The 562,041-nt window shown below is 50.4% G+C and overlaps 15 protein-coding genes and 1 long non-coding RNA gene across 38 annotated transcripts in view; 12 read left to right on the forward strand and 4 right to left on the reverse strand.

Annotated features, from left to right (window-relative positions):
- IQCH (IQ motif containing H) overlaps window positions 1–25,214 on the forward strand; it is a 48,199-nt gene extending 22,985 nt beyond the window's left edge. For 5 of the 6 annotated variants that reach the window (XM_050309517.1, XM_050309519.1, XM_050309518.1 and 2 more), the window contains 8 exons: window positions 95–286; window positions 10,537–10,657; window positions 11,641–11,927; window positions 17,380–17,547; window positions 20,248–20,373; window positions 21,119–21,180; window positions 22,928–23,036; window positions 24,262–25,214. In XM_050309517.1, coding sequence (XP_050165474.1) covers window positions 95–286; window positions 10,537–10,657; window positions 11,641–11,927; window positions 17,380–17,547; window positions 20,248–20,373; window positions 21,119–21,180; window positions 22,928–23,036; window positions 24,262–24,363 — 1,167 coding nt within the window. In that variant the 3' untranslated portion in view covers window positions 24,364–25,214. Of the gene's footprint in view, window positions 1–94; window positions 287–10,536; window positions 10,658–11,640; window positions 11,928–17,379; window positions 17,548–20,247; window positions 20,374–21,118; window positions 21,181–22,927; window positions 23,373–24,261 lie in introns of all 6 variants that reach the window. The other variant, XR_007628143.1, reaches the window with a different exon arrangement.
- Window positions 25,215–27,529: 2,315 nt separating this feature from the next.
- On the forward strand, window positions 27,530–30,211 carry CUNH15orf61 (chromosome unknown C15orf61 homolog). Its single transcript, XM_050309568.1, has 2 exons — window positions 27,530–27,875; window positions 29,530–30,211. The coding sequence occupies exons 1-2, from the start codon at window positions 27,545–27,547 to the stop codon at window positions 29,655–29,657; spliced, it is 459 nt and encodes a 152-aa protein (XP_050165525.1). The 5' UTR covers window positions 27,530–27,544; the 3' UTR covers window positions 29,658–30,211.
- A 7,317-nt stretch (window positions 30,212–37,528) lies between these two features.
- MAP2K5 (mitogen-activated protein kinase kinase 5) lies at window positions 37,529–292,957 on the forward strand. Of its 3 annotated transcripts, XR_007628145.1 has the most exons (23): window positions 37,529–37,738; window positions 43,321–43,369; window positions 46,725–46,792; window positions 51,129–51,198; window positions 55,151–55,191; window positions 56,260–56,321; window positions 58,720–58,768; window positions 63,603–63,667; window positions 77,163–77,202; window positions 80,343–80,411; window positions 80,512–80,593; window positions 84,132–84,193; window positions 89,958–90,006; window positions 96,923–96,996; window positions 97,924–97,974; window positions 101,530–101,601; window positions 112,522–112,551; window positions 125,182–125,208; window positions 125,520–125,552; window positions 137,251–137,312; window positions 139,734–139,779; window positions 157,619–158,659; window positions 292,857–292,957. XR_007628145.1 is itself a non-coding variant. In XM_050309546.1 (22 exons), the coding sequence occupies exons 1-22, from the start codon at window positions 37,604–37,606 to the stop codon at window positions 157,721–157,723; spliced, it is 1,341 nt and encodes a 446-aa protein (XP_050165503.1). In that variant the 5' UTR covers window positions 37,529–37,603; the 3' UTR covers window positions 157,724–159,363. The 3 variants fall into 3 exon arrangements, 2 of the variants coding, with proteins under 2 accessions (XP_050165503.1, XP_050165505.1); XM_050309546.1 differs by lacking the exon at window positions 292,857–292,957 and having other exon boundaries at window positions 157,619–159,363; XM_050309548.1 differs by lacking the exons at window positions 37,529–37,738; window positions 292,857–292,957 and having other exon boundaries at window positions 43,352–43,369; window positions 46,725–46,796; window positions 157,619–159,362.
- Window positions 164,757–170,375, forward strand: SKOR1 (SKI family transcriptional corepressor 1). Its single transcript, XM_050309526.1, has 9 exons — window positions 164,757–165,069; window positions 165,843–167,836; window positions 167,913–168,009; window positions 168,400–168,507; window positions 168,621–168,692; window positions 168,925–168,999; window positions 169,088–169,162; window positions 169,633–169,698; window positions 169,780–170,375. Exons 2-9 carry the CDS (start codon window positions 165,860–165,862, stop codon window positions 169,875–169,877), a joined length of 2,568 nt encoding a protein of 855 aa, XP_050165483.1. The 5' UTR covers window positions 164,757–165,069; window positions 165,843–165,859; the 3' UTR covers window positions 169,878–170,375.
- PIAS1 (protein inhibitor of activated STAT 1) lies at window positions 189,513–245,494 on the forward strand. 2 transcript variants are annotated; one of them, XM_050309535.1, is made up of 14 exons: window positions 189,513–189,551; window positions 212,033–212,477; window positions 225,156–225,240; window positions 225,863–225,910; window positions 226,862–226,952; window positions 227,458–227,592; window positions 230,344–230,449; window positions 231,876–231,949; window positions 235,931–236,091; window positions 237,779–237,909; window positions 238,191–238,368; window positions 239,386–239,528; window positions 239,733–239,770; window positions 241,164–245,494. In XM_050309535.1, the coding sequence occupies exons 1-14, from the start codon at window positions 189,528–189,530 to the stop codon at window positions 241,458–241,460; spliced, it is 1,956 nt and encodes a 651-aa protein (XP_050165492.1). In that variant the 5' UTR covers window positions 189,513–189,527; the 3' UTR covers window positions 241,461–245,494. The 2 variants fall into 2 exon arrangements, with proteins under 2 accessions (XP_050165492.1, XP_050165493.1); XM_050309536.1 differs by having other exon boundaries at window positions 241,364–245,494.
- Window positions 247,523–251,034, reverse strand: CALML4 (calmodulin like 4). Its single transcript, XM_050309567.1, has 5 exons — window positions 250,862–251,034; window positions 250,717–250,747; window positions 249,332–249,472; window positions 248,495–248,683; window positions 247,523–247,817 (listed from the first exon to the last, which is right to left on the reverse strand). The coding sequence occupies exons 1-5, from the start codon at window positions 250,862–250,864 to the stop codon at window positions 247,720–247,722; spliced, it is 462 nt and encodes a 153-aa protein (XP_050165524.1). The 5' UTR covers window positions 250,865–251,034; the 3' UTR covers window positions 247,523–247,719.
- On the reverse strand, window positions 252,261–258,296 carry CLN6 (CLN6 transmembrane ER protein). The gene is made up of 7 exons (XM_050309561.1): window positions 258,141–258,296; window positions 257,015–257,129; window positions 256,223–256,321; window positions 254,197–254,385; window positions 253,992–254,047; window positions 253,043–253,165; window positions 252,261–252,651 (listed from the first exon to the last, which is right to left on the reverse strand). Exons 1-7 carry the CDS (start codon window positions 258,221–258,223, stop codon window positions 252,363–252,365), a joined length of 954 nt encoding a protein of 317 aa, XP_050165518.1. The 5' UTR covers window positions 258,224–258,296; the 3' UTR covers window positions 252,261–252,362.
- On the forward strand, window positions 261,558–268,578 carry FEM1B (fem-1 homolog B). The gene is made up of 2 exons (XM_050309541.1): window positions 261,558–261,822; window positions 265,508–268,578. The coding sequence occupies exons 1-2, from the start codon at window positions 261,575–261,577 to the stop codon at window positions 267,141–267,143; spliced, it is 1,884 nt and encodes a 627-aa protein (XP_050165498.1). The 5' UTR covers window positions 261,558–261,574; the 3' UTR covers window positions 267,144–268,578.
- On the reverse strand, window positions 276,592–339,700 carry ITGA11 (integrin subunit alpha 11). 11 transcript variants are annotated; one of them, XM_050309506.1, is made up of 35 exons: window positions 339,602–339,700; window positions 337,792–339,071; window positions 334,688–337,109; window positions 330,685–330,820; window positions 325,465–325,592; window positions 323,615–323,769; window positions 314,091–314,202; window positions 303,435–303,544; window positions 300,894–300,985; window positions 299,519–299,633; window positions 297,911–298,038; window positions 297,174–297,322; window positions 296,256–296,400; window positions 295,391–295,556; window positions 294,449–294,519; window positions 293,845–293,989; window positions 292,280–292,428; window positions 291,944–292,084; window positions 290,935–291,138; window positions 290,180–290,310; window positions 289,419–289,585; window positions 287,361–287,503; window positions 286,448–286,558; window positions 286,179–286,264; window positions 284,968–285,175; window positions 283,170–283,268; window positions 281,796–281,872; window positions 280,955–281,044; window positions 279,715–279,805; window positions 279,501–279,614; window positions 278,989–279,075; window positions 278,678–278,788; window positions 278,193–278,288; window positions 277,802–277,915; window positions 276,592–277,534 (listed from the first exon to the last, which is right to left on the reverse strand). In XM_050309506.1, exons 6-35 carry the CDS (start codon window positions 323,748–323,750, stop codon window positions 277,463–277,465), a joined length of 3,660 nt encoding a protein of 1,219 aa, XP_050165463.1. In that variant the 5' UTR covers window positions 323,751–323,769; window positions 325,465–325,592; window positions 330,685–330,820; window positions 334,688–337,109; window positions 337,792–339,071; window positions 339,602–339,700; the 3' UTR covers window positions 276,592–277,462. The 11 variants fall into 11 exon arrangements, 10 of the variants coding, with proteins under 10 accessions (XP_050165463.1, XP_050165468.1, XP_050165466.1 ...); XM_050309511.1 differs by lacking the exon at window positions 339,602–339,700 and having other exon boundaries at window positions 337,792–338,239; window positions 338,910–339,435; XM_050309509.1 differs by lacking the exon at window positions 339,602–339,700 and having other exon boundaries at window positions 337,792–338,819; window positions 338,910–339,435.
- Window positions 339,701–339,875: 175 nt separating this feature from the next.
- CORO2B (coronin 2B) lies at window positions 339,876–375,941 on the forward strand. Its single transcript, XM_050309543.1, is given in 13 exon segments — window positions 339,876–340,103; window positions 358,511–358,711; window positions 368,676–368,792; window positions 370,698–370,725; window positions 370,728–370,846; window positions 371,019–371,183; window positions 371,755–371,871; window positions 371,962–372,066; window positions 372,329–372,425; window positions 372,944–373,056; window positions 373,599–373,689; window positions 373,802–373,941; window positions 374,646–375,941. Coding segments are annotated over 13 exon segments (1,440 nt in total). The 5' UTR covers window positions 339,876–340,088; the 3' UTR covers window positions 374,778–375,941.
- Window positions 375,942–378,921: 2,980 nt separating this feature from the next.
- Window positions 378,922–396,266, reverse strand: ANP32A (acidic nuclear phosphoprotein 32 family member A). 2 transcript variants are annotated; one of them, XM_050309563.1, is made up of 8 exons: window positions 396,083–396,266; window positions 385,038–385,187; window positions 384,803–384,925; window positions 383,451–383,649; window positions 383,143–383,229; window positions 381,576–381,673; window positions 380,589–380,649; window positions 378,922–380,436 (listed from the first exon to the last, which is right to left on the reverse strand). In XM_050309563.1, exons 1-8 carry the CDS (start codon window positions 396,134–396,136, stop codon window positions 380,375–380,377), a joined length of 834 nt encoding a protein of 277 aa, XP_050165520.1. In that variant the 5' UTR covers window positions 396,137–396,266; the 3' UTR covers window positions 378,922–380,374. The 2 variants fall into 2 exon arrangements, with proteins under 2 accessions (XP_050165520.1, XP_050165519.1); XM_050309562.1 differs by having other exon boundaries at window positions 383,143–383,241; window positions 396,083–396,251.
- Window positions 396,267–396,456: 190 nt separating this feature from the next.
- Window positions 396,457–398,554, forward strand: LOC126636860 (uncharacterized). 3 transcript variants are annotated; one of them, XR_007628146.1, is made up of 4 exons: window positions 396,457–396,619; window positions 397,408–397,545; window positions 397,746–397,867; window positions 398,143–398,554. It is a non-coding gene; the product is annotated as an uncharacterized LOC126636860 (long non-coding RNA). The 3 variants fall into 3 exon arrangements; XR_007628148.1 differs by having other exon boundaries at window positions 397,751–397,867; XR_007628147.1 differs by lacking the exon at window positions 396,457–396,619 and adding an exon at window positions 396,929–396,946.
- Window positions 398,555–413,246: 14,692 nt separating this feature from the next.
- Window positions 413,247–421,251, forward strand: NOX5 (NADPH oxidase 5). The gene is made up of 16 exons (XM_050309750.1): window positions 413,247–413,366; window positions 413,783–413,933; window positions 414,399–414,609; window positions 415,129–415,360; window positions 415,827–415,980; window positions 416,690–416,865; window positions 417,424–417,606; window positions 418,074–418,206; window positions 418,411–418,535; window positions 418,792–418,890; window positions 419,260–419,304; window positions 419,424–419,548; window positions 419,994–420,078; window positions 420,205–420,304; window positions 420,400–420,566; window positions 421,120–421,251. The coding sequence occupies exons 1-16, from the start codon at window positions 413,247–413,249 to the stop codon at window positions 421,249–421,251; spliced, it is 2,238 nt and encodes a 745-aa protein (XP_050165707.1).
- A 1,108-nt stretch (window positions 421,252–422,359) lies between these two features.
- GLCE (glucuronic acid epimerase) lies at window positions 422,360–447,498 on the forward strand. Of its 2 annotated transcripts, XM_050309538.1 has the most exons (5): window positions 422,360–422,392; window positions 430,468–430,569; window positions 439,309–439,847; window positions 442,886–443,128; window positions 445,823–447,498. In XM_050309538.1, exons 3-5 carry the CDS (start codon window positions 439,322–439,324, stop codon window positions 446,845–446,847), a joined length of 1,794 nt encoding a protein of 597 aa, XP_050165495.1. In that variant the 5' UTR covers window positions 422,360–422,392; window positions 430,468–430,569; window positions 439,309–439,321; the 3' UTR covers window positions 446,848–447,498. The 2 variants fall into 2 exon arrangements, with proteins under 2 accessions (XP_050165495.1, XP_050165494.1); XM_050309537.1 differs by lacking the exons at window positions 422,360–422,392; window positions 430,468–430,569 and adding an exon at window positions 438,878–439,073 and having other exon boundaries at window positions 439,196–439,847.
- A 6,125-nt stretch (window positions 447,499–453,623) lies between these two features.
- Window positions 453,624–461,384, forward strand: PAQR5 (progestin and adipoQ receptor family member 5). Its single transcript, XM_050309559.1, is given in 10 exon segments — window positions 453,624–453,673; window positions 455,556–455,608; window positions 455,968–456,170; window positions 456,351–456,478; window positions 456,636–456,835; window positions 457,092–457,218; window positions 459,342–459,438; window positions 459,968–460,109; window positions 461,029–461,151; window positions 461,154–461,384. Coding segments are annotated over 8 exon segments (972 nt in total). The 5' UTR covers window positions 453,624–453,673; window positions 455,556–455,608; window positions 455,968–456,119; the 3' UTR covers window positions 461,258–461,384.
- Window positions 461,385–463,184: 1,800 nt separating this feature from the next.
- On the forward strand, window positions 463,185–479,779 carry KIF23 (kinesin family member 23). The gene is made up of 24 exons (XM_050309751.1): window positions 463,185–463,272; window positions 463,986–464,169; window positions 464,281–464,398; window positions 464,500–464,628; window positions 465,318–465,423; window positions 465,855–465,991; window positions 466,677–466,786; window positions 467,324–467,494; window positions 468,395–468,436; window positions 468,859–468,971; window positions 469,397–469,518; window positions 470,051–470,153; window positions 470,480–470,559; window positions 470,649–470,768; window positions 471,255–471,414; window positions 472,294–472,461; window positions 472,682–472,839; window positions 473,095–473,268; window positions 474,069–474,245; window positions 476,564–476,794; window positions 477,098–477,180; window positions 477,458–477,539; window positions 477,822–477,892; window positions 479,738–479,779. Exons 1-24 carry the CDS (start codon window positions 463,185–463,187, stop codon window positions 479,760–479,762), a joined length of 2,952 nt encoding a protein of 983 aa, XP_050165708.1. The 3' UTR covers window positions 479,763–479,779.
- Window positions 479,780–562,041: the final 82,262 nt, after the last annotated feature.

The raw sequence follows: 562,041 nt of genomic DNA on the forward strand, positions 1-562,041 counted from the left end.
CAACTGCAAAATCAACTTTTGAGTCCGGATCTTTGAGAAGTGGGAGCCTGAGGGAGGATTTGATGTTGCCACTTGTGCTGTTGTTGCTCCCCAGGTGATTGGTGCCCTCAGCCGGCTCGTGGTGGACAACGTGGAGGTGCAGCGCTGGGTGCTGAAGATGAATGATGAATGTGGAGGAAATGGCACTGCCTACTGTGATGTGATTTCCCACTTGGAATGCTCCCACTGGCTCCAGAAGGAATGGCAGAGCCACGGCCCTGAGAGGTGGAGTAAGAGCCAGGCACGTGTAAGTAAAGGAGCATCTCTGTCGTTGTGTCAATGGCCCACTGAGGTTCCTCCTCACTTCAATCTCTTCTCTGGGCCTTCATTTTGAGGTAAATGTTGGTTGTTACAATCCAGACTGGCTTGTACAAAGCAATAGGTAACACTTAAATATTCCAAAATATAAATGAACGACAGGCACCCAACTGTGGGACACCTGGTGTGTCAGAACTCTTCATTCCTGGGCAAAAATGTGCACATTGTACACAGTTTTTATCCCAAGTGAGGACACAGACATGAAAACTGTAGATTTATAACCTCAGTCCTACAAACATATCTCTAGCAAATGCTATCAAAAGACAAGATGATGCACTAGGATAGTTTACCATCCATTTTCATCAGAGAAACATAGAAAGTTGGAATTATGCCTCTCTGGTAACTTTTAAAGCTGTCAGTAACTTTCAGCAGTGTGAGACAGAACCCTTGAGGTCTGGAGAGATCATTAAACTCCTGCAAGTTTTGTGGGTGGTTAGGTAAGGGGAGAGATCTGTAAATATTTAACTGAGGGAAACATTACAGCATGAACTCAGGCACTTGTGGATTCCTCAGAATCCACAGGACTGAGAGGCTGGAAGATGATACATTTCAACCTCAGAAAAATCCATATGAAACCAGCCTTCATTAGTTCTGGCATTCAGAGAACTATTTGTAGCTTAAATATTCATTGGTATTTAAATGTGTTAATTTCAATAAGCATTTGATATTTCTGTATATCTTGCCAAATTCATTCCTAATGTAATGGTTTTAAAGCCAGAAGGAATGTATCCAGAAAAATTGTTTAATTTACATAAACTACTCATTATAGCTCTTCTGATTTTTTTAATTCAATCAAAACTGTTTTGAAATTTGGGGTTGATTGAATTATATTGTGCATTAAAATTTCAAATTGTGCTGATTACAGTTCTGCTGCGTTTGACAACTACAAAGTAATTCCACATTATAAAACAGAGTTTATGACAGAAAGCTGAAGGGCTAATTCCTCTGATCTGCTGAAGATCCCTCACTCCCTGCAAGTCAGGCAGGGTAAAGCAGAGCCCTGGAGAGCCATCCCAGTGGGAGCATTGCCTGGGATAGAAAGCTCGTGGTGTATCCAGGTCCTGCTGGATAGGACAGAAGAGAGGACTCACCAGGTCTAGTTCTCTGCTGGTGTAAATTCCCAATGTAAGTGCCATTCCCTGTGTTGGTATTCCTGCTGCTCTGCCTTTTTAAGTCTTTTCTGGCTGAGTGACTCTGCAGAAAGGACTCAGTGATCCCAACCTGTCTTTGGTTTCCTTTATACTTCAGTCTCCTTAAGCTTTGATGCAACCAGGAATCAACCCATTAATCAACCCCTTAAACATAAACCCACATTGGAAGATGGGAATTATATATGGAATAATACATTTCATCTCCTGGAGCCAACAGGAAAGCTTCCAGAAATCCAACCCAGTATCAGAGTGGACTTGGGCAAAGTCTTTCCCAGAGAAGCTGTGGCTGCCCCAGCCCTGGAAGTGTCCAGGGCCAGGCTGGATGAACTGGGAGCAACCTGTGCCAGTGGAAGGTGTTCCTGCCCAGGCAGGGGGTGGGATGAGATGAGCTTTAAGGTCCAACCCAACCCATTCCATGATTCTCTGACTCTAAAGTGCTGCTATTTTGAGCATCTTGAGTGTGTGTGTTCCCATTTTTCTGCCTCCCTGGTTTACCCTCTTCTGTAGCTCAGGAGACCTTTGTGCCAGAACGAATTGCATCTCCCCCAGAGCCTCACCACTGAGAGCAGAGGATTAAAATCCTCCTTTGTTAAGGAACACCACAGTAATGATACACATCTCAACATCAAAGCAGCACTTTGTGAGCACAGGAATGCTTTAATGTCCTGTTGCAGTGGGGAGACCTGTTCCTTTTGATAATGAAGACGTGGTGTCGGCTGCCACACACAGAATGTGCGCTGGCAGGTTATTAAAAAATTCAGCTTCTTGATGAAAGACTGTCCTGCAGGCAAGGAGTACAGTGAAAAGCCTCTCCATTCTGGGAGAATTATTAGAAATGAGAATATGACTGTGAGCACTAAATTATGTTAATACTTACAAATGGCGTCATTTGCATAGCAGTTTCAGACACGATACCCAGATTTTCCTCAGTGGCATGTAGCAGGCAACAGATTAAAAATAATGGACTCTGTGAGTTTGAACTGTGCAAAAATCTATTCCAGCTGAAAATGAAGCTGATTTTAGATTCCTCATTTCAAATAGAACATTGGGCAAAGCCAAGTGCAGGGGCAGGATTATGGATGGATTTCACCTTGTTAACTTAATGCAGCCTCTGAGTTATCTGAACAATTAATTTGCAACTGCATAAAGGGTTGAATTCATAAACTACATGAATGTCTCTGCAAGTCCATCAGCTTACTGTGCACTGCTCCAGTCTGTCAGCACATTAAAAAATGCATCCTGAGGCCCAGAATCCAAGGATATTCGGTATCCAGGGAACTGCTGCCTCCACCAGAGCACGTTTGGCAATTGTGAGGTTGGTTGTGGAGATTTTTTCCAGTGTGGAAAAGAATATCAGGATCTGGCCCTGAGTTCTGTACAAAGAGATCAGTAGGTACTGAGGCTCCTGAGGAGTTTAGTTGTATCCTGTCCTGTGAATGAAAATAGTGAGGAGCAAATCAATTCATTTTTTTACATAAGCACATAAAGTGTTCTTTTGCCATCCTAGAATGATTTTCCAACCTCTCTTCTGTACCAGCTCAAGCTTCACTTAGGCCATGTGTAGCAGCAAAGGTGGTTTTGCTCCTGTAAGAGTAAGTGAATAATATTTTTGGAATATCTAGACAAAGCCATCCATGGGAATTATTAATATCTGCTATTCCAGAGGGTGTAAGGAGCTGGGCATTTTGCTCTTGGTGAGAGTCAGCACTTCAGTTTTGGGGAAATCTCACCTAAACTTGTATGGGCCCTTGGTGGGAGATTATAGAGTCGTGGGAAATGATGAATTGTTGTTGCTGACAGTCTCTGGCTTACAGGGATTCTGAGCTGCCAGTTGTTGAGGCTGGGGGAGTATCTGAGGATTGGATAGGATTGCTCTGGTTTTGGGCTTTCTGGTTATTCTGGATGTTGGGACTCAAACTGTCTCCTCAGACTCCCAGATTCCTGTTCCCTAGTGAGGAATGATTACAGGAAAGACAAGATCACTTCCCTGTTAATGTTGCCTTTTTTCTTCTTTTAAAAATTCCCCTTTTTCATCAAATAATACAGGACTGTGCAGCATTCCATCCTCTTGTATAAATATAGAACTCTAAATAGTAAATCCTTGGATAAATCACTACTGGAATTAATCTTAGAGTTATCTTCTATTACACTGTGACTTCATTAACCACCAGGACCAGCAACGTGATGTGAGTTTATCTGCAGCGAGTCTAAAGATAACAAAGATCATGCTGGAGACAAAAAATACAAAGATTAAGAAGAGCTGAAAATCCAAGACACAGAAAAGCAAGCAACAAATACTCTCTCAATAAGCCATTATAATTGGCCATAGCTCCACAACCCCTTCAAAACTCTGCATTAAGTGTCTGTTATAGAAATAAAAAAGTGATTTAATGTCCTTGGGCAGCCCCTGTTAGAAATGTGAGTGTTTGAATCTCACTCCTCCACTTGAGCCACAGGATTTTGCCTCTGTTTCTTCTTCTTATAAGTTGGTTAATTTACTAAAATGAAGAAATCAAAATCTTTCAAAAATGCAGAAACTCCAACTTTTAGTCTGAGCAAATACTTGGATGCTGTTTGCAGGATTTTGCATTGATTTTTATTGGAAAACAGTAATGCAAAATGCTGAATGTCCCTTTAAAGAAAACATTTTTGCTCAGCTCTTAAAAGTCCCCTAAGAAATAACAGAGAAACTTCAGAATTACTTGGAAACCAGGAATAGTGGGGAGCAGATGATTTCCTGACTGAATGAATTCCATGCATCCAAGAAACCTGAAGCTTCCATCCCACATCCCGTTCCTTTACTGAGTTAAGGAATTCTGAGTGTTTGTTTGCCAGCAGGTGATTCTCAAATCTCTGACGTAAAACAGGTGAGAGGAATAGATAAAATCAGGTGATTCTCAGATCTCTGAGGTAAAATTGGTGATTAAAATAAATGCAATCAGGTGATTAAAATAAATAGAATCAGGTGATTCTCAAATCTGAAATAAAATAGGTGATTGGAATAGAGAGGATCAGGTGATTCTCAAATGTCTGAGGTAAAACTGGGGATTAGAATACATAGAATCAGGTGACTCTCAAATCTCTGAGGTAAAATTGGTGATTGGAATAGAGAGAATCAGGTGATTCTCAAATCTTTGAGGAAAGATGGGTGAGTGGAATAAATAAAATCGGGTGATTATCAAATCTCTGAGATAAAATTGGTGATTAAAATAAACAGAATCAGGTGAATTCTCAAATGTCTGAGGTAAGATAGGTGAGTGGAATTGATAAAATCAGGTGATTCTCAAATGTCTGAGGTAAGATAGGTGAGTGGAATTGATAAAATCAGGTGATTTTCAAATGTTTGAGGTAAAATTGGTGATTGGAATAGAGAGAATCAGGTGAATCTCAAATCTTTGAGGAAAGATAGGTGAATGGAATAGACAAAATCAGGTGATTCTCCAATCTCTGAGGTAGGATAGGTGAGTGGAATCGATAAAATCAGGTGATTCTCAAATGTCTGAGGTAGGATAGGTGAGTGGAATCGATAAAATCGGGTGAATCTCCAATCTCTGAGGTAGGATAGGTGAGTGGAATCGATCAAATCGGGTGAATCTCCAATCTCTGAGGTAGGATAGGTGAGTGGAATCGATCAAACTCAGGCGATTCTCAAACCTGAGGTTCAAGCGAGCCCCGATCGCGCTCCCGACCCGCACCCCTGGGCTCTGCAGCAGTTGGGCTGTGTCCTATTGATTTAATCTGCTCCTAATCAGTACATAAAGCTATGGGCCTGCAGTGTTAATTTTTCATATGCTTACAAAGTACCCTTTGATTTTCTGTCACGCGTTAATTACCGCGTTTTGCCATTAAATAGGAAGCTTTGTGTAAACTAATTACTAGGTAATCATTGTGTACCGCCAGCGTGCTGCTCGTACCTTTTATTTTATCCTAAAAACACACACATCTCGCAGTCTGGAACCACTATACCTTCCAGCCATTAGCTCTCACTAATTCATAGCATTATTGTGGGAAGATTGTAGGAGTTGTAATTGTTGTGGTATCAGTGCTGTTAATTACCGGAGTAAACAGTTGAAATGGTGCCAAGGTCTATTGTACAAGGCAGAGGAAAGGAGGTTTAAATGTTACTTCCACCATCTGGGGACTGGAGGAGAGGCAAATGCTGGAAAACAGCAGTGAGGCAATATCAGAACTCCAGCTCCGGGGTTTGAGGCCATATGGATCCGGAATATTTGGAATCAATTGAATTTAAGTGCCAGTTTGCAGCAATAACAGCGTGGAAGGAGAGGAGAAAGCAAGAGCACTAAAGAAATCTGAAATGTGCTAATGTTGTCGCAGCCAATAAAGTGCCTGCTTGGATTATTTTAAAAATGTTTGTTTTGCTGAAATCCAAAAAAGTAACACATAGGCAACTCTGGGAATAAAAGGAGTGGAAGTGTGTGTTGTTTGTGGAACACAAAGCAGGTTTTTGTCTGACAGTTCCTGTGGCATTACAGCGATCGCCGTTGAATCCCGGGGAAGTGGCTGTGGGGTCTCTGTGCGATGCTTTTCTTCTTTCTGAAATCACATTTTTGGAGTTCACTGGAATCCTTTCTGTAGAAATACAAGCCTTAGAAAGGGGGGCAAGTCACAAAAGGGCACTGCATTTATGGAGGTTAAAACTAAATTAGTTGGGAAAACAATATTAATCTGAGGGCACCAGAGTTGTTTGAGCGTTTGCAGAGATCTCATTAAAATACAGAGAAGATGCCTTCAAATATTACCTTTTTTTTTTTGTGTGTGAGGGTTAACTTCATAATGTCCTGAACTTACAAATGCTGCATTTGAAATAATAACTGTATGATTGTTGTTTTTAAAGAGAGATTTTTGAAGATCGTGATAATTGTTTCCCTTGCTCTGAAGGGAGATGTGGGGAACCTCGAAAATGCAGAAGCTGCACCTCATCCAAGGCACGTTTTTATGCATAAACCAGCAATGCAAGTGGATATTTCGGATCAAAATAGCAAACTAATTATTAAGCTTATACTAATTTCAAATCGATACGCTGCACATAAAATGCAGAGTTATTTGAGAATTCTCAGGCCTTTCAGGATCCTTTTTGTAGCTGATTTTTGGCAGCACGGGCTGCGGTGATTTGATCTTTGATTTCCCTGCCTATATTGTTTCCCAAGCTGAGCGGGGATCTGGGAGCATATTGTGCTGCCTGTTTAGGAGCGTTCCGAGGAAATGGGAAGGATCTCTCGTCCTAAACCATCCTGGTTTATTTATTTTTTATTGGTCTGTTAGCAGATGTTGGAGTAGTTCAGGGCACAATGCAAACATGTGCTTTTTCAATGGATGGTAAATGGGAAAGTGCACAATGAAAGGAGCGATGGGGAGGGGGTTTGGACCAGGGCAGGGGGGTGGGAGGGAGGCTTTGTGGGGTGTTTTGTGTGCGTGTGTGTGGCTGGGGCTGAATTTAGAATTAAAAGAAGCGCTTGATCTTTACATATTGAAATCCTCGGCGTGCGGAGCGACAGCCGAGAAAGCCGCGGCCCCATGTGGCGTGGAAAAAAGGAACAGCAGTTTGAGTGCTGCCAAGTTGAAAGGGAAAGGAGCTCCTTGTTGGGGTGGTCACGGGAAGAGGCCGCTCTGTGCTGCTGGTTTGAAGCGTGGCAGATGTGCCCGAGCCCCACAAAAAACCCCCGGAGCCGGAGCGAGCCCAGGCCCAGCTCGGAGCAGGCGCTCCCAGATCATCCCCGTGAGTTGGGAGCGCTCCTTCCACCCTTCCCTTAGTGGTGGGGTGGCAGCCCCGTGTGCCAGGCAGCTGAAACGGCCCATTAGCTATCAGGGAAAATCGTCTTTGCTCCTTTCGGCAGATGGAGCAAATATTTTACCGAGCAATTTTCCATAGGAAAAGCGTTTGTGCGGCTCGGGAGCGACGGCTCTGTTCTCCTCGCTCTCGATGCTCCCTCTCCCGGCTCGTGCGAGGCAAAATTGGCACTTCTTAATTTTGAAATTTGCAGTTAACAACGAGGTGCCCGGGCTTTAAATCAGGTGGCAAACTTTAAGCAGATAGAGGCTTGTTCAGCGCAGCGCTTCCAAAACCATTTCCGTGTTTAAAAACTTCTCGAATTGTCCTGTAAATTGGCCAGCGTGTACCTCTCTGAATTAGGGGAAAACCATCAAATCGGTTTAATTTGCAAAATAGGAAATCATGGCAGTTATTTGGGCAGTCAGAAGCAGCTGCTGGGCTCTCCCCCATTTGCTGGTGTCACTGAGGATGTCAGAATGAGCTGGGCTGGACCCATTCCCACCGAGGCAGCTGGAATAAGTTATCCCAGCTCCACTGCTCGCAGCAGAAAGGCTTTACTTGTAAATGGTAGGAATTGTCATCGTGCCATCCAAGTGGCATAAATTGCCATGGCTTCATTGACTTCAGCAGAGATGTGGCAGTTTGTATCACTCAGGGTCTCTGCTGGTTTCATTCCTCTCTGGCCCACTCAGCTTTACTTATTTGGAGTTACTTTCTTCACTCTATTTGCTTGCAAGGTCTAAATAACTTGCTTTCAATCTGATTTTTAGCTAAAAAGCCCTGGGTCTCTGTCATGCTTTCTCCTGCTCTGCAGCCTCTTTCTTTCCCCAGGTCTTTTTTCCTATTTCTCAGTGTATTTCTCCTTCCTATTTATTTACTTCTTTTCTCTTCTCAACAGGCTTTTCTTTGCTGCCTGATCTGTCTCCAGCAGTTTTCCTACCAGTGCCTTCAACATCTGCCACATTTGATCCTAATTTTTTGTTGCAACTGCCGTTCTGAGAAAGCCTCTTGAAATTCAGCTTGCAGAAGGGTGAGGAATTATTTTATATTTAGAGGGGAAAAGGTGTATTTTTGGTTTCCTCTTCCGTGCTTGTTCATTGTTGTAAAAAGGTGCAAAACCAATCTGGATAATTTGAAGATTTTTACAAGACAGAAACAGTATTTGGGTTGCTGCTTTTTTACTGGTGCTAAGAAACATCAGCTGAAAGATTTGAACAAATGCTCCCAGTTTCTGTTGGGTCTGGGATCCTGGATTGTTTTGAGCCACGCCAAGAGCTAAAACATTGGTGAGCTCTGCTGGAGATACCTCCAATTGACATGGAATTACCAGCCAAGCACTGCTCCTTTTAAAAGATTTGACTTCACAAGTGATTGTTGGATCCAGGCTTGAATTTGCCTACTAAAACTCCCTATAATCAGGATTTTTTAGCCTTTTTAGAGCTGACAGTTGCAAAAAAACCTCCAACTAGAATTGCAGGTGCTGATCCTTAAAGAGCAGCTCTCTGATTATCCAGGCACTGCTTGTCCAAGGCACTGTCACGTTGGGCTGGAGCTCCCAGGGAGGTTTTTCAGATTTGCTTCCACCTCCATTTGTGATCCTCTAAAATAACTCTGACAGGAGCTACAGCTCAGAATGGTTGCAAAGGAAAGTTGTCCCACTTCACCTGCTCTTGGTTCAGTGTTATTTACACAGGCTTGGTCACAGCATTGGTTTTTGCCATGAGGTTGTGCTGCTTGTTGTGTTGATTTACTGACTAAACCCATTTTTAACCTTTTTTCCTGAGATGTTTGAAGTCAACAACACTTTTTTCTCCTTGTTATATGAGAGGAGCCCACATAGCCCAGACCAGCATTGTTTTCTAAGGCTTTTAAATATTTTTAAGGCATTTTTTTCTCAATTCCATGCGAGGTAAGGACAGGAATTGTCCCCCATTTGTGACTGGACAGGCAGAAAATCCCTTTCCTGGAGTCTCCTGCAGGCTGCAGTCAGGAACAAGGGGTATCCAGGTCTCCTGTACACAGAGTTGATCCCCAATTGCCCAGTTGCCCTGGGAGATTGTGGCTGCCCCATCCCTGGAAGGGTTCAAGGTTGGATGAACTTGGAGCAACCTGGGCTAGTGGAAGGTGTCCCTGCCCATGGCAGGGGGTGAACAGGATGAGCTTTGAGGTCCTTCCAACCCAAACCATCCTGTGATTCTAATCTCACTGGTCCATCCTCCTCATTCTGCCAGATAACTCCCAGTAAGCTGAGTCTGATTTTGTATTTTTGGACACATCACCCCATGACAAAGCCCCTCTCTTCAAACTCGCTGCTCTGCAAAAAGAGCTTTAATGTTTTATTTCCTATTCTTAGCTGGCAGCCAGAAGGTTTTATCCCCTTTCCTCCAGAGCTCCAGATAAAATGGCTGTGGCTCTGCCAGGATCAGAGGAGGGCTGGTCATCTGCTGGAGCACGGGGTGCTGAGGAGAGAGGGTGCCCAACAGAAGCCAAGAGCCCCAGGGGGAGCAGGAGGAGGCTCATGAAGCAGCAGGAAAAGGAGCCTGAAGCAGTGGAGTCAAGGTCCTTGCACTTTATATGCTTTGTGTACTCTGGGATGTTGGGAACAGTAAAAGCAACGTTGCTTTCTGTGTTTAATGGGGTTGGTTTGTGTGTGTGTGTGTGAATAAAGAATTTAAACCCAGGGAAAAAGCTGGTTTAGTTATGGAATGACTCATCAAGTTCTGCCAAGGACAGAGGCACATTTACACTTGGGAATTCGGTGCAGACATTTTACAGAGTGGAGAAGGATATTTATTAAACTAAAGAGTGTTTGGGTTGATCTCAGAGCTTAAGCACAGAACTAGTGCAGCTATTGCTGGCACATGTGACTATTCCAATGTGCTGCCTCAAAATACAGGCAATTCAGAAATTATTGACTGCTGCTATTGATCCCAGGCAGTTACCAAGTCCTTGGCATTTTCACTTGCCAGATCCAATTATTGATATAAATTATAATGCAGGAGCTGCTGTACTGATGGAGGGGGGATTGCCTCTCAGAGAAGGCCACTTTGCAGCAGGAAGGAAGAGGAGTGAGCAGAAAAATTAAAAAAGGCTTCCTGACTGTGGGTAAACAGTAACCACATTTTTTTTTTTTTTTTTTTTTAAAGCCTGTTGGAGGCCTGGTTTTTAATCACCCCACAAGCAGTTTTCATTTCTGTAGTAAAATTGCTTGTGGTTCTATTTAATTTGTTTCTGCAGGAGCTGGCTTTGGTGAGGATCTCCCAGGAGCTGCCGGGCCTTTTAGCACAGCACGTACAGCCAGTCAATGAGAAACGATTCCCTACATGGGAAAAATTCCTCCAAACATTCCTCACTCAAGGTAAATAAGACTGCAAAGTCGCTGGGAAGTGTTATAAGGAGTAATTATACCATATTGGATGCCATATTCTTGTTAATCTCAGGCCCATTTAAATATTTATCTCCTTTTATTTCTCCATTAGGCTTCAAATGTTCATTTACCAATGAATTATAGGCCACTGTTCTATCATTCATATGTCCTAGCCAAGCTTTGAACTTCTGTTAGTCCTGGATTACCTTTCTCACATGATGCTGAATCCATAAGCACCAATTCCTTAATCCTGGGGCTCTCTACTAAAGGCTGGTTGGCAATTCCAGCACAAAGAGAATATTTCATCTATAAATTTCACACAGTTCTTTATCTGTGGAAGAGACAAGAACGAGTCAAAGCTCTGAAAGTGTTTTCAGTTAACACATCTAGTACCAGTTTTATTCCACAGTAGTTCATCCTAACTGAATGAACTGTGGCATCATGTGCAATAAAAAGGGAAATCCAGAATGCCAAGCAGTTTTCTTTGTGACTTTCCTATGGAAAAACCATGCTGGAAGTTGTCATCTGCACACCAAATTCCTCATGGGGATGAGTAATACAGGGCAGACTCTTACCTAAGACCATCCTGTGGATGGAGTTCTCCAAGATGAGTTCACAGCAGGAGACACCAAGAGCCCAACATTGTATTTTCCAGCTGTTCTGGGCCTGGTGTTTAGCTGGGTTCACTCACACTGCCCCAGACCATGTTTCTCCAGTCAGATGTGGGATATGTGCAGTTGGGAAGTGGAACTGGAAAGCCACTGGTTGAACTCCACGGTGCAGTGGTAGATGAGGTGTCTCCTTTCTCCCGCAGGGGATCCACTGGAGCTCTGCTGCTCCCATCCCATTCCTTTCCTTGCTGTATCCCCCTGCAGTGCCTGAGCTCAGGAGGAGCTGGTGCTTCCCTCTGTGCACTCGGAGTTGTGGATTTGCTCCCAGGCTGAAGAGCTGATCCGTGGATCTGTTCCCCCCAGGTGGAGTGATCGAAGCCTTCCCGCTCTCCGGCACTGTCACCAACCTGACGGTGGATCTGCTGATCGAGCCGACAGGGGACATCAGCATCGTGTCCTCTGGGGACCAGCTCCACGCCGAGGGGCCCTTCAGATCCTCTGGGACCACCATCCCGCAGCGCTCCGTGGATCCAGCGCTTCTCAACTCGCTCTGCTGGAAAATTGGGGCCGCCTGCAGGTCCAAAGGGCTGCTTGGCTACCTCTCCGTTGACTTTGTGGCTTTCACCCATCCCCAGACGATGGAGCAGCAGGTGAGTTACTCCACACTGTTCCCTGAGATCATGGAATGTCAGTTTTCCTGTGGAATTCCAACCAGGAGAAAGCTCTGCCCTTTGGAACAAACTGTGTTTCCAAGCTGTGGGGAGTTTGGATGGGAGCGAGCACGTGGGTGTTGTAACAGCAAGGTAACATTTGGGCCTGATGCATTTCCTTTTTCACTCCTCTGATGCTTTTCTTCTACAATCTGCAGTGAGGACCCTCAGTGTTTTGACTGTAAAAGGGAACATCCCTGTATTTAAAGGCTGGGGGGGAAATAGGTGGGTTTTGAGGAGATGGGGTGGCTGTTTGTCCCACCTGTGTGGGGTGAGAACAGGCTCTGAGCACAGGGGTTGTGTTTAAACCCAAGGAGTTACATGTGGTACCTGCTGGCTAAAGCAGTGCTGTGACAATTATAGTCCAGTTTAAGCTCAGAGAAAGCTTAAAATCAGGTTTTTGTAACTGATACCACTGTAGGGTGACTGTGGTGAACCAGAGGATGGAATGATTGTAGAATCTTGGAATGGTTCGGGTTGGAAGGGACCTTTAAGCTCATTTCATTCCACCCCGCTGCCGTGGTGGAACCTTCCACTATCCCAGGTTGCTCCAAGTTCATCCAACCTGGCCTTGGCCACTTCCAGGGCTGGGGCAGCCACAGCTTCTCTGTGCCAGTGCCTCACCACCCTTAGAGTGGTTTGTTGGCTCTGGAATCCAGATCCCAGTTAGATTTGACTCCCAGGATGTGTTTACACAGACATTGTACTGCAGATAAGCCCTATTGGACAACTTCCATGGAAAGTTGCTTTAGAAGGATCAAGGGATGACTTCCCTCACCCACAGAAGTCCATGGAGTTGTGCTAATTGTTTCCCTCCAGCCAGGAGTTCACTGAAACCCAGGAATGCTTCCTAGATTATTCAAGTTATGACATGTCCTGGCATGAACAAGGACATCTTAGATCAGTCAGTGTTTCTTGTGGCCTCTCAGGATTCCTCTCTGCTCTGTCTTGGTTTTCTTCCCTTGGTTCCAGTTGATTCTACCTTACTGTCTCCTATGTTTGTCAGCATGTACCACAACTTTAGCATTATTTAAGCCCAGGTTTTTAAATTTAACTAGATGTAGAGGCAATTAATGAGGCCATCTGTCTTGTGAGAGGGAGATCACACAAAGGATTGTGTTCCTGAAAGCACTATTTTTTTGGCAAACAAGAAATCCTATTAAACTCTCAGAACATTTGCTCACTAATTTCACAAGTGCCCACTTTAATGCAGTAGCTGGAAGGCTCAGATGCATTTCCTGGAAGTACAAGATACTTAGGAATTCTTTCAGAGTGTATTTTATGGAAAATATCGACCTTTGGAGCAGTGGGAGCAAAGGGACTCCATGGGGGATAAGGGACAGTGTGTGTTGTCAGACACAGCTCAATGGGAAGGCAGAGCCTTGGCTGCCATGAGCACCCCAGCAGGATCCAAGGGGCAGAGAAATGCTCTGGAGACTCCACACAATTCCCTGTTTGCCTCAGGAATCCATTCCTCTCTCAGTTAAAAGCATCTGTGCCTTGTTCCCGAGGGAAGGGAGATGGAGACACGCTGTTTTCGAGGGGAAGAAGTGGAGGAGAAGAATTAGGTGCATAATTTGGACTGAATCACTTCTGATTCTCACTCTCTTTTCCCAAATTGATCGTTCAGAGCAAGGCCTTGACCCCTCAGGGTGAAATCCTGCCCAGTGTTGAGTGTCTGCTGCTCAGCCCCCACCTTGTCAAGGAGCCCGTTGGATTGAGTGGGACTGATTGAATGCGTGACCTTCCTCACATCCACAGCTCTGTGGGCACGTAATTTGGAGAAGCAGGGTCCTGAGCCAGCTTTTCCATGGATCTGATGGCTTTTACACAGCCCCAGCCCTTGGCAGGAGCAGTGAGAGAAGGGTGGATGAACAGCTGAGGGTGGAGACGTTCACTCCGTGCCTGAAGGGCTCTCCAGACAGTGGAGCGTTTTTGAGGTGTTATTTTCAAACAAGAGCCACAGGGTTTTCATTAACCATCTCCCAATCTTATATTGAGCAGGATAGAGGAGTTGTAGAGCCCTGGAAGTGAAGTTTTTGGGCAGCACCAGCCCATCCCAGCAGCTGCCACGAGATGGCAGCCGGACAAGGCCCTCCCTGCCAGCGCTGCTGGAATCATCCCTTCTCCTGCAGCTGTTCCAGGCAGGACAGCAGCTCTCTCCTCAGCACCCAGCCTGCATTCACATCTTTCCAACTGACACTTTTACAGGATCACCCCCCCACTTCTTTAAGAGCAGCACGTGGGCTCTTTGCAATAACCCAAACATCAGTACCAGGCACAGAGAAAAAACTGTTAAACTGGGGGAAGGAAAGCTGTAATTTAGGAACTCCCTAAGAATTTATGTTTCCTTCCCTCCTCCAGTTTAGGTGTTAAAGCTGAAGCATTTTCAGGGAAGCTGTAAGGAATTGCAGTGCAGTTGTGGCTGTGTTCACTGGAGATGCTTTGCCGTGAGGTGCAGGCTCTGAGCTGTGCTCTCTGAGGAGCCTCCTTTGGAACAGGAGCACTTCCAGCCTTCACGGTAATTCCTTGGACAAACAGCCAGCAACTCTTGCAGGGTGTATTTCTAACTGATTTTTTTTCCAGTGGAGGCATTCTGGGATGTCCAAACCTGTGCTTTGCTTAGCTTGGCCTAAAACCACTCTTAAGTCAATCGAAAATCTTAACTTACTGACTCTGCCTTTGACCTTTGATTTGTGGTTTGATAACCAAATGTCAGTTCTAGATTTCTCAAGTGAGCTCTGTTCCAGCTGAATTTCTGAACAGAATTGTCCTGAAAATCCCCAAATTTCAGGTGAAAGCTCCTTGTGTTGTGCTCATTTTCCATGCAGTCCTCTCAGGATGTGACTGACAATCATAAATACCTGTGTGCCCTTATTGTATGTCCTCAGAAAATGAGGATGGACTCAATAATCTCTTTGTTAATCTGTAGGATTGTATCATTCTTTACTTAAACTTGACCTTTGCCCAGGCCTTCCTCCAACAGCTCCTTATTTACTGGAGGAGCTGATAATTCAGCTGGTTATCAACTGCCTGACCCTCTCAGGCACTGCTTTATGCACTGTGGAAATATATTCATGACACAGATTAAAAACCCAGCCACAAAACAACCAGAGCTCAGCCTTTTCAAGGCCTTCCAGGAGCTCTGGACACCCATTTTTATCAGTCCAGAGGAAAACCTGTTGCAATCCAATAGATGTTAACAGAAAGCTACACATGAAAGGACAGCTCAGGCCTGGCCCAACTTCCAGCCTTGCTCAGAACTACCAAAAACGTTGTTATTGCCTGATGGTTGTGATTAAACAGAGAGCATTTGTGGCTTCAGGAACTGCAGTGAGACTGGGAAATGGTTCCATGAAAGAATTCAGGCAGCTAGTTACCAATTAGCTCTCATTTGAGCTAAGAAAACGGGGGAAATTATCCCTAAAAATAAAGGCAGTCCCCTTGCCCAGCCCAGCCCCGTGTATTTCCCTTGCCTGGAGCAGCACAAAGGGGATTTAAAGGGTTTTCATGGCAAAAGGGAATCCCCTGCTAGGATAAAGCTGGAATCTTGTGCCATCTGATCCTTCTTCCTTTCTCCCCACCTCAGGGATGTTCTGGGACACATCCAGGGCAGGAAGGGCCATGGCCACAATGTCGTGTTCTCTGACGATCCTGAGCCAGGAAAACAATCCTTGGGGGTGATCCCAGCTGGCACAGGGAAGGGACCATTTGGCTGCTTTTTAAGTTGCAACAGGGGTGGTTTGTCCCCAGGCTCAGGCCTGGGATGGAAGGAGTGGACAGGTGGCTTCCAGCCATGTTTGCCTTCCTCCTGCTCTCCTTCCATTAAACACGCAGGATATCTGGTGATTCGTGCAGGATGGGACCGCAAATGGAGCTCAGGAGGTGTTTAGAGCTCTCCTTTAAGAGTAACAACAACAGGGGAAGGGCTGCAAACCTTCCTTCATCCACCCTGGAGACCCAAGCCCTGAATTTCACAGCCAACAGCATAAGGGTGGTTGGTCTGAAATGATGAAGCCAGAGTATTGGCCCACCTTGAGCCCAGCTTGTCTCCTGCACCTCTGCTTGGGCATCAACAAATCCTCCAAGGTGTGAGTTTTGAGGTCAGGTGTAAGGTCAGGGTCTGGATTAGGAACACCCAGCTCCCTTTGAGCCCAACAGTCCTCAGATATCCGAGATTTCCACGAGTGCCTGGTGCCCTCATGCAGCTCTGCCACCTCCTTCTGGGGGCCAAGTTTCACCTGAGAATCTAAAACCCAGCTCAAACAAGATCAAAGACACACATCACAGACTTGTTGCTAATATTTATAATAATATTTATCAAAATTAACCTGTCACTCCTATAATATGAGTAGTTGGTAACTGTGATTTGACTCGTTGAGAAGGTTGGCACATACTGGAAAAGCACAAATTGAAGGGAAAGTTCCTTCCTATCTTGCAGAAGTGATGATAAACAGTAAATTACTGAAGAAAATTAAACTTTATAATTGGGGAACATTCCCTATTACTAAGCAGAGGCAGCCATTACCATCCTATTTGCATCTGGTAGCGTTGCAGCAGGAAATATTTAAGTTGACAAATAGGATATTTAATACAGCAACAGATCCTTGGCAGTTGGATATTAACAACTGTTACTGGGGTGATTTATTCCCCATTATCCAAAGGGCATTACCATGTGCATATGATTCCCAAATTAACTCCGGTTCTCCAAGAGGCCTTGGCTGCCTGACCCCTTAATATCCTTCTAATGATGCCATTTACCATTCAAGGGCTTAGTCAACTTGTTCACTGGGGGATTTGTTTGAAGGGGTGCTCTGGAGGGCAGCTCTGGGGGTGTGGGAACATTTCTCACCGGCACAGGAGACACAAGGATTTAATTTTTTTTTTTAAGTGGGAAAAACTCACAGGGAAAACCAAGCTCAGGTTATTGGGGCAGAGGAATCTGTGGTGCCTCCTTCTGCTTCCCTCAGCCTTCTAAATCCTGCCTGAAAAATTATTTCTGGAGTTACAGAAGAGCGCTGATTGTTCCCATTGGGAAGGGGTTTGTAGAATCCTGAAATCCTGGAATGGTTTGGGTGGGAAAGGACCTTAAAGCTCATCCCATTCCACTCCCTGCCACGGGCAGAGACACCTTCCAGTATCCCAGATTGCTCCAACCTGGCCTTGGACACTTCCAGGGATCCAGGGGCAGCCCCAGTTTCTCTGGGCAAGCTGTGCCAGGGCCTGCCCACCCTCCCAGCCAGGAATCCCTTCCCAACACCTTCATCACTCCCAGCGCTGCAGCAGGAGGGCAGAAGCAGGAACACCAAGAAAGGCAGAGATGTTCCCCCACAATTGCTGAGTTTTACCCTCCTCTGGAATTCACTCCAATGCACCTCTTTGTTTGGATCAGGTGTGGGCAACAGACCTCGACCTGTGCTACAGTGACCAGCTGGCCCTGACCCAGCTCGTGCTGTTCCTGACAGATGGAAACCTGGATTGTGGCTCCAGCCCCCTGGAAGCACCTCCTGGGTCCCAGGCAGTGAAGAGCCAGCGGATTCAGCGTGAGGGGACAAAACCTGTAAGCAGTGAGATGTTCACAAATCAAATTATTCATGGAAACTACCACTAAGTAACAATCTCTCCTAGATCGCTGTTCTAGAGGAGCTGAATTTGCTCCTCTTGGGTTTTCCAAGGTTAATAAATTAATGGGGTAACATCCCAGTAGAAATGAAAGTTTCTGGGTTTCAGGGTCCCCCTGTTATTCACCCCTGGCACTCAGGAACATTGATTCGTGGTGGTAACTCGCTTTTAAATATTTCAAGTAGCTTTCAAGTTGTAAAAAAAAGTGGTAATTTATATGTTGCAAAGGAAAAGGGTGGAGGTGAAGCACTGCCCTGAGTGGAGGGATAACTTCAAAGCAGTCTAGAAGAAGTCTGAGCAGTGATTTGGGATGGGCAGTTGGAGCACTGAAGTTTTGTACTTGCCTGCACAAACCTGAGGGTGGAACAATCCCATCCTGGAGTGTTCCAGGCCAGGCTGGACGGGGCTTGGAGCAACCTGGATGAGTGGGAGGTGTCCCTGCCCAGGCCAGGGGGTGGGATGGGATGAGCTTTAAGGTCCCTTCCAACCCAAACCATTCCAGGATCCTCCAAAAAGGGAAGGGAGGTGTTTTCTGAGGTCAGAGCAAACCAAACCCGTGTCCCTGTGCACTCCCCAGAGGCACAAAGAGCTGCTGTTTGCCCTGTTCTGACAGGACATTCACAGCTCCCTCCTCCTCATTCCTGGAGGAGGAATAGAGCACCATCCCAAAAATGTCATGGAGCTGTAATTTAGAGGTTAATGAGCTCCTGATCTATTGTTCTCGTCAAGCAACCACTTTGAGTTGGAGAGAAGTAAATTAGATATGATTAGTCCCAGTAGTCCAAGTTTTAGAAATGAAAAGTAATCAAGTAGCAACTTTTTTTAATTAAATTCCATCAGAATTAACATAAATTGTCGTTATATCCTTTATTTTTTTCTTCTTTCTGTGTTTCTGAGATTTTTATCTCCTTAAGAGTTAACTACAAGCCTGCAGTCTCCCAGGAAAACAGGAAAAGAAACAAACCAAGAGACAAATGTTTTTACAGCACATGATCTGTAATGAATGATTAAGTAAAACACTTTGTGTAAAATTATGATGTTAATAATGATTCTGTCCCTTTTAATTTATTAGATATTCTCCATGCTGGTAGGGTTGATTTTGATAAAATGGAGCAGCCCCTGAGTTTGTGTGAGGGTTTTATTTTTAGAACTCCTTCTTTGAAAGAACAAATTTCCTCGATACTGCTGCTCCTGTAATTATGTACAAAACCAATCACTCATTATAGTTAGGATACATTATCTTCTAGACAGATGAGGCTAAATAAGCAACACATTAATAATTCATCCTGCAGTTCATTATGCATGTGTATGCATGCTTTGTAGCTGAAATAAGCACCTCATCAACCTGATGCCAACCCTTAAACAATAGTTCTGTGTTATTGCAGCCACATTCGAGTTTACGCTTGTTAAACTGCTACTTGGATTATTTTATCAAGCATTCATTTATTTGTGGTCCCCCACTGCAGAGAACAGATTTTGGAAGCTCCTTTTTTAAGTTAATGACTTGAGCAATGGGTGTTATTAATTCTCAGAATATTATAAACATGATTAATTTTCAGGCAGAGATGTATTAGATCAGGATTTCAGCTATGTCAACTTAAATGAGTCAGTGTCAAAACAAATATCAGTGGAGAGAAAATGCTGTAAATTACTGATTCAGCACGGAGTGTCCCTGCTCTGAGGGAACAGTCCAGCAGGAAAGCCCTGGGTGAGGAGAGCAGCTCTGCTCAGTGCTTGTGACGTTGCTCAGAGCTGCTGACAGCAACAGCTCCCTGGCCTGAGCACTCTGAAGGGTTTGAACTTGATGCAGCTCTGCCTTTATCCAAGGGGGAATGGCTTCCCACTGCCAGAGGGCAGGGAGAGATGGGACATTGGGAAGGAATTCCTGGCTGGGAGGGTGGGCAGGCCCTGGCACAGGTTGGGCAGAGAAGCTGTGGCTGCCCCTGATCCCTGGGAGTGTCCAAGGCCAGGCTGGACAGGTTTGGAGCACCCTGTGCTGGTGGAAGGTGTCCCTGCCCATGGCAGGGGGTGGCACTGGATTAGCTTTAAGGTCCCTTCAGCACAACCCAGTGTCATTCTGTGATCTCACAGGCTCAGTGACCACTGAAGCTGTGAGAATATCAAAATGTGGTTCACAAGGAGCAATTCTGTAGATCTGATCTGGAATGCAAGGTTTGAGGGATTTACAGGGATTCCAATTTGCTGTATGAAACTGTCTGTGTTCAGTAGACACTGTGATCAGCAGGAATTCCTCCACACTAACATGAGTTCACTGGTAAAGACCCATTTATAGAACCAGAGAATCATGGAACAGTCTGGGTCGGAAGGGACCTTAAAGCTCATCCCATTCCACCCCTGCCATGGGCAGGGACACCTCCCAAGGAACACCTTGGAGCCCAGGTTGCTCCAAGCCCCATCCAACCTGGCCTTGGACACTTCCAGGGATGCAGGGGCAACCTGTGCCAGAGCCTGCCCACCCTCCCAGGGAAGGATTCCTTCCCAATATCCCATCTGAACCTTTCCTCTTGCACCTTGAGGCCATTCCCCCTCATCCTCCCACTCGGTGCCCCTTGTGCCCAGGTAGCTGTTGGTCTGTATGAAGTGACTGGAAATGAGGAACTCTGTGCTTTGTCTGCAGCCTGCCCTGGGCAGCCCCCGCTGTGCAGTGGCCAGCACTCAGCTCAGGCACTCCAACCTGGCAGGGACCTCCTACAGCCTCCTCCTGCAGAGCTGCAAAGCTCGTGGCGTTGGATTTGACCTCCAGGTAGGAACGGGGAAGAACGAGGAAATGGGATATTTGCTCTGCAGAACTGCTCTAGGAAATTCTCACGGGGTACAACCACTCAGAGCCACGGAAATCACAGCGTGGTTAAGGTTGGAAATGAACTTTAGGGGCACCAAGTCCGACCATCAACCCAACACCACCATGTTCAGCACTAATCATGTCCTCATGTGCCACCTCCACAGGATTTTAACACTTCCAGGGTTGGTGACTCCGTCACTTCCCACTGGGCAGGCTGTTCCAGTTCTTCACAACCCTTTCCGTGAAGAATTCTTTCCTGATTATCAGATCTGAATCTGAGATCTGACATCTTCCATGCTGCCACTGTCAGGCTCAGGATGACCCAGAGCTGAGGGTTAATCAGAGTTTGTGTCCCAGGGATATCTGAGGTGAAGGACAGGCTTTAAGAACAAGAAAATAAACACATTTTCTCTGTCCTTAAACTGGTGTGTAAGGCTCGTAGGGCTTAACCTGCCTGTTGAGATAAAAATAAGGGGATAATTTAAAAGATACTTTTGACTGCCTTTAGTGCTTAGGAATAAAAGTACTTGCTGTTGAATAGACTCTGCTGTATTTATTGTATAAATTAGAGCAATAATCCCTTCCACACAATTCCAAACTAACCCTTCTCAGCTTAGTATATACCTAATGCCCCTGTGTAACACATTTATTACAATTACCACTATTTTAGGAATAAATAAAGCAGCTTTTTTTTTTTATTTAACAGGAGAAACAGGGGACAGTTTTTCTCCTGTATGAAGACCAGAAGCGCCACAGACTGGGAATGATGTGAGTAAGGACTGTCCCTTCCCCAGGGTGACAAACAGCTGGATGGGAAGGGAAGGAACAACCTCAACACCCTTGGTTTGGGGTCACCAAGTGTCACCTCCTGCTCTGAGAGGTGTAGGATTGGCCTTTGGGGGAGTTTGAGTTCCATGAGGCAAAGAGGGTGAAGTTTGGGGCCTTTCTGTGTTGATTTCCTCAAGGGCTGAGTGGCACTCAGGGAAGTTCGGAGTTCTTTAGACACGTGGATCTCTCCCAAGAGGTCTAAGAAAGTATGATCTGTAAAATTCTGCTATGCACTGACTGCAAACCCCTCCTCAGAGGGAATTCCTGCCAAAATTGGGCTGTTTGAGTGTTTGAAGGGTGTTTGAGTGAGTGAGGGGCTGAAGGGTCCTGCTCTCAGCCTGCTTTGTATTCCTCTGATGCTGGAGCTGCTCCATTAATGACCTGGAGAACAAAACAGCTTCCTCGAGTGCTGGATGTGCCTGCAAGGGTTGTGGAGGGCAGGAACAGAATTCCAAATGATCTCAACAAATTGAAGGAACAACATGTGGGACACAGAATTAGATTTGGTCAGAAGCAGGTGCAAGAAATTGCATTTAGAGAGGAAGAATGAATGTGAGGAACAAGGAGGTTTTCAGGATCTGAGAGTCAAACTGCCTGCAGGCCACAGAGCCAGGATCCTATGGAAAAAGGTAAACTGTATATCCTGGGAGATGCCAGACGTTATCCTTCCCTTCTGCTGAGAGGCAGGCAGGGAAAATGTTGAGAGTTCCAGAGAGTGTGACTGATAAGGAAAGGCTGAAGGAGGAGGAAGAGGCAGAAGTGGGATCTGCCAGCGATCTCCAAGCCTCTGCAGGAAGGAAAAATGTGGTTTCCACATCTAAGTGTTCCATGGAACCCTCCCAACAGCTGCTGCTGCTGGAAGGTGAACTCCTTCCTTCCTTCCCAGATCCCAGCTATGGAGCCTCTTCCCTCCTGTCCTGGTACTGTCACAGCTCTCCAGGAGCTCATTCAGCTCAGTAACTCAGCAGAAAAGCTCTTTTCTTGGGCCTCTTGCATCACCAGCTTGAGTTGGCAGTTATTAATGCATTCCCAGAATACTCACAAGTGTCTTTGCCCTACATCCTGAGCCCAAATTTGTCTGATTTTCAGTGCAATGTCATGGTCTTAATTTGGAAGTATTTTCAGGAATTCAAGTTAGAGTTTTATAAAACTCTTAATACCTGACACATCTCTGAGAATGCTCCATTTTCTTACAGCAGAGATCTGTTGTCACTTCCAGTGAATGAGGTGCTTTAATTCCCCAGTGTAATTCCCTGTTCCATAAGGTCTGTGTGTGCCACTGGGGAACCCTCAAAACCTGCAGCAATCTAAGAAATGCTGACACTGCTGACATTTCCCTTTCACCAATTCTAGGCTGGAGCAACAGTTCTTCTTAACTATTGTGGGTGTTTAAGATGTTTTGCTCTCTCAGTCCTAACTCAACAGCAGCCTTTTATTTGGAGAAGCTGAAACCTCTCTACCCACTTCTGCTAAGTTGATTAATAAAAATTATTTATGACACAAATCCTTCCTGTCGACAAGTTAAAATGGAGCCTCATCTTTCATATCTCCCTGAAGATTGCCACCTTGTGAGATTGAAAATCCTCATTAAATTCCAGCACCAGGCAGGCACAAATGAGAGGGCGATTGTTTTTAAGCATGTGAAGGGAATCATTGGGAAACTCATTTGTTTGGATATCATTAACAGAACAATCGGAGAGGATCTCCAGGGGGTCCTCCTGACCTTTGCTCGCAATCTCTTCATCATCCATCAAGAAATATCAGCACCTAATATGCAAGGCGAGACCAATTTTAAGGTGAGGTGTTAATTAACTAACGATCCCGGGTAATTTCTGTACAGGGCCTGCAAATACCTCATGCTGGATCATAAACAAGTGCTAAAGCATTCCCTTTTCATCGTCGGTGCCGGGTGTTTTACAGTGTCTGGGTCACTGCAGGCAGCCTCCCACTGAACCTGTTAGTTAAATTTAAGTTTGAAACTTTTGCTTTGAAAAGAGACAAACTCCAGCAGGAAACTATTTGTAATCTAATGCTCCCCAGCGTCCTTTGGAAGAGCAAAGGAGCTGTTGGCACTGCCTCACACGGTTCTGTCACAATTGCCTGCCCGATTTTCAAGGGACACCACCATCAAGGTAAGAATCTGAAATTAGAAACAAACTTCCCAGTTGATAACAGCTCCTGGGATTATTAACACTGATTTCTTTTCAGCAGCAGCCACCACGCACTCAACCCATCAGTTCCCATCCCGCGGTTTCCCAAGTGGATTGCGTTCCCGGTTTTCTCTGCTCTTTGTGCCGCAGGGCGGAGGGGGAAGGAGGACAAAGCCCAGGGGCTGCTCCCCTGGTGTGCCCCTGTCCCCCAGAGCAGCCAGGGAAGCACTGATGAATCCAGCCCCGTGCCCTGAACAGCGCTGCTCACAATGCAGCTGCTCCATCCCGAGCTCCCCACGGGCACTGCCCCTGCTGAGCTGATCCCCTCTCACTCCACAGAACGTGTCAGATCCTGTGTGGGAGCGTTCTGGGAAAGGTTGAGGGGAGAGGGGTTAGAGATTTGTATCTTCAATCACATAATAATAATTTACATCAGTCTTCCCGCTCTGACTAGACTTTCCTCTGACAAGCAGAGTGTGAAATGACAGATTTTTAGGGAAGACATAATTATATTTCACAACGTTACAGAATAAACAACAGCAAAAAAAATCCCTTTTTTCCATGTGAGAGTATGAAAAGAAGCCACCGAAGAAAAATATAAAAGGGAACTTTTCTGCATTGTGAGCTAACATATGTGAAATAAAACACCTGTTAGTTAATTAGAAGCACAATTTGTATTTTTATTTACCTGAGCTTTGTACATATTTACTAATAATTCCCCCAACTGTCCCCAAAGTAACAGTAAATTTAATTGGTGCATCCTGTCCTGTGTAAGTCTCTTTACCTGTTCCAGGCAGGCACTGCCAGCTGGGGCTGCTGGATTTCATTATAATGCCCATTAAATAACTTGTATTCCTTGAATCTCTTGCAGATGGCAATTCAAGATATTGAAGCAATTTTAGGAGTTACAGCAGAAAACAAACTGAAATTGGAAGAAGAGCAACCTTGGGAAGCAGATGCTCTGAAAGAATAGTTAACAGAAAATGTTTTAAGTGCCTGATTCCTTATGCCTCTGGAAGTGCTTCCTCATCTGTAAGAACAGGTTTGGGTTTTTCTTCCTGTGTTGTTGTGTGAAGCAACATTAACTGAGAGAGAACATCTCCATCATTTCTGGCTGTGGTGTTTGGAATGTCCCTTCTTTCCCCAAAAAAAGCCCTGTTGAAGAGCAGGGGGTCATCCTGATGCTCCTCGTGTTGCTGTTGCTGAAGTTCAGTTGTGCTGCTGTTTCCATTATCTACACATTTTTGCAGCAGTTGTTTTATGTTCATTTTCAAATTTTCAAAAACAACAGTAATAGCACTAATTCATCGATAAATCCTGCGAGGACCATTATAATTCCACTTGCACTGTGGTTCCCAGGCTTCCATGACTTCTGCAGGTCTCTCCATCAGACAGATTTTGTTATTTCAGATATTTTTTGTTGCAGTTGCTGTGCACTGTATTAAGGCCAACAGTTACATTTCTAAAATTATCATCAGTATCCCAAGAGAGATCACATTCTGAATTTTCTTATAGAATCTTCTTTTATTATAGCATCTTCTCTGTGGGATGGAGACTATTATCCCAAGCATGGCAAGTGTCTTTGGGATGACTTCCCAAAAACCTCATGGAACACCAGTTTTAAGACAAACACTGACTGGGACCAAGATCAGTGCCCAGTTTTTCCAGTGCTGACTCTTTGATCCCTGAACATCCCACATTATCTTTTGTGTAGCCTTTCTCTCTTCCACTTTGGTCACAGAATTAATTAATTGCAGATGAGAACATTTGCATAAATGCTCATCCCTGCTTCAAATAAAAATCCAAGAGAGTGTTTTTGTTTAATTCTCGGGTTTATTCCTTTTTAATTCATAATCTCAGTCTAGTCTTGGATGTGGATATAGCAGAGCCCACACAGATTTTTCGGAGGTGGAACTGAGCTGGACTCTGAAGGGTTAAGGAAAACCAAGCCTTGATCCAAGCCAGAACAACATAAGGTCTGAGAGGCTCATTAGTTCACTGGCACTTAATAGACTGCAGTGTCCTGGGAGGAAATGAAACCTGCACTTCCTTCTGGCTTTGTTCTGTCCTGACAAAAGAAAACTGTACCTGTTTTTGCAGGAAACAAGTGACCTGAAAGTTCCCGTGGTGAGAGAGATTTCTCAGCACGTGCAAAGTGTGAAATGTATTTGGAGGGGGGGAAAAAAAAAGTTCTTAATTACTATTAACACTTCTGAGCCTTGAGCTGAGGGAAGGATTGAAACTGCTTGACAGTCTCTCACATTCCACTCCCATGCTGTTGGTGCCAAAAATTTAGGGGTTTTAGGAATACAGCAGATAGAAAATGGAATTAAAATCTTTAAAAAAAAAAAAAGGTGATGTCCACAGCTGGAAATGAAGGTGTTCAGCTGACAGCACTTGGTGGATTTTGTGTTGGCAAGAATTGATGTGCTGTGTGTAAAGAGGTTGTTCTTCTGGGAGAGCATCACCTGGAGTTGATGACACTGGAAACTGGGGCTCCTGTTTTAGGTAGTTGGGTTTAAAGCCCTGGATAAAAGATAAAAAAACTGAGACATTCAGCCACGTTTCTACATTTAGAGCGACAACTCTTGAGCACAGAGCAAAAATGCAGTCCTTCAGCACATCCACCCCATTGAAACTCAGGAGAATTTCCCACCTTCCATCCAGGTTAAGGTAACAAATCCCTGGATTTTTAAGAGCAGCCTGGTCCTCAGCATTTCACAGTGATCAGTGAACATCAGCTGAAGTAACATCAGATTAACAGTGGGATGCTGTAGATCTGTGTCTGGATCCTCTGTGTGTCATTGGAGACTGCAAATTTTGTTACAGCACTAAAGATTTAGGCACTGCAATCAGTGACAGCCTTAATTAATGTAATTTAATATATTGTGGCCATGAAATAACTCTTAAGCTGCAACACCTCAGTTCAGCTGTATGGCACACAGTGCCACACTCCAGCTTTTCTAAGCTCACTGTTGCCACTAACAGATAAATATATATAAATAAAGATATTAAAGCTAACTATATGCTCCATTAATTATAGGAAGGTGAACTGGAGTCAAGTTTGTTGCTGGCAATGATGAATAATTACTGGTTCTCCACACATGTAGTACATTAGAGTAAATAAACGGGGCACGTTGTTGGGCAGTAATTGATTAATTAGCAAGTTCATACCAGATAGCTCAGTGGTTTAAGATTGCTGAGTTTGAGATATTGCTTGCAATTATTGAAAGGAAAAACCTGTTTCCATTTCTCAGTTTTCTACCTTTTTTTTTTTTTTGCTTAAATACAATGTTTAATGGTTCAAAACCTTGGCTTTTATTTAGAAAAATGGAATATGGGAATATTTCTCTTTGAGGTGTCTGACACTTGGAACACTTTTTAGGGTGGTATCGTTACAGAGAGTGATTTTAAAATATTTCTCTTTGAAGGGCCCTGACACTTGAAAGAAGGATTTTTTTTTTTTTAGGGTTGTATGACTGTTAATTTTCACTACATAAAATCAACAGAGCTGAATACACTTTCTCCTGAGCGCAGGTGAATCTGGTCCATGCTGCAGGTGCAACACAGAGGTGGTTCTGGCAGCACATCAGTGTCACCAAAACCCCTTCAAAAATGTGGGTGCCCTTTTTTTTTTTTTTGTGATGTTCTCACTGGTTCCTCGGTCCGGGGGGGGCTCAGGGTGACCCTCGCCCGTCTGCTGGGGCAGCGTGTCCGTCACAGAACCAGGGAATCACCGAGGATGGAAAAGCCCTCCCAGCCCATGGATCCCACCTTGTCCCCAGCCCAGAGCACTGAGTGCCATGGCCAGGCCTTCCCTGGACACCTCCAGGGCTGGGCACTCCAAACCTCCCTGGGCAGCCCCTGCCAAGGCCTGACCACCCTTTCCATGAGAAATTCCTGCTGATGTCCAACCTGCCCCTCCCCTGGCCCAGTTTGAGGCCGTTCCCTCTCCTCTTGTCCCTGTTCCCTGGGAGCAGAGCCCGACCCCCTGGATCCCCGCTCCTGTCAGGGACTGCAGAGCCAGAAGGTCCCCCCGAGCCTCCTTTTCCCCGTGCTGAGCTCCCTGAGGCTCTCTCGGTGTCTCCGGGGCCGGGCCGTGCCCTCCCCCGGCGCAGGCGCGGCCGTGCGGGCGGCTCCGCGGGCCCCGCGGGATGCGGGCGGTGCGGAGGCTCCACGAGGCGGCCGTGGCGCTGCTGCTGTGGCGGGGCCCGGGCCCGGCCCGGCCCGCGGCCTCGGAGGTGCTGAGCCAGCACCTGCGGCAGCGCCGCCTGCCCCACTGGACCTCCTTCTGCGTCAAGTACAGCGCGGTGCGCAACGACCAGTTCGGGCTCTCGCACTTCAACTGGCCCGTGGACGGCGCCAATTACCTGGTGCTGCGCACCGGCTGCTTCCCCTTCATCAAGTACCACTGCTCGCGGGCCGCGCCGCAGGACCTGGCGCTGCAGAACGCCTTCTTCACCGCGCTCAAGGTGCTCAACGCCGGTGAGTGCGGCCCGGCCGGGCCCGCGGGGAGGGCAGGGCAGGATCGGGCACGGCCTGAGGGGGAAAGGCGCCCGCGGGGGGGCCGGGACGGCGGCGCTGAGCGGGGAGCTCCGGCCCTTCTCCCTCTCCTCCTTGTCCCCGTCACCTTGTCTCCCTCTTCATTTCTCTCCCCTTGTCCCCCTCTCTTTGCTCTTCTCCCCTGCATTCCATTCTGCAGTCCTCTCCTTGTCCCTTGCTCCCTCTGTCCTTCCCTCCCTTCTCCTTGTCTCTTATTCCTCTCTCCTTGTCCCCTTTCCCTTGTCCCCTTCTCCATGTCCCTTTCCCCCTCTTTCCCCGTCCCCCCTTTGTCCCCCTGCCTGTGCCGGAGGGGCTCCGGGAGTTCAGAGGGACCCCCGGGCGGAGGCCGAGCTGGAAATCGGTCCTGGGGGAGCTGTGACCGAGGTTCGTGTTTCTCTGGCCATTTGTGACAGCGACAAATCCAACGCGACAGCGCTTGGGGTTTAAACGGCTCTCACCTTTAGGAGGGAGCGTTTTCCAGCTGAGAGTCTGGTGCTGGGGGTGAAGGTCTGTCCTCTGAGCGAATGTATCCGCTGAAGCCAAACTCTGGGTCTGGGCTAGTCTGTGCTGCTGGAATATAAATCCTTACAATAAAAATGCTCCATCAGCGCCTCATCGTTAATATAAAAATAGCTATAAATGAGTTTTGAAACACGTTCATTCCAAACTTTGGCTGTGGATGCAATGTTTGTAAATGCTGGCAGTGACAGTGGCGTAACACTTCGTAACTTTGTTGTTTTCGTATTTAATATTTAAAATTTAAATATTTCATATTTAGTTTTTAAAAATCTCCTTCATAAGTCAGCAGTGACTTTTTTCCAAAACATGTCTGCTAGTCTTAATTTCCTGATCTTTCCAAACTGAGCTAGTAAGAAAATACAATCATAGAAAGTGATTTTGTAAATAACAAATTTAAATTTGGGGTTTTTCCTCCTCCATCCAGTCAGACATTTTATCTTTCTCACAGCTCCCTGCATGTAGATTTAAATTATGGCAAAACATGATTAAAAAGTCACCTCATCTCCCTCACAGTCTTGCTTAGGCATTTGGATAAGTTGAAGCACAGTAAATTTGGTGTTTCTGAACCTTCCTGAACTCAGGGCCTAAACCCATCTCCATTTTTCCCTCTGTAATAAATAAAATATTGTCTGTAAGAGATGGGTAACTTGGCAGTGCTAAAAAATGTGTCACTTTTTGTGTATAAACCTTTCTGCCCATTGCAGTTCTCTTGGGGTTGTGTCTGATTTTCCCAAGAGCATGTGTATGTACATATATATATATATAATTGGTAGAAATCAGGCTGTATGCATGACCATGTTTCACTTTTTTCATATCATTATCCTCCCATTTTGTTTTTCTAATAATTCCTGTGTATTCCTGCTTTTCTTTAGCTGTTTCCTGACTCCTGTGTGCTCAATACACAGCAAGGGTGTTTTTTTTAAGAGCTGCATTTGAGTAAAGGCAGAATTATAAAGCAGCTTTTCCAGGGCTGCTTTCCCTCCCGTTTCATTTCGGAGTCATCATTTACTATTAATCTGCAGTTTAATTTTCCCTGCCTTGCTCTCTTTGTGTGTAACATGTTTTTGTTTTTCCTCAGGCATCCCAACTTTACTGTATGGAATTGGCTCCTGGTTCTTTGCCAGTGTCACAGAGACTGTTCAAACGAGTCATGGCCCAGTTACTGTTTATTTCCTAAATAAAGAGGATGAAGGAGCCATGTACTGAACTCAGGCCTTCAAGTCCCTGTTGTTTGGTGATTTCTGCTGCAAATATTTGCTCCCTTTGCCTAAAAAGAACCGAAGGAAACTGTTATTTTCTTACAGTGCATCCTCATATTTAATGTGCTGGTTCAAGAAGCTTCCTGGACTTTTTGGTCATGAGGGATTTATTTCTGCAGAGGTCAGTAAAGTTGCAAAGGTAGAAGCTTTGGGAGAAGAATTAATATTTCTGAGGGTATTTATGGCAGTCACTGACTGGTACTCCTGGACAAAGCTGTGATAATTTAAAGATCGTTTAGCAGATTAGAGAACTGAACTGTAGCCTGTGAACATGAACACACTGACATTTTCAGAATGTCTCTGAAAAGATGAAGCTGCTCAGGTTTACACTCTGACAGGATGTTTTGTTGTCATAGTTGCAACTGTCTCTGAATGAATTTGTGGCACTGACTTTACAGTCACCTGGAAGAGCCTTTGGGGAAAAAAATACCATCCTGAAAATTTAAAAATGGCTGTATCACATTTCTTTAAATGATATTTCAATAAAGCATCTAAAATACATTTGATGTTTGTATCTTTTGCAATTCTTAAACTCTAGGTGTGTTATTATTCTTAATTTTAGTTGCTATTTATAGGTAAGTCACAAAACCTAAGTGATCTAGAAGATTCAGTCCTCTGGGCTAATTTACAAATTACTGATATTTTTAATTAGTACTCTCATTTTTTTGATGCAAATAACTGATTTCTCCAGTTGTAACAGCAAAACTTGCAGGCACATGTAATGACAGAATGACTTCAACTCAATTGGAAACCCGGGCAGAGCAGCAGCTTTTGGGGAGCTATTTGGATAGTGGAAATGTGGAATTATTGGGCATTGATTTCAAACAACAGAAAGACCTGGACAGGATCTGTTCCTGGTGCTTGGTTTTAGTGCCAGCAAACAATGCTGTTGGTTCCAAATCCCACAGCTGGTGACGTAAGTTGGTCGTTCCAGTTTTCAGAGGGAGGAAAATAAATGTAAAATTGGAGGGTGCTGGTTTTGGGGGGTAATCTCTGCTCCTCAGTAGATTATTATCAAGCTTTGACTACAATATCATTTCATTTAAATGCTTTTTTCCTGAATTCCATGGAAGAGTTTCCCACTTAACGAAGCAACACGTGAGCAACGCTGAACCCTCGAATCAGGGAGGTGCTTGCACTGTGTAATTTTGGAGGATGTTCTGGACACAAGGTAACTGTGTCTCCAAGATGAAGAGATGGGATTACCAGAACCCTCATTAATAGTAGAAGATGCTGTTAGCATCTTCCCAGAGCTGCTCTTGCCTGTGAAAGAACTGCAGCTCATAAGTTTAAAGTCAAATACTGCTCATTCATTGCCACGCAGCTCGTCGATACCTGGCTGTAAAGGTTTGGGCTCCACACAGGGTTGATAAAATGGTTTTTAATTACCAGCCCATAAATACAGCTCTTCATGGGAGAGCTGGTGCTGCTCTCACTGCAGCTCGTTTGATTTCTGATAATGGGCACTGCTGACTTTGCTTACCTGGTTTTCAATAACTGCAGGCAACGCCTCCTTGTCCATACAGTGATGGGCCAGGCTCCTTGGAGAACATCTCTGACAAACTACCCTATTGATCCCTGCAATTCTGTGCTGCTCACAGCATTAAATGGGGCCCTGATTTCTTGTTCAATGATCTCACTGTGTAACAATTAAGCAAATGTAATATTTTCTTGTATTACATGGAAATCAATAGACCTCTTGCTCTTACGGAGCTGATCGTGCTAAAGGATGAACTGGAAGATGTCTGAGGGCAGAGTGCAAATATAATATCATTTATTCCTTTCATCGAGGCTTGTGGGGGAGCTCTTCCAGGATTTCAGAGGGAAAATAGGCTCTTTATAAGGGATAATGCTCAAGTTATAATGATTTTCAAGTATGAATATAAACCTGCTTGCTTTTCTTTAAAGGTAAAACACTTCACCTGACTTTCACTCTCTTTTTGCTCTCAGTACAATGCTGCAATGGTTTATCACTTACATGTTTTATATCACTTAGGTTTTGGCTTGAATGCAGGATGGAAATACTGGGGGCCAAGAGGATTCACAGCACCTTGTCCCAGAACTTTCTGGTGGGAATAAATGATCCACAAATGACCCTTCTGCCTTGACAGATTTGCTCTTCCATTTGAAGCAAAGCCCAGTTCGTCTTGCAAGCCTTAATTGTCTCTGCTGTATTCAAGAGTGATGTTTAAATGAGGGAGAGCTGATGTTAAAAAGGCAGAGAGCTTTGTTTCACCTCCCTTAACTACTCCAGAGAGATGAAACCTCAGCCTAAGCCCGGAGGATCAGGTGGCTCCTCCTTGTAGCATCTCTTTAAACAATTCATGACTGTTGGGGGCATCTTAACCTGAAGGAGCTCTTGGTGTTCCACCTCACCCGGGGTCAGGGGGCTCAGGTATCCCAGTTAAACTGTGCTACTGTAAATTAATGGAAAATGTAACTGCTCTGCTGAAAGATCAATGTCCAATAAAGGCTGCACAATCAAATCTTGTTGTGATGATTGAGGCCTTTAATTGCCTCTCCCAGATAAGGTGGTAATCAGCACGGGTGGAGCTGATCTGTGCTCCCGGTTCAATGACATGCTAATGAGAGCAGCCCGGGCAGGAGCTTTAACTACTTCCACTTATTAAATCTTGTGTTTGCTGTGAGAAATGACTTGAGCCCCACGATCGATAAAGCCCAGGTCTTAATTACTATATTTCACTTTTATACCTGTTTTGTATGTTTGACAGATGTTTCTCCACAGACTCTGCAGCTCTAATGAGAGTTTTACCCCAAGAAATGCCCTTTTCTGCTGGTGTCTCCTCCACGTGGTGCTAACACAGAGGTGGGTTTGGTTGTTTGAAAGAAGTTTTGTGACTAGGAATGCAAACGTGGGCCAGGCAGCTGAAGTATTTTGGGATATGACATCACTCCTTGTATCACTGGTTGATGTAATTCTTGCTAAACCTCCAGGTGGACATGAAGTTCTTACCTTTTCTTTCCCACTGTAAATTATTATTGGATTTAGATACTGGCCAGGATTGATATTCCCAAGTGTTTCTGATGAGTACTCTCCTATTATCTCAAAAACCATTTCTCCACTCTTCAGGGACACCTGGAGCCACCTGACCTTGCACTGACTTCAGTAGAAGTTGGATCTGTCCTCAGCTTACCTTTTGTATTGACCTAAATCTCTTTGCAAAGCAGAATTAAAGCTCTCCCTGATGTACATTATTATTGAATAAAATTCAGCTATTTCTTAATAGCTGGATGCCCTCAGGCCTCTGCTTTAAAGCAACTTGGCCTGAAACAAAGGAGAATTTGCTTCATATATTATTTACTTTGGCCATTTAATTTAAATTGCCTTTTGCTGTAGCTCCTTACTCATGTTCACTGCAGAGAGGTAAGTTAATAAATCTGAGACTTGTCTTGATTTCTTTCCCTGGCTCTGGAAACAGATGTCATGTTCCACTTCCTGGGCTGTGTTTTTCAGTTTAAATACACCTAAGGAAAAGTGGCAACTCCAGCATTGCATCGAGGGGATGGAGAATAAAACCTGTCACTGATATAACCCTAATTTGTTTAAAAGATTTATTTCTAGAAAAGAATAAGATGTTGTTTTTGTATTTCAGTCTTTTTAACAGCAAAATACACCCGACTTAGAGTGATTTCAAAAGCAATTGCATCACTTTAGGCACAGTTTATGAGCCCTGCTCTAGTTCATTAGAAAACCAAGGTATGACTTTCAGTGATGTTAATAATCCTAATAGAATTAACACCATAAAACATGATTAAAAACCAAAAAGTTTGATCAAGGAAACTTTCAAGCTTAAAAGGCAGATTTCAAACTTTACCAGCTGATTTTTTTTGAGCAGGATTACGAAGCCAGCCCTGGTTTTACTCTTCCAAGAGGAAATGCCATTAGATCTGATTGTAACGTGCCTGGTGATTCATGGGCCTGCTCGTCCACGTGCTTTGTGAGAGATGAATTATTTAGTAAGAAAAATCACAATAATTTTGTTGTTACTCAAGAATTTATAGGTTGACAGGAAAACAATTATGCAGCCCCTGCAGCTGGTGGGGGACAGAACATCATTAACCACACACAGCCACCTTGGCTCAGTCCAGCTGCTGGAGTTCCATGTGCTGTAATCTGCTTTATTTCAGTGTATCTTCATCCTTTAAAGCAAGAACTAAACATTGACTAATTCAGCCTAAATCAAGTTTACCTTTTTTGGGGGGTTTTTTTCCACTCCAAAAGGAGTTTACTGCGAGGAAGAGCCTTAAAGATCTATTTGAGGCCTGATCCTGCTCCCTGTGAATTGAAAACAAGATCAATTATTATTTCCTGATGTTTGGTTCACAAACACTCCCTTGCCTCTTATTCCAGAGGAACTGCAGAGTGTCTGCAAGGGCTGGTGGGGAGGCAATTTTGGGCAAGTTTTAATGCCAGTTTTAAGGAGTCTTTAATCCATCCATGTATTGATTCAGCTGGAGCACTTGGTGATTCTTTCTAGGAGCTGCCTCTGAGGGAAGGATGTGTTTAGAAAGCCTGGACACTGCTGACCTACTTTTTTCAGGAGCCTGAGGGAGTTCAGTTTGCTGCATTCAGGAGATGTTGGAAGACGTGGGAAGGGGAAAAAAAAAAGGTGGATTTCACCATGATCCATTATTTTATAAACAAGCATTATCTTTTTTAAAATATAGGAAATCGTGGGCTCCTAAAACAACAATCAGGTGCTGTTTTTTCTAGGGAATGAAGAGCTTGGCCTTTGTTATTTTTAATTCCTATCCAGAAGCTGGCACAGGGTGAAGCAGAGAATGATAAACTGAATTCAGTGAACCAAGGACTGGCATATCGATCCTGATTCCTGGAGCCTGTTTTGTGCACTGGATCAAATTCCATGTAAGTGGTACTGGGATACAGCATTCCCAAACATTTCAATAATTAAATGTTGGACGGTGTGACATAGTAAATAGATGTTATTCCTGTGGCAAATTCCAGCAGTGGTGAGGTTAAATTCCCACAGGTGCTGAGCAGGAGCTGTGATGAACATGTTGGATTTTCTGAGTCCATCTTCAGTGTCCTCCCTGTGCCCCCTGCCCTTTTATCCAGGGATCCGAGCCCAGGGCTGGAGGAATTTCGGGTCCTAATTTTGGCTGTGCCCTGTAAATCCTGACAGGGCACTTTCCACCTCTACCAGCCTGATCCACCCCCGAGACTGAGCTCCCACCTCCCTCCAGTAACAGCAAGGAAAACCCAGATCCAGATCCTGGAATATTCAGGAATTCTCCCAGGGGAATTGCTCCTTCCCTCTTCCTTCTGCTGCAGTTCTGGTGGAGGGACTCACAACTCCATTATGTGCTCTCTGTGGCAAAGATAGAAAATGACTCATGTTGGGCACCTTTGCAGTGGGAATTAAACAAGTAATAACTTCTTGCCATACTTTTCTGAGGGCCTTGCAAATTATCCTGCTATCCCCAGCGCTCCTGCGAGATTCCAACCTAATGATTCTCCTGCCCTTCTGCATCAGCTTTTTGCTTTTCCCTGGTAATAAATATTTATTTTCTTGCCTTGGCCACCTCCAGCTCCCCCCTGTCCTGTCCACAGTGCTGGGAAGCAGCAGAGAGCAGCAGCAGACTGCGAGTGGCGCGTCTGGCACCGCTGGACAACATTTCCCCACACAAAAATAAAATCAGAATTTATCCCAGTCCCGGCCTTCACCGTCCTCCTGTAATTAAAGAGCTGATATATTGTTCCTTTGCAGGTTTTGAATGCCCTGGCATTGTGGATACACACTGGAGGCCTAATTATAAATAGGAAATCTATGGGTGTTTCTTGCTGACAGAGTGTCAGCTGGATTTAGTGGGGAAAATCAGCTTAATTATCTTTTAATGTGGGTTTCTAGGAGCCTTCAACCTCCTGTGCCGGAAACTTTTTAAGGGGAGATTCTTGGGGCAGTCAAATACAGGACTTGGAGGATATTTTATGATACATATTTAAAAAAATCATAGATTGTGTTCTTGCAACGCAGATTTTCCCCCCGATGTCGAGGACAAAAATATAAAATTAGATTTTTGGTGACATTCTGTTCTCACAGCAGGAATTCTGCAGGATGATAAAATAAATATCAACTCTTTGTTTCCAATGGTGCCTTTAGAATGAAAATTTCTGATTAAACATAGGTTTTAAAGAAGTCTGGCAAAACCAAAGCTGTGTCAAAAAAACACATGATGGGCTTTAGTTCTTAAGATATAAAACCCCTTCAAGTTTGATTACACAAATCAGAATGGGGGATTAAGGTTATGATTAGCCCTGGAAAATCTACATAATATTTATGCAAATTTGGCAAATTGAGTTGGTTTTCCCCATAGCCTTGTAAATGAAAAAGACATTTTAGAAAAATTGCGAGTCTATAGAAATTCTCTCATTTTGTGTCCTATTCTTTAAAATTTAATCGAAAATGAGTCTGATTGAAATGAACCTGAGTGGAAGGTACACAGGGACTGCAGGTAAAAGGTTCATTTGAACAGAAAGACGGCTGTGTGGGCAGCACCAGTCCCTTAGATACTTAGGAGTTGGGGCTCTATTAATTTTTAGTGTAGGAACTAAATTATAAAGTTATTGAACAGAGAGAGAATTTATCTCTGTTAATGGCCATTGAAAGATCCTTTTTTTTTTTCCTAAAGCTCAAACAAAGTAGAATTCGAATGAGAGGAAGCTTGAAGATGTTTCAAGAATTAAATCAAATATACCTCCCACTCCCCCCCCCCCAAATTGATAATATAACTCAAATAGTCCAGTTTGTCGTAGATGATAATGCGAGAGAGAGTGATAAAATGCGCAGATCAATAGCCCACAATTGAGATTAATGCTGTGCTGTTAATAAAAAGAAGTGGATAGTTCGGAGCTGTGCGGAGGGGAGAGCGTTCCCTGTCACTGGTGTCAGGTGCAAAGCTTGTTCTAAAAGCTGAATAAAGCGTGTCACGGCTCGGGGTTGAGGCGGGGAGGCTGCGGAGCTGTCACAAGATGTTCTTTGCTGCTGTGGGGTGTGAGGGTTCGACAGGGATTCATCTCATCACAAAGATGGGTTGTGTTTTGGACTGGGCCCGTTTCCCCAGCAGCGCTGACAGATGGAAGAGTTGTATCTGGGTATCGGCGAAGGAGGGACTGGGCTGAGAGTTCTGTGATTTGGGAACAGTGATGTTGGTAAAACTTGAACTCCTAACACTGATGTGGGGCTGTGAGGGAACGCAGGGCAGCCCATTCCCCGTCACTCTCCCCGTTTGCTCTGCAGGGACATCGAGGCACAGACGGACACACCGGGCCCCTCACAGAGCCCCGGGATCACCGAGGCTGGGGGAGACTAAAAACCCGGTCCCACCATCACCACCCTGTCCCCTGAGCCACCCCCCTCAGCCACGTCCCCAGGGAACCCTCGGGAACACTTCCCTGGGTGATTTATTCCAGCCCAAACTCGCGCTTGAGGTCCGATGTGTCCGTGTGGGACGGAACAAGCCGGGCAGAGGCCCCAGGGGCTCTCGGGGAGCAGACCCCAACTCCTCGCCGGGGACTCCGCGCTGCTTTGACCGCAATCCCAGCCCGCTTTGTTCTGCCGCCTCAACTGGGCTTTTTTTCCCCGCTCAAACACCAGGAATAACGGGGGTGGAATTACCCCCTGAGCGCTCCCGCTGCCCGGGGCGGTTTCCCGACCTGGCGCCGCCTCCTCGCCGAACATGGCGCCGCCTCCCCTTCCTCCTCCTCCTCCCCTTCCTCCTCCTCCTCCTCCCCCTCCGCACATCCATCCCCTGCTGCCGTTTTGGTTCCGGGGCAGCGGCTCCTTCCTGCGGGCTGGCGGCGCTGGGCCGCGGTGCCCCGGGCGGCCGCAGCATGTGAGCGCCGGGGCGGGGATGCTCTGGCTGCTCTGCGGCCCCTCCCGCGCCATGGACGCCCAGGCGCTCGTCATCCGCATCAAGATCCCCGACGGGGCCGCCGTGGACTGGACCGTGCACTCCGCGCCTCAGCTGCTCTTCAGGGACGTGCTGGTGAGTCCCGGAGCCCCCCCCGCGCTGCCCCGGGGGTGGCGGAGTGGGGGCACAGCGGTGGCCTTGTGGTGTCTGCGCCGGCGGGTTCTGAGGGCAGGGAGGGTGGCTGTGGTGGAAGGGGCAGAAAGCACCGCGTGGAATCCCCTCCCGTGCCCCCGCGGGTCTCGGCAGCCCAGCTCGGCGCCGTGGAACGGTTCGGGTTGGAAGGCTCCTCTGGAGGTCCGACCCGGTGCCCTGGGCAGGGGTGCAGCATCAGGGCATCCCCGCTGGCTGCGGGGGCAAGGCCGGGATTTAGGGCTGTGCTTTGGGAAGGAGCGTTCCCGGCTCGGGCTCGGTGAACCGGCTGGGGCTCCGCCTGCTCCCGGTGCTGCTGCCATCGCCGGGCTGGGGGTGGTTGTGTCTCTGCCCTCAGCCCCTGCCTTGTTTTCCCTCCATCTGCACACCAAGTGCTCAAGGACCCTCTCTTTCCTCAGAGATGGGAGTGGGTGTTTATCCCGTTCTTCAGTGCATCCTTAGCCCAAAGAAATGTCCAGTCCTTGTGTGCAGGGATGCCCTCACATTCCCTCCACAACACGTCCTTGCTGGAGACTCCATGTGCTCCTGTTTCCCTAAAAACAATCCCCCCCTGATCACATGCACGTTTAATTTCTTCTTATTATTATTAATATTGGAGAGAGATTCTGCAGATCTCTGATTTCAAAGTGTTGTATTTTATTGAGAAGACACGTGGCAATTCAGGGCTTGATTTGCTGCAAACCATTTGATGCTGGGCCCGTAGGAGGTTGCACAGGTAACTGGAGCAGGTGGCAAATGTTCCTGGTTTCATTATTCCTAACATTTAGCATTATCCAGGACTTTCTGTGGATGGAGGCGCAGCAGCAGAACTTTTGAGAGATCAGGGAGGGTTTTGAGAGAGGCAGTTTCCCCTTGGTGGTTGCTGTGAGTTTCCTTTGGTTGCACAACAAACCTGGGATGACCCACTCTGCCCTTCAAACAAAGTGGTGCAAACCTGAGTCGGGTTTAATCCACGCTCTGCTTCGTGTTTTCCATTTTTTCCCCCAAATAAAGTGAGATAATCATTGACTGGACCATCCTTTGGCATTCTAGAATTATTGGAACTTTAGGCTTGATTGTATTACTTAAAAATAAGTAGAGAAATTGAGGTCAGTGGAACCTGACAGGACCAAACCCTGCTGATTTTCTTAAAACTCAGTTTCTGTCATTTCACTCGTGTTCAGCAACCATGGAATTGTAGAATGGCTTGGGTTGGAAGGGATCTTGAAGTGCATCTTGTTCCATCCCCCTGCCATGGACAGGGACACCTTCCACCAGCCCAGGTAGCTCCAACCTGGCCTCCTTGGACACTTGCAGGGATGGGGCAGCCACAGCTTCTGTGGGATGCCTATCCCAGTGCTGGGCATCAGGTCAGATTCCTGTTGGTGTTGATAATTTTTAGTTCTCCCCTGTTGGCCTGTGGAGACCTCGAGGGTGTTGGTGGCAGCTGGAAGTGACTGGGAGTGTTGGGTTGCCTGTGGTGAGTCTGGAGGTGATGACATTGCTCACCATCAGTGGGAATCTGGGCTGTGGGGACGAGGGGTGCTGTGACAGTGGGGTTGGACTTGATGATCTCGGAGGTCTCTTCCAACCCGGTTAATTCTATGATTCTATGACAGTGTTCAGCTGTGCAGCACCACCAGGCAATAATTGTCATGTCAAAACCCCTCCCCTGTGGGCTGTGAAGCCTTCAGACCAGAAGGGAGAAGTTTAATAAGGTCTGAACTGTCTCAAGGCCCTCCTCTGTCTGATGGTGTTTCAGGAGGTGCCACCACAATATTAATTTGCCTGGTAACTCCAGGAATTAAACAAAATAGGGCTCCATACATTGAAGAGTGGTAGATCCATCACCACCTGTGGCTGGGGAGGAGGCTGGAGTGTGGTGGGGAGGGCAGGAGTGGGGCTGACCTGGCCCCCTGGTGTCCTGATTGCCCTCAGCTGGCAGGCTCTGCAGAGGGTTTGTGTGTGAGCAACAATTAAAGAGCAGGTGGAGAATTCAGGTGTTCCCTACTGATGGAAATTGAGTGGTGATAACCCGGTCAGAGCCTTGAATTGCCCACATGTCCCTAAACTGAGGGTGCAGGAGTCACAGACACCCCCTTTCCCTCAGCTCCTGCTGTTTGGGGCACAGTCCAGTTCTGGATAATCCCTGTGGGGCTGTGCAGGGCACGGCAGGATCCATCCCATTCCTTGGCCTGTGCTTTGAGGCTACTGATGGGAATATTGGCTTGCCTTCAGCTGCAGAACCAGGTCCCAAAAACACCCCAGCCCTCTGCACTGGAGGGGCCTGGGGCTGGGGGAGCCTTGGATGAGCTGTGTGGTGAGGCTGCTCTTCTGTCTGAGGTAGGTCCCATGGGCTGCTGTGTGTTAAGAAAACCCCTTAAAATTGTCTTGGGAGAACAGCAGGGTTTGATTTTATATTTCCAAGGTGATTTTTGTTAATTTAGCACCCTACAAATGCAGGTGGCCTTCTGAATACAGATGAGTGCAGCCTTGCAGCATTTCAGGCTGGTGTGCAGGAATCTTTCCATCTTCCTTTTTCCACGGAAGAAGCTGTGTAGAGTCACCAAATATCCTGTCCATCCCCAAATATCCCGTCCATAGCCATGGAATAACCAGCTGGAGCCAGGAGCCTGATGTTCAGAGCAGTGCCTGGCACACTTCTTAATTTTCAGCTGCTCCAGTTCTGCCTTTTTGGAGGAGTTTTTGCTGCTCCTGAGCTGTGCAGCAGGGATTCAATCCTGTGATCCCTGGAAGCAGCACCCTGTGCTCTAAATCAGGCACTTTCCTGATTACTTTCCTAAAGTGGGTGCTCAGAGCTGTCCCCCATAATGCCACTTTAAATACCTTCCCTGGATATCTTGCAGACCTGTAAGTTCCCAGTAAATAGATTTATTTTTAAGGCACCACTAAATGAATTACAATAAGCTCATTTTTTTGCCGGGTGGGGCTGTCTGCACTCGTTTGTCCTGTCGCTGGGGTACTTAAGCAGCTCGGTGTTAATTCAGGAGAACTCTGTGTCATACTGAAAGGAAACAAGCTTGGAGTGAAACGTGAGGGCTGTGCTTTCAATATTTCCATTTGGGCAGAGCTTTCCCACTTGGTGCTTCCCAGAGAGCAGATCTGATGGAATTCCCACTGCAGCTGCCCTCGCCTGATTTGGTTCCTCCCCATTGTCAGAGGCTTTTCAGTCCCGTGGGCCAAAATAGGAGCGATCGTGGTTGTAAATTGGGGTGTTTTATTGTTCCTGATCTCTGTTGTGATAGTAGAAAATCCCCCTGCACGTGTAATCCATTGAAATTTGGAGTAATCCTTTAAGCTTGGGTCACCCAGAGGTCTGGGGGGAATGTTTGAGCATGGAAATCTCCTGGAGCTGCTGCAAACACTTTGGTTAAGGCACAATAATGGGGGGATTTCCCTCCCTCCCCTTCCCTGCAAGGCTGCTTTTCTCAGATACCTTGATTTAATGGAATTATTGGAAGCTGAGCAAAGTTGGTTTTGTTTTTGTTTTTGTTTTTGTGGCTGTTGGGAGGGTTTTCTTGTCAGCTGTTTATTTAGTGTAAGAGTTACGGTGGATGATTCACTTACTTGTTAATTATTCATATTAAAGAAGTCTCAACACAGAGAAAAAGTTATTTTAGATGGGAGAGGAAGAGGTCTAAGAATTTTTTACCCCTGTTTCAGTGCCATCACAGCTTTGGGAGTGTTGTTTTCAGACTTTTGGGGCCATCAGAAGTGTCTCTGTCTCAGGGCTGTGCTTACACGCCCATTAAACAGAGTTTTTAAACACCCCAGAACAATTTTTAAATCCTTTTCATGGAAGCATCTGTGTGCCCACATAAGAGTATTTTACAAGTGGCTTAAATCTAAACACAATTAAAGTGTTTTTTCCTGAGGAATTTTTGATGGTTAACTGAATGGGTTTAGGAATAATTAGTTAGTACAGCCTTCTGTTTAGGCAAGACTTTAATTTGTTATTGGGAATAGTGGTTGGCTTTTCACAGAGGACTGACAGACCCTGTGGAAGTATTAAATGGACAAATTTTGTCAGCCTGGCAATGTTTGGGTTTTTTTTTTCCCTCTTTTGCCTCCACAAATTTCCAATTCCATAATTAGGCAAGGTCTACTGCACATCTTTTATCTACAATTAATAGTTTAAATGGCACGTATTGACTTATTTGAGGGTCTGAAACCAAAAGACCACACGAGAAAGTTTTGAGAATTATTATTATTATTATTATTTCCTTTATTCAGCTCTGTGGAAATCTTCAAGCTGCCACTGCTGCTTTCTCCTTTTATTAATTGTGTCTGTTTGATACGGCCCAGAATGTTGAATTTCGTGTTTTTAGATGAAGAAATGGGGACAGCAGAAAGGACAGGGCAGCCATCCCGGGGCTCAGGGGGGTCCAGCACCCCAAGATGCTCCCAGGGAACCTGCTGCAATAAATCTGCTGTTCATTCATTTCTAATCAGCCACTGGCAGTGCAGGGATTGTCTGACATGAGCAATCAGCAGCGGGGAGGGGGGAAAAAACTACGCTGTGAATTTGTGCCGTGCCCTGACGTGACTTACGAGCTTCCCAGGGCTGGCAGCGGCTGCTCCTCGCTGGCTGGGACTGCCTGCTCTGGGAAAAGGCTAAAAAATGGCAAAATCAGCACAAAATCCCTGCTTTGGCTCAGAGCTGTGGAACCTGGGAAGGGCTGGGTGTGTCCGTGAGGAATTGTCGTGCCGTGATGCTCAGGCTTTCACCTCTTTGGGGTCTTGTAACCTTCACCTCTTTGGGGTCTTGTAACCTTCACCTCTTTGGGGTCTTGTAACCTTCACCTCTTTGGGGTCTTTTAACCTGATTTTCTCCCAGGATTTTAACCTGATTCCTCCCCCCCAGCATTTTAATCCATCTGTGGACTTTAGGAGAAGTTTAAATCCCAGTTAAGACTGACAAGGGCTCCAAACTTTGTACCTGGCGTGGAGCTGGCAGGATGTGCAGATGCAGCAGCCGTTGGGTCCCTCCACATTCCTGGGGGGAAAGCAGGAAGAATTCCTTCAGTCTCCCAGCTCCTGTTGTAATTCCTGAGGGAACTGAACCCTGAGCTGCAGGCAGCAGCTTTGGGTCAGGTTGTCTTGTGCTGGACCAGGTTGTTGGGAGCAGGGGAGGAGGAATCAGGATATAAAGAGGCTTTTTAAAGCAAAAAGCCCTTGATAAACCCCTTTTTATGCCTGACATCGATGAGTTAGACGTACATTTTTTGTAACCTGTGGGTGAAATCGATTCTTTGAACTGCCAGCCCAGGCACCACTGGGTTGTTCACAGTTCTGGGGGAGTTACCTGGGAGGAAAAGAGTTCTCCTCGAGGGGAATTGGAGAGTGACTGCTACAGATTTGTGTTGTACACTAAAAGTTCCCAATTCTGGGGCGGTGCTGAGTAGGTTTGACCTCTCCTTCCTGCAGCTGGGGGGGTGATGAGGATGATTTACTCAAAACCAGGCTTTTCCCATTTGATCCGTGACCGGTTCTTCTTCCCGTTTCAGGATGTCATCGGTCAAGTTCTGCCAGATGCAACCACCACAGCCTTTGAGTGTGAGTATGACCTGGAGAAACCACCTGCTCTGTCCCACTGCAGGGCTGCCAGGCTGTAAATAAAGGATTTGTTCCGTGGTACAGTTAAATATTTATGCCTTTCTGCGAGTTTCATAACGGCGCAAAGCCAGGCAATATTTTATTATTTAATCACCCCTCCAGTGAGCAGATTGCCACAAAGTAGCTTTAATTACCAGCCTGACCTTCCCGTGCTCTGACTCCTCGGTGCAATTCTATTGCTCAAATTAAATGAAAAGTATAAACTACCTGTAGGTCTGAGCTGAACGTTTTAATCCTCTCAGTGAGGGTGTCGGTGCAGGTTCAGCCTCCTGTCTGTTCTTTGAGCCCTGTTTATTCTTATTTTCTGAGGGATTCCCAGGGGGGATTGTCCTGTCTGGAGAGAAGGAAGCTGCAAAGGGGAGTCAAAACTCTGTGTCTCAAGATACTGAGCTGGGCTTTTCTTCCAAGTGGAGAAGACTCCTGTTATTCCTTTTTAATTTTTATTGTATTTTTTTCCTGTAATAGAGATGAAATGGAGGGGATTTCAGGAGCTGGAGGGGATTAAAGTGTTCTGTGAGTGAGGTGGTGATGCTGAGGCTGACAGAGCAGGTACAACACTGGGCCTTGCATTTTTATTAGCATTTCTTCTCTTTTTAGAGCTTTATGGACAATTCTGTCCAGAAATAATCAGAGGGAATATTGTTCTATGGTCCTTCAAGTACTGTTTATCTTGCTTTTCATATCAGTGTGTTTTCCCCTCCTGAAACACCAGAAAACTAAGACTGGAGATAAGTTTTGTTCCTATCCCCACGACATTTCTCCTGCTCTGCTTTTCAACACAAGACTTCCTGCAGAGACCTGAGCAAAACCAGGCTCCAGACCTTGCCACTTCTGTTCATTTTTATTCGCTAATTTTTTTTCCGCATCACCCATCAGCTGTGGTTGAACTTCACGCCCCAGCAGCGGTCTCTGCACTCGGGGCAGTAGCCCATATTAATGGCACCACGTGTGGAACTTCCCTGGAAATACTGATTTCCTCGTGCCTCCCAACAGCTGCTTCTGTGCTTTCCCTTCATGTCTCTAGTCTGTCATTTACATCTGCACAGAGCCATTTCCCCTGCCATTTAACTGGCATCTAAAATATGTTATGGATATTGATGCCTGATTTTGGTGGGTTTTTTGTATTGTTTTGTTTTTTCTGGGGACTTTTTCCATCTCCAGTGCCTGGATTTTACCAGCTTAAGCTTCCTTCTCAGCTGCTTCAGCTGGGGATAATTCCCCTCCAGCACAGGCTTCCCTGCTCTCTGTTTGGTGGTTGTTCTCCCAGTGTCCCACCTGGGGCTGCTTCTCCTGAGGGGCCTGGCTGGGATTTCACCCCCCAATCCCACGTCCCTCCCAACACGTGGCCTGTTCTGATCCCTCCCTCCAGACCCTGCCATTCCGTGGGTTTGTGACGCGCTGCAGATTTGGGGAAGATTGCTTGATGATGTTTCTTTGCCATCTGCTGCGCTGTCAGATGTCTTGGGAGGGTTCCTGCCTCCATTTGAAGTGGCATTAACAAAACCCAGCCAGGACTGAGGATTCTTTTTTTTTAATTTTTGGAGGGGTTCTACTTTTGCTTCCCTGATGTGCTGGAAGATCCAGGGGCCTGGAAACCTTCCTGAGCCCAGGGAGTGTTTGGGCTGTGCCCACTTTGATGCCATGGTGGGGTGGCAGAGCAGCTCTGCACAGGGACAGCAGGGATTTCCTGCTGCTTTTGCTCTTTGATTATTTTCATAGTCAGCTTTTTTAGTGCCAGTTAGCATTTTATATCTTTCCATCCATCTATTTCTCCTCTTTGTACAACCATCAGGAATTTTGCAGCTCTGAGAACACTGGAGTTAATTTCCCCATCATAATGTGGGGTTTTTCTCAGCATTTTGCCGGAGTTTCCCCCTTTTCTTTTCTTTTTTTTCTTTTTGCTGGTCCCAGCTCAGCCTGTTCCCTCCCACTAAGCCTTTTATCCATATATCCCCCCCTCTCTGTCCTAAATTTCCCCTCTCTCTGCTCTCCCTCTGGTCCTTGCTGTCGGTGTGGGGTGTTTGTTGTGTTCCCTATTCCAGCAGCTGCTTTTCCAGCCCTTCCCACTCTGTTACCCTCTGGGATTTGGGTTGGGGCCAGGTAGCAGTTTGGCAGCTCCTCCTCCTTTCTGCCCCAGATGTTTCCAGGCAGGGAATATTTCATTTTCAACTCCCTGACTCTTCCTGATCTTTCCATCATTCATGGAATTCCATCATCATCATCTGCTCCCCCTGGTGAGGAGTTTTGAACAGCCTGGCAGTGCACCAGTTAAATTTCCATGAGAAAAGGGCTCTGCTAGGACACATCTCTGCTCTCCAGTTCCTTTCCCAGCTTCCACACTTCCAGCATCTCTTCCACTATGTTTTTGGGGTGCAGTTCTGAGGGTTTTATGCTTTACTCTTTTTCATGGAAGCCTCAGAATTTCCCTGCGAGGTTCTCAGAGGCAGAATGGACAAACTCCTTCTCTCCCCCAGTTGTGATGTGTTGGCTCTGATCTCTTCCCTGATCCTTGTGCATAACTGGGAGCAGGAGGGAATTTCCATCCACAATGGCAATTTTTATGCTCATGTAACACATATTAATAATGATGGATGGGGCAGAGGTGTGGGGGGAACCTCCTGCAGGGGACTTCAGGTGGGGTTGGCAGTGAGACCAGGAGGCTTTAGTGGGAGGAAAGCAATTCTATTTTTAATTTTCTTTTAGTTTCTGGGAATTCATAGGATCTTGGAGTGGTTTGGGTTGGAAGGGACTCTGAAGATTGTCTCGTTCCACCCCTGCCATGGGCAGGGACACCTTCCACCAGCCCAGGTTGCCCCAAGCTGGCTTTGGCCACTTCCAGGGCTCCAGGGGCAGCCACAATTTTTCTGGGCAACCTACAGTGACAATGAATTCCAGTGGAACTGCCCAAACTCACTTTACTTACCTTAAACACACTCCAGCTTCACCCTTCTGTTTGCTGTGTCGAAGGAACCCCTGGCTGGGTGTCGGTGAGGGCTCAGAGCAGGTGGAAGGTGCTCACCATCTGGGTAGGTTCTGGCACTAAAAGAACTGTTCACCCCGAGGTAACGAGCACTGTGCTTGAAGCAGACTTTTAGTTTTTGTTAATTGATGTTTGGAGTCATTATAGGTTGCTGTTTCGGTACCACGTCACTCCTGCAGTCTGCTTTGACATTGCTCGTTTTTATTTGCTTCTGAAAGTCCAGATAGAAACCTTAAATATTAACAATAATTAAATTAAAAATACTAAGAATATCCTCCTTGCCTTGTTGATGTGTGTGATGCATTTCCCTGGCAGATGAAGATGAGGATGGGGATCGGATCACTGTCAGAAGCGATGAGGAGATGAAGGCCATGCTGTCCTATGTAGGTACAGTATAAAAAACGCTGATTTTTCCCCATGTTTATCACTTTTTTCGGTGTATTTTTCCTTGTATCAGCATTAACAGAGGCTGCAGTTTGCACTGGACAATATCCCTGCATTAAGTCCAGAGTTTAATATTCCTGGATTAAATGTAGGTGTTTAAAAAAACTGTATCACATGAGATACATGGACATGCTTGACTTTAAAAAAAAAAAAAGAGACACTTGTACACTTACTGATCATATCATAAACATTAAGAATAATGCATCTTAATGACTTTTGCATTAGGTATAGTGCAGGCTAAATGGACTATCAATTTCTTGTATTTTTTATGCAGTACTTAAAGTAACGGCTCATTAAAAATGAACCCCTGGGCTCTAAAAATTTTTCAAAATCTACTTTCATCTGGAGACTGTTTCACCCCTCCTAACAGAGGAGTTTCATTGTAGCTGCAGGCTCAATATTCATGGAGGATTTAAAGCTGTATTTTCTGGTTTTTTAATAGGAGAGATGTGTGTCTGTGTGTGCCTTTATATAGGTGGGGGTGTGCAAAATCTGCCTGGCTACCTATAAATAAATATCAAATCTGTCTGCAGGAATAGTGTGCAGTTACTTATGGAAACTAAACAATTCGAGAGTAGCTTCAGTGTGTCTTTCATGCTGCAGATTTAAGTGGAAAAATGTGATTTAACTCCTTTTTTTGCTCAAATGAAATGGATAAGCGAGAAGGTGACCAATGGTGTTTTCTCCCTGGGCCAGGTGGGCTACCAGGGATTTGTAAATGTTGTTTAACTTGGAGCCTGTCAGCACCAAGCCGTGTTTGGTACCACCCATAGGTGGTTTTGGGGGGACTTCATGGAATCCTGGAATGGTTTGGGTTGGAGGGATCTTAAAGACCATCCTGTACCATGGGCAGGGACACCTTCCACTAGTCCAGGTTGCTCCAACCTGGCCTTGGACACTTCCAGGGATGCAGGGGCAGCCACAGCTTCTCTGGGCAACCTGTGCCAGGGCCTGCCCACCCTCCCAGCCAGGAATTCCTTCCCAATATCCCATCTGTCCCTGCCCTCTGGCAGTGGGAAGCCATTCCCTGTGTCCTGTCCCTCCATCCCTTGTCCCCAGTCCCTCTCCAGCTCTCCTGGAGCCCCTTTAGGCCCTGCAAGGGGCTCTCAGGTCTCCCTGGAGCCTTCCCTTCTCCAGGTGACCCCCCCCAGCTCTCCCAGCCTGGCTCCAGAGCAGGGGGATCCAGCCCTGGGAGCAGCTCCGGGGCCTCCTCTGGATCAGCTCCACATCCTCCTGCTTTTGGATCCCAGAGCTGGACACAGCAGATCACTGGTGATGCTTCCCCCCTAGAATTCCTTATATTTCTCTATTTCCCTTCTAAAATCTCAGCCATTCTTGCTGTAAAAGTGGCAAACTTGACTTTTCCTGGCACGGTCTGCAGATTAATCACGCCTTGCTAAGGTCATGTTTTTGCTATGCTTCCAAGCTCACTGTTAAAGTTTCAGTACATTAGAGTTATGATTGCTCAACTCTCTGCTTCCCCTTCAGAATTATGGGATGGCTGTAAATGGCTTCTTTCTGCTTCAGCAGCTTTTTCTCCTCTGAAAATGTTTCCCTTCAGTTTTAAACTGGTTCTTTTACTGGAGGGTTGCATCGAGGGTTTAGGTTCCTCACTTCCTGTGGGCTTCATTTGGGGATGTGTTCACAAGAAAACAAATGTTCTTAGCCTAGAAAATGAATTAACCTTGGAGAATATAGTGGGGAAGGAAAACACTCATTTTTGAGTGTTTTGAGCCCTTCAAGGAATATTTGGAGGATTGGACAGCTGGGAATATTTCTGTGTATTTTAACAGGGTGCATTTTGATGTTCTCCAAAATGGAGGTGTTTTCCTTCAGTTTAAGAACAAAAAACCAATTCCCTGAGCTCAGAGATCTCTTCCATGCCACTCTGACCAGGGAGATCTTTGGAATCCCACGAGTTCTTTGGAATCCCATGGTGGATGAGAACCATGCCCAGCCTCCCCTCCTCAGGTCCTTTGCTTTCCTAACTTGGCAGGCAGTTATTTCAGGCAGTTCTGGGGTTATTTTTGAGTGAGCACAAATGCTTTGGAGTAGGCAAATAGTGGGGGGGGAGGGGGGAATTAAAATGATTTCTGCCTTGTGCCTTGCAGTTAATTAAAGACAGGGCTGGAGCAGCAGTGGGGTTGCACTGGCCTCTTGTCTTGTAGCACTATAAAAAGGCAGTAATTTTTTTGACAGCCACTGATTGGAAAGTTGCTTGCAGCTTTCTCAAAGCAAGGGGTACATGCTCTGGATCAATAACTGGCAAATTTCCCATTAAAAAGAATACCTGAACAATGTTCCAAATAGCCACTGGCATCTTAATTTTCCATGGAAACCTCAAATGCTCGTGTGTGGAGGACAAGTCATTTTCAGACAATTTTTCCAGACTACTTGTTAACAGTTATTGCTGTCCCAAAAGGTTGACAGCTTACATGATTGATATTTCATTTACTTGTCATCACTGGTGAGTAATGGAGAGGGCCAGGGGTTTTCTCTCTCTCTGCCCCTCTATTTTTTTTTTTTGTTTGATAGGAAACAGTCTCATGTCTGTTTATTTTAGTTTATTATTCCAGAGAGTATGTCATATATGTTTGTGCTTCAGGTCACAGAATGCCACTCGTGAATGGTCATTAAAAGGTTTGTTTTTATTAAGCAGTTTTGGAGCAGGAGGTTCTTTCCCAGCTCCATAACTTTGAGGTGCTGGGACCACATTTTTCTGAAGGGACAGGAGGACATGGGGGAGCATTTGACATGTTGTTCATGGCCCTCCTAATGAAAAATAAGTTCCTGGGGTCGTTGTGACCCCTGGGGAAGCTCTTGATCGTTTCACAAGGGGGGGGAATTCTTAAACTTTTGTCTCTTTGAAGTTGCACCAGCAAAAATTCGTGTTTTAAGGGAAACCATCAGTGTGAGGGGAATATCTGTGTTTGATTCCACGGAGACTTGGGGCTTTTTTTTCCCTTGTTGACACCCATCCTTGCCAGTTTGAATTGTATCACACAGGGCTGGCAACAGTGACGTGCTGAATTCTTAGACCACACTGGGCTGGTGAGAATGAGGATGAAAGCCAGAGGAGCCACAGGGATTTCTGCCATGGAGAGCTGGCCCACAGCCAGCAGGTTCCCTTCAGAGGTGTTCAGGGATTGCAAAAGAAACCTTCTTTGTGATGTGCTTTCAGCATTTAAGACGGTGCTGACGGGAGTTGTGCAGGTTGGAGATGGGAAATTCCCAAGCCGGGTCTGTCTCCTGCCCTGGGACTGTCTGTTTGTGGGGTTAAATGGCCTGGCTGGTGAGTTCACCCCATCCTCAGCAGTGAGGGACAATTAAAAGAGGCTGAGGAGGATTTCAGTTTGCTTAATCCAAAGGTTTATTTCTTCACTTAGAGCCACTCCTCACCCTCGGGCTCCCTGTCCCACATTACTTCTTTCGTGTCTTCGTGGAATCCTGGGGTGGTTTGGATTGGGAGGGGCCTTAAAGACCATCCAGTTCCACCCCTGCCATGGGCAGGGACACCTTCCACTAGCACAGGTTGCTCCAACCTGGCCTTGGACACTTCCAGGGATCCAGGGGCAGCCACAGCTTCTCTGGGCAACCTGTGCCAGGGCCTGCCCACCCTCCCAGCCAGGAATTTCTTCCAATCTCCCATCTAACCCTGCCCTCTGGCAGTGGGAAGCCATTCCCTGTGTCCTGTCCCTCCATGCCTTGTCCCCAGTCCCTCTCCAGCTCTCCTGGAGCCCCTTTAGGCCCTGCAAGGGGCTCTCAGGTCTCCCTGGATCCTTCTCTTCTCCAGGTGAACAATCCCAGAGCAGAGGGGCTCTTGGATCATCTCAGTGGCCCAAGTGTCTTCTTGGGTTTTGACGTTCTCAGATCCTTTTCCATCCCTTTTCGCCCATTCTGAGCCTTTCTGTGTCACTGAACATTCCCCCACAGGTCACTTCCAGGATTCCCAGGGGTCGGGATGTCTGCAGGGGTTTTCTGTCCCCTCTGTGCATTAAATCTGTCCCTTGAGGGTTCACCCGTGGATCTCTGCCTGTGTGGGATGTGACCCCAGCTGCCCTGAGGGGGCAAATTCTTGGACAGTTTCCATACCCCTTGGTTAAGTTCCTCTGTCCCACTTACTGTGGAACACCACAGATGGTGAGAAACCATCTCAGGGCTGATTTGCACCGCGGCAATTAAAAAATAAATAAAAATACATTGAACGAAACAATCCAGAAGTGCTTTTACTGCTCATACATTACTGAGTCATCTCTTTCTTTAATCTCTTTGCAGTATTACTCCACTGTAATGGAGCAGCAAGTAAATGGACAGTTGATAGAGCCCCTCCAGATCTATCCACGAGGTAATGCTGAACAAATTCTAATCAACAACGATGATAACTGCTGATGAACCAGTTCACTGGTACGGTTTTTTTGGGGAGGTTTAAATGCACACAACGTGATGTTTACCTCTTAATTTGGATAGGAGAATTCATTGTTGTGGGGAGTGGAGAGAAAACTGCATTTATTGCATATAAAATAGCTGATTTCCCGGAGTAAATTAGACTAACGAGATTCAGTTTGCACAGTACAGATTTAAGTACATTTAAAGAACTCATTGGTGAGGGTTCTGCGTGTATTCAAAGCAGATGAATAACTGAAGTTCGGGATGCTTATGTAAATTGGGCTTTTTTTTTTTTTTTTTTAAGATGTTTTAATGTCATTAATCAGCCTGACAGACTTGGGGGATGTCACTGTCACCGCTCATTTGGAAAGTGGGAACGTGTCTGTCACAGGAGCTCCATCCACCACACGTTTTATCTGAGATCTGGGCGTTCAGCAGCAATATCAAAATGTTCACCAGTGCTTTAATAGTTCTCCTGAACAGGGCAAGATGTAATCAATTCTGTGGACTGAGGCAATTAAAAAAATAGGTCATCTACAACCTGCACACAAATCCGTAGGCAGCTCGTTAGGTTTTTTGGGAATGAACTGAAATAATGGTTTAAAAAAAAAAAAGCCCAGTGCATTACATAATCCCACTGATTCATTCAGATCTCAGTAGCCAGGCTTGGAATCTCTGCCTCTTTTTTAATTGACGGAACTTGAGATGGTTTTAAATTCTCCAAGTAAATCTCCCAGCAATAAATTAATTGAAATAATTAAAAATTAAACTCACTTAACTGGTATTATACAAATAATCATACTATGAGGCTCCCAATTAAACATTCTAGACTTCCATTACTTACAACTCTCTGAAGTTTGAATTGGGCAATTAAACCAACAGGCTCCTCAAACACGTGCTAATCAGGTCTCCAAAGGAGGCTGGGTTTCCTGGTAGTTCAGTGTGATCCCGTGGAAAAGAGATGGGAATTCCAGGGGAATAGAGGATTATGGGTTTATGGCTCAGGAGCTGATTTTGAGGGGCCTCCCAGATGTTTGAGCTGCAGGACTGCAGAGCCAGCAGCACTGAGATGTGTCCTCCTGAGAGCAGTGGGAGAGGGAAGTGATCTCCTGCCTCTTCCCAGGCTGAGATTCTGGAATCCTGGAATGGTTTGGGGTTGAAGGAGCCTTAAGGACCATCCTGTCCCACCCCCTGGTGCTCCAAGCCCCATCCAACCTGGCCTTGGACACTTCCAGGGATCCAGGAGCAGCCACAGCTTCTCTGCCCAACCTGTGCCAGGGCCTGCCCACCCTCCCAGCCAGGAATTCCTTCCCAATCTCCCATCTCTCCCTGCCCTCTGGCAGTGGGAAGCCATTCCCTGTGTCCTGTCCCTCCATGCCTTGTCCCCAGTCCCTCTCCAGCTCTCCTGGAGCCCCTTTAGGCCCTGCAAGGGGCTCTCAGCTCTCCCTGGAGCCTTCTCTTGTAGCTTGGAAAAGCTGATGTAGTGGATGATCCTTGGAGGTTGGGAATGCTTGTTGGAAATAGGAGGCAGTTACATCTATTTCCTTTTTAATCAAACAGCTGAAGGGAGTTGTGGCAGGGGGTGCTGGCACAGCTTGGAGTTTAAAGGGATGTTTTGTGATACCAAATCAGGTTAAACTTGCTCGATTCTCCTTTTGGGTCATTCCTGAAGAACCAGCTGAGTAGATTCTTATTCCTACTGCTGTCTCCTTCCTCTGCCTGCTTTGCCTCCAGGGATAATCCTCTTTGGTTGCTCAGATTCAGAATTCACCCCGTGCTGCTCTGGGTGTGATCCCCCCACATTCCCTCCCCATTTTCACCATGGGCTCAGCTCCCTGAGTATTTCCCTGTTTCCACTTTAAATTGCTTCAGAGCTGAGTTCCACCTTTCCAAATCACCTCCTTAAAACATCTCTCCTTTCTAGGTTAGGGCTTTAAAGCCCAGACCTCCTCCCAGTTCTGCTGCTGCTCTGAAATATTGAACAAAATGTGCTTTCCTGCCTTTTTTTTTCTTTTCCCCCCTGTCTTCTTGTCCTGCCTCTCTAATGAACATCCCAAATTTTGTTGGCACAAGCACTTTCCTTCCCTGCCCTTTTGGCCGTGTCTCTCCACGTTCAGCACTTTAAAGCCCCGTCAGGAACGTGCAGCTTTTCTACCTGTGATTTAAAGTTCTCCCTTCTAAGAGCTTTCTTTGCAAGTCCTTTGACTCCTTTTCCCTTTCTGCCCCTCTTCCTTCTGAGGAAGCCTCAGGCAGCTCCCAAAAACTCTTTATCTTCCCTAAAAATCCTGCCAGGAGTAAATGTCCACGTGCCATCCTGGGTTACCTGGGCTGTGCTTTATTCATTTCGTAATTTAAAGGTCTTCAAGGGGAAAAATTGCTATTTTGTCTATTATTTAATAAGTACCTTGTGGCTGTTTAGGTAACAAGAGCCAGAATTCTTTTTTTATATTGAAAATAAACCTCTGTTTGTGATATACATTAACAAGAGTATATGTGTGTACATACACATCTATCTATCTTTATCTATTTATATCTATCTTTATCTATTTATATCTATATCTGTTTATATCTGTCTATACCTATTTATATCTGTCTATATATCTATTTATATCTATATTTATATCTATATCTGTCTGTATTCATATCTCCATATATGTCTCTCTATATCTCTCTCTCTTTATCTATATTTTTATCTATATTTTTATCTATAAATATCTATATTTATAGATATATCTCCTCTATCTGTGTTTTTATATATATATATATATATCCCATTTGTGGAATACAAGCTGAATATCCCATTCAAAAAAAAATAAATATATATATTTATGTAATAAAAATAGTATTCTTTTAACACCACGTCCAAAATGTCAAATTTAATCTATTGGAAAAATAGAACGTGCCTATGTATATTTATAATTTGGGGTTTTCTGATTGTTGGTGTGGGTTTTTTTTAATGCCCAGAGTATCATAATATTTGCCCCTCTTTAAGATGCACGTGGTAATTTCTTCTGTCATTGAAAGGCACATGGCCTGGCCCTAAGTGATGTGTTTAATAACTATCATCTGTGTCCTTCTGCCTAATAAATAGTTCTGCTTCCTGCTGTCAAAGAGGGGAGTGAGAGGCACGTGCAGCAGAGAGAGAGAGAGAGAAAAATCAAATTCCTGCCTCCTCACACCATCAATCAGCAGTGACAGCCCCTTTAACACCCCATTTGGAGGGCAGGCAGCTCTCAGATGGGAACTGGCTGGAACTGGGAGCCTTTGTGGACACAAACCCGGCCCAGAGTGGAGAGCAGGGAGAGGTTGTGGTGCAGAGAGCTGAGGAGGATCCTTCCTGCCCCGTCCTGGCCGAGCTGGGGGCATTTCCCAGGCGGTGTTTGCTGCTTTGAGGCTTCTCTGCCATCGCCCCTGACACGTTTATACCACGTTTGAGGCAAAGTGCAGCTGACAACGTGACTGATTCCTGACGTGTGGCAGCTGATTCCTCTAAAACACGGCTTGCAAATATTGCTGTTCAATGCCAGGCAAAAAAAAAAAACCAAAACAAAACCCCCCAGCGTGTGAAAATACAGTGACACAAGATTTTAATTTGAATTACAAAAAGATTCTCATCAGTTTAAGCCACTAGTTCTCTCCTTTTTTTTTTTTTTTTTTTAAGATGTGTTTTAAGCAGAAATTAGAATTTCTATTACATGGTGTCAGAAAAGCTCTTAGCATTTATAAATGCTCACTCCTGCAAGTTAAAAAATCCTGGTTGGTAATTCCCACTCTGGGTCTTGCGAGGCACTTTTCAATCATTTCTCTCTGCTAATTTTGGTGTCACCCTCATTTCTTTTGAAAAGATTCATTTTGAGCAAATTTGTAAATGGCCCTGATGTGTTCTACAATTGAGTCAATTACTGTTTCAGCCTGCAAACCTCCTGGGAAACGGAACATACATGGCCTGAAGGTACGAATTTCAATAATTGTTTCAGCAAACTTAGATGGATTTGTAATGCTGTGTTCCACTTATTGAAATGTCAAATAAAACTGCACTTTCTTGAGCTCTGACAAGCAGATTTTTTTATTATTGTTATTATTTTTTAATTTTTTTTTTTTTGGTGAGGGTGGGAGAAGGATTTATCTGCTGAGCGTTGTGCTATCTGTATATATCTATATTACAGAGAGATACATATTTTTTTAATTAAAATGGAGCTGCCTTTCTTTTAGTTTTTAATCTCTGTGAATCAGGTTCCTAAATTTCAATTGTCAGTTTATCAACTAATGCTATTTGTGTATATATATATACATATATCTGTATATACACTATATATATATTATATATGCATATATATAGTTTTATTAGAATGGAACTGCCTTTCTTTTTGTTTTTAACCTCTATTAATCAGGTTCCTAAATTTCATTAGTCACTTTATGAACCAATGCTATCACTGTGTGTATGTGTATATATGTGTATGTGTGCATATACACTATATATAAATATAGTTTTATTAAAATAGGACCGCCTTTCTTTTTGTTTTTCACCTCTGTTCATCAGGTTCCTTAATTTTAATAGTCACTTTATCAACTCATACCTGCCACTACATCAAAGCTTTAACCCCCCCTCATATTCATTTGATTTCAGTCATTTAAAAACCCCCCCCACGTTCATTTGATTTTTTGAGTGGGGAAGGCACCGCAACGAAATTATTTGAGGGTTTGGATTCCTCCAGCTCTGCTTCTTGCTTGTGTCACCATGGGTAGGAGGCTCCAAGTGCACGAAATGACTGCTTAGTTTTTAAACTGAGCACAAAAGATGGATTTCTCACCTCTCTCCCGCGCTGTTGAAGGTGGGAAGGTTTTGCAGCCCAGGAGTTGTGGAGCCTGCTAACCTACATACAGACCCCAACCATCGGCGTGCCTGGCAACAGCTAATTAACCTTCCTAGTGAAATGAGAAATTCGTGGCAAATTACAGGTTAATTAGAATAGTGTCCTCTGAACGCAGTGACTGATAAGGATCCTTTCCCTGCCTGCAGGTAAATACTCGAGCAGGGGCTGCCAACAACAGCGGCTCCGCCGATTCCCTCCCCAGCAATAGGTAAGAGCCAGCTCCTGCTTTGTGTCCCTGCTTTTACTGCACCAGAATGGACCCTGCTGGGTGGTTGTTGCCAGCAGTGGCACTGTTGGTGGATAAGTTTTTGCACCGGTGCTGAGGTGGGGAAGGTGAACTGCCTGCGTTCGTGCCTGCGGTGGCTCCACAAGAATTGCCTTCTGAAAAAAAAACCAAGCATTTTCTGGCTGTTTCAGGTGGTTCTGTCCTTATAAAACCTTGAGATACTGTTTGGGGTTAAATAATTATTATTAATAATTAGTTCATCTAATGGCAGGGTTTGTACGTTTATGTCTTCGTTGCTTGATCTCGTTCCAGGATCCTTTGCTTTTAAAATACCCTGTTCTTAGCTTTGCAATAATAAATAACCCAAATAATAAACCTCCCTGGGTTTATTTACAGCTTAGGTGCCCTATTTCATACAGTTTCAGCAAAGTTTTGAAGTCCATCTCCCTTATTTTTCTTTTTACATCCCAGTCTTAATTTGAAAACCCATGTTAAGGTCTTAAAATGCAAGAGAACTTGTTCTCTTTTTTTTCCCTAGAGATTTGACTTTTAAATGCTGGAGCATAAACTCCCTTTTATTACACCAAGTCATTCTTCTCAATACTAATGTTAAAAGGAACAAACAAAAACTTGTGTGTTCTTGAAAAAAGCAATAAGGAAAGCCTGGCTCCGTGTTCTCGATACCAGAGCATATTTGAACCGTGGGAATAGAGACCTCTGGAGGCCCCTTTCAACCTAAATTATTCTATTATTCTAATAAGCATGTAATATTGCATTTATCTGTGCATCAGCATCTGCTGCCTTGGCTCTCTGAGAGCATTTTGTAAAATCAAAGGAGATTAATTGCCAGAGGTAGATGAACATCACCAAAGACACAGTCGGGCTGCATTTGATGGGTGAATTTTGGGTGTGTGTTCTGTGAACACCCCAGCGTGGTGGGGCAATCCCAAAATCGCTCTTCTCCCTGTGGGAATGATGGGATGTGGGTGCCCACTGATGTGGGTTCCACTCCCCTCCAGCAGCAGGGAGCTCTGCCCCGCTGGCAACCCCACCCCAGCACCCCAAAAACCCGTTGGGTGCTCCATTTTAGTGGCTTTGCTAATTGGGGAGCTAAAAAAAGCCAGCCCGGTGTGCCCCCTCCCCTGGGGAAGGGTTTGCTCCCTGTTTTAGTGGATAATCCAACCCCAAACTCCCTAAAGGAGCTCAACCCGAATGGCTTTGACCCGCTCTGAACTAAATAAAGCTGTTTTCTGTGCTGGGGCTTTCAGCACTGCCTCCACTTTGAGCTCCTTCTTCAAGTGCAGTGAAAAGGAAGCTTCTGGAAGCTTCTTGTCACCTTATTTGGTGGTTAATTGCCATTCCTTTTCCCAGCCCTTCGGCACTCTCCGAGTTTTGTTTTTGAAGTAATTGAAAGTCTCTCTTTGTTTCATGTTCACAAATTGTTAGTCATGAAAGATGACAAGATCAACTTATGTTTCCTTGGAAAACTTAATTTTTCTTTAAAGTAGTCGTGGGAACAAGAGGCCTATTAAAGAACAAAGCCACCAAATATGAAATCTGTGTTTTCACTGTTCCTGTTAATAATGATCTGTGATCAAGACACGTGCACAGGCCTTTCAAGAATATATTATTTTGTACTTTCTTTTTTTTTTTTTTTTTTAAACTTCAGTAATAAGAGCAGAATGTCCCTTTGAGATGAAGTTTGGTTTTTGCAGACATTTTGCTGCCCAGGCAGTTTGTTGTGTTGAAGGGACAAGGAACAGAGTTTGTCAGGAGAGGAGGTGAAAAGCAGCCTTTGGTGAGTGGGTGGAAGGAGTTTGAAGCCACTGATGGTTTATCCTACAGAACTCCCCAAGCTGAGAGTTGTGGCTTGTTAAAGTTCTCCTAGCAGAGAAGACTGAGTTGTTTTGTGTAAGATCATTGACGTGGGAGTGGATTCTTCCTGAAAAAGCACAGGGAGTGCAGCAGGTTGTCCTGGAATGGAGAGCTGGGCTCATCTCAGGGGTTTAGACCCATCCCTGAGGTGCCTAAATCAGGAATTTTGCTGTCCTGCTCACCGTGCTCTGGTCTGCAGTCAGCTGAGGCGAGTGGGGCAAAGCCTTCTGCTGCAGGAATTGTTGAGGAATAAGCCCTTAAGGAGCTGTAAACCAAGATATGGCACCTGAAAACTGGATGGGAGCCTTGTTCTTCTGTTGTTTTCTGAACCACCTGATATGCCAGAGTGTCTTCCTTTCATTTTACTGATGAACAATGGGCTGTGTCTCAGAGGCTGGTACAGTCAGGTTGTCTGAACCAGCCAGTTTGTGAAGGTGAAAATCTTGGTCTGATGGAGTGAAACAACCCAGCCATTAAAAACAATCGCCTCTCCTTTTTATTTCAGCTTGAAAAAGTCTTCTGCAGAGCTGAAGAAAATACTTGCCAATGGCCAGGTAGGTGCTTTGGATGGAGCCTTTGCTGCCTGGATCTGCAGTGATTGGCACAGCACAAACAGGGGCAGAGATGTTTGCTGCTCATTTAGCTGTGGTGGGTTCTTTTAACACGGGGCTGGAGGCACCATGAAATCCTCCATCGTATGAATGAGTTGTGTGGCCCGATTTACTTTGATTGGCAGAGCAATTTGCTGCCCATTTCTCAAAATGTGCTAATCAGATTTAGCTGCAAATGGATGGGGGCCCCTCACACGTGTTGTGCTTCCACCACCGTTCCAGGGGAGGAAGTTAATCAGTTTTGAATAACTGAGTCAGCTGCTCACTTAGAACGACCTTCCTGCTTTCTAGGGCAGAAGACACCTGAATATTTAACAGGGTTTTACAGGGAACTGCTCTGGGATCACTTCAGAATCATGGAATGGTTTTGGTTGGAAGGGACCTTAAAGCTCATCCAGTGCCACCCCCTGCCATGGGCAGGGACACCTCCCACTGTCCCAGGTTGCTCCAAGCGCCGTCCAACCTGGCCTTGGACACTTCCAGAGATCCAGGGGCATCCACAGCTTCTCTGCCCAACCTGTGCCAGGGCCTGCCCACCCTTCCAGCCAGGAATTCCTTCCCAATATCCCATCTAACCTTGCCCTCCTTCAGCTTTAGGCTGCTCTGCCACTTTATGTGATGTTCAGTTAATGGATGAACTTGCTTTTAAAGGTCTTCTCCAACCTAAACTATTCTGATGGTTCTATGTTGTAACTTCTTTATAAAAAGCAAAAAAACCCAACCAGTAAACCCAGAAAACCCCCCAAAAGCTGTAGACAACTGTCTTGTTCCTTTCCCTTCCTGCTCCAGGCATTCAGCTCCCGGCCCTCCAAAGTGAAAGGTTTGATGTAACAACCGATGGACGAGTGGACGATCAGCACAATTATTTTGCACTTGTTTTGGGCAGGCTTGTAATGACACTAAACATACCCTGTTAAATTAAACCACCCTCAGAGAAGCCCAGATCCTTCAGCAGCAGCATAAATATGTTTGAATGTTTGTCACAGAGAGCCCTTTGCAGCCTCGGAGGCCGGTGCCTGTCGTGGGCTCAGACTTGCCTATTAGGCTCTATTGACTGAGACATCTGTGTCACTGCAAATAAAAGACTCTTATTGATTTTCTTAACTGCTGTTCACTTCCCCTCCATGTTTCCAAGGCTGAAATCTTAATTATCTCAGATGCCTATTCAGTGCCTTCACACAGTGACCTCTCCGAGCCTCATTGGCATTTCAGCAATCGAGGAGTTGTCGTTGAGCGTGGCAGGAAGGGAAGGGCTGAGCTTGGCGTGTCCTTCGGCCTCACCTGGAGCACTGAGGGGGGAAACAGATGAAGGACCCCCTCAAAAACAGGATTTGGACACCCCAGTGCCACTGAATCCCGGGAGTGCAGCTTGGAGGTGTGGTTTTGAGCTTGCCAGCATCCCTTTCTGTCCGGGTTTTCAGTCTGATGTTCCCTCACGTTCAGGTTTAGTTTGGTGTTCACGCATTCCCACCAGGTGGATTTGCTCGTCTTTCAAAATTGAGAGCCAAACAATGACCTGAAATTCTGGCAGCGCTCACTCATTTTTTTTCCCAAGGTGGAATTGTTGAATGTGAGTGAAAGCCTCCTTCTTGTGAAGGGCTGAATTTGGGCACTTTACGTGTTCAGAACAATAAAAACGAGTGGTTTGTGTGCCCTGCAGTGGATTTGCAGATTTCTCCCCTGTGGTTTGGAATTTTAGAAGGGTATAAAGGAACCAGACTTCTTGTTATGATTTTAAAAATTTTATTTAAACCCATTAAAAAAGAAATAAAATAATTAAGTTTTAATACTACTTTTTATTCGCCCTGGTAGGAGTAAATCTGCTTTCTCTTGAGAGCAAATGATTTTGGTTGTGTTCTGCAAAATTTGGTCCCAGACCCATGGCTGGAGCTGGGTTTCCAGTAGTAACTTTTAAGTTTTCCTCCTTTTGGGGGATTAAGTCACACTTATCATTACTTAAATATGGCCTGGCTTATTAGTTTTGATTATTTTTTGGCAGTTTCTGCTTTCAGGCATCCCTAATGATATTCCTCTAGTAGTTTCCATTTAGGTTTAATAAGGAATTCATATTAATCATTAAAAGAAGGGGACATGATTCTTCAAGATAATCAAATATTGACAGGTTAGAAATAGCTTTCTGCCTGGGTTCATTGATATAGGTGATGTGATATAAATATTTATTTCTTTTCTGTCACTCAGAGTAAATGCCACCAATTGATTCAGCATTGATATAGTGTCAACAGTTCATAAGAAACATTTGACTGGCTCGTGTTTTCCGATTAGTCTCCGCTCTATAAAGTGGGATTTACTAAATCTCCTCAATTGTCTGCTCATGGAGTGTGACTGCTTGCTGAATCCATGATTGCTTCCATTTGGGAAGCAAAGGTGCGGCCCCAGCACTGTGGCAGCCCCTCCAGATCAAATAAGGATTAATTGGGCATTTTGCTTTTAATGATTTACAGGAGGCAGGCGCTGATTTCTGCCCAGCCCGGCAGGTCCAAGCCTGGGATGTTTTGTTTGCTGCTCCATAATTGAAGCTTTGCTTTTGCACCAATTCCCTTCATCTCAGCAGCCAATCCAAGTTGGGTTTGCAGCTTTTAATATTCCAGTCCTTCCTGGGGAGCTCACTGTTATTATGTTGGTGTTTTATGGTGGGGAATCCGGTTTTCCCAGGTAAAATAAATAAATCAGCCCGTGGTTTTTTGGCATCTTTACTGGAGCCAGTAAATCCCACCTTGCCTGTCCGTCGGGTGCCGACAGACGTTCCCTCCACCCCAGTATTCCTGGTTTTCCCTGGGTTCTGGTTGCTCTTTGTGCTGGGTTATCACCAGGCTCAATCCTCAGGGGATGGAGCTGCTCCCATCCCCATCTTTTAGGGAATGACGAGGTGAAAATGCTCCCTTTTCCCAGGGGGCAAAAAGCGGGAGAGAAGAGGCAACGCCTCGTCTCCAATTCAGCTCAATTTGTTGTTCATAATTCGTGTAACCACCAAAAACTCTTCTTTTTCACCCCCAAGAAGGGAAGATATGAGTTTCCTCGTGGCTTTGTGGGTTCATTGGGTTTCTCTTCAGAGTTATCTTGAGGAGAACATTTCTGGGGATGCAGGAGAAACGTTGGCTGTTGCCTCCGAGACCGGAGAACTCCAGTCTTGCAGCTTGGAAGAGCAGATCTCCTTAAATTAACTGTGATTTAAAGAGTCTGCAGCCTGAAAGAAATTATTTCCAGTGCAAGGGATCCACTGGAGTTTCTTCACGTGTTTTAAATCCCACCCATGAGTGGTTGTTCCCCGTGAGGTGTCTCTTCCCCCTCTTTATTTGCATTTTCTGGTGGATGCAAAAAGCAGGAGAGCTTTTGGTGATGAGGTAAATGTTGGTTTTCATCATAAACCTTGATATTTGAGTGGGCCATTTCATCCCCTCTTGGATACCTGGCCAAGGTTTGACTACAAATAGGTAAGAAAAGAGAGGCAGCTTCTACTTTGAGGTATTTTGAGTTTTTTCAGGACTCAGGTTTTACCATCACTGGAAGAAATGTGCAGTATTTCCTGTGAGAAACCATGGTTTTTGTTCAGGCAGTGAAAGAAAAGGACACAAATTTTGGATCAATCACTTCTGTTCTTAAAGCTTATTTTAAATGAATCAAATGTTCCATTTTCTGCTTTTAAGACATGCTGAGTATTGACTCTTCAGGACATTTCACCTGGTTGTCATCACTTGTGTTCACACACAAGAATGACAGTCTTTAAGCAGCCAGGCCAACTCCTGTCAAATATTCAACTTGGTGTCCCATAAATTGCAAATTTAAAAGACCTTTTAAAAGTTGGGTTCGTCCAAACATTTACTACTTAAAATTATCAGGCAATGAGGGAGTCCTTTTGGAATAGAAAATGCTTTTAATCCAGAAGTTATTCTGATTAGAAGGTTTATTTTAAAGTACAGACATGCATTGCAAGAATGTCTTTGAGTGAGTTTTTTAAACAGGTGCAAAATCAGTAGAACTGAAGTTGTGCAGGGGAAGGCTGAGCTGTAGTTTTACATTTGAATTGATCCTTCAGTACAATAAATTTTTATAAAAGCATTGCCAGAAAGGTCCCAAATTCCAGATTTGCAATTTCCAGTGTTTGTATCAGGCTCCTGCTTGGATTTCTGAGGATCTCATTGTGTCTGGACAGTTGTCCCAGTGAACAGAAAGGTTGAGACAAATAATTAGTTGTGTATTTCAAGGAAAAATATTTTTATTGCACTTCATGACTTGGTTTTTTTTTTTCCCAAAGATGTCTTTTAGTTAAAAGGGGTGTAAATGGTGCTCTGTGAAACAACCTGCTGGCAGAACTGTCACTCCATGAGCATCCCTGATGCTGATTCCAGAATAAATCATAAACTTTTGCAGCCACCCTTAAGCTGACAGTTTTCTGTTGGGTTGTTTCCATTCACCTCCAACTTTGGCTTTGCTTATGTGCTGTTCTGGAGACCCTTTTCCTATCAGTAGCTGTGACCTGACCCTCTTGAGCTATATTATATCATTCCATTTTGACACCTTTTATCAAACTTTAATGAAATGACCCAGGCAAACAAATTGTCATTAAACTTTCCATCACTTTGTCCCTTGGTATCGTCCTTTATAAATTGGACAGCAAATGTTGTATTGATCTTCTCGTTCTTGCAGCTGAACTTGAAATGACCCAGACTGCTTGTTGTTTATGGCCTAGAGTTGCTTTTCCTTGACATTTCCATCCACAGCATGACATCTCTTTTGTTTTTCTTTCTTTCTTGTGGAGATGAATGAACAAGACATACGGTATCGAGACATCCTCGGTCATGGCAATGGAGGCACAGTCTACAAGTGAGTGGGGATTTCACTTCAAATCTTTTTTAAAAAATGGGGATTTAACAGCTCTTTTTATTTCCAACCCTTGGTGTTCGTGTCGAGGTGCAGGTGGGCTGTTGCTCCTCTGCAGGCAAGGTGGTAAAATAAGTCCTTAACCTGAACTTTGAAATTATTCTCTGATATATTTACAAATCGTCTGCTCCTGGGTGCTGGGAGGGCTGGGGGCATTTTGATTGTCTTTTTAATACTTAGCTTTGAATCCCCTCTGGGTGAGGAGTTAATGGTTCCCAAGTGGAACTTGGAATGTCCCGAAATCCAGGATTTCCAGTGCCATTGTTCCTGCTGGCTCACCATGCCCTCACTGGGAATGACACCGGTGGGATGGGGTGACACCAGAATTCCTCACCCCCCTGCTGTTCTGGCAGTGACTTTCCCTCCCTCCTGAGCAGCTTCACACCCAGGCTGATGGATGGATTAAATGATAAACTCCCCCAAATTTTGGTAGTGGAGCTTTAATACCCTGCAGCCAGTATTAATTTGAATATTGTAAAGATTATAATAACACAGATAGAGTTTTCTCGACAGGAAAGTCTTTTCTCATGCATAGTGCAAAGTTTAAACTACATAATGTAATATCTGGTACTTAATAGTCTGCAGTGGTGTATGAAAAATATTCCACTGGGAATTAAGAAATCCATACTTTATAAGAAAGCCCTGAGGGAGTAATAAAGGTTTCCTCCAGAGAGCTATTTACCATATACAGTAACCCAGCATCCCATTAGGGTTTTGTTTATACCTTAGACATTTTAACTTTGAGATTAACATTTTTTTTTCCCCTAAAATGTTTTAAAAGTTATGGTGCATTTAGTTTAGTTTCTAATTGGCTGCCAACGTTGCAGAAGGTTTAATGGAAATGGACTTCCAAAAGCTTAAAGGAGCGAATCCAGCCTTGGAATGGACTCTGAAAATCAGATGAGAATTGTGGGTGGAATGTGGTTCAGAAATCTTATAGAGAGTTGTGTTGGAGAAAGATATTCCTAGACCAAGAAACTTGAGGAATTGGTATTATTTTCTTACTTTTTATAATAGATATGAGAGAGAATGTTGGGCTCTCTGCTCCAGGGAATTGTTTGTATGTGTGAGTGTTTTACACATAGTCATGGAATTCTGGAATGGTTTGGGGTTGGAAAGGGCCTTAAAGCTCATCCCATCCCACCCCCTGCCACGGCAGGGACACCTTCCATTATCCCAGGCTACTCCAATCCCTGTCCAGCCTGGCCTTGGACACTCCCAGGGATCCAGGGGCAGCCACAGCTTCTCCGGGCACCCTGTGCCAGGGCCTGCCCACCCTCCCATCCAGGAATTTCTTCCCAATGTCCCATCTATCCCTGCCCTCTGGCAGTGGGAAGCCATTCCCTGTGTCCTGTCCCTCCATGCCTTGTCCCCCATCCCTCTCCAGCTCTCCTGGAGCCCCTTTAGGCCCTGGAAGGGGCTCTCAGGTGTCCCTGGATCCTTCCCTTCTCCAGGTGAGCATTCCCAGCTCTCCCAGAGCCGAGGGGCTCCAGCCCTGGGGCAGAACTTCCCACCTTGGAGCAATCCCCCCTTCCTGAGGGGGAGATCATCTCCACCAGCGCAAGCCAAGAAGGACTTGCCAAGTGGAATACTTACAGGTAGCTGCATTGCACTGGTCATACATAGCAGCCCACATACATTTTATTCCAGTAAATCAATGAACATTTGTCAGGTGAAATTAATTGCAGAGGTTTGGCCGTTTCCCCCTCGTGCTGGTGGAGAGGAGAGCCCGTGCGGGTTATTGATCTGCAGCTGAAGAACGAGCCTGTCCGCACCCTCCCCTCTCTGCTCCCTTTCCTTCCCAGCTCTTTATCCTAACTCAGATCCATTATGGCAATGATATATTCCCAGCATCCAGCAAACAAGGCAGCAAAAATCCTCAGCCTCCCTCGGCCGTGTGAATTAACCACTATTGGAAGAGTTTATGGAGATGGAATTATTGATCACTTTTCATCCCGCCCCTGGCTCCGGGGACGGGAAGGTGGCTTCGTTCTCCTCGCCAGACGTTATGTTTAGTTAGGAAATGGATTTCATTTCTTTGGGTTCTTTACAGCTTTATTGCTGGGAGAAGAGGTATCTTAGCTTTATTTTTATGACAGTATAATTATACTTTAGAAATACACTTGATTACTGCGTGTAGCAAAATTGTTCCAGTATATTGGCTCGGCCAATATTGCTATACAAACAACTTTTCAGTCAATTGAGTCTGGTAAAAAAATCAATACTTTATAGCAATATTTCTAGGGAGAACTTGCTGAATCTAAATGTTTTTTTTTTTTTCTTCCTGTTCTAAAAAGAAGGGATTTTATAGTTGTTTGACGTCCTTATTTTGCCCCCTACCTTTTGCTGTGCTGTTTTCTTAATTAAGGAACGATAAAAATTCTGAAGTTAGATATGGCAAAACCAGTTAATTAGCCTTGCTTTTTGATTGGTTGCATATTCCAAAATGTGGGGAAAATATATAAAACAACCCCAAACTGTGTGTTAATGCACAATCAGAAAGCAGGAATTCTTCCCCTGGTGCTCAGTGGGCAACGTGTGCCCTGTCTTGGGTGAAGCTTGTCAAGAAAAGGGTGAGAGCTGCTCTTTGCCAGTTGTTGTAGGTAGTTTGTGTCATTAACTGTGATTTCCACTGTTTGTGTGGTATTTAAGTGCAATTCTATGAATTTTTTGCACTCAAATGGCAGCTGTTTTGTAGGAGCTGATGGGGTGGGGAATGCACAGCTCGAGCTGCTCCACAGCAGAAGAAAACATCTGTATGGCAGGACATCTATTGGATTGGCTTAAATTGCTTTTTTGGGAGAAATCATTCACTGGGCAGTCCAAAAGACACGTGAAGGATGTGCTTTGTGCTGCATCTTTGAGCTCCATCCCTGGCTGCAGAGCTCTCAGGGGCTGCTGGGAGGAGATCTGTCCTCATGCCTTCAGTGAGGAAAGGTTCATGCTTTGGTTTGCAGTGTGATGCACACCCTGCCAGCCAGGCTCAGGAGTAGCTACTTTAAATTATTTAGACCTAAAACCCTTAGTTGTGTATACTTTGAACTTAAATATTACGAAGTGTAGAGGTATTGATCTCTGGCAAATTATTTCTCTGTCAGATCTCTCTCACGTGGTATATCAAAACACTGTTTCCTTCCTTTAAAAAGGAATATTTGTCTCTTATTTCATGTTTTTTAGTTCTTGCTTTGCAGTTGTAGCTCAGGAGAAGTGGGATGTTCCAGCAGCTCTGTTTAATCCCTACTGTGTGCCTGGGGTTTATTTTAAATGGGAGCTGTGGATGGTTTGGAGCTCTTTGGGTTCTGTTGGAGGAGCCTCCAGCAGCAGGAGAACATAACAGTCTGTACACAGAAATAAACATAAAGGCCCAATGATGCCCTAATTAATTTGTGAGTTGCCAGGATCTTCTGGGAGAGAGGGAAGAAAAAGGGGGAATGGCTTCCCATCTTCCAAAATGCAGTTTAAGCAGAAGGCTTCACTTTGAGTTGAGTAATTGGGAGGGAAGTGGCTGTTGATGATGTACCACCCTAAGAACGGGGAGAAATGTGGAAAACTCAATTTGCTGGAGCAATTGACTGGAGCAATTGTGCAGTTTGGGTGAGTCGTGTGCTCCAGCAGCTGCCTGCTCCTTCATTCCCTATCCCAGGCCACCTTGGGGTGCCCCATTAGCACATGGGATGTTGCTGTGCCTGGCACAGGCTGCACTCTGTGCCTTGGGAGAGGGGATCGTGGGTGCTCTGAGGTGGGCAGGGACGGGCACTGTCAGATCTGGAGCCGGGAAGTGGAGCAGGAGGTTTGTGTGTGTTTGGCAGGAAGGGGGGTGGAAGGGATGGAGCTCCCTGATGGGATAGCTGCAGGTTGTTGTTGCCTTGAGGAGCTTTGACTCGGCAAGGGTTGCTCCTGCTGGTTTATCCCATGGATTCCAGTGCAGGACAGTGGTGCTGTGAAAGGGAGATTGTTTTTAAGAGCAGTGACTGTAATGCACCTCTGATGTTGTGGGAGGCCAATCTGAATCTTAGTGCAGCTGTTCCTCTCCTCTGCTCTTTCCTTTCTGGTTTTCCATATGGATATCACAGGATCCTGGAATGCTTTGGGTTGGAAGGGACCTTAAAAACCATCCAGTTCACCCCCTCTCACGGGCAGGGACACCTCCCACCAGCCCAGGTTGTTCCAACCTGGCCTTGGACACTTCCAGGGATCCAGGGGCAGCCACAGCTTCTCTGCCCAACCTGTGCCAGGGCCTGCCCACCCTCCCAGCCAGGAATTCCTTCCCAATCTCCCATCTCTCCCTGCCCTCTGGCAGTGGGAAGCCATTCCCTGTGTGCTGTCCCTCCATGCCTTGTCCCCAGTCCCTTTCCTGGAGCCCCTTTAGGCCCTGCAAGGGGCTCTCAGGTGTCCCTGAGCCTTCTCCAAAACATGTGGAACACAAGGTCAATCATTTGCCCCGTTTAAATGCTTGGATTCCCAGATTATTTCGGCCCCTTGGCAGGGTAGGTTGGTGTGACCCCTGCACATGGCCCAGGGTAAATAACTGCAGGCGGGGAGACCCCAGAGCAGTGACAGGAGCAGGGGCAGAGCCCATCCCTGCAGGTTCCCAGGCCTGACCCACGTGGCTTCACCAGTGGGTGATTTCCAGGGGAGGTTTTCCCTGGAACAACCTCTTACCCACAGTGCTTGTCCCAGCCTGGTGCTGGACCCAGAAGGAAGGGAGCAGAGGCAGGTGCAGTGTTTGGTTGGCATTAAAAACACACCTTCAGCCTTTGGAAGTCTGAGAATTGCACCTCCCTGAATCCTCGTGCTGCAGTGGTGGAGGCATTTCCCTTTGTTTCCTTTCCCAGCCTGCATCCATTTGCTGTTTCCCTTGCTCTGTTTTATTTTTAGTCACACTAAAAAGCACTGGAACAGTAATAACTGATTAAGTTAGAAATCCCCCACCGAGTTTCACCTCTTCCCACTGTGGTTTAAACAAGACTGACCAGTGGCTGCTGGTCACTTGTTCCCTTTGACCCCAACCATTGCTCTCCTGCCTCATAAAATCTGTTATGCACAAAAGTGCATAAAATGAAGATAAAGTACCTCCTTCAAGTCTGACAAAACCCATTCCTCTGCAGAATGGGAGCTGCAGTGAAAGTAAATAAATGAATGGACAGCAATCACAGCCTAGTTGATGAAACTGTTCAATTAAAGCACAGGCATTTACATGGTGTAATTTCCCTAAATTGCCAATGAGCCCCTTTAGACACAACCAGTGTTCAAATTGATTTCAGCATTGATTTTGGCTGAAGCTGATAAATTTCTGCTTGTTAGTTAAAGTAATTTTGCAGAAGACTTTGTAGTGTGGTATTGAAGTGTTCATTTAGCTGATGGTTAAAAGAGGAGTTATTTACAGAGGGTTCTACTGTTGGGCTGAGATGGGACAATTCCCCGGTCATCTTTTTACTTTTAATTTTTAAGCTTCAGTATCCAATCAATACGTTATTGAAACTGATTAAAATGTATCCAGCCAGCTGCCTGTGGCTGTTTAATTAGAAACTGGATGATTCTTAAATTAAACTTGGTTGGGTTGGGTTGTGCTGTGTGCCCATAGATTGGAAGATTAAGCAAACAGCAACCCTGGAAATGGGAGTTTGTTCCCAGTGAGGGGCTGGGGGTGAGCTTAGAACTGTGGAATTGTTCAGGTTGGAAAAGATCTTTAAGACTGAAGGATCAGACAGTAGTTTGGGTTGGAAGGGACCTTGAAGCTCATCTCATTCCATGGGGAGGGACACCTTCCACTGTCCCAGGCTGCTCCAAGCCCCATCCAACCTGGCCTTGGACACTTCCAGGGATCCAGGGGCAGCCACAGCTTCTCTGCCCAACCTGTGCCAGGGCCTGCCCACCCTCCCAGCCAGGAATTCCTTCCCAATCTCCCATCTCTCCCTCCCCTCTGGCAGTGGGAAGCCATTCCCTGTGTTCTGTCCTTCCATGCCTTGTCCCCAGTCCCTCTCCAGCTCTCCTGGAGCCCCTTTAGGCCCTGGAAGGGGCTCTCAGGTGTCCCCAAAGCTTTCTGCAGGCTGAACAACCCCTCATGTTGGCATCTAAATTGCTGTCACCAAGGAGTGTGATGAACTTCTTGGCTCACTCTCCTGCTTCTGCCAAATTTCCTCCTGGAGCTGGGATGGATTTACTCCGGATCTGCTGTGGTGGGGAACCCCTGGCTGTGTCAGGGAGCTCGTGGCTACTCTGCTGTCCTTTGTCCTTGCAGCCAGTTTGAAGCAGCTGAAATCTGAGTGGTCCCCTGGTACAGCCTGTCCTGGTATTGCTGGCACCACCTCGAGCAGTCAGGGCTGAGCTCTCACCTTTATTCTGCCTGTGCAGGTCCCCTTAAGGAACAGGGAATGAATTGCAGTGGGATGAGTACAAGGAGAAAGGCTTGTAATCCAGGTTTCAAAGGTTAACCCTGAGTGCTTGGCTGCAGGAGGGAAGGAGGACTCATTTAAGTGGGAACAGATGGAAATAGTAGCAGGTTAGAGCATAAAGAGGTGAGGGATCATTGCTGTGCTCGGGCTTGGGTTGGAGCTCATTCCCGGAGCTGGGGTAAGTGAGAGGTTGCTGCTCAACATTCTCCTCCTGCAGCCTCCAGTGCCAGTTTTACTCTTTCTAAAAAGTTTAAAATTTAGACACAAGTATTTGCTGGTTGTTTTCTACTTCAGCACCAAATCATTTTGCAGTCAGTACTCAAGCATCTGCCCTGGGGTTTCAGATGGAGGGGAGGTTGGCGTAGATTGTGCTTTGAACCGGCACAGCCCCCATAAAAGCTCCTTTTTACAACTGCTGTGCACTCTGGATTTCCTGGTTTAACAGCCAGAGAGTCAGGCTAATGTGTTTGCTATTGCAGGAGGCAGCAACTGGCAAAGTGGTGATTTCCTAGGAACAATCTGAATCCGTGTCTTTCGATGGCCACGGGAGGACACGGCACTGCTGTCGTTAGAGCCTGACCGGGAGCACGGAGAACGTGGCAATGGCGGGGAAAAAAGAGGGGGAAAAGGGAAAAATGGGCCAGTAAAGCAAACGTGGGGGTGATTTGCTGTGTGTGGGTTGCAGCTGGTGGCTGGCACGCCCTGCTGCAGGGGGAGCACTGGGGGTTGTGTTGCTCCTGCAGGACACTGACACAGCGTTTTGCTCTCAGTTATTTCTCCCAGGGCAGGAAAGTGGCCAGTTTGCCTCAGTGTGTGCCCTCACGTCTGAAGGTGCTGCTTTGCTGCAAGCACAGCTCTCTCTGTTCACTTCTGAGCTCAGATGAGGAGTTTAAAACTTCTCTTTTTCTGTAAGGAAATGCTGTGCCTGGTTCCCAAATATCTGTGTGTGCTGTTGGTGCTGAGTGGAGGGGGATGTCTGGAGGTTTTGCAGTTACTCAGTGCAGTTCTGTGAGCAGATGATGCAAACATGGGCAGAGGGGATGGTCTCTGCCATCCTTTTGGAGTGGAATGGTGTCCTGCTGTCCTTACCAAACGTGTGCAGTGAGGGCACACCGACATGTGGAGCAGAAGGAAACGTGGCAGAGAAAGGAGCCAAAATATTCACCTGTGTTTTTACTTTGTGGCCTGAGTTTGCCACCTTGGGAGGTTCAGCTGGACATGAGGAGAGGAAGATGCTGCTGGAACAGGGCATGGGAGAGGCAGGGAATGTCCATCCTGGGGCTGTCAGCAAAGAGCTGGACAAAGCCGTGGCTGAGCTCATCCCCTGTTCAGGAGGGAGGGTGGATTAAGTCATGAGAAACCATAATTTCATCTGCTAAAGCAACACCAAGAGCTTCTGTGAGCCAGTAGAGCTACAGCAGCTCTGGGTTTGTGGCATTCACAGAATGCTGGAATGGTTTGTGTGGGAAGGGAACTTAAAGTCCATCGTGCTCCATGGGCAGGGACACCTTCCACTATCCCAGGTTGCTCCAAGCCCCATCCAGCCTGGCCTTGGACACTCCCAGGGATCCAGGGGCAGCCACAGCTTCTCTGCCCAACCTGTACCAGGGCCTGCCCACCCTCCCAGCCAGGAATTCCTTCCCAATCTCCCATCTCTCCCTGCCCTCTGGCAGTGGGAAGCCATTCCCTGTGTCCTGTCCCTCCATCCCCTTTTCCAAAATCCCTGCTGACATCAGCCATGAGTTTCCCTGGGCTGGAGGGGGATGTTTCATCCCTGCAGCCTCAGTGCTGTCAGTCCATCATTTTGTCACATTTGCTGAGGTTGGTCATATTTCTGGGAAGGGAAGGGACTGACTCATTGGCACAGCACACAGGTCATGGCTTTCCCTTGAATCGTTTAGTCTTGCCAAGGAATATCTTATTGATTAGAAATTGTTTCCATGGCTGTTGGGGAGGGGGGGAATAGAGGGATATATCCTGGTGGCTGGAGTGAGCAGATGGGGAGCAGGATCCTGCTCCAGCCTCCTCCAGTGCTTTTTCTGCATCAGCATGAGGGAATAATTGTAAGGAATTTTGGTTTCTAGGTAGGGAATACATTTATTTTGAGTTTTAATGGAATAGTAAACTCGGTTTGTAGTAAAAAGTTATTGTGTATGGTGGGAAAAGCTGGGGGGTCTTTGCATGCTCTGTGCTTGTGGTGTGACCATTGTGAAGTCACTCAAATGTGGGCAAATGCTCTGCAGCTAAAAATTAGGGAACAAATAGAAAATTGCTGTTTCTCTTGGGTGTCTGTGTGTTGAACCTGAAGTCAGTTCTTTGCTTGCCCTGCAAGGAATGATCCCACAATCACAGCATCCTGGGCTTTCTTTAGGTAAAATTCCTCCCAGGGAGGATATAGAATTGTTGAGAGAGGGAGAAATTTGTTGATTGCCATCTGAGCTGTTGATGAACAATCTTGTGTGTGTTCTCTCTGGTCGGGTTTGTTTTCCTTCTGAGCTGAGTGAGAAGAAACTCCTCATATGCAGTGTATGAAGATTTTAGCATTAAATATCAGGATGGTTGAGGTTTGAGCCATCTGGCATTTCCTCCTTCTTGCTTTTCTTTACCTCAGGAAGAAAACAAAGTGCATTTCAGTTCCCTTTTTCTCCCCTCTCTTTTTTAAACCTGAATCCAGCTACTTCTGATGCTTTCAGTTCTTAATTTGCTTTCCTGTGGAAACACATCTTGTGTGGGGTGAGGGGGGAGATGCTGAGGAGTTGACAGTTCCCCCAAAGCCCTATTCTAGTTTTCCCTGCTATTGATTTTGATTTTCTGGGACACGAGGGATGCTCATTCCATACTCTGTGGTCCATCACGAGTTTCTCTGGCTTAGCTGGAGGGCTTTGTTCAGTCAGTGCTTGCTCACACACCCTATTTCTTATTTATTCCCCAAAATAACCCAGTTTTTGGCCACAGCACCTACCTGAGGGACTCTCTGCACTCCCAGAGGGGGGAAGACAAAGTTGTGCTGAAGGATTTGGCTCCTGAGTGTCCCTTCAGGGCTCGGAATGTCTGGGGAGAGGGTTGATAGCAAGGTTAATAAAATCTCTGACACAGCCGTGCCAGTCCTGCTTGGAAGCTGCTCGTTGGATGTGGGGGCTGGGAATAATCAGCTCCAGTGGGAATGGGGAGGAAGGGGTTTCCATTTCTGCTCCCCAGTGGGAATGTTTGAGCCTGGGCTGTCCCCACACATCGTGTGACAGCGCTGGGACAAGCCCTGTGTGTGCACAGGGACAACTTACCCCAGGGAAGCTTCCCAGGCCAGCTTGGACTCAACTTCTCCCAATTTTTTTCCTCCTCTTTTCCACTCTTTTTTTTTTGAAACTCATGCACTGTTTTCTACCCCACTGCCTCTGTTGGTGGAATATTTTTGTTTTCCTGAGGAGGTCTGAAAGTTGCTGCTTTCTTTCCTCCATCCTCCCTGAAAATATCTTCTTTCTTTTATGAGACCTGTAAAAACTTTGTTAGGGGAGTTACCAGTCTGAGTTATTGAAAACTTGGTTTTAATTCAACAGCAGCTCCTGTTCACTTTGTAGCTGTCATTGCTGATCAGTTAAAGATACATATTTATATCTATATCTCTGTTTTTATATAGAGATTTTATCTGTAACTTTTTGCAGATGCCCTTTTTGCAGTCAGACTTTGGGGAATTTGAAAAGAATTCATTGTCTTTTAAGACTGGGATCCCAAAAGGTATCCCTGAACTTTGCCCCTTTTTTTTAATGGCTTTAGTCATTATCCTCAGCCTCAACAATGCTCTGCCTACAACAGCTAAGAACTGCCTCTTTTTAAATAAAATAAATTTTTTTAAAATAGTTCAGTGCAGAATATTGGAGTTACAGTTTCTTCACATGCAGAAATTGGGCACCAACTGAATTTCCTGTTGCTGTTGTGTTAATTTTCCTACTATTTTAGTAAATACTATGTCATTATCTTAAAATGTATATTTAAATTATTTTTATTATGGGAGGAAGTTGTTGTGGTGATTATTAATCTCATAAAGTGTCTATAAATTTGCATTTAAACTAATAAAACATCAAATTTGTGGTAGGTACAATCCCCCCACTAACCTGAGTGGGATTGGGATCGGGCTCTGCATAAGAATATATTCCTTTATTTGTAGCAATGTTTGGAGCTTGCCATCCGTGGTGTTTGTAAAATTCCTGCAAAACTGAAGTAGCTTTTCTCTATTTTTAATATTTGGCGCTGGCATCAAGTATTCAAAATTGCTTTTTAATCCTCTGGTTGCAGAATTTGGCTCTCTCTGAGGTGTCTCCGATTTCCCCTTAACAACAGATGATTTACAGCCACCTATTCTCAGTCACCTCTTACAGCTTTTTACTGGAACATGTGAGATTTTTAAGCAAACCGAAACCAAACCCCACCAAACAAAGAGCAGGAGAAGGGATTTGTTTCCTCAGAGCTGGTTTGTCGAGGGATTAAATTTTGCCAACCCCGAAACGATGTTTTCCTTGAATATTTCTCATTTCCAGGCATTTCATTTCTGCTCTTTATGTTTGTTTTTGAGCAGCTCTGCAGCGATTTAGCAACTGTTTTCCCTCCTCTTTAACATCCACTTCACTGAAACTCATCCCCAGCAAGAGTTGTTGCTGTTGCAGCTGTTTTTTTTAGGCATTTTCCTGCCTGTCCTGGAAGATTTTTAAATGTGTTCACTGGAATTTTCCAAGTTGCTGAGGAACCTTTAGAATTTTGCTCCTTTTCTTCCTGTTATTCCACAGTGATGAATTTGTTCGCTTGCTTTTGGAGGTGGCACCGAAATCTGGGAGAGTTGATCCTTGAGATGAGACTTTTAGGATGTGGATATTGGTTTAATCTCCTCACAGACATCCATAAATTTCCTCAGGGGTGTGGGATGCACCAAAATCGTGGGTTTCTCCCTGCTGTGCACGTTATTCCATGGGATATTTTTTTAGTGCGTCCTTCAAAAGCTTCATAAAAGGTACAGAATCTTCAGGCCCTTCTTGCTGCTGACTGGAACCAAAACGATCAACCCCAACTTCCAGTTCTACTTAATATCCAACAAAACCCCCTTTTCCCTCCCCACTCAGTGGGACAGGTAATTACTGTAGCAACTACAGCCTCGTTTGAAGGGTTGGCTGTTAATTAAAACACTGCAGAGGTGTAGGGTTGTCTTTTGGTGTAACCAAAGCTCCCGTTCCAGCTTCATTAATCACTCTGCAGTTCTTGTGCTGGGGAAGGGCAGGACAGTGGAGATGCCCGGAGTAAACAAATTCCCGGCCCCATGGCCTTTCCGAGCCATCCGCGGGCCTGGTGTCCCTTTTGTGATCCAATTCCCAGCCGTAATTAAATGTTAAATTGGTGCTGTCAGTGCTCTGTAAACCAACCCAGGTATCTGCCCTCTGCTGGAAACTCAACCCAAACCTCCACGGATGAATTGGCGTGCATCATAATTAAATCATCGAGTCTCCCCTTTTCATTCTCCTGGAAACGGGAGATGCCTCCCATGGAAAAAGGCTCAGCTTTCCTGGCAGCCTCATTAAGTTGCCCAACTGGCCCGTGTGGGCCCTGCTCAGCCAGCAGATGTTGGGCATCTCCTCTCAACCTGTTCCTGCTCCTCTGTTTTGCCTCTCCTGATTCGTCCCTACTTGCAGCGAGTTCATGGATTCATGGATTATTCATCCGCCTCCTGCTCTGCCAGAGCTCCCACGGATGATCCTCCTTCCCGTGCTGATATTAAATCACACTGATTTTATTTATTTATTTATTTATGTATTAAACTCCTGTTTGTTCCTAAAAGCTGATGCCACGTAAATGCTCTTTCCAGGAGTTATTAAATTAAGGGGAAGTTTTGAGAAACTTCCGAGCTATTAACGGGAATTATAGGAGCGCTCGGGGTTATAAATAAGATTAAACAACAACTTCCCCCTGTCTGGGTGTGATTTTTGCATGAAAAAACCCGACCATTAAAGCTTTTCTTCTTCAGTAATAATTGCTAGAGGTATGGAGTGGTGAAATATTGCAATTCTTTAAAGTTAGTGCCACATGTATGACATCGTGGAGTGTGGTGCCATAAATCAGTATGAGACAGTAAAACTAGTGAAGAGGAAAACCTTTAATGGTTTTGTTTTTATGCAAAATTACATTGGATTTTGAATAGGGTTTGTTGTTTTTTTTTTTCACCTGCTTTTATTTTCTTACTTGTTCATGGGTAGGAGTAGGCAGGGCATTGTTAAATAGCCAACTGTAAATGTTTGTCCACAAGAAATTAGGACAAACTGCTGTTGAAATACTCTGGAAAATTATTTTGGGGTCCCTGTGAACATTAACAATAATTCTTTCTAACTTTGTGTGGCAACACTGATCTTAAATAGCAACACAGGAATTTATTTTTGCTGATTATTCTCTGGGGGTATTTATCTGATGATAAAGAATTGGTCATAACCTCTTTTAATTCCCTTGAGTGTTTATATTCAAGTGTCTCACTGTCTGCCCACTGAAAACACCCACAGGACTGGCAGATTTGGGAGATAAACCTTATTTTCCGTGGAAATTCTGAATAATGGTTATTTCCTAATTGATTTCATTGAAAGAAAATGGGCAAGGGGATAAATTCCAGGTTGCACTCCAAGATTTAAGGTTGGGCTTGATGATCTTGGAGGTCTTTTCCAACCTGAATGATCCTGAGATTCTGTGAAATTCCCATTTAAAGTCTGATATTCTTGTGTATCAAAATCTTCAATGTGTTTATTTTATGTCAAACATGCAGATGCAAACCCTGATAAATATTTAATTGTAAAAATACATCCTTTTAATCACTTGTTTTCCCCACTTTTCCATGAGAAATGCTGCATAAAATCAGCTTCCCATAAAACATCTGAGCTCCAGGTCGTGTTTCTGTGAAATCAGATGCACAAATGTATAGAGGGAGTTGTATGTGATCTAAAATGATTTCATTGTCTTGAATTTTTATTTTATTTATTGAGTTATTTAAAATTAATTTCATGTTTTTTCCCCTCACACAGGGCATACCATGTCCGCAGTGGAAAAATACTGGCAGTAAAGGTAAGAAATTCCAGCAATTTTCTTTTCTGTCCAGTCTTTCCTGACCTTCCTTCTGATGGTGGGATCTCAGTTTGGTTAATTGTATTAAAATCCACATTGTTTATGCAGGAAAACCTCCATTTTAGTCGTTCCAAATGAGCACAGATGCCCAAAATCCAGGTTTTTTTCCTGCAGGGAAAAGCTCTTCCTGGGTCTGGGCTTGTGTGGGGAAGCTGCTTTTCCCTGGTCCCTTCTCCAGTGCTTCCTCAAATGAGTTTTCCAGGCCTGGGGATGCCCTGGGAAGCTGCCTGGAGAGGAGGTGGAGCAGCAGGAAATCCAGGGAATTCCCCCAGGCAGGAAGGGCAGCGAGTTCAACCTTTGCAAGGTTAATTGAAATCACCTCCCCGTGGCAAAAACAAACCACCTTTTTTCAGCAGTTTCACCTCCTTTTTCCCTTCGAGTCCATGGGTTTGGGTATTCCTGGTGGATAATGAGCATCCTGGAGATTTGGGAAACGGGGTTTTCTTGTAGGTTCTGCTCCTGCTGGGCCTGTCACTGTCAATTATGTTTTATTTGGTGTGATTTCTGAGAGGTATTAAATCTATACATGGGTTATAAATATATATAGTTTCAATATATACAATATATATGTTATAAATATAATATAAATAATATATCATATAACATATATATGTGTTATAAATATATATAGTTAATAAAATAAGCTCATGAGCTGGAGAGAAACCTGCTCTGATGGTGATTGTGTCAAGTTGCTATTGAAAAAATTACCCAAATACTTTATATATAGAGAGAGATTTATTTGTATATTATATATATATTTATATATTACATATAACTGTATATTATATGTGTTTTATATAATTTACATTATATATAGTTTATAATATATTATACATTATATATATTATATATATAATTATAATTGTATATAATTTGATAAAGTAATTCCTTAAATTACTTCTATCTTGGCTTAACCAGCAGTAAAAGAGGATGATAATTCCAACTGCTTGGAATGATCATCACATGGATCCAGTGTTTTGACAGAGGATTCCCAGGATAGGAGCACCACTGGGTGGGTCTGTGAAAGCAGAATTCTGCACTGTTGGGACTTTTTTTAAAATGATAATAGAAGGGGTTGATAGGAGAGGATAACATTCCAAGAACCTGTTGATTGAAATGCTTTCAGCAGGTGGATGATCTCACAAATCCATCAGACAGGAAAACAAACAAACAGAACACACAACACCTCTGTTGTGGACCAAACTAAGTATTTTGTGTGGAGGATTTAATGGCTTTTCCAAAGGTAACTTTCTCCCAATTGAAGGGTAAAATCCAGGTGAAGAGCATTTTTGCTTCCCCTGCTCCGAACCCGGCATTTCAATGGACCATTTGATTAATCATTTGTGCACTGCCTGTGACACTCCCGAATTTCCTCGCAGTTGTACGTACTGTAAAAGACAATTATGTCACCACAGATTAAAGAAGGGAATTAAAGCAGAATAGCAGCTTAATTTGACCTGTGATTTGGCTCTGGTTCCCTTCAGTGCAGCGTGTGCCACTCCAGCAAATAGCTGAAGTCATCCATGACAGCTTGTGATGAATTGCTGTATTTATACTGTATATTTTAATAGCCTCACACTAATTTAAATTGAGCACGGAGTAAATTATAATTCAGTCACTTGACTGCTTGTATTTAACTTGACAACTCATCCTTATTTGTCCTGGAGGTGTAGTGGGGAGCAGAGGCAATGTGCTCAGGTGCTCCTCGGGAAGATTAACCCTTTGCTCTGGGAAGGGGGAGTTCACCTGCAGTCTGAGCGAGCAAAGGGAGCTCAAAATGGGGACATTTGGGCAAAAACTTGATGGGGAAGAGGGAGCTTGATGAGGAACATCATGGATTCCACAAGATCCACGATGTTCCTCCAGCCTTGACATCAGCCACACGTGTTCAGGTGGAAGAAAACACTTCTGTACAGCACAGAGTGAGACTCTGATCTCTCCTAATTTATTTTGGGGTGACACATCCTTGCCATTCCTCTGGATGTGCATTGCCTGTGGTGTTCTGACCCACCTGGAAGTTGGGAAGCTCTTTTTTTCCAGGTTATCCTCACTATTAGAATGTAATTAGAATTAAAGCAGATCAGCCCAGGACCTTTCCTCGGGCCAGGGCCTGGCTGATGGGGTGTCAAGGATGGATTTGGTGCTGATCATGCCAACCAGTCCTTGCTGGGGTCAGGGAGGCCTTTTACCATGGACAACTCAGAGAAATGTCTCACTGGGAGTAGAATTTAGTGAGATAAAACTTGAATTCTATGCTATTGACAAGGGGAAATTCTGGTGATATTCAATGAACAGAACTAATGGCATCCCAGCCAAATATTTTCAAGTTTTTTCCACACTGGAAAAAAAAAGAAAAAAAGGTAAGTGAATATTGTTGGCAAATGATTATTGATCTGGACAAGTGTGTTAAAGGTTTCTTGGCAGCCCTGTATTACACTTACAATTTACTTTAGTGGCAGCTTTTATAAATAAGCCCAAAGCAAACTCTGCATAGAAGCAGGTTATTGGTTTTTCTTGCAGACAGATTTCGGTGCTGCAAAACGTGTTTGGAAATGGGCTCCCAGAGTTCTGGGCTGTCAGCAGAATATTCAGCCTGGGATATCTGCTCTGCTAATTCTGCAGATTGACTGAATTCTGCTTCCCTTCAGCTTAAAATATGAAACTGGGAAACACTGTGGGGGTGGAGCCTGGGCCTGGTTTAAGGCGTTGGGAGTCCAGTTTGGTTTGTGAAGTTGTGCTCAATAATTGAGTGTGCAAGGATCATGGCAGTGAATTGTTTGTTAAATTGGACTTTCAGTGCCTTTTTAAGAGGATCTGTCCTGAAAATCCTGAGAATTTACAACTCCAGGCAGCTCAGCCCACTTGGGCTCCAATGCTTGGTGTTTTAGCCCAGGATTATCAGCCCATCCTTTCATTTCCTTCCTTTGCTCGTTGCTCATTAAAATCTTCTCTCCCCTGTTCCTCTCTTTCCTTTTCTCACATCAGGAGAATTAATGTGTGGATCTTCAGTTGCTTGTTTTGAATCCTCCTTGTACTTTTTGTGGCAACTCTGATCATATCTCTGTGTTCTCGTGTTTTAGGTCATCCCCTTAGATATAACACTGGAACTCCAGAAGCAGATCATGTCAGAGTTAGAAATTCTTTATAAGGTATATATACAAGTTTTTTATAATTTTCATCACTCCTTCTTTCGTTTTCTTGCAGCAAATTTTCAAACAGAACTTCTCTCTTTTTTCTTTCTTTTCCCAGTGTGACTCATCGTATATCATAGGATTTTATGGTGCTTTTTTTGTAGAAAACAGGATTTCATTGTGTACAGAGTTCATGGATGGTGAGTTGTGTATTTAGTTTGCTTTTGATTGCTAAGAATTTAAATGGGAAAATTATATGAAGACGTGCTTTTGTAGAATGGAGTGGTAGGACTGGAAAATGGGAAGTGTTAATAACTTTGCAGGGAGTTAAAAAACCAGGACAGGGGATTGGGATTGTGCTGAATTCTCCACGAAATGCTGCATTTTCCCCGTGTGTAACTTGCTTTTATTGAAAATGTAAATAGAAGAGAAATAAATGCTGCCTTAATTTGTGGGTTGATATTGGAGCCTTCCTTCCAATCTGTCCTCGCTGGCAAAACAGCTGTTCCTCACTCCCAGTGTTTTGATAGCCAAAACAGATTTTCTTTTAAAGAAATCTATTAACCCAATGTCCTGTGTGTTTGCAGTGGAAATAGTCTCTTAATTGCGAGCCAAGGAGTTATTTTCCAGCACAGCTGTTTGCCAGCTCTGTGCTGACTTTCTTTTTGAGTCTCCTCCCGTTCCTCCCCACGTGAACCCTCGGACCGAGAGCGACCCCGTCCCCCCAGCCCGACCTCACTGTTGGTGCAGAGCTGTGGCAGCTCTTGGCTTGGGAACCTTGGGAATTCTTGGAGAAAAGGCAGGGAAAACCCACAGAGAACAGCAATCCATAATCCTTGCTGGTCTGAATGAGTGAGTTCTGAGAGCATCTCGTGGCAGATGCTGTCCCTGCGTGTCTCGTGCTCGAGAAGCCTCTTCACAGCTTCCAGCTCTTCCCATCACCAGCAACGGGCTGTTCCTCTCTCCAGGATTTTCTTAGGAGCCAGCATTTTATGCCCCACCCAGGTTTTTCACCAAGGTTCACTTAAGCTGGGAATAAAGGGGGGAGAGATCTCACCCATCATTTCCTGCCACAGAGCCTTCCCTCCCCGGGAAAAATTCCCCAAGCCAAACGTGTGCCATCAAACGGCACTGAGCAGCTTCTTTCTTTTCTGGATAAAGCCCTTTAGGGTTTTATGGTGCATTTTGTTCCCTCCCTGTTCAAATGGACTGTTGTTACTGTTATTTCTCCCTTTTTACACTCCCTGCCTCCAGCCCAGTGGTTGCTGCACCCTGTTTCCAAGCAGGATGAGAATCTCTCAGATTTTTTTGTCTTTGAAAACAGTGTTTTAGTCCAAAATCAAAGCCCCCAAGTCAAATTCTTTGCTGTTCTGCTGCTGGGTGACTGTTTGCCCTTTCTCTGCTCTCCCCTGCAGTTCCACTCAGACTTACAAGCCTGTGTAAAGCTGTAGTTACACACAGTGAGGAACCATCTGCTCGTGCCAAAACGAGCATCTGCCTGGAGTTCGTCCTTTCTCTCCCTTCACAGAATATTCTGAGCTGGAAGGGACCCACAAGGATCCTCTAATTCAGATATATATTGAAATGTTATGGACAGAAGTGCTTGCAGGTCTGAATTCTTGCTTGAAAATATATTTCAGCTTTTAGGGTCTGCATCCCTCAGGATGGTGCATCAGTTCCTTGGAATTCTCCTGGACATGACCTGCTCTGCCTCATGTTGTGCTCTCCCTCTGGCAGAAAGTCCCAGCAATCAGTTAAAGGAAGAACAAAATGCAAATAAATGGACCTTGCCTTTTCATTTCCCCTCATCCTCAGCCCTTTAATTTCCATGCAAAGGATGCAGGTAAAGAGAAGGAAAAAAAGTGCTCTCTCATCCTGCAGATGAGCAGCTTTAACCTTGTCAAATTTTTAGCCCTTTTGTCTGTCCTAGGCCAGTTAATATTTTTTGAAGCCACATCCTATGACCCTGGGCCACATCACAGGCATTTCCTTTATGGATGACCTGGGTACAGGTGGATCTGAGTCCTTTTGGGGAGGCACACGTGGCTAAAGGACCGTTTTGGTGCTTCCCTGGCACCTCCAAGCAGGAAAAAGCCGAGGAGCTCCAGGTCTTGGAGCTATCAAAGCACTGAGGATGAAGTGACCTGGATCACCCTCCCACCAACTGGTTTTAAAGAGCAGCAGAGAAGTGAAATGAGGCCTTTTAGTCTTTGCCCTTTTATATTTGTGATAAAGTTGACGCTCTAAATAGAGCTGGTGAAATGCCCTCTTGCCTTTTATTTATGTTGTTGCCTCTTTTCCTTGGGAGTGCTGAACACCTGCTAAATTCCCCAGGAAAACAGCTTATCAGGCTGTCCCTGCATCTCTGGCATCATTGGATTTGGAAAAGTTGTCCCCTGCAGGATTCTTTCTCCATGGAAGGATGGCAGATTTCCCCCTTGGTTTGTTATAAAACAGCTTTTATTAATTTTTCCAGCAGCACCACCTTTAGTGCCAGGTCTGAGAGCCAGGCTGAGCAGCTTGGGGGGTTAAAACAGGACTTTTTTGGGGGGTGCAAAATCTAAGGATGGGGTGTCAGGGTGAAAAGGAACCAGCAGCCTTGTGTTTTGCTCTTATTTCCCTTCAAGAGCACTCGGATTTCCTTTTTAAACTGGGATTTGTTATAATCCACGGGCAATACAAGCTGGAAAGTTAAATTTAGGGAATGAATGGTGGTTTGGATGACCTGGAATCAGAGCAGCATTAGTGAAGACAAACAAACAGACTATTTCTGACAGTACAGGTGAGGAGGAGGAAAACCACCCACCACCACCACCAACCCCAGGTATTAGAATGACAATTATACCATAATTCTGATTTATTCCATAATTGAGGCTGAAGACTGGAATAAGGACCTTGTGACTTCTTTGAATTGCAGCATTTTGGGACAAACAGGGTTTATTTTTGAAAACTGAATCAAGTATTTTTTTTTCCATTCTACTTGGAGATGTTTAATTCTCAATTTTCAGTTTACTTTCTTGCCCAAGAGTTTGTGTTTTACCCCAGGGACAGGGTAAAAGAGAAGGGAGAAAATGCTTCCCAATCCCTTGGGAATGTCTGTAGGGCTGTTAAGTTAAAGGGAATGGGGCTTCTTGATGTCTCCATGAATGTGTGATGCTGGAAGGACAAGTTATCCCAGATACCGGATTGTGTCCCATACTGGAATTTACTGGAGTTTGACCTGCTTGCCTTGAAGGTTCTTTCATTTTCAGACATCAACCAGAAACCCTCCCTGGTTTGATACCTGGAGAAAGCAGCTTGAATTATGTATATAATGATCATATTGGGTATCCTGGAATGTTAGCACCGGGTTCTGGGAACACAAGGATTGGGACACTCTGGAATTTGAAGTCGACTGTTGCTTTTTGGGATGATTTGGTTATTCCCAAGGAGTTTCTCCCAGCCTGGTGGTTTTGGAGTTCTCCAGTTTGGATGTTCTGACCTGTGATGGGAGCTTTCCTGATCTTTTTTAACTTGTGTTTGGAGCATTAAAGGGGGGAAAAGAGCCCCGAGAGCCGTTTCATGTGTTTATTCAGAATTTGGGGGATTTTTTTAAGGTCACTTATTTCTGACACAGTTATTGTTCTATCACTGACGGTGTTTTTATTAATAACCAAGGCCTAGAAAACCCTTAGGGCTTCAAATCTAGGGCAGTGTTTCGTTTTGCATTACCTGAGCACGTGTTGTTTGTCCCTGCAGGGGGTTCTTTGGATGTTTATAGAAAAATTCCAGAGCACGTCCTGGGAAGGATAGCAGTGGCTGTAAGTACTTGGAGTTCTTTTTTATCTCTCAGTTTTGGGTTGTGCATTTACCTCACCCTTGATTTGAGTGCTCACATGAGCCCTTGGGGCACTGAGGTCTCTCCAGAATCCGTGTCCTTCTGTGAAAGGGAAGGTCCTTCCTCTCTCCTGTGCTCAGGGACTTTGGGATTAAGGAAAACTTCCTTTGAATGACTGTGATGGTCATTCACCCACCACAATGACCAACACAAGGCTTGCTGGAGGGTCATGAGATAATTGGAGGGATGGAGCAGTTCTCCTGGGAGGAAAGGCTGGGAGAGCTGGGAATGCTCACCTGGAGAAGAGAAGGATCCAGGGAGACCTGAGAGCCCCTTGCAGGGCCTAAAGGGGCTCCAGGAGAGCTGGAGAGGGACTGGGGACAAGGGATGGAGGGACAGGACACAGGGAATGGCTTCCCACTGCCAGAGGGCAGGGAGAGATGGGAGATTGGGAAGGAATTCCTGGCTGGGAGGGTGGGGAGGGGCTGGGATGGAATTCCCAGAGAAGGTGAGGCTGCCTCTGGATCCCTGGGAGTGTCCAAGGCCAGGTTGGATGGGGCTTGGAGCAGCCTGGGCTGGTGGAAGGTGTCCCTGCCCGTGGCAGGGGATGGGATGAGATGGGCTTTAAATTCCCTTCCCACACAAACCATTCCAGGATTCCATGATATGATTCTATATAAAAGAATGTGATCAACTGTAGTGGGATGAAAAGCTGAATTTCCTGGAAATCTGTGGTGACATTTCTTCCCATCAACCCTCACCGGATGGAGCAGGGTCACATAAAGAGGACAGTCCTCTTAATCACCTTAATTTCCCTTTTAAGCCCTTCTGTTCTTTAGGGTGCCTTTCAGGTGGATCCAGGAGCCCTGCTGGGGATCCCTTGTCTGCTGAGGGGTCATTTCCATTCTAACTGTCCTCAGTCTCTACAAAGTGACTCAGTTTTCCTTCCCAGGCTGAAGAATCAAGTTGGTTCCTGTTACCAAAATGCAAGGGCAGGACGTGTTTTCTGTGTTCTCCTGTGCCAAATGAGGAGGGTGAGGTTTTTATTTGGCCCAAGCCAGGCCTGGGGACAGGCTGTTCTCTCACCTCTTCATCTTCTGGATGAAGAGCTAATAGGAGTCATTTTAGGGCAGATGAGCAGGGAGATGGTTTGGGATCCAGGAAGAATTCCCAGTCCCCAATATCTGCTCAGTTTGGCCTCGAGGTGTTGATCCTTAAAGCACCTGGTTAGCCCATCCCTGTGGCTCAGCAGCTAAAAATTCACCAGCCATGACTGAAAACTCAAATTACAGAACAACAACAACAACAAAATTAAAAAAAATTCATCATTTTGCAGAGCTGAGCACAGGGTGAATGACCAATGTCTCAGTGGATCTCACAGGGGAGAGAGAGACTGCTAAACAATTGCTAAATATAAGGAATACTTTGATAACTTAAGCAGTTTAAAGCATAACAAAGTTATTCTATCATGTGCCATTTAATTAAGTGCTGGGTTTTCACATTCATTATACATCAACCTGACAATTTAAATCCTTTAATCCAACACAGGCAGCTATTTAGTCTCTGTTCATTGTAATTCACAGCTCTCCTTTCCTCTTAATTTGTGTGGCCTGCCCAGGGTGATGAACACCCTCCTCTGATGCTGGTTCCTCTCAGTAGCTTCAAATCTGCTCATTATATACCTGGCAGTTTCTCCTGGAATTTGAATGCTTTTCACCTCCAGTTCAGAGGGAAAACGTTTCATCTCTCCTTCCCCACGAGGGAGAAGCTGCTCACGGTGTCCTCATGTCCCTGGTGCCAAGGAATATGTGTCATCTGAAAGTTTAATAATACTGGGATGGGCCTTCAAGCATTCCTCCAGCTGCTTATTCCCTAGTTTCCTTCTCTCACCTGGTGTTGTGTGTTTAACACATCCACCCCAACTCACCTTATCATTTCCTTGCTTTCTGTTTTTGTCTCCCCATCCTTGGCATTCCACAGGTGTTCTCTTCCAATTTTTTACCCTTCTCCATAACGGTGCAGCTTCAGCCCCATCTTTAATGTCTCCCTCTCTGTGTTTTTGTTGCTCACCTGCAGGGTGACCTCGTTAGCAGGGTGGTAGTTAGTGAGCCTGGCTCCCTGACACGGGCACTGAGCTGAGCTTTAACTCGGGCTGGTTGTTTGATTTGTTGGTTTTCCCATGCAGGGGGGTCAGGGAAGGGGGGAACAAAGGAGCAGGTGCTTCAGAGGAGGAACTCACCCCTTCCTCCTGCTCCCCAGAACAGAAGGCGTGTGCTGAGGCCGAACCAGCCCTGGCAGCTCCTCTGCTCCGGTGCTGGATTCTCCTCAGCTGGCACGGGGGAATTGTTGGAAGGAGGCAGCCAAAGCCTTTGTTTTTGCCAGGATCTCTCCGTGGCTCCTTTAAACCTTCCCAGACCTGCCTGTTGGTACCTGATGTTTCAGCAGAGCCCATTTTTTTGGGGGGTTGGGGCACTTTTTTGCCAAGTCCTGCACACAGACACCGTAATCCCCCCCTGAACAGCTTGGGAAGATTAGCCAGAGCCTGGAGGATTTCTGCTCACTGCTGAGGATGGGGGTGTCAAACAAAAGCTGGATGGATTTTTGTGGACAAAACCTGGAGCTTCCAGAGTGTCTCTTTCTTTTCCAGTGCGTGTTTTCTCTTGCACCATGGACAGAGTGGTTTGTCTTTTATCCTCCCGAGGCACGTACAGTGCATTAATCTACTGAAGCTGCTTGATAACACGTGTGACCTGCACATCTGCTAATTGGGAAACCCTCCTGTTATGTTTGTAGGAGGTTTTAAGTGAAACCATTTCCAGAGGGATGTGATGCAGGCCCATGTTGATGTTTAGCAGCACCCCCCGAGCTCCTCTCGCTCCCACCTGAGGGTTGCAGTGGTTGGGTGATCTCTGGAGCCAGGCTGGGAGAGCTGGGAGGTTCACCTGGAGAAGAGAAGGCTCCAGGGAGACCTGATTGTCCCTTGCAGGGCCTAAAGGGGCTCCAGGAGAGCTGGAGAGGGACTGGGGACAAGGGATGGAGGGACAGGACACAGGGAATGGCTTCCACTGCCAGAGGGCAGGGAGAGATGGGAGATTGGGATGGAGATCATCCAGTTCCAAACCACCTCCCGTGGGCAGGGACACCTCCCACTAGCACAGGTTGCTCCAGCCTGGCCTTGGACACTCCCAGGGATCCAGGGGCAGCCACAGCTTCTCTGGGCAACCTGTGCCAGGGCCTGCCCACCCTCACAGCCAGCAATTCCTTGCCAATCTCCCATCTCTCCCTGCCCTCTGGCACTGGGAAACCATTCCCTGTGTCCTGTCACTCCAGGCCCTTGGAAATTGTCTCTCTCCATCTTTCCTGAATGCCCCTTCAGGTCCTGGAAGGCCACCCTTAGGTCACCCTGAAGCTTCTCCTGGCTGACCATTCCCAACTCCCCCAGCCTTTCCTTTGGGAGAGCTGGAGGGATCTCTGCCTTCATCATAACATTCCTCCTGGGTTTTTTTGTGCCTGTGAGAAGGGGAAATCTCTCTTCCTCCTCGTGTTCTCGATTTGTGTGAAGGCCTGGTGTGTTTTCTGAGGGCAAACGTGCCTTGGGAAGCCCAGAGTGGTGTGGTGGTGGCTCCAAAAATCCCTTCTCCCTTCGCTTGCCACTTCACACATTTATTTTCCCCTCCATTTGTGAGGCAGTGACATTGTGCTCTGTATTTTGAGTGCTAATGTTGATTGAAGTTCTCCCTGAAAGGATGTGCACTTGAACTGTCAGGAGAGTGAGTGATTGACAGCAGGTGGAAGTACTTTTTGTGTCAAGGCTTTGTCAAGTCATTGTTGTAAAACCTGCTTTACTGAATACCAATAATTCCTGCCAGAGCTTCCATCAAAAGATTCTCTCTCCCAGCACCATTTTAGAATAATATTTAATACTTGAGAGCCCTTCCCTAATAGGCAGATGTAAGGGAAGTGAATAACTGTGTGGTACACGAGGTGAGTCCATTTGGGGGGCTCCTGGGAGTATATTTACAGCCCAGGATAAAGGGAAAAACTCCTTTTATTCCTTTATACTCTGATGCTGAGAGAGTCTGAAGGGAGAGTTTGTTTAATACCAGGTCTTACCCAGCACATGTTCCATAAGAAAGATATTTAATAACTCACAGCTGTTGATTTTTTCTTTTTTTTTCCTATGATTTCTTGCTTTGAAATAAATAATTTTCTAATGGTTTTAAAGCTTTTCAATAGTCTCAATAAATTTATAGTAATCAAAGAACTTAATATTCTGAAAATCACCTTGGCCATTGGAGGAAGGCTAAAATGTTTCATCTCCTTGATTTATTTTTGCATCAATATTTTTAAATTATTATTATTTATATTATTATTAATAATAATATTGTCAAAATGCTGCGTGAATGGAATTCCCATGTTTTGCTTGTCACAGAGTCATGGAATCAGAGAATCATTAAGGTTGGAAAAGACATTTAAGACCAAGTCCAACCCTTTTGAAAGGCTTGAGGTGAACGTGGTCACACCTGTGGCCAGGAGATGGTTGGCTTTGGCTGAGTTTAACTGAGGAATTGCCACCTGGAGCAAATTTATTTGGGATCCACCATCGTGATTTGCTTTACAAAAGAGATTCTGATCCCACTGATGTCATTTTTAATTACAGAATGAATTTTAAGAGAGTTTCTAATCCAATAGGAAGGGAGGAAATTACTCTGCTCTCTGCTTTCACTCTCTATCATATTTTTAGCACTTCTGTAACACAAATAACTTCATTTTGGCCTGCTCAGCCAGTGAAAAGGATGGAATTGTTTTGACTGCAAAACTCAGACAAATTTACCAGTGTCAGAAATGGTTTAATTGTTCTGGGGGTGCACGAGGAGGGTCCCAGGGAAGTGAATTAAATGTCACCTCAGAGATGGAAAGGGGATAAAATAGATTTTCTCGCTGAGAAGGCAGGGCTGGGTTGGGGGAAGGAGAGCAGGGGCAGGAATGTTTGTTGAACATTGCACTGGAACAAACCCAGGTTATTCAGTTTGGTTTTCGCAGTTTTGGTGGTGGAAGGAGGAAATTCTGGAATAGCAGGGCGAGGTCTGCCCCAGTTCTTCTCTTTTAGGGCTCCCAGTTGTATTTTTTGGGGGTGATGGGAGAGAATGAGGTTTGTGTTTGGTTCCAAGATGAGTAATGTGAAGAATGAGAGAATTTATACAGTTCAGGGAGAAATATCCTGGCATTTACATCAAGTAATTAAAAGCATGGAGAGGGAAGGAAAAGGTGCAAGATGCACCCAATGGAAGGAAAAGAAGAGAGGATGAAATGCAAAAGAGAATTGGAGATTTTATTGTTCCCTGGGATTTAATTTCACTGAGTTGCTTCCATTGCAGGAAAACCAATCATTACACCCTTTTTGTCTTTCCTGACTTTGAACACCCCAGCAAAGACACAGGAACTCAAAATACACGGAATTGCCTGAAGGGATTCAGTAGAAACTCAACTGGCTTCAACTTACAGACCCTGGGAAGAAGAATTGGTGTGTTCTGGAAGAACCTAGGGCAGGTTTTTAGCAGGTTTTTAGATTCACCTGCTCCTGGAATGCTTTGCCAGGGATGTGTGTTTGGTGTCCCCTTTTCCTGGTGCTGGCTCTGTTCTTCATTAGAGGTTGGGTCTCTCCTTACATGAGATGTGCAGTTTTTCTCACCAGGAATCTCTTAATACCTGATGGTTTGTTGGTTTTTTTTCTCTTTTAATTTCAGGTTGTGAAAGGCCTGACCTATTTATGGAGTCTAAAGATTCTGCACAGGGGTGAGTAACAGATGTTTGCTGGTTTTCAATGAAAAATTGTATTCTGATACTACTGTATAAAGTATAATACATATGCAAGATACCTTTTACAAATATATAAAAATATATAGAAAATTTAATGTAGAATAATATTCTTATAGTATTCATTTTAATAACATCTTCTACAAAGACACTTGACCATATTAACATCTGGTTTGTGATGCAGAATGAATTTTAATCATTAACCTCACACATTCCCTGGTAAAATATTTTTACTGCTCTTTATTGCCCTCCCTCCTCCCCTACAAAGGAAAAGACTGAAGAGAGAAATGAATTTATTTATGGAGATTTAGAGGCTTAGGGTTACAAACAGTTCCCCAGTGGAAAAATCAGGTGTTTGACTAGTATTGAAAATAGAAGATAGATTTTTTTTAATGTACTTCAGGAATCTCATGTGACTGCCACAAGATCTCTAAAATTCTGACCCCCCCTGTCCCTCAGAATGGTCATCAAGAGTTAAAGGAACTTTAATCCTGCTTGGACATAAACCATTTTGGGGTTTTGGTGTTTGTTCTACTTCCTGAAGTTAATTTGTTTTGGTTTGGTTTGGTTTTTTAAACTTCTCTTTTATTTTTTTGCTTTTTAATCTCGTTACATTTTGTTAAAATGGTAAATTCACTCACATGTACTAAAACTTGCAAAATCAGGGTCAGTTCTGGAAAGAGTCTTTAAAGAACAAAGGAGCCACTTCCCCCTGCACCACCCCCCAAAAAAAAATAGAAGAAGGAGAAACTCATTACATTTATAATGTTTCTGAAGTGTCTGAAGGGAACTGCTCTGGTTGCTAATGTTGTACCAATCCTGTTTAATTTACCCCATCTGCTCACCCAGCCCGGGTGCTCAGGCAGGGGGTGCAGAACTCGGGATTGAGGGAGAAGTGGGAGGGGAGGCAGGGAGGGAATGGGAAATTCCAGACCAGGTAGGTGAGACCGGCCCTGCTGGGCTTTGGGAGGGGCTGAGGAGCTGATGGGCTGGGTCAGGTGTCCTGCTGTGAGCAGTGGAATGGTTTGGGTTGGAAGGGACCTTAAAGCTCATCCCATCCCACCCCTGCTGTGGGCAGGGACACCTTCCACTAGCACAGCTTGCTCCAACCTGGCCTTGGACACTCCCAGGGATCCAGGGGCAGCCACAGCTGCTCTGGGCAACCTCTGCCCACCCTCCCAGGGTCAGGACCTGGCTGCAGTTCCTCCTTTCCCCTTCCCAGGGGATTGCTCTGAATTTGGGAGTGCAGCCTGTCCTGGGTGGGAGAAGGAGGGCTGTGGTCACAGAGTGAGTAGGGATCAGCTAAGGACCTGGCTTTTGTAAAGCTGTGAATCATTTATGTTGGAAAAGGCACTGGACATCGAGTCCAACCATTCCCCAGCACGGCCAAGGCCACCACTGACCCATGTCCCCAAGTGCCACATGCACAGGGCTTTTAAATCCCTCAGGAATGGTGACTCCACCACCTCCATGGGCAGCCTGTTCCAAGGCTGGACAGTGCTTTTCCACAAGAATTTTTTCCTAATATCCAACCTGAGCCTCCCCTGGCACAATTTAAGGCCATTCCCTGTCCCCCTTTTGTCCCCCAGATCAGGGGGTTGCTGGTGGACCTGCCCCTGGGTTGTCACTTGGTTAAAAGAACAGAAATAACCCAGAGTTCACAACCAGACACAGGTTACCAAGGAGGCTTCATTTCTGTGAGGGTTGAAACAATCCCCCTACTACCCTGAACGTTGCCAGATGCAGAGATTGATCAGCTCCATCCCCTCTCAGTGAGAGGAGGAACAATCTGCTGCTGGAGCTGCCACAGCAATTCCAGAATAAATAGGAGACAAAAGGTACCAGGAACATCCATGGCTGGGGCTGGCTCTGAGTTAGGCTACACAGTTATTGCCACACTTTTAACACCCAAAAAGAATGAAGATGTGGAATTTTTCTCTTTAATCTTCCTGCCCACCTTCTGATTGTGATTTGGAGAGGACGTCGTGGAGCATAAATATTATAACTGTAGCATTTCCCTGTCGTGCTGCTGTGAAACTGGAACCTGGCTCTGATTTTTGCTTTGCCAGTAGAACAGACTCTCCCCTCCTGCCTGGGTTTCCTTGCCTTGATTGAGGAGCAGCTCTGGGGCTTTGATGGATTGTGTTTGCCCCTTGCTCTGGTCTGAAGCAAAGCACAGAAACTGTTTTTTTCCTCACACTTCAGATTTTTCTGGCCTTGCCCTGTTGCTGCATTGAGCAAGGTGAGGACGGCACTGAGGGGATAGTGAGCATTCCAGGTTCAGCATTCCCCCAAGGATTGCTTCCCAGTGTTATTTACCCATTCCCAGGATACAGAAAGGGGGTGAGTGCTTAAAGATGAGGGCAGGGAGATGCAGTGCAGGGAAGGGGTTTATTTCTCCAGATGATTTCCTTCGGCTGCCTCCTGGTTTTAATGCTCAGGGGTAAAGGAGGAGATGCTGAACTCTGAATTTTTTGGTTTCCCAGGTAGAGCAGAGCAGGACATGGATGCAGGATCCCAAATTTCCACGGTGGTTTTTAAGGCAGGGCTGAAGCAAAGCTGAGCGAGGCAGCTCCGGGACTGGAGGGGGGGGATTAAAGCAAAGCAAACAAACAATGAGCAAGTCTTTTATTGCAGATCAGACATTGCAGCAAATATTACAGCTTCACTTCAAAACAAACCTCGCAACTAATGAGGTGATAGCCGTGCATATTAATAAACACAACTGCAGTCATAGCCATCACACCCACATCAAACATAAACATGAGATTAACACCTCCACCACTTCTTTGGAAGATGTGAGAATGTCCCAATGATAAGTGTGCTCTTTTCCCCAGAGGATGAGAAGTAGAAATGGAAGGGTAATGAGAAATTAACTTAGATTTAAAACAGAATTAGCAATTAAACAAGTCTAATCATGTACAAAGTCAAAGTTTGTATAAAGACAAACCAAAATCTGTTAAGTTCAAGAATAAGTATAGACCGTGTGCATTTTATCTGCTGTGTTTTCCTCTGTTCACACCTTCTTATTGAAGGAAAGGTATGAAATAAATGTTACCCACTTGTGTTTAATTGTACTGATCTGGATTTGTGTGCGTGGCTGTTTGGGCACTGGGGGTGTGTGTATATATATATTTATATATAAATATATATATTTTTATATATTGCATGGTTGGAGCACCTTGGCTTCTGGTTAGATTTTATAATAGGGTAGGACTAGGTTTTAAATTTGTGCTAATTTTGGAACTGTTTAGTGGTCTGTAATCTGTGAGGTGGGTTGAGCAGGGCTGAGGGTCTGGAGATCTCCTGGACTGTCGGTTGGTTTGTGGCAAAAGGGAGGTTTGTGCATCACTCTTTTTATCCCAGGATGTTAAAAAAAACCCAGGATCTGCCAATCCTCTTTGTCCTGGCATAATCTGCTGGAGCTGGGGGGTACTGGGTGGACAGGGGTGTTCTCATCTTCTCCCCAGTAGCTGCTCTTTGCTGAGGATTTCACCAGGAATGTCCAGAGCACCATATTTGAGTCTCCTTCTCCCCTTTGTTTTTTTTACCTCTGTGAGAAATAATCAGCATTAGGGCCACATTTAATGAGGCACAGCCCCAAATCCAGGGGTGTGTATATGAAATTATGAACCTGCTCTAGTGGAAGGTGTCCCTGCCCAGGGCAGTGGGGGAACAAAATGAGCTTTAAGATCCCTTCCAACCCAAACCATTCCAGGATTCTGCTATTCTATGCAAATATTTATGCCTGTATGTACAGCTAAACACATGCATGGCCACTCATGGACCACTTAAGGCTTATTTAAAAAAAAATAATCCTGGCCTCTGCAGAACCGTGCTGATGTCTTCCTTGAACTTGGCATGTTGAGGTTTTCTATTTTTAAAAGACAGGAAAAGTCAAGAGACAGCTTTTAAACAATCTCAGGGTTGTTTGTTGGTTGTTTTGTTTTTCTCCCCACACAATCATGTGTCTGTTTGCTTTTCAACAACACAAATGAGTGAAATGTTTGGTGTTGAAAAAGCTGAACCTCTGACAGTTCTGTTTACTGGTAAGTAAGAGCTTGGAGGTCCCTTTTATTTGCAGAGAGGTGAAACTACTTAGGCAGCTCCATCAGGAGGAGAACTTGTTCATCCTCTATAATGATGCTTCATAGAAATCATTTGTATTAAGCAAGCCCTGGTAATGGGAGCATAATGACCCCTTTTGGCTCTTGTTTAAATTCTTTCACTTCCAAACACTAATATTAATCACAAGCAGATGGTGCAGAACATTATTTATGCACATTTGTTTCCCAAACCCCAAAAATATTTAACCCATTAACTGAAGTGGTTTATGAAACCAAAGGCTAATTTGCTGATTAGGTGATTTTTTTTTTTTCTCCTCACTTTCAACATGAGATATTTTGTCACTTCCTTTTCTTTTTTTGAGGAAACCATGGGGATTCATAGCAAATATTTGGTTAAATTTAATTTCTGCTGGCAGGACAGGTTGGGTTTGCTCTCACAGAGCTCATTTGGCTGTTTTGCTCTGTGTGATCCCTGGACTCTGGAGTCTTCCCATCCTTTAAGAGGCCAACTGCTCATCTTTTTTTTTGTTTTGTTTTGTTTTCTTCTAGGATTTTCTTTTCTTTTGAGCTTTGTTTGTGAAAAGGATTTCAGGATCAAGCAAAGCTTAATGAGTGACAGGTGTTTATTCAGTTGTATCAGCTTCCTGCCACATCCCTGCAGGAGCAGGGAAGGGAGATGGGGTCTTCAGATGCCCTGAGGTGGGAGCTGGGCAGGCCTGGGGGCACAGGGGACAGATGTGCCCTGGTGGTTTCCTCTGCTGGGTCGTGTCAGGAGGACAGGGATTTATGGGCTGGACTTGGAGAACTTTGAATTGCAGAATCCCAGACTGGTTTGGGTTGGAAGAGACCTGGAAGTTCATCCCATCCCACCCCCTACCACGGGCAGGGACACCTTCCACTGTCCCAGGCTGCTCCAACCTGGCCTTGGACACTCCCAGGGATCCAGGGGCAGCCACAGCTTCTCTGGGCAACCTGTGCCAGGGCCTGCCCACCCTCCCAGCCAGCAATTCCTTCCCAATCTCCCATCTCTCCCTGCCCTCTGGCAGTGGGAAGCCATTCCCTGTGTCCTCTCACTGCAGGCTCTTGTCCAATCGGTTATTAATTATTTTTGTTACAATTTTTGTTGCAATTAGTGTTTACACTGTGCTATAACCCCACTGTTCCCAGTGCCTGTGCTGTGAACAGCTGGATGTGGGGGAGCAGTGTCGGGGTGTCTGTGGGTGCAGCAGCCCCTGCCGCTCCGTTCCTTCCCACTCCACACGGTCCCTGGGCCGAGGTGGCTCCACTGGCTCCATATTTTTAGAAAGGAGGTTAAACAGGATTACTGTGCACCTTGATGTTCTGCTCAGCATTCAGGGGAGAGCTGCTGATTGTACTCGGCACGTCTGCTTGGATTTAGCAAAGTCACTCAGCACCAGAGGGGGTAAAACTCCATCAGAAATGCAGCACATGGATGGAATTCCTAAAGCTGGAGATGGGGATGAGTGAACTGAGGGTTTGGATGTTGTCACATGATGGAGATGCTCCTGACTGATTTTTTTTTTTAGGGAGAAATTAGAGCATGTACCCCCTCACTTAGAATGTACAGATCTACTTAAGGTATATAAGGTACTTTTTAAAAGTGGATTTTTAGCTCAAATATAAGAAAGCTTTTAATCAGCTCCTTAATTGAGGTTATACATTTCTGCATTACAGAGACAAATTAAACAGGCTACTGTGCTACCAGAAAACAGCTGCTAAACCAAAGCAAACTTAATGATAAACAAAATTAGGTGCTTTTCTAGTTGGGTTTCATCCATCTGCACCCAACGAGTGCTCACTTTTAAAGAAGGCACAAGTACAAGCTATTGCTTTTAATCCATTTTGACAGAAGAAAGCAGTGATTAGGCAAAGCCACTGTGCTCTAATCTTCCCAAGTTTAAGCCAGGCCATAACATGCACATTCTGCTTCCCAACTGGCATCCCAGGAACAGGAAAGATGCTCAATGTTGATTTTACAGTTGGAAGCAGAAATGGAGCAACTTCTTTTGGCATCAGAGGGGCTCAGCATTAAGATCTTTGCACTGCCAGTCTGGTTTTATGATGCACATTGATGGTTTGTCTGCTGCAACAGGGTTAGTTCATCATTTGAAGGCTTTGCTGGCAGTTTACCCCTGAAAAAACTCTGAAACCCCGAGATTGGAGCCTTTTTGTGCCATAAAAGCCCCAGAGGTGGAAGCCAGTGTGCACAGGGCAGAGGTGTGGGATCAATCCCTGTCTAAATGTTATCCCTGTGGAATTCCATCTTCTTTTTCCAGGCTGATTTTCCAGCTGGTCAGAATCCCTGTGAATTTTAGGTGCTGCCCTTCAATGCTCTTGTCACCTCTTCCCCCTTGGTGCCACCTGCAGATTTAATAACAGTGATGCATAATGTCATCTGTGTCACACCATGTGATATCATCTATGTAGAGATGATGTATAATTTATATATTTCTAGAGATGATGTATAATATATATCTTTATATATATATAAATCCATATAAAATGTCATCTGTGCTGCCGACTTAGGAACCAAGGGTTTGAAATTTGCACTTGAAATACCCATTTGTAATATTTCCTGTTAAAAATCTGCCATGCCAATCTTCCTGATGCTCTCCTGTGTATTTGGGGCTGTCCTGTGCAGGGTCAGGATGGCAGCTGGATTTCAGTGATCCTTGTGGGGTCCCTTCAGAGCGAGGAGATGCAGTTCTGGGATGTATTTTAGGCTGTAACATTCTGTGATGGTTTGATATGATATGTTTATTATGTAGGATCATGGAGATAATGCAGTTTTGTCCCCCCCCCCCCAGATGTGAAGCCCTCCAATATGCTGGTGAACACCCGGGGCCAGGTGAAGCTCTGTGACTTCGGGGTCAGCACTCAGGTAATTCCCCCTTTGGATCTGTCCCCGCTGCCTTTGCAGTCTCCAAATCACCTGGCTCAGACAGGCAGCCCCCACGAGCTCCTCTCTGCTGGGACAGCCCTATTCAGCTGGAATCTCTGGGCGACTTTTGCTTCATCTGAATATGATTGTTCATTGTTTAATGACAGTAAAAACTGCTGATATTGTAATTACTACTTACGAATAGCAAACTTCATTGATATGCAGCTTTGATCTGAAAGCTTTTTGGCCAGACAAAAGGGAGGGCAGAGCGAGGGCCGTGTCTGGGGAGCCCAACTGGCCCACAATAAAAATTAATATTGGGCCTAACAATGGTGGTGGGCTTTTACAATGTGCAGCACAAATTTTAATTAATTTCCATTTTGGGCCTCCCTGGAGAACTTCTCTGCTAGTGACCCATGAGCTTGCTGGGATGTTGATTTGAATTTCAGCACCTTTCCTCTCAGCCAAACACAGGGACCAAAGAGAAGGTCAGCCTTGTATTATGGGTTGTCAGGGGCTGTTGTCCCTCCAGCGTATTTAGTGCTGGTTGCATTCAAGTGATGAATTGTGGCTTTATTCACATCTTGAGCCAGCTGACTGAAAAATGAGTGTGCTCAATCCTACTTCAAATTGACTTTTTATATCAGACTAGTTTGGGGTACTAAAGCCATAAGCATCCTGTTTAACAGAATTGTTTAAGGTTATCTGCCATAAACTGTAATGCAGTGCTTGTTTAAATTGGAATCCTCATTCCCAACCAAGGCGAGATTTAATCATTTTTAATGCCTTGGCAGATAAATTTGTTCCCTTTTACATAATTTTTCGTTGATTTATAGGAATGATGATTGTAGGTTAAATGAGGAATAATTGCCCATTTTATTTCCACATTATCTTTATATTGTTCTAACAGCCTGTTTTGTCTGATAGCTGGTGAATTCTATAGCCAAGACGTATGTTGGAACAAATGCTTACATGGCGGTAAGTGGATTTCTGCAGGAATAACATTTAAAGGGAAGGGTTTGCTCTCTGTGTAACACAGGATATATTCCCAATCAATCCCCCAAATCCATCTCTCCCCGTCCCAGTGTCCTCATTTTGGGTGACAGCTCCATCCTTTGCCCAGTAGGGAAGAGAAATATTGGGAGAAGGGTTTCTTTTTTGTGTGTTTTTAGCTGATTTAACTGCCTTGGAACAACTGGGAACAAAGGGAAGAGCCAGTTGGATGATCAGAAAACAGCTTTCCACTCGTAGCTCGTGGCTCTTTGCACATCCACAAGCTATCCACGTTTTGGGAATGCTGCTCCCAGCCTGGAGTTCAGCCAAGCATTTGAACCTGTGCAGAGGTTTTGGGTACCTGAACACCCTGTGGTGGGAGATGGAGGGAGGTTTCCCATGGGAATGTGAAGCTGAAATCATTAGGATTAATAATATCAGGGCATTAAATTGCGTGTTGTGGAGTGTTCAGATCACAGGAGTGAGTCATCGGTGTTTTCACTTCTTATTGTAAATTTTGGTCACAGTTTTTGTGAACAGGAGGCCAATTCTGCTTTATTTCTGTACATTAAAGCAGAAATTCCCAGCATTTTCAGATCACAGGAGGACATGGCTGAAGATACATCATTTGGGGGAAGGCAGAGGGTGAAAGATCTGGTTTTAAACTTGCCAGCTGGCCTGAGGTTCTCCTGTCAGGGAGATTAACACAGGGACAAGGACCAGGGTGAAAGGAAACCACACCAACTGGTGTGGATTTGATTAATTTTAATTCCCCATCTAAGATGTGAAAACGTCACTGCTTCAGTTTAAAGCACTCTGTTAACCTGTCTTATTTTTTAGCCGTTGAAATTCCTTGAGCAAACCGCTAATGCCATAATATTAACGATGGAAAAAAAAATAAAAATCAGTGTTCTGCTTGTTCAAAAAAAAAAAAAATTACAAACGGTACAAAGTGGTCGGTGCTTGTGTTTTTTCAAACCTCAGAAAAGAGGAGAGAGAAATCCGTGACCTTTAATCGCTTGCAGGTATTTTTTTCTGACTTTCTTGTAAGAAGAAAGCGGCACCAGGTGCCCATTTATTTGCTAAGTGCTTTTCTACTCAAGGTATACTCATTATGTGGCTTCTGAAACGCTCATGTCACCATCCTAGAAAGACTTGGGCTGTCCTGTGTCATCAGAAAAACGGGTTAAGAAAGAAAAGGCATAAAAAAGAACCAGAACGTAAAGATTCAGACAAAGAAACAGCTTCAAATTAATCAACTTTTCCAACTCAGCTGTTACTTTAGGCTGGTCTTAAGCAGGTCTGAGAATTAAATTGTATTATGCTTTTAGTGTACAAACCAAGATTACAGTTCTCTTTCCCAGGTGTACATTAAATAAATTGCTTTTTTTTGCCTTCTTTGCTTATGGATGAATGGGATGCCTTCAGCTGTTAATTGTAAGGGAGAAGTTAAGGCTAAAATGTGTTTGATCTGATCTGCTGGGGTTTGGCTTCCTGATTGAGTCGTTTGGTGTCATCAAATTTATAGTCAGGTGGTCCAAAACTGATGGAGGTCCTCAGCTTTGGTTCACCTACTTGGCAGACTGTCAGTGAATTTGTTAAAAAAGGTGAGGTTTGGTTTGAAATAACCAGGCAAAAAAAAAAGGAAAAAAAAGGTTCTTGATTGAGAAATTAAAATTTCCCACCAAAATACAATTTCTGTGAAATCATTTTGTCACTGCTTTGTCTAGAAAAAAAAGCTTGGATGAAAAAAATAACCAGTTTTTAAGAGAAAATCCTTCGGGCTGTGTATTCATAGGACCATTCCCTGGGTCACACCCTTTGCTTTATGCATGTTATCCCTATTTTCCTCTTCTTTTCCATACTCTTTGTTTAAATGTGCCACTGATTTGCTTGCCCTTTTCATCTGGGAATCCATCATTCCTCCAGAGAAGTTGCTGTTTAAACTCGAGCTGTTACAAAGGAATTATAAACTGTTTAATATTGCCCAGTGTGGATTTTAAATCTGATTTGGTGGCTCAGGAAAGGTCTAAAAAAAATTGAGTGGGTGGCCCAGCTTAGTCCATACCAAAAGCAGATATATCTGTCTCTGGACATTTTTTTGGCTACAAAACTGTATCTTTATGAGGATATTTAGTACAAAATGATGCTTAAAAATCTAATTCCTATGATGCCCATTTTAAACCTTTCCGAGCTATGTTGACCTGGGCTAATTTTGCTTAAAAACTTTAAAAAAATAAGATTTTTTTTGTCACTTATAAGTGAGATTTGGACAAAGGGATGTTGTTGCAGTGGAATGCTGGGGTGTTTTTTGGGTTTAGCAGCTGGGGGAGGGTTTTCCTTACGGGTGGTTTTTACTTAACATTCAACGCCGCGATAAAAGCTCCTGACCTGGGATTAGCAGCTCTGAGTCAACATCCCCAAACACATTGGACTGGCACTAATTTGGGAGTTTGTTTTGCTAAAAAAAGCTCTCTGGATTATTAAAGGCTAAAAATACAGGCAGTGCTTTGTAGGTGGCTGGGTTAGGCAGGTGCATTAACAGCACAGTGGGGAGAGGAGTCTCGGGGAGCCTTTTATTGTCACATTTCATGCTGTACTTGACCTTGGAAATGCTGAAATTGTAGCTCTCAAGTCAAAACCAGCAGTTATATTTTACAGCCTTCTATTTCATGAGGCATTAAACCTGCTGTTAATAGTTTGGAGCGAGGTCTTTGGTGTTTTGTTTTGTGGTTTTTTTTTCCTGCAGGTCAAAACCAAAATTAAGAAGTGTCTAAAATAGCACTGCCCACGTGTGACTTGGGTGGTTCTTTGGGCTTCAAAAGCTTGGCTTCTGAAACCAAGGGGTTTCAAAAGTAGTTGTTCCCCAACCCCTTGGCTCCACATGAGGAGGGTTTCCCTTGCTGTGGTGCCTGGGCTTTGGGATGGATGGACAAACCGTGGGATTCTCTCAACTTCACCTTGCATTCCTTGGCTTTTTTCCGTGGATGAAAAGGTCCAAACACAAATGCCAAGGCTGACCTGGCAAGGTGCAGAGCAGTGGATGGACACAGGTTTTCCTGAGGAGTGGGTTTGCTCTCTGGGAGGTTTGCTGGGGGAGGTTTTTGGTGACTTCTTGGTAGTTTTTGGTGCTACAGCTGAACCCTCCGACTTTCACAGGAGGGGCAGCTCCAACCTCTGCTCTGTGTGAGCAGGGACAGCCCCCAGGGAATGGCTGGAGCTGTGCCAGGGCAGGCTCAGGTGGGATCTCAGGACAAGGTTCTTCCCCCAGAGGGTGGTTGGCACTGGACAGGCTCCCCAGGGCAGTGGGCACAGCCCCCAGAGCCCAAGGAGTGTTTGGACAACGCTCTGAGGGACAAGGTTGGGGTGTCCTCTTGGACTCTGTGATCCTTGTGAGTCCCTTCCAACTCAGGATATTCCACGACTCTGTGATTTTTTTTTTTTTATTTCCAATGGATTTGCTTGCCCTGGACTGGATTTTGTGCAACATTCTCTTTGTTTGCAAGGCTCAAGAAGGGCTTTCCTTCCATCTCTTTGCAGCCCGAGCGGATTTCAGGGGAGCAGTACGGAATTCACTCGGATGTTTGGAGCCTGGGGATTTCCTTCATGGAGGTATGACAGTGTCTCATTGCCACATGCATGTCTTGAGAATCACATTAACACTGAAATATTTTAATGGAACCTTTGCCTGTACTTTGTATATTTATGTGCTCTTAACCCTCGCTGAATTTGGGCTGTATTTAGAATGGATTTGTTCTTTTGAGCTCTTAAACCCTCCACTAAAACTCCCAAATAAAGAGCAGGAAGTAGGGCCTGATGCAGAGATGCCTCTGCATCCTCTCAGCACCTCAGGGACTGGAAATGGTGCTATTTCTGTGCTGCATCTTCACAGGCCAGGCCAGAGTGGGTGATTATTCGGGTTAAAGCAGCGTTTTGCAGATTGGAATTCGGAGCTGGTTAATGGCCTTGCAAAATCTTGGCAGAAATATTTGCAGGAGGGTTTGAGCCTCTACCCTGTGTGATTAAATAAAGTGTTTGGATTTAAGTGTCCACAAGGGCTTTTAGAAAGATTTCTCACAAGCAGAGCTTCCAGCTGGAGAAAAAAAAATCTATGAAAATGAAGCCGTTCGAAGGGAATGTGGCTGTAAATTGTGCTGTTTGAGGGGGGTTGGAAAGAGACGATATTTAAAGGTGCCTCCCAATCCAAACCAGTCTGGGATTCTCAGTGCAGCCATCCACACTTGGTGCAGGTTTGGGCAGAGCAAGGTCGGTTTTGATTCAGGAAAAAGGTGGGTTTTTTTCAGCTTGAGGTGTTTTAAAACGTAAATTTTTGTATAAACAGATTATTGTTTGTAGGAAGGATAATGCAGAGGGTGTAACTTGAGGAGAAAGACCTGTGCTGTGATCAGTAAAATGAGATCTGGTGTAAACTGGACTGGGAGAAGGGACTGGTGGCTCTGGTCTGGTGGTGACAGGAGGTCACGTAGCCCCTCTGTTCTGCCTTTGAGTGGCCACAAACCAGCTGGAACCCCCTGGAGCCTCGAGCAGCAAGCCCTCAGAAGAGTTCTGCAGCTCAAGGACAGTCCCATGAGGGAAATTCCCCCTGCTTGAAGCACTTGTTTCATCCTTTAAGGACATTCCTTCAAACCATGGATGACTTGCACCATTTTTCTTGCCCAGCCTGACAGAGGCATTTATGATTAACCAGCAAATGTGAGTGCCCTTCCCTTCTCTTCTGGAATAATGTAATATAATTGTCATTAAGGTAAAGCTGAGTATACCTTTGGGTGAAGTGCAATTGATTTTTTTTTTTAGCAGGAGATGAGGTAGAAGTTAAATAAGCTTAAGATTTCGCCTTTTGTAGCCCCAAAAATTAACTATTGTTACGTTTTCCAGCAGTAAATTCCTTGCCAAACCCCTTTTAACCAAAATGAAGGTGGTTAATGCTGAATCATTGCATTCAGGTGTTGTAAATCTTTCCCAGGCTCTGACTGGAGCCAACTCTAGCAATGACACACTTTAACTTGTCACAGGGGAGACAGGTCTCTTCATTTGTTTTACTGCAAATTTTCCTGGTTTGTGATGCTGGAGAGCCCTCACTCATGGTTTTGGGAGAGAGGCAGAGCGCAGGCACACACTCTGTAAATTAATTTAGCCAAAAAAGGGCTAAAATTGTTTTACATGGAGGTCTAAAAGTGTCTGACATGAACAACTAATTGTGGTGTTCTTCCTCATTTGTGGGGATATAAATATAGGACTTTTCTGTGTGAGCATTTCCTAGTTCCTTTGCTGAATAAAAGAAGTATTTTGATGTGCAGCAGCAATTCAGTGATCCACCAGGTGGACCAAGTCATCTGGAGTTCAGTTCAGGGTTATTTGTAGATAACCTGGCTGGGGATTAATTCCATTCATGGGATGAATTTTGCCAACGTCAGGAAAATCCCATTGCATTTGCATTTCCTCTCCTGTTTTACACCTTCTCAACTGTATTTCTCCCTGACTTTCCATAAATGTCTTCTGGATCAGATGTCCAGAAAGCAATTTGGGCCTGTTAATTGGTGTGTCATCTGCTCCTCCGAGCCCTCTCCCGGCACGGCCGCTGCTGTCTGGAAGTGCTTTGAGTGATGTGTTAAATGATGAAAGCAAGGACAGAGGCTCAGAAAAAACGTCTTCACAAAGGTGAAGAAGGTGCTCAGAGAGCCACACAAGGTCACTGTCATTAAAGTGACACTGTATTGACACGGGGATTGGGAGTGGGGACACCCGGGCTGGGGCTGATGGAGCTGTTAGAAAGGGAAGCCGCTGTTTGCTGGAGGATTTCAAATCATCTCCACTCAGGAGGGTGATACTCAACCCTGCAACTCGGTGTTAGCACAGTGGGAGCATGGGAATTCAAAAGGAATGGCTGGTGGGATCAAGTCAGCACAAATGACTCGTGCTGGAGTATGAGAATACGAAATCAGCAGTAAATCTTCTCATTTTCTTTAAGATTCTTCTGAGCCTTTGAAGCACCTCGAGTTTCTTGGCTGCAAAGCTTTGGGTAATGGGAAGTGCAGCTGTTGTTGTGAAGGTTAAGGAAACTGCCCCCAAAAAACTTGTTAGGAGAGTGTGGAAAGTATTAAATGTGAGTCCTGCCTGAGCTTTGGGAGATGGGGAACAGTCACATTCCCCTTGAAGTAAGAAGTGTCTGAGGGTGCCCAGTCTTCCCTTTATAAATAAAAAAGTAAAAAATTAAACTAAAATAGAAGAAGAAATGCTACCAGCTTTATTATTATTATATATCATATATATCATATATATGATGTGATAATACGTGTAATATTATTATTATCTCCATTATCACTGCTTCCTTTCTTTGAGTGTGCATTTCTTCCCTCAGGATTTTTCTGGAAGTGCATGAAACTCAACACAGGCTCTGTAAAGCTGTTTGGAAGTGTTTCCTCACAAATAGTTGGTGTGTTTCCATGAGGTTCTTCGATGTTTTTATTTAAGTGCTCTCGGCTTGACAAAGCAAGTTCAATTTAAACCAATGCCACTGCTGTCACTACACTGAACACTGTGTCAGCATTTTCATTTATAAAAGCTGTTTTTCAAGGGTTTATAACTCAGTCATAAAGCACAGCCAGGCTGCCTGGGCTGAGGCTGAGTGTGTGTGTGTGGCCACAGCCCATTCCCTCTCTCCAAGAGCCGTGTCCTGCACAGGAGGATAAATTAAATTGCCCAATATTTCTTGTTCCTCTCCACTCTGACTCTGCTCCTGCCTTGCGTGGCTGCTCTCCACAAGTGGACTTTAAAACATCCAGGGCAGGGTAAAATACACCTGGGTGGGGTTAATACCAGTATCAAGGTTGGACTGGGCTGGTGGGAGGTGTCCCTGCCCGTGGCAGGGGTGGGATGGGATGAGCTTTAAGGTCCCTCCCAACCCACTCTGGGATTCTTTGCCAGGGCTCATTTTATGCACAGGCAGAATTGATTTTATATTGAAATGCAGAAAGTGAGAGCACTTTGCTTATGCCCCAAAACTAAGTGAGTTTTGGCAGGAGAATATGGAGCTCACCTGCTTGGCTGATGATGCCTTTTTTACTCCTCCTTTTTGTGTCACATCCTGGGCTCTGCTTCCCACTCTCCTCTGCTGGGAAAAACAGCTGCTTCCTTGTGTTTCAGCCTCCTTGGAAAGTTAAATTTTCTTGCAGAGGTTCTCTCTGTTCCCTCCTTCAGGGACAAGGAGTTTGGGCATCAGTTTTAACATCAGTTCAATATTAGTTCTTAATACTCCCAAATTAAGTCTTTGGTTACCAGGGCTCTTGTTAACTGGATGTTTGCAAGAGCTTTCAAGGGTTGTTAGAAACATTTTAAGCAGTCATAGGGCAGATTTTCAGCATTCCCACACACAGGAACACCGGGATTTATCCAACAGACAGGCCTTACATCATTATTTCAGGCACGCACGTCTTCTGAGGGTGGTTAACCCTCACTGCTCCCACTGGCAGTGTTGTGGAGCCTCAGACTCTTCATCCCACTTGGGTTGGGAGCACAGAGGGGGCTGGAGAATCACAGAATGACAGAATGTGCCGAGCTGGAAGGGACCCACAAGGATCATCGAGCCCAACAAAGGCAAGGAGGAGCAAGATGTTTGAAGAGGGTGCTCCAGGAGAAGAAGCTCTGCTTGAAGATGGTTCTCTAAAAGCACTTCAACCTTTAAGATGTTTTAAGTGCATAAAACTGGTGTCAAGACTCATGTACCAGCTGATCAAGGAGGGGAGGCTTCAGATCTGTTTCTAAGGAGTCTAAAATACGTGATCAATCAGGTATCGTCGGCTTTGAGGGGATAATGGTTCAAGGTCAAGATTGTGAGCTGATCTGAGGGAGGTTCTGCAGAGCACAGTTTGTCTTCTGCAGGATTTCACTCACCTGTGGGTGTTGTGGTTGGTCTTTCCTCGTTTTACCCCCTTCCCTAAAGAACAGGTGGAGTTGTTGCCTGGGGACAGGGTGTGGTGCTGGAACCGGCTGTGTTGTGTTAATGGTTGGACTTGATGCTCTTGGAGGTCCTTTCCAGCATAAGGAATTCTGGGATAGGGGGTGCAGGGGAGAATCTGAAACCCAAAGCTCGGTGCCTTTCGTGTGCTGGGCCTAAGCTGCTTTGTTTTGCTGGTTTAAGCTGGAGAAACTGGGCAAGGCCTTGCCAAGGGGGAGCTGCTGGTGCTGGAAGAGCCGGTGGGAACAGCTCATGGCAGAAGGCCCTTTTTGTGTTTGGTTTCCTGAAGTTTGGCTGAGAGCAGAGTCGTGCCTCGAGCTGCCTCGGACTGTGGATCATCACACAGGTGGGACTGCAAATACTGGGCATGTTTCCTTTAGGATTAAGAAAAGCAAGGATATAAAAAGCTCTTTTTTTGTTTGTTTGTGGGGTTTTTTGCAGTGAGCCTCACCTTGTTGCTGTCAGGCGTTGAGGACCGTAGTGGTGTGATGTTTGTGACTTGGTGGCTTCTTGGGTGCTTTGCTCAGCCCTGGGACGTGCAGGATCTGCTCAACAGCTGAAATCCGTATCGAGGAATATTTCCGTAGTTTCAGCCGTTCTGTGCAGAATGAGGCACCTCAGAAACTCATTCTTAGCAGAAAGCTGGCCTATATTTTTATTATTTCGGCCTATATTTTTCTCTTTCCCCCTCCCCCTTGAGCTGTTTGGGGTGGTTTGTCCAAGCAGTGCCCGTTGGCTCTGGTTCCTCCTCTCCACCTCCAGCCAGCAGCGGGATGAGGAGAACGATGTCCAGCCACCCCACCAACGTGGAATGAGGAGCGAAGGGCCCAGTGCCTGAGGGTTGGGTCATGAATTAATAATTGCTGTGTGGTGGGGAAGTTGCCTGGCAGAGCGCTATCAATCACCCAGTGACCAGAACTCGCAGTAATTAGTGTATTTTATGGGCCTTTGCTTCAGTGACTCGGAAGCACATATGCTCCACTCCCAGCTAAACTTAGCCACAGTAATATTCCAGGATGATTTATCCGCTTGCTGCTCTGGGATGTAACCCTATATTAGGTGAAGCCCGTGAACTAAGCTGCAATAAAGTGGAAGTTTAGGTACAGTTTGTGTGGGTTGAGACCTCCATGGATCATGTTGCCCAGCAATTGCTCTTCGGCCGCTGCGGGCGGGCAGATAAATAATCCAGTTCTGTGCCTGGGCAGATGAAGGGACAGCTGAGGGATAACATCAGCTGTGGGGGGTTTGGAACAGGTATTATGGGTAGGATTGTAGGGTTGTGTAATTGTCTAATCGATGGCACAGTACATTACATAGATAATATTTATATATTTGTATTTATGTGAGGGTGGAAAGGCCCTGGCACAGGTTGCCCAGAGAAGCTGTGGCTGTCCCTGGATCCCTGGAAGTGTCCAAGGCCAGGTTGGGTGAGCCTGGAGCAACTTGGAATAGTGGGAGGTGTCCCTGCCCATGGCAGGATGGATTAGAAGACCTTTAAAAGGCCCCTTCCAACCCAAACCGTTCCAGGATTCTGGGATTGTGTGTAATGCAGATTATTGTTCCCTATTCTTACACTGTGTAATACAGCTGTTTCTACTTTTAAAAAGTCAAAAATTTAGGAAGTTGCCAGTCAAATCCACCTTCTCCCATCATTTAAGTGCCTTGCAGTGGCAGGTGGACCCTCGTGCCAGCAGAGATGGAGAGCAGCTAAAGTTAAGCTGCATTTCCACCAGCACAACCAAATTTCCTGTTTTTTTTTTTCCCTTGAAATACTGAATTTAAAATCCAGCAAACAAACAAGCGGGGAGCCTCTCCTCTCAAACAAGTGATCAAATCAACCTTTATGGCCCATTTGTGGAAATTTTGCACCTGACAATCTCCCAGCTGGCCCTCAAAAGCCCACGTGCCACCTTTGTCCCTCTGGAAAAGGCTCTGCTATTCTCAGCCTCACCTTTGAAGCTGCAGCAGTAAAAGCCTGCTAATATTGAGGATTTGTGGCCAGGCAGAAGTGTGCAATTTAATCATGATTGTCTGCAGCCTTTAGTTTGCAGTGCATTTGCTATAGCTCATATTTAAAAGAAGGCAAAGTGAAACTAATTATCTTTAATTAAGGCGAATTAGGCTTTGATTTTTAATATATTTTTTGCAGAGAGAGAGAAAAAAGAGAGAGAGAGATCTCCAACTCATCTGCTCCAGCCAAGGAATGTCCCAAAGGTTATTAGGGCATATTTCTGGTGGGCCTGGTGGTGTCAGTAATAACCTTCCTCCTCGTGGTCCTCGCCACCACCAGCAAATGTCACTTCATCAGTCTCCCTTTCCCGGCTCCTGCCCCTCCGCAGGGGTCGCAGATTCCACAAGTTATCAGCTAATGGCCTTATACATTAAAAATTGAAGCTTTCCCCACTCCCAGGCCTTGCAAGGCTTTGTTCTTAAGCCCCAGACACTTCGGAGTGCAGCTGCAAACTATAGGCAGAAGATTAAATTAATTTGTAACTCTTTTTTTTTTTTTTTTTTTTCCTCTCTCCTTTTTTTTCCTGGCCTGCATTACTAAATCCTGCACATTTAATTGAAACCCTACTTCAAGATGCTTTGTGTTCCTGCTCCTCTTTGTTGGCAGTTTAACCTCAGAAGCACTTTAAACGCTGGTAAATTGCTGTTATATCCTTTTGGATTCCTTTTTTTTTTTCCCCCTTTATTTTTTTTTTTTTTTTTTTTAAACTCTGCAATAAGAGGACAGGGAAATTGATATTAGAAGGGAAGAAAAATCTTCCCGTAGTTTTTTGAGGTATTTAATAATTTATTAAGGTCCATACCCTGCAGAGTTTCAGGTGATTTTGAGCCCATCTATCGAGGAATGTATAAATTGATGCCTTGGAATGGAATTTCACCGAGGGAATTTTATGTTATCCAGTAGTTAAGTCTGATTTTTAAAGTTTCCCGTGTCTGGATGTTCCGAAGTGGCGGCTGCTTTTCCATAAAACGGGGGTTTAACTGCAGTGCACAATCTAAATGCAAAATCCTTGGATGGAAATTTAATTGTGGAAAATGTGCACGAGGTAATTAAGAACAAATTTTAGAACATTCCAGCCTATAAAGCCCCTCCTTCAGCTCCATCACTTGGCGATATGGGAAGTGCTTATTTTCAATTTGCAGTTATGCTGAGAAACATGGAATGTGTCTAAATTAAGAATAAAAGCATCCCGTGCTTTCCAGTGGAACTGTAAATTAAAAAACAACTTGCACAACATCCACAATCATCTAAGTGGGAAACTTTATTGCCTGAGCATCCTAAAAATGTGTTTTGCACTTCCTTCCCTCAGACACTTTGCAAACAGGGTACAGAGCGAGCTGTTGGAATTTTATTCACAATGTACAGCAGGCAAGGAGGATCTCTGTATTTCCCCTTTCCAGTTCCAGAATGGGAAATTGCAGTATTTCAACAAGTCATTTTAATTTTGTGATCGCTTTTCTGCACATTAAATGTGCCTGAGAACAGGTTTCAGTTGTTTTCCAGCCCTGCTTGTGGGAGCTCATTGCAGAGGCTTTATGGTTCTTTTTGCTTTCCTCCTTTTCTTATGTGGGATAAACACATCATCATTTGGGATTTTGATTTTTTTTTTTTTTTAAATTTTAACTGATGTCAAAATTTGATAGTTTGACATAAATCAGCATCCAAGCACGCTGTTATTTCATAATCTGGGGTTATTTCTCAGTTTGTCAAGTGCTGGGTTAAAATGTGATGATCCATCCATCCACCCTCTGTCCAAGTCTGGGGGAGGCTCCTTCTCACTGAGCACCTGCAGTGGTTTCGAGTGCTCTCATTTTAAGAGCTACTTTTGTGTTTAAGAAAGGAATTCCTTTAAAAACACACACACAGAGCCCCAAAAACCCCTCCATGTAGCTGCTCCCAAGTGAAATGGGGTGGGAAGGGGTTATTGTGGAATGTTTCTTGCAGATTAATCTGATTCTCATTCCTATCTCCACACCATCCTGCCCTTGCAATTCCCTGGGCCTTTGGGAAACGATGGTTTTTACTGTTCTTGTGTAGTGGGAATGAAACCACAGCATCATTTGGGTTGGGAAAGACCTCCAAGATCACCAAATCCAACCGTTTGGGAGGAATCCCTAGGGAAGTGGGAACCAGCTCCTTGAAGTTCAACCATTCCCTCATCTCCAGAGCGCCATAAAACGCTGATCAGTTCCCAAACCCAACTGGTGTGAGTGGAAATATTATATTTTTGTGATGATACCTTAAAAAAACCAGCAAGTCCTGGAGTTTCATCACGTGAACGCAGAGCAGAGAAGTTTTGGGCAGTGTGTTAGTTTGGAAGTTTATGTTTTTTTCTTTCCTACACTGGGCTTGTGCCTCCTGTGTTTGTATGACTTGCTTGGACACGTGACAGAGTTTGTAAATCCCTTTAGTGAAGCTCTAATCTGTTTGTTTTGGGGGATTTTTTTTTCTTTCCTTCAACTATGACACTGTTTATAAATCTAAGTCTACGTACAGAGGTCACTGGTTGGCTGAACTTAAACCATTTTCCTTAGTAAATTTAATTAAGAAAATACAGTGCAACTCATAAGCAAATGAGTTTTTTCCTAGTTTTAAAGCAAACCACCCTCTCGAGTGCTGATTGCCTCGCTCGACCCCTGGTGATACAGAAACAGGCAAAATTAAAAAGGACATTAAAGCTTCATTAAATCTGAAACACATTTAGTACAGTGACATATCTGCAGGCTATTTCGGGGAAGATTACAGACTCTTTGCTAAGTTTCTTAATTTATAATACCTTGACAATCTTGCAGGGAGGAAACAAGTCTGGGGAGACGAATCGAGGGATGGTTCAGGGGATGCAGAACTGGCTCCTCAGTCCAGGAGCAGCTTCACAGAGAAAACTGTTCCCTTTAAACAACCCCAAAAAAAACTTGTTGCTGGTGCATTTTGGATCCTTCCAAGCTCATTTATCCTCCCTGTACTTACATCTGGCAGGAAACTCCTCTCTCCCCAGTTATTCTGCTGCCTTTGGAGCCCCTGCCCCAAAGGTGTGGTGTGGTCAGGGAGAGGGATCATGGGTGGGAATGGGAATGCTGAGTCTGGAGTCACCTTGGAGGGTTTTTTCTGCTTTACTGACATTTTCAGAATGATGCTCTGTGCATACAACCATCATCATCTTCTTCTTTTGCAGTAGGATAACTCTTACATTCCCTTACTGTTCTTGAGCCAGGAGTTCTTGGATAACTCAGGGCTTACTCTACTTCTGTTCATGGAAAAATGCTGGGCATTTATAGTTTTATTTCTAGGCATTCATAATTTTATTTCTAGGCATTTATAGTTTTATTTCTAGACATTTATAATTTTATTTCTAGGCATTTATAGGTCATTGCAGCAGCAGGGCTTTTTAGGACCTCAGGCAGCTGCTTGGAACATAAGGATGGTCCTCCCAAAAGAAGAGAAGATGATAAAGGGCATGTTTTAGTAACTCCTGGTTTATAAGACTGAGTGTAACAGAGAATTTAGGGTCTCTGCTTAACTCTTAGCAGCATTTTTCAGAGCCTGCCATGAGGGTGACCCGAGTGACTTTTCTGAGATGAGGATGATCATGGAATTCCAGGATGGTTTGGGTTGGAAGGTTCAAGATCATCTTGTTCTGCCTGTGGGCAGGGACACCTTCCACTATCCCAGGTTGCTCCAAGCCCTGTCCAACCTGGCCTTGGACACTTCCAGGGATCCAGGGGCAGCCACAGCTTCTCTGGGCAGCCTGTGCCAAGATCTCACCATCCTCAGCCAACAATTCCTTCCCAATATCCCATCTATCCCTGCCCTCTGGCAGTGGGAAGCCAAAATAGTAGCCAAAATAACTTAAACTACTTCCATTTTGCTGAAATTGTTTCCAGGGTTCGGATATCTGGTGGGAGAACCTGTCTAGTACAAAGAATTTCTCTTGGAGAAATTTTTATGAGCTGTAGGATGTTGTTTACACAATCTAAACAAGAATATTGGGTTTGGGACTACTCTGGAAGGCATTCATTGACTTACTCAACAGCAGGGGCAAGAAATGCCGTTGGTACCATGGGCAGTCAGAAGGAGACGTGGAGGAGAGACGAGGTGTCTGTTTGTGGGTGCCGTGGTCTCCCTGCAGATCCCACCCTGGGTCTGACACCAACAGGCACACAAAGCTGAGCTCTGTAACCCAGATTTTACCCTGAGCCAGTTAAGGAAGGCCTCTGGAGTTGGTGCTGCTCCACAATCCCTGCTCTCTGCAGATGATTATCAGCAAAGGGCAGTGGTGTTGAGAGGCTGAACTGGTTTCATTTCCAGTGCTGGGGAACTTGGGCATCAAACAGAGTCTGCCAAAAGGGTTTGGGAAGCTCAGAAACCCTGGGTGGAGCCAGGGGTGAACGATCCATTCTAAATACAGCTCTTTGTGTGCTGGCACAATCCCTTCCACTGCCATTTCCCAATTTACACAATGGGAAGAGTTGAGTACTTTTCTCTCTGTAAGGAAATGTGCCCTCCATGCAAATCTCTATAACTAGACAAATATTATTTCCTTTCCCAGCTTGCTCTTGGGAGGTTTCCATATCCTCAGGTAAGATTGTTCATTACTGCTGTTTGCCACTGTGACATTCATTCCTATGTATGAAGGTGCAGAGAGCAATTGTGAACATTTGAGCCACATACAAATAAATCTGTCCTGTTAAATTGAAAAGTGGGATCTGGAAGGAGTCATTTAGAAGTCTCTATTGATTCTTTTTTTTTTTTTTTTTCCTTTTCAAACTCGACGTTTTCTTTCCCTGGAGACAGTGAAAATTATGATGATGTTAATGATGGTTTTGGTGTGGGATTAAAAAATAATCCTGTGTATGCAACAGCACCTTTATTTAAGCAGAAAGGTGGATCTGCTCCTCTTTATTATAACTTAATTTTTAATTCCAATTTTGAGTGATGGCACAATGTTCTAAAATCTCCTCAAAAATGTACTGTGAATGGGACACTTAAGGGAGCTCTGGATTTTCCCATTTAAGAGGACTTAAAATTAGTATTTTATTTAGATACTGGCATTTTTCTGACTCTCCACCTGAAGTTGGTGGTTAAACTCTTTCCATCTCCAGTGGCAAAGGTTGGGCTGATGCTGAGCCCCGAACCACCATGGAATATTTTACTCTGTCTGCTTGAAAAACCGTGAAACTCTGAACAAAACAACCACTCCAGAACTGGGTCTGATGATTACTTTAAATTCTTGAGATGGATGTTAGAATTCACAGTAACAAACTGCTCGGCAGTTCCTCAAATTATTCTTTCCTGGGAGAGAGGGAGGGAGGGGGAAAAAGTGAAGCATCCAGGGACTAAAATGAATTATTTGGATGTGGGTTTGATGTTTTCATATGTTTTATGGAGACTGTTTTCTGCATCTTGGTCTGTACAGATCCCAGTGCCTGGAGGCAATGTCTGATTTAAAGGTGGTGTTGGTCTGTGCTCTTTAAGCATCTATTAACTTGCTATTATTATGCAAATAACTGTTGTAATACACATACTAATTTATGCATGGTTAGATTATGCAGATGCCTCACAAACATGGTTATTGAATAATAGGCTGGGACTCATTCTCTCTCCCATTTTTATAAGCTGTTTTAAGCCAATTCTCCTGACGCTTTTTTTTTTTTAGGGGCTTGGGAAGGTTTAGCGTGTGTGGAAACACTCTTGGTTTTTCGCCTCCTCATCTCCTCTGGAAAATGTTTTGCTGCCACGATTAATAGAGCATCCTTTGCATATTTTATCTCTGGTTTAAACCTACCTTTTGAAGGGAGGGTTGAAAGGGAAGCTCTTGTGTTGCAAAGTCCTCCCTGCGTTGGGGAACTCACCGAGGGGCTCGACGTCCGTGTGCTTTATGACCTTAAAATCAAAAAAGTGATGTGGGGGATAATTTCAGATCACCCTGTGGAAGTGGCAGAGCAGGGGGAGGGAAGCTGGAGCCTGGATATTCCATCCGATTTGGGCAAAAATTCCTCCCTGAACTGGGAGCAAACCATGATTGCAAGTTTAAGATGCTTTTTTTTGCTGTTCTAATTAAAAAACGGAGCGGGTTTGTAAAAGAATATTTGGCAAGTCAGTAGCCCATGAAATTGTGTATATTTTTTTAATGTAAAACAGTTGAGGAGGTGAAACTTGAAAATGTGGCTATTAAGCTTTTCGAGCAACTGCTTTTCAGGGGGATTTTTATGGGAAGAATATGAATTTTAGGCATGTGCTTACTAAGGTGGACACGAGAACCCTTAGAAACCTTCTCTGACTAGGGGGGTAAATAACTGGGGTTTTTTAATGTCCAAATATGCATTTATTCCCCCAATAAAGGCCTGATTCTGCAGTCACTTCATAATTCCCCCTCACTTCAGTGGGCTCATTCAAGGAATGAGGTTAATCAGGGACTGAGGTTGATCATATGTGCAGTTCCAGATTTATCCCTAAACGAGTTGGAAGTTGCTCCCCTCTGTAAATGGGGAGTGTGGCCACGTGCAGAGAACACCTGAAATTTCCTGCAGCTGCAAAAAAATATGTTTGGGGGTTTTTTTTGTGGTTTTTTTTTTCCTTTATTCTCAGTTTTTAAGACACAGACAAATGATGTGTGTAAATTCAGTTTAAATGAATAAGATTTATAGGGGGAAGGAATTGTTGCAGTGTGGAAATTCAGGATCTTGCAAAGGCTAAAGGGGGATTGGTTTATTTTCTGGCCTTCAGTAGGATATTTTAATGGTAGAAGTAAAATATTTTAATGGTAGAACTTCCCACTTCTCATTTTCCACGTCTTTTATGAGTGTTTGCCTTACGAGTGTTTATTTTGCTGACGCTTATTCACCACACGTTCATTTAATCTCCACAATTAAGTTTATTTTGAAAGCATTTAAGGGTGCAAACAACTATTCCTGTCAGAAAAGTTGCTTATGGGTGTGTTTAGAGTTAATATCTAATTATTAACTCTAATTATAATTTTTTTAGTCTCAATATACAGAATATAACCCCCATAATCAGTGTTTGAGTGTGATGTGAGCAAGGAGATAACAAACAGTGATGATCAGAACAGACTTTTCCACCCTAAAAACTTTGCACAGGAAACTTTAATCCTTAAAATATAGCAAATATCTAATTTTTATGTGGGTTTCATTGTTCTGTTGGTGGTTTTCCTGGCATGGCCATGATGTAAAGCTCCCTTTTGGAAGTGTTTTCTGCTCATAGGATTTTCTGTAGGTACAAACTTCAGTGTTTAAGGGCATAATTCACCCCTTGATTTATTTGACTAACTATTAAAAGTAATGGGAATGGTGCCTGTGCTCACCCCCACACACAAATACTCTTGAATAAAGTTATTTTTGATATAAACATTTAAAAAAAAGAAAGGAAACCCCAGTTGCTGGTCCATAGTCCATCCAGCTTTTTGGGGATCCACAGAAGGCACGTAGGGAAACTAAGTTTGAATTTCTTTTAAAAGTTCAACCTTAATTTATGTGATTTTGATTTTACACCAAGAACTGAAAATTAAAGAAAAAAAAATACACCAAAAGGTGTCACATCATATATTTAATTAAATTTGAGGTTGGAACCCCAAAGATCTGAACAGTCCTGTAGCTTCCAATTCCATGGCTTGGATAAAAGCAGGATGGGGACAATGACTTGGTTAATGATAGTGCAGTTTAGGAGGGAGGAAAAGCATTGCCCACTAAATATTCTCGGCTTGTTGTCCAACTTCATACAGAGCAGGATGTTAAAAGGAGCCACATCCATTAGGGAAATATTCCAGAGGAACAGGCAGGATTTAATCAGCTGGAGGGTCACACCACTGTACTTAAGAGACTTTTGCATTTGGAGAAATGCAATTCCAGGCTTGGCTCCATAAATGGGATAAAAATGACCTGGAGTTGTTTGTTGTTGTTGGGTTTTGTGTTGTTTTTTTTTTTTTAAAGAAATAGCACCAAAATATAAATCTGTTCCCCATTCCACCCTCTCTCATCCCACTGCTCCCCTTCCCATCCCATTCCACCCTCTCCCATCCCACTGCTCCCCTTTCCCATTGTGCTGCTCCACTTTCCCAGCCCACTTCTCCCATTCCCATCCCAGTGCTCCCCCTTTCCTATCCCACTGCTCTCTTTCCCACCGCTTCCCTTTTCCCTCTGCTCCCCTTTTCCCACTGCTCCCCTTTCCCATTCCACCCCTTCCCATCCCTCTGCTCGCTCTTTTCCCATCTCTCTGCTGCCCTTTTCCATCCCACTGCTCCCCCTTCCCATTCCACTGCTCCCCCTTCCCATCCCACTGCTCCCTGCTTTCATCCCCCTTTCCCATCCCACTGCATCCCTTTCCCTCTGCTCCCCTTTTCCAATCCCTCTGCTCCCCTTTTCCCATCCCTCTGCTCCCCTCTTTTCCAATCCCTCTGCTCCCCTTTTCCCATCCCTCTGCTCCCCTTTTCCCATCCCTCTGCTCCCCTTTTCCCATCCCTCTGCTCCCCTTTTCCTGTCCCTCTGCTCCCCTCTCCACCCGCTCCCCATCCCACATCTCCCCCCCAAATCTGAGCAAACACTGCCCCTGGTATTGTAAAGCTTTGAATGTTTTCACACCCCATTAATTTATTACTTCTCTTTCCTCATCTTTAAATTTTTTTCTCCCTCTTTTTTTTTTTCTTCCTTTTCCCGTATCCCTTTTTTTTTTGCTGTTTTTTTGTGGGTTTTTTTTTTTTGTTAAATTCCGACTCCCCGCTGCTACAGCGATTTTCATCTTGTTGTTAATTTTCCCTGCTCCATATGGAGCTCCAGACATTTCACCTGGAGGCTGTACTAGATTTTGCTGTAGCGATCGCACTTCCGGAGGCCAAAACTGTCATTTAAGGATCCCGGTGCATCTGTCTCCGCCAGGCTTTTCCTTTGCTTTTTTTTTTTTATTATTTTTTTTTTCCCTGGCATCGGGAGAGTGTGAATAACAAATTGGATGCACCTGAGATTCGGATGATTAGTGTGTTTTCCGAAGCCTGGGCGACTTGTAAGCAGATCGCTGTAGGGATGGGGAGGGCTAAAGAGCCACCCCGGGTGAATCCCCGCTCGCACCTCCCATCCCGGAGCGTCCCGGCAGCCGGAACGCCGAGAGAGCCACCGAATATTTCATCCTGCCTTGTCATTGATTAGAAAAAGAGCCTTTAATTTCATTTCACCCCATGTTGTGATTAATTTGCATTCTTTGTCAGAAGTTAATGGAGTTTTTTATGGTTCGCTCTGAAATCCTTGAAGACATCGGAGTTGATCTGATGTTTATACAACCGCCAGCGGAATTTCTGCCTGTGATTGATGGGGAGCTTGATGTTATTCCAAACGGCTTTTTAAGCTGTTTTTAAGAATTATTTGAATAAAATGCAAGCAAGATATTGTTATAACGAGCAAGATTATCTGTTAAAAATCTGTTTCAAATAAAGAACATGATAAGTGGCGAGGGGGCGGGGAGGAAAGAAAAAGAGATCAGAAAGACAGGAGAAATGATGGGCACGGGGGATGATGTTTGTTAAAATACGTTGGCCAGGGATTCAAAAGAAGTTATTTCAAAATACCACAGACCTCCGTTTAAGGGCCTTTTTTTAATAGGCAGAGTTTATTTTTACAGCAGGAGAAATAATGGGAATAAATCAGGGAAGAATTTACTTAGAGTTGGATTTTCCTTTGGATTTTTTTTTTTTTTACTCTGAGCTTTTTCCCCTTCCTTTTCCCAGCACTGGAACTGAGAGAGACAAATCCTGGTAGTTCCACAATATGATGGCATATCACTCGAGGAAGAGGGATCCTTAAATCCCACTGCAAAGGAAACAGGAGTGGCTGGCAGGGAATTTTTACAGCCCAGGAAAGCGGGCGCTGTGGATTTGCCGCTGCTTTTGCTTCCTAAGAAAATAAAACAGGGCAGGGAAAAAAAAAAAAATCCACAGTGTGTGTGAGAGAGAGAGAGAGAGAAAGGCTTTTTGCTCCTCCTGGCAGGGAAAGGTTTGGGCTTTTCCCACATCCCAGCGTTTCAAAAGCAGCGGAGAGACAATGCCGAATATTCCGGGTGTGCTGGGCCGGATCCTCAGCTGGAGCAAATCCTTCCCGTGGCTCCAGCCAGGACACAGCCCCTTTTTCCAGCAGGAAAACACCTTGACTTTTTTATTTTTTTATTATTATTATTATTATTATTTATTTCTGCTCCCAAAGCTGAGGGGTTTTTTTTTTGCAAGGTTTTCTTTTCCTCCTTCCATCAGCAGATGGTGATTTCTGCACGTAGCATTTAATTGGAGGTCCGAGGGCTCCTGTGCCGGAGCTTCCCTGGAAAAACATTCATTTTCCTTTGCTGCATCTTTGCTAAATAATTGCCTTGCCTCTAAATGAAGTTGCTGCTTTCTGATCCCTGTATTAACACGGTGTGAGGTTCTTTTTGTTCTCTGTAATCCATACTATTGACCACGTTTGGCCTGGTTGCATTTCAATGGAAGCAGCTTGTCAAGGCAAAAAATGTTTACTTTAAGTTGGGATGTAAAAGAACCATTTTTTACTGCTGTGGGTTTTTGGTTTTTTTCGGTTTTTTGTTTTTTCCAATTGACAGAAACATCCTTTAAGCATTCATTTATTTTAGGGGGATAAATTGAGGCTGGGTTGCAGCATTTTTCCCAGGCAGAAAGAAATGTTTTGTCTTCCAGATCTGTCATTACATCGAACCATTTAAAAGACATTAAACACTGTTCAAATGCTAATGCCAAAATAGTGAATTAAATTGTTGTATAATATCCTAAATATGATAGATCTGTGCAAGTCTTCTTGCTTTTATAGTATATTCCAGAAACCACTGACGATATTTGAAGCCAGCTGCTGTTATTTGAAACGTTTCCTAATTTCTTAACATAAGTTTTATATGAATCATTCCTGATAATATACTTCAGATACATTTTCCTTTATTATATTATTATTTTTTTTCTCCTTAGAATTAAGGTTGAACTTAAAACTTGATTAGAAACTTGCTGTAAAATTTGAATTCAGTTTTGGTTTTTCCAGAGGTGTTTTCATGTTTGAAAACTGGAGAGATTTTAGGAAAGTTAAAAAAAAAAAACCAAACCTGTTTGGAATCTGAAGCGTAAAGGGAAATTTTTTATTTATTTACTTTATTCTTCCTGTCTGATTTTTTTTTTAATGTAAAATTGATGTTTGAATAATGTGGTCAAGTGTGGAAATGTAGGTAACTGGTAAACCCTGATTTTAGACTATGTTTTAATATGATCTGTGTGTGTTTTAAGAGTGGATTGTCAGCTTGGAATCCTGAAAGACTGACGTGTTTGGTTTTTTTTTTTCTCTCTAATTCTAAGGATTCCCTCCCAACCCAAACCATTCTGGACTTCTTTGAAATACTGACATTTCTTCAGTGATATTTTTACAAATATTTAAGGATTTTCTGTGTGAGTTGGTGCTTCTGTGGAATGGGAGGTGTTCCTGGAGTGCTTGGAGGGAACCATCTCTCCCAGTTTTGGTTCCTGCAGTGGATGTCGATGAATGGGAACTGAAACCTGGGAGAAGAGCTCTCAGTGAGTGGATGGGTTTGTGTGGCTGGTGAACCATCAGCAAATATTGGGTTTACTGAAGGTTTATCATCATCCTGGAATGGTTTGGGTTGGAAGGGACCTTGAAAACGATCTTGTTCCACCCCTGCCATGGGCAGGGACACCTCCCACTGTCCCAGGTTGCTCCAGCCTGGCCTTGGACACTTGCAGGGATGGGGCAGCCACAGGAACAGGCTGTCTTGGCTGGGATGAGGAGCAGATGTGGTTCCTCCCGAGTCCCCCAGGAGCTGGAGGTGACCAGACAAGGCTGCAGCAGCTCTGTGCTCCATCTGCCTGTTCCTGCCCACGGGGGCAGCTGTGGGAGTCACAAGTGACTGGTGCTGAGGAGCAGCAGCGCCTGCTCCTGGGGGTCTCTGGGGTTGGGGGCACTGCTGGAGGTGGGCACAGCAGTGCCAGTGTCTGCTCTGCCTGCAGGGACTGCTGGTTCCCTCTGCCAGGGGCTCAGGGTTGTGTTCAGCAGGACTTGTAGGAGCACACGTGGCCACCTCTTCTTCTGCAGGGTGGGGTTTACTCAGAATGCTGAGGAGCCTTAAAGCCTGGAGTAAGAGGGAATGATTTTGAGGTCCAAGTCCCCTCCAAAGCACCCAATCTTCTGCCAGGGCTGTGAAACCTTGGCTTTAATTCATGAGAGATCATAATGTGAGCTGCTGTGGGCAGTGCAGGGACAGGAGGGGGTGGTCACTGCACAGTGTGGTGCCTCAGCCCACTCAGCACCTCGGTTTGCTTGGAAAACTCCACTCACGTGCCCAAATTGTTACTGCTTTGGGTTATTTCCTTCCAGCTGTCCCTGGGATTGTCTCATCTGCAGCGACCACCGTTGATTTTGCAGCTCCTCCCGAGGAAGCTCAGGGTTTTTCCAGGTGGATAGGGAAGTGTCAGACTTCAGCAATCGACATTTTACCTGTTTCTTTGCGAGCCAGAAGGGACCTGCAGGGCTGTGTGGAGGAGGAGGGACAATCCTGATGGATATTCATCTGCTGCTCTTCAACCCTCCTGGTATTAGGTGTTTCCTTAGATGATTTATTCCTCTGCTGGATTATTGGAAAGGTTTTCCTTGCTGCAGGGAATAGTGGTAGTTGTGTGTGGAAAGAAGATGGAGAAGAGATGCAGGGTTGCTGGTTATGCTTTTGTCTTTGGTCTGAAGATCCTGGTTCTTTTGGGCTCTCAGGATTTCTGGCTGTTGTGGTTTTATTTTGATCTTCCCCAGCTGTCCCACAGCTCCCTGGGGATGCCCAGGCTGAGGCACAGAGGGGAAGGATAACCTTGTGTGATTCAAGCCTGTTCCTCCTCCCTGGACGTCCCACTGTGGTGTTTGTCCTTTTGGTTTTTGGGGATTTGGATTCACTGATCCTTGTGGGACCTCAGGAGATTGTATGATTGAATCCCTGCCGAGTTGGGATCAGTTTTCCAGGTTCTCCTGGTGTTCCTCTCCATTATCGTGGTTGGCATTTTGTTAAACTCAATAAACAAGGGTGACATGAAGCAAGAGCTGGTTAAAACTAAACCCCATCCCTTTATTTGGTTTCTGGTTGACCACCCTTTGTTCTGCTTATTCCTTTTTTGTGATGCCTGGGACGAGGTCTAGGCCCGTGGGTCAGTGGGGGACTGGTTGGACTCGGTGATCTTAGAGATCTTTTCCAACCTGAATGATTCTCTGATTCCAAGATCTTTAACAGCAGTTTGCTAAATTTACTGGTTTTCCAAAGACTTGCTTGTCCCACCTTCCTGCTGACAGAGGAATGTGTTGTCAGGAGCATCCTGGAGCTGCTCCAGGGTAGTAGTTGTTGTTGGTCGTAGTCATTGTTGGTAGTACTTATTGTTGGTCCTACTTATTGTTACCTCAATCCTTCCAACAGTGGGGAGTTTTTCATCCCCACTTTGCTGAATTGTGTTTCTAAACTCTGGTAAAGAGATTTCTCTGGCAAGTGGCTGCAGTTCAATGGTGGATGAAATAATCTCTTTATATAAATTTGTTTGCAGACCTCGGGGAAAACCAAAATAATATAATTGTAAGAATATATTTAATATTAAGGTCGTTGTGAATTGTCTATTTTTTTTTATTATTGTTTTGAAATAATTTTCATTCTTTGTGTGTGTGTGTTTCGTGGCACTGGTTGAAGTTTGCCACGTGCAAAATCCATGGATTGGGATGGGGAGGGTGTTGTTTGGAATGTCAGGAGTAGATTAGGGGGGTCAGCCTCACTGGTTTGGTGCTTTGGCTTCTTGCAGAAGTAGAACCAATTGCAATCTTGCAAGAATTTGTAAAATATATCTGAAAATCGTGTTTTAATTCCAAAGGAAGAGTCAAACCCATGGTGGTGGAGACCACATGGAAATCAGCACATTTACATGTTCCTCTTCCTTTTATATCAGGGCAGAGACAAAGCATTTGTCAGGAGGAGACAGTGGTTGTGGTTTCTGCTCTTCCTTAAAACTACACCCTCGTTTGTACAGATTAAAAATAAGTCCTATCTACTTTTAAAATCCACAGTTTCCTGGAGTAGGAAAAGGAATGTGAAGCCTCCCTTAAAAACCATAACTGTATGATTTGTTGGTATATGGATTTTTCTATTAAGAAAGAAATACCAGGAGCTTGAAAAGCAGTATATATGTAAAGAGAAAATTTGTTAACTGATATGGGAAGATCTAACCCTGGGTCACCTGCAAATCTCTCAAACAAGAGCTCCAGGGCAAGTCCTAATTCCAGAGAGTAAAAGGGAAAATTAAAGCTGTAGCTGGTGACTCCTCCCAGTTACCCGGGGTGGATTCATTTGAGTTTCTGTGATTGTGCCGGTGAATGGGATGGGAAGGGGATGGTAGAGAGGTCTCCTCAGCCACTTCCCGGCCAGAGGATCTCCATGGAGACAGAAACACAACCTGATGGGCTGTCAGAAGTTGCTTTTCATAACCAGAGGCGTTCATTAAATGGGAGATGAAGCAGGAGACAAACTTGGGCATTTTGAACCAAGCTTGGCAAAAATGCCTTTTGGAGGGTGTGCTTTGTGGAGTGGTTTATCCAGGTACCACTGACACTCCACGGGCTGAGAAACAGGCTGGGAATGGGACGGATTTATTGACCTTTGGGGCTTATTGGCTTTGGGGCTGCGGCCGCTGCGCTTGGATCCCTCAAGATGAACTTCTCATCTCCCAGCAGCACCTGCAAACCCAACAGCTGGGGAAGGAGAGAAAGGAGAAAACAGGTTATGATGAGTACTTTTAGACCAGTTTTTAATGTTCAATAAAACTGGGCTGCCTCCCTTTCTCCTGAACTGTGGGCAAAAAGGAGAGGCGCCGACTGTAAAGTTGTCGGCGGCCGGGTTTGGTTTATGGTTTCCGAAGCTGCCCGATAATGGGAGCTCGGAAAAAGGTAAACAACAGAGTTTTAACAGTGAAAAATATGCCTAATATAAACACAGCAAAGTTCATCGCTGCTCCCCAACTTGAAAAATACGGCTGGAAGGTCGCATTTGCTCGTGGAGTTGAGGGAGGAGCAGAGCGTGGCCTCACAAGCAATATATCTGAGGCAGGGGAAAGAGGTAATACGTCTAAGTGGGGAGTCTCGGTGGCATTGCAGAGAGGAGAGCTCAGGAGCTTTATTTAATTGAGAAAATGAATCAATTACAATGATGTTGCATCATCAAATGCAAGGGAAATAGCAGATATGTCGTTACATCGGGTAACAGTGTTAAAAAGTAATTGAGTGTCTTAAGCATTTTGAATCAATTCCAGGTACTGGCACAGCCACCTTAATGCAAAATTTATGAAGATGATCTCCAAATAATCTGTGGCTCTCAGAACTGGTGTAATAAAGGCTGGGGAGGGGGTGGTGTGAGCAGGGACACGGCTGGGCCCGGCTCCGGCCGAGGGTTCCCGTGTCACAAATCCACCACTTGCATTGGTGCTGCTCTGTCTTCCACGAGGAGCACTGAGTGCTTTTATTAGAAATGATATTTTAAATCTTGCTCTGAAATTGGATGTAATCATACCCGTGTTGGGGCCACTCTGGGTGACCCCACCTCTATTCCTTTTTGTGACAAGACCTATTTTTCCTGTAAGGAAATGTGAGTGATGCTCTGTTTGGATAAAAATCTCAGTCGCCTCTTCGTGTGCATTAGTGTAAAGAAGCTCCAAATCATCCCTGTTGAATAAGCTGAGTCTATTTTGTCATTTAACATCTGGAAGGCAAGGAGGAAAAAAAGGCTTTTTATAGCCACGAAATATTTTGCTTATTAGCAATAATGTAAAGCAGCAAATTTGTTCTGTTGAGTCGTGATAGATAGAGATTAACCATTAAAAAATATAACAAGCTGCTTTTGTGGAGGTATTATTTTATTTTCTTCCTTGGAAAAAATAGAATTATCCTCAGAAACTTTGTGTGCTGCTGATACACTAAGAAAAGATTCCATGAGCTTAACACCAGCTCTTTTCTTGGTGCTGGTTTTCCCCCTCTGTGTTGGATTTTGCTGCTCAGGTGTTGCTGGAGGATCCTGGGTGCTGGGGGAGAGCACTTCCAAACTGGTGGCAGCTCAACAGCATCCCTCATCCTGGCACTGGCCAGTGGGAATGAGAGATGGAAGTGGGGTTGGAAAGGAAGCGGGGTTGGAAAACAACATTTTCACCCAGGACCGAGTTCTGTTTGCGTTGGGTTGGCAGCAACTTTGTGTCTGGTGAGGAAAAAGAGGTGATTAATTATCCACCCCCGTCAGGAATGGTGTGCACAGAGAAACTCTGGGAAGAGCAGCGTCCCGAAATCCAGGCGGACGTTCCTGCTCTGGGCTTTGTGTTCCGTTCTTTGGGCTGGGATTGTGCCTTTGTTTGGGTTTGGGCTCAGGAGGAGCTCTGCCAGAGTGGGTCAGGGCACTCTGTGGCTCTGTGGAATCAGTAGAAGGGTCTGGTGTTACAGTCAATGAATTTCACAACAAAATGGATGAATTAATAAATTCAGAAGGGCTCAGAGACGGCCAAGAAAAGTCTTCCCCCTTTGCTGTTTAAAACAATACAAAGTTCCTCAAACTTCCTCGTGATGTTCTGCTTGGAACTGAAGGAAAACTGGGTTGGAACAGATCAGAAACTTGGGGAAAAGCGGAGTATTAAAGGCTTTCCTGAGCAGCAGTAGATACTTCAACCACATAATTAAAGTTTTCTTCACAAAAAAGGGATTGTGAGCAGAGCCTGGCAGTAATCCAAAATTCTAATTTCTGACTATGATTTAATTTCAATTTTAAATAAATCGGTTTTTAATTTAAAAAGAGTGAGCTTCATAACATTAGCAATGATTGCAACATTAAGCCCAGTGTTCACAATCTAGCAATATAAAACATTATTTATATCTGAATCGTAAACAGCCTTTTGAAATGGATTATGGTTTTTCTTCCTATTCTAATACAACCTGGAGGGTACTAAAAAGTGTTGTGTGAAATTAACATTCTGCTGACTTTCGCCTATAAATGAGAAGCGAGCTATTAACATTTGTGTATTTTCATTATGTAAATTGTGTTAACACATGCCCACAAATTGCCACCAGCGATGCAATAATTTTCTCTCAGTGATCATAATGTGTCCAAGTGAGTCATTTTGATTATGACATGCTAATTACATATTGTCTTTTTTCAGATTCAGAAAAACCAGGGATCTTTAATGGTAAGCTTTATGAGTTCAGAAAAAAATTCACTTTTCTTTTTCCTGATGGCTGCTTCCTCTGCATGCTTGAATGCCTTGTTTTAAACTTAGCAAATTGCATTTTGAGGAAAATGCAAACCTTTAACTGCCTGTATTAGATTAGGTACCATTAGAAATAATAGAACATCCTGAGCATCAATGTTTTTATAAGAGTTTGCTGCCGTTGATTAATCTTGCTATATTTTATTGCATTAATGATTTTTTCTTTCCACTCCACTGTAAAGATATTGCATATAGGCTAATACTTTTCCCCTCTCTCCTTGCCATTGCAGCCTCTCCAGTTATTGCAGTGCATTGTTGATGAGGTGAGTCGTCGTCTTATGTGCTTTCACTCCTAAAGTCATTCCTAATGGACTGGAAAGCTTATATTTTGTTTCCTAATGAAGCACAATGCCCGACATCCTCCGAGCACGAGTTGCCTTGTGCTGCTTGGAGCTCTCAAACATGCACTGGCCTTGTCCCACTTTGTGCTGGTTTTCTGCTCTGAATGTTGAGCTTTTTCACAGACTGGGGTCTCTCCCAGACCAGGCCTTGGAGCTGTTGAGGTCCTTCAGCCTCAGCTTTGGTGTGTGAGTTGTTCCTCAGCTTCGCCAGTGAGTTGGAACAGAGACATTCAGGTCTTTAACAGGGGTGATTTAAGGCAAAAAAAAGGGGTTTTTAACAAGGAGAGAAAAGTGATGTGTAAGCAGGAGAGTGTCACCTAATCCTTTTTGTTCAGTCAGGAGGGCAGAATGTGTCATCCAGCTACTTCCACCCTGTCCCACATGTTTGTTGAGCTTCATGTGAGCCAAGTGCTCAGTCTTGGTTGTGTCTCCATCTCCTTGTCTGAGCTGCTCACCTGCAGTGAGTCCTTTTATTAGAGAATGACTTCGGGGCTCAGCTAAACTTCTTCTTTCCAAAACTGACGTTTGGGCTTTGAGTGATGCACTCAAATTCAAATGAACAAGTATCCTTTGTGTCAAGGAAAGTTCTCCCAGCTCCTTGCCCTGGCTCTTTATGGTGTTCTGGTTCTTTGGGTGCTTTTGAGGCAATTCTGGTTCTTCAATCTTTTCCATCCGTTGTTATTCCTGTTACACACACCTTTGAGGTGTGGAAATGCCCCAGCAAAGGGCCTTCTCCATCCTCAGGAAGGTCAGGTAAAGATGCTGATATTTTACCTGTGTTTTCCTGCTTTTCAGTGGGTACTTGTGCCTCAATCTGAGCTGTTCTAAATCACAGCCCTGAAGAGCTCATATTATGGTAGATTGCAGTTGGACTTGATGATCTTCGGGGTCTTTTCCAACCTAAGGGACCTTCTGGCAGCTTTCACATCTTGTCCTCAGGATTAGAGTTGCTCCAGTCTTCTCAGAAAAACATTAACTAAGGAACTTTGTGCAGCCTTTAAACATCCGAGTGCCGAGTTAACTTCAGCATTAGCATTTGGAGATGTATTTTAGTTTATTTTGTGTTCCCCAGCTCACCACAGAACCATCCGTCTCCTGAGCTGGTGGTTCAGGATGTGCTCTGTGTGTGTGGGCACATTAAGGCTCCAGGTGACAGAGCACAGCTCAGCTGAGAGTTCTTTAAGTGCCACTGGCTTTGTTTTGAACACACTCGGTGTCGAAATGCAACTCGCCCTCCATACCATTTAGATCCCGGGGGAAGAGCAGAATGGATGGGCTCTGTGGTGTGGTTTGCTCTGTGTGTATTGTTAGGAGGTCATTTAATAAGATCTATAATGTTTAGGTGGTGGCTGCCACACCTGGAAGTGCAAATTCTTGGCCTGCCGGTGTCACGGAGCACGTTTTGTATTAAGGGCTTTTCTGAGCCAGCTCGGGGGTAGTGCTGACTTTAACAGCTCTTCCTGCCTTGTGTACACAGACTTTAAAGCCAAATGTGTTTAACTTGTGACTATTCTGGGTTTTTGTCCTTCTGTAAGAAGGGGACTGGCAGGAGGACCTGCTTATGGGGCTAAAACTCTTCTACACGAGGACCTGCTGAGGGGGGAAGTCTCTGTGCTCTTGATACTGCTGAGCTCTTGTTGCCACCAGGGGTGTTAAGGATTAGAAATGCTCAGTGTTGTAAGACTGATTATTTTGGGTCAAATATTGCCCTTGGCTCTGAGGAGGTCCTAAAACTCACAGGAGGAGCAGGGCCCCTCTCCTGCTTCGCTCCAGGAAGCCCCAGACGCTGGTGCAGAATTCCCCACCTGCCCTGGTGATGATCAGAGCAGCAGGGGATGATCTGTAGGTGGCCTTTTCCAAACAGATGGGGCACAGCAGTGCTGCCATCGTGGCAGGGCTCGTGGGTGAGCCCCAGTGTCACGGGATAAGGGAGGAGCAGATCTGCCAGGGTGGATCAAGCTGCCTCAAGAACCTCCAGTCTCCGTGTGGCTTCGTGCCACGGTGGTGATTTGGAGGAATTGTTGCAAAGTTGAAAACTGGGTGGGTTTTTTTTCAAGTCCTTTAACATTTATTTTGTTTGTTTGTGGTATATATTAGTAGTTCTCCTGTGAGGGAGAATGATTTGAATTTTTGGCTCCTAAAGTGATGAACCAGCTCTGTGGAAGAGAGCATTTCTTGAACTTGGGTCTTACCCCAGTCCTTCCCCCTGGACCCAGCTAAAAACTCCAGAGCCTGACACAGGAGGACCTAGAAATGGTTTAAAATGATGAACTGGGTGAGCTTTAAGGTCCCTTCCGACCCAAACCATCCTGGATTCTGTGATTTGTCAATGACTGAACTAGTTAAGAGGTTGTTTCTCTATTCCTTACGGGTCTTTGACTTGTAAGATGGCACAATATGCAATGAAAACTGTCTGTGGGAGTTTTTAGATGTTCTGCATAGTGAGATTTTTGGAGCTGGTTTGAAACTCTCAGTGAAATACAGGAGACACGGCGGGTCACTTTGGCAGCTTAAAAAAAAGTCTGTTTGTCCATTTTCTAGGACCCAGATTTACTTCCAGAAATTCTGCAGGACAAATAGGTGATTTGAGGAGCAGGAGAATTGAACAAAAAAACCCTCAGGCACAGGGGTTCTTCTCAAATCACAGCAAACCGTGCCTGATGTTTGGTGGTGTTAAATGGTGTTATCGGGCTGTTAATGACATCGGTTCTGGGATTATTTTTTAATGGCAGAATTAGTGTTGGAGCTTTGTGTGAATAGGGAACACGCCTGCCAGAACCTTTATTTTTTAACATGTGGTGACTTATAGTGAGATCTGATCCAGCTACAAATAAGACACGCTCATTTAAGCAAGTCCTAATTGGAGCAGCATCTCCCACCATGACAAGATTCCCGCTCCTGGTCCAAAGATGAGGATACACTCGTCGGTAATGGAGTTCATCCTGCCACAGCCAGCAATAAAGGCAGGCTGCTGTTATTTGGGAGCTGAGAGCCATTTAATATTCCAGCACTCAGCTGAGTTTGCCTCCAACTCCAGGAAATGCTGCCTGGGAAGCGCTGAGCAGCGCAGATGATTCCCGTTGGGAAGGACGCGCGTCGCTTGCCGCGCGTGCAGCCTTTCCAGAACGCTCCTACGTGGAGGAGATTGGAGTCAGGCTGGAAGCAGGAGCTGCTGCCTGGCTTGGGAGATGTCCTAGATGTTGTCCTGTGTGTCATGGTCATGCAGCCAGAGAATTTGCCATGAAGCAGGATTGTGCTTCCCAAGCACGAGGGGCAGTTTCGGGAAATGGTGAAAAGTTTTTGTCTCGGAATCTGTTCCAGATGATCGTTTGGAAATACAAAGCACAGAGTCCCAGGAGCAGCTGAGGGAGCTGGGGGGGGCTCAGCCTGGAGAAAAGGAGGCTCAGGGGGGACCTTCTGGCTCTGCAATCCCTGACAGGAGGGGGGAGCCGGGGAGGGTTGGGCTCTGCTCCCAGGGAACAGGGACAGGAGGAGAGGGAACGGCCTCCAGCTGTGCCAGGAGAGGCTCAGGTTGGACATTAGGAGGAATTTTTTCCCAGGAAAGGTAATTAGACATTGGAAGGGGCTGCCAGGGCAGGGGGGAGTCCCCACCCCTGAAGGTGTTCAAAAACCTGTGGATGGGCACTTGGGAACAAGGTTAGGTGGTGAGTTGGCAGCTGGAGTTGCTGATCTTAAAGGTCTTTGTCATTCATTTTGGTTTCAGAGCTACCATGGTTTGTCTCACTGCAGAGGTGATTTCGTTGTTGCTTTTGGTTTGTTTGCTTTTAATTGTACTGAATTAAGGGAAAAAAGAACTTGATTTTTGTCTGTCAGTTTTAGTTATTGGAGTGTTTGGACAGTGTTCTCAGGGGCAGGGTGGGATTGTTGGGGTGTCCTGTGCAGGGCCAGGAGTGGGACTCTGATCCTGATGGGTCCCTTCCAACTCAGGATGTTCCATGATTCCATGATTGAATTATTCCAATTGCATTAGGAGCTCGGGGAGGAAAGACTTCCAAGAGCAAATCCCTTTTCTTGCAAATAGGAGGCAGCATTGCAAAACCTGCCTGTTCTAACAAGTCAGGCAGAAATTGAGAAGAAAAATTAATTAGTTGTCCTCACAAATCCTTACCCTGATAGCTTCATGAGTAAGTAGAGAGAAGCTTTCCATGAGTTTCTTGAGCATTTCTGTTAAGTGCCCCCACAGAGATACTCGGTCTCACAAGACTGCAGTTTAATCTAGCTCAAGGACTTTCCAAACTCCACAAATCAAAGACCTCTTTTTTTTTTTTCTTTTTGTCTCTTTTTAAGTCCTTACTCTAGAAACGTTCAGCAGCTTCAGTTAAGGCTGGTGGGGTGTTAAGGGTGAGCTGTGAAGCATTTCAGTGGCAATATATTTTCCAGTTTTCCTCTGGAAAGAATTAACTTGATACATGTATTTTGTAGAGTTGTTTCTGTTGGGTTTTTTTTACATGGTTAAATATATCCCTCCATTTATTGCTATGGCACAGCCTTAAAAATTCACAGGATGTTCAGCTTGATCAAATAACACGATGAGTGTTTCCTCTGGAGTCCTGAATTCCTTAACCTTCTGCATCAGTGCTACATTTTGCTCTTGCTATAAATGAAGTAAAAAACTCCAAAGGCTCAGAACGAAGCAAGATGTGATTTTTTTTTTTTTTTGCTTTAGGAATTTTGAAGGTGCTGATTTAAATGTTGATTTAAGCCTGAAAATTTGTGGAGTTTGGAAGATTTCCATAGGATATACACACATATCTCTGTGTGTGTGTGTGTGTGTGTGTTCCAAATCCATCATAATTTGTCCTGTGTAAGTTGGTTTAGGGTATAGTTTTATGGAGACAGAAACTGTGACCTTACTAGTGTATGAGATTCAGGGACTTATATAGGAACAAGGTAAAACCACAGGTAGGAATTGCTGAATAATTACCTTTAGACCAACCTGAGCAAGAACCTTCCCAAGAGGGCAAGCTCATTTAATGGTTCCTAAAACTCAATCTTGTGGATGTCAATGGTCATGCTTGATTATTTGCAGCGGTGTTTTATGAAAAAGCAATAAAAATGCATCGGGAGGGTAGAGAGGAAGGAAGGGAACAACAAATGGCTTCGGTTTTTGCCGGGGTCCCCTCGGTGTGCGCAGGTAGAGGCCGCGTTTCACGCTGCGGTGCCTCGGCTGCTTGAGATGTGTTTGAGATGTGTGTCTACCCAAACACTGCCGTGCTCTGCTGCCTTATGATCGACCAGAGACCGGCAAGGGGAGGCAGAAATTCCTGCGTTTGTTTTAGAGAAAAAGCAATTACAGTTCCAGTTAAAGGATTAACCTGTTTTCCCAGCTTATTGCCGGGCCCTTCGGAGAGCCCCAGCAGCAGGCGAGGGGGAGAAAATGCCTCGTCCTGCACCCTGGATTGCTCCTGATCTTAATTACACTCCTCCACTTCTTCCCTCCCCTCTTCTGGCCTCTCAAAAATAGCCCCCAGTAGCAAAATCTGCAGGAGTAACAACCAAACAGCCCCAAGAACCCCCTGGCTTGTTTAACCGGGAGTGTCCGCTCCGCGCGTGTTCCCAACCAGCGGAGGTCGCTGATATTTCCAGGAACTTTGGGAGCTGAGAGAATTGCTGGTCCTCACGTGATTTGGGGTGTTAAAGGTAGGCTGAGTGTTTTGGTGGATAAAACGCTGGCCTTTCGACCTTGGTTCCCATCCAGCTGGAGATCTGGAAATAAATGAGTGTTGCTGCTGCCGCTCGGATCCCGGCGGACAAAACTTCACACCAAAATGCCCCCTCGTATCATTTGTCACGTTTGGCACCTGCTACTAAGAAAAGAGCAAGAAGTGACCTGGTGCTGAGGTGTAATCATCCCTCACCTTCCTGCTGGGGGTGGGAGCAGGACGGGGACAGACCCAGAAAGGCTTTCAAGTCAGGGCCCTCTGAGCCACCTCCAGCCAGCGCCGGCTTCTGCCAACTTGTTATTTGTTGGAAATCACCTGCCATTAGCTTTGTGCAAAGGCTTTGAAGTAGATTGGCTGGAAAGTCAGAAATGGATTTTTTTGTTGTTGTTTTTTATATATATATATTCTAGGAATGCTGTGGAAGAAAGTTGTTCTTAGTCAGAAATGGATTTTATATCTATATAAAAAATCCAGAAGAGTCGTCCTCGTGTGAATAAATCTGAAGTTAGAAGTGGATTTTATTTATATGTAAAATCCTGGAATGTTGTCCTAGTAGGAGTAAATCTAAAGTCAGAAGTAAATGATAGATAGATAGATAGATAGACAGACAGACAGATGGACAAATAAAATCTTTTTTTAGGAATGCTGTGGAAGAAAGTTGTTCTTGTAGGAGTAAATCTGAAGTCAGAAGTGGGGTTTATATATATATATATATATAAAGTCAGGAAAGTTGTCCTAGTAGGAGTAAATCTGAAGTCAGAAATAGATTTTATTTATTTATTTGTTTGTTTGTTTAGATAGATAGATAGATAGATAAATATTATAGATAGGTAAAATCTTTTGTTAAGAATGTGGTGGAAGAAAGATGTCCTTGTAGGATCAAACCTGAACATGTCCAGTATTGTCATGTGCTGGTCTCGTTGTAACCACATTTATTACCTGTAATGGCACCTGGCAGCATTTCTGGTGCATCTAAAACCTGTTTATCTAAAGTGAAAAAAATCACTGTTTGGCCACAAGGTAAAATAGAGCTCCTATAGAAAAGGGAATATATTTTGTGAAAGCTTGAGTAGAAGAGAAGCTGGAGTGCATAAAAATTCTTTAATCCCGGAGATTTTGTGGGCTGAAGTGCTAAGCCAGAAATGCTCTGTGAGGCACAGACATTATTTATTAAATAGTGCCATTTCAGCATCAATGGAGGAGCTGCAGAATAGGAGTATGTGCCCAGAGGAGATGATAATTCCAAAGGCAGGGAGTGCTGGGGAGGCCCAGAGGAGAGAGGAGCTGGAGTTTGGTTTGCTGGGTTCTGGTAACTTCCCTCCTGTGGCCCTGGAGCCACAGGACCATGGCAGCTCCTTCTGCACCAGCGCTGCAGAACAGCAGGAGCTGTGGGGAGTGGGGAAATTTAACCCTTCACAGACAGGGAGCCGGCACAGGACGGGGAATAAAACCTGTTTGCACCCTGACCCACTGGGAATTCTCAGCTTGGGTGCCCTCAGAGTTCTTCCAGGATTGTGTTGGTGACGCTCGTCCGTCATCCCCTGTGTTTGCTCTCCCTGAGCAGTGGCAGAGATGCTGGAAACAAAATCGTGTCCAACAAACCCACAAAGATGGATCAGGCACCTTCCCCCTCTTTTCTGTCCAGCTGGGAGGTTTAGCAGGATAAATTCTGGCCTTGAAGGAGGAGGGAGGAGGGACGTGGGTTTTTAGCTGGGGGCTTTGCCGTGCCCACCCTGAAGGTTTTAGGGAGAAAGCTGAATTTGCTGATTTTCCTGTTAATAGGGAGGTTCTGGGCATCGTCCTTCTGAAAGGAGAATGTGAGAGATCTCAGCCTTCCAGTTGTTTTGAGAAAATATTTCACTCTCAAGAAATGACGTGTTGGGGGTAAGACCCCTGAAGGTGTGTGAGGCCTGGGATCTTCGGGTGTAAATTGGCAGACCCCCCAAATTTCATGGACATGGGAATGTTTTCCAAAAAATAAGCAGCTCTGTTGAATCTGCTTGTTGAGTTAATCCATGTAAACCTTCAAACTGGACAGAAAAAAGGGGGAAGGTGCCTTATCCATGTTTATTTGTGTGTTTGCTGGACATTATTTATCTCTGGAGCTTCAGCAGCATCTCTGCCTCTTGGGCAGAGCAAACAGAGCAGGAGACATTTCAAACAGTAGCTTTGAGGAGTAGGTGAGGGTAGTGCTTGGATCTGTAATTCAGGCTCTTATTGCAAAGGTTCCAAAGGATTAGTTTGGCTTCTGGACACACTCTTAGGTGATTCACTCTTCCTTTGTTCAGGAAAAAAAAAACGAAGCTACAGATCCTAATGTTATTGCTGCCTTCAAAAGAGAGGGATTTGGGAGGGATCGCTCAGTATTCTCATTCTCAGGTCTTCATTTAGATAATGTGGCTTCCCCTGACTCCGTGGAAGTCAATAAGGTTTATCCCAGAGCCTGGGCACTCTATAAATTAAATATTAGGGGCAGTGTTTGAAGTTTAAAGCCCTCCCTCCTCCTGCTGGCTCAGATTTTCTGCCGCTGTGCATTTTCCTTTCTGCCTGAGCACCTTGCTGACAAGTGCTAATAACAAAATGCCAGGAGAGGGTCCAGTTGGAGTTACCACACATTAAACATTCTGAACTTGTCCTTTTGCTCATAGATTGTGCATAATTAATAATTAAACGGTTTCAGTTGTAATGGGTTGACCTCCTTGAACTGTTCATTATTCACAAGGCAAAGGCATCACTCAAACTTTTTTTTCCTCCTGCCCTTCCCCGGTCTGGCTCTGTGTGCACAGTTGGGCTGGTTTGGAGAAAGCAGAGGCTGATCTTGTCTTCTGCTGCAGCAGATCCCAGTTATGGAAATATTGCCTGGATCCTTAGGGAAGCTTGGGAATTATGTTACATTGCTCCCTTGCACCTCTTTGCATCTTTACTACCATTTTAGCATCGTCCCCAGTATCGAGGTCTTCATGATACTGGTCAGAAGATACAGCAGTTAATGAGAATGGAAGAACCATTTCTCAGTTAAAATTGAGTACATCTATTCTTCTCTTCCTTAAAATCTTGGGGTTTTACTTTCTTTCCCTCTATAGTGTGATTTCAGGGGGCAGGTGGTGAAAACAGGGCAGGTCACGAGGGTGCAGCTGGACATTCCCTGTGGTTACATCAAATGTGACTTGTATTGCTTGGTAGAGAGATGTAGCTTTGCTTTGTTTCCTTATATTCCCATCTCTTTGAGTGTCAGACAACATCTGGGGAACCTCAGGATACAGTGCAGGATGTATTTGCAGATCGTGATACTTGGGCAACCTGGTCTAGTGGGAGGTGTCCCCGAGATTCAGCCTTGACCTTCTTAAACCTCCCAAAAGGCTTTCAGCTTTTCAGACAAATATCCAATAAAATTGAGTGTGCCCAGTCTGAAATCCTTGGGATTAAAGCATTTTGCTTCCATACTGAGATCCAGCATGTGTTCATGTCCACCCTTCCATGCACAATCTCCTCCTGAGCTCCCGAGAGCAAACCAGCCGAGGCACGGCCGTGGCCAACAGGGCTGCAGTAGCCCAGCATGGGGTGGAAATACCTGCACTGAACAGAAAAATGTGCCCCAAATAAAGGAGGAAAACGGGATTGAACATTTACTTTCACCCAGGTGTTAGGCAGGAGCCCCTTGTCTCTGTCTGTGCTGCAGGACAGGAGCTGTGTGGTCCAGGGTTTTGTGCTGATGTTGGAGCTGCTTCTCCTCATGCCTGCGTGAGCCCATAGGGTTTGGATAACCGGAGCAGGATGCTGGTGGCTTCAGAGCAGCTCAGCAGCTTCTCCTCCCCTCTCATAATGAGGTTTCACTCGATTATGGGGCCTTCATCTCCTGTGAATGCAGAAATTATCACCTCCCAAATGAGTGTGAAGTTCCAGCTGCCCATCCCGGTGCCCACCACGGCTCGAGCCGAGCTGGCAGCCCCTTCACAGGATGTTTGGCTTGGAACGAGCCCCTGACTTGCATTTTACTTAAAATAACCAGCAGGGATAGATGGCTGGGCAGAGCCAGCTCCCTGGGGAATGGGCTCCCACAGACTGTGATAGGTGCCCAGAGTATTTCCCACCTCTCCTGCCTTGGGTCCATCCCAGTGGCTTCAGGTGGGAGCCCAGGAGGGCTGAGCTGGGCAGGAGAAAAGGGTGGTGGGGAGAGGCAAAGCCTGCCGGGCCCCACATGAGCAAGGCTGGCAATTTCTGTATTAATCTGGATAATTTCGTTCTTTGAAGTGGAGAAAGTTTAATTGCACTGCTGATTTCCTTGTGTTCCCTTCCACTCTCCAGCAGCACAAACCCTCCTCTATTGCTGTCATTTCTAAGTTTGGAAACAATAACCTCTCCCTCACCCGGTCTGAGTTCAAAGAGAATTTGGGCATGTTCTATCAAACAGCTCCTTGTATTTAATAGAAGTCTTTGAAAATTGTACAGCAATTTTGGCTTCTCCTTTTCCTCCTCAGTTACTTTTGATTGAATCGTATTTTCCAGCAGTTTCCAATTGTTCGAATTGGAAACAAAGCCTTAATAAGAGTTCTAGTTAATTTTCTGTCTTGTAATTACCGATCTCATTTTTCTGATAATTGGCCACAGCAATTATATGTATATTTACTAATCACATAGGAGGCTCTGCAGTCGTGTCTATCCTGCCACCATTGATAATGGCACACACATTGCAGAGGTGCTTTTATCATCTTCTTTTTTCCACTACATCAAAGCTATTTCCTCGCCTTCCCCATAATGAATACATGCATGCATTTGACACAGTTGTGTGCTAGAGAAATTGTTTGGCTCCCACCAAATGCTGCACGCTCCGAGTTTCTTGCCTGCAGCGCTGGAAGGTTGTATGTAATGATATATTGCTCATCCAAATGGCCAAAGCACTCCAAAGCACAGTGAGATTAAAATAAGTCATTCCTTTGTTAATTTAAATAGGTGCATGTATCATACTTTGCAGGGTACTTTGTGGAGGGATGTCAGGGAGGGAAAAAGACGCCGAAAGGTATTTTTAATAGCAAATGAGAATAGATGAGAATGGAGTCATTTGCAGCTGCGTGTTTTATGTGGCTCTCTTGTTCCAACTGTAGGTCTAATGAGATGACACTGTTAAAGTACTCTGCAGTGTAATTTCATTACATCCTGAGCTGTTACACTATAAACACAGTGGAGCTCTCTGTCATTCTTGGAAAAACTCCTAAATTCGTAAAGCCCTTCTTTGCAAATGGTGCTGTTGTTTGTTCCCTGTTTGGAAGCTTTTTTTCTTTTGGTTTTTTTCGCCCTCTTATGCTCTTAATTTTTTTTTTTTCTTTCCTAAATACTGGGTGGTTGTTTTCTACCACTAGCCTGGTAAATTTTTTGCTTCTAAAAATTCTTCTGCCTTTTAAATCCTGCCCAGACAGCATATGAGGACAGGCTCTAAAATGAATAAGTGTAAATAAACATGAGTGTAAATAAATAGCGAATGTAGGGAAAGAAACAAAGGTCAACACAAGAATAATTTCACAGCTCTTTGTTAATTACAAGACCATTTGTGTGTTACTTAAATAATCATTAATTTCTCATTTACACTTTCCCTACCTTCCTTTTTACCCTGTGGCTATCATTGTCCTTTTTTCACCTCCCCTCAGTGTCTTTCCACATGTTTTTACCCATTGTGTAATACTCATTAGTTGAAATTCAGTGTTTTATAACACGTTCTCCGAAGGATTTGTACCTTTCTCTCTCAAATTCTCGGTGTGAAACGGGGGCTTTGTGGTTATTATTCCTCGGGGCGGGTTTTTTTCTGTGTGTTTTGTTGTTTGCTGGTTTTTGTTTGGTTTTGTTTTTTTCTTTGGTTTGTTGTCGCCGTTTTATCGCTCTCCTAAAAAAAAAAAAATAAATAAATTCTCTTTTTTTGCCTCCTTGTTCCGCTGCAATCCCAGGAATCGCCGGTCCTTCCAGCCGGGGAGTTCTCGGAGCCATTTGTACACTTCATCACTCAATGGTGAGCTCGGTTTGCAAACATGCCATGCCCTGGATGTAAATGATACATGTCATTAACTCCGCAGCTCCCCGAGACCTTATGGCTTTCCTTGCCTCCTCTCCCAGAGAACAGGGACTTGGGGGCCTTGGGCAGATGGGGCAGCAAAGCTGAGCAAACTGTTTAAATTATGTAAACGTTATTTACACAAAGGGTCGTAAAAGTACTTACAAGGGGGTTATTTTTATTTTTTGTTTTGGTTTTGTTTCGTTTTTTGTTGTTTTTTTTTTTATCCCCTGTTTTAATAAACCCTGCCCTGAATGTGGGTGCTGAGGCTCCCAAGAATTCATCGGGGGGTGGGGGAAAGACTCAGCAAAAACCTCATTTATAATGCCATCAGTCAGTGCTTTTAAAAATGTTCCTTGTAAAATTGCCTCGATATTTAAGAAGGCAAGAGGCCTTGATGAATTCATTGGCTTCTCAGTAAGTAATTTTTACTGAGAGTCGTGGTTTAAAACACACCACTGGGTATATTTTCTGTCCTTAAAACTGAATAGTTCATTGAGAACCTTTTAAATTAAAGGAGAATTGGGGAGAGGAGGAGGTTGTAGAATAAAGAATACGGTTCTTGAGTGACTAGAGGATACAAATCCTGAGGGTAAGACATCCAAAAGAAGCAAAGTGAAGGGAAAAATCCCTTTTGAGCTGTCACACTGCCCTGAGAAGAAAACAAATAGAGGGCAGGCATTTATGTACAGCAGTAAGCTTGAATTTTGGTAAAAAGAGGATGTGTTTGAGGGAGAAGGATCTTTTCTGTGACCATGCACACCCAGGGCTGGATGCTCAGCTGTGCTGAATGAGATGGAGCCATCCTGGTGTGTGGGAGAGGGAATCCTGCTCCAGGGTTGTGTCCTGCTCCAGGAATGTGTCCTGCTCCAGGGCTGTGTCCTGTTGGATGTCCTGTTGGATGTGTCCTGCTCCAGGGCTGTGTCCTGCTCCAGGGCTGTGTCCTGTTGGATGTGTCCTGTTGGATGTGTCCTGCTCCAGGGCTGTGTCCCCCTCCAAGCCCCCCCACAGAGCTGTGGGTTGGGCTCTGCACATTTTGGGTTTTCTGTCACGTGTCAGGGCCACTGCAGCGAGAGTGACCCATTAACACTGAATTTTGACCGGATAATACAGGAGAAGGCACCTCTCAGGCCTGTAACAAATCCAGGCACAAAAAGCAGTCTGATGATCGGTTAATTAAAGGAACTAAATAATTAAAGTTTGTGTAACAGAGGCCTCAGTTTTCAGTAGTTTCAGCTTACAAAGGCCGGGGCAGTTGGGAGGGTTCTGCAGCACAACCGCTGTGTGTGGAGCTCCACGTTCTGATCCTCCCCCAAAAAACTGATGACAGACTGGTTTAAAAAAAAAAAAAGAGGCAGAGGGAGGGATAACCTGTGTTAAAATTTCCACAGATGTCAACCTGAAGCATAACTGATGGTGGTTAATAGCCTTGTTTTCCCTGGGGATGCAGCTACTTTGGACTGTCAGATTAAACTGCTACCTCAGACAGCTTGTGGTACTTGATTATTTGAGGGGCTTGTAGTGATTCAGAAGGTAAATTGTGTCCTTAATATCTCCAATTTACAGCACAAATCATCCAGTGTTTTATATATAATGTTATATTAGCTGTGCTTTGCAGTGGGAGGAATTACTGCTTATAAAAAGCAAGTAATATGGGAGTATATATTATTTAAGCAATCAGTTCCTAAATAACCATGAGAGATGTCAGGAGTGAGCAGCATCCCAGACTTTATGCCAGTTATGCCATAAACCCTGGCTGCTTGGATTGAATCCAATTAGTCAGTAGGCAGCTCCTGATGGTCACCTCTGTGCCACGTTATTGTGTTCCCTCATGCAGCTCAGCACAGCCTTCAGGAGCTAATTGCACCTGTTGCATGGAAAACTAGGACTGTTTGGATGAGAAACATGATCTTATAAACAGGTTAATGCTGGGTAATGAACTATCACCCTGCAGGGTAATGGAAATAAATGGGGAAAAATGAAGGTGGAAACCCCAGGGTATTGCGTGTGCTCCTGAAGCTGTTCAGCGGTGGAGTTGGATCTCCCACCTGTTTGGATAATTCTTTGTGTCATAATCCCCAGAAAAATGGGAAATCAGCTCTCCCCGTGCCTTCTGAGCTGTCTGGATTGCAGTGATCCCTGTATTTATACACTTTCCATGGTTACAAACATCTTGCATCCCACAGGGGAAGGCTGGGAGGGAGGGAAAAATCCATATATACGTTTTGGCCGGTCTTCCATCAGCACCTGAGAACGTTAAAAGAATACATTGAATTTCACTCTGTGATAAAAGAGATACAAAAAATAACTCAATATTTAAACCTGTAGAAAAAATGAGCAGTTGCTTTTATTTTGTCTTTATTGTGTTTTATGACACAGCATGAAGAAGCAGCCAAAGGAAAGACCAGCACCTGAAGATTTAATGGTAAGTGAAAACTCAATATCTATCTGTGTGACTGCTTTTTATTCATTTGTATAGAAGTGTATCCATTTTTTCCTGCGTTTTTCAGTATGTACAGATTTAAATCTAAACCCTTCCTGGCTGGTGCAGCAGTTCCATGTTTACAGAGAGCACTCAAACCAAAGGTGGAATTATGATTCCACTGAAGCTGTTGGGTGTTTTGCTGTTCACTTGTGATTTGGGGAGCTCACAGAGAACTTTCACAGCCAGTATCAAGTTTCAGTCAAAACCATTTTGATGCTCAATACCGGTTTTTTTTATTTTCAGTTTGTATGTCCAGGGATTAGAGCTTAATGTAGGTCACTCTTTGTCAGCACTTGCCATCTTAACCTTTCAAAATGTGAAGATTGAAAACAGAGGCTATGGTCAAAATAGTGCATTTTAATTAAATGCAGGAGCTGCTGTTTTCCCTTAGACTCATGTGAAATGGAATTGTATTGGCTGCAGGAGATTGAGTTAATATTTGGCTGTGCTCTGTCCATGGGAGGGTTCTCAGTGTTGGAATCTGAGCTCTTTTTTTCTGGCAATTGTCATTTTTTCAGGGAGGCAATAACAGGCTACCTGCTCTCAACCTGGTCCCTTGTGGCTGTGCATTTAGGGCTGTTTTGACTGTTCTTAAGCAGCTAGAAAAACACCATATCAAGCAATTACTACAAATATTTACAGCAATTTATATTGTAGCTAAGAGTCATAATCCCCTCTGACTCACATCAAATGCCTTTGATTTTTAAATGTCATTACTTTCCTTCGTATGCTGCTTCCCGTGCCTTGGAGCCTTATGGAAAACCATCATTTTTTCTGGGGATGAAGTATCTGGGAATAATTTTAGCTTAGGAATACTTTGCAGGAATAGTTCTAATGGATTTTAGCAAGATGAAGACACTGGTGCATCCTCTCATTTGGTGCTTCCACGCTGGGAGCTGCAAGTAGAATAAACAAGTGTTTGTATTGCAGCTCTTCTCTAGTTAAAGGCTAATCTCTGAAGATGCCCTGGGGCAGGTATCTCACAATCCTGGTCTCAGCTGACATCCTGGTTAGGAAAGTATTTAACTGTGAATGTAATTTTAAGGGTATTGACTTCACCAGATCCACGTTTGCACTCAGGTACCTGCTCAGAGACCTCTGGAAAATGAGGCTTCCACTTTCTCAGGGCCCCTCCACTTCGGGGTGCTGGCTCCTACCAAGGCCTCACCCTGCCTGGTTTTGTCTTTTTTTTTTTTTTTATTAACTTTTGCTGGTTGGGAGATTCTTGCAGTTAGTCACATCTGAGAAAACTTGGAGCAGGTTCTGGAGGTGTAGGCACATTTACCTCGTGCGCTGTTCTGCCATGGCTGGGTGGCTCAGCCATTAAAACAATGGAATGGGCTTTCATAAAACCTCGATCTGTTCCTAAATGCACGTTCGGGTGATGCAATCGGCCTGCCACTTATAAATAAAACATCTGCAGATCCACACACCCCCAGAAGTATATATGTATGTTTGGAAGCAATAACACCACTCCAGGGTGTAGAGCCATAAAACTGAGGCCAGAGGGTGAGTGCCTGCAGTACCAGGGAAGTGCACAGATTTATCTTTACCACTACATGCCCTGGAGTGTGCTGGTCCCCTTTTTAAGGAGGTGTTTTGTAAAATAATTTTGAAATTCCAGCAGCTCTAGAAGAGGGAAAAAAATAATTTTTAAAAAAAAAAAGGGGTTCTACTTTTTAAACAAAATCTTTTGTTTAATGCATTTCCCTGTGCTGCTTGCTATTCAGTGATAAAGGAACTTGTAACAACCAGTAGTAAAATATGAGGGAAAGTGCTGGTGAAATGAAGCAGTGACCCAGTCCTTGCCTGCAGGACCCTCATCACTGCCCTAAATTCCCTTCTCCAGCCTCATGGGCTCCCAGCACCCAGTGCTTTCCATCCCACGCTCACTGTTAGCTCAGGAGTTGCTCACCAGTCAAACCATTTACGTTCCTGCCCTTTCCCAGTCTTTTTTTATTTATAAAACTCTTATGCATATGTACATTAGCAGGATGTGTCTTTAATGCACAGATAAACACAGCCTATCTGTATATATGTGTACATAAATTAATTTATATACATCAATTTATTTTTTAAATTTATTAATTTATGTATTGATGAATAATCAGGGCCAGATAATTAAGAAACAGGGCCAGAAGAAAAGCTGTTCAACATCACAAAATCATTTAGTTTGGAAAAGACCTCCCAAGATTGACCTGTCACCCCCTTGTCACCCGGACCAGAGCAGTGAATGCCACATCCAGTCATTCCTTGAACACAAAATATCCTCTGAATTCTAGAATTTCTCACCACAACATCCTTCTGTTTCCTTGTCATCCATCCCTGAAACCTCCATGTGATTCTGGTGGATAAGAAGCAGTGGACAGAGTGGTGTAAATACTGGAGGATGTTTGGAGTGGGCAGAGTGATGCAGATACTGTCAGTGAAATCCTGGATCTTCAAGGTCAGCTGATCACTGACTTAAATTAGGGCAGGATTCCCCCTTGTTCATTGAGTTTTGGGTTTGTTTGGTTTTTTTATTTATTTAAAAGCAATGTAGCAGCAAGGATAAAAGGTGTAACATGTAATCATCATCAGCTCCAACCAAACCTTCCTCCCCTACGGGCTCCAACCATCCTGCAAGTCACTATTTTGTAACCAATTTAGTATAATTAAAGACTGAAAGCAAAGTGAAGGGAGCAGAACATCAATCTTTTCCTGCTCTCCTGATAATCAGGGAATTGTTAAATGCATTTTGAAGAGCTGCCTGACAATACCTGGAGTGCCAGAGTGGCAACCCCAGCAGAACCACAGGGTTGGATTTCCCCTCTCTGGCATAGAAGTCCTTTTCTTATAAAAGTCACAATTTTGTCAGAAAATAGGGCCAAAGCCGAGGCTGTGGGAAATTCCTTCAGAAAGGAATCCATGTGCAGGATGAACACCAGCTTTCCATAAGAGCTGGCCCAGGTTGGGTTCCTGTGTTGGTTTATTTTACTATTTGTTTGTTCACTCACTGGCCTTTCCCTCCATGGACTCATCCCCAAAACAAGGTGTCACGTTGTTTTCTCTGTATATACACAATCAACTCATTGTTTCAAAGTATTTCAAATTAACAGACTTGTTCCACAGGAGTGAGAAAAAAATTTCACCGAGTCCATCCAGGGAAAGGAGCAATCTTTAGAGTTTACCAGTGGTTGTTCTAAACCTACTCTAAAGTTATTCTAACGTGCTGCTCTTTATGTCCAGTCTGTTCCCTCTTAAGAGAAGGGCATAGAGTCAATTAAATTGAATATATTCCTGTATTAGCACAGGGAAGGTTGCACAACATCTCAACCTGTTCCTCTCTCTTCTCTCCTCTTCCAACACAAAAATCTCAGCAATTCTTCTGTATAAAGACATTTTTTTCACCGTGAACTTCCATTTCTTGGTGTAAAACATGGAGTTTTCTGGCATCCCAGGCCCAGAATGTGTGTGTTTTAGCAGTGGTGATGTGGCTGCCTGGTGAGGTTTAAACTCCAGGGTGGCATCCAGGGGCTGGGCTGGCTCAGGAGCTGGGATGTCACTGTATTTACGGTGTTTTCCCGAAGCTTTCCATTCTAAGCTCTATTTAATGGAATCTATGCATAGTAAGTAATCAGGTCAGAGAGAAGCAACATCCCCTGTTTGAGATCAATCGCTGGCTAATACTTTATCTAGGCCACTTTATTATCTCATGCTGATTCCATTCCCATTCTCCTCCTCCTTTGTAGCGTGCACTTCAGCTGTGGTAAAAGTACGGATCACATACATATTAAAAACATATACCCATTCTATCTGTATGTAAATGTGGGAGGCACAGCTGGATATTGCAGGAGTTTGATTTACTAATAGTTATTATCTGTTCTAGCTGTTCAGAGGCAAAGAGAGTCGCAGAAAACAAGCTAGCGCAGAAATTGCCTTTATGATATCCCTGCCCTGCTCTGGTAATTGTTTAAAATCTCTTCTTTAGCTGCAAGCTTGGCCCTTTCCTTTGCAGATTGTACATGATTTTCAGAATTGGGGAAGTCTCTCGGTGAGGTGGGTTTATTTTTGTCAGTGCAGCATCGAATTTGATCGTGCTACATCTGGCTATTTCAACAAGGAATTCTCTTGGAGATACCAAAAGTCGGGGATGTGACTCTTCTTCCATTCTGCTGTGCCGTGGAGGCAGAAAAGTACAGTCTTTAGGATGCTGCTTGGATTTCTCGAGGAAAGATTGGGCTGAGAAAGGCAAAGCTGTAGGCCAAGGGTGCAGTCACCTCCTGCTCTTGGTTACTTCTGCACGGATCTAAGAATTTTTGTTCAAGTCTCCAAATTTTAAACACAACTATGAGCTTTTCTCCTTTTTCAAATTGAAATTACTTGTGCTTTTTACATTGGTGTTGTGTTAATTTAGAAGTTTGTGTGATAATTTTACATCATCTGTGTCAAAACCTGCTGGAAAACATTCTTTTTTAAGTATTATTATTTTAATGCCTAATGCAATTTTGATGTTTCCCATTCCTGTGCATCCAGCAATCCCTCTCTCCATTCCAAGGAATAGCTTTAGACCAGGTACCCTGATCTTATTAGCTGTAATGGGAGTTTTTTAACATAAATGCTTTGTGTATTTAAATGTGTTAAGATACATGTCAAGATCTTACAGATCCTCAAAAATGGGTTTGGCTCCCTGTTCCTCCATCTCAAACAAGTGCAGGAAATTAAAGTATTTTAAGTTGCTATATTTTAATTAGTTGTGTTCTAGAGGGTCTGGACAGTAGCACTTCTCACCAGGTAGGGCTAAAAATGTTTGCAGTTTCTTGTGTTAAACCCTTGGTTTTAGCTCTCAGGAACTACTTTTGTGGTTTAAACAAACAAATGGAGGATCAGCATAATCCTGCCTAGATTTTCATATAAACCTTCAGAATAAAGCAAATAAAATACTGGAGTAAAAGGTGTAGTGGCAGTGGCATCACCGAGGAGCTGAGATGGCTGCACAGGTTGGGGTTTCTGGTGGGGTTTGGTGACTTTTGGGATAGACCAAAGGGCTGTTGCACTTTGCTTTACCCAAACACACCCCATAAATCAGGTGAAATCAGCTCGACAGATAAACGTGTGCTGTCTGCACCTGTCCAGGTGTTTATGCATCGTTGTTGGATCACAGTGAGCCGAGAATTTTCCCTCTTTGGGCTCCTTTTTTTTATTTCCTGAGCCGGTGCAGGATCTATCAGTGATGATTTGTCCAGCACAAGCTTGTCCATGTTTGGACCTGTGATGGATGGCTCTGTTTGCAGACATTTAGGCTCTCCTCTGTCACAACGATCCCAGTTATTCACTCTGTGACAAGGAGAAATTCTGACAGACACCAAACACGTGCCAGATGTGAAGGAAAGGGCTCTCTCCTGAGTTCCCAAGGCAAAAAGTACAGAGCCAAGTTTTAGCTGTTGTAAATATAGGATCATTTAGGTTGGAAAAGGCTTTTGAGATCATAGAGTTCAACCATTAAATATATATGATAAATATTAAACTGTGCCTTCGGTCTATCAATTCAGACATACAGTGAACAAGGAGTTCTGGATCAAATCCTGGATTCTTGGAAAGCAATGTCAAAATTTATATTGACTTCATTGATGCAAGGATTTCACACCAGGGCTCAGGATGCTCCTGTCACTGTGTGTTCATTATTTTCATTGCTCAAGGGAGATTAAGAGGAAAATGTATGAATTCTTTCAGGTGGCAGCATTGCTCCAGCTGTTCCCCACTGAGCTGAAATTGGGAAAGGTGTGGCAGGGATCTTTCCCCTTTATCTTTCCAAAAAAAGAGGGGAAAAAAGCCATCTCTGTCCTTAGGGATATGAGGTTTTTTTGTCACTTGAGAAATCAGCTCTTGAAATGGAGAGATACATCCTATCAGTGTCACTAAATCCAGCAATTACAGAGGACTGAGATGGTGACGAGGTTAAGTGGGAGTGGTGGTGTCTCCATTCCCTGCCTTCTGCACACCCCTTGCTCGTGGGATCACCAAATTTTTACAGCAGACATGAACATGTGACTTTCTCTTTCTAACATGCCCTAAAGCTGCACAGTATTCTGGCACTTCCCAGTGAAATGTGAAAAGGAGTAACTTGGGTTGGCTTGAAGAAGTGTTGAAAATCTGAGGAAATTGGACAAAAACAAATTGGCAACAGCTTAGAGTGATACAGTTAATATTTTTGGTTACTTGAGTCTCCTGGGCTTTGCAGTTTAATTTGAGCAAATGTTTCATTTGGCACTTCTGGTTGTTCCCCAGTTCTCCAGGCACAGGGACAAATATTTACATCTCACTCATTTTGGTAGCGGAATTGCAAATCTTTCAATTACTGTATGTTGAGAAGTTGTGCATTTGCCTTGTTGATGTTTTTTTTTTGTCAGCTGTCTTCCTTACGTATTTATTTTAAAATATATACATAAATAAATCTGTTAACAGTTCCAAAGTAAGAGCCATATCTTTAATTCCCAGCATGTTGTCCTTTCCATTCATTCCAAATTCGTCAAGGAATTTGCTCCGAGAGGCAACTGTTGAAATCTAGGTAGGATTTGTGTAATGAAATCGGTATTTTCAATGTATTCAGACCCTCTGCATAGATGAAAAAGGCTGGTGCCTGTGCAGTCCCAGCTACTCGTGGGTCTCTAGTCCGATTAGCACCTCAGGACACTCCTGCAGTATTAAATAAGAGTAATAATTGCCTATGAATAAGCAGAGTATAAAGCCGGAGATAGAGATATGGCTTCTTAGTGACCTGTGTGCATTATGCCTCAAATCCCTTAATCAGATTTGTGCCGCTTGATTCTTCCACCCGCAGAAAATTCAGCTGGAGGATCAGGGCCTAAAGTAGTAAAAAATCAATTAATGCTACTTTCTAATTTGTGCGCCCGACAAAAAGAAAACCCCGCACACAAACAGGGGACATTTTCCTCCTGAAGAGGGCTGCGCTGAAGGATTTTTTTAATTGGATTTTCATTGTGATTGACAGCGTTTGATTATGACAGTAACTTTATTTGGCTGGACTGTTGGAGCCCCCTCGTTGGGGGGTGGGGTGGGTTTTGTTGTTGGTTTTGGTTTGTTTTGTTTTGTTTTGTTTTTTTTCTTCCCATCAAAGCTCCCTTTTCTCCCTGGAATTCCCTCCGGAGCAGCGGTGCCTGTGAAAGAGCCTTTTAGCACCTTTGTTGCCGCCATCCCTGGTGACGATTGGGCCCAGCTGGTCGCGGGTCGGAAAACGCGCCTCTCACAAAGAGCTCGAGCATCTCCCTCCTCTCAATAATTTTAAGAGCCCCGGAAACCTGTTGAGGATTAGAAGTAGCTTTAGATGTGAAATGAGTGTTAAGTATTAGTAATCGGGAGATTAGGGCCCCGGGGACAACGGGAGATAAACAACCGCAATTAAGGCAAATCTGCCAGAGTAAACAAAATTGAGCAGAAACAGATGCCCTCGCCATTTTGGGGGATTGATTGGAGGGCACCGAGGAATCGATTTTTGTCTTGTTTACACTTCCAAACCCCCGTGATAAACTGGGAGGCTAAATATTTCATAGCGCCTGATTTTAGTTAATTTTTCTCGGCGCCTCACGGTGACCAGGCCCGGGCTCGCTCAGCCTTCACAGGGAGCAGCTAATTGCCTATGAAGGGCCCCTGTGTTTAAATGGGCTTGACAGGAATTTAAATTTTGTTTCAATCAACCTCTGTGCTCACAGCCTGCTCCAGTTTCTAATTTTTAAATTAAACATGATTCCCCCCCTCCCCTCCTCTATTTTTTTTTGGGTTGTTTGAAGCCGCGGCCTCCCCTCCGGAGCCGGCTGCTGGCGCTCCCACCCGGGGCGGCTGCGGCAGCTCGGGAATGCGCCGCTTTATCCAGCCTGTAATTCCAAAACACAGCGAGCAGCAGCCGTGGAAAAGTTCATTGTCCCATAAATGTGCATCTGCCTGCTCGGATTTAATGGGAAAGGCTGGGACAAACACTCTGCTGGTGTAAAGCGGGGCTGGGGAGAGCCGGGTTGGCACCGGGGAAAGGCGCCCGGTGGGGTTAAAATACAGCTCCGAGAATGGGAATGGTGTTCGTGGCCTCTGCCGTTTGTTCAGTGACCTTGGTGGAGATTCAGAGGAGTTTTTTGGTTTTTTTCCCCAAGCCAACTAGTGGTGATATATTTTGCCTTCTGTGTGTGTTTTCAGTGCGTTCATTCCGATGTGGGGTCATACCTGAGCTTCCTTCACTCCTCAGACGAGGGGACTTGGCAGCACGTTCATCTTGATCATTTAATGCTTTATTTAGTCCCTTCACAAAGCCTGGCAGACACAGGGATGTTGTTTTCGCTTGTGCCACAGAATGCAGGATGATCATACGGGTACTTTTAAGAACAACGTGTTCATTTGCAGAAACTTCATCACAAAACCACTAGCGAAGTATGGGCTGTTTCATTCTCCCTTTTTTGCTTCCAGCCACGTAATTTTCTGGGGTTTTTTTGGTTTTGTTAATTGTTGTTGTGTATGTGTGACTGTGTGTGTACACACACACAGCGTTTTCTACTCCAAGCTTTGGGTGAAAATCATTTAGGAGATTGTTTCAGTTTACTTCAGTTTAGTAATTTGCTTTGTAATTATTTTTTCCTGTCAGGAGAAACCAGTGTCTCAAAACTTGGAGAAAACAACTGTTTTCTTGCCCAGTCCAGGGGAACATTTAGTCCCTATTTGAAGGAAATACTGTAGCAGCTTTTTATTTTTGCTGTATCAGCTTTTAATTCCTGATGAGCTCTGCCGTGGATGAGACTATTCCTGTGCTCTCGTGAGCTGAGGACACTTCTGCAGGTGCCTCTCCATCAGCATTAGAGTTCAGGTCAGTGTGCCTTTCTGGTGTGAATCCCCTGCTCTCTCAGAGCCCCTGCTCTTTCATTCTCATCACAGGCAAGTCTTGAAGCTCATGAATTGAATTGATTTCAAATGAACCCACAGCAGAAGATGTGCTCCAGGCACACACCTAATGAGCTCCAGCTACTGATGGGCACTGGGTCCGCACACCAGACCGGGGCTGCTCCAAAGTGAAACCTCTTCCATCCCTGAAACGTTGCACCAACCATTTCCCTCAGCAGATCTGCTCCTGCTGTCGACAGCTTGCTAATGTTGACATACTCCATCAGCCTTGGGCCACTCTCCCCATTCCTCTTCTCCAGCTCTTTCTTAACCTCAGCGGCACTTGCAGGAGTAAAACTCCAATTATATTTCGGTTGCTTTGGTTTTTTTTAAGAGTCATAACAGAACAAAGTACCTTTGCTGGGAGCTGGCTGGTTCTCCTTAGCTGAGCACCACGAGGAGTGCCAGGGACAGTTATCGATTTAACAGCAAATATCAAAAGCAAAACTGCTGTGGAAAGAACGATCTGCAGATGGGCAAATAGGCTCCTCTGTGCCACAGCCAAACCCAGAAGTCTGTAGGAAATTCAAGACTGGTACATGGCATGGGAAGGGAACAAATAGCAGCCCCATCCATGGATGCATCGGGAGGTCCTGCAGTAAGAGGGGGTTGACGTCAGGTCCGTGCTGGGGAGTGGAGCTGCTCTGATTCCTGCTGATCTGAGCTGGAAAATTCCTTCTTGACCCTTTGATGGTGAGTTGCCAGCTGGACACACCAGGGATCTCTTAGGTCTGCTTTTGGGGCCACCAGCCATCCAAAACTTCAGAAGAAGGTTGGAAAAAAGCACTTGAATCATAATAGAAGGATTTGTATTGCTGTTTAAAAACGTGAGTTCGGGGGGACAGTTGCTCTTCAGTTTAAGGTGTTGAGGTTTAAGTTAAGCTGTTCTTCCTCTTGGTCCATCCATTAGGCCTGGGGACTCTTGCTATTTGAAGGCAAATTCTGTGAGTTGCAGGAGAGTTTTGGTGCCTCAACAAAACTAAACCAGCTGAAAATCCCTTGCAATTGACTTCATCGTGTAAACAGGAAAAGTGCTTTGGTAAAAGTTAATCTACAAATAGATAAATAATAAGGAAAAAAAACCCTACAAAAAGAATCCTTAAAAAAAAAAAAAGGAAAGAAATATAGCTCCAAGGCTTCAGTGCTTAGTTGTGTTATCCATTTATCTTTGTTTGATATGGTTTGTATCATCTTTTCACTGTCTTGCATGTCATCAGAGAGATAAAATCATTACTGTGCTAATCTAGGTAGCCATAGTTCTAAGGCTGACCTAGGCTAATCTGCCTTTGCGATTTCAAGAACTATGTTTGACTCCTCTGAAAGTAACCTTAAATTGTAGTCTTGTAAGAATTCCAGAGCTGTATCCTTCACTCCTTCTCCTAATGAGGTTATGACCAAATGCTCATTATAATTGCTTTAGACTCCTTTTAATTTTCAAGCTTATTAATCATAAGAAGAGTTATTTAAAATTGCATAAATTAATCTTAGATTAAAAGCCCATCAAAGCCTCGAAACAATTAAGAATAAGTAGGATTTCCCTGGGGCAGCAAGTTTTATTTTAATAGTGTAGTCAGGTGGATATCAGAACATTGAAGTATGGTAGTGATTAATGTATGCAAAATTTAAATGAGAGTTTTTAAATGGCAAATCTAAATCACATATTGACCTAACTGTAGGCTTTAACTGCATTGTCTGTCATATATTTAAACTGTTTAGTAATCAACATTTTAATTACAGTGTATGTTAGGGAGGCCAACAAACAAAACTCCCCACGTCCCGACATTCCACGTGCAGCTGTTTAGCAGGCCGGGCTCTGCTCTTGGCTGTGAGGAGTGAGGAGAGAGCAGGAACTCCAAGGAGACTGGTGATGCTTAATTTTCCTTATGGATGTGTTCTCGTTCCTGCATCATCTCCAGAAAACACCACCTGGAGATGGCCAGGTTGGACAGGCTTGGGCTGGTGGAAGGTGTGGAACTGGATGAGCTTTAAACCTCCTTCCAACCCAAACCATTCCAAGATTCTGTGGTGCAACTTTCCAGCCCTCTGTGCCACCTTCACCCTTCTCTAGGCACATCAGTCCTCTCTGCTCCCCAGGCTGGCAGGAGCTGCAGGTGATGTCCTTGTGAGGGGGGGAAATTCTGTGAAAGCATTAAATTCTGGGTGCTTTTTCTTGTGCCCCTGGGGGTCCCTGTGCCCTCAGCCCTCCTGTGCCACCCACAGCTTCTGCAGCTCCCACAGACCTGTCAGAGCACCTCTGGAAAAGCTTCAGGGTGACCTGATTGTGGCCTTCCAGCGCCTGAAAGGAGCCTGCAAGAAAGATGGAGGGAGACTATTTGCAAGGACCTGGAGTGACAGGATAAGGGGGAACGGCTTCAGACTGACACAGGGTAAGTTTAGATCAGATATTGGGAAGGAATTCCTCTCTGGGAGGGTGGGCAGGCCCTGGCACAGGTTGCCCAGAGAAGCTGTGGCTGCCCCTGGATCCCTGGAAGTGTCCAAGGCCAGGTTGGACAGGGTTGGAGCAACCCTGGGCTGGTGGAAGGTGTCCCTGCCCATGGCAGGGAGTGGGATGGGATGAACTTTAAGGTCCCTCCCAACCCAGGCCGTTCCATGCTTCTGTGATTCCATGCTTCTGGCCCCTACTGTGGGGGATTTCAGTCCAGCAGCAGGCTGAGAACAGGCCCTGGGGATGCTGAATCCTCACCACGCACAGTGAGAGGCAGTCCTTGCCCTCAATAGTCGCTGTTCTGAGGACAGGAACCAGGAGACAGAACTGGGCCAGTAAACACTCAGTCCCAGATCAAACACAGCCCTGCAAGTACCCAGAAAAGCAGCTCTTTTAGGGTTAAACCTGCAATGCCATCACTGCAGGTGCCACAAGGAAGAGACAAGGAGGCTTCAGCTGACCTTGCTGCAGCCTTGGGACACTGGGGAGACGCTTTCTAGACACACTGAGCCTCCCAGGCCCTGCTGTTTCGAGCACTTCAGGTGCTCACACTTCTCTTTGCAGGGTAAAAAAAAAAAGCCATCCTAAAATTGCAGAAGAAAAGCAAGAGCTGGAGCAGCCAGATCACACTGAGCAGTGTCCTGGAGCAGCCAGATCACACTGAGCAGTGTCCTGGAGCAACCAGATCACACTGAGCAGTGTCCTTCCTTTCCCCCCAGGTATGTTCTGTGCCTCCGTGGATTAACGGGTGTTCAGCCCTCAGATTTTCTGCCCCACTCGAGCCTGAGGAGCTGCCTGGAGCATCCCCTGAGGATGCTCTGACACCTCCTGTGCCTGTGAATTAACAATGTTTTGGGAGTATTGGCCTGAGGATTCCTCGCTGCTATTCCTGGCTGTGGGAGCCGAAGTCGGCCGCGTGGAGAGCGAGCTCAGATAATTAGAGCAGCATTTAGTGTGGCTTGTCCTTGGAGGCAGGAGCTCTAGATGTGAAATCCTCCTCCTCTTCTGGAGGCTGGGGTAGAGGGATAAGATCCTACACGTGCTGAGGTCACTGGAGTGGACCACGGGGTCAGTTCAGGGTTGTTTGGGTTACTCAGCACTTCCCAGGTGTCCTGGGAAGCTGGTTCAGCTGCAGAGCTGAGCATGGTGTTTGTCCTGTTGGAGGTTTGACTTGTCTTCCCCACTAAACGTGTGAACGGACAAGAACTTCCCCTCGAGTATGTGCCCTCAGTAATTATAAGAGCTATAAATAGCTTGGACACCTCAGGGAATTGGGAGAACTGATTGGGATGGTCACTGGGTATGCTGTTGGACAGCCAAGGGGGAATTTTTTGGGATTGTAGGGCTCCTCCTGCCAGCTAGAGGTGAGCTGCCAGCCAGGCTTTGCTGATGTAATGTTTATACTGTGGCTTTCCTTTGAACAGAGCACCTGCAGTGGGGGAAAGCAGGAACATCCCAGCTGATCCAGGAGCATGAGGGATGTCCTGGTTTGGTTGTGTTGTCAGTGCTGACAGGGCTGGGGTTCTGAGGGGCAGTGCCCAGGTGGCAAACTCGGCTCCCACGTGTCCAACGGGGCCGTGCAGGGCTGGGTCAGAGGATGCTCTTCCCAAGTCTCAGCTCCTGCTGCCAGGGAGGCCTTACCGGTGTCACTGGGGATTAGGGAGTGGGAGCAGGTTTCCAGTCTTCATTTTTTTCCAGATAGGTCCCATGTTTATGCAGGAAAAGCTCAAGTGTTGCTGCATCTGCTGCACCACCGAGACACTCCGTGCAGCAAAGCAGCCACCTCTAACATCACCAAATAAACTACTGCGTTTTCCTCAGCCCCCCCCACTTTAAAAAACGGCATCAGAATTGCATGTTAAGCAGCCAGTGAGCTTCCCTTAGAGCAGCCTGTAGCCAGCAGTAATATTTATTTTCTCTATTTGTTTTAAGCCTGTGAAGACTGTGGTTTGCTCCACACTGTCCTGATGGAGCCCTGACCAGCGAGCGTGCAATGCCCCCAGCCCTAATGTGCCATTAATGATAGGTTAATGTACAGTATAATGTTTTTTGGACTATGGGTTCATTACACTTCTGAGTGCAAGGTCCTTCTGCAGAGCGCCCAAGGTCCCATTGCATTATATCATGCAATAAAAATACCCTTTTCATATCACAGGCTAATAAACTGTATTTGAAATGCTGTCTGAGGGCACCGCCGTTGTCTTGATAGGCTGGCTGCAACAGTTGGGATCTTTCTGTTGTGGTTTTTGTCAGGCTGGGTTCAAATTTTTGGAAGGAGATGCAGGATTTGTCTGTGCTGCTTTGGAATAAATGGAACTGCTCAGGCTGGGAGGGTTCCCCTAAAAGAAAAGGTTAGAAGGATGGCACCAGTGCAGTGCTGCTTCTTTCCCAACGTTCCTTGCATAAGGATGAGGTATTTTCTTGTTACTTCTAATTTTCTGCTCTCCCCAGTCAATCTCTCACTGGCCCAGGGGAAAAAAATACAAGGAGATGGTGTTGAGGGTTAGGTGTGGGTGCACTGTCAGGAAAAAAAGGGCAATGTCACTGAACACCATTTGGGATTCAGGTTCTTGTCCGCTCCTCATCCTCTCACATTCTGGGCCCCAGGAAGCACCACCCTGGCACCATTCCAGGTTGGTATCTGCCTATTTTGAGGACCTTTAAACCAGTCTCCCAACAAACACTCCAGTCCCTTGTGCCTGGAAAGTGCTCTGGAATCCCAGGAGCGTTGCTTAAGGGGTGTTATTTGTGCTCTGCCTGTCCTTTGGCAACATTCAGGAGCCTCAGTGTTGGTCTGAACCTCCTTGGTGCTCTCCAGGCACACACATTTTATGGCCAGTGACAAAGGAACCTGTTTATGGGAGGGATTCTCCTGGATTCTTCCCTGGATTTGTGGATGAGAGGCAGTTTAGGCTGTTACATGTGCTTTAGACCAAAGAGCTGGAGGGATTCAGGTAGCTCAGAGTTGGGAATTTCATCTCCCTGGGACAATTCATCCACCTGGACAGTTCATCCACTGTGGGCCCTTGGTGCTGGGAAATGCCCCTGGATCTGCAGTCCTGCCAGGGTTGCCAGGTAAAGTCTGTTGCTCTAAACTCTGGGTGGGTTTTTAACAGAAACCAAGATTTCTCAGGCCAGAGGAGAAGGCCACGAAAGCAAATTGCTGAATTTTAAGGGTAGGTAAAATTATGGAACTTTTACCCTTGAATAATGGCCATTTAATTGAGTGGGCTAAATGATTGATGGTTGGTGAGCAATGAGTTTGAATTCCCAGGGCTGTGTGTTCAGGGGGGCACTGCCCTTTTAATTTCATGTCAGATATTTAAATCACTTCCATCACCCTGGGAGAGGAGCTCCCCTTTAAAGAGTTAACCTGGCTGGGGGGACACTGCAGCTCGAGCCCTGTACCCTTTATCAAGAGAACCAGATGAGACAAGTTCATTTAAAAAGCCTGGTTTGTCATTGTTTATCTCATTTTCGGGGTTGACACACGAAATTAGGCTGGCTGACACTCACTCCAGGGCTATCCCTGGCCCTGTCCTGCCTGACCTTTCCAGCTCCAAGCTGATGTGCCTCGGGAATCTCAGTGCATCCAAAGCCCAGGGAGAGGCAAACCAGTACCTGCCCAGTAAGGGAAACCACTTCAGATAGTTCCACACTGAGACCTGGTTGTTGAGACTGAGCTTTTCAGCAAGTGGAATAAATTTCCTTTTGTTGACTCTTGTAGTAGCATTTTCAGAATGAAAATTCCTGAGAAAAATTACCATGGCTGAAAATTGTGGTCTGATATAATTTGTATCTCCTGGTTCTGATGTTCTTGGCCACCCAGCGCTGAATTGTTGGGGTTTTGTGACCTGCTCCCAGAATCACTGAACAGTAACTTACATTTTTAGTGGTGGGTGGATTGAAGTGCTCCTCCATATCCCTTAAAGGTGGCATTACAAACCAGCACGGTGTGAACACACACTGGAAAGGCCACAGAAGAATAAAATCAGGAAGAAATTAAACGAGCCAAAATTTCCAATCAGCTAAATAAGTGAGTTAAAAATCGCCAAAAGAGCAATTAACGATAATCTCTTTCGTTTACAAAGCAGAACAAACCAACCCCAGAACTTCAGCTCAAAAATGAGAAACTTTTGCATCACGTTTGGCAGCACATTTGTCATTTCTCTGTGGCAGCTCTGGCTGCATTCCTCCTTGATGGGTTTGACTTTTGATTCCTGGTCATTTCCCTGAGACATTTTTGGGTGCTGAGCCAACCTCTGGAGTTTGTGCCACGTTTTCCCTCCCAGTGTTGCTGTGAACAGGCCAAGGGCAGGGTTGATGGACCCCTGCCTTACCCACAGCTCCAGGGTGGGTTTGATATGTTTGATATGTTTTGATATCCCAGTTTGATGTGTGTTTTATTGCAGTTGCAGGGGTGAGTGCAGGCTGGATGCTGGTGGGTGGGGGCAGGTTTTAGAAGCAGCAAAGTGGGTTTGGAAGTAGATTTTGGCACAGGCCACCCAGGAACCACTTGGGAGCTCCTTGTTTTTGGTGCCTGATCTGGACATGCTGCTTGGTTGTCCACCAAGAGCTGCAGAGATGGGTCCTCCTGACACTGAATTTGTAGCTTTGGTGGAAATCTCCCATTCCCTATTTAAAAACAAACAAAATCTCCAAAAACACCCCTCAAATGGGACACAAAACCAACCACCAGGTTCTGAAAAACCATCCTCTAGTAAAACCATCCCCCTCAGCCTGAGAAAAAGCCTCACTGGAGCAGCACAGTCCAAAAACAAGGGAAATCCAAGGAGTGGTTTCAAGTTAAACTTAACCCTGAGGAGAACAGTGCGTAAACCCCGGGTTTCCTTGGAATATCCTCACAAAACAAAGCAGACAGGGGGACCAGCGTGGCCAGCTGATGTCCCCAGCCTTGCAGGGCTGCAATTTCCCTGGGCACTGTTGTGAGGAGCTGAAGTGCAGGGATATCCCGGCTGTGAGATGGCTTTGGCTGCGGGGGGTCTCTCCATCGTAAAGGAGATTCATGGGAGAAGGGACTGGCTGTAATAGCTGCCTTTAATTGCCCCAATGCATCTGCTCTTCCTTGCCTGTGCCTCCTGATTGTTTTTTCCTGGTTCTCTCCAGTGTCCTTGGCTGTTTTGTTTAAGAGGCAAAACGGCTCCTTCTAGGCTGTCCTGCTTATAATAAGCATTTACTTTATTCCTGCACCTTTTTCACCCAAAAATACCCCAAGTGCTGGGCAAAAACACACTTGTACTGGGGTTTTTTTGCAGCACCATTTATTCCCTTTTTAACCATGAGGCTGCTGGAAATTCAGCAGCTTTGTGAAGGTCACACTGGAAAATATGTGGCAGCTTGGGAATCAAACACCAGGACTGCTGTCCCTGGTTTTCCCTGCCATGCCCTCTCCTGAATTGTTTCCTTAGGTAAGAGCCAAGTAAAATCAGCAATATTTCACACTGAATTCCTGTAAAGCAGTGAAACTCAAACATACTTGGGATTTTTGGAGCAGGAGCAAAAAGAAAAGAGGATTCTGCCTTCCTGCTGTTAGACATGCAAGTCCAAAGCTGAGGGTTTTTAGTAGCCAGGTGTTGGGAGGAAAAAGACATTGGCCATATGCTCGGTGCCTGGAGCATCTGTGTACTTAAATGCATCATTTTAGGATCATCCATCTTCTCCTGGGAGCACTGAGCTCTCTGCTGCCATCCCTGCGCTCCCAGACGGGCTCTGGAACCCCTGGATCTGTCCTTCCTCCTCAGTGGGGCATCTCCCAGGCACTGACTGGCACCTTCCACCAGCCCAGGGTGCTCCAAGCCCCGTCCAACCTGTCCTTGGGCACTCCCAGGGATCCAGGGGCAGCCACAGCTTCTCTGGGCAACCTGTGCCAGGGCCTGCCCACCCTCCCAGGGAGGAATTCCTTCCCAATCTCCCATCTCTGCCTGCCCTCTGGCACTGGGAAGCCATTCCCTGTGTCCTGTCCCTCCTTGTCCCTCGGAGCCCTTTAGGCACTGGAAGGTCAAAACACAGGGAAGGTGCACAGGGAATTGGTTTTTTTAGATTAAAGGTTTTTTTACCAGGATATCATTTTCCCAAAACATTGTTTAGCAGTTGCACAGCCTGGAAGGCCATCCCAGAAAGGAGCTAAAGGGTCTAAACACGATGAGCTGATGGAACAGGAAAATAACCAGCCAGTATTTCCAAGGAGTGCTGGGCTAAGGCCTCCAGGAGGGGTCTGGGCTCTCCCCCACGTGAACAGTGCCCGTGGATAACACAGATCCCAGAGGAAGTTTCACCGCTGGTTTCTTGCATTTTTATGGCTGTAACCATGGAGTTTTTCAATGTTGGGGTGGGGTTTTTTTCCCAGAAAGGTGGTGTTTCTCGTGGCTGACTCTGCCTGTCCCCCCTTTGCAGGGCCACCCCTTCATCGTGCAGTACAACGACGGCAACGCCGAGGTGGTGTCCATGTGGGTGTGCAGGATGCTGGAGGAGCGCCGGGCCACCCAGGGAGCACCGTGAGCTGGGAGGGGCATCCCAGGAATCCAGAGCTCCCCCTGGGCCAGGAGCACCATCCCCACGCTTCCGACTCGCCGTTTCTCCGGATCGTATTTCCCAAAAAAAAAATGTTTTCCAGGAGTGCCAGCAAAACCCATCAGGGGGTTTCGTTGCTGCCTTTCCCTCACCGCCACCCTAAGGAATCTTCTTCCCACCTTTCTTTTGCTGCTGAGCAATTTTACAGATTATCTTCAGTTATACTGCCCACAGCCTTGAAGCAAGTATTTTATAATCTCTATTTTTTTGGTTATTGAATGTACTGGATATTTCCTGACTCCAGAGTATTTTTTAACTGTGGCTCTCGCACAGATGACACGCCGAGTGTTCAGAGGAACCCTGAGGAGGTGGTGGCTGTCTCTGAGTGCAGAAAGCCACAAAATACTGGGTTGAAATGTAAAACAAAAGCAAACAAACAGAAAAAGAGAAGTGTCTGGGCTTGCCCAGGTGAGGGGTTGCCCTTCCAGGGGGCATTCAGGTGGATCAGCACTCATAAATGACCGGGAATGCCTCTCCCTGCTGCAGGTCAGGTTTGCTGGGAGAGCCAAGCAGGGAAGAGAACACAGAACTGAAGAGCATCCATGGTCAGGCTCTGCAGGCTGGGCCCTCAGTCAGAAAGGTTTTGCTGAGGTGGAAAAGGTGAGGAGAGAGGACAGTGCTCAGCTCTGGAGCCAGGCTGGGAGAGCTGGGGGGTTCACCTGGAGAAGAGAAGGATCCAGGGAGACCTGAGAGCCCCTTGCAGGGCCTAAAGGGACTCCAGGAGAGCTGGAGAGGGACTGGGGACAAGGGATGGAGGGACAGGACACAGAATGACACAGGGAATGACAGAATCCCAGAGGGCAGGGTTAGGTGGGATATTGGGAAGGAATTCCTGGCTGGGAGGGTGGGCAGGCCCTGGCACAGGTTGCCCAGAGAAGCTGTGGCTGCCCCTGGATTCCTGGAGAGTGTCCAAGGCCAGGTGGGAGCAACCTGGGTTAGTGGAAGGTGTCCCTGGGGGGGAACAAGATGAGCTTCAAGAGCTCTTCCAACCCAACCATTCCATGATTCCCTAATTCCTGCCCAGGGAGCAGGTGCCGTGGGAGAGCAGCTCCAGCCGCAGGGATCTGCAGGGAGCAGCAGCACAGGGGGGGCAGTCCTGCCCCAGGGAGCCAAGGGCCACAGCTCAGGCTTGGCAGCATCCCATGGGATTGTGGGGACAAAGAGATGGCACAGAGGGTCCCTCATGGCCAGGGAACAGGCTGCAGGTTTTCCTGATTGTCAGAGCAGCTCGTGGCTTGCTTGGAAGCCTCTTGCCTTCCTCAGCTCCACCTTGAGCCCTGATTTCATCCCTCGGAGTCGCTGCAGTGAGGGGTGGGTGCAGCTGGGTCAGGCACAGGCTCCCAGGTTTGCTGTTACAGGAAAGGGCAATGATTGCAATGTCCCTGGTCTCTGTTCCTGGCTCCTGCAATTTCTGGGGACGTTTCCACAACAGACCGAGCAGAGATTGAACCAGCCCTTGTTCAAGATGCTTATTAAAAGGAAAAACAAAACACAGACAAGATGTGAGAGGCAGGTTTGGGGTGAGCGACTTGGGTGGGAGGAGGTTGGGGCTTTGTTTGCTTGTCTTTGCATTAGAAATAAACTTTTGCTAAAAAAAAATAAATAAAAAGGCTCAGGTAGTTTATTTTATACCAGCAGGTTAACCCCCCCCCCCCAATTCAATGAAACATTCCTCCTGAACCGCTGCAAATCCTAAATGTTACTCTGGAAGCAGCCTGGGAAAGACTTTGTTTCCTTCCTTGGAGGGATCATTTGTCTTCTTTTGAAGTGCAGGGGTTGCAGGCATGAACTTATAGACTAAAGTTTGTCTTAATTGCTCTGATGTCACAACCTCGCTGGCAGATAACAGTGCAGTGAATGAGTCCACAGCCCCCATCCCTCCAGGTCCTTTTTCTAAAGTGAGACAAATCTCCTCCCTGTGAGCCAACCAGAGGATGGGCAGCTCTCCCATTTATTTATCCCTAACAGTTTGCATTAGCTCTCCCTGGATAAAAAGTCTCTCCTGAGTTTAGTTTAAAAGGCAGCAAACCCAAGGCTTTTCCTCTCCCTTTCCCTGGCAGGGAGGGGACGATGTCACCCTGATACTCCCTGTGGGATTCCAGCTGGTGGAGATGGGGAAAATTCACATGTATGAACCTCGGTGGTTCATCAGGGTAATGAGTCAGGCACATCCTGCATTCCAAAGGCAGAGGGGCAGTCTTGGTTTTCCAAATAGCTCTGGGGGAAGGGGGACTGCGAGGGGTCCTCGACCTGTCCCTCTCTCTTGGTTTAAGGCCTGTGGAGCAGGGATGGCAGTGTGATGGTGTTAATAACTGAGCAATCACGAGGAACAGCTCTTGGGAGCTTCATTTGATCCCCTGGCTACCCGAGAGCAAACAGGAGGACTGAATCTGGGAGTGGTGCAGGTGTTTTCCTGCCTCACCGAGCTGTGTGGCCCTGCAGGGAAAGTTTGCCTGGAGGCGTCACTGGAGGAGGGATGGACCACAGGACACCCCTGTTTCTGACGTGGGGGCAGTGTCTGAAGCAAAACCTGGGAATCTGGGGGTCTGCTGGGGAAAAAATCCTGCAGGGAGCAAAATCCATGGGAGAAACCCCTCTCTGTGGTGTCAGAGGGATTTGGCTGTGGGTGGGGAGGGGCAGTGGCACTGGAGCAGGAACATCCTTCACTCTCTGGCTCTGACTGTGCTCCCTCTGCCCAGAGCTGCCTCTGGGGACAACCCAGGGCATCACAGCCAGCCCCTCGGGACCTGCACCTGGAAACCCCCCATGGAGCTGCAGCCTTGGCTGCTGAGGGAGAGGAGGAGGAGGAAGGTCAGGAGTCTGTACAGGTCATGGCTCTGCTCTGGGGGAGCTTCCCAGCACAGAGGGAGAAGCTGTTGGTGACCTGTCCTTGCCCAGCTGCCACGGGCTGGGCCACTCAGGGAACGGGGCAGACACATCCCAGGTGTCCCCAGTTCTTTGGGAGCTGCGGGAGAACCAGCTGTGACCTCTCAGCCCCTCCCAGGAGTGCTCAGGGGACCCTGGAGCCGTGTGAGGGTATTTTTGGGTGATTCCTGCCCCATACAGCCTCATCCCTGTCCTGTGGAGAGCCAGGTAGGAACTGCCTGAAACCCCAAACGCTGCAGCTGGGTGGGCACAGTGTCCCTGTGGTGGGAGCCAGGCCTGGGGGGCTCTAGGGAGGGAGGGGGAGCTGGAGCTCATTGAACAATGGAGAGGTCCCGAGGCACAGCAGTTATTTAGGATAACTCATTTTCAGCATTCCCTGGGGGATCCTCCCAGGCTGGGGGGGCTCACAGGCACCCTGGGGCAGAAGTCTGGAGGGATGGGAGGGCTGAACTTGCTGCCTCATCCTGCTCCCCCAGCTCACCAGCACTGCACTGCCTGCCCTGGGAAAGCCTAATGGGGGAAAATAAATTAAAAAAACCTCGCTAAGTGTATTATTTGGCCACACTGAATAAAAAGATTTTCGTGCAACCTGCTTTAGAGGAAGGTGTCCCTGCCCACGGAGGTGGGGTTGGAACGAGGCGAGCTTTAAGGTCCCTTCCAACGCAAAGAATTCCAGGATTCTGTGATCCCGTGCCTTTCCCGTCGGGAAGCTGCAGCGGGAGAGCTGCGGCTGCCGAGGAGCTGCGCTGACCCGGGGCTGTGTTACCTTCAGGAGAGGGTACGTCCATAAACCACACGTGTGCACTAAGGACAGGATTTATGGATTGAGCCTTACTGGCTCCGGCAGCGGCGGCTGCCGCCCGGTCCCCCCCGGCGGCTGCTCCCGCCGCCCGGTCCTGCGGTGGAAGTTCAAGGTTTATCCGAGCCGGGAGCCCGGGAGATGTTTAATGGCAAATGGATGTCTGGGGCTTTTACAGGCGGGAGGAGGAAAACTTCCCTGCAGCCGAGGCAAAGCTGCCAGGCCCTGGCGCAGGTGAGTGCGGGTCCATCCCGGGGGCCTGGCACGGCACGGGCACAGGGAATCGCTGCCCCGGGCTCCTCCCGCTCCAGCCCCGCGGAGCCGCCCGGTTTTCACCTGATCAATAAAGTCGTGTCTATCGATCCCGCCCGCTGCGTTCGCTCCTCCGCGGCCCTCCTGCCCGGGGAAATTCGGGAGATTTCGAGCCGCGGGGATGCAAAGGGAGGGTTGGCGTGGTCAGGAAAGTGAGGGGCAGCGCTGCCGTGGGGGGGTCAGGGACAGGGGACAAGGTGGGAGCGGCTGGAGGGGCTGGAGAGTGGGGGAGCTCAGGCACATCAAGGGGTGCACTTTGGGGAGAGCCTGGGGCGGGGGGACGGCCAGGGTGGATGTTGTGGGGTGCACAGAGGGAGGAAACGCGGTGGGAGAGCTGGGGTGCACAGACTGGGGGTGCACGGTGGCAGAGATGGTGAGCACAGAGGGGTTGCATTGAGGGGCCAGGTGTGCACACCCTGAGCACCACGAAGGGGCCCTGGGGGCACCCAGAGGACCCCGCAGACTCCCGGGGGGTCGCACGGCAGGCGCTCCGGAGGGTCCCGATCCTCGTCCCCGCTTGCCCGTCCCTCCCCGCCCCGCGGGGGCTCCGCACGCCGGGTCAGGCGAAGTGTGCCCGGCCAGCAGAGCCACCGCCCGCTCCCTTTGTCAATGTCCAGTAATTAAAATGTCACCGTTTAATTTTCAGGCCTCTCGGAGCAATCTTTTCCTAATAAAGAGTCCAATCGAAACGCTCCTTCCCCCGCCTCGGCGGGAAGGGCCGCGGAAGAGGCTGCGGAGGCCCAGAGCCGCCGCGGATCGATGGAGAGAAGCCCGGATTGATCGGCCTCTAAAATTAAATTTATTGGGGTCATGGTTTTATATGGTGCTGATACAACTGTTAAATGGGGAACATTCATTTCCAATAGGAGGCGTTTATTAAACTTCCACTGAATTAGACCGCCGTGATTTATGTGGCAATCTCGGCTCAGCCCTCCAGGAGCGCGGGGCCTTCCGCGCCCGCCACGCGTGATTATTTATTTATACACCCGTGACACGGCTCCCTAAGTTTTAACCTAAATTATCCACCGGCTTCGCCTGCCAGCGGCACCGGCCCGGGGAGCAGGGAAGGATGGGGGGTCCTGTCGGGGCGCAGCGCCCTCCCCGCCGGCCGCGGCCCCTCCGCGCCCCCCGGCCCCGGGAGGGTCCCCGGGGGGGTCCCCGGTTTGGGGGGGCGGCGGCGCCCGCAAACGTCCCGGCTCTCGCGTGCGGCGATCGTTGAGCGTTAATTAGAAATTCATTACAATTAAAAGCCGCGCGCACACGCCTTAATTACATCTGATTTTTAATTCCGAATCCGTGTTTACACAGTAAGCGAGACGTACCTCCTGATTATCCCCAATACTCTTTATACTGTACTAATTATGTAAATTAAACCTAATTAACTGACAAAAACTGCAGTCAATTCAACTGTTAAAAGATACGGCGGCTGCGAGGAGCGGGGCGCCGGCGGGGAGCGCGGCGGGGCCGGGGTCGGGCCGGGGGCCGCTCCCGCCTCGGGGCTCCGTGGCACGGTCGGGGCGAGCCGGGGGCCGGTTCTGCCGCCCCGGGCACCGGCGGAGCTCTGCGGGCACCGGGGCAGCCGCACGGCCCGGGGAGGGCACGGCGGGGCAGCGCCGGAGTCCCCCGGAGCCCCCCAGACCCCGATGTGCCGCCGCGGGAGCGGCCCCGGGAGCGGCGGGTACCGGCTCGGTCCGTGCCCGCTCCCGGTGCCCCGCAGCCCTCTCGGAGCCCCGCAGCCCGGCGTGGCCCCGCAGCCGGTTCCGCAGCCCCTGCGGGTGCCGAACACCGTGGGATCGCCCGAACCGCGGCGGCGAGGGGGCAGCGGGGCTCGACCCGGAGCGGGCGCGTCTCACCGCGCTCCTGCCTCCGTATGGCCGGAGAACAGGGGGATGGGGGGGATAAATAATTAAAAGGTGAGGAATAATTACCGGCTCGGGTTGCGATCGTTGCGGGAAGGCCGCGCCGCAAGGCCCGGCCGGCAGCGCCCGCTCCTCGTCCCCCACGACGGGGCGGCCCGGGGGGAGCGGCGGCCGCTGTCCCGCGTGGGAGCGCGGACCGGGGGTCGCTGCCGCCGCGGAGGAGGTGGGGGGCTCCGCACCCGCGTTTCGCTCCGCGCCGGCTCCGCCGCGTGCTCCCGGTGCCGCTGGTGATGGTGGGGAAGGGCTGGCGGGGGGGGCACACACCAAAGTGATGGCTGGGGGCTATCCGCGCCGTTATTAACTTCTGTTTGATCAGTGTAATTGCGCCGATCGCGGCCGGACGCGATGATTAATTACAGTTTAATTAACGTGGCCGTGACGAGTGCCGCATGCGGGAACCCAACCCGGGCAGCGATGCGGCTGGAGGCCCCCGCCACACCGGCAGGACCTGCGGACACCGTGTCCCCCCGCCGCTCCGGGTCCGCCGGTCCTGCCGGCGTGGCGTGAGCCCCCGTGGGGAACGAAAAACACGAGCTCGCCCCCTTCTGCCCTCTCCTGCCGGCGATTTCGTTGCCTCCCGATGTCCCCCCCTCGTCTCCGGTACCGCTCCCGCACCCGCGCCCCGCAGCGGAGCGCGCATCCCGGCCGGGAGAAGGATGCGCGGCAGCAGCGCATCCCCGATTTCGATGGGGTCCCTCCGCCACTCCCTCCGGGCTCCTCTTTTCGTTACCGCCCGCTCCCCCCTCAAACTTTCAACGAGCACCGCTCCCCCCGGGGTGTCCGCACGGCGGGAGGGGGATGCGGGGGGGGCGCGGAGCGGCGCGGAGCCCCACGCAGGTGCGGCGCGGGGCTGATCCCCGCTCTTACCTCGGGCAGCCCGGGCGGGTCCCCGCTCGGTGGCGGCCCCCACGCCCCCGCTCCCTCCCCGTTCACGCCGTGCCTTAAAGCCGCGCCGTGATTGACTGGAGCGCATCGGTGATTGACGGCGGCGGGGTCCCGGAGGCCGTTAATGTAAATATGCTGGTGCTAAGTGGGTGTGTCTTCCCGTTATTTTAGCTGTCACCGGATCAATGTGCAGCGTCTCCAAGTACGGATCCGGATCCTCCCTCGGTGGCGCGGCTGGTCACTCGCTCTTGTTGCATCTGTGCCGGGCGGACGCGGCGGCGGGGCGGGCGGCGGCCCCGCGGCGTCGGTGAAGGGCGCGCCCGCTGCCCGCCCGCCCCGCGCCCCGGAGGCTCCGCTGCCCCCGGGAACGGGCTCGGCGCGGACGGGGCCCCCCCGGCCGATGGCGGCCCCGGCGCCGGGCTGCGGCCCCTAGTCCCGAGCAGAGCCGGCACGTCCAGCAGCTCCGCGGCGCGGTGAGTGCGGGCGGGCGGCGGGCGCAGGGGAGGGGAGCGATGGTGGGGAGGGGGGGCGGAAAGCGGGGCGCGTTTTCGGGAGTCGCTCCCCGTTATTTTGTGTAATTACCACGGAAGCGGCTTAACCACCGGGAGCCCTCCCCGCTAAGCCAATTTGCCTGGCTCGCCGCTGCCCTTCTGCTACGTGCGGCGGGTGCTGCCCGCCCCGGCCCCTAATCCGCCCGCGCCTAATCGCCTGCCGGGGACACGACAAAGGGGCTCCGGGGCACCGCGCCCGCGGGCACCGAGCGCCAAGTTTGGGCCCGCCCGGTCCGGCCCGGGGCTCGGCCCCTCCGACCCCGCCGCCGCGGGACGCGCCGCCCGCATCCTCCGGAGCCTTTCGTTGGAGCCCGCCCGGGGCTCGCCGCGGCCCGGCACGGCCCGGCGAGCCGGCACAAAGGGAAGGCAAGGCAAGGCACGGCACCTCCCGGGGACTCGGGGAGGAAGGAAGCGGGGGCGGTGACCCACCAGGACGTCCTTGCCCCGGGCTCCCGGGGCCGGGTACGGCGGCGCTCGGTACCGGCGGCCGCGGCGCGGGGGATGCGCTCCGGCCCCGCCAGACCCCTCGGCCGGGGAGGGTCCCGGGGCAGCGCCCGGGGGGCTCTGGGCCGGTAGCGCCGAGTGAGGATCGGCGGGGCCGCGGAGCGAGGATCGGCCGGGCCTCGGAGCGGGGCCCCGGGAGCGCCTCTAACCCGCGCCTTTAACCTGAGCCTTTCCCCGATTTTGTTTTGCAGGGGCGTTTTGGGGGGGAATGGAGGCGATCGCCAGTCAGATGGGAAATGGGAGAGATGCAAGCTCCTCCCCAAATTCAAAGCAAGAGCTGCAGCCGTACCAGGGCTCCAATACCCTCAAGCCCAACCAAGTGGGTGAGACCTCCCTGTACGGCGTGCCCATCGTCTCCCTGGTGATCGACGGGCAGGAGCGGTTGTGCCTGGCGCAGATCTCCAACACGCTGCTCAAGAACTACAGCTACAATGAGATCCACAACCGGCGGGTGGCCCTGGGCATCACCTGCGTGCAGTGCACGCCGGTGCAGCTGGAGATCCTGCGGCGGGCCGGGGCCATGCCCATCTCCTCCCGCCGCTGCGGCATGATCACCAAGCGGGAGGCGGAGCGGCTCTGCAAGTCCTTCCTGGGCGAGAACCGGCCCCCTAAACTGCCGGATAACTTCGCCTTCGACGTGGTGCACGAGTGCGCCTGGGGCTCCCGGGGCAGCTTCATCCCGGCCCGCTACAACAGCTCCCGCGCCAAGTGCATCAAGTGCAGCTACTGCAGCATGTACTTCTCCCCCAACAAGTTCATCTTCCACTCCCACCGCACCCCGGACTCCAAGTACACCCAGCCCGACGCCGCCAACTTCAACTCCTGGCGCCGCCACCTCAAGCTCAGCGACAAGACGGCCACGGAGGAGCTGTCGCACGCCTGGGAGGATGTCAAGGCCATGTTCAACGGCGGCACCCGCAAGCGGACCTTCTCCCTGCAAGGGGCGGCCGCCGGCGGGCCCGGGGCCGGCTCCCCCGCCGCCAAGGCGGCCCTGCACCCGCCGCCACCCGCGGGCCCCGAGCTGGCCCCGGCGCACAAGAGCCTGCGGTGCAGCGGGCAGGAGGCTGCGGGGGAGCGCGGGGCGCTGGGGCTCGGCGGGGCGCACGGCGGGGCCGCGGGCGCGCACGGCGGGGCGGGCGCGGTGCGCAGCTACCCGGTGATCCCGGTGCCCAGCAAGGGCTTCGGGATGCTGCAGAAGCTGCCGCCGCCGCTCTTCCCCCACCCCTACGGCTTCCCCGCCGCCGCGTTCGGACTGTGCCCCAAGAAGCAGGAGGAGGCGCTGGGCGGCGCGGGGGGCGGCGAGGCGGGCAAGGGCGGCGCGCTGCCCCCCGGCATGTTCTGGGGACCCCCGCACCCGCACCCGCACCAGCCGGCACAGCCGCCGCACCAGCCCGGCGCCGCCAAGGACAGCGGCGTGTACCCCTCGTTCCCGGTGTTCTGGCCGGCCGCAGGCAGCCTGCCCGTGCCGCCCTACCCCGCGCAGAGCCCGGCCAAGGCGGCCGCCACCGCCGTGGTGGTGGCGGCGGCGGCAGCGGCGGCGGCGGCGGCGGCCGAGCCTGCGGGGCTGGCGGGGCGGCACGGGGAGCTGGAGGGCTCCGAGCCCTCGGGCAGCGGCAGGAGCAGCGCCACCCCCCAGGAGGGCGCGGGGGCGGAGGGCGAGCGCTGTCCCAGCGCCCTGTCGCGGGCGGCGGGCGAGGAGGAGCGCTCCGGGGACGAGGCGCTGCTCGCCCCGCTGCCGCTGCCCAGGAAGGGCAGTTACCTGTCCGCCTTCCGCCCGGTGGTGAAGGACGCCGAGAGCATCGCCAAGCTCTACGGCACCCGCGAGGCGTTCGGCGGCGCCGGGCCCCGCGGCCCCGGGTACCTCTCCCCGGACTTCCTCAGCGAGGGCAGCTCCAGCTACCGCTCGCTGTCCCCCGGCGGGGACACGGCCGAGGAGCCCGAGGTGGACGTAGAGTCCAACCGCTTCCCGGAGGACGAGGAGGAGGAATCCGCCGCTGTCCCCGCCGCCGCCGTCCCCGCCGAGGGCCGGGAGCCGCCGCCGCCGCGGCTGCTGGCGGGGCCCGAGGAGCCGCCGCCCGCCGGGGCCGACGGGCCCGAGGAGAAGACGGGCGAGATGCCCGCGGAGTGCGGCTCGGCCCCCGACGGCAGCCCCGAGAGGAGCAGCAGCAGCAGCGGCGCCTACGAGGTGCGGGGCCGGGAGGGACCTGCCCTCGGGGGTCTCCGCGGGGCCGGCCCGGGGGCCCTGACTCGCTCTTTTGTAGATGTTCGCGCCGGAGAGGGGGGAGCCCCTGCAGCCGCTGAAAGCCGCCGCGTCCCTGGGAGCCCCCGCCGCCTTCCTCTGCACCCCCGAGGCCAAGGGTAACGCGGGCCGGGGGCGGGCGGACGGGGCGCTCCGAGGGCGCGGCCCCGGGGGCGGCCCCCGCCGGCGGCTCAGCCCCGGGGGAGCCCCCGGGTCGCCGCTTTCGTTTGGGGGGATTTCGGGAGTAAAGCGAAACAAACGGTTCCCGGGCGGGGGTCGGGGGTGGAGCCCCCCCGGGCCCGGCGATGCCGCCGTGGCCGCGGCCGGTGCAGCGGGGATGGGCTGAGAGGGCCAAGCTCCTGCCCACAAGCTACTTTCCAACAGCAAAGCGATTAGGATGTCCTCTAAGAAGGTTTTAACGAGGGCTTTGTCCGTAATTATGTAATTAAGGATATATCAGGACCATACTTTCATTGCTTATGGTTGAAAATCGGTTTATTAACTTTAAGAGCAAGATAAAGAAGACAATCACTCCGCGGCAGAGGATTTAGAGACCAGAAAATCCTATCAGGACCAAAGGAATGTCTCTCATCCCAGCCCTGTAAATACCGACAGAGGTAAGCCCCGCTCCGCGCTCCCCCGCGGGGCGATCCGAGGCCCCTCCGCGGGCGATGCGGGGTCCGCGGAGCCCCCCCCGGCGGGGCTGACGGCGCTTTGCCCCCCCTCGCAGGCGAGGAAGGCCTCGCCATGGATGTCACCGGGACGCAGCTGGTGGAGAAGGACATCGAAAACTTGGCCCGAGGTGAGGCGGGGGTGCGGAGAGAGGGGTGCGGGGGTCGGAGCCCTGACGGGGCGGGATGGGGGGGTCTGGCGGCACCCCCCGGCCTCTCCCCGCGGCTCGAGGTATTTGTGTTTTGTGCAGGAGTGATTAACTCCTGTGATTAATGTAACGTAATGCGATTAGCACCGCGCTGAGCCGCCTCCAGATGGAAAAGTGCGGGCTCCCCTCAACCCCGCCGTGTATTTTTAAACAGATGAGTTACAAAAACTGGTCCTGGAGCAAATGGAACTTAGGAAAAAGCTGGAGAGGGACTTCCAGAGCCTGAAAGGTACCGCTGACCCGTCCCCCGCGCGTCCCCCGCCCCGGCCGGGGAGCGGGCCCCGCACCGGGAGCGGTGCTGACCCCCCGTCCCGCAGATAACTTCCAGGACCAGATGAAGCGGGAACTGGCGTACCGGGAAGAGATGGTGCAGCAGCTGCAGATCGTCCGAGGTAAGGCCTGGCCGAGCCCATCCGCCCATCAGGACTTTTATTTTTTTATCTCCTTTTATCTTCTTTATTTCTTTCCTTTTTTTTTTTCCTTTCTCCTTTTTTCCTTTCTCTCTCTCTCTCTCTTTTTTTTTTTTTTTTTTTTTAAAATATCTATCCTTTCGTGCCCTCCAATTCGTCTCGGCATTTCCAGCCGCCCCGCAAAACGGCTGCGAGGCATCATTACACGGCAGCGAATGAACCTTCCCTCTCGCAGTAATTTCCACACGGGCTAAATTAAAAACCCGAGGCGTAAAATTACCTGGGCGCAGCCGCGAAGCCGTGCCCGACTTTGCACCCATTGCGTGCCCCCTCCGTTCCCTCCCTCTTTTTCCCCCCTTCGCGCTGCGGTGCCCTCGGGCCCAGCGCATCCCCGACGGGGCGGCCGCGCTCGGATTTGCCCCGGGCGCGGTGTGATGCTCCCCCCATCCCAGACACGCTGTGCAACGAGCTGGACCAGGAGAGGAAAGCGCGCTACGCCATCCAGCAGAAGTTGAAAGGTACCGCGGTGGGACGGGGAGGGGGGGAACACAGACGGCTCAGGGGGAACGCGGGGGGCTGACGGTTCCATCCCTTTGCAGAGGCTCACGACGCGCTGCATCACTTCTCCTGCAAAATGCTGACCCCGCGGCACTGCACGGGGAACTGCTCCTTCAAGCCGCCGCTGCTGCCCCAGTGACCACCCCCCGGCCCCCTCCCCCCGAAGCCATGCGGGCACAGCCCACACAAGCCATTTCCACGAGGAGACACTTGTACATAGAGGACTCGGAGCCCGGCTTTCCTCGGACTGGCAATACGGCGGGGGCGGCCCCGGGCCGGCCGGGGGAGCCGGGCCCTTCCCGCGCCCCCACCCCCGCTCCGCCTCCCCCTCCCTCCCTGTGTGTCCGCTTCTTCCACCCTCGTCCAGACTGGAAACAAAAGTGGCTATGTGCAATGGATATAAATGTACTGTGATTCTCTTGGTACAGTATTTGTCGGATTTTTATTTATTTATGATGTATATTTATCCCCCACCACCACCCCCTCCCCGCCCCGGACCCCCTCCTTTATCCCCCTCCTTGTAAATTCTGGATGTAACGGCACTTTAACGGGCGGACCCGCGACTCCGGAGGCAGAACATCGCTCGCCCGCTCTGGGGACAGACCCCTCTGTACGTGATTTTGGTTCTTTAATAAAAACAGACTTTAAGAAGCCGCCTGGTGCGTGGGGCTGGCCCGGGGGGCGGGTTGTTCCCTCCCCTCCCGGGGGCGGGGTGGGCTCGCATGGCCCCAGCGGCCGCCCTGGGGGTCTGCGCTGCCCCCCGGTACCGGGGCTCTGAACTTGGGGGGGCTGCGAAGCTTCCCCGATCCCTCCTCCTCCTCGCCGCAGCCGGGAGCTCATTAATGCCCATTTATATGCTCGTTTCACACATGAAGGTATCCCATTAATGAGCTCCGAGAGCGGGCGCCAAGTGCGCGCACACCTATTACCCCGAAATACCTGTTTTCAGCACAGAATTAACCTCGCGCCGCAGCGGGATCGGGAACGGGACAGGGACAGGGAGCGGGGAGGCCGCACCGGGGTCCTGGGGAGCTCCGGGGTGGAAGGGACCGGGCGGGACTCGCCCCGGGAGCTGCGGGAGGGATGCACCGTGATCCCTCTGCGGAGGCCGGGATCGGGGAAAAGGATGTGGGGACAGCGAGCATCCAGGGGATCCGCAGCATCCCGGGATCCGCAGCATCCCGGAGACCGGGATCAGAGCTAGGGGAGAGGGTGGAAGGGGAGGATCACCCGGGGGGCTGCGCGGTGCCCACCCCGGCGGGGTCTCTGAGCGCGAAGCGGTCCCGGGAGCGCCGTGCGGGGATGAGCCGGTAATTGGTTTGCGGGGCTCGTCGGGCCGTTCCGCGGCCTGCGCCGCCACCGCGTGGGCGCAGCCGGAGGTGCAGCCTCCCCCCATCCTCCCTTCATCATTCCCGGCCCCGGGATCAGCTGTGCCGGAGCAGGAGCAGAGAATCCCACCTATCACCTGGGGGGGAGGAAGCCCATCCCAGCCCGGCCATGTGGACATGGTTGGCTGGGATGAAGGTTAAAAACCCGTGGGGTGGGAGTACAAATGATTTTTTTGGGACTCTCTTTGTTTTTCTGAGCTTCAGACAAAGTTCCTTTGGCTTCTTTGCCCCACCCCTGGAAGTGTCCAAGGCCAGGCTGGACAGAGTTTGGAGCAACCTGGGCTAGTGGAAGGTGTCCCTGCCCACAGCAGGGGTGGAACAAGGCGGCCTTAAGGGTCCCTTCCAAACCATTCCAGGATTTTCTGCTTTGAACACAGATATCCTGCACTGTGTGAGCTGAAGGAGGTGTCTGAGGGGAAGCAGTGGAGCTGGTGGCATCTCTCATGCAGGTAAGAGCTTGGGAAGGGGGATCACTTAACTGGGAAGTGGAATTGATGTGTAAATGAGGGAGCAGAATCAAGCTGTCCAAACCAAGAGGTGGTCACCTGAGGGGAATGAAACAGTTGGAGCCCTTTGGCTGGGTCACTGCTGGCACCTCACGGGCTGGGGGTGACCCTGGGGAGGGACCCCAGAGGGGCCTGGCCTGGGTCCCTGGGTGCCTGCCCAGCCCTGCTGTGCCCACCTGCCCGGGCACACCCCGTGTGTGGCAGCAGCGCCCACAAACACGGGCACAAAAATGAACTATGGTGCTGTATTAATATTTTCACACTACTTAGCTCTCATTAAAATGTACTTTGCAGAATTTAATATGCGACTTCAAATGACACAATGTATTAAGTGCTTAATATACTAGAAATTATGAAACTATTATAGTCTAAGTAATATGAAATAATTAGAGTGAATTAAACTTCACCGGCAGAATGAGGGAAAGGCTTCAAATTTTTTATTTTTTCCTTTTTTTTCTTTTGGTCTCAAAATAGTTGAATGCAGTAACAGCCCCTGAAAACAAACAACCAGAGTTAGGATTTTTAAATAATTAAAGCAGGGAGAAGCTTGGAGTGTCTGTATTTGAGTCTGTGATGCATTTGGCAGTGGGGAAGCAGAAGGTCTGTTTGCAGCAGCTGATGGAGTTGTTCTTTCAGGCCAGTGGCAGAGCAGCTCCGAGGAGCTGCTCACCAGACCTGCAGCCTGGCCAAGGCTCGGCCCCATATGCTGTTTCCCTCTTGTGCACAAGGCTGGTTGTTTGGAGCCGAGCAGACGTGGTGGCTCTTGGTGACAGAGAGGGTTCCTCGTGGCCTGTGAGCTGGGAGTCCCCTCAGCAGAGCAGGTCCCCTCCTAACGGGGGTGCCAACAGCAGAGACCCCCTGTTAAAACCACGGGATGTGGCCTCTGGCTCTGGGAAGGGATTTGAGCCATGGTGTGGATATTGGGGCTGAATTTCAGGGGTGAATTTCAGGGGCTTTTCTGGCAGGAGGGGATCCCCCTGGAGGGTGGGTGGTCTGCAGCGAGACGCAAAGCACCTGGTTGAGCTGCCAGGCTCGGGCAAGGGGTTTGCCCTGCGGTGTGGGAGGAGGGGACTGCGTGGGACTGCACTGCTCTGGCACCCACTGGACACGGAGCAGGGCAGGGACCTGCTCTCTGTGTGTCACTGGCCCCAAACCTGGGAGGGCAGCTCTGAAGGGGGTTCTGTCCAGCAGCAGCGCGGTGGAATTCAGAGGATGCCATGAATGAGGGGAGATTTGGGGTAGATGTTAGGAAGGAATTGCTGGCTGTGAGGGTGGGCAGGCCCTGGCACAGGGTGCCCAGAGAAGCTGGGGCTGCCCCTGCATCCCTGAAGTGTCCAAGGCCAGGCTGGACGGGGCTTGGAGCAACCTGGGCTGGTGGAAGGTGTCCCTGCCCATGGCAGGGGTGGGACGGGATGAGCTCCAGGGTCCTTTCCAGCGCCCTCCCTGATTCCATGGTGACACCAGGAGGTGGCGTTCCCAGCGCCGCTCTGCTCCGCGCTGCTCCCGGAGTTTGGCTGGTTTTGAACTGAGGTTTTGTGCTACTTCCATGGAAACTACCAAAACTGCCCCTTGGGAATGCGCGTCTGAGCCGGGGGAGGGAAGAACAGACAGCTCAGCCTGGTCCGTGGGCTTATCCCAGCCCGGGGCAGGACGTGGCATTTACCCTCACGAGGTCCCTGTCCCACTCTCTCTGGGACAGCCCCGTCCTCCCCAGTACGGGCTGCTCCTCCCAGCGGGTGTCCCATCATCCAGGTGGACAATAAGGACAACATTGATCCCGAGGGATAGCTGCCAGCTGGACCTTGTGCCTGGGCACAGCCTTTGCTCCTGGCAGTCTGGCCAGTTTTCCTACTATTCCACTTACCCAGCGTGTATCTCCCTGGGCTGGCTCCGAGGATACCATGGAAGTTGTGCCAAAGGCCCTGCTAAAGCCAAGGCAAATAAACTCCTTGGTTTCCCCTCCTCCACAGGGCCCTTTCATCCCAGAGGGCACCCAGGAACGATTTGTGCCTGGAGAACCTGCACTGGCTGTTCCCAGTCACCATCATCTTGGCCTCCTGGGAGTGCATTCCAGCAGGATTTGCTCCATCACCTTCCCAGGGCGATGCTGGAGAGGCCAAATGTTCTGCCCTGGCCACTCTGGTTCCTCCTCCTCTCCCAGACCAAAACTGGGAGTCACATTTGATTTTTCCCAGTCACCAGCACTGCTGAGACCTTTTGGGGATGATCCAGTGGCCCCCCAGTGACTCTGGCAGGTCCCTTGGGTGCTGTCCACCCAGCACCACGGACGTCTGTTTGTCCAGGGGGCCAAAGTGGACCTGAAATGTTCAGGTGAGACCAAAATGTGCTGTGAGCTGCTGGCTGCCTTGCCCCAGCAAACCCAAAAAAGCTTTTTCTCTGGGAAAAAAATCCCAGCTATTTCAGGATGTGTCTGGCTGTAAGGGCTGGGGATGAGGTGTGTGTTTGGTCCTTGCCTGGCTGGAGGTTCCTCCTGCCTTCATCTCCTGTGTTTTTGGGAAAGCAATTTAATCTGAGCAGTGTTGTGTCTGGCTGGTGTCCTCTGGGTTGAAATGCAGTGTTTTAGGGACAAGTGTGAACAGGACAGGGAGGAGCTGTGTGTGAGCAGGATGAAGTGTCCACATGTGAGGAGATGTGGGTTTAGTTAAATGGATTGAATTTTGGGTGCAAACAAGACTTTGTGCTGTGTGGACAAGAGAAGGGCGTGCACCGGGCAGCTCTGCCTCTCTTACAAAACCATTTATTCCCATGTAACAAAGTGAACCCTGTGGTTCTCCTGGAAACTTAAAACACATTTTCCTTTTTTTTTTCTCTTTTTTTTTTTCCTTCTTAAAAGCTGAAAATTCTTTGCTTTGATCTCCTTTCTGACTCTTAATGAAGCTGTGGGATCTGCCTCCCCTCATCGTGCCTGTTGTTCTCGCTCTGCTTTGCTGCCCAGCCCTGTCAGAGGCAGTGCTGGGATGGGCCCTCCTCTCTCTTCTCCCAAATATTTCACACCTCCTGACACCAGCCCAGCTTCAAAGCCCACAGCAAACACGGAGGGCCCACTGAAGGCCAGGCTTCCACTGCAGTCTGTCAGAGCTGAGCATTACACGTCCAAAGGTGGAATTTGACACTAACAGATGAATTCTCACTGTTTTTCCACGGAGGAATTGCGCTGCTGTTGCCACAGTGCAGGTGGATTAACTGGGGAGGGGGTGGCTGAGGGGGACTGATGCCTGTGCTGGAGGTTTCCATTCATCCAGTGTTGGAAGCAGCCATGGGATGATGGGGTCCCCAAGAACCTCGCCCTGAAAATTTGGCTGCCCAGAGCCACTTGTGCTGTGCTGTAATTAAACTGATTGGCAGGCTGGGAAGGGGGCAGTGCCCAGGGCTGGCACAGGGAGCTGCAGCAGTGCTGCTCCCTCTCTGCTCGTTGCCAGCCCCACGCAGGGTCTGGAGGACCCCAAGGCCTGCCCATCCCCGTCCCCAGCGTGTCTTGGGGGTGGGTTCCTCATCCCAAACTGCCACTGGTGAGCTCTGAGTGACTGTGCCAGCCAGGACACACAGTCCCAGAGTGGGTCAGGTTGGAAGGGACCCCTGGAGGTCACCCAGTCCAACCTCCCTGCCCCAGCAGGGTCCCCAGGAGCAGTCACTCGGGCTTGTCTTCTGAATATCCCCAGGGAGGGTGACCCCACACCCCCTCTGGGCAGCCTGTTCTGGTGCTCAGTCACCCTCACAGTAAAAACCTTCTTCCCAATGTCCAGGGGGAACTTCCTGTGCCTCAGTTTGTGCCTGCTGCCTCCTGTCCTCTTGCTGGGCACCACCGAGAAGGTTCTGGCTCCTTCCTCTTGGCACCTTCCCTTCAGATACTTCGACATTGATTGGAGGTCTTATCTTAGTTTGCATCTTACTTGATCTTATTTTGGAGACCTCTTCTCCAGGCTAAGCAGGCCCAGCTCCCTCATCCCCCCCTCCTCAGAGGGATGCTCCAGTTCTCCCCACTGCTGCTGGATTTGCTCCGGGAGCTTTGCGTCTGTCTTGTCCCGAGGAGCCCAGCACTGGACACCATCCCAGGGGAGGCCCCACCAGGTCTGGGTAGAAGCCAGGATCACCTCCCTGACCTGCTGACGAGGGCAGGCAGTGCTGCAGGACTTTTGGGAGAGGACAGCAGCACCTTTTTGGGAAGCCTTTGCCCGGCTGTGCTACCCCAGCTCTGGAAGCAAGAGCAGCCTTCGGCTGGGAGGGCCATTAATGTCACCTTTCCACAAGTGCTGTGCTCACAGAGGGACCTGCCAAGTGTAGCACGTTTTAATTTGCTCTTTTCCCAAGCATTCCTGGGTTTATGGCTCGGCTCAGCCTGGATCCAGCGCTCTGTGCAGACAGAAAGCTCCCTCCAGAGGGTCACTCCACACCACAGCCTCTGAGGGCTCCCTCGAGGGCACTGATGTGCTGTTTCCTGGAAAGCATCTGCCTAAGCAGGGGGTTTATGGTGGGTTTTGCAGAAAGCTGAGCTTTGGCAGCTGGCAGGGACGTTTGTCTGTGTGGTGGTTGTGTCTGACAGGCTTCTGGCTCAGCACAGGTTTGTTGCTCTGCCCTCTGCTTTAAATGCTTAGTTGTTGTCAGGTGGTATGGTCTTGGGAACATGTCAATTGTGTAAAAATGAAAGAGAGAGGAAGGGGGGAAAATGCATTTTGAGTGATGCCTGCACCACGTTGAGAAGCACATTTGCAGTTTCTTTACCATCTGTAGCAACTTGTCCAAAGCAAACATTACCAGTCAGTCCAGCTTTGGCTGCATAATTGCCATAAACCATTGCAAGGGCATCCAGAATAGCACAGCCCTGGAACTACTTCTAGGATTAGGTCCTACTCCCTTGAAAAATAAACCTTGGCAAAGAGCTCCGTTCTCCCTAATAAAAATTCCATTTTCACAGCTCTAATCAAGTTTTCCAGAGCTCTGGTCCAAATTAGAAACTGCTCACAGAATATCTGACCCAGGAGAACAAGATGGAGCTTTTCATTTAAAGCAGTACCAGGCTGGAAATTTCCAAAGTTGCCGGTGGGTCACCTGTGGCAAAGCTGGGGAGTGTGTCCCAACAAATCCATCCCTTCCACGGCAAAGCTCCCGGTCCCTGCTCAGGGGTGGAAGAGTCTCCTTTGGAGGATTCTTCCAGAAATGGTATCTCTCTTCATAGCCAGGCTGGGAGAGCTGGGGGGGGGTCAGATGCAGAAGAGAAGGATCCAGGGAGACCTGAGAGCCCCTTCCAGGGCCTAAAGGGGCTCCAGGAGAGCTGGAGAGGGACTGGGGACAAGGGATGGAGGGACAGGACACAGGGAATGGCTTCAAACTGCCAGAGGGCAGGGATAGATGGGATATTGAGAAGGAATTCTTGGCTGGGAGGGTGGAGAGGACCTGGTACAGGATGCCCAGAGAAGCTGTGGCTGCCCCTGGATCCCTGGAAGTGTCCAAGGTCAGGTTGGACAGGGTTTGGAGCAACCTGTGCTAGTGGAAGGTGTCCCTGCCCATGGCAGGGGGTGGGAAGGGGATGGACTTTAAGGGCCCTCCCAACCCAAACCATTCCATGAACTTGGCCATCCAAGTGACAGCAGAGTCTGGAGCAGAAAGGAGGAAGCCCCAGCCACAGTTCATCTCTCAGGCTGGCTGGGCTGAAAGATGCTCAGAACCATAAAAACCCCAGGCAGGATCGTTTCTTAAACGCTCACGTGGGCTCCTAATTGTGGAAACATGTTGGATTATGTGATACCATGGGGTTATATAACACCTTTTATGAAACTCTTGGCACGAAAACAATGCATAAAAATAACAGATGTGGCAAATCACAACCATGTTCGGGAATCTTTCTGCAGTTCAGCTTAGTGAAAACAATAGACTCGGTTTAAATGGGGAGGTTTGGTTTTTTTTCCTCCAAAACAATGTCTTAGGGCAAAGAAGTGTTGGACAGAATAAAAAGGCTGAAAGTGCAAAAGGGGTTTCCCCTAAAGAAGTCTGGAGGTGGTTGAGGGCTCCAGGGTAGCAAGGGGTGTGAGAGGGGGTGGAGATGACCCTCCCTACCTTCAGGGAGACTTTCCTTCTAAGCCAGGCAAGGGAAAAGTGGTCCTGAGGCGTGTCCCGAGGGAATGATGGTGAACCAGCATCCTGAGCGAGGACCAAGTGTGCAGTTGTCCTTCTAGGACCATCACGCTGCAAATGTGGCACCTGGGGACGTGGTTGAGATGGGCCTGGCAGTGATGGTTGGACTCAATCTTAGAGGGCTTTTCCAACCTTAGTTATTCCAGGATCACCTCTGCAAACCCCGAGGGGTGCCCGAGGTGAACTGGGAGTGCAGGAGGGGCTCAGCAGGGTGGGTGTGTGACTGCACCCAGCCTTTCCCCATCCCAGGAGTTTTCCCAGATGGGTTTGCAGCGCTCCACAGGAGAGGTCCTGGGTGTCAGGAATGTGGCTTTCCCATGCTTTTGTGAAGCTGTGCCGCTGATAAGAGGCCCCTCAGAGCCTGTAATCGGAGCAGGATCTGCCCGAGAGTGAAGGCGCCGTGACTGCCCCGGTGGATAACGAGGAACAGGCTCCAATTAAACACCAGTTCCTCCCGTTTGTTGTGGTACACGGTGTCCTGAGCACCCAAAACCAGACCCAGGGCTTTAAACCGTGAGGCAGTGCTGGAATAAGGAATTGGATCTGGCTGGGAGCTGTGTGGGTTTTTAATCTCCTTCCTGGCTATCAGCCTTTGTGCAGTCCATTTCTACTTTGGCACAAGCCCTGGCTCCAGTTGGCATTTGGGACCATCCCGGTATGACAGGGCTTCCCAGAACTGAATTTGGCCTCCAGTCTGCTCTATTATGTCCCATTAATTCATAATTCATTGTGTGAGAGAGCCCAGATGTGAGCTCAGGACCGGCCGCTCTGGAGCCGTTTGGCCAAGAGGTGCCAATTATTTCTTGGTGTCATCTGAAGGAATTTTGGTTCCCAGATGGGAGAAAACTGCAGGACATCTTCAACAGAAAAGGGAAAACCAGGACTAATGGCCTTCCTTTATTAGTGGAGAAAAGAAAGATATTTTAGCTAAAGGCTTCCAACTTAAAAAAAAAAAAGGGAAATTTCAAGTGAAAGAGAGAACTTACTGTTTGGAAAGAGTCTGCAGGGTGGAGACATTGAACTGAAAGGGTCTTGTGTAACTTTGCTTTTTAGGTCTAAGACTAAATTCCCTCATTTATTCCTTTGCTTTACCACAGGGAGATGGCAGAGGAATGCTAAGGAAGAGACTGATTTTTGGGCTAGCTGGAAGCATGTGGCATCTTCCAGGATCGGCCCCAGACACTTCTGTCTCTAATTTTTGTCCAGACAGCTGATATTTCATAGCTCTTCCCATCCTCCAAGTCCTCTGTAAGTGTTAAGTATTTTTGCATCCAGCAAATGGAACAATAACGGAGGACTTAATTTTCCCATCTGTCAACTAGTCCTGAACAAATTGTACGTCTTTCTCTTTAGAGTGAAATCTCAGCTAAATTAAAAGCTTTAGTGTTCATTTTCATGTAACAGAGGTTCTGAAAGAAATTCTGTCATCACATTTCTGCCTGAGTTTATTTATTTATTTATTTATTTTTAACATATTACAAATCACAGAAGCCTCGTTTTTGTAATTTGGTGATGGTGGCTCTTTCTTAGGTATCCAAGCTTGGCTTGTGCTGCCTCAAAGTTATGTACCTCATGTTGAAACCAGAATTGTCATGGAATCAGGGAATGGTTTGGGTGGGAAGGGACCTTGAGGCCCATCTCGTTCCACCCCCTGCCATGGGCAGGGACACCTCCCATCAGCCCAGGTTGCTCCAACCTGGCCTTGGACACTTCCAGGGATCCAGTGGCAGCCACAGCTTCTCTGGGCAAACTGTGCCAGGGCCTCCCCACCCTCCCAGCCAGGAATTCTTTCCCAATATCCCACCTAACCTTGCCCTCTGGCAGTTTGAAGCCATTCCCTGTGTCCTGTCACTTCAAGTCCCTCTCCAGCTCTCTTGGAGCCTCTTTGGCCACTGGAAGGTGCTCTCAGTTCTCCCAGGACCCTTCTTTTCTCCAGGCTAAATTTTTGAGGAAAAATGCTGTCTATGAAGGAGGGTTAGTGGTGTTGGTACAGGAAAGCTCAGGGGCTTTGGAGAGATTTCTGTGCTGCTGCAAAGCTCGAGGGCCACGAGCAGGTGGTGATGCCATGGGCTCCATCCTGCTCTGCTGAGGATGCTGAGCACAGGCTGGGCTTTGCTGCTCCCCAGACAGTGTTTGGGAGAATTCTGTTTGTCTTGGGCTTGACCTTCCAAGGCCACTCTGAGTTTGGCTGGCTCCTGTGCGTGTGGGAGGTGCTGACACATTCCAAACCATCTCGGTGGGCTCTGGAGCTGCAGGACGTGTTGGCTCTCGGTGATTTGTTGACTCTGGGCAGGCCATGGCAGCTCCAGGCTGGGTGGTGCTGCTCTCTTTGCCCTCTCAACCCTGGATCTGCAGCAGGGGGTAACACAGGAGGTGCCTTGGGTGCAGATATCCCCTTGTCTTCCCCGTCCTTGCTTCCTCGTAGTAGATGTTGTCCGTCCTCACGTCATCCTCCCCCAGCATCACCCATCTGGCAGGCTCAGATAAGGGCTGAGAGGGCAGATAAGAAGCTCTTTCCCTTCTCCTCCCTCATCTGGAGCGCCAGTAAATGGTGAGGCTCCACTTCCACAGTCCCACTTTTAAACCCATGGGAAAGTGGCACCCAAAGGCAACAGGTCACACCTCCCCCCTTGGTCTCTGGAATGAAGATTTGTCAATGCAAATCTGGGGTGAAAGAAGGGAAATAACAACAAAAACCCAACTTAGAGCTGGGTTCCCCTTCTCCTCAGCACCCCATTGGGTCTCTCAAACCACCCTTGAAGTTCCAGGGTAGGTTTACCTTAAGCAAAACTGTGTTATGTGATGTGGCAAAGACACACCCTAAAAGAGACAGGTAGGAATTTGGCTCTGGAGCTGTTTTCATTGGAAAACAAAAGGGTTTCTGTGACAGTCTGGAACAAGTGCCAGTGAAAGGGTATGAACTCTTTGCAGACTGTGGTAGCTGCAGAATATTGCTCACAAGGTTCCTACAAGTCATCAGGAGCTTTTCCCACCCCTCTTAATGAGGCAGCTTGAGTGCAATGAGGTGACGTGGTCCAGTAAACGGAGAAAACAGGGCAAAAATGCAACTTTTACTTGATGTCTGCCAGCTCCTCCCTCAGCAATGCAATCCTAGAGGGGCATCCATGGATGCAGCAACGCATCCACAGCAGGACTTTCACGAGCAGAGTCCCAGGAAGCTGTGGCAGGGCTCCAGCAGGAATCCTCTGGGCTTTACAGAGGGATAGATAGAAATCCTGCTGGGATTTCTGCTGCTGTACCAAGGAGGTGTGAGAACTTCCCCACCACAGCAGCGATAACGAGGCAGGAGAGGATGCAAAGAGGCTGGTTCAGGTGCTCCCTGCTCCGAGCTTCCGTGCTGGAAGCTGCCACAGCAGCAGTTCCAGCTGTGGGATCCACGGCACGAGCTTTGGAGCAGGTCAGGTTCAAGTGCTTTTGCTGGGCTGTGCTGGCTCGTGCTGCAGAGGGGATAAATTATGATGTCAAAACAGGGAGATTTTGTCACACACCCATCTCCCCCTCTGGGGTCGAGGTTCTGCTCTGTAGCTCAGAAAGCCATTAGTGCAGTGGAAAGCACATGGCCAAGAAGGGGCAGAGAAAAGTCTGGTGTGTGTTTGGGTCAGAGCTGCAGACAAAAGGCTCTTTGTGCTCAGAGCTGACAATGACAAATAAAGAGGAACCTGTTGATCTGGGAGAGAAATGGAGGATTATGAAAAGATCACATGGGGAGAAAAAAGACCTTGGCTGTTTGTCTGGGTCTCTGCTGTCCTTAAAATGCTTTCTGTGGCCTCGGCGTTATTTGTTAATGCAAAGATTGTCTCCTGCTCGTGGGTGCCTTTCCCTAACCTGCAAAATGCTATCTGTGCCTGAAGATGCTGCCCCCAGATCAGAGAGGTGATACACTCTCAGCTGGGTCCTTGCCATGTGTGAGGTGCTGTGATTATAACAAATGTCTGCAAATCCCTCAGAGCACCAGAAACACCAAACGCTAAAAAAGAGTGTCTATCCAGCCACGATCATAAATACAGGACACAAAGGGAACCCACTAGCAAAACGCCTATAATTCAACAAAGTTCCTGGAAGGAGCCCAAAAGCTATGTCTAATGCTAATAATAAGCATATTTCCCAAAGGTACCATTTGATTTCTATCCAAAACTAAACATATTTGAAGCTCTGCCTGGCCGTCGTTGTATAGTAGATTAACTGGGGCAGTTTAATGTGTGACTAACTTCATAAAGCCTTCAGCCAGCTCTGAAGGAACAGCAACAGTCTTGACAAGGCTGGGCTACAAAACACTTCACAGATAACGTGGTGCTTTTTCACAGCAAGTCTGGAAAAAAAAATAGAGCAGGGCTTTGGTTTCGTGGCACATCTGGCAAGTGCACAGCTCTGATCGGTGTGCAGAGAACAGGCTGAACAGAAATATTTATACTGAGCATCGATGGGCTGCCTAAAATGACCTCCAGAGTGTATGCAGTGCACCATAGATTTTTAAAAAATCTATTACAGCCCATTATGTTCTGGAATGGATCCGAGTCCATCAGCGTGGGCAGTGCCAGCGAGTCTCTGCTGCAGTGAAGGAGACCTATGGAAACGTGTTTAATTCAGAGTAAAGCGGGGGGGTGTGGGGGGAAATAACAACAGAATGCTTTTCCTCTGGTTTTATTTATCTTTACGGCTGAAGAGCCTGAGCCGGGGAAGGTGAGTGGGAAATGAAACACAAAGGGAAAGGTCCCTCGCTGTTCTTTAAGCACTGGTCTGAAATCAATGCACATAATGCACTTGGAAGGGCTCTCTCATTTACTGGTTTTCAGTAAATTGCTGGGCTGTGCTTCCCAGTGATAATGTGATAGTCGTGGCTGTGCCAGGAAGAATATACTTTAAAAAAAAACAAAAACAAAAAACCAAAACAAAACCAAAGAAGGGAGCAATTCCCTGCAAGCAGCATTTGGACAGTTTAGTCTGGGCTGCCCTGAGTTCTGCACGTTAACCAAGAAATCCCCAGGCTGCTGCCTATCTCTCCAGGAGGAACAGAGCGTGGCCTGGCTCTCTGGAGTTTGTTCCAAAGACACAACAAACCACTTTTAAGCAAAATATCCTCCTGCAGAGAGAGGGAGGGTTGGAGTCCCCAGCCCTGGAGGAGTCCAGGGAAGGCCTGGCTGTGACACTCAGTGCTCAGGGATGGGGACAAGGTGGGGATGGGGCACAGGGGGGATCCATGGGCTGGGAGGGCTTTTCCAACCTCAGTGATCCTGGGATTCCTCCTCTCCAGGCATTTTCCAACCACTGCTCTTCCTTCCTTTGCCATCCTCATTTTCCCCCCAGTAGTGGGTGATGAGCTCCCAGTGACTGCTGGATTAGGCTTAGGGTCCAATTATCCTCACTAAAAGTATAAACTAATAATTCCTAGTTCAAAGGGGGTTTGCTATGGACAGCCCCACCAGGGATTTAGTGCTTGATACTGGAGTTGGTGTTTAGGTTTTCTTTTAATAATATTTTTTAACTGGAGGCAGCTCTATTTATATATGCTCTGGAAGGGTAATTTTATGGGTAAATATAATCTTTATTAATATTTTCTTTGTTAATTCATTGATGTTAGTAAAGAGCTTTGAAGATGAAAGCGCTGTATGCAATAAATATTAACATTATTCCAACTTATTTTAATGTTGCCAGCATTCCAGCTCCATCATCTTTCATCCAAGAATCTCAAAGTGCTTTCCAAATGTTAATTAATTTCCTCTCAACAGTCCAGGGAGATACCTATTATTATCTTCATTTCACAAAGGAGTCATTCTGAGTGCATTTTACCCCATGACTTGGTCAAAAATCAGGTAATATGGCAGGAGTTTATTTGGGACGGAGCCAAAAATCCCTGCCTCCCGTTCTCCCATCCTTGCTGCTGGACAACATTCCCTTCCTGGGAGTGGGGTGTGACACTCACAGTGCTTTCATCAGCTGCTTTTATTGGTTGCTCTTAAAAGAAAAAAATAGACTCTGATAAAATGCCCCACCCAGGGACAGGAGGGGAAACGAAACCCTTCAGAATCAGGATGTTCACAGCTATGAGGAGATGAATTTTCAGCATTTTTTTGATGTTTGGGAGTAAATCTTAATGGGATGCTGGTTTAGAGTCCTACTGTAGAGTCAGAATCTTATAATCCTTACTTTAAGGAGTACTAAAATAGAAGCATTTTCTCGAATGCTGCACATCTGAGGAAATGCTGTGGTGGAGAGCACAGGTGAGCACAAAAGATCAACCTTCTGCAGCTGAAATGTCTCCTAAAACGCTCTTCCCAAACCAGAGGGTGAGTTACTGATGAGACAAGAAGAGCATTTAGAGCCAGGGTGACTCCAGCAGTCCATGAGAACAATGCAAAGTTCAAAAATAGCACTATTGACTGGTGGAAAAACAACACACATATAATTTTCAGGTAATTACGACAGTATAATTAGCTGTGCTGTTCTCATATGAGCCATCTGAAATGAACTCTGCCTGCTGCTGGAGCTCAGCCTTATTCCCAGCCTTCCCAGGACTGCAGAGATTCTTTAGGAAGAGTGATGAGGTAAAAAGGGAAGATGTGAGTATTTTACAGCGGGTGCCACGCTGGTGCCAGAGAGCACAGCCTTGTGCTGGGGCTTCATCCACCTCCACTCTTTAGGCAAGATGAGACCCAAAGAGCTGGGAGAGATGAGCATAATCTACTCCTGTAAATCCAGGAATTCCATGTGTGGTCCATAATGGAAACTGTGGGACAGGGAGGAGGAAAGAGACTCAAACTGTGACAGGTGTGACTGATGCCCTGTGCAAAATCGATATAAATTAGGATTGTATGGAAAATATTAGTATTTTACATGCACTGTGAGAGCGAGGGAATGGGGAGAATAACATGTAACTTAACTCTCAGTCAAAGCTCTGGAAAATTTAGCACCTTGGTTATTTTTATTTGCCCCAGGCTTTGCTTATTAAGAATTATTTCGTATCTGAAGAAACCAACTTCAACACTGGGACGTTGCAGTCTTACCAAAAAAATCGCTTTTAATTGGAATGAGAGACTTTACCCCAGTGCAGACCTGGGTTTGTTGATGCTGTAGGTCTGTACAGGGTAATTAAAAGCCTGCCTCGCCTCTGTGATGATATTTTGGAAATAAATGTAGCTTTCTGTAGTTTTCTGCCCTCGTGTTCGAACAGTTCTCGGCCAGTTTGAAGCTGCTGAAGGATGTGATGCTCTAGGTTTGGACATGGCCCTCTCAGCTCCCTGTGGAGCAGTCACGTCCTGCTGCAGTTGTTTTTTACTCCTTGTTCTTTTACTACATCCACACATTATGAAAATGGGTGCTAATGACAAAAAAAAAATGCCAATTGTGATTCATGGAAATGGAATTTTGTTGACCAAAATTGTGGATTTAACTCGGCCAAAGGAAATGCTTTTACAACTGTAGATGAATATCTCAGGAATGGTCATTTCTTTGGAGAGAAAAACAATTTCAGTTTTAATTAAAAAAAAAAAAAGGATGATGATGTAAAAGAAAAGCGAATAGAGGTACAGACAGAACTAGATCTACTAAACAGTGGCAGTAAAAGGTCCAGAAATTAATTTTAGGTGACTGAAATTAAAGTAGAGTGGATGCAAGGCCAGGAGGGTGCTTGTTTCAGCACAGAACCAGTCCCCCATGACATAAATCTCTTCCTGGAATCCTGGAATGGTTTGGGTTGGAAGGGACCTTAAAGCTCATCTTGTTCCACACATGATCCAGGGATAGTGGGGTGGGAAGGATGAAGAAATAGTTTTGAAGAATGGGCTGATTGTTGTGCCCAGGACTATTGTCTTGCAGCTGCGAGGTTTTGTGGAGCAGTGGAGGACAGAGGGAGCGGAGCTTGCCTTGGAATGTGGAATTCCAGGCAGGGAATACAATCTGCAGGGCATTCAAAAATCGAGGAGTGCAGTTAAAGTCTTGTTAGATTAATAAAAAATGGCAATGGGGGGGCAGAGTTTGTTCCGTGGCCACGGCAGGCTTTGGGTGCTCGGGGTTGGAAATGAGAACAGAAATGAGGGAAGTTGATCCCGGGAAGTGAAAAAACAGGAAATACGAAATGCAGCTGGCATGTGTCACCCCATGACGCTGTGCATGGCATTCAGGGTTGGAATAACTCCCTCACATGTGCTTTCCGTGTTGTTAGACCAGGAGATCTAAGGATATATAACACTGACATGAGCAAAATGGTCCGCTATTGTCCCTAATTTAGGGGTTTGGGTGATTAACTCCCCCCCTCAGGGAATTCAGATAAGTCAGGCAGCAAAGCTGTGATGAAACTTTCTTTTCTAAGTAAGTAGCAGCCCTTGTTTGGGCCAAATCTGCGAGCTGATGGTAACCTAATATGATATAATTGAATGTAATATTGCTCTTGGATGTGGATTTAGGGGGAGGTGTGTGCTCCAGCCAAGTCCCAGTCACTCAGCAGGAACTCGCTCCACAGCATCGTGAGCACTGCCACGTATGTTGCTTATAAAAAATGGACTTATTTTATCAGACAGATTTGCTACTCCATTTTCTACTCATGCAGCCAAGGAATTTTCACTACAATGTACCTTCTGTGGCTTCTTTTTGTCCCTCAGAAAAAGTTACTTCAGTGACACATCTAAATGTTTTTTATGTCTCTGACAACCTCAGATTTCAGTGGCTTGGTTGTGTTTTCTATCGAGAAACAGGAATTGACAATCTATCATTAAATAAGTTGTGTTTGGGATCAAAAATGCCAACCAGTACTTTTGAGCAGAGAGTTAAGTTTGGACTATTAGACAAAGAGGGGAAATTCTTGGAGACTCGGACTAATGAAAACAATATGCTGGTAGAAAAATTGCATATCTGTTTTAAAAATGTTATTGTGGCTGAACATGGTTTTAAGCAAGTGAGTTATGTGACATGATCCATTTTTTGACAAGTTACAGAATGGGAAATTAGAAGAAATAAGGGTGGGAGATAGAGTCTCGAGCCATTTATTCTACTGAGATATGGCCAAAAGGGGGAAATGAACTTCTGGAAATTGGGAACTGAAAATATCAAAATTCTGAATGGTTGAGGAAAATATTGTTCTTTAGTCTTCTCTAAAAGATCAAAAGAAAAAATATTGGAGCTTTAGCTCAGAAAGGGGACAACTGGAAGACTATTGGGGGTATTTTTACCTACTCCAGTTGCACCCTAGGTGTGTCCTTTTTAAATTAAGACAGAACCCTGACAGATCTGAGTGTTGCCATCACAGCCAGAGCTGCAACAGCTTGGGAGCACCTTTGAAAATCACTTGTGTTGACAAAGTCTTTTCTTGGCAATAAACCATCATCTGAGACTCAGGAGCAGAGAGGAACAAAATTTCATTACATGTAAATAATAGTCTAAATATAGAAGCACAGATTGTTTTTCTCATTAAGTTCCTTCTTCATACTAAAGCATATCCTGCTTTTAAAAACAAGTGACTATTAGAAAGTCCAAACTGAAGAATAAGGGGCCTGCATGAGCTTTGTCTGTACAAAACCCTGACAAGTATTTAGGGTGAAGCATTTTAAACCAAATTTTCGGTACCCTCTGTTTTAGTTCGCTTCCTTATTTTAATGGAGCTGAAAACATTCTCAGCCTGCTTTATTTAAAGCCAGTTTTGAAAGAGGACACTGTGGTTTATGGCCATGTGTCAAGTTTGATAGTGCTATGCCATGATTTAGCAAAACACTTCAAGCACATGTCCACATCCCACTGAATTTGGTAGGAAGTGAAGAAGCAGAGGAAAAACTGTTTGCTGTGCAGCAAGCAGCCTCATTCAGGGGAAAAAAAAAGTAATTGAAATCAAAAAGGATTTGTCTTCATACAATTAGAGACCGTTTCTGCCAAATTCCTGGAACGAGACACAAACTCATCGATCCCGTTAGATCCTGATTATTAAAGAGACTGAATCATTTCAGATGAAGGGTTCCAAACTGGGCTGCTTCAGACCACTGAAATAGATGGGCTAATTATGGGACCCGTGGGCGTTCTGGGGAGTCAGCTGACTTTTATTTTTTTTAGATATCTTGCCGAGCACCCTGCCCCCTCCCCAAACCAGCCTCTGATAAGTCTTCATTACACGCAGGATTAAGCTGGAGTATCAGAGTGTCACTTATCAGCCTCTTCTAATTGCTCCTCATTTCCTGAATGCTTCGTTTGATATGCTGAACGGAAAAGAAATCCACGAGAACAGTGGATATTTGGATATCTGCAATAAAAATGGCCTGGAGATGAGAGAGGGGTCGCAGCTAGGAGTCACCAGGATTTGTTGTCTACGGTCTGGAGACCAAGCTGGAGAATATTTCTGGGAGAAATGCTTGGAAATGGAATGTTTGGAAGGAGATGGGAGTTGTTCTCTTTGGTCAGAGAATCAGGACTTCATATATATATATATACACACACGTATTCATTCATATATATTCTTATGAATAAAGAGGATGGTATCAAAAACCTACTTACTAGAAAGACATTTCACACCACTCTCCCATTCTCCCCTCAATGCAAACTACCTAATTTTAAATCGTGGGTAACTCCTCAGGTCATATGGGATAAATTATAACTCAGTAATAACCAGGAGTGGTAATCTCCTTACCACAAACACACTTTAATCTGTGGAGTGGATATATTAATGTTTGGTTTTGTTTTTTTTTTTTATTTCTGTCTTGCAATGCACATAATCTAAGTGCTTTCTGAATGTAGAGTGGGGGTTTATGGAAGTTATGGAAAAGTAGGAAATTTTGTCTCTTTTTCTCTTCTCTGCACCAAGGTGAAGGCCAAGTGAAGAGTCTCATGGTGATCTGTATTTATAGAGCAACACATAGGTAAAAATAACATGAATGAAGCCAAAGTGACTTGAATATTCGTATTTAATCTGCCCAATTCACAACTGATGCTGTCATCTTGCCAGCCAGCAACTTTGATATATATTTTCCCCTCCGTATTACCTGGTCTGCTGTTGGAATAACCCACATTTTACTCGAAATTGACATGAAACGGTCAAGTTTGCATCTCAAGGCTCTGCTCCGGTTCCTCAGGCCTCCCAAGAACACCTGTATTGCTGTTCCTCGGTAAGAGGAAAAACCCGGGCAAGCTCGTGATGATTCCCTGAACTTTTCTGCAGAAACCCAGGGGAATAAAACTTATTATTTATGAAACTCATCATTTCCCGCTTGGTGCAGATCAGGAGCCTGAGGGTTCCACACCGCCGCTGAGGGACCCCAGCCCCGTCCCGTGCTGCTCCACTCCTAAACTACTTAAACCCGCCGATTAAGTAGCAGGAATCAAGAGTCGCAAATCCCAAATTTAATCAACTTTATTTATTACTACCGCGACGCGCATCCACCGCTCCCCTCTGGTGCTCCGGAGGGTCCCGGGGCTCGGGTCCCTCAGGGGGGCGCGGGTCCCTCAGGGAGCGCCGCCCGCTCCCCTCACGGAGCGACCCGCGGGGGCCGCGCTGGAAAAGGGGGGAAACTTTGCGGGCAGGGCGGCGGCGACAACACGGTGCCAGCGGGGCGGCTCGGGGAGCCCCGCGAAGGGACCGGGGGTGAGGACCGAGGGTCTCTGCCGAGGGGAGCGGGGCGGGACCCCCGCCCGAGGAGGAGGCACAAAATGGCGCCGCGATTCAAACGCTGCGCGCCGGGAGCGGGCGGGGCGGCGGGAGGGGGGGGGCGGTGTCCCGGCGGGGTTCACTGCGCCTGCGCGCGGCCTCGCAAGATGGCGGACAGTGCGGAACTAAAGGTAAAGCGCAGCTCGGGGTCCCCCCGCGGAGCCGCTGCGGCCGCGGCTGGGACGGGACGGGCTGGGCTGGGCCGGGGCGGCCGCGGGTCCCGGCGGGGCGGGCGCGGCGGGGCAGCCGCGGGCAGCGGGGGCGGAGGGACGGGGAGAGCGCCGGCGGGCGGCGCGGCGCGGAGCTGCCTGCCTTCCCCTGGCCGCCCCCTTCGCCGGCCGCGCTCCGCCGGGGCAGCGCGCCCGGCCCCGCTCCGCGCCCGCCGGGTCGGACCGCGCCGGGCGGGCTGCGCGGGCAGGGGCGGCGGCCCCGCCGGGCTCCCGGGGGGTGCCGGCCGTGGGCAGCGCCGCCGCTTGCCGGGGCGGGGGAAGGAGCCCTCGGGCTCCCCGCGAAGTTTGCGGGGAGTGCGGCGGTGACAGCGCGGGCACCGCGCCGGGCGGCCCCGCTCGCCGCCCGCCCCGCGGGATGCGGCGCGTCACGGGCAGGGCTGGAGGAGTTCGGCGGGGCTGAGCTGGCGCCGGTCCCTGTCACCCTGCGGAACGCGTGGAAAAGGGGCGCCGCTGGGGCTCCCCCGGTGCGGCCCGCGGGGGGTTCGGGGGGCTCGGCACGGGGAGCGGCCCCCGCCAGCATCGCCTTCCACCCCTCGGCCCCCCCCGGGCCTTGGGGAAGTCGCCACGCACTTTGCAATAATCACTTCAGTTACCCAGCAGGGATTTTGAGGAACTGTCGTAGCGGGCGGCGGGGCATCCGCTCTGGACACACGCCCAAAAATCCAAGGAAAAGCGCCCCCCACTCCCCCTCCAAAAAACCCAACTTTGCCGTGGCTTCGGTGCCGGGCGTGGGGCTGCAAACCCTGCCCTGCACGGCCGGCAGCGCGGGGAAAGTTTGGGAGTTTCGTCGCAGTTGCCACAGGGTCGTTGTTCAGCAGGAGGGCTCCTGCCTCCCGCTCCGGAGTTAATGCAGCGAAAGGCACAAATCAGGTGTACGTTAAATCGGTAAAATCAGAAGTGTGTTAAAAGTGCAGCAAAGTGCAGAATATGTGAGGTATGACTACGGAAATACTTTGGTTTTCCCTGGAGACTCAGCAGGTCTCGGTTTTCTGTGTATCAAAGGTAATGTGCACTTTCATTTTGAGATGCTTAAGGAGCTGTCAGAAGGTAAAGAATTGTAAACCCTTGAGTGTGTCCAACTTCAGGATCTTCTTTAAATCCTCTCGTGGCCTTAGTTTTTCTGGGTGTTTTCAGACCATATTGTGTTGCTTGAGCTGTGTTGTCCTGAAGTCCTTCTTCTTTTCAAAATGTGCTTCCCACGTAACGAGATAAAAGGTCGGGAAGCGATTCCAGCGGTTTAAGTTTTGTTAATTTAAGCGTGGCAGATGGAATAATGTGTTTTAGTAACCAGCTCTGAGGGGTTTGGGTGCACAGCAGCCAGGTGGGGTGGGTTTATGTGATGCCTTTATTAGCAGCCCTCACTGAAGTGGAGTTAAAAGAGATGAGAGATAAGGAATAAGGTTATTTTTTTGGGGGATGTGTTAAGATGACAGGACGGTGGGCAAGGGACAGGGCTGAAAGGCAGGATTTGGCTGTGCAAATCGACAGTTTATTGATCTTGGGAGCTTTGAAACCTGAAGCCTGTGGTCCATCAGGCTGGGGGGGCCTGTCCTTTTCTCTTCCTCTGCAGCTTCACAGGTGGATCTTTCACAGACCTGATTCTGTGTCTGCTCATCATCCCAGACCTCTTTTCTTGATCCCTCCCTAAAACTTATTGAGAATCACTAGAAAGAAATCAGAATTTTTAAAAATTAATTCTTCCTAAAGTGCAGTTGCTGCCTTGGGAATTTGGAGAGTGAATGCCCAGCTGACTATTTTATTTTCATTTTCACTTTTCTGCTCAGGGTAGTGGCACTTGCAGACTGACAGTGAAGGATCCCGCTGCATTCTGTGAAAACTTGGGTTTTTCCTCTAGTTTTGGGGGCTTGGCATAAGAAAAAATACTTACTTCATGAATTTATGCTTGGAAGACTTTGGTCTCCAAAACTTTTTTTTTACAAGGACAAAAAAGGTGTGTGGGTGGGTCCTTCTGTGTCAGGAAGGAGAGGGGAAGACAAGGGGGCCCGAAATTCCTGCTTTGGGCCGGAGCTGTCCCAGGGTGGTTTTCCAGGAGCAGCACAGCTCAGTGATGAGGTCCTGGATGAGGGGAGTGCTCCTGGGAAGAACGGGGCTAATGGAAAGCTGTGACATCGGGCCTGGGGGCAGTGGGTGTTTTCTGAGCAGGAGTAAATCCCCAGAAAACTTTTAAAATTCTTTCTTTGCAAGTGGAAAGGTACCTAAGGGAGGGTTTGTGATTGAGACTCTGCTGTTTGAAGGATGACCAGTGAATTCCTTTAATTATTTTCATTTTCTTAGGTAAAAACCTTTTCTGTTTCTCCTCCGATTAATTAGCAAATGGCATCGATTTCAGCTTTAGTGACCTTTAAAAACTAAAATCAAATCTGATAGTTGTGCAGTGACTCGCTTGCCTTGCCAGAAAAAGTTTGTCAGGAAGACTTAGAAAAGTTTCTAAAACTTTTTTGCCTTCCCATGTGAAGACCTGTGGGTGACACTGCCCGTGTAAATTGGGGAACGGGATGTGATGGTGTTGCCAAAGGCAAATGAAAGGTCCTGCTCCCTTCAGAAGAACAGTGGTCGGTCTTACTTGCCATAACTTTTCCTGGAGCTTTAAATTGTGAAACAGCCTCTTTTTTGTAATGTATTATCTCACCATAATCAAGGATATTTCAGTCTTTCGCCCCATTTGGGACTGTTTGTCCTATTGGAAAAAAAAAAAATAATCAGATAAGATCAAACACACTCTGCAGATCCCAGAGTTGTGAGGTTCCTGAATTCTTTGGTACTCTGGAAGGGCTGGATAAATTGAACCAGTATGTTTTCATTTCTGCTGCTGAAATAAGGTAACTGGAAAGTCTGTGGAGTTCTCCATAACTCCATAGGCTGAGGCATATGTGAATTTTCCTGATCTTAATTACTATTCCTGTATAATTGCACACAGACTCTAATTTATCTCAAGGTAAGCTATTTAAAGCTCTTTCTAATTGGAAGGAGTATACTTGAGTGATTAAATCTTTCCTTCAATATTTCTTACATCTCTTTAAATTGGTTATTAGATTGTTGTGATCTTTGCCTTCCACTCAAGTCCTTTGGAAATCATTACACAGTTTGCAATAATCAATTCAATTATACATGGATCAAAGAAGGAAAAAGAAAAGCTTATGTTCGAGTATTGTCATTCTTGATACTGTCCTAAGGAGCTGGTTTGGAAAGCACATGCTGGGAGGTTTTCTCCTTTGTTCTCTCTCCTTTTAAGAAAGTGCCTTTGGGGATTGAAGAGATCCCTGGTGTGTTTCTTGTTAGACACAATTTATACTTTAAAAAAAAAAAAAAAAGTGAGCCAAGAGTTTGAATGAAAATTCATAAAAGCGTTTCCACACAATGGGGAGGAAAACAAACCAGTCAGAAATACCCAGTTGGGAAATGCCCCTCCCCTAAATGCGGGGAGGCAGCTTTTGAGGGGGACAGGTTGGTGGCACAGCTCTCAGGTGGGGGTGACAGCAGTGACAAGTGGATCTCTGGAATGGCATCCCCAATGCTAATAGGCATAATCTACCTATTTCGGTGTTCAATTAGAATTTTACTCCTCTGTATTACAGTTTTACTCCTCTGTATTACGAGCTATTTTTGCTTAATCCTTTTATAAGTTGCTGTGGTTGGTTGTTTCTGTGATTAAAGTAAATATAATCTACTTTTCATTGTTATCTGAGTCCCTGGATTAGGGTGGTTTCACGCTGTAATTTAGCGTGTGGCAGCACCGTTGTATTTTTAACTGTCTTTTGGTCCAGGTATCACAGTTTTGAGCCTTCGGTCTTTGCCACTGGGATTGCAGATACCAGAGGAATAACATTGGCAGCTGTGCATCACCACTTAACTGTCAGAGCCCCAATCCATAACCCTTCTTTATGGCCAATAAAACCCAGATTGCCTGTTGTGCACACGGAAATGCAGTGTCAGTGCACTTGTGCAGAAACCCTCCCCAGCACCGGGGCCACCCTGGAGGCATCTGTGCTTCTGGGCAGGGGAAATTCTCCTTTGATGCCACCTGGGAGAAGGGACGAAGGGGTAAGAACCATGCCCACCCTCCTGGATATTTGTATTGGGTTTTACAGTTCATTTTCCTTTTGCTTTAGAAGTTACAGGGCTGAGAAGGTTGGAGGCAGGTAGAAGATGCATCTTTAGCTTTATTCCATGAGAAGAGTGTTCCCCTCAGGAGGGTGGGTGCTCAGGACTCGGTGTCTGCCTGAAGCACACAAGACAAATAGTTAAAAGCATCCCGTGGAACGGGGTGTGGACAGTTCAGATACCTTCAGATATTGAAGTTATTTATAGGGATGCAGCCACTGCTCTGGTTTCAGTGGTTTATGGCCTGACCTGCCTTCACACAGGGCACAGAGATAAGTGCAGACCTGTCACTAATGTCTCTGGCACGGAGGATTGGAGTTCCTGTAATCTGTTCTCAGAGAAGTCAACGTCTCATCATTTCCCTCTTTAGGGCCATTACAGAGAAAACCAAAGCAGAACTTCCACACACTTGAGACTTGAGTGCTCCCTGTAATTGTTCTGAGATACCCCCAGCCCTCTCCCACCCTGTGAGTGCCTCCCTGCTGCCTTCCTCTGGAGCACCTCCTGGAATCCCTGCTTGTCCCAGCGCTCAGAGAGTGTGAGCTGGTGGCTCCACCAGCGTGGCCTTCCCTGGGCTCTGCTGATACTGAATTTGAAGCAACAGTCCCTTGGCTGCTGTGAATCGACGTTTTGAAAGGGTTACTTTTTGGATCACTCGAATCCCATTGGATTTATGGCTGGGAAATGGATTGGGTCTCTTGTGACTTTTCTCTTCTTGGTGTTTGACCCTTCGGCTGCACAAGGAGAGAATTCCACCCACGGTCCTGAGGTGGCCTCAGAACTGCCTGGTTACTTCTGCTGCTGATCTTCCCCTGTACAAACTGCTTTGCTGAAGGATGTTGCAGGTGCCCTTCTAGTGGAAAGCTCAGCTTTGTCACCCTCCATAAAAAGCAGTCAAAGCCTTCTGACAGCCAGGCTTTCAGGGAAGGATGAAAACATGGCTTTTCATGTACAAAACTGGTCAGTAAATACCTTGTGCATCTCGTGCAGCCCAGCTGCTTCAGCCTGTGCTGTCCCCCTTCACCTCTGGTCACAGAGTTGTGCCTGCAAGAATCACAGAGAAATGTTTCTGCTGTTCTTGAGGGGGAGAAAAGGGGAAATGCACAGTTTGGGGGGCTCCTGGGACACGTGGTTGGGCAGCTGGAGTTTGGAACCCCCTTGACGAAGCTCAGGTATCGATTGGCTCGTTGCTCTGTCACTCTTCCAGCTCTGTGTAGACCAGTAAATGCCAGGAGTGCTGGTTTGGGCTTTTTAAAGTGAAAATGATTGGATTTTATGATGCAGAAATTGCACATAGTACCTTCAGTAGTAATCTGTTCATGAAAACAAATGCCATTCTTAAAAGTAGGTTTTTTTTTTGCTAGGGAGGAGGGGTGAGGAGGAGAAGGGAGCTTACCAAGAGTGCTTATTTCTGTAATTTTGCTCAGTGCTGTCAAAGCCATTTTGAACATGTAGTCACTGCTATAAAATGTGGCTATTTGAAAGCAAATTAAAAACTTTAGGGCTACAGGAAAAACTCAGAGGTATTAAACCCTTGAGAATATCTGGAGTTGAGGATGGAGCCAGGAGATGTCAGTTTTACCTGGCTTTGTTCTGATCTTCCAAATGTTCAGTGGCAGCCAGAGCCACATTAAAACAGGTAACAGTGCATTATTCTGCCTGTGCTGTGCCACAGACCCTTGGATTGTCATTTCTTCTCTCCCTGTTTTGCTGAGGCTCCTGGGGCTGGTGCAGCTGCATTGATCCAGGAGTTTGTCAGCAATTTGCTTGATCTTGTTCTCCTTTTGGGATCAGGGATGGCTGTGGATGTCTCTGTTCCCTTGGCAAACACAAGGAATAGAGGAGTGCTCCGAGCTTTGTGTCCCAGGGCAGAGCAGGAGCGAGCAGAGGGTGGGTGTTATGGGCTTGTCTGGGACATGTGAAACAAAGAAATGAAAAGCCAGCACACAATGAGACCAGGGGGCAACCTCAGCTTGACCTTTATGTCTGTAGGAGATGATATACAAGAGATTTATATAGGAAGTGGCACGATAATTAATGGAGGAGCAAAAGGAGCCTTTTAAAGCCGTGGCTTGGTAAGAATGGAGCCCTGGGCTGTGCAGCAGAGCAGAGGCTCTGTGGGCATGTGAAAGTTTATTCAGCACTGGGGACGGGGAGGGAAGTGCTGGTCACTCCATGTGCATCACTGAACAGGGATCTGGGTGAGCTTCCCTGCCTTTGTTTAGGAAATGGGAACGAGACCTTGTGGGTGAGCTCTGCCTCCTCCTGCCAGCCCTGCCTGGGCTGGGGGAACGCTCCAGGTGCCACTTTCCATCCTAGAAGGGTATCTGACAGTGGGAGAGGAAGGGAGAGTGTCAGTCTCTCCCTGCTTCGAGGCTGACACACAGCCAGCAGCTTTTCCATGGTAAACTGAGCTGCATCCCTGTACCTCTGGAGATATTTTCTTCCCTGTGCCCTGTTTATGGTGTGTCCTAAGAATGCTTTTCATGCTCAGTTCTTCAAACCAGAGTTCAGTAGGACTCTCCTGTTTGCAGTTCTTGGTGTCACATTCAGTTTGACACCTACTTGCTTCCTGGATCCTGACCACAGATCATTTGGTAATTTTGGCTGGAAGGGAGCGTGGGAAATCTCCACACTCCGAGCTCCTGCTGGAAGCAGGATCAGCTGTGAGGTCAGAACAGGTTACTCAGGACTTTATCCAGTCTGGTGTGTGAAACCTCTGAGGATGGAGATGACACCACCCCCGTGGGCAACCTCTTCACTGCTGAACTGTTCTCATGATGCAAACAGGGTTGTGTCGTTGGTCTTTTTTCATATCCCCCTTCAACCTCTTATTTCATCTCATACCTCTTGTCTCACATCCCTCTGCTGTGTGCTGGTGTGAAGGTCGTGGCTCTGTGTCCTTGATGACCTCCTTTACACCCTGGAAGGTTGCCATGAGGCTCCTCCAGAGCCTCCTCTTGTGCAGGCTGCAGCAGCCCAGTTCCCCCAGCCTCTTGCTGTACCTCACACCTTTGGCAAGAAGATACCAACAGCTTCTTTAGGAATGGCATTTGGGCCGATGATTCCCTGAGGTTTTACTCCTGAGGGTTTCTGTTAGTGGAGGTGTTTTTGGAAATCCTTAATAGCCTCAGCCATGTGCATGAGCAGTTCCTGTGACTGTCCACTGATAAGGTGGAAATTGCTTCAAAAAACGGAATTTCAGAAGCAGTGAACCTTCTGAGAGGAGAAGGTGACAGGCAGCAGGTGGGCAGCTCCTCACCAGGAGGCTCCATGGGATTCTTGTCCATTTTGGAAAGTGAGATACCAACCTCTCCCACTCGTTCCTCCCCTCCCATTAAATACATGCTTATAAAGCAGATGGAAAACTGAGCTCAGTCTCCTTCTTGCTTGGCTGCAGCACCTGAAGATGCAGCTTTGTGGCCACAGCCATTGGAGTGTGCAAAGACTGATAAATGTCCTCAGGAATTTGTGTTGGGCAGCAGTTAAGTCATAACCTGTGGGCAGAGCTGAGATTAGACACCTAGTTTTTTCTAAGCTGGGTAAAAACCAGGTCTCTGTTCTGCTCTTGGTCCTTGGAAGAGCATCTCCCCTTGTTTGCTGTGTGAGCAGGTGAGAGACTTTCACTGTCCAGCCATGTGAGAAATTTACTGTAGAGATTCTGATGAGAATCTTCAGAGTTGGAACTTCTTGTTCACCTTCATTTGCTGCCTTTCTGCAGGATGCTCCCCCTGCCCTCCTGGTAGAGCAGGGCCTGGACTTCATAAAGCTGCTCTGTTCAGCTTTCCTACTGAAAAATGATTCATAAGCATGAAAAATAGAATATGGATGGTTTGTTTGGCTCTTTAGCATAAATGCAGCTCCCTGTTAAATTTTTAGAAAAGCAGAAGCCAAATACAGTAGGGATAATGTGTTTGGGTAAGGTAAAATCTGTAATCCAGACTGCAGGAGTGTGTTGTAAAAAGTTGTGTGGATGAGAATGTTTTCTGATACATTCATCCCTCATATTGTTTCTCGAGACTCCCCTGACAAAATGATCTCACTTTTATGCAGATGTTGTATCTTGTGTCCCCAGTGCAAAATCAGAGCCTTTGCAGCAGTCCAAGTATTTGTGTAGATTCTCAGCTTGTTGGAAAAGCTGTTGGAGCAGCTCTGCCCAGGCTGTGGATGGAGCTGTGAGTGCACCTATAAATGTGCAGCTCCAGGATGGAGAATGTGGGACACGAACCGGGCTGCTCTTTTTGGTGGGTTCCGTGTTGATTTAACGGTGTCTCGTCTGTGAGTCTGCTGAGGCCCCTCCGTGGCAGGGCTGCAGATCATTTTCAGTCAGGACTGTTGTTGGTTTGGATTGCAAGGATTTTAGATAATATTTTTCTAAAGGGTGCACACCCAGCTCTTCATTCAGTTCATTTCTGCTCTTACCTCTTCGGTGTTAAAATTTGACTCTTGTCGTTGAGAAGGAACGTTTTTATTCGAGGTTCTTGACGATGTCACTTGGGTTTCTGAGGAAATGGCTAAAAATAAAGGTGTTATAAACGGATTCTTCAGAATGTCAAAGTAGCTGTAGTGGTTCAGACCAAGGGTCCATCCCTGGTACAGCTTCCAGAAAGGAGTGAGGAGGAAAAGCAACAACAGGGCGAAGTGTGGGGAGTAACTGTCACCTCCCTGCAACAGTCCCCTGGTCTGCAGCCACTTTGAGCTCAGTCCTCTGGATCCAAAGGGGTTACCAGCTGGATGAGCCACAAGAAATCTATTTTCCAAGTGCCTGTCCAGATTTCTCTTGAACCTTTACAAACCTGTTTTGTTCACAGTGTTTAGGGAGGGATTTTTGTGCTGCTCTTTGCTGAGTGAGGACCTTGCTGGTTTTCCTTTGAGCCTGGTTCCATCCAGCTTCATCTCCGGCTCACTGTTGTGTCGTGGAGGAGGCTGAAAAGTTGATCCCTGTCCACTCTCCTTGTTCTGCCATGGTTTTATGGATTGTATCATGTTTGTCCCCATGTCTTCCATTTTTAGGTTGGAAAATCTTAGCTTTTGCTGTTTCTTCATTAGGGAAATCCTGGTGGACTTGTGCCTTCCTTCTGTGAACATTTCCACTTCTAATGTGTGTGTGTGTGTATGTGTTTATATATATATAATTTTTTTAAGATGAGGCCCCCAAAAGCAATGCACTTGGAGATCTGGGGGGAGCAGGGATTTATAGTGTGTAATGATTTCTTCTCTGCTCTCTGTTCCCTTCCTGATGATTTCCCCCAGCGATTGCTGTGTTTGCTGCTGAGCCTGTGTTTCCAGAGGTGTGTTTATCCTGGGCCCAGGAGTTGCCCCAGGGTGGCAAAGGTCACCAGAGCCATCCCTGTGTGTGGAAGGCTGGGTTTGGCTGCTCAGCTTTTCCCAGAGGCATCACTTGAGTTGTGTTCATTGAGCAGCTCCATCTCTGAGGTTTCCCACTTTTCCTCCCTCCTTCCACCAGGTCCCACCATCAGCAGCTTTGTCATCCCGCTGCTCCCTTGGTTTCCTGGGATGTCAAGGAGCAGGTTAAGCTGTGCCAGCCCAGACCTGCACACATGACCTTCCTTGTTGTTTGCTCTGGGAACAGCTCAGCCACACTGGGAGCAGAACTTTGAAAAGCAGCTGGGGATCCATGGCCTGTTTGGTGTTTTGGAGAAGTTGTTCTGCTGTCAGAACTCGTGTGTGCAGCCTGGGTGTGCAGACTGCCTTGGACCTCTGCTGGGCCCTCGCTTTTAAACACAGGGAGGACTCTGAGGCGGTGCCAAGCTGTTTTAAGGGGAAGCAGGGATGTGTTGGGACTTGTTTCCTATCTCCAGTTAACTAGAAAACTTTTGTGAAATGTGCCTTTGTTTCTTGTAGAGTTTGGTAAAGGGCTTGAGCTAAATTAAGAGTTGATTAATTGCATTGACTCCTTCATTGCTTGGGCTCTGATGTCTTCAAGCCTTTATTTTTATTGCCACCCCAATACTACTGTTGTTTGCTTTTGACACAGAGGCTGAGCAGTGTTGTGAAGCAACATCCACACCTGGAAGTGGAAGCTGTCTGTTGTTACCTAGTGAGAATTCAGGAGGCACAAAGGTGAAGACTCTTCACACTGAAGTTCTAGGCTGAACCCCAGGAAATGCTTTGTTTTGTTGTGAGCCCCTAAATAATCCCCCCAGCCCTGTGCCTTTGGCCTGTGTAGGTAACAAGGACAGGCAGAGCATAAATTCATGAACATGTGAGAGTCATTCAGAGGACATTAATGAGCTGCCAAAGGCTTGTGTATATGCAAATTCCTATTCAGGGTGGGATTTGGATGAGTGCATTAATGAGGTGGGGCAAGAGTTTGGGCAGTAAAGATGAAAAGGAGCAGTGACTGGAGCAGCATCCTCCCTCTGCCCGGAGAGTGGGGGGGAATCGGGGGGAGGCAGCCCATGGAAGGCTTGGAAAAGTGAGGGAGTGGTATATGAGCAGTCAGTGCTGCTACTCTCTCTTCCTCGGGATTACCGTGGAAGTTTGAACTTTACTACCAAAGTTTTCTTGGGCAGCTCCTCCAGTCCTGGCTGTTCTTGTGGCTGAAGCCAAGTTAAACCCAATGTCGTTCTTGGAGTTTACTTGCAATGGTTTTCATGTATTTTAAATCATAGGTGTGGCTGCAACTTGGCTTATAAACCCCCTCATTCCATCAAGCAGTTTGTTTCCAGGCAGGGCAGGGGTTATTGTGGGAGCAGTGAATTGAATTCAGTCTTACTCTGAGTATAAGAAAAATTGTGTCTGAAGGATGAGGTGTCTGAAGGGGAGGGGCACAGGGTGTCAGGTTGGGGGCACTGGGAAAAGAAATATCCCTCTTCCCACTGAGCAAGTGTCTTTAGTATCTGTCCTGAACGTGTGCCAGAGTGACTGGGAAAATGGGGAAATAAGCTTTGTCTGTGCTATGTGTGGGCCAGGAAAATATTGCATAGGGAATATATATATAGCTCTCTACCTCACTGCATGCTTGAGCCTATAGGTAACACTGCAGCTCATACATAGAAAATGCAGTTTTCTGGCATGGACAAGCTGTGGAAGATGGAAGGACAGAGCAGCCTGAATTCTGAGGGGTTTGGATCAGCTTTGTCCGGGGTTTAGGCCTTGCCTGAGGTGCATCTTCCCAGTCCGCCTCTGGCTGCACGTTGTCATTTGGAACTGTTTTCTTTCTCCTCATTGAGAGCTGAAGAAAAGCAGGAAGGTCTGCTTCCTCCCCCATTATTCTGTCATCTTTTTGCATTTCTCCATGGTGGGAAGAGCCCCGTGGTTGTGGGAGATACGAAACACTGCACTTCCTGCTCTCCCTTTCTTTGTGCCGGTGCCTCCGTTCGGCGCCTTCCCAGGATTCGCATTCAGGCCGTGCCCCGCTGCTCTCCTTCCAAGCTGTGCTGGTACTTGGAACGAAATCCAAGTGATTCCTGACAGTCTCACTGATTCTTTACCGCCGGGAGCAGCAGCCAGAGAAGTCATCCGTGTCTCATTAAGGGCCTGACCCAGGATCCTGGATCCGCCTGGCTGGGAACGGGGCTGAGCTCGCCCTGACATGGGAGCTTTTCACTGGCACAAGAACTCCTGACTGCCAGCACTTCCACCTGCACTGGCATGGGCACCTCAGGAGCTGCTGTCATCCAGCTGCTGGTTAATAATAACACGGATTCTGGCGCTTTAAAACTGACCTGTGTCAATATGGGATGTAAATGTTAATTCTGGGGCAGGTGGTGTGGCTCTTGGGGATGGTCCTGTGTAGGCTTAGGGGAATAATATTCTGGGAATAAATCATTCCAGAGTCCTGCAAACATGGGAATGCTGTTTCTTGGTGCTGGTGCCTAAGAACCTGTTGGTTCATGGGGAGATGCTTCTGTAAAATAGAAAGGGGCAGTAATTCTTCTTACACCAACTGAATGGTGGAAGACCAGATGTGCAGACTCTTTATTTACCTATGTGAAAAATGGAATATAAAAAGAAAATTTCTTATTGTTTAAGCTTTTAATTTATCTTGATGACTTACTTGAAAGGACTTAGGACTACTTAAAGAGAAGTGTGTACTTTGTTTTCCTGCTGTAATTTCTACACATGGCTTTGAAGACCTTATGAAACAGAGATGCTGTGCAGAATGATTAGCTTTTCCTTTATTTTTTAGTTGTTTGTTGTTTTTTTTTTTAAAGACTGTGCAGATGCCAGTCTGATTGCTTGATTGAATGTGGTTTTTTTCAGCTTATTGACACAGTGGGGATTTTTGGCTCCATTGCTTATTTCTGTGATAATTAAGACTAATTGTTAGTAGTAATAAATTATAATTCTCTGTGGACCAGTATTAGAAGGGAATGGGATATTTGGCCAGTGTATTTCATAGGTGTTTGTTGTCAGCAGATTTATTTCCTTTGGAAAAGGATATCTTTAAATGATAAATTATTATCTCCTATACCTGCTGTTTTGTCTCCTGATTTTCCGTTCTCCCATCCTTCCTCCTTTCCTCCCTCCCCAGTTTTGTTCTAGATGTTATGAGCAATTATTGGAGGCTTTTCTCTGTGGTTCCAGATAAAAGCCCAACCAAACATTCTGGTGCATCCTGTGAGATGGCCCTGAGTTACAACCAGTTCACAAAGCCTGGGAATTTCTTTCTCAGAAGGGAATTTTGCTTCCAAGTCTAAAAGAAAACATTATTTTTTATCCCATGTCATTTGAGTTTAAATTTTATTTATTTTTTTTTTTTAAAGACTGTGCAGATGCCAGTCTGATTGCTTGATTGAATGTGGTTTTTTTCAGCTTATTGACACAGTGGGGATTTTTGGCTCCATTGCTTATTTCTGTGATAATTAAGACTAATTGTTAGTAGTAATAAATTATAATTCTCTGTGGACCAGTATTAGAAGGGAATGGGATATTTGGCCAGTGTATTTCATAGGTGTTTGTTGTCAGCAGATTTATTTCCTTTGGAAAAGGATATCTTTAAATGATAAATTATTATCTCCTATACCTGCTGTTTTGTCTCCAGATTTTCCGTTCTCCCATCCTTCCTCCTTTCCTCCCTCCCCAGTTTTGTTCTAGATGTTATGAGCAATTATTGGAGGCTTTTCTCTGTTCCTGTGGTTCCAGATAAAAGCCCAACCAAACATTCTGGTGCATCCTGTGAGATGGCCCTGAGTTACAACCAGTTCACAAAGCCTGGGAATTTCTTTCTCAGAAGGGAATTTTGCTTCCAAGTCTAAAAGAAAACATTATTTTTTATCCCATGTCATTTGAGTTTAAATTTTATTTATTTTTTTTTAAAGTGTGAATGGTGAGCTGATAATTCCAGTTTTCCCTCTCTTGGGGCATCAACACAGGGATTGGTTACTTTTCAGGGAAATGAGATTCAATTATGTACTGGTTTCACCCTGCTGTTCAGTACTTTACAAGGCAGGATCCAAATTTAATATGATTCTTAATTAAAACTTTTTGAGATACCAGAATAATAGTCAGGGATGATGTAATCTGTCTCCTGTGCTGCATCCTAGAAAATGGGACAAATGAGGGGAAGAAAAAGGTGATGGTTTGGATGTATTTGACTGTGTGATCTCATGTTCTGAAGTGTTATCTCATTTGGAGCTAATTAATAGCAAAGTTTTAGTGCTTAACTAACTCTTTAGCACTGGGGTGGTAACTTAATGCACGTGGGGAATAGATCCCTTTGCAAGAAATAAAGATTTTTTTTTTCTTTAAATCTTGGAGGAAAAGATGCCTGTGTTATGGCAATAATTTGTTGAAATCAAGTGGTGCTGCAGTTGAGTAACACATGCAAAACACTCATGTCTGTCTGTTGGTGCAGCAGGGATTGAAAATCCCTGCGTGGAGGAATGCAGGTCTTGCTGCTGAGAGGCTCTGGAAGCTGCTCCTGGAAGCCTCTTTATCCATGTTGCAATGCAAGTACATTCATGGAATTCCAGGTACATTCTTCTCCAGCTTTTCCTGCAAAATTGAGTTACAAAGGCTACATGCAGGTTTTTGAGATGATGGGAAAGCAACTGCAGCTTCTTTCTCTGATGTTCTGCTGAAAGGTGATGGCTGGCAGGATCCTCATTTTACAGATTCTCTATCTGTAAATCCCAGATCACTCAGTTTATGTTGCAATTTAATTTTGTGTTAGGTTTGTATTTTAAAACATACCTTTTGTTTGTTTTAAATTGCTGAGGGAGGGGAAATAAATGTGCCTTTGTGACGTCCTGTGTGGCTTTCAGAAGCTGAGACCTCCTGGTCCTCTATCTTCTTTCTTGTTTTATGCAAAGACTATTCCTGGGTGCTGTGTAAGTTGTTATATTTTGGGGGTTGTCAGATTCTAACAGGACAGGGTGTGTTTAGAAGCTCTTTTAACTGTGTCTGTGCCTGGCTGGGACTCCACTGCAGCTTCTTCCACAGGCACTGGCTCTTCTGTCATCCACAAGGGCTTAGTTCAGGGTAAGAACATGTTAATAAGAAGTAAATGTGTATGGCAGTGACCCCCTTCCCAGAGAGCTGAAAATAATCGTGCTCCCTCTTAGCCTTAGGTGGGAGCTGCTTGCTCTTTGAGAGGCTCCTTGTTTTGTAGCCAGAGATTGTCTAAACTGCTCTTTCTGCTCAACGACTTGTCCTAGAAATGCTGCTCTGGGAAAATGATTCCCCTCTGCGAGGGAAATACTCCAGGGACAATGAAGTTTGAGCGTGGCTGAAAAAACCTGGAGTCTCCACGAGCAGAGATGGAGATGACTACTGTGTCAGCAACCTTCTTTAATCCCAGGGTGATGATCTGGCTTACCTGCTGGGGAGAGTCTCCCGAGCACGGTGAAACTTTGGTTATGGATTAAGATAAACTGCCTTTGCTGTCAATCAGACGCTGTTTAGACCCAACTTCAGGCTTGGCAGACTCTCCCCAGCAAATCCCCCCTGCAGTTTGAGCTGCCCCAGTGGCTCTGCCCCCGCAGTGGGAACCTGCAGCCAGGGCACAGCGTGGGGTTTAAACCAGAACATCTCACGGGTTCCAGCGTTCAGGCCCCCAATTGGCATTTTGGGGGTGTGGGCACACAGTCTGGCTGAATCTCCCTTCCAGAGGCAGGGAAAGGGGTGGGATGGAGGTCTCAAAGGGCGATTCCCTGCACTAATACTGCAGGGTCTATGTGTCAGTGCTTTCAGAAGGTATTTCCCACAGCAGAGTACCACGGGCATCTGCCAAAAGCATAAGAGAACCTTTAAGACTTGGGGATTATATGAAAAATTCCAACCTCTGCCTGTTGTTTGCAGCAGCCAGGTCAGTGGGCTGGAGCTGTCTTTCTGTTTGCTTTTGCAGTATCCTGCAGTCACTCTTCACCGAGCTTTGGTACTTTTGGCACTGTGGGTTTTCTTGAAAGCAGTGACAGAGGTCTCTTAACAACTTGGTGGTGTCACTGGCGTGGGATTAGATGGAGGGCTCTGGAATTCAGAGCTTAAATTTATTAGGATTAAATTTATTTATTGTTTGGGTATGAGCATTGCTCTGACCTTCCTAAAACTTACTGAATTTGGGGGCAGTCAGGTTTTAGCAGCACAACAGATACAAGGGACTGGTATTTGCCAAAGGCAGGTAAGAAAATGTTCCTTGGACGAGTTTCCTGTGGAATTCCGATTTCAGGGGTTGTGATACAGTTGGTAAGTGGTTACATGAGTTGAATACAGAAGGACTTTGGTGGGAAAAGACAGGAGCTCCTGCCCAGAAGCTTCAGACTGAGCTAAAAAACCCTGCGGTTTCTTTGGGATTTCTTCCCTGACAGAGATTTTTAGTGTTGGCAGGGACTGGAATGTGAGAATCCTAGAACCACTGAGGCTGGAAAAGAGCTCCATCAGCCGAGGGTCATAACGTTTATATGAACAGATACACAACCATTAATTCCATGGAAATACTTTGTTTGTGAGCAGGCAAAGGTAAATAACCCCGGATGGCTCCAGCTTGGGGGTGATTTTGGGGCTGGAATGCATTACTTGGTGCAAATCATGAATACAGAGCTTGAGCTTAAGGAAGCCCAGGTCGATGGAGACACCACCAGCAGGTCAGTCCGGGCTGTTTTGGCATTTCCAGTAGCAGGACCTCATTTTGCTGACTCATTCTTCATGGTTTTAAATCTGTTTTCATTGCCAGCTGGACCAGTGTGTGGATTTGCTCATCCAACTGCAACACGTTCTTTATGATACACCGTGTCAACAGAGAGAGGTTCCTTTGATTAAGAAATCCTTGCCCTTACATGTGTAATAAAAGGCAAATGATATTTGTACCTGCTCCTTTAGTGCTGCCCTGCTTTCCCAGCGCCTCGCAGGTGCCGCTCTCGGAGACAGATGAGTTTTGCAGTAGGAAAACCAGCAGGCTCCTTGAAGGCTGGGGGGTGGTGCCTGTTTGTGACTGTCCCGCTGTGCTTTTGCCTCCCCTCTGGTTTGAATTACAGGCCCTTCAGCCCCGAGGGTGTTTTGGTTGCCTTGGACAAACGCAGGAAGTCTCAGCCTGTCATCGGGGCTCCCTGAGCTTCCAGGAATTGGTTGTTTCGCTCTCTCTTGCAGGGTTTTGGGAGGCTGATTGCAGTTTTTATGGTTCAGCCTCCACGGCTTCCTTGTGGGAGTCTTGCAGGTAGAATTTAGGAGCTGGGCAATGTGACTTTGTAAAAGATGGGAATGTTTTGACCTTCAGGATTTCCTGTTTTCCCAAACCTCCAATGCCAGGAGTTTATTCTGTGTAGGTGCAGAGAGCTCCCCCAGCTCAGGTACAGCTTCCTCCTCTGGAAAACTGATTCCAGGGATGAAAAAGGCTCTTCATCCACGCAGGAGCTGTATTTTTACAGCTGGGAGTTGGAGGTTTACTGAGATCAATTCAGAACCGTTTCCATTCTCATCTAATGCTTCCTCCTTGCTTTTATTAGAAATAAGAACAATTTTGATTTTTTTTTTTTTTTTTTTTACCTGTCTTTTGGAAGTGCATTGTGGAATTCCTGGAATAGCAGTTTCCTTTTTTTTTCATGAGGGGGAAATTTCCATTTGTGTTGCCCTGCACCCAGGAAGGAATTTACTGTTCTCTTCTGTAATAATGACTCTTAATTACTAAAAGATCACTAATCACTATGTTTCTAATAACAGAAATTTACTGTCACTCTTAAATTATTGTTTATAAATGAGCAACCTCCCATTGAGTTTCTTCTTTTTCCTTTTACTTACTCTCTTCTTCCATCTTTTGGCTGGTATCTGAGTGATTTTTACTTTTTTTCTTTTCCTTTTCATTTTTTCCCCTTTAGCTTCCCTGTAAATGGCTGGAGAATTGGGGAGGACCTGTTGTATTGCTTTAGGCACTGAGTGCGGTGTGGTACCAAGCCAGATGCTTCTTGTTGTGCTGGCAGATTTTCTGAATGTGTTTTGGAGCTTATTCACAGCTTCCAGTTCTCATAAACATCCAGAAATAACTTAGATTCTCCAGGTAGATCGTGGGGCTGGTTAGTGGGGGTGGAGAAATACCCTTTCTAAGAACTCATCAAGCTGTTGGAGCTCTTGGTACTGCCACAGGTGGATGGAAAGGGCTTTGAAACCATCATCTTGTGCATCACACTGTGAACACTGCCCAATTTATTACAAAAAATAATAAATACTGACTGCTGCCTGGCTTTTCCCTCTCAGACAAGTCCCTCCCTTCAGAAAACGGGAGGAAGGGTGCAGGTCACTGTGGGTGGTGTTGGATCTCACAGATAGCCTGTACCTGATCCTTTCTGGAGCAGCAGGACTTGCAGCTCATCTTCCTGCACTTCCAGCCAGTGGTGAAGCCTGTGTGTATTTTCCAGTGCAGAAATGAAGTTCCCTGTCTGAATCCTGCTCTTTAGTGCCCATCCCTGAATCCCAGGCACAGAGTTAGCAAAGGAATTTCTTGCCCAGAGGCAATAACACTTATATTTTTAATGTTTAAACTTAATTCTCAGCCTTCCTAGGTCAGTGAGACAAGATCCAGTTCCTGAGAGCAATTTTCTTGGCTCTGACCTGATGGACTTCTCCAGTCAGGAATCTGCCCAGCCTGGACATCTTTCCTTGGTGGTTGGAACAATGGAACTGAAAAGAGATTTCATCTCTGCTGTTGTCCTTGTAGAGAAAACCAAAGTGAATGATTCTTACCTCAAAACAATTTTCACATCTTTAAGCTTTTAAGTGGAAGAGCTGATGGTAGAACATCCCTTTCCTGTGGATGAAGAGAAGTAGGGGAATGATGATGTTTTATGGCAGTGGAATGCCCAGCTGGCCTGGGGAAGGATGGGATGGATGGAGTGTGGTCTCAGGCCTTGGGTGAGGGAACATTGGAGGGGGAGCATGGATAAGGATCCAGCAATCCCATGACTAATTCCTTTAGCAGAGAACACGTGTTGGAGTTGTGTTGTCGAGCAGGAAATGTCAGCTGTGTGTTTGTAGATGAGAGTTGCCTTCTACACCCCGGGAGGGTGTTTACACAAAACAGAAAGTCGCTGCTAACCTGAGATAAGTCGGGTTTTTGTGAGGCTTGTTCATCTCTTCTACGCTTTGAAGGATCTTCCCACTGTCCTCACCCTCTCTTTGGATTTTGGGTATTCCCTGGGTGTGACAGGTACCAAAAAGCACAACATGAACAGAACACCTCGTGTGTTCAGTGCTGGGATTTGTTGCACCTGGAACTGCTTTGCTCTCTGTGTTTCTCACACCCCATCTGGGTAAATGGCAAAGAGCTCAACCTTTTTGCAGCTCAATGGCATCAGTTTTTGTGCACTAGTGATGTTTGTAGGATCAGGTATTTACTATTTACCATAACTGGAATTGCAGTGTGCAAGATGATCCCGCAGTCAGTCCTTGGGAACTGGGTACATCCTTTTATTTCTCTTTAATTCAGCTTTTCATTGTTGTTTTGTTACTTTATTTCCTGTAGGAAAGCAGGCTCCAAACATTTTGCCAATTCTGACAGGCAGCCAGAGGTGGGGGCAGTTACTGCACTGTGGGTGTTTGCTGTTGTTGGGGTCACACTCTTCGGGGTGGGTTTTGTCCCTGTGATCTCTTTGCTCAACTCCTTCAGGCAGCAAGGAAGAAAAGCGAGATTTCCTGAAGCAAAAGGCTTTGTGTCTTTGCCCTTCAGCTTTGCTGCTGCAACTAAGCCAGCAAGGGGTTGGAATTGTGATGAGGTGAGATGTGACAGGGAAAAAAAAAAAATAGAAGTTGCAGGTTTTTGAGGTGTTTTGTGCGTTGGGTTCGTGTCCCTGCTGGAATTACCCTGCCTGTTCCAGGATTAGGGTACCAGTGTGCCATGGGACAGGGGCACTTCTGGTAGGGCTGGGCTGTGTCCTCAAATAAAACCACTGTGTTGGAGGAGGGCAGAGGAATTTTCCCATTCATGTTGCAGCAACCTGTGAGATTTTTCCCTATTTTCTCAGGCTCTGCTTCCCAGCGCCACTGATGGACACGATCCACTGGTACAGCCCTGTGGAAGTGTGCGTGTGTGGGGATTGTTTTAAGGCATTTCCTCTTTATTTTTATATATTTTCTCTTTATTATATTCATTGCCTCTCCTTATTTAAACCACTGCCTCTCTTTATTTTGCCTCTCTCTGTATTTTATATTTCTCTTTATTCCATTTCTGATGAGGCAGAAAGGTTTACTGTTGAGTCTGGAGCTGTAATAAACCCGCCAGGCTTTAGTGCTGGTTTTTCAGGGGTGGATTTTGTAGTGCCCTGAACATTGCAAACAAAATTGTTCTTGTCTCCTCTGTCAGGAATGTGCCGGGGTGGGGAAGATGTGGGGGATTTTGTTTGTTTTGGTCTGGGAGTCTGGACCCTGCTTTCTGTAGGCTCATTTCTAACCTGCCTTTACCTTAAAAATGGAAAACATCCAACCTGTAGCAGGAGCTTCACTGTTGGCTCAGTTATTTCTTAATCCTCTGTGTTTTTTGCAAGCTGGGCCTTTGAGTTTATCACAAAACAAGAACAGAGTGAAGCTCTGAGAGGTTCTGGCTGCTCAGGAAGTGACTTTTAATGGTGGTGGCATTAAACCCTTCAGCTGTAACTACTCATTCTGTTGAAGAAATGTTTGTAAAGCGTTATAAATAGTGGTTTTGCCATGTTTCAAATCTATTTGTTTCACTTTCGGCTGTCAACACTTCAGACTGTAATGAAATGCCTTATTCTTGTAAGAAATCTCAATTTCTTCAGCTACCTCGTCTGTTCTCGTTAGGAGCTCGGTGACAGTCCCGTAGTTTAAAAGTGTGAAGAAAGTTCTCAGGGTATTCAGGCTGAAAAATGAATTCCTGTTCCATCCAAAGGCTCTGTGGAAGTCTGCAAGGAAGGCTTATCTGGGATTGGCAGCAAAGTTCCCAAGCTCTGGGGCTGTGGTTCAGCAGAGCAGAACTGTGGCAAGTTTGAGTTCAGTCTGGTTGGGTGCAAACCTCATTAAATACGTGAATCAGCATAATGTAGGGCTTTGCAGTGATGGGGTTTCAATGGAGAGAAATCCTCCAAGGAGACCTACAACGTCTCTTGCAGGTGCTGGGGGTCTGAGGGATTGATGGGAGTTTTGGGGTGGTTTTGCTAAAACTAAGGATGCCACACTTTTTAATACTGGCACTTCAGGTTTAACAATTAACGTGAAAAAAAATTAATGTGTGTGAATGCTTTGCCCAGTGTGAAGGACTAGAGAGGACGGGAGCATTTGGACTCGAGTTCAGAGGCTGCAAATGCAAGTTCTGGTTTGGTTCTTTGGCCTCAGTGGCTGGGGAATTGCAGAAGCCTCATGTGCTGGACTGGTTTAGTCCCAGTGATATCCATCAAGAATTACTTTGAGTCTGATCTTTTGGGATTGACTGAATACTCAGGGTATGAGTAAGGATTTTGTCAGGGGTATTTAATGGTTCTGTACAGACTGCCAGTTGTGGCAATGGATTCTGGGCATTTCACTGCCTTGGGATTTCTTGGGAATCCGAAATTCTGCAGGACTGTGATGATGAACAAGCCACTGCCAAGCACTGAGCTGAGTTTTTAGGTAGAAACCAGGTTCAGTGGTGGCTTTGGTGGCTCCTGGGTGCCCAGCAGGTGCTCACAGGGGATTCTGGGCTTCCCTGCTTTAAAGCAAAGTGTTTCTCTGGGTTCCTGAAGAAGTGGAACGCTTGACAAGTCCTACCAGTTTGATTCATACTGGGAGACAGTAAATGACTGTGTAAATGATGATGTTAATTAACAGAAGGCACAGCCCAGCTCCCCCATCCCCAACAGGACACACAGCTCTGAGGTGAGAAGGAAGGAAATGGAATCAGAAGAGGTTTCCTTTAACCCAGGAACGATGATAGGGGATTGCACATAAATTGGATTATAATTTCTCTCTCTTTTGAACATCAGCCATTCACCTCCTTTCCTTTGAACCTGTGGGGATTAGTTCTGCATGGCAGAAAGGGAGGGGAGGGCTGGGAAGGGAGGTGTTCCAGAGTTAAGGACTGGCACAGCTTGGATGTTGTCAGTGTATAACTTCCTTTACATCCAACTAGAGGAATCAGAACTTTTCAACATTATTAGATGCTTGAGGGACAGGAATTGAGAAATAATTACATTTATTGTAAATGTAGTTATTTACATTTACATGTACAGCTTTATTTTTTTACTGGCAACTTGTCCTTTTCTCAGTGCTTTTTCCCTCCAGCATTGCTGTCCTTCAGGAATGGAAGTCCCTTTAAATTGCTGTTTAAAATAGTTATTTGTGTGAGCAAGTCCTGGTTTGCATTGTACTGGAGATAACCAGTGGGGTTAGAGCAGTGGCACTGTATGATAGAGCAGCTGGGTGGGCACTTGGTGTCCAGCCTGGACCAACCCCCACAGTGTTCTACCTGTTTTGATACAGTTCCTGCTTGGGCAGGTTGAAGTTTGAAGTCAGGTGTGAGGGCTGACCAACCTCAGGTTTTTATGGACTGTGTGCACAGTTCCCCTGGGAACCAGCCGGGCTGTTACAGGGTTTATATGGGAAAAGGACTCGGTTGGTTTGCTGCGTGTGGGTTTTCTTCTGAGCTTTAGGACCGTGCCAGACACAGGGTTTGCTGGTGGAGCTGCTAAAAGGGCGAATAAAGCAGAAATTGGGAGTTTCTTTGAACAGTGTGTTGTAAGAGGTGAAAGTAGCCACTGACACAGGCGGTGCTTCCCGAGCTGTTAAAAACTTTGCTGGGATTACCCCCCTTTCTGCTGTTGCTGTGTGAGATGCTGTAACCCCAGTGCTGACTCTTCTGTGTTGTTCCCTTGAAGCAAATGGTTATGAGCCTTCGAGTTTCGGAACTTCAGGTGCTGCTGGGCTACGCGGGGAGGAACAAGCACGGCCGCAAACACGAACTGCTCACGAAAGCCCTGCACCTGCTCAAGGCCGGCTGCAGCCCCGCCGTGCAGATGAAAATCAAAGAACTCTACCGGAGGAGGTTCCCCCAGAAAATCATGACCCCAGCAGACCTGTCCATCCCCAGCGTGCACTCGAGCTCCATGCCGGCCACGCTGTCTCCATCCACCATTCCACAGCTCGGCTACGACGGCCACCCCGCCACGTCCCCGCTGCTCCCCGTCTCCCTGCTGGGACCCAAACACGAACTGGAACTGCCCCACCTCGCGTCCGCCCTGCACCCCGTGCACCCCGACATCAAACTGCAGAAACTGCCCTTCTACGACCTGCTGGACGAGCTCATCAAACCCACCAGCCTCGGTAAGGACCCCGCGCACCCCGCTCGAGACTCTGTGTGTGAACACACCGGGAATATCGGGGGGATTCATGTGTATTACAGGGGATATATTAGATTATACATTACAGATTGCATTGCAGGTGTTCTATAGACTGTGTTATAGATAATATATATTACAGAGGTCATAATATAGACTATATTTTGTAATATATATTATATAGACTATTATAGACTATTTTATATATATTATATATTATATAGACTACAATAAGATATTATATGGACTGTATATTATATTTAATAATATATATTATATGGACTTATAATTCATTATATATGTATATATATGATATATGATATATATGTATATATATCATATATATCAATATAATATATGATATATATTATATTATATCTATTATAATATTATATATAATACATTTAATTATATATATTTTAAAGTTTTGAAGTGTATATACTTTTTCAAGTTTTGGAGTATGTATATAGATATATATTTAAGTTTTGAAGCATATATTTTTTTTAAAGTTTTGAAGCATATATATATATTTTAAAGCTTTGAAGCATATATATATATTTTAAAGCTTTGAAGCATATATGTTTTTTTAAAGTTTTGAAGTGTATATATTTTTTTAAAGTTTTGAAGCATATATATACTTTTTTTTTAAGTTTTGAAGTGCATATTTGTACTTTTTTCAAGTTTTGAGGTATATATATACTCTTTTTACGTATACCAACCTAGGTAAGAAAACATTGTAAAAACACTTGAATATATACAAATATGTTTTAAGTTTTGAAGTATATATATACTTTATCAAAGTTTTGAAGTGTATGTATAATTTTTTTGAACTTCTGAAGGATGCATATATATTTTTTGAAGTCTAATGGACAAATTGGCCTGCTAATGCAGTAAGTGGTTAAATATTGCATCACAGCAGTGTTTAGAGAATTGCTATTTTTGGTAACTTTTGGAACAGATTGTTCTACATGGAGAGACATCTTACGTAACACTCATTACTTGCTTTAGCCGAGCCACTAAATATGCTTTAAACATCCGTTATATTGGAGGGGGGAGTTCCACAAGAACTTAAAAAAAAAAGAAAAAAGCCGGTCTGCTTTCAGTAGCTCTTACAAACCATAGACCTCCATTATTAAAAACCCCAAACTAACCAAAACTGCCCCCAAACCCATCAAGCCTAGAAAATCTCATCCGTGCTGGGAAGGAATTCCAGGCTGGATCCGTTACAGCCTGCACATGTGAATTTGGGGAGACTCGCGGTTCTTTTACCACCAGTTGTGGCTCCTTCTCTTGCAGCAGGATTTTGTATTAAGGTATAAATCACTTGTGTGGCTGCTGAGAAGGAGCTGGCGCTTCCAGAGCTTGATGTGATGTAAGGATGTGTGATTTTTGTGGCTCTCCCTGTAGCACTTTGCAGGGTGGTTAACTTTCAATACCCCAAAATACTGCTTTGAATACGCCGGCCCTGTTGATTTCTGGAGGGTTTCTGCTCGTGTGGTGGAACCTTCTGCTGTCTGAAACCCTGGCAAGCACTCAGTGCTGGGAGGAGGAGGAGGAGATTGGTGAGAGGAGATACGGGGAGATGGTGGGTGAGTGAGAAAAAAAGAAAAAAAAAAGCCCTTTGCAGAAGAAATCCCTTGTAAACAAAACCCCAGCAGGTGCTTCCCAGTGCCAGCCTGCAGAGCCGTGGGGATGTGGGAGTGGGGATGGAGTCTGTGGAGTTGGATCTCGCACAGTCGCTCGTGTGTTCTGTTGTAACTGAGACACCGAGGGTAAAACAGATGGTTTTGGGTAATCTCATCTTCTGGTTCAGGTATTCTTTTCAGAGGTGTTCTGTGTCTATTTAACTTTAATCTAAAAGCCTAATTGATTAATAAGCATTCCAGGCAATGCTGGTGGTACAAGATGATTAGGTACTCAGTATGTGCCTTGTCACTTTTACATTATAAATACTTAAAAATAATGCTCTAATTTCCAGAAGACATTCCAATGCAGGAATTATGGAGTGCATTTATTCCTAGATGTGGTAAGAGCACTTTGCTGTCAGCTCAGTGTCTGACAAGGCAGCCCCAAATGGAGGGATCAGGATTCAAGCTCTGCCATGTCTCGTCTTCAGGAGCTGATGTACAGTGGGATGTTCAGCCTTTTGTGGACTCTGCCAGGGTAAGAAGGTGGAAGTGGGTGAAATTCCAAGCAGATGCCTTTGTAAGGAGTTTCTGTCCCTTCTGTTAACTTTAGGGTGCATTTGGGGTTTTTATGGCAGTTCAGGCTGCAGATATCTTTGTTTTTCTGAAATAATAAGATTAAAAAGCTTTTTTCCTTGTGCATGTGGGGGAAGAGGGAGCTTCAGTGTCCATGCATGTCATGGAATGGTTTAGGTTGGGAGGGAACCTAAAGATATCCAGTGTCACCCTCTGCCATGGGCAGGGACACCTTCCACTAGCCCAGGTTGCTCCAAGCCCCATCCAGCCTGGCCTTGGACACTTCCAGGGATCCAGGGGCAGCCACAGCTGCTCTGGGCAACCTGTGCCAGGGCCTGCCCACCCTGCTCAGCAGACTTGGATTACTTGTCTCCATTTGTACAGTTACTGATGCTCTTCCTACAAAGTCCTAAATGATTCATTGAATATTTGCCCCAGATGGTTTGGGGATCCTTCTCACTGCTGCCCACGGTGTGGGTTTCCTCAGATGTCCAGGTTCTGTGGCCGCTGGTGCGTTTTCCAACGGCAGATCCATGCTGGAAGCACTCAGAACTTCTCCCTGGCATTTAGCCAGTGTTTCAGCATCTCCTCCTGGCCTTTTCCCATCAGATTACTCATGGGACAGGCATAAGGAACTTTTGAATTTGCTGTTTCCCTCCCCCACAAGAAGGAACTGATGACCTGATGGGGAGTTTTGAATAAACCCTGAAATCTGTGAGCTTAAAATGGAACCTACTGGAAGAGAAAAAAAATCATGTGAGAAAGAGAAAGAATTAGTGTGATTTGAGGATATTTAGAGCCTTCTGAAATGACAGTCACTACATAAAACTGGGCAAAGCACATCTTTGGATGGCATTGTCCCTGCTCTTTCCCAAGTCAACAGCTGGGAAGGTTTGCTGCAGTAGTCTTGTGTCCCGTGGAGAACTGATTATTAATTTGAAAAGCAATAATTTGGTGAAGCCTCAGGGCAGGGAGTTGCTCAGCAGGGCACTTGAAGATGCATTCTGTACCCAAATACTTTAGGTAGGTGGGTAGTACACAACTTATGTGAATAACAGATAAGAAAATTAAATGTGCTAACTCTTATTTTTAATGCTGAGAACAAAGGGAGGAAATAGATGTTGCCTTCTTACACTTGCTTCCTCAAAATGTAGCTCTGGACTGGGATTAAAATGGATGTGCTGGGATTCATGGCACTGGGGGAATGCAGGGATTTATCCACCTGCACCCTTCTCACCAGGATCTTTCCTTGGGCATGCCTGGCTGAATCCCAGACTCATTTAGGTTGGAAAAGATCTGTGAGATCATCAGGTCCACCCTGTGCCTGATCCCCACCTTGTCCCCCAGCCCAGAGCTCTGAGTGCCACAGACCAGGCCTTCCTTGGACATTGTTGGTGGGAGACAAAGAGGTATTTGTTCATTTTCAGTGGAGCTGTTGAATTTGATCCACGTTTTATTAGTCATCCTCAGTGCCAAATTGAGAAAGCATCTCGAGTGGATGGGTTTGTGTCCCAGCCAAGTGGGAAAAAGCTCTGTGTGCTGGGCAGGGATGGGGGGGTGGATGTGCCCTGAGTGCTCGTGGGCACTCTGAGCACTCTGCCCGTGGTTAACCAGGGTTTGAAGGGAGTCTGAGGCTTTTTCAGTTTGGAGGAAAAGCTGCCCAGTTAGGCCTGGATGGAATGTATGAGAATTGCCTTGTTACTGTGATTCGCTGTTGTTTGTCTGATAGGAACTCCTTTAAAGAGGAGAATTTTGATTGTTGGTTTCTCAAGTGAAGCTGCAGCTTTCACTTATTTTTCCCCCGTTTCCAGCAACCCCCCCTTCCTCCCCCCCCCAGTGCACAGACTCTGCTAATTGGTTGTTTTTTAAGCATTTTCTAAAAGTAACTCCCAAGAGATAAGATCTCTGTTGTGTGGTGAAATGTGTTTGCTGTGAGATGAGTAAGGAGGACCAGAATTTGCCAGATTATTATGGAAAGGACATGAGATAGTTAAACAACATCTTAAAAATGCCTCCTCTTCCAGGAAATGTCATTCCTAATTGCTTTAGCTGTGTAGTTGTTCCAAAAAACATTTTAACTGGCTTAGGGGTCTTTACTTACCTGTAAGGGGAAATTACCCTTTTCTGTTCAGTTTAAAGGATTAAAGATGCTGTGGACTATCCTCCTCTTTTAAAGGCTCTCCAGATGCCATAGGGATGATCATCCTAATTTATTTGCTCCGCTTCAGCTTTCAGTGGTGTGGACACAACACTGAAACCTGGATCTGGGCAACAGAATTAGGAGGAGACAAATACCCATCAGTGTTTTTTATATCCACCATGTTCCCAGACTCCACCGTGGAAGGAGCTTCCAGTACCTCTACTGAGCCTTCTCTTGATTGAGGGCCTAGTTTAGTGTGTTTATTGGGGGACTCTCCTAGCAGGATTTCTCAGAGCAGTGGAGTTTTGCCCCTGGTGCCTCCAGGATCGATTCCGTGCTCTCTGAGGAGCCTCTGAGCGCTCCTGGCTGACTTGGCCGTGCTGCCTTTTTGGAGACACATCTTGCAGCCGAGCTGACTGAGATCTTCAGGGTGACTGTAGTTCAAGGTACAGCCATTAAACAATTAAACAATTCAGGGCACTAGAAATCTGGGTTGGAAAGGCTGCAAGTTTTGCTTGGCAAGTGTTTCTCCCTTTCATATATCAGCGAGCTGATCTTTTGCTCTGTGCAATTGGTATTATGGTTTATATGAAAGTCACGCTTTTACTGTCTTCTGTGTTTATTATTTTTTTAAATGTACTTTGTGGGAGGAAGTTCAACAAAACACTATTTTCTAAGCTCAGGCTTGAGCTTTCTGACTTCCGGCCCTGCAGCTTTTAATTGTGCAAGAAGAGGGTGAAATATTAGCTCTGCCTTGTTCCTGTGCTGGAGCTCAACTAGAATTACAGAGCACTTGGGTTTCTTTTTTTGGCTGTATTTGCATACAGTGTGTGCCTCAGGTTCACGTATAGAGAATCTTTCCATGGGCAAGAGTCTTGTTTCTTTTAAGTCTGAGCGAGCTGTAACCAACTGTGGCTGCTGTGCTGCAGAAGAAGGAGGATAATTTATTAGGCTCACTTCAGCTGGTTGCTCAATCTCCTCATGCGGAGAACTGAGATCACCGAAATTCCGGGACCTGACAGGATATGGATGTTTTCAGACACCGCTGCTCTGGTGTGAATGGATTTAGGAAGCCACTTGGCTTTCACAGGATCATGGAATATGCTGCTATGGAAGGGACCCATCAGGATGGTGGAGTCCAACTCCTGGCTCTGCACAGGACACCCTGAAATCCCACCCTGTGCCTGGAGCGATGTCCAAACGCTCCCTGAGCTCTGGCAGCCTTGACCACTGCCCTGGGGAGCCTGTTCAGTGCCCAGCCACCCTCTGGGGGAAGAACCTTTCCCTGAGATCCAACCTAAACCTCCCCTTACTCAACTTCATCCAAGGTGAAATCAGGATGTCTTTTTTGATAATTGATAATTTGATAAGGAGTTGGACTCGATGAGCCTCGTGGGTCCCTCCCAACTCAGGATATTCCACAGTTCTAATGAAAGCTTTTAGCAGAAGGAATTACCCCAGACCCCGTGGTTGACTCAAGGCATGTGATAATCCACTAATTAAGCCTCACAGTGCTGCTCACACCACACAGGAGAGGCAGCTCTGCTATTGCCATAGGTAGGTTTTAAGATTTCCACTTATCCCCGAGATGCTGAGGTCCCTCAGTAGTTGCTGGAAATGCTGCTGGGACTTGGAAGTCTTTAAGAGATACTTTGACCTCCCCTGATGATAAAACCAAGTATGGCTTGTGCTAACCCCGGTGAAGAGCTTATTAGGGACTCTGTTGCCTGAACTTTAAACTGAATTTTTTGCCTTTTCTGTCAGGTTTATGAAACTTGCTGCTTTGTTTTTGAGAGAAGAACTCCTCTTAACAGCAGGATCCCCTGTGCAGGGACCTGGCAGTGCTGCCTTCTTTGTGCTGCTGCTTTGGAGTGTTTAAGAGTTGGTGCTCTTAGGAAGAAACTAAAATATTCAGGCCTGAATGGCAGCATTTGAGAGCTGGGACATGTATTTAGGTGTGTAAAGTGACCGAATTTGAGCAAGGAGGATCCAGTGATGTTCCTTGCCTCTGGCACAGTGATGGAACAGATGTACCCTGGAGATGTGTGGGCTCAGGAGGGGAGAGCTGGGGTGGGTGGGTGGGTGTTGATCCCACAGAGCTGGGTTGGGAGGGTGGGGAATTCTGGCACGGATTGGCATGAAATTGTCCCTCAGTCCTCGCTGCAGGTCTTCAGAAATGCTCCAATACATGACTGACTGAAAAAATAATCAAACATAAATGTCAGTCCAATTGCACAGAGTTTCCAGCTGATCTATTCTGTTTGTACAACATATCAGAGAGACTTTTAAAATACATAATATTTATGGATTAATTGTAGCCCTTGGAGTATTTCCAGGCTATTTTCATATATATATTTAGGCACTATTTCAAATAAGCTCCTTCACATCTCTTTACTCCCTGCCTTTCCCACCCCCAGTGTGGCTCTGCCTGTTCCTCCTGAGGATTAACTGTGAGTTGGACAGAATCTAAAGATGATTTGAAGTGATAAGTGCAGCAGCTGATAAATGCCCAGAGCCTGGGTTCAGCTTTTCCTGTGTTCTCAGGTGAAGAACGTGGCAGTGTCACTTGAGGGTGTTTGTGAGCGCAGTTGGGACCCGTGGAAGTGGGTTAAGGGCTCATCACCACTGCCAGGGCAAGAAGGGCTCGTGTGTTTACTGAAGTGCTTCTCCTCAAGTAGCTTTGAAGTGTTTTGAAATGTTAAGGTTGTGCAGCATCTCTTGTGGTAAGTGATGGAAATGGAGGGAAATGGCCGAGATGAGACGGAGCCGGAATGTGGGATTGCTCCCGGGGCTGGAGAGGCTGAGCTGCTCGAGGAGTCTGTGGCTTGTGCAGGGCATGCTCTTGGATGTTGGGGTGGGGTGTCAGGCCTGCTTTGGCTCTGGTGATGAGTGAGAGGCTTTTCCAGCCTTCCAGGGCACAGGGTGGCTCCAAGCAGGGGTCCGGCCCGATCCCGGCTGCGGGAAGTGGAGGGAGTGGTGGGTGGTGGTTTGCAAGGCCCTACTGCTGCTTCCAGAAGATGACAGAGGTTGTGGTTAAAGGACAGGAAGTGTTGATGTGTAAACACTTGGTTACCCAGGAACATCAGAAACTGAGGTGGGTTTAAAGGCCTGCTGGTGCATCCCCAGGTGCAGATCCCCCACGGAGGTGGGTCCTCTCAGTGCTTCTGTCCCACTTGGATTCTGCTTGAATCAAGTCATTCCAGCACAGACACAGCATTGGATCCCACCTGCAAACAGCAGCATTGGATCCCACCTGCAAACAGCAGCTGGATAAATGACCCCTGGTCAGGAGGGATCCAGGAGGCTCCGGGATGAGGAGCTGTGGGTCTGTGGTGTTGGGTTATGGATTTCCTGCCTCCTGCTGCCGTGGAACAGGATCCAAAGCCTGCCTGGATTTTCCCATTTGCAAAGCTGTTTTCTGGGCCTTAATCTAAACACAGGAATTTTGGTCTGGGTTGGAGGCAGCGATTGAATTTTCAGGAGCGATATTTGAAGGAGGATTGAACAGAAATGGATACAAAGAAAAAGCAAGATGCCTAAAAATGAGGTATTTTATCTGTCTGGGGAAGAAAAGCAAGAACTGGAGAATCAGGGAATATGCTGAGTTGGAAGGGACCCACAAGGATCACGCAGTCCAACTCCTGGCCCCAACAATCCCACCCTGTCCCTGAGAGCATTGTCCAAACACTTCTTGGGGCCATGAGCACTTCCATGGGGAGCCTGTTCTGGTACCCAAACACCCTCTGGATGAAGAACCTTTTCCTAATAATCCAACCTAAACCTCCTCTGGCACAGCTCCAGCTGTTCCCTCAGATCCTTGTGAGGAAGTTGTAGACAGATATTATACATAAATATATATATATATAAAATATATATGTGTTGGGTTGACGTCTACAATATTTAGATTTCTGGTTAATGTTATTAATGAAATTTAAATGTAGTTAATCCAAACTCTGCAGTGTATTAAGTTAGTGAATAACCAATTAGGCATCTCTTGTTTATCTTACAGCATGCAGCAAAAATTTGCTCTAGTCCTCATACTGTTATTTAACAGAACTGTTTTTGCCTTTGGAAGTAAACACACTGCTATTGGAAATCATTGGGAATGGGCCAGCTGAGTGATAGCTCAGGTAATAATTGTGGTGTAAAGTGCAAGTTTAATTTTAGTCCAGGTCTCTCTCTGTATTAGGAGGTAAAATATTCCCTTCAGCATTTAATAAGCTGCACTTGGTGATGATTTATGGAAAGATTAACCTCGGTGTGTTGGTCAGGCTGCTGTTGCATCAGGAGGCATCTCCACCTCAGCAAGGGGATATCAGGAGATTCATTAACGATTTCAAGGTGGCTGTTCCTGAATGGGAGTTGAGAGAGAGTGGCTTTTTCTCAAGACAGCAAGAGGTATTTTGCTGCAGAAAGATTGTGTGGCTATTTTTAGCCCTGGGTACTGGTGAGGTGGAACAGAATATTTTTAGAGCTGTAGAAAATGCAGCCACTCAAGCTGGGTTCCTTTTTTTCACTCTAGTGCTGGAGGGGTTTTCCAAAATAAAGAATAAAATTGGTAGGAAATGTCTTTTATGTACCATTATTACTTATATAAGTGATATATAGATTATGTATATATACGTATATTTATTTATGTAGGATTTTAAGTGTTTTGGACACTTATAATGGTGATACTGCCATATTTTAAACCCATATTAATTATATATAAACTAAATATAGATTATATACAGCAATTACATTATTAATTATATATTCTATATATTAACTGCATTGTAATTAAAATATATTAAAATATATTAAAATAGTTTTCCCCTCAGATTTTGAAAACTTTACTTATGTGAAATGTTTTAAGAAAGCTCCACAGCCAGGAAGGCAGAATTGGGCCCCTCTCAGTTAATATCCACCAATCCCATATTCTCTTTGGATCATGACTTGATGGAAAGCACGGAATAATTCAGGAATGGTGAACTGGTAAAAGAAGAGCTTGGAAGGAGAAACTCTGTAATGTTTTTGCAGCATTTTAGGCATTTTGGAGTGTGTTTTACTAATTCTTGGGGCCTGCAGAGGCAGCAGAGCTGAGCCTGTGCTGGTCCTTGGTGTCTGTACAGGTTTAGAAGAAAACATGGATTTCCTGCATTGCCTTCCCTGGATTTAGGGTGGATGGATGCAGAATGAGGAAACACTCCCCCCTCCAAACCAGTGAGATCCCAGCCAGATGAGCCGTGGATTTCATACGTGTCTGAAACTGTTCCTGCTGACACTCACTGAATGACACAATTCTGCTGGAAAAGCTTTGTGTTACACTCTCAAAACGTGCCCCTTCAGATTTCTGAACGATCCAGGGAGGTTTTGAGCAGCAAGCTAAAGTGATGCTCCTGCTTCATGTATGTCTTTGAAATTACGGCCCTTTTCTTCTTTATATTGAAATTAAATTAATACAAGTGCCTTAGACATCCCTCCTTTCTCAACTTGCAGAGGAGACATGGCCTGTCAACCTCTTAACTCACCCTCCCAGCTCTGCTCCATTCAGACAGGGCTAAAGAAAAGGTTATAATATCTAATAATTCATAGTTATGGGAAAAAACTCAACCCCAGCCCTCCAAAAAACATTCCTGGCGTCTTTCTTAAGAATGTCCATGTTAATTCTGTTGTCCTGGCTTGATTTCAGCTTTATTAGATTATAAAGTCTATTTTAATCCACTTGGTTTTCGATTGCAGAGCTATTTTTACCTTTCTGTTGTAAAATAATCATAGTTGTTTGCAGGGCCTGGTTGTGTTTCTGGCCCCCAAAATGGTTTTCTCGTATGAAATTGTATATTTGCATAGTTCTGGTTTTAATCAGACTCCAGAACTTCAAAAATAAAGGATGAGCTTGACTTGCCAGGGCCTGTTTGGTGTTGTGATATACCAGCTGGATTAATAGAAACCTGTCAGCTTTTCTGTGCCTAAATTCCACATTTCCAACGTCTCTTCCTTGGAAAAATCTCAAGTCCTTGGGAATAGAGGAAGTTTCAGTCATAGATAAGCTTGGAATCTTTGTGTTTAATGGTCAAACTGCTAAATTAGCCCTGTTTAATGTGGTTGGTGGAAATTTTCATGCATCGTTTGTAGGGTAAGCACATCTAGAGGGGTATAAAAAGAAGCTAAAGGAGAAGATTAGAGAAAACCACAAAGATAAACCATATTTCATCTTCCTTTTAGATGCAGCTCCACAGTTGTAGCTCCACCTGCAAGGGGGGCAGGGTTGTATCCTGGGAGCAGCTGAAGGGCCTGGCCACGACTGTGTGGTGGTTTAGAGTGAGGTGGTTCTTGTCCTGGTCAGTCTGGCAAGAGTTTTGCAGTATTTGATTGGCTTTTGGAGCATCTTTGCCTAATTAACAAGGTTTTTTTCTGCCTCCTTTGCAATTTGGCCCCACTGCTCTGGGAGTCTCAGGGTTGCTGGTGCACAAAAACAGCGTCTGGAGAATGTGGAGTGTGGGTTGGTGCTGGTTTGGAGGAACATCCCATCACTGGGACCATTGATCAGCAGCTCGTGGATTTTACTCACAGTCAGTGAGACAAGGGCATAATTTTGGTCACTGCTATTTGACATCTTGGCTAATTAAGGTTTAAAAGAACGGAGCATTAGTGAAATGTTCAGCAGCCTTTAATTAAAGGTGTTGGAGTTGACAGCAAAAGTTCACAAAAAACCTTCCAGAACTTTTCTAATAAAGCCAAAACCGACAATTTGTGGGGTAAAGCAGATAATCCATGGGTGGAAAATAAACCAGGCAGATAAAAGGATGTAACACTAGGGAATAATACCTGGAATTCCTTCAGCTCTGCAGAGCTTTAGCCTTGCTGATTCAGCTTTTGTCGATGACAATGTGTAATTCTGACTTTTCCATTGATAACTAAAAATAGGTGTAAAACTGTATTGGAAACCAAATGTTCAAGCAGCTTTTCATTGTTCATTGTACACTTTGTGTTTCTGTTTCCTGCAAACTCTCACATTTTGCTGCCATGGCTGGTTGAGAGGAAATGGATGGATATCAAAATATAACGAGTTATAGAAATAATTTATGGTTTTTAAAAGGTTTCCTGTTGGCTGGTATTGTCCCAGAAGTTTGTTACCTGTTCCTGCCCATCCAGCTTTGGAGCAGCTGATCATAATATCTATTGATACCTGTAATATATAAAATATATTCTCTATAATTATTGTTACCTATTGCATAATGTAATGAGTGTACAGATTGTAGCACTGCCATGCAAGAAAGATAGAAATGCAGATTTGGGGAGATTGCTGCTGTTAATATTTGTACTCACTCAGTGTCTTTGCTATTGTTGGTTCCAGCCCACCACATGCTGCTTTGAACAGAATATCTGGAGTCTCCCCCTGAAGTTCTCACTCATCTGTCACTCAGGGCTGAGTCAGGAAGTGCATTATAGTAAACCAAAACCTGGTCCATTTCTCCAGTGTTTAATGCACAGTGTCTTTATTCATGGCCTTATACAATTATTAAGAGTAATGGAATTGAGTGAAAAGCTACTTTAACTTGCACTTCAATGTGTGTGTTGGTGAGAGTGTGGAACAGTTCTCTGGGGAGATGCTTCTTCCTTTTAATTTATTTTTTAAAAACCATTTTCAGTACCAGTGTGTAACACTCTATACCTGCAGCCCTGGGAAGGGATTTGTTTTAGATAAAAGCACTATTTTGGAGATATTTAACACGACTTTGATTTTCAGCAGGAGCATTAACTCTTGAGCAGTGTTTGTTTTGTTCTGGGACACTATGAAGGGCTTTAAAAGCAGATTTTATAGTTGCATATCTCCCGAGTTCTTGCCATATTACATATATTTTAGTGCATTTAACTCCATAAAATACCTTCCTGAAATGGGAGAGGTTGCATGTGTTGTGCTTCAGTCCCTCTGTGAACTTTTACAGGCTGATCCACGATCTTGGATGCTCAAGGAAATAAAACAGTGATGGACGAGAACTCCTAAGAATTCATTTAATATCAGAGAACATTTGACATTAAGCTGCTGATAAAGGTTTCAAGCTGATTTGCCTCAGCTTTGCCATTACCTGTATCACTATTTTAATCTATGTTTTCCTTTAATCACTTTTTCGACGTACATTTTATCTCCGTGCAGTTTGCTCGTTGTATTTTTATTTACAGCAGGGTTTAAGCGGCGACTCGCCGGCTCCGAAGCCGTTCACAGGAGCAGATGTGTGGCTGTAAAAAATGAGTGTGTGTGCAGAGAGGGTTCAGTGAGAGGAGATGGCTCTGTGAATGGTTCCCCGGGCAGGTTTTGAAGTTGCTCTCTGTTCTCTTGCAGCCTCAGACAATAGTCAGCGATTTCGAGAAACCTGCTTTGCGTTTGCACTGACGCCACAACAAGTGCAGCAAATCAGCAGTTCCATGTGAGTGGGGTCATTTCCAGAGAAAAGAATTTTAAAGCAGGAACTTTTAGCACCCCACCCCTTTAATTTTGAGCTGGGAGGTGTGTGCAGTGCTCAGGGAAGGGGAGTTCTGTTCCCCTTTCCATGTAAACTGATGGGGAGCAGGAGGACGAGGAGGGGAAGATTAAACTCCACCACTTTTGGGGTGTTTTTGGGGGGTTTCCCTTGTGTGAAGTTCTGTGCAGGTACAGAACTCTGCTTCCTGCAGCCCTTCCTTGCCACCAGCCAGATCCTTTCTCAAGTTCTGTGTTTATTCACTATAAAGATGGGATTTTACAGTGACCTATCCGAATTTTCTTTATAGTGTACAGAAAAAAAAAAAAAAAAGGAAGTGGTAGAGGTCAGATGAGGATGTAATTGATTTATTTACCTTGAAGAATAAAAACTGTACCTTTGAATGTATCCTGAGAGTGGTGGTTTGACTGACCAGAGGCAGCAAAATGTGGTACACACCATATAAACACCATATAAAAGGGTGTTTTACATACACTGAACTTAGGGCAAACTCTGGAGGGATCTATATTGTAATGTTGATGACTCTCCCGTGAAAACAGTGTTTTAACCTGTGTTCTGTTGTTTCTAGGGATATTTCTGGGACCAAATGTGACTTCACAGTACAGGTCCAGCTAAGGTATGTGTGTTGCTGCCTGTTCTCCGTGCTGCTGGCTTTTCAGATGTATCAGCAGGTCAGGCATTCCAGGGTGGAGAAGAGCCTCATCCTGGTTGATTTTCTTGTTATAGATTGTGTGAGTCCTCCTTCCTGTAACTCCACTGGCAGATTCCATGTGCCTGGGCCCTCAAAATCTCCAGGCAGGGAGGGGTTTTTTTCCTGGCAGAGCTGTCAGGCACAGAATTCCATGGACATGGCAACCCAAGGGCTGTTTCTCTTTAGGTTACACTTTGGGAATCACCAGGCTGGGTCTTAACCTGCTGGTTATTTTAGAGGTTTTTACAAGTTTATCATAATTTGATGAAATCCTGTGTGTCAGCAAGTAGCTGTACCCTGATGGGATGGGACAGGTCCCCTGGAACAAATCCAGTGGAGCTGAGAGGCTCCTGGTCCTTGGCCTATTGTCCATTATCCTGGCCCAGGACAGGGAAGGGTGTGTCCTGCCTTGGATCCAGCAGCAAAGAAGCCTGTTTGAACTTCAGTAAATAAATTAAACTGCCTGAACTCAGAGATCTGCCACAGGCCTGAGGGTTCCACGGCTGTGCCTCAACAGCTGCCTGGAGGCAGGACAGGGGAAGAGACTTCACTTTTGTCCTTTGTGAAACTTTGGGCTTGTGTCAAGAGGTCTGGAGAAAAGGCAGAAGAGAAACTGGGATGAGCTGCCTTGTGTAGCAGCAACCTGCCTGTGTGAATGAGTCAGTCAGTGGGAGGCACTCAGGGAGTCTGAGGGGGGAACCCAGAGCCATCTTGAACCACTGTAATTTTGGGGGGCTTTCCTGCTCAGTGATGTGTGCAGATAATTTGAGGGCTGTGTTTAGCAAGACCTGTCGTGCTTTCATTGCTCAGTGGAAAACAAATTCCTTCTGTCTATCACTTTAAAAGTGAAAGATGATGGAAGCTCTTTGCTTTTAGGTTTTGTTTATCAGAAACCAGTTGTCCACAAGAAGATCACTTCCCACCCAATCTGTGTGTGAAAGTAAATGGGAAACCATGCAGCCTTCCAGTAAGTAAGATGTTCTTTGATACACCTTTTTGGGTAGCACCACTAGGAATTGGCTGGCAAAAATTAGCCTGAAAATTTATCCTGACCTTTGTTTTCACATTCTGGAGTGTTTGAGTGACTAGAAAAGATTGAGTAGATTGTTTCTTAGGAGGAGCTGAATTTCCAAAAGCCATGGCAGTACATTTTTGTGTTTGACAAACACCGGTGACAGTCCTGGGGCAGCGCAGGGGTTGGAGCGGGCAGTGTTGGCCAGGCAGGTTCAGTAGCACTGCTGAGAGGGGCCTTTTAATATTCCATGGGCAAGGATTTTATATTTCTCTGTGAGGAGAAAGAGCTTCTAAAACACCTGATACTCTGTCTGATGCCTGTCTCTGGTGGAATCAAAGCAGGATCCTGGCTCGGGTGGGATGCAGCTCGGGCAGGGTTGTGGTGAGGAGAAGACAAAACCAGTCTTGATTTTTTTTTGTGTGTGTGTGTCTGAGAGATGAAATGCTTTGATTTCCAGGGCTACCTTCCACCAACCAAAAACGGTGTTGAACCAAAGCGCCCCAGCAGACCAATCAACATTACCTCACTCGTCAGGTTGTCCACGACGGTACCAAACACAATCGTTGTCTCCTGGACGGCGGAGATTGGGAGGGTAAGTGGCTGCTCAGGCCTCGGGAGTTGGTGCTTTGAAAGATGTGAGAGATAAGCAGGTTTAATTGTGCAGAAAACCCTCGGTGCAGCAGCACTGGACTGTTCCTTCTTTTGATGGAATTTTGATGGCAGGAGATAGGACGTGCTCCCTTAGATCAGTGCGCTGACGTTGTGTGGTGTGAGCTCTCCCTCTTCACCCCCCACCCACCTTTGTGACTCACTGAGGGCTCAGATAACGAGATCGAGACATCCCATAAGATTTTTGTTTGTTGATTTGGCCAAACTTCAGACTTCAAGCTCTTCCTGACTTCAGGGACTTGACAAACCTTATCTTGGCTTTGGCTTGTAACCAGCACGTGACATTCAGGACAGAGTGGCCCTTGAGAGCTGTGAGCAGGGACACAAAGCATCACAGCCCAGCAGGTTTCATTTGCCTTTTTACATTTCTCTTCCCACAACTGCCATTCTTCTGTTTCATATTTAAAAACTCGTGGTTTTATCACTTTTTTTGTGTGTCTGTGGGCAGGACGTTACAGCTGGTGTTATAAAATTGCTGATGTTCCACTGGACCAATTAAATCTGGAACATGCTGCAAAAAGTGACTTCAGTAAATGAGTCCATGAATTAGTGAAGTGCTTTCAGTGCTGGCACCAAACCTGCTGGATGGGCATTACAGGGGCACCGTGTGCTGGTGCCACTGCAGCCATTCTGTTGTTAGAAGTGCCGAGAATTGTCCTGAGGTGAAACTTTGTCCAAGAATTTGTCAGTGTGCAAAGCCCAGGATTCCTGAACCAGCCTGGAAAAAATGCTTACAGCCCAATCCTGCACAATGGGCAGCTATGAAACAGCACCAGGGGATTTCAGGAGGGAGTTCTTGTGGGGCAGAAAACAATCTCCATCCAGGTTGTGGAATAAATGATGGCTGGAAGATTCTTTTGAAGAAAAAAAAAAAAAATCTTCTTTTCTCTCATGAGAGCTGCAGGTATCAGAATTTAAGAGTGAACCTGCCTTGGTTCACACTGCAAGTGGATGGATCCTGATATTGCTCTGAGTGCTTAGGAATATCAGGGAGGATTTAGGGAGGAGAAGTGCCCTGGAGTCTGAGTTAGTCTCCTGTGGTCTAACTGGTTCTCAGACTTCACAGATATTTCAGTTATAAAGAACATACTGGGTAACTTTCCATGAACATGAGATGCCAGAAGTGCTCAAATCCAGGCTGGAGCAACCTGGTCCAGTGGCAGGGGATGGAATGGGATGAGTTTTAAGGCTCCTTCCAACCCAACCCATCCTGTGATTTTATGAGACACAGTCCTAAAGTGATTCTTCAAGAGTTAAATGTGAGGAATTACTTTATTTCTGGCTATGCCCATGTAATACAATATTTGGATTCCCCTCTTCCCCTCACCTCAAGAGTCTCTTGCGTGTCCCAGCTGGTGCTCTCTACCTTTCTTGGAGTCATCTCTGGGATTTTTACCCAATCTGTTTCAAGAGCCTTCTGGAGCAGCTGCCTTGGGCGAGTTCCTGCCTTTGTAGATTCAAGCTGTCGGTAAATAATTTCACAGCGTTAATTAGCATTTTTCTAACTTCTATACTAATTGAGGCATTAAACAAACAAGTTAAAGGCAGTAGTGGTTTTTAACGATGTGAGAAGCAGTCATTGTAAGAATAAAATATTTAAAATGTGGTGTTTCTGATGCTATTTCAGTTTGAGTAATTTTGTGGTGAGATATATTACTGAAACCCCGCCTTTGCATGCTGGTGGCATCCTAAACAAAAGATAGTAGATGTCACAATTGTATGGGGTTTTTTTTTGTGAAAACACTTGTGGCAGTTGCTGGGTGGAAGCCTTTTATTTTTCAATTTAAACTGTATAAATGGAGCTACAGGTTTAGCCATTAATGTTTATATCAAAATAATTGCTGTACCCTGATGTGAGAACATGAGAGTTGTCCTTTCCATTTTGGGGTGTTCCTGATGAATGCACAGTGTTTTTAGAAAGACATTTACAACCTGCCTTTTTAGAAGCTTACAGGAAAAATCAGAGCTTCAGAAATGCCAGGCCGTGGTTTGAACTCGATGCCAGGAAGAGCTCGGCCCTCCAGGGGAGGGGGGCCTGGCAGAGTTGGACTTCTGCATCCAACCTGCTTGGATGCCCAAGTATTGGCAGAAAGGAGCATCCAGGGCCTTTCCCTGGCATTGATAAGGAAAATGGGCAGGGTGAGCTCTGCTGGGGCGGGTGGGGAAGTGACCCAAGCTCCTGGGAGGGGAAGGACAGGACGTGGGAGCGGTGACTTCTTGGGCTGGTTCTCCAGAGCACGTTTTGAAAACAAAGTAAGTTTTACTAGTAAAAAAAAAATACAAAACCAAAAAACTAAAAGTTCTGATAATATTTGACCTGACAGCTTCCCTTAAATCCATTGACACAGGGCAGTACCTCACATCATCCCTGTAAAACTAAATGCACTGACACAGGGTAATGTAAAATTACCCTGCTGAAAGGGGCTGCGTGTCCTAAATGAGATGTAGAACTTCCAGAAGTGTCCTAAATGCTGTTTTAATAGCTTGGTTTGCAGTTCAGTCTCAGTAAAGCATCAAGTCACTTGTGATGCATCCCAAACTCCAGCCCTGGGAACTTCCTGGTCTGCAAACTTTGCCATCTCGAGTCTGGTAGAAACACAGAACAAGTGGTATAAAATAGAAGCTGTCTTGTGGTGCCAGCAGTGTTTGCCCTGATGCTCTGCTGTGTTCCCAGAACTATTCCATGGCAGTGTACCTGGTGAAGCAGTTGTCCTCCACGGTGCTCCTGCAGAGGTTGCGAGCGAAGGGAATTCGGAACCCGGATCACTCCAGAGCCCTGAGTGAGTGTGTCTGATGTGCTGCTTGTTTAACAGGGAAAACAGCTTCTTGAAGGGACATTTCAGACAGGACTGTGCTGCCCGAGGTTTGGACTTCCTACAGTTCCCTGGGTTTTGGGAATCTGATAGTGGTGTTCTTTGTATTCAGTTCCAATTCAAAGACTCAGAGGCCTTTGTTTGGATTAGGAGCCGGTCCAGGAACCCTGTTGACACTGGGAAGGGAAAAATGCAAGAGAATCTCTTTCAGTTCAGCCATACTGGCTTTGTTTCTTCAGAATGGAACAACTGTATTTCTACAGTTAACTGGTAATTCAGCACCTCAGGCCGAACTGAAGGCCTGACACTGAACCTGGTGCCGAGGAGGAAAGGATTCATCAGCACAGTGTTTGTTCCTCTGGCACAGGGTTTGCAGCGAGCCTGGAGGGAGAGTGTCCAGCACAACCCTCCTCCCAACCCCCTCCAGACTGGAGTGGGAGATTTGCTGCCTTATTGTTTTCTCTGACAACAACATGTTGGTCTAAGTTTGTGTAATAGAAACGAAAGCAAAAACTGCTGCGTGTTTGTTTTTCAGGGAGAGGGCGAAAATACCAACACCTGATCCCTGTTCTTACTTTAATGCTCACATAACGTGTTTTACACAGCACAAGAAAGAAACCAGTCCAGCAGTAAATGCTCCATAGTGCTGGGCATTACCTTGTGCTAATGCAGTTTGATTTAAAGGCACAAAAATCCAGAGAGTTTCCAGGTGGCTGCCCCTCTGTGTGTACAAGGTGAGAATGAGGGTGCAGGGCTAGCTCAGAGCAGGAAAAAATGGGGCTAATTTGTTCATTTAAACACTGACTGCTTATAAAACTTGTAAGTAAAACTAGAGGATGGGGAGGAGTGAAAGGCTCTAGAGATGAAAGGCTCTAATATTTCACTGCAGTTATTTAAAACTCAGATTTTGCCAGAGTGTTTCTGATTCCCTATTTCTCCATTGGCTTTCCAGTTTTAAATCACAGGATTGCCTGATGAGCATTTTGGGGGTTTACAGTGGTCCTTGGGAACCTGAGAGTTGTTAACACATTCATTTCATGTGCTTGAAGGTGGAAGTGAAATCAGTGTGGCCCATCTTGCTGGTGCATTTTAACTAATGGTCAAGTGCCAAGTTGCCTGTAAATGAGAAAAGCCATCTCTGTATAAGTACATTTTCTAAGGATCTTGGTTTAAGATGAGCTTTTCTGCTTTTCACTTTCTTAAATCCTGTTGTTTCTGGGCTTTCCAGAGAGTCATTTCTGGTTTTGTGACTTATGTGAGTCTGGAACAACAGTCAGACTCTGGCTTCCAGTAGAAACTTTAGCACGTGGTTTCAGTCTTGTTTTATTTCTTTATCATCCAATTTATGCTTCAAATTAACATAAAATCAATCTTTTCTTCTTTCAAATAATAGTTAAAGAGAAGCTGACTGCTGACCCAGACAGTGAAATAGCAACAACAAGCTTAAGAGTGTCTCTTCTGTGTCCAGTAAGTCTTTATTTATTCCCTCCAAACTGATTCTGATTAAAATGTGGCTGTTCTGGGATGTGTGTGGGAGAGGTTACCTCGTGTTTACCTGGTTTAACTTTGTGGGGATAGAAAATTATCCATCACTGTGCTTTAAAAGCATGTGATACACCCCTGAGGAACCAAGTGTTCCATTAGCTTGGAGATGTTATTCAAAATATATGTAAGCATACATTTAAATCTGTCATTTAAATCTGGTTAAATCTCATCACCTGAGTGTGAAGTTTGGGGCTCTGATTTGATAAAACCCCTCTCAGGGGTAGGGTGGGGAAACCTGACTGTTAAAAGCAGCTCTTCAGGCAGTCCCTGCAGTCAGAGTATTGAGCATCTTGTATCTGAAATCGATTTTGTGTTAAATACTTTGAGTATTCAATAATCTTCAGCTAAAAATAAAGCAGTTTCCTAGAGATTGTTCAAAGAAAATTTGTTTTATTCCAAATTTGAATTGGGAGAAATAGTTCCAGAGAAGGTGGAAGTGGCACAGACAACCTCTTTCTTGATCTACTAAAAATTATTTTACCAAGTGGGTGCAGTGGTTTGTGCCTGGGTTTATGTTACCAGTGGTAGAATGCACAATATTAACATGATGTGCACTTTTTTGGGACTTGTTTCTGGTGCAGTGCTCCAGAATACTTGCTCTGTGTATTGACTGGCATAATCTCTTTATTGCAGTATAACTTTTTAACCTCTTCTCAAGATTAAGGATACATCTGTTTCCTGGTCTGGCTCAATCTGCTCGAGCTGGGCACGAAATTCTCCGTTTTAAAATCTAAATAAGAAAACTGACTTTATTCTTGCAAAACTGAAGCTTATTTCTCCAGTTATTTAATATGTTCTTCAAGATAAACTTTTAGAGGTGTGAGTTTTGCCTCATAAAAAGCACAATTAACATCGTGGTTACTTTTTAAATGTGTTTTATGTTCTTATAAATCTTTAAATGGGGTATTGTCATGATCTTCAGACTTTCTCCATATCAAGCATTGATTCTGACTTAGGAAGATAAGGAATTTATAAGGAAGGTAAAATTAATCTGTAGGAAAGATTTCTTGCAGAAATACAGGTTTTTACTTCAGGTGTATTTGATTTGTCCAAGTGTTGGTTTATAGATCATTCTGGGGGTTTCTGTTTGTCCTCGTTGCCTCCAGTCTGATAAAAGCTCTTCTGCAGTGCTTTTAGGTGCATTTTTTCCTCTGGATGCTGTTCAGGTGGGTTGGGATTAGAGCAGGAATATCCCCTACAATATTCCCTTTAGGACTGCAGGTTTGGCAGAGCCTAAAGATGCCAAATTCTCTTTTGCTCTCGGAGTTCTGCCAGGGGCAAAGCAACAAAACAGCATCAGACAGTAGGATGTGACTCTTCAGAATTCCCACCTTGGCCAGAATTTGCTCTTTAAAATTTACTCTTTTTGTGATGTGACATACAAAAACAATGTCTACAGCAGATTATTCTGAGTGTATTTGTCATTTTAATGCCTACAAAACAGCTACACTTGACTTTTTCCAGTGTATTCTTTATTCAGTGCTGCCTGATTTTACTGTAGCTCTTGGAATAACCCATCACAGGTTCACTGGGACAGAGATTGAGCCTTTCAGCCTGTGGACAGAAATGTTTTACCTTGATCCAGGCTGTGCTCAGGTCTGACTGTGATTTCATTTACAGCCTCCGTGTTCTTACTTGATAATTCATAAGCATTTGGCTCAGGGAGAATTTTTTGTTTGTCTCGATTTTTGTGGTTGTTTTTTTACAGCTTGAACGCTCTGAAAACACACCCTGAAAATGCTGATTTGGTCTCCAGGAGCAGGATGAAAAATCAGGGAATGAGGGGAATGATGTTCCTTCAGCTCTGGGAGTGTGGGGGTGCCGCTCTCCCCTCTGCTGGGTGGGATTTTATACCCAGTAAAATAACTGGGGGTGCTGGGTTTAGTCTCTCTAACCTTTCTTTTGCCCTCAGAACAGCACAGAGGAGGAGCTTCCTGGGAATTTGTTTTGGATTGCTCCTGAGCTTTTTATAGCACAGAGGCCTCTGAGACCAGGGAGGGAAAACTGCCCTTAACTGCTGCCTGGATCCATCCAGGATACAGCAAAGGGGCTGCTCTGAGCCTGCATTTCAGGAAGACACTTGAATTCATGTTCTCTTCTTTTTTTTTTTCCCCCTGGAAGTACAAATAAATAAATCCCAGGCTCTGCAGCCGGAGCAAATATTTAACTGAGCAGAAATTCCAAATGTAGCCTTTTACTGGGGGTTTTGCAGCTTTGTTTACAAATCCTGAGCTCCTGCTCTGGGGGTTTTTGAGAATAGAGCCGGTTTCAGATAGAAGTGTTTTGTGTGCTTGGAAAAGGAATTAATGCAGCGTTTCTTTGGCTGCCAGGAGGCAGGAATCAAACAGCCACAGTGCTGGGAATCACAGGGTTCCCAAAGTTGGGATGCACCCCTCCTTTTAGGACCTTTTTGTGGCAGAGCTGATCCAGGGATTTGATGCCAGAAATGGGAAAGGAGCATCAGCTTGTTAACACTGAATATGCTGATTTTTGGTTAAATTTAACTGCTCCTGAGAAATCAGGGGTTCAGGTTTTATGCCAAAACCTGGGGAAAACGTTCCTGGTTTCAACCTGCTTTTTCCCCCCCAGGAGATGGGTATTTATTTCTTTCCTGCAGCACTTGTCTCTCACCTTCCTGGTTTTTATTTGGAGCCACAGAGAACCCTCCAGGTTTTCTCTCCTTACTCGTGGTGCTCCCTGAGCTGGGAGCCTCACTGTGCCCAAAAGACAAATGAGCCATTGACCCACCATCTGGGAGCTCAGAATTCCTGACAGACATGGATCAGAGGGGCCTTGCTGTGCTGGGGCTTGGTTATGGGATGGAAATAACGTGCTTGGTCATGGATTTTGGGGGAGGGGGTGCCAAACACATGGCACAAAAAGCACCTCCTGCCGTGGGCTGAGGCTCTGCCACCACTCCTGGGGCTCCCCTGGGAATTCTGTGCCCCCCTCCCATCTGCTGGGGAGTCTGGGACGGTGACTGGAGAGCCAGAGGGAGGGAAAAGAAGGGAGATCCTGCAGCTGCACTGGGTTTACTGGGAATGGGGTGGAGAGATTTCTGCTCAGGGGGAATAAAAAAATATGCCAGCATCATGGAGGAAGTGGTGGCCTGTGAGTGGAGCCTTTGTTCTTGAGATTGTGTTGAGTTTGGGGATATTGGGAGATTGGTGCCATCCTGTGGCATCCCTCTTGTACTGCTCAGGATCAGCCTGGCCACGGGGCTGGGCTGAGCCAGGCCTGGAACCAGTTCTGCTCCCACCCACTGCTTTTAGCCAAATAGGGATCACTTCAAACTCCTCAGTATAAACAGTTCTTAGTAAATAATTGGTTTGTTGGTTTTTTAATGTGGGAAAAGCCTTGTTTAGACATTCCTGCCTCTTACCTTTAGTGTGGTCAGTCCAAGCCCCTCCTAAACTGCAGTGTAAGCACTTGGCCACAAAACAACTGCTTGGGGTTTGTGAGGAGAGGGAAGCTTATTTCAGATTAATATGAAGTGCTTTTCACTGTCTAATCAGTTTGGCATTCAGTGTAATGATACTTTAGTGATAAAATACTAAAGAAGAAGAATTCTTTCTGTGGTCCCTCCAAGGACATTGGTATGTTCCAGGTGCTCAGTGAGCCCTGTGTTTTGTTTCAGGAATATGGCAGGTTGTATTCTTAGTTTCCTTGATCAAATATACTTTAAAATATGTTTTGATTCACTTTTGTGCCATTTTAAACCTACAGGAATGAGGCAGCAGTGACCATGCCATGTATTTTAATCAAACCTCAGAGTTGTGGGAGTTTTCTGGAGTAAAACTCAACCTGTCCCTTTTCAGACAGAAAAGCCCTGATGGTTCATTTAATGCCAAAACAACATAATTTTGTTTTAATCTTGGTTTTCTTTTTTTGTTTCCCTTGCAGCTTGGTAAGATGCGTCTGACCATCCCCTGCAGGGCCCTCACCTGCTCCCACCTGCAGTGCTTTGATGCCACTCTGTATATTCAGATGAACGAGAAGAAACCAACCTGGGTGTGCCCTGTGTGTGACAAGAAGGCTCCCTATGAACACCTCATTATTGATGGGTAAGTGAAGCCTGAAGCAGATCAAGGGTGTTCCTCACACTCTCTGCTCGTTGTCCACGGTCAGGGCTCTGAATTCCTGGTGGTCTGGTTGGGATCTGTTTTAACTCACCACATTATTTAATTTCCCTGCTGTTGGTGAAGAATTAATGACCAGGCACCTCTTCATTCAGCGTTCTGGAAGAACTGTGCTCATCAAACTAGTAAATTTAGTAATAATGAAAGGTATTCCTTCCAATCCTGGCTAAATCTTTGTAGCTATCCTGCCTAAAATGGCTTTTTTTTCCCCCCATGTTCTATGGTGTTGAATTCCTGGGTGAAAACAGCCCATGTTGTATATTCTTTTAATGGAGCAACAGCACAAACCTGGTATTTTTTAATAGCAGACACCTTAGAGCAAATAAATCCTGCCACCCTTCCAAATCCATGTACAATTCCATGTACAATTTCACACTTGGGGAGTTGCCATCTGTACAAAGTGACACAGAGATTGATCCCCTGGTACTGCCTCCTTGCAAAGCATTAAAAAAAATAAGTAAATCCAGGGTTGGTCTGTGCCAAGTGTGTATTCCTGGGTTTGCATTTGAATTTCTTAGATAAGAATCTTTTTTTCAAAGTGTGATAAAGGAAGAGAGCAAGTTGAGGCTTCTGAGGATACCTCAGAATGTTTGACTGCAGAAAAAAAAAACCACCAAAAAAGCCAAAACAAACAAACAAAACCCTCAAAAGCAAAACTAGAAATCCTGAAAGGAACAGAACCCCAGAAAAACACCTCATAAATGATTTGAGCCTTTTTTAGGGATTATGTGCTTCATTTTGGGGAGCTGAAGGTCACTCAGGTGTCCTCTTTATGGCCTTGAAGAGCCACTCAGGGCTGCCCAGGCTGCTTTGGATTCCTGGATCCTGAGATTTCCAGGTCCTCTGCTTTGGATCCAAGAGCTCTGGGGTTCCTTGGTGGAGGTTTCTGCCTAAAATAGTAAACCCAAAAAGTAGCAATAATTAACCCAACACATTTTCCTTATTTCTTCTTGTGTTGCCAGGTGCAGATGTTGGAGATTAGCTGGTCTAATTAGAGCATCCCAAAGAGAAGGTTATTGCTAGAAAATGTTTCAGTCTGGGAAAGAGGGAACTGTCTCTTTCCTGCAGAACCACAGGAGTAGTCCTGGTCCAAAGCTGGAATTCCCACTGGGAGTGATGTGGTGCCAGGATCCCAAAGTTTTAGGAGGTGCCGGTAGGAGAAGAGGCTGCAAGTTCAGATTCCCAAGCTCAGCATTGGTTAGGAAGTTTCAGGAAATACAAGTCCCTAAATTCTCAGCTGTATGGAGTCCTTTAAAGATGGGCTTCCCCAGTTAAGTACTGGCAAAGGTAAATATGGGTGAGGAGGAGATTTTTTTAAATCCTGGTTCACATCCGTCCCCTGGCTTGGGAGAAGGAGAGTTCTGTGTCACGGGCTCTGCAGGATTCCACTCCCAGTGCTTTGAAAGAAATGTGCACATTTTTCTCTTGGATAATACTTGAATTTTTCCCACTGTCCCTTTTTGTCAAGGAAGCAGATGAGAGAAAGGCAGAGCAGCGAAAGCTTTTGGTTTAACACTAATTGAGACTTGTACTGACTAATAAGGGTATTGGAGGAGAAAAAAGGAATTGAGCTCTTTTTGAGGGCTGATGTCAAAATGTTTTTGATGGCCAGGTTGTTCATGGAAATCCTGAAGTTTTGTACAGATTGTGATGAAATTCAGTTTAAGGAGGATGGATCCTGGGCTCCCATGAGATCCAAGAAGGAGGTGCAGGAGGTGACAGCGTCTTACAACGGCGTGGATGGTGAGTCATGTTTGGGGGGTGTGGACTGAACTTCCTACAGTGGGAACCCCTGAGTGTTGATGGTCCTTTAACTTCTCAAAATGCTCGGTTTTAAATGTGTTTTTGTAGCTTTAATGATCATTTGTGACTACAAGTACTTGAGAAATACCTATTTGGGCTTTTAAGTTACCAACATTGTGTAATTTTGTTGTCTTGAGTTACAGCTTTATAATAAAACTGTGATGTTCTGGTTGTGGTGCTGGTTTAAGCTGCAGCTTTTCCTGTTGACTTGCTTTGTATAGGATGCATAAGCTCTTCCATGGAACATCAGGTGTCTTCTCACCAACAGTCAAATAAAAATAAGAAAGTGGAAGTGATCGATTTGACCATCGACAGCTCATCAGATGAGGAGGAGGAGGAACCTTCTGCCAAGAGGAGCTGTCCTTCCATATCTCCAGCATCACCATTAAACAATAAGGGGTGAGGATAAAACAGGCCAGTGCAGAGAGAATCTGCTGATGGTGGACAGAAGTCATAAATTTTAAAATAAATTGCATCTAGAAAGTTCTGTATTTGGGTTATATCCTCACTTAGTAGCTCAGAGCACATGGGTTTGCTCTCAGCTCACAAGGCCCAAGATTGGAATCACCACTCTGAGTTGTTAAGTGTGCCACACAAGGAAGTATTTCAGTTGTATTTGTGCAAATGGTGTAAAATGGGGCAAAAAATTGTGGCTTCGAAGTCTGGTTTGTGCAAGTCTGGGAATGCTTTTGTTCCCCAGGGAAAAGGAAAAGCAGCACATTTGGGGAGAGCAAGGAGAAGCAGGGTGTGGTGTGGGAGGGTGTGGGCTTTGCCACAACCTGGTCACACCTAAGCAGCCAGGCTGGAAATAGCTCCTTGTTTACATAAATATCCAGGGATCAACACCCAGCCTAAACCAGAGGGATCCTGTGGTTGCAGTGATTCCTCCTCCAGGAGTGAGAATGACTCAGTGACCACTTAAAACTGCTCAGGACCTTTCTTTAATGTCCTCATTTGCTGATTACCTTGCAGAGTGTCAATGCTTGGTGTTGTTACACTGATTCCTGGGGGGGTTTGGGTCCAGGATTCCTTTAGGATTGTCTGGTTCTGTCTGAGAGTCCTCACTTTCTACTCTTTGAGACTGAACTTTCCTTTTAATTTTGCTGCATTTCAACTATCTTGGACTGAATTAACCTTCCTGATAAAACACTGAGGAGAAAGCCTGGGGAACATGTGTTGCTCATGTCTCTTCCAGTTCCCTACCAGGATCCATTGAGGTGCATTTGTGAAGCTTTGGAATTTAACAGGGGAGCTGTTGCACACCTTTCACCAAGTTCTTAATGCATTTTGAATTATGGAGTTAAAATGGGAAAATTCAGATTTAAATGGGAGAATTTGAAAATAAGCATCCCCTGCATGGGATAACAAGAAAGCCAAGACTCTTCTGTGTTTGTAACAAGCCTTTGTTCCTTGCAGCATTTTGAATTTACCCCATCAAGCATCTCCTGTGTCAAGAACACCAAGCCTTCCTGCTGTTGACACCAGCTACATCAACACATCACTTATCCAGGACTACAGGCATCCATTCCACATGACACCAATGCCTTATGACTTGCAAGGTGAGCTTCTGACTCTGCACCTATAAATGCAGCTCTCCAAGCAGTAATAACTATTGTAAAGGAAAAAAAAATAATAGGTTAATATCTCTGGTAGTGAAAAAACCCTGAAGTGTCATCAATATTATGCTGGTTTTATTTCAAAATTAATGGTGAAGAAACGAGGAGTTTTGAGAAGCTTAATTTTTATTTTTTGTCTCTTCACAGGTTTAGATTTCTTCCCTTTCCTGTCAGGAGACAATCAGGTAAGTCAAGGAAAATCAAGTCCTGTGGCAAACATTCTTTTCCAAGCAGGACTTGCTGGCCTGGCCGTGTAGGAGCAGATTTATGCTGTAGGTGTGCAATCAGGGAGGCTGCAGCTTTATTTTTGTACACAAGCTGTGACCAAACACAGGTGAGGGATAAGGCACAACCAAAATTAAACAGTTTGGTATCCAGCTCAGCAGCCAGTTTTTATTGTGGGATGACCCTGAAGGTGCAGTAGCACCTCCTTAATTTTCCAGCCCTGAGGTCCCACCTCTGGGACTCTGGACAGTCCTGCTTGGTCACTTCTCCTCTGAGGAAAGAAGGGGCTGGGGTGTCTTTACCTGCCCTTCCTGCAGTGCTAAGCAGGAAAATGGCACTAAATCCAGAGGGATTCTTTCAAATCCTAATGAAGAGCAGAGCCTGCACTGCAGAATTTGGATTTAGGAACATTCACTAAAACACAGATAAGTGAATTACTCTGCAACAAGTCAGTGCTGCAGTGATTGTGCCAGTGCAGAAATGGTGAGGAGCAAGGCTGAGCAGCCTCAGTGTTCCATAAAGAGCAGCATTACCCCACAGAAAAGTTGGATTTAAAACCTGATTCCTGATAGCTCAAGCTCTTGCCTTTCAGGGGCTGCCCCAGAGGGAATAACCTGGGAGAGCCCTGGCTCCATCCCATGGGAATAAACTGTCTTTAAAGCATTTTTCACAGAGTGCCTTCCTCACCAGCGCAGAGCTGCCCCAGCTGGGGTTGATCTCTGACTTCTGAGGGGATGGCACAATATTTTTTTGAATTTTGGGGAGTTTTGCCACCAGGGAGTTCTTTGCAGAGGTGAAACAGGGCTGCTGCTTCCCCTTCCTTCAGGACTGTGGCCAGTCCTGCTCCCTTGGTAGTGTTTGATCTTACCAACACCAGTATTTCCAATTCCTTTTGGAGTTCTGAAGGCAGTTTTGAAATTCTGAAGGCAGTTTTGAAATTCTGAAGGCAGTTTTGAAATTCCTGAGGCAGTTTTAGGATTCTGAAGGCAGTTTTAGGGTTCTGAAGGCAGTTTTGAAATTCTGAAGGCAGTTGTAGGGTTCTGAAGGCAGTTGTAGGATTCTGAAGGCAGTTGTAGGATTCTGAAGGCAGTTGTAGAATTCTGAAGGCAGTTGTAGGGTTCTGAAGCCAGTTCTAGGATTCTGAAGCCAGTTCTAGGATTCTGAAGCCACTTTCTCTCGGCTTCAGACTCGCGGGGCCGCAGAGCTAAAAATCCGCTGCGTCGCTCCCCTTGCTGAAAACCCTGTGAAACCCCCAATCCACCAGAGCTTTAGCTTGACAAACCCCTTCACCTTGTGCTGCTCTGAATCCAAGCTGTCTGTGTCTGAAGTTTAACTTGTTGTTTTTCCCCCCAGCATTACAACACCTCCCTCCTTGCCGCCGCAGCCGCGGCGGTTTCCGCGTCCGATGATCAAGAACTTTTACACTCCCGTTTTTTCCCCTACACTTCATCCCAGATGTTTCTCGATCAGCTCAATGCAGGAGGAAGCAGTTCCCTGCCAGCCACAAATGGTAGCAATAGTGGCAGTAACAGCAGTCTTGTTTCCTCCAACAGCCTGCGAGAGAATCATGGGCATCCCGTTGCAAGTAGGAGCAGCACGGACACGGCGTCAATCTTTGGTATCATACCAGACATTATCTCATTGGACTGATCCTTTTGGACAGAGGAAAATCTTTGTGCTTGGTTTTACTTTATGTTAGAAACATAAAACAGAGTTTGTTTTGGTTTTGTTTGTTGGTTTGTTGGTTTTGTTTTTTTTTTCCTTTTGTTTTCGTTTTTTTTTTTCTTCTTTTTTTTTTTTTCCTTTTTTAGGGGGAAAAAAAAAATTTACGTGTACAGAGAACAAAAGTATATTTTCAGTTTTACTTTTGTATATAAACCTAAGATGGCCTCACTGGTAAAAATAAGAAAAAAAAAAAAAACACAAAACAACAAAAAAATAGCAAAAACAAGGAGCTTCAGTTAATTTTTATGGATGCTGAAGATTTTACACCTGTGCATTTGTCATGTGAGTTTCTTTTTCTTTTTTTCCCCTCTACTTTGGACACAAATGGCATTATTTTCTTCACAGTTAACATAACCAGGAAAGGAGCTGAACTTCTGAAGTTCAATCTTGGGAGAGGTTTTTTTCTCCTCTTGGAGACATTTCCCTTTGGTGGTGGAATCTAATTCTTCCATCCCTTGTTTAGTGCAGATTTTATTATCCTTAAAGCAGAGTAGACCCTGCTCTGCTTCCCCTCTGTTTGCAGGACAGAGCCTTTGAGGAGTGGGTTTGGTTTTCTAGGAGTTTTTTGCCATCTCTGTGTGACCCTTTATTCAGACAGCGTGTGAATTCCACCCTTCAGTCAAGCACGTGGCAGGTTCATCAGGACAGGACTCCAGGGAAAGGCAGGACCCTGAGCCAGGGAGGGTTGGGTTGGATCTCAGCAGAAGGTTTTCCATCCCAAGGGTGGTTGAGCACCAGAACAGGCTCCCCAGGGTGTGGTCACAGCTCCAGGCCCGTTCAAGGACTGTGTCAACAACACTCCCAGGCACAGGGTGGGATTTTGGGGTGTTCAGGGCAGGGCCAGGAGTTGAACTCCATGATCCTAATGGGTCCCTTCCAACTCAGTGTTTTCCATGGTTCAGTTATTCCTGAGGGCCAGACTCAGCCAAATCCCAGGCTGAGGAATTCCTTGGCTCTGCTCCTGGGGGACATTTTTATAGAATCCAGCCCCAAACCCACACACCGACACATTGGACTGGAGGGGTTTGTTTCTGAGAACTTCCTATCAAATCCCATTCCAGTAACTTTAAGATCTTAATCAGCAAAATACTGAGCATGTGCCAGTTTGAAATCTGTGCAGCTGCTTGTGCTTTCACCTCAGCCATGCCTGTAGCTACGGCCTTGGGAACCGGGGCCCACCTTGTTCCCTCTGGAAAAACCTCCTTTTAGCTGCAGTAGATCCGAAATTTCTGCTTCCAAGTGAACTTGTCAGCTGAATACAAGGAGAAAATCCAACTCCCAGCACACTCTTGCATGGTTTGTGCAGCTGATAATGCTCTGGGTCTGCTGAGTTCCCACTCATCCCGATGAATATTCAGTGTTCAGTGTGAGTCTGAAACCAAAACCCAACCCAGGCAACCACCCACCTGGATCCCACGTGCTCCCTACCCAAGTCTTTTAGGGAAGTGGCTTTCGAAATCCAGTTTTCTCTCTTTGGCCTTGGAATTCTGTTGCTTTCCCAGATTTTTCAGTTGAACTTGGAGCCATATTTACTTCCTGGTTTCTTTTATCTTTTTTTTTTTTCTTTCTTTCTTTTTTTTTTGTTTTGGGGAGTTGTGCATGACATAGGAAAACCTTTTTTTAGAACTGATGGTTCATTTGGTCATTTGATCTGTTCTTCTTAAAAGAGTGACAAATGTGTAAATAGCTGGAATGCAGTTTTTCAGGAGATTCTTTAAAGTCAGAGAAAGGGGAGGAGAAGGAAGTGATTCTCTTGTGTCCCAAAGTCCACGTCAGAGAGAGTTAATATTTCCTCTGGTGTGAAAAATATTTTTATAACTGGTTGAAAGTGCAGGTAACAAGTTTATCAGGAAAGAGAGTTAAGGAATACTAAAATTAGCAGATTCTTGTCTGGAATTTTTCATGTCCAAAACTGTTGATTGCAGCTCTTTGCTTGGAGCATTGACAAGGGCCACCTTTTGCCTATGAAGTCGTCTCAAAAATCTTGCATTGAATTTAAAAAAAAAAAAAAAAAAAAGGAAAAAAAAAGAAAAAAGATTTTAAAAAAAAACAAAGGAAAAAAAGAAAAAAAATCTTTAATCCAAGTAGCATTAGGTATTGCTGTATGATCAGTCGTATGGTTATTTGAAAGGTTCACATGATGTGGCATCAAAATCGTTTTTAGTGTTTTTACAGCATCCCTCTGCCACTAAATAGTTGACTTGAATTTTGCAAAACAAATGTTTGTGTTTATATGTATATGTGTGTGTATATATGTATTTATAGATCCGTGTGTGTGAGTTCAAAGTGAGTTAAATAGTTTTTCCCATGCATGTGTATTTCATACATATCTGGCTGATATATATATTTCACCATACACCAATTTTATAATTTATTAAATGTCAGTTAAAAAAAAAAATAAATAAAAGGATAGAAAATGGGAAATACTTATTTTTTAAACAGTCTGATTTTGAAGTGATTAAACCTACACTAGGAATATTATCTCATACCTTGTAGTCATGGATACTAACCTGGTAACTTCAGAGCATATTTGCTATGATCTTTGTAACTCTGGAGTGTGGCTGCCCTGGGTGTTCCAGGAGTGTGTCCCAGGCTCTGGAACTCCGGGAATCCGGGAGAGCCCACGGCTGCTTTTCCGACGCTGGTGGCGACGCTCCCATTGACTGTGTTGTTACAGACGACCTGAAGAGCAGCTTGTGTTCACTTTTTTTGGTATTAAAATCTTGTTGTCACATCTCGACTGACACGTGGGAGTGTGTGGTATCCCGGGATGAGGTGACTGATGCCGGGCTTTGGGAAGGTGAGGTCGGCCGACGGCGTCTTCCAGTCCCTGCCCCTGCCGGGGGAGGCTCTCAGTCCACCGCTGGCATTTTTAACCTCATTGCTCTGCAAAGAAGGGCCAGCAACAATCTCCAGTCCTCCTTTGTGGTATTATCCATGTGCTTTGTGAGTATTCCTGTGTCGTGCCCGGGTGTTCCCTGGAGCTGGGTAATTCTCTGTGCCTCTGACCACGGTGAACGTTGCTTGGTAGAAGTCTCGGTCTGAGTTCTCCACCATTCCCTGCAAACTTCACTCCAAAACTGTCTCCTTTAGGTCACAAGTCCTGGCTTGTGCTCCTGCTCCCTCCCTGCAGATGGCAGTTGCTGTGATCCTTAGGATAGCGGTCCCTTATCCCCAGATCCTTCCCTGAGAGGAGCGGGATGTGCAGGCGTGTTCCGGAGAGCTCCGTGTGTGTCCGTGCACCCGCAGCTCCTGCAGGAGCAGGGTGGCTTTGAGCCACTCCTGCCCCCTTTAGAAGGTAAAAACCCACATTAATCCATCCCTTAAAAACTTCCCAGCACTTCCTTAGGGATGGAACAGCAATCCCAGGCTTCCCCCTCCTCTCCATGGTGAGGATTCCATAACCCTTTCAAGGATGGGATGGCTGATGGCTTTTCCTTGGACTCTGGTGGACCTGCCTCCCAAAGCAGAGCTGAGGACTGTGAGGAGAACGTTTGGAAAATTAATTTTTATTGCAGTTTAACATTTCAGGGTTTTAAGCACATTTTAAATAGAAAAGATTTTGGGTTTATCAGTGTAACTTTTTTTTTTTTTTTTTAAACAGAACTTAGATTTCTAACAAGGGAAAATTGCTGGTGGTCCCCGAAAGTGCTGCTGTTAATTGTTTTAATTAACAAAGGGAAAAAAATTGTATATAAGCAGAATATTAAAAATTATCATTAATTCCATGAATTTAAACCTGTCATTCATTGCCTTAAGACTTTTCTCCTAGTTTCCATACTTTGGCATGCCAAACCAGTAAATGGCTTTTAAAAATGTATAGTAGACCAATGTCAGTTTGTATAAAAGTACCAAGTGAAAATATTTATTATATGCATTGGAAAAAAAAACCTGGTTTACCTATTGAATGTTACCTGTTTCTGTAGAAATCTTTAGATGTAATAAAAAGCATTCAGTTATGTTGTGTTTCCTGAGGGGGGGAAAAAGGGAGGGAGGGGGCAGAGGGTGATCCCTGTGGTTCTTTTGGACCTGGAATGCTTTGCTTTTAGTTGTTTGTGGCTTGGGGTGTCTCACTCTTGTCCCTCCGAGCTCTGCCAGCCCTGCTTTGTTCTCAGAGTGCGTCCGATGGGATTCCTCTTTGCCAGCTTTCCTTTGGGAATGTTTTTCCCCACCCCAGCCTGTTGGGATGCAGCTGCATTCTGGAGTAATCCAGAGGGATTGGGAGCTGAGCAGTCCCGTGACATCCAGGCTTTTCCAGGGGTGTGTGAAAGGATTTGTCACCGCTGTCCTGGGCAGGGGGAGGAATGAGGGGAGTGACTGGATCAGGTGGAGTTTGGCTGTTGGTGCTGTCAGTGAGCCCCTGCTGGGATGGGCTGGTGATGCTCACTGAGGGCTGTGCTGTGTCCTGGTGCTTGTGGAGCCGAGTTTTGGAGAGCTCTGGAGGCAGGGCATGACCCCCAGGGTGTGGGAAAGCTGCAGTGCCAGGTACGTGGGGGTTTGTCCCAACACCGGGATTAACTGAGGGGTGGGAACAGTTAACCAGGGAATTCCCATCTGCTGTTGTTTAACCTGCTCTTGGTTTTCCAGGGAATCTCACCTCTCATCCACTGTGTGCTGCTTTTCTGGGTGTTGCTCAAGTGCTGCTTGTAACAGTATTTAGAGAAATGGGCTTTTCCTGCTTTATTTTCTATCCCTGGAGTAGGAAGAGCTAATTAAGGCCTAAGGTGTGTGTCGGTTTTCCAGGGAGCAAAGTTCATTTCCCCTTGGAGTGTGACCTGCTCAGAGCTGGGACGTGTCAGGATCCAAGTCTGAGCTTCCTGGGTTAGTCTGGGACTGCTGTGAGATCACAGGGACCTGCACCTGGATCAGGGGGTGGCAGAACCAAGTGGCAGAACCTGCTGCTTTTTACCTGCAGGACTGGAAGATCCTGGATCTCCTTCCTTTCCTTGCACAGCACTTGGCTTGTCATGTAACCTCTTGTGCTTTTCCCCCCCTATGTAATATTCCAGGAGTATAATCCCTGTTTTACCCTTACAGAGACACTGATTTGGAAGGTTGAGATTTGCTCATACTTTGGGGGTTTTTTTCAGTTTCTAAGCAGGTTTGTGCCCGTTTCACCCTGGGTGATGCTGCTGCAGCTTTGTGTGATGTTCCTGGGTGGTGTTCTGGGATAAATGAATCGTGGAATGGTTGGGATTGGAAGGGATCAAAAAGATCATCTCATTCCAACCCCCTGCCATGGGCAGGGACACCTTCCACTGTCCCAGGTTGCTCCAGCCTGGCCTTGGACACTTCCAGGGATGCAGGGGCAGCCACAGCTTCTCTGGGCAACCTGTGCCAGGGCCTGCCCACCCTCCCAGCCAGCAATTCCTTCCTAATCCATTGGATCTGCTGTGCCACGATTGGATTGTTGATTATTTCACAGAGCAAAGAGTGAGGAGATTGAGGATTAAAAAGGGAGGAGGGAGAGGAAGGGGCTCCTGGAGGCAGAAGCCACATCAGGTTTGTAGGAACAGGGGCTCTTCCAGAGGGTTTTCCAGGTTGCTGCTCGTGCCCTGCCTGTGCAAAGCTGATCTCTGTGCAGTTTTCCAGCTGGCTCCAGAGAGAACCTGCTGAGTGTTCTCCTGAGTCCCAGATACCCTTTATGGATCTCACCGAGGCTGCTGAGACAGAGGTGGAATAAGATCAATAGTAACTGCTGCGGGTCCAATGGTTTTAATCAGCCTGAAGTCAGAGAGCTGGGGAGGTTTTTGCTGGTGTAGGGAAGCTGAGTTTTCCTGGGCCCTGTTTTCCCTGCCAGGCTGTCTCTGGGAGCGTGTCCTTGGCACCCAGCCCGGAATGTGGGCACTGAGCACGTGATGGAGATGTTGACTTGGAGCACCGGGAGACCTTCCCCACAGCTCACCAATTCTGCCACAACCCCTGCACTTTCATGCATTTGTTAAATAAGAGTTGTTTTTTTAAAGCACGTCGGGTGTTGCAGGGGGGAATTGTTACACTGGGTTTATTTGAATAACTCACGCTTTGTGACACCAGAAATGAGGTGGGACCCTGTGTAAGTTAAAGCACTGCTATGAAGGCAAAATAAGGCTTTTTAAGGGCAAGTGATCCGAAAGTCCAAGTAGGAAAAACTGAAGTAAAAAACCAAACTTTCAGGTCCTGCTTCAGCCTCTCCTGTTGAATTTCAGTAGTCGGCCGTGGGGAGGCAAATGATGCGAACGAATTCGTCGTATTTTATTGTTCCATTCGGCCCAATGTTGGCTTCTTTCAGCAGGTCATCGACTGAGGAAGAGCAAAAAGGAAGAGGTAAGTCTGACTGGCATTTATTTGGGGTGTCCTGATCTTCCAAAGGAAGAGCAGCAAGGCAGGGGTTGGGTTTTCAGGCATTTTTATCAGAAATAATAATTTCTGGGATTGGGGTGGGGGGTGTGCCAGCCAGGTGAGAGTTTTAAACTAGTGTTATTAACACTGATTTTGAATTCCATGTCTAACTTTCCAGAGCAGAGTAGTCCATCTCTTTGAGTTCCATATGGAAAAGCCTCACAAATTCAGTCTAAATCAGCTTTTTGGTAAGAATTGGTTGATTTGACTTGAATTGCAAACCTGTCCCTGTTCAAATCCTGCCATGGGCAGGGACACCTTCCACCAGCCCAGGTTGCTCCAAACCCCGTCCAACCTGGCCTTGGACACTTCCAGGGATCCAGGGGCAGCCACAGCTTGTCTGGGCAACCTGTGCCAGTGCAAAGAAGGTCTTGATCATCTTCACCTTCCAATTCCTTCCTCTTGTGCCCCTTGGAGGCAAATTTCTGACAAACTGGACAGGTTTGGGGTGTTACAAGTTTTTTACTTTCCCGTCTCCTGCTGGCACAGGCCCTTCCCCATCCCAGGTGTGACTGCAGAGGAAAATCAGGGAATAAGAAGATGGGGAGGGTCTGATCCATGTCTGAATTGCAAAATACCTTCCTCCTCAGAAAGCTTCTCCCCCAGCCTGGTGAGCTTTGCCCTCAGCTCTGCCACAGAGATGACTCCTCTCCTCTGCCTGTCGATCATGGCCAGCGCTGTCAGGATTTCCCTCTCGGGCTCCTCCTGCTTCATCTGCCTGTACATGATGTTCAGGAAGGTGGAGAAATCCAGCTCTGCATTCCTGTCTGCAGAAGGAAGAGGAGGTTCTTCAGGAATGGCTCAGTTTCGTGGTGTGTATTCAGAATTAAGCATCCCCCTCCTCTTCCCCCCAGTTCCCCTTCCTGGGCTTTCTTTTCCCTTTTGCTGCCCCTGGTCTGGATCAGGTTGGGCCACTACTGGGGCCTTTCTGTCCTAAGCTGGGGCTTTCTCCTGTCTTAAAATCCCATTTCTAGCTTTGCTAAACTTGTGCTCTGAACTTGCACCCAGAACTTTGAACCCACCCCACCTTATCTCATAATTCATCCTTAGTCTTTGTGATTTAAATTTATTCCCCCATATCTGCAGAGAAGTATCTTTCTGTGCTTTTTCACTCTGCTGGTTGGACTGGACAGTTTCCCATTCTCAAAATCCCCATCCATATGTTTGTCTCCCACTGTTTTGGAAGATTTTGGGGGGTTTTGATGTCACTGTTTTGATCCATGGGCTGGATTATGTTCAATTAGCACATCACCACATGCTAAAATAAACAGGGTTTGGTGACTGGCTCTTGGTTGTGCTGGTTCACCAGGGAGTGGATGTTACTCCTGGGCTCCAGGCAGCCTCCTGAACCCCCCCAAAAATGAATTTTTCCAACCCTAATCCGCGTTTTTTGGCTGCCCCTGCCCTGTGCTCACCGATCCTGTGCAGGTGGAGGTGTCTCTGCACCTCTCCCGGGGTCGGGCTGGCTCCCAGGCACCTCATCACTGCCAGCAGGTCCGAGGCCTTTATCTTCCCTTTTTGTTTCTTGTCATACAGGGAAAAACATTCCTTGAACTCTAATTAAAAACCAAAACTCGGTTAGGCCGGGTAGGATCACACTGAGCTGCTCCCGCTGCCTGGCTGGCCCTGGCAGGATTCCAGCAGGGATACGGTGTCGGCTCCGGGTGTCTCCTTGCGGGGAGGGGGATGGACAGCGGGGCAGGACCCCGGGGAAAGAGCCAAGGGCAATTAAACCCCGGGCTCGGGGACGGCCGAGCTAATTGGGGTCCTTCAGCCCAACGGGGGGGGATGCTGGAAGTGGGGCCAGGCTTTCGAAGCTGGAGGATGTTGTTTAAAAAAGGGCTTTTCTCTGCCTTCCTGGGGGCGGGAGAGGGGGGTGAAAAGGCTGGGGGTGCTGGGGGTGGAGGGTGCCGGCTCTGCAGCATCTCCCTCTCCCCTTCCCCCTCGAGCCCGGGCTTCCCAGTTTCCCAGTAACAAAGCCAGGCTGGGAGCTGACCTAGATAAGGCTGCTCCCATTCCCTTCTCCTCGTCAGGCTCAACACTGACAGCGAGTTGTGCTGCCCAGGGAACATCAGCCTGTTCTGGTGCCACCCCCCTCCTCATCCTCTGTGCCCCCAGCCCTCCCCGCAGGGTGTGTGGGGTGCCAGGGCCCCTGGGTGCCCGTGGGTGCCCCGTGGGTGCCCCTGGGTGTCCCCTGGGTGCCCGTGGGTGCCCCTGGGTGCCGTGGCCTCCCCTGCCCTGGCGCCTCCTCCCTCCAATCCCGCAGAGCTGCTGAGCCCCAGGGCCCTGCAGATTAACAGATTTGCAATAATACTCTTATTTCAGCTTTTCCTCTGCCGTTCCCGGAGCAAACCCAGTCCCAGGCCGGGCTCCCCTTTCCCAGGGAAGCCGCAGTGCCTCACAGTGGGAATTTGTACCCCCTGCACCCCCTAATTCCTCCTCCTCCTCCCTTGCTGCCATCACACCTCAAACCTCCAGAACTGCAAAGGGGCACCTGGAATATCCCCTGATCCCTGACCCCTGATGTGTTCCTAGGACTGGTTACTCTCTGCTGGTCCCTGTGCAACCCCGCGTGAGGTCTGTGGGTGCTTTTAGGGGGCCCCAAACAAGAAAACCTGTGGGAATTTTCCTGTTTCCAGAGCAAACAGATCCCTGGAGAGCTGGGAGGAGGCCAAGGAGGGGGAGCACAAGCCCAGAATGAGCCTCTTTGGGGGAAATGCCATTTTTATATCTATAAACACCGATTTGTTAAGCTGATCTTGCTCATTAAAACCCCCGACGAGAACAGAACGGTACGTACCATTAATTTGATCCTGGGACAGAAACTTTGCCTGGAGAGGGAAGGGGGAGAAAAGAGACAAAAAAAAAAAAAACCCAATCAGCTTTAAAATCTGGCTGAGGGGAGCAGAGGGAGGGATTTGTGCGGGCTGAAGCGCTGCACTCACCATGATTTTGGGGCCGATCCGGGTGTTGTCGCTGCCCGTCGGGCTCGGAGGCGGCGGCTGCCACTTTTCTCCTCGATTAAAGGGCTAAAGTCCTGCAGCCCCGGGGTGGAGGCGGCCCGGCTGTAATAAATACCCGCTGCTATGGCTACGAGACCTGATCCCTGCCTGGATCCCTCTGCAGGCGCCGCTCCTGCTCTCCCTCCAGCGGGAAAAAGGGCTCTGCCCACCCTGCCCCAAGGCCAGGACCCCTCCCGGGGGGTTTGGGGGGTGGTCACCCCCCAGAGCTGCACACCTTGGTGCTGGGACTGGCTGGGGAAGGGAGAGGGGGACTTCCAGCTCTGCAGGGCACTGCCGGGGGGTTGTGGGCACAAAAAAGGGGTCGTTCAGGTGGGCACCGCTGGTGATGTCCCTGTGCCCTCCCGGGGAATGGGGGGGTCGGGTCTGGATGTGCCCCTTAAACTCAGCAGAGCTGGGATGTTGCAAACAGGCTGAGAAGGGGTATTTGAGGTGGTTTAAGAGCTCTTTACTCTCTGAATTTTTATTTTTTAGCATTTAAGGACGAGCATGGGGTGAAGCAGCTGGTGCCAGGCCCAAGGACAAGATATTTAGTGACCATTGTAACATGGACTGGACCCTTCCCAGGGCAGAGCCTGCTCTGTCACAGTGACACACCCAAGGCCCTGAACTGTGGAGGGGGGAAGATTCTCCCCTCCAAGGGAAGAACGTGAGTCACTCAGCTGTTACCAAATGTTTTTATTCTGTTTTGCTGGAAGCTTTTTTGTGCCACTTGGGCTGTGTCACCCAGGGCTCTGACACAAATGGGACAGGCCTGAACCAGCCAGGGATGTGGCTGGAGCTGCAGGAGCTCCATCCCCTGGGGCTGGAGCAGGAGCTGCTGCTGGTGATGCTCAGGGATCTCCCCCTCCCTGATGCTCAGGTTGGGTTGTTTGTGGGGAATTGGCCCCTCCTGCACCAGGTCTGAGCTCCAGAGTGAGGGTTTGACCCTGGGAGAGGCAGAGCCACCTGCAGATCCTGGGCAGGGCAGCTCAGCCCCTTCCTGGCACGTTTGCCCATCTGGGAGCAGCGTGGGAGGAGCGGATTCATCTCCCTGTGCCAACAGACTTCCTGGCACACCACTCCCCTTGCAGGCTGGGCTGCTCTGTGGGGTGACAGTGGTGCTGTGGGGGCTCACCACGGGCTGGGATGCTGCCCCTGCTCTGATACAGGAGGGATCTGGTGCTGTCCCATAAGTCCAGCATGGACCTGAGCTGTGGAATTGTGAGGAAGACACCCCAACCCCAACCCTGCCTTTGAAGAGCTACATTGAACCCCTTTTTTTTGGGAGGGTGAATCCCCCCTCCCCAGCCAGGTCCAGTTATCACACACCACCCCCTGCAGCCAAGGTTGGTCAGGAATTTATTGGAAATACATTAAATCTACATTAGAAAAACTAGAATTTTTTTCTTCTTCTTCTTTTCAAATCACTCTAAAATATCAAAACTTATAAACTTTCCTTTGCTGCGTGGAGGTTGTTCATGTGCAGGGTGTAAAACGCCCAGGGCTCAGGGATATAAATCACTCCAGGGTATTTCTTCCTGAGAATTTTGTCATTCCACAGCCAGGCCACCCAGCCAGCGATGAGGAGCAGGGTGATGATGAAGGAGTAGAAGAGGAAGAGCCCGTTGCTGTCCAGGACAAGTCCCTTCCTTTTTTGGTGCATCACTAAAGCCATCATGGCAAAGAAAGTGAAGATGTAGAGGATGAAGATCTGCCCCTCTGTCACCAGGTACCTGCAGAGGTCAAAGTCCTGTTAGTGATGCCAGGAGGGAGGTCTGAGGGAGGGCAGCACTCGCAGCCTTAGGGATGAGCATCTCCCCTTTTCCCTGCTCCACATCCCCACAGAGCTGCTCCTGCCGCCTGCCTGGGTTTTGTGACTCTCCTTAGGGATTTAACACCTGGGCTTTGGGAAGAGCAGGGATAAAGGAATGTCCCAACATCCAGAGGCCGAAGGGGCTGCGAATTTCAACGAGATTTAATTTGATTTTCCAGCCCTGCAGAGCGGAAGCTGCAGCAAGTGCTGCCCTGGGGGACAGAGAACTCTGCCTGGGGCATTCCCTGGGGCATTCCCTGGGATATTCCCTCTTCATCCCTGCCCATCCCTCATGGCCAGAAGCCTCTTACCAGTAGTAGAGGCTGCTGGGGCCCATCAGGAGCAGGGCAGCCACTGGCATCCTGCTCTCCTCCGCCACAGGGGTGAAGCAGCCCGTGAAATATATGAACAGGATCAGGAAAAAAGGGATGTACCTGCATAGAGAAACAACTCCCATCAGTGGGATGACCCTGGGGAGCGTTTAAGCCCCTCCTAAATCCAAACCAAGCACGGGGGCAGTTCCTGTGCTGAGCCTGGGAATTCATTTGGTGGAAGAGCAGAAGTGGAATCTCTTGCTCTGGGATTCCTGCTGTGTCCACAGGGCTGGTGGTGCCTGCTGAGGGGCTGTTCCTGTCCTGGCTGCTCCCAGTGCCCCTGCAGGTAATGAGAATTCCCAGTCTCGGGCAGGAAAAGCCCAATTTGGCTGATTAGGGCTCAAGTGCTCCTTGAACAATTCCCTTTGTTCCATTCCCAGGCTCTGAGAGCCTCGTGGGGTGTCCCAGCTGAGCTGCAGGAAAGCAGGATGTGCACCAGGATTTCAATAACCCCACAGAGCCCCTTTTTTTTTTTTTTTTAATTTAGAAGAATGGGATTTTTTTTTGCTTCACAGCACTCAAGGAACAGCAAATAAACCAGGGAAGCCTGATGGGGAGAGATTTCCCTCTGCTCTGAGCAATCCCAGGATTATCTGGCAGCAGGTAAAGGGACAGAAAGGCCTCCCTGGGGTCTCTGGGTTGGGGTGCTTGGGGGTCAAACCCCCGAGGAGCCCAAAGGGGGGTGGTCTGTCCACCTGGACATCCTGGGGAAGGATGAGCTGTTCCCTTTGCCTGCCCAGCAACTGCCACATCCCAGAAATACCCCTGAGAGAGGGATAAAGTGGGATTTTCCAAGGGTGAGCTCCCCTGTAATCACCCTGGCCACGAGAACATTATCCCCAGCCAGCTCTCATCAGCTGCACTCTGGGTTCTGTTCCACACTCACCACATGGAATGACCCAAATATTCGTCATAGTAGTAGAGCAGCTCAAAGGAATCAATCTGCAACACAACACAGGGAGGGATTTAGCAGGGACAGAGGGACGGGGGCCGTGAAATCAGAACAGGCAGTTCATGTATTTCATATTTCATTCCTGCAAAACTCATCCTCTCTGCCAACACCCACGAAGTGTGTTATAAATCCTCCTTACCAGTGTCTCTGGCTTGAGGTTCTTGATGATGGGGTTCTCCCTGACAGACAGGTGGTGCTGGTACCCGCTGAAGATCAGGCGGTGGTTCACCGAGTCCCCCACCAGGTGGATGCTGGCCCCCATCACAAACGTGATGATGCTCACGTAGATCATGGACCTGGGCAGGGTCTTGGGGGACCTCTCGATGAGCTGAAACCACAGGGGGAGTGTTGGACAGCGAGGAGGCACCAGCAGGGACACCCCAGTTCTGCCCTGTCCGTGCCCTGGTGCCTCTGGCAGAGCACCCCGAGCAGCTTCTCCCCCAGGAACGAGCAAAGGTGATCAGTGGGAAGCCAAAAGGCAGCGGTTTTCTCGGGCTCAGGAGCAGATCTCCAAGGCTGGCTGTGCCCTCCAGTGGCAGGGAGAGCCTCCAGCACACTCAGCTCAGCACACACCTCCCTCCCCTGCCTGAGAGACTTCAGAATTCCCCACTGGATCATTTTCCAAGGGCTCTTGTTGAACTGTTTGTTGTTGTTTTTGTTTTGTTTTTTTTTTTTTACCAGACTCTCCTCCCTGTGCATTTTCCTCTGAGGAATAAGCTGTGTTTAAGCCCATTTCTGGAAATATCTGATCCCCAGCAAAAACCAGTTGAGGCAACTTTTTGGGCAGCAGTTTCAGTGCTGAGCTCTCCCCGAGCCATCCCCAGGCCTGTGGAGGCCACGTGGGGCTGACTCAGAGTCTGGGCAAGCTCCTGCAGGCCTGGCTGGCCACAGGGAGCAGGAGCTCTGGGAAGGAGCTCCACGCTCAGCCTGCAGGGCAGGGAACACCTGGAAAGGCAAATCCCAGCTCCAGTGGCTCAGGCTCTGGAGGAGACACCAAGTGTGGGGCAGCATCATCCCAGTGCCAGGATCAGCCAGGGCCACCTCCACCTCCCCCTCCCCGCTGCCAAATCAGCTTTGCAGCCCTCCCCAAACAGGGAAAAGCTCCTTATTTGTATTTAATTTTGAGGCTTAACTTTCCCTTTCCCTGTAACTGCTGCACGAACGTCACAGGAGTCACAGAGGACAAGGAGAGCACAAGGTCCAGGAGGGCCCTGGTCTGATGGGAAAGGTCCAGGAGAGCCCTGGTCTGATGGGAAAGGTCCAGGAGGGCTCTGGTCTGATGGGAAAGGACAGTGGGACACGTCCTTGGAGGGCACACAGCAAAGGAGGCACACCCTGAATAACAAGTGGAATTTTTCTGTGCTGCCAGGGAAGTCCAAGACAGCAAATTTTACCCTGATGAGCCCCCAGCCTGCAAAAATCAGCTCTGAGGGGTCACACTGAACCTCAGAGCTTTCACATTCAAAGAACAGGCTCCCCAATGTTCCTTTTTTGGCTAAACCAGCATTTACAATTTCACAGACAGACTCAGGAGAGAGAGATTGAGAGAATCATTTACATCTTAGGACATAATTCAATTTCTAGCTAATGAAGGTTAAAATATATTTCTAATTGCTTCCTCATATCTTCTGGCTGCTAAGTATTTATATTTAATAATTTCTAATGACCCCACAGTCTTTAACCTCCTAAATGGTTTCTGTGATCCAGTGGTTGGCAGCTGGAGCAAGATAAATTCCAGCTAAAGACACAACTCTAACGTTGGAGAGCAAGTGTAATTAAACTCTGAGCAATTTAGAAAATGTACTGTAGTTGCAGCTGTCTCACAAGGTCTTTTAAGTCAAGGATGGATGTTGTCTTAAAAATATGCTTTGGGGAGAGGGGCTCTGACCCCTCCTGGAACCAGAATTCCTGGGGGAAGTGATTTGCTTTGTCTGTGCAGGAATTTGAGGAGCACTGAGGTGGTCACTGCTTTGCTCTTTAAAAAGTGCCATCACAAATTCTTCCTGGAGGGGCAAACTTTAACCTACAGCAGGACTGGGAATCTGGGAAAACCAACCATCCCAGAAAAAATCCTGACCTTTACAAAACTGCATTTTTTGGCCCTGTTTTTACAATAGTAAGGAAAGTTTCCCACCTTTCCCACCCCCCCCCTTCCCCAGGGTTACCTTTAGCAGAAGAAATGGTGTGATAACATTGTAAGCCATGTGGAAATAATCTCCAGCACTCGGTTTGTTCAGAGGGAACCACTCCAGAGGAAGGATTATCTGAGGACAGGGGGGAAAAGAAGCACATCAGCATCTCCTCACAGCCCCACCACCAGGTGAAAGACAGGGAGGGAGAAAATCTTGGGAATGCTGCTGGTTTTTAATGGTCATTTGACTTCAGGGAGCTGTCAGTAACCAGGCTGGGCAGCTCTTCTCGCAGTGAATATCCCAAAAAGCCCAGCTGGAAGGGGGTGCTCAGTGCACAGCTCAGGGTTCACTATCGGTGCCTGTGGGGCCAAGGAAGGAATTTGGGAATGCTGCAGCAGTGGATCTCCCTTAACCCTCTGCCACGTCCAGGTGGAGGAATGTCTAGTGGAATATTCCATTTGAGGGGAATGGCCACCTGTGTCCTGCTCCAGCTGGAGAGCAGGAGCTCCAGGCTCTGGAGATACAGGCAAGGCAGGGGAAGAGCAGCAGGAACCTCCCCAGTCCCTTCTGTTATGGAAACATGATGTTGTGGGATAGATAACGTGGAACAGCCTCCCCAGGTCCCTCCTGTTGTGAAAACATTAAGCTGTGGGAGAGATGACACAGAGCAAGTTCCCCAGGAGACCTTCCCCAGGACCCTCGATCCCACTTGCACCAGGACATCCCCGGGATGCTCTGGGGAACAGCTCCCTTTGGAGCAGGACACAGCCCAGGGGGACCATCCCCCCCCCCAGGAAAGTGGAGGCCTGTGCCCCCCCGGCTCACCATGGCGATGGGGCGCCCGAAGTCCAGCACCCAGTTCTGCAGAGTGAAGTAGAACCACAGGTCCAGGTGGAACGGGGACGTCTTGAAGGTGTCCTCGCCCTTCACTGCCCCGTGCCTGGAGGGACAGAGGGACGGGGTCAGCCTGAGCCCCTCCATCCCCACACCGATCCTGCGCTTCCCTGGCTGCCAGAGCATCACCAGGCTTTGGGATCTCTGGAGTAACAAAGTTGAGCAGGAGGAGGCAGGACGGGAAGGCCAAAAGCTGTTACTGTTGCTGGCCCATCCCTGTGGGAAGACTCTTCCTGGCCGAGAAGCGGCACAAAATCAAGGTGAAAAGTGCTGAATTAAGTGCAACTATTTTTAACTCTTACATGACAAAGCAAAATCCCAACTCCCACGGCACCCAATGCAGCAATTCCTGGTGGTATTCCAGCACCGGGCTGCTGTGGATGCACTATCACCTTCATCTCCCGCTCTGAAGATCCTCCTCTGCCTCTGCAGAGCGAGGCCTCATCCAACCCTGCTGAAGTCCTTCCATGAAATGACCCTCCAGCACCTCTGGACCGTCACCTCCCCACGGGAAAAGGGGAGGAATCGCTCTCCTGGTGCCGAGACCGGAACGGCACCACCCGGATCAGCCTCGAGCTTGTGCCACCTGAGCCCACGGTCCAGAGTGGGAAAGGTGTCCCTGTCCACGGCAGGGGCGTGGGACGAGATGATCTTTAAGGTCCCTTCCAGCCCAAACCACGCCGTGATGATTCCATGAAAGCCGGTGGATGGAGGATGAGGATGGTGGTACCCAGGATGAGCCGCTGTGCCCTGGAGGAGCTGGGAATGCTGCGGCTCCCTGGAAAAGGCTTCCCAGGTAAGCCAGGGTGCCCTGGGCAAGGCTGAAGAGGGGAATCCTACCCGAGGCTGGGGGATCCCGACCCTCCGGGATGGCCGGGATGCCCTGAACCCCCGCAGCATCCCGGCCGGGGCGGTGGGATCCGGGATGGGGCTGGATGGCGCTGGGGCGTCCTGGGGGGCTCGGAGATGGATAACCCGGGGTGATCGCATGGAGGGGGGGAGGACCCCAGGGATGTGGGAGGGTTTTTCCCGTTCCCAAACCCGTCCCCAGTCTCACCTGCCCGGGAAGAGCGTCCCGGCGGGCGGGGGGGAGCCCGGGGCCGCGGCCGGGAACGGCCTGCGCCGCGCCGAGCCCTGCATGAGCCCGGCCCGGGGGGTGCGGGAGCCGGCGGCGGTGCCAGCCCCGCTGCCCGAGCCCGTCCCGCTCCCAGCCCGGCCGGGCCGAGCGGCGGCTGCGCGGGGGCGGCCCCGGCACCGCCCCGACGGGGCGGGCTCCGCTGCGCTCCGCGGCTCTATCGCCCTCCCCGGGGCCGCGGGGCCATGTGCGGTGCTTCGGGAGGCGGCGAAAGGAGCGGGGCGATGTTTAACCCCTTATTTGATGGGTTATTAGATGCTCCGCGGCTCTGCCCGCCCTCCCCGGGGCCGCGGGGCCATGTGCGATGGTTCGGGAGGCGGCGAAAGGAACTGGGCGATGTTTAACCCCTTATTTGATGGGTGGGTGCCAGGCTCGGGGCGCTGATGGGCCCAGCCCCCAGAGCGGGCTCCGAGGTGGGAAAAGGCTGGCAGGGAGTAGCAGCTCGTTCCGTGCCACCAGCGCATCCCTCTCAGCCCGAGGTCTGATGGAAGTGAGGGGATGGAGCTCAGCGTGGGCATGGCTTGGATTTGCCACGGGCAAATCCCTGCCTGTGTCCCCACTTCGCTGTGTCCCTCAGGGAATAAAGCAAACGGGCAGGATTAGCCTGGTAGGCCATGGGATGTGGATTCCACGCTCTGTTCCCTCTTCCCAGTTTTGACTGGATAAATGCCACCAGGCTGGGATGACGCAGGGGCTCTGGGAGTGTGAGGCAGGGAAGGATTTGCTCCCTTTGGGACTAAGTTTGTACTCCCTGGGATTTGGACTTTGGGGTCTAAATGGGGGGTGCATCCACACCTGAAACAAGCAGAGTTCAGGTACAGCTTAAGGAGAGCAGGCATTTAATGGGCAAAGTGGGTTTGTAGAATTCCAGAACGGTTTGGGTTGGAAGGGACCTTGAAGATCATCCAGGTCCACCCCATTCCACTATCCCATGTTGCTCTAGCCTGGCCTTGGACACTTCCAGGGATCCAGGGGCAGCCACTGCTTCTCTGGGCAAGCTGTGCCAGGGCCTGCCCACCCTCCCAGGGAAGAAGGTTTGATGCACTGGAGCCCTTTGGCTTTTGCTCCTGGGCAGCTCCAGGACTCTGGGGTGGGCACGGAGGAGCTCAGGGATCACACAGGCTCTGGCACCCCTGGGATGGGCTCTGGGCTGGGAGCATTTTGTGACCACACTGGCATGTCCTGCCTCTGTTCCCTGGGGTGTGCTCAGCTGGGTGGTGACTGGGGCAGTCACTGGGGAGAATTCCTTTCACAGAGAGTCGTGAGGAGCGCAGGGAGCTGGACCCAGCGGAGCTGCTGAGGCTCCCAGGAGCTGCAGAGCAGAGATCTCGGACTCTCTGCTCAGAGGTGCTTCCTCAAGGGCTCCTCTCCACATCATTCCTGCTCACTCAGAGTGGCACCCGGAGAGAAATATCCTTGAGAAGTGGAGGAGCTCACTGAGGTAACAGAGATGAATTCCACTTAATCTTACTCTGAACCCTTCTTGTCCCGCTGTGCCTGACACATGTTCGTGGCTCTGAGGAGCTGACCCTCCTTGACTGGACAGCCCTGGCTGTGTCCCCTTGGCTCTCCAGAGGCTCTGCCAGCCCCCCCTGCTGCCATCCATAATGCACAGCCCACACAGAGCACCAGCTCGGGTTGCAAGGCTTTGAATTAACTATTAATAGGGCTGAGAGCGGATCCCCCCGAGCACAAAGGCCCGGCAGACGGTGCTCGGGGTGGGATCAGCTCACTGCCCGTCTCGAGTGGCTGCTCCTGGCCTGGGCACCTCCCAGGGGTGTGGGGAGAGGAGCTGGCAGAGGCCAGGAGAGGCCCTGGTTAAGCTGATATGGCACACTGAGGCTGGGGATGGCATCCCCAAGGCCAAGAAGGTCCTGTGTGTGCCAAGGCTTGGTGGGGCTGAGGCGATGGGAGCTGCTGGTCCTGTCCTGAAAACAAACAGTGAAGTGAACCAGAGGAAAGCAGTCCCAGCCCAGCCCAACCCAACCTGCCCACCTCAGCTGAACCAGTCCAGCCCAACTGAACCCAGTCCAACCAACCCATCCCAACTGAACCCGGCCCAGCCAGCCCAACCCGGCCCAGCTGAGCTCAGCCCAGTCTAACCCATCCAGTCCAACCAACCCATCCCAGCTGAACCCAGCACAACCCAGCCCAGTCCAACCAACTGAATCCAACTGAACCAGATCCAACCCAACCCAACCCAGTCCGACCAACTCATCCCAACTGAACCCAGCCCAACCCTACCCAGCCCAACTGAACCAGCACCAGCCCAGCTCAGCTGAACCCAGCCCAAGCAAACCAGGGCCAGCCTGGGGCCAGTCTGAGCATGGAGGGCAGGGATGGGCAGCCCCAGGGCCGGGTGGGCAGCACTGCAGGTTCTGGGGAGGGAACAGAGCTCAGCCTGGAGAAAAGGAGGCTCAGGGGGGACCTTTTGGCTCCCTGACAGGAGGGGGGATCCAGGGGGGTTGGGCTCTGCTCCCAGGGAACAGGAACAGGAGGAGAGGGAACGGCCTCCGACTGTGCCAGGGGAGGGGCAGGTTGGACATGAGGAGGAATTTAACCCTGGAGAGGGTGGTCAGGCCTTGGCAGGGGCTGCCCAGGGAGGTTTGGAGTGCCCAGCCCTGGAGGTGTCCAGGGCAGGCCTGGAGTGGCACTCAGAGCTCTGGGCTGGGGACAAGGTGGGGATGGGCACAGGGTGGACTTGGAGGTCTTTTCGAAGCAAACCCGATTCTACAGTGGCAGCGTGGATTAAAAGTCGAGGGGGCAACACGTGCGGATCAATAGCTGTGTGTAATTCTGCTTTATCGATCGCTGTGGCGCTTGGGGACGTGGGTTGGTGTGATGGCCTTGGCAGTGCTGGGGCAGCAGCTGGACTGGATGGTCTGGGGGGGCTTTTACAAGCCAGATGATTCTGTGACTCTGTGACTCTTTAAATCTGTGGTTCTTTAACTCCGTGTCTCCGTATTTCCGTGATTTTTAACCCCGTGGCTCCGCAGTGCCGCGCCGGCCCCGCCGCGGCCCGGAACGCGCAGTCCGAGGCGCGGTTGCCGGTCGGGGCCGGGCGCCGCTTCCCGTTTCCGCCGCGCTGCGGGGCGGGCGGGGCGGCCGCGGGGCCCGGGCGGGGAGCGGGCCCCGAGCGCGGAGCGGGCCCGGGAGTCCCGGCAGTGTCTGCGGCCATCCCGGCGCTCCCGGGGTTCGCGGCCATCCCGGCGGTTCGCGTCCCGCCGGGGCTGGCGCGGCGCGGGGCGCGGGGGGCCCCGGGGCGGCCGCATGTGCGGCCCTTGGGGCGGCGCAGGACGGAGCGGGCCGGGGAGCCCCGGGGCGGGCGGCGGGGCCGCGCGGGGGCCCAGGCGGCCATGGAGGGGCTGGCGGGGTACGTGTACAAGGCGGCCAGCGAGGGCAGGGTGCTCACCTTGGCCGCGCTGCTGCTCAACCGCTCCGAGAGCGACATCAAGTACCTGCTGGGCTACGTGAGCCAGCACGGCGGGCAGCGCTCCACGCCGCTCATCATCGCCGCCAGGAACGGCCACGCCAAGGTGGTGCGGCTGCTGCTCGAGCACTACCGCGTGCAGACACAGCAGACCGGCACCGTCCGCTTCGACGGGTACGTACCGGCCTCGGGAACGCGCCGGGAATGCGCTGGGAATGCACGGGGAATGCACTGGGAATGCACGGGGAATGCACTGGGAACCACCAGGCACAGAGCAGGAATACACCGGGAATGCACCGGGAACGGGAACACACCGAAAATGCACCGGGCACACACCAGGAACACACTGGGAATGCATTGGGAATGCACTGGGAACCACCAGGAACGCACTGGGAACCACCAGGGACACACTGGGAATACACTGGGAGTGCACTGGCAACCACCAGGCACAGAGCAGGAATACACCGGGAACGCACCGGGAACGGGAACACACCGAAAATGCACCGGGCACACACCAGGAACACACTGGGAATGCACTGGGAACCACCAGGAACACACTGGGAATGCATTGGGAATGCACTGGGAACCACCAGGCACAGAGCAGGAATACACCGGGAAAGGGAACACAGTGGGAATACACCGAAAATGCACCGGGCACACACCAGGAACACACTGGGAATACGCTGGGAATGCACTGGGAACACACCAGGAACACACTGGGAATACATTGGGAATGCACTGGGAACCACCAGGAACACACTGGGAATACACTGGGAGTGCACTGGGAACCACCAGGCACAGAGCAGGAATACACCGGGAACGCACTGAGAGCGTACAGGGAACACATCAGGAACACACTGGAAGCACGCTGGGAACGGGCACAGGCACTGGGCAGACACGGGGCACACACCGGGAAGGGGCCCGGGGGGCCCAGCAGACACGCCACGGGTGGGGGTCGTGGGTGGGTCATTGGGAGGTGCCTGTGCCCACCCTGGGGTGCCGGCGAGCCCCTCCTGTGCGCTGGGTACAGCTGTGCCAAGGGGCAGTGCCCGGCAGCCGGCACGGCCAGCCCTGCCCTGGGCACCACTGGAAAGTGTCACCGGGGCAGGGAGGGCACTGTCCCGCTCTGCTCTGCCCTGGGGCGGCCTCACCTGCAATTTTGGGGCAGTCTGGGGGGACACAGTGTAAGGAAGGTATTGAGCCTTTAGAGAGGGTCCAGTGGAGGTGGTGAAGGGTCTTGAGAGGCGGCTGAGGGCACTGGGTGTGTTCAGCTGGAGAAGAGGAGACTGAGGGGGGATCTCAGCAATGCTTGTAAATATCTCCAGTGGCTAAAACCAAAACTAAACCACATCAAGTTCCACCTCCACATGAGGAAGAACTTCCCTTGGAGGGTGGCAGAGCACTGGGAGGGCATGGAGCCTCCCTCCCTGGAGACATTCCAAACCCACCTGTTCCCAGGTCACCTGCTCTGGGTGATCCTGCCTTGGCAATGGGTTGGGATGGATGATCTCCAGAGGTTCCAGCTGCTCTGGGATTCTGTGGTTAAAATGCTTGTGTGGTTGGAGATCCCACCTGATGCTTTGTGAGCCAGAAATGCCTTTGCTCTTCTGGAATTCCCCACCTGAAGCCAGGACAGGATGACGTTCCCCACAGCCCCGTGTTCTCTCTTGCTGAGCTAAAATGGCCTTTCTGTGACATTGTTTGGCGCTGCAGGTGACAGCAGGCATTGGGTTGGGGCAGGGTGGTGCTTGGACACCTGGAGCTGGATCAGGGTTAACCTGGAGCTGGATCAGGGCTGGATCAGGGTGGTACCTGCACACCGGGACCCACCCCTTTGTTTACCCAGATCGAAGGGTTTTCAGTGTCCAGCCCAGACATCCCAAGCAACATCCCTTCCTCACTGCTGGTAGCCATCATATGGGATGGCCAGGAGGAGAATGTGACATTTTAGGGTGGGAAGGGAGGGACGAGGGTGCCAGGCCCTCAGCTGGGACCCACCAGGACAGAGGTGGGGATGTCCAGGTCCCCAGGTGCTGTGGTGCCGTGGCATGAGGGAGGAGGAGCGTTGTTTTTAATACCTTCCAGAGTGCTCATCAAGCTCTCACCTTCCTGTCAGCGTCAGACGTGAGGCTGAGTAATGGAGAAGGTGTCTGGAAGAGCTTCAGGAGCTGCAGGTGGCTGGCACAGGGAGAGGAGCTCAGGGCAGACACCGAGCGAGGGTCCCCGCTGGGCTCTTGCGTCTGCTCCAGCTTGAGTTACACCTGAGCAGCTCCACCTGGCCCAGGAGAGCCTGGCTCAGTCCTTGCACAGGGAATGAAGCAGGAGGAACCCACTTCCCTGGGTGGTTTGTTTTTCTTTTTTTTCTTCCTTTTCCCTGATTCCAGCCCTTGTTTTTTCCAAGCAGGAGAATTCCTGGGCTGAAGTTTGCCCCAAATCCCGCTGAAGGAAGGGAGGGCTGCTGCTGACAGGCAGCAGATGCTGTGCTGCTGAATTTGTGCCTCCCTGGGGTGGTGATGCGGTGCCAGAGCCTCTGCCTGGCGCAGATTAAAGGAGGTGTTGTCTGAGGCACAGTGGGTGCAGTGGCAGAGGAGGAGGGCCATGTGATCCCGCGGGAATGTCGGGCCTCAGATAAGGTGGCACAGCAGCTCCCCGTGTTGGGGCTCCAGCTTTTCACTTGGAGCCACAGTGCACCAGCAAATTACCTCGTGTTCATTAGCAAATCCTATCCCCTGCTTTCCTGGTTTAATGTAGAAGTATTTTAATGGGATTATTTACTAAATAAGGAATTTTGCACTGTGAGTTCCCTCTGCAGGCCAGAGAGCTCTTGCACAGCCTCTGCAGTGTTGTCTGGAGGTGCTGGTTTACAAACAGCCACAGCCATTCCTGGGGAGCTCTGAGAGCTTCACCAAATGATAAAAATCACTGTTAAAGTGAAAATTAACCCAGTGCCTTACAAAATTTTAACTCTGGGTAACGTGACTGGGCATATGGAACTATTTGTCCCTCCTCGGTGATTTGGGACAGTGCCTTGAGCATTTATTAACTGTGCTGTGAATGCTGCCTGCTTTTCTACATTTGAATCCTACTTCAAAACCCAGGGAATGGGAAGGGCATCACCCTTTATGTTTGGAGTTACACTGTGCTGGGCTGGGGAGTGAAGACAGTGACCTGTCCCCTCATTTCCCGGGGCCAGCGAGGCCACGATGTGACGCAGCTCTCCTGAACTTCTGCTTTTTAAGTTTTATTCTCTTCCTGGAGTTCCATTTGTGTAACTGCTGGGCTGGTTTAAGGCACAGGCTCTGGAATAAGGAGGAGCAGTGGAAGCAGTGGCAGTTTTGCAACTCAGGGAGAGAGAAGAGGGAAGTGATAAGACATTTTGAAGCCAGCTTTGCTGCCAGGGCCGGTGTTTGTGTGTCTGTACCGTTGTTCATGTCTGTGTGTGGTTTTTTATGTCAATACATCCATTTTAAGTTTTCTGTTGTTCTTTAATGTCTCAGTTTGTGGCCCAAGGCATCAAAGTGATAATTTTTGTAACTCTCCTTCCCAATTCTTGTAACTCTTCTTCCCAGATCTCCCCAGGCCGAGGGCTGGCGCTTGTAGGTGGCACCTTCAGAGCAGCCTGGGAAGTCCTAGTGGAAATGTGACCACATCCCTCGGCTGCTTTGAAGCTTCACCTTCCAGCGCTCCTTCCCTGGGGAGGTCTGGGTGCTCAGTCCCATTCTTTGCCCTTGAGTTACTTCGGGTCCAGGTGGGACGGCTGTAAAATGCGTGTCACCGGCTGGGTGCGTGCCCGCCCGCGGGATGGGCTGCCCTGCTTTGGGGAGGGCACCGTTCTAACCGCCTGTCCTCGCCTTTGCAGCTTTGTCATCGATGGCGCCACGGCGCTGTGGTGCGCGGCGGGCGCCGGCCACTTCGAGGTGGTGAAGCTGCTGGTGAGCCACGGCGCCAACGTGAACCACACCACGGTGACCAACTCCACCCCGCTGCGCGCCGCCTGCTTCGACGGCAGGCTGGACATCGTCAAGTACCTGGTGGAGAACAACGCCAACATCAGCATCGCCAACAAGTACGACAACACCTGCCTGATGATCGCGGCCTACAAGGGCCACACGGACGTGGTGCGGTACCTGCTGGAGCAGCGCGCCGACCCCAACGCCAAGGCCCACTGCGGCGCCACCGCCCTGCACTTCGCGGCCGAGGCCGGGCACCTGGAGATCGTCCGGGAGCTGGTCAAGTGGAAGGCGGCCATGATGGTCAACGGCCACGGGATGACCCCGCTCAAGGTGGCCGCCGAGAGCTGCAAGGCCGACGTGGTGGAGCTGCTGCTGGCCCACGCCGACTGCGACAGGAGGAGCAGGATCGAGGCGCTGGAGCTCCTGGGCGCCTCGTTCGCCAACGACAGAGAGAACTATGATATATTGAAGACTTACCACTATTTATATTTAGCCATGCTGGAGAGGTACCGGGACAGCGAGAGCGTCATCGAGAAAGAGGTTCTTCCCCAGATCGAGGCCTACGGGAACAGGACTGAGTGCAGGACCCCTCAGGAATTAGAGTCCATCAGGCAGGACAGAGATGCCCTACACATGGAAGGCCTCATTGTGCGCGAGAGAATTCTGGGCTCGGACAATATCGACGTTTCTCACCCCATCATTTACCGGGGGGCGGTTTACGCGGATAACATGGAGTTTGAGCAGTGCATCAAGCTGTGGCTCCATGCCTTGCACCTAAGGCAGAAGGGCAACAGGAACACCCATAAGGACCTCCTGAGGTTCGCTCAGGTCTTCTCCCAGATGATCCACTTGAACGAGCCCGTCAAGGCCAAGGACATCGAGAGCGTCCTGCGGTGCAGCGTCCTGGAGATAGAACAGGGCATGTCCCGCATCAAAACCACGCAGGACTCCGACATCCACACGGCCGTGGACAACTACGAGTGCAACATCTTCACCTTCCTCTACCTGGTCTGCATCTCCACCAAGACCCAGTGCAGCGAGGAGGACCAGTCGCGCATCAACAAGCAGATCTACAACCTGATCCACCTGGACCCCCGCACGCGGGACGGCTCCAGCCTGCTGCACCACGCCGTCAACTCGGGCACGCCGGTGGACGACTTCCACACCAACGACGTGTGCAGCTTCCCCAACGCCCTGGTCACCAAGCTGCTGCTGGACTGCGGGGCCGACGTCAACGCCGTGGACAACGAGGGCAACAGCCCCCTGCACATCATCGTCCAGTACCACCGGCCCATCAGCGACTTCTTGACGTTGCACTCCATCATCATCAGCCTGGTGGAGGCCGGTGCCCACACGGACATGACCAACAAGCAGAAGAAAACCCCTCTGGATAAAAGCACGACCGGGGTGTCCGAAATACTCCTTAAAACTCAAATGAAGCTGAGTCTCAAGTGCCTGGCTGCCCGCGCCGTGCGGATCTACAACATCAGCTACCAAAACCAGATCCCCAGGACTCTGGAGGAGTTTGTCAAGTTCCACTAGGCCGTGTCCAACCTTTCGTGGTGGTGCTACCCCGGGACAACACCAGACAGCGGAATACACGCGTGTACATGAAGTTGTTTTGTTCCATTCCTTTGCTTTTGGGTTCCTCTGGATTCAGTCTGCAGCCTCGGTTCTCGTGCAGATCTTTGGAAAAGAGGGGGGGTGGAGAGAAAAAAAAAAAAAAAAAAAGAAAAAGCCACATCATTTTCCTGTAGTCGAATCTGATGTTTTGAGATTTTGGTCGTTTCTTTTGATTGAAAGAAAGATTTTATAAACAAAATGAAAAGAATCCCCATGTAACTCGTGTAGAATGTTTTTGTTCCCAGCCCACATCTCCACTCGCCATTTGCAGATTTTAAAAACTCCTTGGAGCGAGGTGGGAAAGAAAAATTGCAAATTCTGTGGTAGTTGGTTGAAAGTGAAGTCTCAACACCCAGAGCAGCTCAGTGCTCTCATACCTCACCATCTCTTTATGCCTTTCAGTTCATGCTGAAGATGTTGGTAACGTTTTAAAGTTTCATTTCATTCTGAATTAAATTTTGAACGGCAGTTATCAACAGCTACAGACCTGGGGGATGCTCTGTTAGGAAATACAGGTTTAAATTCAGCTCTGACATGCTTTTCTAATGGTAGTTGATGCATCAAGCTCTTCATTTACTCTTACTGCAGTAAGCATTGAGTAACTTTTGAACTAAAAGCTTGCACACTGACCGAAAACACCCGGAATCATCGTTTCTTTTTCTCTAGCTGCGTTGCTCATTATATACAGATCATGCATGGATACCTAGAAAATGGATGGGGTATTTGTGTTTGTGTGTGTCCCAACATTTCAAAATGCTTTAAACTCGTTTTCTGTTTGTCTTTTCAATGATCAACACAGCACCTTTTTTTTTTTCTTTTTTTTTTTTTTTTTCTGACTGGGAGTACGTCCAGCTGCACTCTCGGATTCCAAACGCTGTACCTTCCTAACGGAGCAGTCTGTGTCGCCAAAGAGAGTCTTCCTTGAGACTGGCTTTTCCAAGGAGCGTGGAGAGTCTGTGCCTCCCTGAATTGGACTTGAGGATTTTTTCGTGGGTTTTTACTCCTTTCATTAGGGAAAAAAAAAAATCTCTATTATAAACACTGATTTTTACAAAATTGCCCTATCATAAAAGTCTTTTATGATAAGCAACTGATTGTACAATGACGCTGTTGCTCGAGAACGTGCTTCTCCTTGGTGGAAGTTGCAGATGCTCCGGCAGTAAAATGTCACTTGTTTTGACAGGCTACTGAAAACTCTGGTTCTTTTAAACGCAGCTTTTTAACTGTCAGACGATGAAAGAATGTTCTGTAGGGTCTTTTTTTAAACAAACAATCTGGGTAGAAACTTTGAGGCGAGATTTGGGCACACGTTTCTATTTGTATTACAAAGAAATAAACATTGAATGTGGAATCAGCTGGGAGCTCTTCATTTTCGTCTGGTGGGGGGAGTGCTGGGGGTTGTGGCTCAGAGGGAAAAGCTTTAGGAGCAGGTTTAGGACAGGGTGTGCAGAGAAACTGTGGCTGCCCCATGCCTGGAAGTGATGATTGGATGGGGCTTGGAGATACCAGGGCTGGTGGAAGATGCCATTTTTCTGGGCTGCAGCAAAGTCCATCACAGCCCAGCACCTTCCCTCTCCTGAGTCTGGAATTTTCTTTTCCAAGCATTAAAAGCTGAGGGATTGCCCTTGCTCTTCGTGGCAGTTATTTTAGCCCCAGATACAACTCCTTGCACCCCCCCAGGTGCTCCTTTTCCTGGGGAAAGCAGCGCAGGGAGGGAGTGACGTCCCCTCTGCCGGGAGGGGGAGGATTTATTTTATGTTATTTATGGATCTGGGAGCTGCTCTGGGAGAGCGGATTGGCCTTTAAAAATAACCCCAGCTCAGCTGAGCGCGGCCCACGCTGGGCAGGGGCTGAGAGCAGGGGCTGTGCAGAGAGATCCGGGCCTGTCTGTGTAGGCAGAGGCTGTTTGACAGGCACAGACACTCACAAACATATATGTATGTGCACACAGGTGTACAGAACACACACAAACACGTATGGATGTACAGACAGGTGTACAGACACACACAATAACACATATGTATGTACACACAGGTGTACATAATGCACACAATAACACGTATGTATGTACAGACAGGTGTACATAACACACTAACACGTATGGATGTACACACAGGTGTACAGACACACACAAACACATGTATGAACACAGGTGTACAGACACACACAATAACACATCTGTATTTACAGACAGGTGTACAGACACACAATAACACGTGTGCATGAACACACAGGTGTACAGACAAACACGTGTGTATGAATGCACAGGTGTACAGAACACACACGTGTGCACAGATGTAAACATGTACATGTATACACCTATATACACAGGTATGTACACACATGTATAACACATGCACATATATGGGTGTATATACACATATTTAAACACACATTTACATACAAAATATAAATACATATATGTACATATACGTGTACACACATATATCCACGTATATATATGCACTTTATATGTACATATACATATATATATACACACACATATGAATATGTGCACATATATGTACACACACACACAGAGTGATCCCAGCACAGCATCCCCAGTGGCCACTGGGAGGCTGGAAATGCTCTGGCTCACACAAACACACAGACAGACAGCCACAGATGCGAACTGCCACACAGATAGATACATATATATATAAAATAAATAACGAAAAATGAAATAATAAATTTATATACGTGTAAACGCACGTGGACAAACCCTCAATTTGATGCACCAAATTGCCTGTGAGCATGGTTTCCCAGGAGATTTATATACATATATACACACACATATATATTTACCTATAATATATTTAAACATTTTATATATGCAATTCATAATATATATTTTAATATAAAATATATTAATATATATTTTAGATATAAATTATATATGTATATTATAAATAAATATATAACATAAAATATATATGAATATAATTATACATAATAAATATATAAAATTATATATATTTCTATATATCTCATACATATTATCTAGTTATGTAAATATATAGACTTTATATATAAATTATACATGTATATTATAAACTGTATATAATATATATAATATATGTATAATATATTTTTATATATTATATATACAAATAATATATATATTTTATAGATGAAAATAATAATATATATTTGTATATTATATTTCTATGTGAATTATATATGTATATTATAAAGTATATATTTTAAATACATAACTTTATATAAATAATATATAATGATTATAATAATACATAATAAATATATAAATATATAAAAAAATAAAATATATAAAAGCTATATGAATTTCTGTATAATACATATCTATATATATTACCTAGTTACATAAATATGTAGATTTTTCTATAGATATAAATTATATGTATATTATAAACTATAATATATATTTATGATTATTATGATTTTATATATGTTATTCATAATATATATTTTTATTATATAATATATAACATATATAGATTTTTATAGACATACAATTATACAATTATATAGAATAAATATATAACTATATAAATCTTGTCTATCTCGCATTGGCCTTTTAAGCAAGCGTGGGTTGAGCCCTTCTCAAATCTTCGTTCCCAAAGCCCAACCAGGATGAAGATGATAATCTATATCTCATATATATTACCTAGTTATATAAAGATATAGATTTTCTATATATATATGAATTCTACATGTATATTATAAACTCTATAATTAATATATATTATATATACATTTAAATAGATTTTCTATATGTAATTAATAATATATATTTATATATTTTATATATATTTAGATTTTATATAAATATGTATATTACAAATCATATAGAATAAATATATAACTTTATATAAATAATATATAGTTAATCTAATAAGTAATACATAATAAATATATAAAATAAAATCTATAAAATTATATGTATTTCTATATTATATATCTGATATCTATTACCTAGTTATAGAAATATATAGATTTTCTATATATATATAAATTATACATGTATATTATAAACTATTATATATTATATTATATATTTATCTATAATATTTTAAAAAATTTTATATATGTAATTGATAATATATTTATATATTTAATATTTTATATTTATATTTTCTATATTTCTATATAAATTATATATGTATATTTAAAATTATATCGATTAAATATATATATATATATAGATAATATGTGGTGAATATATATATGTATATAATAATGCATAATAAATACATAAAATAAAACATATAAAAATTATATCTATTTCTATATAATATATATCCCATATATAATATCTAGTTATAGAAATATATAGATTTTCTCTACATATAAATTATACATGTATATTCTTAACTGTATATAATTTACATATGTAATATATATTTATCCATATTTAGATAGATTTTATATATGTAATTCATAATATATCTTTATATAAAAGTTATATGTATTTCTGTATATCTCATATATATTATCTGGTTATAGAAATATATAGATTTTCTATACATATATAAATTATACATGTATATTCTAAACTGTCTGGAATATATATAATATATATTTATCTATAATATATTGAGATTTATACATGTATAAATTATATATACATAATATATGTATATGTAATAGATTTTTATATATAATATAATATATATAGAAAATCTATATATAAATTATATGTGTGTTATAAATGATATAGATTAAACATATAACTTCATATAAATAATATATAATGAATATAATAATTATATATTAATATATAAATATATATTCTATATATATAATATATAAATATAAATATATTTCTATATAATATCTATCTCAACATGACTTGTCTATCTCGCATTGGCCTTTTTATTCATCAGAGTGCTCGTAGCAAGCGTGGGTAGAGCCCTTCTCAAATCTTCATTCACAAAGCCCAGCCAGGATGATGATGATAACATATATATATCTCATATATATTACCTAGTTATATAACTTTTCTCTCTCTATATATGAATTCTACATGTATATTATAAACTCTATAATTTTTATATATAATATATATTTCTATTTAAATAGATTTTCTATTTCTAATTAATAATATATATTTCGATATATTTTATATATAATATATATGTATATTATAAATTATATTGATTAAATATATATAACTCTATAAATAATATATGATGAATATAATAGGTATATAATAATACATAATAAATACATTAAATAAAATATAAAAATTATATCTATTTCTATATAATATATATCTCATATATGTTATCTTGTTATAGAAATATATAGATTTTCTATATATATAGAAATTATACATGTATATTATTAACTGTATATAATTTATATATATATTTATCTATAGTCTCTTTAAATATATTTTATATATGTAATTCAGAATATAATATATAATATAATATATATTTCTATTTAAATAGATTTTCTATATGTAATTGATAATATAAATATAAATCATATAGAATAAATATATAACTTTATATAAGTGATATATAATGAATATAATATGTATTACATAATAAATATATAAAATAAAATCTATAAAAGTTATATGTATTTCTGTATAACATATATATCATATATATGTATGTCTGTATTATATATCTCATATCTATTACCTAGTTATAGTAATATAGAGATTTTCTATATATTACATGTATATTATAAACTGTCTATTATATAGATATTATATTAATTTATCTATAGTATATTTAAATAAATTTTATATATGTAATTCAAAACATATTTATATATTTTATATTACATATATAAATGTATATATGTATATATAAATTATGTATGTATATTAAAAATTATATTGATTAAATATATATAACTATATAAATAATATATGATGAATATAATAGGTATATAACAATACCTAATAAATACATCAAATAAAAAAATTATATCTATTTCTATATAATATATATCCCATATATAATATCCAGTTATAGAAATACATAGATTTTCTATTTATATAAATTATACATGTATTCTCAAATCTTCGTTCACGAAACCTAGTCATGATGATTATTGTATATAATTTATAAATAATATAATTTTCTCTATATTTAGATAGATTTTATATATGTAAATCAGAATATATATTTATATATTATATAAACAAATCATTATAAATTATATATGTGTATAATAAATTATATAAATAAATATATAACCATATAAATAATATATAATGAATAAAATAATATATAATAAATATATAAAATAAAAGATATAAAAGTTATATGTATTTCTGTATATCTCATATATATTATCTCATTATAGAAATATATAGATTTTCTATACATATATAAATTATACATGTATATTATAAACTGTCTGGAATATATATAATATATTTTTATCAACAATATATTTACATTAATATATGTAGTATATACTTATCTATATTTGTATATATAATATATAATATATAATTCATAATATATATTTATATATTTTTATATATATTATATATAATATATAGTGAAAATCTATATATAAATTATATAAGTTATATAGATTAAACATTTAACTTTATATATATAATAAATAATGAATTTAATAAGTATATAAAAATTATATGTATTTCTGTATAATATCTATCTCAACAGGACTTGTCTATCTGTCATTGGGCCTTTTATCCATCAGAGTGCTTGTAGCAAGCGTGGGTAGAGTCCTTCTCAAATCTTCAAATTCATGAAGCCCAACCATGATGATGACGATAATATATGTCTCATATATATTACCTAGTTATATAAATATATAGATTTTCTATATATATTTGAGTTATACATGTATATTATAAACTCTATAATTTATATATATTATATATATTTAAATAGATTTTCTATATGTAATTCATAATATATATTTTTATATATTTTATATATAATATATTTAGATTTTCTATATCATAAACTATGTGTATTATAAATTATATAGAATAAATATATAACTATATATAAGTAATTTAATAAATTATACATGTAAATTGTATATGAATATTATAAATTATATCGAATAAATATATATAACTATAAAAATAATACATAATGAATATAATAGGTATAAAATAATACATAATAAATAAATAAAAAAATATATAAATATATATTTCTATAAAATATATATCTCATATCTATTATCTAGTTATAGAAATATATAGATTTTCTATATATATAAATTGTATATTATTAACTGTATATAATTTATATATATAATATATATTTATAGTCTACTTAAATAGATTTCCTATAGTAATTCAGAATATTTACTTATATAATATATATAATATATCTTTATAAATTATATATGCATATTATAAATTTTATATATATATAACTATATTAATAATATGTAATGAATATAAGTATATAATAACAAATAATAAATATGTAAAATAAAAGATATAAAAGTTATATGTATTTCTGTATAATATATATCTCATATATATTATCTGTTATAGAAAGACATAGATTTTCTATACATATATAAATTATACATTTATATTATAAACTGTCTGGAATATATATAATATATATTTATCTATAATATATTTAGATTTATATAGATTTTCTATATATATATAAATTATGCATGTATATTATAAACTGTCTATTATGTATATTATATATATTTATGTCTAATATATTTAAATAGATTTTATATACGTATGTCATAATATATATTCAGATATTATATATCATATATATTTTTAAATTATATATGCACATTATAAATCATATAGATAATATATAATTTTATATAAATAATATAAAATTAATATAAGTATATAATAATACATAATAAATAAATAAAATAAAATATATAAAAGTTATATGTATTTCTGTTTGATATTTATCTCATATATATTATCTGGTTATAGAAATATATAGATTTTCTATATATATATAAATTATGCATGTATATTGTAAGCTGTCTGGAATCTATATAATATATTTATCTATAATATATTTAGATTTATATATGTATTTCATAATATATATTTATATATATTTTATATATATAATATATAATATATATAGAAAATCTATATATAAATTATTATATGTATGTTATAAATTATGTAGATTAAATATATAACGTTATATAAATAATGTATAATGAAGTAATAATACATGATAAATATATAAAATAAAATATATAAAAGTTATATGTATTTCTGTATAATATATATCTCACATATATCTATATATATAGATTTTCTCTTTCTAAATTATACAGTTATATTATAATCTGTATATAATTTATATATGAAATATATATTTACCCATAAATAACTTATACGAATATGTAATGAATGTAATAAATGTGTAATTAAACTATATAATAAATATATTAATGATTTGAATAGTATCAACACTCACTATATTATTAATATTTTATAATTATAAAAATATAATAAATATTTATTTTCATGCATAAATTTAATATGAAAATTATATTTGTGATATATATTATATGTTATCTATTTATATAGATTTTCTATATATAAATTATATATAATATATATCAAAAGAGATAATGAATTTAATAGATATATACAATAGAATATATAAATATTTTTAGTAATCTGCTGCAGCTCTTGGAATCCATGCTCACAGTCGATTTGGTGCATGAGATTGAGGGTGTGTGCTTGTGTTTATATATATATTTATTATTGTATTGTTAGGGTTTTATATGTTTATATTTATATATATATATGTATAACACACCCAGGTATAGATAAAATATAGGTATATATATTTAAATGTATATTTTATACACACCTACATAAATATAAATGGGATCCTGCCTCTTCCTTGCTGACCTTTTCCTTGGTGTCCCAGGTATCCCAAGCCTGGGCAGGAGGGAAGGCGGGAGTGTGTGGGATTCACCAGGACTGAGGTGCTGCCCCTGCTCCCTACAGTGGGATTTGGGATCTCCAGGGTATCCCTGCACCCCTGCTGGGCCACCCACACCCCAGCCAGCCAAAAACCCTGCACGAAGAGTTCCCAGCAATGAAAAATCTCATTTTGGGTTTTTTTTGCCCCCATTTTATACCAAATTTAGGGCTGATTGTGCAGCAAATCTTCCCCTGGGCTCACAAAGGTGCAGCCCTGGTTGCTCATCCCAGTTGAGAGCATCCCCTTGAAATCAGGCAGGAAAAACCTCCCATCCCATAATAAATCAGTCGTGGGAAGAGGTCAGAGCCCCATCCTCCTACCCTAAATCCCAGAGGGATCAGAGCTCCCCCCTCCTACCCAGCCAGTTGGCACAGAAGGGGAACAGAGCCTGGGTGGTTTTAAAATACTTTATTTTTAATCCTTAAAAAATACCAGGACGACATTTAACAACCTTCGTTCCACATCCCGCATGACGTCTTGCTTTCTTTTTTTCCACCCATAAAATTAACATTAGCATAAATAATTCTGGGATGCACAAGGAGCACGCTGCTGCCCAACAGCACCATCAGCTGCTTTTGGGGGACCCCAGGTATGTACAGGTATGATACACGTGAGGGCCCTCCTGGCCACGAGCTCTCCCAAACTGCTCCCTTGGGAGAAAATCCATCAAACTGCTTTGAATTCCCTTTTTTTTTTTTTTTTTTTTTTTTTAATAGTTTTTATTTTATTTTTTCCCTCCTTCGACAGGTAAATATTTGTAGAATAATTATGTACAGCTGGACACCGGAGATTTGCATTAAGGTGCTTTCACTCGCTATCGTTTCATTCAGTGCATTCAGAAGGCGGCAAATTAAAATCTCCACCTTAATTACTCCTGTCAACGAAGGCAGTTTGAGAGCCGTGGCCAGCAAAGCCCAGGGAATGCTGCAGCCCCGCCACAGGAATGAGCAATCCTCGTTTGTTTTGTTTCTTTTTTTAATGGATATTGTTATTGTAAAGAGTTTTGCAGCCCCGTGGTTTGTCCCAGCCCACGGGACACGTCGCTGTGGTGGCCCCTCATCGCCTGTGTCGCTGCCACCTCGCTGCAGACCCAGCCCGAAGCTCCTCTTGGGGTGGATTTTTGGGCGTGTTTAAGGGTGTTTTTTTGGCTTTTGGACCGGTTCAGGTGATGTCACACGAAGGGGTGTTCTCTCCTCTCGGTGCAAACCCAAGCTCAGCACCCAAATCCCTCGGGATGGAGGTGACCTCCTGCTCCGGAGCTGGCGAGGGGCCGGGAGGGGGCACAGGGGGCTCCTGGCCCCGGCAGTGTCATTCCAGCCCCATGGAATTCTGCTCCTGCTCCGCCGCTCTCCTGCGGTTCCCGCTCTTAAAAAATCCCAGCTGTGGGGAGGAAAGAGAAACAAAACCCCCCTGTTATCTCAGGGCATTGCTGGGAAGAGTTTCTCCTTTAAGGGGGTACCTCCAGGGGGTTTAGAACCTGGATATAGAAAATATGGAAGAGGAAAGAGGTTGGAGGAGCTTTTGGTGATTCCTGGTGGTGCTGAGGCGCTCGGGGGGTGTGGGCATGGAGCTGTGGGGCGAAGGGGTCTGTCCATGCACAGGGGTCTCCACTGAGCCCCCAAAACACGTGGCTTAGGGGCTGCTCACCTTCCAGAGAGCGAGGACGAGCAGGGCCAGGAGGAGGAGACCTCCTAAGGTGCTCCCCAGGATGATCCAGATGGGGATCTGTGACTCCTCGGGCTTGGAGATCTCAAATGTGATCTGTGAGGAGAGAGCACCAAAGGTGATCCGTGAGGAGAGAGCACCAGTGGTGATCTGTGAGGAGATAACACCAAAGGTGATCTGTGAGGAGACAACACCAAATGTGATCTGTCAGAGCCACAACTGCACCAAGTTTCTCCAGGCTCTGCAGAGCTCAGTGCTTGGTGTGTGTCACTCCAGCCCTTCTGCCAACCACAGTGCTTTTCTGGGATCAGAGCAGGGTGTTGGAGTATCCCAAAGCTCCGGATCCCTGTGTGCCCATCCCACGGGGGCTCACCTGGCGGCTGGGATCCTCCTCCCGGAAGATGAAGGGGCTCCCGAAGCGTCGCTGGAGAGCGGCGTTCGTGGTGAGCTTCAGTGACTTGAACTTCAGCTGCACAAAGAGGTGCTGGAGATGAGCAGAGGACCCACCACCCCCGTGGGTGCCCCCCCCTCCCCATGGCTCTGCATCCCTCAGGAACGCCGTGGGCACATCCGCGGGGCAGGAGGATGCAGGTCAAGCAAAGAGTGTGGCTGAATGACAGCAAAAAGGACTTTTAAAATGAGTTAAGTTTGGATTAATTAATTATGAGATTAAATTCCAGCCATGTGGGATGCTGGATGCACACACCAATGGAATATGTGGGCTTTGGAAACAAAAATCACCCCACACGTCCGGGCTCAATGGGAGGGAAGAAATCGTGGGACAGGAAAAAACAGGCATTTTTGGGGTGTGAGGGCTCCTTTGGGGGATTTCTCCTCTAAATCCACATGCCCACTTACTGCTTTCAGAGACTTCATCCACAGATTGCCACGCAAGTGCAAGTTCATCTCCTCGTTGGGGGCTAATTTCACGTGGCAGTCGATGGAAACCACGTCGGAGTTGCTGTGGTTCTGTGGGGGGAGAGGTTTGTGGGGAAAAACCCTCTGGGATCCACCCCTGGCACACTGAGGGGAGTGAGAACCAGATGCCAGTGGAGGGACCTTGTGCCCGTGCTCCCCTGTGGCCGTGGGGCATCCCTGTTCCAGGGTTTTCCCTCATTTTGGGGGCAGCCCAGACCCAGGATCCGGGATCAGCCCCATGGGGTGTGTACCAGGTGAGGGGTGCGGGTCAGGTCCTCCTCAGCCGGGGTCCTCCTGTAGTCAGTGGTGTTCCCCCAGAGGCTGCAGGTTGTGTTCTCCTGTGGGAGAAGCCCAGGCGTGGGCACAGGGACCACGGCAGCCACACTCCCCCAAAATCCACCCACAAGCACCCATCCCTGTGCTGGGCTCCTTCCATGGGCTCAGGATGCTCTGGGATCTGCTCCCAGCCCTCACACCCCTCCCATGCTCACTGCAGCCAGGAGTTCACCCCAGGCACAGCTTCCCAGACCCTCAGGAATCCACTGCACACCGGAGGGAGGTTGAGTTCGGAGAAATATTTGGACTAAACCCTTTGGCCACTGCCATTTTCCACCTTTGCAGCCAAGAGAATGCAGAAAGGGAGGGGCCCGGGCGGGAGCCAAGGCTGTGCATGCAGGTGCTGCAAAAGAGACAGACCATGGCACTCCTCCACCCCCATCCCCGTGCAGGAGGGACCCTGAACTGGGGTGCAATCCCACCCTACCTGGTCCAGCAGGAAGTCAGTGAGGAGCAGGAGGCGATTGCCTGCCCGGGTGGCCACGGGGACGGTGATCCTGATGGTCACCCCCTCCACGGGGAAGAAGCCCAGGTTCTGCAGCTGGGAGGGGAGAGGACAGGGATGTGACTGTGGCACATCCCACCTCCGGGGTGGCGCTGGGGGGGTCCCTCAGCCGGTTGGAGCCCCTCCTCATCCTCACCTTGAAGGTGCAGTGGAAGGGGGGGCCGATGCTGTCGTATCTCTCCAGGGAGCTGTTGGACCTGACCTCGTAGTAGTCCAGGCTCGATGTCCTGTTGTCACAAGGGGTGACAAGTCGTGAGCTGGGCTTGGAATGAAGCGTCCCAGCACTCCCAGCCCCTCCCCAGGCAGGGCTCGAGGTCCTCCTGGCTCCATTTCAGATGGAAATCAGCACCTGACTCCCCCTCGTGCAAAAAACCCCAGGGATTTTAATGCTCCTGCAGGACTTTCCCTTTCTTTGCAGGATTTTCTCGCCTTTTTAATAAAACAGAGACATCCAAGGCCCTGGCAGGGTGTCTGAGTGTCATGTGTGAGTCAGAGGAGGTAAATCAATCTCTGGTTTGCAGCTGGAGAGGAGGGGAAGGAGCCAGGAGCATCCAAAGGGTCCTGTGGGATCCCATCCAGGAGCACCTGCGATGGGACATGTGCTCACCCATGTCATGGCATGGGACACATGGCCCCAAATCCCCACATTCTCTGCAGTTATTCCCCCTTTTTTCACCCCAAGGTTCCCAAATTTGATATATTTTTTTGGTTGTTCTTTCCCTCCAAGTTTTCCCTTGGAGGAGAATGATTCTGGTATTTGTTAAGAGGAGAATCCCCTCGCTCCCCATAAATCCTGAGTGTTAAAGTGGTTTTATTTTCAGTGCCTTAGGCTAAAAAAAACTCCATAAATACAAAATGACTGAAGGTCTCAAAAATCTCCTCAGGATGACAGCAAGCAGTGCCAGGAAATGTGCTTCTGGGGTCCATGATTTTTCCTATCATCAGGTTAATAGATTATTTGTGCCTTCACCCCTCACTCTCCCAGACTTGAGTTACTGGTGATTCCACACACATCCCTCAGCTGAGCTTCTCTCCCGTGGCTTTAGTGGGATGGCAAATGGCCCAGACACTGGAAACACCTGTTATGGACATTATTACCTACAAGAAGTAAATTTTTTTCCCCTTAAAAAATTGCCCTCACACCTCTTCATTAACACTTGTGCCTGTGAATGTGGTGAGAGCACACACTGGTGATTTTTATAAGGGATGGCCCGGATTTTATGGGCCCTTCAGCCCCCGTTTTTAAAGAGATTCCCCAAATTAAAGCTGGGTTTGCACTGGGCTGTGTTTGAATCCAGCTCCCACTTGGTTTTCCCAAGGGTTTTCCTTGCGGTCTGGGACCTCCCAGGAGCTGCAGCCCCTTCCCAAACACACACCTGGTGAAGAGCAGGTCGGCCTCGTACTTCAGGTGGAAATTGAGGTGGGCAAAGTTGTCCTCCTTGGTGCTCTCCTTCTCCTCACTGTCACTGGAACAGCAGCAGGGCCAGAGGGGGTGAGGCAGGAGCCTGATGCCCTCTGATATTTTTTGGGGGGGTCATAGGAAGGGAAAGGGCTGAACTTCTGCTTTTTGGTCAAAGCGTAAAGATAAAGCAATTTTGTTCTGTGATTTTTTTAATCCATCTACATAAAAGGCTGGAGAGAGGTGTCACACCCAGCAGCCTCTACGTGGTGCAGGTGAGTCCCCCTCTGCTCTAATAACTGATGAAAATTAAAAAAAAAATATTAATCTGTAATGAAATTTCACTTTCCTGTTGGAAATCTCTCCCTGTGCAGGAAGGGTGAGGAAGGAGAATTTTGAGATATTTTTTCCTGGGAAATCTTTGCAGTGTGAGGGTGGATGAGAAAGGAACCCTGGCTGGAGATTCAGCAGAGCCTGGCAGTGACTGCACAGCCTCACACACATGGGAAAATGATGGGTATAAATATAAAGATAAATAAAACCAGCCTGATTTGTGAGCACGGGGATGGAAATCAGGTTCCCTTGTGGGTATTCCCTGGGTGAAGCCTCCAGGTTGCTCCAGGATGCTCCATCCCTGCAAGTGTCCAAGGCCAGGCTGGACAGGGCTTGGAGCAACCTGGACTGGTGGAAGGTGTCCCTGCCCATGGCAGGGGATGGGATGGGATGAGCTCTAAGGTCCCTTCCAACCCAAACCATTCCAGGATTCCATGATCCCGTTGCCCCCACAAAGATGTTCAAGGGAGAAAGCCACCACTGACCTGCTGGCAATCATGTAGATCTCCATGTTCTCCAAGAAAACCGACTTGCTGAACTCAAAATCCAGGCGAAAAGCTACCTGTGGAGTGGGAAACAGAGTGGGGAAAACACGAGGGGGAAAAACATCCCCCAGGAGGGATGAGGGACTCTGGGTTAGAGCATCGCCACGATGCTGCCGGGTTGGAGCAGAGCCTTTCCAAGGACAGAGGAGGATTTACAGGATTTATTCCAGCCCCTCATGCTGCATTTTTCCCCCCTGAGGCTGGAGAAGGGAGCAGTTCCCCTTTGGAAGGGGATTCCTCCCGGGGAGCGGCAGTGAGAGGCCGCTGCGCTCGCTCCATCTGCGGCCCGGGGGAGGCAGCTGAGAGAGCCAACAACAATAAAATGTGATAAATGTCACATCTGCAGCCTGTGGCAATGACCTCAAACTGTCTGGGACAGCACAGCTGACTATAATATTAAAGCTCCTGCTGCTCTGGGGCCAAATTTCCATTTCCAGCTTGTCTTTGCTTTGGCAGGACCTGCAGTACCTGGTGCCACGCAGATGCATTCCCAGCCCCCCGAGGTCATGGGGAGCTGGGCTGGGGCTCCTCGGGCAGCCACAGGCATCTGAGAGGGCTTTTTTGGGAGCTTGAAAGCCGAGTGAGGTGCCTGGAGCTCATTCATCATCATCAGCCTTCTGACAAGGAAAAGCTTCAGATGGATACAGGAGCTGGGGAGATTTTATCTCCACATCACTCTTGTGTTGGCCACTCTTCCCACGAGGGTGCAGGGTGAGATTTCACATGGATGCCCAGTGGCTGCATCTCCTCACTTTTCCTTCCCCCTTTATTGCTGCATTTAATGCTTGCAAAGGGCTTTTTGTCTTATAAAAATGATGCTCACAGGACCTGAGCTCATCCTGAGTGCTGGGAACTACTGGGAGCTGTGGTTCAGGGGGTACCACCAGCCCAAAGGGGCTTGGACAGGCTCAGAGCAGGCTCCAGAGCCACCTCAGGGCGAGGAAAACCTCTCAGGCAGGGAAGGTTGACAGCTTGCTCCTCATCCCCATGGAGCTCAGGGAAGTCACCATCAGTGGTTTGAAGCCAACATTAAATCGCTGCAAAGGCCTGGAGTCCAATTCTGTGACCTGCAGGAGCTGGGTTTGACTCTGGGGCTCTCCCAGCACCAAGGCAGCATCTCAACCACTTCTAGCATACCTTTCCAACTCCAACAACAGGTGGAGAAAGAGAAGAAACCAAATCTTTGCCTTTTAAAGTCCTGTTCAAAGCTGCCCAGCCCAGCAGATGGATGGGTGCGACCCCATGGTCACGCTGGGGGCAGAGGGCTCCTGTCCCACGGGTGAAGCCTCAGCTGGGCAGGAGGGACATCTTTACCTTGGCCTTGGCTCTGAAGAAGGGGTAGCTGACGTTGCACACTCTCTTGTTGGGGTGCCTGTCGTCAGCCGTGCAGTCGATGTTGACGTCGGTGTCGTCCTAAAATGGGACACAAAGTGCCCGTGAGGTTGGAATGAGCCCCTTGGCCACCTCATCCTGAGAGCAGGAAACACACCCATGGGGCTCAAAGTGGGCTTGACCTTTGGGAGAAACAACCAACCAGCCAACAAACCCACCAGGCAAAAAAACCAACAAAATAACAGTCGTGAATGAAGGAACAGGACAACCAACCCCCCCCAGAAAAACAACCTCCCAATCCACCCCGCTTGCTGCAGGCTGGGAATCCTTCCCACAGATTCCTTGACATTCCTGGAGAGGGGCATTTCTAGCAAACAACTTCCAGCCTTCTGATTTAAATCCTCTTTATGAATTGAGTGGATGAGCAGTGAATGAATGAACCCGCCTGTTCTTGGCACTGGAATCAGGAAGGAGATTTTCCCGTGATGAGGAGTCCCCAGGGAGCACCAAGGGATAACAGGAGCTCATTTTCTGCATGGCCATCAGCTAAACCATGGTGTTTAATTTCCTCACCTCAACAATTACATTCCTGCTGCTGGAACACCTTCCATGTCTCCAGCTCCCTGCAAAGCCCAATCCCAGGTGGAATGGGAAGGGATGGGATGGGACACCAACCCTGCTCTGCCTCCTCTGCAGCCCTGCAAGAGGCTGTAGCCTGGCTGTGAGCAGCTGTCCACCCTCACCATGAGACAAAGAGCTATTCCAGCTTTTACCCCTGCCTTAGACCCCTCAAGGGTCTCAGTTTGAGCTGCTGCCACCGGACAAGTCCTGCCAGGAGCAGAAACATCCCAGTCCTTGAGAGCCCCCAGCAGGAGCCTGGAGCTTCCTCCCACTCCCCTGCTGAGATTATGGACTTCTTAGGGCCACAGCTACTTATTACTTACCTTACACCCATCCCCTGGAGTTGGCAGTATGCTGATTTCTGAGGAGCAGCAGCCAGGCCCCCTTTAGCAGTGACACTTCCATAACCAGCTGCAAATATTTCCTACCCCCACTCCTGCTCAAGGCCTTCTGTCACCCACCACTGGTAGGGCTTCCCCCCCTCACTTAATCTGCAGTAAAGCCCTCAAAAAATGCATTTTTCTTCTTTTGTGGGCAGCGTGCCCCACAATTTTCCCTTGGCAAGGCCTGGAGGAAAACAGAGGCAGGAGATGGGATCTGTGGTGGGGATGAAGTCATTGGGGGGATGAGGGAGGGCTCAGCAGCATCAGCACATTTCCCAAACCTCGCTGGGAAAAGGGAGGAGTCACGTGGAGATCAAGAGAGTGGTGGGGGTGAAATTTTGAGGAGGGGGGGAGTGGATGGGCCACAGGGGGCTCATCCAGGGGACAACCGTAGAGAGGTGGCATCACCCTGAGCTGTGACCACACTCCCACCATCAGCCCTTACTTCCAGGAGATACATCTCAGCTGTAAAACTCCCCCCTTGACAGGAACTTGGCCACGGGTGGGGAGTATTTTTAAACTACCAGAGTAGAAAAATAAAGAGGGGAAATAATTTCATCTGCCTCCGACCTTCTTTCAGGCTCTTAAAAACCCCTGCGTTTCCAAAATAAAGAGCTGGAAGGGCTGGAAGTGCTTAGAGACGAAGCCCATAAACATGCCTGATTTATGAGGGATGGAGACACTTTTTTGGGCTCTGCTTTGGGACGCGGCTTCCTCCTCCGGCTGGGATCGGGAGCGTCCCCGAAGAGGCCCGGCTGTTCCCGGGGGAGCCTCACCTTGGGGATGAGGCTGGCGAGCTGCAGGTTCCTGGAGAAGGAGATGTTGAGGACGGTGCTGTAGGCGTTCTCCCCGCGGTTCTCCAGCGTGGCCTCCACCGCCACCCTCCTCCTGCTGCTCTCCAGCACGAACACGGAGCCGTCGAAGGACAGGCTGAAGGCCGAGCATTCCGGGGGGCCCCTCCGGAGCACCCGCCGGCAGAACTCCCTGAAACAGGGGGGGAAATTCCCGGGGTGTTGAAGCCCACAGTGCGTGGGAATCCTCCCCGGCTCTCCCTCTGTCCCGATGGGCTGCTATGGAAGGAGGAATCAAATTCCTCCCGCTGTCCAGTGTTTTGCTTGCTGGGATTTTGGGCTGATGGGGTGGAGCTTCGTCAGGCATCACCAGGAGGGCTCAGGACAGATGGGATGCAAGGAAGGCAGATCCCATGCCATCAGCAAAGGTGGCTCCAAGCCCCATCCAACCTTGGACACTCCCAGAGGTGCAGGGACAGCCACAGCTTCTTTGGTAAAACTGTGCCAGGGCCTCCCCACCCTCCCAGCCAGGAGTTCCTTCCCAATATCCCATCTAACCAACCCTCCTCGTCCTGTCCTTCCAGGCCTTTGTAAATAGTCCCTCTCCAGCTCTCCTGGAGCCCACTTAGGAAGGGGCTCTCAGGTCTCCCTGGATTCTTCTCTTCTCCAGGTGAGCCCCCCCAGCTCTCCCAGCCTGGCTCCAGAGCAGAGGGGCTCCAGCCCTGGGAGCAGCTCCGGGCCCTCCTCTGGACTCACCAAATAACCTTTAAAAAACCAAAACTCCTTTAAAAAACCAAAAAACCTTTAAAAGCTCTTCAGCCAACGAGCTGTGCTGTGCAATTATTTCCTGTGCGTGAGTCAAGCCTGTAATTGCCAGGTGGGTAATGCCAGCCTAGCATTTATTCCCCCCCTGTTATTTACTGATTTGTCTCCCTGGGACTCATCACCATGGCACCAAATATTAGTTGTTTTGTGGGTTCCCTGGAAAAACACTGATTCATTCCAGACAGGGAGCAGGCAGAGGCTCAGAGAGCTGCTGGAGCACCTCGTGGAGGGGCTGGATGAACCTCGTGGTGGTGCTGGGTGAAGCACCAGCTGCAATGTCAGAATTTAGGGAACATGGGCTGGGGATGGATTTTTGGAGCCTCCCCCAGTTTGTGATACTGGTTGGAGGGTGTTCTGGGTGAGCTACTCACATGGCACTGGGGACATCACTCCTGGCATCCAGGACCAGGTCAGGGACACAGTGCTCGTCCTCATTGCACCCATTCCAGAAAGGGACCTGAGGGGGACAATGGGAGCAGCTCAGGGACCATTTGTGCCCCAGGCTGGGGACACAGGCGGTGACACCAGGCTGCAGCAGTGCCCAACCCACCCTGTCACAGGACAAAGGTTACACCCAGAGATCCATCTGCTGAGCAGGTGCCTGATAAAAGGTCCCCTAGGAGGTGGGTGCTGCACCTACCGAGACCCTGAGGGAGGTGGGCCACCCATCATCCAGCATGGGGCCATGCTCCGGGTGCTCCAGCTCGTAGTCGATGGAGAACGTCACCGGCTTCACGTAGTCCGCCGTGTCCTGTGGGTGGGAAGGGCCAGTGAGGAGGACAGGGCTGCTCTCGGGGAGGGGCAGCACCACAGGGTGTCCCCTCAAGGGGGGACAGGTCTGTCCTGCAGCCCCAGCCGGTAAGGAAGCTCCAGGAGCTCCCCAGGCCTGCAGAGATGCTCCGGGGTGAGACGCTTCTTGGGCTTAAATCACAAGCTCCGTCTCGAGCTCCAGCCTCAAACTTCCCAGAAGTTCAGTGCAGTTCAGGCCAGGGCTTGGGGCCAGGCCAGTCTGGCAGCTCGGTCCTGCCTGGCCTCCACAATATTCTCATCATTCCCTGGGAATGTTTGCCTTTGGCCAGGTTTGTGCATCAGCTGCTCCCCGCGAGCGAGGCAGAGGGTTCTGCCAGCTCTGCACCCAGGGGTGGGACCCTGCTGGTTGGAGGGTGCACAGGGTGAGCCCAGCAGGGACTGGCATGGAGGCACTCAGTTCCTGATGGAAACAAGGAGAGTTCTGGAGCAGGAGGACCAGCCTGCTCCAGGGATCAGGAGTGCACGCCCTCCCCGAGGGCACGGCCCGTGGATCAGAGCACACACAAGCTGGGCCTGAATGAAGTCAGTGCCTGGGGACCCAGCAGCTGCCACGTGCTGGCAGCTCCATCCCTGACCACATCAAGCCCAGCGGGAAGCGACCCAGGCTGCGGGATGACGCTCACTCCCAGCCCCGAGAAACCTTCGAGGCTCCAGCAACAACACCCCGGCTCATCCCCGCACAGAGCACCCTCAGCAGGGCTGGCTGGGGAGGAGACCCCCGCCTGGAGCTCCCACAGACTCACCAGGACGTGGAAGGGGAGGCTCTGGCAGCGCTCCTGCCCAGCCGGCAGCACCAGTGCCCTCTGAGCCGGCCGCTCGCCGCCCTCGTCCAGGTGAGCCCTCGGCGTGTAGCGTCGTTCATCCAGCGTGGTGTTGAAGCGCAGCCCTGCGGGGACAGCGGGGTTCAGGGGGGCTCAGGGGGGCTCAGGGCTCACACACCAAAACATCCCCTCCGAGGGTGTGCTCCTGAGCCCTGGGAGCAGCCTGGTAAGGAGCACACTGAGGGGAATCCGGGAGCATCGGGCTGTGGCCAGCTCTGCCTGTGTCTGACGGACATTCCTGTGGGGCAGAGCAGCTGCTCTGCAGGAGGAGCTTTAGGAAGGCATCGTGGCATTGACTGCCGGACACTGCTTCGAATCGGGGCAGGAGACACAATTATTTGCTCCCATGGATTCACATGGAGGCCTGGAGCTGTTCTGGGGGTATCCTACCCCACCATGCTCCTGGCCTGGATGCTTTATGGAGATCATTTGCTTCCTGCACTGCTGGTGGAAAGAGACTGAAGATTCCCAACCCAGTTCCAAGCAGGGTGGCATTTCACAGAAGCACAGAATCCCAGAATGGTTTGGGTTGAAAGCACCTCAAAATGCATCGCATTCCACCCTCAGGGACACCCTCCACTAGCCCAGGTTGCTCCAAGCCCCATCCAACCCATTCTTGGACACTTTCAGGGATGGGACAGCCACAGCTTCTCTGGGCAACCTGTGCCAGGGCCTCCCCACATTCACAGCCAAGAATACCTTCCCAATATCCCATCCAATCCTTTTGTCCTGTCCCTCCATGCCTTGTCCCCAGTCCCTCTCCAGTTCTCCTGGAGCCCCTTTAGGCCCTGGAAGGGGCTCTCAGGTCTCCCTGGATCCTTCTCTTCTCCAGGTGAACCCCCCCCAGCTCTCCCAGCCTGGCTCCAGAGCAGAGGGGCTCCCACTACACCAGTGTGATGTAAAACATGGATAAGGAAGGAGCCACCATCAGCCCCATCCATGGGGTGGCTCTTCCGGGTGGAAACAAGTGTAAAATCAAATAAATAAAGACAACCCCACTCAGATTTTTACCCTGCAGGAGGAAAACACTGGCTTGGGCAGTACAAAACAAAACTCCTGCTCGGGGGGGATGGGAGTTTTTCCTTTGGCTTTGCTCAGTTCCTGGTTTTCCTATGACAGGGGATGAGTTGCTCTCACTTCCCCCGCTCCGCTGAGTCACCGGGAAGCATCCGGGGGGAGACTCGGGGTCACAGCAGCCCAGAGATTCCCTGGGATGAGGGAAAACACGCACATGTGGTCGGCAGCTGTGTCCTGCTGCTGCAGGGGGAGGAGGGATGGGTTCTGGGGGATGTGGGCTAGGCACGGCCCCTCCTGCCCTGCCTGTGGTGACACCCCTGTCACACATCCCATGGCTCAGGGGAATAGGGGAGGGAAGGGGTTAAACACAGGGATGGGTTATCCTTGGGGTGTTCCTTGGCAGAGCCACCATCCCTGCTGCCTCAGCCTGGTCAGGGACAAATTAGTGGGTGGAAAGGGATGTGGCAGGTGGTGTCCAAACACTCCTGGAGGACCCTCAGATGAGCTCAGTTGGTCGTGGTGGGTAATAATGCCTGACCTTGGCATTATTCCCACCACGGCCGAGGGTTTGATCCCACTCAGTTAAGTGTTGGACTTGGTGATCCTTGTGGGTCCCTCCCAACCCAGAATGTTCTGTGGAATCTGTGTGGGATGTGCTCTGCTCCACACACACCAGTGCCTTGAATCACAGACTCACAGGATCACCTGGGCTGGAAAAGACCTCTGAGATCCTCGAGTCCAACCTCCGACCCAACCCCACCTTGTCACCCAGACCATGGCACCGAGAGCCACATCCAGACCCTCCTGAAACACCTCCAGGGACAGTGACTCCACCACCCACCCCGAGCAGCCCCTTCCAGCATCCAGAATAGTTTCCCTCAGCAGGCTCCGGGTGCTGCCTTGGGGCTGGAGACCTTCCCAAGGCGTGGAGGGGGTGGTGCCCTGGGACAGCCGTGCCCTTACCCACGCTGGCCGTCTGGAAGTGGGCCGAGAGGAAGAGGGCGGTGAAGCAGACGGAGGCCGACATGCAGGTGGCGTCCTTCCCGTTCCTCTTGCAGTCCTTGGTGAAGATGTTGATCTTGGAGGGCTCGAAGCGGATGCTGGCGTTGATCTGGACCACGCTGCGGGACCTGTGGGACTGCAGCAGGTTGAGGGATGAGCTGTGGGGCGTCATCCTCGCCCTACAAGTCCCCCACACCTCCAGGTTTGCACTTTTCACACCTTTTTGTGCTTTTGCCCAATGCCAGGAAGGTGCTGAGGAGGAGCAAAGGCCCTTTGTGGGCACACAGCACCCCAGGGTGGCCCATCTCAGCTGGGCACAGCCACCCTCTGTCTCAACAGCTTCAAGGGACTTTCCAAACACCAATCAATGCTTGAAAATATTCAATTCTTATTATAAAATAAGACCAGAGGGAGCCTGGGCAAATCACCACCAATCAATTGGCTGGTTGGAAACTCCTGGAGAATGATGAACTCCTGGAGATGATGAAATGCAGTGCAAAAAAAAAACCAAAACAAACCCTCTGGCATCTTTGCAGGGCCCTACAGGTTGGAAATCCCACAGCCTCAGAGCAAAAATTGAAATCCCACAGCCCCTCCCACCAGACAGGTGGTCATTACTCTGGAGAGAAGGGTCAGACTGTTGGGAAATCAGCTCTGCCTTGAACAGTATGAGAACACTGAGTGAGGTTTGGGCAGGGGGTGCCCAGGGGGGCCCAGCTCACCACAGCAGCACCGCGTTCCCCAGCGAGCCCACGGCCAAGTCCACGAGCCCGTCCTCGTTCAGGTCCAGCTGCCCGTGGATGCTGCACCCAAAATACATCAGGCCTGGAGCGAGGTCAGCAGCTGCAATCCTCTGAAAAGGAATGGGCACAGTCCAGGCTGCAACCTCCCTTCCTGCCAAGGGGCTGCCATGCCAACCTCCACCAGGCTACCGGAGAATCCAAGGGATTGCACCAACTCTAAACTCCCAGAGAATTGGAGAATTTCTCTTTGGAGGCACCATCCAGAGATTTCTGCTGAATTCACTCTGTGTATTTACTGTCTCTCACAAGTGTGAGAAATGAGTAAATAGCAATAAATTCTTTCTTTATGTATTTATTTATAATTAATAAATAAATCTATAGCAATCCCTTGCACCAAGTGCTGAGCATCACCTCGAATTTCAAGCATGTTTTCCATACTTTATAGAGTCATGGGATAATCCAGGTTGGAAAAGCCCTTTAAGGTTGCTGAGTCCAACCATTTCCTCAGCACTGCCAACCACTAACACGTGTTCCCAGGTGCCACATCCACAGGGATGGTGACTCCACCACTGCCCTGGGAAGCCGCTTCCAGGGCTTGAATTCCAGTGCTTTGTCTTGGATGTCTCAGAAGAGGAAATCTCTGGCCACAATAATTAACAATTCAATGCTGCTCCTGCTCTATCAGTCCTTAAAATGGGCATAAACGACAGAAAGGACCAGGACGAGGGAAGCACCTGCTTGTACTTCTTGAGGATGGTCTCTTGGAAGCCCAGGAAGATGTAAATGGCTCCCTGGTGCTCGTCCTCCAGGGGTGCCCCCACCACCAGGTCGTTGTAGGTGTCCTGGTTGAGGTCGGGCACGGCGGCGATGCAGGAGCCGAAGCGCGAGTTCTGGTAACTCTGCAGGTCCACCAGGGCTCCACCGGGAACAAAGCGGTTCTGCCGGGCCAGCCAGAGAGAAAAGGGAGCAAAACAACCCCAAAAACCATCAGCAGCAGCCTGGAAAGAGGAGGAGCCCCTCAAAGATGCATTAATTAATCAATGTGGCAGTGACATTAACCAACGTGGCAGCGATTTCACCGAGGAAGGAGGGGAGAGCACTGCTGGGGCTGTGGGAATTCCTGTGGGACACCTCCCCAGGCAGGGGTGAGCCCCTGAACCCCACACCAGCCCCGTGTCTGCTTTGCCTTCCTTTTGGAACATCCTACATAAATAATGGCCTCAGATGTGTGGTTTGGGGACGGGGACTCCACTGCTTGGGGGTTGGGCTCTGCACCCTTGGATGGAGAACACGACCTGCTCACTGCCTGGGGACCCCCAGAGCCTCATGGGTTTGCCTCAGAAACCGGATTTTGAGTGAGATTTGAGGGTGGCAGGAAAGCTGGTCCTGCCCCAGTGCACCAGGGAAGGGGACAGGGGTGGCACATGTCCCGTCCCCGTGGCAGAGAGACCCACCTTGCCTCTCCCCAGAGCCCCATGCCCTGGGTGCCCTTGGAGGGAACGGGTTTGTGGGAGGTACAGTGGATGGAGATGTTTCTCCAGAGGGACACCACGTTGCAGAGACCCTGTTTTGAGCCCTGTTGGGGCTGGGAGCAGCAGGACCTCACTTTGCACCTCCCGCACCACCACCCGGGATGTCTGATGGGAGCTGGCGGGTGGGGTGGCACAAGGGGACACAGCTGCTATCACAGTGCCCCAAATCCCTGTCCCCTGTCCCAAATCACCCCCTGGTGCTGCCACGTACCTCCTGCAGGGTGTAGACATAGACCTTGCCCCTCTCCCTGCCCTCGCTGAAGTACATGGGGGCTCCCACCAGCAGCACGTCGGTGACGCCGTCGCCGTTGACGTCGAGGGAGTTGATCTCGCTGCCGTAGTAGGAACCGATCTGCAGGAGACAGGAGAGGGTGGGAGCGATGCCACCCCCCCTCGTGGGGACATCCCAAGCCCTGCCCCTGCTCCAGCCCCACAGTTTGGAGCCGTGGGTGCAGTGACACCCTCAGCTGTTGGGACAGTTCGCAAAATGAAGGGTTGATTTTTCCGGGGGAGATAAAATCAGTGCAGCATTCCTGGCAGGCATTACCTGCTCTCCTTTCAGGGCCTGGTGGATGGTGAGGTTCCTGTTGCTGTGCATGCTGAAGAGGATGACCTTCCCCGTGTGGTTGAACCTGGGAGCTCCCGCCACGTAAATCCGCTCGTGCTTGGTGGAAACGACGGAGGAGACGGTGTAACCTGCAAGGGGGGTGGGCACGGCGTGAGAATTCCCAGCTCCTGCTCCCAGGGCCTGCTTTCCATCAGCCCCCAGCTGGTGACACAGCTCTGGCCGCTCCCCAGAGCGGGAAGCTTGGAAAGGCAGATTTTTCCATGGCTTTGGGTCCCCTGCTCAGGTGCTGCCAGGCCTCGGGCAGCACTGCTGTGCCAGGAGTTCTGGCACTGCCTGGAAAAACCCCGTGTAAATCCCTCTTTCATCGAAGGTGAATCCAACTCCTGGACTTTAAAGTGTTTCATTTCATGGCTCACATCAAGTCAAACAGCAGTGGGGTGCTGGGGGCAGGAAAGGGCTTTGCTGATGCAAAATCCTGGTTTTCAACCCCAGCTCCAGGTTTCTGAACCTTCACGCTCAGTTTTAAATGCTGCTTAAATTATTAGAAGTGAAACAGGTTGCCCAGAGAAGCTGTGGCTGCCCCTGGATCCCTGGAAGTGTCCCAGGCCAGGCTGGATGGGGCTTGGAGCAACCTGGGCTGGTGGAAGGTGGCCCTGGCCATGGATCCTTCCAGATCCCTTCCAACCCAAGCCATTCCAGGATTCTATGAAACTCAAAGCTTGACCAGCCATGAAACTGGATGGGATCACCTGGAATCACATCCAGTTGAATTTTGAGTATCCTCAGGGATTATTGGGGTTTACAGACCCCTTTTCCTGGTCACAGGCCTTACCTGGGGTCCCTGTTTCCCTAAATATTCCCCTTTTTGGTGGATACTCCGAAGCCAAACATCAGCTCTGAAATCCCCAGGTGCTGATACACCAGCATTTCCTTAATATTCCCAGATTTCTCACTCCAACTGGTGGGAAAGACAGAGCCCAGCTGAGCTGCCCCACACTGCCATGGGCATCCCTGGAAGACAACTGGGACCCCCAGCCGAGCCTGGGGGACACTCTGCTGTCACCCCACGGATGTCCAGGGGCAGTTTGTGATCCCAGGGAAGGGCCCTGATGTGCTGGCAGGTGACCCCCCAGCACCCCACCCTGCAGGGCAGCCACATCTCTGCAGAGAGCCTTCCTTTTCCCAGCCAGGCTGATATTTTTACTCCAGCCACACATGGAACGGATTAACCCAGCAGGTATTTCCTCCCTAGGCATGAAATTCCATCTCTGCTTTTAAAACATTCCAGGAAGCTCTGTGGATGACCCGGGCTGGCTCTGGCTCAGCTGTCCCTGAATTTAAATCCCTTTTGTGCTGCTCACCAGGCTGGGAGCGGGGCTCTTCCCAGGTGAGGATGCTCCTGGGCTGCATCCCAGAGCCCTCACACCCATGGGATGCAGGCACAGAGCCACTCTGTCATTAGTCACCTCAGGAATATGTTGCTCTTCCCATCATTAAGCACAAAATCCTGAATTCCCCCCCAGCAGCTCTTTCACTGTTCTTACCTAAATACGCCCCGTGATTCTTCAGCTCCTCGGGGAACTCCTGGAGATAAGATTCCCTCAGGGGAATGACCTTCCCACTGCTGGTTTCCTTCAGGACAGCTCCATTCCAGTCGTAGGCTCCCACTGCCCCCAGGAGGATCCCGTCCTGTGGGAGGGCAGGGGGAGCTTGAGGGGATTTCTTGCCAGGTGGAGGTGATTTCCCCCCCTCCCTTCCCCTCCAGACCAGGAAAACCATTCCTAAAGCACACCTGGAGGTTTTCAGACCTGCTGGAATGACGCTTCAACCCCAGTTACAGATTTTCAGGCTGCTTTTCCTCCCTAGGAAAAGCCCTGGACAGAATTCCCTGCTGGCTTTTCTCTGGGCCCTGCCAGAACCTTTGGGGTGGGGGGGCTGAGCATCCCCCTGCACTGCCAAGTGCCTTCCTCCACATCCCAGCATGTCCTTCCCAAGAATTTGTGGCATCAGGAGGAGCAGCTTATGCCTCACATGAGTGATTGAACATCACAATTATTAATCTGCCCCAAATCCCCATCTCCCAGCTGCAGAGGGTGGTGACAACCAGCACAAGGCAGGAGGAACAAAACCCCACATTTACTCTCTTACTTCCACAACGTGTGAGGAAAATCCAGTCTGGGACATTTCCAGGCCAAAGGAGATCTCATTCTTGTTGGTTCCTTAAAAAAAAAAACCAAAAGGGAATTTGTGTTTAATGGGTAGTTTTGTTTCCTGAGGGGGGGTGTCTTTGGTGAGTTGGGGTGGGATGAACACAAAGGAGCTCAACTGACACAAATCCCAATCACAGAACCATGGAATGGTTTGGGTTGGAAGGGACCTTAAAACTCATCCAGTGCCACCCTCTGCCATGGGCAGGGACACCTTCCTCTGGCTCAGGTAGTGACCTTCCACTTTTTCTTCATAATTGCAACTGGGAGAAGCTTCTCATCCAGGGAAATTCTTCCACAGGGAAGCACCAGGCTGGCTGGACTGGCAAACTGGTGGAGAGTTTGGCAAACTGGTCAAACTGGTTTGACCCAAATTCCCCCAACCCCAAGATGTTTAATTTCCAGTGCAAGCCCCCCATCTTCTGCTTCAACTGTTCATGCCAGGCTGCACTTTTCCCATGAAATTCAGACAAATTTAGTTTTGGAGACAGACAAACTTGTCACAAGGCAGACTGAGCTGACATTTGGAACAGAAATATTTCCTGGTATTTAATTTCAGCCAATAAACCAGAAACCCCAACGTTATTCCCATATTTCCAAGGTTTGCCATAAATGCCAAAGCCACCACAGCTGCCGTGCCCAGAATGAGGGGTGTCCTTTGGAGGAGAAGGGATCTGTGCTCCTGACACTCCAGGGATGCAAACCACTCAAAATAAAGATATTTCTTTATATGTGAAGCCATTCCCAGTATGATTGGAGGTTCTGCATTGAACAGATCTTGGGGAACCCCCGATGGGACTCCTTCAAATTCAGCACAGAGAAGATGAACAGCACATTTGCAGCCTGGCTTGGCTGGGAGGTGTCAGGGAGGAGCACCACTCACCTTCCAAGCTAAATATCCTCTCTCCCAGAGCATCCACAATGTCCTTGAGTGCTGCTTCATCCGTGACATTGAAGAAGTGTTTGTCGTCGGGGTCGCTCGCTATGAATTTGATCTCGTTCAAAAAGGCTTCGGGGTTGATTCCTCTTCTGTTGTAATAACCCAGGACCTGGGTGGGGGTAGAAATCCAGGGCTCAGGGGTTTTCATGGAATCATCAGCCCCAGGATGGTTTGGGCTGGGAGGGACCTTATATCTCATCTTGTTCCACACTCTGGCGTGGGCAGGGACACCTCAGGAACAGGGGTCTGTAAGCCCTGATAATCCCTGGAGATACTCAAAATCCTATTGGAATTTTGACTGATTCCAGGTGATCCCATCCGGTTTCATGGTTGGCCATACTTTGAGTTTCACAGAACCCTGGAATGGTTTGGGTTGGAAGGGATCTTAAAGCTCATCCAGTCCCACCCCTGCCATGGGCAGGGACACCTTCCACCAGTCCCAGGTAGCTCCAAACCCCGTCCAGCCTGGCCTTGGACACTTCCAGGGATCCAGGGGCAGCCACAGCTGCAATTTTCACATGATGGATAGAACCATCCCCAAAGCCCCTGAGCGGTGGCCACATGGAAGGATTCCCCATCCTTGACATCTGATACCCGTCCCGTTGTGGGGCCAAACCCTGGAGCTGCTGCAGTTCCTCCAGGCTGGACACCCCTCTGAATCCAGAGCTGAGCATCCCATCCCCCTGCAGAAGCAGCACCAGCCACAGGGATCCCTGGGAACACACTGGGAGAGGTTGTGTTGGGGCTCACGGGGCACCCCCTGTGTGGTTTTTGGGGCCTCTCCCTGCCCAGCTGTGCCCCCACTCACCGCCACCGCGTATCTGGTGACATTGTCCTTCTCGCTGTCCTCGATCACCTTCTCCAGGTCTGGGCTGTCGTGGGACTCTCCATCTGTGATGACAATCATTACTCTCTTTGCCCCTTTCCGGCCACCTTTCTGAAACGCTTCCGAGCTGCAAGTGAAGAGACGCCCTGGGCTGCTCAGCCCTGCCAGGAGGGTCGTGGTGCCAGCCCTGCCCACCTGCAACCCCCTCCCAGCTAGGGCAGGGCCATCAGCAAATGTTTTAGGATGCTAAAAGAGGATTTTTCCGTGGGTGGAGGTGGTTTCTCGCAGGAGAGGGGCCTCAATTCGTCAAAACTGGGCAGCAGGAGGTGCCCTCAGGTTGTGCCAGGGGAGGTTTAGGTTGGGTATTATGGAAAATTGCTTCACCCAAAGGGTGGTCAGACACTGGCACAACTGCCCAGGGCAGTGGTGGAGTCCCCATCCCTGCAGGGGCTTAACAGGCATGTGGATGTGGCACCTGGGGATGTGCAATTTGCAGCAGGAATAACTGGTTGGGATGTGGCAAAAAAAAAGCAGGAGCAGGGACTTGCCCCTGACAAGGGAGGAGATGGAGCTGTGGGTCATGGCTGCAACAAGTTCTGGGCTACCCTACAGTGCCTGGGGGTTGGGAGAGCTCTGCTCTGTGTGCTTTCAGAAAGGGGATCCAATTCCAGAGTCTGCCTCTGCTCCCTCCTTCAGCTCCAGCTCCCACTGGAGGCGGAGCAGTTTTATGGAGCATCATTTTTAAAGCCTTAATTGAGGACCAAACCCCTCTGCAAGAGCATTTTTAGCCTGGTGGCATCACCCACTTTCTAAGCAGCGAGGAACAGCGAAGGCAGGGGGAGGGAAGGCAAAGAAATGGTGATTTCAAGGCTGTGGAAGAGGAAGGGGAGAGGTTTTTACCGAGCAAACTCTATCCCATAGGCTGTCCTGGTCTCTGTGCCTCCCCTCTGCTCTATGTGACTGGCAGCTGCCACCACGTCTTTTACAGACCTGTAGTCATTTAAATGAAACTCATGGACAACATCTTCTCCATACTGAACAACTCCGACCTGGGGATTAAGGGAATATCACAAAGGATGCCAACAACCCCCCCCACAACGAGCTTTGTCAACCACACACCACCATCACCATTAAAATTCCTTCTTTCTGTCCCCATTCACCCCAGTTTTCACTCTCTGGGACCACTAAAAATGCTCAGTTTTATTTCTCTCACCCCTACCCTGCTCTGAAGGTTTGGGGGGATGTCCCAATGTGGACCCACAGCATCTCTGGTGGGACCAAACTGGGGTTATTTGTGCAAATTGTTGGAGATACCCCTGCCCAAATCCCAGCCCAAATCCCTGCCTAAATCCCAGCCCAAATGAGCCCACAATTGCTAACAGGGAGAGCATGGAGAGCTCTTCCCAGATGGAACATGCTGCCTGTATTCCCACGGGGTTGTGCCCGTTGGGATGTGAGGTGTGATCTCTCACTTAGGGACATCAGTGTGAGAATTAAATCCAGGGAATGAGTTAACCCCCCATATTTTGTGCCAAATCAGGCCACATTTCCAGGAAAGGGACACTGAGAAGGCCCACGAGCAGGGCTGGGGGGCTCTGTGTGACATGGGGGGACACACAGGTTGTGCAGGGGCTTACTTGGATCTGGCCGGGACCGATATAGAACTTTTTCAAGATGTTTATCAGGAAGTGCTGCACTTCAACCCAGGGGTAGATGCTGTTGGATCCATCCAGAACGATGATGATGTCCATGTAGGTCTGGCATCCTGTGGAAAATGCAGGGTATTACTGAGACACCTCAGTGGTGCTTGTGAAGGGGAGATTTACGGCTTCGCTCCCAGCCAGGTGCTTGCTCTGATGATTTATTTGAAAATAAAGCTGATTTCAATCACTCAGAAAGAGCCCTGGGCTCCAGCAAGGTGGAGAGAAGCCACAAGAATCCTCTCTGCTGGGCAAAATGGGATCACTTTCTAAGAATAACACTCAGTGGCATCTTTCCTGATTCAGATTCGGGGCTTTTATCCGGTCTAACAGAATTCCACACTTCAAAGAGCAGCGGGATCCGGCCCCTGCTCTCCCCACAGACCGTGCCTTGCTCCTGAGTCACTGCTCAGCCCTGCCTGCTCTCCCAGCCAGCACCACTCGGGCATTTCCTCCCTTCCCACTAAATCCTCAGTGAGGAGGCAGCCAAAAAAACCCCAGTGAGGACCCCAGGGCTCGGCTGTGCAGCACGAGCCATGAAGGATTAAGGCAGCAGAGCGGTTTCCAGTGGGGAAAATTGCTCAGCATCGTCTCTGTTTTGCTTACATTTTATAACATCCCTTGGAAAAGGGGCAGAAAAGCAGATGAAGCTGAATTTCCCAGTGACAGATATTTGCCAGCTGCTTTTTTTCAGGGCTTTCACGGGTTAGAGCACCAACAGATTTGAGTCACCCACCCATGGGTCACTCCATCCCTGTGGTCCTCAGCTGGGTGTCACCATCCCAATCCCAGTCTCACCCTGGCAGCCAGGGAAAGGAGCTGACCCCCTGCATCCCACTTACTACATGATAACAGCCTCTAAACCTCCCTAAAATCCCAATTATCCTTTGCAGAAGGGCTAAAACACCTCCTGGCCATGAAGGGGGAAGTGACACTGAGAGTTTGGTGGTGGGCTCTGCCTCTACTGCCTTGCTCACCCCAAAGTCCCATTTTCCCAAGCCCCTCTCTCTTCCATGGGAATTAATCCACACCAGAGGGGTGATGGAGGTTGGGAATCAAATCCTGTGCCCAGCTGGGAAAAGGAGCTTCCAGGAGCACTGTCAGGGCTTCTGCAATTCCTGCCACCCTCAGGAAAGGCAGGGAGCTTTCTCAAGACCTCAAAAATAAAGTCACGTCTCCCAGTGTCCAAATTCGGGCCAACTCCTTTCTCTTCCAGTCAATGAGAGCTTTGTTTTGTGTGGCCAAGTCCGAATTCTTTCCCTATTTTGCCTTCTGATAAAATATTCTGGATACTTTTATCCCTGGCTTTGGAAGAAAAAGGTATCTTTTTGTCTTCCCTGGGTGTCAGTCAGGAGGGAAATGTTTCCCAGATGTCTGTGGACGTGACCCCCTCGGAATCACTTCCCTGCAGCCACTTCCTCCGCTCTCCTGCCTGGCTCGAGCACTGGCACGGTTTGTTTTCTGCCTGGCACCGGAGGGATGAGGGAGCAGAGGCTCCCTCTGCCCCCAGAGCCGGGCTCAGGGCTCAGGGCACGGGGTTCTCACTCTGCAGAGCCGGAGCCACCGTCTTGGAGAACCTGAAGTTGGAGTTGACGCGGGAGCACATGCCGGTGGTGTAGTAGGAGCTCCCGCACTCGTGGGACCAGAGGGGGCTGCAGGCCTGGGGAAACATTGGCAGGGGTTAGAATGGCACTTCATCACTGATGGGTTGTCCCCTCCTTCAGCATCTTTGTCCCCATAGGAGGTGATTTTTTTGGAACTCTTTGGTGCATGAAATGTGGAATCTTGGGATGGAGGGGTCCTTAAAGCCCATCAGTCCCACCCATGCCATGGGCAGGGACAGCTTCCAGCAGCCCATGCTGCTCCAAACCCTGTCCAACCTGGTCTTGGATATGTCCAGGGATGGGGAGTCCACAAATATATATATATATATATAAAATATATATATATATCTGTGTGTGTATATGTGTGTGCATATATATGTTTATATATATATGTGTAGGTATATTTATATTTGTATAAATAATAGAATATATGTAACTCATAAAAATTATATGTCACATATAAATATATAAAAATCTAAACCTAAAGGTACTAATATATTTACATAAATATATATGAATATAAAATACATAAAGATATGAGTTCTATATTCTATTACAAATATAAATATATATTTCTATTTATATATAATAGGATATACCCAATTCATATATAATATATAAATATATATTGAATAAATATATTTAAATATATGAATTGTACATTCTATCATGCATATATATACTTCTATTTATATATAATAGGATATACCCAATTCATATATTATTGGATATACATATATTAAAATATATATTTAATATAATATATATAATGTATATTATATATATTGTATTATATATATTTAATAGATACATATATAGAGAGATACTAATTCTATATTCTATTATGTATATGAATATATATTTATATATATTTCTATATATAAAAAGATATATACAATTCATATATAATATAAAATATATATTGAATATATAAATATATATAAATATATGGACTGTATATTCTATCATGCATTTATATATATTTCTATTTATATATAATAGTATATACAAAATTTATATATTATATATATTTATCTATAATAGAACACATATAATTAATACATAAAATGCTATATATACACACATATATGTAAGATAGAATCATGGAATATCCTGAGTTGGAAGGGAACTACAAGGATCAGTAAAGATCAACTCCTTATTTTTATATAGAGAGATATATATATAAATATATATATATATATATAAAATATAGACATATAAACAGAGAGGAGCACCCTGCTGCCTGTCCATGCTGACATACACACACCCCACAGCAATCCCCCTCCCAGGCTGCCCCAAGGCCCCCAGTCCCTCACCAGAAAGCTGTTGTCCCTGGGGTTGGTGGCCAGACTGAGCCCCAGGCGCATGTTGTCCTTCCTCTCGGAGACGTTGGAGAGCGTCACCCGGCCTGGGGAGAGAGGAGCTGGTCAGGGACAACCCTGCAGAGAGCTCAGGCAGAAACCCCTGTGAGGGGCTCAGTCTCCTCCTGGACTGCCAGGCCAGCAGGTGTTGAGTGGCTGATCCATCTGCCAGAGCCCAGGAGATGGGAATGGCCCCAGGGCAGCCCCGTGTCCCTGTTCCTCCAGTGTCACTGAGCTGGGACCCAAACGCTGCCCCATCCAGCCATTCCTCTGCCCAGAGCTCTGGGACAAGCAGGTCCTCCCAATCCAGGGCTGCCCCTTTGCTGCTTTGCCTGAAAAGTAAACTGGGAATCATGGAAACGTGGAATGTTTGGATTGGAATCACCTCAAAACCCATCTCATTGCACCCCCAGGGACACCTCCCACTATTCCAGGTTGTTCCAGCCTGGCCTTGGACACTTCCAGGGATCCAGGGGCAGCCACAGCTTCTCTGGTCAACTGTGCCAGGGCCTCATTCCCCTCACAGCCAACAATTCCTTCCCAATATCCCACCTAACCCTGCCCTCTGGCAGTGGGAAGCCATTCCCTGTGTCCTGTCCCTCCAGGCCCTTGTCCAAAGGAAAAAAGAAGGAGGAAATCAGGCAATTAATGGTAAAACTGGGGCTTGGTTTCATTGCTTGTGGCCTTTGCAAGTCTTTTAGAATCACGAAATTATTTGGGTTGGAAAAGGCCTTCGAGACCATCCACCAGCCCAACCATCCCACAGCACTGCCAAGGTCACCACTCACCCACGTCCCCAGGTGCCACATCCACGGGGCTTTTAAATCCCCCCAGGAATGGGGACTCCACCACTGCCCTGGGTGGCTGTGCCAGGGCTGGACAACCTTTTTCTTTGAAGAAATGTTTCCTAATATCCAACCCAAACCTCCCCTGGTGGAACCAGAGGCTGTTTCCTCTCGCTGAGGTTTGAACCGACCCCAGATCTCCAACCTGGAGCTTGAAGGAGCTCAGCCTGAAGCTGAGCAGGTTCCAACCACCCCTTGTTTGTCCCTGGGGACCAGCTGCAGCTCTGGCTTCCATCTGAACCCCCTGAGCTTGATTCAACACAGATCTGCAGCAAATCCTAGAAAAAAAAGGGGCTTTATCCCATGTCCTGAGTCCTTCAGGATCCTGGCTGTCAGTGCAGCCACCCCACTGGATGTGACACCTTGGGATCACAGCTCTCCATGGGCACCAGGATGTTCCTGCTCCTGCTGCCACCTCAGGGAGGGAGGACAAGGGCAGATCCCTGCTCCCACATCACCTCCAGCTTGGCATCCCCTCAGGGCAGCTCCCATCTGGTTCCACTCAGAAGGCCCCAGTGGACTGTGCTCACTAGACAAGTTGATTTGGAACAAAACAAAATAGGATGTGCTCATGGAGCTGGTCTTGTCATTTGGAGCTCCCTCCCAGTGGAAAAAAAAAGAGATTGCTTTTTAGCAGGATTCAAATTCACACACACACGAGATTTGTTTCCTAGAAGAGTCTCGGTGTTGTCATCCCAAATAATGAAAACAAAAAGGAGAAAAGAAAACAATGGTTAAAAAAGAAATATTTGGAGCCAATCAATCAAATGTTGCAGATGATTCAAAGTTCCCCCTCTCTTATCAGATCTGGTAGAAACCCAGGACAGTTGAGATTCATAATGATGAAAAATAAAGTGAGAGCAGCAGCTGCTCCAGCTGCTCCAGTGTTAAAAACCCCAGATCTTGCCCCAAACCTCAGTGAAGCTCCTCGGGACCATGAGAAAGTTCCTGGCTCTCACATTCCCTGCTGAGACAGGGATGTGCCTGTGGGGTGTCCCAGTCTGGGCAGAAAAGGGGACTTGTCTGCTCCGACTCGGGGACGGCACATCCCAAAATCCTGACATTTGCCTTTGGTGCTGGACCAGCCCGGGAAACCCCGGGGAAGGTCTTGCTTGCTCCACCCAGGGAGGTGGGATTGGGATATCAGCAGGACTGGAGCACCCCCAGGGCCTCTCCTGCTGCAGCAGCACTGCTGGGGCCCAGGGGTGGTGTGGCTGGGTGACAATTCCCAAAACACCACAGGGCCAGGCTGGGTCCTGGGAACAAAACTTGCCTGTGCCCAGGGAACCATCTGAGATGGGCACATTGTCCAAGCATCCCTGGGGAGGGAATACAGATACTTGTGGGACCATTATCCATTGAAAAGTTTATCCTGATCATGTAATAAACCAGTGTAAGCTATATTAAATAATTAACATTTTTTACTCTATTCCAATTTGCTCATTTTTGCCCTGACACTGCCTAAAGCTCAGCACCAGGAACAACGTGAACTCCCAAAATAATTCCTTAACCAAAAATCCTCCCCAAAACACTCAGACCTCGCACTTTTAGGGCAACACAACCAGGTCTATCTTTGCAGACCAAGCCCCAAACCCCTGACAAAAATCACCCCACGATTTTTGAGCACGTGAAGGACCCCCTGGGGCTGTACCTAGGTTGAGTTTGGTGCAGTTGCTGTGGCTGTCGCTGGTCACTGGACACTTGTAGACATCTCCAGTCTTCTGCTGGCCGTTGGTCTCGTAGGGAGCTCCCACCACCAGCCTGGGGAAAGAGGGGTCTGTCAGTGCCCAGAGGGTGAGAAAACCCCCTGGGAAAAAGGGATCCCCCAGCCCAAATCCCCTGCTCGTGGTTTGGGGGGTGTCAGCAGGGTGAGGGTCCCTTCCTGGGGGACACTGAGGTTCCCCCATCCTGGCTCAGTGCAAGCACCATTTCCCCTTCCCATGGGAACAGGCAGGAATAAGCTGGAGCTCTGGAATTAATGCCCATCCCCTGGAACGGGGCTGAACAGATGCCTGGAAGGGAGTGAGGCCTCCAAAACCACCTGGAAGCACAGGAAGGAGCAGGGACCCCCATCAGCAGCTCATGGCCAGCACCAAACCCCTCAGCATCCCCTGAGGTGTCCCCCTGGGCACCGGCCCTGGGTAGGGGGGACACATCATCCCCTCTCACTGCTGATCACAGAGGAGCCTTCCCATGGAACCAGGAATGGTTTGGGGTGGAAGGGACCTCAAGGATCATCTCGTCCCACCCCCTGCCACGGGCAGGGACACCTCCCACCTCATACCAAGAGTGCCTTCAGGACAGGGATGTGTCCAAAGTCCTGCCCAACAGAACCCAGAGGAGCTGGGAGAGCACTTACAGCCACTCACAGCGGGACCCACAAGGAACTTTCCCCACCAAAAAGCTGACAAAGGGAATTTGCTCTGACCTGGGGTTGTTAAAAAGAGCCCAGAGCCAAACATCTGGATCTCCAGGGGTAGGTGAGGACACTGGGCATTAATCTGCTCTTTAAAATAAGAGCTGATAAAAATCCATGCACCCACCAAAGACACAGGTCTCTAGTCTGGGCGTATCTGGGACATCACAAACATTTTCCTCACTTTTTCTTCTTCTGGACCTGACCACAAAACCAGCAGAGCAAAGGAGGAAGGGAGCAGGACCTGAGGAATTTGCCCATTCCTTCCAGGCTGGTTCAAAAATACCCAGAACCACGAGTTATTGGCATCTTCTGCTCCAAATGTGTCGGCCCAAAATAAATCTGATTTTTTTTCCTTTGCTTTCAAAATCCTATCTGTGGATTCAACTGTCCGAGTGTGGATCTCCAGATAAAACAGGACCTCTTTTGTTCCACACAGCCCTTCCCAGCAGCTGGCAAAGCCACTGGCCCAGCACAGATGTTCCCTGTTAGACCAGAAATGGTCATTTTTTTTCTTCAGTGTTGCCTCTACAAAGACACTAAACACTCATTCTTTTATTCCATCACTATGAAAGGGAATTGCTCACCAAAGGAAAAGCTCCAAAATCCACGGATTCTCATGGAAACACTTCCTGTCTTACAGCCCTGGTGTTAACGAGGGGATTAATTGCAGCAGGGCAGTGTCCATCTGGAGCTGTCAGCATCCAGAACCCTGGGGAAGTCTGGAACCTTCTCCCAGGAGTTTGCTCGTGTCCCTCAGCCTCTGTCCCACCATCAGTGTCCAATGCTGGTGGCCAGAGAGGAGGGGGAAGGTGGAAGATGAAGAAGGGTGTGGGAGGGGGAGAGAAAAAGACCTTGAAGGCCTAAAGGGATAAAGGTCGAGACCCCTCAGAGAGTGATGTTCTCACTGTGGAATTCTTCATTCCCGAAGAATTTAACAGAAATGGGATTTAACATGAACTTCTGGAAGGAAAGCTGCAGGAAATCCCATCAGAGGCTTTCCCATTAGTTAATATTCACAGATTAATGTTGTCACACCACCCCATAACAAACATTCCTGCACACCACTGGTTAGAGGGTGGAAGGGTCCCTTACAACAAAGATGGTGCTGAGGACAACCCACCCATCCCCCAAATCTCCAGTTCTGTCAGGCCTGGGAGCTCAAAGGGAACCCAAATATTTCCAGCCTGTGCCATGAAGGCAAAGGGGCCGTGGACTCACGAAACCGGAATTCTCGTCTCCCCAAGACAATGGCATTGTTTCCCTTTTTGGTTCAACTGGAATGATTCATTAGCTGAGGCTGTCAAACCCTCATGGAAACTTGGCAGCCTGGGAAAAGGCTTTTCCAGCTGTTTGGAAGGTGCTGCTGCAGGGATGCTGCTCCACTCACCAGCTCCAGCCTCTGCCTGTACTGGGTGGTTTGCAGCCCTGTGCTTTAAATGGGGTTTTTTTCCTTAAAAAGAAATAAAACCCCCATCCCAAGTGCCCCAAATAACCCAAAATACTGGAATGACCCAGATCACCCAAATAACCCAAATCACCCCAATATCCCAAATCACACCCCACTAACCCAAAATACTCAAATAAGCCAGATCACCCAAAATCAACCCAATAACCCAAAATATTCAAATAACCCAGATCACCCAAAATCAACCCAATAACCCAAAATACTCAAATAAGCCAGATCACTCAAAGCACCCAAATCACCCAGATAATCCAGATCACTCAAATAATCCAAATCACCCAGACAACCCAAATATCCCAAATCAACCAAATATCCCAAATCACCCAAAGAACCCAGATCACCCAAACCATCCAGATCACCCAAATAACCCAAAATACTCAAATACTCCAGATCATCCAAAGCACCCAAACCATCCAGATCACCCAAATAATCCACATCATCCAAATAACCCCAAATCACTCAAATCACCCAAAATACTCAAAACACCCAAATAACCTAAAACACCCAGATTACCTCAACAATCAAAACCATCTGGAGCATCCTGCTGCAGCAGGGAGCCATTCCTCATTCCATCCCAGCTCTCCCCCTCCCCACACCCCCCTCACACCCTTGGGTGATCCCAAACCTCCCCCTGGCGCTCCCTGGGACTTTACAACGAGCCCTCCTGGCTCTGCAAGGAGCCCTCACGTCACGCCTTGGCTCGGACAAGAAGCTTTAAAAGCAAACCAGAAGCAAACAAGCCCTCCCTCGCCTTCCTTTTCATGCCCTGCTCTTGGGGAAAACAAAAGGGAAAAAAATAAAAAGAGGGATTAAGTGGGAAAAGCACAGACTGCTCACAGCAACATGTCTGAGCACATATTTTTAACTTTCATCCCGGGGAAAATATGAAAAGAGGGAAACCAGGCTGTTGGTGGAAATACCAGAGGATCTCAAGTGCTTTGTGCTGGGTCCTGCTTGTCCTGCCAGGGCTGGGAATGGCATGGATGGCTGTGTCCATTGGTGCAGGCTCACAGCAAACAGGGAATCAGGGAATCATGGAATGGTTTGGGTTGGAAGGGACCTTAAATCCCATCCAGTCCCACCCCCTGCCACGGGCAGGGACACCTCCCACCAGCCCAGGTTGCTCCAAGCCCCGTCCAACCTGGCCTGGAACATTCCAGGGATGGGGCAGCCACAGCTTCTCTGGATAAAATTGATGTGCCAGGATCAATTTGCATCTTTTTGCACCTTTTTTAAATGACTTTGTTACACATGCACAGATTAAAATCACAGACATTCAGGACTGTTGAGTTATTGGGGTACTTTTTAACTCTCAGTGTCAAAACCTTTCCTGGTGGAATTCCCTGTGTCACAGCCATTCATTCACATCACTTACCTTGGTACTGAACCTGACAAATTAGCTTTGGCTGGATCCTACCTCCTGGAAAAACATCCTCCCCTGATTTGAAGGCAGCTTTTGAAGGCATCCCGATGGAGAAGCCAAATTGTCCAGCACTTTCCCCTGTATTCACCAGCACCTTCACCTGGATGGAGCTCAGACCCTCACTCCAGGTCCTCCAGAGACCCCAGAGCTTTTTGCATCCAGCAAATTCCTGATTTTTGAAGGGAATGACCCCTTTGGCTCCGCTCACGCCCTGGGTGTGCTGTGGGGAGGTTGCAAAGCTCATTTTGAGCCTGAAGGTATTTTGATTAAATGAAAAGACCTCAGGAGAGGAAGGTATGTCTGGAGATGAGGGAATGTGGGGATCAGGGAGGAACGCAGGAGCCACTCTGCTTTTCACAGGACTTTTCAATCAGTGGGACACTTAATCTCCTGCGAGGCAAATTCACTTGCAGTTAATTTATTCAAGATGGAACTGGATGAAGAAGTGATTAAGGAGGTTCAGGAAAGAGAGAGTTCAGCTGTGGAAAACTTTAAGTGAGATTGGAGCGCCTTGGAGGGACTGGGACAGAGGGATGGACTTCCAAATGTTTTCCTCCACACTGGTCAGGGTGGAAAAACACCAACAGTGGGAGTCCAGGGAGAGGCAGAAATGGTGGAGGAGTCCACAAGGTGGAGGATCTGGGACCTGAAAATGAGTCCTGAGTTTTCCAGCAGCTTCTGGGCAGCCTCCAGCTAATCATTTGATCAATCTGAGGTTATTTTTCTGGGTTTTAAGCCACCTGAAGAGCACAGGCATCATGAGATGGCTCTGCTGGTGCTGAGGATCCCACCGGCCGCTCCGGCCAGTTCTGCTCACCACGAGCACAGAAAACTCGTGTACTGGTGACCCAGGGCCACCAGAGAACCACTCGTGGCACCAGCAGCTGTGGCTGAGAGCTGGGCAACCTCCAACAGGTCTCAGAGAGGGAGTTTGGGTTGGTGGTTGTTGCTTTATCAAACCAGGTCCTTCCCTCGGCAGTGCCCGACGTCCCTCAGGCCGCTCTGGGATGGATCTTCTCCAGCACCACCTCTGGGCTGACTCACAGCCAGACAGCCATCATTTACTGGTGGGTTTAGGGGATGCAAGATGGGTTTTACCCACTGAATACCTGGTAAACCATCCCTTGGCAGAAGCATTCGCTGTGGAGCCATCAGAGCTTCCCTCTCGCTCCCAAGTCTCCCTGTGCTCTCCAAACTGCCCCAGTTAATCCACAGCCTGCAAAGTACAGAGCACAGAGCTCCATCCCCGTACCTGGTGAGTTTTAGGGGATTTATTTCCCCCCCAAAAAATCAGTAAATCCTCGTTTTGAAGTTTGGGTCCCACTGACCCTGCAGCGCCCCAGCTCTAAGCCCTGGGCACGAGCTTTGTCCCCACCCCTGTCCCCTCCACGTGCCACCAACATCCACAAGCACCCTGGGCCGTTGCTTTTTGAAGGCTGCTCGGTGTTTTCTGCCCTTTCTGACAAAGCCTCTCATTACAAAGCCCAAGCCCAGCACGGCCGGCGCTCCCACGGCTGCTCCTCCCGCCATGGCCGGCCGGGAACGCCGGTCCCAATTACCCAGCAAAGCCCTCCATCCCCCCCCACGGGGCAGCCACGTCACAGGAACAGCCCTGAGGGACAGGACAGGGGACAGGCAGGGTCAGGGCCCTGCACGTGGCTGTATAAATGACACAATTGTCCCAAAGTCCCCGTCATGGCCCTAAAATAGCGGCTGATGGGCGGGCTGCGAGGCATGCTGAGGAACTCGCTGTGGTCAGCACTGAAGGGACTTTCCTAGTTCTCCTGGTGTCATTTTTCCCCTTTTCCTCCTGGATGCTGCATCAGGGAGGTGTTTACAGCCCTTCTTGGCTGGGCCACGAAGCCGCTGGGTGCTCTCCGAGGGCTGCTCCTGTCCCTGGGGGATCCCTGCCTTCCCTCTGGGGGTTTCCTGAGCAAACTGTGGCTCCAATTCTCACCAGGGGGATCTTGCTCTTTCCCCCAGTCACCCCTTAGCACCACCAAGCAGTGTTTAGGGGGTTCCCCCACCCCTCTGCTTCTGGAGGCACCGCTGGGCACCAGCTCCGAAAACACTGCCCAGAAAAGTCATTGATGCCCCAATCCCTGGGAGTGCCCAAGGCCAGGCTGGAGTCACCTGGCCTGTGGAAGGTGTCCCTGCCCTCAGCAGAGTGGGTGGAACGAGACGAGCTTTAAGGTCCCTTCCAACCCAACCCATTCCATGATTTTCTTGAAAACAAGGCCAAAAATGGGCCAATTCCTGCAGGCAGGAGGTGGGCACCCTGTGCCTGCAGCCCGTGGAGGGAGGCAGAGGGAGCAGACAGTATCCATGATCCCCACGCTGCAGGAATGCTCTGCAGTCCCGTCCCCTCTCACCAAAATAATCCGAGCGCTGGGGCAGCGGCCAAACCACAGGAGAATTCCAGCCAAGAAAGCCTCTCTCAGTAGTAGGGAAACAGCAAACCCTGTAACTGTTTTTCCAGATCAGCACAATTATAGCTTGAAATCCGCCAGGCAGATTCTGCCCTCCCTTCTCCCCCTCCTTCTCCCCTTGGCCGGGCTCGGACTGGGAACGTCACGTCTGTGCCTGGAGCAGCTGCAGGGCTGGGGGTCGGGGCTGCCCCTCTCCAGGAACCCTTGGGAAGGGGGGAAAGTTCAGGGGGGCTCAAAAGATGATTTTTGGGGGGTTTAGGGGGGTAAACCCTTCACTGGGGTTTCAGAGCTGCAAAGTGGGGCTGGGACAGCACAGGACACAAGCTCGGGATGGGCAGGGAGCTCGGGAGCATCCCAACCACTCGACCCCCAGATCTGAAGCCCAGAGGGACCCACTGTATTTATTATTTCTACAGCTTCTGAGGGCTAATGGATGTTTATTCCCAGGGCTTTCCTTCCACAGCCAGTTCTTCTCGAGCTCCATTTTTTGCATAGCTGGGAACCCTCAATGCACAGCCACTGGCTGGTCCTGGCACTCACGTGGAGCATCCCAGATGCTGCCATTGCCCTGTGGAGACACAACCAACCCCCTGGACCCCCTTTCCCTCTCCTACTCCTGTCCTGGGATGTCTGGTGGCAATGGGAAGCTGAGGGCAGTGGTTGGAGTGTCCTCCCACGCACGTGTGAGAGGAGGGAATTGTCCTTCCTTAGGGAATGACACAGCTCCTGCTCATGGCATGACAGGGAGCAACCAAGACAAACAAAACTGGAAGGAGATGAAAGATAGAGGGAATTTTTTTCCCTCTTCCCCCTGCTCTTGGACCCCAGATTTGATGTGATTCCAGTTTGTGTTGGCCACAAACATCCCTGAGCACCGTGAGAAGAGCACCCGTGGGAGCTTCCACAGGGACACACATCCCATGGGAGTTTGTGGAAACACTTTGCATGTTTGAACACACTTATTTTAGCCCCAAAAAAACCGTCCATCCACAGCAACAAACCCGCCTGGATTTGATTCACACCTTAAACCCCCCAAAATGGCCCAAACCAGAGCAGGAGCTGGGGCAGAGGAGCAGCACTAAGTCAGCTCACCCCTTCAGGTCAACACCACAATCGCCTCTCTCCTCACAGCAACTCCCTAAAACTCCTTCCAGCTCCTTTTGCCCCAAACCAGCAGCCCAGGGAGCTTCCATTCCCCCCAGGATGCTCAGATCCCACAATTCCAGGTACCAGGAGGCTCTAGGGCTGGGCAGCCACAGCCCAAGTGTTGCTGCACAAAGCCCTGGGGCACTTCAGGATGAGCTCCAGTAACCTGTTGTCATCTTTTCCATTCACATACTCGCAGAAGGCACCTCCAGCTTAATGAAGAAGAGAGAGAAGGTGTTGAGAGGGAGCTTTGAAAGCCACTCTCTGCTCTGGAAGGCACTGGAGAAAACTCACCCCCCAAACCCACCAGCTTTTCGAGCACTGTATATCCAAGTGGATTTTTTCCTCCCCCTAGAGTTTAATAATCTGAATTCTTTCCTCATGGATTTTCCACTATCTGGGCTGGAATTACAGCCCTCACGTGCAAATGATCTGGGTCGTTCTGCAAAAGCTTCAAGAAAGGGAAAAACTCATTAAAAAGATACCTGGAGAATATTATCTCTAAATTTATATACACCTAAATATGCCTTTACACACACATGTATATGTATTTTTAATATATATATATATCTATAAGCTGCTTTGAAACCCCTTCTAAACCCACCCACAGCAGCCAAAAGCAGCATTAAGAGGCTCAGACTGAAGGAGAGGTGCCAAAGTCCTCGGATTCCACGCCTGGAATTTGGCAGCCGGGTCCGCGCACGTCGCTGGAAGCGCACGAGCCCCTGAGATACCCATCGAGCTCCTCTGTGCTCTCCTGTGCCCCTCTGGACTCTGCTGAACTCCCCTGGGATGGGATTGAAACCTGGCTCCTGCTTTCCCAGCCACTGGGGTTTTCATCTTTCCATCTGCACCGCTCCTGGCAGCTCCTGGGCTCAGCCCCGTCGTTATCCCGCTTGTCCCTGCTTTGTTCCGGAGGTTTTTGGGTCTGGAGCTGCTCCCTCACTTCTCCTTCAGCCAGGGGGAGTCACGGTGGCCTCGTTTTTTAACGGTGCCCACACCTGTCACAGACACTGTGTGCTGCACAGCTGCAGATGGGGATGATGCTGGGTTTGTGTGTGTATTTACACCCTCCTGCTCTGCAGGGAAAGGTGGTGTTTTCATGCAGAGCAACCAAAACCAGAGGAAAGGAGACCTGTGTCCTGCCTGATGTTGGCAGGAGAAATGGGAGAACAGACAAAATAAGCCAGGGCTGCTCTTTGCTCCAGTGTCCTGCTGGGAAAAGCGAGGATTTTTATCCCCTTTCACTGATCTCCAGCCCTTGACCACTCTATCAGTGGTGGTGGCAGCTCCAAGGTGTGAGAAGAAGCATAAGAGACTCCTAATGGCACAGGAATTGGAGTCCCCCTGCTGGGATGATGGATTAAACAGCACCTACAGATGCAGCTGGGCTGGAAATATTCCCCAAAATGGGTGTTTTCCACCGATCTCCCTCAGAGAGCTCCCTCTGGGCAGAAATCTCTGCGGGCACTGAACACTCAAGGGGTTCCCTGCTGCTGGTGTTCCCAGGGAAAGCAGACCCTGAGGGGTGGGAGGGAATTGCACAGGATCCCTCATAAATCCTGGGATGGTTTGGGTGGGAAGGGACTTTAAAGCTCATCCCATCCCACCCCCTGCCATGGGCAGGGACACCTCCCACCAGCCCAGGTTGCTCCAAGCCCCGTCCAACCTGGCCTGGGACACACCCAGGGATTTGGCTGTTTAGGATGAAATGAGATATGGAAAAGGGATGTTCTCCAGAAGAAGAGGCAGGAGGAATGTGGTGGCAGAGACACTTGGTTCCTGTTCCTTATCTGCTTCCGAGAACCACGATCCCTGAACATCCTCTCATCCCGACCTGGCAGGACCTCTGGAGCCTCTTGCAGGAGCCAGAGCAAATACCACCAAATGTTTTGGGGTTTTGGATCCCTTCCTGATGGAAAATATTTCACATTTTGTTCGTTTTGCACACGAGGAGCTCCTGGGCCCCAAAGCATCAGAGTGCCCTGGAGAGCACAAACCCATCCCGCCTTCCCAGACACCCCATGGAGCAGCTGAGGGATGGAGATACCACCCTCCCTTAGGAATCAGGCACATGGAGACACCCAGATGTGCTCCAGCACTGCAAGGAGGGAGATGAGGATGGAAGACCTTCAGGTCAGGAAGAGGAACATCCTCTGCAACATCAGCTCCTCGCCCAGGTCTCCAGCACAGGACCTTGCAGGGATTTGTTTCATTTACTGGAACGGCTCCACAGCCGTGTTTATGCTCCAGTGACTCTGGCCATCAGCTGCCTAAAATTCTTTCACCCCCAAAAAGCATTTATTTGGGTAAATATCCACATTCTCAAGCAAAGAAAAGGTGGAGGGCTCTGCCCCATCCGGATGTTTCTGGATTCCTAAGGGTAAGCTGGGTTGGGAAACAGTCCCATAGCACAGGTTCATGGACAGGGAGGAGGAAGAAGATCCCAAGAGGCCTCCTGGTCCCTGGCAGGGCTCTCTGGGAGCACCAGAGCCCCCCCAGCCCTGGGGCTGCAGCATCAGCATCACCCTCTTAATGGGATGCAAAATTCCATCTGGGAAAACCACACGGTCCTTGCAGCAAACAGAGCCAGCAGAGAGAGGGACCACAACTGGCCCCAAAATTCCTGCACATGGAAACAGCAGCTCAGCTTGAGGACACAGGAGGACATCCAGCCCCAGACACCAGCACAGGCACAATGGGTTTGATTCCTGAATTCCAGGAGCATCCACGTGCATTAATTCTGTGTTTTCCTGCTGCCTCGAGCCTGGCTGTCACCCACCCTGGGACAGATCCCACAGAAATGGGGGTGCAGGGAATTTCATGGGCTCTGAAGCTGCCCTGCTCCCCACAGCATCCAGCTGTGCTGCTGGAGAGCCCCCGGGGGCTCTGCCAACATCTGGGCAGGGTCTCCCCGTGGGGATCAGCCCTGGCAAGCAGCAAAACCCCCCTCAAAACCCAAAGCTGGAGCAGGGCCCACCCAAGGCTCATCTCACGTTCCTGATGGACACAGGCAGGGCTGAGCACTTCTGCAGACCAGGCTCTGATGGAAACTCCAGGAAATGGGATGGCCCCCACCCAAAACCCAGGTGGGTTTCCAGCAGTGCCGGAGTCCAAGGGGCTCCAAGGACCGAGGAACCTGCCTGGAGCAAAGCCCTGTGCAGGGGAGGCAAATGGGCAGGAGCCAGGACAGCCCCCCTCCGTGCACAACCCGACCAAAATATCCCCTTATCCCCTCCCAAAACTCCGCCTCTGGAAAGGCAAAGGGTTTCTGGGCTCTGCTTCCCTCAGCACCACCACGAGCAAATCTCAGTCTCCCCGGAGCCACAGCACTCCCCACCCCAAAGCAGGGGTCAGATGGAGCAGGAGGAGACAGGCAGAGTGTTGGGAGGGTTGTTTTGGCTTCCCCCTGCCCAGAGCTCACTCACCATTTCTGGCCCCCGATGTCGTGCTGCTGCACCGTGTAGCCAAAATAGGCTTCCTTGGAGCCAGCGATGATCCTGGGCCTCCTGGTGTCGATGTTGAAGGTGTCACTGAGCCCTGGGAGAGAGCAGAGGGGTCCTGTCAGCCAAGGGCTGGGCTGGGAGCAGAAAACACCCCTTGGCTGTGGCCACACACGGACCAGCTCACCCCGAGGGGTCTCCACCCATGGAGAGGTTCAGACTCTGGCACACAGCCCTGGCAGCCTGGACCAGGTGACCTTCAGAGGTGCCTCCAACCCCAGCCATCCCTGCTCCCCCAGGTCATATAACATGCCCCAGGATGGTCCCTGCATGAGCCAGGGGTGCTTTGACCCCCTGTGGCACAGCATTCCCACACCACCACAAGGACAGGAGGCTGCAAGACCCAAAACACGTCAGACCCTCCTCACCTGGGGCCACCCAGCACTCCTGTGCCCATCCCTGAGCTCCCAGGGAGTTTCCAGCCTCAAGGTTAGAGCTTTAAGCAGGATCATTCAGGGTTTAGAGGCCACAGCTGCACAAGCCCTTCCCCACCCACCTGCAAAGCTCATCCACCAGCTCATCCTGATGCAAAAGGGGACCAGCTGGAGCCAGGGTGGGCATGGGGAGGAGAAAGGAAAGCATCTTCCTCCTCTCTGACACATCCTGGCTCTTCATTCCCACTTGGACAGAAAGGAGCTGCTGGGTGATTCATGCAAATAAAAGATCCTTCTTAAGAAGGGCTGCGACAGCAACAGAAGGCTCGTGGCTGGTATTTACAGGGGCATAAAGGAGCTGCCAATAGGAGAGGTTGGGAATGCTGCTCCCAGGCTGAACAATCCAGGATGGAGAGTGTTTTGCTAGGTAGGAATGTCAGGGATAAAGCTGATTTTTGCAGGCACAGGAGCAGATCTGCAGCTTTGGCTCCGTGGGGAGGGAGCGGAGCAGCCCGGCCAAGGAGGGCTGAGGTGAAGCAGCAAATCAAAATTTCTTTCTGATCCTACAAAAAGAAACTCTAGAAAGCAGGGATCAAAAAAAAATACCCCAAAAAAAAAGAAAGAAAAAGGAGACAGACATGAGAGCCAGCATATTTTGTGGTGCACTGACCTCATTTAACACTACAAAACAAATTAAAACCTCCTCTGAGTAACTGATACCCGAGGGAGAAACACAGAGTGGGACTGGGCAGCAGAGGAGCGATGGGCAAGGGGGGCTGGAGCACCCTGGGCTGTCACTGCTGCCACCAGAGAGACCCTGGATCTGGCTGGAAAATCCATGGGAAGAGGGGGGTTTTAGGGAGGGGGTTTTGCATTCCCAGCAGGTTCAGTTCCAGGCTGTGCAGAAGCACCTCGGGTGCAGAGCGAGGGTCAGAGAGGATGTGATGGATTTCCATCTGATTTATTTTTGCATTATTTTGCACTGCAGAGGGTTTGGGGAGTTGGGAGCACTGGGATAAGTTGGGGAATCCCATCCCATGGCTCCTTGGTTTAGGACCACATCGTGGAGCTGCAGTAAAAGGCAGCCAGGCCATGGAAAACAACACAAACCCTCAAATAAACAGCAGAAATATTTCATGAAGTGGGAAATCTCTGAGCTGGTGGGAGAGCTGTGAGGGACACCCCAATCACAGCAGGTAGCAGGCACTGGGGAAGGGGATGAGGCTGGAAAAGCAGAAAGATCTGGGAGCAGAAGTCTCCAGGCTGGCAGAGGGGAGGAATGTCCAAACCCCGACGGACGTGGGTGCACTCGAGGCACAGAGAACCAAAACAAAGAGCAGAGAGTGTTTGATCTGGCTCCAGCTCATGGGAGCTTGAGCAGGGGCTGTCAAGGACATTCAGCAACCCCAAAGAGCCCAGGCTCATTTTCTTGTCAGGAGTGACATCACTGTCAGCAAGAAGTGACCAAAAGCCACATGTTTTGCTTGTGAGGCCGCCAAGGCAGGAAGCCTCAAATTCCTCCTTTCCGAACTCGGAGCTTCTGTCGGCTCCAAACTTTTGATTCCTGTCAGGTCGAATATCGAAAAGAGAAGAAAATCAGACGCATTTGGGAAACAATGATGGGAATAAAAGCCACCTTTGCTGCCAGAAAGGATAAAAATAAGTCCTCCCTGTAAGGGAAACCTCTGGGAGGGGGATGGTCGGTCCCGGTGCCATCGTCCTGCCTGGATCCTTAGGCAGGCAGTGGGATCCAGAGCTGGAAAGGGGACTCTGGAAAGGGGACTCTGGAAAGGTGCCTGGCAGCACTGGTGGTGCCCTGAGCCTGTTTTTACTTCCATGAGAAGTTTGAGGCTCTATTTTGCTTCCTTTGCTCCAGAGCTTTCTGATTCCAGGAGCTGCGAGCCAGGCACCGGAGCTGCCGGAAGAGTTTCCCTGTTTTTATTTGACTGGGAGGGAAATGCAGGCAGTGTTTTTAACTGAATCATGCAAATCCAGCCCTTTTCATTCACCTCCAGCACTGTCCCAGCTCGGGATGGAGCTCCTGGAGAGAGGCTGAGCCGACACGGAGCAGTGACGCTTGGGAGAAGATCCCAACGTGCCCATCCCATGGGATTCTGTGTCATAGGTATGGGGCACTCCAGGGGACCCAGGGAAAAGGCTGTGAATGGGACACGAGAGGAGCACGTGCCACGCCAGGCTCTTGCTTCCCTGCAGGGATGAGCCAGCTGCTCCCTGGAGGAGCCTGGGAGGGCATGGCAGAGGGAGAGCTCCCATCTGCCAGGAACCTGCAGCGTGCCGGGGCCAGGCAGCTCCGGCTGCCACCTCAAAACCGGCCCTGCCGCTCTCAATCCCATCTCCTCTCCTCACTCAAGCCCAGAAGGAGTGGGCAGCGGGTCCATGGATGTGATCCCTGCATCCTCAGCATCCCTGGGGATGCCACTGGTGACCCAGCACTGGGCTGGGCTCCTGTGATTCCTCCCCATCCCCATCCCCATCCCCATCCCCATCCCCATCCCCATCCCCATCCCCATCCCCATCCCCATCCCCATGTGGGATTTGGTGGCACCAGGTGCTCCTTTGCATCCCATCACTTGTTCTTTTCCTAGGACTGAAATATTTGGCTGACCAAGGAAATCTTTAAGCTCGATAAGGGACATTGAGGCAAAAGCTGCAAGAAGGAGCAGGAGGGGCCACGTGTCCTGGTGCTTCCCTCTGGCTTTAATTCCCAGGAATCCCTCTGTGCCAGATGAGATGCTGACAGCACCCAGCTCCTCTCCATGTGCCTATCTCAAAGCCAGCATTTGTCATCAGCTATTAGGAAACAGCCCAGGCTTTTGGTGGCTGCTGCAGCAGGGGATGAGGAGCCAGGGAATGCTGAGGATGAACAGAGGGATCAGTCATTCCCGGCTCGTGTGTCGTAACATTCCTGCTCAGCCACAGAACCTCTGACAAACAGCTCCGGGGCTGCAGCCACACAAGCACCTTGTGCTTCCAGAATTCCAGCTTTCTGGGCCCCCCAAAAGTGGGGAGGAGCTGTTTGATGGCCACGTTTTGCAGCCCTGAGGAACGTGGGGATTGCTCATTTGTGATAACGCCAATCAGGAGTAAATAGCAGCAGGTCTTCCACTGCCCCTTTCCCAGGAAAATGCCAGGAAAGCCACAGGTTATTCTCAAATAAACATCTGGGGGAGGATATTTATTGGATCTTTCCAGGTCAAGCCTTGGCCAGTGGATGGACAATGGGGAGGAGGGGGGTCCCACTCAGCTGCACTGCTGGGGCTGTGCAGTCACCCAAAATTGTCTCCACCATCAGAGCCTGGGCTGGAGGGTCCTCAGGAACCCACCTGGCCAATCCCAAAGGTGCCACGCGGAGCCAGCACGATGGTTTTGCCATTTGGTGACCCTTGGGAGAGGGCAGGATGGCACTGCCTTCTCTGGGAACCCCAACTGGAGAGGGCAAACTGCTGCGTGCGTGGTGGGACCCACGGACACCTCAGCACAGCCCCCCTGGAGCCTTCGGGAAGTCCTGACCCACCAACACCCCGTGTGGGTGCCCAGCAGGGCACCACTGTGGGCACAAAACCTCACGGGCTGAAACCCCCACAGGCAGAAACCCCTGGGTACCAAAACCACCACGGGCAGAAACATCCAAGGGTAGAAACCCTCCAGGATGGAAACATCCATGGGCAGAACCCCCTGGATACAGAACCCCCCGTGGGTAAATCCAGTGCTAGGCAGGATTCCCGCCCAGCCAGGGCAGGGCAGAGCTGCCCATGTGCCACAAACCCGAGTTCCTCCTGCAGAGCCCACCCTTTGTGTCTGAGCAGCGTCTCCCCGGGGTGAGGGGTTTTCACCCCACGGGCCGCGTCCCCGCCGTGGGCAGGGCAGGGCTGTGCCCTCCACGCAGGCAGCCCCACGCTGGCCACAGGCAGGGCACACATGGTCCCCATTAACCGAGCAAAGCAGCTCCGCCGCCGCTGCTTGAAAGGATCCGCCACCAGAGAGGGGGAAAAAAAAGCAAAGCAGCCATAAAAAAAAAAAAACCAACCAGCCTGGCGTGCGTTTCCACCAGGATGTTTGGGAATGCTTGGCTGGGGGAGGCGTGAGCCCGTGGCCGCGCTCCTGGTTTGGGGAAAGGCTTTTTATCCCCCCGCTTTCAGCCCAGTTTGGCAGCTCCGAGCCCGGCTGCGGGCGGGAGGGTGGCAGATGGGATTGAAAAGAGGAATTACCGGTGCTGGGACGCTTTCCTGCAAGAAGAGAGCCCGAGCGAGCCGGCAAGGAGCATAAAAATCCATCCCCGCTCCCATCCCAGCCCCCGGCAGCTCGTCCCGCTCGGGATAAGCTGCAGGCTCAGCTCCTGGAGCCAAACCCTGCCTAAAACCCCCTCTGAATTTATTTAAACCCGAGTCTTTTGTGCCGCAGGACGCGAACCACCTGTGGGACACAACGTTGGTTCTGAATAAAAGGGTCGTTCGTTTGGCGGGTTTTCTTCCCCCCACCATCTGATGCTTCAGGAAAACACCAATTAATCCTGTTCCTCCAAGCCGAGGAGGGGGGTCCACCCGCCCGCTCGTTCCTGGGGAGCCCATCAAGGATCTCCATCCCTCCCAAGCAGCCTCCTCAAAGGCTCCCAGCTCCCTCCCTCCCTCCCGCTGCCGGCAAAACTTTTCCAAGAGCCTCATTAACCTTGGGCTTTCTCCAGCACCTTCCCCAGGTCAGCCAAAGTTATTCCCGGTGGGTTTCGCCCCGTTTGAGGAGTCGGGGTGGGCGCAGAGGGCACTTACCGGGCAGGAGGCAGAGGGAGCAGGCGAGGAGCATCCCGCTGGGAAGGGCCATGGGAGCTGCCCCGCTCCCCGCGCCGGAGCATCCGCGGGGGCAGCCGGCCAGACTGGTAGCGCCTCTATCCCAGAGCCCTTTCCTTATCCCAGCCTTTCCCGGCTCCCTGACAGGAGGCGAGCATCGGGAGGGAGTGGGAGGGACGAGAGAACTTGGAGGAGGTGCAGCAGGAGCGGACGGAGCGGGGACAGCCCTCGCACGGCCCGGCACCCTTTAGGGAGCGGCTTCCCCGAGAGCTGTGCCAGCCGGGAATTCCATCCCACGGCAGCGCCTGGGGCCTCCTGGGAACCCCTCAGCCCGCGGGGGAGCTTGGGGATGGAAGGATCACTGATGGTTGAGGGGTGTCACCTCTGCTGGGTGTCACCTTCACTCAAGTGTCACCTCCACTTGGGTGCCACCCCCAGCTGGACATCATCTCTGCTCAGGTGCCACTCCTAGGGGGGAAAAGAGTGACACCAGTGCCCACAGCACCCAGGAGGTGGCTGTGATGCCACAGGGCACCACAAAGCTCTGGGATAACCGGTCACACCATTGAGTTTCCCCTGCACCCACCCGGGCACCCAGTCCTGGTGGGCAAGAGAGCCCAGTGGGGAAACCACAGCAAAGGGGCAGGAAAAACTGCTGGGGAGTGTTTCCTTCCCTGTCCTGCTCCCCACAGGTCCTGGGTCAGCGTCCCCACAAGAGCCACCCCTGGCACTGAGATCCCTCTGGGCTGGGCACCCCACACCCATGAAGTCCCTCAGCACCCCAGGGTGGCACTTCCTCCCTCCATCCTCTCCCTCCCCGGGCTGCTGGCACCTTTTGGAGGTGATTGCCAGGAGGCAGCTCCAGCTGCAGCTCAGCTCTCACCCTGGTTTTGTGGCCAGCTGGGGTGGCTCCAGTGGGGAAGGGGGATCCAGCCACATCCTCACTTCCATTTTTCCCAAGCGGAAAAGATCAATCCAGGCTTTGGTTTAGTTTCAGACACAGCAGATGTGACCCAGGAGGTCCTTCCCTGTCCAATCCATCCCCAGCACTTGAGAACAGGAGCATCTCCACATTCAGCCCTGAAGGAGCTCGCTGGGGAGAGCAATTGAAGCTCCTTGAAGGAGCTTTATCCCTTTTCCCACCCAGCTGAGAGCAAAGATATTTTGGGATGAGTCCAAACACCAATGTCTCTGTCTACCAAGTGTCTGTCAGACAGTTTGGGGGCTGCAGGAGGGAGATAAGCTCTGCTCAAACACTCTTGCCTGAAAGACTGTCTGGGAGATCCAGTTTCTTTTCATTCTTCCCTCTTCCCTCCCAAAAATACACATTTGAGGTCTGCAGGAGGGAGAGGACACATGGCTGGGACACAGATCAAAGGCAGCAGGAGGATCCAAAGGGGTGTGGAGATGTGGATGCTCCTCAGCTTGTTTGTGCAGTGCTCCTTCCACCAGCAAAACGCTGCCTGACAGAGATTTCCAGCCCTCAGCTGCATTTCCCAGCTGGTTTCCCCCGTAAAACTCCAGAGCAAAAAACATTTCAGGGGGGGCAGCAACAACTTAAAGGGAACGAGATGCATTGCTGGGTTGGTGAAAGTCAGTTTTTCAGGGAATAAAAAGCTCAGACAGGAAGCTCAGCTGTGATTTAAAGCAGAGTAAGCAGAGCACAGAGGGAGGGATCCCTGAGAAGTGGATGCTCCCAGCAGAAGTCCCAGCCCTGCAGCTCCTGCTCCCAGCCCGGGGCACGTTGGGGGAAATCCCTTGCTGGGAACTCAACTCTCCCAGGCAGCTGGAAGGCAAGCCAGTTTTCCACGAAAAAATAAATACATTTTCAATAGAATACCAAAAACCCCTATGTAATATCTTAAAATCCGCCTCTTGCTTCAGTTCCCAGAGGGGTCGTTTGGAAGCAGGTCGGTGGAACCAGCTGGATCAAAGGGATTTTGGGGGGAAAACAGCACCAGAAAAAGGGTCCTGGGCCTGGTGTTGTGCTTCCCTTGGGGTCTCAAGCACAACATTTCCCAAGTTAAAACACTCCATGGAAAACCAAGCGGCAGCAGCTGCTCCTGCCTCCAACTGCCTGGCCTGGAAACCAGCAGAAAGTTGGATTTACTGGGATCTGCTGTCCCACTCCTGCCAAAGGACTGGCCTCAGGAGGTTTCTCTGCACCAACCAGAGTTCCTGTGCAGCAAAGCAGAAAGAAAAAGCCCGGGGATGCTCTGGGGTCACGAGTGATGCGAAGTAAAAAGGGTCTGAGAGACGCCTGTAACGGTCACAAAACAATTTGCAAATCCCTGGGGGGGGTGTGGGGGTTAATCCAAATTGGACCTGACTGGGATGAACTGCACTGAATTTCTGCAGAACTGGTTTCAAAGGAGAAGTCACTCAAGTGGCTGCATCTCCCCTCAGCCTCCTCCTCCTGTGCTGAGTTATCAGAGCTCACCCTTGGACATCTTAACACGACCCAGCCCTTGGCACGAGCGAGAAGTGCCAGGCAGGAGTTCAAAGGAGAAAAGCTGCGCTCTGACAATATTGATGTCATCCTTCCAAAATGTAAACAGCTGTCGGGGGGGAGTGATGGATGGAGAAACAAGAACCCAAGGAAACTGGGGGATTTCAGCCCCTTGCAAGAAGTTGCCATGGGGACATCCCCCGACACCGGGCAGGAGCTGCTCTGTGGGCTCCTCGCTGGCCAAAAAGCCAGGGAAGAGAATTTTCATGGATCCATCATGTGATATTAATCCTGTAAAAAGAAAAAAAAAGAGCTGCCTTCCCAATTCATTTTTTTCTTTGGATCCTGCTTGGATTTCAGGGCTGTTCCATCCAGCCCGGGAACCTCTTTCCAAAATCTCTCCTCCTGCAGCAGCGTGAAGGAGAGACCCACACGTGCTGCCATGGGCTGAGCCCCAAACCCAGCTGAAGGAGGGGCGTTTTAGGGGTTTTTGGGGTTTAGTCTGGTTTTATCCCCTCTCCCAGCTGCAGTGAAGGCAGAAGAAGGGGGTGGTTTCCACATGAGCACCGTGAGGGACAAGGACCAGTCGCTTCCTCACGGGACCAACACCTGCCAGCCATCTCCAGCAGAGCCCAGCACAGCTCCAAACAAACTGCAGGAGCCTTGGAAGTGCAGCAGGAAAAGATTTGCTGGGAGCTCTCCCTGGGATCTGAGCTAGACCCACTGGAGCTGGTCTAGGGGATGGCGTCCCTGTTCATGGTGGGTTTGGAAGGAGATGGTTTTGTGGCCACTTCCAACCCAAGCCATTCTGGAATTCCATGGATTTCTCTGTGTTGGGTTTTGCTGGGGGTAGGGGGAGGCTCAGAGCCAGGATTTTGGGCTTGGCAGGTGCTTGCAGGATCCATCCCCTCCAGGGAATGGTGTGTCCCACCAAAACCAACCCAGTGAGAGCAGCACCAAACCCTCGGGGCCCTCCACCAGCCAGGAATAAACTAACGGAGAAAGTGAGACCCAAACCAGTTTCCTCCTGCAAAGAGAGCAAAGCAGCAGCTTCCAGAGGGGAACAGCAGCTCTCAGCTCCCAACCCCGACAAATCCTGGCTGCCCAGGAACCTTTCTGCTCTCGTGGCTCAGATGTCTCAAGTCTGGGATTAAAAAAAAACCCTTATTTTCTCTGGAAACCTGAGAGTTTCCAAGGAAAGCATCAGTGTAAACTGAGGCTCCTGCACCTTGGAGATGATCCATGCTCTGTGTCCAACCTCACTGGGCCTGATCCACCCCATCCCTCCAGCAGGACAAAACCCCAGAGCTGAGCTCTGCACCTGAGCCCTGGGAAAGGCTTTTACCTCCCCAAGCATCAGCATTTCCTGCAAATCCCATCACAAGTGGGGGAAAAAGCAAGGAGAGAACAGGCAGGGATGGTTTTGACAAAGGGCAGCGAGTTCAGCTGGCTGCAGAAATAATCATGGAATTAACAGCCATTCCCAAAGGGAAGATCTCGTGTCTTCCACATTAACATCCTTGGATGGACTTTCTCCTGAAATCTGGAGGAGGAGAAAGCTGCACTGGCCACGTCCTTGCAGCTGGAGTGGGGGTGACCCTGGGCTAAAGATGGACCAGCACCGAGCCTCTGTCCATCACTGGGGTGGAAAAACCTGGGAGTAACTGTAAATTAAAATCATAAAACCCCGGAATGGTTTGGGCTGGGAGGGATTTTAAAGACCTCATTCCAACCCCCCCTCCACCACGAGCAGGGATGGCACCCACCAGAACCTCCTTCCCTGCACCCAAATCCCACCCCAAAGCCCCCGAGCCCCACACGAACCTCGTGCCACTGACTCCCTGCCCGACCTCCATCCCAGGGTCAGCCCAGCACTTCCCTGAAGGTTTTCCCACGTCTGCTCAGATTTTCCAACCTCCAGCAGATGCCTCCTTGAGCCTGACCTTTGGGAGGGTGTCATGCGTTGGATGCTTTCGCCTCTGGAGTTTTGGAAGAATTAAGTTAGAAACGAGGAATGTAAACAGAGGCTGGGAATGAAAACAAAATCCTGAATTCCCTGGTAGAAGCAGAGGAAGGGCTGATGGTGACGTGGGAGCTGCTCCTGGCTGTGGAGGGGCTGGGGTGCTCCCAGGGGGCTCCTCCCAGGTTTTAGGGAAGGAGGGATGCAGGTTGGGTGCTCTGGAGCACCGAACACTGCTCAAACGCTGGGTCTGGGTGAGGATTTGTCACCCCTGGTGATGGGGAGCAGCTCCAAGCTGTTTCCTGGAGCACGTGGCTCATCCTCACTCCTGGCCATGCCGGCTCTGCTGAGCTCAGAGCTCTGGAGACTCGGCTGTCCGAAACAAAAGCTGCTGTAAACACCAAAGCAGGCTCTGCAGAGCCCCAGCTCTGCCCCCGCCAGGACACGTCACGTCTGCCCGAGCCTGCAGTGACCCCGAGCGACCCATCCGGGGTGCTCCAGGGTTATTTCTGTGCCCTGGGATTCTCCCAGCGCTTGGGAGCAGAGCAAAGTGCCAGCTGGGATCGCTCTGGGTCCAGGGAAGCAGCGGGAGAACAGGAAAGGGAGATTAAAAAAAAAAAAATTCACAGAATCCCACATTGGTTCAGGCTGGAGGAGACCTTGAAGATCATTAATTCCATTCCAGGGACACCTTCCACTCCATGGAGGGCGCTGAATCAGCACCCAGGGAGCAGGGAAAGCCCAAATTACGCTCCAAGGGTGATGTCCAACATCTGCTTCCCCCTGCCCTGAGCAACCCCATGGTGGCCACAGGGTCCCTCCACCTGCACTCCCCATCCCAGGCAGGCACAGGGACCTCCCATCCACCCCCTCCTCCAGGGAAACTGAGGCTGGCACAGCCACAGCCACCACCCAGCTCCAGACACAACAGCACAGCCACAAAACCTCCCCTAACCCCAGAGAAACCCTCCAGGGAAAGTGGAGCTCCAGAGACCCACTGGCTCTGCTTTTTGCTTTCTGTTTTGGGGTTTTTTTGTTGTTGTTGTTGTATTTCCAAAAAGGAGGAAGTAATTTAACCTCTGGAAAGTGGAGACTTGGCACCTCTGCCGTGTTTGCAAGAACTTTGGCCCTCAGCTCCCAGCACTCAATTAGCAGGAGCTGCACTTCTGAACCATTCCCAAGTGCTTCCCTCCCTCCCCTTCCCCGCCACCAACCCCGGGAGGGGCTGGGCTTTGAGGGGGCTGAGGGTGGTGGCAAAACCCACCCCTCCCAAATTCTCTTTTTTACAAAAATACACCCAAAAATCCACCAGCTGAGATGTTCCTTGGGGGGTGTTTCTGGCTGTGCTGGCACAGCCACAAACCTTCACCCCTCCTCCCCAAGAGCTGCTTTGGGGAGCACATCCAAACCCTCCTGAGGGATCTCCAGAGCCACAGGAACCCCCTGGCAAAGCAGGGAATGGCAGAGGAGGAGCAGGATCTGCAGGGATGGGGTCCCCCCACATTTAAGGTCTCTCCTCCCTTTTTCCCCAATCCAAGGCTCCCCACAATCCAACCCTCCTCCTAATTCCCTATTTACAGCCCTCTCACTGGAAAAGAAGGTTTCCAACCCGGGAATTTCTTTGTTTACTTAGCCAGCAATCATTTTTTTTTTTTTTGTCTATTTATTTAGTCTCCCTCTCTTTATTTCTTACTCTGAATGAACAAACACCCACCTGGATAATGAGCTGTTAAGAGGAATCCCTTGGGATCCTCAGCTTGTGCTGGATAACTGGGCAGAATTCCTGGGCTGACCAGTGGCACTCATAGACTGGAGAAATTCCCAGGTACCACAGCCTGGATCCTTGCATTAAAAAAAAATAAAAATAGAAAAAAAAAATCACATGTTTGGGGTTTTTCCCTCTAAAAGAAGGGCTGGCTGGATCCCTGGGAATCCCTGGGAAAGTCCTGGCATCACTTAACCTCCCCCCCCCTCAAACCAAGAAAGTGAAAGCAAATTATTCCCCAATAAACCCAGAATATTTTCCCTGGGGAATTGCAGGGAAAAACCAAACAAACCCCTTTAATGCAACTTCTCTGAGCTGTTGTGAATATTATTCACTGTCCAGCTCCTCCCAGGTTTCTGCTCCCTCCTGGAGCAATTCCTCCTGTCTGGAGGCAATCCCTGAGCAACTGGAATTCCAGCTGGGGATGGAGCAGGGGGGGTCTTTGCAGTTTTGTTCTGCTGAGGGGACACAACAGGGCCAAGCTCTGAACACAAGTGGTAAAACCATTTCAAGCTTGGGCTGTCAGAGGAGGTGCCAAACCGGCCCCGTGCAGTTGGCAGGCCCCAAAAACCCCAGGATCAGAGGAGAGCTGGATTAATTCACTGCTGAACCTCCTGCAGGGGAAAATATGCAACGGGAAAAGTGACTCTGGGCATAAAATCTGAAGAAAAAAAAAGAAAAAAAAGATTTTCAGACTTGCTCTTCCTGCTGTGTGTGAAAAGGGGGGGCAGAGCTGGGAGGAGGGTGATGGATCCATCCCCATGGACCTTCTGCTTGGACACACCACATCCCCCAGGGCTTAGATAAGGGATTTCACTGGCACCACACAGCTCTGAGCTTCCAGGGATCCACCAGGGTGGGAATTCTGGTGATGGAGGTGGAAGCAAAAAAATCCAGCTGATGGACTTTTTATACATGAGGAGGAATTTCCCCCTGGAAAGGGAGCTCAGGCCTTGGCAGGGGCTGCCCAGGGAGGTTTGGAGTGCCCAGGGAAGGATTGGATGTGGCACTCAGTGCTCTGGGCTGGGGACAAGGTGGGGATGGGGCACAGGATCCACCTTCAGTGATCCTGGAAGGCTTTTCCAACCTCAGCGATCCTGGGATTTTTACACCAAGGGAGTTCGAAACCTTCAGGAAAAAGGGGATACAAATTTGTCCCACCAGTTCCTCCTCACTGCTCCCCTCCAGCTCCCACCCCTCCCTCCAGAGCAGCAAGGGGGAAATCGGGGAGGTACAAAAATGGGGGAAAAAATCGAGGTGTACAAAAAATTGGGGGGAAAAATGGGGGTGTACAAAAAATAAAGAGAAAAAAATGGGGGTGTACAAAAAATCAGAGAAAAAATGGAGGTGTACAAAAAATGGGGGGAAAAATAGGGGTGTACAAAAAATGGGTTGGAAAAAATAGGGTGGGTACAAAAATGGGGGGAAAAATAGGGGGTTACAAAAAATGTTTTGGAAAAAATCGGGGGGTACAAAAATTGGGGAGGAAAAAATCGGGGGTTCCAAAAAATGATGAGCCCAGTGTTGGCACCTTTTCATTGGGAATTTTGCTCCCCTGGCTGCAGGTTAGGAATTGAATATTTCTGATCATTTCACTGCAGAAAACAAGCACATTCCCCGCTCCAAGACACGTTTGGGTCGCTAGAACATCCTTCCCATTGCCACAAACCCCTTCTCCAGGCAGCTCCAAAGCCCTTCCAGCCCAGAACTCCAGCGGGCAGCAATTCCTGATCCCCAGCTCTGCTCTCACCTGGCTCCAGGAGCACTCAGTGCTGCCACTTCCCAGCAGGCCCTCTCTAAAAAAAGGAAGGATGAGCCATTTTTAGACTCTGGAGATGGATTTAACAGGTTCCAGGTGTTTGGAGAGGGCTCTGCTTTGCTGTCCGTGCCTGGCCGGGTGTTCCCATGGACAGGGAGTGTCCCTGTGCCCTGCCCAGCCCTCAGCAGTGCCAGGGGCATTCCCGTGCCAGGGTGGCAGTCCAGGGAATTTCCTCTACCTTGGCAGACTGAGGGCTTGATCCCTGTTACCCTGGGATTCCTAGAATCCTACAATTGGATGGGAAGGGACCTTAAAGCTCATCCCATTCCAGCCCCAAACCTCCCACTGTCCCTCCAAGCCTCATCCAACCTGGCCTTGGACACTTCCAGGGATGCCAGGGGCAGCCACAGCTTCTCTGGGCAACCTGTGCCAGGGCTTTCCCACCTTCCTAGCCAGGAATTCCTTCCCTGTATCCCACCTAACCCTGCCCTGCTTCAGCTTAAAGCCATTCCCATTTGTCCTGACCCTCCCTGCCCGTGCCAAAACCCCTGAGGTTTGAGCTCACTTGAATTGACAGTGATGGTGTTTAAAAACATCCTAAAGAACAGACAAGGTTCCCATGGGAGCAGCAGGGATGGATTGGGATCTTGGACATGGCACACTGGCCTTGGGCACCTCCAGGGCTGGGCACTCCAAACCTCCCTGGGCAGTCCCTGCCAAGGCCTGACCACCCTTTCCATGAAAAAAAAATTCCTCCTGGTGTCCAAAACAATTTCCCTGCTCTTACCAAATATGGGAGTTGGATTTTTAGGGCGAGATCAGCCCAAAGAAGGTGCTCTCTTTGTTCACAGAACCTGAGGTTTGCTCCAGAGCCGGTGCCAGCACATTCCCATCTTATTGCTTCTTTTCTGGGAAAAAAGGGTCGAAAACATCCTGAAAAAAAGCGCCAGTTCTTCCCAGAGAAGCCAGTCCTGCTGCTCCCTGTCCCTTGGCTGCCTGTGCTGGCAGCTGTGCCATGTGCAGCCCTGTCTGCAGGGCAGGAAATGCCATCCCGAGGCTTCCAACTGCAGGAACCCAGAGATGGAAAAACAGGGAAGTGTGAAGGGATTTAGTGCTGCAGCCCTGGGGCTGGCTCCCACCACCCAGACAAATTGCTCCTGGATGCTGAGCCACAGGCAAATATTGCAGGCTGAGGAACTGATTGTCTCAACGAGCAGGTGGTTCATTTTCCTCCCTGCAGTCCATGAACCAGCCCTGGGATGTCCCAGGGACAAAATTCCTTTGAAACCACAGGAGCATCAGAGCTCCCTCCCGTTTCCAGCTGGGAATTCACTGAGGGTTTGACTCCATCAGCTGCTTAAATTCACATAAAAGCACTGCTAAGCCTTTTCCCTGGATTTTGGCTGCCTCCATGGCTTTTGCTGTGGAATGGGATGGAGGAAGAGCCCCCCCTTGGCTATGGAAGCTGCAGGGAAGGAATCCCCCGTCATGGGGTCTGTCTTCACCCTCCTTATTTCTTCTGCCTAATTCCAACTTCCAAACTCCTTTTCCCTGGCTTCTCCCACCTCTTCCCCAGTGTTATTTCAGCTTTATCCTGCTTTTCCAAGCCATGCCTTGTGCAGTGGCCAGAGGGGCTGCAAAGCCTGGGGGTCCTGTATCCTCTCCTGCTTTGGGATCCCCATTCCCAGCGCTGCTCCCAGTGCCAGACAGGAGTAGGGTGGTGAAGGGGCTGCTCCAGCAGGCAGGGATGAGGCTGGATGAGGGAATTCCAGCTCATGGGAAGGATGCAGCATCAGCAAGAAACCTGCCCTGGCTTGTAACAGGATAAAGATGTTTCCCTGCCCAGCCAGCCCAGGAGCTGGGATGGATTAGGAACAGAGCAGGGATAAATTAATCCCAGGGCTGCCCACCTCCCTAAAATCAAACTAAACCCCAGCACCAAGAGGAAACAGCCTCAGGTTGCACCAGGGGAGGGTTGGATTGGATATCAGGAAAAATTTCCACATGGGAAGGGCTGTCCAGCACTGGAAGAGGCTGCTCAGGGCAGTGGTGGAGTCACCATTCCTGCAGGGATCTGAAAGTGGAGGTGGCATTCAGGAATGGGGTTTACTGGTGGGCACAGGCACCCCTAATGCTCCTCACCATGGACAAAAGCCATCCCAGAGGGATTTGGGCATCAGAAGGAAATCAGAGGGATGCAAACAGGAGTCCTACTTTGCTCTCCTAGTTAACAAAAATCGCGGCGTTCCAAAGGTTCTGTGGTAAATGAGCCCCTTCCCACCCCAGATCCATCTGCCAGGAAGCTCCTTTCAGATCTTCCAGTGGACAAGGGGGTGTTCCCGTGCCATCTGCATCCCACATTTGTGCTGGAGTCAAGTGTGACGGATCGAGGCACCCCTTCCAACACCAGGGTGGGAGGAAACCCAGCTGAGCATCCCAGCCTGGGGGCTCATCTGAGGTTCTGATCAGCACATCCCATCTGCCAGAGCTCCCAAATCCCAAGGGATCAGTGCCCCACATCCTCCTCTGTCCCTTCTCCCATCCCACTCGAGCTGCTCCTCGGTACAACCCTGCAGGTCTTTTTTGCAGCTCTCGACATCTTTTGGTAATTAGAGATTTTAAAGAGCTTGAAAACATCCTATAAACCTGAAGGTTTAATTATTTCCATGCCCTCTGCGCTTTCCAGACAGCTTTTTTCCAGCAGGATGGGGCTGGGAGGGACCCTCAGCTCCAAGTGAGAATTCAGGAGGATCCCCTTTGCTTCCTTTTAATTGAGCTGGTAACAAATAAAGACAACTTTCCCCACCCACAATCCACATTAAACCAGACTTTCCCCTTCCTCCTGCTCCTCCACAGCTGCTCCCTCCCACCCTGGAGCAGGAACCCTCCCACTCCTGGCTCCAGGAGGTTATATTTAGTAATTTAGGAGGGGGGAAAAAAAAATCCTAAATAAATACAGTTTTGCAAACTGTAACTAGAAAAATACATCACTTTGCAGCCAGTTTTCCTCCAGGCCAGACTGCTGGGAAAACACATGTTTTTTCCCCTGCTGGAAGTGGTGCAGGTGCTCAGGGAAAGGGAAGCCAGGCCCAAATCTCCTTGTTTATTGTTGGAGAAGGGGAAAAAAAACCTCTCTAATGACATCATGAAACCTCTGGACACTTCACCCCCTGCCCAGATCCTTTAAAAGGTGCTTTTTCCCTCAGCACCATCGGGAATGTCACACAAATACTGGTTGGAGACTGCTGGGTATCAGGGAGCAGGCTAAGCCTGGCTTTGTCAATCCCTGCCTAGATGGGACACCCACCCAAGGGAGAAGGTCCCTGGGGGTCAGGTCTGTGCCAGAAACACCAGAGCTGGTTCCTGGGCCAAAGGCTGAGGAGCCTTCCCCCCAAAATCCCATCCCATACCTTGCTTGGGTATTTTATCCTTCAGATCTTCCCAGACACCCAGAGCCAGTCAGGATCAAAGGGGATATTTCATCCTTCAGCTCCTTCCATGGACCACCTGGATCCCTCCAGCTCCTGCTATCCCCATCACCACAGGCTGCAAAAAAAAAAAAAAAGGAAAAAAATCACTATTTCAACTTCTTTTCCACACTCCCATCATGTAAAAAAAAACCCCAAAAACCTCCTGGCCAAGCCTGTGTGGCTCTGGAGTCAGGATGGATTGTTAAGGGATTTATGGCAGCAAACCCATTCCTCTCCTTTGGTGTTTCTGAGCTACCCATTCCCACCTGAAAACCATCCAGGGGGGCTCTAAATCCTCCTCCTGCTGGAAAAATCCCACCAGCACTGCTGCAGTTGTTTCTCCTCTTGGGCCCTTGGCAGCCAGTCCCAGCCCCAGGGATTTATGGAAGGGGAATATTTGATGGTGTTTTTCACCTCACACCCTTTCCCACAGCTCCTTTTCATCACCTTTCCTGATGTTTGATGGGTCTGGAGCGAAGGGGAAGGGCTTTGATGCAGCCTCTGCTTTGGCAGCCAGACCTCCCCAGGCTGGGGGAAGGACAAAACAAAGCTGGGACACCCCAAAAAATTAATTTTGCAGATATTTCTGGCATTTTAGGGGCTGCTCTGGAACCCAAGGGAAAGGATTTTCTCCTCCTCCAGGTGTTTTATTTCCCTCCTTGCTCAGGGCTGGGAGTGCTGGGTGAAGGTGGCAGCAGTTGGGTTTTGGAGGGCCAGCCTTGTCCAACCCCCCCATCCTGCAAAGGATGGCCCAGGATTGAGATTAAAATTGCATTTTCATGCCCAAAATCCCCAGTGCAGGGCAGGCAGCCTGTGCCCCAGACCCCCTGAACATCCACTGGCACTGCTGGGAAGCTGTTGAGGATTTAGGATTGAGGATTCCCATCCCAATCCAGGACCTTCTAACACAGCCCCTGCTGCAGCTACACAGACAACACCCAGTTATCAGCACAATTGCCCCCCCCAAAGCACCTGGGGAGGCCCCCAGCCCCCAAATTTCCATGTTTTGCCACTTCAGCTCCCTCCCTCCTCCCCATGTGCACGTCCTCAGGCAGATAAAAACAACCTTGCTGCTGCTTTTCCCGAGGTTTCTTCTTTCCCCACCACAGGAAAACACAAAACACCTGAAAAATAAGCACTGTGCCCCCCCTGCTGCTCCTCCTGGGGGAACTCACTGGAAAGGAAACTGTGGGAATTCCCCCTGTACCAACCCAGGGACACCTCCCACTGGCCCAGGTTCCCCAAGTCTTCACCTAAACCTCTCACCTTCCAGTTCCCAGCCATTCCTCCTTGCCCTCTCATCATCCACCCACACAAAAAGTCCCTCTCCCTCTGGTTTTCAACCTCCTTCAAGGATGGGAAGGGACCTGACTGAGGTTTCCCTGGAACCTTCTGAGCATCCATCCCAGCTTTGGGGAAATCTTCAAGCAGAGACTGACAGAGCTGGTTTATACACAACGAATTTACTGATCTTTTCCATGGAATTCACTCCCTGTCACAGCCCTTGGGCCCCTCTCTCCCAGAAAATGCACATGAGAGCAGGACTCACCCACGGGACAAACCTCCCAGGCATGGGGAGAGTCCTCCAACACAACCTGCTTCCCACAGAGACACAGATCCAGCTGGGACAAAACTTCCTTGGGGTGGGAAAAGGGGCAGAACCACCTTGGGGTCTCTCTGGGGCAGATTCCAGCTCCAGGAGAGCCAAGAGGTGCCCCCCGTGCCTGCTGTGCTCCCAGCCTGAGCCACCCATGGAAGCAGCTCCAGCTCCAAACCCACCTTTCCAAAGGGACCTGGCTGATATTTGCCAGAAAATCCCCCAGACCTGCACAAAACGTGCAGCATGTGAGGGTGGGTGGGCTGGGAGAGCTTCTGGCACTGTGGAGGGGGTCAAAGAGCCAGAAAATGCTGGGGGATCCTGGGATCAACCCCTAAAATACTGGGGTGAGCTCTGGGATCAACCTCCCAAAATCATGGCAGGGTCATGGGATCAGCCCCCAGAAAATGCTGCAGTGAGCTCTGGGATCAGCCCCCAAAATGCTGGGGTGGATCCTGAGTTCAGCCCCCTCAGTCCTGGGGTCAGCCCCCCAGACTGTGGGTGGATCATGGGATCAGCCCCCCAAAATGCTGGGGTGGATCCCGAGGGCCAGCAGGAGAGGCTGAGGGGCCCTGGTCTCTCTGCCCACCCCAGAGGTGCCCCTGAGCCCAGAGGGAAGGGGGGGGGGGCTGGGGCTGCTCGTGCCGGGAAGGGGAAAAAGAGCAAGTGGGCCAAAAGTGTCGGGTTTGCCTTTAAAATGCATGGGGGAGGCAACTGCCAAACACATCCATCTGACAGCGGATCCAGCCATGGAAAACCCTTCTCAAATTCCCTGGGCTGGCTTCCCACCGCCCAGGACTCCTGCCAGGATGCTGTGCTTCAAACAGAGCCCCTTTTCCATGCCCCGCTCCGGCCACTTTCCGACCTGCCACCGGCTCCTCCAGCTTTGCACACTCAGCGTGTGCTTTTCCCCGGCACGTGGGACGTGGTGCAGCCTTCAATCTGGGCTCCATTTAAACAGAAAGCCATATCCACACCTGTCTGGGCAGTGGTGGCTCGGCCAGGAAGCCCCAGGCTGAGCAGGGATGGAAAATGATTCAGGGGCTCAACTGGGATGCCAGCCAGGAGACTCCACACTGCCCACCCCACCCCTCCTGCTGCTCCTCCCTGTGTCCATCAGCACCTCTCCCTGAAGGGGACAGTATTTAACACTCTGGGAACCTCCTCAGGTGCATCCACAGCTTGTGAGGTCCACAGAGCCCAAACACTGCCAGGTTGGGAACATCTCCCACCTGGACCTCGGGGCTTGGTTTTAACCCAATAATTGGTCCCAGTTTATCCCTCTGGTCCCTTGTGCTTTATCCATTGGCACTGGAAGCAGAGAGGAGTTTTGCAGGAGAATGCACAGGGGGTTGCCATCACACTCAGCCCATGGTGGGAGCCCCACTCTCCCTGGGGTTGGAGGATGGGGGGGTGGCTTTGGGGGACGGTGACAGAACAGAGCCACCCACACATGGAGGTTTCTCACCTCAGCCCAGCTGGATTCCAAAGGGTTTTTATGATCACCTTGGATTTTCCCCCTCATCACTCATTTAAACCTCTCCTAGCAGGCTTTAGGCTCAGAGCTGCCCTGGGATCCCACAGGTTCATCTTCTTCCAGCAGAGCCACTCCAGCTTCTCCTCCCACCCCATCCGATGCTCCTCCCTCTGCTTTCCCACCAAAAAAAATCTGAATGGGCAGAAAATAAGGAAGCTGGAATAGGCACAATATAAATATTTGTGTTTATACACACAGATCACAGAAATCACTGAATGCTTTGGGCTGGAAGGGATCTTAAAGCTCATCTTATTCCACCCCCCCTCCATGGGCAGGGACACCTCCCACTAGCCCAGGTTGCTCCAAGCCCTGCCCAACCTGGCCTGGAACACTCAAACCCACAATATTTCTTCTTTATCTCCCCAGAACACACCAACACCAGGATCTAAACATCTCTGACTGTCTTGCCTTGCTGCAGCCTGTGACGTGGGGGCTGCTTCCTCTCCCTCCTCCTCTCCCAAGCGATTCCCATCCATCCCATCCTATCAAATTGGCAGCTCCAGCTCTGCTGGCTCCAAACAGGAGCTGTGTAAACAGCAAACCACAAGAAGGGGCTGGATTGAAGTGGCTGGTGTTGAGAGGCTCCCTCTTGCTTGCTTTTTCTCCCTGCTCCTTGCTGGAGAAAACAGCAGCTTCCTGCTGGAGGGAGAAGGTGATGGATGCCAGGAGAGAAATTCGGGTCCCTCCACTCCCAGTGAGTGTGGAGGAGCCCCAGCCTGGCCCTGATCCAGCCTAACCAAGCTGGGCTTGTCCCCCAAACCCACCCTTCCCCCTCGCCAGGGGTCACTGCTGCCAGTCCTGGTGCTCACCTGGGGACTGGGCACACTGGGAACCTCAGCTCCCACCCTCCATCTCCCGTGCCCTTGGAAGTGATTTTGCACCGGCAGGAGCTGCCATGGCTCCGATTCCCTTCACATGTCGGCTCTCGTTGCATTTTCATTTGTGCACCACATTCAATTCATACTTGCAGTGAGTAGAAGTGGCTCCAAGTCCCCTCCTATTTCCCTGAGCAGAACGGGACCTTGTCCAGGGCTAATGGGAACCAGATGATGGCAGAGGGACGAGCAGGAGAGGCAGTGAGAGGGAGATGGTTCTTGCTGACACTGTCTTTAAGTGGAAACATCTTGCTTTCAAGTCGGAGGGCTTGGGCTGTCAGTGAGGTCCAGAGCCAGGTCCTACCAAGTATTGTTATTCCAGATGAACCTTCATCAAAGGGGGTGAAAATCTGTCCCTGGGCTTCTCTATAAATTATCTGCCACGAAATCCAAACATGAGCCTCCGTATAATTCGCAGCTGCAGCAGCTCTGGGATAACCCAGGAGTGCCCAGGCCGGGAGGAGGATCCACGCTGTGTTTGTGGCTCTGCAATTTCTGTGCTCAGCTCTGGCCACCCCACTGCAGCAGGGCAGGGCCAGGAGGCTCTGAGGGTGGCACCGGCCTGGATGGGCCCAGGGAGCAGCTCAGGGGGTCTGTCCTTAGGAATGAAGTTCTGCCAAGGGAGGAGACCCCACATCCTTCATTTCAGAGGGAACAATGGCACTGAGGAGGAGCAGGGCCTGGAGGACTGGAAAGAGCTGTTCCACCTGCCTCTGGCTGCAGCCTCGGGGCCACCACCCCTGATGGCAGCTCTGGGACCACCCTGTCCACACTGGCACCACCATGTCCAATGGCAGCACTGGGATCACCCATCTGAAGGAAAAACATCGGGATAACCACACCCAGTGTCAGCACTGGGATCACCACAGGAGGCAACAGTGGGGCCACCACCTCTGGCAGCACTGGGACCACCTCAGCTGGTGGCAGCGTGGCCATGGCCCGTCCCTCCAGCCCTGTGGGGCTAACACAGCCCAGCCAGCCCCACTCACGGAGCATTCCCACCTCCCACCATCCAGCAAACCCCTGGAGCAGCAGATCTGGTGCCTGAGCTGCACCCCCAGAGCCAACCATCGTGGCCTTTGGAGCAATGCCTTGGCCAGCAGCTTGGATGGAGCACCCCAGACCCATGTGGTGACACGGCAGTCACGGGTCACAGCAGGGCCTCGTTGTTGCTCTCCACAGTGCTGCTCTCCACGAGCCCAGCCAGGCTCTTTCCAAGAGTTCCAGCAAGTGAAGGGTTAAACTGGTGTAACCAGCTCAGCCTGGGTAGCTCGGGAAGCCAAGTGGTGAGTAAGGGGCTGATGAAGCCTCTGCAGCTCTGACTGGGGATGGGTTGGGCCATGTGAAGTCTCTCCAGCTTGGATTCGGGATGGATTGGGCAATCTCTTTCCCAGGAGCATTCCTTGTGCTGGGGCCGTGGATCTGCAGCTCTCCATGTGCCCCCAGCCTCCTGGACACGGACCCCACGGGCTCTGCTCTTCCCACAGCCCCTGCCAGCCCGGCAGGGTCCACTGTTCCCCATGACTCGCTTTAATTCCTCGCGTCCACCCGGGCAGCAGCTCCTTCCTCCCGCTCGGCAGCGCCGGGGAATGGGACACGGACAACAGAGGCGTGGGATGAGGGCGGAGGGAAACACAGCCCTTGTCCGCGCGTGGGCTCTGGATGCTGCGAGGTGGGAGGTGGAGGGGGCACAGGGGACCCCCAGCCCGGGTTTGGAAGGGGTTTGGTTCTTAAACCCGGCCCAGATTCCTGAGCACCCCCCTGCCCGTGTCCCGCAGGAGCTGTGCTCATCCCAAGGGATCCACGCTGCCACGCGTGTCCCCCGGGACCCCGCTGCCCTCCATCGTGTCCCCGCGCCATCCCCTGCAGCCGAGGGAGCTCGCAGGCCCGGGAGCTTCCCACTCGCAAGGATTTACGCTCAATTGTACCCCGGCAGAGCCGGGAGAGGGAGCCCGAGCCACCCCCAGCGCGCTCCCGGCGCCCGCCGGGCCCCACGCCCTCCGTGGATGCTCCGCTCCCACCCTGACCCGCTCTCACCATCTCCCGGGACATTCCAGAGGGAATCCCGGCTCCCTCCAGCCAGGGCTCTGCTCCGCATCCCCCCGTGCAGGGAACGGGGCTGCGCGGATCCAGTCCCGCTGGAGTATTCCCGTCAGCCACCCCACAGGCATCCTCCTGCGCCGTGGCAGACACATTCCAGAGAGCCGGGGGACCACTCCACCCTCTCCATGGATGCGGGAATGCTGCTGATCGAGCTGATGGAGACGCAGGAATATCTGGTGCTGGTGGGGATGCAGGATCTGCGGTGCTGATGGATTTGCAGGGATGTCTGGTGCCGATGGAGAGGCAGCTCCAGCTGGAAGAGGCCAGAACGCAGGACATGGATCCTGCACCGTGCCAGCAGATTTTAACTCCTTTAACCCTTTGCTGGTGCTGAGCACCTCCCTTTCCTGGGAGCTGCAGGAGGATCCTGGGAACACAACCCCAGTAAAGCCCCATCTGAGCCCCCTTGGAGGGCAAATCCAGTCTGGGGCTTGAGTGGGGTCCCAACAAACCTTCAGAGCCAAACCCCAGTCACAAACCCCTGGGATCTGTCACTGCCTTAGTTTGGATCCAAATCATAATAAACTCCTGCCCAGTCTGCCCCAAACTGGGGGATTTGGAGTTGCTGTGCTGCACTGGTGCAACAAGGTGAGCTGTTATCCTGGCCATGGCACAGGAATTCCCTCAGGACAGGGAATTGCCCCACACTTGGCAGGGCCACTGTGCAGCTTCCCCATCACTCCCAAATCTCACCAGATTCCCCAGCATCCCACTGCTGCCTGGCAAGGGCTGGCTGGGGGCTACACAGGCTCCCACTGCTTTCCCTGCTCCCCAGAGGGGATCCCAGCCCCTTTCCCAACATTTCTGATCTCCCCCCAGCAGCATTTGGGGCTTGGGGGGCGCTGGGATTTACCACACTATGGAAAATCCGGATCCCTCCATCAGCAGGAGTAGAGCCTGAGAGCCCCTCCCCAGCCTTTCCCTTCCCGCCCTACCTCCTCCAGCTGTCCCAGTTCACAGCTCCAAGCGAGTTGTTTCCATCAGTTAATTGGTGCTAATTAATTCCAGCAGCTCCAGACAGTGCAGGAGGCTCAGTGGGATCCAGGCTCTGACTCTTCACCCCACGAGCCACGGCAGCCGGGACACGGCGGCTCCTCCAAGGCTTTGGAGCAACCTGGATTCTCCTCCTCTGGCTCCTCTGGGCCTCAGTGTGCCCTGTCTCAGTCACCTCCCCAGCTCTGTTTCATTTTAAGCATCACCTCTGTCCACACTGATCCTCCTGCTCTCTCCACCAGCTCCCGGGAAATGGGGTTTTGTTGGGAAAAGGTCACCGCTGGGTGCTTCGGGATTTAGAGGTGGCTTCTCCTGCTGGCTGATGTCATTAGCCCTCCGTTAATTGCATTAACCTTTCTCACAGTCTCCAGCCCAGCTCACATGGTTTAGCTTTAAAAATAGTGGATTTTTAGGAGAATATCAGTGAGCAGAGGGTTTTACAGCTCCCTCATCGTCAGCCCCACTGTGGTTTTACTGGGAGGCTCAGCGCTGGAATAAAACTAATCTTTCATCATCAGAGTCTTGGCTGCATAATCTCCTTATAAAAAAGGAAATCCTTTGTTTATTGGCAGGGCTTTTCTTTAAGGGGAATTGGAAATGCATTTGGTGTTGACCTCGAGGCTTTTTAATTCAGCAATGATAAAATAAGTAAGTTGGTGCAACGTCCAGCCTAATGGCTGGATGATTCTGGGCCTGGGCTGCATCCTGCTGCTTTCATTCCCAGGTAACCAGGAGACAAGGAGCTAGAGTGCTATTTTTTTTCTAAGTATTTATTCTCTCAATCTCCAAGAATGAAGATCTTTAAATAGGTGGGAAAATTCCTGGTCTGTGGCTGGTGTGAGGATGTGCAAAGTGATACAGGCCAGGGATGCTCTGGTGTCTCCTGGTACCCTGCACTACTCATTTTATTAAATTAGGTTCCTGGATTTATTTTGAGTCAGGACCATCAGGAGGGTGATTTTTCTCAGTGCTGGAAGAGGAAGGGGGATAAAAATACGCAGATTTTTTTCTCACAGCAGTGACTTTGTGGCAGCTGTTCAGGCCCGGACTGTGGAGGTACCTGAGCTCACGGGGGAACATCAGAGCCCTGAGTAACCCTGAGTGCCACCTCCAGTCTGGGCCACCCTGCACTGGCCTGGAAAATGGAGCTGACAGCTCTGGGACACGGCAGACACAGCTCTGGGACACAGCACCGGGCTCTGGTGTTGTCACTTGTCACCATCTATAACAGGAGGGGAAAAAGAAATGATTTTATATGTGAAGGTAAACAAGGACACGGGTGGATGGTTCTGGATGCTACAGGACCCTGGAATACACGTGGAATATACAAATATACATGGAATAGGAAAATGTACATGGAATAGATAACTATACATGGAATAAATAAATGTACATGGAATAGATAAAGGTACATGGCAGAGATAAACATATGTGGGTTATATAAATATATATGGAACATATTCCCCATCCCTGGAAGTGTCCAAGGCCAGGCTGGAGCAACCTGGGCTAGTGGAAGGTGTCCGTGCCAGTGGCAGGGGGTGGGAACGAGATGATCTTTAATGTCCCTTCCCGCCCGAGCCATTCCATGATTTCCTGCCCCTCCGGGATGCCCGGCCGGGGGGTGGTGGCCAGCGAGGCGCGGGCCCTGCAGTTCATCCCCGGCACCCAAAAAGCCGCTGCCCCGCCCTGTGCCATGTGCCGGTGCCCCTGCAGAGCTGCGCCGCAGCCCGGCGCCCAGAAACCCGCATTTACTTCATCGCTGGGGAGCCGGGAGCGCTTCACCCTCCCCGTGCGTTCCTCCTGGGGACCCCGGTGGCTGCTGCGCTGCGGGACGCGCTGCGGGACGCGCTGAGCTCGGGCCGTCCTGCCCTCCGTGCATCCCCGCATCCCTCTGCGCTGGGCGCAGGTGCCCCGGGCCGGGGGATTTGGGGCCGGCAAAGGGTTAAAGCGGCCGTTCTCCCCCCCCGGACCCCCCCTCGTGGGCCGTCCCCCCTCCCCGCGGGAGGCGGCTCCGGTGACATCACCGCCCCGCCGCGCCGACACCGGCCGGGCGCGGACTGCGCTGCGCTCCGCGCTCGGTGCGGGGAACACCCCGGCCCGGCCTCCTCCTCCTGCTCGCCCTCCTCCTCATCCTGCTCCTCATCCCTCTCCTCCCCTGGCTGTTATTTTTCCCCGCTCCGCGCATCCCGCGCCCCCCCTCCCCGCGCCCGCGGAGCGCTCGCCCCTCCGCGCCACCCGCATGACTGTCACCAAGGTAAGGACACCGACCTGCCCCCCCTCCGCCCCCCGCGCCCCGCAAGGTGCCGACCGGGGGCTGCGGAGCGAGCGGGGCCCGCCCGACCTCTTCCCCTTCCCCCTCCCCGGCCCGAGCGTCCTGCTTTTTATTTCTCTGGTTTAATGGATTTTATTGTCCCCTCGCCCCTCCCGCTCCAGCGGCCGCTCCAGCCCCGCAGCTCTGCTGCAGTTTTAACCCTTGGAGAGGGCGGCCGGCCGGGCCGAGCACCCCCCCGGGGGCTGAGCACCCACCCTGCTGCCGGTCCGAGCATCCCCCGGGGGCTGAGGCATCCCCCAGCCCGAGCATCCCCCAAATTGAGCATCCCCCCCAGACTGAGCAACCCCGCGGGCCGAGCATCCCCCGTGAGCCGGACATCCCCCCAAACCGAGCATCCCCCACCCGGCCCGGGCATCCCCCGAGGGTCGAGCACCCCCTCGGAGGTCGAGCACCGCCCCCCCCGGGCCGAGCATCCCCCGGGGGGACCCCGCTCTAAGCCGCTTTCCGCTCGGCAGATGCTGCCCAGACCTCTACAGGTGGCTGCCGGCTTGGCTGGGAGAGGGGGGGGGAACCTCGGGAATGGTGCTGGGGGGGATTAAGGAGCGAGACGGGGGGGTTCAGGGTGGAAGAGGGTCGGTGGCGGCTGAGCGGGCTCACCCCGAGCAGAGCAGAGGGGCTGGGGGGACGTGGAGCCCCCCAAAGCCGCGCTCTGGCTGCGGGCTCAGCCCCGCGGCTCTCCCGGATTCCTGCGGCGCAGGGAGGGCTGTGCTTGCCGAGGACTGGTGCCCGTTCCTCCCCATCCCCACGAGCCCTCGAGGCCGGGAGTCGAGTTCATCCCCTCCCACTCCCCATCCAGCAGCAGGTCCAGGTTGTGGCCCAGAGCACCCAAAATCCTGCTGGATTCGGGGTGACATGACAGAGTCTGGAGGGAAAGGGGCCACCTGCATCCTGTGGGAGCCCTGGGACCGTGGGAGCAGAGCTGGTCCTGCCTGTCCCACACCCACGGCCTTGCCCTGTGTCCCTGAGGTGTTCCATGCTCCAGCAGGGCACTGGGAGCTGTGCTTGCCCCCCAAAACCACTGCTCTGCTGGCAGGAGGGGACCTGCAGCAGGGAATGTTGGGAATGTCCAAAATACCCCAGTGAAAATGAGGAGAAATCCCTCTCTCCCATCTTTTTCCTTGGCAAATAACTTGTGTTTTGCCCCCTCAGCTCTTTCTGGGCTCTCACCAGAGCTGGCCTTTGTGGTTGGGTATTTTCCTGCCCCTGCCAGACCCACCAACTTCCCTGCTCCAGGAAAAGTGTGTTTCCAGCAATTCTGGGTGCTGAGAGAGGGGCTGATGGGCAGAGCTCAAACTGGGTTTAAAACCAACTGCAACTAGGAGGAAAGAGCCACAAAGCCCCCGTGCAGGGCCACAGTTGGAAGCCAGGCTGGTGAATTTGTAGAGCTCATTAACAGGTTTGTTCTGGGTGTGAACAGATTTATTCGGAGCTGCCTTGGGAAAAGGCTGCAGGGCTACCGGGGAAGCACCTGCAGGAGGAGGGGGAAGGACCCTGCTGGTAATTTTCAAGGAATGGAGGTGCAAAAATAGGAAGTCCTGTGATGAAAGCACATCATTTGCTTTCATCAGATCAATGTAAAGCTCTAACACACCCTATGGATTTTATCTCCTGCAATGTGGACTGAAAGCCCCAGAGTAGGTTCCTGACCTGGCAGAGCATCAGTGCCAGGATCTTTCCAGCCACATTGGGGCCCAAACCCCAGCCCCAGAGGTGGGGAACATGTCCTTCAGTCACTTCCCTGTGGCCCAGGCTGGTGTGGAGAGGAAAAACAAAGTGGCACAAGCACGTGAGGGAGAGGAGATGCTTTTCCTGGGGGTTGGGGCTGTCAGGAGTCTGTGCGAGGTGGGGGTTCAGGGAAGGGTCTGGTGATCCAAAGCTGGGGGGCATGGTGGGATTTGGAGCCTGGGAATTGCCTGGATTTTCCCAGGGGGGAGCCCCAGGGGACCTGGGGAGTCTCCATCCTGCCCAGTCTGACAAAACCAGTAAAGGCCAGAGCTCCCAGTGCTGTCAGGGACTGTTGGGGGTGTTCCTGCAGCAGCTTCCCACGCAGTGCTGGAAACAGCAGCCCTGGCCAGGCTTTTCCAGGCTTTGTAAATATTCCTCAGTCATCCTGAGAGGAAAATCCATTTGAAAACAGGGTGCAGGGGCCTAAAGCCAGGCAGAGCCTTCCTGAGGCATCAGGGCTGCAAGGAGCTTTTCCTGGGATGTGGGGGGATGTGGAAAGGCAAGGAGGGGGCTGGAATATCTGCTGTCAGCATGTGAAACGAGCTGGTTCCATCCCTGTCCCAAGCCACCCCCTTCCCTCCCACGGGAAGGAGCCCAAGCAGCCGCAGCACATCCCAGATCCCAGCTTTTTGGAGGAGTTTGGAACCCGGGAGAGTTTGGGGAGGTTATAAATAGGCTGGAGATGGAGCAGCTGAAATGCAGGCAGAGCCCACGCTCTGGGAGCTGCCCAAATTCTGCCTCCCTGGCCTGGCATGGATGCCATGGCATGGCCACTCCAGCTCTGCCTGGCAAAGCCTCCAGCTGGGAAGGTGCTGCTGGAATCAGGGACAGCTCCATCCCCTGATCCTGCAAGAGCCTGGGGTCAGGTTTGGTCTCTGTGCTTTGGAAACTGCAACCCAGCCCAATTCCAGGAGTTCCTCCATGGCTGGGGGGGTCAGGGGGTAATTCCTCACCCTGGAAAACTCTGCTGTGCCCTGGGGAGCAGGGGGAGCAGGGAGCCAGGCTGAGAGGGAAGAGGGATGAGGGTCATGGGATGGACAACAGAAGGAGCAGGAGGAAGGACATTCACCTGCCAGCAAAGTGGTAACGGGGTGGCTGGGGATGCCCAGTGGGAGTCGTGTGGTCAGGGAAGGGCTGGGCAAATTTACCCTCAGCTCAGGGTGTGTTTTGGCAAGGCAGAAATCCGTGGTGCTCCCAGCTCCCACCCACTGCCAGGGGCTGCTTCCAAAGCCCCCTGGGGGCTTTGGAAGCAGCCCCTGGCAGTGGGTGGGCTTTTGGAAGCACCGGGACATTCCTGGTGGGAAATCACGATGTCCTCTGGCACCTTGGGAAGGGCAGGTTTAGAGTGGCCGAGGCAGATGCTGACCCATGGAAAAGCTGATGGTGGTTCAATCAGTCAGATATTGATTGCAGGCACTGGGCTGTGTCATCAGGGGAAAAGGGCTTTGCAGAAATCAGATTGGGCAGCGTGGACTGGCTGGAGTTCCAGGGAAATAACGGGTCAAGTCTTCTACAAAGTGAATTTCATGGAGCACTGTGTGTGCTCTGATGTTTGGGAACCAACTCCAAACACCTTCAGGGCCTAAAGGGGCTCCAGGAGAGCTGGAGAGGGACTGGGGACAAGGGATGGAGGGATAGGACACAGGGAATGGCTTCCCACTGCCAGAGGGCAGGGATAGATGGGATATTGGGAAGGAATTCCTGGCTGGGAGGGTGGGCAGGCCCTGGCACAGGTTGCCCAGAGAAGCTGTGGCTGTCCCTGGATCCCTGGAAGTGTCCAAGGCCAGGTTGGATGGGACTTGGAGCAACCTGGGCTGGTTGCTCTGTGTGACAATGGGCAGGTGCTCTTCCCAGTGGGAGAGGGAGAAGTTTTCTGCCTCCTTAGGCCTTGAAATCCATGTATTTTTAGTTGGGATTCAGTGACGTGGCAGCTGGAAAAGCCCCACTGGTTTGGGCTGCCCAGGCAGAGATTGACCATAAAGAAATAATAATGGTGTAAAACAGAAGTGATTGTGCAAAATCAAGTGATTGTGTAAAATGGAAGTGATTGTATAAAATCAAGTGACTGTGCCCTTGGGATGGGCTGGGGGCAGGTGTGCAGGGCTGGGGGCTCCTCTGGAGGAGCTGCTTTGCAGCCCCTGTGCTGGCTGCAGGTCCTGGTGCCACAGCTGGGCAGAGCCAGGGAGGTGCTGTCGCTTCCCAGCTGGATGGGGATGGAACAAACCGGTCAGTGGTGGGTTGTTCACGGAGCACAGAACAAGCCCCCTTGTCTCCAGCAGGGTGATCTCCAGCTCTGGTGGGGTTGCTGGGGGTTGGGATGAGGATAAGGGGCTGCTTTGAGTCTGAAAATGGCAGCTCCCCGTTTCAAGGAATATTCCTCATCAAAGGCAACTTGTCCGGCCCAGGGCTCTTTAATGAGTTTTAATTGGGATTCAAAGCAGCATTAATGGGGTGTGTTAATGGGGCCTGGCTGTGGCCAGCAGGCCCTGTAATTCATCCCCTGCAAGGAGGGGTCACCCCCGCCCCCCCTGCTCCTTTTCATGGCAATTTTATCAGATGATGAATAGTCCAATTCATTCCCAGCTCGCTGAGAGCTCCCAATCCCAGATTCCTGCCTCTGAGTCAGTGATAATTACCCAAACGTGGCAGGATGGAGCCAGCTGCTCTGTCCCCCCCAAATCTGGGAATCCCTGGCCGGGAGGGGAGCGGTGCCAAGCTCAGCTCCCAGAAATCCCGCGCTCCTTTGTTCCTGGCAGAGCTGCTGGCAGCGCCAGGGTTGGGCTGAGGAGCTCCAGCCTCCAGCTGGGAAAAGCTCTGGGAGCAAAACTGCCCGGGAGAGGCTGTGCCAGAGCTGCCAAGGTGGGGTTTGAGCTGCAGAGAGCGAGGCATTTGGGATAAACCCACCAGCTCTGAGCCCACAGTGGGGTCCTGCTGTGGATCCCGTGTGGTGGGAACCATGGAATCCTGGAGCAGGGAGGGGGACAACCACCCCCCTGCACCAACAATGGGAATTTCCAGCCTGTTCCATGCCCATGGAAAGCACAGCCCAGGAAGCTCAGCCCTGGGCTGGGAGGTCTGTCTGTCTGCAAGGCACTGGCTGGGTGCCAATCTCATCCCCCATCATCCCAACGGGAGTCAGACCTGGATTTTCCCCTCTCAGGGTGGTGGTTTCTTCCACCTGCTGTGCAAATCCCTCCAACAAGCTGTTGGGCCTTGTGGAAAATCCTCTCCCACCTCCTGCACGGGAGGGTTGGGAATAGCTGTGCTCCAGCCCAGAATCCCTGTGGTGCTGCCAGGGGAGCTGTGGGGCTGTGATGGGGATGTGCCCGTGGGTGTGTCTGGGACAGGGGATCACTGCCACAGAGTTCCTGCTGTTTTGGGAATGGGAATGACATAAAGGACTGATGGCCCATCCCTGGAAGTGTCCAAAGCCAGGTTGGATGGGACTTGGAGCAACCTGGGCTGGTGGAAGGTGTCCCTGCCCATGGACATGGCTGAGCTTTAAGGTCCCTTCCAACCCAAACCGTTCTGGGATTCTGGCATTCCCGGGAGTTTGGGTGCTGGAGCTGTTGGCAAAGCCTGATCCATCACTGATTCCTGGGTGAGGGTCCCTGTGCAGCCATGGCCAGCCCAGCCCTTCTCCCTGGAGCATCCCTGCTGTCCCCCAGGACAATGGCTGCTCTCAATTCCCGGAGAATAAGTGACCTCTGTGCCGGGCACGGGCCCAGCTCCGGCTGCCCTCGGTGCCTGGGGGCTCCAGAGGGATGGGGCCACATCCTGCCCCTCTGTGCCAGCTGTGCTGCCATGATCCCATGGCTGTGCCTGCTGCCAGCTCCCAGAGCCTCTGGAGGCTGGGAATGACGGAGGGGGGTGAGCAGGAGCTAATCCTAATCCCACCAGGAGCGTTATCCCTGGCACTGGTGGCTGCACCCCACCCTGCTGACCCCGAGGATCAGGGTTTGCCCCTGCTGGGGCTTGGGGCAGGTGGCAGAGGTGCTGCTGTAACCAGAGGGTCTCCCTTTCTTCCAGGCTCGAGGAGCACCCACTATTCCCTGAGCTCCACGTCCATCCCGGGGTGTCCGGAGCACCCGCCCAGCCCGCGGAGCAGAGCAGGGCAGGTGAGAGCCCCACCCCGAGGGATCCCGGGGGCTGGAGAGGGATGGGAACGGCCCAGGGATGTGGTGCCGTGCCCAGGGTGGGGGTCTGCCATCCACAGCCCCTCTCCCAGGAATCCCTCTCTCAAAAATCCCAGATTTCTCTGGCAGCACGGCCAGGAGAGCGCTTGTTATCAGGAGCGGTGCAGCAGCTGCCACGGCTCTCCTCCTCCCAAAATTTGACCTTGTATCCCAAAAATCCCTCTGTTCATCAGATCCACGGAATACTCAGTCCCTGTGGAAATGCTGAGTCCTTTAAGCAAATGATGAAAAAGCAGGAATAATCTACAGGAACGTTGACCACGGCCGAGCATCCCGTGCGGGCCCAGCCTGTGGGACGCTGGCTCTGGCCCTTCCCAAGGAATCACAGCTCCACCTTGGATCTCTCCAACCTCTGGCAAAGAGAGCTGCCTGTGCTGCCCTCCTATGAAGTGCAAAAAACCCCAATTCCAGAGCTGAAACACAAGGAAAAACAGGGAAAAGGTCAGATTTGAGGCACATCCCGGGGCGGGGGGGGGTGACATCGCGGCCGCTCCCGCTCCAGCTCCCGGTGCTCTTTGTGCCGGAATAACAAGGCTCCATTGGGTTTCTATGGATGTTTCCCTTCTCCCAGGAGCTGGAGCACAAGGCAGGGCTTGTCCTGGCTCTGGCTCCCTGGAGGGCACGGGGTGGGCTGGCAGAGGCGGGGGTCAGTGCCTCCCTCATCCCGACCCAGCCGTCCTGTGACCTTCACCCACCCCGGCTCTGGCCGGGAAACGGGGTCCTGGAGCCCGGAATATTTGCTGGAGAATGTTTGTTTTGCTTCTTCTGCTATTTGTTTCTTTTTTGGTCTTTTCTCTTCGCTTCATCTCTCTTGGAAGAGTTTTACCTCCAGCTGGGATGAGCTTCCAAAACACCCTGGTGGTTTTTGGGAGCTGTCCAGGAGTGATGGGCTGGGATGGGAAAGGAGCTTCCTGTGGGATGCCCTCCCCTGCTCTGTGGAGCACCCCAGGGTGCTCATTCCCAGGAACATTTTGAGTGTTTTGGGTGGAAAACAGCGAGTGAGGGAGAGCTGTTCCCTCAAGGACTCAAAGCCCTGCTTGTTACCCTGTTTGCCAGGATAAATAAGGTTCTGTGGTTCGTGTCCCGTGCAAAAGCTGGGGCGTGGAAGGGTTTATTTTTCAAGCTATCCCAAAAGGAACAATGGGAGTACTCCCAGCAGGCTTTATCTCCCAATTTTTTTACCCTCACTCACCCAGCATCTCCCCAAGGAATTTCTTCCCCCCTTTCTCCTCATGACCTCCAGCCCTTTCTTACCCCACATGAGGCTTTTCCCCTCTTCACAGCTAAAAAGCAGATGATTTTCGGATTGATGGCATTCTCCCACTGGAGGTGTTCTCTTGGAATACAAACAGCCCCGTTCATTCTGCTCCAAACTGCCGGATCCTGGCTGGAAAAACCCGTTGGAGCCCAGGATGTGTGATGGGATATGAAATAACTCTCATGGATGAGCCTCTGGCTCGGTCACACACTTGTGTCAACACTGGAAAAGAGACTTTTCCCCCTCTCAGGCTTCCCTAAAACCCCCTCAAGTTGAGAAAAAGCACATAAGGTTTTTTTTCCCTCAAGGAAACATTATTCCAAGAAGCTGGAGGAGGGTGAAATGCTGTGGCCAGTGACCCAGGGCAGCTCCAGGGGCCAGAAACGCTTTGTGCTCCATCAGGATGTTTCCTCTGGCTTCCCCAGGGTGGGAAGGAGCTGGGAAACAGAGTGGGAGGAAAACTGTGCTTGTTTACAGGGTTTATTGATGAGAATGAGATTTGAGTTTCTTCTCAGCACACAGACCCACGAGAGGTTTGATTTGCCTCCCCCAGAAGGTTCTCCTGGAGGGAAAAATGGTCCAGAATGGGGCTCTGTGAGTGCCAGGACTGGTTTTTGCATCATTCCAGGCGGTCCATGGTGTCTGTGGGACATGGGAAGTGCCTGGGAAGCAGCCCCGTGGTCGAGGGGAGATGGGGAGGAGACATCTGGCCTCGCTTGGTACCTTTTTCCCACTGCCCTGGGAAGAAGAGAGACCCTTCCCAGGCCGTCAGGGGTCTCTAGAAAGGAGAAATCCTTGAAAAGTTGAACTCCAGGGAAATCCCAGTGACTTTCTTCCGGGCTGGAACAAACTCAGCTGGCAGAAACAGCTTCAGAAACATTCATCTGTCCTTTGTGCTTTGTTCTGACCGTGCTAATGGGATTAATCCTGAAGATCTGCAAAGCCAACTGCTCTTCCCAAGCTGTCCCTGCATCTCCTCCTTGTCTGTGCACTAAGGACCAGTGGCTTTCCCAAAGTGAAGGGGGCCTGCCAACAATCCCACCTCGGGGCTCCCCGTGCTGGGGGATGGAGGGGCTGGGAATGGGACAGTGCTTTGTAGGAACAGCCTCCTTTCTTGAGGCCCCTCTCAGTGCCTTTATTCCGGTGTTTATTGGAGCCTGAAGGTGTTTCCTGTGGTGGGTGCAGAGTTGGAGCCGCTCCCTCTGCTGCTCCAGCTGTTTGTGCCATCAGCCAGCCGCATCCATATGGAGGAAACCAGGAAAACAGGAGTTTTGCTGTGGGATTTGGGTCTCCAGAGAGGCCCTCCCCTGCTCTGAGGGCTGTGGGTGTGTGGGGATGGTGGGAATGGGGTCTGTCATCAGTGGTGTGAACAGGCACGAGCCCCGGGACAGGCACCCCAGCACCTCATCCGTGGGAAAATGGGAAAAGGGAGCTGGAGTGGGGGAGATGGGAGCAGGAAAACCCTCTCCCTGCATGGCTGAGTCACCTCTCCCCTCCCCGAGGGAACAGGGGGCTGCTGGCACCTCCTCCTGCCTTGTGTGGCATCATCTGGCAGGGACAGCCAAGGGCACAGTGCCCCAGGGCCAGTAAAGCCAAAATGATGCAGTTGCTTCAGCAGCTTTGAGGGTTTGGAGGTCAAACCCATGGCAGCACCAGGAAAAGAAGCTTCTTCCCAAGCAGGACATTTTTTTTTCTGGGGGGGAGCAGAGCTGTCTCCATCCCCATCCTCTGAGCTTCTGTGCTCTGGTGGTGGTGGGAGCTGGAGGAGCTCTGGGAGCTGGAGGAGTTCTGGGAGATGGAGGAGTTCTGGGAGATGGAGGAGCTCTGGGAGCTGGAGGAGTTCTGGGAGCTGGAGGAGTTCTGGGAGCTGGAGGAGTTCTGGGAGATGGAGGAGTTCTGGGAGATGGAGGAGCTCTGGGAGATGGAGGAGGTCTGGGATATGGGTGAAGTTTGAGGGCTGGATGAGGTCTGGGAGCTGGAGGAGGGCCCAACACCACTGATGTTATCTTGGAGCATAACTCAGAGCCATCCAAACCACAGTGGCTGCAGGGAGCCCTAATGGGGAGCTTTATCCCTCATTGTCCACGCCCTTATCTGCAGGGGGATGGGCAGGTTTTGTCTCAAAAATACCCATATTTTTAGTGGTCAGCGTCTAATCCTGAACTGACCCTGTGTGCAACTAAGAAAATCCTTGTTCCCCCAGTCCCTGTGACCTTCTCAGGCCGCCAGGACACGGTCTGGGGGCTCTGATCCCCATCCCTGAGTGCTGCAGCACGTTGTCAGCCCATGTGGGTGTGTGGGCTCTGCCTGACACCCCTTCCTGCCCCTGGGAACACCTGAACAATCCCTGTCCATCAGCCCGTGCCCGATTTCACACAAACCACCGTTTCTCAAAGGTCAGGTCGAGGCTTCTTGGGGAGAAACACAAATTCCAGAATAGAAAGCTTTGCAAACGCTCCAGCTGAGGAGTTTTCTCCATGGCAGCGCACAAAGGAGCTGACTCACAGCAAACCCGCGTGAGGGAGAGGTGCTGTTTGACACCTCGGGCTGCTCCCGGGGGTGCTGGGCAGGTTAACGAGCAGTTAATTGTGTGTGAGTCAGGTAATGGGCCTGGGACGTAAATACTTCCATTGCCGGTGCTCTCAGGAGCAGAAAAGACTTCCTGGAATCCCAGAGTGGTTTGGGTGGAAGGGACCTTAAATATTATCCCTTTCCAACCCCTTGCCACGGGCAGGGACAACCTTCCACTGTCCCAGGCGGCTCCAAGTTCATCCATCCTGGACTTGGACACTTCCAGGGATCCAGAGGCAGCCACAGCTTCTCTGGGCAACCTGTGCCAGGGCCTGCCCACCCTCCCAGCCAGGAATTCCTTCCCGATCTCCCACCTGACGCCGCCCTGTTAATTTAAAGCGGCTGTTGGTGTGGATCACTCTGTTCTCTAGAAGAAGGTCGGCGGCGATGCGCGATCACCCCAAACGGGGAGGAGGAGCTGGCTCGGGGGCTCAGCCTCGTGCTCGGCTCCTGCAGGAATTCCCCCGGGAACATCCCGGTGTGGGACGGCTCCTGCCCCGCGGGAGGAGCAGGAAAGGGTTTGTGTGTTTTCTCTCGGCCTGCCGGGGTGGTGAATTGAATGTTTTTGCTTTCCCTCTCTGCACAGAGCTCTTGTCGAGTCAATGAGGGACCTGCACAAGTCTAACGTGCTGGGGAGCAAGCACGGCAGCCTGGTGAGTGTCCGCGCTGGGCATCTTAATGAGCCTGGGACAGACGGAGCCTTAGGAACGGCAGGACGAGCGAGCCAGGGCTGGCCCTGCTCTCCCAGTCGCTTGGCACAAAGAGAACCCACTAATTTACCCCTCTCGGCTCGGTCTGGAGGCTGGCTCGGGCTTTACACCCGGCTCGGGGCGCGGTGCCCACGGGTGATGCTCTCGGCGTGGAAACCAAGGACCCCATGGGCCGAAGTGTTCGATCTTCGGGAGCCTCGTTAGCGTGAAAGCCATTAATGGGAACAAAAGCCGTTTTCAAGGTTGAATTGAGAAGCATCAGAGCATTAGAGAGCTGGGGAGATTAAAATCAGCATTTGTTTGGCTCTAATCTAATGTGCATGGAACAATAAGCATTTGATGACTAATTTTGGCAGTGCTGGCTCTCTTATCAAAATATAGCTGTTTCGTTTCGAGCTTGGCTTTAGGGGCTGGATTCCAGCGGCAGAAATCCCACATCCCTGCTCAGCCCACTGGGCACGGCTGAGCACACCCCCTGTGTCCAGGGCAGCCTGGGCACGACATGTCTGGGCTGCTGCTGTTTGGGGTGATGCGGTGGTGGGTGATGCTGTTTGGGGTGATGCAGTGGTGGGTGATGCTGTTTGGGGTGATGCAGTAGTGGATGATGCTGTTTTGGAGTGATCCCATTTTGGGGTGATGCTGTTTGGGGTGATGCGGTGGTGGTGGATGCTGTTTTGGGGTGATCCCATTTTGGGGTGATGCTGTTTTGAGGTGATGCCGTCCTGTCCTGCCTCAGGCTCTGCCAGCTCCTGCTCCTGCTTTTCCCCCTCAGAGGGAAAAAACTCTCAGCTTTGTGGCCGGGCTGTGGCTTTGCAGGGGCTCCCTGATTGCAGGGCCAGCGTTTTGCTCTTTGCCAGCACGGGTTTAGGCTCTGGACACGGCCCTGCTCATCCCAGCCCAGGCTCAGCCTCTGGCTTGCCCTAAAAATCCATGGCCAGTATTTACCACGTCCCTTGGGAAGGGGTTTAATCCATGAGGCTCCTAAACCCGGGGTAGAGCTGTGCCCACCTCGCAGGGACTTTGGGACGGTGGCTCTGCCCTGGAGTGTGGAGCGTGTTCAGGGTCGGGGCACAGCAGCGAGGCTGGGGGTGAGTTTTTCCTCTAAAATAAGCCCTGATGAGCTATTTTAGCGTTTTCTTCCCTGCTCTCTGCACGAGGGAGCTGAGGGTGTCCCTGGGCAAGGGCAGAGGGACCGGGCAGCCCCTGCTCCCTCCCAGTGAATCCATCTCCGGAAAAACAGCTCTTGTTTTTCGCCGGGTCGTTAAACACTTCGTTGCCTTAATGACCAATTGATACTTGAAATGTCAAACTGGAGCACTGCTGACCTTTCTGATGGAAAATAACTTCTCCCCGGCGGCTGCCAGGGATGGGCAGGGGCTCCAGAGGGAGGGAAAACAACCCCTAGCACAGGGGGGTGGGAAGGGGGCACAGGGGCAGAAAGGGGGGTGGGTTTCAGCTGTCTTTGCTTTTCTTCGCACAAAACCGTGCCTTGAGTTTCTCTGCAAAGCCCCAGATGGGGAATGTTTGTCAGAACCTCGGTCCGTGCCAGGAGGGAGGCAAGAAAAAAAAAAAAAAAGGGAATAACGTGATTTTGGAAAGGCTCTGTCTCCTGGAGAGCCTCCTGAAAGGCCCAGATTTTCGAGGCGAAATAATGAGTGTTGGATTTCCTTTTCCCAATGCATTTTTTTCATGCAAATACCTTTTTTTTTTTTTCTGGTCAACCATAACCATGGGCAGAGCACAAAGTCAGACAAGTCACAATGCAGGAGCTCTGGGTTCCCACTACAAACCCCTCCCAGGCCACGGGATGTGGGATGTGCCCTCGTGGCAACCCCTAAAGAGCTGCTGGAGGTGCCACCCCCCCTGTCACACTGCTGGGGGAGGGCACAGAGCCGAGGAGAAAGGGCTGGGGAGGGGGGGGATTTGATTTTCACCCCTCCAAATGCCTGTTGGCTGCAGGTGAAAGCAGAAATTAATTTCTCTGAAAGCTCTGATGGTTGAGGCAGATTAATCGGGGCTATATATAGGCCGTGCAGATTTTGGGGGGGATTACACAGCCTGCTGGGCTGGGGCACTGCCCATTCCTGTGCCCGGAGCTCCCTGCACGGGCTCTCCCTCCCTCCTGCTGTTGCCAAGGCTCCCGATGCTTGAAAAGATGCTTTTAAAAAACCAACACATTGAGACAAGAGCCGGGCCCTGCTGCTGCTGGTCAGCAAAGCTGGAGCTGCCAACAGCTCAGAAAGCCTCCAAAGAGGGGCTGAGTGTTTGCTGCTGGGCTCCTTTTCTCTTTTTTTGCCAGGCAGATGGAAGTGCTGTTCCCAGGGGATGAGGGCAGAGCTCTCCCTGGGGGATCTGTGTGTGTGCTGGGCTCAGATCCCTGTGGGGCTGGGGGTGGCTTCCAGTCCCACATCCTGGAAAAAACCCCGCAGGATCAGAAGGGTTTTGATTGTATTTCCAATGAGATTGATCCTCCAGCTGTAAAACCAGGCCTGGCCCCACCTCTTTAAGGCTTTATTCCCCCCCTGCCAGAGGCAGGAGCAGCTCTGCCCTCCCTGCTGCCTCAGGGATGTTCTGCTCCTCATCCTGCCCTGCTGACACCTCCATTTCTTGCTCCTGTGCCATCCCTGTGGGGTGTGATGGAATCTTGCAGCTCCTGGGATAGATGGGGAAAAGAGGGAAGTCAGCTCTTCCCAACCTGCACACACAGGAGCTTCCCCTGGGGGAGGAAAATCCTTTCCCTGCTCCGAGCTGTGGCTGCTCCTCCCTGTCACTGCCTTCATCCAGCCCTTTTCCACTCGGGAAATCTCTGGATAACCACCCTCCATCGCTCCTGGCCATCCTCTCCCACCTCTGCTTTCCCAGAGGAGCAGGGACAGAGTCAGATACAAAGGAATTCTGCAGAGCCAGGACATGGAGCTCCTTGCCTGGCACAGGAGGGCTTTTCCCACCTCCAGGGCTGTGTGTTCTCCTCTGGGTTTGAGGATCAGCCCGGGAATGATCCCTGGCACTGCACCTTTCTCCTTCCACACCGGATTTTTGCTGCAGGAAGGATGGCCGTGCCCCGGCCCGGGCACAGATCTCCTTTCCCCGATTGTGAAACCTCAAAGAGCTGCTTTGTTCCTTTGTTTGCAGAGGAGGAGCGGGGTGGCAGCGCTGCCTGGCCCTGCCCTCCCCTGCCTGGGCTCCCCCTGCCCCTCCCCAGGGATGCTGGAGCAGCAGGGAAGGAGGGAACAGGGAAGGGATGCTCTGCCCTGCCCCATATTCTCGCTCAGGGCTTCCCAGCCTGTCTGTTTTCTGCTCAAGCTCCTGTTACCAAAGAGTTTTCCACCTTCCAGCCTGGGATTTCGGGGCACTCTCTCCCCCTGAGGCGCTTAAACAAGACAAACATTGCAAGGAGCCTCAAAACACCAGAAAAGTCCTGGGTTGCTCCTCAAAACACCAGAAAAGTCCTGGGTTGCTCCTCGTTCCGTGCGGTTGGTGCTGATGGGGAAGGTCCTGGCTGGGGATGGGATGGATTTTTCTGCCTCCCTTCGAGGCCTTTGTAATAGTCCCATTTTTTCCTGTGAGTTCTGCTCAACCCAAACCGAGGGAGGAGTTGGGTAATGAGAGGAAAGAGCCGAGTCCAAGAATAATGCAGAGCTTGAAGGAACCTTGGAAACGGTGGCTGATCCTGGAGATGGATGGAAATGACTCTGAGAAATCAATAATCCCTTTTTTTTTTTTTTTTTCATGCCTCTGAGTCACTGGGAGCGAGGGGATGGAGGAATAAAAACGCCCCATTAACGTCAGCAGAATGCAGGGAATGACTCAAAAAGTGAGATCCATAAAAATTATGTGTTGTGGGAGTGCAAATGCTCTGGATGTGCTTCCAGAAGTGCTGGATGGGGCACAGAGAGCAGGGTTAGGAGCTGGGATTTCCATCCAAGCCAGGGCTCCAGGGGTGTCTGTGGCTCCCTGGAAGTGCACCAGGGCAGGCAGCACCCAGGGTTGAGTTTAGCAGGATTGGTTTTTATCTTCCAGAATCCTCTGTCTTCCCAAATTGCTTCCTGGTGGTGGGTGGGTGGGGGTTCAAAGAATCCCTGAATTCCCCCCCCACCAGTTTCTTTCATCCCTTTCTCTCTTCCAGAACAGTATAAAGGATGTTCAGGGAGGGAAAATAACTTGCAGTGAAAACAAAAGGTTCTGACCCAACAAAATTCAGGTCAAATAATTCGTAAGCGAGGAGGAAAAAGGCGAAGAAATCTGGGAAAATCATCCCAGGAGTTTGAAGTGCTGCTCAGCTGCTGCTCAGGGCTTAAATTCAAGGGGAAGGCAGGAAATGCAACGTTTCTCTTGAAGTTTTGGGGGTGTTTGAGTTTTCTGTGTGCCCTTGGCTGTGTCATTGTCACCACGGTGGGTCACGATGGGACAGGAGGGGGTTTGGTCTCCACATCCACAGACCCCTCCAAGGTCCCCGTGGGAGGAAGCACCAGGCAGTGGGACCAGTGTGGGATCAGGACTGGTGGCTGCTTCCAGCCTTTCCTCTCCCTCTTTGTGTCGTTCCTGTGGGGAAGGGGCTCTTTTCCTTCCTGGCTGGGAAATGTCGGCACCACCTGCGACGTGCCGGGAGCGGGACGGGAATGCTGAGCTGTGTCCCCACAATGTCCCAGGATCCCACAGCTCCCCCTCCTCCCCAGCCCCTCCTTGCCTTCAAAAGCCTTCCCTGGCCAGGCCAGGAAATAGGATGTTTGTCCAGCACGGAATTCCAGTGCCCCCACTCCGAGCCAGGAAGCCCCAGGGAGCGAAGGATGCGGAGGAGCAGCGCGTGGAGGGAAAACAAATACGGGAAAAACAAACCATGTCCCGTTTGAAACTGTCCCCTGGATGGCAGAGGAGTCAGGAGAAGAGATTTCATCCTCCTGGACAGAAAATTAGGCTGATTTTTAACAATTTGCCATCGTAAATCATGGAATCCTGGGGTGGTTTGGGTTGGGAGGGACCTTAAAGCTCTTCTTGTTCCACCCCCTGCCACAGGCAGGGACACCTTCCACTATCCCAGCTTGCTCCAAGCACTTTCCAACCTGGCCTTGAACATTCCAGGGATGGAGCAGCTTTTCTGGGTGACCTGCACCAGTGCAAGGTGGTGTTGCCTGTGAATCCATGGATTTGGCTGGGCAGAATTCCCACGTGCAACCCCCATCAACAGCCAGGTTTGTGGCACAGGGATGGAGCATCACCCTTGGCACGTGGGATTTTTGTTGGCTTTCTCCTTCCTGGCATCCCTGAGGTCACTTGGTGGCTTTTCCACATTCTTTGGGAGCAGCTGGATGATGGGAAAATCCTTCCATGTCAGAGCCAGCAGAAGCCAAAGGGCTCCTGCTCCTTCCCCCCTCCCCTGGATCCTTGGAAGCACTGTGAGATGTGTCTGTCTGCTCTCCTTGGAGAGAAGGTTTTGGTGGATACAGAGAGGGAAAAATAAGTGGAATAAAGAATAAAATTAAAGGCAAAATAAAGCTGGAACCTGCTTGGGAAGTTTTCATCCATCCAGAACGGAAGCATCACTCATGGAAACTCCCTAATGGAACATTGCAGTGGAAAAATGGGGATTTTCTTCCCAGCCTGAACATCCTTCGAGGTTTTTATTTGTAGGAAATGCCTCCTGCAGCCCAGGGGGCTCCAGAGGGAGAGGGATTTGGGCAGCTCAGGGCAGATAGATCCCATGGGCCAAACCTGGAGGTGCAAACAGGAGGGATGCTTCCCAACAGCCTCTGCTGAAGGATCAGCCACCAGGATGGTGTTTGGGAAGTGGATTTTCCTGCCTGTTCCCAGCCAAGGACCTTGTTTTAACCACAGGGCAAAACCCCTGTGGGAGCAGAGCCAGGAGAAGGGGAACAGGATTCTGGGAGTTTTAGTGTTCAACCCCAAATCCCCCTCAGCCAAAACTGTCCCCTGGACACAAACCCATCCCTGGACACAAAACCATCCCTGGACACAAACCCATCCCCTGGCCACAAACCCCTCCCTGGACACAAACCCATCCCTGGACACAAACCCATCCCTGGACACAAACCCATCCCCTCAGCACTGAACTCCCCTGAGCTCCCTTTCCCTCCATCCCAAGGTCCCACTCTCCTCCCACGTTCCGGCTTCTCCCACCAGGAGCAGGAGCTATTTCTGGCACAGAAAAGGCTCTGCTGGCTCCAGACCCTGGAATGTGCTGGAAAATTCCTGTCTGGGAGCCCCCCACGGCCCAGGCCAGCCCTGGGCAGCCGGAGCCCCTGGCCAGGGATTTTGCCGGCGCTCCCAGGCTCGCTCCGTGGTGGGCTGGTGTTTCCAGGCAATACTGGCTGGGGTTAGAGGGAAGAAACTCTGGATTTCTCCAGCAAAACAGGAACTTGGGCTCAGTGTTTCCTCCTGGCACGGAGACTTTCCCAGTTTTTGGGAGAGCTGGAAAAAAAGAGGGATGTGAAAGTGCTGAAGTCCTGGAGCTGCATCACCTTTGTATTTGGGAATCATGGAGAGTGGGGAGCACCCAGAGCTCACACAGGAGGATCCACAGGAAGGATGAAAACACATCCTGGAGCTGCTCTGTGCTGGTGCTTTGTTTGGCAGAGACTTGGAAGCTGAATTTTGTGGATGCACAAAATATGGGGAGCCCCTTTTTTTGGCTGCCCCCTCATGACAGGAGGGGTTTCCATGGAGGTGTCTGGGGGGACCTTCTGTGGGGCACCTGGAAAGTTCGGGGGGGAAAGGATGGAGCAAATGGCCCTTTTGGTGGAATTCAAGGCTGGCTTTGCCAAAAGTTGGAAGCAGAGGAGGAAGAAATAAGAGTAAAGTTCAAATCCCAGAATCATGGAGAAAACCAAGAACTGAAAACTATACAAAAATATGTTTTTGTGCTTTTGGAATGTTATAGAAAAATCCATTTCAATTTGAAAACTCATCAGTCAGAGGAAAATGTCAGGTTGAGTGAAGCTCCTGCCTGTCCCCAGGCCGTGGTCAGGGGGTTTTCCTGGCCCTGCCCCCTCCAGCTGCTGGGATCAGCTTGGCAAAGATTCCCAGGGCTTGCTTGGACCTCGGGCTGCATTTATTCAGAGCAGAGAGGTCTCCAGCCCAAAGCAGTCTCTCTGCTCTCACTTTGGGTTAAATCCTCAAGGATTTTAAGGCTGGGCTGGAAGGTGTTGGAGTGGGATGAGCTTTGAGGTCCCTCCCAACCCAGACCCTGAGACCCTCTGCTGCTCCTCACTCTCCCTTTTCCTGAGATCCCTGCTCCACCAGGGTCAGCTGGTGTGTCCTTGGCGTCCCTGGTTTGACAGGATCAGCTGGTGGGTTCTTGGGATCCCTGATCCACTGGGATCAGCTCATTGGTCCGTGGGATCCCTGGTCCACCAGGATCAGCTGGTGTGTCCGTAGGATCCCTGCTCTGCCAGGATCAGCTGAGGGGTCCCCGGTGGATCCGGTGGTTTTCCAGGTCAGCCCCCACGGGCATCCCTGTTCCAAACCAGCTGAGGCAGTGGACCGTGGCACATCCCATCTCCCTGACGCTCCCTCCCGCCTGAGCGCTCCCATCCTGCCCCCATTGCCGCTCCCACGTGGTCCAGGCGGATCCATTTCCGAGCCATCGCCTTAGGAGCCGTAATTCCTTTGTCATGTGCACGCGGAGCGGCCGCTCCGGAGCGGAGCAGCTGGAATTCTGTGGCAGCACAGGGGCTTTCCCTGCCTTTTGCGAGCCCTCCCTGCCCTGGGGGGACGTTTGAGGTTTTCCAGGGGTGCCAAAGCTCTCCAGGTAACCCCCTGTGGCGGCCTGCAGGGCTCGGGAGCGGGGAGCGAGCGGGATCCATCCCGGGGAGGGCGATTTGGGAATGCTGACCCCGGAACGTGTTCCCACAGATGTCATGGCGCCCGCAGTACCGCAGCTCCAAGTTCCGCAACGTGTACGGGAAGGTGGCGAGCCGGGAGCACTGCTTCGACGGCGTCCCCATCACCAAGAATGTGCACGACAACCACTTCTGCGCCGTCAACGCCCGCTTCCTCGCCATCGTCACCGAGAGCGCCGGCGGCGGCTCCTTCCTCGTCATCCCCCTCGAGCAGGTCAGCCTGGGCCCTGCAGGGCACTCCGGCCTGGAGCTGCTCCAGCTCCGGCCCCATCCCCATCCCCAGCTCCATCCCCATCTCCATCTGTCTCCATCCCCATCTCCATCCCCATCTCCATCCCCATCTCCATCCCCATTTCCCCCTCCACCTCCATGTCCATCCCTATCCCCATCCCCATCTCCATCTCTGTCCTCATCCCCATCCCCATCTCCGTCCCCATCCCCATCTCTCCATCTCCATCCCCATCCCCATCTCCATCCCCATCTCCATCTCCATCCCCATCATCCATCTCCATCCCCACATCCCTCTCTGTCTCCATGTCCATCCCCATCCCCATTTCTGTCTCCATCCCCATCCCCATTTCTGTCCCCATCCCCATCTCCATCTCCACATCCCCATGTCCATCCCCATCCCCAAATCCCCATTTCCATGTCCATCTCCATGTCCATCCCCATCTCCATCTCCATTCCCATCCCCATCTCCATCATTCCCCTCTCCATCATCTCCATCTCCAATCCTCCCCAAAGTCTCTGCTGGTCTTGGGTGGGATGGGAGGATTTCCAGCTGCCTCAGGGAATTGGGGCTTTCCTTTGGGAAGAGAGGAGACATCTCTTGGAGGGTTTTTGGCATCTCTCGGGGAGTTGGGCACTGGGAATGTCTCCACCCTGTCCCGTGGCGATGCCAGGTGCCACCTGGGTTTGTGATCCTGGGATTTCACCCACACAGCTCCCAGAAAGTCCCTGTGGAGCCCCTCACCCTGCAGAGCAGGCAGCGAGTCCTTGTCCTTTATTGGAGCTTCTGCATCCCAGAATCCCCAAATCTGCCGAGTTGGGAGGGACCCACAAGGATCATCGAGTCCAAATTACCCGAGGGAATGTCTGGAGCTGTGCCAGGACAAGCTTAGGCTGGCTATTAGGAAAAGTTTCTTCATCCAGAGGGTGGTCAGACCTGGAACAGGCTCCTCAAGGCAGCTCTTCCCCTCTCCCCTAATCCTGCCTCCAGCACATCCTTCTGCTCCTTGTGTTGTGCTTTTCCTTCTCCAGCCAAGACTCCCCCCAGCCCTTCCCGAGATCCCACAGGATCCACACTTCTCTTCCTCCTGCAGTTTTACACTCCCATAAATCCAGCTGAGGCTCCAGTGGGACACGCTCAGTGTTCCTGCCCCAGAGCTCATCCCTGAGGCTCCAGGAGGGAAAGGAACTTGAACATGGAATTGGTTACCTTGGAGAGAAGGGATGGCTTTGGACTGAAAGAGTTTATTAAATTAGATAAAAGGAAGGTTTTTCCCTGGGAGGGTGGGCAGGCCCTGGCTCAGGGTGCCCAGAGGCTGTGGCTGCCCCATCCCTGGAAGTGTCCAAGGCCAGGCTGGAGCAAACTGGGATAGTGGGAATGTGCCCATGACAGCGGATTGGAGCTGAACAATCTTTAAGGTCATTCCAACCCCAACCATTCCGGCATTCTTTGACCCTCTGCACTGCCCTGCTCCTGGACAGCAAAATCCAGTGCCAAATCCACAGGAATTCCAGCTGGGAGGGGAAGCTGGCAGAGCCAGGGTGGGTGGAGGAGCACAACCCTCTGAGCCCCTCCACACCCCATCATTCCTCTTAGACACTTTCCCCACATAACATTCCCACCTCTCCTGAATTCCTCTTTGATTTCTGGAGTCGACTCCGCTACAGATGGAAGAAATTATAATCAGTGCTTTAATTGCTCAGCACAGCTTGAGGCTCATTAATATTCGGGGAAGCAGGAGCTTTGTGTGAGCCCCCGGAGCGCTCCCGCCCCATCCCTGCTTCCCCAGCCCCAGCTGGGGGGATGCCCATCCTCACTCCGCTTGCTCCCGATCCCAAATCCTTGGGAACAACCCAATATTGCCAGTGAATTACCCTTTTATTCCCAGCAAACGTGGGGTAAGAGCAGAGGTGCCGTTTGCGACCTGTTCCGAAGGGAAATCCTGGCACAATCCACCCTCTGACTCCCGGCTGGAGCAGACCGGGGCTCTCCGTGTCAAGTGGCAGCACAAGCCTTTGTGGCAGCTAATAATTTCTTTTTTTTTTTTTTTTTTTAAATAGGGGCTGATTAGCTCATTAAGAATAAACTAATTTTCCTTGGAAATCAGCAGCCCTCTAATTAACTGGCAGCCAGATTTAGCTGAGCAGAACGAAGGTAACCCAGATACCGCCGAGCCGCTCGGCCTTGGCTTCACTGCCACGCACTTTTGGATTCTCCCCCTGCTTTCTGCCCTCAGTTCTGCTCAGCAGAGCCCCCCAGAATCTGTGCCACTGCATCCCATATGGCCCTCCCTGCGCAGCAGCGATCCCGGCTCCTCACGGCTTCGGGGAGCCGGGAAGGGGCTGTGTGGGATGGGAAGACGGAGCTTGGCTGTGCTTTGTTCCTCCAGCCTCTCCCCAAGCCTGTCCTCCCACCCTGTGCTGCTCAGATCCCAAATCCTGGCTCCTGAGCCGCTGGGAAGCAGCGTCTCCCCAGCACCACGAGGGGTTTGTGCCAGAAATATCCCCGGGGAGTGGGCGAAGGACAGCGCGGAGGCTCCGGCTGAGCCTCGGCAGGAGGGGGAGGATTCGCTCCCCAATCCATGGCAACAGGAGAACCACAGAGTCCTGCAAGGGTTTGGGTTGGAAGGGGCCTTAAAGCTCATCTTGTTCCACCCCATGCCAGGGGCAGGGACACCTCCCACCAGCCCAGGTTGCTCCAAGTCAGCCTTGAGGGTTCAGTCCAGGGGAGAGGAGGCCACGTGGAAAATGTCCAGTTATTCTGCTCAGAGAGAATGGCTTGAGCTCCATCACCACAAACAAAATCCAGTCCTGCTTGGAGGGTGCAATTCCACAGGAGAGGAACTCAGTGACATCAATCCCTGCTCGTGGTCCTGACAGACCATTCCTCTGGAGCCAGGCTGGGAGAGTTGGGGGGGCTCACCTGGAGAAGAGAAGGATCCAGGGAGACCTGAGAGCCTCTTGCAGGGCCTAAAGGGGCTCCAGGAGAGCTGGAGAGGGACCTGGGACAAGGGGGTTGCTGGGGTGGCCGTGGGGTCCCTCAGGTCCCCTTTGCAGGGGAGGGTGGTGGCATCACTTCCACAGTGCCAGAGGGATCCCTGTTCCCCAGGGGACAAGGATAACTTGTTTTCCAGAGGCAGACAATGTTATCTGCCCGGAGGAAGCAGGAACAGGAAGGGGGAGTCTCTGTTTACACGGAGGAAGCCGAAATCCAAACCCATTGATGGTGTCAGCGCTGCCTGTCGGGGCTGGGGCTGCTCTGGGGGAGCTGCTCCAGCTCTGCCCGGGGGTGGGGCAGGAGAGGGGTGGGATAGGGGACAGATCCCTCATCCCACTGTGTCCAGGGCTGCTTTGCTGCTGCTGATGGGTGGATGTGCCCATGGAGTGTGAGCATGGATTGTCCCTCTGCCTGGGGTAGTTGAGGTTGTTCCTTCCCCAGAAGGGTTGTCCAGCACTGGAAGAGGCTGTGGTGGAGTCCCCATCCCTGAGGGATTTAAAATCCATGTGGATGTGGCACCTGGGGACATGGGTGGCCTTGGCCATGGTCTGGTCTGGATGGTCTTCAAGGTGTTTTCCAGCCCAAAGGATTCTGTGGGACATTGGTGCCCATCACTGCTGGGGGTCTGCACAAGTCCATGGGGGTGACAGATCCATCAATCCCCCATGGAATTCCCAAACCCCCACAGCAGCCCAGGGGGCAGAGGGACAGCAGGTCACAGAGTCACAGAAATATCTGAGTTTGGGAAAGGCCTCCAAGATCATCAAATCCAACCCTGGACTGATCCCTACCTCATCACCCACCCCAGAGCACTCAGAACTCCTCAGATCCGAAGCAGGCAGGACTCACACCCACCTGGGACCCAAAGATCCAAAAGGATGGGGGAAAACAACTTACTGCAATAATTCCAGGGGTTTAGGGGCACCTGGGAAGGTGCAGAAGGTCCCTGGAATGGAGCTGGAGGAGGAGAAAACCACAGGGAGGAGGAAGGAGCAGATGCCCCTGGGGGAGATGCTGTGGTTGTGGTGGGAAGGGAGATGCAGGTTGGAATGCTGGGATCACAGGAGGCTTTGGGTGGTGCTGCAGGGAGCACTGCCCTGCCTCACCCCCAGCACAGGGAGGGGACATTCCCGGTGTCCCAGGGAGCAGTGCCATTGTCCCTGGATGGGCTGGGGTCCCTGACACCCTCTGGGTGCCCTGGGATGGCAGCTGGCAAGCAGGAACACTGGGAATGCTGCCCTGGCTCCTTGTCCTGGCTCCAGCTCCTGGTGGCATCTGCTCCCTTGGTGATCCCAAGGGACTCCCCCCTTGCCAGGGCTGGGCAGAGAAGGGGCAAACTCATCACACACCCCCTCCCCTCCCTCCCCAGGGCTGCTCTTCCAAAGCACCAGGAGTTTTCTGCAGGAAAATCCCCCAGAACCCTCTCTGTTCCTGTGTGCCCTGATCCAGTTCCCACGTCCTTGGAGCTGTCCTACCTTTACACTCGGGACACAGGAGACTCCCCTGCTCTGAACTCATTTCCTCTCGTTTTTTCTCTGCCTGATTTGAGGCTGCAGGAGACATTTTTTTTAACCTACAGCTGGTCAGGGGAAAAAAAATTAAAAAAAAAGACCTGAGGCTTAAAAAAAAAAATAAAGCTGATTCTTCAGCATTGCTGTTCCCACCTGGTGTCCCTAAATTCATCAATGAGAGGCAGCTGTGGGAAGCCCAGCCCTGGGATCTGGCTGATTTTAACACCTGGATTAGTTATAAAAAAAAAAAAAAATCAGGGTAAAATTGTAATGCTGGTTTGGATCAGAGGGGGAAAGAAGGAGAAAATGAGGGGTTTGGGGCCAGCAGAGCAAGGGAGGGGAAATGGGGAGTTTATGGCTGGGTTTGCAGCAAAGCCTGAGGTTGAGCCTGGGCTTTGCTGGGCTCTCAGTGCAGCCCTTCCTGCCCCCTCTGCCGGCTAAAATCCACAGGAACCTCATCCACGCCGGGAAAAAATGGCTTTTTGTTACCAATAACCACGGATTTATCTTTAATGTCCATAATCCAATTTCACAGGGACATTAGAGGGGCTTTTGTCTTTTTAATTAACAAGCTCGAGCCTGGCTGTTGCTTTTATGGCGCAGAGAAATCCTCCTGGGGGTTTCATCTGTGCAAATTGTTTGTCAAGAGCTGCTGTGTGGGTCGTTTTGGGGGTTTCAGGGATCCAGGGGCACGGGTTCCGTGAGTCCAGTGTGGCTGGAGAAGCTCCTGTGATAGTTATTCCAAGTGGGAATTCCGAGTGCCTGCCTGGGCAGATGATGCTCACAGCCCTTGACAGTGTTTATATTTAATTTAACGGCGTTTATATTTAATTTAGGAGTATTTCTGTTTAATTTAAGGGTATTTCTGTTTAATTTAGCAGCTTTTCTATCCACACAAGAGGAGTAGCTGGGATTTAAACCTCCGTCCTGCTGAAAATGGTGTCGAGTGACACCAATTTTATGGCTTGTGGGGTTCAGTTGTATCATTAAGAGGAGCGAAATCCCATGTAAATTGATGTTATTTTTTTATAGTAAATAATCTGAGCTCCTTTAGCTCAAAGGATCCCAAAAGGTGGGGTGTATAGGTTTGGTTTTGGGGCCTCATGACAAGGAAGGGGCTGGAGGGGTCGGGCTCTGCTCCCAGGGAACAGGGACAGGAGGAGAGGGAACGGCCTCAGGCTGTGCCAGGGGAGGGACAGGTTGGATATTGGGACAAATCTGTGTAATTCCCTCCTTTTGGCTCTCAGGGAGGAGAGCCCTTCTTTTAAAGAGCCAGCAGTGAATGTATTTACCCTTAATCTCAGCCACTGGGGACTCGTGTGTACTCAAGGATTTCCTGGGAAACCCTGTAAATCCCCCTGGGCTCAGGCAGCGCTTCCCTGATCCCGCTCTGCCAGCTAATCAGGGATCAGGGAGCAGCTGGGGAGCTGCTGGATGGCAAGGGTGGCCCTGGGGCTGGGGGTGGGGGCTCCTTCCTTGGGGATTGTCCCCAGGGATGGCTGTGGAGGGGTTGGCACCTGGATGCTGTGATGTTTTCCAGGTGGGCAGAGCTGAATAAAGGGTTTGGGTGGAAATGTGAGGATTGGGAAGCGCTCTGGGTTTGTCTTTCCAGGGAAGCTGGTGAAGGGTTTAGGAAATGTGTGTGTGCACTGGAATGATTTATCTGAGCTTCCTGCTGGCTGGTGCAGAGGGAATGTGCATTCCTGCCCTGGGGAGACCAGGCTGTGCTGCTTCCAGGGTTGAAGGGGTGACAATTCCCATCCCTGGAGTCTGAAGATGCCCAGGATGGTCCTTGACAGGGCAGTTCCTCGTGAGCTGTGGGTCCCTCTGCCCTTGCTGCTGTTCCAGCCCTTCCCAGGGAACGTTTCCTTCTCCCTCTCCAAGCCCTGAAATCCCTGAATGAAACCAGCTTTTAAAAACATTCCCTTTCTCCCCCCGAGGAAACACAAACCCTGTCCCCCTTTCCCAGCTGCTCCAGCAGAGGGAGGGGTTGAGGCTGGGGAAGATTTGGCTCCTTCCAGCCCATCCCAGGAAAGCTCTGGAGCTGCTGGAGCCACTCGTGGCTCCTCACCTGGCCCTGCAGGGACAGATCTGGGTCACTGAGCTCCCCTCAGCCCGGGCTCAGGATCCAGGGATTAGGATTCACCTTGGCTTAAGGCAGGGCTGCTGCCAAGGCCCCTGGGAGAGAGACTGCACAGCAAAGCACGACCCAAATCCCTGCTTTTTGAACTCCCTTCCCCCTTTTTCTTGCCTTTATTTGGCTCCTTCTCCTCTCCCAGGTGCCCTGGGCATGGCACAACCCACCCCTTGGGCCAGTTTTAATCAAAACTCATAATTTCTCGGGCAAAAATCTGACTGAGCTATCCCTGCCTATAAATCAAAGGTAGATTTTTTTTTTTCCCATGGAAAAAACTTGTAGAATGTAAAAAAAATCTGAGTTTTCCATGAAAATGCTGAGTTTAGATATCGAGATGCTTTTAGTGAAAAGCAGCATTTTCTTAACTCTTGCCCTCCACCCCTTCTTGGAAAATCAATTTTGGATCAAACCTGTTTTCTCTGCACCAGAAAGACTCTATTTTTATTTAACTGAAGGTTTTCTGATGATTTCTCTGGTGGTTTGGCCCACGAGCTCTCAGTGGCTCCTCCTCAGGTCTTGCTTTTCCTTGGAAGGGGGGTCCTGGGGGGCAATCCTTGGGATACTGGGGGCTGTTGTCCCCCACTGGGCAGGTTTGGTGGGACAGTGACTTCCCAAAGGCCTTGGCCACTGAGGGAAAGGAACATTTAAAACATATTTAAATATCAATGTGATATTTAAATGTTTGAACAGGGATGTGTCCAAGGTTGAACTTGGTGGCCTTGGAGGTCTTTTCCATCCTTAATGATTCTGAGTTTCCAGTGTGGGGCCCTTCCTGTCGGATGCTCCAGGGTTTGGGATTTAGGCAAGGAAAAGTCTCCTGGGAGGAAGGAGGGGGGGATGAGGAAAGGTTGGGGCTTCAGGGCACCGTCCCTTGGGCTGTGGCATCATCCAGAGGTTTGGGACACCCTGGGAAGGCTGTCAGGAAGTCACTTGGCTTGGTTTTATCCCTAAAAAGCTGAACTGGTTTCTATCAGCACTAAACCCTCCCAAATCTGGGACACTCCCAGGAAAACTCCCTTTGTGCTGTTCAGGAATATCAGTCGTTTTATCCAGGGGGAGGATCCAGGGAAATGCAGCAGAAAGCTCCTTAGTGGGGGGGCAGGGGCACTTCAGGATCCAGGGTGGATGTGGCTGCTCAGGTCTGAGCCACGGGGTCGCTGATGGGCAGAATTCCCAAAGTTTGGGCTCCCTGAGCAGGCCAAAGGGATGCTGTTGGCACTGGAAGGAGGTGGATGCAGCAGCCCCATCCCGGCTCTCCCTGCCCCTCCACCCCTGGAATTGTCCCTGCTGGAGCTGAAATCCCCCAGGCAGGATCCAGGCCCGGGGAACACGATCCCTGCACCATCTGGGGCGGGAATTTGCCTGCCATGCCCTAATTAAAGAGGCTCCTGGGCTGGGAATCCATCAGGAATTAATGAGGGCTTGTCCCCAATGGTGGGAAGGGCAGAGGGAGGACAGCAGAGGGAGGACAGCAGAGGGAGGACAGCAGAGGGAGGACAGCAGAGGAGGACAGCAGAGGGAGGACAGCAGTGCCCCCACCCAGGGGATGGAGCTGTTTGTTCATGGAGTGCAGGCCCAGGGAGCAGGGACCTATTTTTGTCCTTCACCTCAATACCCAGAGTGACCCATAAAACACATCCCGGGGCTGCAGGGCCGGATCAGGTCACGGCTCTGCCCCAGGGAGGGCTCAGAGCTCCTGCAGGAATTCGGGCAGGAGCTGCCTCTTCCATAAAAGTGCCTGGAAAAAAGTACTTTTTAATTGATAAGGGATTTGAAAATTGGTGAAGTGTTTTAAAGCTGAGAAAGGATTCTGAAAGTGAGAGAGGATTCTAAAACTGAGAAAGGGTTTTAAAGTTGAGAAAGGATTTTAAAATTGCTCAGGGGTCTGCAGAGGGTTTGGTTGGTCTGCTCCGGGTTGGAATCCACCGGAGCCACCTGGCATTTGGCATCTCTGTCACCTTGAGAGCAAATCAATCCAAATAAGCCTTAATCCACACAAACCACCCCAGCAGCCACAGTGCAGGGGCTCACCCTGGGCCTGCCCGGAGCTCTCCTGGTTTCCCTGAGCTTCCCGTGGCTCGAAGGCAGCGCCTTCCTTTGTTCCCGTCACACGGAGCCGGGAGCTCAGCCGGGAGAGGTCAGAGCTGGGAGGGCCATGAAATATTTAGTGGTGTGTGGTGCTGACCTACTTAGTCTGCACGCTCCAGGCACGGTGCCTGTGGGTGTGGGAAGGAGCCAGTGGGGGAAAGGAAGGGCGGTGGGATGTGGTGGGACACGGAGATTCCCGGCCAGGTCCCTGTGAGGGGGATCCCGTCACCCATCCGTGCTGGGAATCTCACCTGGGGCTGTCCTCTGCCGTTCTGTCCTCCTCCATCCACAGCAGCTTTGCAAGCATTTCCATCCGTGTGGAAGGGTCCCATCCATGTGGAAGGGTCCCATCCATGTGGAAGGGTCCCATCCACGTGGAAGGATCCCATCGTGGTGTGGCACCAGCAGGAGTGCCGATGATCCCGGAGGTGCTGGGGGTTGGTCCCGCAGGGGAGGTCCGTGGACCATGGTCGTATATTCCAAAGAAATATCAAGGAATTCAACCAAGCCAGGCTGGACAGGGCTTGGAACAACCTGGGATAGTGGAAGGTGTCCCTGGGGGTGGAATGAGGTGATCTTTAAGGCCCTTTCCAACCCAACCTGCTCTGGGATTCTGGGGTTCATGGCTGGATGGCTGATCTGACCTGAGGGTTTCTTTGGGGCATCTCGAGTCCCTTCCAACCCTTTTGTCCTTGGTTTTGGATTGTCCTGCAAAGGGGAGGTTTAGGTTGGATATCAGGAAAATTTCTTCCCCACAAGGGTTGTCCAGCCCAGGGCAGGGGTGGATCTCCATCCCTGAGGGATTTAGAAGCCCTGTGGATGTGCCACTTTGGGATGTGGGTCAGAGGTGGCCGTGCTGGGTTGGACTCGATGATCTCAGAGGGCTTTTCCAGCCTAACCAATTGTGTGATCCTACAAATTCCCACTGAGCTCCCCAGCTGTGTCCTCATCTGGGTGGAGCAGCCCCAGGGGGGGCCGTGTTTGCTGAAACCCCTTCCCATATTTGGATGAACCACAGGCACCCCTGGAATTCTGGTGGGATAAAACCGACACCAGGCTTGGCTGGGGGTCTCCTCCATCCCCAAACCCCCCGCCAGGCTCAGCCACGGCTCTGGCTCCTCTGCCGAGCTCCCACCCTCCAAACTCCCCATCTGGGGGCTGTTTAGCTGGAATTTGGGATGGTTTTGCTGATGCGTGGCTCGATGTCCCTGGACAGACAGGCCGGATCGAACCCAACTACCCCAAGGTGTGCGGGCACCAGGGCAACGTGCTGGACATCAAGTGGAACCCCTTCATTGAGAACATCATCGCGTCCTGCTCCGAGGACACCACGGTGAGTGGGGACGCCCCGGGCTGGCACCTCCCTCCTCTCACATATGCATTTCATCTATTTATTCCTTTCCATTAAAATATGTAAAGATATGACAGATATAAAAATATAAAATTGTTAGACACATAATTGATTTTAATTGATTTTTAATTATTATAAATTTTATAGTTATGTAATGTTTTATCATAATATATTATTTTCTGACAATATTTATAATTAATTTGAAATGCGATTTATAAAGCATTCCTTGATGAATTATTAAGTATATTAAATATATACATATTTATATATTTATATAATTATATATACATATACATAATTATATATTTTTATTTATGCATAAAAATATATATTGAATATATACAGAAATTTGTGCATATATATTTTGACATAATTGATACTACATAAATTACTTAAATATAAATATGTGTTTAAATAGATATCTATATCTATTTATATCCATTATATCCATGATATCTATAATATCTATTTATATTCACTTATATATTACTTACTAAACACAAATGATATATAAGTAAATATAAATATATGTTTAAGTATAAATTTCTATCTATTTATAGGTAATTCATGTGCAGAGCTGTGCTGAGCTCCAGGGGGGGTTGCAGCACAGTGTCCTGCTTGCAGGAGTCATTTCCCTGTGGAATGTCAGCTGTTTCAGGAACAATTTCCTTGAGGAGGTTCCCTAGGCAGGGTTGGGAGGGGAAATGTCCATGTGCCCTCTCCTGCTCTCGCTGTGTGCTGGAATCGCTGCTGGGGCTGCTCCTCTGGGGCCTTTTTAACGAGACTTTTCCCAAAGCATCCTTTCCATCCCGGGCTGGGATGAGTTTTGGGTGAGCTCCAGCTGTGCCTGTCCTGCCAAGGGAGCAGTGTCAGTGCTGTGACCGTCCTGACCATCCATTTCCAGGCCATTGTGGGGAAACCTGCCCAAAATAGCCCGTCCCTGGCACTTCCTCTGCTTTTTGGCAAATCCAAGGAGTGATGTAACCCGGCTGGGCCGCAGAGGTGACGCTGCTGCAGGGCCCTGGCCGTGGTTCCCAGCTGGGCAGGGATGCAGGACGTGTTACACCCATCCCTGGGCTGCCTGCCCCGAGAGCTGCTCCCTGAGCTGAGGTGACAGCACGAGGAGCTTTCCCCGTGTCCTCCTGGGCTGGGGCTGCAGGAGCCTCTCCGGAGCTCTCTCTGAGCAGGAGGTTTGGTAACAGTTGTTTCATAACCCACTGCTTTCATAACCAGCTCCTCCAACACCCAACAACCAGCCTTGTGTGGCTTGTCCTCGGGTTGTGTGCCTTGTCCTCATGTTGTGCCCTGTCTGAAATCCTCTGCTGCTCTTGGAATTGTCCCTTGGAGCCACAGCACCCCCGCAGCCGTGTCTGTCTCAAGATGCCCCTCCCTCTGCACCCCAACAGCAGGGCCTCCCTCCCCTTAAGAGGCAGAAAATCCTCATGCAGATTTTTCACTGCACTAATTGGGAATTAATTTTTGTGGCCCCCCTTGCTGGATGGACGGGACAATCCTTGGGGTGTGGGGGAAGAGAGGGAGGAGAGGCTGAAGGGGCGGCAGGATCGGCCTTTGGCAGGCTGGGAGAGCTGGGGGGGCTCACCTGGAGGAGAGAAGGATCCAGGGAGACCTGAGAGCCCCTTCCAGGGCCTGAAAGGGTCTCCAGGAGAGCTGAAGAGGGACTGGGGACAAGGGATGGAGGGGCAGGACACAGGGAATGGCTTCCCAGTGCCAGAGCAGAGGGACTGGGACAAGGACATTGTGGCATTGGGGTGTGGGACGAGGCTGCCGTGGAGGCACCACAGGGACTCAGCGGCTCAGAGCCCCCAGGAGGGCGTTGGGGTGTCCTGGGTATTCCAAACCCATCGCAGGGCCTGCCCCGTCCCACAGGTGCGGATCTGGGAGATTCCCGAGGGGGGCTGAAGAGGAACATGACGGAGGCCGTGCTGGAGCTCTACGGGCACAGCCGGCGCGTGGGGCTGGTCGAGTGGCACCCGACCACCAACAACATCCTCTTCAGCGCCGGCTACGACTACAAGGTGAGCGTGCCCGGGAGTGCTGCGGCTCTGCCGGGAATGCCCCCGGGAAGGCCTTTCCCTGCTCGTGGCACGGGCTGGGGGTCGCCAGGGCGTGACCACGGAGAACGGATTTGGGTCGGGAGGGACCTGGGAGGATCCACTTTCCGCTAGCCCAGGTTTCTCCTTCCCGCAGGTGCTGATCTGGAACCTGGACATCGGGGAGCCGGTGAAGATGATCGACTGCCACACGGACGTGATCCTGTGCATGTCCTTCAACACGGACGGCAGCCTGCTGGCCACCACCTGCAAGGACAAGAAGCTGCGCGTGGTGGAGCCGCGCTCCGGGCGGGTCCTGCAGGTGCCGTGGTGTGAGGGGGGGTTGGCAATCAGATCCTGGGGGGGGAGGAATTCCCGCTGAAACGGCCAAAAGCGTCTGCGAGGGGCTGCTCGTGCTCGTGGGAAGACGCTTGGCACACGGGGCAGGGGCTGCAGGAGATCCTCGGCTTGGGGAGGGCTCTTCCGTCGGGTCGAGATGATGGGGAGGGCTCGGCCTCATCCCGAGCAGAGCATTTGGAGGCTTTTACTCCTTTGTTAATTTAGGATTTGTGGGAAATAGTGGAAATGGAAGGGGAGGTGCAGAGGTCACAGGTTGGAGGGAGGTGGGGGGTTCTCAGTAAAGGTGGTCTCGAATATTCAGGGAAATGGGCACGTTTGGCGTGCACAGGGGACAGGTCCTGAGGCACAGTGTCCCCACACAGCTGGGGACAGAGCTGGCATTTCACAGGGGACAGGTCCTGAGGCACAGTGTCCCCACACGGCTGGGGACAGAGCTGGCATTTCACAGGGACGAGGAGGGAGAGGAGAGAGGGGCAAGGCAGGGCCTTTCCTGGGGTCTCAGTGGCGCTGACAGAGCTCACCCTGCCCTGCAGGAGGCCAGCTGCAAGAACCACCGAGTCAACAGGGTGGTGTTCCTGGGCAGCACCAAGAGGCTGCTCACCACGGGCGTGTCGCGCTGGAACACGCGGCAGATCGCCCTGTGGGACCAGGTGGGTGCTGGGACCATCCCTGCCCCATCCCTGCTGCAATCCCCCTCCATCCCTGCCGGACCCTGCTCAAGCCATGTCCCTGTTTTTCAGGAAGACCTGTCCATGCCCCTGATCGAGGAGGAGATCGATGGGCTCTCGGGGCTCCTCTTCCCGTTCTACGACGCTGACACCCACATGCTGTACCTGGCGGGGAAGGTATGGGGTGCGTGGGGCACCTTCCTGGGCATTCCCAGCCCGTGTGCCCCCAGCACTGCCCAGGGACACTTGGACACTTGCAGGGATGGGGCAGCCGCAGATCCTCTGGGCAACCTGTGCCAGGGCCCCCCCACCCTCACAGGGGGAATTTCTTCCCAGTATCCCAGCTAACCCTGCCCTCTAACTGGTCTTTATGGTGGCCTTTTTTCCTGCTCACATTTCCCAGAGGAATAACCTGTCCCTGTTCCCTGTGCTGCTCCAGGGCGACGGCAACATCCGCTACTACGAGATTGGCTCCGAGAAGCCCTACCTGAGTTACCTCATGGAATTCCGCTCCCCCGCCCCCCAGAAAGGACTGGGTAAGGATCCCGGGCACAGCTCCCCTGCTTGGGGCAGGGAAGAGCTGGAGCATGGAAGGTGCTTAATTAAATGTCACAGGCAAACGGGTTTGGCTCAGGTTTGGGATGGGTTCAGGATGGGTTTGGCAGGTGCTGTTCCAGCTCTGGAGCATCAGCTGCAGCTCTTGCAGGGCAACATTCCCACCCCTGTTCTGCCCTTCCCGTGGTGATTCAGCCCTGCTGGGGTTGGTGCATGTCCAGGGACACCCCTCCCGCTGTCACCCGTGGCTTCACCAGGGGACATCAGCAATTGTCCCAAATAAAAGCTACTCATCCCTCTCCTAACACCCTGCAAACCCGGTGTGGCCCATCTCCAGGTGCTCGGGGTGATGCCAGGGTTAATCAGTGAGCAGCAGGGGCTGTGGGGGACAGCAGGGCCGTGGGGGACAGCAGGGCTGTGGGGGACAGCAGGGCTGTGGGGGACAGCAGGGCTGTGGGGGCTGTGTGTGCCGGGGTGACGGGCGGTGCCTGCTCCACAGGGGTGATGCCGAAGCACGGCCTGGACGTGTCGGCCTGTGAGGTCTTTCGGTTCTACAAACTCATCACCCTCAAGGGGCTCATCGAGCCCATCTCCATGATCGTGCCCAGGAGGGTGAGTGCACGGGGCTGTCTGGGGAGGGCCCAGAGGGATGGACGTGCCCCGCTCTGCCCAGTCCCGTGGTTGGGTCTCTTTGCACCAGGCTCAGACCTCTCCATCCTTTCACATCCCGGGGGGTTCCCGGGGGGGTTTGGCCCGAGGTTTAAGGGGAATGTTTTTTTGGAGTTGCATCTCCACATTGCTCCTGGCAATCGTGTTGTGTGAAATCAACCTGGTCTGTGGGGCCAGGGAAAAAGGGGTTTGTCTCACCTGGGGTTTGGGGGTGTTTTGGAAAAACACATCTGGATCAGGGTTTAGTGTTGGGAAGCAAACCCAGGGCTGTGTGGAGGGCCCGCTCCCAGGTTCTGAGGCAGCTCAGCAGCTGCTCATCCTCCTCCATCCCTTCCCAGTGGCAGCCAGCACTTCCCAGATCTGCTCCCTGTGCCCCGAGCTGCCCAGCTGAGAGGTCACCCCCCAGTTTATCCCCTCCCCGGGGGTGTCCCCACTGCCCACGGGGAGGGCTCATGGAGGTGGGTGCTCTGCCCCTGTGTTTGCAGTCCGAGACCTACCAGGAGGACATTTACCCCATGACACCGGGCACGGAGCCTGCCCTGACCCCGGACGAGTGGCTGAGTGGCATGAACAGAGGTAAAGCCACTGGTGGCACTGGTGGCACCGGTGCCACACCAGGTGGGCACTGGCCGGGCAGCGGGACAGGGCTGCAGCCCCCCCTGACCCCATCCCCCCTGTGCCCCCTCAGATCCCATCCTGATGTCGCTGAAGGAGGGCTACAAGAGGACATCCAAAATTGTCTTCAAGGCCCCGGTGAGGGAGAAGAAGAGCGTTGTGGTCAATGGCATCGACCTGCTGGAGAACGTCCCGCCCCGCACGGAGAACGAGGTGGGGCAGCCCCGCCTGGGTGGGACATGGGGACAGCGGGGACAGGCTGGGTGGGGGGGACATGGTCAGGATGAACCTGGAAAGCCACCCCTCTGTAGGTCTCTGTATTCCCAGCCTGAGGCACTGTGTGCTTCCCTGCCCCCTGAAGCAGCCACGTCAGCCCTGGAGCTCCCAGAAGGAGCAGAGTGAAGCTCCTCCACTGGCTTTGGTTTTAATTAAAAGCCCTGTCTGGGAACAACACATGGAGGTGCTGGGGATACATCAGCACCTGCCCCTGGGAGGAGTTTGGTTTAGAATCACGGAATCCTGGAAAAGCTTAGGTTGGAAGGGACCTTAAAGCTCATCCAGTGCCACCCCCTGCCCTGGGCAGGGACACCTTCCACCAGCCCAGGTTGCTCCAAGCCCCATCCAGCCTGGCCTTGGACACTTCCAGGGATCCAGGGGCAGCCACAGCTTCTCTGGGCAACCTGTGCCAGGGCCTGCCCACCCTCATGATTAAAAATTTCTTCTCAATATCCCATCTAAATCTCCCATCCTTCAGTTTAAATCCATCCCCTTTTCCCATCACCACAGCTAAAAACTTTGTCCCCAGAATCATCTGGACTGGGGCGCAGTCCCAGCACAGCTCCGGGGCTGGGAGGAGGGTGACGTGGACGTTGTGCTCCCTGCAGCTCCATCCCTCCCTCTCCCTCCTTGCCTTGCAGCTCCTCCGGGTGTTTTTCCGGCAGCAGGACGAGATCCGGCGGCTGAAGGACGAGCTGTCCCAGAAGGACATTCGGATCCGGCAGCTCCAGCTGGAACTAAAGAACTTACGGAACAGCCCGAAGAACAATTAACTCCCAGGGACGTTTTCTAAATAAACTCTCCGTTGTTTCTACTCGCTCTTTAATTTTATTGTCCCCACTCACCCAGCCACGAGCCAGGAGCCCGCCGAGGTCCCAGCGCCGATGGATCCGCGTGTGCCCGGCACTAATCCCGCTCTAACGCTGCCTCCCAGGGGCCCGCGCTCCCCGTGAGTAGGAGCCGTGTGCCCCCCGCCCCCGGGACGAGCCGGATTCCCGGGAAAGCTGACGCTTCCTTGCTATTAATTTCTTTTCCTATGCAAAAAACGTGACGGCGGGGGCAGAACTGGGAGGGAGGGGTGGGGAGAAGGGCTGGATCACCCAGGCTGGGTCTGTGGGGGGAGGCTGGGAGCCCTCCCGGGGTGGGAAGCCCAGGATCCATCCCACGGTGGGAGCCCAGGACTCTTCCCATGGCGAGAGCCTGTGATCCTTTCCCATGGTGGGAATCCGGGATCCATCCCGCAGTTGGAGCCAGGGACCCCTTCCCACAGTGGGAGCCCAGGATCCCTCCCCTGGCACGGCCAGGCAGGCTCTGGCACGGGCAGGATTTGGCAGGAGCAGCCTGTGAGTGTCCCAGGGTGCAGCCCGGGAAGGGAGCGGCTCCACATGCACCAGTATCCTTTAAAATAACAAAAAGCCAGGCTGGGTTTCCTACCTGGAGAGGGAATTTTGCTCCTTCCACCTCTGCCAGGAGGGATTTTCCCCTCCTCCTGTCTGCTGGGACACTGCCAGTGCCACGGGGAGGGGGAAGGATGTCCCTGGGATGGTCCTGGGAAGGATGTCACGGTGCTGCCATAGGGATGGACCCTGTGGGATGGATCCCAAGGGATGGACTCTGTGGGATGGATCCCAAGGGATGGACCCTGTGGGATGGACCCTGCGGGTGTCGGTGGGTTCAGCACGTTGTACAATCACAGGTTTGATGGATTGGACCTGTAGCACAGACAGGGAACGACACCAAATACTGCTGGAATTCCTGGCTCTCCCCACTTTCACTGGCTCCGAGCTGCTGAGCTGCCTGGCATCCCCAGGGCAGGGCTGTCCCTCTGTCCCCGGCGTGTCCCGCTGCCCTCGTCGCGTCCCACGTGCTGTCAGTGCCCGTTACTATTTATGCTCCCACGGAATAGTGCTGGAATAAACTGTTTTCAGGATACCACAGCCTTGGTCACTCCTGTCTTTCCTCACCCAGGGGCTGTGTGGGAGTGCTGGGCCCCCACCCGAGGGCGTGGGGGGACCCCCAGGGGCATTTCTGGGTGTGCATGAAGGTGTCTGGGGGGGCAGGGGGTGGCTGGAGGGGGGAAACAGCCAAAGATGAATCCTGGAATGGTTTGGGGTGGAAGGGACCTTAAAAATCATCCATTTCCACTCCCTGCCACGGGCAGGGACACCTCCCACCAGCCCAGGTTGCTCCAAGTTCATCCAGCCTGGCCTTGGACGCTTCCAGGGATCCAGGGGCAGCCACAGCTTCTCTGGGCAACCTGTGCCAAGGCCTGCCCACCATCCCAGGAACAATTCCTTCCCAGTATCCCAGCTAAACCTACTCCCTTCCAGCTTTAACCCCCCCACTAAAATTCCATCCCCAGCTTTTACAAACCTCCTGTTTGTGACTGACCCCAAATTCCCAGGTCAAAATGCCTCTGTCAGGAGTGAGCAAGAAGGTGCTGTGAGGGCCGCTGAGATGGAAATGGAGGCTTTTAAGCTTTATTTCCCATTTTTCCTGCTGTTGAGGGATGTGTTATCCCTGGATGCCAGGACTGGAGCTCCTGGGTTTATCCTGCCCCACTCGTGGCTGCTCCGTGTGAGGTTGTCCACGTCCCGTGGCCTCTGAGGGGACCTGCTGCTTTAAATCACCCCTTGGAAGGGCAGAGCCAGTGTTTTTCCTTGGACTCCTGCGAAGTGAGCCCAACTACAGCTGCGGGTGGGGATGATTAACGAGCTAATTAACATATCTGCAAAGCTCAGCACGAACCCGGCCGCGCCTCCTCAGGAGGCTGGCGCAGGGTGTGACCCCGTGGGGTGGCTCCGGGTGGGCTCTGGGGAGGGGATCCCTTTGCAAAGGCTGCTCGGGGGGGCTCCCGAAATGTTTGGGATGCGCCAACAATCTCCAGCCGGAGCCGTGGCTGTGCAATTCCCAGGAAAAGCCCTCCCCCGGGATCGCGCTGCTCCTCCTGCACCTCCCCCTGTCGGTTCAGCTCCAGCTTTTCCCTCTGCACCAGCTGGGCTGTTGAAAGCAGGAATTCCCGGTTTGGGGAGGACACGGAGCTGTGTCACCCGCTGGAGGGACGGGATGTCATCCAGAGGGACCTGGATGGGCTGGAGAGCTGGGGGGGGCTCACCTGGAGATCCAGGGACACCTGAGAGCCCCTTCCAGGGCCTGAAGGGGCTCCTGGAGAGCTGGAGAGGGACTGGGGACAAGGCATGGAGGGACAGGACACAGGGAATGGCTTCCCACTGCCAGAGGGCAGGGACAGATGGGATACACGTGATTTTTTAGCTGCTTCTGGGTACTTTGCAGGGTTTTCCCTGTGTCTAAATCACACCTAGGAATCCATAACCTCCCAGCTCTCCTCCTGCCATGCCATTCCTGCCCTCTCCGTGCTCCTGCAGTGTCCACTGATCCCGTGCATTCCCAGACCCCTCCAGGACTTTATCCAGCCCCGTAATCCCCATTTACCGCAGCATTTCCCAAGCTGGCCCCGACCAAGGCTGAGCTCTCCCTGTTCCCATCCTGCTGCTGCATCAGCCCTCTGACACCCCCAGGGATAACAGGATTGATGGAAAAAGGCTCAGAGCCCTCAGCTGTCCCTTCCCTTCCCAACAGGCCCGTGGGGTGATGCCTTTCCCCCTGTTTTTCCCTTCCCTGGTAATGCCACCCCTCCCTGCTCATCCTTATCATCCTGACCTACTTTCTGCTTCCTGGAGGTTTTGCTTTGTCTGAGGCTCCTCAGCTGCAGGATTATTGTTAATTCCCGCTTTTCCAGCGTTGGGAGAGGCCCTATTTAAACGAAAACGAAAATTAAAACTGAAATTAAAATAAAAATACTCCCCAGAACTTACAGATGGAGGTACAAGGTCTGGGTCTGGAAATCAGGAATTAAGTAAGTGCTGTGGAGTTTCATTAACTGGGAGTTTCCCATCAGTTTTCTGAGGATGCTGCTGGTCCCTCCTTTTCCTGATTTCCCTAAAATCAAAGGGTGCTTTGTCCTGACAGAGATTGGCCCCTGTGGGGTTCAGCTCAGTGACTCTCCCTTGGGAGAAAGGCAAGAAATGACTGGGAATGTTTGACAAATTTGGTGTATTTTTAGGAATTTTGCATTGCTGCCTTTTGAACTGAAGTGAGATCCCCAGAATGCAACTCTCCCATCCCCAGAAAGGGCCTTTTCCAGCCCCAGAATCCAACTTTTCCATTCCTTCCCAGAGGCTTTCGAACACCCCAAGGGGAAGTTGATGCTCAAACAGAGCTGAAGCTCCCCCAGGACTTGTGCAGTGGATGGATCCTTCTCTGGGAATCCTGGAGCTCCCTGAGAGCTGGAGAGGGACTGGGAAAAGGACCTGGAGAGGGACTGGGAAAAGGACCTGGAGTGCCAGGAAAAGGGGGAACAGCTTCCCACTGACAGAGGGATTTGCTGAGATCTGTCACTTCCCACCTCCAACAGAAAGGCCTTTTTTTTTTCCCCAAAAAAGATCCAACTAAGAAGAAACAGAGGATTTTCCAGAGCTTCTCCAGCTCCTGCAGGGCACAGGAACGGGATTGGGAGCATCCAGAACGTGCTGCTCATTCCATAAATTCACCTTTAAGCCCCAGCTCGCTGCAGAGACAGGAAAAGCTGGAAACTCCTGGCACAGGGAGCCCTTCCCTGGACGCTCCCAAAGCAGCTTCCCCTGGGCTGCAGGAACCAGGAATTCTTTCTTCCAGGCCTGGATAAACAGGGAGAGGATTAAACAGCACACAGGATCATGTTTTGCTGGAATAATCCCACTGCTGCCACCAGGACCCCACATTCCAGAGGGAAAATGGCCCCAACTTCTCCCCTGGGTTCATCCAAGCACAGCCTGTTTATGGAGCAAAAGGTCTTCTGAAAATTTCTCAGGGAATTTCCCAGCCTGGCTTGTTGGACTCAAATAAGCCACAGGAAAATTGTATAAAAAGATTTATTGAAATTCATCAATGACAAACAGACATAAAACTCAAAGTTTGGCTCTTCTGGGAAAAAAAAAAAAGAAAAAACCAAAACAAACAAAAAAGAAAACCAAAAAGAAAAAAAAACCTGTTGCAAATGTATTTATACAGATGAAATATTGACTAGGAAATACAAGTCACTTCTAAAGCTATTTTTAAAGAGGGATATGAAAGTAAAACTGTACATTCACTAGGCATTTTCAGTCATTTTACTGACTTCCACTAGGTAAGAAAATACAATTTTAATTAGTATCTCGTGCTTGAGTGTATGAAAAGAAACCTCCTACCCTACATGCTGAACTGCCTCCTGGATTTAGGGGTGTAAAAAGTCTTTTTTTTTTCCAAGTATAGAGCACAAGTGGAAGTAGTTTCTCATCACTTAAAATCGACTCTATTGGTGTTATATATTACAGACCAAAATAGTACACACCTTATTTAAAAGGGTTGGAACATTTTGTTTTATTACAACTGTCAAATTCATCTCACTAGTAACTCAGGAATTAGGAACACTTTTTATATATATTTATATATATATTTAAATGCCTGCCATTTTCAGTGTCTTGGCTGCACCTCAGCCAAAAAAAAAAAAACAAACCCCAAAACAAAACAAAACTCCCCCCTCCCCTCCAAAAAGAAATTTAAAAACAAATGGAAAAAGGAAAAACACACAACACACAGGGCAGGGATTGCAAATTCACCCCACAAAGCAGATCCAAAGGAACACCCCAAAAGAAAAACAAGCCCAACAAAAAACATTTGGTCACTATTTACAGAGAAAAAAAAAAAAAAAGAAAAAAATTAAAAGCCAAAGGAGCTCCAAAAGCAGGAAGAAGTGGCTGAAAATGGCAGTCATTCCCAGGGGGAAAGGAAAAGCACGGAGCAAGATGCCATTCTCACCCTGTTGCTGTGGAGGGATGGTGCTCTGCCTCAAATCCCAGCAGCATCCCCCAAAAAAATGCTTGTTGGGTGTTTTATTTTAGTGACTGGGAAGGTCCCTCCATCCACCACCCTGTCCAAGTCTGCCATTTGGGGCATCAGCCCACCCTGGGCTGCAGCTTTTGGATCCTTATTTTCCTTCTGGGATGGCAAAGTATCCACTCCAAGAATAAGAAACAAATTACCACTTGGTTTATACTCACTATTGCAGTTACAGGGACTAAAGGAAGGGATTAAAAAGAAAGAAATTTCCAATGAATAGGAGGAGGAGTGGCAGTAAAAATAGTATTTTATTCCCTTGCCCACCCAGTCTCTGCTTCTCCCTCTCGTTCCCACAGCAACATTACAATCAGAAAAAAAAAAAAAAACAAAATAAAAGAAAAAAAAAAGGGGGGGGTTGGGGGTGTGGGGAGGGGAAATACAGGGTAAAAACAGTCAAATCACAATAGGAAAATTTCAAAATAGGTTCTTCAGTTTAGTCGTCCTCGTCCCCTTCGTCTTCAGGCTCTCGTTTCCTCTTCTGTCCCTGTTCCTCCTCTGGAAAACCAGAAGAGCCCCAGTTACCCCAGTGCTGCTGAGCAGCAGGAGCAGGAGCAGGACACCCCCACACCCAGCCCTGCTCCCTGCAAACCCCCCCTGCCAGCCCCAAAATTGGCATTTGGTGTGCAGGGGAAGGGTTGGGGCCGTACCGGGCTCCTCCTCGTCCTCGTCGTCGTCCACCTCGCCGTCGTTGTAGCCTTCCTCGTCCTCCTGGGGGTCAGGACAGCAGGCAGGGTCAGAGGGGGGCAGGGCAGCAGTGTGGACAGTTTGGCAATTTAACAGTGGTCAGAGTTCACAGATTGACAACAGAACTCCAACGGAATTTCACAACGGAGGGAAAACCCGAGAAAGGAATCACTTCCCTCACACTTATAAAGGGAGGGGGGTGTATGGAATTACTGGGGTTTGGGAGGGAATAACTGGGGTTGGGATGGAGTAATTGGGGTTTGGGAGGGAATAAATGGGGTTGGGAGGGAATAACTGGGGTTGGGAGGGAATAACGGGGTTTGGGATGGACTAACTGGGGTTTGGGAGGGAACAGAGTTTGGGAAGGAAAAACTGAGGTTGGGAGGGAATAACTGGGGGTTGGGAGGGAATAACTGGGGGTTGGGAGGGAATAAATGGGGTTGGGATGGAATAAATGGGGTTGGGAGGGAATAAATGGGGTTGGGATGGAATAAATGGGGTTGGGATGGAATAAATGGGGTTGGGATGGAATAAATGGGGTTGGGATGGAATAAATGGGGTTGGGATGGAATAAATGGGGTTGGGATGGAATAAATGGGGTTGGGAGGGAATAAATGGGGTTGGGAGGGAATAACTGGGGTTGGGGAGGTGCTCCAGGGGCAGAGTTAAACCCTGGACACATCCAGAGCCTGAGGAGCTGCTTTTAGGAGGCTGATGAACCCTTCAGGAGTGGCAGGTGAGGATTTAAGGCTGGGGCACAGGCAAGAACCTCCCACAACCCCACTTTAGCCCCATCCCAGATTTCTGCTGACAGCAAAGGCCTGTCCAGCACCAAGGAACATTCCTGGGAAGAGCCTTAACAGAGTGGGGAACTGAAAGCCCTAAAGATTTTCAGTATTTGGGGCATTTCTCGCCCAGCTGCTCCCAGCTGGAGCAAGTCCAATCCTCACCTCCTCTTCTCCACTCACATCCTCCTCTTCTCCTTCCTCCTCTTCCTCCTCATCTTCTTCATCTTCTACTACCTGAGCGTCGTCATCGTACTCCTCCTCTGCACAAACACAACGAACCCTCAGACACTTCAAGCTGAGTTTTTAGGACGTTGCTGCCCCAGCTCTGCCCTCCTGGGTGCACCAGGAGCCCACTGGGAGCGTTCCCTGGGGCCAGCACAGCATTTCAGAGAGCTGTGCAGCTGCCCCCCTGCTCTGGGGCTGCTCAGTCCCTCATGGAGCCTCAGGACTGGTGCAGCTCCAGCTGCTCCACTTCCCATTAATCTGCATTTCGGAGCCCTGGGACATGTCCAGCTCTCCCAGTGTCCAGCTGCTCCCAGCAGGGCAGAGCAGGACTTCACCCCCATGAGCTGGGAACCCTCCCCAGGGCCCCCCCCGTGCCTTGACACCCCCCCAGTGACACAAAGGGGTCACCCCCATCCACTGAGGGGGTTTCAGCCCCTTTCCAAGGGGAGAGGGATCAAATGCAGCTGCCCCACGTGCTCCAGCCCAGAGTGTTTTCCCTGCTGCAGGATGGGAGCTTTTCCATGCATTTGTGTGGAAGCAGGCACTGCCAGGCCCTCTCAGAGCTCCCACTCAGCACTGAGGGAAAAGTGCAAGTGCAGCTGTTCTGCTTTTGCTGTGAGAGCTGGGTTTGGGATCCAGCACATTCCCCAGCCCCGGGGCTCATCCAGCCCTGTGGCTGCTGGGGCAGCTGGCACCTCCAGCCCTGGGACCCTCCCACTCCCCTGCCTTTGAAGGTTTGTTTGGGATCCCTCATTTCCCTGCCAGAAAAGGTTGGTTGTTCCTTCATTGCTTTAACACACACTCACTCTCTCCTCTCTTCTGCCTGATCTCATTTTGTCCTCATGGAGCAGCCTCAGCTCCTGAATTCCTGCTGTTTTCCAGTTTCTCACCCTGCCCTTCTCCATCTGGATCCACACAGCTGCACATCACCCTTCTCACCCATTTCTGCCCCACATCCTCATCCCTGGGTGCTCTGTTCCCTGAACCCTTTCAGTGCCTTCCTTCTCCCCCCCTTCACTCCCACCTTTCACCAGGGATAAAATCCACAGAACCACGAGATGTGCTGAGCTGGGAGGGACCCACAAGGACCATCCAGTCCAACCCTTATCCCTGCACAGGCCCAGCCCCAAGAGTCACCCCCTGTGCCCCAGAGGATCATCCAAACCCTCCTGCAGCTCTGGCAGCCTTGGGGCTGTGCCCACTGCCCTGGGGAGCCTGTTCAGTGCCAACCACCCTCTGGGGGAAGAACCTTGCCCTGAGATCCACCCTGAGCCTGCCCTGACACAGCTCCAGCCATTCCCTGGGGGCTGTCCCTGTCCCACAGGGCTCAGAGCCTGTCCCTGTCCCACAGGGCTCAGAGCCTGCCCTGTGAGGACGTGGCTCTCCCAGGCCCTGCCCATCCCCTCTCCCCTCATTCCTTGGAGGACACTGAGCTGCAGGAGCTGCTGAGGGCCACGAGAGCTGGAAGCCAACCCTCCCAGGCAGCCCCCCCACCCCCACCTACCATCCTCATCCTCCTCCTCGTCGTCCAGCCCCTCCACGTAGCCCTCGGCGTCCGAGTCCGGCGCCTCTTTGTCGTCGCGATCTTTCACTAGGGACAAGACTGAGAAAGTTGCTCTTTCAGGCCCTGCCCATCTCCTCTCCCCTCGCTCCTCTGAGGACACTGAGACACTTCTCCTTTACACCAAGCCAGGAAGGAGCTGCTGAGAACACCCTTCTCTTGCCACCAAGTCAGAGCTGGAAGCAAAAGGCACCGAGGCAGCACGTTGGGTCCGTGACCCTCGGGGCCAGCGGGCAGCGCCCTGCACGTACCATCCTCGTCCTCCTCCTCGTCGTCCAGGCCCTCCACGTAGCCCTCGGCGTCCGAGTCGGGCGCCTCCTTGTCGTCCCGGTCGTAGCCATCGAGGTATGTGAGCTGGGGCAGGAGCTTGAACACGTTTTCTCTGTAGTCGTTCAGGTTGGTGACCTCGCAGTTGAACAGGTCTAAGCTCTTCAGGTTTTCTAACTTTTTCTGCGGAGACAGGGAGGTGTCTCAGCTCTGGGGTCGTATCAATGCCCCACAGAGCGGTGGGAGCCGCAGGGAATGTGCTCGAGGGATTCCCGTGGGCAAAGGGGGTGTTTTGGGGTGTTATTTTGGGATATTTGGGGCATTTCTCTTCTGGATTGGTGTGGGATGAGATCTGTGGGGTCTGGGAGGGGTGAAGGGTCTGCCCTGAGTTCAGCAGCTCACAAAAGTTTGGGAAGAGGTGATGGTGCTGTGAGGGACCACAGGGAATAAATAATATCCAGTCACTTATCCCAAAAGCTCCAGAGCCGGTCAAGTGTATTGAAACTATTTCAGATGGAAGCAGAAACAGAGTATTTGGGCACAAGAACTTTGCTAAGAGACATTTAAAATATTTGAATGATTTTACCTCAGCCTTTGGAAAATGAGAAAGGTGTAGAAAGGGGACAGGAATTAATTCCTGGGGCTTCTGGTTGGGTTTGTTTTGGGAGGTGATCTGCACTGCCCACAGCACTTCATAATGCTAATGATAAAAGCACAAGAGTTGGGGGTTTGTATCAACCCTTATTAAATATTTCTGTCAAGTCTTATGACCCATCTCCCTCCTGCAGTTTAGTGTGGGGAGCAACAGTGACACCAGGGAAACAATGAGCCTGAAACTGGGAGAACTGGGACAACTGGGAGCAGTTCCAGTCCTCGGAGTTCACCGGCTCTGCCCTTCCCTTCTGCTGAGGGGAAGGAGATCCACGATGGAAGCGCTCCTGGAGCCGTTTTAAGGAAGTGCTGTGTCTGCAGGGCAGATCCACAGCCCCTGGAGTCCTGGGAGCTGCGGCATTCCCGGGATTCCCGCAGGGGGGGGAGCCCGGCCCGGCCCCGCAGCCACTAGAGGGACCCAGCGGCTCACCGGGAACAGGGAGAGGGACCGGGATACGGGCCTGGATCCGGGACAGGGGGATGGCTTCCCACTGCCACAGGGCAGCGTTAGCTGGGAGCCCGGAAAACAATCCTGCATGGAATTCCCAGGGAAGCTGAGGCTGCCCCAGCCCTGGCAGTGTCCGAGGCCAGGCTGGAGTGCCCTGGTGTGTGGGAAGTGTCCCTGCCCCTTCCCCCCAAATCCCAGCAGGATCCCCCCGACCCCCAGGGGGTCACCCCCACTCACCAGAGGTTCTATTGTACCGAGATCTTTAATTTTGTTGCCGCTTAGATTTAGATGTGTGAGGTTTGGACACTTTTCCGCCAACACTTCCAGGCCTCCTGAGATTCTGTTGTCGCTCAGCTCGAGCTGAAAGGCACAGAAACCCCTCGAGCTTTGAGTGCAAACACAAACCCTGGAGCAGCTCAGCTCTGCTTTTACCCCACTGGACACACCGGGGGAAAGGGAGGTTTGGAGTTACCTTCTTAAGTTTGTTTAACTTTGGTAAGTTTGCGACTGAGGTTAAGCCTACGTTGATTGTACTTAAGAATTCCAGCTCCTCAAACTCATCTGTGAGGCCCTCGATTTTGCCCTCGTACGACCTGCAGTTGTCAAGAACGAGTTCTTTAACCTGGGGAGGGAAGAGAGGGCACAGATCAGGCGAAAATTCAAGGGATTCTGGATAGTTTCAGTGTCTGATCCCTCCTTTTGCCGGTCTGGACAGCAGGATTTGGGTTTGCTGCCTGTCTTTGCAAACAACACCAACAGTTCAAAACATGCTCTTTTTTAAATTAAATAATAATTTAAGTAACTGATTCTCTATATAAATATAGAATAAATAACTCATTTAAATCACGTTATTAAATTATATTCTAGATTAATGCTGGCTGAACCCTTTCGCTCGTGACGAGCAGCAGCATCTTCAACGAATACAAGAATTCTAAAAACCCGTGAAACCGAGTGAAAAGCATCCTAAAACTATGAAACCAAACCATCCATTTTTAAACTAACAACTCTGACACTCCACACAATTCGTGGGCTACCACAAGAGCAGTTAAATAGTTGTTAAAATAACTTCTGCCCAAGCCTGGTGTGCTCAGACACCCCCAAGAGCAGGTCCTGGGGATCCCAAACCAGGTGCTGTTTGATCCTCCTCTCCAGGGCAGCTCGATGGGGTATTTTGGGCAAGATCTCCACGGAGGGAGCTCCTCTGCTGGCGAACAAAGGGACGTGCTGGGGGCTGTGGGAAGGGGAGGCTCCACGAGTGGCACTGTCCCCTTATCTCCCCCACCCCGGTGCAGCAGGGGGAGGTGGAGATAAAGTCCCCGAGGGTGGGGAGAATGTCCCCAAGGGTCTGGGAGCTCCAGAGCCGCCCAACAAGCCCACAGGGTGTTACAGCCCAGGCTTTGGGTGTTGTTTTTAAACAGGTTTTTTTTTTCCTGGTGTTCTCATCAAGTGGCCCAACAGCAGGGATGTAAATGAGCCGCTAAATACAGCCCAGCCCAGCCCAAAGTGCTCCTTTGTTACCCAAACCGCCCCTTTTCACCCCAAACCTCCCAGGATTCACATCCAGGAGGAACAGCCTTGTCCACACCCCCAGAGGATTTACAGGGCAGAAACAACTCCCAGCAGATTCCCTGGAAAAGCCCATCCTCGTGCAGGGTTTGTTTCCAGGTGGGAAAGAGACAGGAGGCAACTGCTGAGCTGACACCGAGCACGGTTAACATGCAAATATTGGATTTCCTCCATTTTTATTCCTGCAATCCCCCTGCCCAGGGAAGAATCTGATGGAGTTTTCCAGCTCCAAATAACATCCCTAGATTTCTAATTAAATCCCAGGCACTGAAGTCAACAGGGAAGGGAGCCCAGAGCAACACAGAGCACAAGTGATTCATTGAGAGGAGGAGGAGCAGTGTGAGACAGGAAAGGCTTTTTCCAAGGCTCCACGGTTTTCCTAGAGGAATTCTGACAGGGAATGGCTCCACCAAAGCCCTCCAGAAGAATGTGAGGGTGGGGAGAAGAAACCCAAGATCAAGTCCACGCTCCTGATCCCACACATGACTCTGGAAAAAAAATAAAAAAAAGAAAAAAGAGCCCCCAAACTCCCCAAATAAGCTACAAAACTCCAAAGCTCTCATTGGTCTGAAATTGTAAAGCCATTTGCAAGGCAACTTTTTATCTTTTCACTCAACAGCATCTTTTTACTCAACAGTATTTGGGTATCAGGAGCCTCCAGTGAGATCAGTCTGGGGACAGACGGAGTCTCCTCACTCATCTGCTCCACACACCCCCCGAGTTCTCGCCAAAAAGAAAGGGGAAAAGTCAAACAAAGCTGCCTTTGCCCCTATCTGGGTCCCTGGAGGGTCCTGCCTGCTCCTTTATCTCCCCTGGCCAGGGAGGAGGCCCATCCAGCACCCAGGGACTCCTCCTGGAGCTGTTCTCCAGCCCGGGAAGCTCCTGCACCAGGCGGGTTTTGCCTCTCCCTCTTTGCAAGGAAGGTCGTGGGAATGTGGGAGGGGGAGGGAAGGAGGGAGGGGAAAGGCAAAAGGAAGGGGGTTGAGAGCACCCAAACCTCACTGGGAGAGAGAAACAGCCCCTGCCCTCACCCGGGGAGGTGGGACATCCACCCCTCCATCCATCCATCCCTCCCCAAGGATGGAGAAGAGGCAAACAGGGAACTGGACCGAGTTTCCTCCCGAGTAGAGAGGAAATCTGAGGGAGAGGGGGAAGAAGCCATGGATGCAGCAGGAAAACCTGTAATATGATGGAAGATGAGCCATCTTCTGCTCCCACTGAACACAACAGAAACACTGGAATCTACTCCTTGTTTGTGTTTCAGAAGTCTTTGTGATGTTAAGGAAAATTCCAGCTCCTGAATCACTCTCCAAATATCTGCACTTCCCTGAGAACACACAGCAAGGCTACAACTGTCACATCTCGTCCCTCACAGAACAAATGTGACACAAGTGAGTCCTGCAGAACACCTGGACGAGGGGAGGGGGATCCCACTGAGATCCCTGCACTGCTGTGGATGGCCGGGAAGCACTGGGGGGATGAGCTGAACCCAACTGGGGTGGAGTGTCCTCAGGAAATTCAGCTGCACCAAAGACAAGGAAACCCAACAGGCAGAGGTTGTGTATCCTTAACCCCATCACTGCCCCACAGAGCAGGACTGGAGTCACCACTAACAGGACATGAACCACAGGACCTGCCCTTATCATCCCAAAAAATTGCTACCCCTGGGAAACACTGGGAAAGCGACACCCCACAGGCACCCAACCACCAGTACCACCACAGCACCTACTGGGACAGCCTGGGAGGCACCTCTAGAACATCCCCAGCGTGGACTGGATCCACGAGCAAGATTTGGGTTGGGATGTCACACTTGGTGCAGCTTCAACTGCCCCGTGTTCCTCACCCGGCCTGTCCTGCCTTGTCCTTTGGGCTGGCCCTGTCCTGTCCCTGTCCCCTGCTCCAGCAGGCACTTCCTGGGTGCTCTGCTGGGATCAGCCCTCGGCTTTCCCGCAGGTGAGGAGATTCCTGCTTCTCCCCCAGCTCCCCAGAGTGGCCATCCCAGCCTGTATTCCTGGCAGTGCCAGGTGCCTGCAGCACACACCACTCCATCCTGCTGGGTGTCAGCATGGCTGCAGCTCCTCAGGACTGCCCTGCCATCCATCCACCCTGCTGGCTGATAACCAGGGCTCTTATCTGCTCCCTGCACTCCGCTGTGTCCCAAAGGCACAGCCCAGACCCTTCCCAGGGCTCCAAAATGAGCTGCACAGCCAGGGGGGAGCAGGGACTGCATTCCATGCAATTCCTCCCAGCTGGCACCTGGGACTCGCTCCCTGTGCAGGTGCCTGGCAGACAGACCCTCCCTCTCTCCCTCATCAACACAGGCACAGCCATGGAGTCATCATGGTTGGAAAAGCCCTCCCAGCCCATGGATCCCCCTGTGCCCATCCCCACCTTGTCCCCAGCCCAGAGCTCTGAGTGCCACTCCAGACCTTCCCTGGACACCTCCAGGGCTGGGCACTCCAAACCTCCCTGGGCAGCCCCTGCCAAGGCCTGGCCACCCTTTCCATGAGAAATTCCTGATGTCCAACCTGCCCCTCCCCTGGCACAGCTGGGGGCCGTTCCCTCTCCTCCTGTCCCTGTTCCCTGGGAGCAGAGCCCAACCCTTCTGGATCCCCCTCCTGTCAGGGAGTTGCAGAGCCAGAAGGTCCCCCCTGAGCCTCCTTTTCTCCAGGACAAAAGAGCCCAAAGGGCAAAGTCTCCACTTCAGAAAACCCACAACCCACAGGCAGGAGATCCCAGAATTAGGCCCAAGTCCCCAAATCCTGGTCTGTGGTTAAAGGCTTAGCAAGGTGACAGGAGGACACAGTTGGGAATATAATTTTCCAAGATAAAAGGCAAATTTACAAGCACAAACACCAGGAACAGCAAAAGCTCCAAGAGCTCATCTCCATCACAATGCAGCAGATGCTCTGAAGTGTCCCTTGCACGTGGAACCCCAGGACAGAACATCCCACTTTGGGGTATTTTTATCAAGAAAGGCAGGTGAAGACCAACCAAATGATCCAGGGGGGCACTGGGAGAGTCCTTCACACCTCTTAACCCCATGGAAACCTTCTCTGGAAGTGCGAAGAGCAGTGGAAAGAAGGGAAGCGAAGCCCAAATGATTTCTGAAAGCAGAGCCAGTTGTCCCCTCTCACACAAACACTCCTGCAGATGCTGGGGTGGTGTCTCTGGGATTCTGTTGTCTCCCAGTCCTGGCCTGTCCACACAAAGCCCTGCGTGTCTCCACAGTGAGGAATGACCATCGCTGGCTGCCGTCACCAGGCTCCAAGGGCTGTGTCCTGCTGGATCCTGGATGATATTCCAGGTCTGTTCTCAGCCAGGTTGGGAGCTGGAGCAGAAATGGTCTCCTCAGGATTTAGGAAGGAATTCTTCCCTGTGAGGGTGGGGAGGGATTGGAATGGAATTCCCAGAGAAGCTGTGGCTGCCCCTCGATCCCTGGAAGTGTCCAAGGCCAGGTTGGATGGGGCTTGGAGCACCCTGGGCTGGTGGAAGGTGTCCTTGCCCATGGTAGGGTTAGCACTGGATGAGCTTTAAGGTCCTTTCCAGCCAAAGTCATTCCATGATCCCATGGCAATGCCCAAATCCTGCAGGAGCCCACTCTTCACGCCCTGCTCCATGGTGATGGTGAGGACACGATGTTCTCCACGCTCCTAATGGAAGCTTCCCCCAGAATTCCCACTGGATGTTATTCCAACGGAATGTTGCATGAATTTCCCATTCAGATCCCATCTGGAATGTCACCAGGCCAGCAAATGCTTGGATGAAGGGCCTACTGAAAGCCTTGGGCTGGGAGCTGCTCTGGACGCTCAAAGACAGGACTCAAAGTCTGCTCCAAGATGATAAAGGGACCACCAAACATGACCAAACTCAACAACCACATTTAAAAATAACAAACAAAGATAAGCCCCCAAGTGCCATTGTCACCTGCACTCAGGACAGACCTTTAGCTGGAACCTCCCATGATCCAACCCTGGAGCAGCCTCAGGCCAGGCCAAGCTCAGCTCCTGGTGGAAAACAGCCAGGAAAGGGAAGGTGGAGTGTCCTGGCCCAAGCTGGAGCAGCTGCTGGTGGATGTGCCCAGGACCCCCCCGGAGCTGTGTGGCCCTGGCAGAGCTCTGCCCCCTCGGGCAGTGTCCCCACAGCCTGGCACGCTGCCCCGGGCACGAGGGAGCCGGGCAGGTGCCACCGCTGGCCCGCGGCCACCGGGATTCCCTTCCTCTAGAATCCTCAGCTGCTCCTTCCCAGGGGGACCAGGGGCTGCCCACAAACACTGCCAGATCCCACAGTTCCAACCCTTCCACATCCTCCTCCAGATACCACAACGAGGCACCAACCAGGGCACCAACCAGGGCACGGCTCTTCCTTATCCAAAGCACCGCACGGATCTGGATTTGGATTCATCCCTTCAGGGCTCTGCTGGAAGGATCTGAGATGGGATAGGTTGATTTAAGTCACTTGCACAACTCAAGTGGTGAGCCATGACCTGGCACAGCCCCTGCCAGCTGGATTCCATGCTCCCTGTGGGGTCCCTTCCAACCTGAGAGATCCTGGGATTCTGGGAGATCCCAGGACAGGGAGAAACGCTGCAAAAACGGCCACCTGACCCCAAGCCCAGCCCCAAACACCTCCTCAGGTCTTGGAACAGGGGCACACGAAGCCACTCCCTCAGCTGGGCTCTGTTTAGGCTCATCCCACAAAGCCTGCCCTATTCCTGGAGGATCCTGCATCACCCAAGGGAAGGGAGCAGGGGAGAGACAAAGGAACCTTCTGGTGTTTTCTTTATTTGGTTGTGGGTTTGTGCTTTGTTTTCTTTGTTTGTTTTCCTTTTAACTCAAAGCTACTCCACCTTCAGACAGAGCTCAGGAGAGAATCTGGCTCAAGGAATGAACATTTTTACCCTCTGATAATTCACATTATGCAGCATTACCCATCCAAACCAAACTGCATGTTAACCAAGGGCAGTTTTAAGGACTAATTAGGACATGGTCGATGAGTTCTTACTTGGAAAAGAGAAGCTTTTCCTGATTTTCCATGGCTTTGAAGGAAAAGTGTCCAGCCATGGACTCCAGCAGAGCACAGTGTTTACACTGTGGTGCAAAGGCAAACCAGGTTTCTTTCCTTCTTTGTGGAATTCTTTCAGAATTGTGCTTCCACAAGCTCCAGGACTGATTTTAGCAACCCCAGAAAGCCCCAGACTCCATATTTATGGGTTGTTTTGTTGGAAGGACAGCGGGGCAGGAGCAGACAGGGAAGGATTCTGTGCAGAACAAGTGGAGCAGTGTCCCAGAAATAGCTGGGAAGTGTCCATCATTCCAAAGCACAACATTCCTGCTCTCTGCTCCCACCTGGGATCTGGACGTGCTGTGGACACAGCGGGTTTGGTTCAGTGAGTGGAGCTGCTTGTCAATCCAGACCCTTCTCCCTCCCCTCCTGGCATCCCAGGAAAGTCCTGCTCCGTTCCAGGCACAGCCCCGGGATCCCAGAAACGCTGGGAATTCTGGTGTCCAAACCATCTTCCCTGATTTCAGCTCATCCAAACCCCACCCACGACAGCACCACGTGTGTTCCACACATCCAAATCCCTAATTTCCAGCTCCTCCAACACCTGCCCAGCAAGAGCAGGGAATAATCCCCAGAATGAATGAAACGGGAATGACTGATCCACATCAGCTCTCCTGGATGTAAATATTTACCAGGAATGGCTCAACACCAGCCTTCTGGGATGTAAATATTTAAGGAAGCAGCCAGGGATGCCTCTGCCACCATTCCATGGACGTTTAAAGATGTGTCATCAGTGAAGATAAAATGATCTTTTAGATACAGCAAAATAAAAAGTATTTTAAAAGCCCTCAATCCCTTTAAACATCCCAAGTGGTGTTGGGGCACACTTGGAGCAGAACAGCAGGAACTGTGTGTTATATATCCATAAATAAATACACATTTATTTGTGTAGGAGGGGTTGGAAGAAGCCTTTTTCCCCCCCTTTCCCACCATTTTTTGGCAGGACAAGAACTTATTTCTTCAGGAAATGCATTTCCTGATGGAAAACAGCACAATTCCATCAGTTAAAGCCCTTGATGGGTTTTTTTCCAAACTGGAATTTGGAGGCACACCTGAACCAGAGAAAAAAAAAAATCTGTAACTGTGGCTGCACTTCCCAAAATGTTGGTCAACAGGGAATTCTCACGAGCCATGAAGTAAATCCACCATCCCAGAAAAACAGGGAAACGGGAAGAGTCCCAAAGAACTCCTCTGCACCCACAGGCCAAGACCTAAACACAACTGAAATGGTCGTGTGTCACTTTAAACTCCTTAATGCTCTTTTAAGTGTCACGGCAAGGAACCAGCTCGAGGAAAAAAAAAAAAAAGCCTTTTTAAAATGTATTTTTCATTTAAAAGCACTCTGTAAAGATGCTTGCATGGGATTGCCCTCCAGGGTTAATATTTCCCCCAAAAAAAAGAGAAATCAGAGTGTCAGGGAGGTTTTAAAGCACCACAGAGCCAGAGCTGTGAGAAATGCTCTGAGTCCCAGTCGGTGTTTTATCCCTGTCCCAGTTCTGAGCTGATAAAGGACCAAATCCTCAGACTGAAGGGGCAGTTGTAAAGCAGAAAAGCTGAATTTTGTGCCGAGTTTTAAGCCCCACCTCCGTGTCCCACAGCCAAGAGCCTTCAAACTGACTCTGCTGGGCAATACTGGCATTTTAGTGGTGATTTAATGATGGGAATGAGGAGGAACGTCCAAAAATATGCCCAGGTGAGCACTGCTGGGGAGGAAAGTCAGGAAAAATAACCAACCTTGCTTCTGCAGGTGGTTAATTATGACAGAAAATGATATTGATAAGATAAACCAATTCTACAGCAACTGCACTACTGTGACTAATAATGTGATAAAACTGGAAATACCTGGGCAGAAAGTAGATGACCAAACTCAACTCTGGCTGTACAACACCCAGAAAATCCACATTTCAAACACCAAACCCCCTCACTTTTCACCAACACTACATCTCTAGGAAGGATGGAGGGAGAATTTAACAAATAAACAACAAAAAAACGAGACTGAGTAAGAAACATCTCCCATATCATCCACTTCAGGACATTTATAGTAGGTTTTATTAGTCAAGATGGAACTTTATGGGATTATATGACTTAACAGCCCCAAGTAACAAGCTCAGCTGCACAGGAACACACAGAATTCCATATAAAAAGTTGTTTTAGGCAGATCAAGCCATAAAATATTAAATACAGGCTCAGAAAGAAACATAACGCCCCATCAACATCCTATCATTTACCTCTGATTTACAAAAAGGCTTGATCCTTTTTAATTACAGGATATATTGAATAAAAGGCATGATTGATTTTAACAGATATTTGAGAGCAAGAGAATTCCAACCACACACACTCGGTTCTCCCAAAAAACCACGTGCACACACAGCCACAACAACAAACACATCTGTAACGACACGGAACATTCCCAAGTGGCACCTTTATCCCTGCTCGTGAAAAAACTGGAAGGATTTGGGGTCGCAGGGACAGACACGCACACCAACCTCACTGCTAAAATTTAAGTAAGGGCTGGCAGGTAAAAAGCAGCAGCGACAGGTTGAATAGTGATGATTTTCCAGCTGCCTCCTGCCCATCCCCGAGCACTCAGCTCGGAGCTCTCCGAACTTTCTTTGGCACGAGGCAAAAAACCAAAAAAAAAACTGAGAAGCTGAACAACAATCCAAGTGTGGAGGTGGAGAGAAAAAAAAAAGGAAAAGGCGATTTTATACCTGAGGAGCTTCGGCTCGTGTTTTTAAAGCGTTAAGTCTTGTGATTAAGATGGTGAATAAGCCCACAGGAGTATGGGGGGGGGAGCGCACAGGGATAGGGCGAAAAATGATTTAAAAGTTATTTTAAAAAATCATTAAAATATTAAAAATAATTTAAAAAATAATAAATTTAAAAGTCGTTTAAAATACGGCTAAAAACAGCAGAGGACCCTGAAGCCACAGACCTACCTCCCCGCAGGGCCCTGCCCAGGAAGAAGGCGGATTCCCGGCTCCCTGCCCGGGGGGGGGGGCTCCGCCGGGCTCCCCCCGCCCCACCCCCGGCGCCGACCCCGCTCCCGCCGCCTCCCGGTGCCCCGAATATTCACCCAAACGCTGGTTTTTGAAAGCTTTTTTTTTTTTTTTTACCCCGGCGCGGCCGTCCCGAGCCTCCTCCCGCCCCGCGCCCGGCGACAAAATGGCAGCGGTGGCGCTGCCCGTCATGTCGGAGGGCGCGGGGCGGCCCCGCCGCAGCGCCGCCACATCGCCTCACGAACCCCCGCGGGCCGAGCGGCGGCGGAGCGGGGAGCGGGGCTGCCTCACGGCCCCTCACGGAGGAGGAGGAGGAGGAGGAGGCGGCGAGGGAAGGCGGGGGGAGCCCAGAACATGGCGCCGCGTCCTACTTGCGGCGCTGCCCCCGCCGCCTCACGGAGCCCCCGCGCCCCCCGCGCCGCGGATGGCGGCGGGAGCCGCGGCCGCGCCGAGCCCTCCTCCCTCCCCCGCTTTCCCCGGCCGCCTCCTCCTCCTCCTCCCTCCTGCTCGCACACGGGAGTTTTTTAAACTTTAAAGCGCACGTTCCGCCGCCCCGCGCCCGCCTTTGTCCCCCGGACAGCGACCGGGCGCGTCCCGCCGCCCTGCCCCGGGCGCTGCCCGCTGAGGTACGTTCGCCTCCCGCTCGCCCCCCGCTCTCCCCCTGCCCGCGACCCTCCGAGGGGCCGCGGGGCCGGGGCTCCGGAGCCCTCCCCGGCTCCGAGAGGGGCCCGGCGGGGCGGGGGGGACGCGGGGAAGGGGCTTCCCCGGCGCGAGTTCGCGCCCCGCCTGCCCCCGAGTGGGCACCTCCCGCCCACTCTTTTGGGGTGGTTTCCCTGGTTTTCGGGTGTTTTTTTTTTTTTTTCCCTTCCCCCGTCCTTTCTTTCTCCCCCCTCCCACCTTATTTGTCTTTTTTTTTTATTTTTTTTTTTGTCCTGCCAAAGTTTTCCTCTCTTCCCCCGTTTATTCCGCCAGACGCGGAACAACAACCTGAAGTCCGGCCCCGGGGGGAAGGAAAAGGGGGGGAAAAGGGGGGAGAAAAGGAAAAACACGCACACACATCCAGCCTTTTTGTGCGTGTGTGGGGATGGAGGGGGTGGAGAGCGCGCTGATTTCTTCCAGTATTTTTATTTATTATGATTATTATTATTATTATTCAACGCTCGCGCTACCGGGGCGGCGATGCCCCCATCGCCCCGTATTAAATAAATAAATAAATAAATAAATAAAAAAGGGAGGGGAAAAAGAAAAAAAAAAAAGCAAAACCCAACCAACGCTAAGCACTGGTTTAAAATTCTTTCCTTTTATCTTCTCAGCATCTGGAGAGAGGGAGAGAGAGAGAGAAAGGGCGCGTTCATGAGGACTACAAAGTTACAAATATGGCTCCCCAGTCTCTCTTGCCTGATCACTGCAAAGAAATGAAGACGCACTTTAAACTAAACCATTCGCAACTCACTCGCAGTCCCTGTCTGCCTCTCCCTGCCCAGCACCCTGCACAAATATTTGCGAACTAAACACGCCGAGAGAGAGAGGAGCGAGCAACTTATTTTTTATTTAACGCACGGCGAGCCCCCCTCGGAGGCATCGCAGCCCGGCACGGGCAGGAGCGGCCGCGGGTCCCCCCAAAGCACCCCGGGCACCCCCAAAGCGGGCTGCACGGCCCCCTACACACACACAGGTAGGCACCTCAAGGGCAGCAGCGGCCCCGCCAACACCGACGCTACACCCTCGCTTCCCCCCACAACCCCCCCCAAAAAAAAAAAAAAAACCCACGGGATGCCTTTTTATTATTATCACCATCATCATTATTATTATTATTATGATTATTATTCCCATCACCATCATCATCATCGTTAATTTTTTTTTTTTTTTTTTTTTTGGCATTGCTTACATCTGAGGGCGTCCTGTTCCGCAGCTCTAAGTGGATCCTTTTCTTCATGTCCATGTCCGTGGCTGGCGGTGCTGGCGCAGTGACCCCTGTGCGGACCCCCCCGGTCGCGGGGCGCGGAGGGACTCGGGCTCGCCCAGCGCCGCTCGGAAGCCCGAGCGCAGCACCGCGGCGGGCACTAACCTGATAACCGCGGGGGCGGGCGCTCGGCGGGCCCGGGGCCGGACTGACGGCGCCCTCCGCCAATCGCCGCGCGCCGCCGCCGCGCCCCGGCCAATGGCGAGCGCCAGGCGCGGCGGAAGCCAATGGGGGAGCGGCGCCGGCCGGGCAGGGGGACAGCCCGGCCCCGCGCCCGGCCTCATTCCGCGCCGCTGGCCGAGGGGGACGGAGCGGCCGCGCCGGCGGCTCCGCGCGGGGAGCGCGCTGCGCCTTCTCCGCCCGCCCCGCTGCGGCCGCCCGGGGGAGGCGGCGCGGGGCGGGAGCGGCGCTAGAGCCGGAGCCGCGCCCGGGCAGGGGCGCGCAGCCAGGAGGGAGGGAAAGGTGCGGAGCGGGGAATGGCGCGGGAATGGCGCGGGCCCCGGCGGCGGGGGGCGGGCGGAGCGCTGGGGGCGGGCGGAGCGCGGGGAGGGGCGGCGGCGCCGCCGCGGCGGCTCGGAGGGAGCGGGGAGTTGGGGGGGGGAGAGGCAGCTCGGCGGGCCGGGGCCGCCCTCGGAGGGGTCCGCGCTGCCCCGGCCGTCCTAGGTGGGGTCCCCGCAGTCCCGGCCGCCCTCGAGGGAAAGCCGCGGGTGGTGCCGCTCGGGCCGGGGTTGGAGCGGCTCCCGAGGGATCGGGCCGGGAGGCGCCGGCTGTGCCCGGGAATGCCGGACGGTCGGTTCTGCCCCCAGGGAAGCGCCCTGGGGGTGTTGTGGGTGCGCCGAGGGGCAGCGGGACCTGGCAGGGGCTCGTGTTGTATCCAGCTGTGGGATGGAGAAAGGGCAGGGCCTGCGCGGCCAAGGAGGGGAATCCTTCTGTTCCTGGAGGGAAGGGACAAGAAAGACCGAGAGGGAGATTTTACGAGAGTCAGGAGTGACAGCACATGGGGGGATGGATTCTGAAATAGGGCAGGGTTTAGTTGGGATATTGGGAAGGAATTCCTGGCTGGGAGGGTGGGCAGGCCCTGGCACAGGTTGCCCAGGGATGCTGTGGCTGCCCCTGGATCCCTGGACGTGTCCAAGACCAGGTTGGAGGGGGCTTGGAGCAACCTGGGCCGGTGGAAGGTGTCTGGGATGGGATCATCTTTAAGGTCCCTTCCAACACAAACCATTCCATGATCCTGTATCCTTTCCCAGGCAGCTGCAGGGATGAGGTGCCAGCTGTGCCCTGGCAGGGCTCTCTGTGTCAGGCTCCACACCTGCTCCTCTCCACGGACCTGTGGCTGGTTTCATCAGACCCAGGGCAGCGCTCCCATCAGGTGGAGCAGAACGCAGGTACACTGTGCTTCATTCCTGGCGGGCATTCCTGCCTGTCCCTTTGTGCAGTCCCTGCAGGCTGGGGGGACTTGCTCACCTCCACCTCCCGGGGCTCAAAAAGGCAGGGCTGTAAAAATCCCTGAGAGCTGTTGGAAAGATTTGGCATTTGGTATGAAAGATGAGAATTGCTGAAAAACCCTTATTAAAATATTTTGCAGTGCAGGACAGAGATGAAACTTCATCAGTGCCTGTGGATAAACTGCCGTGAATGTGGGTGACAGCTAAGCAGGAATTCTCTTGGGAGAGTGAAAGAAAAAGGTCCAGCTGCGTCCAACTTCAGGTAAAAATTATAACTTACAGTGCAGTCCCACTGGTGTTCTGCAGCAGGGTAATATTTTAGAGATGGTTTAGGGCCTTATTATGATTTAGGAGTTGGAACCATCGAATTTTGGTTTTGGGTGTGCCACAGACAAGATATTCATTGCTCTGTGGCTCTGATTCCAACGTGAGGGAAGTTACTGCATACAGTTAATATCCTAAACCTTTACAAAGCATTTGGGACCTGAGGACGAGGGTGGATCTTATTTTAGCTCTGTTTTAAATTCTCCTTTCCAGGTGTGACCAAAGGCGGCCCCTGGGCCGAGGCTTCAGGAAGGTTTGGGCTGGAATTTGTTTTCGTGGAATGGGTGAAGATCTTTGGAAAAGAACTTTTTTATCATGGAAGCAAACTGTTTTATAAGTATGTACTCAAACAAGGAGAGTACAGACATGCTTTTCCCTTTGTTTTCTCAGAAGAGAACAGCGTTCTAATTAGTTAAAGTTGTGTAAAATGCTCCCCATACGAACTGTTGGGGTGAATTTATTCCAAGTTCAAAGTCAAAATTAAGTCTTTAAAGTTGTTGGTTGTCCCCCTGCCCTTTTCATGTGCACATTGCTGGGGAGTCTGGGAGCTAAAACTAAATGGAAGTGTGTTTGCAGGATAAACATCTGAGCACCCTATCAAACTGTAAATAAATTTTAAATAACATTTTTACAGCGTACAACTTTTCTTAACAAAACAGCTCTGGTCACTGGGCTGATCATACCTTCAGGATATCAGAAAGTCAAACTGCTTTAAAAAAACAGCTGTGATTGTGCCACTTGAATGTAAGGGTCTGGGTTTGTTCCCGTGTGCTGACACAGGGGGAGTGGGATCCCTCCTGGAATCCTCAAAGGAGTGGGGCAGGAAAAGCTGTCTGAGCCCTGCTTACTGTGGGGGGAGCTGCTCTGTGGCATCCCTGGAAGATTAAAACGTTCTCCATTTCTCTCTGGGTTTTAAAGCCGAAGTACAAAGAAGGGAACGTTGTGAGTAATCAGTTCCTGGTGGATTTTTGGACACAGTTCACATATTCCTCCAGTTTCTTCATTGCTCAGAGTAATTTGTTGTTAATTATATGAAAAGGAAGTTCTACACATGGTTTAATATTAAATTAAATATTAAAACGCTCTTTAGAGGAGCTCTTGAGGCCTGGCTGAGCCTGAGGTGGATTTTCATGTGCTGCTGTCTTATCATCTCTCAGGTCTTTCTTTCCTGATCCAGCTTTAAAACCCACTTAAATAACATTTTGGGCAATCAGTTGATTCCATCCCCAGTTTATATTTTTCTGTGGATCATTCACTTGCTTTTGTTTTTTGGATTTTTTTCCCCTGTTTGTTTTTAACAGGAATTGTTTGCTTGTTGGGTTTTTTTTTCATGGTTTTTAAACAGGAAGTTTGTTGGGTTTATTTCTTGTTTTTATTTCTTGTTTGTTTTGACCAGGAACTGTTTGGAGTTTTTTGTTGTTGTTGGCAGGAATTCTTTGAGGCTTTTTCCCCTGTTTGTTTTTGACTCCTGCAGCCCCACATTGACCTGGTTCCATCTGGAGGCTCCTGTACATTAAGACACCCATCCCCTGTGGATGGGAGAATCCTCCTGGATCCTGTGGCTGGAGAATCCCTGGAGTGCTGAGCATTTGCTGGTTGTTGTTTTGTGCCCTGATAATACCCCTTTGTGGGGTCCTGTTTGTCCCTGCTGCCTCCACACAATACATTCCTTCATCTTTGGGGCAACATCTTCCTCCTGCCCTGCTCTGGATGCAAAGCTGGGAATGGGAAAGGGAAAACTCCCTTCTTACACCCTCCCTCTCCCCCTCCTCAGCAGGGCAGGGAGATGGTCACTGAGGAGAATTTAGACCGGTGTTGATCACTGGGATCCAGGAATTCTGGACAAAACGAGCACTGGGAAATGATTCAGTTCTTTTACAACACCAGCTCATGCTCTGAGACCCTGAAAATCTTCTTTTGAGCAGCATTTCAGGTGGGAAATTGATGCTCAGCTGGGAAACTCAGACAAGAAACGAAGAAAGGGGGTTTAAAGCAAGGTGTGCAGGGAGAAGGAGCTGCTGGAAGGTTGAAAGGGGAGAAAAGGAGAGAAATAATTCTGGGATGTCTCAAAAACCAGCTTCTTTCCCCTCAGAGTGGAGTGTAAGGTGTTATTCCCCATTTTTTACTCTTTGTTAAATATGTTTTACATTTCCTACCAAGACTTGTAGTTGGTGGAGTTCGGATGTAGTTGAATGTTGCTTGTTTTGTAACAATATTCAGCATTTTTTTACTGCTTGTCCTGGCCATGATCAACTTAAAAACTTCGATAAAATCTCATTAAAGATAAAAAAGAATTTAGGGATTAGCTCAATTGCTGGATAAATCTTCAGGATAATTTGGGGAAAAATGTGTGTAAAACATAGAAGAGAAAAACACAACTTGGAAGAGAAGTGAGCAGCTGATGCAGCTTTACTGACTGGTTTGTAGGGAATCAAAATAAAAGAACTTGTTAGACCTGTGAGAGGGTGGAAAATCAGGTTTTTGGGGGTTTTTTAAGCCTGTCATAAATCTGCGAGTGTGTCAACACGGAAGGAGGAAGAGAACTTCAGAGATCCTTGCAAAACCCCTGACCAAATTCCTTAAACAAGGGGATAACCTCAGCAGAATAAACCCCAGGATCAGAGGTAGGAATGAGAAATGTCAGGTTTTGGGACAAAATCAGACAGATTCAGACAAAGTGAAAGTTAAAAATGTGTGTTGGGGTGTTTTGTCACCGAGGTGGGAAACGCAAATACGGGGAATGGTGTCAAGATTCAAGTGCAGAAAGTGAAGTTTATTGAAGGCAGCTTGCAGGACTGGCTGGGCTGTTCCTGGAGAGGACGAGGGACACTTGGGAGATGAATTAAAACGGAAATTTGGGAATTGTGTGCATGCTGGGACACAAATCCAGAGGTGTCCGGTTGGTTTTTACGGCAGCAGCTTAGAGCGACCAGGACACGATGGCAGCTTTGACTTTGGGAATCTTCCCCCAGTTCCGCTCTTTTCCAGGGAAAACCAAAGAGGTGGTTTGTCCTGGAGGGTTTTGCCCTTTGCAGGTTTGGCAGCAGAAGGGATGGGAGCTCTGGGAAGAGCTGTGAGCCCAGCGCGTGCGGCACCGGATGCGGGAGCTTCCAAGTGGGCCAGTTGAGCGCAGGAGATGGAAGTGAGGACAGTTCTTGGGCAGGGATTTCCAGAGGAATGTGATTCATGGGATAGTTCCTGGGGTAATTACGGCTGCAGCTGCTGTGGGAGCCTCTGCCAGGGCTAAAAAAGTCCCTGGTGGCCAGAGGAGCGGCGGGGAAAGGTGGGAGGAACACCCGAGTCACCTCCGGCCACTTCCAGCTCTGCAGCAGCCACGGATCCTGCTCCAGGATCCCCTGCCTTGTTCAGCCTGGGACAATCTTGGAATTGCAGGTGGGTTTGTGTTCTCTGCAAATACTGGTGAGTGGCAGGGATGGAAAGGGGCTGAGTTACTGGGGTAAATCCCTCCGACACAAACACCTTTTATCTGTACACCTCGTTCCACGGGGGTTTATTCCAGGAGTCACTTCATCCAGTCCTGTAATAAACAGGACTTTTCAACCTCTCTGGTAATCCTTTGTTTGATATTCCTAATTTTACGTCTCAATTTTCATCTATTGATATTTATTTCCAATTATGTTGAATGGAACATTTTAGATTTGATCCAAAATAGGGGAAGAGCTCTTGAAAAATCTGGGGGCTGAAGGGATAAGGAATGTTCTGCTTCCTTTTAATATACATTTCTAGTTTAAATCTTTTACTGGGAGCTGGGGGCTTGTGAAATACTGACCCCAAACTATTATTTTCTCTCACTAATAATGTGTCATCAAACCTCACTTTTTTAGCACTCAAAGGTGCAAGTTCCAGCTCTTGTTGGCTGCAGTGGATTCCCACACACTTCAATCCAGGCAAAAAGTCCTGCACCAATCCTGCTATGGGGTTAACTTCACTAGAGGAAAGCAGGGTGAAAAACTGATTATTTTAAAAAATCTAAATAATTTTTCTAGTCAATTAAAAAAAATAGTTCTAAAATGAAACCCACCGTTTCAGCAGGTTTAAAAACGAGCTCAGCTCATCCCAGAGTGTTTCTCCTCAACGACTGGGTCCTCACAGTCTCCAAATTAGGTTAATAAATAGAGTTTAATCTCTTTAGTTTCTCTGTGACTTGGTTTTCCTGCTTAGCACGAAGGTCTGGGGTGTGGAACGTCCGGTATCTCTTCTCCTGGTTGCACAAACGATAGGATATGAAATTCCTGTTGTATCCAGCGCCCTGAGAGAGGATCCTGGCAGCGGATTGGTGACGGGAATGTTCGTGGAATCACTCATAACGTCAGGTAAAGTGTGTGAGAGGCAGGTCTGGGAGGATGTTTGTGCCCGTTGTAGGTGAGTGATGGATTCACCACACGGGACACCTGCCCAGGCCAGAGCTCGGAATTCCCAACAGCACAGGTGCCTTTCCTGAAGGGTTTGGTGCTCCTTGGACGCTCACTCTGCACATGGGTGGGGTCACTTCAGAGCCCAGTGAGAAAATGAAACTTTCATCAAGACACGGAGGGATGAAAGGAAAAATAAAGCGCAAATGGGAGGTGAAATACGTGGGTACTCGATGAGAGCCAGAATGCAGGGAGGAGGAAGCGAGTTCTGGTGCACAGAGGTGTTTATCAAACCCCAGCTCCTTGTAAAGCAGAGTTAGTGGTGCTGCCTCCTTTGGTGCTTTGGCTCAGGAGCCACTTGGGGCTCCACTTCTGCCCTGGGGGCAAAGAGGAACCAGGAGGTTTGAGCAGAAGCTGCTGGGAAACATCAGCCCTGAGATGTGGCATCTAATTCAGGTGTAATTAAATAAATCTCCTGGAAATCATCGGGGAATGCTGATCCCCTTATGGGGGGGGAGCCCCTCCCAGCTGGGTTTGGAGCTTCTGGGTGGCAAAAGCAGGAGTTCTGCAGGTGTTCCAGAGGGAATTCCAGAATGTTCCATGCCCTGGTTACAGGAGAGAGGGAGGGCTTGGATAAGGAGAGGGACAGGGATTTTGGACAAGGGATGGAGGGACAGGACACAGGGAATGGCTTCCCACTGCCAGAGGGCAGGGAGAGATGGGATATTGGGAAGGGATTCTTGGCTGGGAGGGTGGGGAGGCCTTGGAATAGAATTCCCAGAGAAGCTGTGCCTGCCCCAGCCCTGGCAGTGTCCAAGGCCAGGCTGGAGCACCCTGGGCTGGTGGAAGATGTCCCTGCCCATGGCAGGGGGTGGAATTACATCATCTCTACGGCCCCTCCCAGCCCAAACCATTCCAGGATTCTCTGATCCCTGGACATCATCTCCCCTGAACTGCCACAACATTTCTCACCTCCCCCTTTCATTCCTGGTTCCAGGTGAGCAGCCCTGACACCCAAGCCGTGCCTGATGCCCAGATCCCAACATTCCCAAGGCACAGCAGCCCAGGCTGGGTGTGGGTGCCCTGGCTCTGCTGAATGAATGAACACCAGCCCTGTTCAAGAGCTTTTAACTTGTTGCCCAACAAAACAATGTGTCAGAGCAGCGCTTTGGCAGCAGCAACACTTTTCTGGCCGCATCCACTGCACTTTCCAGGGTCTTATGGTGTGTTTGTGGCTCTGGAATTGTGCATCTCTGGATTTCTCTGTTAATCTTTCGTGCAGGCAGTAAACAGCCAGCCCGGAGCAGATTGGGTTTTGCTGTTTGTGGGCAGGGAGCTCAGCTTAGTTCGACTTGATTTTGAGCAGTGGGATTAAATAATAAGGTAAAATTGTACTGCACGCAGGCTTGGACCAGGAAGGGGTTGTATTCTGTGGAATTTGCATAAAAGAAAGGTGTTTCTGGGTGTCTTTAACATTATTTTATGTAAATCTGTTCCTGAGGTTTTTGGATTGGAATGGCTTTGGGTCGGCGCCCCGTGATCTCCATTATTTAATGTTTTGTTAGGAAATCCCAAAGTTCTGTTATTCAGAATCGTCTTTTACAAAGTTTTGTATGCCCCTGATGATGCTTCTTTGGGGAGACAGAGGCAGAAAATGTCGGGAATGTCAGGAGTGAGGATCCACAGCCCTGAGACGGGAGCAGAGTCTGGAGGGGTTTTTGTGGAGCACTGAGCTCTGTGTCCCCAAAAGGGTTGACCGGGCTGGATGGGACACCCGAGGAAGCTCCTGGAATCCCCGGGGAACGCCCTCGGGAGCAGCTGCCCAGGAATGCCGAGGATCCAGTCCTGAGCCAGCGGCTCATTGGGAAAGCGGGGTGTCACTCAACACCTCGCCCAGCAGGTTCCCGGGGCGGAGATTCCGGGAGAACTGGTGGGACTGGGAGGCAGGAGTTCCCTTGGAACATTCAAATGGGGCTGCTGAATAAAACGGGATCATTTCCCTATTTGCCCTCAGATGTCCTGAGCCAATTCTCTGCCTCTGTAATAACCTGGAGCTGGGTGAGAGGCAGCCCTTGGGGCTGGGGAGGGATTGAAATCGGGTAAGGAGGAAACTTTGGGATGGTTTTGTCCCTTCTAAAATCGTTTTCTTCCCGGTTTTTGTTATTCCCAGCTCCCATTTCTCTCTGAGCGATGGTTCCTCGGGATATTGCTCCGAAAGCTGCTGTTCCTGCGTGGAGCAGAGCGGGGAGAGCTGGTTTGGAATGTCATTTGCCTCAAAAACATCCTCCATCGTGCCTAAAAAACAGGATGGAGAAGAAATTTCTCTCTCACTAATTTTTTTAATATTTATTTTCTATTTCTTTGTCTGTGGATCCCCCGTAGGAGGGGGAGGTGGCAGCTCAGGAAAGCCTGGCTGGAGAAAGGCAAGGATGTGAAGTCTCAAGCACCATCCCTCTCCCCGGGTATTTGAGTCAAGGAACATAAATAGAAAGCAGATAATTTGGAGCCACCTGTAGTAAAGCAATTTCCTTTGCAGAGTGAGTTTTGCTCTCGGATCCTGAGTGTGGCACCCCCAGGAGAGGAGCCCTCAGCAGCCAGAGGAAGAGCTCAGCAGGCAGGAACAGCCTTTTCCTTTTAAACAACGTGTGGCTGCTGATGGCTTTGACAGGAGGATTCACAACCTGGGGAAAAAAAGTCCCCCTCCTCTCCTTTTTCGGCCTTTCCCCCAAAGGAATCCGTTGGAATTGTTTCCTTGGAGCTGCCTGGCTCTCCCTTCAGCTCTGGGTGTGTTCCATGGGCTGCTTGTGCCGTCCAGAGACTTCCAGGTGTTTGGGAATTGCACAAAGCTCGGTGACAGGACTCGTGGCAGCAGCATTGTAGTTGGAAGGGGTTGGATCATTTGGGATCAACTTGGGATCAGCTATTCCAGCACCTCTGCTGAAGCAGGGACAGGTTGTCCAGGACTGTGTCAAGGTTTAGAGACCTTGGAGCCCCTTGCAGGGCCTAAAGGGGCTCCAGGAGAGCTGGAGAGGGACTGGGGACAAGGGATGGAGGGACAGGACACAGGGAATGGCTTCCCACTGCCAGAGGGCAGGGACAGATGGGAGATTGGGAAGGAATTCTTGGCTGGGAGAGTGGGGAGGCCCTGGAATAGAATTCCCAGAGAAGCTGTGGCTGCCCCTGGATCCCTGGCAGTGTCCAAGGCCAGGCTGGAGCAGCCTGTGCTGGTGGAAGGTGTCCTGCCCATGGCACAGGGTGGGATGGGATGAGCTCCAATCCAAGCTATCCCATGACCTGGGTTTTGACTTCCCACAGGTGCTCCCAAAGCTCCCTTTCAACAGAGGATGTTCTATCCAGCTTTTTTCCACCACGAGGTGACAGGGGGGTTCCAAACCCCGGGAATGTTTTCAGCCAGATATTTTTGAGGAGAGAAGACCCCCAGGACACCTGCAGAGCCACAGCATCCTTTGGGAGCGTGGGACCAGCGTGTCCTTCGGGAAAAGCTTGGCTTTGGCAGCCCTGCCAGGTACTGGGTGTCTGTGTCCCCTCTCCTGTCACAGTTCTGGAATCTTTGTTCCATTCTTCCACTTTTCCCCCTCGGTTTTGGCCAAAGCAGGCTCTCCAAGAGCGTAGTTTGAACAATTCCCAGGATTAGGGAGGAGATCCCCCTGTGGGGCGAAATTCCTGCCTGTCTATGAGCTCCCTGTGTCCCAGAAAAACTAAGAACCCCCAAACACGGGTTGTTTCCCCCAAATCCTTGTGTTTATCAGCACAGACCCCTCAGTGACACCGAACCCTGCAGGGAATCTCAAATGGTGGAGGCCTGGAAGCCTTCCCTGGCCCTTCATGGCATCTCCACGTTCCTGTTAGCTGGGATTTCCCAATTTAGAGCTGAGATCTCCGAGGGGCTCGTCTGAACACACTCTTTACTCGCACTTGGAAAATGTCAGGCATATGTTTGTCAAATGTGGAGCTGCTTTGGGCACAATTAGGGAGCCGTTTCAGCCTCGCAGTGAAGTGATTTCAGCAAGTGGAGCAGAGAGTGTGTGCTGATATAATTACCCTGAGAGGCACCCAGGCCTGGGAATTGCCTTTATTTGTTTCCAAACAAACGTGGTTTATTTGTGTGGGTGCGGGATCTGTGTGGGGATAAACCCTTGTGCTGATAGTGATTAAAGATGGGATGTGCTCCGTGAATGGATGGGATCCTGGAATGGTTGGGCTTGGGAGGGGCCTTAGGGATCATCCCTGCCACGGGCAGGGACATCCCAGGATGCTCCAGCCTGGCCTTGGCCACTTCCAGGGATCCAGGAGCAGCCACAGCTTCTCTGGGAAATCTTTTCCAGGGCGTCCCCACTCTCATAGCCAAGGATTCCTTCCCAATCTCCCATCTCTCCCTGCCCTCTGGCAGTGGGAAGCCATTCCCTGTGTCCTGTCCCTCCATGCCTTGTCCCCAGTCCCTCTCCAGCTCTCCTGGAGCCCCTTTAGGCCCTGGAAGGGGCTCCAGGACCCCCCTGTGCATTCCCTGAGCTCCCTGCTCTCCATGTGCAGAGGGAACAGGACATTCCCAGCATCAAACATCCACCTCAGCCTGTTCCTCTGCCTTCCCATTCCAGGAGCCCTGCACCAGCTCTCTCCAGCCCCTGGGAATTGTGCTGTGCTCCTGCTGCAGCCGCCACGTGACGCGGTGTCAGAGCGGATCCATCTGCGATGGGACGGCTTTTAAAGGGATGAGCCAGCTTTTGGTGGGCTAAAACTCAGCTGGGAGGGGGGTCAGAGCCCGGGGAATGCAGTAAAAACTCCAATCTTTTGTCTGGGGTGGAGCCACCTGCACTCCAAGAGCTTTGCTGGGGATGGAACCTCTTGGGATCGAGGACTCGCTGATCTGGACTGGGATCAGTTGACACTGATTTAATTTGGATCAAATTATCACTGATTCTGTTGGTATCACTGATTTGAACTGGGATCAAATTCTCACTGATTTGGTCTAAGGACCAAGTTATCCCTGATTTAATTTGGGATCAAGTTCTCACTGATTTCTGTTTGGTATCAACTCACTGATTTGAACTGGGATCAGGTTCTCCCTGATTTGGTCTAGAACCAAGCTCTCACTGATTTGGATTGGGATTGAACTCCCACTGATTTAGTTTAGGGACAAAACTGGAATGGGCAGAAATGTTTTGGTAAAGGTTTCATATCAAAGCATCTGTTTGTTGGTTTTTTAATTGTATGTTTGATGTTTTGGGGGGCAAAAAAAGGTAAAATCTTGAGAATTTTTTTTTTTTTTTTTTCCTATTTCTTCTCTTTTCCTTTTCCTCTGCTTCCCTGGGAAAAGACAGCCTGTTCTGGTTTGCCTTTCCCGCCTCATTTTACACTTTTCCTCCCAATTCAGGTAATTTTTACCTTCAAAAACAAACCAGACAGATCCTGGAACAGAAATCCTGTTCTCACATGTGCCTTTCCCGTGATTTTTGTGGGACTATCACCTCCATAACCAGCTACAAGAGTGGGAAATCACAGCTGTAATAATATGTTTAAAGTGTCCTGTCAAACTGTGGGTAACAAATTCTGGATATCACGAATTTGGTCATAATTTGGGGGGGGGGAAAGCAATTTCCCCCTGGGATTTCCTCCTGAAAGGGCCTAAACCAACCTCCCCTCTTCCCAGGATTTCACTCCTGCCCTGCACCAACAGTGATGCCACGGATGTAATTAAATATTTACAGTCTTTCTGTATCTGGTGGCTGGGCAGGAACTGGGAAGTGCTGATTCCAACGGCTCCCTGACCTTGTGGGGTGACCCCCTTCTCCCTCAGCCCCTTTGGCTGCTCTCCCTCTCATCCCTAAAGCCCTCCTGGCTCTCCCCAGATCCCTCTGACAGGTGGAAATGCCTCTCTCCCCGCAGCTCCCCCCTCGCTGCCTTTGCTGCGCTTTTCCCTCTCCCTGCAAACCTCGGTTTGCTCCTTCCCCCTCCCAAAATTCCTCCTTTAATGATGCCAGGCTCGTGTTCCCTTGGTCTTTTGATGCAATTGGGCTGAAAGGAGGCAAAAAAACCCCCCCTCCTTTAACCAATTTTGTGCCTCCCTCTGGAGGATTCCTTCCCAGGGCCAGGAATAGCTCTGGTGGGAGCAGCTCTGCGCCTGCACAGCCCGGATTCACTGCGGAATTCCAGCCCTCCCAGTGCCCACAGCCTGGCTTTGGATGTTTTTCACCCCTCCTGTTGTTGCTGCTGACATCTCCTGGCTCTCCTTCCCGCTGCTCTTTGGATAGAAACGCTCCCATTCCCTTTTCCCTCAGGCACCGGGAGCAGCCGGGCCTGGGATGTGCTCGCTCCTCTGGCTGAATCCAGGGAGCCTGCTGGGCAGGAATCCTCCTGGGAGCACCTTCCCTGCCCTTGCAGGGGGGACATTTGCATGGCTGAGTTTTCCCAGTGAGGGGTTTTTGCCCCTCTGTGGAATTTTCCCATGTCTCTGTCCCCTTGCAGGGGGTGGAAAAGGCTCTGGGAGGTGGGAAGAGGTGGCGGGGAGAGTGGGGATGTTTTTCCCGGAGCATCCAAAGGTGATGGGAGTGCTCTGGGAGTCTGTGATGCTGGGGAATGCTCTGGGAGTCCGTGGTGCTGGGGAGTGCTCTGGGAGCCCGTGGCCTGTGAAGAAAACTCTCCCAGGTCGTGTTTAAGTGCCAGGGAATTCTTTCCTCGTTATCTCGTGTAACCATTCTGGTCCCAGCATCCACTGAACCATTCCTGACAGGCTCTCTCTGGTTTAACTGGGACAATCCACTTCCCAGCTGGAGGTTCCTCCAGGATCCTGCTTAGCCAGAGGCCCTGGATGAGGAGCTGTAGCTGGAATTGCTGCATCAAATCACCCTCAGCTGGGTCCAGGCTGCAGCCACCTCCAATTCAGCCTCTTATTTCCTGAAGGAAAAGTTGAGCAGGACAATCCCTTTTAAGAAGCAGGATGAGGATGGGAAATGGCTTTGGAATTCTCTTTAACAGAGAAGGAAATCGTGGGGAAAGCAGCTCTGGCTCCGTTAATTCCTGGGATGAGGGATCAGCGCTGGGAGGTTCCCAAGAGGTTCCCAGTGTGGAAAGACTTGTCTGAATTCCATTTAAAACCTTGCCAGTGGAACCTTTAACAAAGACACTTATTTATTGCTATTTATCCACTGATACAAGAATATCATGTAGGGCCACCTCTGAGGCTTTCAGGCCTGAATGAACATTAATTCCTATTCCAAAACATGGAATTTTGGGCACATATTCCTTGCATTCCAGCTTGCAGACCAAGGAGATGTTTCAAATCTACCTGCTCTCATTTTCTCCCCCCCAAAGAAGAAAGGGAGGGAAGGCAAAGTGCAGATGAAATATCCTGTTAAAAAATGTTCATTTGCAAGTTGGATTTTGACGTTTTTCAGCTTGAAAGAGCCCGTTTTCTCCCCCACATGGTGCTTGTGGAGCAGGAAATTTATGAGTTGTGAGTATTGGAAAGAATAATTTTCACAAATCATGGGATGGTTTGGGTGGGAAGGGACCTTAAAACTCATCTCATTCCCCCTCCTTGCACGGGCAGGGACACCTTCCACCAGCCCAGGATCCTCCAACCTGGCCTTGGACACTCCTTCCTACTGGGATTTCTTCCTTGGACAGGTCCTGTTGCCTCTTTACTAAAAATAGGAGCTTTGACTTGGGATTTTCCAGGCCTTCCAAGCCAAATGCTTTGATAAATTCACCTCCTTCCACCCCAGGGTTTTTTTTTTTAGGAGTTTGCCTGAATTTGAACCTCATAAATTCAGTGTGATGGTGATGATGAATCCCATCACTGCCAGGAGCTGCAAGGCCTGATGTGATTGAGGCTGGGGTTGGTGTTTGACAGCTGATGGGGGATCCTCCTCCCTCCCCTCCTGAGATTCCTGCTCAGAAAAATCTCCTCCTTCTCCACTCCCACCATCCCTGACGCTCCAAAGTGACCCAGGTGGGGAACCAGCCCTGCCCCTTCCAACTGCTGCTGCAAAACAAGGCTCTTGAGCAGGTAATGAATGGACTGAGGGAGAGCTTTGAGGAGTGTTCTTAAAAAAAAAAAAATAATGAAAAAAAAAGGAGTGGTAAATATCCCAATTAATATTTCCACCAAATAATTAGATATATTTCCATGAAATATAATTATAATCACTTAATGATTAATTAATTTCATGATTAATCATTATAATAATTTCATGATTATGTTCAGAGAAGCACAACGTGCAAAATCTTAGTATTTCAGTATCAAGCAACAAAAAATTAATATTTAATATTTATTTAATAAATATGAAATTTGAATTGAATATTTAATTTTAAAAAACATCTTTCTAAGCCACTCTTTGTGCCATAACCAGGGAATCACAGAAGTGTCACATCCAGGTGCTGCTCAGTGGACCTGAGAAGTCCCTTTTTTTTTTGTGTTGTTTGACATGAAAAGCTTTAATGGGAACAACTCAGACCTTTAAAAGGGGCCCCGTGTCCCTGACACCTCATTTTGGGAAAAATCCTTCCATTGAGACCCAAGGCCAAAGGAGGAGCAGCAGCTCCTGGAATAACTGGGAAGGAAAAGTATCAAATACCTGATTTAAGGTGAGTTTAAATGTTAAGAATGTTGTAGTAGCTTATCCTTCAAAAATAGATTTTTTTGCCAACTTTTCCTACAATTTCAACCTAAAGGTGGTTTTGCCACTTCCCACATAATTTAAATATTAAAACATAATTAAATTACTGTTGAGTGCAGTTTGTGGGATTAAAAGGTGATAATTTTTTTATTTATTTTACGGGACGAGATGGAGCAGAGACCTCAATTCCTGATGGGCTTGGGGGTGTTTTTAACATGAGAGAGACACCAGGTTGTCCTGGGGAAGAATTATTTAGACAGTTCTGAGACTATTCAGATTTTAAGTCATATTAGCAATTGATTTCTATTTTATGTATTGATTTTTATTTTATGTATTGATTTTTATTTTATGTATTGATTTTTATTTTATTTATTGAATTCTATTTTATTTATTGATTTCTATTTATTGATTTCTATTATTTTCCTTTATTTCTGTTTTGTTTTAGATCCCCAGTGTGGTGGGAACACCCTGAGGACAGAGGGGGTCGTGTCCATCAGATCCAGCACACACCCCAAGGTTGTTCATCTTTTACTCTCCCCGTTATTTCCCAGTAAATAATTCCATGACCTTGGATTGTTGGGTTCCCCTGGAGAAGAGAAGGATCCAGGGAGACCTGAGAGCCCCTTGCAGGGCCTAAAGGGGCTCCAGGAGAGCTGGAGAGGGACTGGGGACAAGGGATGGAGGGACAGGACACAGGGAATGGCTTCCCAGTGCCAGAGGGCAGGGAGAGATGGGACATTGGGAAGGAATTCCTGTCCATGAGAGTGGGGAGGCCCTGGAATAGAATTCCCAGAGAAGCTGTGGCTGCCCCTGGATCCCTGGAAGTGTCCAAGGCCAGCCTGGGCTGGTGGAAGGTGTCCCTGCCCAGCCAGGACCTGGATAATGTTTAAGGTCCCTCCCAGCCCCAACCACTCCAGGATCCTCTGGGATCAGTCAGGGCAGAGCAGCCCCTGCTCCCTGGGCAGTCCATGGGGAGCTGAGCCATCCCTGCCCTTCCCGTGCATCCAGAGGGGGAATCTGGTACAAAGCTCAGCCAACTTCCCAATAAACAGGCAGGCAGGGGGAGGGAGGGAGTTTTCCAGCCGGGATCAGCTCCAGCTCTGCCTCTGCAGAAGCCTCTCCTGCCTTCCCTGCCCGGCGCTCCGTGGCAGTGGCAGCGGAGCAGGAATGTTTTACTACCTGGTTTCTGGTCCTGACATTCCCATGGCAACCTCCTCCCCCAGAGGAGTCCCAGTTTGGAGCTGCACAAGCAGGATCTGTTCAGGGAGGAATAAAGGTGGCAGTATGGAAAAGACACTTCCCCGTGTGTTCCTGACGGGCCGTGAATGGGGATGGAGGGGCCGCTGAATCCCGGGCTTTGTGGGCTTGGCAGGACGCGCTTCCCGAGGGCAGGGGGCTCGGTGGGGCGAGGAACAGGAACTCCAGGAGGCTGCAGGAGGGACATCCAAGAGCTGGGGTCGGCTGGAAGAGGCAGGATGCAGCAGGGACTTGGTGTGTGATTGTGGGACAGGAGGGACAACGGGAATGAGGCGGGAGAGGGCTGGGAGTGAGCAGTGTGAGCAGGAGCTCGTGCCTGGTGCCAGCTGTACATCCCAAATCCAGTCCATCCCTGCCTGCTGGCCTCAGGAACACCGTGTCCCTCTGCCAGGGCCCCTTTGGTGTCCCAGGAGCCCTTTGGGGTGAGCAGGAGGGGTTGGGTCACACCTTTGGAGCTGGAAAAGGGCTCGTTGGACGGGGCAGCTCCGCGAGGATTTTCCCAAGATAACGAGATCCTGCAGGAATTTGGGACAGCTGAGGGGCTGCTGCTGGATCTGATGAGAGCACGGGGGATTTGAGGAATTGTGGGGGCTGGAAAAGGAGATGGAGGGGGGGCAGAGGCTGGGAAGGCAGGGACTGACCGGGAGGGAGGAGAGGACAATCCAGGGAGGAGAGGGAAAGGGAGAGAGGGATGAGTGCTCACAGAGAGCAAAGATTCCCATCTCCCTGCTCTGGTTTTGCTGGCAAAAGGAATCCCCAAGCCCCAAAACCTTGCTGCCACCACCCTCCTTCCAGCCCAGCTCGGCAGAGGAGCAGCACCTCCCTGTCCCTGGGAGCTGAAGGACTCTGGGAATGGGTCAGTCTGGGAAAGTGGGCTCTCAAAATTAGGGAAATCCGGGGCTGGAGAGCCCACTTTCCCAGACTGACCCGTTCCCAGAGAGCAGCCCCTGCTCTGCTCAGCAGAAGGTTCTGGAAGCAGGGCAGGAGCAGTGGCAGAGTGGGTTTGGAGGGAAGCAGGGCCTGGAATGTTGCCTCCTGCAGGTCCAGAGCCATGGGCACGGCAGAGGATGCCGAGTGGCTGCGCTGGGTGACGAAGCAGTTCGGGAGCATCGCCGGGAAGGACAAGGAAATCAGCCTGGAAGAGTTCAAAAGTGCCCTGCAAGTGAAGGAGGTGAGGGGTCCTTCCACAGGACAGCAGCCAGCTCTGCTCCAGGAGGGGACTGAGGGAAAATCCAGATTCAAAGTGGGACTGTGTGGTGTTCATGGAGCTGGAGAATCCTGGAGTGGTTTGGGATGGAAGGACCCTAAGGGTCTCCTCATTTACCCCACGCAGGGTTAGATGGGATAATGGGAAGGCATTCTTCCCTGGGAGGGTGGTGAAGGACTGGAATGAAATTCCCAGAGGAGCTGTGGCCGCCCCTGGATCCCTCTAAGTGCCCAAGGCCAGGTTGGCTTGGCCTGGTGTAGTGGGAGGTGTCCCTGCCCATGAAAGGGGGTGGAACGAGACGAGCTTTTGGGTCCTTCCAAGCCAGGCATTCCACAATCCCACGGTGTGGGATCACCTCAGCCCCCACCCTGCTCCCACAGTCCTTCTTTGCCGAGAGGTTCTTCGCTCTGTTTGATGCTGATGGCAGCGGCACCATCAGCCTGGAGGAGCTGCTGAGGGCCCTGAGGCTGCTCGTGCACGGGGACCAGGGGGACAAGCTCAGCTTCCTCTTCCAGGTCTACGACGTGGATGGTGAGACGAGGGCAAACAGGCCGAGCTGTGTGCTTTGGGATCAGGCTGGGATTTGGGAGGCAGGGAGGCTGCACTGCTGGAGCTCTGTTGGAGATCCGTGTCTGTCTGGGATCATCATTCCACGGGGAGAACATCAAAAATCCATCTGAAAGGCAGCAAGTAAATTGGCCACGTGTTGGGAATTCCCATGGAGTGCTTTCACCCTCAGCCATGGGGAGGAGTGGGCTCTGCTCTGCTCACACACCACCTCCCCATCCCAGGTTCATGGACCTGTAGGATCAGTGAGGTTGGAAAAGCCCGCTGAGATTGAGTCCAAGCTCCCCCAGCACGGCCAAGGCCACCACTAACCGTGTCCCCAAGTGCCACATCCACAGGGCTTTTAAACCCCTCCAGGGATGGGGACTCCAACGCCCGACCACCCTTCCCATGAAGGAATTTTCCCCAGTGTCCACCCTGCCTCCCCAGGCAGCGGCTCCATCGAGGCGGACGAGCTGCAGCTGGTGCTGCGCTGGTGCCTGCGGGAGAGCTCCGTGTCCCTGCCCGAGGAGCGCCTGGGGGACCTCACCAGGGCCCTGCTGGAGGCGGCTGACAGGGACCACAGCGGCTCCATCACCTTCCCCGAGCTCCGGGAGCAGCTGGAGGCCTTCCCAGAGCTCATGGAGAACCTGACCATCAGGTGGGACCCTCTGGCTGGGATTCACCCCCGGGAGCACCTTTTTCCTCCTGCCTGGGGATCTGTGCTCCTGTCGAGGCTCTTGGGGGTGCCCACACTGGGCAGGGCTTGGCTGGCACTGGGAGAGACTTGGGAGCCTTGGGCTTGGGTGCAGGGATGGTGTTGGGATGGGGGTTTGGATGTTGGGATGGGTGCTGGGATGGGGGTTTGGATGTTGGGATGGGTGCAGGGATGGGGGTTTGGATGTTGGGATGGGTGCAGGAATGGTGTTGGGATGGATGTTGGGATGGGTGCAGGGATGGGGGTTTGGATGTTGGGATGGATGCTGGGATGGGTGCTGGGATAATGCCAGGCTGGGTGCTGGTCTCGGATGCAGGGCTGATGCCACACTGGATGCTGGGCTGGGATGCAGGGATAGGTGCTGGGGTGGGTGCAGGAGCCCCCCCGCGCTGGTGCCAGCCCTGGCACACGCCTGCCCAGCTCCCCCTTCCCGGGAAGGCAGCTCCGCTCCCGTTCTCCCAGTGCCGCCAGTTGGCTGAAGCCCCCGGTGCCCCCGGAGCGGCCCCGCCCGCGCTGCCTGTCCCGGGGCTACTGGCACAACCACCGGGGCCAGCTGGGCTGCCTGGGGGGCTTCACCGCCCTCAACCTGCTGCTCTTCGCCCTGGCGGCCCTGCGGCACCGCGGGCTCGGCCCCGCGCTCATGGTGGCCCGGGGCTGCGGGCAGGGGCTCAACCTCGACTGCGCCCTCCTGGCTGTGAGTGCGGGGCACGGGAGGGCTGAGGGACCCCAGAGGGGTGGGGGTCTGCTGGGGGTCCGGGAGGAATGTTGTCCCCAACATTTCCAGTCGCCCCCCCGCATCTCCATCTGCCCCTCGCGTCTCCCATCGCCTCCAGCCCCTCCCCTTGGCCCCTGGCATCTCCCGCAACTCCAGCATCTCCCGCTGCCCCCCAATATTTCCAATTGCCTCCACCACTTCCAACTGCCCCTGGCATCTCCAATTACCCCAAATATCTCCCCTTACCCTCTGGCATCTCCAATTACCCCAAACATCTCCCACTGCCCCCTGCTATCCCCGAGTGCCTCCCAGCATCTCCCATTGCCCCCATCATCTCCAAGCGCCCCCGGGGTGCCCAATTTTCCCCTGGCACCTCTCTTTGCCCCCCCCTCGTATCTCCACGTGCCCCCAACACCCCTCCCTCCCTTTGCCCCCCGCCCCGGAGGTGCCGATGCTGCGGCGCTGCCTGTCCTGGCTCCGCTCCACCGCCGTGGCCGAGGCGCTGCCCCTGGACCAGCACGTGCAGTGCCACCAGCTCGTGGGGTGCGTGGTGCTGGCCCTGGGGGCGGCTCACAGCGCGGCACACATCGCCAACCTCGGTGAGTGCCAGCGCTGCGGGGCGGGCACCTCGGCCACGGAGGGGGGCTCGGGGTGCTCCTGTCCGGGGGGATTGCAGGTATCCCAGAGAGGGGATGTAAATGTCCCGGGGGATGCTCATGTTGGGGGGGATGCAGATGTCCCAGAGGGATGCAGACGTCCCAGGGAAGGAAGGCTTGTGTTCGGGGGGGGATGCCCGTGTCCTGGAGGGGTGTGGCTATCCCAGGGCAGGCGGTGTCCCGGGGGAATGCTCGTGTCCCAGGAGGGGGATGCCAGCCCTGGAGAGGGGGTGCCCACGCCGAGGGGGGCTGCGAGGGCGCGGGCAGGGTGTGGGCAGGGTGTGGGCAGGAGCTGCAGCCGCGGGCGCGGCACAGTCTGTGATCCCCCTCTAGTGGTTCCCAGCCCGGCAGCCAAAGGGCTCCCGCTGCTCCCGGCTGGAGTCTGGCACCCACAGCCCTGCACCCCAAAGCCCTGCACCCCAAAGCCCTGCACCCCTCATCCCGTCACCCCCAGCCCCCCGTGCCCGCCGTGGGTGCCGGGGCTGCCCACCCCCTCAGGGGGGCAGCTCTGCCCCCCCTGCCCACCGTCCTGCACGATCCCCCTGCACAGGATGCCCTGGTGCCAAAGGGGACGGGGTCAGGAGAGGGGGAACGGGGCATTTCCGCCGTGTCCGGGCGAAACTGGTGTTAGTGTGTGTGTGTGTGCCCCCAGCCCGGCTGGCACAGCGGGACGGGGGCCCTGCCCTGTCCGAGTCGCTGCTGTGGGCGCGGCCCGGGGGGGGCGGCGTGGCCGGCACAGCCCCCCAGACCGGGCTGGCGCTGCTGGCGCTGCTCCTCGCCATGGGCACCTTCTCCAGCCCCTGCGTCCGGCGCCGCGGCCACTTCGAGGTGGGACACGGGAATACCCCAGGGGTGCCCGGGACCCCGCGGGGGTGGGGGCACCAGGGAGGGGCCCTGGGAGGTGCCCACGGGGGAGGGAGAGCTGGGCTGGTGCGGTGCCCTCAACACCCCCTGGACGCTGCCCAGATTTGCAGTTTGGGGGTTTCTGGGCTTTTCTCCCCTGATGGGACAAGAGGGGAGGTGGGAGAACAGGGAATGGCTTCCCACTGGCGGAGGGCAGGGTTGGATGGGATATTGGGAAGGAATCCTTCCCTGTGAGGGTGGGCAGGCCCTGGCACAGGTTGCCCAGAGAAGCTGTGGCTGCCCCTGGATCCCTGGAAGTGTCCAAGGCCAGGCTGGATGGGGCTTGGAGCAACCTGTGCTGGTGGAATGTGTCCCTGCCCATCCAGGACCTGGATAATGTTTAAGCTCCCTTCCCACACAGAACATTCCATGATTCATTTGCCTTTTCCCCCTGGGATGCCCTGGCACAGCCTCACCAAGAGGCACTGTTTGGCTCCACCACGTTCCACTCACATTCCCCGTGCCCCCATTCCTTTCCCACAGGTTTTCTACTGGACCCACCTCTCCTACATCTCCGTCTGGACCCTCCTCATCCTCCATGGTCCCCACTTCTGGAAGTGGTTCGTGGTTCCTGGCTCCCTGTTTGTGCTGGAGAAGGTTCTGGGCTGGGCCTGGCGCCGGGCAGGGGGGCTGCACATCGTGGAGGTCAATCTGCTCCCCTCCAAGGTGTGCACCCAGAGCCCCCAGAGCTCCTCTGGGGAGAGAGGGAATGATGGAATAAACCAGTAGTTTCCATGGAAAACTGGGGGTTTGGGTGGTTTAGGTTTGCAGGGAGAGGTGAAAGAGATTTCTTCATTTTCAAGCTGTTGTTTATTTAATTGAGAATCTTTGCTGATTTTTCAAGTCCAAAAATACCCAAAGTTGTGGAACAACTGGAGCCCAAATGAAAACTGCCCAGACTCTTAGTTTTCCCAAAAAGCCTGTTTGAGTCCAGCCTGACCTGGGACTGTTCAATACAAAGTGGGCAGAGATCAGGGGAATAAACCCCCTTTTAGATCCAGGGGTCCATGTCTTGTCAGCCACTGCTGAAACTGGGAGAGGCAACCCAGGGGTCCAGCTGCAGGAACACCCCCTGGGGAGTCCAGCCGGTGTCCTCTGGATGCTCCAGCTTTCCTGCTCCCCTCCTGCTCCAGGTGACTCACCTGGTGATCCAGAGACCTCCGTCTTTCCACTTCAAGCCCGGGGACTACGTGTACCTGAACGTGCCAGCCATCGCCTCCTACGAGTGGCACCCCTTCTCCATCAGCAGCGCCCCTGAGCAGCCAGGTGGGAGCACAGCCCTCCCAGTTTCCCATCCCTGGGACGATGTTTTGCATCACCAGGGTGATGTTTTGCCAGCCTGGAGTAACCTGGTCCAGTGGAAGGTGTCCCTGCCCATGGCAGGGGGTGGGACAGGATGGGCTTTAAGGTCCCTTCCAACCCAAAGAATTCCAAGATTTTGAGCACCCTCTTCTCTGTTCCATCCCACAGAGACCCTCTGGCTGCACATCAGGTCTCTGGGCCAGTGGACCAACAGGCTGTACGAGTACTTCCAGCAGCTGGAATCACCCAGCCCGGAGCAGGAACAGCCTGGGAGGAGCCCGAGCTGGGCACAGGTGGGTGGCACTGGGATCAGCTCTGGGCAAACACAGCAAAGCAGCACACACAGCTCTGGGCTGGATGTGGAGAGGATCCCCTGGGATCACCCCAGTCACTGGGATGGGTGCTGGGTTATCCCTTGGGATGCACATTCCCTGCACAGAGCTTGCCCAGCCCTGGGGGATTCTGTGCCCCACCGCCCTGCTGACCCTCCTGGAGGGACACAGCCCCCTGGGAGCGTCCCAGCAGTGATTCCTGCCCTTTGTTTTCCAGGAGGGCTGGGGCAGAGGCTCGGTGGCCTCTGGCAGGGATGGATCTGTGCAGCTGACGGCGTTCAGAGCCGCTGCCCCGGCACAGGACCCGGAGAGCGGGGTGAGCACCGAGCCCAGCCCGGGGCAGGGAGGGGGCTCTGCCCCATCCACAGCCAGGAGCAACCTGGAGAAACCAGCCCAGTCACTCCAAAGCCCTCATTCCCCCCAAACTCACATGGTAATCGGGATAATTCCCTTTTTATTCAAGATCAAACCCATTCTGATCCAGACAGCGTCCTCGGGTGACAGATCCCTGCGGGTGGGTGTCGATGGGATGTCCCCCAGGAGCACAGGCTTGGCCTGGGTCTGACTGAGGGCTGGGGCTGTGCAGCTGGATAACCCAGCTGGGAAAAGCCCCAATCCCAGGAGCAGGCAGGTCAGGAGGGGCTGGGCAGGTTCAGGGGGTGTCTCTGCTCTCTGCTCCTCACAGGGCTCGTCCGGGCAGGGTCAGACCCAGCGGCTCTGCAGCGTCAAGGTGAGCTCCCATCAAACTCCCCCTGCAATGCTCTCTGTGCTCTGTCCCTGCCCTTCCCCTCAGCCTGGGAGTTGTTCCAGCCCCCAGGATCCCCGTGATCCCTGGGTTTCTCTCTCCAGTGCTTCCTGGACGGGCCCTACGGGACCCCGACGCGCCGGATCTTCCTGGCGGAACACGCCGTGCTCATCGGGGCCGGCATCGGGATCACCCCCTTCGCCTCCATCCTGCAGAGCATCATGTACAGGTGGGTGTCCCTGCAGCTCAGGGTGCCCCTGGAGAGCTGGGAACCTCCCAGAATGGCCCTGGCTGGATTTGGGAAGCACCAGGTGATGCTCACCCAGGGAGACCTGGCCTTCAACACCCCCTGGGGTCCTGCTCGCCTCCAACCTCGGTTCCCAGAGCCCCAGGGGGGTCCTCCCTCAGTGCCAGGCTTTTCCCTGGGGATTTTGGCTGCAGGAAGCCTGCTGGAGGGAGGTTGGCCATGGACAGGCACCAGAGGGGGTGAGGGACGGGTGCTTGGGGTCCTGGAAGGGACTGAGGGGGACAGGAAGGGACAGGAAGGGACACCCTGGGGCAGGGAAGGGCAGGGAGGAGCAGGGAAGGGCAGGAGGGGCAGGGAAGGGCAGGAGGAGCAGGGAAGGGCAGGAGGGAGCAGGAAGGGGCAGGAAGGGCTGTATCCATGTGTGCAGGTACCGCCGGCGGAGGCAGAGCTGCCCCAGCTGCCACCATTCCTGGTGTGAGGAGCTGCGGGACCAGGACATGACCCTCAGGAAGGTGGGAATGGAAGGGGATGTGGGATCCTGGGGTGGGGCAGAGCCCACGGGCATCCCTCCCACCCAGGAGGTTCGGGCGTGGGGGCTGGATTCCCCCTCCGGAGCAGAGGCTGCCCTGCCCTTGCAGGTGGATTTCATCTGGATAAACCGGGACCAGAAGCACTTCGAGTGGTTCCTCAGCCTCCTGAGCAAGCTGGAGATGGAGCAGGCGGAGCTGGAGGCGGGAGGTGAGCGGGAGGCAGGGCCAGCATTCCCGGGATATCCCGCGTGGCACGGCGGGGTCGGGGTGGCGGTGCCAGCCGGGCTGCCCTGGCCCCCCCAGGGCGGTTTTTGGAGCTCCACCTGTACATGACGTCGGCCCTGGCGGGGAGCGACGTGAAGGCCCTGGGGCTGCAGGTGGCGCTGGATCTCCTGGCGGCCAAGGAAAAGCGGGATTCCATCACCGGGCTGCGCACCCGGACACAGCCCGGCCGGCCCGACTGGGGCAAGGTGGGCGCGGGGACACGGCCCAAAACTGTCCTGGGGGTGGGGGACACGTCCCAAAACTGTCCTGGGGGATGGGGGACACGTCCCAGAACTGTCCTGGGGGTGGGGGACACGTCCCAAAACTGTCCTGGGGGTGGGGGACACGTCCCAGAACTGTCCTGGGGGTGGGGGACATGTCCCAAAACTGTCCTGGGGGTGGGGGACACGTCCCAAAACTGTCCTGGGGGATGGAGGGCACCAGGGACAGCCCCTTTGGGTGCGCTGCCACATCCAGATCCAGGACAGGGAATGCCCCGGGGGGGCACGGGGAGCCTGAGGCAGGGATCAGGAATTAGGAATGAATAGGTTCTTAAAGATTCCAACCCCCTAATCCAGCCCAGGCATCAGAGAACCAGGGAATGGGTTGGAAGGGACCTTAAAGATCATCCCATTCCAACCCCATCAACCCATCCCAGGATCATAAATCATGGAATGGGTTGGGAGGGATGCCCTAATCCAGCCCCCAATCCCCTGGATCCAGCCAGCCCCCCCTCTCCCCCTGCCCCCCGTGCTCCAGGTGTTCGGGAAGGTGGCCCAGGAGCAGGTGGGGAAGGTCCAGGTGTTCTTCTGCGGCTCCCCAGCCCTGGCCAAGGTCATCCGGGGGCACTGCGAGCGCTTCGGCTTCCGCTTCTCCCGGGAGAACTTCTGAGCCAGGGCCCTCCTGCCCTGCCCAGGGATGGCTCCGGGAGCGGGGCTGGGAACAGGGGATGCACATGGGATGGGCCTCGGGGATGTGGGATGGGATCCTGGAGTCACGGGGGATGTGGAGAGGGGTGTGCTGGAGCACCCACGGTGGGATGGAGGGGATGGGTCCTGGGTCACTGCCCTGTTTCTCTGGGAATTCCATCCCAGCCCGTCCCTACCCTCCCAGCCAGGAATTCCTTCCCACTCTCCCATCTCGTGTGCTGTCCCTCCATCCCCTGTCCCCAGTAAATCACGGATAACCGGGTGTTCACGCGGGATCGTTTCATCGCCCGCGTCCTTCGGGAACCCTTTGGACTCATGGAATGGCTGGGGCTGGAAAAACCCTCGGGGATCACCGAGCCCAGCCCCGGCCGTGTCCCCAGGTGCCACATCCCAGTGCTGGGGATCCCCCCTGTCCCCGGGCAGGTTGTTCCAGCCCCTTTTTCCACACGGGAATTTTCCCGACATTCCCTCTGGCCCCGCCCTCCGGTCCGGGGCGGCTCCTGGCCGGGCACACCCCCCCCTCCCCGCGGCACCTCGCGGTGCCCCCAGCCCCCCCGCCGCGCTTTGGCTCCCGAGCCCCGCTAATTATCGTTAATTATCGTTAATTAACCCTCCCGGGGCACGCGGACCCTCCGCGCCGCCCACGTGACCGCGGCGCGGGCGGGGCCGCGCGCAGCCAATGGGAGCGCGCCCTTCCCCAAAGCCCCGCCCCCTCCGCCCGCGCTCCCCATTGGCCGCCGCCGGGGCCGCGCCCGCCCCCTCCCCTTCACCCCGGCGGGGCCGGGGGGAGGCGGAGAGCGGGGGAACAGCCTCGAGGGGCGGGGGGAGGCGGCGGCGGGAGCGGCCCCGCTGTGTTCCCGCTGTGTCCCGGTGGCGCTGCCTCCTCCCTGCCGGGCCCGGCCCCGCCCGGCGCCGCTCTGGCGGTAACGGCGGCGGCGCCGCGCGCTCCCATTGGCCGCCGCCCCGCGCGCGCGCCACCCACCACGCGCTCCCATTGGCTGCCGTCCCTCAGGGGGCGGGGCCCGGCGCGGCCCCTCCGTGCGCACCCCCCCCTCCATCCCTGCCCCACGCGCGGGGGTTCCGGGGCACGACAGGCCCGGCAGGTACGGAGCGGGATAACCGGGATACACCGGGATAACCGGGATACACAGGGATACACCGACCGGGACACGCCCCGCGGCGCGCCCGGAGCGGGGGGGACCGCAGGGAGGGGCTGGGCTGGGCTGGGCTGGTGTGAGAGCCGGGCATGGGAATAGGGGCTGGGAATGATGGCCAGGGAATAGGGGCTGGGAATGATGGCCATGGGAATAGGGGCTTGGAATGATGGCCATGGAATAGGGGCTGGGAATGATGGCCATGGGAATAGGGGCTGGGAATGATGGCCATGGAATAGGGGCTGGGAATGATGGCCATGGGAATAGGGGCTGGGAATGCTGGCCATGGAATAGGGGCTGGGAATGCCGGGCATGGAATAGGGGCTGTGGGAATATGGGATGTGGGGTGCAGGAATCCGAACTGTTGGATGTGGGAATAGGGGCCCTGGGATGTGGGAATGCCGGCTGTGGTGCTGAGGAACACCCGGGACACTCCCAGCCTGGAAAACCCCCAATCCAGGGGGATCCAAACTCCAGGGGCAGTCAGTGGGGATCCTGGAGGGCTCCCAGTCCTGGGAGATCCCGGTGTGTGCTGTTCCAGGGGCTCTCAGCCCTGGAATGGGGTGTTCCTGGGATAATCCTGGAATGGTTCAGGTGGGAAGGGTCGTGAGCCTTCCCTGTTCCCAGGCTGCTCCAATCCCGCTGCTTTCCATGGATTTGTGTCTCACTGAGGCCTCAGGGATCCCACCTGGAGGCTCTCCCAGGCTCAGGATGTTCCTTGGAATGTTGTCCTGGTCCCTCATTTCCCGCTGGGAGCTCCAGGGGTGTCAGACCGAGCCTTGGAGCTTCCCTCTGGGAGAGCAGGAGTTTTCCAGGTGCCTCTGGAGGGTGCAGGGTGATTCCAGCTGTCTGTGGGAAGGGCCCAGGTGAGGCTGTGGCTGCTGGAACAGCTGGATGGATTTGTTTGGGTGCTCTGGGAATTCTCTGTGGGATCAGGGAGTCCTGAACGGGATTTAATTCCAAGACGTGGCCTGTATGTGGTTTTTTTTTGGAATTCTCTGCCTCTGGAAGAGCAGGAAGAGGGGAAAACCTGATGATCCTCCTGCCAGGCAGGGAAAAAACTCCAATAATACCAATTTTTCCTGCCAGGAAAGGGGAGAATCCAAATAACAACCAATTCTGGGAAGAGCTGAGTGAGGGCTGGGATGAGGAGAACATTCCAGGACTGGATGGACTCAGCTCCTTCCAGAGCACACACCTGTGGAAAACAGGGAGAAATCCCATAATTAGGGGGGTTTTTTGGCCCTTTCTTGTCCCAGGAAGTTCTCCTGGATAAAACTGTCCAGGGAAAAGCTTCATTCCCCCCCAGTGACCCTTGGAATACCGTTGGGAATCAATAAATGAAGCCAAGGTCAGAGGAATTCTGCTGATCCAGGGGGTTTTTCGGAGCTTTTCACAAAGAGAGGGCGGGACTTCCACGATCATTTTGGCTTTCCCAGCTCCTGGAATGGCTTTGTGCTCTCCCAGGTCGGGAGGGCTTGATTTTATAGGGAATAATTGAAGCATTTTGGGGTGGCAGCTTCAGGAAAAATGTGGGAAAAATACCCCCAAGTAGCATTTTAGGGCTGTGATCCCACAGGAGCAGGAGCAGGGGATGCTCCAGCTGCTGCTTTGGGGCTTTTCCCCTCATTTTTGGGGCTTTTTCCCTCATTTTTGGGGCTCTTCTCCCCTTTTTGCTGTTCCGGATCTCATTTCCCTGGGAAAGGGAATAATGAGCTGGATTTCTCGGAGGTTCCAGTAAATTGGCTCCGTTTCCCTGGACTTTTAATTGAGCTGGAAGATGAAAAGGAGTCTTCTCGTGGAGTTCCTTTGAGGGGCTCTTTGGGGGTTTGAGGATGGAATTTTCCCGTCGGAGCCGCAGTCGGATCTTTCCGAGCCGGTTCCTGCCGGATTCAAAGGGAGTTGAGTCATCCCTGAGCTTTGTGAGCGGCCCTGAGGTGGCAGAGGATGTTCCCCTTTCCCACTGTTGCCGTTTTGGGATTCTCTGATGCTCCCCAGTGAGATCTGGGCACTGAAACAACGAGCAAGGCCGGGAAACGTAGCGGTGATCCCACAGAATTCCCTCCCAAACCACGGGACGCTCCCGGGCGGGGTTGGAAATGGGAATGTCCAGGTGGGAATGCTGGAGGTGATGAAGTGCATGGGAATGAGGCCCTTGGAAAGAAAGCTCCCTGCAAATTCCAAAGGGAAGGAGCTTTTCCATGGGCGTCTCCTCCTGAGTCTGGCACCTCGTCTGTGGTTTTGGAGTTGAACTTCAGCTGGCTCGGGAAATTTTGGGTTGAGGAGGTGGAAAATGGCAGGGAAGAGTTTGAGAAATCAGGAATTGTGCGCGTGGTTTCACAGAATCCTGGAATCCTGGAATGGTTTGGGTTGGAAGGGACCTTAAAGCTCCTTTCCAACCTTCCACTGCCCCAGGCTGCTCCAGCGTGGCCTGGAACACTTCCAGGGGTGGGATGTTTGGGTTGGGATTGAGAGATTGGCTCGAGGAGCAAAGTCCTGGAAGAGGCTCACCTGATCCCAGGGTTTCCCTGCCCGGCAGGATCCGCTGATTCCATTGGGGATATCCCTGGAGAAGGGGCTGGGAGGTGCCACAGCCCAGCACGGGCTCTGCTTCAGGGAGAGGGTGGTTCCCTGTGTTCCCTGGGATTTGGGGCTCATCCAGAGTCTCCCAAACGCCAGGGGAGGAGCAGAGGGGAGTGGAGGGAGCATGGAATGGCCCTGGTTTGGTGGGAGAGCTCTGGAATCTTCTGTGGTGGGACAGGGAATGTCCTTGTCCCTTGCCTCTGGAAGCGGCTCCGTTCAGGCTCAGTGTCTGTCCTGTGTCTTGCCATGGAAAGCAAAGGCTCTTCCATGATTTTGGAAGTGTTTCCATGGATTCTGTAGGGTTTTCCATGAGTTTTTTTCCTGTTTCCCTTCTCCTACAAAAGAAGCAGCTCCTGATTTTTGGGTGGGTGGGAGGAGCAGCTTTGTCCTGCCCCGTTGGGTAGGAATGGAAAGCCCAGGTGGGTTTTGGGAATAGAGGAGGGTAAGAATTCCATCAAATCCAGCCTGGAAAGAGCAGGATGGCCAGCTTGGAATGTTATGGCTGCCCCACAGCCCTTCAGGCTGCAGAAAGGCTTCTGGCTGGGTGGCCTTGCAAGGAAAAGGCTCCTTTTCAACCCAAAACGCTGCCCTTGCCCCCCTGTGGGGCTGCTCCCAAAGTCCCACTCCCAAAATCCTGCTCCCAAAGTCCTGCTCCCGAAGTCCTGCCCTCCCAGCAGCTCCACTTGGAATTCTGTCCCTTTAGGGGGACTGGGACAACCGTGGAGTGGGTATTTGATCAACTTCTGGGATATTTTTAGGGCTCCCTCAGAGCAAATCCCTGCTCTGGAACTGAACTTCCAGTACCTCCATTGTGTCCAAACATGCTGGGATCGGCGGGATTGGAGGGATTCTCCTTGAGGAAACCTCTGGAGATGCCTGGACCTTCATTCTGGGAGGTTGTGGAGCTCTCCCTGGGGACTTTGGGGGCAGCTGAGCAACACTTTTCCATGGAATCCCAGCCTGTGCCTTCCCACTCCCACTGGCAAGGGGGTTATTCCAGAGCTGGGATGCAGGGAATCCCTGGGGGCCAAGCAAAGTAGGTCAGTTCTTTGGGAATGCTGTGATTAATTTAGAAATGCCAGCATTTCCCGGGGGAAATGTGAGATCCAGGTGGCTCCCAGTGCTCCTTCTCCTGCCACAGCAAAGTGGTGCTTCCCAGGAAACCAAGAGGAGCCGGGAAGGGAGGGAAGGGATTATTTTTAAGCCCTTCTGGAGCTTTTCCTTGAATATGAAATGATGTTTTTTTTGGTGTTTTTTCTTTTTTTTTTTTCCCCTTGAACACGAAATGGGTTTAGAAGAGCAAATCCTGCCTGGAATGTAACGATTCCAAAGCCTTGGCAGATGGGGAATTTGTTTCCAAACACCAAGTGATGGAGCTGTTTAAAGCCTGGCTTTGAGGATGAGCAGCACTCGGGAATGTTCACATGAAGCCTCCCTGGAACTGGAGGCTTAAAGGAACAGTTTCCTTGGGAAAAGAGGGGAATTAGGGAAAATAACACTTTATTACTGGGAGGGATTGACAGTGGAGAGGGACTGGGGACAAGGGATGGAGGGACAGGACACAGGGAATGGCTTCCCACTGCCAGAGGGCAGGGAGAGATGGGAGATTGGGAAGGAATTCCTGGCTGGGAGGGTGGGGAGGGGCTGGGATGGAATTCCCAGAGAAGCTGTGGCTGCCCCTGGATCCCTGGAAGTGTCCCAGGCCAGGCTGGAGCACCCTGGGCTGGTGGGAGGTGTGGGATGGGATCATCTTTAAGGATGGGATCATCTTTAAAGGTCCCTCCCAACCCAAAGCATTCCAAGATTCCATGATTTGGGAGGGAATTCCCTCACCTTTGCCACGCAGTCCCAAAAGCCTTGGGACACTTCATGGTGGGATTGGGATCAGCTCCCTGCTGAGAGCTGGGAGCTCAAGGTGTGCTGTGGGATTCTCAAGTCTTTTCCCTGAATACCTTTTTTTAACCTGTGTTTTTGGTGGTGTTGGTGGCTGGAAAAAGGGGAACTTTGGGATCATTTTTGATGGTTTGAATTTTTAAAGGCTTTGGTGATCCTGCATTTCCCTGGCACCAAATTCCATATGTGGTTTTAAGGGAGCAGTGTCAGGAGCCCAAAATTGGATCTGTTTAGTGCTGGAAAATTAAATATTCAAACCCTGAACTGCCAGGTTTTCCCTCTCCATGTTCTCACAGCTCCCAGGATTTTTGAGTTTCCAGGCTCCCACCCATCCCAAATTCTCCTTGGCCCTTAAATCCACTTGTTTAATCCCCAAACCCCTGTTTTATAGATGTTTTAAACTGATTTCAGTGAAAAATAGAACTGTCCATTCCCCCTTTCCATGTTGTGGGCACAGCTGGGTTCTCCCTGACCTGGATTTTGGAGTTCTGGGTTCTCATCCAGGGTTTTTCCACTCCCAAGGTACACCCCCAGCTCAGGGATTTTGCTTGGACTTAATCCCTGCTGTCAGAGCTCCTCTAAAATGCCCTTTTCTGACATTCCAGTGAAACAGTTTGTGCTCCAGGACAGCCACGAACCCGGAAAATCCCATTTTTTTCCCTCATTAAATCCGACTCAGACCGGTCCTGCTGGTTTCCCACTGGAGCAAATCCTGATTATCCTGCTGGGCACCACTTGGGATGCACTGAGCTTTAATACCCACAGAACTCCTGACAGGCTGGGCAGGGAATTCCGAATTTTACCGCCACTTCTCCCAAGATTTTTTCCCCCAGGCAATTCCAGCTAAATCCAAGAAGATTTAGTTTTCTTGGCAAAATTTTGCAGCATCAAAAAAGATGTGCCAGAAGTCCCCTGGGGCTGCTCTGTGCCCTTGTCTGCCCTGGTTCCAGCTGCTCTGACTGACAGCTCTGCACATTCCCCCTGGAACAGCTTCCCAGAGTGGAAACATCCCTGCCCTGCTCCTGGAAAGGCTGTGCCTTCCCCAGGCAGCTCCAAAAATTCTTATCTTTTGAATCAAAAATTCAATTTAATAGGCAAAAAAATCAGTTTAAAAAGGGGGACTCGTTGCAAGTGGTGCTTTTGTTGCTTTTTTTAGGCTCCTTTATCCCCACGGGGTTTTGGGAAGGATGTCCAGGAAGAGGATCCCATGTTCCAGGGGGAATTTGGGCTGTTTGTCTGTGGGGTTTGGAACCCACCCTGTGCCTGTGGCTGGTCTGGGACACGGATCCCATCCTGGCAATTCCAGCCAAGGCTCCTCCTCCCCCAGGACACGGATTTAATGGCTTTGGATTTAATTTAATGGCTTTGGAAGTTCAGAAGTGGGGCAAGATGGACCCAAAGTGAAGTCTGGGGAAGGTCCAAGTGGAGCAGATGGGCTTGAGAGGCAAAACGTGTCCAAAATCCCTCTTTGAGTGATTTATTCCTAAAATCCCTGGATAAACGGGGAGGAACTTTCCCCTCAGCCTGCAGGGCACTGGAAGCAGCAGGATTCCAGCCTGGATTTGGGAAGAGCACCTTTCCAGCCTCAGAGCTGCCCCGAGGCCTCTTCTCCTGCCCTCTCCCCTCTCCTTCCCTGTGGAGCCGCTCCAAGCCCTCCATCCCTCTCCTGGAGGTTTCTCCTGGGAAAACCCAGGGACATTTTCCCCCTTTTTGTGCCCCAGACCAGGAGGAATGTGCAAATCCAGGTGGGACTTGTGCCTTAAGTCAAACCTCCCAAGTGCTGGTGGTTACTCTGAAAAGTTGGCAGCGGATCCCAGGGAAGGGACTGGAGTGGGAAGAGCCTTCCAGAAGGTTCATTTTGGGGAAGGAGCTGGATTGGAGCAGCGCTCCCGGGGTTTTTAGGGCTGCTTGAAACGGTGCCAGGGAAATTTTGGAGCCCTCAGGAGGGTCTGGGTGGAGGGAGAGGCTGAAGAGTGTGAAAAGGAGCAGATTCACTCCCCAATATTCCCAAAAAATAAGGGAGGGATTAAAAGGAAGAAACAGAGGGAATCTTCAGCCACGGTGTGGGGACACGTGGCACCATCCATGGGGTGTGTGGGGCTGGCTGGGATGAGGATCAGCAGGAATTCCCTCATGGAAAGGGTGATTGGACATTGGAATGGGCTGCAGGAGGTGGTGGAGCCCCTGGAGGTGTCCAGGGAATGCCTGGATGTGGCACTCGGAGCTCTGGGATGGTCGGGATGGTGGGGGGTGACCTTGGAGGGCTTTGCTGTGGAAATATTCCCTGATTCCTGCTCCAAAAGCTGGGATCTCTGCTCTGGAAGCTCTCCTCTTGGAGCTGCTCTGGTTGTTCAGTGGAGGCTCCAGCAGGAGGATTAGAGGGAAAAATCCCACCCGGGCTCCGGTGGCGTCAGAATAAATTTGGATTTTTAGGCTAATTCCAGGAGAAAATTCCAGTGCAGTTCTCAGAGGTCCAGGTGGGCGTTGGATAATGGATAAATGGGATTCAAGTGGCTGGATAAACCCCCTCTGGTGGGATCCAGTTTGCTCAGAGAAGTGGAGAATCCTTGGAAAACAAAGGCCTGTTCCAGGGAAACCGGAATCTCCAGAGGAGATTTTGTTGGATTGGAGGTTGGGAATTGGATTGGAGTAAAGGAGGGATTGTCCCAAGTTTGGGAAGGGCAGAGTCCATTGAAAGGCAGGGTTAGGAGTTAATTCCATGGGATTGAGGCGGTGCCAGGTCCTGATTCCCGGGTAATCAATGGATCACATGTGGTCAGGGTGGTGGTTCCTTTTTAAGGAATATTTGGCTACATTAAAAAAAAAAAAAAAGGAATAAATAATCTGGAAAGCTCCAGAGGGTTTGTTCCTGTTGGATTTGGGCAGGGAAAGGCAACGGTGATAAAAGAGCTGGGAAAAACCTCTGGAAATATTTGGAGGCTGGACCAGGCCATCAATAAATGTGGAATTTGGGGAGTTAAATCTCCTCTGGAGCTTGTTTGTAATTCCAAAGCCATGGAACTGAGGGAGTTAAGTCTCTGGAGCTCAGTTCATAATTCCAGAGCTATGGAGTCAGAGGAGTTAAATCTCCTCTGGAGCTCAGTTCATAATTCCAGAGCCGTGGAATTGGGGGAGTTAAATCCCTGGAGCTCAGTTGATAATTCCAGCTGTAATTTCTCTCCCCTCTCCGGTTTATTCCCTTTTCCCTTGGAATTCTCCCCCTCGCGTGTCAGGGCTGAGCCAAAGCCGGGATCCCGTGGCTGGACCGGGAGCTGGAATTTTCCCGGCGCGTTTCCCGGGAGCTGTGGCCGGGCAGATGCCGGGATTCGGGATTCGCTCCGGAGTTGGGCGGGATGTGCTGCTGGAGGAAGTGACATCCCCGCTCCCGATGCTGCACGGCAGGAGCCGAGCCTGGCGGTTCGGCTGCCTTGGGAAGCGCAAGGATTCGCTAAGAGGATTGGAGGGATAAAGGAGGCGAACGCTCCGCTCCAGAGGCTCCTCCAGCGCTCCAATCTTCCCTTCTTTTCCCTCTCCCCACGTCCCCGCAGGCACACACGGACACCGAGACCGCTTTGAACCTCCAAGGGATCTCTTCTGGAAGTTGGAAAACCCGGAGATGCGTTAGAATTCCCGGCCCTCCCTTTCCCAAGGTAAGAGAGGAGCCGCTTCTCCTCCTCCTGGCTCCCGGCTGGAATGTGTGCGTGCTTCTCGTGAGCTGGAATTCCTGGCTGGGATTCCAGCCTTTCCCTGAAGGGTTAATGCTGATCCCGGGGAAGGACTCGCAGCTGCAGCTGCACATGGCTCTGCTTCCAGGACTGGGGGGATAACGGGAAGCGGGAGCTCCTCCAGCTCGGGGTGGGGGGGTTGGGGCTTTCCAGCCTCAATCCCCATTTCCAGAGCTTTTCCTTCGCCCTGCTCAGACTGGGAGTAACTCCTGCAGCGTTCCAGGCTTGGAAGGAGCTGGAGGAGGTGGAACCTCACCTGGGGAGAGGTGGGAAGTGCGGAATTCCCTCCGTTTTGGGAGCTGGAGCTGCGTTTCCATGGTATCCATGAGTGACTCTGGTGGGAGGGCTCGGGAGCATCCATGGGAATTATCCCGGGCTCGGGAGAACAGGGCTGGGGTTGTTTTAGGTGGGAAAGGTGGTAATTCCCTTCCTTTGCACGTGGGATCTCATTATCCATGGTTGAGCATGGAAAAAGCTGGATTGAGCCTGTTGTACTTGCAGGGAGGCTTTGGGATACTGGAAAATACAGGGATTAAACTGGAGCTTGGTTTTCCATGGGGGAGGGGGTGGGAACTCGATGAGCTTTAAGCTCCTTTGCAGCCAAATTCCCTGATTTTTATGATCCCACGACTCTTAATTTTCGAAAACATGAAATTTAGGGATTATTTTTCTCCTTCACCAGTTTCTTTGGTACTTGGGGTTTATCCCACAACTTCGGGAAAAGCCCAGCTCCAAAGGGGAAATGCCCGAAGAAAGCTGGAAAATCCAGAGGTTCAGCTGAGACACAAAAGCTGCTGAACCAGCCAAGTAATTCCAAAGCGTTTTTCCGGGATTAAAGGCAACTCCAGGCTTCTCCCCAGGAATTAATCCGGGCCGGTGGGCCCCATCTGGACTGGGGAAGTTGTGTTTTCCAGGCTTTTCCTGCCGAATTCAGGCAGAATTCCCGAGGCTGGGCTGAGGTTTGGGAGGCTGAGCTGTCATTCCCAACCCCTCCGTGCAGGGAACGCTTTAAATCCTTTGGAATGAGCCCCGAGAGCATCTGTGGGAACAATTCAAATCTCCAGGAAATGAATTTTCAATAGTTTGGGAATGCAGGTGGTGCTTCCTGGGAAAGCATCCATTTTGTGTCCAGCCTCTGCTCCGAGCAGCTGGAGTGGGAAACAAACCCCTGGAATCCCTTGGGATTAGGGGGTTGGAACATTCCCTCTCCCATCCCTTGCTCTAATTCTCCAAGTGTCCTCTGGAATTGCTGGACCTGTCAAACTCCTGCTCCTTCCCGAGCTTTTCCAGGCTGAACTGCCCATGGAATGTGGGATTTAAGAGCTGCTCCCAGGGAATAAAGTTTTCCTGCCGGGTTTTCCCTTCGTGACCTCTCCAACGTTCCCAGCACCTGCTCCTGGGAGGCTTTGTCTTTAAAGTGCAGGGATTTGGGTATTCTTCCTTCTCGTGGAAGCAGCTGGAGATGGGAATTGGGAGGGGCAGATGGAGTTTTAAGATGATGGAAATTAAAAAGCCTTAATGTGGGAATTTTGCATATTTAGGAGTCTGGATTAAATCCTGGGAAAAAATCAGATTTATTCCCATCCTCCTGTTTCTCTGGAAGTGCTGGATGGTCTGAGACAGGGATTTCAAGAAGGAAATCAGGATTATTTTGCTGTTGGGACTGTTGGATATCGATTATCCCGGAGTTCAGAGTTGGTTTAAGAATCCCCAGGAGGTTGGGAAGGAAGGGATGGTGTTGGCAAAAATTCCCAGCTTTTTGAGAACTTTATTTTTTGGCCTTTGGGAACCACTCCCATCTGGAGCTTGTTCTTTAATTTGTTTGGAAGGACTTTGCAGCAGGAAAAATAGGGAAGGAGGTGTGGATGGAGGAATTAGGGATGTGCTGGAGGGAAGAGCAGCTCAGGAGTTCTTGGCATTGGCTCCACACTTTATTTTATAGATATATTTTTATACAATCTATATATTTTTGTATCTTTATACTTTTATATATTTTATGTATTTTTATATATTATATGTATTTTATGCATTTTACATATTTTATGCATTTTTATATATTTTATGTATTCTTATATATTTTTAAAAATTTTATATTTCCAATATATTTTTATATTTTTAAAATAACCTTAATATATTTTTATATATATTTTTAGATATAGATATACTTTGCATCTGTTTAGACATTTTATATTTTTATATTCTACATTTAAACTAATATATAATATATATATATTTTATATGGTATCTAATGTCTACATATCTTTATATAGGATATAATATTTATCTTTTATTTTCTCTATATTTGGTGTAGGACAGGATTTTAGCATTTCCTGACAAACCAGGACTGAGCAGCTTTTTTGTTTCTATTCCAGCCCTTTGCATGCTGTGATAGTAATAATTTATAATAATGATATAATAAGAATACATATAATAATAATAATAATAATATAATAATAATAATATCTGCTCTGGACCTTGTGGAAATAAGGCATTTAATGTGCTCTTGAGCCCTTTGATAATTCCTCAAATAAGTCCCTAAATGTGCTTTAAACCCCTTCAGTAACTCCCTCCATAAATCCTTCCATGTGCTGTAACGTTGGTTAATCCAGAGCCTGTTCCTGCTGGATTCCATGGTGGATTCCAAGCTGACCTGCCTGGATATTATGGGCTGTGCCAGCCCCCTGTCCCTGCCCTGCCACCGGCAAAGTTCTGCCCAGCAGCCAAAAACACCTTTGCTGCCCACAGGGTGAAATTTGTCCTTCCCAGAAAGTGAAATTTGTCCTTCCCACAAGGTGACATTCCTGGTTTGTTTTCTTTCTGGCAGGAAGGCTTTGGGATCAGTCAATAATTAACTGGACTAACAGCTCCCCCTGGTTTGGGCTGTGCCCTCGTCTTTGGAGGGCTCTGCTCTCCCTGGGCTGGTTCTGCTCCTGCTTTAGGAGCTGCCAGAGATGTTGGGAATTCCTGCCCCTGCGTCCCGAGGGGTTACTGATGCTCTGCACGTCAAATCCTCCTTTCTCTTCCCACCATTCCCACTTTGGCAGAGCCTCTCAGAGGGGAAATCCCCATGGAAGAGGCCCAGGAGCCAACAGGAGGCTGGAAGTGCTTCCGTGTCCTCGCTGAGGACATCTGGGAATGTGGGAGCAGCTCCTCCAGGCAAGGTCACGCTGGGTTGTTTTCCCTCCTGGCCGGGTTTGGAGCTTCTGGGTGGCCAGAGCAGGAGTTGTGCAGGTGTTCCATGCACTGCATCCTGGAAAGCTGGAATTCCTGAGTGTTCCACGCCTGCTGACACAGAGGTGGCTACAGGAGTGAGGCAGGACTTGGGTAGGGAAAGAGGGACTTTGGAGAAGGGCCTGGAGTGACAGGACACAGGGAATGGCTTCCCACTGCCAGAGGGCAGGGATAGATGGGATCTTGGGAAGGAATTCTTCCCTGTGAGGCACAGGGTGCCCAGAGAAGCTGCCCCTGGATCCCTGAGAGTGTCCAAGGCCAGGTTGGACAGGGCTTGGAGCAACCTGGGTTGGTGGAAGGTGTCCCTGGGGGTGGGGTGGATGAGCTTTAAGGTCCCTTCCCACCCATCCCATCCCAGGATTCTGTGATTCTTTGGCTCCAGCACCATCTTCCCCGAAAACAGCGAGGGAAGAAGTGACACCCCCTGTGGAACCCTGTAAGGTTCCACCATCCCAGGATCCTGCAGTTCTTCAGGAGGTGTCCAGGCACCACCACCTTCCCTGGAAGCCACGGGAGAGCCTGGAATGCAGAGCCTGGGAGCACTGGGGGTGCAGGAGGGCGAGGTGCTGAGCTGGGCCTGCTCCCAACGCTCCCATCTGCACCCAGAGCATTGGCTCTGAAAAGCCTCCTCTTTTTCAATCTGCAGCCCAGAACCGCCAGGAATGGCTCCATCCTGCACGAGGCAGCGAGTCCTGCTGGATGTGGGCAGGGAAATGGGACCATCAGCACTTCCATTGTCAGGCTTTCATCCCCAGGGTGAAACAAAACCTTGGCAGGGGTTTTTTTGGCAGGGCCGGTGCCAGTTGATCAAAGGATTAAAAAGCTCCCCACAAAGAACCCACCTGGGAGGGAATTCTGCTGGTGGAGCTGCGTCTGTCAGGGCTTGGAGGGTAGAAATTGGGATAAAATGGTGAAGAGGCAGCAAAAAAAGGCCTGGGAGATATTAAATATGTGTTCAATAACGTGTTAGGAGATCGTGGAATCATGGGATGGGTTGGGTTGGGAGCTTAAGGAGGATCTTGTCCCACCCCCTGCCATGGGGTTCCACCAGCCCAGGTTGCTCCCAGTTCATCCAGCCTGGCCTTGGACACTTCCAGGGCTGGGATTTGCCCATCACCATCTAATTATTCTGCAGGTCACTGGAGAGGTTAAATGTGAAGCAGTGTCAGATTTGAGTAGTTTTGGCTCTGTGGAGGAAGAGCTTTCACCAAAATGAAGGTATTTTTACCAAAAATGCGGTAAACTCTTTAAATGTTCAGGTTGAAGCCTCCAGCAGTCCCCAGGCTGAAGGAACATCTCCACTGGATGGGGGTTCCCTGGATGGGTTCCCTTCTGGAGCTCCCAAACAGCCTCTTGGCTCAGCTGGTCACAAAGCTTCTGGAAGTTTGCTTTGCTTCTCCCCAGAATAACTGCCTTATTTCATCCTTCCTGTTTATCCCTCCTCCCTTTGAAGTGTTCCTTGCTCCCACCTTTGTGGGGGAGAGGAGGAGGCGACGCTGGAATTGGGATGTTTATCTCAGTATGAAAATCCACTCCTGCTCCTGCAGAGGAAAAACAGGGAAACCACAGACCTGGGGGGTTTTGGCAGCAGGAATGGATGTATGAATTAGTAACAATTTCATTTGTTTGGGAGAAGAAAAGGATGTTTTCCTGCTGGTTCTACCTCGCTCTCCCAGTGCATTATCCCCGTGTTTGTGTGAATACATCTCCATATTTATCCATTATTTAGTGACATGGGAGAGCTTGGCAGTTCATAATCCATTACATTCAAGCTCTCAGCAGTGATCAAAGACCCCACATCCCTCACGAATCATTCCCTGTTACCTGAAACCAGGGAAGACAGAGGGAATCGTGGCCTCTTTTTGCAGGAAAACAACTCAGTAAGGGAACTTCTCTGCTACTTGTTCCTATGAACATTTCATCAATGGAATTCCAGGAGAATTAGTAGGTAAATCCCGGGATTCTGTGGATTTGTGTTGTGCAGCTTCTGAGAAAATGTCTCTGTTTTCCAAGGATGCTTTTCTGAGTTAAAAGGGGCCTCTTGGAGTGTTCTGAAGTCACAGGAAAATTCCTGTAGGTTCATTCCTGGGAAACAAGATGCAAGAAGAGAAGAGGAGAAAAAAACTGGGAGTTTGGGAGGTGGAGCAGAGGGAAGTCAGGAAGCACAGACGCTTTAGCTGCAGTTGGACGGAGCCGGCCCCTTCCACAACCACGGCGTGGCAAGTTGGGAGCCAAGGAAAAGTCTGCAGCAAATGGAGCTGAAGAGTCAAGGATTAAACAATCTCTGCTGATTTCCTGCAGGGTTTGTGCTGCTGGATGGATTTGCCTAAAATAAACTGCTGCTTGCCTGGGAAGAAGGGCAGAGCATCCCCGAGTGCTGCTCCCTGGGGAGTGGCTGGGGCTGCAGAGCCAGAGGTTTTCATCCCCCACCATCCACCTCTTCGTGAAATGGGATTTTTAGAAAGCAGAGGAGGTTCAGCACCACATTCCCACTCCTGGGGGTGCCAGGCTTTTAGGGAGAATTACCCTGAGAATTTACTGTCAACGTGTTGGACAGGGCCTGGAGCAGGCAGGGGCAGGGGCAGGTCCTGCCCGTGGCAGGGGGAATGGGATGAGCTGTGAGGTCCTTCCAACCCATCCCATCCCAGGATTCTGCCATAGGAAGAGCAGGGGTGGTTGGGGAAGTGTGATTTGTGGGGTTTAGGGACTGGTTTTCCTGCTGGGCCTCAGCTGGTGCAGCAGTTCCTGCCCACAGGGAGGTGTGAGGGAGGGACTGGGCAAACCTCGGGAAGCTGCTCAGCTTCCATAAAAAACCGAGGATCTGGCACGTTGGCAGAGCTCCCTCCTGCACAGGAACGTTATCCAAGGCCTCCTCTGCCCAAAAGGAAGTTACACAAGCCTCTCCTCCTGCCTCTGCAGTGATTCCAGGCCCTTTGGAACCGTTTCATCTCCCTTTGGAGCGCGGGAGCGGCCGTGCCTGCGGAGCCCCGCGAGGGTCGGGCTGGGCCGTGGGATGGATGATGGAATGATGCCTGGATCCCATCCCTGCCAGGAGAGCATCACCCCACAGTGCAGCCCCACGTCCAAACCCCCCTCATCCCACAGGATCATCCACCTCCCAGCTCCAAGGGGGTGGAAGGAGGTGGCAGGACCGGACTCTGACGCTCCCCGAACCCCCTGAGGAGCAGGGTTGGTGGCACCTCCAGCCGGGAAGGCCAAGTGAGAAGGGGTTTGAAGGCCAGAGATGGACCAGTGTGGAAAATGTGGCACTTTGGGAACTCCCTCCTCATTCCATTTCTTCCATTCCAGGATACCCAGGTGGGGTGAAACCTTTCCCCCTTGGTTTTTTGAGGCTCTTTTCTTTATCCAGGTTGAATTCCCATGTCTTGAGGTTGAGCTGGAGAAGGGAAACTTGCTTTGGAAGAGAGCTGGAGACTTTTTTTTTTTTTTTGAGGATAATTGTGATTTAACCTAAATTCTCGAGCCCAGAGTCACAGGATGGATCTAGACTTTTTTTTTTTTTTTTTTTTTTGCCACAGTAAAAGGAACTTCCAAGTTTCAGATTTCAGCTGTTGGACAAACTGAAAAGAGCCATTACTGAGCCCTCCACTCTCCATTAACTGTTTTGAAACATTGTGCAGCACAGAGAAATAACTTTTTTTTTCTGATTTCACCACAATTGCTACCTCTTAAAAAAAGGAATTCCTGGAGGGGATTCCTGGATACCCTTCGTGAGGATAAACCACTTCAGCCTCCATTAGTCAGGGCTGGAATGAGGTCGAGTGCTCCAGGAAATGACAGAAATACCCCTTCAAAAAGAAAAGGAACAACCCAAAAAACCCAAGAAAACCCCAGATTTGTCAGATTTTACCAACTGGGTTTGAGCCCCAAGGCCTGGAGCAGAGAATGTGTCCTTAGGGATGTGGGATGGCCTGGAAGGGGACACAGTTTTGTTGGGAGCAGGGAACCAAAGGATCTGGGAGATCAGAACACAGAATTATTCCAGTTTTTCCCAGGACTCCTCTTTGCTCTTCACTGACCTGAAGGAAGAGTTTCCTGGCAGTGTTTTCTCTGCTCAGCAGTTGTTCTGCCCTTGGACTGGTCATTTTCTGTTGTTTATTGGATATTTAATATTAATCTCCTCCTGGAGTTCAATAATTGGCTGTCATGGATTAAAAAATAATTCACAGTTTGTTCTTCAAGGAGCTTTTCTGTCACTTCTCGTTCTGTTCTGCTCCTCCTGTTCGTCAGCTCTGGAAGTTGGGAGAAAAAAAAGGTAAAAAAAAATGGGATTAAAAAGGTAAAAGGTAAAAAAAAATGGGATAAAAGAGGTAAAAGACTTTATTCCAGGCCATTTCCTAAAATCCAGATTTAAGTTCCTGGTGTAAAATCCAGCTCAGCCTTTGGGCTGGACTTGAATAAATCCAGGATTTGTGAATCCTTTCACTTGGTGAGGCTGCAGAATTTCACCAAAAATGCAAATTCTGTGATGGAGAAACTGCCACGGTTTGTCCCTTCCCGGGAAATAAGTGCCAGGGATTTCCAAGCAGGAAAAATGAGGCATTTTTAGCCAGTTTCTCTTAATTTAATTGGGATTTTATTTCTTCCTCTGCTCTGTTGCTTCCTAAAACTCTGCTCTTTGCACAGGGAAGGGAAAAGGTGATGAAAGCATCCCTTGGGAATATGGTTGGGAATGGGATGTGCCAGTAATAAACTGGGAACATGTGAGGCAAAACTGGGGGCTTTGGGGCTTCCCAGAGACTGGAGCTTTGAGGGGAGCAGAGGAGGAGGGAATTGCTGATGGATTTCCTGGTGGACGCTGTGGTTTGCAGGGAATGCCTGTCCAGCACTTCCTGGGAGGTAAATCATGATCAGTGCAGGAATTAACTGCGGGAATTACATGGAATTGCTCTCAGGAGGGTGTTGGACCATGTCAGAGAGTAATTAGGTGGGATATTGGGAAGGAATTCTTGGCTGGGAGGGTGGGCAGGCCCTGGCACAGGTTGGGCAGAGAAGCTGTGGCTGGCCCTGGATCCCTGGAAGTGTCCAAGGCCAGGCTGGACAGGGCTTGGAGCAACCAATGTTCCCATTGGAGAGGCTCCACCAGGAGCAGGAGGGGTGATGTTCCTGCTGGAGATGTTCCCCCAGGAGCACCTGGGGTGATGTCCCCGTGCAGAGGCTCCCCAGGAGCAGGAGGGGTGATGTTCCTGTGGAGAGGCTCCCACCAGGAGCAGGAGGGGTGATGTTCCTGTGGAGATGTTCCCCCAGGAGCAGGAGGGGTGATGTTCCTGCTGGAGATGTTCCCCCAGGAGCACATGAGGTGATGTTCCTGCTGGAGATGTTCCCCCAGGAGCAGGAGAGGTGCTGTCCCCATGCAGAGGCTCCCCGGGAGCTGGGTGTGTCCCCGCTGACGCCATCCCCGCTGTGTTGCAGGTATGGTGTGAATATGCGTTGCTTGGCAGCTCGGGTCAACTACAAGACTCTGCTGGTGGTGTGCGCGCTGCTGACGCTGCTGATGGTGCTGCTGTGGAACCGCTGCTCCCCCGGCACGGCCGGCCCCTTCCCGAGGATCCCGGGCCCGGAGCGCCGCGGCGGCGCCGAGGAGGAGCCCCGGGGGCACAGCGAGGACACCTCCCCCCAGGAGCAGCAGAAAGCCCCCCCCGTGGCCGGGGCCGGCAGAGCCCCCGCGCCCAAGTACGAGGAGATTGACTGTGTGATCAACGAGGAGCACACCGTGAAGGGCCGCAGGGAGGGCAACGAGGTGTTCCTGCCCTTCAGCTGGGTAGAGAAATACTTTGAGGTTTATGGGAAAATTGCTCAGTACGATGGTTATGACAGGTTTGAATTCTCTCATAGCTACTCCAAAGTATACACACAGCGGGCTCCCTACCACCCCGACGGGGTCTTCATGTCCTTCGAGGGCTACAACGTCGAGGTCCGGGACAGGGTCAAGTGCATCAGCGGGGTTGAAGGTTGGTGGAGTGTTTTCTTCTCCTTTTGGTGTGGAAATGCTGCTTGGAGATGTGCTCTGCAAAGGGAGCACGGGATTGGGTCGACGGATCAGAAGCGTTGGGGTCGTCGGGTGCAAAATGTGGGAGGGGGGAATGTGAGGGTGGAGAAGGGAAAAATTGTGAGGGAGATGTTGGTGTGCAGCAAAGAGGTTGGGGATGAATCAGAGAATCAATCCTAGCTAGACCATCCAGTCCCACCCCTGCCATGGGCAGGGACACCTTCTACTGTCCCAGATTGCTCCAGGCCCCATCCAGCCTGGCCTTGGACACTCCCAGGGATCCAGGGGCAGCCACAGCTTCTCTGCCCAACCTCATACCACGTTTTCCCAGCTCCATAGGGTGGCTGCCCATCCCTGAAAGTGTCCAAGGCCAGGTTGGAACAACCTGGGCTAGTGGAAGGTGTCTCTGCCTGTGGCAGGGACTGGCACTAGACAGGCTTTAAGGCCCCTTCCAGCCCAACCCATTCAGTGATTCCATGATGATTCCCAGTTTTCCCAGTTGCAGCGAGCTCCAGAGGTGCTGGGACAATGCTCTGGCAGTGCTACTGCCAGGGTTTGGCATCGCTGTTGACACTTGAGTCTCTCAGGGAGCCACAGTTATTTTATAATCCAAAGTGTTAAAATATTACCTTTTCTAAAATAAAAAATAGAACTGCAGATTAAAAAATGATTTTAAAATTTAAACTCAGAATTAAATTTTAAATAAATTTTAGGAGGCCAGCAAGCCTGGCCTTGGATTGGGAGCAGGCTGCTGCTTCCCTGTGGACATGGATAAATCCATGGGCTGAGCACTGGAACAGCCCAGCTGCTCACAGGCACCTTAATTTTGGGGGTTAAATCCGTGAGAGGAGGTTTTGGAGAACAGCCCAAGGGTCAAGCAGCTCTCCAGCCACTGGATTATCCCTGGATAACAGGAAGGTGCAGTCAAACCTTCCCAATTTGCACCATCACTAATTAACCCTCGGGGTCCTCCCACGGCTCGGCCAGGACCTGACGGCGGAAAATTCTTCTTGGCTTCATATTAAAAAATTAATGACTTTCTGAAGCACTTACAGAGCGTGACACGGTGACCCCTCATAAATTAAAGACCAACTTTCACTTAAGTGATAAAAGCCATTAATTTTCATGCCTCCTGTGCCGCTCCCGGGGTGTGGATTCACCGCCCGTCACACGGACACGGCAGGAGCTGCTGGGCCCTGGAGTTCACTGGCTGGGAAGGTTCACACATAAGGAGATATGTGGGATATGGAATTTTGGGGGGTTGGGGAATGTTTGAGGTTTTTCTCACATTTTTATTGTTATTTTTTAACCCTTGTCCTCGTTACACCTGGGAAGGAAGGGCTGGAGAGGCAGGATGGGAGCAGAGGCCTCGGGAACACCAGGGGTGGGTGGAGCTGCTCCCTGCTCAGACCTTGGGGCTCCAGGGAGTTTAGCACTGGATAATGGAGTCAGCTGTCCATGAATGTTGGGGGTTTGCAGCCTGGGGTTTAAGAGCCACAAAATGTGACCTGGTGATCTATTCCCACTTTGGGTTTGTGTTTAGGGCTTGGGAACTTGTTCCAAAGAAAATTCAGGGCTTTAGGATTTCACCCTGCTCTAAACATCCTGTGTTTGCCTCTGGAGGAACGTGTGGAAATGAGTCTCCTCCACAGGGTTTGCTCCCATTTCCCACACAGCCAGGGAGGGTTTTCCACCCGAATCCTGGGAGCTGGGAAGGGCAGGTGGAGCTCTGCAGGGTTTTCTGCAGGTGCATCCCAAGGATCCTAAGGGAGGATGGCGGTTTTATGTGACACTGAGCTCCTCCCAAGGGTTTCCATGTGAAAACCCCTAAAATCCCATTAAAACCCCATAAATCAGGATGCAGGTGATGAATTCTGTGATTTTCCTGCTTGATTCCTCCGAGGTGCCTCCAGGGGGTTGTTGTAGATCTAAAATCACCCACAGCCCAAACCAAGGGAGAGACCTCTGTGAGGTCCTTGGGACAATCCCAGGGAAGGCTGGGAGGAAGCAGCTCTGAAGACAAGGGACAGCTCTGCAGGGTGGAATTAGGGCAAATCCTTCTTGGAGAGCCTGCTGGCTCCTGCAGGCACCACTCCAGGCAGGAATGCTCCCAGGAGAGCTGGGTAATGGGAGGGATTTGTGGCCGAGGGTAAATCGCTCTCTGAGCAGCAAATAACTCTTAGAAAAATCTCCCAATAACAGATGCACTTAATTTGCAAAGATTTACTGACGTTAAAGGGATTGTGGGGATGGAAAAGCGTTTGGGGATTAACTGCTCTCTGGAGTAGGGGGAAAAATCTGTTCAGGCTTTGAAAATGTGTTTTGAGATAAGTGGGAGGCTCCAGTGACAATGGAAAGAGGATGGAGCCAGGCTGGGAGAGCTGGGGGGGTTCACCTGCAGGAGAGAAGGATCAAGGGAGACCTGAGAGCTCCTTGCAGGGCCTAAAGGGGCTCCAGGAGAGCTGGAGAGGGACTGGGGACAAGGGATGGAGGGACAGGACACAGGGAATGGCTTCCCAGTGCCAGAGGGCAGGGAGAGATGGGATATTGGGAAGGAATTCCTGGCTGTGAGGGTGGGCAGGCCCTGGAATAGAATTCCCAGAGAAGCTGTGGCTGCCCCAGCCCTGGAAGTGTCCCAGGCCAGGCTGGACGGGGTTTGGAGCAACCTGTGCTGGTGGGAGGTGTCCCTGCCTACGGCAGGGGGTGGCACTGGATGGGCTTTAAGGTCCCTTCCAACCCAAACCATTCCAGGATTCTGTGAATGTAGGGAAGCCTGTGATAAGGATTCCTCTGCCACTCAAAAATGCTTGGTTTTATCCAGCTATGGATCTTGGTGGGAAGGGGAACAGGTCAGTCCTTGACCAGGACTTTGGTGGTGACACCTCCCAGCCCCGTTTGCTGCAGGGGGGGAGCGGTGGGGCTGCAGGAGGCCCTGGCAGAGCTGCAGGGCTGGGGGGTTTGGCAACATGCTGATCACTGCTGCCTTCCCTTCCTCCTCAGGAGTTCCCCTCTCCACCCAGTGGGGCCCCCAGGGCTACTTCTACCCCATCCAGATCGCCCAGTACGGGCTGAGCCACTACAGCAAGAACCTGACGGAGAAGGCGCCGCACGTCGAGGTGTACGAGACGGCCGAGGACAAGGACAGGGGCAGGGCTGGGGACTGGACCGTGCCCAAGGGCTGCTCCCTGGCCACAGTGTGGGACAAAGCCAGGCTCACCGGGGTCAAACAGTTCTCTGCTCCAGGTGGGTTGTCCTGAAGCTGTTACAGGTAACAGCACATGTTGTGCCGGAGGAGCCTCAGCTTCTTGGGGTTGATTCGTGTGTTTTCATTCACCCTTCATTCCCCATCCTTCATCCCCCACCCACCTCACCTGGGAGCTCACCCCACATCACTCAGCACCTCCTGGCCTCTGGAGATCACCTCACCCAGCCCCCTGATTCCTGTCCCTCTGGAGTTTTGCCCCCATTTCCTCCCCGTCCCTGGATTCCAGCGCTGCTCTGATCCCACAAAAAGGCTGGCTGTGTTCATGGAGGGGGATGAGGAGTCACAGTCCCTGAGCCTTCCAGCTCCTGTCTCAAAATAGCAGCTGCAGAAGGGGGTGTGAGCAGCTGTGGGGCCTGGGAGGCAGGGTGGGCTGTGGGCTGTGGGGAGCAGATGCTGACAGATGACAGATAAGGGCTATTTCCAGCCTGGAGCACGTGCAGGGCTGGGACATCTCTCTCCTTCACTGGGATACAACTATTTTTGTAAAATTTAGGGTCTGAATTCTGGCTAAACCCAGACAGAATTACAGAATGTCTTGAGTTGGAAGGCACCCCCAAGGGTTAAGTCCCCGAGGACACCCCAAAATCCCAGCATGTGCCCAAGAGCATTGTCCAAACACTCCGTGGGGCTGTGCCCACTGCCCTGGGGAGCCAGTGCTGTGCCCAGGCACCCTCTGGGGGAAGAACCTGTTCCCAGTATCCATCCCAAACCTCCCTGACACAGCCTGAAGTTGCCTTCAAGAAGGAACAAGAGTGTTTGGGGGTCTCCCAGTTGTTCCCTTGCCTGCATTTTGCTGCCACCTCCCTGCTTTCCCCTGTTCCGTTTGGTATTTAGGAGGGAAATCCATTATTTAATCCAAGAGTTCCCTTTTTTGCCAGGCCAGGCTCATTAATAAGGCCCTAATGTATTTTCCCTCAATCAATACCCACTGGAATTAATGAGTCCATTACTTCCAAGGACAATGAAGTAATTTTCCGTTGGCACCTCGGCCCTGGGGCTCCCAGGAAAAGGTTGTCCAACACTTTTGTGTCTTTGTAGTGGATAAATACAGGGAGAGGGGAGGATAAAAGGTCTGGGCTGTGTTCTCTCCTCATCCTTTATTGATGGCTGAGTAATCCATGGATATGGATATGCATCCACTCCTTGGAGCAGGCCCTGAGTAATGGATTTATGGGTGCTTAAGGCACAGCAGCCACGAGCAGCCTTTAGTTCTTTGCTTCTCCAAACTCTTTTTCCCTCCTCTTTTATAATTCTCTTTGTTATAATTTATTTACAAGGAACCATAAAACTCACTTGACAGGAACTGTGAGGGGGGGGGTTGGGGATTAATTAGGGTTTTTTCCACAGGAGCAAAAATGTTGTGGCCCAAAGCGCCTGGCTCCTTCTCTCAGGGCAGATACTGAGCTTAAAACTCCCAGCTTTTCCTTGAAAAGCTTGGAAAACATGACATTCAGTCACAAAAAATTGGGACTGCGCAGCAGAGCCATGTACAGGAGATGTTTTAAAATTCCAGGGATTAGTTTGGGAGGCAGGAAAAGCTGCATGGAGAAACACGTCTGGGGTATTTCCCACATCCCAAAGCAGAAATAGGGAAACAATGGCCTTTTCCAGGAGAATTTTATCCCATGGAAAGCCCTTAATTTGATGTGACACTCTTTAAGTGTTCATCATCCCTCTGTGCATTCAAACCTCCAGGATTTGCTCTCAGCCTTCCAAATTAATTATCCCTTTGATCTCCCTCTGTAGGTTTTGTGGGAGAAGTTGATTTTATATTTTCAAATCCAGAGAACACTGGATCTTATTCTGTGGCAGTGCCTGGGAGCTTTATTTAATTTATAGCTTAAAATTAAGCTGAGTTTTGCCAAAGCAGAGGTTAAAGAAATATTTTAACACACCCGCCTTTATTCCTTGGTTTTCCCGCCCTGTTAAACTGATCAGGTTTTGGCACTGTCAGGTTTGGAAGCAAAAAAAGTCCCAGAAACATCAGTCCCAGGAGAATCCTAAATACCTGCTCCTGGCATTCCTGGTTTTTTTTTTTGCTTTGCTGAAAGCAGAGCTTTATTCAGGAATGTGAGGCTGCAGCGGCGCCAGGTTTTGGTGTCCTGGTGCCAAGGGAGGTTTTAATTTGGGAACAAATGGGTGCTTGTTGGTTTATTATGGAGTTACAGGAGAGGAAAATCAGGGAGCATCTCAGTTCTCGCCGTGCCCCATCCTGGAGGAAAGGTCCTGCTCTAGGGAAGGTGTCCCTGCCCAGGGCAGGGTGGGATGAGTTGAGCTTTGAGGTCCCTTCCAACCCAACCCATTCCAGGAAGGGCCCTGTGCCCTGCCAGGGTGGTGGCCTCTCCCCATCCCTGGGTCCTGCTGGGTCATGGCTCTCCTCCATCCATGGGGTACCAGGAACATCCCATAAAACACTGGATGGAGCCCCTGGTGCTGCTGCAGCCCTTTAATGGGAGGCAGCACAAACAGGTTCTCCCCTTCACTCCCAGATTTACTTTTATGCTTAATTAAATAATGTGCAACAGCCCAGAAACGATTGAATTATTGATGGGCTGCCCTGAAAGCTTTGGGACCGTGCCTGGGAAGGGGGGTTACCTGGGGGAGCTGCTCTGCCCAGCTGCCAGGCTGGGGGGCAGGAGTGTTGGGTGCTGAGCCGTGGGCTCTGTTTGCAGACGCCAGCGAGGGGGTGTCCCTGCACCTGGGCAACGCCCGCGACTTCATCATCTCCTTCGACCTCAAGTTCGTGACCAACGGCAGCGTCTCGGTGGTGCTGGAGACGACGGAGAAGAACCAGCTGTTCACGGTGCACTACGTGACCAACACGCAGCTCATCGCCTTCCGCGACAGGGACATCTACTACGGCATCGGGGCGCGCACCGGCTGGAGCACCCTGACCAGGGACCTGCTCACCGACCTGCGCAAGGGCGTGGGGCTCTCCAACACCAAGGCCGTGAAGCAGACCAAGATCATGCCCAAGCGGGTGGTCAGGCTGGTGGCCAAGGGCAGGGGCTTCCTGGACAATGTCACCATCTCGGCCACGGCGCACATGGCCGCCTTCTTCGCCGCCAGCGACTGGCTGGTGAGGAACCAGGACGAGCGGGGCGGGTGGCCCATCATGGTGACCAGGAAGCTGGGGGAGGGCTTCAAATCCCTGGAGCCGGGGTGGTACTCGGCCATGGCGCAGGGCCAGGCCATGTCCACGCTGGTGCGGGCCTACCTGCTGACGCGCGACGCCGCCTTCCTGGGCGCGGCCCTCAGGGCCACCGCGCCCTACAAGCTGCCGGCGGAGCAGCGCGGCGTCAAGGCCGTGTTCATGAACCGGCACGACTGGTACGAGGAGTACCCCACGTCCCCCAGCTCCTTCGTGCTCAACGGCTTCATGTACTCGCTCATCGGGCTCTACGACCTGAAGGAGACGGCGGGCGAGAAGCTGGGCCGCGAGGCGCGGCTGCTCTACGAGCGCGGCATGGAGTCCCTCAAGGCCATGCTGCCGCTCTACGACACCGGCTCGGGCACCATCTACGACCTGCGACACTTCATGCTGGGCACGGCCCCCAACCTGGCCCGCTGGGACTACCACACCACCCACATCAACCAGCTGCAGCTCCTCAGCACCATCGACGACTCGCCCATCTTCAAGGAGTTCGTCAAGAGGTGGAAGAGTTACCTGCGGGGCGGGCGGGCCAAGCACAACTGAGCTGCCACCAAAGCCGCCTGCCGGGTGACGGCCCCGCTCCCCTCCGGACCTTTCGAAGAAGAAGTGATCCTTAGAACCGCTCTCCCGAAATCCTCGCGTTCCGGGGTGGGAACCTTCGGGGTCGAGGGAGCGTCACCCGTCCTCTGCGCTCGGCGAAGCGAAGCCCCTCCGTGCTCCTGGGTTTGAGGCCGGGTTTCGTTGGGTTTTAGTTTTCCTTTTTTACAGGGAAATGTTTGCAGAAGCCATAGAGGTCCCGAAAGCCCAGGCCTTGCCTGAAGAGTTAATCCGTGGCCTCTCAAAGTGAGTCTATGATGTGTCTCTGTGGGAACAGCTCCTGTGGTGTGACGCCGTCGATGTGACTTCACTCGTAGCCCGGGTAGTGCACAGTGTATCTTTTAAAGGTGTGGGGGGTGTTTTTTAATAGGAATTTTATTTCTTGGGGTGAAAAATACACATTTTTTTTTTAAGTTTTTCCCAGTCCTCTGGGTGGAGATCCTTTAGCTGGAGGGTTCCTTCCCAGACGTGCGGGCGGAGAAGGCGCGGCCGGCGCCACGTAAGCACAACTCGGGGGGCTCCCACAGCCCCCAGAGCCTGAGCCTCATCACCCCCAGAGTCACCATCACCCCTCACTGGTGTCACCCCGGAGTCTTGGGTCTTCATCGAGCCTGATGTCTCGTCTGGGAGTTGTAATTCTCGAGTTTCTCGGAGCTTTGGCCGCTTCTGTTTGGGGAGGCTCGTCGGGAGTTGCTGAGTGGGACGTGGAGCCCGTCCCGAGTCACTTGGGAAGGTCAGTCGGGGTTAATTAAGGTTTTCCTGTGGGGATTTTAATTTTTAACCAGCTTGATCCATCAGGCGTTTTAGAAATTGAAGTTACCCCAGAGGGCTTTAATTCCAGAGAGGTTGTGGCTGGCCCATCCTTGGCCAGGTTGGACAGGGCTTGGAGCAACCTGGGATAGTGGAGAGTGTCCCTGGGTTGGAACTGGACGAGCTTCAAGGTCCTTCCGTCCCAAACCATTCCAGGATTCCATGATTCACTGTCTCACACTGTAAGGGGTCATTGCACCTCCAGCAGTGGCTTCTTGGGTGTGATTTGCCTTCATGGCTCTGCCAAGTGACCAGTGGTCCCTGTGCACATCCCAAAACAGGTGGATTCTTCCCCTGTTTCCCAGTCCCACATTTACACCCACGTTACTGTGAGGTGTCTGGGGTGATCCAGAGCAGTCAAACCAACCCATGGCATCATTGCACCAGGGGGTTGTTTGGTGACGTAGCAAACCTTGGCTTCTCAGCCCTCCTGGACGTGCTGGGGTTCTCTCTGACCCCAAGCTCATGGAGAGGACACGGATTGACTGTGGGGCTCCCACTGCTCCCATTCCATGCTGTCCATGGAGCTGGGGCTTCAGATGTTCACCCAGGGAGGCCGGGCACGAGGACAGCACCCATCTCCATTTGAGCATTGCTTTGATTTTTGATGCTTTTTGGAATTTCTGGCGGAGATTTGAAGCAACTTTTGAACTACTTGATGTTCCAGGCCACGCTCCCACCACACGGATCCGTGTGGGACGTGGGGGCGGAGGAGGAATTTCAATACCAAAGGTAGCAGAGGTGATTTTTGTTACATATCTGTGCACACACAAAACCACCCTAAAAACGTGCTCCCCCAAAAAAACCTGCCCCTTCCTGCAACATCTCCCTCCTGCTTCTTCCCTCCATCTCGTGCCCGTTTGGGAGTCGGAGAATCTGGAGAGACCCTTTGGGTGCTGCTGGAGAGATGGTTTTGGTGCCTTATGGAGGCCACAGTTTCCAGTTTTTGTTGGTTTTTCCTTGGTCACATCCAGTTCTGGGATTGGGGCGTGGCTGATGCAGCTCGGCAGCCCCAGCTGGCCCTGCCAACACCATCGGTCTTGTCCCCCCCCAATATTTAACATCCCAGTGTGTTTTCTTGGCCTTAGCACAGGTGGAACTTCAGGGGTGCCCCGGCAGAGGTAGCAGAACCGTGAGGAATCCGTCTGCACTTCCTCCTGGTATTCCCATAGCTGAGTTGTGCAGTGGAAGAGGATCATTGGACACGGTGCCCGAAACTTCATCCAATCCATTTCAACCGGGGTGGTTTTTTTGGGTTTTTTTTTTGTTGATTTTCCCCCTTCAAACTGGCCAAGATCTTTGGCACTGAGTGAGCCCTCGGAGCCCAGGCTTCGATCCGAGACGTCGGCTCTGCCGAACCCTCGCGGCTGGCACCGGCTCCCCCCGCCCAGGGGGACACAAGCACAACCCCCCCAGCGGGCAGCCCGCTCCCTGGAAGCTGCTGTTCCCACCCCCCTCCCCGTGGGGCTTCGATTTGCTGGGCTCTCCCTGCGCTGCCGTGGCCGTGTGGGGTGTCCCCGTGTGGTAAATATGCAATAACTTGTTTACAGGATGCTCTGGGCAGGGTGGTCCTTTGTAAAGCTGTACAGCCTTTGCAGTTCAAGCACAATGTGCACAGTTAGTTTTCTATTCAGCCAAACCTGAGTTTTTTGCAGCAGGGAGAGGTTCCTCTATGTTTCTATACGACGTGAAATGGGTCAGCGTTTGTGCTTCGTGTAAAAGCTGCTTTATAAGACTGTAAAATAAATTTTTTTATCTTAAGGCAAACAGGGGGTGTCGTCTTCTCTCAGGGTGGGTTCCTGGTGGGAGTGATTTCTGCTGAACCTGCTATGGTTTGAGTTTCATGGGGTTTGTTGAATAATGATTTTCACTGACTGGTCACTAAAAACACCTGAACAAAAGTGGTTGGTAAGGTAAGAAATTCAGGACTCTTAAAGCTCCAGGGAGATCTGAGAGCCCCTTGCAGGGCCTGAAGGGGCTGCAGGAGAGCTGGAGAGGGACTGGGGACAAGGGAGGGAGGGACAGGACACAGGGAATGGCTTCCCACTGCCAGAGGGCAGGGTTAGGTAGGAGATTGGGAAGGAATTCCAGCCTGTGAGGGTGGGCAGGCCCTGGCACAGGGTGCCCAGAGAAGCTGTGGCTGCCCCTGGATCCCTGGAAGTGTCCAAGGCCAGGCTGGATGGGGCTTGGAGCAACCTGTGCTGGTGGAAGGTGTCCCTGCCCATGGCAGGGGGTGGGATGGGATCAAGATCACCTTTAAGGTCCTTTCCAAAAGAAACCATTCCAGGATTGTCCCAGCCCCTCGGGAGAGACTGATTTCCATTCCTTAGCAGTTTGTTAAAACGCAGGGATTGAAAATAGAAGTGGATTTAACTCTGTTGCTTGGTGATGGATTTGGGTGTTTGCTGCTCAGTTCGTGCTGGAAGGAGCCACATTTCCCATCTGCCTGGAGAGTGACTGATCATCCCATGGATGCCTCGTGCTTCTGGAATGTTAAATAGCTGCCTCTCTCCTTAATCTCTTCCCCAGGCTCTCCCAGGCTGGCAGAGCTTCCCCACCCAAGGGCTCTGACCCCGGGGACAAGTCCCAGCAGCAGCTCTTGGCCGGTCAGTGCTGGCTCTGGTGTCCAGCCCCCAGGACATCCTGCTCCCAGGCTGGGCTGCAGCTCCAGTCCCATTTTCCTGCAAAAAATTGGATTTTCTGCTGGGAAGTTTCCACTGGTCTGTAACTGGTTTGTAACTGGGTTGTCACTCGTTGCACAGTGTTTTAAAGGACGTGTGGATGTGGCACTTGGGGACACGGTCCAGGGGTGGCCTTGGCAGTGCTGGGGGATGGTTGGATTTGATGCTCTTTGAGGGCTTTTCCTGCTTCAGGGATTCCATGATTCCCTGGGAGGCACCAGGGGCTGGCACAGCCTGTCCAAGCGCTGGTTTGGGAATCGGGAGGTTTCCCAGTGCTGGGAGGAAGGTCCTGCCTGGGGCAGGAGGTGGAAGGGCTGGGGATAATCCCTCTGCCCCGTGGCTCTGGCAGAGCTGCTCCCGGGCACGACCCGCAGGGATTAGTGCTGGGATTGTGCCCGTGATCATATCAAACAATCCAGAGTCGTTTTACAGCTTTCCCTGGCTCTCTGCCATCACAGCAGCTGAATTCCAGCCTTTCCAGCTGTGGAGCAGCCCAGAAACCCAGGTAGGTGAGGGGGCACCTGGAGTCAATCCCCATTCCAGGTTCTGCTTTGGGGGGAAAGGAGCCTGGAGATGGTTTAAAACACACACTCAGTGCCAGAAGTGTGGGGTGGGCAGAGAGGGAGTGTGTTCTCCCTGCTCTTCCCGTAATCCTGTGGGTTGGGGACCATGGGGGGATCAGTCAGTGGCAATCCCCCTGGAATGGATGTGCCAGGCTGTGGCACAGCACAGCAAACCCTAATGTGCCAGTTTGCCAATGCTGCGGGGGCTGGGGGTGATCCAGAGGCACTTGGTTATCCATGATGCAGCTCCAAGGAGGAATTGGGATGGGATTGTCCTCCTTGTGGTGCCTGGGACAGCCTGGCTGTTCTCATCCCAACAAAAGGGCTGTTTATAAACCCAGGGGAAGCATCAGCTTCTCCAGCACCTTCCATCCCTGCATGCCTGGCTCATCCCTGCATCCCTGACCACTCCCTGCATCCCTGGCCCATCCCTGCATCCCTGACCTATCCCTGCATCCCTGGCTCATCCCTGCATCCCTGGCCCATCCCTGCATCCCTGACCTATCCCTGCATCCCTGACCACTCCCTGCATCCCTGGCCCATCCCTGCATCCCCGACCCATCCCTGACCCATCCCTGACCTATCCCTGCATCCCTGGCCCATCCCTGCATCCCTGGCCTATCCCTGCATCCCTGACCTATCCCTAGCCCATCCCTGCATCCCTGACCTATCCCTGCATCCCTGACCTATCCCTGCATCCCTGACCTATCCCTGCATCCCTGGTCCATCCCGGGCTCATCCCTGCCAGGGTCAGAGCACCCCATGTTTGCTGCCAGGGATGAGTTTTGTGGGAGTTTGAGTCCCTGGGGTTTGGGGTTTGCTGATGGGATCTGCATCCATTCCTGATCCATTGGTGCCAATCCCTGTGTCCACCCTGTAGCTGCCTCCTGATGGTGGGTGAGCTCTGGCACTGGGAATCGGGCAGGATCTTGGCTCTGGAGCATCCCCCATGGTGGGAATGGGGATCCCAGAGCCCTGGGAAGGTGTGTCCAAGGGGAATCTGTGCCCCAGTAGTGGCAGGGGAGGGATGACACCCAGAAATGGATAAAAGAGTGGGATTAAAGTGCTGGATAAATGCTGGGCATCCACCAGCCCTGCTGGAATGACCCTCCAGCAGTTCATTACTCTGCTTCTCCCAGCTCCTTAATAATCGAGGAGCCATGCCCAGGATCCTCTCCATCCTCCACAATCTCCCACTCCTCAAACGCTGTGAAACGTTTCCAGCAGCTGCAGCAGAAATAGTGGATTTTGGGAACTGAAAGGGAGAAACGTCCTGGGTTTTCCACCGGTGTGGGGAGAGCTGGAGGCTCCTGCTCCGCCTGGCTGGGGTCCTCCATCCAGCCGGGAATAATCTGGGAATGAGCATCTCCCTCTTCATCCCTGGGAGGGTTTTGAACTCGCCCGTCTCCTAGGGGACAGTTCAGCGAGTTTGGGGTTTTTCCGGCGGCCCTGGGAGCTGGGGATGCACCGGCAGGGCTGGGAGTTAATATTTTTTCCTGCCCTTATTCCACTTCCTCGCAGCCCGGCCGAACGAACCCAGAGCCATCGGGAGCGTTTGGCCACAGTTATTTCCGGTTTTATTTTGTTGCCTTTTTCCTGTTCCACTCCAGGACGAGGCAGAATTAATTCTCTCCGAAGCCGGGAGCGGGTTTTACCCGAGCCGGGCCCGGGATCATCCCGGCGGGTGCCGCCGCCTGCCCGCGCCTCCCGCTGGATCCCGCCCGTGGAAAAGCCTGTGGAGCGCCGGTGCCGCCGCCCCGGCCGGGCCATGTGGGCTGTGTTTGTACACACATGAGTGACCCGCGGGTGGGTGCGGAGCCAGCGCCGCCACCGCGGCTCCCTCGGCCCGCCCCGCGCCGCCAGGACCGGCCGTAAGTACCGGCCGCTCCGCTTTCCCCTCCGCATTCCCGGCGCCCGCTTCTCCCGCTGGATGCCCGGGCTTTGCGCGGCAGGGATCGGCCCCTGGCTCGGTGTTGGGAGGCCGGGAATGTGTCCCGGCCCCGTGGAAAGGTGTGGGCAGGAGCTGGTGGGGCTGGAACGCGGCGAGCATTCCCTGCCCTCCCACAGCTCCAGCGGCTCGCGGGATTCAGGGAGGTTTCTCCCGGCAGCGCTTTAGGAGCGGGATGGGGCGCTGGGACACGTCCATTCCCCCCCCACAGGAGGACGGGGGAATTTTTGTTCTGGCAAAGTGAGGGAGCGCGTGCGGGCTCTGGAAAGGCTGGAGCTGCCGCTCGTCCCGGCGGATCCCGGCGAAAACAACCTCCTACAAAGCCTCTGTTGTGCTGCTGGGAAAGGTCTTGGCATGTCCCGCGCTGCTGACGCCGGGGCCGAGAGCGCGGCCGGGCATTTCCAGTCCAGCTCCTCTCGCCCTCCTTCGGGGCCGGCAGAAAGTCAGAGCTGCTAATTATTAACTGCTCAAATATTCCCTCCGTCCACGGGCACCGGCCGCGGCTGGCGGGCAGGGATGTGCCGCGGGGAGGGATTTGCCGGGAGAACTGTACCGTGGGGGATGTGCCAGGAGAGAGCTGTGCCATGGGGTGGGATGTGCTATGGGATGGGATGTGCCAGGGAGAGCCGTGCCATGGGGTGGGATGTGCCATGGGAAGCAGAGCTGCCCCACCCGCGCTCCAGGCTCTGTGCACCAGGCACAGGGACGCTGACAGGGACACCGGGACGTGCCAGGGCTCCTCTCCCCGCAGAGGGTGGAAGTGGTTTCAGGTGGGAACATTCCCCAGGTGAACCTGGAACAACCAAAGGCTCCTGGGCTGGACCTGCAGCTGCAGCGCCGGGACATCCCCACGGGCTTCGCGTGGGGCTGTGGGGGAACAGCAGGGAGGAGGAGGCAGAGGAGGAAGCAGAGGTGTCGCACCAGCCGGCCGAGCCCGCAGCGTTTGTCACCCGCCCTTGGCAAGGAGGGGACTCGCAGAGGGCACGGCCCCGCCGTGCCCCCGTCCCTCATCCCAGTCCCTGCTCCCGGTGGGAACAGGCAGCCGGAGGAGGAGGGAAAACGAGCCGAAGGAGGAGGGAAACGCGGCCCTGCAGGGTGTGCCCGGTGCTGCTGCGCCCGCGGCTCCGGTGACTCATTTTGCTTTAAAAACACAAATTCTTGGGTAAGGCTGGGCCGGAGCCTCCCGCGGCTTCCCGGAGCTTCCCGGAGCAGCCGGAGCGGGACGGGCACGGGGCTGGATCCCTGCTGGGGATGGGGTTTGGCTGGGGGGAAACCGGGGGCTCCCAGCTCAGGGCTGTTTGCAGACCAGGCTCCTGCAGCCCAGGACGTGCCTCTGGAAGAGTTCATGTTTCTGGGAGAGCTCGTGGCCCTGGGAAGGGCTTTGTGTGGCTTCCCCGAGATAAGGGACGTTATTGGCATTATTTTCGTTCTGTCCCATCATCGCCCTCCTTAGTGTTGGTGTCAGACCTGGTGGGCACGGCAGAGCCTGGGCTGGGCTGCCCTGGGGGGCTGGAGATGCAAATATCCAAAGTATCCAAGGGCAGCCCTCCCCCCTGGCTCCAGCTGGGTCACAAAGTCCCAGAATTCCAGAACAGTTTGGGTTGGAAGGGACCTTCAAGCTCATCCCATTCCACCCCTGCCATGGGCAGGGACACCTTCCACTAGCACAGGGTGCTCCAACCTGGCCTTGGACACTTCCAGGGATCCAGGGGCAGCCACAGCTTCTCTGGACAACCTGTGCCAGGGCCTGCCCACCCTCCCAGCCAGGAATTCCTTCCCAATATCCCATCTCTCCCTGCCCTCTGGCAGTGGCAAGCCATTCCCTGTGTTCTGTCCCTCTAGGCCTTGTCCCCAGTCCCTCTCCAGCTCTCCTGGAGCCCCTTTAGGCCCTGCAAGGGGCTCTCAGGGTCTCTCTGGAGCCTTCTCTTCTCCAGGCTGAGCTCCCTTGGCCTGTGGTGGGCTCTGGAGCCACTGCAGGATGCAGGTCCTGTTTCCAGTGGGATCCCAGGGGGATTCAGACTCCTTGGAGCTTTGAGGCAGCACGTTTGGAGTTCAACAGCCCAGACAAAGCTCCTGCTTTAAGTCTAATCTTTAACCAGAGGCACTGCCAGTTTTATTTTATGTCTGTTTATTGCTCTCTTGCCTCGTTAATTTTTTCCCTCCCTTCACCACCTCCTGCCACCTCCCTCTCCCAGCCCTTCCCGGGAGCCCACGGCGTTTTCCTGGGGCTGGTTCTCACCGGAGCTGCTTGGCCGAGGGGAGAGGTAGAGCATGGCAGGGGAAGCACAGGGAAGTGCCAGGGGCTGGGAAGGGGCAGCACAGGGGGTTGTTTGGGGCTGGCTCTGCAGCACAAGGATGTGCCAAAGGCTGGATCCCGGCGTGTCCCGCTGTGGAGTTCCGGATGGCTGGGGTGGCTGGAATGTCAGCCCAGGAGCAGCTCCTGGGAGGTTCTGCCCTGTGGCTCCGTGGGCTGGAGGGCTCAGACACCTCTCAGAGTCCTGGGGGAGCAGAGGGTTGGATTATCTTGGATCCCTGGGATCCCTGTGGGACCAACCTGACCCCTGGGCTATCTTCCCACCCCTTTCCTTGCTCCAGGTGCTCCCTGGCAGGGGGAACAAGGGAGAATTTCTGGTTTTCCCCTTTATTTCACAGACTGGAGGTGGAGGCAGAGGCAGGAGAGGTGGCACTGCCGAAGCCAGCAGTGGGTAAGAGCTGGAGCTACTCCATGTGCTGGGATATTCCCTGGGATGTGGGAAAGGTGACCCTGCCCTGGAGCTGCCTGGGACCCCGTGTCCCCTCCTCAACCCCTTCCCTGCCTGCTCCCCCAGCCCAGGGCTGCCTGTGGGACCTCGAGGTGCTCCAGGGATGTGGGGGCTGTTCCCACCCCTGCCCCCCTCCCGGCTCTGTTGGGATAACAGGGAGTTTCTGTCCCTGTGGGATGTGCTGACCTTCTCCCCGGGCTCCTTTTGGGCACAGGGGGTAGGAGGGATCCCAGCACCCCTGAAGGGACGGATGCCCCCTCCCCTCCCCTGTGCACATCTCCAGGAATGTTTGTCCCCCCCAGGCCACCCATCCTGACCCCGGGACCATCACTCTGGCCGTCCCAGGAGCCCGCGGGCTGTGAGCCGTGCCCGGGGGGGATGTGAGGCACCGCCGGGCTCATCCGCAGGGAGGCTGATCCGGGAGATCGCTCGGATCGGGAGCGCGACCCGAGCCATGCTGAGCCTCAAACTGCCGCGGCTGCTCAGCATCCACCAGGTGCCAAAGGTCAGCCCGGGGCTTCCCCTCCCCAAACCTGAGGCTCGGAGGGGCTCGGGGGGTGCAGCATTCCAGGGGGGTCACAGCTATGTCCTGTGTCCTGGATGACGGGCACCCTCCTGGATCCGTGTCCTGCCCGCCCCTCGGGCTCGTTCCGCTGCCCACTCGTGGTGCCGTTCGTGCCCGCAGGGATACCGGGAGCAGGGGATCCTGTTCGGGTACCGCCCCCCCCGCAGCTCGGCCACCGACTGCCTGCTCAGCGTCTTCCAGATGACCAACGAGACCCTCAACATCTGGACACACTTCCTGCCTGCCTGGTGGGTCCCGCGGGGGCTCTGCAGCACCCAGGGCCGGGGGGTATCCCACGGGGGCGTGGGGGTCCCAAAGGGGGGTGGGTGTGTCCCAAAGGGGAGTGTGTCCCCCAAAAGGTGATGGGTGTCCCCCAGGGTGATCCCACCTCCCTCCACCCCACAGGTACTTCGTGTGGACACTGCTGGGGCGGCTTCAGGGGGGCTGGGAGGACCCCCGGGCCTGGCCCCTCCTGGCCTACCTGGCAACCTGCTGCATCTACCCGCTGGCCTCCAGCTGTGCCCACACCTTCAGCACCATGTCCACCCGCGCCCGCCACCTCTGCTACTTCTGCGACTACGCCGCCCTCAGCACCTACAGCCTGGGTGAGGGCACGGCCTGGGGAGGGCATGGGCTGGGGGAGGGCATGGGCTGGGAGGGCACGGCCTGGGGGAGGGCATGGCCTGGGGAGGGCATGGCCTGGGGGAGGGCACGGCCTGGGGCACCCTCTCCCACCTCCCCCGTCTCCCTGTTGGAGAGTTGAGTTCCCAACCCCAAGTGCCACCTGGGAGGTTCCCAGCCATGCCCAGGAGGGTGGGTAGGGTCTGGAACTAACCATGCTCCTCCCGTGCTCCATCCCAGGGTCTGCTCTGGCTTACTCAGCCTACGTGTTCCCCCTGGAATGGGTGGGCACCACCTTCCACCACTGCTACGTCCCCGTGGCCGTGTTCAACACCGTGGTCAGCACCAGCCTGTCCTGCTACTCCAGGTGAGCTCCTGCTGCCCCCGGGGCTGCTGCAGAGCCCTCAGCAAGGGTTGGGACTGGGATTACATCAGCATTAATCATTATTAGTCATTACTGTTAGTAACAAAGGGGATCAGTGAAAGGCTGTGGGAGCCTGAAGTTCAGGAAGGGGGAAGGAGGGGATTTTTAGAAAACGTGGTGTGTGTTGGCACTGGGAGCGCTGGATGATCCAAAGTGCAAGGTGAGTGAAGGAGCTTTAGTTTTTGGAAGTTCGAAAGGTAACTCATGGAATCACAGAATGGTTTGGGTTGGAAGAGAACTCACAGGCCATCCCAGGGCAGGGACACCTTCCACCAGCCCAGGGTGCTCCAAGCCCTGTCCAACCTGGCCTTGGACACTTCCAGGGGTGGACCAGCCACAGCTTCTCTGGGCAACCTGTGCCAGGGTCTCCCCACCCTCCCAGGGAGGAATTACTCCCATTATCCCACCTAACCTGCCCCTGGCAGTGGGGAGCCCCTGGTGATGCTGCAGGGTGGTACCCACTGTGTTCCTGTGTGGGGGGACTCTCCAGCCCCTGGGATCCCTCTCCAAGCACAGCCAGTGCTGTGTGTGCCGTGTTTTGTTCCTGGATGGCATCAGACCATTAGTTTGGAATAACTGGAATGTCCAAGGCACCCAGCTGGTTCCCAGGGTGGGATCTGACTGTGCTGGGTCTCTCGGTCAGTTTTTATTTCATTCCCGGTGGATCCCTCCCTGAGGCTCTTTGGGAATTTCTTTGGCACTATCCCTTCCTTCTACTCTGGGGCACCTCTGTATTTTGTGTTGTCTTGGGGCTTGGCATTTTTTCCTCCTATTCCTCATTTCTTTCTCTCCCTTTCTCTCTTTCCCCTCTTATTCCTGTCTCGTGCATCTCTTTGGTGTCTCATTAGGCAGGTTTAGCAAACAAGACCCACTGACTGTGTGCTAATCCCGGTGCTTCCCACTTGGAGATACCCTTGGGAAGCAACAGCAGCTCGGGATCAGGTCCAGAGTAATTTGGATTGGTTAAAAAAATCCTTGACCCACCAAATTAATTGTCAGCATCCCTTCTACTCCAAACTGTAAGTACAGGTATGTGAGAACCAATCCCTGGGGTGTGAGAGAGCATGGATTCTTCTTGGCTCCAGAATTTTCATTAGGGGAACTCTTGTCTCCTAGAATTTTCCTGAGGTAAATCCATCAAATCTAAGCTTAAAAATTAAAAAAAATAAAAAATCCTCAAACTCCCCCTGGGTGAGCAGGAACACTGAAGATACCAGCCCAGTATGGCCCAGTAGAGCTGCTGGTGGAGCCCATGCTGGGAGGGAAGGGTGTCCTCGAGACCCCTATGGGGCCACCCATTCCCACCACAGGGATTCCCTTTGGCATCCCCTGGTCTGGCCACAGCAGCTTCTCCAAGGTGGGGTTGGGTGGGAGTGGAGCCAAAACCAAGTTGTGCAATGGGAGGTGGTGCCAGGGAGCCAGGAGGGGCCTGGCTGGGCACTGCTGCTCCTGTTCCTGTCTCCAACTCCTGCTCCAACTCCTGCTCCTGTCCCTGCTCCTGCTCCAACTCCTGCTCCAATTCCTGTTCCTGCTCCTGTCCCTGCTCCAGCTCCTGTCCCTGTTCCTGCCCCTGCTCCTGTCCCTGCTCCAGCTCCTGCCCCTGCCCAGCACAGCAATGCTGTCAGAGCAGCTCCAAACCCACACCCTGGGCAGGGCTTGGGCTGAGCTTCAGCACCCAGAAAATGAAGCAGAACAGAGCAGAGGCACCTTCACCATCCTCGGGGGCTTTGGACTGCCAGAGAGCAGGGTTGGATGGGAGATTGGGAAGGAATTCCTGGCTGGGAGGGTGGGCAGGCCCTGGCACAGGGTGCCCAGAGAAGCTGAGGCTGCCCCTGGATCCCTGGAAGTGCCCAAGGCCAGGCTGGAGCACCCTGGGCTGGTGGGAGGTGTCCCTGCCCACGGCAAGGGGTGGCACTGGATGCCTTTAAGGTCCCTTCCCACCCAAACCATTCCAGGATTCTCAATGTGCACATCCATGGGGAGATCTGTGGGCACCTGGTCAGCCCCCCTGACAAGACACTGCCGTGTATCCCGCTGTTCCACATGGAATTCCTGTTGTTCCCCAGGTTCCTGGAGGTGGAGAGGCCCCGGCTCAGCAAGGCCTGGCGCACCCTGGCCTTCGTGTACCCCTACCTGTTCGACAGCATCCCCCTCTTCTACAGGGTGTGTATCCCACGGGATCCCCCAGCCCGGCCTGCTGCAGCCTTGGGAATATCAGCTGCCTCATCTTACTCCGAAAATATTTGGGAAAACGGGCCAAGCTTTTATTTTTCTAAAGGCAAACAAACCCCGGCAGGAAAAGGGACTTGGGTATTTTTTCCTGCGCCCACTGACAGGCGGATTCCTTGACTTCAAAGGGCCCAGGCTGGAAAATTCCTGCCTTTGGAAGCTGCAAAGTGCCTTTTCCAGTAGCTGAACAGGAGGGGTGGGAATCTGGCAGCGGTGGAGAGGGACACAGGGCTGGAATTTCATGGAAAATTCCTGCCTTTGGAAGGTGCAAAGTGCCTTTTCCAGGCTAAGCTGGAGCAGGGTGGGAATTTGGCTGCAGTGGGTGCAGGGACAGGGATGCAGGGCTGGGATGTGCTCGGGTGCAGGTGGGATGTGGGATCGAGGGGGGGATTCTGCAGCTGTGGGTCCAGGAACGGCCGTGCCTGCCCCGGGAATGACTTATCCTGCTTTTCCCTGGCTGCAGCTGTACCTGTGTGCCCTGGAGGGCTGCTCAGAGGGCTCCATCCTGCTGCACTACAAACACACGGGCTGTGCCCTCCTCACCTGCTTCATCTTCGCCACCCACCTGCCCGAGCGCCTGGCACCGGGCACCTTCGACTACATCGGTGAGTCCTCGGGAATGCCGGCAATAACCACAGGGCTGCCAGAGGAGCTCACGTGTTCCCTGCTGGAAATGTGGGAGGGGTTCTATAGACAGGGCACGGCAGTATCTCGTGTGTATTGGGGGATATTTTGGGGAATATTATGCGTGGAATGTTTGGCTTCCAAAATCTTCCACGGAGGGTTTCACACCCCCCAGACGCTCATTTCTCATGGAAAACCCCTCAGCTGGTGCCATCTCAGGGCGCTGCAGGAGCAGCCACCAGGAGCTGGGATGGGATGGGGTGGACACCTTTGGGGTTTTGCCTGTTTGGCCGCACCACGGACAACCAGAGCTCTGGGCACATCCCTGTGCCAGGACTGCAGCACAAACACATCCCTCATTCCCTTTCCATTTGGGAAGGAAGAGCTCTGTGCAGGATGATAAAAGCCACAGGAATTAGTAGAGTAAATATTTAAAGGCGATGGAGGGAGGACAGAGTGTGTGGAGAGTGTCTGAGTGAATCACAGAATCCTGGAATGGTGTGGGTGGGAGGGGACCTTAAATCCCATCCCATCCCACTCCATCCCATCCCACCCCCTGCCACGGGCAGGGACACCTTCCACTAGCCCAGGTTGCTCCAAGCTCTGTCCAACCTTACCTGGAACATTCCAGGGCTAGGGCAGCCACAGCTTCTCTGGACAAGCTGAACATCCAAGGAGCTCCCTGAGTGCTTTGTCCCTTCCTTCTGTTTTGGGGGTCTTTGTGTTTTGGGGTCTCTGTGGTTTGGATTCTTTTTGTGTTTTGTGTTCTTTGCATTTTTGGGTTTCTCTGTGTCTTGGGTCTTCATATCCTGGGTTTCTCTGTGCTCTGGGTTGACCCTGCACTCTGGAGTGCCCTTTGGCAGGTGGGTTCCCGTCACCACATCCCGCCGTTCCTTGCAGGGCACAGCCACCAAGTTTTCCACGTGTGTGGGATCCTGGGGACGCACTTCCAGCTGGAGGCCATCCTGAGGGACATGGCTGAGAGGCAGAGCCAGGTGCTGCTGCCCTCCTCCCTGCAGACCCTGTGCTCCTGGGGGTGTGCGTGGCCGGCAGCCTGCTCGTCATCGGCGTCAGCGCCGCGTCCCTGCCCCTGCTCCCGGAGCCTCTGCACAGGGACAAACCCCACTAGGGCTGGGCACCCGTGGCATTCCTGCTGCTCCAGAGACACCCAGCACGCTGCTGGTGTGGAGGAGGAGCCTGTCTGCTCCCAGTGTTTAGTGATGATCTTCTCAAGGGCTCGAGGAGCCGCACTGGTTTTATCCACTGAGCTTTGACGCTGCAAACGGGTTGGGAGACGCTTTAAATCCAGTTGTTATCCCGGGGAAGATGTAAAATATCCTGAATTTTATCCGGAAAAAGGGGCAGGAGCGCTGCCACTTCCCAAAGCAGTGGGGATTCGCCGGGTGTGCCTTAGGGAGGGGTCTCAGGGAATGTGGTGACACCTTTGGAGGGATGGCCACGACCCCCTGGGGGGGCACGAGGGCTCCCTGACTCCTCCTCTCACCTTCCAAGGGCCATCATTTTGGAATCTGAAGCCTTAAATATCCACCTTACACAGCCTTAAACCCCACCCCAGTGCCTGACAGACATGGGATTGGGGGGCTGGTTTCAAATCAGCTGGTTTGGATCAACACCTGGAAAAAGGGATTCTGGAAGACTCGGAATCCATGGGCTGTTCCTCCAGAACAGCTGGGTTTGGGGTCTAAATCTGGCACAAAGGGAAGTAATTCCTGGGGGAAAGCTGAGCTCCTGTGTTGGCAAAGCAATTCCCTCCTTTCCTGGGCGTTTCTGGAGGCTGGATGGCCCCTGGGATGGAGGAGCTGACACGGGAGAGCCAAACCTCCAACCCCCTCTGGGCTTTGGGGTCACTCTCGTGGGATAACATTTGGAATGTTCTGCTGGATGAGGGGTTGGGATGGGGGGCTCCAGGAGGGTGAACCACCAGCAGAGCAGGGAGTGGGATCTGGGCAGGGTGGAGTTGGGAGAAAGGCAGGATTTGGGATTAAATACCCAAGGGATCAAACCCTGGGATTTTAAAGCATTCCAGGGTTATCCCTCTGCTCCTGCTGCTGCTCCTTGCTTCCCTTTCCTGCTGCTCCTGGATTTTCCAGGCACAGAGCCTGGAGGTCTCAGCCTGATCCAGGTGAGGGAGAGCTCAGCTGGTGGCTCCAGGAATCCAGGGAAAACCCCCTTGGATTTTCCTATAAAGAACAAGCAACACTTCTAGGGAATATTGTCAATCATACGGGTGTTTAATTAATGTTTTAATTGCCAAGGTAGAACTGATGCACTTTGGAATGACAGCCCAACAGCTCATTAAATATGGGATCATGTGGTTAGACATGGAATAACTAAATCCTTTGTTTTTGAAAGCTGACCGAGGTTTGTGGGAATATTTATAAGCACTGGAATGTAATTGTTTATTCCACAGTTTTATTGCATTAAAAGAGAAAACTAATATAAATCACTGATCCTAATCTGGTTTTTACCCTTTGAGAAGAATATGGCTGGGGGAATGAATCACTTTGGGGATAATTGCTGACAATTGCAGAGTTTATTTACCTTGGGGGGAGTGGGGAGGAATCCAGCTCTGCCTGCAGGACGTGACTGAAGAGCCTGGAAAACCCACGGGAATCACTGCTCGGCTTTTCCAGGTCATTTCACTTCTGAACTGAGGGGTTCTCTTCCTCCTCAGCTGAAGGGAATTGTAGGAAAACCGCACTAAAAATCTAACCCTGGGCCGTGGAATGCCACGATCCCACTGGATCCTGTCTGTGCACGGGGAGTGGGTGAGGGCTGATCCTGAAGCAGCCAAATTCCTTCCTCAGCTGGACAGAGGCCTCCAAAAATCGATTTAATGTGTGAAATTCTCCTCACGGAAGAAACGAGAACGCTGTGGCAAATTGTGATGAGTCAATAAACGGGGATATTTTGATTTGCTGGAACAGGTTTTGTTGTGTGGGTGGCCAACCCACAGCAAATCCCAGCAAAGGGCTGAACAAGGAGCATCAAACACAGGGAATATCCCTCAGCCCCGGGGGTTTGGGCAGGCTGGGATGGCTGGGAATGTTCACCTGGAGCAGAGAAGGCTCCAGGGAGAGCCGGACACCGAGAGGGGTCACAGCGAGAAGCAGAAGGCAGAGGGTTGGAAATCCTTTGGGCTTTTTGCCTCACGGGGATAAACTCACCTGATGTGTTTGATCTGCACCAAAACCGTGAGTCTGTGGTTTAGGAACAGCTGAGTTCAACCCCCTGGAAGCCTTTGCTGAGGGTTCAGCCCCGAGTTACTTCATCCTCCACCCCCATTTCCACATTTCCTCCTCGGGAAGTTTGGGCTTTCGTAAACTTCTTCCACCGGGTTTCTTACACGTCACAACAGCATGTTTGAACCTTCATTTCCCCCCTGTGAACCGTTCCAGGTGGGGAATGAACTGATTGACTGATTTAATTCGGGAATGAACTGATTGACTGATTTAATTTGGGAATTAAGTGATGCACTCATTTAATTCAGGAGTGAACTGATTTACTAGTTTAATTCAGGGATGAACTGGTTTACTGATTTCATTCAGGAATTCATGGACTGACTGATTTAATTTGGGAATTCGCTGATTGATTGAATTCGGGAATGAACCGATTGATTTCGTTCAGGAATTCTCTCATTGACTGATGCACCTCCAGGCGTGGCCATAGGGGAGCCCTGGCACTGCGAATTACCAGATTACACCCCTTTTCCTGGGAACTAAGGAGATGAAAGGGAGATAAACCGAACATATCCAGGGCCGGACGCAGCCCCGGGCCTGGCGGGGCCGGGCCTCGAACCCGCGGCCTTTGAGCACTCCTCCCACCGTGCCCAGCAGGGGGCGCCCCTGGGCGCCGCCATGGCAACGCGGTGCGCGATGACGTCGCGGCGGCCGTGCGCGCTGATTGGCCGGATTTGAACGCGGCGGGCGCGCGGCCGCGGCTCGGACCCGGCGCGGCCCCGATCGCGACCCCCGGGGCGCTGTCGCGACAGCGGCGGGGACAGCGCGACATGAAGGCGGCGTAAGGCTCTCCACAGCCCCCTCCTGGACTTTCCCCTTCCCCTCCCGGGCCCTTCCCCACCCCCGGCTCCCTCCCTGTTCTGTCCCCTCGTCCCGCTTGCCCCGCACCCAGCTCCCCTCCATGCCCCGCTCTCTCCCCCCTCACCGCCCCCTCCCTGTCCCGCAGCAGGACCAAGACCCCCCGGCGGCCGAAGAAACCCACGAACCCTGCGCTGAAGGACCCTGTGGGGGTGAGTGCGGGCCGGGGGTTGCGGGGTGCGGGTCCCGGGGGGCTCGTCCCGGAGGGCTCGTCCCGGCCCCGCTGACCCTCCCCGTCCCCCCACCCTGCCAGGTTTACTGCCGGGTGCGGCCGCTGAGCCGCGCGGACCACGAGTGCTGCATCGAGGTGATCAACGAGAGCACGGTGCAGATCCACCCGCCCGAGGGGTACCGCGTGTTCCGCAACGGCGAGTACCGAGAGGTAACAGCGCCGGGGGGGCCGCGTTCCCGCCGGGAATGTGCCCGGAATAACCGCCCACCCCAGCCCGGCCTCGGGCACTCCCAGGGATGGGGCAGCAACAGCTTCCCTGTTGGCAGGAGTGTTAGGTGGGATGCGGAATAGTCTGGGGAGGTCTTATAAAAAAAGTATAAAGCGATCTACTGAGGCTTAAATGAAGTGGGAAAAGATTAATTAAAAGTTTGATAAACTTCTGCTCAAAAACGTAACATTCAGATATTTGCCTGAGAAAGTGTTTTGATGGAAAAAAATGACCAGATTTGTTAATAGAAATAAAGCAGCTTGAGAACTGAGGCTGGCCTGGGAAAACCCTACAATGAGGAGATGCTGGAGCAGCTGGACTTTGGCAGTTCCCTGCTCAGTGCTCGTGTGGGTTCTGGTGGGGGCTCAGGGGACTCTGGAGCTTTAAACTGTGGATTCTCTGGCCAGTGAGATCCTTCTGGCCTAAAGCTCTGGGAAATGAGGCTGTTGCTGCTCTCAGAGCAGTTCACTGGAGCAGCCCGTGTTCAAACACTGGTTTAGTCCTAAAGCTGAGTTTAATCGTTCTGCTCTGTCGTGGGAGGTATTCTGAGGTGTAAGCTGTGGATGTTTGGAAGCAATGGACTGCTGGCCATGGAAGCTGAAGGCTCAGGATGTGTCTCCTCTCTTGGCAGACACAGTATTCCTTTAAGGAAGTGTTTGGCACCCTGGTGGTTCAGAAGGAGGTCTTCGATGTGGTGGCCAAACCTCTGGTGGAGGATCTGATCCGGGGCAAAAATGGTGAGCAACTCCTGGCCTGGGCCACCCCCCTGCCACCCTCGTGGCCATGATCTCATGGCTCCCGAGGTTTCTTGTCCTCTCAGGGTAAAAAGGGACACCTTCCACCAGCCCAGGTTGCTCCAAGCCCCATCCAGCCTGGCCTGGGACACTTCCAGGGATCCAGGGGCAGCCACAGCTTCTCTGGGCACCCTGTGCCAGGGCCTGCCCACCCTCCCACTGACACCACAGTGCCTGGTGTGTGTCAGACTCCTCAGTAATGCCCCATTTTTGGCTTCCAAGTGCCCTGTCCCAGAGAGGACAGTGGATAATTCCAGTTGTGCTGATCAGTGAGAGCTGCAAACGTTTTGGTGGGCTGGAATCCTTGACTGCTCAAAAGCAACCATTGGGTTTTTTTTTCCCCCCAAATCCATTTGATTCCACACCTTTCCCAGGTCTCCTCTTCACCTATGGAGTGACAGGCAGTGGGAAGACCCACACCATGACGGGATCTCCTGGGGATGGAGGGCTCCTCCCACGCTGCCTGGACATGATCTTCAACAGCATCGGGCCCTTCCAGGCCAAGAGATTCGTGAGTGGCTTCACTCCCCACTGCTGCTGTGACAGCCCCAAAGCACCAGAGAAGGGCTGTGTTCAAAATAAATCTGTGACTGAGGAACCAACCAAAACCAGCCCAGCCCCTTGAGGTTTGAGGAGCAGGCCCAGGAGGTGGCTTGGATGGACATCTCGTGAAGATGTGTGGCCTGGCTGTCCTTGAACTGCTCCTCAATCCTTAATTAACTCTTGAAAAACAATTAAAATAAAAAGAAGAGGAAGCTTTCTGAGTTCTGGAGAGAGATTTAGCCACAAGATCCAAGAGCCTCAGGAAAGCTTATCTAAAATCACAGGATCGTTGAGGTTGGCAAAGACCTCCAAGGTCCTGAGTGCAGCCTTTGACTGAACACCACCCTTGTCAACTAGACCAGAGCACAGACCAGTTAGTGTAGATGTGAGGCTTTCCTCGTGGTCAAACTTCTGTGGGTTTTTAGTATCTAAACATTCTTCAGCAGTCCTAGACGCCTCTTCCTTGGGAGCTTTTATGAAATGCTGTTATTTTGGAAATACCTGTTTTCTGTCAGATCCACTCGGCAGACTGAGTGCTAGTGAGGGGCATGGAATTAATTCAAACTAATTAGTTGCTAACTTGATCAAATAATTAGTTTTGTTGGTCAACACCTTTAATAATTTTTTTTTTAATTGTCCAATCTTCCTGCCAGGTGTTTAAGCTGGATGACAAGAACGGGGTGGATGTTCAGACTGAGGTTGATGCCCTGTTAGAGCGGCAGAGAAGAGATGCCCTGCCTGTCCCAAAAACTCCATCTGGGAAGTAAGTGACTGTTGGACCACTCAGAGGGAATTTATTTACTATAAATGTTATTGTGTTAGTCTGGTTTTAACTTGTCTGGGTGTTTTTATCCTTCCCTTGGAGAGATGAAAGAAAAATCATGGAATCCTGGGATGGTTTGGGTTGGGAGGGGCCTTAAAGATCATCTCGTTCCAACCCCTGCCATGGGCAGGGATATTCCTATTAATTAGTAAAATATTAATGGAAAGTGAGTGCATTTCATGGGGTTGGAACAATTACACAGTTATTTAGATTAGAAACCTTAGAGTCAGGCAAGGGAAGTTTATTTTGATGAGGGCAGTGCTGTGGCTTTGAGCAGGAACAACCTGGAGATGTTTTCCTGGCCTCACACAACATCCTGAGCTGGAAGGGGCCCCCAAGGATCGTTGCAGTCCGGCTGCTGGCCCTGCCCAGGCCAGCCCAAATCCCAGTGTTTTGGTGGATATGGAGCATTCCCATGCTCCAGCCCCTGCCTGGGCTGATTCCAGGGGCTCCTGCAGTCACTCCCTGTCTCCACAGGCGCCACCTGGATCCCGAGTTTGCCGACATGATCAACGTACAGGACCACTGCAAGGTGGATGACGTGGATGAGGACAATGTCTACAGCGTCTTTGTGTCCTACATCGAGATCTACAACAACTACATCTACGACCTCCTGGAGGAGGCTCCCTTCGAGCCCATCAAACCCAAGTGAGTGTGGGGATCCCGCTCTTCCTGCTCCAGCCAGGCTTTTGCAGGAGCTCCTCCAGGTCTTTGTGGCTGTAGTCTTGGTGAGTCTGGCTCAAGTCACAAGAATCCTTAAAAAATCCCGTGGAAAGGAGATGGCAAAGGAGTCCAGACAGGAATATTTTGGTGTGCCAAGTACTGGTGCTTGTTGTGACTCACTGCTCCTTCCTCATCACAGTGATGGGATTGATTAGCAAATATTTAGTTAGATGGGCAGTGGTGGTGTGTCCCTCTGAGATCCCAAAGCTAGTCCTGCTGTTATGAGCAGGTTGGAGCAAGCCATTCCACAGCTGACCTTTTTTTTCCCCTGGAAACAGAGATTGGGTGCAAAATGCTGTGTTGTTGCTCCATAGTTAATTCACATTTGCATATGATTCCACTTGATGGCAGTAATTCCCATAAACCCAGCAGTGAATTGTCTCCCAAATGAAATGATGCATATTTCTGCAAAGGTGTGTGGACTTGGCTGATGTCTAAAATTGGTAAATCTTGGCACCAGCAGGAAAAGAAAAAACTGCAAATTGGCCTTTGAATACGTTTATTTAAATTCTAAATCCATTCAAGGAGCCCATCAGCACATGTGTTAATTAAAGAGCTGGCTGATTTACAAAGGCCAGCTAGAGCAAAGCAGGCTGTGTCTCTCCAACATCAAGAGCTGTCTCCAGGGCACTGCTCTGAAAAGGGTTTGAATGTCTGTGAAGGCTTTGGAAACAATGACATTAGTGCTGTGCTTCTGCCCAAAAACCAGCCTAGGAAGACTCTTGGCTTGTTTCTGTTTGTGGAAGCTGCAGTGTGTTGTGTGTGGAGAGATTTTTAGGCACAAACTGCAATGACCTAATGTTTTTACCCCTGTTTTCTCGGTAGGTGGAACAGTTGCAACACCCCTGTGCGAAATGGAGACTTTATGTATGTGCACAGCCTATTATTGCCACTACCAAAGTGCCACTTTCCTCCAGTAGAAGCAGAAAGTAGACTGATTCCCTGTCTCTTCTTGCTTTACTAGCGAATACTGAGTGCTGGCAAAGCCCCCCTGCTTCTGTGTGCATGTAGAAAAGCAGTAGCTGCCACCAAAGCAATGATCCCCAGCAGAAATGGCAATTAAACGTAGCTGCTCAATTAAAGCAGTAGCTGAAGTGTCACTAATCTTGGCTGGGTGTGTGTCCGTGTCCTTGTGTTTCCTCTTCCATCCTCTGTGCAGATAATCCACATAGTCACTCTGAATTTTGCACTTGAACGTGATTTGCATGACAATGATGTACAGAAAACTGTTCTAATGGGTTTTGGTGTTTTTTTTGGTCTGTTTGTTTTATTTCCTCGTTGTCCCAAAGACCTCCCCAGTCCAAAATGCTCCGGGAGGACCAGAACCACAACATGTACGTCACGGGCTGCACAGAGGTGGAGGTGAAGTCCACAGAGGAAGCTTTTGAAGTGTTTTGGAGAGGTAAATCTTCCAGAACTCGACGCAGGTCACAGAATCCTGGAAAGGTTTGGGTTGGAAGGAGCTTAAACATTGTCAGGTTCCAACTGGACACCTTCCACTAGACCAGGTCGCTCCAACTCCCATCCAGCTTGGCCTTGGGCACTTGCAGGGATGTGGAGTCCACGAGCTCCCACCTAGAGCGGGTTGCTCCAAGCCCTGCCCACCCTGGCTTTGAGCACTTGCAGGGATGTGGAGTCCACGAGCCCCCTGGGCACCCGTTCCTCACCACCCTTCCAGCACAGAATCCCTTCCCAATATCCCGTGCAGCCCCTCCTCCCCCCTGAGGCCTCTCCTTCCCGCTCTGGTGCTGGAAGCAGAGTTGGCTTTGCCAGGTGGGAATCCCTTTACCCAAAGCGCTGCTGTGTGGGGTGTGCTGTGCCCTGCAGGTCAGAAGAAGAGGCGCATCGCCAACACGCAGCTGAACCGCGAGTCCAGCCGCTCCCACAGCGTCTTCATCATCAAACTGGCCCAGGCCCCACTGGATGCCGATGGAGACAACGTCCTGCAGGTGAGCCCCGAGCAGCTGAGCCCAGCAGAGCCCTGTGTGGGGCTGTTAGAAAAGGGGCTGAGCCTTGGAAAACCCTCCCCGGGCCTCAAATTCCCAGGGGACAGAATTCATCTCCTTTTTGTACTGAAAATAAGGCCTTAAAATCACAGGCTCTGCTGGGTGGGGAAGGACCCACAAGGATTGTCGAGTCCACCTCCTGGCCCTGCATGTGGAGGGTGGAGCTGCTGATTCCTTTGGTTTTCACCTGTTCCTTTGTTAGGAATGTAAAATCTGGAGGATTTGGATGAGGATAGTTGTTATACCCCTCCTGTGGGCCAGGACACAAGGGAGCTGCTAAACTTCCCAGGAAAAGCTGGTGGTGCCCAGGCCTTGGGCTGTAAAAACACCCTCTGACCTTGTTTAAGGGCTCAACATGTATTACTTTGAATTGTTCAAGTATTTTGAAGTGTTCATGCTCCTTTGGGGGGTGGGGTGTTCCCCCCACGCCTTCTGAAGGAACATGGAGGTGATTATCCTTTGTTTCCTGTGCCAGGAGAAGGAACAGATCACTCTGAGCCAGCTGTCCCTGGTGGATCTGGCTGGAAGTGAGAGAACCAACAGGACAAAAGCCGAGGGGAACAGGCTGCGAGAAGCAGGTGGGAATCACCTTTAGGCACCCTGCTAATTGCTGGGCTAATTATGCTCCCATTAGTCTTGTCTCCCGGTAGAGACATCCCAGGAAGAACTGAAGTGCTGTGTTGTGATGATCAATGATCTGATTTGATGACCCGAAATCCTGGGGTTTGGAAACCCCAAGTTTTCAGCAGCACTTGTTCTGCCCCTTCAGTTAATTGGAGCAGTTATCTGCAACAAACAGAACCGGGAGCAGGCAATTCACCCTCCGAGAAACTGCTACATAGTTTGGGAACCTGATCCAAGTGGCTGCTTACCGAGTTTTTGCTCTGCCTTTGTGTTTTTTCAGGGAACATCAACCAGTCACTGATGACCTTGAGGACCTGCATCGAAGTTCTGCGGGAAAACCAATTGTACGGGACAAACAAGGTGTGGAGCCCTCAGCCCGTCATCCTGTGCTTGGATGGAGACCTGGAGTGCTGAAAGCTTGCTAAATCCTCCCTGTGCTTTGTTTTCAGATGGTTCCCTACAGAGATTCCAAACTGACTCATCTCTTCAAGAACTATTTTGATGGAGAGGGGAAGGTCCGGATGATCGTGTGTGTCAACCCCAAAGCTGAGGACTACGAGGAGAGCCTGGTAACCCCCCTGCACAGCTTACTGCAGTCCCTCCTGCTCCTTTCTTCACATTCCCCACTCAGTTCTTGTGCTTGAATAGATAAGAGGAATTTTGTTTGTTTGTTTGTTTGAGCACTTAGGGTAATCAGTTATAGTTTTGTAGGGTAAAATCGTATTTTCCATCTTAACATTACAACTGCTACTTGCTTGTGAAGCAGGGATGGTTTCACTTAATTAGAGAATTATAAAGAGCCATGTTTAGGTGTTTAATCCCTGCTATGACAGCACTAACAGGAATCTGAGCTGTCTGCACAAGGGTTCATGGCTCCTTGGGGCTGGAGCTCTTGGGACAGGTTGCTGGGAAGGCTTCTGGGTGCTCCCCATCAGAATCCCCAGTGGGAACCCCTGGAGCTTAGAGCTGGGTGATGTCTCCTCTCACGTTTTACTGCCTGAAGAGCCCTTTCAGCGCCGGAGTGACGTGTTCTGGTGGCTGTCCCGTCCCTGCAGCAGGTGATGCGCTTTGCAGAGATGACCCAGGAGGTGGAGGTGGCCCGGCCCGTGGACAGACCCCTCTGTGGGCTCACACCCGGCCGGCGCTTCCGCAACCAGGCCTTCCGAGAGGAGCTGGCCAGGAAGCTGGAGCTCAGGGGGGGCCCGCTCGGTGGGGGTGAGTACTGAGTGTGGGGGCAGCCTGGGAGAAATGGGGGGCACCTGCACAGCAGGAGGAGCCAGGGAGACCCTTCCAGGGCCTAAAGGGGCTTCAGGAGAGCTGGAGAGGGACTGGGGATGAGGTGTGGAGGGACAGGACAAGGGGGAATGGACTTAAGGTGAAGGAGGGAAGGTTTAGCTGGGATATTGGGAAGGAATTCCCGGCTGGGAGGGTGGGCAGGCCCTGGCACAGGTTGCCCAGAGAAGCTGTGGCTGCCCTGGATCCCTGGAAGTGTCCCAGGCCAGGTTGGACAGGGCTTGGAGCAACCTGGGCTAGTGGAAGGTGTCCCTGCCCATGGCAGAGGGTGGGACTGGATCATCTTTGAGATCCCTTCTCTTTGAGAACCATTCCATAGTTCTCTGGTTACAGCACAGTTAAAAGCTGTTTTAAATCAAATTCTTTGAGCCTTGAAAGTGCAAAAGGAGCTTCAGTGACCTGTTGGTTGGGAGCCCTGTGTGCTGTGGGAGCTGCTCCTTCCTTACTGCCTGTGGTACAAACACAGGCACTGTGCAAGCCTAAAGGAATCCTCTGTTACTGGGAGTGACTCCATGGTCCCATTATTGCAGCTCCTGGAAGGAAACTGTGCTGAGGACGATACTTTGGTGTTTCTACATGTTTGTAGGGCCTGCTTTAGAAATCCAGAGTTGCCTGGAGGTTTTGTGAAGCAGTGAATTGAGAATGACACATTTAATCTTCACTCAGCACTGTCAGCTCTTCTGAAAACCTACAGCTCTCCTCAATTATTCCCAGTTCTGCCTGCTCGGTGTGTGTGTTATCCACTGGAATTTTGCTGTCCTGTAACTTGCTGACAGACCTTCTTGCCTGTCAACCTTGCAGAAACAGAGGAGCCATCTGTGGCAGAAATGCTTCTGCAGAACTTCCCCCCGCTGCCCTCGTGTGAGCTCCTGGACATCAACGACGACCAAACCCTCCCCAAGCTCATCGAGGCCCTGGAGCAGCGCCACAAAATGAGGCAGATGTTGTCAGAGGAGTTTGCCAAAAATGGTAAGAATTCAAACAGAGCTTGATTTTTGGGGCCCTTATGGCTCCTGGAGGCTTCCTTCTGTCCCCACAGGAAATAATGATCTTGTCTGGGTGGGTCATTTCACCCCTTTTTTGAGGTCATTAAAGAGCTGGTGGCTTTGAGTCGGGAGGAGAAAAGCAGAACTGCCTTGGGTGTTGTGGAGATCAGGGGAGAAGGTGAAACGTCTCCATTCTCTTCCAGTGCTTGCCTTTAAAACAATGCTGCAGGAGTTTGACTCCAGTGTCTTATCCAAGGAACACTACATCCAAGGAAAGCTGTCTGAGAAGGAGAAAACAATAGCAGGGCAGAAAACGGAGCTGGAACGCCTGGAGAAGAAGATTAAAACCTTGGAATACAAGGTCAGTTTGGGCATTTTCAAGCACAAACCACATTTTTTTTACGTACCACTTGGCAGAAGTTGCTGGATATTGGAAACAAGATAAAAAAGGATTTTGTGGGGAACTTCACTGGATATTTTTTGGCTTTTTTAGCATGTTAAGATGGGCAGTGTATAATTTGAAATGTATATTTACATTGTCATGTAACTGGCAGTTCGTGGCTCAGATGGCTGTGTTACTAAGAGGTGTATCCAAATCCTTGCTGCCTTCCTGCAGATTGAGATTTTGGAGAAAACTGCCACAATTTATGAGGAGGACAAGAGGAATCTCCAGCAGGAACTGGAAAGCAAGAGCCAGAAACTGCAGCGTCAGGCGTCGGACAAGAGGAGGCTGGAGGCCAGGCTGCAGGGAATGGTGGCAGAGACCACCATGAAGTGGGAGAAGGAGTGTGTGAGTGCTCTGCTGTGTCCTCTCCACTCCCATGGAGGTGGAATGTGCACACTTCAATAGCTGGAATCTGTTCCTCTGTGCTTGGGCCACCCTTGGGGAGTGATTCTCTTGTAGAAACTCAGTGTCAGAATCTCCCCTTCTTCCTTATGGAAGTTCTTGCTCAGCTCTGCTCTGGACAAGCAATAAGGAAAGGAAAGCTGAGGAATTAATTAACTGTTACCACTGCAGGACTGTTTGCTGCTCCAGGATCAGGGATGGAACTCTAACTGGGCATGTTCCCATCTGCTGTAGTTTAGGAAAGCAGATAATTATGGTGTTAAATGTGTTACTTTATAATCTGGAAGGTCTGTCTTTGGACTGACAAGGCATTATTTCCAATAGCTCGTGCCTCAGTGGGGAAGATATTCATTCCATAGGGAATTCCCTGCAAAATCCCAGCACAGTTTAACCTGGGAGAACTTTCAAGGAGGACCTTCTCTTTCTCCAATCCCTGACAGGAGGGGGGAATCGAGCTCTGCTCCCAGGGAACAGGGACAGGAGGAGAGGGAACGGCCTCCGGCTGTGCCAGGGGAGGGGCAGGTTGGACATCAGGAGGAATTTCTCCATGGAAAGGGCTGGTCAGGCACTGGAAGGGGCTGCCCAGGGAGATGGTGGAGTCCCCACCCCTGGAGGTGTCCAAGGAAGGCCTGGACTGATGGGGATCAGCGACAGGTTGGACTCGATGACCTTGGAGGTCTTTTCCAACCCCAATGATTCCGTGTTTTCCTGTGAAGTACTTGATGCTTTCCCTGTCCCTGCAGGAGCGTCGTGTGGCAGCGAAGCAGCTGGAAATGCAGAACAAGCTGTGGGTGAAGGATGAAAAGCTGAAGCAGCTGAAGGCCATTGTCACTGAGCCCAAGGAGAAGCCAGAGAGGCCCTCGAGGGAGAGGGACCGAGAGAAGGCTGTGCAGAGATCCCTGTCACCTCCCCCAGTGCCTGTAAGTTGCCTCCTAACACTAATTAACACAGGGAAAAGCATATTTTAAAGATGAAGTGCAGGTTAGAAAGTAGTTCCCAGGCACAGAATCTGAGTAGCTGCAACTGCCTTTGAATTCTTTGTGTCCTGTGTTTACCTGTGCTCCCACCTCCTGCTGCTGCTCCAGGGAGGCAACCCCTGAATCTTCGCTGTCACTGCAACACTGCCCTCATCCAGCTGAGTTCTCCCTCTGCACAGTGCCAGCATTCCCTGTTCACTGCTCTAGGAGTTCTGTGGTGTGTGTTCATGTGTTCACTAACTCCTCTCCCCTTCTCTGCAGGGCTCTAGTCCCTTTGCTCAGGGGGGGCACAGCCAGCGCCTCGCCAGCCCCCCGCAGGGGCCCAGACGGTCTAACTCCTGTAGCAGCATTTCTGTGGCCTCCTGTGTCCTGGAGTGGGAGCAGAAAACCCCTTCTCACAAGCAGAGCACTTCTTATGCCAGGACTAAGCAAGAGGCAGAGCCAGGCAGAGGCTGTAACAGCTCCCACAGAAGGAGAGGCATGTGCTGGACTGGAGTCCTTGAGGTGCCCAGGCCCAGAGAGGAGCTAGAGATAGAAGAGGATCACTGCTGCAGGGTTAGTGCTGCTCTCTCCAAAGCTCAGCCTAGTGGGGTTTAGTCTGGCTTAGAGCTCTGCTGCCTTGAGCACCCCTGACGTAGAGTAGAGCTTTCCCCTGACTGTTCCTCCCGGGCTGGTGCTGGTCCCAGGCTGAGCCTGGCTGCTCTCTCTGACCTCCTGGTGTTCAGATCCTGCTCAGGCCTCGAGGCTGTGTTAGTCTGGCCTGGCCAGACCCTTCCTCGAGCTCTGAGTGTCCCTGTGCTTTCCCTCGTGTCTGTGTGCTCCAATCCCTCCTCCTGCACTTGCCAAGGCCTGTCTGGGCAGCTTAAGGTGGTCTGGAAATGGTGCTTGGATCAACATCCCACCTGCGACTCAACTGGGGCTCTCTTACAAGGCTCCTCCCTCATTTCCATGCCTGCACTGAAAGTGGGGTCTCTGATTACACTGATTTCCACCAAACTGCTGCCTGTAAGTGATTATCAGTGGTGGCACCACTGTCACAGTGGCTCAGGCAAATCTGAGAGGGTTGTACAAGTTTTGTCATGCCATCATTCATTTTTGAGAGTGTTCCCAAACTTCTCCCAGAATATTCCAATTCTTTATTTATTTGTATTTGTTTTAAGGGAAGATTTTTGCTGAAAGCCACATTTCCCTGTATATGTTTAATTTTTAAGAGGTTTATCTGTGCAGGGCACAGTCAAAGAATGTGTAGTGGTTGCTCATCTGAAGATACAGCAGGTGGGATTTGCATCCATGGCTTTGGGTTGTGCAAGGATTGGGAGACCTCCAAAATTACTGTGTAAATGGAACAGGCTCTGCAAATCCTCTTTGGAAAGCCCATTCCAAGACCTTGTTCTGATTTTCCCGAGCACCTGACAATGATTCTCATGCTCATGAGATGCAGTAGATGAGCTTCAGTCATTCCCCATGGGTTTCCAACAGCTGAGTTCAGAGCAGTAGCACAGGGAATGTTTCCTGTGCTCTGGGGACCCAGAAGTGCTGGAATTCATCCTCCTGCATCCTTCAGAGGGACTGGGAATCCATCCTCCTGCATCCTTCAGAGGGCTGGGAATCCATCCTCCTGCATCCTTCAGAGGGCTGGGAATCCATCCTCCTGCATCCTTCAGAGGGCTGGGAATCCATCCTCCTGCATCCTTCAGAGGGGCTGAGAATCCATGCTGAGGATGGATTTGCTTGCTTTGCTACCTCCCAATTACATTTTGGATCGTGAATGGATCCATGGAGACACAAATTCCTCTTTTCTGGTTGGTTAAGATATCCCTAAATCCTAGACTGTCCTGAGTTGGATGGGATCCATCGGGATCATCCAGTCCAACTCCAGGCCCTGCACAGGATCCCACCAATCCCACTCTGTGCCTGGGAGTGTTGTCCAAACGCTCCTGGAGCTCTGGCAGGTTTGGGGCTGTGACCACTGCCCTGGGGAGCTGTCCCAGTGTGGACAGAGCGGAACAAGCCCTCCTTGGACCAACTGGTGATGGAAATCTGGGAGGAGATCACCACACACAGATTCCCTCCTCGAGGAAACTTCACTGAGCGTGGAACGCAACAATGCTAAAACACCCCAAGAAATGGGAACTGGCACAGAATATTCCATTCTGACTTCCTGCCAGGCTCCTGGAGCCTTGCTGGGTCCAACCTGGGGGCACTCTGGGAGCAGAGCTGCGGGTCCCCTGGGTGATTTCCCTTCTGCTGCCTCTCCCCAGAACGCGCCCCCCGTGCGGCTCCGGCACCGCCGCTCGCGCTCGGCCGGGGAGCGCTGGGTGGACCACAAGCCCCCCTCCAACGTGCCCACGGAGACGGTGCTGCAGCCCCACGTGCCCCACGCCATCACCGTGGCCACGGCCAGCGAGAAGGCCCTGGCCAAGTGCGACAAGTACATGCTGACACACCAGGAGCTGGCCTCCGACGGCGAGATCGAAACCAAACTCATCAAGGTACGGCGGCTCCTCCCAGCAAAACTCGGCCAGAACCTCTCCCTGGCAGTTTGCTTGGAAAAGGGAATGTTGGGCTCGACCCTCTAGGAGTTGGTTTGAAGCTGTGATTTGATTTCTGTTGGGTTATTTCACTGCCCCCAGGATTCCAGCCCATCCCTGCCGTGGCAGTGGCTGCTCTGGGGGGTCCTGCAGGGGACAAATAATGAGAGGAGCATAATTGTGCCCACGTTTCCTTGCACTGAGGTTTTTGGGGAGCCTTGCCCTGCTGAGCTGACAGTTCCTTGTCTCTGCTCCGGCTTCCAGGGGGATGTTTTCAAAACCAGGGGCGGTGGCCAGGCTGTGCAGTTCACTGACATCGAGACCCTGAAGCAGGAATCTCCCACTGGGTGAGTTGGGCCTTTCATTTTGGGATCTGGGGGTGTGGAACTCCAGGAGTGCTCCTGGAACCCCTTCTGGTCCCAGCGATCCAAGGGGAAGTTGTTGCCTCCAGCTTGAAATCATACAAATGTAACTTGGGAGGCTCTGGATGCTGGAGGTGCTTTTAGGGCTGGTTTGCTGCTGAGGGCAAAGGTTTGTTTTGGAAGCATGGAATGGGCAGATCCTCGTGCACAGGAGAGCAGAGTCACAGGGGCTCTGTGCTCTTCCCTCACGTTCCTGTTCCAGGAGGAAGCGACGCTCGTCCCCTTCCCATCCTGACCCCCTGGGAGAGGCTGCAGACTCGGAGTGGACTGATGTGGAAACCAGGGTAAGATAACAGGGAAAAGGGGAACACTGGTGGTCATGGGATCTGGGAGGGGTTGGGTGGGAAGGGACCCTAAAGCTCATCCTGTTCCCCCTGGGATGGTGTCCATGGGCTGGGACACCTTCCCCTAGCCCAGGTTGCTCCAACCCCCATCCGACCTGGCCTGGAACATTCCAGGGATGGGGAGTCCAAAACCTCTCTGGGCAATGATCTGGATGAGAATTTGGGATCACGCTGATCTGGGGGTGGTGGGAGCAGCAGAGCCTGATCTGTGTGTGTTCCCAGTGCTCCGTGGCAGTGGAGATGAGGGCGGGATCAGCACTGGGACCTGGATATCAGCACCACGCTCAGCCCAAGTAAGTGCTCCTGGGAGGCTCATTCCCTCTCCTGGTAACTCCTAAAATCAGGGAACTTCTCCTTCTCTCTGACCTCGCTGCCCTTCCCACTTCAGGCTTGGATTCCCGACTGGAATAGGGTTAGGGATGGCAAGGACAACTCCCTGTGTGTTTACATTCCCAAAAAAAGTGAAATGCAGGTGTTTCTGGGGTTAAATGTTGCATCTCCATAGCTCAGGAGGGATGTGAGGCTCAAGGGTGCTGAAAACAGGGAAACTGGGTGGTGGCTGCTCCTAAAGCTGCTGTGGGTGAGCTCTGAGAGCTGTTTGTGGCTCTTTCCTTTCCCGTTTTAGGCGAAGAAAGCCCTGAATTTCTGCTGGAATTGCCCTGGATTTTCCCAGGCCGATGGATTATCTGCTACCAGCGTCACATGTCACAGACCCTGCTTTGTCCTCACTCCAGGCTGGTGTTGTTAGGGTGGCCTGTGCTAGGAAATGGTTCCATGGGTGCTACCTGTGATCCCAAAGAAGCTTCTTACGGATTTGTATATTTTCCATAGATTTAGGGGGGTTCTGCCAACGTGCCTCTGGAATTCCAGGCACCTTCTGCCTCATGTATGGAGCTGTATCTTTACAGCCCTGTGCCCCAAGGCTTCTGCCTTGTGGAGTTTCCCAGCTTTTCCATTCCACACTCCAGATCCATCTCTCCTGGTCACTCTCCCTGCCCTCAGGGCCTCTGTTCTGAGGAGGCCCAAAGGCTGCTATGGATTTAGTGCTGCACTTTAAGGGTGTTTTTAGGCCATTTCCTGTTTTATTGTAACCAGCAACAGCTTGGGAATATGAATTCCTCCTTGAAAGAATGACCCTTGAGTATTTAAGGTGTAAATCAGCCCCTTGAAACGTGCCCGTGTTCCCAGGAGCAGAAATCCTGAGGGGAGCAGTGGGCACTTGGCATCAGCCCCCTGTTGTGTCGTGCCAGTGGAGGAAGGGAGAGGGGCATTTCCTCACAGCTGTGCTGAGAAGTTTCTCTGTGTGTCCCTGCAAACGTGTTAAAATAAATCCTTTTACTCCAAATGCTCTTCCAAGCCCTGCTGTGGTGGTTTGGGGCAGTGGCTGAGGGAGCCCCACAGCTCCTGCCTGTGTCCTGTGCAAAGGAATCCACTCTGGGGGGGTTCTGAGGTTGAAGTCCTGGAATCTGCTTGGATGTGGTTTGGGCAACTTTGTTTTCAGCTCTGCAAGCTGCTTTTGGGGCAGCTGGGTCCAACTGGAGAGCTTGCCTTGTTATAAGGGAATTTTAGAATCCCAGAATCCCAGAGCAGTTTGGGTTGGAAGGGACCTTAACATCCCATCCCATCCCACCCCTGCCATGGGCAGGGACACCTTCCACCAGCACAGGCTGCTCCAAGCCCCGTCCAACCTGGCCTTGGACACTTCCAGGGATCCAGGGGCAGCCACAGCTTCTCTGCCCAACCTGTGCCAGGGATTTACCACCCTCCCAGCCAGGAATTCCTTCCCAATCCCCCACCTCTCCCTGCCCTCTGGCAGTGGGAAGCCCTCAAGTGCAGAGGGACAGAAAGTGAGGTGTTTTCCATCCTCTAGGTGTTCCCTGAGCTCCCCAGGCTGTGGATGGCAGGGAAGCCACTAGATGGTGTGGGATAACCATCCCGCTGGACTGGATCCCTCTGCCTGCAGGGAGAGGCTTTGGCCTGGGCCAGGCAATAACTCCTTTCCTTGGGATGCCCCCAACCTGGGCAGTGATTTCCAGCTGCCTGTGGGAGGACAGGGATAGGGACAGGGATAACCCATGGAAATAATGAACTTAAACCAAGGCTCTTATTTCTGGCATTTAAATTAACTAAAATAACAGGTCTATAAATGACAAGCAAACATGATCTCTTTGATTGGGATTCCATCATCCTGTCAGTGTAAGCCACACTGGGAGTGTTCCAGAGGAAACCTTGGAGGCACAGGGAACCAGTTCTCAGAACTTTGCATGGAAAAGACTCAACCCACAGGACAGAGCAAGGTGAGTTGCTGAATTTGCCCTCAAAATGCTCATTTTTATATCCCTGCTGTGAGGCCAAAGCATTTCTTTCCCAGCCCTTTCCCAGCTCCATGTTTTGGTTTGACACCTCCTGTTTCCCAGAGCTTTGCTCTGAAATTTCTGCTGGTGGAGGCGAAAGGATTTGAGCCCAAAGCAAACACCTCCTGCAGCCACTTTGTCCCCTCTGAGAGGTTAATCCAAAGTGCAAACAGACCTTGGGGAGGAGGATCCGTCCTTGCCAGCCCTGGGAGGAGGTGGCAGCGTGGCCAGGACTGGGCTGGAGTCTGTCCCTTCTTCATGGAATCATGGAATGGGTTGGGTTGGAAGGTAAAGCTCATCCCATCCCACCCCCTGCCATGGGCAGGGACACCTTCCACCAGCCCAGGCTGCTCCAAGCCCCGTCCAACCTGGCCTTGGACACTTCCAGGGATCCAGGGGCAGCCACAGCTTCTCTGGGCACCCTGTGCCAGGGCCTGCCCACCCTCCCAGGGAAGAGTGGGATGAGCTTTGCAGCCTGTCCTGGCTTCAGGTTTGGAATAAACAGGACTTGGATGAGGATTTGGGGTCACCTCATGAAGACTGTGAGCTTGGTGGAGGAGAACACAGGGATTTTTGAGGCAGGAGGAGTCCCTTGGTGTGCCCATGGAATAACTCTGTGTTTCATGCAGGCAGAATTTGGGGGGATAGTCCTGGAGTTGTTCTTGCCCAATAACAGGGTGATTTACTGTGTTAGAGCAGGTTATGGAGCAGGAGCTCTAAACCCAGGGCCATCCCAGGCTCTGGCTGCCACAGCAGGAATGTTTGCTCCGTGCCTGGAAGGGGCAGCTCCCCCTCACCTCCCTGCTGGAATGCTGGATGTGCAGGCAGGGTCAGCAGTGGGATGTGAGGGCAGGAGGATTTCTGTAATTAGTGCTGCTCCTCATGTAAATGGGATCACTGCAGGCACTGTGTGTTCCTGGCAGCCCTTCCAACGGGACCACCCCCTGCTCCAGTGGGAGCCACTGCAACAGGAGAAGATGGAACAGCCTCAGGCTGTGCCAGGGGAGGGCAGGTTGGACATCAGGAGGAATTTCTCCCTGGAAAGGGTGGTCAGGCACTGGCAGGGGCTGCCCAGGGAGGTTTGGAGTGCCCACCCTGGAGGTGTCCAGGGAAGGCTTGGCCATGCTCTGGGCTGGGGACAGGGTGGGGATGGGGCACAGGGGGGATCTGATGATCCTGGAGGCCTTTTCCACCCTCAATGATTCCATGATTTCACAAGCCTCTAGCCTGGGGGAAGAGCAGCTCCTCACTGCTTTTGTGCTGTTGTTCCTGGTTCCTGCAGCTGCAAACCTGCAGAACTTCAGCACTTCCAGGCAGCTGCTCCTCTGGAATCCCAGGATCACTGAGGATGGAAAAGCCCTCCCAGCCCATGATCCCCCCTGTGCTCCATCCCCACCTGAGTGCCACATCCAGGCCTTCCCTGGACACCTCCAGCTGGGATCCCCCCCTGGAAGGGCAGAGGGGCAGTGGGTGCCTGGAGCCAGGGAAGAATCTCGCTGTTCTTCCTCCTCCTCCTTTGGCTCCCTGGCAAGGCAGGAGCACAGAGCTGCCTCCACGTTTACCTTTTGAGGTAACAAATTCCTCCTCCCCACGGGGCTGGATCTGCAGTGGGATCCCCCTGCCAGCTCTGCTCCATCAGCCTTTCCTGCTGGCACAGGGGGACGGCTCTGGATTGTGTTCCCTGTGCTGCCTGGATGTTCTTGGCATCAGCTGGCTGCAGCTCTGCTGAGCAACGAAAAGCAGGAGAAAAACCAGCAGGAATGGCCCTGGAATGACAGGCAGGGTGAGCTGGGGTAGAGCTGGAGCTGAACTGGGGCTCCTGTGGAAAAGGGGGGAGACAAGGCACGAAAGGCCACGACATCCCACCCTTCTCCCAGGTCTTCCATCTTCCCAGGATGGAAGCCCAGCAGCCTGCTGGATTAGCTGAGCTCGTCCTGCCCAGTGCTGTGTGGATGAAAAGGGGCTGGGAGAGCTGCTGAGCCCGGGAGAGCTGCAGGGAGGCAGGAAAATGCTGATTCCCAGGAGCCTGGGGAGGGATCAAAGCGTGACCCAGACCCCTGGCTCAGGGACATGGAGGATTTTGGGCAGCAGAACATGGAGCTGTGGCCCAGCAGAACTGGGGTGGGGGAGCCAGGCTGGATCCAGGCACCTGGAGCTGCTGCTGGGCTTTATCCCTAAAACCAGGGCAGATCCTGAGCTCAGCCAGCCCTGGGAGTGCTGGTGTCCATCCTCCTTGGGGCAGTGACACGGGACCAATGAGCTTTTCCAAGGAGCTGCTCCCTAATTCCCAGAAACAGTTTGTCTCTGTGTCTGCCTTGATTTATGTGCAGTTCAGGCACTGTTAAAAATAATCCAGCCCTGCTAAAATTATATTGTCTGGTTGGGAGCGAGGGGACTATAAAAAGAGGGGTAAAGGGGTGGTGGGGAACAACAGCTGTGCTCTGCAGGAAAGGAGTTTGTCCTCTGCCCTTGCCAGGGACGCTTCCAGAGGCAGGAGTGGCCCTGGCACAGGTGGATCACCCAGGGAAAGGCAGGAGGCTGGTCCCCAGTTTCCCCCTGTCATGTCCTATCCATGGGCAGGGAAGAGTTCAACTCATCATTTGATCCATCATTTATTCATCATCATTTATTCTCCATTTGACCTGTGATTGAGACAAGAACTAATTACTGAGCCAGGCCTTTTGGGTGGTGATCCCTCCTCCTGCCCCCCCAGCTCCCTTCTCCTGCAGCTCTGGATACTTGGATTTGCTCTGAAAACACCACGAGCTGCTCTTGTTGTTTTATTAGGAAAAAACCCCTGGAGCCTGTGAAGCACAATTCCCCGGGACAGAGGCTAATCCTCTTATTTCTACACATTTCTGGATGATTAAATGGCCGGATTATTTAAGCAGTGATTTGTTGCTGGATTGCATCATCAAGGAGATCTGAGGCATAAATATTGGCTTTGGGCTCCAGCTCGGGGCTGTTGAAAGGGGGAGAAGGTGTTTTGGAGACAGAACCCAGAGCAGTTCCATGCAGTGTGTGGAGCAGGAGGTCACAGCAAAGGCCTCAATCCTGTTGGCTTGTGGAGCTTTAACCTTCCCAGAGAGCAGGAACTGCAGCTCTGCCCAGTAAATCTGGGATCTGATGGCACCTCCAAGGGAACTCGTCCTCCTGCTGGGCTGGGAATGGGCTGGGGGATTTTGCAGTGTCTGCACTTGGATTACTGGAGCTGAGGGAAGGGCTGCAGCTGGGTCAGGGGGGCTAGGATGGATAGCAGGGAAAGGCTCCTTATCCAGAGGGTGTTTGGGCCCAGAACAACTCCCCAGGGTTTGGTCACAGCACCAAGGAGAGGTTGGACAATGCTCAGAGGGACAGGGTGGGATTTTGGGGTGTCCTCAGGGCTAGGAGCAGGACTTTGATCCTTATGGGTCCCTTCCAGCTCAGGATATTCCAGGATCATGGGATTATCCCCATCCACAGGGGCAGATGGTCCCTGGGCGTGTTGTCACCAGCCCTGCTCCCTGGATGAGCATCCTTCCCTTGGATGGGGAACATCCCCTGGCTCAGCTGCTCCTTCCTCAGGCCCAGCTCAGGGGCAGTTCCAGCAAGGTCCAGCCTAAACCTGCCAGCTGAAGGGTCTTGGTGTCAGCCCATCCAGGGGGAGCAGCTTCCAGCTCTCCCTTGGATCTGGAAGGGACTGGGATTCAGGGAATGGGTCCTGCAGGATGCCCGGACAGGTTTGGGGGGTCTGCTCTTTGGGGGTTGGGGCTTTGCTGCTCTGCTTTGGTTGTGTCTTCCAGGTGGAATTCCCCAGATTATTCCCAGATGATCAGTAAGGAGAGATGGATGCACTGAGGACTTTGGGAATGGTACTGGAGTGATAACAGGGGGTGGGAGGAAAATGTGTCACTGGAAAACTGCTTGGGTTGTGGAAAACTCCCTGGGTTTGGGCTGGGATGGAGGAAGGGGAGTGGGAGGGACTCTGGCTCTGGGTCTTTCTATCCCTTTCTGGTTCTTCCTGGGGTTTTCCTTCTGCAGCTGATATCCCAAAACCCAGTGGCTGGAATATTGGATGGGCAGGAAGGGAGGTGGCTGAAAATCAAGGACGTACCCCCTGCAAGGGTTTGGCTTCCCAGGCTTTACAAATGCTCTTGGAATGACCCAAAGCCCCCAAAATTGCAATAAGAAGAATATTTTAAACCTAATCCCCAGATTAAAACAAGGGTGAGCAGGAAGGGTGGTTTGCTGTGGATGTAGACCCAGAGCAGAGCTGGAAAATGCAATTTCTCAGCTGCTTGGAGAAATTCAGTTGGAAAATAAGACAAAGTAAATATTTACTGGAGCTTGGACAATCCAGGGCGTTATTGCAGTGGGAATTCTTTGCTGTGGTGTTAATAAACCCTCTGACAGGGGGGCTGGAGCTGCTCCCTGCTCCCCCCTCCCTGCTCCCACCTCCTCCCTAAACACAAATCCTGCTTGTTAATGAACCCACCCTTCCATGCAAATGAGATTCCAAAGAATAAGTAAGTAACTTTATCAAATTGACATTCCCCTCTTGAACCAAATGTCAACAGTGCCTTTCCAAACAAGGCAGAGCTGCTCTTTGCAGAGCTGGGGGCGATCCAGTGGCTTGGAAAATGCAGGAGAACCCAAACAAGGACAAATTCTCCATTTCTGGGGGGCTGTGGTTTATTATTTGTTGCTGTTCCAAGGGGAACAGCCAAAGGATTCTGGGCTGGGATAACTCCACCTGCCCCCAGATCCCCACAAACCCCTCTGTGCTACTCCAGGCTGAGCTTTGAGATAATTCCAGCTTTAAAAGGTGCTTAAATACAAAAGCAGGTTTAGCTGAGGCTGTTTCCAGAGGTGGAAAACGCAGGAGGAAGGGATTCCAGCCTGGATTTCCCCCTTCCTCCCAAGCTCTGGGTTTGACACCTCTGGTTTTAGGAAGAGGCAAAAAAAGAAATGATGGATTGGAAAACGTGGCTCTGAGTTGAGGCCAAGCCTCCCAAAACCAGGGAAATTTGCAAAGGGGGAAGTTCCTTTAAGAGAAAAAAAAATGGGAAAAAGCCAAGTGTTTAATGTCCTGCCTGGAAAGACAAGCCCTTTTCCATGGCAGGGGGAGTGCTGGGGGGTTTCTTGCTGCCCAAGAGAGGAAGTTCCGCTGGAAAATACCCATTTCCTTGGCATGGTGGCTGCCCCAGGGCTGGGCATCACAAGTTCAAGTCTAACGGTTCAGGTGCAACAAAAACGGATCTTTGAAGTTTTTCTGGAGGTTTTGAGTTGTCTTCGAATCCCACAGTGGGTTGGAAGGGATCACAGAGATCATTTATTCCACCCCCTGCCATTCAAGAAGGTTCCAGTGGCACTGGTGGCAACAATCAACTGGATAAATGTCAATTTAAAGGATGATTCTGATTGGGAAAAACATGGGATGGGAGGAGGAGGGAGCTTTGGGGAGTGTGAAACCATTTGAAAACACACTTTTAATTCAACCCCAAATCCATCTTTTAATTAAGATCAGTTAAACCATCCCAAACCCTTAATGTCATCAGTGGAAATAACCCCTGGGTCTGTGAGTTTAAACTTTCCTTGCACACCCAGAGAAGGAATCCAGGGGGAATCCCAGCAACTCCTCCAGGCTGGATAAAGCCAGGTGAGCGATTCCAGGGAGCTGCAGCTCCGTGGCCCCTTCTCACGAGCCTCCTTGGCCCAATATTGACTTTGGAACACCCACACTTTGTTCTCCTCCTTCCCAGGATGGCTCCTGAGTGCTGGGAAAACAAACCTCCCGTGTCCCGAGGGTTCCAGGACGTTTGGGATCAGCGGCTCCAAGAGGAGGGATGTGGAGGTTTGTGGATCCAGCAGGAGGGATGTGGATCCAGTACGAGGGATGTGGATCCAGCAGGAGGGTTGTGGATCCAGCAGGAGGGTTGTGGATCCAGCAGGAGGGTTGTGGATCCAGCAGGAGGTCTGTGGATCCAGCAGGAGGTCTGTGGATCCAGCAGGAGGGATGTGGGGGTTGTGGATCCAGCAGGAGGGTTGTGGATCCAGCAGGAGGGATGTGGATCCAGCAGGAGGGATGTGGATCCAGCAGGAGGTCTGGGGATCCAGCAGGAGGGATGTGGGGGGTTGTGGATCCAGCAGGAGGTTTGTGGGGGGTTGTGGATCCAGCAGGAGGGATGTGGGGGGTTGTGGATCCAGCAGGAGGGATGTGGGGGGTTGTGGATCCAGCAGGAGGGATGTGGGGGGTTGTGGATCCAGCAGGAGGGTTGTGGATCCAGCAGGAGGGATGTGGAGGGTTGTGGATGCAGCAGGAGGGTTGTGGATCCAGCAGGAGGGATGTGGGGGGTTGTGAATCCAGCAGGAGGGATGTGGTGGCACTGCAGAGGGTTGGGGGATGCGGCTCCTCCTCCTCTCCCAGGAGGTTGGAGGTGACAAGGGAAGCAGGAGCTTGTTCAGCAGGAAGAAGGGAACCCACACAAAGTGATATTCCTGCTTTGCAGAGAATCCAAGCTTGGCAGGAATGGGATCAGTTGTTTGGGAGGCTGGAGGGGGAAGCAGGAGAAGCCAAGTGGCCGCTTGGCCCTTCCCCATCTCCGGGCATCGCTTTTCCCTCCTGCCCTTCCCACAGCCTCTGACTCTTCTGGGAATCCCAGACTGGTTTGGGTTGGAAGGGAGCTTAAAGCTCATCCTATTCCAGGGGCAGGGACACCTTCCACTAGCCCAGGTTGCTCCAAGCCCCATCCAGCCTGGCCTAGGACATTCCAGGGATGGGGAAGTGTTTCCCAGGGCAACACCTCTCCCACCCTGCTACCGAGTGTAACCCATCCCACGGCATTCCTGGCTCTCCCAGCCTGGCTCCAGAGCGGGTAATTCCTTCAACAAGAAGGAATTATTCACGAACATCGACTGTTTAGATGTTTTCCCACTTCCACCTTCCTGGGCAGGACAATTCCTGCTCTCACCTCCCCTGGAACAACACCAGGAGGTGCCTGGCCCTGCTTCCCCCTCCATTTCCTCTGCCCTGCAATCAAAAGCCATTTCTAGTAAATGTGTTTGCTTTGTGCTGAATTACTCACAACGCTGCCAAGTACAACCACACCAGCTGCTAATTAGAGTTTAGCTTTTATTACCAAAAAGTCTGCTCTGTTGATATGGAAAATGGGAATAAAAAGTCATTTAACCTATTGTGATGCGAAAATAAACGATGGCTTGTTGGTTTAATTAAACACTCTATTTATCCAGGCTGGGAGTGTTTGAACACACACAGGATTAGGAGCCCCGTTCCCGTTGTTGTTGTTGTTGTTGTTTTTGGGATAATCCGGGCTGTCTGAAGGGACAGGTACCTGTTAAATGTCCCAGTGATCCCACCAGAGATCTTTCAGCAGGAATGTCCCAGGGTTTGCTTCCCTCTCCTTCACCCACCGAGGAACAGCCACGTCCTGCCCCTGGAATTATCCCTGGATGGGGAATTGCATCGGTTCCCTGCGCCCAGGTGTGTGTGTGTGCAAGTTCTCTGCTTCCCAAAACCCTTCCTGCTGGGGATGGGTTGGGTTGAAAGAGCTGGGAGGGTTAACCTGGAGAAGAGAAGGATCCAGGGAGACCTGAGAGCCCCTTGCAGGGCCTGAAGGGGCTCCAGGAGAGCTGGAGAGGGACTGGGGACAAGGGATGGAGGGACAGGACAAGGGGAGATGATTTTAAATTAAAAGAGGAAATATTTAGATGGGATGTTGGGAAGGAATTCCTGGCTGGGAGGGTGGGCAGGCCCTGGCACAGGTTGCCCAGAGAAGCTGTGGCTGCCCCTGGATCCCTGGGAGTGTCCAAGGCCAGGTTGGATGAACTTGGAGCACCCTGGGCTGGTGGGAGGTGTCCCTGCCCATGGCAGGGGATGGCACTGGATGAGTTTTAAGGTCCCTTCCCACCCAAACCATCCCGCGGTTCTTTGACCCCTTCTCCAGCAGCTCTGCCCCCCGGGACGAGCTGCCCTGCCCCTGCCCGGGCCAGAAGGGTGAGAATTCCCCATTTCTAGTGCTGGGTTTGGGATGGGCCCGACGCTTCCCCTTTAAATCGGCGGAGCTGCCGGAGCTGCGTGTCCAGGAGAGGCTGAGCCCGTCCCCGCTGTTTACTCACTCCTTCACACTGTTTGTGCAGCCAGAAGTCTTGATCTTGTATTTATCTCCTCTTAAAACAGCTACAGTTTATAGTTTAAACACATTAATCATCTCCAAGCCTTTAAAGGGCTTTTAAGTGGAGACACTGGTTTTGTTTGACTTTTAATTCTGATTTCAAGTCTCCCTTCCGAGTCAGAGGCAAGTGTTTTAGAGGACGTGCAAGGAGCACCGGCTCCTGCAAACTGTGAGCTGGGAAGTGGGGCCACATCCCAAAAAACCCCTGCAGGCAGCTCGCAGGGACACTCTGGGGTGAGCTCAGCACCCCAAAACCTAGCCCAGGTTGCTCCAAGCCCTGTCCAACCTGGCCTTTGACACTCCCAGGGATCCAGGGGCAGCCACAGCTTCTCAGGGCAACCTGTGCCAGTGCCTGCCCACCCCCATGGGAAAAATCCCTGTTATACCTGAGGAAGATGTTGTTGGGAGGAGGGTTTGCCAGGGGAGGGCTCGTGGGTGCCAAGACCTCAAGGTTAAAAGGCATTAAAACTTGGGAGTGCTGGGCTGGAATTGGCCAGGAAGGTTGCCCTGGAGGGTGACACATCCTTGTGTCCCCTGGGAGCTGGGTGGCTGCTCCCTGTGATGGTGATTTTAAGCAGTTTTGTGAATTATCCCCGTTTTCTGACAGTGGTGATGTTGAGCTCCACCAGGGAGGTTCAGATGAGCTTCCCAGCAGCTCCCAGGGAGGTTATTCCTGCTCCCCTGCCAAGTCCTGCCTGTAAATTGGGACAGGCACTCCGAGGTTCAGCTCTGGCTGTGCCAGTGATGCTGTTCCCACACATCCTGCTTTTTAGGGAGTGGAGGATGAAGTGCCCAGTGCCAGGTCCATGAGCACTCTGTCCTTGGGCCCAGTCACCCAAAAATTCCCTCATTTCCTCCATTAATTTCTACCCAATTAATCTGTATCTGGCTGGAGAGCTCAGAGCACCAAGATTCTTTTTGTTTTCACATAAAACCATCAGAAACAAGTGAGGTTGGAGGTGAAGTGTCAAACCTGCAGCTACAAATCCCCTCCAGGCTGGGCCAAACAAACTCGCTTGTATTCCTTTAACTGCAGAGAGAAACATCGATTTTGTACAAACCTACTTCTGTCAGGACAAGGTGGGCACCAAAATCCAAGCCTTCATCCCAGAAACCCGTCCCCTGGAGTGCCTTTCCGGCCCTGCAAGTGCAAGGAAAGCTTTTTCCATGAGATGTCAGTGTGGCACAGGAGTTGGAGCCGCGCTCGTTCCCGAGCCAGGAATGCAGGGCTGGCAAAGCACTGCGAACCATCCCCCGGCCCTCCCCCGAACCCCGGCTCGCAGCATTCCTTCCCTCCCGCACGAGGGAGGATTGGATGTGCCGATCCCGTGCCACGGTTGGAATGGGGCTGAGGTGGCTCCTGCCTCTGGGTGCTCCTCACTTCCATCCTCCTGACCCCTCCGGGCTTCCCTCACCTCCCCAAAATCCCGCTTGGAATGCCCTTTCCTTCGTCCTGAGCATCAGAAACAATTAGCAGGGGAAAAAGTAGAGCTGTATTAATATTTGGGGTAATTTTTATGCCCCAGAAGTCACCAAAATTGGGAGCAGGAAGAGCCCACCCCCCGTAGTGGTGCTTCTGGTCACCCCCTGACTCTGGTGATCCATGAGGGGTTGAGGCAGGACTCCATTAATTTGGGGAAAGGTGGATATTTGGGCAGTGTTTTCCCTGGGTATCCCTGTGGGACATTCTCCCTGCAGAGCCAAGGTGTGGGGAGAGCTGGAGGTGACTCCACATGCTTAGATCCGGGTGCTCCCTGGCCTGAGCCATTGGTGGGCCAGGGAAGGAATGGGAGTCCTTAGGGAGAAACCAGAGAGACAGAAAATGGGAAAACTGCTCAGGAACATGGAACAGGCCATGGAACAGGCCATGGAACATGAGGAGCAATCCCACAGGACCATCCCTGGCAGTGTCCAAGGCCAGCCTGGATGGGGCTTGGAGCAGCCTGGGATAGTGGGAGGTGTCCCTGCCCATGGCAGGAGCCCCCCCAGCTCCCTCAGCCGCTCCTCCCAGGACTCACCCAACTGACCCCCTCCCCAAATCCATCCTCAGGGCAGAGCTGCCCCACAGCAGCTTTTCCAAGCAGCACCATCCTCCCTCTGACTCCCTGTCTTTCCTGTTACATCTCGTTGTTTAATGGGTACTTGGCACATCCTTGGAACGAGCCTGTCTGGGGCCCACTGGAGATAAACTCTCCCCCATTAACATCAGCTGGAAGTTTTTATGGGCCTGATGAAAAATCTACCTGGGACAAATCACGGCTTTATGTCTTCGGGAAGGAAGACCTGAGAGGCCCGGGAGAGACTCATCAACCATTCAGATGAAGGGATAATTTGTCTCTCATCCTCCTTAACTGGGGGCTCGGGGATCCTTCCTGGGTAAACACTTGGCAAGAGGAGAAGGGCAAAGCCCCTTCCTTGGCAGCCGAGAATGATCCACATCAGCCACCCAATTTAGTGAAAAATGTTGTGTTCTCCTAATTAGGCAAATCGGTGCCTCCCGGGGAACTCACACTCTGTGCCCCCCAGGCTCCTGACAGGAGATTTATCTGCAGCTCTGATCACCACAGAGGGGTCTGGGGGCTCTGTCCCCACGTGCAGCTTGGGGATGTGATGGGGGATTAATGAGCTTGCCCAGAGAAGCTGTGACTGCCCCTGGATCCCTGGCAGTGTCCCAGGCCAGGTTGGACGGGGCCTGGAGCAGCCTGGGACAGTGGAAGGTGTCCCTGCCCATGGCAGGGGGTGGGATGGGATGACTTTGAGGTCCCTCCTGGCCCACCCATTCCCTGCCATTCCCAGCTCTATCTGTCCATGTGCAGAGGTGCCACTGAAGGTCCCTCAGTGTCCCAGAGCCAACACAGAGCACGTCAAGGGTGTGAATTTTTTTAATATTCCAGCCAAGCAGCCCTTGGCCAGAATTCCATCTTTTTATTAAAATCTGATCCAAAGCCTCCATCCACAGTAGTAATTTTTTTTTCTGTCTTTAAGATCTTAGTGCTTATAAATGTCATCACCCCTGGCTTTTATCCGGTTCCATGAACTCTGGCAGGCTCGGGAGGCGGCGCTTTCCCGTTCCGAGGAGCCGCCCGGCGGGCCGGGAGCTGCTCCCGGAGCCTCCCCGGTGCTGATGCCCCGTAAATAATCCTGATGGGAAGAGACGCTGTCGGCTCCCATCCATCAGCCCCCCTCCCCGCGCTCACACCGTGGCAATTTGCTCTGTCATTTGGAGTTATGCGAAGGGAGGGCAGAGCAGGGACATCCCCAGCTGTTTGATCGCTCACCAGCGGCTGGTCCGGGAACGGGAGAGCAGATCGGGATGCAGAGCCTGGAAATTCCTGCTGGATGGCACCGGGGGCTGCGGCAGCTCCGGCTCGCTGCTGTCAAACCTTTCCTCACTGGCTCCTCGACTTCCACAGCCCCTGCCGCTTGTTTTCCCAGCCCTTTGCACCCTGGAATCCCAATTTTAACTCCCAAACCTCTGGTTTCTAATTTTTCCTCCTAAATCTTGGCCTCCTATTTTTTTATTTTATTTTATTTTTATTTTTCTAAATCTGGGCTCCTAATTTTTGCTCCTTAACTCTGGGTTCCCAATTTTTTTACTGCTAATTTTTATTCCTAAACCCTGGGCTCCTAATTCTTGTTTCTATTTTTTTTCCTCCTAAATCTTGGCCTCCTATTTTTTGTTTCCTAAATCTTGGGCTCCTATTTTTTATTTGCTAAATCTTGGCCTCCTAATTTTTATTTCCTAAATCTTGGCCTCCTATTTTTTGTTTCCTAAATCTTGGGCTCCTAATTTTTTGTTCCTAAATCATGGGCTCCTAATTGTTGTTCCTAAACTCCAGGCTCCTAATTTTTACTCCTGTTTTTTTTTTTCTGCTAAATCTTGGGCTCCTAATTTTTTCCTCCTAAACCCTGGGTTCCTAATTTTTTTGCTTCTATTTTTTTGCCTCCTAAATCTTGGCCTCCTAATTCTTGTTCCTAGATCTGGACGCGTAATTTTTCCTCCTCATTTTTGCTCCTAAATCTTGGCCTCCTAATTTTTCCTCCTAAACCCTGGACTCATAATTCCTGCTCCCAATTTTCACATCTAAGTCTTGGCCTCCTGATTTTTGCTCCCAACCACTGGGCTCATAATTTCTGCTTCCAAGGCCTGGGCTTATAATTTTTGTTCCTGACCGCCAGCCTCCTAAATTTTTCCTCATAAACCCCGGGATCCAGGGGCAGCCACGGCTTCTCCAGGCACCCTGTGCCAGTTTTCCCACCATTTCCCTCCCCTGGATTTGCCAGGTGAGCACCCTGTGCCTGGCCATGACCCCTGACCCTGCTCATCCCTGGGGACACTGCCCCTTCAGGCCCCACTTAATGCAGGGAGGATTTAATTGATTCCTCATTTCCCTCCCCCTGCTCCAGGTACGAGTGTTTTCCTAACCCTTCCCATTCATCCAGCCTTGGTTTTTTCCAGAGTGGGGCTTTTCCCCCTCCCCATCTCCCTGTGCACAAACAGACAAGACAGCTTAGGAGCTCTTATCTGCAAAGGGGGAAAAAAAAATCAGCTTAATCCCCATTTAATAACGGAATATCAGCAGGTAACATGTTCAATATGGCAAAAGAGCCCCAGCACCAGGTCAATAGGGGAGCTATAATTTTGAGCAATAAACAAAGCCTGCTTTTAATTACTTCTGTGAAATTGCTTGATCCACGCATGATTAAATATTCATTCTGTGTAACCAGACAGTTTCTTTGTATATAGATCCATATTAAATTTACTTGGCGGCCTGCCCACACAACACATCTCATAAATTCCTTTTAATGTGCTGCAGCTTTGAAGACGTTTTTTCCCTCCCCTTCCCTCCTCCCCTCCCCACCTCCCTCAGCTCATTTGTATAAAGAGCTGATGTCGCTGCCTTACCTGGGCAGGATACACATGGAATGCTTTAGGAAAGGGAAATGATGGAATCTGGGGGAGACACGGGCAAAATCAACCTCCTGGATGGCTCGGGGATGGATCTGCCTGGGGAGAAAGCGACCCCCAGCCCTTGTTTTTTCATGGCCTTGCCATTAAGTACTTTGGCAGCGAGTGCAGGAGGGAAAAATCTCCCTCCTTTTAAAGCAGAGCCAGGGCTGATGTAAATATTTATGTAATATTTTATTACGATCTGAATTTATTCCTGATTGAAAACATTTCCCAGTAACCTCCTGGAAAATCAAATTAATGTGTAATTGGAGGGTCTCGATTGGGGGTGTTTTGTTTGAATGGGGGGTTTTACCAGGAATGTGCTGGCCAGAGGTTGGGTTTGAGGTTTGAGGTACCCCCCATGGCTGGTGGATGTCCATGGATGAGCAGACCTTGCCTGGATTTAAAAACACAGGAAAAATACCTGCATGCTTGGGAAATCCTGGGCCTTCCCAACTCCACCCTTGCCAGCAGGAAACCTCCTGATTTTAGTGCCTCCTTTTGTTGTCTTGAGGGCTCACTGATTGTTCAGGGCATGGTTGAGCCCATCCAAGGGCATCAGCACCTCAGGGAGCACCCCCCTGGCTCGGCTGGGATTGAGGGATCTGGGCATGGGCAGGGACATTTCCACCAGCCCAGGGTGCTCCAAGAACCGTCCAGCCTGGCCTGGGACACTCCCAGGGATCCAGGGGCAGCCACAGCTTCTCTGCCCAACCTGTGCCAGGGCCTGCCCACCCTCCCAGCCAGGAATTCCTTCCCAGTATCCCAATTAGGGACAGAGAAGATCCGCTGACCCAGCTCTGATGTCAGCAAACACCAGACCTGGGTCCCTCAGGTGCATCCCATGGTGGGGACACTTGGGGGTCTCGGTGTCACCCACCTGGGGGGGCTCCAGTTCCCATCACGCCCTGAGCCAAACCTCCACCCACCCCTGTTTGCTTTCCCACCACAAACCTCTTCACTGACACTGCAGATGGAATTACAGAACCAGCAGGGTTTAAAATTACAAATATATTTGTTCCTGTCATCGAGGCCCCGTCGCTTAATGAAAACTAATTCTGCAGAACATAATTACTCCCCGGGAAGGAAATCTCTCAAACAATCCACTCTGCACTGACAGAACTCCATCCAACCCTGCTTCCAAGCGGAGCAGGGGGTTCAGAGCCCCCCTTGCCCGGGGTGGGGCTGGGGGTGTGCAGGGTCCCAGCACGGAGCTGCTGCTCCCAGCCCGGTGGGATTCAGCTCAGGAGCAGTCCAGTTGGTGGCTGAACTCCCAGTATTAATTACCCAGCCTGTGCTTCAGCCCACGGCTTGTTCCCCCTTATCTCCCGTGGCAGCAGCTTCTATCAAAGCCTTTCCCTGCTTTCCTCCCCTTTTTAGTCCTAATCTCACATCCAGGATTTTCCCATCCCAACAAAAGGCTGTTTCATCCAGTGAGGACGCCGCTAATGTTTAGGAAGCATTATTTTTATTGTGTGGAATAAAAAAAAAAACCAAAAAACAAAAACCAACCCTCGTGAATTCCTTGGAGACCCAACACTTCAAGCTGGAGGAAGAGAGTGCTTTTAAATTTCAAATCAGGGAATCCAGGAGTCCTAACGAGGAGGACCCGGCACCAAACGACGGGCAAGCCAATTAGTTGGCTTTAAAACATTGTATTCATTAGGCTGAAAATAAAGCCAAACTTTTTAGAGATAATTGCATCTTTTAAATATCCTTGTTCTGGAGCCACGTTCAGCTCATAAATATGCATTATTGTATAATCCTGAAAAAAAAAAACACTGCCATTAACGAGGCACAAAAAGGGCGTGAAGTGTTTGAATTTCTGACAAGAAATCAAACAAGAGAAGTAACAAAAGTGAAGAGATTTGCCTTAAAAAGCCCAGACTGGCACTTCCCTGTCCCTGGTGTGTCTGAGCATCCCGATGTGCCCGGGGCTGGACGTGGTGAGTCCCGGGAGCTGAGATCCTGAGGGCATGGGCTGTGCTGGATGGACCCAGCAGCTCCCAGGACCTGGATCTGCTCTGGGAATCACCTGTGGATTGAGGGCAGGGATTACTGGGCTGGCAGCATTGGTTCTTCTTCACCTGTCCTGTCCCCATCCCATCCCATCCCATCCCATCCCATCCCATCCCATCCCATCCCATCCCATCCCATCCCATCCCATCCCATCCCATCCCATCCCATCCCACTGATGAGTCTGATGACCCCTGTTGTTTCCTCCAAATGTTGGATTGGAAGGGATGTTAAAACTCATCCCATCCCACCACATCTTCCACCAGCCCAGGGTGCTCCAGCCTGGCCTGGGACACTTCCAGGGATCCAGGGGCAGCCACAGCTGGGAATTCCACATTCTGGGAATTCCATCCCAGCCCCTCCCCTACTCACAGCCAGGAATTCCTTCCCAGCATCCCATCCCTCCCTGCCCTGTGGCAGTGGGAAGCCATGCCCTGTGTCCTGCCCCTCCATCCCATATAAATTCCTGAGGATGGGCCTTTCCAGTGCCTTTTGCTGCCCCAGAACGTTGCTCCTCTCTCTCCCCTTCCCTGCAAAACGAAGGTTGAGAGGATTTATTTCGTTCCCAGGCGAGACAGGAGTGAATCAATGCAGGGCTGATATTTCAGGCACATAAACCACATAAATCCTCCTCCCGTTCCGAGTGGGAGCCGGAGGTTCAACCTGCCAGGGTGGCACCACGTGCCCAGGATCCACAGCACATTCCTGCTGTGCCTCGTCCCTCATTATTCCAGTAATAAGTTGTTGTTATATGATAAAACAGGATAATTACCAGCCCCCTTTGGGAAGGCAGCCACCAGCAGCAATTGCAGAATATATAAAGGATTAAATGAATTTTCTGCCAGTTTGCTTTATTTCCCAATCTCTTCCGAGGTAAATTGGTTCCTGCAGCCCCTCCCGTTTTTATTCATTCTGGGCTTTGTTAAGGAAAGGAAACTTCAGGACTGAGCATCTTGTCTGGGGGCTCCCAGATGCTGTGTGGGATGGGAATGTGCCATTCCCTGGGAGGAGGACAGTGGTCAGCAGCTCCAGCTGTTGTGTCCAACACCATCTTCAGCACCTGGATAAGTTTATTTCTCTTCTTTCTGCCCTTTTGGTGCCTCCAAAAGGGAGGGTTTCTGCTGAGAGCCTGGAGTCAGGCTGGGCTGGGGCAGGAGCAGAGGGAATGTGGGATGGCAGCACCTGGGACCACTCCCTAAATTCATACAACCATCGGGTCTTAGAACCCTGGAGGGGTTTGGGTTGAAAGGGACCTTAAAGCTCATCCCATCCCAGCCCCTGCCATAGGCAGGGACACCTTCCACTGTCCCAGGCTGCTCCAAGCCCTGTCCAATCTGGCCTGGAACATTCCAGGGATGGGGCAGCCACAGCTTCTCTGGGCAGCCTGTGCCAGGGATTTACCACCCTCACTGTAAAAAACCTCTCCCTTAATAGCAAATCATCTTGTTCTCAGGCCCTGCTGCTGCAGGAGGTAGTGGGGGAGATGGATTATGGGCTTTCCTTGCAGATTTCTTTGGATTTCTGGTTGGCTTCATGAGCTGCAGTGACTGCCAGGGCCTGCCCACCCTCCCAGCCAGGAATTCCTTCCCAATGTCCCACCTAACCCTGGGCATGGAAACCCCCTGGAAACACGAGGCTGTGAAGTCCAGTAGCTCTTCCCGGGCTCTGTGCCGTGGGAAATGCAGGGCACTGGGGTTTAATGATCAATCCAGGCTGTATTTAAGCTGTGCTCCCCAGCACTGCAGCAATGATTCACCAGCTCTGTCCTTACCCTGTGTGCAGTGGATTTTCACGAGCAGATACCTCTGCAGCAGAAAGCTGCTGGTTTCCCGCTCCTGTCAAACCATCCTTAGCCTCTGTGCCTCGTGGGTCAGCACCGGGGCAGGACCCACCCCCTTCCCCTCCCCTGCAATGATTAACCCATCGATCAACAGCGCCTGTTTAATATCTCCCACTATAAACACTCACTATTTGCAAGCCCAGCCAGATGGGCAGATAATTTAAAACAGAACTTCCAATCTATTTGAGTTTCTAGAAGCCTGACTTTAAAAAAAAAGAAAAAAAAGAAAAAAACCCCACCACCCCCAAGCCTGGAATATCCTAGAGATGCCCATGCAATCACACGGCCAATTTGCGTGGTAATTACCTTGATTCCGTGTGTGCTCGTGGTAATTGGCACCACAGATGGTGTTTGGATGCATGGCTGGTCACTTGTGCATGCAGAACCTCTGCTCATCCCACACCGGGGGGATTGCACATGCAAATGAGGGTGTATCCCGAGCTGGGCAGGGCGGGATGCAGCCCCGGAGCAGGGAATACCTGGCCAGGGTGGGCGTTTCAGGCCTTTTCACTGAATTACAGGATGCCCTGAGTTGGAAGGGACCCACAGGGATCACGGAAATCCAGCTCTTGGCACTGCACAGGACACCCCGAGAATTTTGGGAAATGCCCTGGAGGCAGGGAGGAGGCTGCAGGGTGTCCTGGGAATGCCACAGCCAGCCAGGAGCAGGCAGATGCTGGGGTGGTGCTGCCAACTGTGCCCTCCCTGGTGATGGGGGAGTCACCCTGTCTGCCCTTTTCCACCTGACAAATCCACCTTCAACCCCCTTTTCCAAGGCTGTCCCTTGGAAAGTGAGTGCATCCCTGTGCCACCCCCCCCAGTGCATCCCTGTGCCATCCCATTAGTGCATCCCTGTGCCACCTCATCCATGTTTTCACCTCAGCAACTCCCTGACAGGAGGGGGGAGCCAGGGGGGTCGGGCTCTGCTCCCAGGGAACAGGGACAGGAGGAGAAGGAACGGCCTCAGCTGTGCCAGGGGAGGCTCAGCTTGGACATCAGCAGGAATTTCTCATGGAAAGGGTGGTCAGGCCTTGGCAGGGGCTGCCCAGGGAGGTTTGGAGTGCCCAGCCCTGGAGGTATCCAGGGCAGGCCTGGAGTGGCACTCAGTGCTCTGGGCTGGGGACAAGGTGGGGATGGGCACAGGGGGGACTCAGTGACCTTGGGAGGCCTTTTCCAAGCTCAGTGATCCTGGGATTCATCAGCACATCCCTGTTCCACCCCCGCAGTGCATCCCTGTGCCATCCCCAGCAGCTCCTGCTCCCTGCTCCGTCCTTCCCGGGAGGGGACGTTGCCTTCGGAGCCAGTCTATCCCAAAGTTATTATTCATTTTTATTGCCTCCTGGCTTTAGGGCTTTGGCAGAAGATAAATTCCAAGGAGCCATCCATTCCGGAGCCCGACAGTGTAGCTTAACGCTAACATTTACATTCTGCCGGTGTTTATATCCAGCTGATCCCACTCAATCTGCTCCCTGTGCAAACTCCGGGCCACCTTCCCGGGGATCAATACCTCCATCAAAGGTTAGATGAAGGTGGCCAGATTCTTTTAAGCTGTTTGCAGAGCCCTCAGTTTGCTGTGCTAACACAGCCCGGGTACTTCTCCCAATCGCCGTGTTTGCCTTGTATTAGGGCTGTTTGCTGAAACACCTTCCAGAATCCAATCGAGGACGGGCTTTCTAAACATTTGGTCACATCTGTCAATCAATAACGCCAATCGGTTTCCTGATACAAACAGCAAACTCTGCCAAGCCTAATATTTGCCCAAACTTTTACTGACTCTTGCTGGTTTTAAACAGTAAAAAAGCGGCCCGAGCAGACGTGGGTGCCCAAAGGTCCTCGCTAATGTGTAACTGTGGGCAAACAGAGCACGAGCCCAGCCATGAAAGGAGCAAAAACAAACAGTGTAATTATTGTCCTCTTTTTATTTGAGATAATTTGCTTAAATGTACAGCTATTATCTGGTAATACGGCTGGGAGGGGGGTAATTAGGAGGGGCCAAGGAGGGGTTTGGCTGAGCCTCACAGGGTTCAACTCTTGAACTTTGCCCCTTGGGCTGGGATTGTGTTTGGGCAGGTGACTGGAGCGAGCAGGGAGATGTTATCGGGGTGGAAAACACCTGAGGCAAAACACAAAGAAAAAAAAAGGGGGGAAAAAAAACCCGTGCTGGGAGGGCTCCAGGCAGAGCTGGATTGGTGCTTAACACGGAGAGGAACAATAGAGGCCAAATGTGTTTGTGCAGAGCCTGCCAGGCAGGGCTGGCCAGCCAGGAACGGCCGGGCTCGGCCATAAAACCAGGAGCTGCTTTTCATCTGCAGCCCAGAGGAGTGGGAGCCAGGCCAGGCCTGACACCCTGAACGTGAGCAGGGCCAGGGGCCAGGGCTGCATCCAGCCTGGGTGGGGATCCAAGGAGGAACCGTGCCAAGTTTGGGGATGGAAACACCTTCAGAGAGTCATGGAATGGTTTGGGTTGGAAGGGACCTTAAAGCTCATCCAGTGCCACCCCCTGCCATGGGCAGGGACACCTTCCACTGTCCCAGGGTGCTCCAAGCCCTGTCCAACCTGGCCTTGGGCACTTCCAGGGATCCAGGGGCAGCCACAGCTTCTCTGGGCACCCTGTGCCAGGGCCTTCCCACCCTCCCAGCCAACAATTCCTTCCCAATATCCCATCTAAATGTTTCCTATTTTTTCCTTTAAAAACCATTCCCCTTGTCCCATCACTGTGTGCCTGTGTCAAAATTCCCTGTCCCCCCTTTTTGTAATTCCCATTTAAACACTAGGTTCTTACAAAAAAAAAAAAAAAGGGAGAAGGACTTTATTTTCATGCCAGTTCCTGATCCTTCCCCAAAAAGTGTCACCACGCCCCTGCCCAGGTGGCTCCTCTGGCTGTTTCTGGTTGGGAGGCTGCTTGTGACAGCCCTGATCATCTTTAATTCATGGAGTTGTGGAGGGAGGATAAGTGGGACAGAGAACGTTCTGCACATTTTCCTTTTGGGTAACCAAGTCTGTCCTTGTGATAAGTGACAATTATTCTAAAAGCCTCTCTTTGCAGGTGAGAGACTCCAGCTCCGCTGCCTCAAAGCAGAAAAGGAACCTAATTGGGCTCTGATCAGGAGCAAACAACACCTCAAAGACGCAGGGAACAGTGCTTTCCCCAGCTAACAGGCTGTGCCTTTGGAACGGGGAGGAACAATGGGTGCGCCGTGTAATCACATCCCCGGCGCTTTGTCTGCTGCAGGGCTGTTAAATATTGGATAAGGGCACTCAGGGAACGCTCCGGGAGGGGAAAGCAGCTGAAGGAGAAAGGAAGGTCAGCGGAGAGGGGACCCCACCGTGGGTGGTGGGGATGGAGCTCCCTGATGGGGGGAAAGGATGTGTGTAAATGGGGGTGAGTGGTGCTGGCAGCTCCTCCGGCCCAGTCGGGGTTTGGGAAGGGCTCCTGCCCCAAATCCCTGGACTGTTCACTCACTCCCTGCTCACATTTTGGGTAACTGAGCTCCTGCTGATGCCTGAGGAACAGAGGGAGCTCAGAGAGCACCTCGGGGGCAGGACGGGGGGCCAGGAGGAGATGAAGGGCCACGATGCACCATCATCACCTGCAGCTTCCCACCCCCTGCACCCAGAACCTTCTGCCTGAACGTCTTGGTGGAATCTGGTCTCTTATGGGAACGGCACAGACCGAGCAGGAAGGGTCCACTTTGAGTTGGAAGGGGTGAAACAAGAGCTGCAGAGAGACGTGCCCCTGGCCCTGGATTACAAGTGTGCACAGGCATCCACCAGGGTCCCAAGCCTGTCCACGGCCCTGCAAGGCCATCTGAGACTCTGCTGTTTGTCCAGGGGGCAGGGCTGACCCGGATTTCCCGGGGGTTTTCCGTAGGAGCCTGGCCCAAGAGCAAAGGCAGCTGCTGTGGGTGGGTGAGGATGTGCTGGGGGGTGTGTGGTGCTGGAAAACCCCCTGGGAGCTCATGGCACGAGCTGATTGCTCTTCTCTGGGTGGCTGGGCTGGGAAACAGGGAATGCCATTCCAGTTCCAGAGAGGTCACAAACCTGCAGCGGGCACTGAAAGATCCCCCCGTGATGGTGCCCAGAGAAAACTCTCAGGGCTGGGAGGGGAGGAGTTTAATTGGCTCTTGTTGTTAAAGGTGATGGTGCAGGGCACAATGGGAATCGTGGACTGATAAAATCATGGAATCATAAAATCATAACATCATGGAATGGTTTGGGTTGGAGGGGACCTTAAACACCATCCACAATGGGAATGTAATGGGGGGGAAAATGTTTCCAGCCCCAAAACCCATCATTCCACCCAGCCAGCTGCTCCATGAGGACCAAACCCTCCCCTGCCCCCCCTTCCCCTCACCCCAGCCAATGTGTTTATTAAAACCACCAGAGAAGCCCCAGATTGGTGCATTTCCCTGCATACAATCGCTGCCTTTGTGACCAGCAGGGACTGGAGGCATCAAGGCCAGGATTTCCTCTTCCCCTCCCAACCCCCCTGAGTTGTTTGGGGTATGTTGGTTTGGTTTTTTTTTGCCTTTGGCAAAGATTCCAGCCCTGGTTGAGTGTTTGTGGAGCAGTGTGAGACCTGCAGAGGAAGGTGCTCCACAAGCACAAGGCACCATTGAGAGCCTGTGCCCTGGGCTCTGCAGCAAGGCCTGGACAATGCTAATAATGACATTTATAACGGTCTGTTATTTGTCACCCAGCAGCCCCGAGGCCCAGGCACGCCCAGAGTGGGCTCAGAGAGAGCAGAGAGCTTCAGTCAGGGCACTGGGTTTGAATAACATCATATAATCATCCCCCAACTGCTCTCCAAGCCCTGACATCGTCCCACTCGGGGCTTGTGGCTGGAGAAGTTCCCTGGGACACGGACAGCTGCAAACACAAAACCAGATCCCTGCTCTGCTCCTGCTTTTGCTGATCAGTGAGGGGGTTTGTGAGTCATTTACTGCCCAACTGGTTTTTTCTCCTTAATTTTTCTACCCCAAAAAAGGCGTCTGTCTTCCCTGACACGTGGGGACATCTGGAGCAGAGGGTCCTTTCAGTGTCCAGCTCCATCATGTGCTGGGGGCACGTGTCACCCTCCTGGCCAGTGATTCCCCACTGGAACCCTGATGGTTCCCCAAAACAAAGTGCTGATTTCATCAAAAACCAAAAGGCACCACTGTGTCAGGCTCCTGTGGCAGAGGGACCTCAAGGTCTGTCATGGCCAGGCAGGCAGTGCCTCTGCAGTATAGAAAATTAGGGATTGGGAAGGAATTCCTGGCTGGGAGGGTGGGCAGGCCCTGGCACAGGGTGCCCAGAGAAGCTGTGGCTGCCCTGGATCCCTGGCAGTGTCCAAGGCCAGGTTGGAGCAGCCTGGGCTGGTGGAAGGTGTCCCTGCCCATGGATTTTCAAGGTCCCTTCCAGCCCATGCCATTCCAGGGTTCTGTGATCCCTGAGCCCCTGCTCTGGTTCTCTGTGAGGGGTGTCCTGTCTGTGCACAAACCCCTGGGTGCAGGTGCCTCTTGGCAGGGCTGGTGCAGCTGAAGCAAACAGGCCAGCCCTGCCCTGCCCTGCCTTGCCCTGCCTGCCCTGCCTGCCCTGCCCTGCCCTGCCCCGCAGCAGCCGAGCAAGGATAATTCCCTCTTTGTTCCCTCCTTTTGGAATTCTTTGCAGCACAAAACATTTGCCTCCTCCTGTTTACTCACATGGCCACTTCTCGAGGGCTCACTCTCCGTGGCCAGAGGATGAGGGAGATGAGGGTCTGTCCCCTCTGTGTCCCCCCAGCCCCTGGCACAGGATGCCAAGGGTCGTCTCTGCCCGCCCAGCTGCACCAGTCTGGGCTTTACTGGGACGGGAGGGGACTGGTGAGCTCCTGCTGGGTGGCAGCTGCTCCCTGTGCACCCCCAATCCACACCCATTCTCTGTAAATCACTGGATGCCCACAGGGGTGACCAGGACACCGGGCTGGCTCTGGGGCTGCAGGGGAGCCCAAACACATCTGGAAAGGGAAGGGTGAAGGTGACCACCCGGGAGGGGCAGCAGGACCCACAGCACCCCCCGAGGAGGGGCTGGCACCCCCATTTCCCTCCCAGGATCCCGTACTGCTGTTCCTATAAACCAAAATGCCCCTGACAGCCACCCTCGCCCCTGTCCCACCGCAGAGGGGCCCACCCGAGGCACGGGGCTGCTTCTCCCGTGTCCAGCGTGACCCTGGGAAAGCCCCAGCGCTCCTCAGCGGGGCAGAATTCACGGACAACCCCCCCGGGCTGCCCCCCAAGGTGACTCCCGGCAGCGGTGCCCTTCGGGAGTGTTTGCTCCGCAAACAACCTCGGGATGTTTGAACGCGCCGGCTCCGCATCCAGCGCCGGGAGCCACCCGGCGGGATCAGCGGCCGGGATTTCCTCCCCCATCTCCTCCCGGCATCCCTGCCCTTCCCACGGCGGGGCTGGGGGGCGGCACACGCTGTTCTGGGGCGCTGCTCAAACACGGCCTGGGGAGGGGAGGGGGGAGCCGAGCTCAATAGCGGCAGTGTCAGGCGGCAAAGTCAATATTGGCTGAGCAAACACGGCGAATAAAGAGTTGCTGTTTGCGTAGCTCCCGGTGTTTGTGAGCTCTGCTGCTCGACAGGGCACTTGGAAAGAATAATAAGCCAAAAAAAAAAAAATTAAAAAAAAAAAAAGAAAGAGGTGTTTTTTTCTCCGAGGCTGGGAATGGTTTTTATTTAGGGCTGTTATTAAGGCTCACCTTGGTTTCCTCAGCAGTCCCGGTGGCTCCGGGAGCGGCTCAGGCCGGGCTGGCCCTCGGGGTGTGCGGTGGCTGCACTGGGGGATGGATCCCTGGGGTTTAATCCACGAGGAAAAGCGTGGGAACCCGGCAGGTGTGGGAACCCAGCAGAGCCACCAAGTGCTGAAGCGGGAGATGACCTGAGGTTTTCCAGCTCTTCTGCTGGAGAGGCCACTGTCTCCTGAGTGTTGTTTGCCCAGACAAGCTGTGGATGGATCCCTGCAAGTGTCCAAGGCCAGGTTGGAGGGGGCTTGGAGCAACCTGGGCTAGTGGAAGGTGTCCCTGCCCATGGCAGGGGGTGGAATGAGATCATCTTTAACGTCCCTTTGAACCCAAACCATTCCATGATTCCATGATCACCTCCAGGCCTGTGGATGCTCCTCTGCCTGGGACAGGGGCCGTCTGTAGGAGCTCCTTTTCCCACCGGATCCCATTTGCATTTCCCTGGTTCTCATTAAGTTCCTGGCACTTTTCAAGGTTCTCTGTGTGACCTTCCAAACAACACGTGCCCCTGTGTGTAACCTGTGGCCTGTGCCACTTAAAGAAACCCTGGGAATGAAATCCAACCGACCTCAGGAATGTTGGATATCCCAACGTACACCCCCAGCGTGCATCCTGATGGGAACAGAGCAGAGCCCAGCGTCATCCCAGGCCTCTTTCCTCATGGAAAACAGCCTTAAACATCCATGCCAGGCCAGGTTAGCCGAGGAACAACCAATCCCTCTTTTCCAGGGCCCCTTTCCCAGCTGGGAATGGATGTGCTGCCTTCCTGGTTTAGTCTGTGGAGCTTTTTCCACGCAATCTCCAGCCCAGGATGCTGCAGAGACCTAAATAATACAGTGGGGATTAAATAATTGATTCTGGAGAAGGAGAGGAGCTGTGAGGCACAGGCAGGGGAATAAATATATATATAGACATATATATATATTTTATATATATATATCAGTGGTTTGGCTGAGCTGGAACAAAGTGGACAGTTGAGTGGTGAAGAGCTGCCTCTTGCAGGGAGGTGCAGGGAAGAAGAGTTTGGTGCTGGGAAGGGTGGAAAATACTGGAAGAGATAAGATGGGGACTGGGGCAGTGCAAGATGTTCCTGCAGGTGCTGAGAACCTGGGACACTGGGAGCCTTAGGGAGCAGAGAGGGAAGGTGGGGGAGGAGGAGCATTCCTGCAGAATTGGAATAAGAGAACCCTGGAATGGTTTGAGTGGGAAGGGATCTTAAAGCTCATCTCATCCCACCCCCTGCCATGGGCAGGGACACCTCCCACCAGCCCAGGTTGCTCCAAACTGGCCTGGGACACTTCCAGGGATCCAGGGGCAGCCACAGCTTCTGTGGGCAACCTGTGCCAGGGCCTGCCCACCCTCCCAGCCAGGAATTCCTTCCCAATATCCCTCTGGCAGTGGGAAGCCATTCCCTGTGTCCTGTCCCTCCATCCCTTGTCCCCAGTCCCTCTCCAGCTCTCCTGGAGCCCCTTTGGCCATGGCTGTGCTCAGGGACAGCCCTTCCCTCTGCACCATCCCGAATCTGCCTCCCAGGGGTTTTGGACACACGAAAACATCCGCTCCTCAATTCCACTGGCAGAGTCTGGATATCATGGAGCGCATTTGCTCTGCAATTACAGCCCAGGCTAATGCTGTTTGCAATAATTAAATTCACATGACAAATGTAGTCGCATTAATTTTATTTATCTTGAGTGGGTTAACAGGAACTAGCAATGGAAAAAGTAATTATTTCGCTTCTAGGGCGCTGGGATTGCTGATTTGGAAACCTCTCCGAGACATATTCCTTAAATGTGGAATAGCAGCATGTGAAATGCATGAGGAGCCAATGCAGTGCATAAAAATGAACATAATTTCTGAAAAATGGAATTAATGAGGCAATGAGACTGTTTTAATGAGCACAAGGGCTGCAGTAAATGTCACTGTTCCCATGTCTTTATTGTAAATTAGAATGGGAATTTTTAGCACACTCTGCCTGCCCCAGCCCTCGGGGAAGGGGCTGGAGGGGCTGGGATGGGCTGGGATGAGCAGGGAAGCCCAGCCTGCTCCTCTCCTGCCCTGAGCTCAGCACAAGTCCTGCCCTGCTGATACTGTGGGGTTTTTTCCCCGCTGGATGAACAGTTTGGTGTGGAGAAGGAGCAGGAGAGGGAGAGGGACAGGAGCAAACAGCCAGTCCAGGGGTGACATCCATCTGTGCCACAAACACTGGCCAGGGCTCCAAGGGCTGGGGGGGTTCTGTGCTCAGACACTGAGAAAACTGTTGGATTTCTCTGGTTAAATAAAGGAGGGGATAAAAGGCCAGGGAATAACAGCTCTGAGCTTCCCAGCTCCCAGGGAAATGTGCCTTGGGACTGCTGGATTCAGCAGCAGCAGCAGCAGGGCATCATGGAATGAGGGAATCTGGAATGGTTTGGGTGGAAAGGGACTTTAAATATTATCCAGTGCCCCCCCCTGCCATGGGCAGGGACACCTTCCACCAGCCCAGGTTGCTCCAAGTCCCGTCCAACCTGGCCTTGGACACCTCCAGGGATCCAGGGGCAGCCACAGCTTCTCTGGGCACCCTATGCCAGTGCCTGCCCACCCTCCCAGCCAGCAATTCCTTCCCAATCTCCCATCTATCCCTGCCCTCTGGCAGTGGGAAGCCATTCCCTGTGTCCTGTCCCTCCATCCCTTGCCCCAAGTTCTGTGTGTGCCAATCCCACAGCTGAGAGTGTTTTGGGTACTGATCCTGGAGCCAGAGGCTCCTGCTCCTGATGCCTAAATGGGCCCATATTCCCAGTTTTCAGCTGTAAGGTTTCCAGTAGGGATGACCAATGTAATGGGAATTCTTGTTGAAGAGCCACTGCATGCCCCCCATGCCCCTGGATTCCACCCCCTGGCACCAGTGCTCCCCTGGGTAATGGGAACCACGGGGATGCTGGGCCCTCTGCTTTGAGCAGCCAGGGAATTGGGGCACAAAACACAAAGGAAAATACAGTTTGGGCCATAAATTTCACAAAATATATTCTAATATGGGTCTTTCCTTCTTTTGTACTGGGGTTTCCCTTCGCTTTAAAAAGCAGGAAAATAAAAAAATCAAAACAAAGGCAGCCTGGAGGGTATTTGTTTTCCCCTCTCCCATTCAGCCACGGAGGAAAAGGGAGAAAAAGGGTTCAAAGGAAAGGAAACACTTGAATTTCTGTGTAAGGTGCCCGGGAGGAACAGCAGGGTCATGATCCCCATCCCTGCCCACTCCAGTGCTCCTGGGATGCTGAGAGCATCCCAACTGCAGGGGAGCCACCCCCCAAATTCCCAGGGCAGCTCTGATTCCAAAGCCAGGCAGGTTTAACCCCAGAAGAGGCTGAGCTGTGCCCTCACCCCTCCTGGCACAGCCCTGCCTGTTTGCAGGCGTGTTCTTACAACTTCCCAATTGCCATAAATCCCATTGTGCAATATTCCCCAGAACCAATTAGACCCTGACATCTGCTTAATGTTTAATTACTTTTTGACGAAGGAAATGGAAAAATTGACAAATAGTTTAATCCATCAACCGTCGGCCTTTTGTGAGGGTGTTTATACAAAGCTCACATGCCAACGGCTCCTCATTTTTCTTGCTGCTCTGGCAAGGGGAAGGACAAATATTTATATTCCAGGCACACAAGATGGCTTTCATATTGTTTTCATGTTTAACTGCTTTCAAATGAACTGAGATGGTTCTTAATGTGGTTACAAGAATTTGCCATTAATTTTCACTTAAGATTGGCTCCAGCTTGCTCCCTGCCTCCAATATCTGGGAGTTAATAAGGATTTGTTTGGGAGCGCCGCGCTCACGGCTGCCTGATTGGCACGGCTCATGGGGTGGAAATATCGCCTTCCTATTACGCTGAGATGATAATTACGCTTGGAATATTATATAGCCCAGCCCTGGAAGTGTTCCCAGGCCAGGTTGGAGCAACCTGGTCTGTTTGGAAGGTGTTCCTGCCCATGGCACGGGGTGGAGCTGGATGGGCTTTAAGCCCTCTCCCACTCAAACCGTTCCAGGATTCCGTGATTAGAATATTGCTCCTCTTTTGGGGTGCTTAATGAAGAATATTTAAGTTAATACCATGGGAAAAGGTGGCTGAGTGTCCCCCCATCACCTCCAAACACTGGGAAATGCCCCTGCTTTGCCATGGGATGCTCGGGCTCATCCATCCAATCCCACCCCCAGCAGCTGCACCAGCCTGGATCTGCCTTTCCCTCCTTTCTGCCGCTTTCGGGAAAGCAGGAAGAAGGAAAGCAGCCCATCTGCCTGATACCTCACTTACACATTTAATAAAAGGAATAAAATATCAGAAACGCAGGGAAAAAAAAGGCCTTTAATAATTCAACAGCGCCGAGTTGTTTCATTACCTTAATACTTGCAAAACTTGCCGGCAGCTCTTGACACCTCTCCTCGCTCAGGATCTGAGCCACGGGAGGCAGGAGGATGCGGGATGGATCCACCTGCCCTCATTATGCTAATCAGGATGTCACAAGCCCTGCCTGGAAGGGTCCCGGCAAAGCGAAGCGCGATAAACTCTGCCCCAGAACAGTGGCTGGGGGGAGAAAAGGGCGTCAAGCCCGAGCAAGGCCGTGATCCCCTTTCCAGGGTAGCTTCACAAGCTCCGTTCTCAGCTGACAGGGAACCCCACTAAGTTTATAGCGAGGTTCCCTCTCGCCTTTGGGATGCGGGATCGGCAGTGCCGGGATGGGCCGCGCTGTTCAAAGGCGTTCGCTCGCCCGGCCCCGGGGGAAGGCGGCTGCTCCCCGAGGCTTTGGGGGAAGTGGGAAGGGTGGCAGGTTGTTTTCTTCCCCCTCGCAGCCGGGGCTGCCAGCCAGCATCCCAATGAGCCGCGGGTGGCCGGGGGTGCGGGATGGGCAGGAGCAGGAGCGGGTTCGCTGCAGCCCGGCCGTCAGCGGGGTGACAGACGGTGACAACACAGCGGCACGGCCGGGCCGCCAGCCAAGGGGGGCAGGCCGAGCCAGGACTGGGAAGTTTCCCCCTCTCTCCCCCCCCCGGTTTGGGGATGTGTTTGTATTTTGAGCCGCGACCATCTGGGAATCCGGGGAGAGGAAGCGGTGAAAGCGCTGCCAAAATGTTTGGGCCGAGATGTTTCTGCCGGGAAGGTGTCTGAGAGCCGCAGGGATGGAAGTGAAGGGCTGAGGAGGCGCTGCTGCAGGACAGCAGGGGGTGCAGGGCTGGTGGGGCAAGCGTGGCATCCCCTGGCCGGGCACAGCATCTCTGTCTGGGCGTGGCACCGCTGGCATCACCACCGGGGCACGGCATCGCTTGCCTGTGAGTGGCATCACCTCTGTTCTCCCCCTCCGTGTCCGGTCCCCGGGCAAAGGGCACTGGGGAGGGGTCTGTGTGCCCCCTCCCCGAGGAGCTGCCCCCAGGTCCCCTCCCTGCTGCCCTCCCCGACCCTCCTCCCGCAATACCCGGCTCTCCTCGGGACCACGAACGTCCCCGGATTTTCCCCCGCTCATTAAGGTCGTTTTTGGGGGGTGGGGGTCGCCAGGGCCAGGCTGCCCTCCCTGCCACCCCCCCATTTTTGTCAGCAGTCTCTCCAATGAACTGTTTCCCTGCAGACTTTTTGCAGGGAACACCCAAACCACCCTTCCCTCCCCCCCAGTGGAAAGGCTGCATTCCCAGAGCCACTGCGCGGCTTTTCCCACAGCCCGCGCTGACAGAAGAGGGGTTTATTGGGCATCAGTTCCCTCCCAGCGAGCGGGACACGCTCTGTGATGAAATCCCACCCTGCTCTCGAGGTGCTTTTAATTGCCGTGTTTAGGTTGGGATTGCTGCGGGGGCAGAGCCAAAGCTCGGCTTTGTTTTCCTTGGGCTATTTTCAGCGCGGGCTCGGTGGCTGTCAAAGCCTGGAGTTAATTGCAGCTCACAAGGTTATCTTTCAAAGTAACTCATATTTCTGTCAGGTGCTGGAGCCAGCCCTCGGCTGCCTGGCTTTGGGATACTGGAGATTTGGACTCGTGTAATTATCCTTGGAGTTTAAGCTGATTATGTCGACTTCAGAGCCGGTGTTTGTTTAATTTCCCCACACTGTGTTGTTTGTACAGTGGCTCCGAAAGTAAACACGGGCCTGATTAAACATCCCCGCCTGCCACCGATGGCCCCTTTCCCAAAGATACACTAAAATAAACAGCCAGGGGCTGGGGGAGGGAGCTGGGGATGCTCTGCCCACGCAGAGCACAAAGAGCTGGGCTCAAAATTAGGATTATCCTGAACCAAGAAAGCAGGCTGAAGGTGCTGCCTCTGCTCGGGGGTGTGTGGGGGGTCACCATGGAGGGGACACGGCACTGGCACCGTGGGGGTGCTCCAGGTGGGTCCCAAGGGCTTGGATTGTCCCTCTCCCTGCCCAGGATGGACACAGGCAGGGCTGGAGTGATGCCACAGGGCCAGGGGTGACAAGTCTGTCTGTCCCCTGAGCCCCTGGAAGGACAAACCCCTCTGGCACTGGCAGCACCAGGGTTGGAGCAGCATTTCATGGACACCACCAGGCCTGCAGAGCAGCTGGGATCGTGTCACAGGCGTCCTTTGGGAAGTGCCCCCTCTCTTGGGAGAGGTCATTACCCCTTGGAGCAGCACAGCACACTCCACAGGCATTCCAGCTGCTCCCAGCCCTGGGGTGACCCTTCTGGATGCAGCTGATCCAGATGAGGAGCCCTTGGGGTGATGGCACAGGGGGGATCCTGCTGCTTTCCCTGGCCTGGGCACAGGGATGGGCACCGCCCCCCTCAGCAGCCACAGGGACCTTCTGCCAGTGATGCATCAGCAGCAATTGTCTTTCTTTTCATTCCTCACCAGACTTTGAACTCACTCTTGAGTAACTCCGGGCTATCACGTCACCTGGACTCTGCTGCCACGGGCAGGTGAAAACCTGCCTGGTTTATCCTGATTTATTTGTTATTTTCTGTGCCAGCACCACCCTGCACACCCGGGGATGCAGCACCAGGGACCTGCTGCTCTTGAGGAAAGGCCCTCAGCAAGGCACAGGCTTTCCATGGCTGCTGGGAGACCAGAGGCAGAGGGTTCCTCCTGGGAAGGGAGCAGGGGTGCTGGACAAGCTGTGTGGGATGGCCCTGCAGGTCCACGTGGCTCAGTTGAAGGCTCAGGCTCCCCAAAAGCCCCCCCTGGGTGCCAGCTGCTGCCTGCTGCGGTTTCCAGAGGTGTGAAGTGGGGTGGCAGCTGTCCAGCATTCCTGTGGGCTCCTCCCAGCGGGTTTGGACAGATTGGGAAAGCTCCTGGTTCCCACAGGCACCGTGGGTGGCTCCCTCCTGTCCTCCCCATCCCATCTGCCTTGGAGCTGAGGGGCCTCGACTTCTCAGGTGGAAAAGGAAAAGCTTCCTCCTCCTTTTCCCTCACCAGCTCCTGACCCAAGCAATTTTAGGGACAAGAGGTGCTCTTTCCCCATCCCAGCCCCTCCTCAGGGCTGCTGGAGGTGCAGGGGGGTCCCCCCTGGGAACAGCAGGTAGAGGGGTGGCATGGGATTGTGAGGGGCTGGGGCTGGGCTGGGGCTCCCCAGGGGGCAGATTTTCAGGGTGCCAGGTTTTCAGGGTGCCAAACTTCCAGATTTTCAGGTGTTTTGGGATGCCAGATTTCCTGGGTACCAAATTTTCTGGATGCCAGATTGTCAGGGCCCCAGCTTTTCAAGAGGCCAGATTTTTTTGGGGTGCCAAATCCTCTGGGTACCAGATTTTCTGTCCTCCAGATTTTTTGGGTGTCAGGTGATTTCCTGGGAGCCAGATTTTCAGGATATCAGCCTTTCTGTGTGCTAAATTTTCCAGGCACCTGATTTTTACAGGGCACCAGGTTTTCTAAGTGCCAAATTTTCCACACACAAGGTTTCCCAGATCTCAGATTTTCTCTGTGCCCGATTTCCAGGGTGCCAGTTTTTTTGAGGGTTCCTGACCTTCTGCATTTTCAGGCTACCAGATTTTCAGGGTTCTGGATTTTTTTTTTTTCCCCTGTGTGCCAGATTTCCAGGATAGCAGATTTCCTGCCTGCCAGATTTCCAGGTCCCAGCTTTCCTGGATGCCAAAATTCCCGGGGCTTTGCTTTGGGAGCACAGCCCTGAACTTCAGGATTCATCCCCTGATCCAGGAAACAGGGGGGGTGTTTCCAAAGGGGCCTCTTGAGGACAGGCTGGAGCTGGCACGGGGTGTTGGCACCGAGGCTGCTGGCAGATAAAAATCCTCGCTTAATTTGTGTCTCTGTGCCTGGAACAGCCTGGAACCCCTTTGCAGCTCCCTGGGTGGGAGGAGGAAGCGAAGCAGCACAGGTGAGTGGGAAAAACAACAAGGAATTGTGGAAATTTCACAGAACCGCTCGTCACTGGGACACCTGCGTTGAATATTTGCTTATTTTAGGCTTTTTAGTAGTTGATTTTTCTTGATTTAGGGCTCAAGGAATCATTTGTCCCAACCTAAAAACACCCCTTGTTTTTTCCTCCTCTTCACTTCAGCAAAATGTGATCTTTTTTTTTCCCCCTGTGAAAATCCTCATAAAAAACAAACCTCAGTTGAATTTCCTTTGCTGTAAAGGACACATTTAATCTCTCTGAAACAGCAACATTTCACAATATTGGAGCTTTTTTATTTCTGTTTCCTTTTTAAATTGCTTTGGCTGCATCAAAACATCTTTCAAACCAAGAGAAGGGCTGTTCCAGTTGAAAAATGCCAAAATAAGAACTTCCAGCTTTCCAAACTCTCTCCTGATGGGATGTGGATGGGGCTGAGCGCTGCTGACCAGCTCCCCCAGACCTTGCCAGACCCCAAAAAAACAGATATCTGACCCCAAAATAATTTCAGAAACAGGGAAGAAGGAAGCAGTGCAGGAGACTGCCAAGAGGGAGCTCTTGGAGGTGGAGAACAGCACTAATATTTTGGGAAATTGAAATTCCAGCCATGAAATTGCCTATCATTTATCATCCCCAAGCACCTTCCGAAGCAAGAAAAACAGGCATTAAAGCCTTATTGCTTCTTAAACACTTCTGATTTGGGGGAGAAGCCAGCTGATGTGCTTCCTGACACACGCATTCCATGGAAGTGTCCGGGGATGGAAAGCAGCCTCGGGGTTTCTGTGTGGAGTTACAGGGTTCAAATCACCACAGAGGAGGGTTCAAATCCATTCCCTCGTGGGCTGGGACTGAATTTCAAAACTCAAACTCTCCCCAGCCCAGAAAAGCAAGATTTGCCCTCAAATCAAGTGTTGCTGCTGCCAGGGTGGGTCACCCAGTAATTGTTTCCTGATTCAAAGGCTGGGAAATTCCTGAGAATTTCACCCAGTCCCTGCCTCTCTCTTCCCTCCCCACAGGAGGTGCTGCTCCAGCTCCATTCCCTGCTTTGGGAACCCAGAAGTTGCTTGTGTTGCCACAGGAGCAACCCCTGGGTTTATCCCCGTGTGTATCCCGGGGTTTTCCTCGCTGGTGTGGAGGTGCAGGGGCAGTGATGCTCATTCCCTGCCCTGCCAATGGTTATCCTTATGATTTCCATGGATTGGGGTGTTGGGGGTCACTGAGCCCTGTAAATATTCATGGCAGAGATTACAGGATCGTGGAATGGTTTGGGTGGGAAGGGACCTTAAAGCCCATCCAGTTCCACCCAGGGACACCTTCCAGTATCCCAGGTTGCTCCAAGCCCTGTCCAGCCTGGCCTTGGACACTTCCAGGGATCCAGGGGCAGCCACAGCTTCTCTGGGCACCCTGTGCCAGGGCCTCACAGGGAAGAATTCCTTCCCAATCTCCCATCTGTCCCTGCCCTCTGGCAGTGGGAAGCCATTCCTTGTGTCCTGTCCCTCCATCCCTTGTCCCAAATCCCTCTCCAGCTCTCCTGGATCCCCTCTGAGAGCTCCCCAGGGCACTCTCTTAGCAGCAATTCACCTGCTAAGGGTCAACCACGAGCCCCCAAATTAATCAATTAAAAAAAAACAACCCTCCCCACACCCAAGGAAGCAACCGAACCAACCACCCCGAGCCGCCAGGCTGATGGGGGTGTGTGTGTAAGGGGGGGGAAAACATAAATTACCCACAACTGGCAAGGAACGGGAAGTGTTGCGCGCGGTCCCCCGACAGCGCTGGGATGAATAACTGACGGTGATTAGTGAAATCACAGCGCCGCTCATGCCATGCATAAGCGATGAGCCAAACCCCTCCCCGCCCGCCGGGGCAGCGCCCGCCGCCCCCGCCCCTCTCCGCAGTGCCCCCCGGCCCCCGCTCCGTGTGCGCTGGCACATCGAGCGAGCGACAATGAATATATATTGACCTTATTATAGCAGCCGGCTGCTCGTGCCAGAAGCAACCAGGCATACTTTGCACAAATTAAAGCTGTCAGCGCGTAATTTATGGTTCGGAGAGAGAGAGAGAGAGAAGGGGGGGGGGAGCGGGGCCGGGAGGGGCTCGGCGAGGCAGGTAGGGAGGCAGATGAATTGCGCGATAAAACATCTCGCTAATGATGTGATGTTCGAGCTCGAGTGTCGTTTGCACTCGGTTGTTTTTTTTGGTTTTTTTTTATTTTTTTATTTTTATTTTATTTCTTGCTCGAGATGATCCTCCCCTGCCCGCCTTTGGTGGTGTGTTAGTTTTTTTGGGGGGTTTTTTTTTTTCTTTTTTCTTTTTTTTTTCCTTTCCAAAAGCTAAAGTACTGGTTTTACCTGAAAAGGGATGGTGTGGGTGTGACCATTCCTTCTCTGAGGACAACGTGGTGACACCCTGAGCCCCATAGCAGGGTGACATCCTTGGGGGCTGGGTGAGGAGCACTCAAGTTTTGCTCTTTTTTTTTTTTTTTTAATAAAGTTGTGCCCTTTTTTTTTCAAAAACAGTTTTGAGAAGACACAAAATAAATATCTGTGCACCTTTGCTCCTGCTGAGACACAGACACAGGGTACATCAAGGATGCCCAGCGTTGCCCTTGGTGACAACATCTTTAGGCTTGGGGTGCTGGGTCCTTCCTGCCTTTTTATTTCCCAGTCCCTGAGGGAAAAGGAAAGGAGGAAACAAAGGGGAAAAAAAAATCACATGGCTTTATGTCACCCTTGATAATGCACAGGAGCAGGAAATGGGAGAGCCAAGTGAGGAAAGGCAGGAGATGCTGGAGGAAACAGGGATTTATAACCTGAGTGCCCGAGAGCTCCTTTAGTCCCATAAATAAATGATAAAATAATTAAATTCTGAAATCAAACGGCAGTGAATTATTGAAGTGCTCACCTGGGAATAGCTGGGACTCAGCCAGGCGAGTGCCAAACCCAACTCCACGTGGTGTGGGGTGAGATGGGGGGAACAGTCCCTCAGGGTCGGGAAATCAGGGGTGTGTCCCACCCTGGAGCCAACCACGGGCTGGAGATGCCCTTGGAGCAGGGATCCCACTCAGCATCATCACCCTCCTAGCACCAACATGGATTTGCACTTCCCATGCTTGGAGAGAGGTGACAGGACACAACCAGCCCCACATCCCCACAGAATATCCCATCCCAGCTAGACAGTCCCTGTTCCTGCAGGGAAGCTGAGTCTGGGAGCTGGATCAGGGGGGTCCTGCCAGGCTGGAGAGTTCCCAGGGGGTCAGGGAGCTGCTGCTCTTGGGGACATGGTAAAATGCAGAATGTGCAGGGAATCCAGGCAGGCCTCAGGGGCACCAACACTGATCTTCCTCCTCAGATACCCCTGTACCCGCTGGAGCAAACCAGTCCAGCTCCTTTCCTGGAACTGGTGCCAGCTGGGAGTGCCTGGTGTGGGGCAACCTTGGGGACCCACAGGGTTAGAGAGTGACTGATGGGGAGGGGAACCCAGGGAAGTGGTGGGCTTTTTGGCAGGTGGATCATAGAATTGTGGAATCCTGGACTGGTTGGGGTTGGAAGGGATGTTTGAGACGATCCAGTGCCACAAGGACACCTTCCACCAGCCCAGGTCGCTCCAAGCCCCGTCCAACCTGGCCTTGGACACTTCCAGGGATGGAATGTGCAGCACTACATTAACCATGTCCATGAAACTGCCACTTTTCCACCCAAAGCAGTGACCATCCCTCAGCTCCAGCATCACCCACCAGCCACAGCCTCACCACGGGTACAGCCATGCCGGTGCTGCCAAACCAGGCAGCCAGAGCTCCAAGCTGCCTTTCAAAAAAAGTGGGAAAATATATATTTTTTATTTTTTTTTCCCCAAAACCAGCCCCAGTGAGCTCAGTGCTGGCACTGCCTTTGAACCAACTGTCTGGTGACAGCTCCGCGACGGGAGCGGTGGCAGCACTCGCGAACTATTAGTGTTAAATTATTCCAACAAAAGCAGGCCTTGATGTTGTGTTGAAGTTGATAACTCGAGGACGTGTTTGAAAAGGATAAAAGCTTCTCCTTCAAAGCCTGGCTCCTCTTTTTGTACCAGACACGGCGAGGAGCGAATTCACCGTTTTGGTAACAAAGGCGGCGTTCTGGGGGCTAATTGGGAAGTGTGGGGGCTGGGGAAGCAGGCATTAAATAGTCCTGATAATGGTGATGATGATGGTGATGATTAATAATAATAATAATAATAGGAGTAGGTGTTTTCTTGTCATCAGTAACAGGATTGGCTGTTTCCCTGACATCCACTAACACCGTCCTGCCTTCACTTGCTCCAGGCCAGCAGAGATAATGAGTGGCAAGAGATCACAGAATCCCAGAATCCTGGAATGGTTTGGGATGGAAGGGACCTTCAAGATCACCCAGTCCCACCCCCTGCCATGGGCAGGGACACCTTCCACTAGCCCAGGTTGCTCCAAGCCCCATCCAACCTGGCCTGGAACATTCCAGGGATGGGGCAGCCACAGCTTCTCTGGGCAACATCTTTGTACAAATCTTCCTCCCTGCCGTGGCAGGAGGGACGTAAAATCCAAAACCTTCAGGCCCAAAACGAGTCCAGTCCCACATGGATCCCAATCCCTCCCTGCTGGAGGACCAGGAGCCACCCCTTGTCACCACATCAGCCCCCGTGGTGATGCTGGCCCGGAGCCACCGCTGGGAGCCCGGAGCCGGGGTTGGGTTTGTTCCATCTGACATCGAACCAGGGCTAAATTTGTCCCGTTTACACTCGGGCTCGGTGACAGCCACGAGGAGAGAGAAGTGCCTCCCATTCCCGGCGCAATAAAGATAGGATGGAAAAAAAAAAAAAGAAAAGTTTCCTGGTGGATTAGCACCCTTGAGGTACTTGAAGCTGTCACTTACAACGTGCAACATCCACCGCTTGACCTCTGCCGGGCGCTGAGGGAGGGGGATGAAAGGGGAAGCAAAAAAGCACTTTCTAGGGACGGGAACACGTGACAGTCCACAAATCAAGCCCAGAACACGCAGAACTAAGCCAGTAATTAGCTTTATAAACACACAGTTCGGCGGATGTAACAAAAGCTGTAATTTCGCGTCTGACACCGACCCCCTCGGCCGGGGCCGGCGGGAGGCAGGTTATTAATAGCACCAGGAAGAGTTTGTATTTTTCTTCTCCGTGGCACTTGGGAGGGGGGCAAATGACCTCAGTGTGAAGAAACTTTATTTTCTCCTGCCTCTTGATTTATGTGGGGAATCTGGTGCGTGATTAGCGCCTCTCATCAATAACGGCGGCGCGGGCTGACAGCTGCTGAGTGAGCCGAGACACCCCGGCAAGCAAAGAGCTACAAATTTCCCTGACAGCCCCGCTTGGGTTACACGGCGGCAGCTGCCAAAACACCACTTACCGCAGGCCTGGAGTGCCGTGAATAGCGGGGCAGAGGAGCAGGGAGGAGCAGAGAGGAGCAGAGAGGAGCAGAGAGGAGCACGGGCAGCAGGAACGGGATGTTAACACCCTGCCTTGGCCTGGAGAGCTGGGATTTACAGCCCGGGCTGGAGAGGCTGCTGGCACAGAAATAAGTTTAGAACCCCAGGTTTCCAGGTGAGCCCTCTCTGAGAAGCTGCTGGTGCACATTCCCTTAGGAAAGACTTGGAGGCAGAGTGGAAATCAAGGCAGGACTTGCTGCTTTATCTGACTCCTCAGACTGGTTAAAGCTAGAGGTGTGTCCAGGGGGGAAAGAAGGCCATGGGCATCCTGGCTTGGACCAGGAGCAGGGCAGTGATTGACCCACAGTCCTGCTCACCTCGAATCCTCCAGTTGTGCCAGGGGGGTGTAGCTTGGATATGGGGAAAATTTCTTCATGGAAAGGGTTGTCCAGCCCTGGCACAGCTGCCCAGGGCAGTGGGGGAGTCCCCACCCCTGGGGGGATTTAACAGACGTGGCACTTGGGGACATGGGTGAGTGGTGGCCTTGGCAGTGCTGGGGAATGGCTGGACTTGGTGACCTCACAGGGCTTTTCCAACCTAAAGGATCCTGGGATTCCATGATTTTGCTGCTGGCAAACTGGCTTGGGAAATAATTATAAATTTTAAGCCGGGGCTGGCACTTCTGCCCAACACTCTGCCATTCCTAAACCCAGGATTTGCCATTCCCTGCCTAATTCCTGCTATTTTCCATCTTGAAAATAACCCCTTTGAAGTGGGGAGCCCTCTGCTCTCTGCCAGGCCTCAGCAGGGAAAGGACCCAGGGGCAGACCCCAGGACAGGGTTGCCTGGAAGACCCATTGGCTGAGGTTTCCCAAATTTTTTCCAGAGATGGGCATGTTTTGAATTTAGGCTTTCGTGTCAAGCTGTGTGCCAGTGCGAGGATTTCGTTTGGGTTTGATGTTTATTTATTTAATTCTTGAAGCCACAGAGCACGCACTGCCAGGGAAATCTGGTTTTTGTCTGCATGTGGAGGGTCTGAGCAGGGAAATGCCTCTTCTGGGATGACATTTCCACAGGGAAAGGCTTTGGGGTTGGAGGAGAGGCAGGTTCACCCCAAAAGCCTGGGTCTGAGAGCTGGATCTGGATGCTCCAGGCTGCCCCACAGAGCTGGTGTTGAGGTCAGGGCTTTTCTTATTTCTGGACACCAATGAGAGAAAAAAAAATTGATTTTTTTTTTCTTAAAAAGATCAGAATTTTGCCTTTCTTCCTTTTTTTTTTTTTTTTTTTTTTTTGGGGCGGGGGTAGGAAACCAAGCCAAGTGTTTCCTTTCCTTTCCCAGCCGGATGATGCCATGGGATGGGGTCTCCTAAAGATGGGAGAGTGCTCTGAAATGCAGCTGATGGAGGGGAACAGCATTTGCTCTCCAAAATATCCTCCCCGTCCTCCCTGCTGGGGTTTCCTCACCCTCACGATCCCCTGGGTGTGGGAGGGATCACAGAGCCTTGGAATGGTGGGGGTTGGAAGGGACCTTGAAGTTCATTTTGTTCCAACACCTTCCACCAGCCCAGGTTGCTCCCAGTGCACAATTCCCTGTTTTCCAAACCGCTTGCAAACATCCCTTGGGCAATCCTCACCTCTGCCTTGCCCTTCCTGTCCATCAGAGGTGTGCAGGGCAGGCAGGGAGAAGCAGCAGCTGCTCCTTATCCTGCAGAGACTCAGCTCCCTGCTCTCCCACGCCGCTGGGTCTGCTCCTCCCTGGCCTCTCCCGCTCCACCAAGAGCAGCTGAAGGTGGGGGAGCAGCCCCCACCTCTGCCAGGGTGTCCCCTCTGCTGGGGTGTCAGCAGCAGGTCCCAGACCATCCTCTCCTGCTGCAGCAGCTGCCCAGCTCCTCCCAGGCCCAGGCTATGGCTGAGGCTCACCTGTGTTATTAATTCCTGCTGGCATCCCCCCGAGGCTGGCTGAATCCCCCAGGGATGGCTCAGTGCCCGCCAGGGAAGGGACAGGAGCTCCTCTGCTCGTGGCTGCTGTTACCTGCCCAGCACGGTGAGGCTGCCCCTGCCTCCCCCTGCTCCTCCCTTTGTTTTCAGTGGCTGGGATTTGCCACCCAATAGTGCTGACCTGGCAGCAATCTCCGAGCTCCTCCATGCTCGTGTGCCACATTTCTGACTTGCAAATAACTTGCAGGGAGAGCGAGGGTGTATTTATCAAACACAGCCAGGGCTGCATCTTTATTTAGCTCCTTCTGTTTCCACACTGTATAATTCATGAAATTGCCTCAGAAAGTTGGGGCGGAATTAAATCGTTGACCAGCCCGTGAACCGCAGTTGACACTTCCATTATTTTAAAAGGAAAGCTGAGAGAAACTAAAACCTGACAAATAACCCTGTGCTGGGGGAGAGGGGCCTGGGAGGAGCTCAGTGCTGCCTGAGCAGAGACAGGCACATCAGGCACATCCTGCTGGATGCTCCAGATCCATCCTGCCCTGCCAGGGGGAGGGGTTCCCTCCCAGATGTTGGGAAGCCTTCCAGAGCCCTCCATGGGGTGCTGGGTGGCACCTCTGGGCTCATTCCCCAGCATGGGCACAGTGAGGGGGGGGGATTCTGCCCTGCTCAGGTGAGACCCCCCTGCAGAGCTGCCCCAGCCCTGGGAACAACAGCACAGGGATGTGGAGCTGCTGGAGAGAGTCCAGAGGAGGCCCTGGAGCTGCTCCCAGAGCTGGATCCCTCTGCTCTGGAGCCAGGCTGGGAGAGCTGGGGGTTCACCCGGAGAAGAGAAGGATCCAGGGAGAGCTGAGAGCCCCTTGCAGGGCCTAAAGGGGCTCCAGGAGAGCTGGAGAGGGACTGGGGACAAGGGATGGAGGGACAGGACACAGGGAATGGCTTCCCAGTGCCAGAGGGCAGGGACAGATGGGATCTTGGGAAGGAATTCCTCTCTGTGAGGTTGGTGAGGTCTTTATAGTTCCTTCCAACCCAAACCATTTTAGGATTCTATAAAAATCTCTTCGAGAACATTGGCATCAAACTAAGCTGGGGCAGTGCCCGCTGCCCAATTTATCTCAGCTATAACTGGCATCATTAACCTACCCAGTCCATACACTGCGTCCCACCAGGACGACTCAGTGCTGCAAAACAAATAAATCTTTAAGAGTTTGAACCCTATTCACAGAATTGCTGCTCCATAAATCATTCACATCAGCTAGGCTGCTTTCTAAAGACCTCCCTGGCTTCCCGCTGGCAAGGAAAAGGCAGAGAGCTCTAAATAGTTTGGCTTTGTAAATATTCCCCAGCACCCAGGGGCAGCCACAGCTTCTCTGGGCAACCTGTGCCAGGGCCTCAGCACCCTCCCAGCCAGGAATTCCTTCCCATTATCCCACCTGTCCCTGCCCTCTGGCAGTGGGAAGCCATTCCCCCTTGTCCTGGCAGTGCCTGTTTATCCCTGGCAGTTCTGCAGTGGGTTGTGACTCGGGGCTGTGACACAGGAGCTGTGTCAGAGCCATCACACCAATCCGCTGCCTCTCGCTCAGACCACGCTCCTGCTTTCTTATTCGAAACCCCCTTTGTTCCCTCTGCCTGTGCCGCTCCTCGCCGTGTGATGTCGGGATCTGAAGGACGGGCAGCTCCCTTCTCCGCTGCCTCCTTTAAACCCCCTTCAGTACTGGAGTCCCTCCTTCCCGCTCAGCCCTTCCCGGCTCAGCCCCTTCGTTCCGCTCGCTTTCAGCGCGGTCCCTGTTCCATCAGAGGAATCCAGAGTACAAAGCTCCCTGCCCGTGCCTCGCCTCCTTTCTGCCTCCCTCCTCCCCGCAGCATCCTCTGTCATTCCATCCTCTCCCATTCCATCCTCTCCGCTGCTCCACAGCTGCTCCCGAGCTCCCCTCCACATCCCAGCCGCGGAGCCGCACATCATTCCAGCGCCGGGGACGCGCGCGGAGTTGGAAGTTGCGCAGAGCCCGAGGGATGTGGTGGATAAGGCTGACTCCCAGCGGCTCCCGGACTCGGCCGGAGCTCCCTCCCTCCCCTCTCCAGGATGGATTGCAGGAGCACTCAGCTCCTGGCTGAGGAGATTTTTATCCCTTCCTTCCAGACGCTGCAGCTCCGAGTGCCCGTGCTCGGCTACGGCTCCCCAGATAACAGCGTTTGGAGTGGCGCTCCTTCAGAAAATCCCTGCAAAACCAGCTGGCGTTTCCTGCTCCCGGGTGGATAATTGGATTCTCGTGCAGGGTGGGCTCGGGTTTGGTTGCCTGCCTGGAAGCTCCGAGGTGCTTCCAGCCAGGCTCCCAAGGCTCTCAGCCAGGAGCAGAGCCCTGCGTGCCCATTCCCGGCTGGAAGGGAGCACTTTGCCACCAGCAGCCCCAGTGACCTCCCAGCTGCCCCCCCTGGAAGTCTTGTGGACACTCCTGTAGTGCCACTCACCAGGCAGGAACCTCATTTTTCCTGCTCCGGGCTTGGTCCCATATTTAAGGATCCCTTGAAGAGATGTGGTACTTCTTTGATGCCCTTTTAATATCCATGATTTGATCCCTCAGGGCAACTCAGTTTTCTTTGCTTTCCCAAGGATTAGGTAAACACTGGATGATGGTGGCAGTTTGGATTACCTGCAGGCAGGGGAAAAACAGGGAGAAGAGAAGGCTCCAGGGAGACCCCAGAGCTCCTTCCAGGGCCTAAAGGGGCTCCAGGAGAGCTGGAGAGGGACTGGGGACAAGGGATGGAGGGACAGGACACAGGGAATGGCTTCCCACTGCCAGAGGGCAGGGTTAGATGGGAGATTGGGAAGGAATTCCTGGCTGTGAGGGTGGGCAGGCCCTGGCACAGGTTGCCCAAGAAGCTGTGGCTGCCCCTGGATCCCTGGGAGTGTCCCAGGCCAGGTTGGATGGAGCTGATGTCAGAAGCTCGTCACAGAACCACGGGATATCCTGAGTTGGAAGGGGACCCACAAGGATCATCGAGTCCAGCTCCAGGCCCTGCACAGGACACCCCAAAACTCACAGCATGGCAGCCCTGGCCAGGCTGGTGGTCCTGGCTCTGAGGGAAAACCCTTCATCTCCCTGAGCCAGCAGGGATGGGAACACTCCCATAAACGCTCTGGAGGCTTGTTGGGTTTGTTGTTGGGGGTTTTTTTAAGGAATAGTAACTCATGTCCCATCTCCCACTGGAGATGCATCTCCAGCACAGCCAGGCAGCTGCAAAATAAACCCCCCAGGCTCCTTCCCCTCGGAGCTGGCCCCGGGGACGGCGCGTTCCTGCTCACCTGATTTATTATCCCTGCTCCCACACACACACCAGCATTCTTCCAGGGAAAAGAAAAGCTGGCAACTGGAGACAGTCCCCTGGAAACAGCCAAGTGTTTGTCTGTGCTTTCATTCCTCGGAGCACAGGGAGAAAGGGAAAAAAATACAGCAGGGAAAGCTTGAAAAATCAGAGCAATCAGAGGCACTTACAGGGCTGGAGGACAACGAGGAGTCAGTGCTTCTGCTGGGGAGGGCTGGGCTGGAGACCTGAGGAGTTTTTCATATTCAAAAAAACAAACAGCAGACTCATCCTTGGGGTTGTTTTTTGGTTGTTTTTTTTTTTTTTTTTTTAAGAATTGCAGGAACCAGAGATGGAAGAGACCCATTAACTCATCTCTGTGTTCCCTCCAGGGCAGAGCAGGATTTCTCCCTCAGGGGGTTGTTTTTAGCACTCTGTTGAGCAGAGTTCTCAGCTTCTCCTGACACGGGGGTTTCTTTTCCAGGGATTTAGAGGTAGGAATGATAAATCAGGTTCTGCTGAAAGAAGGCTTGACCCAGAGATGAAATGAGGATCAGAGTGGTGCTGTGAGTTCAGAAATGTTTGCTGGTGTGTTTTGCTCTCTCTCTAACACGTTTCTGTGTCTTTCCACAGCGAGCCTTGCCTGGGAAGGAAAGAGGCAACGGAGCCCCAGCTCTCCAGGGATTTTTGTTCTCACAGAGAAGTAGAAATGTGACAATTGCTCTGGAAGAAGCTTCACACGGGCATCCCACATCCCAGGAGATGTCATACACCCTTGGATGACTGGCACCTGCCCCCAGGCTCAGCAGGCAGAGGTAAATTGTGCCAGTGGGTGATTGCTGGCATGGATTTGGGGTGACTGTGCTCCCTGTGCCCTGCAGGGAGCCCAGAGAAGCAGCACCAGAGCTGCCAAGGTGCAGGGCAGCTCTGGGCTCTCACACCCACAGGATATTTCGAAGACATCCCGAATTAACAGCCTCAGTCTGCTCAGCAGGGTCTGGAGGGTCCAGTATCACCTGCAGCCTCTGGGATCCCGTGACAGGAGGAATCAGCCTCAATGACCCTACACTGCTATGGGACGTGGGGATGACCCTACACTGCTATGGGACGTGGGGATGACCCTACACTGCTATGGGATGTGGGGATGACCCTACACTGCCATGGGACACGGGGATAACCCTACACTGCTATGGGGCACAGGGATGACCCTACACTGCCATGGGGCATGGGGATGACCCTACACTGCCATGGGGTACAGGGGTGACCCTACACTGCCATGGGGCACAGGGGTGACCCTACACTGCCATGGGGCACAGGGGTGACCCTACACTGCCATGGGGCACGGGGATGACCCTACACTGCTATGGGATGTGGGGATGACCCTACACTGCCATGGGGTACAGGGGTGACCCTACACTGCCATGGGGCACAGGGGTGACCCTACACTGCCATGGGATGTGGGGATGACCCTACACTGCCATGGGGCACAGGGATGGCCAAAGTCCCACGCAAGCTTAGGCCACGCTGCCAAAGGGTCTTGGCACAACCACTCCCCAAGGTGCATCCCTGTGGGATTCAGGACATTCCTCCCCTGTTTTCCTCACCCTTTCCCCCTGCAGCTCCGAGCAGGAGGGGCTCTGTCTGCACAAAGCCAGCCTGGGCTGTGCTCCCTTCCCAGGGGCACCTGTGTGAGGGAGAGGTTTGGTTTTACGCTGCTGCACTCTGCCCAAAAACATTGGCTTAACATTATCACGGGGTAAGTCAACAAATCTGCAAAAACCTCCCCGTTTTCCCCACTTTTCTCGCACCTTTGGAGACGAAGCTCCAGCTGCGCCGCTAAGTTGTGGTGATTTATTGGTGGGCTGAGGAGCTGGGTTTAAATCCTGCATCTTTGGGATGCTGGCAGCCTTGCTTCCCATAAATCTTAACCAGCATTTCTAAGCCCTTTTATGCCAGCTGCTTTCATGTATCCAGAGCCTTTTCCGTGCAGTAGCCTATGAAAATATTGAACCGATGCCCAGAGCAACACCAGGATATGAAGGGGAAAACTTTAAGATGTTTTGTAACTATTTTCTTTTTTTTTTTTCCCCAGAACCTGCCAAATCTTAATTTTTCCAGTTTACAAGTAAGAGCCTCTAAACCATCTGTTTGCTGTCAACTGATGTTTGTTTGGAGAGGGATTTTATTATTTTTTTCCATCTCTCACTCCTGTTCTTACAACTAGTTTACTGAACTTCATAAATGTCAGCTCTCACAGTCGTTTCGTGAGCCTGTTATGATTTAGGATTTAATCAAAATTGAGCAGTCAGTGTCTTTAATCAATAGGAATGGAGATCAAAAACAAAGGAACGGGGGACTGAGGAATGAAACATTTAATGTATCCCCACCGCCTTTGAAAGCGCCTGATTTGCACCGTAATGGCAACCAGGGATCGTTAGAACAACCCTTAAAAAAACCCACCCAGCCTCCAAAAACTGCTCCTTGTGTTTTGTTGTGTTTTTTTGGTTTTTTGTTTTTTTTTTTTTTTTTTTTTTTAAGATGAAAAGGGCCAAGGCAATTTAAGGCTTAAAAGCAATTCCAACCTTTTATCTCATTAAATATTAAAAATGAAGCTGCCACCGCGGCTCCGGGGCCAGGAGAGCTCCGGGCACAGGGACGGGGCTGTGGGAGCCCCAGGAACCCTTTGCTCCCCCCAGGTTGGTCCAGGGGGGTGCTGTGAGGCATCCCTGCATTGCTCCATGCTCTCAGTGGGATTTGGGCACTGGTATCCTCCATCCCTCCATCCTCCATCCCTCCATCCCTCCATCCCTCCATCCTCCATCCCTCCATCCCTCCATCCTTCCATCCTCCATCCCTCCATCCCTCCATCCCTTCATCCCTCCATCCTCCATCCTCCATCCCTCCATCCCTCCATCCCTCCATCCCAGGCCGGGCTCTGCTGGGCTCGGCTCAGTTCGGCTCCGCTCGGCTCAGTTCGGCTCCGCTCGGCTCAGTTCGGTTCGGCGCTCTCGGGCGCCCCCTGCCGGCTCATCCCGGTGCGAGCCCATACTCGTGGAATCATAAAATCCTGGAATGGTTTGGCAGGGACACCTCCCACCAGCCCAGGTTACTCCAAGTTCCATCCAGCCTGGCCTTGGACACTTCCATGGATCCAGGGGCAGCCACAGCTTCTCTGGGCAACCTGTGCCAGGGCCTGCCCACCCTCACAGCCAACAGTTCCTTCCCAATATCCCATCTCTCCCTGCCCTCTGGCAGTGGGAAACCATTCCCTGTGTCCTGTCCCTCCATGCCTTGTCCCCAGTCCCTCTCCAGCTCTCCTGGAGCCCCTCCAGGCCCTGGAAGGTGCCCCCAGCCCCTCAGGGACTATCAGCAGGTCAGCAGCCCAAAGGACTCACGTTTCCATCACCGTGGGTCCAGGGGATGTCTCTGCATTCCATTGAGTGGGGAGGGAGCCTGGGGGGAGGTGGATCCCCTCTGGAAAAGCTGCTCCCTAAAATGCCCTCTGCAATTACACATCTCAGACAAAACACTCCACTGCCCGAGGGCATTCCAATCCTCACAGAACCTTTCCTGCGGATCAGAGCCCGGATTTCTCCCAGGCAAATGCATCTGTTCTCATCTGCCTTCTCCCTTTGATGCATTTGTGTGTCACAGAGGCCTAAAACGCTCCTGTAATAGTTCTGGCCCTGCCAGAGAAGCTGAGGTTTCTTTGCTTTCCCGTTTCTTCCCAGCTTCCCTCCTCCAGGCTCCCCATCAGCTCCTTGTCCGTGGTGGAGACTGGGAGCCCTGCACCCCCCCCAGCCCTGAGCTGGGAATATCTGTAGCTTCCAACAGCCATGCTCAAAAATGCATCGTGTCAAATTATTTGCCTCAATGAGTGGAGGCTCCCAGGAGAGGCCCAGGCTGTTAATGACAACAGCAACAACAACAATTAACCTGTCTGGTGGTGCTGGTGGAGTCACGGAATCCTGGAATGGTTTGGCTGGGAAGGGGTTTTTAAGCTCATCCCATCCCACCCCTTCCACTAGCCCAGGTTGCTCCAACCTGGCCTTGGACACTTCCAGGGATCCAGGGGCAGCCACAGCTTCTCTGGGAAACTGGAAAACCTGTGCCAGAGCCTCCCCATCCTCACAGGGAACAATTCCTTCCCAGTATCCCATCTCTCCCTGCCCTCTGGCAGTGGGAAGCCATTCCCTGTGTCCTGTCCCTCCATCCCTTGTCCCCAGTCCCTCTCCAGCTCTCCTGGAGCCCCTTTAGGCCCTGCAAGGGGCTCTCAGGTCTCCCTGGATCCTTCTCTTCTCCAGGTGACCCCCCCAGCATTCCCATCCTGGCTCCAGAGCAGAGGGGCTCCAGCCCTGGGAGCAGCTCCGGGGCCTCCTCTGGACTCACTCCAGCAGCTCCAGGTCCTTCTGCTGTTCCCCAGGGCTGGGGCAGCTCTGCAGGGGGGTCTCACCTGAGGGGGCACAGGGGGACAATCCCTCCTCACTCTGCCCACACTCTGGGATCAGCCCAGGACACGCTCTGGGGGTCAGTGCTGGTGGAAGCCCCTCACGCTTCCACAGCGTGGGGCATTTGGTGGCATCTGAGCTGCACTGAGCCCTGATGTCCCCTCAGATGCCACCAAATGCCTCAGGGTGCTGCCTCAGAAGCATCTCCTGGGGCACAGCCAGTCTGGGGTCCTGCACCGAGGTTGCCTCCACCTTCTCCTCTTTTGTACCACGGAGAACACTCGGGGAGCAGCTCCCGGCCACGGCTCGGCTCTGATCCCACCGAGGGAACAGGGACACTGGGGAACCTGTGGCTTCTCCTGCTTTAAAGAGCAGTTTCCCTGCCCTCCTTCTTGCATGTGGGCTGCCTTTTTAATTAGCTTTTTCCCCCATGCAATTTTAACCTTCTCTCCCGTGCTGGCGGTTTTATCTCAGCGCAGGATGCACAAAGCTCGACTGTTTTGTTCTCAGAGTCAGCTGGATGATCAAGATTTTTGCAGTCTCCTGAATTATTGATGGGAACTCAGTTACTCACTAAATATTATTGCTTCCATCCTGTCAGGGAGAAGATCACAGTAATATTTTGTTAATTCAAACATCTTTCTCTGAGGCTGTCGATGACAGGCAAAGCGCTCGCATAATATACAAAGGTGCTCGTTACAGGGGCAGAGCATCATTAATTTGAGCAGCAGCAATAAGTCACTGCTGGGTGAAAAGTGGCTTTGGGAATGCAGGAGTCGTCTCTGTGGCTTGGGTGGTGTTTCTGATTAACTGGGGAGTTCATGGGGTTTGTGCAGCTGATGCTGTTGGATCAGGATGGCAGAGGTCGCCCCCCACATCCCCCCCACATCCCTGGATGAAGGTGGGACAGGGGTCTGGGATGTGGCACTGCCATCCCTCCCAGCTCAGGGGGCAGCAGTGTCTGAGTGGTGTGTGCAGAGGTTTGGGGTCCCATCGTGTCCCCTGGGCTGGGTGGTACCTGATTCCTGGGGGGGCACAGACACAGGAGGAGGAGTCCCAGAATCCCACAATAGCTGGGATTGGAAGGACCCTCTGGACATCACCCTGGCAGGGTCACCTGGAGCAGGTGACACAGGAACAGGTGGGTTTGGGATGTGTCCAGAGCGGGAGACCCCACACCCTCCCTGGGCAGCTGTTCCAGGGCTCTGCCACCCGCATGGAAAGAAGCTCTTCCTCATGTTGAGGTGGAATTTGTGTTTATGGCCACTGCTCCTCGTCCTGGCCCTGGGCGCCACTGGAAAGGCTCTGGCAGCATCCTGTGGGCAGCCCCCAGCAGGATGGATGCACGTGGATGGCAGGGGACCGCTGTGGGTGCCCTGCTCCCCCAGGGTCTGTGGGGTGCCCTCCCTCCTGCATCCCCCCACCCAGAACCGCTCAGCTGCTCTTGTCCCCCTGTGGCAGAGGGACACATTGTCCCTGTGGCTGCTGGAGACCTTGGAAGCTGCACCAGCACCCCTGGGGGGGTTGCCCATGCCCTGCCTGCACTGTGAACATTCCCAGTGGGACGGTGGCACGTCCCTGGTGGGTCGGTGCCACAGCCCTGGCTCAGGGCCGAGGCCCTTCGAGTTGTACTTTCACACCGATGTTTTTTGGGTTTCTTTGGTGGTTTCCCCCCCTACCTCCCCCTCCACCCCAAGTCATTACAAGCTAAACAGCTCAAACAATCTTCAAGGTGAAATCTGCTTTTCATTACTCCGCCAGGGCACGGCGGCTTCATTTTCATAAGTTCCATTACCATATGCAGCCAGAGAGCGCTTTGCTCTGCTCCATATTGTCAACATTAAATAACCCCTTTTTGTGGTTACATCATAAAAATTCCTTAGATCTTGGAAGCGGGCTGGGGATATTTGCATATGTATATCTTTAATTTTCGCAGCACAGCCTGGCTACCAGATGGGGAAACCGACTAAGCCTCCAACATTTCTCGGCGAGTTCAACGCTTTCCTGTGTTGGGAACCGCAGAGGAAACGAGGTGGTTTTCAGCCACGCTGAGCCTCTGCCAGTCCCTAACCTTGGGATATTTTCACAGGGAAGGGGGATGGAGGGGGGGAAGAGGGGAGGGGAGCCTTTTCCCTGGAACCAGATGGCCGTATGGAATCAATAAAAGGCAGTTTGCAAAAGTTTGTTTACTTAACATGGGGGAGAATGTGCCTTTGTGGTCCCTCTGCACGGCACAGGGACGGGATCCCGCAGCCCCCTGAACCAGGGTGGGGAGGGCCTGTCCAGGAAGGGCCTTTTCCCTTGGATTTTACCCGGGATTGGGTGCCCTGAACCCCACGGGGCTCATCCCGAAGGACCTGAGAGGTTTGGGGTGAAAATATTCCCCCCCGGGAGCACTGGACAGGGATTGGGGTGATTTATCTCTTCCCAAGCCTGCATTGCAGTGTTTGGGGTGGAATGATGTTTTTGGGGTGGAATGATGTTTTCAGGGTGGAATGATGTTTTTGGGGTGGGATGATGCCTTTTGGGGTGTAACGATGTTTTCCTGGGGTATAATCATGATTTTTTTTTTGGGGGGGGGGGTTAATGATAATTTTCTTGGGGTCTAATGGTGTTGTTTTGAGTGTAATGATGATTTTTAGGCTGCAGCGATGATTTTTGGGAGTGTATTGGTGATTTTTCGGGATTTTTGAGTGTAATGATGGTTTTGGGGTGCAATAATTTTTTGGGGGTGTAATATTGGGGTTTTAGGGTGTAATGATGATTTTGAGAGTGTAATGATGAGGTTTAGGGTATAATGATGGGGTTTAGGGTGTAATGATGTCATTTTGGGTTGTAATGATGGGGTTTGGGTGTAATGATGCTTTTTAGGGTGTCATAATGATGTTTTGGGGTGTAAGGCTGATTTTTTTGAAGTCTAATTTCTTTTTTTTTAGTGTATCCATGTGTTTTAGGGTGTAATGTTGTTTTTTTAGAGCATAATGATTTTTTGGGGGCTGTAATGATTTTTTTGGGGTACAATGACCTTTTGTGGGTGTAATAATGTGGGTGTGTTTAATGATGCCATTTTAGGGTGCCATGAAGGCGGCTCTGTGTGCAATGAAGTTTTTTTTGGGGGGTATAATGATGGATTTGGGGCTCTACAGGTCCCTAAACCGCCTCCCAAGGCAGGCTGGGCCCTGTGCTGCGTGTGAGAGACGTCTGAGAACGTGTAAGGTATTAATCATCTGCCATAATTATTTTTAAACATCCCAAATTATCCGAGTAGTACAGCAAGAAAACAACGTCGCCTCGTCTTTAAAGCAGGGCCTCATTACGCCAGTCTGTCATCTGTTAATTCATTAGAGCCCTGACAGCAAGAACCGAGATCAAAACTGCTCTAAGTGATTCCTGATGACACACAATGGCAAATTTCAGCCATTATTCCGGAAATGTAACGTCGTTCCTTCTGCTGCCTCCAACAAGGGCCCTTCCGCCGCTATTAATTGCCTTCTGAGTGCTTGCATGTGTTGTGTTTGGGTTGGTGCTCAGATCTCTGCTTTGAAATGCTGCTGGGGAGGGGAAATTTGGGGCTGCTGGAAGGGGCTGAGCCAGTTTTCGGGGGGTTGGGACAGGTTTCAGATCTCCCTCGGGAAAATAATAATAATAATAATAATAATAATAATAATAATAATAAATATTAAAGCTATCTTTTTAAAGAAAAAAGGTGTTTGTTTGTTTGTTTGTTTGTTTTCCTAAAGATCCGAGTTGGGGTTTTCAGGCAAGCTGTAAATTTTATGTGGGTTTTTTAAGGTTTTTATAGGATATTTTGTGGTTGCGGTCGGTGAAGCCGACCAGGATTTGGCATCTTTGGATCCAGGAGCAACAGGAATTCTGCTGGAAGGTGAGGTGCTGGGCAGGTTCATGGAATTCCAGGATGGTTTGGGTTGGAAGGGAACTTAAAAATCATCCAGTTCCACCCCCTGCCATGGGCAGGGACACCTTCCACCAGCCCAGGGTGCTCCAAGCCCTGTCCAACCTGGCCTTGGGCACTTCCAGGGATCCAGGGGCAGCCACAGCTCCTCTGGGCACCCTGTGCCAGGTCCTGCCCACCCTCCCAGGGAAGAATTTCCACATCTTTCCCCAGGATGGATTGGACACCCCCGGGCGGGAGATGGAGAGGCAGGGACGTGCCTGTGACGGAGCAGAAGCGGTTTCGTGAGCTGCCAAAAAAGTGCATTTTGTTCTGCTAAAGTCGTGTCTGTTCTTCTTCCAAGTGAGGGAGATGAAAATCCCGCTCAAATGATGCGTGAGCTCCTCAGGAACTGGGCTGTGAGCTGGTAAATTGCTGCGTTTAATTCAGGACCTTGATTTACTGACCTTGAGGTGATGCCAAGCACAGCCTTGGCCGCTTGGGTGAACCAGTGAGGATCCAGAAAATGCTGGAGGGCCAAGGAAAAAAGGGAAAGCGGGGATCAGAATGGTCTTTTTGTGCAGCAGAGCCCCAGGCATTGCTGGGAGCATCCCAGAGATGCTGGAAATGTGGCAGTGGAGCAGCTTTGATGCCCCATCCCGGGAAGTGTCCAAAGGCAGTTTGGATGAAACTTGGAGCAACCTGGGCTAGTGGAGGTGTCCCTGCCCATGGCAGGAGGTGGGATGAGATGGGCTTTTCCCTTCCCCCCCAGACCATCCCACGAGTCTCTGAGGTGCCATCCCATTGAAAAATGGGATATTTTCTCACCTTTGTGCTGCCCGTGAGCTGTGCCCTCCATGCCCGGTGCCTGCTGAGGGTCTGGGGGTCTCAGGACAAAACCTACCTGGGGCTGCATGAGGGATTTTGGAGAGTACAACGTGTTCCAGGTGACAACAGAGCCACGGAGGGGACACAGCGTGGGTGGCACCTGCCATCCCTGTCCCTTCCCTTTGGGCTCTGGGCTGCAGGGACAGGAGTGCTCCCAGGGACAGGGCTATTTCTGCTGTCACAGCCCTCAGGGGACAGGGTTCCTCCTCAGTGTGTCCTGATGGCCTGGCCAGAGCCCTCCTGTCCCATTCCCTGCCGAGCCTGCGGCACCATGGCTGGGGCACCTTGGGAGCTGCCACCCCTCCAGACCATATTTGTTAGATATTTTCTATACATTTTCTGTATATTTCTGCATATTTTCTACATATTTTCTCTATATTTTCTCTATATTTTCTGTATATTTCTGTATACTTTCTCTATGTTTCCTCTATATTTTCTATATATGTTCTGTATATTTCCTATCTATTTTCTCCATATTTTCTATATATTTCTGTATATTTTCCATCTATTTTCTCTATATTGTCCCTATATTTTCCTCTATATTTTCTCTATATTTTCCTCTATATTTTCCTCTATATTTTTCTCTATATTTTCTGTATATGTTCTGTATATTTTAACATATTTTCTATATATTTTTAATATATTTTCTCTATATGTTCTATATATTTTAATATATTTTCTATATACTTTCTACATATTTTTCTAGATATTTTCTATATGTGTTCTACATATTTGCATATATTTTCTATATATTTTCTATATATTTTCTATATGTGTTCTATATATTTGTATATATTTTCTATACCTGTTCTATATATTTTTCTATATTTTCTCTATATTTTCTCCATATTTCCCATATACTTTCCCCACCAACCCAGCAAAGTCAGCGGGGTCGGGCACAGGAGCTCTGTGCATGCTCTTTATGTATCTCTGGTGGCTGTTCCCTCGCTGAGTGTGAGCATAACTCTTCCCTGCACAATTCCCTGCCTTTGCACTTTGAACAGGGATGGGTCTGTTGGTTGGGGGGGGTGGAGGCAGAGTCTGCCCGAGCAGAGGCTCTTTGGGGACTCACAGCACTTGAGTCAGCGATCTCCTGACTTTGGAACTTCAGAGGGCACACACACAGCTTTGCCTTGCTCGTTTTTTTTTTTTATTTCTCCCTTTTTAAACAATATATAAATCTGTGGCAGCCCTGAAGCAGAAATAGCAGCGGTCCATGACCCGTGAGAGGCCTTCACAGCTTCCCTTTCAGCTGGAAAATTGCTTCAGTCAGCTGTGACCGGCTGGGGAAGGAGCTAAAGCAGCCCCCTGTCCCTCGGGGGGGCACCTGGGTGATGTGGGATCGGAGCAAGGGGAACAGGGACGGCTTCCAAACCCAATCCCTTCGGGCTGGGGGAGCGGGAGGGGACTCGTCCAGCTGGGGATGGTGGGGACGGTGGGGATGGGGACCAAGGGGAGGGTTAATTTTGGTTAATTTGGGGGGCTCTTCCTGCCTGGAGAGGCTGTTCAGGCTTTGCCCGCTGCAAAAAGAGCCCTGAAAATATTTGAACACTTTGATTTTTTCTCTTTCTCTTTTTTTTTTTTTTTCTTTTTTTTTTTGAGATGCTGCAATCACCAGCCAGACTTTCAGAGGCAGGAAGGGCCTGGCAGATGAGTTTATCAATCACTTTTATAAGCCTTTGAAGACTTTGCAAATCATTTTCTTGCTTAGGTGGCAGCCTGGCCGTGCAGGGAGCAGCCCTGGCACTGTCAGCTGAGGGGAGGAGTGTGGTGTGAGGAGTCATGCACGGTGGGCACCTTCCAAACCCAGGGGAAATGGAGCAAAGCCCCACTCCCTGCACCCATTTTCCCCTTTAAACCCAGATTGTTTGGGTTTTCTGGGAGGTTTTCTGGGTAAGACTCAGTAAATGGTGGTCTCCCAGAACACACTGTTGAAAAGAGAAGGAAAAATACGAATTTATCTGACAGGGATGGGTGAGGGGGTTAATTTGGAGCTGACCAGCAGGGTAAGAGACTTATAAACCTTCAGAATTATTTAGACAAACCCAGGTTTGGCTGATTGGGTATTTTTTAACATATAAATGTATTTTGTTCCCCACTCCTCCAAGCTGGTTCCTCTTGTAATACTGTAGATAAAATAGAACTGTGCTGGTTTAAAGGGCTTTACTCCCTGCTAATTAAAATTAGGAAAAAAAAGCAAAATGGGAGCCTGGGGTGGGCTGAAAAATGGGTGCTGGATGCCTCATGGTGGAGTTGGGAGTGATGCCAAGCTGTCCAGGGAGATGGGAGAGAGCAGCTCAGGGAAAAGGGAAGATCTTTGGGAAGTGACCTTCAGGTTTCAAAGTGTCCTTCGTAACCACTGGTTTTCCCTGCGAGTGTATAAAACACATGTGAGTTATCCCTGCCTCTGGGCATATTTTCCAGGAGTATACAGTCATTTACAGAAGGCCAAAATCACTGAGGCTGAAAAAGCCCTCCCAGCCCGTGGATCCCCCCTATGCCCCATCCCCACCTTGTCCCCCAGCCCAGAGCTCTGAGTGCCACGGCCAGGCCTGCCCTGGACACCTCCAGGGCTGCAACCACTGCAACCTCTCTCTCTCCCCTCCATTCCTGGGCCAATTACCACCTTGTGCCCTGTAACTCGCAGCTCTGACTAAGCCAAATTCAATTTTATCTCCAGCCTGCAACGGGAGCCGGAGCTGGGGAGCCGTTTCTGGCAGGGCTGGCCCTCCCCAGCCTGACAACCAGTTTTACTTCCCAGCAGGGAATAGACTGATCGCTCATTTACGGCTGCAATCATCTCCCTGTTACAGCATTAGGAAGGAATGAGCACCAAAAGCCATTATAATTAAGATCTCTCTGGAGCTGACAGGAGAAATAGATGGCATGTGGAGCTGGAGCTCTGTGGCTCAGCTGTTTCTTTTCGAGCTGTCACTGGAAAATTACAGAGGCTGACAATCATATTTTTAACGCAGCAGCGCTAAGTAATATATATATATATATATATATACACCTTGTGCTGGGGACAAGAGGGGGGTTGGTGTTCTTGGAGCCTCCCCAGGATCTGGGATCAAGCTGAGCCATCTCCACCACATCCCTCCACGTCCCAAATGCCAGCTCCTCATGGAGAGGAAGGTGTCGAGTGTCTTGAGCAACCACATCCTGGGTTCATTCCTGGCTGGGAGGGTGGGCAGGCCCTGGCACAGGCTGCGCAGAGAAGCTGTGGCTGCCCCTGGATCCCTGGAAGTGTCCAAGACCAGGCTGGGATAGATGGCAGAGGGTGGAACTGGGTGACTTTGAGGTCCCTCCCACCCCATTCCACGACTCCACCAGTCTGTGCCAGCACAGTCCCATGAGACACAAATCCCACAGTGGGGAGCAAAGAGGGCTCACTCTGAGGAGCCAAAATCGCAGGCAGGGGCTGGGCCCTGCCTGTACAGGCAGCAAACCCAACTCACCCTCAATTCCAGAGTCCCCACGTGGTGTTTGCTGTCCGGGGGCAGGGGAGGGGCTCCTGTTATTATGAAATAATTGGGCAAACATCGTCTGCCCGTTCCAATCACACGTCCCTGTTGGGCAATGGATTCCCAGCTATGGAGACCTGCAGGTCTCAACACACCAGGCCACCTCTGCAGCCTCACATCCTCAGTGGGAAGACAGGAAAGGGGAATTCTTGTATTTTTCTTTACCTCCCAGCTGGTTTGGGATCAGACCTCAGCCTTGGGGCTGCTTTTAAATGTGTTTTAGAGACTCTTCCTCCATCCCAGTATTTCAAAGCATCAAAGCCAAGCTGTCCTGTTCCCACAGCAAACGTTGCATGGAAGTTTCTATTTAAGCTGCAAATGAATTATTGATGCAATTACTCATTCTCATTTAAATATCTATTTAATGGCATTTAAATAACAGTGTTCAGAATGTGTCAACAGTTTACACAATAATTTGGATTCTGAACTTTACACCTCTGTTTTCTCCCCACATCCATAATTGGAGCTCATCCTTTTGGAGTGACAATTGGAGATAAGTGTCGCTGCTTTCCCCTCGCACATGTGCGTTATCTAAATATATTAAATCACTCACTCCATTTTAATTTCATTTGAATGATTAATCAGTTACTTGGCTATAATTATTTGTGTTAAGACATCTCTGATTAGAAAACAGAGCAGGGAGACAATTAAGGCAACAAACATGTTGCAAATCCGCCCGATCATCCCCCAGCGCGTGGTTTGGGACGTGGGAAGGGGCAGCCCCGGTGCCAGGACAGCTCAGAGCCAGGAATTTGTGCAGGTGGATGGGATGAGTGTTCATGTGTGATTTCCTCTGCTCTTGGATTCTGTGCAGGCTCAGGGGGATTTCAGGGCAGAGTGTGGGTGAGGTGTGGGTGATCCCTGGCATGGGGAGGGGGAGGTGCCCCATGGGCATCACTGGGTGCTTTGTGGTGGCTCCAAGCCCTGTCCAGCCTGGCCTTGGACACTTCCAGGGATCCAGGGGCAGCCACAGCTTCTCTGGGCAATTCTATTCCAGGGCCTCCCCACCCTCACAACCAACAATTCCTTCCCAATATCCCATCTCTCCCTGCCCTCTGGCAGTGGGAAGCCATTCCCTGTGTCCTGTCCCTCCATGCCTTGTCCCCAGTCCCTCTCCAGCTCTCCTGGAGCCCCTTTAGGCCCTGCAAGGGGCTCTCAGGTCTCCCTGGAGCCTTCTCTTCTCCAGGGGAACCCTCCCAGCATCTCCCAGCCTGGCTCCAGAGCAGGGGGGCTCCAGCCCTGGGAGTATCTCCGTGGCCTCCTCTGGAATCAGGTCCATGTTTCTCCCAGTATGCTGAATTTTAGGATGGTTTCCCTTGGAAAAGGTCTCTTCTGGTGAGTTCCTCGTGGCCTGTGATCCATCCACCCCTCCACGTTGCCCCACTTGAAAATATTTTTATCCCAGAGATGTATCCCAGATGTCAACTTTCCGCAACCCCTCTGCCCTGGGTGTGAAGCTCTGCTGAGAATCCCGGGAAGGGCAGAGCCAGGCAAACCCGTGGAGCTGCCCTGGGGGTCCCTCTCCTAAAGGGGGAGTATCTTTGCTGATGCTGTGGCTCAGGCACATCACGATGAACCCACCGCCCCAGGGCTGGGGAGCAGCTTCCCTGAGCTGTGGAAAACGGCTACGAGCCCAGGCACAAAGGCGCTGGGAGAGCAGGATTCTGCTCCCAGTCCCCGTTCCCGCAGCCCCTGCTCCCCCCGTGCCCCACCCGGTGCTCCGGCCGCTCTTCCCGGGCTGTGCTGTCACTGGAACGCTCCGCTCCTTTGATTTTCCGGAGGGCACGGAGCGCACTTAAAGCGCAGCTGGGCTGGGAATTGCGTGTTGTGGATCCGCATTCCCCTCCCCGCGGCGGAGCCCTGAGCAGAGCCAGATGTTCTCCCCGCCCAGGCTGTCAGCGGCTCCGGGAGCCGCGGTGGCCGCGCCGGGGGAAGGGGGGAGCCGACACACATCGGGGTCACGGGGAGCTCCCGCAGCCCCCGCAAGATTTATGGCCGAGCCTGCCAGCTGGAATGCGCTGGAGGCCGGGCCGGGCTGCTGGGGATGTGCTGCTGGGGAGGGAGGTGATAACAGCGATCTCTGGGTCCCTGGGGGTGCTGCCTCAAGCCTGGGCTTAGCCCTGGGCTGTGGGAGGGACTGACGGGGGGGATCCCGAGAATCAGAGGAGCTGAAGAGTGGGAAAATGCTGGAGAAATTTCCCTGGAGAGGAGGGGAATAACCCAGGAAGTTGGGTGCTTGATGCTGCTTGAGGCTTCTCTGCCAGAGCCTTTTCCTTCTGTCAGTCAAAGGTTGGACTCAATGATATCAGAAGTCTTTTCCAACCTAACTGATTCTGTGATTCCCACTGCCCACGGCATCCAGGCTGGAGCAGGAGGCTCCCCTCCTCCAGGGGCACAGCCTGCATCCCTCCCAGCATCCCATCCCGGTATCCCACGAGGATCCTGCACCGTTAATCCCCCCCAAGGGATTTTCCACTTACCCCGAGCGCCCATCCCAGAGGGTTTTGGGCTGGGTCATGCTCCCAGCAGAGGCAGGAGGGGGACAGTCGGGGACAGCTCCGGTGGGCAGCGCCTGCACTGGCAGCACCCCCGTGGGCAGTGGCAGTGATGACAAATGTCACCGACCCAGCTGTCACCCAGTGACCCCCCGGGCCCGGCCGGGCCCCCCCAGCCCGCACAGGCTGCGAGTTTCCCGTCTCAGAGGTGTTACTTGGCACCGCCTTGGGTGAAAATGCGGCGTAATGAGCCAAAATGCGCGCTCTTGGCAGGGCCCGGGGCGTGCTGGGTGCCAGCCAAGGCTCTGCCCCGGCCCCGGCAGCAGCCGCATCTTCCCCCAGCGCGTCACCCAAGCACGAACCTCCCGGGCTGCCACCCCGGAGCTGTCACAGCCCCTCAGCCGCAGCTCAGCCACCGCCTTAATCCCTCCCTGCTGCATCCCTGGAATCCCGCCGTGTCCCAAGCCCGGGAGCAGCTGCCCAGCCCCTCGCCTGTGGTCTTGGACACACAGACTGCTTTTTTTTTTTTGGTAGAAAAAGATTTTTTGGCTACGAGGAGAAGCGCTGGAGCTGCCCCAACACTCCTTTGTTGTTAAAGGGCCCCAGCACTTTCTGGGCTTTTCTGGCTCAGCAGGAAAAAAAAGCAGGTTTTTATTTTGCTGATCATTTCCAGAAGGGATGTCTCCGGAGAGGGACTTGGGAGAGGGCCTGGAGGGATAGGACATAGGGAATGGCTTCCCACTGCCAGAGGGCAGGGTTAGATGGGATGTTGGGAAGGAATTGTTGGCTGGGAGGGTGGGCAGGCCCTGGCACAGGTTGCCCAGAGAAGCTGTGGCTGCCCCTGGATCCCTGGGAGTGTCCAAGGCCAGGTTGGATGGGGCTTGGAGCACCCTGAGCTGGTGGAAATGTCCCTGCCCATCGAGATCTCAGCAGAACAACTGATGGATGCACTGTTCTGGCAAGGGGGGTTCTTGCCATCCCACAGCATCTTCCATGAGCACAATGTAAAAAACCATCACCAAATTCAGGACAAAGGAGCAACACGGCAAAGGCTACGGAAGCAAATTCATCCAGTTTCACCATCATTTCCCAGTCAGAGCAGCTTGTGGAGAGAGGCAGCTTTGTTTTGCTCCTGGATAAACCCTTCCAGCCTCTCCCAAGGCACTTGTTCACATTTTTTAAGGAGAAAAAATATCTTGCATGTCTCCTAATGGGCTGTTAATGGGATTGGTGTCACAGCCTCTCAGTGTGAGGGGAGGCTCCAGTGACCGGGGTGTTTGGGGAGCAGCAGAGCATTTTACCAGCTCTGTGTTTACTTGCTTTTCATTGTCTTTCCTATTTTTGTGCCTCTGCTCCATTAATCTTGCCGGTGGCAGCAGCTTCCCGATGCCTGGCCGAGGAACGCTGGGCAGGGCTGTGCCTTGGCCCTGCAGCTCTGCCTGCTGAAGGGCACAGCCAAGAGGCAGCCGGTGGCAATTAAGATTGCCTTCATTTGGCTCTCCTCGTGGCACCTTTCAGGCTGGGATTGCCAGCCTCTTCCCTCTGGCAAGCTTTAGGCAGCACAGCTGGATATGATCCAGAGATTGGGGCTTTGGTGCCTGAGTCCAGCAGGGATGCAGCTCGTGGCCAGGGTGATGTGAGTGCTGTGGTCTGCTGGTCCAGGAGCGTGGCAGGGATTGGTCCAGACTGATCCAGATGCTCCTGGAGCCTGGGCAGTTGGGATAAAACCCCTTCACTCCCTCATTTCATTACGCCCTGTCTAGAGCAGCACCTGCTGAGGTGCAGCTTCCATCGCCAGCCGTGCTGTTCCCAACCTGGGCCTGTCACCAAAGGGGTGACACGTCCTCAGTGAGAGACTGTCACACCCTGCCAGGGCTCACTGGGCAGCCAGGGCTGGCTTGGAGAGCCTGTGGAAGCTCCAAGGCTTTCTGCAGGCCGATGGAGCTGCTGCTCCCACCCTGCAGTGTGATGGAGCAGGGGCCGTGTGGAGCAGCCAGTCCAGTCCACTCCTCACCTTCTCCAGGGTTCCATCTATCCCAGGATCAGCCCACATGTGTGCAGGAGAAAATCCCAGAGCATTCATGATCTCCTGCAAGTACAGAACAGTGCTGGCATTCCCAGCTCATCCCATTTCAGGGTAGGTCCCCAGAGGGACCTTAGAGCACCTTTCCTGGGCCTAAAGGGGCTCCAGGAGAGCTGGAGAGGGACTGGGGACAAGGCATGGAGGGACAGGACACAGGGAATGGTTTCCCACTGCCAGAGGGCAGGGTTAGATGGGAGATTGGGAAGGAATTGCTGGCTGGGAGCATGGGCAGGCCCTGGCACAGGTTGCCCAGAGAAGCTGTGGCTGCCCCTGGATCCCTGGAAGTGTCCAAGGCCAGGCTGGACGAGGCTTGGAGCAACCTGGGCTGGTGGAAGGTGTCCCTGCCCATAGCAGGGGGTGGGATGGGATGAGCTTTTTAAGGTCCCTCCCACCCAAGCCCTGTGATCTGTGCTTTGTGCACCTGAGCTGGTTCCTGTCCCTGCTCAGGCAGGCGGTGGGACCAGGACTGTGCAGATTGAGTTGTCTCTCAGGAGCCTTTGGGAAGCACCCAAAGGAGCAGCAGCCCTGGTACAACAACCCAGCCTTGGGGGGGGGCATGGGAAACATCAGCAAAAATAAATCGGGCTAATCCCGAGGAATGAGCGGGCGCAGCAGCAGTTCCAGGCAGATTAAAGTCTTGCATTACACCACTTGGAAGGGCTGAGATTTACTTGGAAAGTGAATCACATTAATTAGCATTCTGCTAATGGCTGTTTTGTATAAATATAGTGTGCCTTAATACCAACACGAGTCGCAGGTTGACATATTTAGATCGTTGATATCAAAGTCATTAACGCCTCTCCGTGGTAAACCTATTCTCAGTTGGGGCTGTAAATGGGATTCTCCTGAGCCAATCAATCTTCCTAACGCCTGAGCAGAGCCTGTTGATCTTTAGCCACCGACGGGATACGGCTTCCCAGAAATGTGCTTGCATCTGTCAAAATTATAAGCAGCTGGCAGCCCCAGCCAAAGGTCAGCTCTGCTACGAGTGTGAAAATAGGATCCTGGGACAGGGAGGGCTGCTGCATCCCCCGGGATGTGCCACACAATCCCGGTGTGTCCATTCCCCGGACACATGGCGGGGATATTTTTATATGCACCATTTCTCACGCGTCCCCTGTGGTCCTGGAACTTCTCCAGGGCTTATTAAAACCCGGTCACATCAAAGGATGGGAAAGGGCCGCCGGAGTTTGGGAACTCGGAGGGCTTAATGATTATTTTGCACTAATTCACTCCTAATTTAGCGCTGGTTATTGGCCTGATTAACCCCCCTGTTCGTGGTGGAGGGAGGAGGTTCCTTTGAAACCTGGTTTGGGGGAATTTCAGCATGGCAGGAGCACAGGGCTGGGACCATTCCTGAAAGCCCACTGGGCATATTGATCATGGAATCAGTGATTAGATCTTGGAATAAATCCTTCCCTGGGAGGGTGGGCAGGCCCTGGCACAGGCTGCCCAGAGAAGCTGTGGCTGCCCCTGGATCCATGGAAGTGTCCAAGGCCAGGTTGGATGGGGCTTGGAGCAACCTGGGCTGGTGGAAGGTGTCCCTGCCCATGGCAGGGGGTGGGACTGGATGAGTTTTAAGTTCCCTTCCAACCCAAACCATTCCAGGACTGTGGGAAATGCCGACAGATCTTCCAGACCAACGTGTGGGACTGGGAGCGATGGTTCCATCTGGGATCATTATTAGGTCGTGGTGACAGGGAATGAAAGAGGCTGAGCCCAACTTTCAGAGTGAAAAGTTCCTGTCTGCTCCGGGACACCTCCCTCCATGGGGTAATGAAGGCCAAGCATTTTAATTTGGGAGCTTTCATTTGAAATCCTCTCAGTGGTACCAAACCGAGGGTTTTGGGGAAGAGGCGCTTCCTGCAGATCCCACTCCAGGATGGAGAGTGGATGGATGTGTCCTGCTTCCCAAAATCAGGTGTGTCTGGGCTCTGAGCAGCCCGAGAGGGCATCTCTGGGAGGGACGAGGCCACAGGAGCACATCCCACTCCCCAGAGCCACGTCAGGCCAGGCTGTGCTGGAACTGGAGCTATTCCCACTCTCCGGAGATGAGCCCTGGAGCAGGAGCATCCTTTGACTTGCATGAAATCCTGGAAATATGCCTTGTTTGCAGGTGTGGGGGTGGAGTCCAGCCTGGTCCTGGAGTAGCCTGGAGCCAGCATCGCTCCCCTGTGAGTTAACCCTGGGGGGATCCCCCCCCTCCTCCAGGAGCTCAAAATCCCGGGAATGAACTGCACTGAGGGGGGAGGAATGCTCAGCAACACCTTGGGCTGACCTAACAATAGAGAGAGCTTATTTTGACTGAGGGTTGAGGAGGGGTGGGTTTTGTTTTTTGGGGTTCTTTTTGCAGTTGGGAGGTTGTGCTGCAATAAAATCTGCACTTGTCTGGTGGATTTTAAATAACACTTATCTCATGGATGGAGCCAGACGGGACGTAACGTGTTCGTGTGTGGAATGGCTTCCCTGTCATTATTCCCACCTCCTATTTTGGGTGTTTGTTAGTCAGCCCTGAAGCCCCGAAGCAGATGCAGATTGCAAACAAAGGTTTTTTAGAATGTTCCCAATCAATAAAGGAATTAAATAAATAAGAGTGAGAGCCTTGGAAGCTGCGTGAAAACTCATTAGGGTTTTCAGGGATCGGGAAGTACATTCCATGTGAACAAATATAAATATCTATTGGGTTTTCACTTCAGAAAGGAGGTGTGGGGGTGGAAAAATTCCCAATCAGTATAAAAACGGCCGGGGTAATTTGTTTTGTCAGAGCCTGGGCAGCTGGAGGGAGCTTTAGATAGAATCCTCCTCCAAAAGAAATGGAAGCAGAGGAAAAGATTATCAAAAGAGGAAAGGCTTTAATAAACGGCGAAGCCCTGATCACCCACTGAGAAGCGAAGCTTAATTAGGAGATTAGGCCGCTCCCGGTGCTGTGCGCAGGCTCCGTGTGCCGGGAGCGGGGCTGGAGGCGCCGGGAATGCTGCTCAGTGCCCTCCCTCGGCCTCCCCGGGATGCAGAACACGCCTGTGCCCACCAAAACGTGCCTCCAGCTGCCCCCCTGCCCTGCCAGAGCACGGTGCTGGCACTGCCACAGGCCTGGGGGAGCAGGAATCGGGCAGGAAAGGGGGAGCTCTCTGGAAGCAGAGCCTGGGCTTGGGCTCCCTGCTGGGTTTCCATGTTCCAGTGTCCTCAGGGACTCTCTGCTGCTTCTCGGCTTTGGTTGGGCTTGATGAGTTCAGGGATCTCGAGCGTTTAGTTCTGGTGTTCAGAAGGAATCCTTCCCTGTCAGGGTGGGCAGGCCCTGGCACAGGTTGCCCAGAGAAGCTGTGGCTGCCCCTGGATCCCTGGAAGTGTCCAAGACCAGGTTGGACAGGGCTTGGAGAAACCTGGGCTCGTGGAAGGTGTCCCTGCCCATGGCAGGGGATGGCACTGGATGGGCTTTGAGGTCCCTCCCAACCCAAACCATTCTGGAATTCCGTGTTTCTGTGACCTTTTCCAACCCAAATGATTCCGTGATTCTATGGCATCACACCCTACTCCCTCTGGGAAAACATGGTTTAAAACTCTCGCTCTTCTAGCAGATTCTGTCCTGTCACAGAGCCAGCAAAGCCTTTTCCTTTTGGCTTTCATGTGAAAATGAAGAGCATTTGCATCCAACTGGCGAGGTCCGTGGGCAGGGGGAGCAGCCCCGAGCGCAGTGTGTCCTCTCCAACCTGGCCTGGGACACTCCCAGGGATCCAGGGGCAGCCACAGCTTCTCTGGGCAGCCTGTGCCAGGGCCTGCCCACCCTCACAGCCAACAATTCCTTCCCTATATCTGAGCTAAAATTCCCCTCTCTGAGGGGAGTTAAACCCTGAGTCAAACCCATAACTCCTTGTCCTATCCCTCCATTTCCTGCTGAAACTTTGGGGATGCTTCCCAAATCATCCCCTCCCCTCACTCACACACATGCAGCCTGCAAACCTAATAACAACCGCCTGAAAAACATACTAAAACCAGAAAATTTATGTAGCATGACCCAAATTGAATTATACATTACAGCACTATAATTGATTTTTTAGAAGAGAGATTAAATTTATTTTATGCCTCACTAACTAACAGCCAGATTTACCTAATTGCTTGGAGTGCAGAGTTAGGATGATTCATTAAACCCCGTACATGCCTGGGTACATTACACTGTGACTAAAGCTTCCCTGCTTCGAGCAATTAAAGTGGAGAAACTTGGGGCCTCATAAGTAATTGAATATAACAATCCAGCTCGGAGTGGCTCTGGATGTCTTATTAAGTTCTTCAAGCAAAAAAAAAACCACAAGTTTCCCCCCATCCTCCAGTGAATCATTTTGTGGATTTCTCCCCGCCTGGCATTGTTTTCTCCTCTTGCCAAGCAAAAAAAAAAAAAAAAAAAAAGAAAAAAAATGGTGTCTATGAGACAGATTTCATGCCTTGCTTCACAGTTTAATTTTATCAATCATAACATTCAAAAAAAAAATTGACAGCAGTGAGTAGACATCGCCGCTATTCCAAGGAGAGGAATTTTGGGTGGAATCTAGTAACATTTGGTAATTATATACACATTGCAAAAATAAAGGTAGCAATTTAGGAAAACAGGAGTGGAGAGAAATTATCGTTTGAGCTGGCAGGAATAAATTAGAATTGTTTGGCACACTTTAATAAAATCCCACGGAGGAACAAAGCGCTCTCGGAAAAAGCGGATGCGGAGCCGAGCGCGGGGGGCTGGGATGGACACAGGGACAGGGGACAGAGGGGTGTCCTGGGAGAGGTGTTGGGATGGTCATCACTGGCATCACCTCGTGATGGAATTTATAACTTCAAACTGCCAGGGGGCAGGGTTGGATGGGAGATTGGGAAGGAATTCCTGGCTGGGAGGGTGGGCAGGCCCTGGCACAGGTTGCCCAGAGAAGCTGTGGCTGCCCCTGGATCCCTGGGAGTGTCCAAGGCCAGGTTGGACGGGGCTTGGAGCAACCTGTGCTGGTGGAAGGTGTCCCTGCCCATGGCAGGGGGTGGAATGAGAGGAGTTTTAATGTCCCCTCCAGCCCAAACCATTCTGTGACTCCATGATTATTCCTGCAATCCCGGTTCCTGCAGGCCTGCTAAGTGCAGGAACCATCTCCCAGTCCCTGCAACTCCTCACTTGCAGGATATTGGAGAAGTGAAGAAGTTTCCAGCCTGTCCTCAGGTGGGCTGGGCGGTGCCGTGGTGGCTCCTGCAGCCTGATTTCAGGGAAGGACTGGGGTGAGCAGAGCTGTGTCCCATTATTCGGGAGATGGATGATTAGCTGCCTTCCAGGAGCGGGGCTGGAAGCACACCCGGCATTAAGGTTTAATGAGCATTGCACAATCCAGGATCATCAGTTTACTCGCTGCACGGAGCCCACAGGTCATAAAATTCAGGCTGGATTGTGTGAACCATCTCACACAAAGGGCCTCCCGTAACAAAATCAGCCTTTAATTAGCAGGACACGGTGCAAGGCTGAGGTGCAGCTTTCCCAGCCAGCTCGGGGTGACTGTAATTACCCAGGGCTTGGCACATGCATCATTAATGGCTGTTTTTTTCCCTTGTGCCCTGTTTCCTAGGGGGGTTTTGCTGGGGGAGGGCTGGCACTGCTGTGGGCAGTGGGTACCTGTGGGGTGGGCTGGGGGGATGGCCACTGCTCCACCTCTTCTCCTGTTTGCACCCAAAATTCCTCAGTGCAGGCACATCCATGTCCCTGCTCCTGCCAGGCTCTGCAGGAATTGTGGCCAGTGATGCAGTTATGGGTGTATAATCTTTTCTTTTGCTGACTGGCTTTTGGAGCTTGGGTGGGAAGCTTTGAGGGGGAAAAGCAGCCAGGCTCTCCTGAGATACAAATAGGTGTGGCTGCCCCATCCCTGGAAGTGTCCAAGGCCAGGTTGGACGGGGCTTGGAGCAACCTGGGCTGGTGGAAGGTGTCCCTGCCCATGGCAGGGGGTGGCACTGGATATTATTTAAGGTTCCTTCCAACCCAAACCCTTCAGGGATTGGTGATGCATCCAAACTGGGGGGTCTGAACGTGGGAAGAACCCACAGCATGGCCTGGGATCTGAGATGCAAAGTGGCTGCTGGAACCACGCCGATGGATGTGGGGAGAGATCCAGGCATTCAAACCATTAGGTGAGGGGTTGTGTTTTTTTAATTACAGCCAAAGCTCTATCACAGGAAACCTTTCAGCTCCAGGTTGTGCAGCACTGGCAGGAAGCAAAGTGTTTGTGTTTCGTCTCTTGAAAAATGGGCTGTTTTTCCTCCACTCTGGTCCCGGGGAAGTCCATCACTCCCTGCTTCCCTTGGATGGCTTAAAAGCTCCTTTGCTGCAAGAGCCTGGGAGGGTTCCAGCTCCAGGAGGGATTAAACCACTCCTGGAGGAGATGCAGCGTGATGACAGCAATTCCCTCATGTGATGCTGATCCCAGCCTTTTCCTTTTTTTTTTTTTTTTTTTTTTCTTCTTCTTTTTTTTTTTTTTCCTCCGAAGGATCAAGGGATGCGTTTAACAAAACGAGCTGCCCTTTCTGTGTGCGCGCACAGCATCCCTCGGAGCCGTTCCCGGGAAGGGAGAACATCATTAAGGAGTAAGGAATGGCCCTGCACGGGCTCCACCCCGCTCTCAGTGCTGGGAAGCCCAATTAGAGCGCCGAGATAACGATGGAGTGCTCGGCTGGATTTGCACGGGGGCTGCAGCCTAGAGAGGGCACCACGGTAATTTATTATGCTGATTAGGGGGGAGCTTTTGTCACCACAGACAGAGCCTGGTTAAGCCCCTTGGAGCTCCCACCCCGGCACCTGCAGCTCATAGGGGGGCTCCCACCCCAAATCCCCTCCCCAGCCCCACAAGCTGCTTTATCCTGGTCTTTGCCTTGGGCTGGCTTTGGGGTTTCTGGAGGGTCCCAGGTGAGCCCCCAGTGGAGCTCTGGGGGGTGAGCAGCCTGTGGTTGGGTGGGGGGTTCTGCTCTGGTCCATCAGAGTGGGGAACAGGGATCTGGGATATGGAGTGGAGAGCAGGTGAGCAGTTGAAATCCTCCTCAGCTGCCCCACCCCTGGAATGTTCCAGGCCAGCTTGGACGGGGCTTGGACCGACCTGCTCTGGTGGGAGGTGTCCCTGCCCAGGGCAGGGGTGGAAGGAGATGATTTTTAAGGTCCCTTCCCACCCAAACCATTCCCTGATTCTGTGATTCTGTGATTCCCGAGGCTCCACTTCCCAGCGAGCTCCAGCGGGAGCTGCAGATCCAGCTGGGAATGTGAGTGAGCATGTTGGGGTGACATCATGGCTTGTGGCATGTTAAAAAGGGGCAGATTCTGGGGTCAAAAGGGCTGAGAGAGGATCCCTGAAACCCAGCCCAGCCCTTCTGTGCTTCTGGGAGGAGCAGCTCAGAGTCAGGAGCCCCCCTGGCTCTGTGGTCCCTGGCCCATCCTGCTGCTCCGTGACTGCCCAAAGGAATAATTGGTGTTAATTGGCACCACCCATGCCCTCTGGCACCAGGGCTGCCTCTGGAGCTGCTGGCAGATGGTTTGAGCTGGGTGTGTGTGGAGCTCTGCTGGGGAAGCATCCAGCAAAGCCTGGTGAGGGGCTGTTCCCAGAGCCCAGCCCTGCAGCACCCCGGCTAAACCCGGCCCAAAGGTGGGGCAGGACAGCTCTGGGCACAGCAGAGATGTGCAGAGAGCAGGGGAACTGCCCCCCTGAACCCCCAGCTCTGTCTGGGGGACAGCAGGAGGGCTCAGGGGTCTGTCCTTTCCTAGGCTGGCAATATTTGGGACTGAGCCGTGCTTTGTGATGCGGGGGTTTGGTCTACAACACGTCTGCCTTAATGAACTCCAGCAGCACAGAAGGCAATTATGTTTGTGTCTAGACCTGCCTGAGACCATCAACAGCACCTCATTACTTTACAGATTGTTAATGCTGTTGGCAGAAGTTGAAGATCCTCCTTGAAATAAAAAAAAAATAAAAAATAAAAAAAAAATCAAATTTATTCTCCGTTGCAACACACTTTAACTGCTGATAAATGATAAATTGGGGCTTGTGGTAATGAGGCCTCGCTTTGGCCAGGGGCTGATCCATAACCCCAGAGCAGCACGAAAGGGAGAGGGGAAGTGGCAGACAACTCGTGTGAGGTTTCTCTGAAAGGTCATGAGAAGCTTTAGGAAAATGAGGAAACAAAGGTAGTGCTGTTGTGTCAGGGCCTCTGCTCTGCTCCCAGGGCCTCGTGGTCAGCCATGAATCACAGCCCTGTCAGGATGTGGAGGGACATGGACATGGGGTTGTTCTGGAGATCTGGTTTTTTCCCCATTATTATGTGCATATCAAATCTGAGCAGGAGGAGGTGACCCCCAGCAGGGTTTCATATCATCTCCTTCCGTGGAGTCACAGAATCCCACAGATGGTTTGGGTTGGAAGGGACCTTAAAACCCAACCCATCCCATCCCAGCCCCTGCCATGGGCAGGGACACCTTCCACCAGCCCAGGTTGCTCCAAGCCCCATCCAGCCTTGCCTTGGACACTTCCAGGGATGGAGCAGCCACAGCTTCTCTGGGCAGATTTATCTGAATTTTCCCCAATTTCTCTTTTCCCCCAACATTTCCATCCCTGTTCCTATTCCTGACCCCCCCAGAGGGGCTGAGGGAGGCAGAGGATGGAGCCAGGCCACAGCTGGGGCAGGGACCATGCCCAGGGCTGGGGGGTCAGTGCTGACCACGCTGAGCCCTCCAGGCTGGGTGTTGGAGCTCCAGGGAGGGGAATGTCGCAAACAATTCCGGCTCCATCAGCACGGGCGTTGGGGGAGCAGGGAAGCGTGTTGTGAGCTGTCAGCTGACAGTAATGGACTTGTTAGGCTCCTGATGGATGGAGATGGCCCTGGAAATTGCCAGGAGCCATTTCAATCCCTGCCTGGCCCTGACACAGCCGTGCACAAGGACGGGGGGAGCGCTGACAGACCGCTCTGCTCTGCCCTTCACTGGGGGTTTCACGACTGTTGTGGTTCCAGAGGATCTGGTGACTCCCGGGAAGCAGCTGGAGGATGTCCCTGGGTGGAGGAGGAGGCAGGAGCTGGGATGCTGAGCAGAGCAGGGCATCCAGCACATGTGGGTGTCCATGGTTTATCCAAGTGCCTGTCCCTGGGAACACATTGCTCCAGTCCAGGCCAAGCGAACAGGGCGGGTACCTCGTTAAAAGGATACATTCTGATGGGCTGATTAATGATGTGAAAATGCCTCCTCTTAGGAAAGAGTCCTCTTGTTCCCTGTTGGCCAACCCGGAGAGGGGGAGCTGCTGGTGGTGTCGGCTCCTCCCAGGGAGTCTCCCAGCCCAGGCTGATGCCATTCCCGGGATGGAGGGGTGTGAGTGTCTGCCCTGCAGATCCATCCGTGTGGGCAGACGGGGTGGGCAGTGTGACCTGGGAGCTGTGGGGCTGTGCAGATGTTTATCTCTGGTTTTGGAAGCTCGGCCAATAACAAATGTCTCCATGTGGCCCTGGATGGGGGAAGGGGCCTGGCTTGTTTTCCCCGGGGGATTGATCTCCTGACATCACCGAGTGGGAATGTGGAAAGGAGCAGATGTGCTGTTTCCTTGTCTCCTGCTGCTCTTGCCCTGAGTTTTCCCTCTCCCCATTGCGTCACCACACCTTCTTTTCCTCCAGGTAGAAGAGGGAAGAGCAGCTTAGGGAAGCTCCTCCTTCCCAGAGCCCAAGGCTGAGCCCCCCAGCAGAGGTTTGGGTGCAGCCCAGCACCAAATGTGCCCCTCACCTTCTGTCTGGGCTCTCTGGTGGTCACTGCTGTTGGATCCCAGACCTCCTTCCTCCTGTACATCCATGGGTTTGGCTCAGCCTGAGGAAAGGCCTTCCCAGCTGGGATGGGATGAAATGAGTGGCCCAGGACACCAGGAGAAGGCTGCATGGTGTGCTCGTGGGTTTGATGCTCGAGGGCAGCCTGTCCAAAGCAGAGCTGTCCCCCCATGGTTGGGGGGTGACAGGGAGGCTGCAGAGTTCATTTTTGGGGGGGATAGACAGAAATTCCTTGTTTGCTGGCTGTGGGGTCGGGGGGCATCACCAAGGGGCTCCCCCCCAGCCCTCCCCACAGGGCCTCCCTGCCAGCAGCCTCGGGGCAGCACAAATGCTCATCCCTGTGACCCCCATCTAATTCAAGCAGTTTATCTTTGCTGCAGAGAGGAAATTAAGGGGAAGAAAATCATTATGACCCTCTATTGTGTTATCCCAGCTCCAGCACTGCTCCGGCTCTGTCCCTGCACCGGCTCTGACCTGGAGGGATCACTGTGTCATGAGTCTAAAATGTTATTTCCTTCCCTCTTTCTCCATCCCGGGGCTCGTTTTAGCCAATGTGATCGTTCTGAATTGTTCTCAGCAGTGAGGTATTTTCTTTAATGGACTATTGAGCTCAGATAACAAATTTTAAATTATAACACACATGACCTGAGCCAATTTAAACTTAATCTAAAATGTTGAATTGCCTCTACCCCAAATGGCTGCGAGAACACACACGGGGAGCGTTGTTAGAGAAAGTGAAGTGAACGAGACCTTCAACCCAAGAGGAAGCTGAAAACCTCACCAAATGCATCACCAGGGCCTAGTGATGGAAAATACATTTGTGCTTTCAAACCCTGTCCAACCTGGCTTGGGACACTTCCAGGGATGGGGCAGCCACAGCTTCTCTGGGAAACCACCCTCACAGCCAAGAATTCCTTCCCAATATCCCACCTAAACCCACTGGGATTGTTCAGCCTGGAGAAGAGAACGCTCTGGGGAGACCTGAGAGCCCCTTCCAGGGCTTAAAGGGGCTCCAGGAGAGCTGGAGAGGGACTGGGGACAAGGGATGGAGGGACAGGACACAGGGAATGGCTTCCCAGTGCCAGAGGGCAGGGAGAGATGGGAGATTGGGAAGAAATCCTCCGTGCTGTGCCTTCCCCAGCCCGTTCCATGCCCTCCCCAGCCCGTTCCATGCCCTCCCCAGCCCGTTCCATGCCGTGGCGCCGGAGCAGCCGGAGCCCCGGGCGCGGGGTGCGGGAACTCATCCGTGCTGAATGGAATGACAACAGAGCTGTAATGCTTCGTGGAGTGTGTTTAATGAAAATATCAGCCCGGGCCCCCGACACGAGGCATTCATGTATAATAAAATGAGGTTCCTGAAACACTTCAGAGCATAAACCATCTGGTCTGCTGTGATGTACTAACAGCTTTGACTAATTTTTAATGCAGGTTTTATGACGGATATGCACATCACGCTACCCATGCATAAGGAAGATCCAGCCTGGCTGCACTTTGAACCGAACTGACTGCTGATGAATTTGTCTCCCATTTTAATTACTTTCTGTACATTAAAGGTGTAGTGGACCATGTGAAGTGCCTTGTCTGGTTTATCCCCTCTGTGTCCCCACGTCTCCTTAAAGTGCTGGAGCTGCCTCCGCTCCCTGATCCGCAGCCAGGCGGGAGGGAGAGAGGGAGATGGAGGGAAACCATTCGGGCAGGAATCGGTCAATAAACACGTTGGGCCACCAGCAACGAGCCCGTTTCATGAGGTTAATTAATTCTTATTAATTATGTCCCTTGAAATTTTCTCTGGCCCGTGTGGCAGGGATTGGTGCCGCCCAACGGGGTTTGCAAGGAGAGCTCAGCATTCTCTTCCAGGGAAATCAGAGCAGGAACTCGTGATGGAAAAGGCTTTCAGGCTGCAATCTCTGCCAGGCTCTTTCTCTTTAATGAATTTTTAAAAGACTTTATCAGCTTCAAAACATATTTATTTATTTATCACAACCCAAAAGTGGAGCCATTTATCTGAGCGAGCCCCAGATGTTTGGGATGCTGCTGGAATAGGGCTGGACCAAAGCCTTGGCAGGGCTTTTGTCCATTTGCTGAATTTGCAGCCAGCCTGGCTTGGCTCTGCCCCTCTCCTGATTCCCAGGAGAGCTGATTCCCTAAGGAGGGATCAGATTTGCAAGGTGAGCACCTGCTTATGTTGATTATTCTGGCAAAATTCAAATGACCATTTAATGCTTTACTTTGGGAGGACTGTGCTCCAGTTGTTTCAACTTTGCCATCTTTTGGGGAAAAAAAAAAAGGAGAATAATGAGTGAATCTCAGCCAGGACTGGCAGGGCTGTGAAGTCATGTCATCGCTCTTCCCTTCATCACGACATTCCTTTCCTCTTCATCATCTCATTCCTCTGCCCTTCATCATCACATTCCTTTCCTCTTCATCATGTCATGCCCCTTCTCTTCATTCTTTTTTGTCCTTCCTTGTGACATTCCTCTCTTCATCATGTCCTTTCTTCCCTTCCTTTCCACCCCTTCTGGATCATCACAGCTGCAGGTGTTTTTCCTTGCTGGGTTGGTGACAACACCAGGAGTTAATTTGTCAATTAAAACGTGTGTCAGGACCTCAGTGACAAGTCCTTTGTTTACTCTGAAAGTCAGTTGTGAAGCCACCAGGATTCCTCTCCCTGCAGTCACCCTTTGGGATGAATGAGTTTCACTGTAGTCTGGGAATTCACTTGGCTGGGCTTTGGTGCAGCCTTGTCCTGGTTTTCCTCATGGATTGGCCAGCTGGGCCCTTTTCTGTGGGCAGGGCTGTCATGACTAACCTGTCTCCCTGAGGGATGATCCAGACCTGCCCAATTTCACAAACCTTTTGGGATTCACTGGGGTTGGAAGGACTCAGCCAACAGTCCTTGCTGGAGACAAGCTGAGGCAGTGGCTTGTGTTTGTTAATGGGAATATCTACAAATCACAGCTTACGTGGGAACTTCAATTCCAGGCTCACTGCAAGAGAAAAAAATCAACCCTAATTAAAAATTCAATAATGAGACTGGCCTTGGTGACTGAGCAGAAGGGAAAGTACCTACAAGCAGCAAATTCGTTGCCAAGGACAGAAAGCCCTCCAAGTGCAATGTGTTAAGAGGAAAATGTCACTTTATTGGATGTTCCTTCGTCTCGCTAACGAGCACTGGGTTAATTTTAGCTTTCCCGCTGCGTCCCAGCTCCGTGGTTTCTGCGGATCCCGTCTCACACAGCCCCACCAGGTCGCTGGGAAGGGGGCTGTTCTCCCGTTAGCAGCACTAACAGCGGCTTCAGCACTCCCAGGCAGGCACCAGGTGATGGATGGAAGGGGTTTGGTGTCACCTGTCCCGGATCATCCGGCGGGATTTCAATCCCAGGCCACCCACACCTGCTGGGGGTGTCCTGCAGTTTACAGACCACATCCATCGCTCCAGAGGCTCCTTTCTGCTCCCCCAGTTGGGCATCCCATGGGCTCACAGCATCCCCCCAGCTCCAGGACCTGCAAGTCCTTCAGCAGCGAGGGAGAGGAGCTGCCCTGGCACTCCCTGATGAGCAGGGCTGGGGCTGCTGCAGCCTGGCAGCGCTGCCCTGGGAGAGGGGTTCCAGGAATCCAGGCGTGTGTGAGGGCTGTGAGAGGGCAGGGGCTTGGATGGAGCTTCACAGACCTCCCAGGCCATGCACTGAGTGGGGATGCACCGACTCCAGGGAGCCCAGAGGAGCTGTGGCTGCCCCTGGATCCCTGGAAGTGCCCAAGGCCAGGTTGGACGGGGCTTGGAGCATCCTGGGCTGGTGGAAGGTGTCCCTGCCCATGGCAGGGGGTGGGACCGGATGGGCTTCAAGGTCCCTTCCAACCCAAGCTATTCCAGATCCACACAATGAGGAATAGGCAGGATAATACAAATTCCAGATCACTTTGCTTGGCCCTTGAATAGGACCTTTTTATTAGGTCAGAAATGTTCCTGACTTCTTCTCATCTGACTTCTCATCTGACTCCTCATTTCCTGTTTTCTTCAGGGACCTGGCAGGAAAGAGACACTGAACCACCACAGGGAAAGTCGTTCTTGCTCGTCCACTAAAATTCAGGACAGGCGAAAGTTTTCACACGGCTTCCCCTGGGATTCCCTGCCCTGGTTTGTACACACACAAGTGGTTTAAATCATCCAGGCACTCACTTGAACTGGGCTTAATCTCCAACCCCCTTGAGATCAGCCCATCTCCAGTTACTGCTCCAAATGTTTAATTTTACTGCTGCTTTTCACATGTTGGAGTTGTTTTCTAATGGGACTCAAGCAGTAGAAATTTTTATATTTTTATATATTTTATGTAAGTATATATTTATATATACTCTGATAAAGATGTCCAGGCTTGTTTTCAACCTACCATGGGTGACTAAATGGGCTCTGCAGGCCTTGGTGTGGTCCCTCCACTGCATCTTTTGGGGATGGAGGGATTGTCCCCCCCCATGTAAACTTTGCATGTGTGTACAGGGAGAGTAGGGGGGTCAAGAAACTCTTCCATCCCTGGAATGTTCCAGGCCAGGTTGGATGGGGCTTGGAGCAACCTGTTCTAGTAGAAGGTGTCCCTGCCCATGGCAGGGGGGTGGAACGGGATGGGCTTCAAGGTCCCTTCCAGCCCCAACCGTTCCAGGATTCCATGATTCCATGATTCCATGGTCAAAGGTCACTGTGATGTGAGCCTGGAGAAGTCATGGGACTGCCAGCACAGGGATGTGGGGCTGCAGCACCTCCCAGCTCTGGGAAAGCCCTCCTTGGCTGAAGGCAAAGCCCCACGTGGAGCAGGAGCGTTCCTGGAAGCGCCAGAGCTCCCGCACAGCTCCATCGACGTCCTCCGGCTCCGCGTCCTCGGAGCGGCGCCAGCCCCGGAGCCGCTGCCAAGCCAGGAAGGGCTGACAATGAGAGGAGTCTATCACCACTCTCACACACGTTTCCTAATGCCTGCTTTAGTGCTGAACATCTGGGAGGGATGCTGTTGTGCTCCCAGAGCCATTTGCTTTGGCTGCGCCGAGGCTTTTCCAGCGGAGCCGGGCTGGGCCGGGGATCTGCGGAGGCTGCGGGAGGGAGAGTTGTTTTAGAAGTGCACGACAGGTAATTAATGGCTTCCTGAGAGCTAGAACCAGTTGGAAGGTTTTATTTCCAAAGAATAATGGCTTTGTGAGAAAATGATTTCTCTTCAGCTGTGTCTTCCATTGAGAATTTGGGAGGTTTTCATAAAAAAATGATGTTGTGATCTTTTTGGTTGTCGGAAAAACCCCTTCTCAGCCCAGAGTTTTCTGATTTTTGGGAGAAAGACCCAGGCAACTGGTGACAGGATGAGAGGACAGGATGAGAGCCTCAAGCTGTGCCAGGGGAGGCTCAGGTTGGACATCAGAAGGAATTTCTCCCTGGAAAGGGTGGTCAGGCCTTGGAAGGGGCTGCCCAGGGAGGTTTGGAGTGCCCAGCCCTGGAGGTGTCCAAGGAAGGCCTGGCCATGGCACTCAGTGCTCTGGGCTGGGAGGAGGTGCGGATGGGCACAGGGGGCACTCCATGGGCTGGGAGGGCTTTTCCACCCTCAGGAATCCTGGGATTCTGTAAATGATGGACAAGCCCAGGGGAAAATAGGACGTGAATGGAAAGGGAGTGTTGGCAGAAAGGCAAGGCAGGATGTCACGGTGTGGGGCGTGCACTCAGGTGCCACCGTGTGGCATCACCCTCGGTGTCCCTCGGTGCCGGGAGCTCATCCACGTCCAACAGCCACGGAGGAACAACGGCGTGGAGGGGTCTGTTACATTCAATTATGGTTGGAACAATTAGATTAGACTCCCCGCTAATTAACAACCCGAGTGCGGGAGCTCCGGGAGGGGCCGGGGCGGTGGAGGTGTCGGGATGGCCGGGGGACATCGGGGCGTCCCTGCGGCACTTCCAGCTCTGCCTGTCACGGCGCTGCTGCTCCTCTTTCCCTCCCTCTCCGTTAATTGTTTGCGCTCCCTGTGTGCCTTCAATCCATTAGTTCCACTTGCAGGGATCGTAGCAGGCAGTAAAGCCCCTGCTCTGCCGGGGGCTCATCCCGTTCCTAATGCCATTGGAGCGGGGGATCAGCGCCATCCCCGCGCCGCCCGAGCCCCCCGGGGCCGCGCCTGCAGAGGGCCGATAAGGGAATCGGATTTTCCTGGCGACACCAGAGGTGAAATCCAAGGATCCCGAATATTTAGTGATGTTTACCCACAGTAATCAGCTTCTCAAATAGATGTCACCGGCAAGGTTTGTGCTGCATTGATTGCAGGGCCCCGCTCGCTGCCCAGGGGCAAACAGCTCTGATTAATATTTCACAACACTTTTCCTTTTTTTTTTCCCTCTCTCTCTCTTTTTTTTTTTTTGCTGCTCAGAGAGCCTTGATAGAGAGAGACAGAATATTTTACCATCTCTTGTGTTTGCCTGCTCCAGTAATCATTGGATTCAATCACTCTTGCAATGTTTTTATGAATTAATAACAGGCACTTTGGAGGGCTGGCGGGGAGATGGGAAATGCAATCTGTACAACCTTAATGAGCACCGTGGGGACCTGGTACCATGGTTTCCGAAATCCTCTCTGTGCTTCGCTCTAAATCATTGTCTCTCCAATTACCTGCTCGCAGCCGGCCCTGGATGGCTCTCCTTGGTGGTGAGTACACCTGGCTCCCCGCTGGCTGCTGCTTCCAGCGCCAGGGCTCCTCTGGAAGCTGGCCCAATTAATTTATTTTTTTCTTTTTCTATTTTCTCTCTTCTTTTTTTTTTTTCCCCTCCCTTTAATAAAAGCTCACCTTTGTCAGCGCTGACAAAATGTTTGTCTTTGCTGCCTCATTAGTGTTTGCTGTGCCTGAGCAGCGGGATGGAGCTGTGCTGAGGAGTGGAGGTGGCAAATGAGCCCCTGCTCTGCTCTGCTCCGCCTGGGAATGCAGAGTTTGGGGTGTTTTGCTCTGCAGTTCACTGGGCTGGGTGGAACTGGGCCAGGGGGCTCTGGCTCTGATGGCCACAGACTGCAAACCAGGGGAGAGCAGGGCCAGGCATGGTGGGGACACTGGAAAGGAGCCACAGGGGGCTCTGTGGTGGGCAGCGATCCACAGACTCATGGAATAGAATCATGGAACCACTGGGGTTGGAAAAGCTCTCTGAGATCGAGTCCAAACATTAACCAGGCACTGCCAAGGCCAGCACTATCCCATGTCCCCACATCCACAGGGCTGTTAAATCCCTCTGGGAATGGGGACTCCATCACTGCCCTGGGCAGCTGTGCCAGGGCTGCCACAACCCTTTCCATGAAGGAATTTTCCCTAATAACCAGCCTAAGCCTTCCCTGCCTCAGGTTGAGGCCAGTTGCTCATATCCTGTCACTTGTTACTCGGGAGGAGGGCTGGGACCTCTCAAGTGATCCCCCAAACCCTCTGCCCTGTCCCAAGGGAAGGATCTAACCCCTGATCCCCACCTCCTGATTCCCACCCCTGGATTCCCATTTTTTCCCACCTCCTGGGGCTGAGCAGGGCAGCCCAGCCGTGTGGAGCACTGGAGGCTGTCGGCTCCCAGGGGGCCTTGGAGGACGAGCATCCAGACACCCAGACGTGCAGCTGCACTTTTCAGACTTGTCTGAGTGGAAATTTGGCCACGGGCAGCACAATTGTGTTTCAGGCCTTGAAGCCAAGTGGAGTCATTAAATCCTCTCTCCCCTGGAGAGAGCCGGGCTCTTGGGAGGGCAGAGTTTTACAGCTCCAGTGTTGGGTCAGGATCCAACCTCAGGTTGGTGTGAGTTTGTGGAGGCCTGAAATAGCAACTGGTGAGAGACATTTCATGGAATCCTGGAACATCTTGAGTTGGAAAAGCCCTCTAAGATCACTGAGTCCAACTGTCCCCTGGCGCTGCCAAGGTCACCGCTCATCCATGTCCCCAAGTGCCACATCCACATGGCTTTTAAACCCCTCCAGGAATGGGGACTCCACCACTGCCCTGGGCAGCTGTGCCAGGGCTTGATTTCCTCATCAAACAAAAGCAAAGGATCCTGAGGGACAATTCCATGAGTAAGGGATCCCTTACTCACTGAATTTACAAAGGAAGCCTTGCAGCTGGGGGCTGTGGGGACAGCTCAGTGCCCACCTGTGGGGACAACAGAGATGTGGCACAGCTGTTGGTGTGTGGGCTTGCTCCCAACATCCCTGGGGGCCCAGATGCTGCTTGGGTGTTTGGGAAGTGGTGCTTCCTCCTTTGGATCATCAGCTTGGTGGCTCACTGCGAGGTGGGGGCTGGTAACTGCTGGTGAGGTCCCTGTTGAGGCTGGAGGGTTTGCAGGGCTGGGGACACCCTGGGGACAGAGGTGTCCCCAGGCCCCTGGAATCATCCTCAGGCCCCCGCACTGGAATTTTTGACTGAGGACTAAACAAATGAAAGGAGCAAAGGGCTGAACAACCCCTCCTTCTCCGGGTATCACCTGCCCTGGCAGGGATGGAGACATTCCTGCCTCTCCTCTGGACAGCCCAGGAACAGCCAGCACATGCAGTGACAATGCACCTGGCTGAGCTCTTCACAAGTGCCTGATTAACTTCCAACCCCCTCCACAGAAAATCTCCCAACTTTTATGAGCAGACCCAGCCGAGCTCCGGCTTCAGCGGCTTCTCAGTTTCCCCCTGCTCTGTTTATTTTCTGGGTCTTTTTTAATTGCTTTTAGAGACTGTTCTCAGCCTACAGCTATTTGGGAGCTGTGGGACGCAGATCTCAGCCTGGGTGAGTAAGAAGTAATTTATAGACACTTGGCCAGCGCTGCTCCAACGTTTGTGCTGCCCAGACGGGCGTTACGGCGCGGCCGACGCACCAGGACACGCGTGGAGAGGGTGCTGGGGCGGCACCTCCCGCTCCCTGACGGGCTCCAACTGGTGTGAACTGGGCAGTGCTGGGCCTGGGGATGCTCCCTTCCATCCCAGCAGGGCCGAGGGCACGGCTGTGCCTGCCCATGGACCGGCCCAGCCGGGTGGCTGTGCACGGATGAGCTGCTGGGGAGGGTCATGGAAAAGGAATTTCCCCCAAAACAAGGTCTGGTTGTGAACCTTTCCCGGCAAGGGGTGAGCCAGGCAGTGACTTCCCATCCTGATTTATAGCCAGTGTAGATGGTGTGCTCCAGGTCTGGAGCAGAGCCAGCTCCCTGCTGGGGTCCCTGCTGGTGTGAGGGGTGCTGGGCACAGCTCCGAGCCGGGCAGGATGCGGCCTTGGAAGCAGGGCCAGTGGGATCATGGGATCATAGAAACGGAGAAGATCCTGACTTGGAAGGAACACACAAGGATCATCGAGTACAAATCCTGGCCTTGCACAGGACAACCCCAACAATCCCCACCGTGTGCCTGAGGGATGCGAGGGGTGAGTTGGCACCTCAGGGTGGCGGGGGACACCCTGGGCACCCCAGTGCTGGGCAGAGGTGCTGGCCAGTCCTGTGCCCTGAGCATCCCTGGTCCTGTCCTGGGGATCCCTGTCCCTCCTGCCCTGAGCACCCCTGGTCTGTCCTGACGATCCTTGTCCCTGCCCTGCCCGTTCCTGATCCTACCTTGAGCATCCATGTCCCTGTGAGCATCCCTGTCCCTGCCCTGCCCATCCCTTCTCCTTCCCTCACCTCTGCGGTGCCAGCTGATTTTTTTATTTGAATTTCTTTTCTTTCCCCCTTCCCTCTGATCCCGCTGGTGCTGCGAAGCCCTGAACAATAGCCGGGATTTATCCGGAGCTCCCATCCTGCCAGCTGGCGGCGGCTCAGCTTCTCATCCCTTTCCAGGGCCCCAAAACCGGGGGGTGGGTTGCTCCGACAAGTCCCTGCTCTCTTAAATGCCTGGGCACTGATACAATTAATGTTTAGCGCGGCATTCTTGTTTCCTGGTTGCCATTCTCCGCCACACAATGGGCTGTTTTGCCCATGAAATTACTGCTCTGATTAGGAGGAATCTGCCCGTCATTAGACTTTCAAATGCGAGCGTTGTGCAGCCCGGCCCAGATCGCTCCGGCGATATTCCTGCTCCTGAAGGCAATGGCGAGTGCAAATAGGGCAATTTTAGACACTTCCAGGGGAGGGGATTTGCATTGATGGGGGTTGTTGTGTCGCGGCAGCGGCAGCTGGGCCAGGGCACACACGGATCACACGGCAAAGGCAGCGGCAGCTCCTGCCCTCTTTATATTTATATTTATATGTAATCATGGAATTATGGGGTGGCTCGGTTGGGTTCTTCCAGTGGGGCTTTGCCTCCAAACTGGGCAGCTGGAGATGCAGAAAGGATCGTTGTGCCCAAAACCAGAATCATGGAATCACAGAATCACTTGGATTGGAAGACCCCTCAGAGATTATCAAGTTCATCCATTCCCCAGCACTCACCATGTCCCACCACCAACCATGTGCCTCACCACCACCACTCACCCACGTCCCCAAGTGCCACATCCACAGGGCTTTTAAACCCTCCAGGAATGGGGACTCCAGCCCTGCCCTGGGCAGCTGGGCCAGGGCTGGACGATGTTTTCAGTGATAAATTTTCCCTGAAATTCAATTTAAACCTCTCCTGGTACAACTTGAGGCCCTTTCCTCTTCTCCCATCACTTGGGAAAGAGCCCAACCCTCACCTGGCCTGGCCACACCCTCCTGTCTGGGAGTTGTGGAGAGTAAGAAAGTCCCTCCTCAAGTTGTACCAGGGGAGGTTTAGGTTGGATATTGGGAAAATTTCTTCCTCAAAAGGGTTGTCCAGCCCTGGCCCAGCTGCCCAGGGCAGGGGTGGAGGCCCCATCCCTGGGGATTTAAAAGCCCTGTGGATGTGGCACTTGGGGACATGGGTGAGTGGTGGCCTGGGCAGCTGCTGGGTTATTGGTTGGACTCGGTGATCTCAGAGGCCTTTCCCAACCCAAAGCATTCCATGGTTGTGCAGTTCTGTGCCTGTGGGATCTTGCAGGGCTGGTGTTCCAGGGTGAGGGGGCTCAGTGTGAGCCCCAGTGGGACCAGCTCCTGACAGAGCTGAGGGAGGGGCTTCACCCCGAAGGACCCTGTGAGGTGGGTGATGCAGACACGGCGGGACAGCAGCACCTCTGGGCTCTGCAGCTCCAGGAATGCTGCCAGGGGTTATCCCTTCCTCCCCACATCCCACCAGGTGAGAAAGGTGCTCGGAGCGGGTCGGGAACAGGGCGATCCGGGCGCTGCTCCGGGGTCAGGGCCGGAACGGGGAAGTCCTGCTCCCCAAACACGGCCCCTACCCCCAGCTGAGCCTCCCTCGCTGATAAAAAGTCCCTTCCTGAGCTTGGGGAGTGTTTTCCCTGCGTTCAGGCGATATCAATTCCCACCGGAGCGCCGGGCCATCGGTTTACTCATTCCTGGCTTATCACGGCAAACCTGTGACCTTCAGACACGGCCGGTGCTGCCCGAGCGAGCGCAGCGGCTCCCGAACAGCTGGGACATCCTGAGTGCCACCCAAAGTGTCCCTGTGGGGGACACCAGAGTTCCCGGGTGACACTTGTTGGCCCACGGGCCACCCCTCCAGGGGTGGGGGTGGGGGGGAGTGATTCTCCTCTGTGTTGCAATCCCAGGGAGCAGGCTTGGGATTTTGGGGACGCAGCTGAGCGGGTTTGGGCGGTGTCACCCCTCGGAAGGGCCACTCGTCACCCAGGAGCACATCAGAGCCCCCTGAGCTGTCGGTGACCCTCGGAGACATCTCCCACTCAGCTCAGGGACAAAAAGTGGGAAGCCAAGGAGCTGGGGGGATGTTCCTTTCCCTGTCCCAGCAGGGATGGGGGGAGCAACTGGTGTGTCACTGGGAACGGAGGAATGCGGCAAAATGGGGGGGGTGGAGGGGAGAAGGGGGGAGAAATTAATAATTATCTGAACCGCACCCCTATCACTGCTCATCAGAATTTGCCCGCACTTCATCCCAACCTCCTTTCTTCTTCTTGCCTCCAGTAAGTGCTTTAACATCCTTTTTAAAAATTAAAGGGGGAGGGTTATGGAACAGATAAGAGATAATTGCCTGGCTTTGACTCTTCTATTGATGTGAAAATAGGATTGGAATTACTCACTCTGGTTGAAAGGTTAGTTGAAGGTTATTACAGGAAAATTGTTATTCATACATTTTTTCTGTGCTGCTGGATAGCCTAAAAGATTAAATTCACAGAGTGCATAATGACCCATCACAACGGACAATGGTGGGAATAATCTCCAGAGGCTCCAGATAACAGAACAGAGACTTCTTTGAATAATTCATGGTTCAACAGACATCC

The sequence above is a fragment of the Myiozetetes cayanensis genome, unplaced genomic scaffold, assembly GCF_022539395.1.
Source record: "Myiozetetes cayanensis isolate MyiCay16 unplaced genomic scaffold, myiCay2020 scf14, whole genome shotgun sequence".
NCBI lineage: Eukaryota > Metazoa > Chordata > Aves > Passeriformes > Tyrannidae > Myiozetetes > Myiozetetes cayanensis.

Coding starts and splice junctions, on each gene's coding strand:
- CUNH15orf61 (XM_050309568.1), top strand. CDS start 27,545: ATGCGGGCGGTGCGGAGGCTCCACGAGGCGGCCGTGGCGCTGCTGCTG. Junction 27,876..29,529: donor GCTCAAGGTGCTCAACGCCG/GTGAGTGCGGCC, acceptor GTTTTTCCTCAG/GCATCCCAACTTTACTGTAT.
- MAP2K5 (XM_050309546.1), top strand. CDS start 37,604: ATGCTCTGGCTGCTCTGCGGCCCCTCCCGCGCCATGGACGCCCAGGCG. Junction 80,412..80,511: donor AGTTAGAAATTCTTTATAAG/GTATATATACAA, acceptor TTCTTTTCCCAG/TGTGACTCATCGTATATCAT. Junction 97,975..101,529: donor GAACAAATGCTTACATGGCG/GTAAGTGGATTT, acceptor ATCTCTTTGCAG/CCCGAGCGGATTTCAGGGGA.
- SKOR1 (XM_050309526.1), top strand. CDS start 165,860: ATGGAGGCGATCGCCAGTCAGATGGGAAATGGGAGAGATGCAAGCTCC. Junction 168,693..168,924: donor CATCGAAAACTTGGCCCGAG/GTGAGGCGGGGG, acceptor ATTTTTAAACAG/ATGAGTTACAAAAACTGGTC. Junction 169,163..169,632: donor GCAGCTGCAGATCGTCCGAG/GTAAGGCCTGGC, acceptor CCCCCATCCCAG/ACACGCTGTGCAACGAGCTG.
- PIAS1 (XM_050309535.1), top strand. CDS start 189,528: ATGGCGGACAGTGCGGAACTAAAG. Junction 238,369..239,385: donor TCACCATTAAACAATAAGGG/GTGAGGATAAAA, acceptor TGTTCCTTGCAG/CATTTTGAATTTACCCCATC. Junction 239,529..239,732: donor AATGCCTTATGACTTGCAAG/GTGAGCTTCTGA, acceptor GTCTCTTCACAG/GTTTAGATTTCTTCCCTTTC.
- CALML4 (XM_050309567.1), bottom strand. Junction 248,684..249,331: donor CCTCCACCTGCACAGGATCG/GTGAGCACAGGG, acceptor TTCCTTCTGCAG/ACAGGAATGCAGAGCTGGAT. Junction 247,818..248,494: donor GAAGCTTTCTGAGGAGGAAG/GTATTTTGCAAT, acceptor GCTCTTCCTCAG/TCGATGACCTGCTGAAAGAA.
- CLN6 (XM_050309561.1), bottom strand. CDS start 258,223: ATGCAGGGCTCGGCGCGGCGCAGGCCGTTCCCGGCCGCGGCCCCGGGC. Junction 256,322..257,014: donor TCGGGCGCCCCATCGCCATG/GTGAGCCGGGGG, acceptor CCCTGTCCTCAG/ATAATCCTTCCTCTGGAGTG. Junction 254,048..254,196: donor ACCTCAAGCCAGAGACACTG/GTAAGGAGGATT, acceptor GTTGTGTTGCAG/ATTGATTCCTTTGAGCTGCT.
- FEM1B (XM_050309541.1), top strand. CDS start 261,575: ATGGAGGGGCTGGCGGGGTACGTGTACAAGGCGGCCAGCGAGGGCAGG. Junction 261,823..265,507: donor GGCACCGTCCGCTTCGACGG/GTACGTACCGGC, acceptor TCGCCTTTGCAG/CTTTGTCATCGATGGCGCCA.
- ITGA11 (XM_050309506.1), bottom strand. CDS start 323,750: ATGACACCCTCCCAAAGGTCAGGCTCAAGGAGGCATCTGCTGGAGGTT. Junction 286,559..287,360: donor GCCTCCCCTTCCACGTCCTG/GTGAGTCTGTGG, acceptor TCCCACCCACAG/GACACGGCGGACTACGTGAA. Junction 279,615..279,714: donor CCTTCCACTGCACCTTCAAG/GTGAGGATGAGG, acceptor CTCCCCTCCCAG/CTGCAGAACCTGGGCTTCTT.
- ANP32A (XM_050309562.1), bottom strand. CDS start 396,136: ATGGACATGAAGAAAAGGATCCACTTAGAGCTGCGGAACAGGACGCCC. Junction 384,926..385,037: donor AGTTAAACAAACTTAAGAAG/GTAACTCCAAAC, acceptor TGTGCCTTTCAG/CTCGAGCTGAGCGACAACAG. Junction 383,650..384,802: donor TCGGTACAATAGAACCTCTG/GTGAGTGGGGGT, acceptor CTGTCTCCGCAG/AAAAAGTTAGAAAACCTGAA.
- NOX5 (XM_050309750.1), top strand. CDS start 413,247: ATGGGCACGGCAGAGGATGCCGAGTGGCTGCGCTGGGTGACGAAGCAG. Junction 413,367..413,782: donor GTGCCCTGCAAGTGAAGGAG/GTGAGGGGTCCT, acceptor CTGCTCCCACAG/TCCTTCTTTGCCGAGAGGTT. Junction 413,934..414,398: donor CCAGGTCTACGACGTGGATG/GTGAGACGAGGG, acceptor CTGCCTCCCCAG/GCAGCGGCTCCATCGAGGCG.
- GLCE (XM_050309537.1), top strand. CDS start 439,038: ATGTCCCCGTGCAGAGGCTCCCCAGGAGCAGGAGGG. Junction 439,074..439,195: donor GCTCCCCAGGAGCAGGAGGG/GTGATGTTCCTG, acceptor GGAGCACATGAG/GTGATGTTCCTGCTGGAGAT. Junction 439,848..442,885: donor GTGCATCAGCGGGGTTGAAG/GTTGGTGGAGTG, acceptor CTTCCTCCTCAG/GAGTTCCCCTCTCCACCCAG.
- KIF23 (XM_050309751.1), top strand. CDS start 463,185: ATGGCTGGGAATGTTCACCTGGAGCAGAGAAGGCTCCAGGGAGAGCCG. Junction 470,560..470,648: donor AATTGTACGGGACAAACAAG/GTGTGGAGCCCT, acceptor CTTTGTTTTCAG/ATGGTTCCCTACAGAGATTC. Junction 470,769..471,254: donor AGGACTACGAGGAGAGCCTG/GTAACCCCCCTG, acceptor CCGTCCCTGCAG/CAGGTGATGCGCTTTGCAGA.